The 440,400-nt window shown below is 44.6% G+C and overlaps 4 protein-coding genes, 1 long non-coding RNA gene and 1 pseudogene across 21 annotated transcripts in view; 4 read left to right on the forward strand and 2 right to left on the reverse strand.

The window, feature by feature from the left end:
- Positions 1-123,055: 123,055 nt before the first annotated feature.
- Positions 123,056-325,277, forward strand: GNAL (G protein subunit alpha L). 2 transcript variants are annotated; one of them, XM_009252234.4, is made up of 12 exons: positions 123,056-123,981; positions 193,617-193,689; positions 194,399-194,453; positions 194,596-194,715; positions 264,053-264,150; positions 301,485-301,539; positions 303,625-303,698; positions 306,278-306,336; positions 307,653-307,773; positions 311,397-311,527; positions 316,180-316,247; positions 320,578-323,321. In XM_009252234.4, exons 1-12 carry the CDS (start codon positions 123,624-123,626, stop codon positions 320,722-320,724), a joined length of 1,359 nt encoding a protein of 452 aa, XP_009250509.2. In that variant the 5' UTR covers positions 123,056-123,623; the 3' UTR covers positions 320,725-323,321. The 2 variants fall into 2 exon arrangements, with proteins under 2 accessions (XP_009250509.2, XP_024091579.1); XM_024235811.3 differs by lacking the exon at positions 123,056-123,981 and adding an exon at positions 192,820-193,341 and having other exon boundaries at positions 320,578-325,277.
- On the forward strand, positions 186,568-188,323 carry LOC112129967 (asparagine synthetase [glutamine-hydrolyzing]-like; annotated as a pseudogene).
- On the forward strand, positions 290,005-293,527 carry CHMP1B (charged multivesicular body protein 1B). Its single transcript, XM_002828024.5, has one exon. The coding sequence runs from the start codon at positions 290,579-290,581 to the stop codon at positions 291,176-291,178; it is 600 nt and encodes a 199-aa protein (XP_002828070.1). The 5' UTR covers positions 290,005-290,578; the 3' UTR covers positions 291,179-293,527.
- MPPE1 (metallophosphoesterase 1) lies at positions 323,065-348,790 on the reverse strand. Of its 13 annotated transcripts, none has more exons than XM_024235699.3 (11): positions 347,785-348,790; positions 345,796-345,866; positions 336,515-336,887; positions 333,056-333,164; positions 328,977-329,080; positions 328,262-328,336; positions 326,524-326,632; positions 326,320-326,385; positions 326,106-326,228; positions 325,268-325,408; positions 323,065-324,222 (listed from the first exon to the last, which is right to left on the reverse strand). In XM_024235699.3, exons 3-11 carry the CDS (start codon positions 336,793-336,795, stop codon positions 324,040-324,042), a joined length of 1,191 nt encoding a protein of 396 aa, XP_024091467.2. In that variant the 5' UTR covers positions 336,796-336,887; positions 345,796-345,866; positions 347,785-348,790; the 3' UTR covers positions 323,065-324,039.
- A 908-nt stretch (positions 348,791-349,698) lies between these two features.
- On the reverse strand, positions 349,699-384,088 carry LOC112129953 (uncharacterized). 4 transcript variants are annotated; one of them, XR_008515804.2, is made up of 6 exons: positions 383,718-384,088; positions 382,737-382,884; positions 355,407-355,512; positions 354,166-354,206; positions 350,320-350,432; positions 349,699-349,792 (listed from the first exon to the last, which is right to left on the reverse strand). It is a non-coding gene; the product is annotated as an uncharacterized LOC112129953 (long non-coding RNA). The 4 variants fall into 4 exon arrangements; XR_010137548.1 differs by lacking the exon at positions 349,699-349,792 and adding an exon at positions 361,204-361,469 and having other exon boundaries at positions 349,891-350,432; XR_010137549.1 differs by lacking the exon at positions 349,699-349,792 and adding an exon at positions 361,381-361,469 and having other exon boundaries at positions 349,892-350,432.
- Positions 384,089-415,308: 31,220 nt separating this feature from the next.
- The window catches only part of IMPA2 (inositol monophosphatase 2), a 51,714-nt gene continuing 26,622 nt past the window's right edge, over positions 415,309-440,400 (forward strand). The window contains exons 1-2 of the mRNA XM_024236079.3: positions 415,309-415,615; positions 433,783-433,916. Coding sequence (XP_024091847.1) covers positions 415,520-415,615; positions 433,783-433,916 — 230 coding nt within the window. The 5' untranslated portion in view covers positions 415,309-415,519. The remainder of the gene's footprint in view (positions 415,616-433,782; positions 433,917-440,400) is intronic.

Genomic DNA, 440,400 nt, shown 5'->3' on the forward strand with positions numbered 1-440,400 from the left:
TGTGCACATGTACCATAAAACCTAAAGTATAATAATAAAAAGAAAATTAAATTAAATTAAAAAAATGTTTTACCCTTTTTTTTACTTTTTAACATTTTTTGTTAAAAACTAACAGACTAACACCACCGGGCCCGCCCTGCAGAGTTCCTACTCCCCGTTCCTGGCCCCTAGACTTGCTGCTGCTGCCACAGCTAGCACAATGCCAATACTGTACTGCGCATAATCGCACGTGCTGGATTTTATATGACTGGCAGCACAGTAGGTTTGTTTACATCAACAGCACCACAAACGTGTGAAGTAATGTGTTGCACTATGACCTTACCAAGGCTACAACATCGCCAAGTCACAGGAATTTTTCAGCTCCACTGTAATTTTATGGGACCATCTCATGGTAACCTCAAATCAAAAACATACAAAGAATAAGCAAAAAGTAAAAAGCAAAAAAATTAAAACATATTAGAGAAAATCACTTTCACTAAGAGGAAGACAGGAAGGAAAAAAAAAAAAGGAAGAGAAGGCCACAATGCAACCAAAAAACAAACAAGATAGTAAGAGCGGGGAGTGCAGGGAGGTTTGGGGGGCGGGATTCGGTGGTGGCTATCGGGGACCAGACTGCCCATGAATAGAGGCCGGGTTGGGTGCACTATCGGGGGCTACACTGCCCTCGGCAACAAGGGGTTTGGGGCGATACCCATCGCAGGGTGGTGGGGTGGGTTCTGGGCACCCTCGGGGGCTGCACTGCCGTCAGCGGGGGCCAGTTAGGGGCACTATCAGCTGCTGCATTGCCTGTGGCAGGGGTTGGGTTTGTTGTGCTATTGGGACTACACTGCTGACAGTGGGATACTGCTTAGGGGCGCTGTCGGGGGCTACACTGTCCGCGGTGGGGTGCAGGTTGGGTGCACTATCCGGGGCGTCATTCCCCGCGGCTGGGGAATGGTTGGGGTTGCTATCCGCTATCCGGGGCTGCACCGCCCATCGTGGGGAGCGGGTTGGGGGCCTTAAGGATCTGTGGCTGCACTATTCACTGTGGGGAGCAGGTTGCAGCGCTCTCTGAGACGTCACTGCTGGGGCGTCACTGCCTTCAGTGGGGGGCTGGTTAGGGGTCCTACCCATGGCTGCATGGGTCACCGCAGGGAGAGGGTTGGGGGCGCTATCCGGGGCTGCGCTGCCCACAGCAGGAGCAGGTTGGGGCGCCATCTGGTGCTGCAATGTCGGAGGCAGGGATGTGTTGGGGTGCTATGAACTACTACACTGCCTGGCGAGGCGGGGGGTGTCAGGGGGGCTATGGGGCTGCCCTGCCAGCAGTGGCAGAAGTTGCGGCAACAGCAGTGGTCTCCAAGAAAGGAGGCTTCCTCCTCTCCCCAGACTCCAGACTCTAGAGGGCGACCTCCTCCTGCTCCTGCTCCAGTGGCACGCATGCACAACGTTTCCACGGGAATCCTGGGCACGGCAGGGCCCCCACATCCGCCGTGGTTCCCAGGCCTGCGTCCTCTCTCTCTGTGTTGCAGAGACCGGCTGGGACCCCTGAGCACGCCGGACACGGAGTAGCGGACACCACAGGGGGACAGGGCCCTGTAGGTGGAAGCATCAGGATCGGAAACAGCACTTGGTGGGAGGGCTGGCTGGGTCTGAGTTCCTGCTGGTTCTGCTCCCCAAGGAGCGCAGCCCTGGTGGGCCCAGCGGTTCCTGTGGATTGGGGAGCCGGGCAATGTGGTGTTTCCAGTCCCCACTCCAGGCCCCAGTTCCTGGCCAGCTTGGGCCAAAAGGAGAGGCTGGACTTTGGTGGGTGGGTATGAGTGTCTTCACTGAAACCGGCCCCTGCCACCCAGTGGCCAGCATGACAAGGTGAGGCTCTAATGCTACTACTCCCTGCATCCTCCTCTAGGCTTTTCTGGCTTTGCCCGCCCAGCTGTTCCAAGCCAGGAGAAGGGTGAGTCACCTGCATGCTGCATGCTGGAGGCTGGAGCTTGCAGATGGCCTGGGGCTGCGGCTCACCTCGCTGGGGTTGGTGGCGGCTGCGAGAACTGCAGCGCTCGGGAGCAGTAGGAGGGCCGCGGGCTGCGGCCACAGCGAGGGCACGGCTGGGCAGTGGCCAGGTGGAGCATTGTAGGATGGGCCAGTGCATTGAGGGCAGCAGCCGTGGTTGTATTGGCATTGGCACTAGTGGTGGCAGCAGCAGCAAGTCTACAGGCCGGGAAGGGGGGAGTAGGAGTGCTGCGGGACCTGCCCTGCCAGGCCTTGGATGAGTAGGGTGCTTCGGGTGGGTAGGAAGCTTTGGGTGCTGTACCACAGGCCTCAGTGGCAGCAGTGGAGGAACAGCCAGGGCAAGGAGGAGGAGTCTTCCTTCTCCTGCAGTCTCTGCAGGGTGCCCTCCTCCTGCTGGCGCTTCAGCCAGGTGTGAGTAGCAGCATTATCTCACTTTTTTTTTTTTTTTTTTTCTGAGATGGGGAGTCTGGCTCTGTCACCTAGACTGGAGTTCAGTGGCACGATCTCGGCTCACTGCAACCTCTGTCTCCTGGGTTCAAGCGATTCTCCTGCCTCAGCCTCTGGAGTAGCTGGGACTACAGGTGCGTGCCACCGCATCCAGCTAATTTTTGTATTTTTAGTAGAGACAGGGTTTCACCACATTGGCCAGGCTGGTCACGAACTCCTGACCTCAGGTGATCCACCAGCCTTGGCATTATCTCTTAACAAAATTTAGGGGGTGACTATTTGTGTATCTTTTGCTTTTTTTTTTTTTTTTTTTTGGTTGATATTGGACTTACTCGAATTTCATGAATCAGGGAGGGGAAAAAAGATATCATAATAGGCGTTCTAATTCCCTCACGTGTTCTTTTTCCTTCCTTCTAGTCTGTGTTTTCTTCTCCTTATCATCATCTTCTTGTTTCCTCCTCCTCCTCTTGTTTCCTTTTTCCCAAGAAATGGCCTTAACAACAAACCAAAACTGAGTTTTAAGAATAAACTACTTGTTACTGTGTTGTATTTTAAAAATAGTCCGTCCATTACCATGTTTCAGAGATGAGGAAAAAAATTATTTGCGAAATTATTCGGTTACTTGAGTAGCTGTGCTTTCATGATCCTGTTAATGTGTTGGAAGTAGTTATTCAGGAACTCAATAAATGAAGCATCAAATAAAATACTGGTAGCAAACAGCCATTTCATCTCTCTCACATAGTAGTCTGAAGACATGCAAGAGGCAGAGGGGTAATAAGTTCCAATTTATGAGATCATTAAGTGAACCATACTCCCTTCATATTATTTCTCTGCCACCATTTTCAGGAGTGTTGTCATCTGCGTGAGCAAACCTGGTTCATCACTACATCTTTGCAACAGGAAAAGGAAGGGGAGGATCATGTATAATGTTTTTAGGCCAAGATTCACAACCAAAAACAAGACTTTATTAATGTTGATCCCTCTTTTATTCCTAGTACTACTACCTTTGTTATGAACTTTTTTCTTTTTCTTATTTTCATTTTCAGTGATTACTCTAGAAATTTATGCATTTTATTGACTACTTTTAAAAATCTATATTGTATCGTATTTTTTAAGCCCACAGAAATGCGTAAAGCCCATAATTTTGACACTTTTAAATTATTTTTATACTGTCAATATATATAAGTATATGCATAAGTACAACTAGATAGCTTATTTTGAAGAGATAATGTCTAAATTTTTGTCCAGAGTAGATTGGTTGAAGTTTTTGAGGTGTGTTTCTCAATATATTGCCTCAGTTTTAAAGTGCATAGAAATCTGAATACTGTTTAACATATACTCCTTTGTTTATAGGCTGTTATCGGGGAACCTGCCCTGATAGTCACGTAGGTTCTTTTCTATTTTCCCTAAGCGTTGGCCAGCTTGAGAAATAAAGGGACAGAGTACAAAAGAGAGAAATTTTAAAGCGGGGCGGTGCCAGATATCTGGGAACCTGCCCCGATGATCACATAGGTTCTTTTCTATTTTTCCTAAGTGTCGGCCGGCTTGAGAAATAAAGGGACAGAGTACAAAAGAGAGAAATTTTAAAGCTGGGTGTCCGGGGGAGACATCACACCTTGGTAGGATCCGTGATGCCCCACAAGCCACAAGAACCAGCAAGTTTTTATTAGGGATTTTCAAAAGGGGAGGGAGTGTGTGAATAGGTGTGGGTCACAGACATCACGTACTTCACAAGGTAACAGAATATCACAGGGCAAATGGAGGCAGGGCGAGATCACAGGACCACAGGACCGGGGTGAAATTAAAATTGCTAATGAAGTTTCGGGCACCATTGTCATTGATAACGTCTTATCAGGAGACAGGGTTTTGAGATCAACTGGTCTGACCAAAATTTATTAGGCGGGAATTTCCTCTTCCTAACAAGCCTCGGAGCGCTATGGGAGACTGGAGTCTATTTCATCTCTGCAGCCTCAACCATAAGAGACAGGCGCACCTGGGGGCGGGGGGCTGTTTATAAGCCTATACCTCCAGGCGCATATTCTCTTTCTCAGGGATGTTCCATGCTGAGAAAAAGAATTCAGCAATATTTCTCCCATTTGCTTTTGAAAGAAGAGAAATATGGCTCTGTTCTGCCCGGCTCACCAGTGGTCAGAGTTTAAGGTTATCTCTCTTATTCCCTGAACAATTGCTATTATCCTGCTCTTTTTACAAGGTGCCCACATTTCATATTGCTCAGACACACATGCTGTACAATTTGTGTAGTTAACGCAATTATCACATGGTCCTGAGGCGATATACATCCTCCTCAGCTGACAGGATTAAGAGATTAAAGTAAATACAGGCCTAGGAAATCACAAGGGTATTGATTGGGGAAGTGATAAGTGTCCATGAAATCTTTACAATTTACGTTTAGACATTGCAGTAAAGACAGGCATAAGAAATTACAAGAGTATTAATTTGGGGAACTAATAAATGTCCATGAAATCTTTACAATCCACATTCTTCTGCCACAGCTTCAGCTGGTCCCTCCGTTTGGGGTCCCTGACTTCCCACAATGGGCTGTTTAATATTTCTAAAGACTAAAGACATCACAGCCCCCTTTAAGATTCAGTAATATTAATACAGTTTGAAATATATTGTGCTAGAATACAACAAATTCAGAAGAAAAATTGTTAACTATATAGCTGTAGAGCAGGAATGAAACCCAGGTTCTAAGCTATAAGCGGGCCATGAGCTACCATACAGGTGCATCAGTGACTGGGCATAGAGCTGGCAGAATTACAGGATAGTTAAGAGAGTGAGTTGTGGAGCTTAACTCTATGTGAACATGAATTTTTAAACTGTATGATGCCTCAGTCTATCCATCTTTACCATGGGGACAGTACTAAGTTTTTAGGTTTTTTTCCAGTTGACTGAATTGTTTCCCTGGTCTTTCTTGTTGCCACTTTTGATGCCCACATGAGAAGACCTAAGGTAATTTCTGACAGGCCTGGGACTCCTTAGCAAAACAGAAAGTGCCACAGACCCCATTTTAGGGGAAACCTCTGTTTTCCTCATGGAATCCCAGGAAGTGTAAGCAGAAAGTTCCCTCTCAAAACCTAAGGCTGTGCTCGGTTTTGCCTTGCTTTACCTGACCTTTTTGATTTGGGCAGACATCAGAAATTAGTAGTGGGGAGAGAGCTAACAAAAGTTATGGATATGAAGATGTATCTATGGTAAGAAAGGTTAGGAAGGAAATAAATTTTATATGAGAGAGGATCTTGTATGGCCAATTCTTGTCCTAAAGTAGAAGGACTAATTATTAGAAAAGAGGGAAATACAGGACAAGTCAGAAATGCATAAAATGGGAAAGAAAATGTACAACTGCTAGATCATCTCCTGTCTAGAAGTATTGAGTGATGTTTCCATAAAGAGGCTCTAATTAATTGGCTTCAAAAAAAATGAAGGCTCTTAAATATTTTGTCAGAAAATAGAAACTCTAATGCCTTTTAGTTCATGTGACTTCAGTAATCTTTAGGAAACACAGTTTTAAAATTATTGGTAAAATGAAAATGTCTTCAAAATTTAGACATTTGGTCTAAATGAAGTCAGAGGTTAAATTTGCTAAGTGCTTTAATGTCATACACTGCTTCTTTGACTTTAGAAAATTGTCCACTTTACCTGGTTTGAAGCCATTAGATTTCTAGGTAAGGCCTGGGGTCAGGCGGAGTTAGCCATGCCTTCTAGCTGTGCTGGAAAGAGTCAGACTTTATCTGCAGTTCTGTCTTGTGTCCTAGACTACGCACCTGGTACATAACTAAAACTGCTTTTACACACACACACACACACGTACACAGACACACACACACACACACACACAAAAAAAACATGTTTTTCATTTTTAAAAAACATGGGAATATGGTTTTTAAAAAAAAACAAGTGTTGTCTAATTTAGAAAGTTAAAGAATTATTTTTAGTTGGAAGAAAATAAAGTCTAAGCAAGTTATAGGAGGTTTATGAAAATTAACTTTGTAAAGAATTCTGTGTGTAAGAAAGTTGACAAAAATTAAAAGGGTATTATTTAGTTCTTCCATAAATTAAATATTAAAACAAAAGCACACTGAAACAGGGCCCATATGTCAAAATAATAGGGCTTTTTTGAACATTGATCTGTTCTTTAACAAGAAAAAAATAAAGAGTTATAAATAGTTATGAAAATCTTACTTTATACTCAAATTAATTAAAACTAGATAGATTCATAACATTTTATTAAAAAGTAGCTTTAGCATTAAAGATGCACTAATACAAAAATAAAATTTGGTTTTCTCTTTAAAAAGATTTTTATGTAATATTGACAGACAATAAAAGATTTGTTTGCCTTTAGAGTAAATTAAAACAAAAAGGAGGGGAGAGAGAAGTGACAGATTTAGTTGGCCTCATGCTGTCTCTACTGAGTTTTGTTTGGAAAGCTAAGTCTCCTATCAGAGTAAAGGTTTTTCCCTTTCTAAAATTTTTGAGTTATCATTTTTGGCTAAATAAATGACTCACACTGACCTGGGATTCTCTTTTGTGATATCCAGTGTTTCAAGCCTTTCATATTTGACAAACTTTCCAAGATCAAATTCTAAGGTTAAAAAAAGACTCAGCTTATTTGATATATTAAAACCATATAGAAAGCATTGTCAAATATAAAATGGTGTTTAACTTTGGGTTATATTCATATAAATATGTTATTGTATAAGATTTCTATAACTGTGTCTCAGCATACGTTATCAGTAATAATTATAAGTCTTATGTTAAATTGTTGTGTGTCATAGAGATGACCAGATTTCCTTGTTGATTACATACTAACTATGCCAGTCCTGAGAATTTTGTCACCCACAGACAATTGTTGTCTTGTTTTAATCCTTCTCAAAAGGTGGTTTATAATTAGATATAGAATGCTGAGGGGTACTCTTGAATGCATGTCTTGACAACTTTGAAAATTGTGAGTTGGGCATGGTGGCTCATGCCTGTAATTCTAGTACTTCGGGAGGCCAATGCGGGGAGATCACTTGAGGCCAGGAGTTCAAGACCAGCCTGGCCAACATGGTGAAACCCATTCTCTACCAGAAATAAAAAAATAGGCCAGGCATGGTGGCATGTGCCTGTAATCCCAGCTACGCAGAAAGCTGAGGCAGGAGAATTGCTTGAATTCAGAAGATGGAGGTTGTAGTGAGCCAAGATCGTACCACTGCACTCCAGCCTGGGCAGCAGAGCAAGACTCTGTCTTTAAAAATTATCTAATTAATTAAAAAATTGTGAATAGAGAGAAGCAAAACAACAAACTTCTAAAACTCTTGTGGAAAGGTGATATGTTAAACATTGCTAATCCTTCTGTTTTTCAGAGTCAAGAGAACCTTTTGAGCTGTTTACAACTTTCAGCAATCTGAGTAAAGTATACTCCTGTAAGCAAAATTAGCATATTGCTTTCTCTCTACCTGACTTCTTCAGGGTTTAGAAACTATTTTTGAGTATTCTCAACTTATGGCAATATAGTTATTTGCATACGTGCAATAAAAATCTGTTTTCTTTTGTAATAGAAAATGAGTGGAGATGCTGCTTATTTTACCAAGGCTTTTACTAGAATGGCATGCTTTCAAATGCAAACACATACTTTAAGGTGTCAAAGTTGAATAACAAAGCCAATAAAAGCCCTTTGGAAAAACTGGCCTCATATCTTGTCTACAGAGTCCCTGTACAAGTTTCCTGGCCTGAGGTAAGTAATGAATGTCACATTCTGACACTTAGGTGCCCCAAGTTATTGTGGAACCTCAAGAGGAGAGGAATTTGCCCAACTCATCTAAATATTTATGACCTATTGTGTCTGGCACAAATTCATGACTGGGCTCAAAGCTTCAAGGAGTATAACCTGAGATTCCTCAAGGAAAAAAGTTTTAGCAAAGCAATTTTTAAAAGAGCCAGTATGAGGCCAAGCACGGTGGCTCACGCCTGTAATCCCAGCACTTTGGGAGGCCAAGGCAGGTGGATCATGAGGTCAGGATTTTGAGACCAGCCTGGCCAAAATAGTGAAACCCTGTCTCTACTAAAAATACAAAAAATTAGCCAGGCGTGGTGGTGGGTGCCTGTAATCCCAGCTACTCGGGAGACTGAGGCAGGAGAATTGCTTGAACCCGGGGGGGCAGAGGTTGCAGTGAGCCGAGATAGCACCATTGCACTCCAGCCCAGGCAACAGTGCGAGACTCCATCTCAAAAAAATAAAAAGAGCCAGTATGGCAAATAATTATTCCTACTGCACTTTATGCAAATAATCAGGCCAAATATAATAAGACTAAGACTTACTTTGCAAGTAAATTTGACTTACTATGATTTATTTTTATTAACGGGGGACTGGAGAGAGAAACATGATGTTTGCAAAAACTGTAGTACTTGTGTTGTTAGTTGTTCTTTTTATTATTTTCTACAGTTTGAACTAAATCCTGAATTTTTTGTGGGCTGTAGGTCTCCAAACTAATGCTTTCCGATTTTTCTTCCACTTTTCTGTCTTGCACTCAGTGAAATTGCTCCTACCTTTTAACTGAGGTCCTGCAAGCTTAAGCTTACTACTTGTAATATAGGCAGCAAAAAACGTCAGATTGTCACCACCTTCCTCCTCTGTAACTGAAGAGGCATAGCCCATCTGCATGCCACCTCCTGATATAGAAAACAGCTGTTTAAGTGAACTGATCTAGTTTCAGAACTAGGAAGCTGACTGAAAATTATGGGGCAGTATATTTAAATTTGTTATTTCCTGTATATCCCAATCTGTCTGTCTAACAACTTCTGACCCAAATCTCTCTCTGCTAGTAACCCCATGTCTGATTGGTTCTCGGAGCTGTCCATCTGGATCCCTCAGAGCTTAAGAGCTATTCTGCTAAGACTTTCACTGTTTAGCCTGGAACTCATTATTTACCTTATAGTCCACTGTTGTGTGCTAAAACTATAGAGGAGAATGCCATCTTGGGTGCTCAAGGATTCATCTCTGTAAATTGCCACCAAAGCCCAAAGGAAGAGACAACAAGGAAGCCTCTTGTCCCACTGGGAAATGACACAGCAGAAGTTGCTAAAATAAAGTCCTTTGATGTGCAGGATACTATGCTCAGGTCTCTTATCTAAAGTAGCTAAAAACTAAAGCAAAGAATTATCCATTTCTTCCCTAGTCTGATGTAATATTTTGTAATTCAAAATAAGCTTGGGGTCAATAAGTAAGAGCTAACTGCAGGTTTAAAACAATAATAATAATGCTAATAATAGCCACAGTAGTTTCAGTTAATAATGCTGATAATCATGTGCGAGGCACTGGATTAAATGCCATATATACATACATTACTTATACACAACCACCCTTGAAGGATATATTATTATCCTCTTTTTCATACAGGAAAACATACATGGTGATAAGTAATGTTCCCAAAGTCACACATCTAGCAAGTAGAAAGGCTAGGAATTAAACCCATTCTTGTGTGAATCTAAAGCCTATCTTTTTTTCTCATTGTCAGCCACCCATGGCTTGTATTCATTAAAAGAAAAGTTTAGGCCAGGCGCGGTGGCTCAAGCCTGTAATCCCAGCACTTTGGGAGGCCGAGGCAGGCGGATCACAAGGTCAGGAGATCCACACCATCTTGGCTAACACGGTGAAACCCCGTCTCTACTAAAAATACAAAAAATTAGCTGGGCACGGTGGCAGGCGCCTGTAGACCCAGCTACTCGGGAGGCTGAGGCAGGAGAACGGCATGAACCCAGGAGGTGGAGCTTCCAGTGAGCCGAGATAGCACCACTGCACTCCAGCCTGGGTGACAGAGCGAGACTCCGTCTCAAAAAAAAAAAAAAAAGAAAAAAAAGAAAACTTTACCCATTTGAAGCTATATTTTTTCCCTCTGCCCATACTAATTAAAAATAACATCAAAATACACTAGAAGTAAAAAGAAGAAAAAACCCGATGCATGTAATTGTAAACAACCTCCACCTCCTGGGTTCAAGTGATTCTCCTGCCTCAGCCTCCTGAGTAGCTATGATTACAGGCGCACACCATCACGCCCAGCTAAATTTTTGTATTTTTAGTACAGACGGGGTTTCACCATGTTGGCCACACTGGTTTCAAACTCCTGACCTCAGGTGATCCTCCTGCCTCGGCCTCCCAAAGTGCTGGGATTGCAGGCATGACCCACCGTGCTCAGCCTATTGGCAGCATTTTAAACATTCTCTTACTAATACATAAAATAATGGGGCATCCCATAATTCACAGTGCCTTACATTAAGTGGGATATGGTATATAGAACAGGCAGTTCTACTCATATGATTGGCATCTAAATATATTTTCATTCTTAGAAGTACCACAAAAAAGAGGGCTGAAATGAAAATAACAAATTTTGTAAAAAAAGTAATTCTTACTTTTTCAAAAAACTTAAAGCCAAAGAAAACTCAGTATTCAAATGAATAGGTACAGCTCTTTTGTAAATACTTAGATGTATAAAATGTATTGACTCAGGTATTTCTGATAATAGTAGTATTTAAGACTGTTACATATTTTCAGGAGGGCATTTAAAGGTTATCTTTTACGAATATTTTCTAACTTCAGAAATGCTTTCATTTGGAAAAAGGGAATAAAAGCTTCAATTGAGATTCAGTCCTAATCCTCTGATTTTAAATCTCTCAGCTTGCTCAGGCTGGGCAGGTAAACATGAAAGTTTTAAGGATGGAAGGGTCCTGAGAGACGGTAGAATGTGTCTCTACATAATAGGTATTTGGCTTATGTTGGAGAAATAAATAGATTGAAAGAATGAATACACAGAGCTGAGGAGTTCATTGTTATTGTTTGCATATGTGTAATACACCTGTATATAATAAAAATATAAATACAATAAAATGTATGCATAAAAATCTAAAGCACACAGAAAAATATCCTCTTTACTTTTGAAGAGGCTAAAAGTTCACAGGAGATAACAACAGACAAAAATAAAACAGTGAGAAATTATTTTGTTTCGTGCCAGATTCATATTCCTTCTCCTCCTGAGGATTATTTCATTAATCCTAAACTTTTACTAGCAGTTTTATACATGCTCATTGCAGAGATCCACAGATAAGAAAAAAAACATTCACTTATAATACACATGCCAAGAAGAACAAATGTTACCATATTTTTTTGTGTGTGTATATATGGCTAACAAAGACACATACTCTGTTTACGTGTATGTGTAATTGAACCCACTGATATACCAAAGTACATCTTCACACACCAACATACAGATACAACAGATACAGACATATCTATTGACACCTTCAAAGGTTCCTTATTACAACATCCTGTGAATTTTATGAAATTTATTTATGACATCCATTATATAGGTTCTTTGTAATACATTGCTATTTTAAGCAGTACTGAGAAAAACAAATTGCATGACTCCATCTCAAAAAAAAATAAAATAAAATGGATATTGGATTTTATCTGAATAATTTTCAGCCCGGAAAATGACCTATTATGGGAATTATTTCTTTCATTATGTATATGAAAAATAAAGTGCTGTATATACTTAATTTTATTAGTTAAATCACATTAAAATGGTTTATAAAGTGCTCTATAAGGGAAATGATGAGTGGATCAAGAACCAGCTTGGAGCAAGAAATCAGAGAGCTGGAGAGACCAATAGGGTTACAGGAGGATTTATTAAGGTGTACACTGGCTCAGCAGACCTGTGTCCAGAAAGTCTGAGCACCAAACAAAGAGGGCGTGCGTCTTTTATGCAAGCAAGGGTGCAAAAAACATGATGCAGGAAGCAACTTACAGAAGCAAGAACAAAGGCAGTTAATCATTCTATGACATGTCTTAATCTTGGGAAAACATGTTTTGCAGCCTATGCTTATCTGTTTTGTGACCTTGCAGCTGTGCAGCAGGAAAAAAGAAAAACGAGAATTTACAAACTTGCAAAATATGTGGGGGAAAGATGTGGTTAATGATTCACAGACAGGCAGTTAATATTCTTTTTAAACTCCCCACTTGGTGGGGGTTGGTTGTTTGGGGCCTTTAACTCTTAAATAGTAACTTTCTGTCATGGGAAAAAGAAACTTCTTATTTTTAATTTTCTACTTCATTCCCCACTTTGGTGCTTTTTATAAAGGCAATATTTTAATAGAAAGCACCGCTATCTTCTATTTCTTCATAGGGTGGCACACATTCCTCTTTGGGCAGTGATTGATATTTGGTCAAGGCCATTATTTGAGTAGTGGTTTGCCTGGTTACGATTGCTTCTATAGTCAACTGAATGCTTCTGATTAGGAGAGGCAAGAGACAAGAGAGTATCAGGCACCTGCCCAGGATGGCTAAGAAGCCCCCTATCAAAGTCTTAAATCCACCAAAAGATGAAAACCATCCTCTGAAGAGGGAGTCTGGAGACCACCCTTTCCAGGTTTGAACTGGAACATGGGCTAGTTTTCACATTCTGGCAGTAATTTCCATGATTCTTTTCCATTATCATCGATTTCTAGGCAGCAATTTGTTAGGTTGAATTTTCCACATACGCTCCTTCCTGTGCTAGTAGGTAATCTAATACTAGTCTATTCTGGTAGACAGCATTCCTCATTTGTGTGGCTTGCTGGGCTAGCAAGTCTAAAGCTTTTGCTGTTTCATTACTTATGATTTCAAGAATTGCTTGTAACCTTATGATTCTGTTAAGCATATAGATAGGGGTACGGTATCCCCATGACCCATCCTGTGCCCAAGTGGCGGGTCCATAATATTTGATAATCCTTTCAGAGGACCACTCATTATCTTTCCAATCCACTATATCTATGTCCTTTTTAATGTTTGTATCTATGCTTCTTTTGACTTTTATCTTCATCATAAACAGAGTATCCTAGAGCCTCTCCTTGTTTTAGGGGAATTAGGAAAAAGAATGGTCTGATTGTTCCTAGTATGCAGGCTCCTATCCATTTGGCAGGCAGTTGTCTACACTCACGTTCCACAGATCCAGTAAAGGCCTGAAGGTGCTTGCCAGGTGTTTAGAGCTTCTAGCTGATACCAGGAGTGGTTTAAAGTAGGAAATCTGAAGAAAAGGGTTTAAATCAGGAAATGAGGTACTATTTTCTGACATCCATAAGGTCTTCCCTTTAGTTTCATCACAATACTATTGCCCCAGACAAGTAAGTCCTCCTACTAGATCTGTGAAAGACTTTCCCCATCAAGCAATGCAGAATCTTCCTATTATGGAGGTTTTTAACAGCCAGACACTTGGACCAGAAACAGTTGGGTCGGTGGTGGAGTCAGGCAAAGTGAAATTATCTTGAGGCATTTATCCTTTGCCTCCCATGGCCATTGATCTCCCATGTTAGTTCCTCCACATACATAACATGAGGATATTCCTAGGCTGTCAGCTATATTCTCAGGCTACATGGGCAAACAGATTCTTTGTTGGAGAGAGGAGTTCCTTTTGGACCTGGATTGTGTAATGGAATGGGTTTTTGCCTTCCTTATAATATGTAAGCTATCCTTTTTTGCTGACTGCATTTTATAGCATTAAGGGATAACCTGTATCCCATATAGATTGATCTGGTTCCAGGATAGTGAGATTTATAAGACTACAAGTATCTGTTTTGCAATCAGGTTTTGCTCACAGTTTAATATATATCATGGGCTGTTTTGTGGTAGTCAGGGAACCGGTGGAGCTCGATACACAATCCCAGCAAGTTAATTCTGGCACTTTGCTGGTGCAGTTAGGAAACATGCAGTTCCTTTTTCCACAACTGCTACTCCTTGAACTCCCTATGGTAGTTGAGACTGTAGGATAGGCAGATCCTGTGAATGCCACTTGACAAGAATTATAGTATAGAGATGAGTCTCTCTCTTTGTAGGTGAGACTCTAACTTGGTTTAGAAGCCTCCCTTCTTTCATCCCATTATGGATCTCAAACCAAATCCCAGGCTGGAATTTTGGATCATAGCATACATAGGACTGACCGTTTCTTGGGTCACAGACTGAATAGGTTGCCTGATTGTAGATACAGGTCCCTAGGTGGGTCCTGGAGCATTCATAATATGTATGGGACAAGATAGTCTTAATTTTTGTCTTCCCTTGCCATGTGGTATGCATACAGTAAGAACACTCTTCTAGGGGCTTTCCCTTTAGCACATGCAGGGGTGCCAATAAAATGAAAATGGTAAACAACATATCTATACTAAATATGGACAGGAAAGGTCCTTTCCTGGGAGGAGAGATTGGCAAAAATGATAGCATAGTGTAACAGAACAATTAATATTACTAAGATAGCAATCAAACTTAAAACTTCTATCCATATTTACTAATCTGATGAAGATTCCTCAAGCTTCGGCTGTGTGTAGACTAGTCAGCTTCCGGTGTTACTAGAGCAGGGCTTGATGACTCCTCAAGCTTCAGCCTTGTGTAGCCTGGCCAGCCTCCAGAGTGGCCAGAGCAGGACTGTCGTCTTTGCCTGCAGTGGTTTGGTTCCGTCGCAGGATCAGTCAGGTCAGATGGTCTGGGTCTTGTTGACTGGTCCACTTGTCCTGTGCCGCTGGTTTCAGGTGACTGTGGTGGATCCAGGACCCGATACCTGCAACTTTTAACAACAGTAGAGGTAGACAGGATTACAGTATGGGGCCCATCCCATATGGGTCCTAGAGTGGTTGGATTCCATTTTGTAACCCAAACAGAGTCTCCAGGGTTAAAAGGATGTACTGGGTCAACTAGACTTACAGGTATTCTTTCCTGTACCCAACCATGGACCTCTTGCATGGCTATTCCTAAAGCCTGCATTTGCTTTCTTAAAGTTAATTCCCCTAGTTCCCGGAGATCACCTTTAATCTGATTTATGATTGGGGTGGTCGGCCGAACATAATCTCATAGGGCGAATACCCGATTTGTTTGGTAGGGGTGCACCTGACTTGGAGGAGGACCATAGGCAAGACCTGATCCCATCTAAGGTGAGCTTCTTGATAGAACTTCCTCAGCACTTTCTTGAGTGTCCAGTTCATCCATTCTACTTTTCCTGAGCTCTGCAGACGGTAGGCTGTGTACAACTACCATTTTATCTTTAGCAGCCAAGTCAAGTCCTAGACTATTTCAGCCACAAATGCTGGTCTATTATCTGATCCTAAAGTTAAAGACAGTCCAAATCTGGGAATAATGTCTCTTAGCAACACCTGGGTTACCTCTCGTGCCTTTTCTGTTTGGGTGGGGAAAGCCTCTACCCATCCTGAAAAGGTGCAGACAAACACCAACATGTACTGATAGCCCCCAGCCAGAGGCAATTCGGTAAAGTCCACAAGTAGGTTCTCACAAGGCGCTGCTCCAACTTCCTGAATTCCTGGAGGCCTGGTTGGTCCCTGCCATGGGTTGTTTTGGGCACAGGTTAGACATTGCTCACAAACAGTTTGAGTAATGGCGGTGAGTCGTGGCACATAAAAGTGTCACCCCAGCAAAGTCTCTAGTGCTATCTTTCCCATGTGAGTCCCTTGGTGAAACTGATTAACAAATCTGGGAGCCACCATCTCAGGTATGACTAATCTCCCATCAGAGAACTTCCACCATCCTCCTTCAATGTAGCTCCCATTCTCCTGGGCAAACCAGGCCTTTTCACTTGGAGTGTAGCTGGGTGTCTCTGGGAGAGAAATCTCTGGAGGAGAGGCATAACCAGAGCTTCCTCCTTAGAGGGCAAAGTCATTTTTGCTGCTCACTTTGCTTCCCTGTCCACTTTCCTGTTTCTTTTTGCCTCAAAAGTTCCTACTGCCTGATGTCCTTTGCAATGAATGACAGCCACCTTTTCTGGAGCCCATACAGCATCTAAGAGCTGTAGAATTTCTTCCTTATACTTTATTTCTTTCCCTCCTGCAGTTAGAAGTTCTCTTTCTTTATATATTGTCCCCTGGACATACAGTGTAGCAAAAGCATGCTTAAAGTCAGTATAAATGTTGACTACTTTTCCTTTTTCTAGTAGTAAGGCTCTTGTTAGGGCTATTAGCTCCACCTTCTGGGCTGATGTCCCAGCAGGCAGTGGTTGAGCCTCTACCACTGAGTCACACGTCACTACTGCATACCCAGCTTGGCAGACCCCTTCTGATATGAAGCTGCCTCCATCTGTGAAGTACTCAACATCTGGGCCTCCAAGGGGCTGATCTGCTAAGTCCCTTCAGCTGGAGAATACTTCATCTACTACATCTATGCAATAATGTTGAGGGAGGGGATCCCTCAGCTTTTCTATGGGCAGCAGAGTGGTTGGATTTTAAGTATTGACAATTTCTACAGTTATATATGGATTTTCACATAGGAGGCCTTGATATTTAGTCATTCTTGGGTTTGATAACCAGTGGTGCCCTCTTTGGTCCATGAGAGTTATAACTGAGTGTAGCACTCAAATGATTAATTTCTGTCCTAAAGTTAGTTTGTTGGCTTGTTGTGCCAGCAGGGCTGTGGCTGCTAGCGCTTTAAAGCAAGGGGGCCAGCCTTGTGCTACGGTGTCTGTTTAGATAAATATGTCCCTGGCCGCTGCCATGACCTCATAATTTGGATCATCAGAACTCTAATAGCCATTCCTTTTTGCTCATGGACATAAAGGAAGAAAAGCTTAGTCTGTTCTGGCAGCCCTAAGGCTGGGGCCTGTATTAGGGCTGTCTTGTTTTCTTTAAAGGCCTTTTTCTGGTCAGGCCCCCCGCCAGAGGAGGGGCTCCTTTTCTCCCTGCTTTGTGGCTTCATATAGCAGTTTTGCCATGAGTGAGAAATCTGGAATCCAAATATGGCAGAAACCTGCTGTGCTCCTAAATATTCCCTTATTTGACACCGAGTGGCTGGAGTAGGTAGCACACACACAGCCCACTTCTGTTCACTGCCAAGCTCACGTTTTGCTTGACTTATTTCAAAGCCTAGGTACTTAACTCCTTCTGAGCATATTTTTGCCTCTTCTTTAGATACTCTATATCCTGTTTCCCATAGGAGATGGAGGAGGTTATCAGTGCCTTGAAGGCAGTCAACCCAGGTAGGTGTTGCAAGTAAAAGATCAGTTATATACTGTAACAGGACACACTTGTCATTGGGTGGAGTGAAAGCCCTAAGGTCTGATGCCAGTGCCTCCTCAAAAATAGTTGGGGAGTTTTTAAACCCTTGTGGGAGCCACGTCCAGGTATACTGAGTTTTTCCTCAATGAAATGCAAAGAAAGGCTGGCTCACAGGGGCTAGCGATAGACAGAAGAATGCATCTTTGAGATCCAGGCAAGTTAACTATGCAGCACTTGTGGAATGTGACCCATCAACCGCCCAGTACGTAACCATCCAGTGGGTTAGGTACCACTGGATGAATGGAAACTGTAGCCTGGTTCACTGCGTGTAAATCTTGCACTGGCCTATATTCATCAGTTGGCTTCCATACCAGCAAAAGGGGTGTGTTCCAAGGGGACCTGCACTTCACTATGATGCCATACTTAAAGAGCCAATCTATGTGTTTTTGAATGCCACTTATGGCCTCTATGAACAATGGGTATTGACGAACCCATATCGGAGTCACTCCGAGTTTTAGCTCCACCAAGACTGGTGCCTGATTTACAGCCAATCCAGGTGGATTGTCTTCAGCCCACACCCCCGGAATCTTTGCAAGTAATCCATACATTTCAAGTGGTCCTGGCAGTTCTAGCCTAAGTGCTGTTTCTGCATATAGCCTCCATTCATCAGCCCTAGGGAAGGTGAGGGTTAATACCATAGTCTTTGGCTGACTCAGGTATAAAGACACGTTCCCTTGCAGCTCGAAAGAAATTTGCGACTGCAGTTTTTGGAGTAAGTCTCTTCCTAGCAAGGGGACTGGACAATTTGGAAGGTACAGAAACTCATGCTGGACTTCTCATCCTCCAATAATACACCTCCTTGACTGGCAGAAGGGTCTCTTCTCTGAGACTCTGGTTGCCCCAATAATAGTTGTGTAATTCCTGGATAGTGGCCCTATAGGTTGCGTCACTACAAAATGCTCAGCTCTGGTATCTACCATAAAGTCCATCTGTTGGCCCCCTATCTCCACTGAGACCATAGGCTCCTGGGGGCTAAAGAAATGGAGCCCAGTCTGTCTCAGTCCTCATGGCCTGCTGCCTCTGCTAGGCTGATTAGATTGATGTCCGGTCTCAGAACACAGCTGCTCGTGGCCAGAGGCTCCGGCCAAGCTCCCTGGTGATGGCTATTGCCCATATCTTTCTCTGGAAATTCATCCTTCCAGTGTCCTTTCTTTTTGCACAATGCACATTGATCCTTCTCCAGCCTTGTCCGGCCTTCAAAACCTGGTCTACCTTAACCTCTTCCCTGACCACATCTGTGACCATGTCCATGCCCCCTCACAATGCCAGTCTCTCTTTCAACCAGGGCAGCCGCTAATAGCTCAGCCTTTTTCTTAAGCCTCCACTAAGCTTCCGTCTTTTCCTGTTGTTCATGGTTAACATATACCTTAGTAGCCACCTCTGTAAGCTGAGTAGCATTCATGCCTGCGAAACCTTCCAGTTTCTGAAGTTTCCACTTAATGTCACCCTGCACCTGGCTAAGAAATGATGTATTCACCATGAGCTGATTTTCAGTAGCCTCTGGATCAAATGGAGTATAGAGCTGGTATGACTCACAGAGCCTCTCATAAAACTGACTGGGGTTCTCATCAGTCTTTTGGAGCACCTCTGAAATCTTTCCTATATTCATTGCTTTCTTTGCACTGGACTTTATCCCATTTAGAAGTGCCTCCTAATACCTTTGCAGATGCTGAAGCTCTTCTGCATCATTTAGGCCCCCGTTGGGGTCTATCTCTGGGAACTGTTCCTGGGCATAATGCCAGACATCTCTTGTACCATCTGGCACATTGTTCTCTAGCCATTGGAGGGCTGCTAGAGTCACTCTCCTTTGCTCCTCTGTGTTGAACAGTGTTAAAAGGAGCTGTTGGCAGTCTGACCAGGTGGGGTTATGGGTCAGAAAAATGGATCTCATCAAGTCTATGAGGGCTTGAGTCCTTTCCGTATAGGAGGGAGTATGTTGTTTCCAATTTAGGAGGTCTGTGGCAGAGAAGGGCTGGTAAACGAAAATCCACTGCCCTCCTTGAACCTGGCCTTGCTCATCATGATAAATTTGTGCTCAAGTCTCATGGAGGGGCATTTGTAAGGCTCGGGTGTGGCCAGACTGCAGGTGGACCACTGCATCACTTTGCTTTTCCTCCTTAGCTTTTACAGGCAAAGGCTCGGATTCTCCCCTGTGGGGTGACGGTTGAGACTCACTTTCCTCTGAGCCTGATTCCTCAAGGGCCATTTGCTCCATGCCTTGTCTTAGCTCTAACAAGGATGGATACGTCAGAGCATAAGTGGGAGGAAATTCCCTCTCCTCTGGAGAAGCTTGTAGAACCCGCTTTTCCTAACTCTCCTGTTGCTTTTTCTTTTTTCCGAGGTTCTAAGCATAATTGATTTTTCAGGTGCCTTAGGCTCAGCCTGGACCACCAAGGCTTTACAACAGGTTACCAGACAGGGCTGAAGCCATCTGGGGTGAGTCTAGACTACATTTAACCAGGAGTCACTGTATGGAAACTGATCTGGGTGCCCAGGCTGTCCTCCAACTCTGGTTACTACGCTGAACACATGGCCAATTGCTTCCCTATCTATAGTTCCTACAGCTGGCCACCCGACATTAAAAGAAGGCCATTTTAATTCACAAACAGTTTTCAACCTTTGCAGGGGTCACTTGAACTCCATAATCTCCACCAAAACCTTTCTTGAAATTCTTTAACATACACTCCAACAGAGTAGATTTTGATGCTTTTCCTCCCATTTCCACTCTTGCAACGCACACTCACTCTGACTTTTGTTCCAGACTGACCAGACCAAGTCCTATTACAGGAGTTTTGGGCACCACCTAGCTAGGAGAGTGCCTTATTCCCGTTAGAACTGCTGCAGTCATAAGGCAGCTCCTATCAGTAGTATGCAGATTGTCCCAGGCCTGGTCAGCCACACACTCACTTCAGAGAACACAGTCCATGCTAAGAGATCTGCATCTCCCCACATCACTCCCCACATTGGCCCCTCCCAGAGCCGTCTCTTTTATGTGCTTTCACACAACTCCCCTCTCCCAGTTCCATGATCAGGGTGCCAAGCCTCTCTCACCACCTGCAGCTTTCAGTTTCCTTTCAATCTGACTTAGCGAGCCTCTCTTGCATCCTATGTCAGTTGGGGCACAAGTTTCGTTCAAATCAGCAAGCCACTCTTGCCTTTCCCAGCCCCTCTGGGTCAGACTAGTAGTTACGCCCTGGGAGGTGATCAGTCTTCCCTTCCATCCTTATGGGACAGGTCCTGCCTTGGGGTTCCAGACCTTACCGTGGTTCTGATGTGTGCATGCTGTTCCTGGAATTGTCCTGTAGCCCCTTCTGCTGGTTCCATTGCACTGTCAGGGATAGGGCACCTGGACATGGGAGAGCCACTTCCCACTCCAGGCTGAAGTCTTCCCATTGACACCTGAGGTCACGGGTCTCCCCGGCCTGGGGCTCCAGTCCCACAGGCAAAGGAGGCAGTAAATCTGCCATCTCCAATCCCAGATGAGCCCCCAGAAAATGTAGTGGGAAATCAGAGAGCTGGAGAGACCAATAGGGTTACAGGAGGATTTATTAAGGTGTACACTGGCTCAGCGGACCTGTGTCCAGAAAGTCTGAGGGCCGAACAAAGAGGGCGTGCGTCTTTTATGCAAGCAAGGGCATGAGAAACATGATGCAGGAAGCAAGGTTACAGAAGCAAGAACAAAGGCAGCTAATCATTCTATGACATGTCCTACATCTTGGGAAAACATGTTTTGCAGCCTGTGCTTACATGTTTTGTGACCTTGCAGCTGTGCAACAGAAAAAAAACAGGAACTTACAAACTTGCGAAGTATGTGAAGGAGAGATATGGTTAATGGTTCACAGACAGGCCATTAATATTCTTTTTAAACTTCCCACTCAGGGGTGGGGGGTGGTTGTTTGGGGCCTTTAACCCTTAAACAGTAACTTTCCATCATAGGAAACAGAAACTTCTTATTTTTAATTTTCTACTTCAAGCTAAGCATTGTTTTGGTTTTGCTGCTCATAAAGATGGCCTGGGTGCTTGACCCCCGCAAGGTTTCCACATCCCAGGTGCTGCTAAGCCTGCCAGGGTAGAAAGCCCAGTGTCTTTGGTGACAGCACTCACCCCATCCCCACCCTTGCATCCCACCCACGTCCTACCCAACTCTACCCCCCATCAGTCCCCCCACTCCATCCAACCCCCACCCCACTCCACCCCACACACAGTCCCCCACCCCATCCAACCATTACTCCACTCCACTCCCCACCACAGTCCCTCACCCAACTCTACCCCCCACCACAGTCCCCCACCCCCAACCACAGTCCCCCACCCCATCCAACCCCCACTTAACTCCACTTCCCACCACAGTCCCCCACTCAACTCTATGCCCACCATAGTCCCCCACCACATCCAAAGCCCCCCAGTCACTCCCCACCACAGCCCCCCACCCCATCCCAGCCCCTACCCCACCCACCCCCACCACAGTCCTCCACCCCATCCAACCCCCCCGCAACTCCACTTCCTACCATAGTCACCCACCCAATTCTACCCTCATCACACTCCCCCACCCCACCCCACCCCCAACTCAACTCCACCCCCAGCCTGACTTCCACCCCACCCATGCCTTCACCCCGCACCATATTTCCCCTACCCTGAAACCAGGAACAGGGGCTTCTCCCTTATCCCCAGGCCTCCTTCCACAGCCACTAGCCCCGGCTTCCAGTTCCCTTTTCCTGTTCTTGTCTCTGTTGTTCATCTCATTCAGCCTGAGCAAGATGATCTCATCTACCTTGTTCAAATCATCTGTGATGGCAGATTTGTGGATCATGCCCAGATCCTTCTGCCAGATTCGGTACCTGGGATTTGAGAAGCCATCACCATCCTTGTCACGATTCTCCCTCCAGCTAACCATGCTTCTCCTGCAGGCCCCCAGGAATGACCCCCCAACCCCCATCCTGAAGCCACAGATCTTCTCCCAGGCTGAGGGACTGGCTTCAAGACACTTCAGCTCCCACTCACTTTCCGTTGCTCTGGAACACAGCACCAGCAGGCAACCAGGTCCAGCCGCAACCTCCGACAGGGACACTCCAATCTCCAGCCACTTGGAGGAGCACCTAACTCAGCAGAGCACGCATGCACACCTCAGCCAGCCCGCAAGGCCCTCAGCAGAGAAACAGCCCTGAGCCACGCTCAGGTGGGCACCCCAGGCTAGTAGGCAGGGCTCCCCAGAATGGGCGGAGCTCCCTGGAGTGTGCCACCCACCCTCCCTCAGGGATCCACTGACTGCTCACCCGGGACACTCAGCAGCCTCCCAGATGATGCGTTTGCCACTGCCGCAGAATGACTTCCTAACTTAGCCACCTCCTGGCGGCCGGCAATGGAGTCCTGCTGTTGGGGAAGGGGTGGCATAAAGAGCCCGGCATTCGGTGCCTTGAATGGACTCCAAGGAAGAAGCCACAGAGCTGAGCACCTTCTCCAGGAACCCCCCACCGCCCAATGCAAGCTGTAGGCCCTGGAGATGCTGTAGCGAGCCCGAGAGTACAACACATGCCTGTTCGGCCTGGTGCAGTGCAGCGCCCGGGCCCTACTCCGCTATGGTGTCACCACAGAGCGCTGCTGGTGGGACAGCACCACCCACTGACAGCGCAGGATGAGAACGGAGACACGCTGCTGCACCTGGCCATCATCCACAGGCCAACCAGTGTCATGGAGCAGATAGCCCGTGTCATCTACCACACCGAGCACCTCGGCATCGTCAACCTCACCAACCACTTGCACCAGACGCCCCTGCACCTGGTGGTGATCACTGGGCAGACGAGGGTGGTGAGTTTTCGACTGCAGGTGGGTACAGACCCAGCACTGCTGATCGGCATGGAGACTCAGCCATGCACCTGGCACTGCTCTGGTGCCTCTGAGCTGCTGCGTGCACTGCTTCAGAGTGGAGCTCCTGCTGTGCCCCAGCTGTTGCACATGCCTGACTTTGAGGGACAGTATCCAGTACACCTGGCAGTCCAAGCCCGAAGCCCTGAGTGCCTGGATCTGCTGGTGAACAGTGGGGCTGAAGTGGAGGCCACAGAGTGGCAGGAGAGCTGAACAGCCTTGCATCTAGCCACAGAGATGGAGGAGATGGGGTTGGTCACCCATCTGGTCACCAACCTCCGGGCCAACATGAATGCTCACACCTTTGCAGGAAACAAACCCCTGCACCTGGCAGCTGGACTGGGGTTCCCGACTCTCGCCTTCCTCCTTCTGAAGGTTGGTGCTGACATCAACACTGAGAACAAAGAGCCCGTGTGCCTACTGCTCTCACCCGCTCCTCTGATAGCGACTCCAACTCTGAGGGGCCTGAGAAGGACACCCAAAGCAGCTTCCAGGGCCACACGCCTCTTGACCTCACTCACTGCACCAAAGTGAAGACCTTGCTGCTAAATGCTGCTCAGAACACCACGGAGCTGCCCCTGACCCCACCCAGCCCTGCAGGGCCAGAGAGCAAATATTTTTGTTTTGCAAGTCACACCTTCTGTGTCACAACCATTCGACTCTACCCTTGTAGCACAGAAGCAGCACCCGGGGATGATAGGTCAACAAATGCTTGTGGCTGTGCTCAAAAAATTTTTATTTATAAAATCAGCGATGGCTACCATACTGTAGTTATGACCCCTAAACTTATAGTATAAAGGTATTAGATGAAGCCGAGAAGAATGTTTCTGACAGGAACAGTCACAAGAAGCAGAAGGCAAAAAAAAAAAAAAAAAAAATGTATATTGATAGTTAAAATTAGTATGTAGAATCTCTAAAAAATGCTTGCAAATCAACAAGGTTTTTTCCTACAGAACTTATCAGAGCTTTTCAAAATACTAAAATGCTTTGTGATGCTCCAAAGACTCTACAGATTTACCCAAAGTTAGTATACCTCGGTGCGTCTCTGCTGAGGCTAAACCATGCCACCCATCAGGACATCCCACCAAGTGGACCTTTCCAGCCTCCCCTTATTTCAGTGTTTCATGGCTTTCCCTTCTGCATAAACAGTATGCACTATCACTTAGGTCAGTGAAGTTTGGAGCTACATTTCATAGTCCCTGATTCAAACTCCAATACAACTACTAATAGGAGCTTAAAGACTTGCAGCCGCTTCTGGATAGAGGGAGATAATGGGAAGGTAGAGCCATCTACAGGAGACTTGTGGTACTGCACAACAAGAGCTGTGAAGAGCAGGTGGGCAAAGGGACTGAAAAATGCATCATAGCACCTAGTAGAAATCGCTCTACGCCCTCTTTATTTAACATAGAGATTTAGCAACGAGGGCATGGTTTTCAGGAGCGGACCTTTTATTTTTGTTTGATGGGGTTGGGTGGAGAGGCATGGTCTTGACCACAATTTATGTTATGACAACATGTGTGAAGAAGAGAGGATATTTAAAGTAGGTGTTTCCTTTGCAGGCTTGAATGGGCATTCGACTTATACACAAAAGTGCACCCATTTTCAGTGTCTCCATATCAGCACCAATTTCATTTAACTGTAAGATTCTTTTTACCATAAACAGTTGGGGTGCTCAATGGTTTAAAGGACATTCTACACAAAAGTTTGAAAGCTCTTAATTACAGCAACTAAAACCTCACAATGGTTTCCTAGATATGTCTTTTGTATAGTATTTTAAAAAATAGATTTTTCTTCCAAGAGTTAGGACAATAGCATTTATGTCCTAAGAACTCTGTTTTTTTGGACCACATTTTGTGATAAAAAGCAAATGAGCTTTGCATTTAGGAGCTCCAGGAAATCCTTGTTGCCCTTGGAAATCTGACCCCTCACCCTGACAAAGGGCCAGACAGCTTAGAGGTAGGGAATACCCGCCGCCATAGGCTCATCAAAACGTAGAGCTGGCTGTATGTTCTTTACTGATGTCCTGCGAGCCCTTAAGGTATTTCAACAAGGAACACCTTGATTTTCTGTGATTTATGGAAGAAAATGTATCTCTCCAAATGTGTATAGTAGTTCCCCCTTATCTGCAGGGAATAGTGCCAAGTCCCCCAGTGAATGCCTAATACTGCAGATAGTACACAACCCTATATATGTTATTTTTTTTTACTATACATGCATACATACATACCGGAAATACAGTTTAATTTATAAACTGGGCACCATATGTGATTAACAACCATAACTGCTAATAAAATAGAACAAGACAATAGGCTGTAATGAAAGTTATGTGGCTGTGGTCTCCCTTTCTCTCTCTCGAAATGTCTTACTGTTCTGCACTCACCCTTCCTGCGGTAATGTGAGATGATACGGTGCCTACAGGATGACATGAAGTCAGGCGAATGACGGAGACATTCTGACATATCGTTAGGCTACTACTGCCCTCCTGATGATACATCAGGGGGAGGATCGCCTGCTTCGCATGGCCCCAGAGCGTCACACCATGACAATGTATTTTTTGCTGGGTGTCAGGAGCAGACGATGCTGATGTTTGGGGATCCTTGAGAATTGAAGGGTTTTTTTTTTGTTTTTTTGTTGTGTTTTTTTTTTGCCAAGACCTGCTGGAAGAACATTGCAATCAGATGTTGTGTCTTTATTTTCAATTCATCAAAGTCTTGCTGCAGAGATTATAATTCTTCAGTGAGAATATGAGTAATTTTAACACTGCATTCCATCCTAAGATATTCCATAATTTGGTTCTTTTATGTCTGTGCAATTTGAAACACTTCAGCACATTTTGATTATGTCCATATTGCTGGTTCTGCTTCATTTCTTCATCTTTCTCTGCAGACGACTCAACAAATTCTTCCAATTCCTCATTTGTTAACACTTCTTGATGGCCTTCAATATCTTCTGCCGCTTCAGCAAGCATGTCAGCAACCCTTCTCCACCAACCTGTCTTGCTGCACGAATGATTTTCCTAACTTCTCCACTGATCCCAGAGAGGCTTTTAAAATCATTCATGGCTTCACTCCGTAAGTTCCTCTAGCAGGCATCTACAATTTCTGGTTTTAATTCATCCAATGCAGCTTTGAAGAATGCTATTGCATTAGCAATAGTGAACGGTTGCACTGCATTATGTCCAGATTAGGGTCTGCATCGATTGCTGGTAAAATGTGATCAAATACAGTCATTCATCAATGAACAACATAGATACGTTCTTAGAAATGTGTCATAAGGTGATTGTGTCTTTGCATGAATGAGGAAAGTGCATTTACACAGACTTAGATGGAACGGCCTACTACACACCCAGGCTGTATGGTATGGCCTATTGCTCCTAGGCTACAAACCTGTACCACATGTTACTGTACTGAATACTGCTAGCAATTGCAACACAATGGTATTTGTGTACCTAAACATATCTAAACATAGAAAAGGAACAGTAAAAATAGGGTGTAAAATAAAATATGGTATACCTCAAGAGGGGACTTATGATGAATGGAGCTTGCACGACTGGAATTTGCTCTGAGTCAGTGAATGAGTGGTGGCTGAATGTGAAGGCTAGGACATTACTGTGCACTACTGTAGTCTTTATTAAACACCGTACACTTAGACTGCACTAAATATATTTTTAATTTTTTCTTCAATAATAAATTTTTCTTCAATAATAAATTTTTTTCTTCAATAATAAATTTTTTCTTAATAATAAATTAACCTTAGCTTACTGTAGCTTTTTGACTTTACAAACTTAGTTTTTCTTAATTTTTTGACTTGTAATAACACTTAAGCTTAAAACACAGATTTTACAGCTGTACAAAAATATTCTATAAGTTTTTTTCTTTTTTTTTTAACTTTTTAATTTTTTTTTTTTGTTAAAAACTAACACACAAACACCACCTGCATTAGCCCATATAGGCCTCCACAGGGTCACGATCATCAACATCACTGTCTTCCACCTCCACATCCTGTCCCACTGGAAGGCCTTCAGGGGCAATAACACGCATGGATCTGCCATCTCCTGGAATAACAGTGCCTTCTGGATACCTCCTGAGGGATCTGCCTGAGGTTGCTTTACAGTTAACCTTTTTTAACAAGTAGAAAGAGTACATTCTAAAATAACAATAAAAAGTATAGTAAACCCATAAACTAGTAACGTAGTTGTTTATTTTCATTATTAAGTATTATATATTGTACCTCATATTGTGTGCTATACTGTCATACCACTGGCAGCACAGTAGGTTTGTTGATACCAGCACCGTCACAAACACATGAATAATCTATTGCGCTGTGACATAGAAAGGCTACAATGTCACTAGATGATTCGTGCTTGTGCAGCTCCATCGTAATCTTATGAATCCACCATCCCATACCGGGTCTGTCATTGACCAAAACCTTGTTAGGCAGTGCATTACTGTACTTCTACGAACCTCAGTGTCCTCTTCTATGAAAATGGAATGATGTTAGTACTATGTCAGGGGATTACGTGAGAATTAATTGGGATGATGTACGTAAAGATTCTGAGCAATTTTACATACAATCGTCAAGATCAGGGCACAATAAATTTATATTTTAAATAACTAAAGATACAAATTGAAAAACTAGAGTCATAAATCAATAAAGTATAATATTGCTACTTTTCTAGCAACTCCTAAATCAACCTAGCTATAAAATTAGTAAATAAAATTATCTTTGATTTTCTTTTTTCAATTATTATAAAGCAAACCTCTGAGATTTCAGGGGCAAAGTTTTCCGTTTATGTTTATTTGTTGCTGTTTTTATTTCTGCCACTTTTTATGGGTTTGGTCCTTTTAACTGAAGAGAAGATAATGAGATGATCATGATACTTAGATCTTGAACAAGCACACACACACACACACACACACATCTAAATTTGTTTTTAAAGTGAAAGTATATTCGTCCTAGAAGTTAAAACATTGATAATTGTCTAGCTGAAAGTAAACAATTATCTGTCAGAGAATGTATCTACTTCTGCAGGTGATAGTAAAAGTCTAAATAAAATACTAGAATTTTACAAATAAATCGATGCTGTTTTAATCCATAAATTGGTTTCCAGCTACCTATTTAGCCAAATGATTTTTTTTTTTTTTTTTTTTTTTTGAGACGGAGTCTCGCTCTGTCGCCCAGGCTGGAGTGCGGTGGCACAATCTTGGCTCACCTGCAAGCTCCGCCTCCCGGGTTCACGCCATTCTCCCGCCTCAGCCTCCCGAGTAGCTGGGACTACAGGTGCCCGCCACCACGCCCGGCTAATTTTTTGTATATTTAGGAGAGATGGGGTTTCACCATTCACAGGATGGTCTCGATCTCCTGACCTTGTGATTCACCCGCCTCGTCCTCCCAAAGTGCTGGGATTACAGGCATGAGCCACTGCGCCTGGCCCCCAAGTGATTCTTAAAATGTATAAATATGAACAGTGAGCCTCATGTCCTAGCTACCTGTTACTATGTAGCAAGCAGCCCCAAACCCACTGGCATAAGCAAGAGCAAGCATTCATGGACCTCATGAATCTACATTTGGGTTGGGCTCAGAGAGATTTGGCTCATTTCTGCTGCATGTGGCATCAGTAGGGGCAGCTCCTGGGGCTGAGGTCATCGGAAGACTCAGTGTTCACCTGTCTGGAGACTGACAGCAGCTGTGGGCTGGAACACCCATCCCCAAGGCCCCTCCACACAGCTGCTTGGTTCCCACCCAGAATCTGGCTGAGTTCCAAAATCAAGCATCCCAAGTGAGAGTGGGGCAGAAGCTGTTTCATCTGTTTTGACCGAGCCTCAGAAGTCATATGGCATCAATTATCTCACTCTTAATTAGCTGAGGCTGACTTACAAAGAGCCACTAAGATTCAAGGAGAGTAGCCATGGACTCAATATTTGATAGGGAGTGGCAAGGTTCTGGTAGGGCAAGTAGGATGGGAAACATTTTTGCCACCATTTTTGGAAAACATTTTCTACCTCACTTACATTTCACTGAGTCAATGCAACATATTTATCTACTATGGCATTTTGCTAATGTCTTGTATCCAAGTTAGAAATTAATTCATTCAAAAAAAAAAAACATGCACCGAGTTCTTGTTATGAGCTATGCACTTTACAAGGTGATGGATTTATCAACATTAATAGGCAAGATTACATGTGAAAATTGTCAGTGCCTCTGCTTAAAATAAATATTGCCTCATAACCTTAATAATTTGTTTGAGAATGATTTAGAGCAGTTGTTAGACTCGAACTCAGGATCCAGATTGCCTAGGTGCTAATCCTCACTCTCTTGTGTGCTCTTGTCTATGATATGGGCAAGTTCTTGAAACTTCTCTGGGCTTCTGTCTTCTTGTCTGTAACATGAGACTAGTAATAGATCTGCCTGGTAGGGTTGTTGTGAGGAGGAAAGGTATTAATTCATGCAATTGGTTAGTGTCTGATAGTAAGCACTCAATAAGTGTTAGCCATAATTATTACTATTTATTAAGATTAAAATGGGTTTAAAAGTTTATGACATAACAATAGGTGAAAAGGAAGAGAATTAGAAAATCAATAATGCATACAATATCACCATAACAAAGTACAGAAAAACCTTATATGTGGAAGAAATTTTATATTGGAAAAAAATGCAGCAAAACATTTTAAGTGATGTGTTGGAGTGGAAAAACTATAGAAAATTTTTTTCTTCTTATCTCTATATTCTCAAAGTTTTTTTCACACAGAAACGAATTGCTTGTATAATGTTTATATCTGCTGACCTATAACTGAAATAATAAAGCTACTTCCCATTACAAGAAAAATCAAATGTTTAAAGGTATACATCCTCCGTACTTCCAGTTCCCTTTAAAGCTGATCATATTGATCTGCGTTATACTTTGCTCTTGTCAATACAACATACCTAGTGTTGCAGCCTATAGAGAAAAGAAAGAAAAATGGCTTCAAACTTAATGACATGTTACAGTCTGAATTACTAATACATACTCGGTCAATCCCTGATGCCCAAAAGACCATCTGTCTCCCTTTAATGTCTCTGATAACCATCTATATGTTTCACATTTATCACTCTGGCCCTAATGCATTTGCCAAACACATGAATATTTAAATATCTGAAACTATTGCATCAACAGAAAATGTGACAGATTTACAGTTGGGGTTTTTTCCTTTGAGTAACCAAAGGAAAAAGCTGTGCACCTGCGCTGGGGACTGCAGGGAAATTCAGTTTCACCTGAAGAGATCTAAGAACCCAGATTCCAGAACTGCAGGAATAACGATAGCTGTGCTTGTCAGTGCTTACTCTGTCCTAGGCCCCAGGCTGGTGTTTGTCCTCTGTTACCTCATTTCATCCTCCTAACAGTTCTATGAGGTCTGAAATATTATTAACTCCTCCTTACAGGGGAGGAAGCTGAAGCTCACAAAAATTAAATGACTTCCCGGCCGTGCGCGGTGGCTCACGCCTGTAATCCCAGCACTTTGGGAGGTCGAGGCAAGCAGATCACGAGGTCAGGAGATCGAGACCACGGTGAAACCCCGTCTCTACTAAAAATACAAAAAATTAGTCGGGCATGGTGGTGGGCGCCTGTAGTCCCAGCTACTCCGGAGGCTGAGGCAGGAGAATGGCGTGAACCCGGGAGGCGGACCTTGCAGTGAGCCGAGATCGCGCCACTGCACTCCAGCCTAGGTGACAGATCAAGAATCCATCTCAAAAAAAAAAAAAAAAAAAAAATTAAATGACTTCCCACAGCCAGGAGGTGGCAGGGTCGGGTCTCAAACATCTTTTTTCCCAGCACCAAACCTGTGCCCTGACCACTGGCCTCCTGCAGCAAGCAGCCACGCACTCACAGCAGTGCTACCACTGCAGGCTCTCGGCATTCGGGTTCACTGGGGTGACAGGCAGAGTTTTAGCAATGACACTCTAGCCTGAGCATTTCCTCACAGAAAAGTGATGGCCAGGATTCCCACCAGGCTTCGCTGTCACAGAAGAGGTCACTTCCTTGGGCCTTACAAAACTGTCCTGCTGCTGTCTCTTTCTTCATAACAGGACACGTACATCATCCTTAAATGGGATTGGGAGTGGGTGGATTAAGCTGTTTTTGTGTCGTTGTAAGGGAATGTCTGAGGCTGGGTAATTTACCAAAAAAAGACGTGTAGTTGTTTCACGGTCTGCTGGCTGTACAAGAAGCATAGTGCCAGCATCTGCTTGACTTCTAGTGAGGCTTTTACTCATGGCAGAAGGCAACGAGAAAGCAGGCATGTCACATGGCAATAGTGGGAGCAAGAGAGATATGGGGGAGATGCCACACACTTTTAAACAACCAGATCTCGTATGAAATCAGAGTGAGAACTCACTCATCACCAAGGGGCTGGCCAAAGCCATTCATGAGGGATCTGTCGGCACGATCCAAACACCTCCCACCAGGCCCCACCTCCAACATTGGGGGTTACATCTCAACATGAGATTTAGAGGGGACAAACATCCAAACCGTATCAGTGAAGGAATGCAATTAAAGTTACAAGCCCAATGGCAAAGAATAACGGCATGAGAAATATCTTGATGCTTACATCAGCATCAAGCTCGCCAGAGAAATTCAATCCTGTAAGTCCAATTGGTGGTTCTAAGATGGTCGAAGGTGGGACCATGAGAAATGGGAGAAAACATAAATATGCCGCATTTGGAATGAGAAAGCACAAATGGCTACCTATGCGGAGGGGGGCTTTTTAAAAAGCATGTGCGGCGTGAAGCTAGTAACTCTGTTGGTATTAAGCATTTTTCTAGTCTGACTTTCATAAGTACCACTTCAGCTAAAATATAAACATACCCTGAAAGGTAGAGTTTGACTTTTATTTGGGGTTTGTTTTGTTTTGTTTTGTTTTTAAGGTTGAAAGAATGAAAGAATCGGTTGTTCAAGAGCCAACCCCACCCCCGCCCCCGCAAAAAAAAAAAAAAAAAAGATTCATTTGATTTTCTTCTTTTCAGGAACTATCTGCTAGGGCTGAAGGCAACATTTTTTAAGAAGCCACCATGATCTCGTTGAACAACATAATGTTAGAGCCAACAGTTACCTTGGAAGATATCTCTGCCAAAAGCCTTATTTTCCAAAGGAGGAAACTTGGATGTACTTTTCCAAATTCACTTAGCTAATTAGTGAAGAGCCTTTCAGAACGAATAAGTTCAACATGTTAGCTCAAACAGGCCTTTCTTGTGAGTGTTTCCCTAAAAACTCCTGTTACAATGAGCCCATTGTTCCTTCAATAAGTCGTTAGCATGATTGCTGTTGAGGGATGACATGCATCCGAGGAAGAACTGCTGATCAGGCCACTTGAGGTCACACCCACCCAAAAGAGAAGCTCACATATTCTGCTTTAATGAATCCATCACATCAAAATTTGGAACCTGTTGCAAACAGCTGAATCTGCCACAAACTGCCTACGTGGGTTTTAGTATTAACTATCACTGACAGTGTCCATTGAAATGATATGGATAGTATATAAAGCTTTGTTTTCTAATATATTGAGGGAATTGGAGAGCCAGTTAAACAATCAAGCACTGTAATTAACACATTTTTATTTACATTGCCTGCAAAGTCCCTACTGACACGCCTAGGAATCATAAACTCACAGGCTGTCAGCACAGGAAGCTATCTGAGTGGTCATCGCAGCCCAGCTATCTCACTCAGTGGTTCTCTGGTTTGTCTTCTTATCACATTTTCAAACATCAGAATCTTTGGTGGCACACTAGAAAGGCCCAAACAACTCACAACAACCCCAAACAAATCATCAAGAATTATGACGCTGTCATCCCAACAACATAACAATGCCCAGAAGAACAAAGCCATCATCACCTTCCCATTGGGCCACCCTTCCTCCAGGCGCCACTGTTTGACCAAAACTCATTTCTGCTGCATCTCAGCTTGTCCTGACTAAACCCAAGCTCTCCTGGGCATGAGCTGGAAATGCTACTACTTGCAGCAAGCCTGCCTGACTCCACGTCATTCCCCACAACAGCTCAGCTCAAATTCCTCCCAATAGACACTACTGAAGAGTACCTCTCTGACTGGAGCAATATAAATTCATTCACAAGTGGTGTAAATCAGGCAATAGTCTTGTGAATGATCTAGTATACACCAGAGTGCCATGGCCCAGTGCTTAAGAAACACTCCTCCACCCTAAGAATAAAACACAGGGTAAAGACAGAGAACCATGAATGCACTAAGAAATCTGAATTCTAGAATGTGTTCTTCCGTTAATTAGCTATGTGACTGGAAAAGCAGTCTTTGATTTTCACACTATCAATGAGACATTTGGAAGACATACTTTCTTAGGAGTCTTCTCGTTTAAAGTTTCATGGTTCTAAGCAATATCACAGTGGTTCCCTGAATGGTGTTACCCTCTAAAACTATAGACAGTTCCTGAAAGGAGATCAATTTACATAAATAAATTGGATGACTTTTCTTTCTGCTAGGTACTAAGCCAATTCTGTCATCAAAATGTATTTAAGCCACTAGTATAGAAAAAGCTATGCTAACTGGCCACAGAATTAAGATTAGGAAACAGCCTAATAATACCAATTTCTTGACAGTCAGGAGGATTGGTTAAAGGCCAGATAACACATCCCTTGTTATAAATGCATCATCACGTAATAATGATTTGGGTGTAAAGTAAAGTTTTTTCCCTGTGCTCTTCATCCTTCTTATGAGCATAAAGCACACTTTTATCAACACGGAGAAATGGATCATTAAATACATACGCATAACACCATGAAACATTTTACAAACTAAATAAAATGAACAAATAAAAAATGAACAAATTAAGACATAGGAGGAAAAATAATAATTTTAATCTGTTTTAATTATATAGCAATTAAAAAGTAATAATAGTTTAAGAAAATCAAACTATCTTCCACAACTAAAAGTATTCATTGTAATAAAAGTTAATTAGCATTTTTTATCGATAAGATAGACTTTTTAATATCCTGAATTACAAATTGTTTGAGTTTTCAATTTATTTTTTCTAGATCCCTTTAAAAATTGTATTTCTTCTCATTCAATATTAATATTTAACTTTAGACAAATCACTTAGTCACCACAAAATAGCACAGTGCCCAAGGCCATACCTATGAATTATGAAATGGCTTCAGAGACTCTCAAAGATTCTCCGAAGTTGCCACATAAAGAAATGACAATTGATCCAACATAAAACCACTCAAGGAAATTTCATCCAGGGCTTGAATCCCAGGCCTACTGGAAGCAGTGTTATCAAAGCTCCCTGAAATACCTCAGTGAAACTCATTAAATTCCTGGCTGCAGAATCAGCCCATCTTTCCCAGGACCTGCTCACTCCCAGGCATGGGGCAAGCTGCCCATCCCAGGTATCAGTGGGTTATCTAAGGGTCTGCTCTGAACTGCGCTTGAAATTCTATAGGGATTCCTGTTTCAAGGCTGCTGAGTTCCCAGAATTTGGGGTTTGACATGGACACACCCTCCCACTTGCTTTAGTTCAATTTTACCGGACAGTTTGAATTTTTGTAGAAGGTTGAATAATGGCCCCCAAAGGAAATCCATGCCCTGATCCCTAGAATGTGTGAATATCACCTTAAGCAGGAAAAAGGACCTTGTAATTGTGTGTAAGTTAGGATCTTGAGTTGGGAAGGTTATTCTGGATTATCCAGGTGGGCTCTAAATACACTCACGGTGTCCTTCTCATAGAGAGGCAGAGGGAGAGTTGACACAGAAAGAGGAGAAAGCCATTGACAATGCAGGCAGGGATTGGAGCGAGGTTGCCACATGCTAGAGAATAGCAGCAGCCACCAGAAGCTGGAAGGGACAAGGCACACATTCTCCCTTCAGCCTCCAGGGGAGCAAGCCTCTGCTGAGATTCATCTCAGCCCCGTGATATTGATTTGGACTTCTAGATTCCAGAAACCTTAAAGCTGTTGTTGTAGCCACGATGTTTGTCGTAGTTTCTTACAGCAGCCACTGGAAGCTAATACAATTTTCAACTGGACTTTCCACTATTTTCCACTGATCATGACCTCAGAAGCAAACTTGGATATGGTATTAAGCATCCCTAAAAGACCTTGTGCAGACACATCTATGCGTAGGCATTAAACACCCCCAAGAGACCCTCTACAGACAATATCTCCACTCATGATATGAAACGCCTGTCAGAGACCCTCCGTGTACAATCTCTATGCTTGTTGTTCCAAGAACCACTCTCATAACTGTTTTTTTTCTTGAGAAAAATATCCATTTTTGTTGATGTTAATAACTGTGTTTTTTCTTGAGAGAAACATCCATTTTTGTTGATGTTAATAAGCAATTCAGCTTGCTAAACATAGGAAAATACAATTTTAGGTTCAGGTCTTGGTAATTAGTCTTCCTTTATATGCAAATACAATTAGCATTTTCATGCAAAGTCGCCAAAACTAAGGAATAAATTCTACTTTCAACCTACTGAGCAGTTGTAATTATATTTATTATTTGTCAGTTCAGACTCAATCCCAATTATAGGTCATAGAGGAAAGTTTTCAAATAAACAATTTATCTAAAATATGATCAATTTTAGAGGATTTAGTAAAACCAAAACAACCTTCTAGAAGTGGTTCTTTTCCCTGTTAACATTTGGATCCTATACAGGCTTTGAGATATGTGTAATTTCCAACAAATGTGGTGTTAAATAAACACTTCCATATAGAAATATAATAAGTGCAACCATTCTGAATTGGGACCGCTGCGTAATGTGTTTCATTCACATCGAATTCTCATTAGGAACACCTGGGCCCATCACTGCCGCCCCTGATTAGTGCTGCTACCTCCTGGCCACAGCCATGCTGTCTGCCAGCCTGGAGGTGCTGAGCAGCCAGATCATCACCCCAAATCTCCAACCTCACAATGATGCCATTGGTGCATTAACTGTCCTGTGATGGAGAATTTCCCACATAAATGATTCCCACTCACCCAGACACGGAGCCCATGAAATCTGAGGGCACAGCTGGCAAATGCCATCGTATGTGGAGAACTAACGTTGTTCACAGTGGTGAGATCAGTAAACTCAAAAGTGGTATTTTATCATAACAAAGAAAATGTGCAAAAATCTTCACCTTTTAACATCTCAAATATGAATACAACTTTTGTTACAGGAGCAGTTTTCAAGCTATAAACGCTTAGACTCCACAGGCCGCTGCACCACCTTGGAGGCGATCACTTTGCTCATTCCCGGAAGTTGCTACAGGAACTAAGCCACATCTAGACATTGCCTAGTTATAATGATAGATTTTGGAAAGATGGGAGATGTTTATTTCATTTTTTAACCTTTTGAGAATCTTGGAAACATTGAATCATTTCATGCAAGTTTATGTACTTTAAGCAATGATATATCCAGGAATATTTTAAAGTAACAGGAAGTTAAAAATGATCCAGGAATATTTTAAAGAGGAAGTTTGTATACACACATGTACACACACACATGCACACACATGTGAACATGTATAAATATATATAAAATATATGACTATAGGTATGTATTAGATGAGATTCACAGCAGCTGTAACTTGGACCAAGCTGAAATTAAGAGCACAATAAGAATTTCTTTGCCTCACCCACTTAGATATTCATGTGGACCTAGGTTTTAATCTTCCCTGGGGACATTGGTGAAGGAGGGAGGAAGCATGCGTGGGTCTTTTTGTGCCTAAGGGAGTTGAGAAAAGGAAGTCACCAGGGCAGGAGGAGCAACCAGAGCAGCCATGGGGACTGTGACTAAGGCCGGCCTGCCCTGAACGGCCATGGGTTCTCTGACTGATGGCTGCAGGAGTCACACAACCTCCCATTTCCAGAGCCCATGCACACCATGATCAGACCGACCCCAAAGGCACTGGAGCACACTGCCCTGAACACTGGGACAGCTCGGTGGAGGCTCAGGACCAGGCTCTAATCACAGCCAGTCTGTTGTTCTGTAGGGTGGGACAGGAATGGTGCTGCGGACTGAACTGTGTCCCCAGAGATGCTGAAGCCCTAACCCCCCTGTGGCTGCATTTGGAGACAGGGCCTTCAAGACAAAAGTAAGGGTGAATTAGGTCATAGGGCTGGATCCCTAATCCAATATGACTGGGGTCCTTATAAGGAGAAAAAGAGACACCAGAGATGCATGCCCAGGGAGAAGGCCATGTAAGGACAAGGGGAGAAGGCAAGCCAAGGAAAGAGGCCTCAGGAGAAACCAGCCCTGCCAACACCAACACCTGGACGTTGGACCTCTCACCTCCAGAACTGTGAGAAAACAAATGTCTGTTGTTTAAGCCACTCCGTCTGCAGGCCTTTGTTATGGCAGCCCCAGCAGACTAATGCATATGGGTCTCAGACACAAGACTCTCTGCTCAGTAACTACAACAACCCTGGAGACATACTTGACTCTGTTTCAGGCTGCCAGGAGCCACCTCCATACTCCATTCTCCAGGAGCAAGGACCTAGGCCCATCCTGAGGCCTGGCACAAGATGCTACCAAGGGCATCAATCTGTGAAGCCTACAGACAGCTTTGTGAAGAACTGTTGCTCCAAATGAAGATTCTGGGGTCCCAGTGGCCCAGGTCTCCTGGGGAGTTAAAGAGCCACAGCCTGAGCCTGTCTCCCTCCTCACTGAGCAGCTGTAGCTGGGCTCACCCTTCCAGAGCCCTGCACAGCGAGAACACAGCAGACAGAGGGGCCCCAGCCTGCAGAACTCCCCACTCCACAGACTGCCTTCTGCGTTTGACCACCACACCTTGACCATGCTCTAATTCGACTGTAATTTACTGGGACCATCAAGTCATTTTCACCCTTTTCTTGTAATAGCGGCAGATACAAACATTAACAGATGGAAAAGTGTTTTTCTACTTTCAATGTCTCCATGGGATAAACTGCTCACAGATGATATCATATGATCATGTAGACTGACTTATCACATAAAACTCTGCTACTTACATTTTCTAGAGGGTATAATGTAACATGAGTATTCAAGTGATCTTTATTTTCTGAATCTAACCTGAAATTTATATTAGTATCAAGAAGCAAAATGAGAGAAAATAAAATCACTTGCATAAAAAACAGCTATCCTAAAATTAAATATATAGAAGTCAACAATATTTCAAGGAAAACTGACAAAACCTAATGACTTGATGTCTTTGCAGTGTTTCAGGATTTTTACTGCTAGGGTCAGATGGAGACTGAGGGAAACCAAAAGGTAAGTCACTTCCATTTTCTGGATAGAGGTGTGCAAGAAAAACCCAGACTGTGATGGAGAAAAAGGAGGCCTAAGACCCCTTGGTGGGGAGCCAGCTGGGATGTGGGGTGCACAGAGTCCTGGAGGAGGTGGAGGAAGAGGGAGTGCTCTTAACAAGACCGCTCCTCTCCGTTTGGATGCACATGAAGCACTGGATTGGAGAATGGCAGAGGAGGGAGAAGGAGAAGGAGAGGGGAGGGGAACACAGCCTGGCAGCCAATGGGAGGGTCTGAGGAGAGGCACGAGGGACACTTCGGTCTCAGAGGTCAGGATGTATTTACTCCCTGCCTAATGCCCCACCAGGATTGTCAAATGCATTAAGATCCACTTCAAGAAGCTTGAGGTGTTGTAGTCCCAGCTACCTGGGAGGCTGAGGCAGGACAATTGCTTGAGCCCAGGAGGTTGAGGCTGCAGTGAGCCATGATCATACCACTGTACTCCAGCCTGGGTGACAGAGCAAGATCCTACCCTTAAAAAGAAGAGGAGGAGAAGGAGGAGAAGGAGGAGGAGGAGGAGAGGAGGAGGAGGAGGGAAGAAGAAAGGAGGAGGAGGAAGACGAGGAGGAGAAGAAGGAGGAGAAGGAGAAGAAGAGGAAGGAGGAGGAGGAGAAGAAGCAGCAGTTTCAAAGGATAAATGCTTGAGGGGATTCATACCCAATTTTCCATGATGTGATTATTACATATCGCATGCCTGTACCGAAATACCATATGTACCCTGTAAATATACACACCTACTATGTACCCACAAAAATTAAAAATTAAAATTACAAACAAGAGGCTTGAGATAAATTGTCTTTTTGGTTCTCTTTGTTTCAGGTCTGTGATCTCCCATCTGGAAATAATGAGGTTTTGTTCATCCTCCAAGCTTCCACCAGTGATCATGAGCTCTTCCCTCCTGGGACAGGATCTGTCTCTGAAAAGAAGAGATTATTCTTTCCAGTTTTCCCCCAAGATCTTTGAATTGCTTTCTGTAGGTCGCCAGCCCTTCCTCTTCGTGGGCCACCAGATCATCTGCTTTGACACACCATGCCACCTGTGCTCTGCAGGTCAGCTCATATACAGGATGCTCCATTTCTGTCTTTCAACCAAGTACGGTCCTTTCTTCTGCTCTCGCCTAAGATTCTGACCTGCTCTTTCAGGTGACACTCTCAGTGTGGACGCCTCTATGATGACCTATCCAGTGGGCTTTTCCCCTCTTCTTAGCAATCTTGGGGTAGAACTGATATTTTCTCCCGGTCCTGAATGTTCAGTGCCCACTGGACCGTGCAGTTTCCTCCTGATCCCTTCTCCTCGCCATCAACTTTGTCTCCACACCCTGACCCTACATCATGTCCCCTGCCTTCTCCTCCCAGGGGAGCTGCGGGCTCTCTGCTCTTTGCAACCAGCACTGCAGCAGACACAGGACCTAACTCTCCTCACAGGCCCCAGCAATGTGTGCGAACATTCTCAGTCTTTTTTCAATTGCCCATATTGTTTTAAGCTGGTTGTAGTGTCTCTCACTTATGTTTTGATGGGTTTCGTTTCTTCTTCCAGAATCTGGAACTTTCTTGCCATATCAGACTTCAGACGTCAGCTGCTCCTCACCTGCATATCAAGGGTTTTTCTCTCCAGATAATTTTACTAAAATGCTGTGGCACTCGAATCACAGACTTGGACTTGTCCAGGCTAGCAGTCATTTCTGAGTTTTCATCTCCTTCTATCACAGGATAAACTTATCAAGAGTGTCGTGTTTTGCAGAACTGTGTTGAACCACTACTGGAAGGCTCCTTGTCTCCCTGTGAAAATAAAAATAAAAATAAGCCATGTTTTATTGCCTGCAAAATTCCACCTAAAAGCAAGAGAACTGCAAACAACTGAACTCACACAGCCCCTCCACCATCTGCCACTGGTACACAGGGGCAGTGAAACTTAATGCCATGTAGTTGGTACCCCTTCCATCTCCAGCATCTTTGGACAGGAAAATGCTAACAATGAAAACACTACCTGTAACAATCTGTAGGCTAGAGCTAACATCATTCGATAGGGAAAGGTCATACAATTTGGCACTTAAGAAAACTGAGGCCGGGCGTGGTGGCTCACGCCTGTAATCCCAGCACTTTGGGAGGCCAAGGCAGGTGAATCACAAGGTGAGGAGATCGAGACCATCCTGGCTAACACGGTGAAACCCCGTCTCTACTAAAAATACAAAATATTAGCCAGGCGTGGTGGCAGGCGCCTGTAGTCCAAGCTACCGGGGAGGCTGAGGCAGGAGAATGGCGTGAACCTGGGAGGCGGAGCTTGCAGTGAGCCGAGATGGCGCCACCGCACTCCAGCCTGGGCGACAGAGCAAGACTCTGTGTCAAAAAAAAAAAAAAAAAAAAAGAAAAGAAAAAGAAAACTGAAAATGAACTGAACAATTGAGAATATCCCTAAGAAAGTTAAAAATTGAAAAAGAAACACAAGAAAATGAGAGCTATGGAAATAATAAAATACTGGAACAAAGTGTTTCAGATCTCTGAAAAATTGGAGTGCTTCACAGGAAAATCTTAATTATAAGGTAGACATTTTTTCTTTTGTTAACTTTTAAACACTGAATGCAGAAACAAAACTGGACTAAGTGAAAGAAATCCAGACATAGAGGAAAATAATGTTTCAGAGCTCAGGGCAGGGCCAGGAAGAGAAGGGAATGGGTGGAGCCCTGCCTGAACCTCTGCTCATCCTCCCGCCCACCTCCCCGTTCCCCCTCTGCACACCAAGAGAACAGCACAGCTCCTCCTGGCCTGGTCAGCTGCCTGGTCTTCCTAGGGGCAAAACCCAGAAACTCCCCATTCTGTGTTGCCTTGAGCTCTCTCCTGCACCCCTCCACCCTCAGCCACAGCCAGTCAGTACTGGCCACTCCACCTGCAGCCTCAGGACCAGTCTTCCACAAGGGGCACAAATGGGAAGAGAAGCTCTGCAAAGCTCTCTGAGACTCGCCATCCCACCTTGTTCCTCCTTTGGGACTTTGGCCTCATTTCCCTGGGTTGTCCTTAGCGCTCCCCATCCGAGTAAATGCCCAGGCCCCAGGCCCTGCAAAAGCGAAGTGCCTGATTGTTTGTAGTCCCAGCCAAGGCCTGCGATGAACCCTGGCCAACATCGCATAAAATCTACTTTCCCACAATTGTTCAATTTCTAATAGTCCTGTAAAATACCAGGGGAAAAAAATGGGATTTTCACTTTAGTGGACATATTTCTAAGTAGACAGCTCAAATCATGGATGAAAATGTCATTGTATGTATACAAAATGTTAAGCAAATTGTCCTGAAATACCTATATAATACCTTGTCAAAGAATTAAATTCTGATTATGTATTTATTTGGAAAGTGCAAAGAAGAAAATAATTCACAACAAATAACTCATAGATGTCTAAGTTTCTTATCTTTCTGACTGTGTTACCAAGTGGTAAGTGGAAAGGATATCAAAAATTCCCCCAGAAAACAAATATTATGGTGATAAGGCTCAAGTTTAGGTCATTGTGGCTCTGATGAAACCAAAACATCTCTTTTTTAGCGAACGGCGCCCTCTTCTGTTATAAGCACAACATAATGTTTTCGTTAACATATTTGGGTTTGCTGCTTTCTTATGAGACATTCCTATTTTGCAGTTTTGGGTTTTTTTTTCTGTTTTAAGAGACAGTATCTTGCTTACGTTGCCGAGGCTGGAGTGTGACGGTGCATATCATAGCTCACTGCAGCCTGGAACTCCTGGGCTCAAAGGATCCTCCTGCCTCATCCTCCTAAGTAGCTGGGACTATACTCACAAGCCACCGCTCCCAGCTGCTTTGATCTTTCTTAGACAACTGTACATCAGGAAGTGCAGAGAAGTAATGAAGCACCAGCGGCACCCTGGGTAGAGTCCCTGATGAGACAGACAGACCGTGTGGACATTAGCGGGTGGCACTGGGAACCTTAGGATGAGCTAAAATATGGAGCTTCTTGAAATCGAGGCATTTAACAGAAAATAGGAGATCACTAATTACTTTGAGGAGGGAAATACTGTGAGGAAAAGATGCTGAGAAAGATATTTCAGACTGAGTGTGGTGGCTCACGCCTGTAATCTGGGAGGCTGAGGCTGGCGGATCACTTGAGATCAGGAGTTCGATACCAGCCAGGCCAACATGGTGAAACCCCATCTCTACTTAAAATACAAAACATTAACCAGTCATGGTGGCACGCAGCTATAGTCCGAGCTACTCCAGAGGCTGAGGCAGGAGAATCGCTTGAACCTGGGAGATGAGGTTGCAGTGAGCTGAGATCACACCACTGCACTCCAGCCTGAGCAACAGAGCAAGATTCTGTCTCCAAAAAAAAAAAAAAAAAAAAAAAAAAAAAAGGAAGATGTCTCAAGTTCGTGTTTTTATAACTTTCTAACCCATTAAAAGGATTGAATGCTGTGCATCCACAGAGCAGGCTGAGGACTTGGGAGGCACTCAGTTGATTTGAAACCCTTGCTGGTCCACGGGCCAACCTTGTGACCTTGGGCAAGTCATCTTCTCCTAGCTTCAGTTTCCACATTTGTAAAATTCATAAAGAGAGACTTCCCCAGGGATACTGCTGGATTCCATGAGATTACCCACATTATGATGTTTAGTCATTCTGAGAAGCAGCCAGGGTGTCCTGGGAGGAGCCTGGGAAGAACTCCTTTGCGGGAGGACCGCGGGGCAGCGGAGAAGGGGAGACCACGGGCAATGGGGCCACACTAGCACTGCACTGGGGCACCCGCCCAGAATATGCAGGGGCTCAGGAAGCATCTGCTCACAGAGAAGGTGAAGAGCGGTTTAATGAATGAAGCCATCGCTGAGCAGCCTGCAAACGACCTTGCCTGGTGACCACCTACTCAGGTTCAGAAAACTAAAATGATCCTTGCTGCCCAAGAGGAGTCACCCTCGGATCCATCCAGCAATGAGTAGACGCTCTTGCCAAGGTCTGGCAGTCTCGGTCCTTCCCACAGCCTTATGCCTTCCTTTGTTTGCAAGTCTGTTTCTTTCCCTGGAGATCTGTGCTGCCCCCGGCAATAGCCACTGACTACACGTGGCCCTTGAGCATGTGCAGTTGGGATGTGCTGTAAAGGAAAATCGTACACTGGCTTTCAAAGACATGGCACTTTTTTTAAATGTAAAAAAATCCTATTCATAATTTTATGTTGATTATTCATTTTCATAATTAAGGTGTCTTCGGTTAAATATAACATATTATTAAAATAAATGTCACCCATTTCTTTTCATTTTTTCACTGTGGCTACCAGAAAATTAAAATCGCACATGAGGCTCACCTTGCACTTCTATTAGACAATGCTGCGCTAGACATCAAGTGTTGAGGGCAGAAATTGTCTCGCTCTTTCTTGTTTCCCTGGAGCTCGGGCCCATGGCACTATGCCTGACTGCCCTAGTATTTTTCATCCTGCGGACCCATCAGCAATGGACCTGAACAGTTCTCCTCCAGGATCTCTCATCGCCTTGTTTCTACTGTCCCTAAACTCAGGGCTTACTGCTTCCGTTTCTTCAAAATCCTCCCTCGCATATGATCTAGTAAAGAACCCCAGAAACACAGAATCACAGGCTTCGAGTATGAACGTAATACCTTTCCCACCGCTGCTGAATCCTCTCCATATTTCTTGCTTTGCGGATGAGATTGCAAATGTACCCATCTCCCAGTGATTTTTCTGTTCTGATTATGGTCAATGATGCAACACAGAAATGAAACAAGAACATATGCCAACCATGAATAGTCAACAGCCCTGCTCATGGCTTAGATTTAAAGTCCAAAAATTAAAAGTAGAAGGGCCATTTCTTAGTCTCCAGCTCCTGCGTTCAGTTGCTCTGAAAGGCCATGGGGAGGTTGGATTGATAACAATGTGTCCAGCTGATGGGTATTTAGACTAAAAATTAAAGCCAGAGTGAAGTTTCTGGGAGCCCAAGTTTTGATCAATCACAGAATAGAAACCCCATGACTCTCATTATAAAGCTACTTTTCTTTTTTTTCCTCTACTGAGATTTACTCTGGCTGGTTGCTGAATTTCCAACGCCTAATTTTTAAAGCAAATGTAAGTCTTCCTAACATTTATCACAGAATGCTATCTCTATTGTTTCCCACTGTAAAACAGAATCTCAAACTACCTCTTATCTAATTCCTATCAAAAGCCTAAAAAAGAGAAAACATATTTATAGAGGATTATTTGGAAGATACATAATCTATCCACCTCCCTAAGAAATCCATGCATTCTACATTTGAATTAAGTCAGATTATCCGAAGTCTAAATACACAAATGATCATTTCAGCTTAAGTTTCACCTAACAATACCTTCAAGAGGTGCATTTTTATACCATGCCCCCAGCATGTGTAACAGATCATTTCAAGAAAAAAGTCCACAAAATTCATTGCTGCATTGCTATAAAAATGTTAACGTATGATTTTCTAGCTATGTGTTCTCAGACTCCCTTATAAATCCCAAGTAGAGAATTGTTTTAGTGTCAGCTTGAAGAAAAGTTCATAATCGTCTGTATTTTCCCTTCAAATAAAAAATACTGTGTAACTGCTTCAGTATTGAGTAGTTTAAAATCTGCCCCACAAAAAAATAAGAAGAAGAAGAAAAACCTGGATCCTGGATTCAAGAGATCTACCAAACTTATATAAGAAACAAACGATTAGTATCTGAATAAAATCTTTTATATAACAGAAAAAGAGGGAAGATTTATTATCTCATTTCTGAAACTAAATAAAATCACCCCCAGAAAGGGACAAAACAAAGACAAAAACTGCAGGCCAGTCTCACTGTTAAACATAGATGCAAAAGTCTTAAACAAAATGTTAGCAAAATAAATCCATCACTGAACAAAAGGGCTAATACATGGAGTTCAAGCCATTTCAACATTAAGATGTCTGTTAAGGTAACTTCAAACGAATGGTTTGTGAAAGCAGAAAACCATCTGATTATCTCAATAGATCTGAGGAAAATACTAAAATTTAAAAACATTTATAAACTTAAAAATAAACTCATAGAAAGCTTAAAATAAAGAAAAACTTTGCTATCCCAATTAAAGAGTATACCACAGATCTTCAGTGTTAACACAGCAAAAAGGTTTGCTTTAAAATCTGGAAGAAAACAAAGACACCTGCTTGTGCTACTAGTCAACATTTTCCTGGTGGCCCCAGCCATGGAAAGAAAAAATAAAAGGAGGGAGGGAGGGAGGGAAGGAAGGAGGGAAAAGAAAAGAGAAAGAAATGAAGGAAGGAAGGAAGGAAAGAAAGAAAGGGAGAGAAACGAAAGAAAGAAAGGAAGGAAGGAAGAGAGAAAGAAAGAAAGGAAAGAAAGAGGAAGGAAGGAAAGAAAGCGCAAGAGGGAGGGAGGGAAGAAAGAAAGGAAGGAAGGAGAAAGAGAAAGAAAGAGAGGGAAGGAGGCAAAGAAAAAGAAAAGAGAGAGAAAGAGAGAGGGAGAGAGGAAGGAGGGCGGGAGGAAGGAAGGAAAAGAGAAAGTTAATGAAAAACTCATTATTTTTTATTTATATGACTGTCCACAAAGGAAAAGCCCTTGGAACTAGTAGGAGAGCGTAGACCTGTTGCTAGATACAAGGCAAATGTGTCAAAGATGACAGCTTTCCTATGGACCAACACAATCTAAGGGAGAATTGTAATGGATAAATAACCACTGTTGTCTATAGCATCAAAAAATGTTTAAAAATCTAAGAATAAGAAATGTACAAAAACTACTTGAAGAAAACTATAGACTTTCTTGAAGGATCTTTTCAACAGCCCAATTAAATGGAGAAATGTACCATATTCTTAGGGAGAAAGATATAATGTGTTTAAAAGTGACCTTTCCTTCCAAATAATGTAACAATAAATATTACTTCCAATGAAATTCCCAAAGCAATTTGTTTTTATAAAACTTGATAAATTTATTTTAAAAATTAATTGGAAGAGTAAAAAAATTAAAAGCAATGAAGATAGAACTCAAACATAATACAGTCTGATAATAATTAAATGTATTTTTCTTCATTTAAGAAGACAAGTAGGCCCATGGAATAAAAAATAAAATTCTGAGAAAGACATATTTATATATGGGAATTTATAATATGTTAAAAGTGGCACTTCAACTAACGGGGGGAAAAATTAGGACAATTATCTGTCTCTCTGGGAAAACATAAAACTAACTTTCTGCCTCTTCCCATTCCCAGAAGTGAATCCTAGATGGAAACAAGTGCCACATATAATAATTTTATATTACATAAGTAAACTTACTTAAGCAACACAAATTAACCCATTTTAGAACTAAGAGTTTTGACTACCTATTTTTTAAATTCTATGTAAAAGATTATTTTAAAAATTTAAAGACTTAAAACGTATCAAAAATATTCCCACTAAAAGAACTCAGACCCAGAGAGTTTAATCAGTGAATTCTATCAAACTTTGAAAGGATAAATTGTATGTGAACTTTTATAGAAAATAAAATAGGTGGGAACACTTCCAAGTGTATAATATTAAGCTATTATAACACTAATTTTAAAGAACCTGACAATGATGTGCAACATATAGAACAAATTAAGAATTAAAATATATACAACATTCCTAAAAATCATTTAGAATAAAGACAACCCAGTGAAAAAAATTAATATAGCCCGTGAACACAGAGTTTACACACACACAAATCTCTAAAGTACAAAAAGATGGTCATCTTCACCAGTAACTACAAAAATACAAAGGAAAACAATAATAAGATTAAAAAACCCATTATCTATCATATTGGAAACCATTTTTTAAAGTGACAGCAGCCAGCACCATGGCGGCAAGAAGAAATGGGCGTGCTGGTGAACTGTGGAAGCCTGTGTGGGGTGGAGGAGAGTGAGACTGTCTATCAGAAATGTAAATAGACTTAGACTTAGAAGCAGTCATTAATGTATATCAGTCTATACATCTAAAATAAATCATGTAAGTACAAAATAATGAAATAGTGAAGGTAAGAGCAGAAGTTAACAGAAAACAATGGAGAAAATGAACAAACCAAAAACTTGTTCTGCATTAAAAATCCATAAATGTGATAAACTCCCCACTATATTGATCAAGAAAAAAGCAAGCAAACACAATCCACCAATAACAATGAAAAAGATGTCATTGCTGTAACTCCCACGTATGTTAAAAGAATAGACAACAAGAGAATGTTATGAACTTAATGCTGAGAAATTTGGGGCAAGATAGTCAAAATCAACAAATTCTTTGAAAAATGCAATTTACCAAAATTGACTCAAAAAATTAAAAAGAAATATAAACACCTTTATAAGTGTTAAATGAATTTATCACAAACTTTCCCACCAAAAAAACTCAAGCCCCAGAGAGTTTAATCAGTGAATTCTTAAACTTTCAAGGAATGAATTGAACATGAACTGTAATAGAAAATAAAGGAGGTGGGAACCCTTCCAAGTGTCATTTATTAGGCCATTATAGCACTAATTTTAAAGAACCTGACAAACATTGCAGAAAAAGAAAATTACAGACTAGTGTCTTTCATAAACATAGACACAGAATTTTTTAACAAAATATTTGCAAATCAAATCTAATAAACTATAAAAATAGTAATACAAAATGACCAAGTAGGGTTTTTCCCAGGAAAGCAAGTTTGCTTTAATTCTCTAAAGTCGATCAATAGAATTCACAATGTTAGCAGTTATGTGACACAGAAAAAGTATTTACCAAAATCCAATACCCATTCATGATATTTGCCAAACTAGGTATGAAAGGGAACCTCTTCAACTTGATTAAGAGCATCTTTCTAAAAAATGTACAGATAACATTACAGTTAATGGTAAAACACTGAACACTGGTTCCCTCAGGTTGAGAAACAGTCCAGTATTTCCAGTCTCACCACATCTATTCCATTTCACCTCTGTCCCCCGAGAAGCCCCTTCAACAAGAGCACTGGGATGCTCATATGATTTGATGCCCCCATCTCAGGCTCACAAGGGTTGAATAAGTTGGCAAAAACACAGGATTTAAAGCTGCTTCTGTCAAACTCCTGGGCCTGTCATCTTAACCACTACCAGTGTTGCTCAGCTGCTTCTAGAAATAGTAAGGATTTTCTTTTTTTAGAGCAAAACTGATGAAAGAAAGTATCTAATTTTACCTCTCTAAGGTCAAAAAAGGTTTCAGCTCTCTCCAACACAAATAGCACACACACACCCCTCAGGCACCTGGCAATATTTTTTAAATCCCTCTAGAAATAACTATTCCTTTGAAGGGACCATTTTCAGTGATGAGTCACCCCTTCAGTCTCCCTGGGTTTAATAATAGCAAAACCTGTTGGAAGTTAAAGGGGAAGGGGGAGGTGGGAGGCAGACGGAAGGAAGAGCCATCAAAGGCATCAGCCAGACAGCCGGGGGAGCTGCTGAAATGTTCTCACCTTCTTCTCCTCTTATTGTCATATTCCTTTTATGTCTTAATCTCTCTAATGGGGGTTAATACGTTAATACCAAAGGCCTGTTTCTGATTCTACGATCAAAAGGAGAGATAAGGGAGGAAGTTCTTCCTTTATGGTGTGCTTTGAAGGATGTGGTTATAGGGTCTGTGAAAGTAGACAGACCAAAAAACAGTAAGATGTCAGGAAGCATCCTGGTAGAACCTCCTGGCAGGACCATCAAGCATTCTGGAGGAGCAGGGAGGAAGTATAAGGGGTGCTTGGAGCCTGTGGTCCACCAGCAAGCCGAAAGCCAGAGAGAACCAAAATCATCCCCACCAGAACCGTCTGCCAATTCTCAGAACTTCCCGAGGCACCACAGTGTCCCATGGGAAGATTTTAACATCTCACGGCATTACAGACAAGAATCTTGGAATGACAGATCCAGATAGAACACTGTGTAAAGATATTCCTCAAATATCTTCCTCCAGCCTCGGGATCTCCTCCTTTAGATCCACCACAGATGCTGTATTACATGTTTCTGATGGAGAAGAAAACTGAAATGAAAGCCACGTGAATGCCTAAAAAAATTATTTCTCTCCTTATATTATATGCTGAATTTTTAATTTTGGTTTTATGAATAAGAAACACAAACCTGACTTCAGAAAAAATTTGTGTTGATCCGGAATGGAGGTGGTGTTTTGCCATAAAAATATACATATATACCATTTGCCATTCAGAATTACATAATCACATCTCTTTTTTTAAAAAAAAAAAAGAGAATGTAAATAACTTTGTTGAACAGTCAGGCATTATTTTATTTAATTCTCACAACATCTTTATGAGGTAGGTGTGATTATTCTCATTACTCAGAAGAGAATGTAAACAGTTGGTTTTCTCAGAATCATGCAGCCAGTGAGGGGAAAGCCAGGATTCAAGCTTGGGACTGCGTGACACTAAAACTGAGCTCTTTTTACCTCCTGGAAAGAGATAAAAGTGAGAAATATCACCTTGGGAAAGTAGACAGTGTATACAACCAGGAGACTTAATTTAAGCTACCTTTGAGGAAATGCAGGAGGAGGCGGCTGTATTTAGGGGAAGGCCCCCTAGGAAGCTGCTGGGGTTGGGGAAGGATGAGAGCAAGGGCCTGCCATAATTAAGGATGTGAAGACATCACTGGAGTTAGATGCACTGCTCTAATCACCACACACTTCCATCCCTGATTCATTACAGAACTGACACCAGATAAACTCTCCCAGGGCCTCCCGAAGTGGACAGCGCCTTCAGGTGGAAGCCTAAACAACAAGATGGGTGTGAAAAGCAGCTCTCCTCAGCCCTGACCTATTTCTGTGAGGTATTTGATTCTCCATTGCAGTGATTCTCAAAGTGTGGACTCCAGACCCAGAGCAAAAATCACCTGGGAGATTGCTGGAATCAAAATTTCTCAGGCCTGACCCCAGGTCTACTGAATCCAGATCCTAGCTGTCCCGGTGGTTAAGTTGTATGGTAAAGACTGAGAGCTGCAGCTTCATGGCCTCCCACACCCATAGCACACAGCATTCTCCCTGTAAATATTGAATGAACGAACAAATGGTTATTTTTGCTATAGCACAGTGCAACCACATGCCCCCATCATGAGCACCGAGGCCAGCCAGCAGAAGTGCCCCGGAGTAAGCAGTCATAAAAGCCAGTTCCCTAACAGTGCAGAGGGGCCCAGAGTCCCTGACAGGAGGCTTGGCACCTCACGGTGAGGAAGCCTCCCCAGCCCCACTCCACATCCACTGTATTCACTTCCCTCACTGAGCTTATTTTGCTTCCTAGGATTTTGGCCCTTTGTCAGGACCTCTTTTAGCCTCTTGAATATTGTTAATTTGATCAAGTTTGTGTTTGCATCCCTTGGTGAAAATATGCCAAAATTTTTGGTTTGCTTTTATTTTATTAATGTACCTGTCTCCCTGTGCACATCGTAGACGGTGTCTGTTTATAACAGAAGTTCCTAGAATGAGAGGCAGACACAAGTCCAACAAGTCTCTATCCAAGCTGGTCCTGAGGAATGAGGATCTCAGTAGACCAGTGCCCTCCCTAAAACAAACGCGGCCAGTCACCTGTGAAAGCCTTATGGCCCTGCACCTCCACCTGCTCTCCTGCATGAGGCTTTTGTGATTGGAGAGATCCACTCCCTGGAATTATGCCCTGAGTCTCTGACTGCCAGATTAGTGACAGGAGAGCACTAAATCATCTCGACCGAGGAGCCTGGGGCGCAGGTAAACAAGCAACATCTGTGACACGCGGATGACTTGTCCATCACGGGAGTGATTCGGGGTCAATGTCGGCCACTGGAGGGCGGGACACGGGCTCCTGACACATTTCTCATTATAACCCTGTGTCTTGTGTTATCTTTGGGAATAACACAATTTCACAATGAATATTTTAGAACTGCAGTGGACACTTGAGAAAAATTTTGAATCCACTTAAGAGGCATTATAGGACAAAAGGGGCCCAGGATCTCTAATACCCACTGGTTAGCACACTGTGGTATGAAGAGACTTCAGAAAGAAATGAGGATCCCGAAATTGTATCTTTAACAAATTCCTTGAGGGAACAGACACCAGCCCTTCTTGGTTTTATCTGCCCACATCTCCCTCTCTCTTCCATACTTGTCCTCTGCCTTTGGCTCTGTCATCCCTTCCAGCCCTTCGCTATCTTGCTACTCCATCTGAACCACCTTAAATCTAAACAAGCTGACAGGGAGCCCTTAAAAGTAGACTTTAATCCATGGGCTAGGCCAAAATTAAGAGGCATAATTAAAGACTTTCCTAAGTCTAAAAAAGATAATAGTCCACCAAAAGTAGCTCAGAAAAGCTGTAACCCCAACTGGCAGACACATCAAGTAGCCTGCAAGCTGGCAGGCCTTTAACATGCAAAAGCCTTGATGGAAAGGTTCACCGTAGAGGACATCAAGGGCAGTGGTTGCATGGAACAGCTAACGGGTTCAACAGGGTTGCCAAGATAGGACCAGCTTTCTTATGGGTTATATAAGACAATAAACTTGTAAAGATTCCCTGAGGTCTTCAGTCTTGTAAGCAGAGGGCCTATGAAGCCATTGGAGGTTGGTAAGCATATTTACATACTCAGGCATAGACTCTGATGCCAGAGGGACCACAGCTTAGACATTTCTATTTGTCAATTGCTTAAAACCTGAAATCAGAGATTTATTAGATTAAACTTGAGGACAGGAAATTACCCCCTTTGAAATTCAACTACAGCATCTGAAAGAATGTTTTGAGAGTGTAAAAGATTAAAAATAAGCCACAACTCAAAATTACCTTTAAAGTCTCCAAATCAAACAGTTATATGCCCTAACATGTAGAAATAATTGCTTAACCCCACAGTAGGAGAATGTCCCAGATAAAGACTCTTGCAGATACTGCAAGCAAAGTGCCATTGAAAAAACTATTGGATGTGAAAGATAAGAAATTGAAGTAGAAAAATATTGTTACGATAAAAACCTTAGCTGAATTGAGTTTAACAAAGTTTAATTGACCAAAGAACAATTCCAGAATAGGCTCTGAGACTCCAGCTCAGCCACCTGGTGGAAGAGGATTTATGAACAGAAAAAGGAAAGTGATGTACAGATAACAGAAGTGAGGGGCAGAAACAGCTGGATTGGTTACAGCATGGTGTTTGCCTTATTTGAATATGGTTTGAAGAATTGGCCGCCTTTGATTGGCCGAAACTCAGTGATTGCCACAACAAGATGCTACAGTCTGTTCACAACTCCGTTTAGGTTACAGTTCACTATATATAGGGAAACCTTTAGGCCAAACTTAAAATACATAAGGAGTCAGCTTTAAGCTAAATTTGATTTAACAATATGATGCCTCCTGGGTGCAGTGGTTCATGCCTGTAATTCCAGCACTTTGGGAGACCAAAGCAGGCAGATCACTTGAGCCCAGGAGTTCGAGACCAGCCTGGGTAACATAGCAAGATTCTATCTCTACAAAAAAAATACAAAAAATTAGCCAAACATAGTGGTGCAGCCCCTACCCAGCTACTCGGGGAGACTGAGGTAGGAGGATCATTTGAGCCCAGGAGGTGGAGGCTGCAGTGAGCCAAGATCACACCACTGCACTCCAGCCTGGGCAACAGAGTGAGACCCTGAGAAAGAGAGCAAGGGGAGGGGAGGGGAAGGGAGGGGAGGCGAGGGGGAGGGAGGAGAAGGGAGGGAAGGGGAGGGGAGGGGGAGAGGAGGGGGATGAGGAGGGGGAGGGAAGGAAAGGATGCCCACACAGGAGAGAAATAAGTGTCTAGCTCCCCCCACTGTTGTACAGTCTCTCCCTGAGGGATGCCCAGGTGATGGACATCTTCAATGATCCCCAAACTCTCCATGCCTAAGCCTCTAACTTACCCTCTTGGACATTTCTTCCTTCTTTGTGATGCCAGGCCTGCTGATTTAATTGAGATTTACTGTGTTCACGGGATCACCAGAAGACTGGTATGTCTGAAGATTCCTTCCCTGAAAGCTGAAGACGCAAATTGTAGTTATTTGGAATACTAGCCTACCAATGTCCTTATATTTAAATAATATATATTTATTAAATCATATCTATATATTTAAAATGAAGATTGAATAATTCTATAAGGATCTAGACTCCCATGAGTGAAGAATTCCACTGACTGGCAGAAGTACTGGTGCCAAGGCCATCACAGCCCGAACCCTTACAGAACCCTTTAAACTGAAATTTACAGGGAGATGGAAAATCATAGAGGAAGATCAGATGGGTAGAAACCTAATCATCTTTGTACCAGTCCTTGTTGCACTCCTTTCTTTGGAGTTAAAACAGCCAGCAGATAATGCCATCAATTACCCAGCATATCACACCTATAAAATAGCCTGACCTGTGATACCAAACCCCAATATCATCCTACCCTAGGTACCAAGTTCTCTTATTTCACAGTTGTACTTCCCTGTACAGATCTTTGCTTTCTCCAGGATTCCTCTAAATTAGAAGAGCCAATTTCTCTTTATTTTCTTCCTTGGAAGGTCAACGATGTAACTGCAAATTGTGCCTCAGGATTTCACAGAAGACTTTTATTGCTTTTCATAAATCCTTAACCAAGACCTTAATCAGTTGCTTCAATGGGTTCTTATTTTTTCTTGAACTACTACATTTCTATACAACTTCACTAAGCTCATAGTATCAGGGCCCTTCCACTGGAAACCTAACCATGAGTGGGCATTTTGGGATTTAAAATTAGCTCTTTAACAACTCCTTATAAGAAATCTACCTAGTTATTATAATGTATCCAGTTGTTTGTACACAAACATTCTGGACAAGCCCGTGGGGCTTTGACTCAGCCTTATGAGTGTGATAGAGACCAACAGCTTACTACAACTTTTCCCTGATGGAAAAGGCATTTCTGCCTGGTTGCAGAGCAGTGACAGCATCAGCTAAGCACGTAGAGACCTAGGATCACCTCAGAACATAGTTGTCCCTGGTGGTATATATAATCATTGCCACTCATGGGGAAAATTCATCACTTTCAGCAAGCAGAAGCACCTCATGTGAACTCTCATCATGCCTGGAAACCTGCTATGCTTCTACTGGTAGAAGGAAAAACTCACAGTTGCTAATGTCTTCTTGGGAATTTTCCAGGCCTTAAATAAATTTCTTACAGACTCTCATAGAAAATCTAGATCAAATATCATTTGTTGATAGATCACATCTGAAATTGGATTTTCGGTTCTAAGAAACCCATGAGGGTATCAATTTGTCCTGGTCCTCAGGACTGGCATTTCATAACACGTCACAACTCATCTCTAGAGTGTCGCCTCTTACCAGAGGCAAAAGCAATCCAAATGATGGAGCTCAACACACTCATTAAAGCCTGTCACTGTGGCTCAGGATAAAAGGATTGATGTATACACTGACAGCAGGCACACTTATAGGGAGACACACGAGTTGGGGAAGCTCTGGAAATAGATCAGCGGGAAGCCCAATTAAAAATGGTCACCAGATTGATGAACTCCTAAATACCGGGATGCTCCCTAAAGCAGATGCCATTATAAAGGTAGAAGCACGCACAAAGGAGTGTATTTAGAGGTGAAAAGAGATGCTCTGGGCAGCACGATGCTAGGCGGGCAGTCCTCCCTACAGCTAGGCCTGCTAACACAACACACAAGTGAATTATTTGACAGGTTCACAGACTACTGTCTGATATCAAAAATTGGTTCCAGAGTCAGACAAAAAGATATTGGTAATAATGTGGCTCTGTATTGTATGAGGGTAATCTCTCCCACTCTTACGTTAGCCTTCTGGTGGTGCCATAGAACTTCACAAATGGAGCCTTGCAAACATTATATGTAAAATTACCCACCAGAGTAAGGTGTACCTAACAGACTGCTAAATTTGTGGAGTGAGTACCTAATACATATCTCATTTGTCACCAACATGATCCTCCGAAAACTTTAATGGTAGAATATGGATAAGACACCAGCCCTCAAGACCTCCTTGGACACTTCCAGATGAATTTCATACAATCACCATCATCCTACCTAAAGAATTCCAGTCCACATCTTCAATATTAGAGGAACCCACTTCACCGAAACCGTCATTGAGAAGCTTTGAAAACTCCTACCACTTACTCAAAAATTCCACTGTCTATATTGTCTTTAATTTTCTTTTTTCTTTTTTTTTTTTTTTTTTTTTTTTGAGATGGAGTCTTGCTCTGTCACCCAGGCTGGAGTGCAGTGGCGCGATCTCAGCTCACTGCAACCTCCGCCTCCCAGGTTCAAGAGATTCTCCTGCCTCAGCCTCCCGAGTAGCTGGGACTACAGGTGCCTGCCACCATGCCCAGCCAATTTTTTGTATTTTTAGTAGAGACGGGGTTTCACCATGTTAGCCAGGATGGTCTCAATCTCCTGACCTCATGATCCACACGCCTCGGCCTCCCAAAGTGCTGGGATTACAGGCGTGAGCCACCACTCCCAGCCCATCATCTTTAATTTTCAGGAGAATTCTAGAATTCTAGAGGACAAATATTAATTTAAAAGGTATTTATTTAATTCCCCTTTTTGTGGGACTTGGCATTATAGCCAGTATGGGAACCAGAATTGCTGGAATCACAAAAGCCTCCTTAGTCTATACCCAAATCTCAAAGGAAATAACCAAACAACATTGATGCCATGGCTAAAACCGTAACAACCATGCAAGAACAAATCGACTCTTTAGCAGCTGTAGTCCTCCGAAATCACTGAGGACTAAATATATTAACAGTGGCACGGGGAGGAATTTGTTTAACGTTAGATGAAAATACCCCTTTTGGGTAAATCAACCAGGAAAAGTACAAGATGACATCAGACAACTCCTAAATCAACCCTTCAATTTACGGGAACAAGCCTCTCAGGGTTGGTTAAATTGGAAAGGAACCTGGAAATGGTTCTCCTGGGTTCTTCCCTTTTTAGGCCAACTTGTCAGTCTCCTACTTTTTCTACTTTCTGGTTTTCTAAATATTTCCTGTTTCTAAATCTAATAACCTGGTTTGTCTCTTCTCCCGTTCAGGCCATCAAGCTCCAGATGATCCTCAATGATGGATACCATCCTCTCAATATTCAAGAATCACCCTCTACAGAAGACCCCTGGACTGCCCATCAGTGGGACATGACAGAGATAAAACCCTGCCCTATTTCCCTTGGCCCTGGCTGGATACTGCTTTTACCAACCCATGGAGCCACCCTGCCCTGACAGCTAGCAAGAGGCCAAGACCCGCAGAACGACCACCACTGCCCCTCTGTCAGCAGGAAGCAGTTACAGAAGACTGACCTTCATCCATTTTCCCAAAGAATTGGGTCTGGGGCTCTTGAGGGGGGAAATGTTTGAGTAGGTAGTTAGGCAGACATAAGCAGGGCGGGAGAGGGCCCTCCATCAGGAATGTCAGGTGATAGTCAGGTGTCTCTCTGAAGAAATGATTGGTTGCAGCTGGCACTAGGAAATGGCAATCTCACAATAAACAGAAAACACCTGAAACTGCTGATTAGCAGCTTCGTGATTAAGATCTTAGGAGTTGAGCAAGTGGGCTCAAGCATGCGCACTAAGAGGCAAAATGGTATAATTCAACTGATATGTGACCAACCTCTAAGAACTCTCGACTAGTAAGGGAAAAATGCCTCACACGAGCATGCACACAACTTCCGTAAACACACTGTGCATGCGGCCCCTCCCAAGTGCTGGCAGGCCACTGTGCATGTGGACAGCCCACCCTAAGGGAAGAATCACAGGAGAAGAGACTCAAGACCCTGGAAGCAGGACAATGTATAAAACCCCAAGTCAGGCTGGGCGTGGTAGCTCATGCCTGTAATCCCAGCACTTTCGGAGGTGGGTGGATCACCTGAGGTCAGGAGTTCAAGACCAGCCTGGCCAACATGGTGAAACCCCGTCTCTACTAAAAATGCAAAAACTAGCTGGGCGTGGTGGCGTGGTGATGTGGTGGCACACGCCTGCAATCCCAGCTACTCCAGAGGCTGAGGCTGGAGAATCACTTGAACCCAGGAGGCTGAGGTTGCAGGGAGCTGAGATAGTGCCACTGCACTCCAGCCTGGGCCACGGAGTGAGACTCCATCTCAAATAAATAAATAAATAAAACCCCAAGTCAAAGGTCAACTGTGCACTTGAATCCCTCAAGTTGCCCACTTGGCCCTCTTCCAAGTATACTTTACTTCCTTTCATTCCTGCTCTAAAATTTTTTTTAATAAACTTTCTTTCCTGCTCTAAAATGTGCCATGCTCTCTCCCTCTGCCTTATGCCCTTCAGTTGAATTATTTCTTCTGAGGAGACAAGAAGTGAGTTGCTGCAGACTTGTACGGATTCACCACCGCTGAAAACTCTCTTCACAATAGGACTTATGCCTCTATCCTTAATGCTGCGATTTATATTCCCTTCTTAGTGTAAGTATAATGCTCGGCTATAATTCACTTGATTTATCTAAAACATACTGAGGCAGGAAAATAGGGTCTGGAGGGAGGGAGCATAATAAGGCCAATTCACACTTCAGCTATAACAGGAAATATCCTCTCCATACGGCATATGTCGTAAACGGCTCTGTAACTTCATCCTTTCCATTTACATAGGGTGTACCCCAAGTAACCAATGGAATCCTCTGGGGGTATTTAAACTCCCCAAAATTCTGTAACAGGGCCTTGAGCCCCTATGCCCAGACCTCTCCCACAATGTGGAGTGTATTTTCATTTTCAATAAAACTCCTCATTCCTTCCTTGCTTTGTTTGTGCATTTTGTCCAATTCTTTGTTCAAGATGCCAAGAACCTGGACCCCCTCCACCATTAACAATACCATTGAGCCATCTGTTGCGTTTGGACTCACTTTCATTTGGGCAGTAGCCACTTTTTAATTGGCACCAATTTTCCTCTGGGTGCCACACAATACCCTTTAGTTATTTAAAGGAATCAGTCTGTTTCCTACATAATTGGACACAGCTACTATGTAACATTTCATATGGCAAAGAGCTCAACAGACCAGATAGCCAAAAGCCCAAATCCCTTCTCAACTGCGAGACTTCTACCTTTACAGGATCTAGCCAAACTTTCATAGAAATAAAACTTAGGAACTAAGAAATGGAGGACAAGTAGAAGATGCTTCATTTTTATAAACCCTACAACCCTACAGTTGGGGGCGGGCAGTGCCAAGGCCCTTGGACCCCTAAAGATTTGCTGAAAAAAATCACTAACCTGAGGCAGATTGATTAATAAGAGAAAAGGCATACAAATTTAATTAATGTGTATACCTGGTAGCCTTGAGAAAGAAGAACCAACCCATCAGTGAAGTACAGAAACTTCTAGGCCATCTTGAGGTTACAGAAAGAATGTGGGTGCACAGTCAAAAAGCCCAAAACCAGGTCTTAGTGGCAAGACAGGTTAAGGGCAGGAAAAAGGAAGAGGCTTGGTTAGCAAAGGTGTTCTATTACGTAGATGACGCCTCACAGGTAGTAGCCCTCAGAGAAAATAGATGGAAAATGTCTGTTTTCAGAACTTTAAAGATGTCAGACTCTCAGTTTATCTTTCCTAGATCTGGAGAGTCCTAGAAAGGGAAGGCCTGGCTGCATTAATGAAGATTCTCTACAAATACAAATTCCACACCCCCCTCAAAAGAAAAAACAGCTCTGCAGAGCCACCTCACTCTGCTGGCCCTGCAGCTGTCATTTCAAAATATGTCAAAGAAATATACTTGGGGGTAAAATATTTTTATTTCCTTCAGAAGATCTATACTTAAGATTTATGACTTGAACAGAAGTTCACACTGTCTTACTATAGGCATATCAGATGATCTTTCTGGTTTAACCCTTTTCCCATTTACCGCAACAAGACTCACTGGCAGTGCTTGCAGCTGCAGCATTTACCCTGAGATAACTTTGCCACAAAATATCTCACTTTTATTATCAGTTTCACATTGCTCTAGTATATTCACTTTGTAAACAAAAGACATCATTCTATTTATAGCATCCTGATTTAGTGGTGGTATTTCCATTTATGAAATAGAGTAATTCTCAATAGCTGAAAATGTCAAATCCTAGAAAACAGCATTCCTGTGCATAATGTTAACATCATTCTCGAACATTTGTTGGCCAAAGATTTGATGAATCTGAATTTTCCAAGATAGATGATTCGGATGATTCTGATGTTAGTTCTGTTTAGAAATAACTCCAACAACAGTTTTTATATTTTATTTTTCACATTGAAAATTAGTCAGATTTGCTTCAGCCTCAAAGAACGTGTTTATGTAAAATGAAATGAGCGCTGGTAACAAGCTGCACTTATTTTTTCTAAATGGGAAAAGGGTTAAATTTAATCGCCTGATGCAACACTATACTCAAGATAAAACTGTATGGCATACCAGATGACCACATAGGAGAATGCAGATATTCCCCATGACTTGTGTGATTTTCAGCACAAATCTCTTGGCTACTGCCTACAAATTAGACAGGGACACGCTTTCTTGGTAAACTGATATCTACCTTTAGGATGCTCCATCCTAAAGTATCACTCAAGGCCCATTTTGGCATGTGAATTTACGTTCTTGGAAAAAGACATACCCTTTTAAATAACTTAATTCATGAAGAAGGAAAACTGATCCTGAATTAGTGAACTTGACTCTCATCCTAGGCTGCTTTTTTCTTTCCACACACCTCCTCATGTCAAGCTTTAAAGTAGGCTTGCGGCCGGGCACGGTGGCTCACGCCTGTAATCCCAGCACTTTGGGAGGCCGAGGTGGGCAGATCACGAGGTCAGGAGATCAAGACCATCCTGGTTAACATGATGAAACCCCGTCTCTACTAAAAATACAAAAAATTAGCCGGGCGCGGTGGCGGGTGCCTGTAGTCCCAGCTACTCGGGAGGCTGAGGCAGGAGAATGGCGTGAACCTGGGAGGTGGAGCTTGCAGTGAGCGGACATTGTGCCACTGCACTCCAGCCTGGGCGACAGAGCGAGACTCCGTCTCAGAAAAAAAATAAAAATAAAAAAATAAATAAAGTAGGCTTGGAAAGTGTGAAAAAATCTACACATTATGATTCTAAGAACTACAGGGTACTAGACAATGTCCCTAAGGGTATAGATCTCCTCACCAGTGAATTTCATGAGAGTGACTGACAGTAGTTTGAAAAAGGGCAGCCCTGGTCACGCAGTGTTCAAGACAGCTCATGTGTCATCTTACGGGAAGAATGTTGTCCTTAATCCCACAAAATTTTCCAGAATCTTTAGTATTCCCACAAGGATCTGAAAAACATACGAAGAAATCGGATGATCTTTCTTGTTTAACCCTTTCCCACTATGTCCACTACAACAGGCTCTACAGATCAAGGATGGGATATATTCCCTGGTTTATTTGGCTATTCTTGGCTCCTAGCCTAAAAGTGAGCTATACACTCTGATCATGATCCTTCTTCTTTGTTGATGAAAAGAGTAAATAAAACTCTGTAAACAAATCTTTTTTTTTTTTTTTTTTTTGAGACGGAGTTTCGCTGTGTCGCCCGGGCTGGAGTGCAGGGGTGTGATCTCGGCTTACTGCAAAATCCGCCTCCCGGGTTCACGCCATTCTCCCGCCTCAGCCTCCCGAGTAGCTGGGACTACAGGCACCCGCCACCACGCCTGGCTAATTTTGTTTTTGTATTTTTAGCAGAGACGAGGTTTCGCCGTGTTAGCCATGATTGTCTCGATCTCCTGACCTCGTGATCCGCCTGCCTTGGCCTCCCAAAGTGCTGGAATTACAGCCATGAGCCACTGCACCCAGCCAAACTCTATAAACATTTTTAGAGGTTTGTTCTGAGCCGTATATGAGTGATCCTGGACTGAGGCACACTGTCAAGAGGTCCTGGGAACATGTGTCCAAGGTGCTGGAGTTACAGCTCAATTTTATACATTTTAGGGACACAGAAGTTCAGACAAAAGTTATACATTTTAGGCAGACATCAACACATGTAAGATGTACCTTGGTTTGGTCTGAAAAGGCAGGACATCTTGAAATTCGGGGGCTGGAGTGGGGGATCTGGGGGGAGGCTCACAGGTAATTTACAAGTAGAATTAAAGATTTCCAATAGGCAATTTTTTGAAAGAGTTGGCTGGGCATGGTGACTCATGCCTGTAATCCCAGCACTTTGGGAGGCCAAGGCAGGTAGATCACCCGAGGTCAGAAGTTCGAGACTAGCCTGGCCAACATGGTGAAACCCCATCTCTACTAAAAAAAAATAAATAAATATAAATATAAAAAACTAGCCAGGCATGATGGCGGGTGCCTGTAATCCCAGCTACTCTGGAGGCTGAGGCAGGAAAATCACTTGAATCCAGGAGGCAGAGGTTGCAGTAAGCCGAGATCGCACCACTACACTCCAGCCTGGGCAACAAGAGTGAAAACTCCATAAACTCTGCCTAAACAGTTGAAGTCAGCAGAAAGAAATGTTGGTAGTTAAGTGGGGTTGTGGAAGCCAAGGTTCTTGTTATGTAGATGAAGCCTCCAGGTAGCAGGCTTCAGAGAGATTAGATGGCAAATGTTTCTTATCAGACACCAAAAGGTGCCAGACTCTTAGTTAAATCTCTCCTGGATCAGGAAAAGACCTAGAAAGGGAAGGGATTCCTCTATAGAATGTAGATTTTTTTCACAAGAGACATCTTTGTAGGGCCATTTCAAAATACATCAAAGAAATTACTTTTGGGGTAAAATACTCAATTTCTTTCAGGGCATGCTGTCATGTGCTGCTACATTAGAGTCAGGTTGGAATTTGGTATCATGTTGCCACAAAGAGTTTGTTTCATCAGTCTTAAGATCTTTTTTAACGTTAATGCTGGTCAGTTGTGCCTGAATTCCAAAGCAGGGAAGGTATAACCAAGCACGTCCTACCCCCAGTTCTCATCCCTGCCTGAACTAGTTTTTCAGGTTTACTCTGGAATCCTCTTGGCTGAGAGTAGGGGTCCATTCAGTCAGGTTTGGGCTTAGAATTTTATTTTTGGTCTACGTCTTAGAATTTGCATGCTTTGCAGTGTTCAGATGTGTAATCCTCCAGGTCTAAAATTCTGTTACTCAGCAGCCACTGTCTCACCAAATGATCCAACAAATGACCATTCAACTGAGACTACAAAACATTATAAAGTTTGTTGAAACTCAAGTGACCTCCCACATAGCTACAGATACTGTAACTCGCAGTGTAGATCTAGAACAATCACTGCCCTGAGAAGGTAACCATCCTGGAATCTTGGTTTAAGTGTAACTAAAGGATGGGGCTGAGGAGTGGGGTTTCTATAATCCATAATATGCAAAACACACTGCACAGAATCCGTAACTTGCAAAACACATAAACTATACAGAAACTACATCTTAAAACACAAATCATTAAAGTTCCATCTGCTTTAGCAACATCTGATTCAGACTTTGTTCTAGAAAAATAAAACCACAGTTTCAGCTATTGACTTGCTTCACACCAAACTAGTAAGTTCCCTAGTTTTTCTTTTTCTTTTTTTTCTTTCTTTTTTTTTTTTTTTTAAAGGAGTCTTGCTCTGTTGCCAGGCTGTAGTGCAATGGCACGATCTCGGCTCACTGCAACCTCCGCCTCCTGGGTTCAAGTGATTCTCCTGCCTCAGCCTCCTGAGTAGCTGGGACTACAGGTACGTGCTACCAAGCCCAGCTAATTTTTGTATTTTTAGTACAGATGGGGTTACACCATGTTGGCCAGGATGGTCTCAATTTCTTGACCTCGTGATCCACCCGCCTCGGCCTCCCAAAGTGCTGGGATTACAGGCGTGAGCCACTGCACCCGGCCTAAGTTCCCTAGTTTCTAAATTCTAACCAATTGCTGCCTAGCCCTATGTCCTCCCTCCCAACTAAAATCACCCTATGTCAAACTTGCTCCAAAAAAACTCGTGTTTAATCTACTGAATTCCTTGGTGAGGGCTCCCTCACCTGGCAAGTTTCTGATGAACTCTTGTTTTTCTAATCACAACAGATTTCTCTCCAACCGTCTTGTGTGAGGCCTTTGACTGAAGCCACCTGGATGAACGTGGATAAAGATGTGTTTTGCCCCCATGTGGAGGTGATGATCAGGGACCCCATATGGCCATCTGGATGACCTCCTCCTCGTCCAAACAGGAGAGCCTAGCATCTGGTAGGCACACATTTGTTGGAGAAAAATAAGCCACCAGGCCGGGCACAGCTCACACCTGTAATCCCAGCACTTTGGGAGGCCGAGGCGGGTGGATTACTTGAGGTCAGACTTTCGAGACCAGCCTGACCAACATAGTGAAGCCCTGTCTCTACTAAAAATACAAAAATTAGCCGGGTATGGTGGCAGGTGCCTATAATCCCAGTTACTTGGGATGCTGAGGCAGGAGAATTGCTTGAACCAAGGAGACAGAGGTTGCAGTGAGCTGAGATTGCACTTGTGCACTCCAGCCTGGGGGTTAGAGAGTGAGACTTCATCTCAAGAAAAAAAAAAAAAAGAAAGAAAGAAAAAGAAACCACCAACATGAAATAAATAACATTTTGCTTAGGTAAACATGTATATTTATAGTTGCCTGTTCATCTCAGGAAAATTAATGAGAAGCAAAAGCTTCAAATGCATAAAGATGTTCCCAGTTGATAATAAAACCGTTCTTGCAGAGCAGAGCCACAGGCTATCTTTGTGCTGGAAGTTGAACCAGGTAGATATTTTTTCATTTTCTTCATTTCTCTTCAACTTCTCAAGTCTTCTCCAAGAAGAGACCATGGTACAGTGCAGACTTGGGGTAATTTTAACCATTACAATTGGTACAGAAGATGTTACAAGAAACACACCAGCAGGCTGGATGCAGGAAAGGGTCCAAAGAAACAGGGACACAGGCATTCAGGGCCTGTGCCCGTGAATAATGCAAGCTCATGGCTCTTTGGCAGTAGGGTGAGAGCTCACAGAAGTCTCACCGGGCCCCTGCTTCTGCTGGGATATTGCCCAGAAGAATTTTGTCTGCTCCCATAACACCTCTCTTACATCTGCTTGTCTCTTATTCTTGATAAGGAACCAGATAATGCAAAGAATATGGGAAAGAACATTTCAGGCAGAAGAGCCAGCCCATGGGAGCCTTAGTGGGGGAGTGGTATTCATGGAGAAGCCGAAAGACCATGACACATGAAAAAGAAAGTGGCCTCGGCCGGGCGCGGTGGCTCGTGCCTGTAATCCAAACACTTTGGGAGGCCAAGACAGGTGGATCATGCAGTCAGGAGTTCAGGACCAGCCTGGCCAAGATGGCGAAACCCCATCTCTACTAAAAATATAAAAAAAAATTAACCAGGCATGGTGGCGGGCACCTGTAATCCCAGCTACTTGGGAGGCCGAGGCAGAGAATTGCTGGAACCTGGGAGGCAGAGTTTGCAGTAAGCCGAGATCACGCCACTGCACTCCAACCTGGGTGACAGACAGAGACTCCGTCTCAAAAAAAAAAAAAAAGTGGCCTGACATGAGGCTGGCAGGGAGGCAGTATGCTGCTTAGTATGAACACTTTTCTAAGTTAATTAAGACAACTTCACATTTACACCTCTGCTGCTGAGACATGAATCAAGTAAATGCCTTTATTAAGACAGCTCAAATCTATTTGCTGTTCTCTTTTCCCTGTCCTCTACTCAAGGCATTCTCATTTACTTGCTTAATCATAAAACTGTGGTTTGTGTTTGCATTTTTTGGGTGGTCTTTCTTCAGTGTCTCCTAACTGCACCTGGTCATACTTTGTTTCTTCTTGGCTTCTCTGCTTTTTGGGCTTCAGTTTTTTAACGAGAAGGGACCTTATTTTATTTTGAGTCAGAGTCTTGCTCTGTCGCCCAGGCTGGAGTACAGTGATATGATCTTTGTTCACTGCTGCCTTGACCTCTGGGTTCAAGGGATCCTCCATCCTCAGCCTCCCAAGTAGATGGAACCACAGGTGCATGCCACCACACAGGCTAATTTTTTTAATCTTTTGTAGAGACAAGGTTTCTCCATGTTGCCTAGGCTGGTCTTGAACTCCTGGGCTCAAGTAATCCTCTCATCTCGGCCTCCAGATGGGACTACAGTGCTAGGACTACAGGGATTAGTCACTACCCTCAGCCTAGAAAAAAAATCTTGGGACCTCCAAACTTGCTATGCCTAAAAGGGCTCTTAACTACATCAGTGAGAGGGGTCTTCAAGGAAGGAACAGAGCTTCCTTTCCTTCCTCCAGCATTTAGGAGTGCCCTAAACCTAGAATGGCCAAGAGCACCCAGTAGGTGATCTGGGAACCTGCCTGCTCTCAGGATGCAAACCACCTGTCAATTTAGCAAGAAAGTTTTTACCTAATTAGTCTGCATTCGTGAACTTTTAGAGCCTAGCCATCTGCCAGTAAAGAACTTGAGTTTAGTCAAAACATGGAAACCTTGAGTTAAATCAGCAAGAAAACAGAGTACCTTCAGTGAAGTATGGGGTGGGAGGAGGTGTCAAGGGTCATAACATCCTTATATTAAGATTCCATTGCATAATTTATCAGAAGTTTGTGCTGTGAAATCTGTAGGTCTGGTTTGTTGAATGAGGTAATGGGGGAAACTGGACTCTTACTGGGCTGAGAAATATAAGGCTTCAAAGGCTAGTAAAGGGATTTCATTTTCTTTAGTCATATGGTTAAATAGCAGAAACTTGATGAGGAGATTTATGGGTTGCTTTCTCAGATCAATAACTTTTTAGAATTATGACTCTCTCCCTAGTGGTTTGCCAGCTGCTGCATTCTTATTGATATAACAAAACATTTGAGCATGCTGAAATTAACCTTTAGGAACAAAAAGAGAGGAGAGAGGGAACTACTGATTTCTGTAAGAAAGTAGACGTAAGCACACTGAAACTCTGTGCTGATACAGGAACCATCTGCCTAGCAGCTATGGCCCTGAAATCATTGAAGAAAGATAAAGATGCCTCTCCCTGGTAGGTACTCAGACGATTTCATATGGCAGATGGAGTCTTCCTGCTGGGGGCTTCAGGAAAAGCCACCGCCATTGCCTAGTTCAGACCAGAAAGTCTTCCTAGTCTACGCCAAAACATTACATCATCTTCTCAACACGGCTCCAGATCCCCTCCCAGACAATCCCCCTTACCAAAGGGTCAGAGCTGAGGTATCTTTGTGATTCTTCACCAAGAACTTTTGTATTGCACATGTTATTCACAACTCACATATAGGTGCGGGTGGTCTCTTCAGCAGCCAATGCCATGTATCAAAAGCACATAATGGAGAAGTCATGTGACAGGTGATCAAGGGATCCTCCATCCTCAGCCTCCTGTCATCTTTTTCTTTTCTATGTCCTTAACAACAGGAGTCTGATATATTCTGAAGACATGAGTTGCCATCTAAAAGAAGAGTAGAGTAAAGCAGGAAGTCTATGAGCTCTGGGATTTCACAGCCTAGGCTGCTCTGAACCTTTCGCCTGCTGTGTGGATTGGGCTAATGTTTTTTTCTGTCTTATAAACAATATGATTTCTTCAAGCACATATTTTGTATTGTATTTTTAGTCTTCTTCATTGGCAGCGTTGTTCCAAATTACAGTCCACCATTATCAAAACTGGAAGCTCTATAGCTAAATTCAAAAGATCTTTATTGACAAGACAGCCATTGTGCCAGCACAGAGTGTTTTGACTTCTGAAAAAGAAAACCTATCCGTAGCTAAGATGACAAGAGCCAAAAATTCAGAAGTTTTATACTTTGCCCTAATTTTTATTTTACATCAGGATTAAATATCATTAATATTAGCCCTTTGCAGAATTGGAGATCTGCATCCCATGTGGACTGAGCTCTGGAGCTAAGTTCCCTGGTTCAAATCAAGGTTCTTCCACTTGCAAGCTGTATGTTGAGTGTATTGTTGACCCTCTCAAAGCTTCATTTCCTCATGTGTGCAATCAGCATAATAGTTCTACCCTGTAAGGTTGTGATGGGTTTTAAATGGTTTAGCCCAACGTCTAGCACATAGTATGTTCTCAGTGAGTGCTAGCTAGCAGTATTGAAAGGAACATGGAGTGAGTGGCATCATTTTGTGGAAAATTATTATTCAACTCCAAGATCTTTCTGAGAAATTGTTCAGGATCAGTCTAGTGCATAAATCAGAAAGACCTCAGGAGTAATGAAGAAAGAGAAGACTTCCAACTTGAATACATTGTATTGAAGCATACACATATCAAATAGTATTTTTAAAAGGTAAAAACCCACAAAGATAGAGACAATGAGAGAGAATAACACCAGATGAGAGATACAACAAAATGCTAAAAATTGGCCGGGAGGCTGAGGCAGGCGGATCATGAGGTCAGGAGATCGAGACCATCTTGGCTAACACGGTGAAACCCCGTCTGTGCCAAAAAATACAAAAAAATTAGCCAGGCTTGGTGGCGGGCACCTGTAGTCCCAGCTACTCGGGAGGCTGAGGCAGGAGAATGGCGTGAACCCAAGAGGCGGAGCTTGCAGTGAGACGAGATCATGCCACTGCACTCCAGCCTGGGCAACAGAGCGAGACTCCGTCTCAAAAAATAAATAAATAAATAAATATAAAAATAAAAAACAAAAAAATAAACAGAAAGAGGCTGGGCGCGGTGGCTCACGCCTGTAATCTCAGCACTTTGGGAGGCCAAGGTGGGTGGATCACGAGGTCAGAAGTTTAAGACCAGCCTGGCCGGCCGGGTGCAGTGGCTCACGCCTGTAATCCCAGCACTTTAGGAGGCCGAGGCGGGTGGATCATGAGGTCAGGAGATCGAGACCATCCTGGCTAACACGGTGAAACCCCACCTGTAATAAAAATTTAAAAAAAAAAAAAAAATTACCCGGGTGTGGTGGTGGGCGCCTGTAGTCCCAGCTACTCGTGAGGCTGAGGCAGGAGACTGGCATGAACCCGGGAGGCGGAGCTCGCAGTGAGCCAACATTGCGCCACTGCACTCCAGCCTGGGTGACAGAGCAAGACTCCGTCTGACCAAAAAAAAAAAAGTTAAAATAGAAAAAGCACATGGACAGGTGCAAGTGATACAGCAACATAAAGAAAGCTAAAATCAACTACCTAAAAAAGCAAAGCCAGAAAGCAGCAAGTAAAATTATGCCCCATAAAGTCTCAGAAATTATAGGCATCAACCAGTGTTGAAGATAAACAGGGATATGCTAAAAACAGCAAAACCGGTAGAAAGTATGAAGTAAAGGGCAGTTCATTCCCCAAAGGCACCTACTCTGACCAGGCAGAATACAAAAGATTTACTCTTTGGGAAAAAACAAAATCAGGCCTACGGGATCTGGGCCTCAGAACACCAGGCACAGAAAGGAGGGACAAGGTAAGGGGCTAAATGCAGAAACACCAAAAAATATTGAGCCCCACAGTCTACTTTCCCTACTCAGAACTCAAAATCCTGGCAGCAGCCTTCTGGCCCACAAACCAGTTTCTCTGCTTCTCACAGAAACTGACAGGCACAGAGAGTAACAGATACTGGTGTTTGGGGTCCCTCAAAGAAATCATTTGGTTCCCAATCAGTAATCCCACAAGAATTCCATTATTTAACCAACCACACACCCAGCTTCCAACAAGCTTTTTAGTGCCTCACTCTTCAATATGAGCGGACAGACATATACTGAGAGACATTTTTATCAGTCAACAATTACTCAGTGGTGCTTTAGTTAATAAAGGCAATGAATGAGAACAGTTTACAAAACCAAAGGCATAAACTTCTGGTTCCGGCTCCAGCATCTGAGGATCATGGAAGTCATCACCCCCATCACCATGGCAAGAAGAGAACAGAACAAACTGAAAATCATCAAGTCTTCTTAGACGCATCAGATAGTTGAGACTTCAGGGAAATCACCACCTTAAAAAATAGGAGAATCAAGCAGGTATATACAGATAATCATAGCTCACTGGGAGCAGAAACCTGCCCTGGAGTCAGGACTGGAGTTAGAACACCTAAACTGTAATTGATGAAATCCTAGAGGCTCAGGGTGACAAGCTTGAGAGTTGAAAACTCCAGGGAGTACGGAGGACAGACACATGGGGGAAACCCATACTTGCATGAATTTTACTTCCAAGTACCCTACCAGGGTAGACAGAAGCAAGGACACCATAGAAAATTTTAGCCTCTGGCACTTCTAGCTACAGCAAACAGTAAACACTGCCTAACTCCTAGCCAGATAAGCATAAAACCTCTCACTAAAGACCTATTTAACTCAGTTCCTTTTACCCAGTAAATGATGTTTGGCTTGGAACAAAATATTGCAAGGCAGACAAAAAGACAACATACAGTATGAAAAGACAGAGCATCAGAGCCAGACTCTGATATGGCAGAGATTTTTGAATTATCAGATCAGGAATTTACAACAACCCTACTAAGATGATGAGAGCGCTAAAGGAAAAAATGGAAAACATGTGTAAACCAAAAATAAAATTCTAAGCCCCCCACCCCAGCCATCTGAATAGACTCCCTCCTCTGGGCCAGAGCACTCCAAAGTTAACCTGAAAAACTGCTTCAGGCCATGACAGGAAGGGGTGGCCAGACAGGCCTCATTATTTCCTCCTTCCTTTTGGAATTCAGGAAAAACTGACCAGCCTTTAGCATCAACACAGCCCTTAGGTCTGATAAGAAACATTTACAATCTATTGTCTTCGGAGCGTGCTACCTGGAGGTTTCAGCTTCAGGATAAACTGTGGTCTCCACAGCCTCTCATCACAGCCCAGACATTCCTTGCTATTGACAACTCTTTCAACGAATTGCCAATCAGAAAATTTTTAAATCTATCTATAAGCTGGAGGCCCACGCTTCAAGCTGTCCTGCCTTTCTGGACCAAACCAATGTATATCTTAAATGTATTTGATTAATGTCTCATGTCTCCCTAAAATGTATAAAATCAAGCTGTGCCCTGACCACCTTGGGCACATGTTCTCCAGAGGGTTGTGTCACGAACCACCAGTCACTCATATTCAGCTCAGAATAAATCTCTTCAAATATTTTACAGAGTTTGACTCTTTTTTCATCCACACATGCAAGAACAGGTAGGTAAAGTAAGTAGACAGATAGAGATTCTAAAAAAGAATAGAAAATGTTATAAATAAACACTATAACAAGTGAAGAATGACTTTGATTAGTTCATCAATAGACTGGACATAGCAAGGAAAGAATCCGTGAGCTTGAAGAAATATCAGTAGAAACTTTTAAAACTGAATTGCAAAGAAAAAAGAATGAAAAAGATAGAATATCAAGGAACTATGGGACAATTATAACAGGTATACACACAATGCAAATAACAGGAAGCTTGGAGAATGCCAAGCAGGATAAATATCAAAACATTCTACACTTAGCATATCCTATCAAACTGCAGAAAACTAAAGACAGAGTAAATATTGAACGAAACCAGAAGAGAAAAATCACCTTACCTCTAGAGAAATAAGGATAATAACTACAATTGTACATCTCTTCAGAAACCATGAAAGCAAGAAGAGAGTGGAGTAAAATATTTAAAGCATTGGGGAAAAAAAAAAATAAAACATCAACCTAGAGTTCTGTATCCAGCAAAATTAACAGTTAAAAGTAAAGGATAACTAAAGACTTTCTCAGACAACTAAAAACTAAGGAATTTGTTGCCAGTAGACCTGTTTTGCAAAGATATAAAAATAAATTCTTCAAAGAGAAGGAAAATTATATGGGTCAGAACCTCAGATCTACATAAAGAAGACCATAAGAGAAGGAATGAATAAGGGTAAAATAAAATATTTCATTTTTCTGATTCTTTTTTGTTAGCAGAGAAACTATTTTAAAATGTTTATTTCAAGGCATTCAAGTTAACATAGAATCGTTTTCTGCTACATTTTAAATTCTACCTCAGTTTTATTGCAAGGTTTTCTTTGTATTTTTGTAGAGCTGGCTTCAACAACAACAAAAGTTTTTTCAGAAATCTGGAATTGTTCAGAGCCAAAAGATGAAAGCGTTTAAACAGCTATAGAAGGAATTTTTACAGGTTGGTTGTACTTGGTAACACAATATATTCTCATGAAACACAATACGTATATTGAAGAAAAAATACTGTTTTTTCCAAAATTGTGTTCAAAATATTTCGATTATAACTTTACGATTCTTAAGCATTTTCTTTCCATTTTTATATCACTGGTCCAGTTTTAACATAAGTACTAAATATTTTTAGTTTTAGGATACATTAATGTGTGTGGTGTTATTCAAACAGGAAACAGTAAATTGGCAGTTTTTCCTGGAAATATACACATTTTGCAGAAAATGCACACTTTATTACCAGTTTAACTGTGACTCTTTTTTAGTGGAGTAGCGATAGATGAAAGCAGGGAGAGTCGACACCATTTCTAGACGTCATAATAGTCTTTCTAGTGCCAGTGTTTCTCCAAGAGAAAGTGCCCTATTGTAGCAAATGAGTATTTTTATTTCAAGTTTATTTGCTAAGTATTTATGGCATATTTGCTTTCTGTATTATTGAAGTGACTACAAATTTCTTCACATGCCAAATTATGATCTCAAGACAGGGCCCAGATGTGCAACAGAATGAAAAAGCCAGCAGAGGATGAAGTGTTTTTGACTGAGAATTATCTCCTGTCACATTTACACCTTTGCAAGTTGTCCTCAGTGACATGACCACCTTTGGCAAAGTTTCAGGATACAAAATCAATGCACAAAAATCACGAGCTTTCCTATACACCAAACAACAGCCAAGCCAAGAGCCAAATCGGGAACGCAATCCCACTCACGATTGCCACAAAAAGAACAAAATACCTGCTGGGCACGGTGGCTCACGCCTGTAATCCCAGCACTTTGGGAGGCTGAGGCAGGTGGATCACAAGGTCAGGAGATCCAGACCATCCTGGCTAACACAGTGAAACCCCGTCTCTACTAAAAATACAACAAAAATTAGCCGGGCATGGTGGCACATGCCTGTAGTCCCAGCTACTCGGGAGACTGAGGCAGGAGAATCACTTGAACCTGGGAGGTGGAGGTTGCAGTGAGCCAAGCTCACGCCACTGCACTCCAGCCTGGGCGACAGAGTGAGACTCCACCTCAAAAAAAAAAAAAGAAAAGAAAAGAAAAGAAAGAATAAAATATCTAGAAATACAGCCAATAAGGGAGATGAAAGATCTCTACAGTGAGAATTGCAAAACACTGCTCAAAGAAATCAGAGAGACACACATAGAAAAACATTCTATGCTCATGGATAGGAAGAATCAATATCATTAAAATGGTCATACTGCCCAAAGCAATTTACAGATTCAATGCTAATCAAACTACCAACATCATTTTTCACAGATTTAGAAAATTAATTCTAAAATTCACATGGAACCAAAGAAGAACCTGAATAGCAAAGGCAATCCTAAGAGAAAAGAACAGAGCTGGAGGCATCGTGTTACCCAACTTCAAACTATACTACAGAGCTAAAGTAACCAAAACAGCATGGTACTGGTACAAAAACAGACACATAGACCAATGGAACAGAATAGAAAGCCCAGAAATAAGGCCACATGCACAGATACAACCATCTGATTTTCAACAAAGCTGACAAAAACAAACGATGGGGAAAGAACTCCCTATTCAATAAATAGTGCTGGTATAACTGACTAGCAATATACAGAAGATTGAAACTGGACCCCTTCCTTACACCATATACAAAAATAAACTCAAGATAGATTAAAGACTAAAATTTAAAACCTGAAGCTATAAAAACCCTGGAAGACAATCTAGGCAATATCATTCTAGACATATGGATTGGGCAAAGATTTCATAACAAAGACACCAAGAGCAATCACAACAAAAGCAAAAATTGACCAACGGGCTCCAATTAAACTTCCTAGCTTCTGCATAGCAAAAGAAACTATCAACAGAGTAAACAGACAACCTACATAATGGGAGAAAATATTCACAAACTATGTATTTGACAAAGGTCTAATATCCAGCATCTATAAAGAACTTAAACACAAGAAAAAAATAAACAATCCCATTAAAAAGCGGGCAAAAAGCATGAACACTTTCAAAAGAAGACATACATGTGGCTAAAAAGCATGTGAAAAACTGCTCAATACCATTAATCATTAGAGAAATTCAAGTCAAAACCACAATGAGATACCATCTCACACTGATCAGAATGGCTGTTACTAAAAAGTTGAAAAATAACAGATGCTGGCAAGGTCGTGGAGAAAAAGAAATGCTTATACACTGCTGGTGGGAATGTAAATTAGTTCAGCCATTGTGGAAAACAGTGTGGTGTTTCTTCAAAGACCTAAAAACAGAACTACCATCTGACCCAGGAATCTCGTTACTAGGTATATAACAAGTGGAATATAAAGCATTCTACCATAAAGACACATACATGTGAATATTCACTGCAGCACTGTTCACAATAGCAAAGACATGGAATCAACATAAATGCTCATCAATCACAGATTGGATAAAGAAAATGTGGTACATATACACCATGGAATACTATGCAGCCATAAAAAAAATGAGACCATATATTTTGTGGGAACATGAACGGAGCTGGAGGTCATTATCCTTAGCAAACTGTCACAGAAACAGAAAACCAAATACCGCATATTCTTGCTTATCAGTGGAAGCTGAATGATGGGAATTCAGGCACATAAAGAGGGGAACAACAGACACTGGGGCCCACTTGAGGGTGGAGGGTGGGAGAAGGGAGAGGATCAGAAAAAATAACTATTGGATACTGGGCTTAATACCTGGGTGACAAAATAATGTGTACAACAAACCCCCATGACACAGTTTACCTATATAACAAACCTGCACATGTGCCCCTGAACCTAAAAGAAAAAAAAATTATGACAGAATAGGAACAAATGGTAATTCACACATGGTTGTGAATAAACACATTTTTACATGTAATGTTTAAAAAATAATAGAAGAGTAATGTAAAGCATTCCATCAAATCCTAAATAAATATATACCTGCATTTTTCTGACTATTATCTGCTAGATAACAGTTGGTTCAAAATAATAATAACGAATTTGGTGAGTATGGCTTATCCATAAGTGAAATGAATGATAGCAATGTTACAAGGATGAGAGGAGGGAATTGGGAGTACTCTGTTACAGTGTACTTGCAGTACCTGTGAAATGATACCATGTTCTTTGAAAGTGGACTTGGATTATTTGTATATTGCAAACCCTAGGGCAATAAGTTTAAATGATTTAAAGAATTAATATGCTGAGAGAAGGGAGAAAATGGCATCATAGGAATTAATAAAATGCTCAACTAAAACCAAAGAAGTGAAAAAAGAGAAGACAAACGAAGGGCAAGGGCAAAGGACAGAAAACAATAAATATGGTAGATTTTAATCTATATCATTAATCACATGTCAACATTAATTACATGTCAACAGTCTAAATACACCAATTAAAAGACAGACTATCAGAGTAGATCTGAAAAAACAATCCAACTATATCTTGTTTTTAAAAATCCACTTTATTTTATTTTTACAGCATTGCTTCAATCACATTTATTCCCATCTTACAGCAATTCACATGAGTATAACATTGAAATTTACATGCTAAGCTGTCAGTTTTTCCATAGGTTGAAGAAATCCACTTTAAATACAAAGATACAGGTAGATTAAAAGTAAGTCTTTTAATTATGCTAACACTAATCAAAAGAAAGCTGGATTAACTACATTGAGTTCAGACATTAAATTTGCTGTTGAGTCTGAAAACGAAGATTTGTTTCACATATATCTACATACACATATACACAAAAAACATATAACAAAATAAGGAAGAAATAGTCATCAAAATTACATTATCCATTTCTGCAACCAGTCACAGCTGGTGTAGGTTGAGCATCCCAAATCCAAAACTTCAAAATCCGAAATGCTCCAAAACCTGAAACTTCAGAGCAAGGAAAGATCAGGGATGATATGGTGTGGATCTGTGTCTCTGCCCAAATCTAATGTTGAACTGTATTCTCTGTGTTGGGAGGTGGGGCCAGGTGGGAGGTGATTGGATGATGGGGGCAGTTACTCATTAATAGGTTTAGCACCATCCCTCTTGGTACTGTCCTCACAATAGTAAGTTCTCCTGAGATCTGCTCATTTAAAAACATGTAGCACCTTCCCCCCTCTCTCTTGCTTTGCTTCCCCTTTGCCTTCCGCTGTGATTATCACTTTTCTGAAGCCTCTCCAAAAGCCCGGCAGAAGTCGCCATGCTTCCTGTACAGTCTGCAGAACTGTGAGCCAACTAAACCTCTTTTCTGTATAAATTACCCAGTCTCAGGTATTTCTGTATGACAGTGCTAAAACAGACTAACACAAGGGATAAAGAGAGGCATTAAGAGAAGTCAGTTCTCCAGGAAGACATAACAATCCCTAAGGTGTGTGCATCCAACAGCAAAGCATCAAAACACACGAGACAAAAACAACAAGGAGAAATCATTAAGTACACTATTATAGTTGGAGACTTCAACACCCCTCTACCAGTAATGAACGGATCCAGCAGGCAGAATATCAGGAAGGACACAGCTGAACTGAACAGCACAATCAATCAATCAACAGTATCTATTTGACAGTTATAGAACACTTCATCCAACAAAAGCGATGTACACATTCTTTTCAAGCTCACATCATGGAGCATTCATCAAGACAGATCACATTCTGGGCCCTAAAACACACCTTAGCAAACTTTAAAGGATAGAAATTGTACAATGTCTGCTGTCAAACAATAATGGAGTTAAACTAGAAATCCGTAACAAAAAGATAGCTAGAAAACCCCAAAATACTTGGAGATTAAACAATACACTTCTAAAGAACACTTCTGGGTCAAAGAAGAAGTCTCAAGAAATGTTAAGATATTTTCAGCTAACTGGAAATGAAAATATAACTTATGAAAATTTGTGGGCTGCATTGAAGCAGTGCTTAGAGGAAAATGTATAGCACTGAATGTATGTAAGAGAAAATAAGAAATATCTAAAAATCAATAATCTAAGCTTTCACACTAGGAAATTTTTAAGTGTAAATTATGTTTAAAGTAAGCAAAAGAAAACAAATAATAAAAATTAGAGCAAGAATCAATGGAATGAAAAACCGTAAGGCAGTAGAAAATAATCAACAGTATAAGCTGGGCTCCTTGAAAAAAATCATTCAAATGGATAACCATCTAGCCAGGAAAGAAGAGAGAGAGAAGAGGCCCAGCATGGTGGCTCATACCTGTAATCCCAGTACTTTAGGAGGCCAAGACAAAAGAATCCCTTGAGGCCAGGAGTTCCAGACCATCCTGGGCAATATAGCAAGACCCCCATCTCTATGAATAGTAAAAAATATAGAAATTAGCCAGGCGCGGTGGCATGTGCCTGTAGTCCTAGTTACGTGAGAGTCTGAGGCAGGCAGATGTCTTGAGCTCAGGAGTTTGAGGCTGCAGTGAGCTATGATCATGCTATTGCACTGCAGTCTGGGTGACAGAATGAAATCCAGTCTCCAAAAAAAAAAAAAGAGAGAGAGAAGACTTCAATTTCTAATATCAGAAATGAAAGAAGGGGCATCATTACTAATCCTACGGACATTATAATAATAATAAAGGAATGTAATGAACAACTCTATACCCACAAATCTGATAACCTAGATGAAGCAGACCAATGCCTTGAAAGACATAATCTAGCAAAATTCACACTAAAAGCTTAATGTTACTAAGCTATACTCATAATTTAATATTATTAAACTATTGGTTTATAATAGTTAATAATCTGAATAGGCCTATATCTACTAAGAAAACTGAATCAATAATTAATAACCTTCCAAAGCAGAAAGCTCCAAGCCCACTGGTGAATACTTTCAAACATTTAAGAAATTATACCAATTCTCAACAATCCCTTTCAGAAAACAGAGGGAATATTTCCTAACTCATTCTATGAGGCCAGCATTACCTAATACCATAACCAGCCAAAGACATTATAAGAAAGGAAATCTAGAGACAAATTTGATAGATTATGAAAAGAGATGCAAAAGTCCCCAACAAAATATTAGCAGTACAACCAACGGGCATTATGAACTAACCAGCTGTAAGCAGGAAACAGCTGACCACCAAACACTTATGGGAGGGAGGAGAAGATGGCATCCTACGAATAAAAGACCAGAGAAAGTAACAAGGTGCAGAAAACAGCTGAGAAGGGAAAAACTCTTCTGTGTACAAGCAAAAAATCCTTAGAAACATCTCCCGCCCATTCAAGAAAGCATAAGACAGAAAAGAGCAAAAATAATTGCCTGTTAGCACATACTGAGTAGGAAACAGAATCGGGAACAAAAGACCATGGAGGACTTCACCAATGGAATTAGTACCACCCTGTGCGTGATGCATCCCAGAGACCTAGAACCTGTCTGCCGCATCTCCAGAGGCAGCTGTGGAGAATGGTCAATCAAACTACCCCAACAGAGTACACCCACATTGATGATTAAAACAAAATCACTGAGTTGTAAAAAGAAAAAAAAATGGTAAATTGAATCCAACAATATAATAAGATAATTATACACCACAACCAAATGGGATTTGTTCCACTGAGAATGTGAAAATGCCCCAGAAAGAACTAATGAAAAACGACCCATGCAAAAAGCACATAATCAGAATTTCAGAATCTTTGGCCAAATACATTCTGAAAATAGTCTCAAGGGGAAAAGTGATCAGGAATAAGGATTTACCCAACTTCTAAGCAGAAACACAAGAACTTAGAAAACAATGCTGCAATTCAAAATTCTGCGGAAAATTTCTTCCCAATTTACAATTTTATAGCTCTCTAAACTATCAATCCTAGTAAAGGAAGAAGGTCTTTTCACACATGCAAGGTTTCAAATGTTTTACCTGTCATGCACAAGTGATCATGGATCCACGGGAGAGGGTTTGCTTCGCAGCGCTGAGAAAGGACGCCGAGAGTGGGAGTCAGTAAACGGAATTCCACACGAAAGAAATCTGATGGAAATTCCCAGAATAATAATGAAGATATCTAGTAACCAAACGTATAAGGTAATTTTAAATATGCAATCTCTTTATAAGAAAATTTAAAAGCTTTACTGAAAATCATTAAAGAAGATCTAAATATATGAAGTGATAGATCTTGTCATTAGACAGGCTCAAGGTCAAAAAATAATTCTTCCAAAATTAGTTCATAGATTTAGTCTAAGTCCAGCTCAGACTTCAGTGGTGATAAAGTTTATAAGCTGCTTATAAAATTTATTTTGAAATACAAATTGGCAAACATGTCAAAGACATTCCAGAAGAGAGCAATATGAGCCAGGCAGGATTACGCAGAGCCTGCTGGCATGGAGTTTTACTTTAAAGCTGTGCTGATTTAAGGCTCTGGGGGTGGAATGCGGGAAAGCAGCAAGCAGACGACCCTAGGGTTCCCACAGAACCAGTCAGAGTTCACATTTCCCCTAGCTGGAGTGGAGTAAACCTAATCCAGAAAGGGTATCACCTCATCAGGGGGCAAAATAACCCATAAAGTAAGGTCATTTCAGCCTCAAAGGATCAAACCGTTTCCAGGTAATTTTTTTTATAGCCACAACAACTAGTGTTTATTGAGAATGGGTAACGTGCATTACAAATATTACCTAATTTAATGCTCTTTACAACCCTATAACTTAGGTATTGTTATTGTCTCTATTTTGGCAAATGAGGAAGTGGAGGCACAGAGAAGTTAATAACTTGCTCTAGGTCACACAACTCAGACATGGTAGTGCCAGAACGCATAAGGAACCTTCCTTTTAAGATTAATGTAAGGCTCAGAGATAGCCCTCAAAAAGTTTCTGGCCACATGGGAACTTTTATTACTGCAGTGAAAGCAGCCCTTGTGCTAACTGGCACAAGATTACTAATTGGCATTGGTCCCTTTCTGTGATCAGAGCCAGCAGCCCTGCTCACTGTTAGAGAGTTCAGTCAAAATGCTGACTCGTGGTTATTTTACTTTTCCATGGTTTAGAGGAAACAGAGGCCAGTCTGCTTTCTTCTATTAGCATTTCCTATATAAAATAAACCTCATAAATCTCTACAAAGGGTTACATTCTCCATTACTTGGCTCCTGCATTTCTTTTTTTTTTTTTTTCCCCCTGTAGGTTACTGGGGAACAGGTGGTGTCAGTAACAGGAGCAAGTTCTTTAGTGGTGATTTGTGAGATTTTGGTGCACTGATCACCAAAGCAGTACACACTGCACTCAATTTGTATTCTTTTACCTATCCCTCTCCCCTTCCTACCTTTTCCCCCTGGGTCTCCAAAGTCCATTGTGTCATTCTTATGCCTTTGCATCCTCATAGCTTAGCTTCCACTTATGAGTGAGAACATACAATGTTTGGTTTTCCATTCCTGAGTTACTTCACTTAGAATAATAGTCTCCAATCTCATCCAGATTTCCCAGTAATTAGACTGCATCACAGAACAAGTCTCAGAAACATGTGAAAGAATATAGAGCAGTAAATCTAGCACCCAACAACATGAAAATGACAATATTTGTAATGGGATCAAAAATTAAGGACCTAACCATTCAGAAGATAAAAATGACCTGTCACGAAAATAAAAATCAATCAACAGAAACAGACATAGAAATGACGTATTAGTGACTAGAAAAGGAGATTAAAACAGTTAGTATAAATATGCACCATATGTTCAAAATAGTAAAGCATCCACAAAATTAGAAATATAAGAGATATAAAAATGACTCAACTCAAATTTCTAGAGATGAAGAAGACAATGTCTAAGATTAAAATACACTGGATAGCAAATAACAACTTGGATGAATCTCCAGGGAATTATGCTTGGGGGGAGAAACAGTCCCAAAACATTATGGTATAATTCTATTGACAAAACATTTTGAAATGGCAAAATTTCAGAAATGGAGAACAGATCAGTGGTTGTCAGGACTTAGAGATGAAAGAGGTGGTAGAGGGGCAATAGAGAGGTGGGTGCAATTATAAGAGGACAGTACAAGGGGGACTTGTAGTGTTAGAACTCTTCAGTATTACAACTATGGTGGTGAATACGTGAACCTGCACAGGTGATCAAATTGTATACAATGTAATAGACACAGATAGAGACACCTACACACAGAGTGCAAGTAACACCAGGAATCTCTGGATAATATTGGTACATGGTATCAATGTCAACATCCTGGCTGTGATATTACAGTCAACACCCTGTAGCCTGAGTTCTGCATCTACTGATTCAAACAACTACAGATGGAAAATATTTGAAGAATAAAGCAATAAAAAATAATATAATCAAAAACCAATACAGCATAACAGCTGCCATACATAGCCTTTACATTATATTAGGTATTAAAAGTAATCTACAGATGATTTAAAGTATACAGGATGATGTGGGTAGGTTATATGCAAATACTATGCCATTTTATATCAGGGACTTGAGCATCCATGGATTTTGGTATCTGCAGGGGTCCTGGAACTAATCCTGCTTGGATACTGAGGGATGTCCCTATAGTACAACTTAGCAAAATGTTACCATTGATGAAAACTGGGCAAAGCATACAAATGATCTGTATTATCTCTAACAATAACATATGAATCTAGAGCCGGGCGTGGTGGCTCACGCCTGTAATCTCAGCACTTTGGGAGGCTGAGGCAGGCGGATCACGACATCAGGAGATTGAGACCCCCATCCTTGCTAACATGGTGAAACCCTGTCTCTACTAAAAATACAAAAAGTTAGCTGGGCGTGGTGGCAGGCACCTGTAGTCCCAGCTACTGGGGAGGCTGAGCCAGGAGAATGGCGTGAACCCGGGAGGCGGAGCTTGCAGTGAGCAGAGATTGTGCCACTGCACTCCAGTCTGGGCGCCAGAGCGAGACTCCGTCTTAAAAAAAAAAAAAAAAAAAAGAACAAAGTACCAGTTAACTGTAGGTCAACATCAAGTCATCTAGTAAACATACCATTTAATTCACAAAAAAAAAAGTGGAGCACTCTGACGGGACGTAAAAAATACGTTAGCAAATAATGGCCAAAAATTTTCTAAATTTCATGAAAACTATTAACCCACAGATCTAAGAAGCTCAATGATGCCTCACACCCCTAGGGGTCTTTTCAATGAAAACACAATGCCATATTGGCATGAAGGTAAATCTATAGATCAATGAAATGTAATAAAGACTCTGGAAATAGAAAATTGGAGGCAAAGTAATGTGGAAAAGAATAATCTTTCCAACCAATGCTGGACTGATAGAAAAGCCATATGCAAAAATAAATAAATGAATAATTCTCAACCCTTACACTTCACACCATACACAAAAATTAACTTAGAATGGATAAAGGATGTAACGGTAAAACTAAAAACTGTAGAACTTCCGGAAGAAAATAAATTCTTAGTAACCTGTAAATAGCATGGGTTTCCTAAACAGAGTATCAAAAGTTGGAACTACTACAGAAACAGAATTATAGACTTCATTACAGTTAAAATCTTTTGATCTTCAAAATACATTGTTAAGAAAATGAAAAGACCAGCCAACAACTGGCAGAAAATATTTCTAAAACATATGTCCAATAAAGAACTTGTATCTAGAACATACTTTAAAAAAACTCTTACATTTCAATGGTAAGACAAGTAGCTCGATTTTATAAATAGACAAAACATTTTAACAGACACTTGGCCGTAGAAAATATATGGATAGTGCAATAGCACATGAAAGACGCATGATAACATTGGCCATTAAGGAAATGCAAACTAAAAGCCCAGTGAGATACCACCACATGCCCACCAAGAATGGTTAAAATGTAAAAGACTGGTAAATGTTGGACAGAAAGTAGAGCAGCTAGAACTCTCATATACTGCTTGTGGAAATGGAAAATGGTACCACCACTTTGGAAAACATTTATACAGTCTCTTAAGTAGTTAAAGATACACTTACCCTATAACCCAGCTCTTTCACTCCTGAGTATTTAGCCAAGAAAAATGAAAATATGTGTCCAAACAAATACTATTTATTATTAATAAATATGGGACATGAATATGTATGGCAGCTTTATTTGTAATTGCCAAACTCCAGAAGATGACCAAATGCTAATTACCAGGTGAATAAACAAACTGTAGTATACCCATAAGATGGAATACTATTCTGCATAAAAAGAGAGCAGGCTATTGATTCGGGCAATAATGATGAACCTCGAAATAATTATGCTGAACGGAAGAGGCCAGACAAAAATAGAGTCCTGCTCCATGATTCCGTTTATATAAGGTTCTGGACGATACAAAGTAATCTATTGTGAAAGAAAACAGGTTTGCCGTTGCCTGAGATGGATTGCAGACACATAGAGAATCTTCGGTGGTGATAAATATGTTCATCATTTCGATTGTGGTGATGGTATCATGGGTATACAATAAACATTAAAACTCATCAAATTATATACTTTAAGCAGGTACTGTTTATTTTTCATAATTACTCCCCATTCAAACTGGAGAAAATGAGCAAAAAAAAATATTTGGGCTCCCCTCCTGGTACAAGTCATTGTAACTAGGTGTGCGGTCATCATAAATTATTTTCTCAATCACGTGAGATCACATTCAAACAACATGTTTGTTCCTTCAGAAAAAATGGGGTCCCTGTTCCAATGCCTACACATTTTCCATCCATCTTCAGAGGTGACAAAAACCAAAGAGAAAGAACATCCTACACACGGTCCCGAAGGATCGCTTTTCTGTAAGATAGGAACATCTTCACTAGGTATGTATCTAGAGCAATTCTTACGCAAGTATACCAGAATAAATGCACAGATGATTTCTCAGCAACATTATTTTAAGAGTTCCAGGAAAAAAAGGCTTTCCAGTTTGGGGTGTTTTTGTTTTTTGTGGGGTTTTTGTTTTGTTTTGTTTTTTGTTTTTTTGGCTATGAAATGGCCATAGGAGAAAGTATAAAGAAAATAAGTTATTGTCCCATGGTGGAATACTATACAGGAGTGAAAATGAACTGTAGCTACATCCCTCAGCATAAGTAAGTCTCAAAAATATAATATTAAATGAAAAAAGCAAAATGTAAAAACACTCCAAACTGAGTATATCATTTAGAGATACAAACACAGGTGGTAAAACCAAGCATGACGGTCACCAACACACACAGAGTAGCTGTGCTGGTTGTTTATGGCTTCATTCCATCTGATTGTCCAGTGCCCATGGCATACTGGTTGTTAAATATTTTGAATATTGTCCCTCAAAAAAAATTATAAAGAAGGCTGAGAAAATAGGACCACAAAATTCCATTTCTTCCCATATCAGGAAAGCAATGAGATGTAGGGAACAAAGACTTAAAAATTAAAGCTGTTGGTTATCTTCTATTTCTCATTTTTTATTTTATTATTCTTTTACTCTATGTGCTCACATGTGCATAGCATGTGTGTATCTGTGTGTGCTCTTTTGGTTTTTAGGGGTCTTTTGCTTTTGTTTTGTGTGAAACCATTTATGTATGACCGTAAATTCTCGTTTATATATTTCATGTGGCAACCAGGCTCCAAGATCACTTCAGTGGTCTTGTTTTCTGACATTCATGTCCTATGTACTCTCCTCTCCCCACAGTAAGTGGGACAGGCTGTCAACTGCAGAAATAAATGACAGTGTGTGATGTCCACATCAAGGGCATAAAAAGCAAGTTATCACTCATTCTGGAAGAAACCAGCTGCCATGCTCTGAGGAAACTCAAGCAGCCCTGTGGAGAGATCCATGTGTCAAGGAAACAAGGCCTGCTTCCAGCAGCCAGCAACAACAGCCAGCCATGTGAGTGAGGCATCCTGAAATTGGGTTTGCCGATTCCAGGTAAGTTTTCAAATGACTGTAGTTCCAGCTGACATTTTAACAGCCATTTAATAAGAGACCCTAAGGCAGGACCACTCAACTAAAAAGTCACGCTTTAATTCCTGACCCACAGAACATGGGTGACATAATAAATGTTTTTTAGTGTTTTAAGCATCTAGGTTTTAGGGTAATTTGTTATGTAGCAGTAAATAACTAATATATTTTGGAAGGTGGAAGTGGGATGTTACTGTAACAAAAGCCTAAAATGTGGGAGATGCTGTGGATTTGGCAGTGGGAGGAAGCTGGCAGGACTTTAAGGAATGTTAATGAAAGCCTAAAGGACTTTCAAGGGACTGTTAGCAAAAGCATGGTGACATTTGAGAAGGTTGTCTGTGAGGGCTTAAAGGAAACTGAGGCGACTCATCGCAAACTGGTGGTTATGCAGTGGCAAAACGTATAGCAACGCTGTTGTCTGCAGAATGTGGAAAACAGAAAATGTATCCTGTGAACTGAGTTTTAAAGGTGCCCCTGATTCTTTTTTTCCTGCTATTTATACTAGCAGGAACTGTCAAACATTCCCAGCCTCTCCATCTCCAGATGGCAAAGATGCTAAAGGTAAGAACTGGCTTCTTATCAAAGATCATACATATCCAGGGCCCTCTCAAGAAAAGAAGATGGAAAGATGACATCCAGTGTGTGACTGCAAAATCCCAAAGAACTGTTCTGTCAAACAGTAAGACTTCTGCATATGTTAAAGGTGTTGCCATTCAGCAGTCTCAGTAGCAGCCGGAAGGTAAAGAGAAAGATTTATTGTAAAGAGATTTACAGGCGTGACTTCTGTCTAATGGAATGAGCCCATCAAGGAGGCTCCTAGCTACTGGAAAAGAATTGCTTTGGCAGAAACATCAGCTTGGACTGAAAGGGACAGAGGAGTACAAAATGAAAAGTGGCTTTGAACCCTCAAACATTTGTAGACAGGAAGACTGAAAGACTACTCAGTTTCAAACGTAGTCTACAAAGGACGAATGACGGAAACATGGAAATAAGGCCGGCAGGGCAGAGCCAAGAAGCAGGGAGACTCATTCCCAGACATGAGTAGGACTGAGTCCTATTCATGTAACTTTCAAACTGTGCCCAGACGGATTTCAGAATTGGTATGGACCAGTGACTCCTGTATGACTCCCATTTCCCCTCTTTTTAGACAGGAACGTCTTAGCAGCTATCTTGTGCCTGTCACATCATCATATGTTGGACGTGTGACAGGCAAACAATTTGTCTCTTTCATTCATAGATCCTCAGATCAAGAGAAACTGGACCGGAGTAGCCTCAACCACACTTGGGCCTGATTCAGATCATGAGATCCTGGGTTTTTCAAGGTGATGCTTTTACAGGATGAGACTTTGGGGGGCATTGAGATGACTGCAGTTTGCAAGCAGGAAGGACATGAGTCACTGGGGATGAGAGGGCAGACTATGGTAGCCAGTTTCCAAGAGAACCCCAATGCCCCCGACCTCCTGGTATTCATACCCTCATGTGTTCTCTTCCAAAATGAGCATGGCTTAAGGGTGTAACCAATAGGATATTGCAGAAATCATGGAGCATGACTTCGCAGGCTAGGTAACGAAAGATATTTTGGCCTACACTTAAGTTCTCTGGGATTACTCATTAGTGGAGTAACCAATGACCATGCCATGAGGACATGTCAGCAGCCCTGTGGAGAGACTCACGCAGCAAGGAGCTAAGGGCACCTGCCAATGCCAGGCCCATTCCAGCCTGCCAGTCATGTGAGTGGGACATCCTGAAATCATTGCTTTAAGCATCCAACTCGTGGGGTGATTTGTTAATGCAGTGATAGACAACTAGTAGATTTTGGAATGCAGAAGAAAGGTACCTCAGTAACAAAAACTTAACATGTGGGAGAAGCTGTGGATTTGGTGATGTGAAAAGCTGGAGTGTCCACCCCCTGTACAAAGCTCTCAGCCACTGCAGTGCTGGTGGGGTCCTGACTACAGCTTCATAAGAAGTTTTTAGTTAAGCCACTCCCAAATTCCTGGTCCACTGAATCAGTGCAAGGTAATAGTGCTGTTTAAGGCTACTGAGTGTTGGGTAATTTTTTTACGCAGGAATAGATAATGTTTCCTAATAAAAAATTTTATAAAAGAACGAAGTATAGGGAAGCAAAGGGAAATTGGAGAATATTGAGGAGTGAAAGCGGAGGTAGCACATGGGATTTAAAACAACCCATTGTTTTACATAAATGGGATCACATTTTATTTACTATTCTATGACATATTTTATACTTAAATTTTATGTGATTTTTTTCAGTAAAAGGAAATGACATGGCGTTTTCATGATTTTTAAGAAAGGAATAGTTATTAAAATTTTATTGTGTGTGGTTTTCTTTTTTTTCTTTTTTTTTCTTTTTTTTTTTTTTGACAGAGTCTTGCTCTGTGGCCCAGGCTGGTGTGCAGTGACGCGATGTTGGCTCACTGCAACCTCCGCCCCCCAGGTTCAAGTGATTCTCCTGCCTCAGTCTCCCAAGTAGCTGGAATTACAGGTGCACACCACCACGCCCAGCTAACTTTTTGTATTTTTACTACAGATGGGGTTTCACCATGTTGGCCAGGCTGGTCTTGAACTCCTGACCTCAGCTGATCCACCCGCCTCAGCCTCCCAAAGTGCTAGGATTACAGGCGTGAGCCACCGCACCTGGCCTATGTGTGCTTTTCCAAACAGAAACATTAGTTCCAGTGAAAGAAAAAAAAAAGTGGGGTAGACTGCACCACCAGGAAAGAAATTAAAAGTATACTGCAATCAAAAAAATGAATTAACAACCTTATTTTATTCTTAATAAATAAGATGAGAGGATTTTTTAAAAATCCACCTACACTCCTACCACAGTGATAGTTGGTTTTATTTTCCTCACATTTTTTTCCAGGTTTTACTCAAATGTATTTGATTTTACACGGTTAAAATCAAACACACAAGTTTTATTCTTTGCTTGCTTAATGGTACATCTTACAGATTTTTCATGTTATTCCACAGACTTTATGTGTATCATTACAGACGTATGACAGTCCCTTCAGTTTCTTCAAAAATTTATACATTTCTCACTTTCCAGCCAGATGTGCAAAGAAAATGTGGATTCTTTATCCTTTATAAACACTTGGATATTCTCATGAGCCCACTCCACCAGGAGTAAGGAAGGACACATAAACTTTGAACTTGAAACTTTATGTTACCACAGTCCCTGCCCAATTTCACGAGCTCTTGGGTGACTTCTGAGGTAGGTAAATAACGTTTCCTGCTTCTTCCACTCTCTTGCTCTTCTCCAAGAGGATGTGGGCCTGGAGGGGTGCCCATGCCTTCGCGGCGCTGGAGGCCTGTGCTCCTTCCGTGGGTCCCCACCTTGGATCCTGTCCTGGGTGCACATTGGCTGGTTCCACTTAGTGAGAGTGAAATGGAATCCAGCCGAGAAATGTGACTTTCCCTTTAGTGCAGGCATCCCTCCCAAAGAGCCTGGCTGTCTCCCACTGATGGCGAACCCCACCTCAGCTCCTGCTGTGCGGTGGGGCCTCTTGGCGTCCACTTGTTACACTGCAATCCCACCTGCCCCCAGTCCAGGCAGCTCACCTGGCCGCTCTCATCTGCAGGGCCCCTCCAACCCCACCTTGGCAGACTTCTAGGGCAAGCTCCCCAGCAACTAGCTCAGCTCTACCCTGCATCCCTAGGACGTCGGGGTCCCTTCGCATGCCACACAGCAGCTGATGCTGCTTTGGCACTCAAGCTTGTGCTTCATTTCCATTTGTAATCTAGGGAAGGCCCTTGCCCCTGCGCTCTCTTTGCAGGAATTCTGAAATGAGCAAAGCCAAATGCCCTCTTCCACAGGCCTTCTAGCCAACCCGTCTAACGCACCTCCCTGCTGTGCTTCTACACCCCTGCCCCTGCCCCTGCCCCTTCTGCTCCCATGGTGGAAGGATGGGGAGCAAAACCGAAAAGCATCTGGGAAAGAACGCAAAGGAAGACAAAAAGCAAGCAGGACTCTTACCACAGGAAATAAGCAGCTGAAATGAAGGGGGAAACCAGGAGCATTGATCGAGAGCATGGGGAATGGTCTAGTGCCCCAAACAAAAAGTGTTAGGTGCCCACTGGCTTCAGCAACATGCAGGTACTGGGGGACCTTGAAATGATGCCGTTTCGGTGGAGTGGAGATGAGGAAGTCAGCCAGCCTGCAGTGGCTTTGGGAACAAGTCGAGGCAAGAAAGGAAGACAGTGGATGTAGACACTGCTTTCAAGAAATTTGACTGTGAAGGGAAGGAAAGATATGAGATACGGAACGCAGGTGGCAAATGCAGCATCCAGTATTTTTGCTTTTTGGTTGGGGCAAAGGTAAATTCAACACTGATGAGAGCCAGCCAGCAGTAAGGGGAAGGCTAGCAATTCAGACAGGGTCTTTTCTGAAGGAGGGAGGTAGGGTTTTCTGCTAAGAGAGTAAGCAGCAGGGGCAGGAGGATCAAAGGAGCCAGGCACCAAGAAGTTTGGAAATAGCTTCCATGCTTAATGCAGGAAAAGCGGAATGAAGACATACAAGAATTACCAAGGAGTGCTGGATGCCCAGGCGGCCTCAGCCAGCACGAATTGACTGGGGCAGTGACCTGGAAGGAGATGGGTGCACCTGTGTGCTTCCCAGCAAATCCCGACTTCGGGGTCTGGTCACAGAAGTGACAAACCGTCCATGGTGTGGACGACTTCAACCACCTACTACATTTGTCAGTTCTCACCACACCGAGCACAGGAGCTCGAGTAAACACGCTAGCTGGAGTGTAAGCTCCAGGAAGGCAGGACGGTGCTGCCCACCATGACACAGCTGAAGGGTCCTTAGAAATCACCTAGTCAAACCACTCCATTAACAAGGAAACCCCCAGTTTGGAGAAGGAGGCCGGAGTCAAAGGCAGACCTCCTGAGCTCCACTCCCAGACCTTTCGCCAGCACAGGGTGACCTCCAACTCCCTCAGAGAACACAGCCCTCCCCCTTTGGCTTCCAGCTGGAGCGTGAATTCCCGAAGGACAGCTTCACTAGATGCCCAGATTTGGGAAAACTGTAAAGCAGAAACATCATTCCATTTTTAAAGCAACACAACCTCCCCACGTGATAGTCAGCTATTTACTGACAAAGCTCACAGCTGCGAGGAGGGGTTCCAAAGGACACAACACCCTGTGCCACGGGGTTTCCACGAAGATACATTCCTAGGTGTGGGCACGGTACTCCTCCCCTCCCTGCGGCAACGCGACGGGAAGGCACCGGCGCGCTCTGGGGTTCGGAACAAGGCCAGCAGGGGGCGGTCTACACCACTGAGTGTTTTCCCAGCTCGGTTTGTTGTTTGGAATGAAATTCACGTGTGATCAATCACACTTTAAATATCTTCTGTAGCTAGTAAATATCAAACATTTGTTTTCTAAATGGTTTACACTCCTTAGCTCCCCTTTTATAAATTCAATAGTAGAGAGGTCGTGGTGAGGGACAGAGAAGGTACACCAGACCCGGGTCCGCTGAAGAAACAAGCCCAACAGGAAACTGCCAGGCGAGACCGCTCAGTTGCCTCCCAAACACAGATGGAAGACAGGATTTTCTGGAATCACAGCAAAAGAAAAAAAAAAGCCTCAGCTTTGAACATCTAGACAGCAAATTCAATGTCTAGTCTTTATTATTGAGCAAGTTCCCTAAAACTTCAAGGAGGTAAGCACATCAAAAAAGTACTAAGTGTGAAACCCTGGGAATATAAACACATAAGAGACATCCTCCCTGTCTTTGAGGAACTGATAACAAAGGGGAAAGAAGATATTATCTCAGGAGTGCTCTGAGTGTGGTTAAGGGCGCGATTCATCCCTATTTAATCTATATAGCTAGGGAAGAAAATTCCAATTAAGCATGAAAGAATAGATGGGACGTCAACGAAGTTGGGGAGCACTGGAGACCAAGATAGCACATGTAGCCATTTTTAAGTTTGAATAGCAATTATCTTTCTAGTACGTAATCAGGGTGCAAAGCTTATACCCCTCATAAAAGAGTTTGCTGAAGTTCAACTACAACTTCCAGATCAACACTTCTCCCCAACCAACCCACCTTTTACTTTGTCCCTCCCCCAAGGGGCTCAGGACCACTACTGGGGGCATCTCAGCAGGACATAAGCCAAAATTAGGCCATCAGTATCGTGCTTTGGAACGGATTTCATTCTTGATTTTTGAATCCCTTGAATCTCTGTGGTATTCTTAGAAAGGATGGTGTCCTTTATATAGCTTCCCATAAAAAGTGTCTGATTTGTCTGGATGTCCAGCACATTTTAGCAAACTCAAGCCTCTAGACCTGAGAGCTGGACCATTGCTTCTACAACAAAGGAACACAAAGCTAAAGTCAGACACAGGGATGGAGCCAGTTCCTCTGGTCTCATGTGTGTGGGGGCCTTCCTGTGCCAATGAATCTACCTCTACCACTCACCCCACGCTAGCTGCATCCCAATCAACAGACAGAGCTTGGTGTGGTGGCACCACCTGTAGGCCCAACTACTCGGGAGGCTGAGGTGGGAGGATCACTTGAGCGCAGGAGTTGGAGGCTAAAATGAGCTATGATCATGCTCCCCCTGCACTCTAGCCTAGGCAACATGGAAAGACCCCATCTCTAAAAAATAGATACAATACAAAACAGACACCAAAAAAGAAGCACCAGAATTTACTTTGTTCTAAAGGATATAGGCTTTGTCACTTCAACAGTCAGGTCATGGGAGTTCTCAGAAAGTGTTTTGACATTTGCTCCCTAGCAGAGGAAAGTTATTTGTGAAACTATTTTTAAACAGCAAAACTAAAAAGGTGGGGTGCCATCTCAGATGCTCATTAGACATTGAGTCCAGAGCCGCTTTGGGGGGTAAGACAGAGACAACTGTGCTCTAAATACCAGAACAAGCATGAAGGACGGTGACCACAATCTGTGCAGCCAGTCCACTTCGTTAGGAAATTCGATTGTAAATACTTTGGAGCTGATGAAATCTCCTGTGTCATCTTCATATCATGAAACCTAATAAAGGTCTCCGAATGCCTGCTTCCCCAGCACCTCCACACAGTAACAATTTCTTGCAGTTTCCATTTCCCTCAAACCTCCCACTGTTGCTGCCACCCTATGGAAGATGATCTTGTCTCAAATACTTCAGAGAAAATCTGAAGACGCCAGTCAGGAATTCTGACACATCCTGATGCCATTTCGCCAGAGCCTGTGTGCAGCTAATGCCACTCACTGCATCTTTTTTTTTTTTTTTTAAACTAAAACGAGAGCCCTTTCTTCCTATCAAAAGGCAGCACTTCTCTAGATGCTTCTGAATAGCCCTGGCCCACCCAGCCTCCTCAGGCACTCCACTCCCTTTTTCCCTCTTTCTCATAAAACCTCAGCCTTTTCTCAGAAAATGCCTCTCCATTGGCATCCGTGCCTGCTCTCCTTTGCCCCTGGGAGCCCCCCAGGATTTGGTCCCCTCCAGCTCCTTGCTCTCTCTTCCCATCGGAGCTTTGTTTTGATTCATCTGGCCATCCATAGGTCCACTCTTCCTCAGCTCCACTCCTCAGCACCCCCGAGTCGGACATCCAGCCACTAAAACACTCTCCTTTAGGCCAGCGGGGGCTTGCGTGATGATAAGCCTGCCATCTTGCTCAGTTTCCTCACGGCTCTTGGAAGCCTTGCACGCAGCTAACCATCTGTTCCTTCTTGAAACACCCACTCCCCGGCTTCCTGAGGAACCACTCTGTTTACCCTCTGACCCTCTGGCCACATTTTCCGAGTTTCCTTTCAGAGCTCCTGCTCCTTCTCTCAGCCTAGTTTAAATGTTGGAATTTATCAAAATCCTGCTTTCAGCTTATTTCAGTTCTCACTCTGTGATCTGTCTTCAAAGGTCTCACCCACTCCCATGTTCAAATATGTTCGCAATATGCCAAATTTCCGTCTCTCGACCCAATCTCTGCTCTGAATTCCAGCCCTCCAGATCAACTCCCAACTGCACATCCCTGTGTGAAGGTCTCACATTGCCTCAACCTCAGAAGGTCCCAAAACCAGTGCAGAGTCAGCCTCCCCCCAACACAAGCTCATCCCACGTCACAAAATGGTTCTTCCATGGGAAAGTCATTTGTGCTGAGGACAGACTCATCCTTGATCCCTTTGTCCCTCCCCACTTGCATCCAACACGGCATTGAGTCCTACCCATTCTGTGTCCTAAATATATTTCAACCTCATCCACTTTTCTCCGTCTCTACTCCCTGTAACCTAACCAAAGCAACTATCATTTCCATGGCCTTCTATGGCCAAGAGCATCCTACAGGATTTCTTTCCCCCATCCGTGCTCCAAACAGCAGCTAGTTGGGAGAACATTACTTCCACAAACTTTTAAGTCACTGAACACCGTGATCTTTAGCATGGTGTCAGGCCCCATGCAGTCTCACCTCCAGCCAGTCCTCTGCTGGGACACATGCCCCAGACACAGGGCTGTATTTTTTATTCTTGGGTGCCAAGCTTTCTCTGACCTGGGAGGTTTCTTTCATGGGTTTGCTGTATCTCTAACCCTCTTCTTTCCTGCCCTCCTAATTCCCTTCTCCATCTCTCCTTCCCTCCTCCTGTATCCAATCCAACCAGGCCAATTCTTTTCGTACCTTAGAGTCTTAACTTGAATGTTTCTCTCTTAGGGACGTTTTTCTGATGGCCAACATCCTTAGAAAAGTTTGTATCCTGTTATGTATTCATAACATTTCTCCAGCTGTGTGATTGCAACTACCCAATTGTAATTAAGTAATTACTTGTTTAAAGTGACATCTGCCTTTCTAAATGACCAGCTCCGTGAGAGCAGGGCCTATACATGGCTGGGCTCACCATTGCTTCCCTCCACCTTAGAGCAGGTCCTAACACTCTCAAGCCAGTAAATATTTGCCGAATGAGTTAATGAGCCCTCAGTTCCTGCTATCGTGTGAGCAAGAGTTGCATCACACCTTCTTATGCACCTCTTCAGAGCCTCAAGCCCTCATGAATCCTTAGTCCAGCTCTTTATGGGCTCAGGAGGATGGTTGCAAGTCCCAGTCTGCCCAGGAAGCACTCCCAGTCACCCTTGTTGCCCTGGCATAATTATTGCAACCCCACCCCCACCCCAGTTCACTGTCAAAGTGCCCTGGTTTGAACTATAAAAAAAAGGCTCAACGCATGCTCTGATGGGCTTGATGCAGGCACAGTGTGAAAGAGGCCACATGCCTCTTGCCCCCAAAGCTGGAGAGGTCACTGGTTGACACCACAGGTGATCTCACCCCTGGGGTGCATGAGTTCAAGGGTAGGGGAGTTAGCACCCCAACTGGAGAGGAGAGCCAGTCCAGGAATCCCCCCTTTTCCATGGCAGAGGAGGCGTCCCCGGAACTAGGTTGGTGTGGCTTCTCAGAGCCACAGTCCCAAGCTCCCTGATATGAGCTCTCTCCCTGTCTCTCTTCTTTATCCCCACCCCCTCCTTCCTTCTGCATCAGGCTTTGATTTCTGGAGAACCCAGATTAAAATGAGGATTTACTTCCATGTGGCCCTAAAGGAAAGAATTAGAACTGAAGAGTAGGAGAGCAGGAACACGAGAAGACACATTTTAGTTCAATACACAGCCTACCTGACAGAAGCACACATGGAATTATCTTCCTGGGGGAAGAGTTCTCTGTCACCATAGGTGTTCAGATAGAGGCTAGACAGTCATAGACAGGATTATTGCAAGGAAGAGCTCAGCATCCAATTGGGCTGGGTTAGCTTTTCATTGCCTTCCTATTGAGGATTCTAAGATGCAATATTTAATGAAAAGTTATTTCATATGTCTACCCTGCTTAGAGAAAGTAATTGAAATGTGGAGAGAGATTTAATTGGCAAACCTTATCCAAAGTATCGTTTCCCATGAATAGTCTGGCTCACCATGTGCTCAAAGAAGGGCTTAATGGCCAAAAGATCCTGACTTAACAATGAAAAAAGGTACAATTATCCCCAAACATTTCCAGCTGACATAAATATGCACACCCCATCTAAAAAGTACAGCCAACCTGAAGGCCCTATTGGCTGATACTAGTAACCCATTTCTCTGAAATCAGATGATTTATTTTCCTTTGAATATATCATTTCTGAAGTAATAGGTTAATATTATTTTTAAGTTAATTTTTTTAAAGGTCTGTCTGAATGTTCAGATAAAGTTTGCATCACCCTGCCATACTGGCAAGATAGAGTTTGGTATTGTTTTCAAATACGAAGTCACTTTCCTTCTCAGGGAACTAGCCTGGGAGTGTCTTGGAGAAGTTAAATGCAGTGTGGGCTCAGGCACAAAACCGAATAATGCCACTGCAACAATTTGATTCTCAGGAGGGAAAGAAGACTGGCTCGGAGTACATCGGTGGCTACGGAAACTGGCCCTGTGGACACTGGAGAGAAGATGTTTCCATCTAAGTCTATTTAAAAAAAAACCCCAAGACTCCAGCAAATTCAGGCCTGTAAATGTTGGAAGCAGTTTGCTGCAGTGATTAGGTTAAGACATCAAGGACACAGCTCCAGGACGCTGCGTGGGTGGCGGCGCCACGGGTCCAGAAACCAGGAGGGAGGGAAGGGGGGTGTATTCCTCCTGCCCAGCAGGCAAAGCAATCCACCAGGTGGGCAGTGTCTCCAGCACACAAGCTGGGTTTTCAGGGCAGTGTTCCAGCACCAGCAAGGGTCTGGGGTGCTAGACAGGGAAACTGAGGCAGAGACCCACCCACACAAACTGGAACAACTTGGCAGAGGAAAAGAAGACACAGGCAGATGCACACCTCAGTGCCTTCAGCGGGCACACAGGCACTCCAGCGCACCAGGGAGAATGATGATAAGAACCAGGTCAGACCCCACCAGATAAGATTAGCCCAAGAACGAAGGGAAGAAAAATACCCAGGCGGGAACCCACAGAAATGTCAATGGAAGCAGCTAAGCAGGACACCCTTTGACACTTCTTGAGGCATGACTAGCATGTGCCTGGACCTTGTTTTTATTCGAGTGCCCATTTGCCATTCCCAGGGCCTATGTCCGAAGTCCACCTAGAAGCCCCGGCTCCCAAGCCTCTCTGAAGTGCATCATTTTTGCCACTGTGTGCATTTTTGGCATCTGCTGGAGCTCGTGAAAGCATCCCTATAAACTTTACAAAATTAATCAAGGAATAAACGAAGGGGAGAAATGAAAATACACCCAGCTGGCGGCACACTCAGCATTCATCATCAGGTCAGCAGCTCTCTGATCCACTTTCTCATAGCTGTTTGGTGCCAGTTGCCTCAGAATCACGTGGACCCTGTTACAAGATTATAGTCCCCTTGACTGCCCTATCGATAACAACTTGAACATTACAAAACGTCAAATTTCCCTTTGAGATATTCTTTCAGGCCCTGCATATCAGTGAAACTACTGACTCAGCTGGTCTGAAGGAACCTAGGAGAAGCTGACTCACCAACGATGGCAGTTTCCACATCCTAATGAGTTCCTCCCTTTTTCCCCGACCAATCAATGACTCTAATTTTCCAGTCCCTCATCCTCCACAATCCCCTTAAGGATCCCAGCCCAGAACTTCTCTGGGAGATGGATTTGAGGGTCTCCTCCCATCTCTTTGCTCAACACCCTGTGATCACGAAACTCCCATCTCTGCTGCAAACCCTGCTGTCTCCATGTCATTGATCTGTGACTGCACAGCGAGCATGTGAACCTGTTGGTCCTGTAACACTCTCATTGGAACCATTTCATGGAACAACTTTTCCTTCAGGTTGAGCTTGTAACAGGGACCAGAGTTACTGCAGAATTCAACAGTTGTCCTCCTCATTGCCCTCTTCTCTTTGATCAATCGGGTTTCGTTTTCAGCCCAGTTCTCCAAAATGAGTAATGTGCCGCATTTTGATCATTCATGTGAGCACAAGCAGTGAACAAGAATTCTATGAACATTGGTTCTCCAGCTCCAGAGCCCTCAGGTCTCTCCTACATCCATCTCTTAACTTCTCACTGAAGGCACTACTTCCCTCACCTTTGTACCTTTCCTCCCTCGTGGAAACAATGATGCTTCTTATAGCATCATACTGGGATTACGCTACCAGTATCCACATACATCTATTCAAAAAACCAGATGGAAGCAGCCTGGTAACGGTGATGGTCTGGCCTCAAATGATCTAGGTCTAGAATTTATAAGTGGAAGGGAGCCCTGAATGTCCTTAGTTTAATTCCTGTATTCATAAATGTGAGGATTAAGAATTAAAGGGACTAAGTGACTTGCTCCTTTGGATTTGCCCAAGGACCCACAGCTAGCTGCCAGCTAGTGGCAGCAATGGAACTAGAATCCAAATGAAAGTTTTTCCCATCTCACATACTCCCAATTTTTACAGAACAGATAAGGGAAAATTCACGGCACCACTTGGAAACTGGTTACTCCAGATATCTTCCTCTCCAGCTCATGTCCACCGAATGACAGCCAATCATATTTGACAACGTACAAATCAACATTCACCCAGCACTTTCTGTGCACAGGGACCTTGGGGAAAGCAGGAGAGTAAGATGAAGCCATTCCATTCCATGGCTGAAGAGCTCATGATCTAGTTGGAGAAGTGAGACATTCATCCAATAGGTCTGTCAGGTGACCACACGCCAGGCACTGCTGGAGACACTGACAAGGCATGAGCTGAGCAGACTTGGTGCGGGACACGGACCACATGAAAGCAAGGAAATAAACAGGCAAGAAGAGTTCAGATGGAGCCCATCAGGGGCAGTGTGAGGGAGAATGTCTGGCCACTCACAAAGATGGGGAGGCTGGAGGCCAGCTCTTCTCAGAGGTGTGATATTTGAGCCGGTATGCTTGGAGAAGAAATAGACAGTCTGCAAAAACTTGGGAGAAGAGATTTCCTGGGACAAGGGACAAGGAGGCACAGACCAAAGGAGCAGGTAACCAAGGAGGAGGAGGGTGCGAGTTGACCTCAGAGAGTCAGGCACAAAACCAGGACAGGCAGGGTTCATTTAGCCCAGGTGAGGAGTTTGGATTTTTTTCTAAGGGGCCAGAGGGCTTTATGCACAGGAGAGACATCATCTGACCATCATCCCAAAGCTAAAACAGAAGTCCACATGTAGACTGTGACAAATGAGTATGCTGCCACCACAGAGGGACAGCTAAGAGGTAGCTGGGAGGCCGGCTGCGGGTGGCGGACGTGAGAAGGGGGACAAGGTCACCACAGAAGCATCACAAGGAAGGCACCTGTTTGGCTATTTTGGTGTCTGACCACACATTTGCTTATTTCCGGTCTTGGAGGGAATGGCAGCTTTTTTGTGATCCCAGTTACCTTTGTGTTTCCCTCCCCAGTGCTGAAATACACAGGCCGAATAATTTCCTTAATGTTCCTGTTAGTGGTGGGAGCATATGGAAGATGTTACTAATTTGGGAAGAAGAGGAAAAGCTTTCCAAGAAGGAGGAAAAGCATGCAGAGACGCCTGGACAAGAGGCTTCATGCAAAGCTGGGGGGATGAACCCCAAGAGGTAAAATGCATGACCTGAAGTTTCCCATCAGGCACGGAGCAGAGTGGGTGGCTGGGGAGGCCACCAGGGGTGGACTCCTGGCCCTCAGCAGTCCAGCTCAGGGTGCCACTTTATCCTGAGAGTATAGTGGGTTTCCACAGAAATCAACGCCTAGGAGTGAGGGACTGGGTGTGCCTGTTAAATGTCATTCAGGCTGTGGTATGGGGACGAGGCTGAATATGAGACAGAATGGAATGGGTGAGGCTGTCTGGGGGATGGAACAGTGATTCAGGTGAGAATCAAGGAGCCCCCTCAGCTAGGATGGACCAGAGGTCATTCACCAAACCTCAGAGTGGCATCCAGAATGTCACACTGCTCTCTTGACATGGGCCAGATAAGAAACTATTAAAAGTAAAATAGCCAGATGCTCAGGGCCTTACTTTGTGGATGATGATTTAACACGAAACACAGAGCACTGCCAACATAACCACATGCTAGACACTTTCCACCTATTGTCTTTATTTGAGGCTCACAGCAGTCCTGACAGTAGATATAGAGACTATGGCAGGAAGGAGGCCCAGGAAGCACAGCCGTGGCTGTCAGAGCCTGGCTGAGGTGGCTGGGTGGTCCCCACTGTGCTCAGAGTGTGAGCACATTGGGACCCCTTCAACAAAGCAGAAGGCAAGCGGCATCTCAGTGGACTCCTTGCCCTGTTAACAGGGGAGTTGGGAGAAGCAGCCTTTAAAAGAATGCTGGGGTTGCCACCAGGTTTCAGACATCAGGAAGTCCACGGCCAGGTCCTGGCACCCTCAGCCTGAGCCTTCCCTGGCTCCCTTTAACTCCTTTCCTGTCCAAATTCCTCACTGACAACCTCCTCAACTTTCTTATTTTCCAACCCTGAAGAGCAAGAGCAAGAGAGAGAGGTATTAACAAAAAGTGCCTTTTTCTGCCTACAGAGCCCTCCCTAGGCTCTGAAACCCCGATCACAAGGAAGGCTCTTGAACCTCACCACCCTGCCCCTCGCTTTGTGCCAGGCTGTGGGAAACTGATGCCTCCTCAACATTTTTGCACACTCTTAAGGACACTTCATGGCTGTTCTCCACGCATCCTATTTTTTAAACACACCCTCACGCCCCTTGAGTCATGAAGTTTAACATTCTCTTCAAGTTTTCCCAAAAAAACCAACTTACACAAAAGCCTTGGTGAGCAACGTGGACACACCAAGTCTACTTGGTGTGTCTACTCCGATTCTAGCGGGAAACCTCAATGTCCACATCGGACACGCCCTTTGTTCTAAGTCCCTTCTCATCTGCTTGATTCTTGGGTGAGGGGGCAGCATGGCCTCTGTCTCCTCTCATCCCCTGCCACCCTCTGCACAGCATCCGTGCTGGCAGGCTCCATCCCGAACACAAAGTGATTCAGCCTTCCCATTCCCCCCCTGGCGTCACCTCCCCAAACCTGGCAGTCCTTCAAGAAAGGAACACTCCATCTCAGCCCTATGCAGAAGACAGGGGTAGCCATACCTTATAAACAAGGGTCTTTACATTTTATTATTTTATTTTTACTTCTGACTCTACACAGAAATCCAGGGTTTGGCTTCATTTTTGCTCAAAGATAAGTGTCTTCTACGAGGGTCCATGTTGCAGGAGATGTGTGAAGACCACCAGCCATGGCTTCCAAAGCGGGTTAATCCTGACTGGCTCTCACTCTGAGGAATTATGCCCTTCCCAGCTCCAAACCCAAGGGGTCTTACTTAAGAGGGCAGGTCAACAGGGTTTGACCAAAACTTCTAATAGTTTTCCCCCTGACAAGAATGCAAGCTGAGGATATTTTGAGGAATGAGATGGAAAGTAAAGAGAATGGGCTCAAAGGACATTCCCAGAAAGCATCTGGGGAATAAAGAGATGTGATGGGGATTTGAGAAAGAGCAAGAAACGCTGGGCGACAGGATCGCCTTCGTGGGTCTTGGTGTTGCCATATCACTCCTCACTTCAGAGCTCAGTGTGTGTGTGTTTGTCAGAAGCACCTGCCCCAAGGGTGGGTGAGAGGCAGAGCCCCCAGGCCACTGAGGAAGTCAGCTGGGCTTCTCCAGGGGCACTGTCCTTGAGTGAGGGACTCTGCTGGCACCTGACTGCGATGTTTGCCTATAGGTCGTGGTCAGTTGCAATTAATTGGCTTAGGCAGTAAATCATAACCGAAGAGCGCCCACTAAATGTCCCTCCAGGGCCGACCTACTTGTCACCCGTGAAATGAATTCAAGCTTCTTCCTGAACAGAGAGGTTACATTCTAAATAGGTAAGAAGTCAGTCCCCAAATCATACTGTGGATCCCTTTCCTTCTATAAGGGTTTTATAAGCTTTAGCTCCCCCTGCCATTAAAAAACAAAACAAAACAAAACATAAAAGTGCTCCCAGGATTTAGAAAAAAGAAAAATTATTGTCTCTTGTCTTCTGAGTCTTTATTTCCATCTCAGGGTTTTCTTATTTTTAGTCCTTTCTCAGAGCCCACACTTCAGCCAACCAAATTTTCTCTCTGACAAATGTGAATAAAGCAAAACTGTTCAAAAACAACCAAAGAAGATCTTTGCCTTCCAGGTGGAAAGACCAGGGAGGTCCTGCGTGGAGCCCCAGCTCAGCCCTGAATCCCTCCTGCGCCTGGACAGCTCCAGAATGGAGAGCACTCACTGACCCTCCCCCAGCCCTCTCCGTCTTCCCTTAACCTCAGCCCACCTGAAAAAGCTGACATGTTTCAAGAACTTTAATCATCTCACTAAACTCGGAAAAGTGACAAAGAAAAGTCAGTTTTATAAAGTCTAGGTTTTGAGCCCCTTGTAGCTCATCCAGCATGTGGCTTCCCAGCTACCAAGGGTGTTGTCTGGGCTCTCCACTGAGAAAGTTCAACTTTTAAAATCTGCAATAACCTTGTTGTATCCACCCTTCTTTTGGGGAGGATCTTAGCAGCAAGGGTCACAAATTCAAATAACGACAGGGACCAGGCAGGAGACATAAAATGGCCCAAGCTGTCACCATCAGCCTCTCTAAGGAAAAGAGGACAGGGCCTCAGGGCACGCTGGGGCCCGTTCCTCAGCCCCAGCCTCTTCTCACCACAGGGACACACGCCCAAGGCCTTCCAGTCTTTTCCAGAGAAGCCAGAAACAATTTTTTTGTATGAAAGTTTCCCATTTTAAAATGCCTCTAACCAACTCAAACTGTTTTAAAATGCTGTGGGAACCAAATCCCACATCTGTGCTGCTTGGGGTCTGCCTGCGAGGGGCTGGCGGGCTGGCGTATTTTGTGGCTTAGCACAAGAGCCCCTTCATGCGTCCCCACCCCAAGGGGAGGCACAACCTTCCTAGAATGCAAATTGTGCCAGCACCTTTCCACCAAAGTGCAGCGTCGCAGCACCACCGCGCCTTCCCTCTGCCTCTCTTTTGAGAAATGCTGAAGGCTTTTTCTGAAATTGGCTATTGATCTGATTGTCATTCAGACTCACATTTGCATTAATGCTCTCTTTAGTAAGTTAAGAATTTTCCTTTCGCTTTTTTCCAGAAGGATGGAAAGAAAGGCGGACAGAGGGGTGGATACGCTTTGTTTCTGAATTACAGCTCAAGATTCAGGTGCTTCATAGCCAGAAAATTCCCTAAAGTAGCTTGGATGGAAGTACAAAAGATACGATTTTTAAATCCGTCCTTTTCAGTTCAGTACAAGGAATATTACTTCTGCCTTTAACAGCACAGACCTAACTCTGTGTCCCAGGACTATCCAGCTCTCCCACCCCTAGGTCGGACCCCAGTCAGGTGGAGCATTTTGCTTTGGGAAATTTTATCTCAGGGATTCTTTTGTTTCTGGAGGACAGTTTTTAAAAATAGTCACATAAAATGAGGAAAATGACTGATGTCACTGGCATTATATCTGTCTTTTAGAAATAGTGCCATCATCACCTCAGTGCCACCTGTCACATGAGGGGCTCACAGGCCAGAGATGTGTCACTTCTTGACCTGTACGGGTTTAATGTCTTGTTGGGGGCCTACAACCAAGCCTGACTTTATGCACCAGGTCCCTCAGGTGGGACCCCCAGAAGTGATCCTGATCGTTACTGGGGGCTTTGTGTCCCATCTGGGCCAGCCTGGGCCTTGCTTGGAAGTGTGATGTTGTAACATACCCTGGCAGAAAAAAATAGGCAGTTATATCACGACTGACATAAATGTGAGCGTTATTAAATGCGCAACAGAAAACACTTAGATTTGTTCACTCAGGCAACCGTCTGAGGACATACCATTTACACACTACTTTAAATTATAAAAGACTGGACCTGTCTTAGTGTAATTATTTGCCGTTTACAAAAGTACTGTCCCAGACATTATCTCATTTGATCCCTGCAAAACCCTCCAAGAGAGAAGACACTGCTGGGCTCCCCCTGCTCCTGTTTTGCCAGTCAAGATAGTGAGGTGGCCTGTCTAAGCCCCTGTCATCAAAGCTGTGCAAACAGAGAGCTAAATACCAGCTCAGGGCCTGTGGCTCAGGAACCGCGGCTTTTTCACCATCCCTTGATGGTCTGGGTGCAAGGGCCCGCGCCAAACCTAAACATTTATAAGAAAATGCAACAATTCCTGTTGCAGAGAATATTTTGTTGAATGGGTTACTGCATCTCAGCAAACACACTTTGGGGAGTGACAGAACAAAATCAGAAACCAATGTGGAGCACAACGTCTGGGTCCATGAGATATTAGACATCCATGCCTGAACCAGAGAGCACCTGTGCCTTCGGTAGACATCAGTTGTCGACAAAAGACATGTGATTCAGTAAAAAAAAAAGTTCAGTGGCAAAATGAATCCTGAAAATAATTTAGAGAAAGAGAAACCGGAGTGCTGTGTTTGGTAGCAACAAGTCTGTCAGCGGGGTCTGAGAGAGAGGGAGAGGGAGGTGTCAGTATGGAAAAGATTAGGCTAAAGAGCCAGAAATGCCAGGAACCCCCCAAACCTGACTGGCCACTGTAGTTTCAGCATATAAAAGTCAAAGTCGCCAAAACTTCTAAGCCAGAGTCTGCTAACCAAACGTGACTGAGGCAGGAGTCTCCATCGATAGAGGTTTATTTAACCAGAGTTTGGGTATGTGCCCAGGAAAAACATGAGTCACAGGAGTATCTGTGATCTGAGCTTTCCAAAGAAGGTTGTGGAGACTCAGTATTTAAAGGCGGAAAAAAACAACAGGAAGGAAGGAAGGGAGGGAGTGGAGGCACTAAGACAAATGGCTACACTTCCTTGTGAGCAATTCGTGACAGAGGCCATATGAGAACCTGGCTGATGGATGAGGCTATGACACAGGGTCGTGAAGTTGCAGCTGTCTGTCTGGGAACAAAAGAAAGGCGGTATTGTGTGACTCACTTCACAAGCTTAACTTTCCCTTTGGCATACTGAGTTTGGGGGTCCCAAGATTTTATTTTCTGCTGCAAAACTAATTTGCACCCTCTGCAACACATGTATGCTAAGTGCTGGATGAAAAGCACAGAGCCTCTAACAGATTCTGAACAGAGAAAGGCTCATACTTTATGATAAAGACTAGAAATAAATTAAGAGGATACAGAACCAGAGCGTGGCAGGGAGGCATTGTGAGACAGGAAAATGAGAGATCATTTTGCTGAGCCCTAGATGACATCTGCAGGAGGCAGGAGCTGACTGGTTTCTGAGGCAGGTGACCAGCCATGGCTGTGGGGTCTGGGGCAGGTGGCTGGCCACAGGCAGCACAGCAGGGCTGGAGGCAGACATGGCTTTCGTCTGTTTTCTAATTCTAACTGCTTTGTGGAGAGTAGATTGGAGTCAGGCAAGCAACCAAGAAAAACGGCCAGTGTGGCCCACTTGAGAGACGCCTTGGCCCAGCAGGGCTGTGAGAATGGGAGCGTGGGTGGTGGACCTGAGCCCCGGGGCCCCTTGGCCCTTTCCTCATTTCGGATGGGCCACTCGACAGACAGAAGCCAAACAGATTTGACAGACGCTGCCGCCCAGGCCCGGGATCTCCCTAGAGACACTGTCTTCTCCTTTTCTCCGCCAGCGGTCCAGGCCGGTCAGCAAGACCAGGCTTGGCCACACCCTAAATGTGCAGAGTGCCAGCCTGATGTGGGAGGGGAGGGTGAACAGGGTGGACTGGGCCCCCAATGCCATGCCCTGCACCCCATCTCTGCCTGCTCCCTGCCTTTCAGGGCAACTGGAACCCACCCTGCAGGCTGGCCCCTCCGGCCCTCCTCATTTACACCAAACACGTGGCTGGGGAACTGTGAAGCATGAAGAGGAAGGAGTTCGACAGTTTGCCGCTGCTCTCTCGACCTTCCCTCTTCCCCAGCCCCAGCCTGTGGGGTGCAGCCCTGCTGGCGCTAACCTTCCCTGGTTACTGTCCTCCCCTCCAACTGCTGCGGAACCAGCCTCTAACTGCCTGCACTTCCAACGGCTGCCAGCAACTGCCACTGACTCAGAACCTTCTCAGGGTTCTTGCTGCGATCGAAGCTGAGCTCAGCCCCTCCACCCGTTTTTTTCTTCTTACTCTCCTCGAGCTCTCCGGTCTCTGCTCAGACCTCGCTGGTTCTCTCAAGGTTTCTAACTGGGGCTGAGGGCTGCCAGTTATCTTCACGTGCGGATCTTAAGCTTTCTCAGCACCCAAGCCTTTTGAAGACCCACTGAAATATGCTGTCAAAAACAGCTCAGGACCACACGACAGTCTCTCTTAAAAAGAATATTTTGCTATGGAAGCAGAAAATCAAATTCTCACATCAAATATCACACATTCTCACGTAAAGGTGCTCTGAAGCCAGCTCTGCCCTGGATGGCTGCCCTCTCCCTGCCGAGCTCACTGGGCCTCCTGCTGGCCTGGGTCCTCTTGTCACTTGATATATCATTTCATCCTCCCCCAGATACCACACTCTCTCCTCTTCATAGCCAAATTTCTTGAAAATTTTGCTAATTGTTAGGCGCTATGAATATATTTTATCACTTTGGGACGTAGCTCTGAACAGCTCATTCTAAGGCTCTGTTTGCGCTCTTTGTATTGTCAAGCTCTGTAATACACAATGGCGCTACAAAGACAAATTTAGACACCACACCTTTTAGGAATTCAGAGGGACCTAGGCAAAGTGCTCTGTGAAAACACAGAAGGAAGCAACCAGCAGCCTAGATAGAAAGGTCTGGAGGGGGTCCTCTAAAGAAAAGGGGCTTGAGTTAAATTGAGAAGGATGAAGAGGAAGTCCCCAAGAAAGAAAATGGGAAAGACAACAATGATGCCTCTCACTGTGAAGACAGTGGAGTGTCTATCAGACAGCAAGGCCGAGATCACGGCTGGCTTCAGAAGGGCCTGGAGCCGCCACCTGGAAACCCCCAGCACTGTCCAGGTCTTGCCTCTGCTCCTCTTTGAGCATGCATTTCCTTTTCTCTCCATGACCGGCGTCCCCTGATGCCCCTGGGCTGCCCCACAGCTCCTGAGTCTGCAGGTCACGTGCCAAAACAGAGGAGGAATGGCTTTCTTGATACTAATTCTTGTACCAAGAATGATTCATCTACAGTCAAGGCTCCACCCTGACCCGATTAAGTATGGCTAAAGGGATGGAGTCAGCACGAACACGCCAGTCGGGCCCACGCTGGTAGAGAGGTATTGTGGCCTCCAAGTGAGGCAGGCAGTGGGCTAAGCTTACCCATCAGAGATGGATAATAGACTGGAGCTACCACAGAGTAGGTTTTGATTTTAAGTCTTTGCTCCTATAATAAGCTATCTCTCAACCGGGAGAAACAAACTCCCTCGTGTGCTTGGGTCTTTGCCACTAGGCTCTCTGGGAACCATTAAAGTAAGAATGAGCTGTGTATCTGTACAGATCCGGAGGCTCGGCCCTCCCTGCCTGCCTCCTGGGTGTCTGGCTTGATGCCTGGGTCCAGATGTTGGGGGCAAGGGAGAGCTTTTGCCTTGGCCTCTGAAGGTTCTCTGAAAAATATCTGACAGGAGGCAGATTGATTAATAGGAGAAAATGCATTCAAATTTATTTAATGTGTATCCACAGGAGGCTTCAGAATGAAGTCCCAACCCTCCAGTAAGGTATAGAAGTTTCTAGACTGTCTTGAGGTTATAGAAAGAATACAGGCTCAGAGCATGACCAAAACCAGGTTTTAGAGGCAGGACAGGTTATGGCCAGCAAAGGGGGTCTAGATGAAGCCCCTCATAATACAGCCCCAGAGGAAATAGATGGTAAATGTTTCCTTTCAGACCTTTGGAAGTGTCAGAGTCTCAGTTTCTCTTGATTGAGGAAAGGCCTAGAAAGGGAAGGCCTGGCTGCAACAGTGGAGATTCTCTACAGACGCAAGTTTCTCCCACAAGACAGCTTTGCAGGGCCATTTCAGTCTGCTAGCCCGACGGCAGCCATTTCAAAAGAAGTCAAAGAAATATATTTTGGGGTAAAATATTTCGACTTTCTTCAACAGTCAGTCACTCAGTTGGTGGTGCTGTTGTTCCCAGGACCAGGAGCCCTCCCAAACCCTTCATAACACCACCTCCTTACAGGGAGCTGCTGCCATGAACAGAGGCTCCCCTGCTGACCAAAGCCGTGCCGGGCTTCCACAGACAGCACTGCCGGGAATCTCCCTCAACCATTTTCAACACTGGATGGGTGCTGTGCTCTGGACAGCTGCCAGGATGTTGCCAAAGCCTGCCACGCCCAGTGGACCCACTGTGTTTCTGATGCAGACGACCCTGTCTCTGTCCTGGAGTCACGCGGGACCAAGCTGTGCACCTGCTTTTCCAATACTTTTAGGGAGTGGGGCTCCACCTTGCTCCTTTCCCTGTGCATGGGAGGGTGCATTCCTAAAACTGAAGCCTATCTGAATTACCACAACACCCCTGACACGTAGGTACTCCAGGTAAAACTGTAGGCTTTACTCATGCCACATGTAATGGGTACTGACCTCCAACACATTAGAGTGGGTGCCCATGGGATACATGGGAGTGGGGGCTGGGGATAAAGCAGGAAAGATGAGAGATGAGGTGTAGCGGTCTTGCACAGACCAGGGATGATAATGGGCCAAGAACCAAAGAGTATGAATAATTCAGCCTCATCTTCCTGGGGCTACCCCAGCAGAGGTGTTGTCTCTGCTCTGACCATATCCTACATAGGTCTGTCCCCAGCTTCTGCAACCTTCTGAGACTACGCTAAGAAGCCCGTTCAGCTAAGGAGCCCTTTGTGCTGAGAGCTGGCAGTACCTGGGAGTGTTTGGCCCCGTGAGCAGCCCGCAGCCAGTGGTGCTGACCAAGGTGTGCAGGTGTGCAAAAGCCCCGCACCAGGACTGCAGAGGAACTTGGGCCCCAGGGCTCCCTGCGGACCCGCGGCAGCTGACACTGCACTTGTATCAACCTCCTGACTTGGCTCCTTCCCAGCTGGTGTCACCTACTCTCCGATTTCTCCTGGGGGAACTTCCTTAACATATCATTTGCACCTAAGACTCTGTCTCTGGTGTGCTTCTGAGGAAAGCCACCTACAACTGTTTCCAGGATGAACAAAAAACTAAAATTGCTATCAGCAACCTCATGCATACGAAGAATAAAATGTACCTTCCTATAACTCCACCAAATGTAGATTTAGAGACCTCATCTCCCCCACACTGAATGAACTGTTCAGCCAATTACATGTCTGTTCCCAGTGGTATGCTGGCAAGCCAGGATCTCCAGGGAGGAAAAGAGGAGAAAAGAAAAAGCCCTTATTTCTAATATTTCCTAATTTCCATGATGTAAATACTCTCACCTGTGGCCAATCCCAAGCTACAAATATGATGTCCCTGCACTGGGGCAGGGTGGCATAGAAAAAGTTGCAAATGCCAGGCCCTTGCAAGCCCGGGGAGCCTGCCATAGCACAGCACCTTCCTCACCAGCCCCCCTCCCTGGGGATTTGTCTAAGCTGCTGTGAGCCGTGATGCTGGCTGTGATGACCGTTCATTTCGAGTCCACTGCCCACAGGGTCTTTCCTCATGCGTGGCCACATGGCCCCTCAGGTCTGATGGTGCTGTCTGCTACTTCCATGACATGTGGTGTGTCAGTGACTCTGTTTTCAAGCCTCAGCAAGAGCTCGTAGTCTTTTCCCTCTGGGTCTTCCTGCAGTGCTGGTGTTGCGCTCAGGAAGCAGGGCACGTCACCTTCTTCCTCTCCTTCCCCACACTTGAAGAATCTGCTCTGGGGATGGGTGGCCAGATAGGGTGGGGGATGCCCCACTTTCCTTGTGAATGCTCTCAGCTCTCTTCTCAGCACTTTGCCCAGTCACTTCTTCCTTTGGGAGACCATAATTAAAATAACTTTCATTCATTCACTGCTAGACACCAGGTTTACAGTGAATTAGAAAAAAAGCTTCCTACTTCCAAGGAGCTTGGGTTTAGTTCCTGTTCCCTGTTCAAGAGTTTCAGCCACGCTAAAAGCCACTTACTGTTTGGGAAAGCTTTCCAGGCAGAGAAAAAGGCAATTGCAAAGGTACAGAGGCAGAAACCAACCTGGTATTTAAGGAAAAGAAAGAAAGTCTGAGAGAGCGATGGAGACATTTTGCAAGGGGAGTGGCAGAGTGGCATGAATCAGAGAGGGGCAGAACCAGAGCTTCAGGGTGCGCAGTCTGGGGAGAGGAGGCAGGGTTGTCATTCCAACTGCAAAAGGAAACAAAGGTTTAGAATATGGAGAGTGACATCATTGTATTCATATTTTTAAAAGATTACTGAAGCCACTTTGTACTGGAAGCAGGGAAATCATTTGGATTAAGTTCCTACAGAAAATCAAGTGCAACGAGGTAGCCATTTGAACGAGGGTTGAGGGAATGGAGACAGCACTGGGAGTATCTGAGATGCAGACTGAAGGTGGAAGTGACAGGACTTGATCACTGAGTTCATGTGGAGCAAGAGAAAGAGAAAGGAAGCCTCCCAGTTGTTTGGCTGGAGCCCTGGATGGGCCATAGCGTCCTTCTCTGAGTTGGGGAAGAGAGGAAATGGAATTGAGTTGGTGGGGGCAGTGTGAATCCACTTTGCACAGGTTAAAACAAGATGCCCATTAAACACCCAAACGGAGATGTCAATTAATGAAGTATAGGAGCGTGGAACCCAGGGGAAGACCTGAGGACTACAGATGGAAACATGGGGTCTCCAACATGTGGGCAGAGTATCTTTTACAAAGCAGAAGGAGTAAAGCAAGAAAGAGAAATCCACAGCAGCAGAAAATACAGGATCCTCTCTAACACAGGAGTGACACCACACTCAGCAATGGCTCTTCTTGGTATTTACCAAAATGAGTTGGAAAGCCATGTCTACGCAAAAACCCTCACACAATGTTTACAGCAACTTTATTCGTAATCGCCAAAATATGGAAGCAATCAAGATGCCCTTCCATAGGTGAGTGGCAAACTGTGGTACATCCAAATAATGGAATATTACTCAGCTCTAAAAGAAATGAGGTATCAAACCATGAAAAGACATGGAAGAACTTTAAATGCATATTGCTGAATGAGAGAAGTCACTCTGAAAAGGCCACACACTGTATGAAACCAATTCTACAACCTTCTGGAAAAGGCAAACCTGTGGAGACAGTAAAGGATCAGTGGTTGCCAGGGGTTGGGGGAGGAGGTGATAGGCAAGGCAAGGAGGACTTTTAGGGCAGTGAAACTATTCTGTATGATACTTTAATGATGGATGTGTGTCATTATAAATTTGTTCAAGCCCAGGACCAAGTGTGGCTCATGCCTATAATCCCAGCATTTTGGGAGGCCCAGGCAGGTGGATTACCTGAGGTCAGGAGTTCGAAACCAGCCTGGCCAACATGATGAAACCCCATCTCTACTAAAAATACAAAAAATAGCTGAGTGAGATGGCAGGCGCCTGCAATCCCAGTTACTAGGGAGACTGAGGCAGGAGAATCGCTTGAACCCGGGAGGCAGAGGTTGCAGTGAGCCGAGATCATATCACTGCACTCCAGCCTGGGCGACAGACCGAGACTCAGTCTGAAAAAAAAAAAAATTTTGTTCAAGCCCATAGAATGTACAACGCCAAGAGTGAACCCTAATATAAACCATGGAATCTAGGTGACAATGGTGTGTCAATGTAGGCTCATCAGTGGTAAGAAATGAACCACTTAGCCGGGGATGTTGACAGGGAGGGAGGCTGTGCATGTGTGGGGTGGGGTGTGTGTGAACTCTCTGTACCTTCTGCTCAGTTTCACTATGGACCTAAAACTGCCCTAAAAAACAAAGTCTGTTTTTAAAATTAATTCATTTAAACCAATAATACTGCTTCTAGCAACATTTGCTAAGGAAAACATCAGAATGAATAACAAAAATAACGTATGTCTAATGATGAAGTGTTATGTAATAATTAAATTTTGTGTCTTCAACCATGTAATAAAATAGGAAAAAAAGATGGAAAAGGAGTGAAAATATCTAGGCTAAGGCCATTTCCTTGTGAAGAGAGAGCCCCAACAATTTTCATTAACAGATGGAGGGCACCACCCATCCAGGTGGGAGCAGACGGAAACCGAGAACCACTTCTGAAAGAAGACAAAATTGATCATGCAAATGTGTCTGAATGTGATCAGAGGAGATACTTACGCTGGTGGAGGGAGCGGGGCAGAATGTGGAGTGGACTTAGTAATAAGAACATAGAAAACCAGTAGAGACAAAAGGGATTACTTACTCAGAGGAAACGTAACAGCATGTACAAGTGGAAAAGCGATTCTGTTTTACTAACTGGCTGACCGGTAAATGTGATTTACCTAGTCATAATAAATACCAAATGGTGATCTAAGTTTCAGTGACACTCTCTTGGGATTTCTGAGAGGGCATGACAAGGGAGTGTGATGTGAAGGGTCGGGTTTGGCGTGGAGGGTGAGCAAGAGGTGATAACGGGAGCTGAATTCCCATCTTCCCTAATGGGAGGCCCAAAGATTATGCCTGAAACGGAATCATCAAGATGTAGGAATGTCAACATGGAAATCAGAAGAATAAAATAATTTTTTTTTTAAAGAAGAGCTAAGAAAGTTGAAATCAGTTGCTTCCTGAGAGTAAGAAATGGGTGGGAAGACTGGCAGAGGAAAGCTAGTTTCTCATACACATTAGAGAATAATTTGCCTCTAAATGATATGTATATAACTTTAAGAAAAATAAAACTAAACAAAAAGAGAAGTTTCTGAGAGATGATGTGTCAGACACAGCACTATAGCTGATAAGCACTGGTATCTACTGAGTGCCTAGTGTGTGCTGGGCAATGTTCTAGGCACTAGAAATACACCAGTGAGTGGTCAGACACACACACACACCCTTCCAAACACGTACATGCCCATAGGTTATCCAGCAGCCCAACATGTGTAGCGTGAGTCACGACATTGGGTGCTCACAGCAGGAGGCTGGTGTGAGATGCGAAGTGACCAGAATGGCAGCCAAGAGATCTGAAAATTGTGAGATGCGTCAGGCTTCATCAGCTTGTCCAAATGTTGCTTCTCTGTTTCGGTTGTTAAATAATTATTTCCATCACACCCATGATATTTAAAAATATATTCACAGTTCACTGTTTATGCAGTTAAATTTTACGCCTAGTAATTCATTTAATACCTCATTTTCTGAGTACTGTGCTAAAGTATCTCCCTGAGCAATTCACCATGATAATCTTGGATTAGATAAATGAAATTACCAGAAAATGTCTTCTGTAAATTTCATTTTTTTGCAATATTTTATCAATTGTTAAAGGAGCACATAGTTATTAAGCTCTCCCTTTACTTCCTGAGTCCCTTCTTACTGGAGGTGTAGCATTTGGGTGGTTGTTTTTAATTTTCTTATTGGTGTTTTTCTGGCAGAGTCTGAGTAGAAAAAAAAAAATCAAGAATCTAAGTCCATGTCCACAAGAGAACTATGTGGGGTACTACACTAGAACATAAAGCTATTTTGCGCAAGAAATATCAGTGACTTTACAATTAGAATTAAATAGATTACATTCCATATTTTAAACTTTTAACTGGCACTAATTTATGTATGTATAGGGTACAATGTGATGTTTTGATTTTTGTTTACATTGTAGAATGATTAAGTCAAGCTAATTAACATATACATCACCTCCTATACTTACTAGTTTTTTTGTGGTGAAAACATTTGAGAATCTACTTTCATGCCACATAAGGAAGGCTTAGCCACAGCTGCCCTTACGCTGATGTAGGATGCCCTGTGACTCTCCTGGAGTGTTATGAGGAGTTGCTCTCAGGCCATTTCTCACCTACCTTCTATCTCACAGAAACTATCCTTGAGAGAGTTTGCATCTCCTCCTCTTGAGTCCTGATGCAGTCTGACGATTTTGGGCTTGCCTTCTCCAGCACCATCTAGCCGTAGACTATGACACTGTTAGTGACAGCATGAAATTAACTCCTCGGCCACGGGCGCTGCACCACTCGTGTTACATTGTCACCTGCCCCTGATGTTCTGGTATTGTCTCTTGTTCTGGTGTTGGGACAAGAGATGTCGTGAGACATCACCTTTGCTATTCTTGATTTTGTCGTCCATGTAAGTCATAAAAGAAAAAAGAATCTACTCTTAGCAATTTTTGAGTATAAAATACAGTATGGAGTTTCCTCAAAAAACTAAAAATAGAATTGCCATATGTTCCAGCAATCCCTCTACTGGGCATGTACGCAAAGGAATTGCAATCAGTATGTTGAAGAGCTATCTACACTCCCATGTTCACTGCAGCACTACTCACAGTAGCCAGGTTATGGAAACCAGTGTCCATCAATGGATGAGTGGATAGAGAAAATGTGGCATGTATACACAATGTAGTACTATGTGTATATTCAAATTTTTAAGGGTGCATAAAAACTGCCTTCAGGATGGAAAGCTCCTCCATGTCCACATGCACCTGGGTCAGGCTGGGGACAGCCCTCATGACAGCAATCTGGCCGTGGCTGTGAGAAGCATTCTGGGTCAGGTCAGTCAGTCTCTGTCCATTGACCCACAATGGGAACCAGATGCATTCTCAACTCACCAAAGACTCCCTCCAGGGGTCCAGCAGGGTCTCACTCACTTCCCAGATGGAAATGCCCTCTCAAAGTGCCTTCCCAGGGAACTCTTCAAGCACAGCTCAGCTCAACTATTCTCCAAATCAGTGTCCTCAGATTGTTTTGTTCACTCAATCAGAGAGAAAATATTTCAGTCCCAAACCTTAATATGTGTATCTTTCTTTATCAACTGTACTAATTAACATATCATGATCATTATGAAACATACACACGGGACAGTATGAAATGAATCTAGATAAAATATGTACTTTTTAGAGAGAGATGTACTTGTTTTTTTGTCTGAAATCTCAGGAAACCACTGTGCACATTCCCCGAGAGTATTTACTCATGCCTCAGAATCCCTCAGCTACCTGACCCATGGGAAGAAGTAAATATATCCCTCCTCTGTCTTGGGTTCACCTCAGTGCCTTCCTCTGCACTGATGGAGACATGGAATAAGCCAATGCCTAGACTGTCTGTGGCTTGAACCAGATTATCACTGTATGCAAGAATTACCTATAATCCCACTACTAAGACACAACTCTGCTTATACTTTAGAATGCAGTTTTTCAGTGACTTTCTACACATCAAAATGTTTCTTTTCAAAATGTTCTGTTTTAAAGTTCCTTTTGGAGGGCTGGGCATGATGGCTTATTCCTGTAACCCCAATGCTTTGGGAGGCCAAGGGGGAAGGACCGCTTGAGGCCAGGAGTTGAAGGCTGCAGTGAGCTATGATTGAGCCACTACATTCCAGCCTGGGCAGCAGAGAAAAACCCTATCTCTAAAAACAAAACAAAACAATGGCTGGGCATGGTGGCTTATGCCTGTAATCCCAGCACTTTGGGAGGCTGAGGTGGGTGGATCACCTGAGGTCGGGAGTTCGAGACCAGCCTGACCAGTATGGAGAAACCTCGTCGTCTCTACAAAAATACAAAATTAGCCAGGCATGGTGGCAGACGCCTGTAATCCTAGCTATTTGGGAGTCTGAGGCAGGAGAATCGCTTGAACCTGGGAGGCAGAGGTTGCAGTCAGTGTGCAGAGACTGCACCAATGCACTCCAGCCCGGGCAACAAGAGCAAAACTCCGTCTCAAAATAATTAATTAATTAATTAATTAAAGTTCCTTTTTTCATTTATCACAAATATTTTCCATGCCACTAAATTTTCAACATTCTTTGTTACCATAATGTTGCATAATTTACTTAATTTTTAATACTTCATGATTTTTAAATGTTCTATTGGGGACATTTTCAAACATAAATAGGATAGTTTAATGAACCCAAATGCATTCATCACTCACCTTCAACAATTTTAGACCTTCTGCTATATTTATCCCTAACTCTATCCACTTCCCACACCCCACTAAAGTTTAGTTGTTTTAGGTAAAATTTACATATACTGCAATGCACACATCTTAGTTGTACAGTTTGGGAAAATAGATAAATCAGAGTAACCCACATCTGTATCAAATAGTGAACATTTTCCATCTCCCCCAAAGTTCATTCATAGCACTTTTCATTCAGTACCATGCACCAGAAGTAACCATTGTTATAATTTCTTTTCAACTTGAATTAATTCTGTTCCAGAACTACACATAAGTGGAGTATGTACTCTTTTGTGTTGGCTTTTTTACTCAGTATAACATTTGTTATACTGAGTATATAACATCTCAGATTTATTTACATTGTGAAATGTATTAGTCGTTTCTTCTTATTCACTTGCATTTTGCTGATGACTAAAGATGTTGATCACATCTTCATTTGCTCATTGGTCAATCATATACTTTCCTTTGTGGAGTGTCTGTCCAAACACTTTACTCGTGTTTGAGTTCTCTTATTTTCATTGGTTTATAGGAGTTCATTGTGGGTATAGGTATTGCAAATACTTTCTGTCTATTCATATTAGTAGTATATTTTAACGTGCCATTTTGAATTTTATGAAGTCAACTTTATCAGCTTTCCTTGAATGGTTAATTTTTCTGTCCCATCAAAGAAATCTTTGCCTCTCTTAATGTCACAAAAAATATTCACCTATGTTTTCTTCCAAAAAAGCTTCATAGTTTTAGATTTTATCGTTAGGTCTGTATTCAATTATTGATTATTTGTGTGTGCTATGAGGTGGGAGACAAGGTTTGCTTTTTTCTAATGTGGACATCCAGTTGTTCCATCATTGTTGAGAAAACTTCCATTAAGTTATTTTGGCACCTTTGTTGACATCCAATAGACCATGTTAGTGTGGGTCTATTTCTGCAGTTGTGTTTCATTGATCTGTTTGCCAATTCTTATATATCACACTATCTTGATTACTGCGGCATTATAGTGAACTTTAAAGGAAGGTAATGTAAGTCCTCCAGCTTTGGTCTTTATCAAAATTCCTTTGGATATTTTAGGTCGTTTGCATTTCCACATAAATTTTAGAATCTGCTTTTCAATTACTATGAAAAAGCCTTCTGGGATAACAATTGAGATGGCATTGAACCCATAGGTTAATTGAGAAAATAAGCACCCTAACACATTAAGCCATCAATCCATCACAGCTCATACACCTCCATTTGTTTAGGTCTTTAATTTCTCTCAGCAATGTTTTATAGTTTTCAATATAGAGGTTTTGCACATCTTTCATCAAATTTATTCCTAAGTATTTCATGGTTTGGGATTCTATTGTGATGAAAATTTTAAAATTTCATGTTCCAATTGTGTTGTTGTTGTCTTTTAGTATATAGCAATATAATTTATTTTTGTGTACCTCATATCCTGAGACCTGGCTAGACTCACATATTAGCTCTAGAATGCCTTTAAGATTATTCGTTAGTCTTTCCTATATAAACAATATGTCTTTTGGGAATACAGACAATTTTACTTTTTCATTTCCAATCTTTACACTTACAAATTCATTTTCTTGCCTTATTGAAACAGCTAAGACCTCAAGCGTAATGTTAAATTAAAAGGTTGAGGGGCCAGGTGTGGTGGCTCACATCTGTATCCCAGTGCTTTGGGAGGCTGAGGCAGGAAGATCGCTTGAGGCCAGGAGTTTGAGACCAGCCTGGGCAACATAGTGAGATCCTGTCTCTAAAAAAAAAAAAAAAAGAAAGAAATTTGTTTTAATTAGCCAGCATGGTGGTGTGAGCCCGTAGTCCTAGCTACCCAGGAGGCTGAGGCAAGAGGGTCACTTGAGCCCTGACATTAGAGGTTATAGTGGGCTATGCTCATACCACTGCACTCCAGCCTGAGTGACACAGAAGAGAGATCTTGTCTCTAAAAAAAAGAAAAGTGATGAGAACAGACATCCTTGCTACCAATGTTAGGAAGTTTTCAGCATTTCACTATTAATTAATGATGTTAGCTGCAGGATTTTAGTGACTGTCCCAATATCAGAAGTTTATTTCTGTTTATAGTTTTTTCTAAGAGTTGGAGTTTTTTATAACTTGATATGGACTTTTTTCAAATGCTTTTTCTGCATCTATTGAAGTAACTACGCCATTTTTTGTTAGCATAGTAATGTGGTGAATTGCATTGATTAACTATTAAATATGAAATCAACCTGGCATTATGGGGATAAATCCCACTTGGTTATAACATATTATTTTTCTACATTGTTGGATTGAATAATATTTTAAAGATTTTTTGGCATCTATGTTAATGAACCATCTTGGCCTAAAATTTTCTGATTTTGGATTTTATGTCAAGTTTTTGTGTTAATATTGTGTTGGCCTTAAGTCACAGAGTATTTTTTTTCTTCCTCTGTATTCTGAAAAAGTTTGCATAAGATAGGTAATATTTCTTCCTTAACTGTTGTAAGAATTCATCAGTGAAATAATCTATACCTGGAGTTTTCTTTGTGAGGGACTTTTAAAGCAACTCTAATTTCTTTACTATATATACCACTGTTCAGGTTTTCTGTTTTTTTCTTGTACTAGTTTTGGTAAGCTGTATTTTTTCATTTGTTCATTCCATCTAAGTTGTCAAATGTGTTGACATAAAGTTGTTTATAATCTTCCCAGGTTATGATTTTGATATATAGAGACTCTATAACACTATACCCTCTTTTAAACCTGATACTGGTAATTTGTGTTTCTTTCTTGTTAGAGATTTATTCATTTTGTTAAACTTTTCAAAGAATAATATTTTGCTTTCCTCATTTCCTCCTGGTTTGTTTTCAATTTCTTTGATTTTTGCTCTTCATTATTTCCTTTCTTCTTATTTTGGGTTTAATTTCTTGTCTTTTTCTAGACTCTTAGGGTGGAAATGAAAATCAATTATTTTAAGGCTTTCTTCCTTTTGAATGTAAGCAATTAAAGCTATGAATGTTACATCTAAGAACTGCTTTAGCTACATCTCACAAATTTTGATATGTGTTATTTTCGCTGTCATTAAGTTTGAAATACTTCTCATTTCCTTGTTATTTCTTCCTAGAATCACAGTTTATTTAGAAGTTTATTGTTTAATTTCCAAATATCTGGAGACTTTCTACATACTTTGCTGTTATTCTCATTTAATCCCATTGTGGCCAGAAAGCATGCTCGAAGATGCTCAGTATTTTCTAATTTGTTGAGACTTACTTTTGGCCTGAGGTCTGCTCTATCTTGGTGAAAATTCCACATCAACTTGGGAAGAGCATTTTGTCCTTGTTAGGTGTAGGTTTCTATAAATATCAGCTCATTAGAGGTGGCTTATACTTCAGACCTTCTGGTTTTTTAAGCATGTTAAAAGATCTAACTAGGACTGTGGATTTGTTTGCTTCTCCCTTTTGTTCTTTCAGATATTATATTTTGAATTGCTGTATACACATTTATATTTGTTATGTCTTCCTGATGTTCTGACCCTTTTCGACATGATGAACTAGTCCTCTCAGTTCTCAATAAACCTCTTATCTTGCAGCCTATTTTGCTTGATGTTAATATAGACACTCTAGGTTTCTCACGGTTGATGGATGGTTCCATGTGTAGTGGGTTAAATAGTGCTCCTCCATAATTCACTTCCACATGCAACCTCAGAATGTGACCTTATTTGTAAATCATATTTGTAGATTGTAATTAAAGTAAGGATCAAAATGAGATCACATTGGATTAGGATGAGCTCCACATCCAATAAGACTGAACTTATAAGGATACACAGGGACAGAAGAAAGAAGGCCATGCAAAGACAAAGCAGAGATTGGAGTGATGCTGCCACAAGCCAAGAAGTGCTAGGAGCCACCAGAGGCTGAAAGAGGCCAAGAAGTATCCTCCCATAGAGCCTTCAGAGAGATGTGGCCTTGCCAACACCTTGACTTTGCCTTCTGGTCTCTAGAACTGTGAGATAATGAATTTCTGTTGTTTTAACCTTCTCAGCTTGTAATTTCTGACCACAGCCCTAGGAAATTAATACAGCATGTACCTTAGTAAGTTTATGCTACAATGTAATATCATGGACTGAGTGACTTAACAATTTATTTTACCTCAGTTCTAGAAGCTGCCAGTCCAAGATCAGAATGCCAGGTGGCTGTCCTCTGGTGGGGTCCTCTTCCTGGTGAGTAGATAGCCACCTCACTGTGCCCTCACATGGCAGGAACAGTGTAAGTAAGGTCTCTGGTGTCTCTTCTTATAAGGGCACTTATCCTATCACGGGGCCCCACCCGCAGGACCTCACCTAACCCTAATTACCTCCCAAAGGCTCCATCTCCACAAACCATCACACTGGGGGTTAGGACTTCAACATATGAATTTGAAAGAGACACATTCAGTCCATAACACCATGGTATATATTTTCATTCCTTTTACTACTAACCTACTTGTGTCTGTACTTAAGGTGTGTTCCTTATAAACAGCACTGAGTTGGGTCTTTTCTTTTTAATCCACTCTGACATTCTCTGGTCCTTTATTTTGGGGGCAGCAGCAGTTAATCCATTTATATTTAATTATAGTTTAATTTAAATCTGCCACTTTGACATTTGTTTCCTATTCAGTATGTTTCCCTCTGCTCCTCCTTTCTTTGGGTGTAATTGAATCTTTTTGGTATTTCAGTTTTATTTCCCTATTGGCTGTTAAGACATACTACTTTGCATTATTTTTTAGTGGTTGCTGTAGGGCTGCATTTTACCAAATGATAGCTACTAACTAATGTGGCTATTTAAATTTAAAATTTAAGCTAATTAAAATTATGTAAAATTAAAATTTAGTTCCTTAGTCACAAAACCCACATTGCAAGTGTTCAATGAATATGTGTGAGTAGCGGCTATCTTATATATGACAAAGCAGTTATAGACTATTTCTAACACTGCAAAAAGTTGTATTGGTGACTTATCACAATCTACTTACAGTTAATATACTATTTAACATAAAATATTGGGATTTTGTGAGCATATAATTCCTTTACCGCCATCTTTTGCAACATTTTCATATATTTCACATATATTTCATGTATATACATCATAAGCCCACAATACTAATATTTTTTCTTGAAAAGGAATATGATTTTTTAAGTTTAAAAGGAAAGAATATGGCTGGGTGTGGTGGCTCAGGCCTGTAATCCCAGTACTTGGGAGGCCGAGGCGGGCGGATCACAAGCTCAGGAGATCGAGACCATCCTGGCTAACACGGTGAAACCCCGTCTCTACTAAAAAATACAAAAAATTAGCCGGGCGTCGTGGCGGGCACCTGTAATCCCAGCTACTCAGGAGGCTGAGGCAGGAGAATGGCGTGAACCCGGGAGGCGGAGCTTGCAGTGAGCCAAGATCGCACCACTGCAGTCCAGCCTGGACGACAGAGCAAGACTCCGTCTCAAAAAAAAAGGAAAGAATACATATAGTCTTTATATTTACCCACATATTTACCTTTTCTGCTGATCTTTATTTTTCCCTTAATCTGATACCATCTTTTGACATATACCCCCTAAAGAGTTCCATTTATCATTTTTCATAGTGTGGGTCAACTGATGACAAATTCAGATTTTTATCTTATTTTTTACCTTTATTATTGAAATATAACTTTGCAGCATGTAAAATTCTAGGTTAATTGTTGTTTTTCAGCAGTTCAACTGTGTTGTTCTAGTGCCTTTTGGCCTTTATTGTTTCCAGTAAAAAGCTAACATTATTTATTCATATGTTGTTTATCACACATAATGTCTCTTTTTTCTTCAGCTGCTTTTATAATTTTCTCTTCATGTTTGGAGTTCAGCAATTTTACTATATGTACATAGGTCTGATTTTCTATGTATTGGTCCTGCCTGTGGTTCATTGGGTTTCTTGGATTTATGAATTGTCTTTTACCAAGTATCAGAAATTTGAAGCCACTATTTCTTCCAAAATTTTCTTTTTCCTCACTTCCTAAGACTCTGCACTTATATTAGACCAGATTATATTGACCAACAGGACTCTGAAGATCTGTGTGTTTTTCTTCCACTGCTTTTCCTCCATCTGTTTTTCAGATAGGATTATTTCTGTTGATCTATTTTGTAGTTCCTCAATTTATTCTGTCTTCAATCTGCTGTTAGGCACCTCCAGTGAATTTTTACTTCAGTTATAGTAATTTTCAATTTCAGTATTTCCATTTATTTCTTGTTATGCTTCAATTTCTTGCTGAGATTCTCCATTTGCTCATTTATTATGTGTATTTCTTCTTTTAAATATGTGAACATATTTATAATAGCTGCTTTAAAATCCTTGTCTGCTAATTGTTACGGTTGAGTCATCTAGGCATCAATTTACATCAAATTTTGTGGGTCGTATTTTCCAGTTTCTGTGCATGTCTAGTGTGCTTTTTGTTTGACACTGGACATCATGAATGATATGTTGTAGAGACTTGGAGTTCTGTTTTATTTCTCTAACGAATGATTTTTGTTTTCTTATTTACTATAAAAAGTTCACTTGGCTTGACTCAGACTCCAAACTCTGTCTCCCCTACAGTGAGAAGCACCTGAAATCTTTGTTCTTTTAGCTTTTCTAGTATTTTGTCAGGCCACTGAGGTCTCCCCCATCCATTGTTGTTCAGTGATCTGCCTAAGATTTGAGTAGATTTGATATACAAATGTGTGGGGGTCACACCTCTGAAGTTTCTTTCCTTCTAGGATTTCATTGCTAATGGTCTGGTTTTTCTCCCAGCTCCAAATTGTATTCTGTGACATTTCAAGTCAGAAAGTACAGCCGGCTTCACGGGCCTGTGACTTGCAAATTCATACAAGGGCCACACACATGGTTTAATGTTCTGCTATCACTGTCTTGAAATTATTAGTTTTTCAATGAGGGGCCACATTTTAACTGGTATACTTAATTATAAAAATCCATTCTAGGCCTGGTTTGGTGGCTCAACGCCTGTAATCCCAACACCTTGGGAGGCCAAGGTGGGAGGATCCCTTGAGCCTAGGAGTTTCAGATCAGCCTAGACAACATAGTGAAACCTCATCTTTACTAAAAATAAAAATTAAAAAAATTAGCCAGGCCTGATGGTGCACACCTGTAATCCTGGCTATTCTGGAAGCTGAGGCAGGAGGATTACTTGAGCCCAGGAGTTCTATATTGCAGTGAGCTATGATCATGCCATTGCATTCCAGCCTGGGTGACCAGAGAGACATCCTGTCTTAAAAAAAAAAAAATCCATAAAATATTTGTTTTCATTTTCGGCTGCTTTAATATACAAACAAAATATTATCCTTCTTGTATGATATTGATAAAGTTTAGCTAATAAGTTATAATAGAAAAGCAATTGCTGTAAGTCTCTTGGGTCTCAGTTTCTTCAAAAGCCTTTCCTGCCTCACACACTACTCTTCCCCATCTCTATTTAAACAGGACCTTCCTTTATACTCTGAGAATCCTGTTTTTCCCTTCATGGCATTAGCGTAATTTACAATTAATATATTTACCTGTGTTTTTATGATTGAGTATATTTCTACCTCATTAGTCTATAAACTCCATGAGGACCCCTGTCTTTGCGTCACCCAGCACCAACAAGAATGCCTAGCGTACTGTAGGCACTTAATTAAATGGATGAATGGATAAATGGATAGATGGATGAAAATGACAGCGATATTTAGTAACTTTTTGTATTTTCCCAAGTTAGATTTTCTATAGTCCTCCTTTCTTTTGCTCAAATATCTAAAAGTATGCCATAATTTTAGCAAAATTTGGGGAACAATGTTAAGTCAAAAGTAGTACATGTATGCACATTTGTTATTAGTAGGACCCTCAAAAGAAATGTGAATGCCGGATCTCCAACTTCTTGATTTAAAAATGTAATCCAGGTCCGGTGCAGTGGCTCACGCCTGTAATCCCAGCACTTTGGGAGGCAAGATGGGTGGATCCCTCGAGGTCAGGAGTTCAAGACCAGCCTGGCCAACATGGTGAAACTGTCTCTACTAAAAATTCAAAAAAAAAGAAAAAGAAAAATTAGCTGGGAGTGGTGGTGGGCGCCTGTAGTCCCAGCTACTCAGGAGGCTGAGGCAGTAGAACCACTGGAACCCGGGAGGCAGAGGTTGCAGTGAGCCGTGTTTGCACCATTGCACTCCAGCCTGGGCAACAGAGCCAGACTGTCTCAAAAAGAAAAAATGTAATCCAATGTAGTATTTACATGTAGTGCCAACGGGTACAGTGCACACTGCGCTGTGCTGCATGCTGTGTTTCATTAAACAGCCTAATCTGGTGTGTTAATAAGAGATGTATTTAACTATCAGCTATAATATTCCATGTCATTTTCCAAGGAACACATCTTACAGTAGGTTTTTCACAAGCTATATTGAAATGTTCACCTGTTGCAGAAGCTCTACAGATGCTGTGCATTCAGTGGGAAATAACCGAAGACATAGGACCTCGGGCAGGCTTGTTTCTCAGCGTCAGGGAGAGAGCGCACCCAGTCTGAAGGTACATCTGCTCCTCTCTGCGCTATATTGTGGCTTAAGAAAATACAGTGTACAATCTCATATTCTCATTTCAGCAAATATAAATAGTACATGGCAGTTATATGTGCTCGGTTTTCATTTTTAAGGGTGGAGATTGTTGAAAATGGTGTCGTGGACCAGACTCCAGAATTGGAGATTTTGTAGAGGTCAAAGGTATAGTACTATTAAAGTAGGGATAAAGAGTGTGCAGACGTGTGTGTAAGATAATGAGCAGAAAAGGGAGTGGCAAGGTGCAGAGATCTCTGCAAGCAACGGATTGGGGAAACTGAAGGCTTTAAAGCCACGGTCTCTATTCCTACACCCAGCTTTCCGTCCTCAGTTACTATCGCCCAAGATCAAAGCCACCCTGGTTTTCTGATTGCCGCAACTGCGGCTCCAGGTGCTGAGTGCACAGCCACTGCGGCACTGTCCGCAGCTGCGCGCCGGGCTCAGACGGCATTATTTACGGTACAGAATACTCGCCCGCGCGACGGTATTTACGGTAACGGGGACCAGCCTGGGCGGCAGTATTTACGGTAACGAAAGCCAGCTGTATTTACGGTAGAGAGGGCTGGACCGGCGGCGGCATTTACAGTAACGGGGGCCGGGCTCGCGGAGGCCCGTCGGTTCGGCCCGCTCTGGGCGTTAGCAAGTGATCTCCAGCCAAGGCGGCCGCCACCCCTTGCACCCAGCAGAAAATGCAAAATGGCCCTCTGGGGCAGTGAGGGGCTGTGGCCCTCGGCCCCGGCCTGCCGCACCCCCTTCCCGCAGCTGGCGGCCGGCAGCGCCGAACAGGGTCCGGGTGCAGCCCCCTCCCGCCCCTCCGCAGGGGCGCCGGCCTGAACTGGCCGCGGGAACCAGGCCGCCCTCGGCGCCCAGCCCGCCCTAGTCCCGCGCACCGCCCCCGCTGTGCCGCGCCCACATGGGTCTGTGCTACAGTCTGCGGCCGCTGCTTTTCGGGGGCCCAGGGGACGACCCCTGCGCGGCCTCGGAGCCGCCGGTGGAGGACGCGCAGCCCGCCCCGGCCCCGGCCCTGGCCCCAGTCCGGGCGGCCGCAAGGGACACAGCCCGGACCCCGCTCCCTCGGGGCGGCGAAGGGAGCCCGGCATGCCCTCGGCCCAAAGCAGACAAGCCGAAGGAGAAGCGGCAGCGCACCGAGCAGCTGAGCGCCGAGGAGCGCGAGGCGGCCAAGGAGGCGAGGAAAGTGAGCCGGGGCATCGACCGCATGCTGCGCGAGCAGAAGCGCGACCTGCAGCAGACGCACCGGCTCCTGCTGCTCGGTAGGTCCCGGCCGCGAGGTCGGCTGACGCCCCGGGGACAGCGCGCCGGGCCCGCGGGGGCGGCGGGCACCGGGGAGCGGCGGCGGGAGGGGCTCCTGAATCCCGGGACTGGACCCGGACGGGCGGCGGGCGCGGACGGGCTCAGAGCGTTTAAACTGTGGGTGGAATGGTTCCCCTGACCTAGCCGGGAGGACTCTACGGGCTGATTCTGCCCCTCCCAGTGCCTTGAGCTTACTGCCGGTCGCTCGCTCTAATTAATGAGCCTCTCTGGGAAGTCTCCCCCTCGATTGATCACCTTCCACAGGGTCTAATCCCCGGGGATGTCTACCCTAGCCTCTCACTTCCTGCTACACGAGGAGGCTAGCAGTTTGTTTTAAGAACACAGATGAAAGGAGATTTATAAGGCCTTTTAGCTTGACCGCAAAGCTTTTATTCCAATCACAGTGTCGTGGGTGGGTGTGGCCTGCTGCCTTTTGAGAAAGAACTTCAGCTACACTTGGATTTTACTGTGGAAGCTCAACCCCGGCTCTGGGAGGTTTGCCCCGCTTGAGAACCAGCGGCACGAAAGGGTGGCGGGCCCCGGTGTGCTCGCTGTGTAACTGCGTGCAGGAGGGCGGGCGCAGAATCCCAGCGTTTTCAAGGAACCAAATGCTTGCTCTCCTAGTAGTATTTTTCAGAGCTTAGCTATAGCAAGTACGTGTTCTCCTACAACAATTAGAAAACATGGTTCTATGCACTCTACCGTAGAATGAAAAAAAAAATCACTATTTCCTGATACTACTTGTTGCCTTTTAAATTTTAAGACAAAATAATAATAATTGAGCTTTTGATCGCAATTTTGTGAGATATAAGGAAGAATAGTCGTTCAGGTCTGTGCTCTCTGCTATGCGTGTGAGAAGGAGTTATTCCATGACTTTAGCAAGATGCCTGCTTATAAATGAATGCAACTTTCATTTAAGATCTAGAATACAATAAATATTGAGTTTGAGAGGACTTGTCCACTGCAAGAATGAATAATTTAAAACAACATAAACCTAGCTGTTGTATCCTGGTGAAATATCTAATTGCTAAAGCAAAGGGAAATGTTTTTGAAGAAACAACAACAACAACAAAAAACAGTAAATACGCAGGTTATCTCAACAAGGACGCGGGCTGAGCAGTAGCAGAGCTCTCCCCTCCAGTGCTCACCTCCGGAATATCGCGGAGCACACGTTTCCAGAGGTCTGAGGATACAAAAGTGTAACTTTAGAATTTCATACCTTGTTAAACCATTGTTGGTGTGTGAGGGTAAAATAAATCTTCGGATATGCAAGTACTCAAAGTATACCCTCATCCACATAGTTTTCTGGAAGGAAACTTAAAAAAAAAAAGAGACACATTGGTGGCTCATGCCTGTAATCCCAGCACTTTGAGAAGCTGGGGCTGGTGGATCACTTGATCTGAGGAGTTCAAGACCAGCCTGGGTAACATAGTAAAACCCCATCTCTACAAAAAAATACGAAGATTAGCCGGGTGGTGCACTGGAGACCCTGTCTCAAAAATAAATAAATAAATAAATAAATAAATAGAGACAAGTCTCACTATGTTGGCCAGGCTGATCTCAAACTCCTGGCCTCACTCCACCCACGTCAGCATCCTAAAGTGCTGGGATTACAGGCATGAGCCACCATGCTCTACCTGGAAAGACATTAATTGGAAATTACTTCAGCCAAAATTTTTTAAGTGCATCAAATTAAAATAATTCAAAAAGGGGAGAATTTTTTTAAAGGGGGGAGAGAATTGTCAGCTCAAGAAACTAACAAAAAAAATTAAGACAAATAGGATCAGAAGTTGTGAGAATATAGTGTTGTTTTGATGTGATTATACAGTTGAACATAATTTTAAAATAATAAAAGGATATGAGAAGCAGAAAATGCTTTATATATAATAAAAATTATTAGACTATGAATCTGTGAAAAACAAATGTGATGAGATATGGTCTGAAGAATAGAATGGTGAGCTCTAAAGAGTCAGCTTCTTGTAACACATTTGTAAGTACTCTTTGAAGACATCATCTCATAGCCTCATAGAGTTTATGTATCAGCATTATATCTAAAATGACATAAAATCAAATGACTCACTTTTCAGGGGGAATGTATTGTATCCTCCACCCAGTGATATCTACACTAAAACGCATACTGCTATGTGGGGTTGACATTGTTTGTCAATTTTATATAGATTTGAGTTAAACACACAAAGGTTCTTGATTTTATTAGGCTTTAAAATGGATTTAGCTGGAAATTTTTGAGTCAGAAATATGACTTATTGACCATTAATATTCTCAGATAATTACTTATGCTGCCATTGTGTTTAACAGCCATTTATTCTTGCTCACTGACCACCTTCATTTATTTATTCTGGAAACGTGCACCGAAAGCTGGGTTCAGAGACCTCAGACCCAGGGAAGGTGCACTCGCTCCAGCAGTGTCTTTTTTTTTTTTTTTTTTTTTAATCCCAGCACTTTAGGATGCTGAGGTAGGCAGATCACTTGAGGCCAGGAGTTCAAGACCAGTCTGGGCAACATAGTGAGACTATGTCTCTATTTTTTTTTTTTTTTTTTTTGAGACAGGCTCTCACTTTGTCACCCGGTCAGGAGTGCAGTGGTATGATCATGGCTCACTGCAGCCTGGACCTCCCCAGCTCAAGCAATCTTCCTGCCTCAGCCCCACAAGTAGCTGGGACTACAGGTACATGCTACCACGGCCGACTAACTTTTGTATTTTATGTAGCGATGGAGTTTCACCATGTTACCCTGGCTGGTCTTGGACTTCTGAGATCAAGTGATCCATCTGTCTTGGCCCACAGTGCTGGGATTACAGGTGTGAGCCATTGTGTCCAGTCAAGTGCCCTTTATCACTCCATGCCTGCTAGCGTGAGGTGAGTCCGGTCTCCCACCATGATGAGTCCTCAAGAAGACCTTCCCAGAGTCTTCTAGTGGAAATAAAGGTTTAACTCTCTGTGTCCTGTGAATTCTTTGTGCTCCTCTCATGGAGCACTGGGGTACATCGCTCCATAGGTGTCATGGTGCTCTGTCTCCCCCATGGGGTCGATCCTGATGACTCAGCTTTCTTTCCTGCACAGGACGTAGCACCCCACACAATCCTCTGGCAACAACACAAGAATCTGGGAGCCACTGTGACTGTGAGGAGATATGGTCCCATTTTAATTTTTAGGTGGAGCATGGTTGAAGCATGCCATGGCTGGATTTTAAGCAGGTGCAGAGGTGGGATGGAACTTTCCAGTTAGAAGGCAGTGGTCAAGACAAGGAATCATGGGGTCCAAACTAGAGCAGTGTGGTATAGTAGGAGTGGGGAGCTCACGGGCTTGGGGAGCAGGTCAGATGACTGGGTGCGGAGGGTAGGTAATGAGAGGAATTCTCAGATAACTCCCATGGTCTTGAGCATGAGGTATGTGTTAGTCAGCTTGCTTACCTACCAAAATACAACAGGCTGAATGACCAAAAGCAGATGTTTATTTTCTCACAATTCTGGAGGTTGGAAGTCTAAGATCAAGGTGCCAGCAGGGTTGGTTTCTGGTGAGGGCTCCCTTCCTGGCTTGCAGATGGCCACCTTCTCACAATATCCTCACATAGCCTTTCCTCTGTGTGCACACAAAAAGAGGGAGAGATCTTCGGTGTCTCTTCCTCTTCTTACGAGGACACTGTGGGATTAGGGCCCCACCTTATGGCCTCATCTTACCTTAATTACCTACTTAAGGGCCCTATGTCCAAATACAGTCATGTGGGGGGTTAGGGCTTCAACATATGAATTTAGGGGGATGGGAAGCACAATTCAGTCCATAACAAGGGCTAAGGCAGGGAGTGCGTGCCCTGTCTAAAAGGGACAGCTGCATCCTAGCTTCATCCCACTGTTGCCTGTGAGAACACAGGCTCAAAGTTGCCAGGTCTTTGGAATTTCTGAAACCTACCTATTTTTAAGCATTTGCTCAAATTAATGAAATGTAATCTACCTGGCTAATTCAGTGACGGGCTGCTGGCTCTCACCACTGATCTGACCTAGGTAACACAGACTTTTCTGCAGGCTGTGCACTAGGCTTTAGGGGCTCACGCACATGAGAGACCATTGGCAGAGGCTCTGGGTCTACACCAATTAAAAGCATACTTGATGTGAATTGGTGTGAATCAAAATATTTAATCTGCCAAATGAACACATATAGCAAACAAAGCTGTGTTCACCATCCTTCAGGTGAATTTTTCTGCTATTGAGTTCATGGAGTTGTAACAGAATCAATGCCATTGATTTTTCTTCATCTTTCATTGACTGTGTTCACTGCCTTCCTATTGGGGAAGGGTTATCACGTTCCACTCAACTACTCTTTTAATATGATTCTTTTCCTGGATTGTTATTCGAATTTTAAATCCTCAACTGTAGATAGGATTTGTCTTTTTTACTTTTTTCAATTATTTCTTGTTATAGTTTGTGTATTTGCTATTTCTCTGTCTGGAATACATCTTTCAAGAAGGAAGCAATCTCTCTGGGACATTTGCTGGTTTTCTTTTGTATCAGAATGCTAGCATGATTTTAATCTGTGTCTTTAGTTACTGGCAGAGGAAGTGCCTGGTGCACACATGCTCAGACATGCGCGCACACACACACACACACACACACAGAAAAAAAACAGAAGGAATGTTCTCCACTCTGGGGTTTTGATGACTTTTTTCCCAAGTAAATGTCTTTCTTAATGAATGCAGAAGTGACCAAGAAAAGACAATAGTTTTGGAGTTGTGCAGTAGCCTCGGGCACATCCTTATTAACTTGCTGTCTTGGTTTTTTGCCACAGCCTCCTGTGGCACCGTGGCTTTCAAAGTCAGAAGAAATCCCAATACTCTGGCTATTCCTTATGTTTCTGAACTCACAAAAGCGTAACACATCCTGGCCGAGCGCGGTGGCTCACCCCTGTAATCCCAGCACTTTGGGAGGCCGAGGCGGGTGGATCATGAGGTCAGGAGATCAAGACCATCCTGGCTAACATCGTGAAACCCCGTCTCTACTAAAAATACAAAAAAAAAATTAGCCAGGCGTGGTGGCGGGCACCTGTAGTCCCAGCTACCTGGGAGGCTGAGGCAGGAGAATGGCGTGAACCCGGAAGGCAGAGTTTGCAGTGAGCTGAGATCGTGCCACTGCATTTCAGCTTGGGCGACTGAGCAAGACTCCGTCTCAAAAAAAAAAAAAACACCACACATAACACATCCTTACAGCCTTAAAGAGAATGCAGTGATGTTGTTGCATTTAAGTCAAAACTTTTATGTGGTATAACTTGTTATAGACTGTTATAGCAATGATACTAAAATTTTATAGGCTGGAAACTGCTGTTGTTTACATGAAGCCTAATTTCATCCCAGGGATTTATCTTGTTCTTTCACCTGGCAAAACACCGGAAGTTCAGAACACTCTGCCAAAAATGTTCTCTTGGACTTGTCAACCCTCTCGTGTTTATTCACATGATTAATACTAGCCCTGAAAACAGGTAGTTGTGTCACTGGAATATATGACCATTTTATGAACACTTCCTTCAAAATTTGGGGATACCCTACGACCCACTAAAAGATGCAGAGGGGCGTGTGTGATGGTTAGAGCACAGCAATGGAGTCAGACCTTGTCCGAGGCCCTCAGCACCCCCATCCTCCAGTTGCACAAACTTAAGTACACCCCCCAGAGCTTCAGTTTCCATCTCAATGATAATCCTAATCCCACTGGCTTATTGAGAGGAGTAAATTAAATTAATTGAAATAATGTATATAAATTCACATAATGAGATCACACATCCTAGCAAAGGGCATCCAGCCCCAGGTGCACACAGCCCTCTGTGACTGAGCCAGGATCAAGCCCAGGCAGGCTGGCTTCACCAAACAACATTAGCCAGTGACTGTGAGGCCAGCGGGAGGCAGCTGCAACAGTCCAGTCAAGAGATGTGAGGAGGCTGGGTATGGTGGCGCACGCCTGTAATCCCAACGCTTTGGGAGGCTGAGGTGGGCGGGTCACCTGAGGTCAGGAGTTCAAGACCAGCCTGGCCAACATGGTGAAACCCCATCTCTACTAAAAATACAAAAATTAGCTGGTGGTGGGTGCCTGTAATCCCAGCTTCTCAGGAGGCTAAGGTGAGAGAGTATCACTTGAACCTGGGAGGCGGAGTTTGTAGTGGGTTGAGATCGTGCCATTGCACTCCAGCCTGGGGGAGACAGCAAGACTCAGTCTCAGAAAAAAAAGAGAGAGAGATGTGAGGAGGCGACCTCATTCAGATGTAGTGACAATGACAGGAAGGGGCAGACGTGTCTGTGGGTGTGGGCAAAATGAAATCCCGGGAACCTGGTGACTGATGAGATGGAGGGAAAGAAGAGCATCTGGGTGAAGAAATGTCACTGAACCCTTCAGTAAAATGGCAAGGACGTTCTCCGAGTAAGGAATTTAAGAAGAAGAGGCAATTGGAGGGAGAAGAGAACAGTGAGCTCCAGTCTAGATGTGTTGAGACTGAAGGGCCTTGGGTGTCCAGTGGGCCGTGGCTGGAGAGCAGCTGGGCATTTGCCTTTGGTCTCAGAGAGGCTGCAGAGCCAGAGATGGATGTGTCACCCAGAGTCATTAGTGCACTGGCCAGGTTGGACATGCCACCTGGGGACCACACGCCACCCGGAGAGGACACGCCACCTGGGGAGGACGTGCAGAGTGAGAAGGGAAGGGAGGAGGGCCCAGGATAGGAGGCCATGGGACTCCAGCCTTTCAAAAAGGGCTGGAGGAAGAAGACTGTAAAGAATGACAGAGGGCTGGGAGCAGCCAAGAAAGGAAGAGGTTTCTGGAGGAAGGCAGTGGCCAGCAGTGTCACTTGGGAGCTCAGGGATAAAGAGGGCTGAGGCTGGGCGCGGTGGCTTATGCCTGTAATTCCAGCACTTTGGGAGGCCGAGGCGGGTGGATCATGAGGTCAAGAGATCAAGACCATCCTGGCCAACATGGTAAAACCTCGTCTCTACTAAAAATGCAAAAATTAGCTGGGCGTGGTGGTGCACGCCTGTGATCCCAGCTACTTGGGAGGCTGAGGCAGGAGAATTGCTTGAACCCAGGAGGCAGAGGTTGCAGTGAGCCAAGACTGCGCCACTACACTCCAGCCTGGGAGACAGAACAAGACTCCGTCTCAAAAAAAAAAAGAGGGCTGAGAAGGAACCCACTGGGTGTGCAGGTTCATGGCCTGGCGGGTGCAGGAGGCTTCAGACTGGAAGGGACAGGAAGACACTGAAGCAGTGATGGTGGCTGCTCTTGGGAGGACTTTGCTGCTGGAGGACGAACAGGTGTGCCCACTCCTGCACCCTGTGCAATCCAGGAAACAGCCGGGGTGATGACGGATAAGACTGGAATGGTGGGTGCTCCTGGGGATGAAGAGAAGCCGGCAGGAGAGGAATTGTCGATCTTTGTTTGACCCTGGCTGTGCATCCACTTTCTAAACACTCAGGTGCCTGGACTCAACCTCAGCTCCTCCAGCACAAGTGACTTTCCCTGTTGATGGTGTCAGACTAATGTGTCATTTAGAGGGAGATTCTTTAATGGCAAGCAGGTTTTTCAGTTGAGTTGAGACCAAGAGACCTAGCTAATTCAGGTATCTAGCTAATTTAATTTGTCTATGAAAAGTTTCCGAAGATTAGCATTTTCAAAGATAAGACCTAACTCCAAGGGCCTAAAATCACCTCATGATATTGAAAGTGATAATCAGAAGATCTCCAAAACCCCACTGCGTAAATCCGAATAAGGAGCCCTAGATGATTATTTCTCACCTCACAGCACCCAGGATAATTTACTTTGAGTCTACATTTATTTATTTTTAATTTTATTTATTTATTTATTTATTTACTTAGAGACAGAGTCTCTCTCTGTTGCCTAGGCTGGAGCGGTAGTACCATCTTGGCTCACTGCAACCTCCATCTCCTAGGTTCAAGCAATTCTCTTGCCTCAGCCTCCCAAGTAGCTAGGACCACAGGCACCCACCACCACACCTGGCTAATTTTTGGGGTTTTTTTAATTTTTGTATTTTTAGTAGAGACAGGGTTTTACCATGTTGGACAGGCTGGTCTCAAACTCCTGACCTCTAGTGATCCACCTGCCTCAGCCTCCCAAAGTGCTGGGATTACAGGCATGAGCCACCGTGCCCAACCGGGTCTAAATTTATTAATACTTAGTTATTGGGTTTTTTTATTTTTATTTTTTTTTTTGGTTGGCTTTAAGCTGAAACCAACCCTTTTACTGAAAAACAGAAAATTACCTTCTACCAGTTAAAGCAGTGACTCTAAGTGTGTTTAGGGGTCAAGTGAAAACTTCCCTGTTGTTTCAGAATTCCCTTGCTAGGGATGGACAGACAGCGCACAGAGGACTTTTAGGGCAGGGAAACCACTCCATATGATACCGTAAGGGTGGACAATGTCACCACATACTTGTCCAACCCAACGCCAAGAGGGAACCCTAGTGTAGCCCTTCCAGCCCTGTGGACTCTGGGTGACAGTGATGCGTCAGGGTAGCTTCATGGATTGCAGCACTCTGTGAGGGATGTTGCTGGTGGGGAGGCTGTGCCTGTCAGGGCAGGGAGTACATGGCAGCTGTATTCTGTACCATCCTCTCAATTTTGCTGTGAACCTAAAACTGCTCTAAATAATAGGCTTTTTGTTTTAGTCACTTACTAAGAAAAGAAGTCAGTGAAGGATTTTGTCTTTGAATTAGGATCCCGAGAGGAGGAGCTGGTGGAGAAGAAGAGGACATCACAGTGGCCATAACAGAAGGGTCTAGGGTTCTTCTAATGAGCCCGTTTAGGGGCCATAAGCTGATGGCCCTACTCTTAAAAAGCCCGGGTCAGTTAACCACAGCAGGAAAGATAGCAGCCCATTATTGAAAGCTGTGGTTTATGAATAAAAAAGCATCATTTAAAGACTTTTCCAACTGCAGTTCTGGGGTTAAATTATTCTCAGCAAATAAAGTCCTCTAGACTTGCATTGAAGTGTTAGCACCTGACGGGAGGGGCACACACACACTGCTCCTGCAGGCCTCTTGGCTTGGCTTGACCCTGTGTCCCATTCTGTAAGGCTGCCCTAGCTCTGCCTCATCAGGAGGAATCACAGGATTGTTGCCCAGCTGTTATCAGGTGTTACACCAAATGCCACTGAAGGCGCGAGTTAGGGAAGCCACCCATCAAAATCTTCAAGGGTTAGACAGCTCTCTTCAACCCTTCCTGCTGTTATTTCATTTGCCGATCTGGGAAAATGTTATTTAGTGAGAGACAGGTCAATCTGCCGACTGATGGAGGATCGAGGAAGACAGCAAACACACTGTGGCATCTGCTTTCTCTAATCCTAGCAGAAGTGCCTTGGAGAAGATGTAGGTTGCATCACTGTGCTTTGGATTAAAGCTCACTTGGTGTGTTCTTCTGTAGTTGAAAAGTGAATTTTCTTTCTGAGTAAGTGAACTTCTCCCAGGAAAAGCATAAGAAGAGAATATTTTGACATAAACAGAAAAATAAGGCACAATGATAGCCATTCTTTGAGTCACAAGGGAAAAGGCCATTTTATTCATTGAATCCCTTATATTACTCACCAGTTGCAAACATTTGTGTCTCTCAAGAGCCCGCTCTGTGCCAGGTGCTTCTCTGGGTGATGCGGAGATTCCACAAGGCAGAGAGCACAGCCTCAGCCCTGGAAAAGTTTACTGTGTTGTTGAAGAGAAAGGACAAGAACCTAAGAGAAAAATACCAGTCCAAGCCTGCACGTGCTCAGAGATAAATGGCAATAGTGTGGGTCAAGAACATGATTCCAGGGATTCACGTGGAACCTCTTAATAACATGATGGGCATCCCCCTTCCTTAGGATATTTTATGAGTGGGGAGGTACACGGGAGGTAGGAACTTGATTGTTTAATGTCGATGTTTGCACACAAATGCATAATGCTGGCCAGGCACAGTGGCTCGCACCTGTAATCCTAACACTTTGAGAGGCTGAGGCGGGTGGATCGCTTGAGGTCAGGAGTTCGAGACCAGCCTGGCCAACATGGTGAAACCCCATCTCTACTAAAATACAAAAATTAGCCAGACGTTGTGGCGGGTACCTATAATCCCAGCTACTCGGGAGGCTGAGGCGGGAGGTTGCAATGAGCCAAGAGTGCGCCGTTGCACTCCAGCCTGGGTGACAGAGCAAGAATCTCAAAAAAAAAAAAAAAAAAAAAAAAGCATAATGCTATTATTGATCCTGGGTGCAAACTATGAGCAGAAGCAGCTGTGAAATCTGCTCCAAGTTTGCACCTGGCAGCTGGTTTCCTGTTCATCAAGGAGCTGCTGAAAGAACCCAGAAGCACCCACAGCTCCCAGAATGTAGCAGCAACCTGGAGTGTTTACCTAATAGAACTGATGCTTCAAGAAGATGAAAAGTTTGAGCAACAGTGTGCAGTGTTATCAAACGGGAAGGAGACTGCTCCTTTTATCTCCAGCTATCAAAGTGCTCCACAAGTCAATATTAGGAGCTGCATTTTATAGATTGCACCATCATGGGAAGCTGGAGATTGTCTGTAAATGGGTATGAAGGAAAAAAATGGAACGTTTATCCTTTTTTTCCCCAAGAAATCCACTCATTAGAGAATCACTGAAAGGAAGGTGGATAAAAAGCCACAAAAGGGAACCTTTAACTTGGCTGCAGAGCAGCATTTGTGTTTTACAGGCACTTCGGGAGCATCTAGAGAGCGTGATTTGGAGTCTGCTGGCCAGGAGGCCACAGGAGAAACACAGGTCAGCCCCAGAGTCATAGAGCACACATTTGCCTCGACCCCAGCTGTATTTTCTTTTCTGGGAAAATATCAGCCACTGGAATTAGGCCAGACACAGAAATCCGTAGATACAAAGCTCGCCAGCAGAGCAAGACTCAGAACGCAAGAGTGGCCCCAGGGAAGAATCAGGACCGAGCAAGAGGCGATTGCTGATCCCAGAGCCAGCCTCCTTCTTCCCTGTCACCCTCAGAGGGTGGTGTAAATGAACCACAAGCCCACAGCTGTCCTGGTGAGGAAGCCCAGAATAAGGCCCAAGCCAGCATACCCCAGAGAGTTAGACTGTGCCACAGATCAATCAGCTGTTTGATTTGTAGAGCAACTTGTCTATTGAGAAGGACGTCAAAGCTGTGTTACAGGCTACTATTTGTTTATTCAGTAGCAATTACTGACATTCAGTAGCACATCTACCACGTACCCAGGTTCTGTCAGGCTTCAGTCTACAAACTGGAGCTGTCTCAGGAGCTGTTCTGTGTGCTCAGACCTTGTGCGGGAGACAAAGGCATCAACCAGCCATTGCAGCACAGCATAAAATACATCCATGCAGGCACAGAAGATGGTGGGAGCAGCTCTTGCCCCAGTGAGGAGGGAGGCAGGCCTGAGGAGGAGGACAGCAGCTTCCAAGAACCTTCCCACTTAAAAAAAAACAACAACAACAAAAAAAACATAACCCGGTGCGGTGGCTCACTCCTGCAATCCCAACACTTTGGGAGGCTGAGGCGGGTGGATCACATGAGGTCAGGAGTTCCAGACTAGCCTGGCCAGCATGGCAAAACCCTATCTCTACTAAAATTACAAAAATTAGATGGGCATGGTGGCACGAGCCTGTAATCCCATTTACTCGGGAAGCTGAGGCAGGAGAATGACTTGAACCCGGGAGCCGGAGGTTGCAGTGAGCCGAGATTGCGCCACTGCACTCCAGCCTGGGCGAAAGAGCAAGACTCCGTCTCAAAAACAAAACAAACAAACAAAAAAAAACCGTATTTGTAGAGTATATTTCTGTTTTTAAAATCGACAAGTTTTCGAAACCCCTCGTTTTGAGAGGCTCATTGGAAAGCAGCAGGTGCCACGCAGAGCAAATGAAGAACAAAACGCTCCGCACATTGTGCATAGTTTTATCGAAACTCCTGCATCTGCTTTAAGTCTGTTTAGTTGAAAATCCATTTGGAATATGCTCTAATTGATATATGTGACCTATAAGGAAGTGTCCCTCTTTTTTAAGAAAATATAGAAACGTGTTATTTGTTATAGGTTTTCATTGTACAAAGAAATTCAATGTGCTGAAAAGAACCAATAAAATACGGATAAAGTAGTGCCAATTAAGAAACAGTTATGTGACTATCTCTGAAATTGTTTTAACTGGTACTTTGTTTTAGAATTACTTTTTAATGTAACAGCCTTCTGAACATCAGCTATTTGATAAGCGCTGCATGGAACTAAAAAGCATGCCAAGCTGTGGTTGATCCAATAGACTTTGCTGTGCCTAATGGAGGACGATATTTAACTTTCAGATCCATTTCCCTTTTTTGCTCTAATGACATTTTCTCAGAAGTAATGCTCTCCACCCTTGGGCTTGGGTACAATAATGAGCTTGGAACAGGGGATAGGAGGCCCAGTGTTGATGGGCGCACACACACACACAGACACACACACACACACACACACACACACACACAGTGAAGTGCAGGAAGCTCTGTGGCCATGTCAACCCTTGCTGCCTGGGGACAGATGGAGGCAGGCTGCACCCTAGTCTGTGGCTCAGAAGAAAAGCATCTTAGTTCTGCTGGTGGTGTTCAGCCTCAGCCTTTCCCTTCACCTAAATTCCTACAGATTATCCTAACTTCAAATAGGATAAATTAATTTTAATTATTTATACAGAATGTTCGTTTAGGAAAACAGAGGATGGATTTCTAGGGTAATCTCAAAATCCTGTTATTCAACCCACAATACAAAGGAAGCAGCATTGGTGTTCTTCTATGGAGCCTGAACATCATGGGTCCCACAGTGAGTCACAGCCTTCTGCACTCCCTGATCACACAGTGGGTCACACCCTAGACCCATGGGTCATACCACGGAACACATCGTGGATCCCACATATGGATTATACCCTACGACACAGCCTGGATCACACAGTGTATTTGGAATTAGAGCTTGGAATGCCAGGAACAGCCACACAGTCACCCTGGCCTCCAGAGCAGGCCTTCCGCTGAACGCTTTGCTGTGGATTCACTATGCCCTGAGCAGTCCAAGGCACAACTAATGGCTCAGGGTCTTCCGGCTGAAAGTGGGAATAGTGAGGAATGGGCCTAGGGTGATCAGTGAGCGTAATGATAAGTACCCCCGTCTGTAATATGTGCCCCAACTCCTGCTAACCCACAGGTACAGCGGGAGAGGAGCTCAGCTATCTGACCCACTTCCAGGCTCCCTCCCCATTTTCTAGACCCAGCCACGCAGCCTACTCCGGGGTCTTTGGACTCCATCTCTTACGTTTTTGTCTCCTTTCTTCCTTAATATCAGTATTTTCTTTTAGTTTCTCCTTATCAAAGATTGCTCATACCCAAAACATTTTACTCGCTCCTGTGAAATTATTAATGGAGGTGAAGGTTAAGTCAATTACCAAATTTTTTTTAATTTAACAGCTTTTTTGAGATATAGTTGAAATGCATACAGAAAACAGCACATATTTAAAGTGTACAGTTTGGTTAGTTTTGACATGTGTATACACCTGAGAGCATATCCATCACCTCTGAAAGTTTCCTCCTGCATCTTTGAGTTGATTTCCTTATTTTATCATGGTAAGAACACTTCACATGAGATCTACCCTCTTAAAAAGTTTTTAAGTGTACAATACTGTACTCTTCTATATGGGGACAATGTTGTACAGCAGAGCTCTACAACTTAATCATCTTGCATGTCTGAAATGTTTTACTCCTTGAATAGCAACTCTCCACTTCCCTCTCCCCCAAACCCTAGAGACAACTGTGCTACTCTGTGCTTCTGTGAGTTTGACTATTATAAGTCCTCATATAAATGGAATCATGCAGTATTTCTCCTTCTGTGACTGGCTTAACTTAGCATACTGTCCTCCAGGTTCATCCATGTTGTTGCATCTGGCTGCATTCCCTTCTTTTCTTTTTTGAGGTTGAATAATATTCCATTGTATGTATGTTCCACATTTTCTTTCTTCATTCATCTTCCAGTGGACATTTAGGCTGCTTCAGTGTCTTGGCTATTGCAAAAATTCCTGCAGCAAACATAAGAGTGCAGCTATCTCCTGGAAATTCTGATTTCAGTTCTTTTGAATATATACCCAGAAGTGGGATGGCTGGATTTTATGGTAATTCTATATTTTTATTTTTTAAGGAATTTCCATACTGTTTTCCATAGCAGCTGTACCATTTTAATTCCCACCAGCAGTGTACAAGGGTTTCAGTTTCTCCGCATCTTTGCCGACACTTGCTAACTTTTGTCTTTTTGATAATGGCCATCCTAACAGGTGTGAGGTGATATCTCATTATGGTTTTGATTTTCCATTTTCCTCATGATTAATAACATTGAGCTTTTCATATACCTGTTGGACATTTCTATGTCATTTTTTTTTTTTTTTCTGAGACAGAGCCTCGATCTGTCACCCAGGCTGGATTGCAGTGGCGTGATTTCGGCTCACTGCAACCTTCACCTCCCAGGTTCAGGCGATTCCCCTTCCTCAGCCTCCTGAGTGGCTGGGATTACAGGCTCCTGCCAGCATGCCTGGCAAAATTTTGTATTTTAGTAGAAGCGGGGTTTCACCATGTTGGCCAGGCTGGTCTTGAACTCCTGACTTCAAGTGATCTGCCCACCTCGGCCTTTCAAAGTGCTGGGATTACAGTGTGTGTCTTCTTTAAGAAGACATGTCATTAGCCCATTTTTTAATCCGGATATTTGCTGGGTTTTGCTTTGTTTTGTTTTGTTTTTTTGCTATTGAGTTGTAGGAACTCTTTATATATTTCAGAGATTATCCCCTTATCAGATATAAGCATATCTCAGAGACATTGCTGGTTCAGTTCCAAACCACCCCAATAAAGTTAATATAGAAAGAAAGTCACATGAATTTTTTTCTCAGTGCATATAAAAGTTGTGTTTATACTATACTATATCTATTAAGTATGCAATCACATCATGTCTTAAAAAAAAGCACACCTTAATTTAAAAATATTGATAAAAATGGCTAACAATCATCTGAGCCTTCAGTGAGTCTGGATCTCTTTGCTGGTGGAAGGTCTTGCCTCTACATCGGTGGCTGCTGACTGATCAGGGCGGTTGTTGCTGAAGACAGTTTCTTAGACTAAGACAACAATAAGTTGATCACATCAGTTAACTCTTTCTTTCATGAAAGATTTCTCGGCAGCATGTGATGCTTTTGATAGCATTCTACTCATTGTAGAACTTTCAAAATTGGGGTAAGTCCTCTCAAACATGCTGCTTTATCAGCTAAGTTTATGGAATATTCTAAATCCTTTGTAATAGTTTCAACAATGTTCACAGCATCTTCACCAGGAGAAGATTACATCTCAAGAAACCTCTTTCTTTGCTCATCCATAAGAAGCAACTCCTCACCCATTAACATTTATCCTGAGATTGCAGCAATTTAGTCACATCTTCGGGCTCCACTTTTAATTCTAGTTCTCTTGCTATTTCTACCACATCTCTAGTTACTTCCTTTACTAAAGTCTTGAATCCCTCAAAGCAATCCATGTGGGTTGCAATCAACTTCTTCCAAATTCCTGTTCATGTTGCTATTTTGACCTCCTCCAATGAATCATGCGTGCTCATAATGGCATCTAGAATTGTGAATTGTTGCCAGGTTTGTTGTTGTTGTTGTTTTGAGACAGGGTCTCACTCTGTCACCCAGGCTGGAGTGTGGTGGCATGATCATGACTCACTGCAGCCTCAACCTCCCAGGCTCAAATGATTCTCCTGCCTCAGCCTCCCAAGTAACTGAGACTACAGGCATGTGTCACCATGCTTGGCTAATCCAGAAGGCTTCCAATTTACTTTGCTTAGGTCCATTAGAGCAATCGCTGTCTATGGCACTTATAGCACTGTGAAACATATTTCTGAAATAATAAGACTGCAAAGTAAAAATTACTGCTTGATCCATGGGCTGAAGAATGGATGTTGTGTTAACAGGCACGAAAACAATATTAATCTCCTTGTACATCTCCATCAGAGCTCTTGGGTTGCCGGGTGCATAATAAATGAGCAGTAATAATTTGAAAGTAATCTTTTTTTCCGAGCAATACGTCCCAACAGTTGGCTTAAAATATTCAGTAAACCATGATGTAAACAGATGTGCTGTCATCCAGGCTCTGTTTTTCCACTGATAGAGCACAAGCAAAGCAAATTTAGCCTAATTCTTGAGGGCCCTAGGATTTTCAGAATGGTAAATGAGCACTGATTTCAACTTGAAGTTACCAGTTGCATCAGCACCTAACAAGAAGTCAGCCTGTCCTTTGAAGCTGTGGAGCCAGGGATGGACTTTTCCTCTTTACTTATGAAAGTCCTAGGTGGCATTTTCTTCCCACAGAAGGCTGTTCCACCTCCATTGAAAGCTGTTGTTTAGTGTAGCCACCTTCATCAGTGATCTTAGCTAGATCTTCTGGTCAACTTGCTGCAGCTTCTATATTAGCATTTGCTGCCTTACCTTGTACTTGTATGTTATGGAGACAACTGTTTTCCTTAAACATCATGAATCAACCTCTGCTAGCTTCCAGCTTTTCTTCTGCAGCTTCCTTGCCTCTCTCAACCTTCCTAGAATTGAAAAGAGTTAGGGCCTTGTTCCAACTTAGGCTTTGGCTTCGGGGAATGCTGTGGCTGGTTTAATCTTCTATCCAGACCACTCAAACTTTCTTCATTTCAGCAATGTGGCTATTTCACTTTCTCATTAGTGGATTCACTGGAGTAGCACTTTTAATTTCCTTCAAGAACTCTCTCCTGGCATTCACAACTTGGCTGTTTGGCACAAGAGACCCACCTTTTGGCCTGTCTTGGCTTTTGACATGCCTTCCTCAGTAAGCTTAATCATTTCTAGCTTTGGATTTAAAGTGAGACAGTCTTCCTTTCACTTGAACACTTAGAGGCTATTGTAGGATTATTAAATGGCCCTAATTTCAATTCTGTTATGTCTCAGGACATAGGGAGGGCCCAAGAGAGGGAGAGAGATGGGGGAATGGCTGGTCAGTACAGCAGTCAGAACACACACACCATTTATCGATTGAGTTTGCCATCTTATATGGGTGCTATACATGACACCTCCAAACAACTACAATAGTAACATCCAAGATCCCTTATCACAGGTCATTTTAACAGATATAATAATAATGCAAATATTTGGAATATTGCAAAGATTACCAAAACGTAACACAGAAACACAAAGTGAGCACACGCTGTTGGAAAAATGGTGCCAATAGACTTGCTCAACACAAGGTTACCACAGACCTGAAATTTATTAAATATTTGTAAATTTGTATAAATGCAATATCTGCAAAACACACTAAAGTGAAAAACGATAAAACAAGGTACGCCTTTATGTGGTTTACACATATTTTCTCTCATTCAATAGGTTGCCTCTTCATTCTGTTGATTGTTTCCTTTGCTGTGCAGAAGCCCCTCAGTTTGATGTCATCTCACTTGCCAGTTTTGTCATTGCTGCCTGTGCTGTTGGTGTCATATCCAAGAAATCATTGCCAAGACCAATTAATGTCAGGAAACTTTTTTCCTATGTTTTCGTTCAGTAGTTTTACAGTTTCAGGTCTTACAATTATGTCTTTAATCCATTTCGATTTACTTTTTGTGTGTAGTGTAAGATAAAGTTCCAATTTCATTCTTTTGCATCTGCATATACAATTTTCCCAACACCATTTGTTGCAGAAACTATCCTTTCCCCATTTTATATTCTTGGCACTCTTGTCAAAGATCAATTGACTATATTTGTGGATTTATTTCTGGACTCTGTATTCTCTTCCATTGGTTTATGTATCTATCTTTATGCCAGTACCATAGTGTTTTAATTACTGTAACTGTGTAGTATGTTTTGAAATTAGGAAATGTGATGCTTCTAGCTTTGTTCTTCTTTCTCAAGATTACTTTGTCTACTTGGGGTCCTTTGTGGTTCCTTCTGAATTTTAGGACTGTTTTTTCTATTTTTGTAAAAAAAAAAAAAAAAAGTCATTGGGATTTCCCTGGGGATTGCATTGAATCAGTAGGTAGCTTTGGGTAGTATGGACATTTTAACAATATAAATCTTCCAATTTGTGAACATGGGATTTTTTTCCATTTATTTGTATCTTCTTTCATTTCTTATATCACTGTTTTGTAGTTTTCAGTATAAAGGTCTTTGTCCTCCTTAGTTAATTCCTAAGTGTTTTGTTATTTTTGATGTTGTTGTAAATGTGATTGTTTTTTAATTTCCTTTTCAGATAGTTCATTGTATGTAAAACTGCAACTGATTTTATACATCAATTTTGTATCCTGCAACTTTGCTGAATTCATTTATTAGTTCTAATATGTTTTTTGGTGAAATTTTTATATTTTTGTATGTATAAGATCATGCCATCTGCAAGCAGATAATTTTACTTCTTCCTTTTGAATTTTGATGCTTTTTATTTCTTTTTCTTGCCTATGTGCTTTGGCTGGGACTTCCTGTGGTGTGCTGAATAGAAGTGATGAGAGTGGGCATCTTTGCCTTCTTCCTGATCCTAGAGGAAAAGCTTTTGCTTTTTCACCATTAAATATAATATTAGCTGTGGGCTTTTCACATACAGCCTTAATTATAGTCAGTCAAATTTCTTCTATACCTAGTTTATTGAGAGTGTTTAATCATGAAATGGTGTTGAATTTTGTTAAATGCTTTTTTTGTATCTATTGAGATCACTATGTTATTTTTATCCTTCACACTGTTGATGTGGTGTATCACATTAATTGATTTACACGTGTTGAATCATCCTTGCATTTCAGGGATAAATCCCACTTGGTTATAGTGCTGTTGAGTTCAGTTTGCTAATACTTTATTAAGGATTTTTGCATCTGTGGACATCAGGAATATTAGCCTATAGTTTCTTTTCTTGTAGTGCCTTCATCTGACTTTGGTATCAGCATACAGTGGCTTCATAAAATGAGTTTGGAAGTGTTCCCTTTATGTTATTGATGACGTGGTTTACATCTTTTTATGTTGTGTATCCATTAACACATTTTTATATAGTTAGTGTTAATACTTTGTCTTTTAACTTTAAGTTAGAATTAAAATTATTTACATATCAACATTACAGTATTCTATATTTGTCTACATATTTACCTTTACAAATGAACTTTATACTTTCATATGCTTTCTTGTTGCTGTTTAGTATTCTTTCATTTCAACTTGAAAAACTCTCCTTAGCATTTCTTGTATGTCATATATGGTGGTGATGAATACCCTCAACTTTTGTTTGGGAAATTTTTTCTCTCTCCTTCTTTTTTTGGAGGATAGTTTTGCCAGGTATAGTGTTCTTTGGTTGGCACTTTTTTCTTTTAGAACGTTGAATGTATCATCCCGCTCCTTTCTGACCTGAAAGATTTTTGCTAAGAAATCTGCCAATAGTCTTATGAGGGCTCCCTTGTATGTGACAAGTTACTTTTCTCTTGCTGCTCCAAAAATTATTTGTTTTTGACTTTTGACAATTTGATTACAATTTGATTATAATGTATCTCAGTGTGAACTGTTTTTGTTTTTTTTTTTTTTTTTTTGAGACAGAGTGTCGCTCTGTCATCCAGGCTGGAGTGCAGTGGCGTGATCTCGGCTCACTGCAAGCTCCACCTCCCAGGTTCACACCATTCTCCTGCCTCAGCCTCCCGAGTAGCTGTGTCTACAGGCACCTGCCACCGCGCCCGGCTAATTTTTTGTATTTTTAGTGAAGACGGGGTTTCACCATGTTAGCCAGGATGGTCTTGATCTCCTGACCTTGTGATCCACCCACCTCAGCCTCCCAAAGTGCTGGGATTACAGGCGTGAGCCACCATGCCTGGTCCTCAGTATGAACTACTTTGGCTTTATCCTGTTCGTGATTCACTGAGCTTCATGAATCCAGATATCCATTTTCCTCTCCAGATTTGGGATGTTTTGACCATCATTTCTTTTAATAAGCTTTCTTCCTCAGTTTCTTTCTTCACCTTCTAGGATTCTCAAGATGTATATATTGATTAGCTTAATGGTGTCCTATAACTTCCTTAGGCTATCTTCAATTTTTGATTCTTTTTTTTTTTTCCTTTTTACTCTTCTGACTAGATAATTTCAAATGACCTGTCTTTGAGTTTGTTGATTCTTTCCTCTACTAACTCAAATCTGCTCTTGAGCCCTGTAGTGATTATTTTCAGTTCAGTTAATATTCTTCAGCTTTACAATTTGTGTTTCGTTCTCTGTTTTATAGTTTCTATTTCTTTGTTGATATTCTAATTTTATGCACACATAGTTTTCTGATTTCACTCAGTTGCCTGTGTTCTCTGGTAACTCTCTGAGCTTCATAAGATGATTATTTTTAATTCTTTGTCTGATCTCTGTTTATAGATCTCCATTTCTTTAGGGTAGGTTACTGGTGATTATTTTGTTCATTTAGTTGTGTCTCATTTCCCTCTTTCTTCATGTTCCTTATAGCTTTATGTTGGTATCTGTCCATTTGAACAAACAGCCACCTCTCCCAGTCCTTATGGACTGGCTTCAGCAGGGAAAGATCTTCACCAATCAGCCTAGCTAGAGATTCTGGGAAGCTCTCAAACTTTTTCTGTGGATGTGTCTTCCCTGGACTTGTGCATTTTAATTATAGGGATTTACTGGTTTCCTTTTTCAGGAGCCCATAATCTCTTGCTCCTTCTGGTGTCTCACTACTATACCATAGGCCAGGGTGCCCCCACTCTTCTCCCTCCCTCCTTCTGGTGTCTCACTACTATACCATAGGCCAGGGTGCCCCACTCTTCTCCCTCCCTCCTTTTGGTGTCTCACTACTATACCATAGGCCAGGGTGCCCTACTCTTCTCTCTCCCTCCCTGGGGAGAAGTCATAAGTTTTGCACCTTTTCCCAGTCAGGCAGAGCTGTGCTGGCCACAGCAAACCAACTGCCCCTTTTCTTTGTTCTTAGCTTCCCTCAGGCATTTAAACTATTCTGTGTCCCTCAGCACTCTGGGTGAAGCAAGATATAAATTGGTCCCTTGGGCAACACGTAAAAAATTCAGAGTTGGATATTAATTCCACTCTCTCTTGGGGAGAGTGTGGCCAGGGTGGTCTTTCTGGGCACGGTGCTGTGCCAGCTTGGGGGCAGGCCCGTCGTGCATAAAATGGAATTGCCCTTTTTACCTCTTTTAATGCAACTGCTTTGGCTTTTTACTTATCTGGAGTACTGTGACTTCTTAACTGGATTCTAGAGCTCTCATAAAGGTGTTTTGGCCCATATATTTTGTTACATCAGTTTTTCAGCGGGGCAGTAAATGAGGGCTGGGACTTTCTATTTTGCCATCTTGCTGACATCACTCTCAAAAATAAAATTGTATTATTACATAATTTAAACTCAAATAGAGACCAAGGGATGGTGTGTGAACATTTATAATTTTTTTCTATAGAGTTACCAGTCCAATTGGAAATCTCTGATTTCTCTCCCTGTCCCACTTACTCCTTAATCCTCCCTAGCAAGCACAGATTCTTAGTTATTCAATTCTCCCTCTACAGGAGCAGAGGATGTGATTAGACCTGGTCAGGTCTCTCAGAAAAACATATCTACAAGGTGAACAGATTTTTTCCTTGCTCATAGTAGCTGCCTTTCATAGACTACATTCCCTGTGTCATTTACTAGCCTATGTTTCTTTCATCTTACCTGAAACTCCCTCGTGGGCAAGGGATGAGAGAGATGAGAAAAAGAAGGAGAGGGAAGGACCCCCTCCCAGGTCAACTGGGAATGACCAGTCTCTGATGTCCCCAGCCCATGAACACCATGGAACTCCATATGGGGCAACTGTGCTGTTTGCAGAACACTGTGAAACACTGATATGTTTAATTCCTTCATGCTAAGAACAATTTTATCAATGAAAACTGTGTCCACAAGACATGTGTGTACAACACGAAGTGACTTGTGTGAGCACAGGGAGAAAACAAATGAAGGCCACCCAAATGAGAACAAGCAGAGGCTATTTATTTAGAACTTGCTATAGCAAAAGAGTCAGTGACCATCACTTCTGTTCGGCAGACTCAAAGGCAGATGAGTGAGAAAGCTTTTTAGTGGAAAAAGGAAAGGCTTCAGATATTCCCTGATTGGAGGCTGTTGGCGTGGGGAAGCTGTAGGCTGGCTAAGTGCAAAGGGGACATCCCGTGCAATTGGTTAGCAGAGCATCTTTGGGTTTCTCCAGTTGGTCGTAAGTAGGAGCAAAAATTTAGCAAGTTGATAATTATTAGTCAAGTTGTGGCCATTTGGAGCCAACTGTTAAAAGGTTATTGTTTGGCTTCCTGGAGTGGTTGCTGTTGTACTGGATACTGTCAATAGTAGATTGCCTTCCTAGGCCAGTTGCTGCAGGTTGTGGGTCAGACTATATATATTTTTATATATAGCCTGGCCATTGCCTGTTTATATATTCAGTCCCTCAACACATATCTAGAGCGAAAACAATCATTTAAAAATTAGCAGAAAACCTCTGCTCTACAAGGAAAGAACAGGCTGTAGGGCCAGGACCTGACTTGATTTCTGGCTCTGCCACCTCTGGCCGGTCACTGAGCACCTCCGAGCTCCCTTTCGTGGAGCATAAAATGAAGATGGGAATGTCGTCCGGAAAAATTGTTATGAAAATCTGCAAGGTGAGACCCATGCACAGAGCAGGGTCTGGTGATTGGGGTCTCCTGCCCTCCTTTTCCTGTCACTGCCAAGTTCACACTGAGGTCTAAAGGGTGAGGCCTAACACCTTCTCTGTCCTTAACACATTTGCATTTTATCAGGGACAAGGCCCAGGTTTGAAAAAAGGGAACAGCTTCAGAGTTGTGGGATTCTTAAGGGGCATCTCCAATGCCAGCAACTAAACTGCATCACAAAAGTCAGGGAAGCTTGGATTGTAGTCTCTCCCACCCTTCCTATAAATACTTCTCTTCCTGGGGCCTGCCCACTAGGTACCCCTGCCATATTCCATCAGTGAAACGCATGAACCAAAAAGTATTTGAGACAGATCTCAGTCGGTTTAGTTTCATTTTGCCAAGGTTGAGGACAGCCCAAGGAAAAAAGACACAAGTCACAGCAGGATTTGTGGACTGTGCTTTTTCCAAAGAGGATTTTAAGAACTTTAAAGAGGAAAGAGCAGACAGGAGGGGAAGGAGGGAAGAAAAAAAGGGAGAGTAGGTCCTGAGGTGAGTGGTCGCAGTCTTGTGAGGCTTTGCTGAGCACTCACAGAATCCACATGTGAAAGGAGGGGTAGAGGTATGTTAATTATGCGTTTGTCTCACACTCAGTAAATCTGCATTTTATATGAGATAAAGTAAATGTAGAGTAGAGGAAGAGGTCAAATACACATTTCTCTCAGGGGGATGATTTCTAGTCTTGTCTTTGTCCTGTACCTGTGAAGATACACTGTTAATTTATATTGTCAGGGTGAAACAAAACAAAACTCCGTTTTAGGGCTCACAAAGAATTTCCTTGTGAGCAGTTAGTGAGGGAGGCCACCTGGGGAGATAGGTGACCTATCTTCTGTCTTTGTAGCCATCTGTTTAGGAACAAAAGGAAGGCAGTTTTTGTATGATTCAGTTCCCAAGTGTAACTTCCCCTTTGGCATAGTGGGTTTAGGGTCCCGAGATTTTATTTTCCTTTCACATTAAGGATAGCTAATGCTGGGTGTGGTGGTTCACACCAGCACTTTGGGAGGCCAAAGCAGGTGGATCACTTGAGCCCAGAGTTCAAGGCCAGCCTGGGCAACATGGTGAAACCCAGTGTCTGCAGAAAAATACCAAAAAAAATAACCAGGCATGGTGATGCATGCCTGTAGTCCCAACTACTCAGGAGGCTGAGGTGGGAGGACTGTTTGAGCCCAGCAGGTGAAGGCTGCAGTGAGCCATGATGGTACCACTGCACTCTGGCCTGAGCAACAGAGTGAGATCATGTCTCATAAAAAAAAAAAAAAAAGAAAGAAAAAGAAAAGATAACAAGGCCGGGCGCGGTGGCTCACGCCTGTAATCCCAGCACTTTGGGAGGCCGAGGCGGGCGGATCACGAGGTGAGGAGATCAAGACCATCCTGGCTAACACGGTGAAACCCCGTCTCTACTAAAAAAATACAAAAAATTAGCTGGGCGTGGTGGCGGGCGCCTGTAATCCCAGCTACTCGGGAGGCTGAGGCAGGAGAATGGCGTGAACCCGGGAGGCGGAGCTTGCAGTGAGCCGAGATTGCACCACTGCACTCCAGCCTGGGTGACAGAGCGAGACTCCATCTCAAAAAAAAGAAAAAAAAAAAAAGAAAAGATAACAAATGAGCACAGGGATTGCTGAGCGGGTTGCAAGTTTAAATAAAGTGGTCAGGAAGGCTTTGTTGAGAAAGTGGACATTTTAGCCAGGGTCTGGAGGAAACAAAAGAGGGGACCAGGTCATTCTCTGGAGAAGAGCACTGGGATATGGAGAGCCAGGTGCAGATGCCCTGAGGTTTGCGTGAACTGATGTGTTCAAGGAATAAGCCACAGGCCTGTGGTCAACCAAGTAGGAACATATAAGGCAGTAAAAGGACCTTGGGTTTTAGTTTGGCTATTTGTAATAATCCAGGCAGCCAGTAGAAGCTGGGAGCAGGGTGTTAGTAAGGAGTGATGAGAAGTGGTCAAGTTCTAGATAGATTTTGAAGGCAAATTAACAATTTGCTGATGAACATATGAAAAAAAAAGCTCAGCATCACTGATCATTAGAGAAATGCAAATCAAAACTACAATGAGATACCATCTCACACCAATCAGAATGGCTATTATTAAAAAGGCTACTGTTAAAAAACAGATGCTGGTAAGGTTGTGGAGAAAAAGGAACGCTTATACACTGTTGCTGGGAGTGTAAATTAGTTTAACCATTGTAGGAAACAGTGTGGTGATTCCTCAAAGACCTAAAAACAGAACTACCATTCGACGCAGCAATCTCATTACTGGGTATATACCCAAAAGAATATTAATAATCCTACTGTGTCTGGAATTGGTGGGTTCTTGGTCTCACTGACTTCAAGAATGAAGCCGTGGACCCTCGCGGTTGAGTGTTACAGTTTTTAAAGGCAGCATGTCCGGAGTTTGTTCCTTCCGACGTTTGGATGTGTTCGGAGTTTCTTCCTTCTGGTGGGTTTGTGTTCTCCCTGGATCAGGAGTGAAGCTGCAGACCTTTGCAGTGAGTGTTACAGCTCTTAAGGTGGTGTATCTGGAGTTGTTCGTTCCTCCTGGTGGGTTTGTGGTCTCACTGGCTTCAGGAGTGAAGCTGCAGACCTTCGCGGTGAGTGTTACAGCTCATAAAAGCAGTGTGGACCCAAAGAGTAAGCAGCAGCAAGATTTATTGCAAAGAGCGAAAGAACACAGCTTCCACAGTGTGGAAGGGAACCGGAATGGGTTGCCACTGCTGGCTCCCGCAGCCTGCTTTTAGTCTCTTATCTGGCCCCACCCACATCCTGCTGATTGGTAGAGCCCAGTGGTCTGTTTTGACTGGGCGCTGATTGGTGCGTTTACAATCCCTGAGCTAGACACAAAGGTTCTCCACTTCCCCACCAGATTAGCTAGATACAGAGTGTCCACACAAAGGTTCTCCAAGTCCCCACCAGAGTAGCTAGATACAGCGTGTCGATTAGTGCATTCACAACCCTGAGCTAAACACAGGGTGCTGATTGGTGTGTTTACAAACTTTGAGCTGGATACAGAGTGCCGATTGGTGTATTTACAATCCCTGAGCTAGACATAAAAGTTATTCAAGGCCCCACCAGAGTAGCTACATACAGAGTGTCAATTGGTGCATTCAAAAACCCTGAGCTAGACACAGGGTGCTGATTGGTGTGTTTACAAACCTTGAGCTAGATACAGAGTGCTGATGGGTGTATTTACAATCCCTTAGCTAGACATAAAAGTTCTCCAAGGCCCCACCAGAGTAGCTACATACAGAGTGTCAATTGGTGCATTCACAAACCCTGAGCTAGACACGGGGCTGATTGGTGTGTTTACAAACCTTGAGCTAGATACAGAGTGCCGATTGGTGTATTTACAATCCCTTAGCTAGACATAAAGGTTCTCCACTTCACCACCAGACTCAGGAGCCCAGCTGGCTTCACCCAGTGGATACCGCAGTGGGGCCGCAGGTGGAGCTGCCTGCCAGTCCTGGGCCGTTGGGCCCACACGCCTCAGCCCTTGGGTGGTCGATGGGACTGGGCGTGTGGAGCAGGGGGGTGGCGCTGGTTGGGGAGGCTCAGCCACACAGGAGCCCACAGATGGCGGGGGGAGGCTCAGGCATGGCGGGCTGCAGGTCCTGAGCCCTGCCCCACGGGAAGGCAGCTAAAGCCCAGCGAGAAATTGAGCACAGCAGCTGCTGGCCCAGGTGCTAAGCCCCTCACTGCCTGGGGCCGGTAGGGCTGGTGGAGCCAGCCGGGCGCTCCCAGTGTGGGGTCCTTCGAGCACACGCCCACCCGGAACTCGCGCTGGCCCAAAAGCACCGCGCGCAACCCCTGTTCCCCCGTGCCTCTCCCCCCACGCCTCTCCCCCCGCGCCTCTCTCTCCCCACGCGCCTCTCCCCCCGCGCCTCCCCCCACCACGCCTCCGGGCATGCTGAGGGAGCCAGCTCCAGCCTTGGCCAGCCCAGAAAGGTGCTCCCACAGTGCAGCCGGGGGCTGAAGGGCTCCTCAAGTGCCGCCAAAGTGGGAGCCCAGCCAGAGGAGGCGCCAAGAGCGAGCGAGGGATGTGAGGGCTGCCAGCACGCTGTCACCTCTCACTACCATAAAGACACATGCACGTGAATGTTCATTGCAGCACTGTTCAAAATAGCAAAGACATGGAATCAAACTAAACGTCCATGGTGGTAGACTGGATAAGAAAAATGTGGTACATATATGCCATGGAATATTACGCAGCCATAAAAAAAAGAACGAGGTCATGTCCTTTGCAGGAACAGGGATGGAGCTGGAGTCCATCGTCCTTAGCAAACTAACGTAGGAACAGAAAACCAAATACTGCATGTTCTCACTTGTAAGTGGGGGATAAATGATGAGAACACATGGACCCATAGAGGGGAACAATACACACTGGAACCTTTCAGAGGGTGGAGGTTGGGAGGAGGAAGACGATTAGGAAAAATAACTAATGGGTACTAGGCTTAATACCTGGGTAATGAAATAATCTGTACAATAAACCCTCAAGACACAAGTTTGCCTATATAATAAACCTGCACATGTACCTCTGAACCTAAAATAAAAGTTAAGAAAAAAGAGAAATCAGTCTTAAGCAAACATGCTAAACAAGTCTACTAGAAATATGTACATGGATTGCTTATATCTTCATATTACATGACAGTGTTAGAAGATAATCTAATTTACTACCAAGAAATACAATCAATTATTAAATAAATAATGTTCCAGACAAGATACCTAGCAGTTTAAAACAAAAGTTGCATTCTTTATCAGATTACCAAGGTAATACATGTTCACAGGGGAAAATTTGAAAAGTAAGGATAAAGAAGAAAAATGAAAAGAATCTTATGTGACATAATCATTTATTCTTACATTTTCTTAAATTTTTAGTGCAAATCGTCATCCATTTTTCAAGAATCTGAAAAATGACTGGCATTTATCGTTATCTTTAAGGTTAGATGTTGACATTTGATTTAAGTCATTCAGAGACAATCAGCCATAATGCAAGTGTGCTATATAATCAATACGGCAGAGTCAATAGGGTCAGGGATTTTACATTCTGTCTTTGTTTCAAAGTTTTGGTAATGTAATGCAACTTTTATTTTTCTAAATATGATTATAAGTTATTTAAATGGAATAATGTTTATGAAAGACCTCTCAACATCCTTTATAAAATCATTCACAGATTCATCTCTTATAGCCAAAAAATCAAAGCTGTACATGAAAATGGATTTTCCCCTGCTCTATCTACTTTCAAACAATGATTAGATCACAAGCATCCTCTAGCTAAGGTTTCAATCACTTTACCTCCAGTGGATATTTTTTCTCAGTGCTTCTCTGAACAGCATTAACAATTGCCCTAATAAACCAATTCTAAATGAGAGAACTGCACTGTACTAAGATGATGATCTGTGACTTGTTTTATTCCTCCTAGTAACTATATGTAGTGAAGAATGGTTAATGTGTTCTTTTCTGGCTTTTTTTCATTATAGTTTGTCTTAATGGTCTCAAAATTTCATGATGAATATTTTGTCAAGTTGTTTCCATTTTTAAAGCCCTGACTTTAGAAAGCAAATTTAATACAACTGCCATGAATTAAATGGTACACAAACTAACAAAAAGAAAATAAAAAATTTGCTGATGAATTGGACGTAAATAGGAGAGAAGGTGAGGAGTCAAGGCTGATTGTCATTTGGTGGGGACGGATAGAGCTAAAATGTATTGAGTACCTCATATATGTACTATATATTCTCCAAACATCACAACTATTTAAAAACATTATAACTATATAAATAGTTGAAACTGTTGTGTCTGAATTCTATCATTTAAAAAAAAATGTATCCTTACAATTTAAATGAAGACACCAGTCACGTGATGGTTGAGGATTGAAGGACTGGAGGTGTTTGATGTGGATTTTTTTTTTAATTTATCTTTTTTACAAATGACAGGAAGACTGACAGCAGCAAAGATGTATTGCAAAACAGTCAGGGTTACCAGAGAGTTATGTTATTATAAAAGGTACCTAGTATTGCTGTATTTCAGCCTGAGTTTAGGTGGATAAAATCCAAGGCCTCAGTTTCTTCCTTTGATGACACTGGCATTTTATTCAAACAGAGGGAAACTGAGACCATCAGGCAGCTGAACAGCTGAGACTGCCTTAAATACAAGTGGAAGAAGAAATCCACAAAAATCTGAGTTCCTCTTATCTAAGTCATGCAATCTGTTGATATTAAATTGCTTGCACCCTGGATGTGTAGTTGGGTTGTAGCTTTTGGAGACAAATCCAGCACACCTACTATTCCTTGAAGCATTTGAGTGGCTAATGCCTCACCCTGGAAGAATGGAAGCAGGCTGCCATGGACAGTGCAGAACTGCGCTCACACCATGCTGCAGCGGCCATGGACAGTGCAGAGCTGTGCTCACACCATGCTGCAGCGGCCATGGACAGTGCAGAGCTGTGCTCACACCATGCTGCAGCGGCCATGGACAGTACAGAGCTGCACTCACACCATACTGCAGCGGCCATGGACAGTGCAGAGCTGTGCTCACACCATACTGCAGCGGCCATGGACAGTGCAGAGCTGTGCTCACACCATGCTGCAGCGGCCATGGACAGTGCAGAGCTGTGCTCACACCATACTGCAGCGGCCATGGACAGTGCAGAGCTGTGCTCACACCATGCTGCAGCGGCCATGGACAGTGCAGAGCTGTGCTCACACCATGCTGCAGCGGCCATGGACAGTGCAGAGCTGCACTCACACCATACTGCAGCGGCCATGGACAGTACAGAGCTGCACTCACACCATGCTGCAGCGGCAACATCAAGACATTTACAGCAGCATGTGTGTGTGCCAGCAATAGAGTGCAAGAGACAGATGTCCCTGGGAGGTTGGTGGACCACACAGCATACCTACTTGCTGTTTTTTGCTTGTGTTCCACAGCAGGGCTCCTCAACCTTTAATGTACATTTGAATACCCAGAGATTTTGATAAAATGCAGATTCTCATTTAATAGGTCTCAGGTGGGGCCCACAATTCTGTTTTCCTAGCAAGCACCACATGATGCTTATCAGGCTAGACTGTGAACTGTATTTTGAATAGCAAGGTGAGTCTAGACCAGGAGTTAGCAGACTGTTTCTGTAGGATGAATAGTTTAGGTTTTATAGACTAAGTGGTAAAATCAAGGATTATTATGTAGATACCTACATAAGAGGAGAGAAAACAAATTTCCACCAAATTTTTATTAATGAAATCTAAAACATAAAATATAACAAAAATAATTGTGTACAATTTTTTGTAAGATAGGACTACTAATAAAAATAATGAAACTGTTTTGGGGAAGGGATAACATTTCACTAAATTAATGTTCAAAGTAAGTGCTCCCATTATCAAAATCAATAGCAAATGTCATCTGTCAATGCTGACTTGTAGTGCGACATTATGTGTTTCATCTTTGCAAATGTCTTTTCACTCAGACAGACACTGCCAAATATGGATGTCAGTCCACAAGCTTGTGATTTTTAATTGAGCATATTCATCACTTGGAAGACATCTATAAATTGTGTTTGATTCTTCTCTTGATATCTGCCTTCTGGCATTGCATAACATTGCAAACTAACCACTTCCAATTGAAGTTGAAGTGGAAGCTTCTCAATTGCACAGTTAAATGGATGCCGAAATTTGGAAATTTCCTTTGTACTTTTGTCAAGTTGTGAAAAGGTTCCTGGAATTGTCATTTGAGCTTGGAAAATATTTCTGCTGCAAATTTGTGTGGAAATGGAGAGCTCACTTCCTATTTCACCTTTTGACAGCACAGGAAGTATGCAAAGCACTTTGACATTGTTTATGATTCAAGCAACATTAATGTCCCTAAATAACTTTATTGCAATATAAGATTTGCATATGGATGCAATTTTACCTTATAATTTTAGGTTGAATTACTTAAGAAACAGGTCTTCAGCAAAAGCCAATTTTCAAAGCAATTCAATGTTCAATGATGGAGATTGTCAAAGGTTCTTCTCTTCCAGAAAAATGTTCATCTCAGCTCTAAGTTCAAAAATTCACAATAAAACTTTACCACTGCTAAGCCACCGTACTGCTGTAAGCTAAGTCAGGATACTCAGCTTCTGTTTTTAACAAACATTAATGAAACTGACGATGTTCACAGAAGTAAATTTCACTCCTGATGCTAAGGGTTCAAAAACTTACGACAGATTCTAACATTGTCTGCGGAGCACTTGCTAGTGAGTAGTAAGATAAATAACGATGGGATTTTAAAACCTTACATTTAACAAGCTTTGTAAATTTGTCCAACTAAACCTTTTTCTGCTGCACAGATATTTTTACCACCATCAGTGGTCACTCATCTTAGTGGATTCCACTTATTCAAGTTCACTGAATTAATGTTTCCTTAATGTCTTTGAAAATAGACTCACCGGCCGGACGCGGTGACTCAAACGCCTGTAATCCTAGCACTTTGGGAGGTCGAGGTGGGCAGATCACCTGAGGTCAGGAGTTCGAGACCAGACTCGACAACATGGTGAAACCCCGTCTCTATTAAAAATACAAAAGTTAGCAAGGCATGGTGGCAGGTACTTGTAATCCCAGCTACTCTGGAGGCTGAGACAGGAGAATCTGTCTCTCGTAGCCAGCCACCATGCCTGGCTAATTAGAGTCTAACATGCCTGGCTAGTTAGAGACGGGGTTTCACCATGTTGGCTAGGCTGGTCTCGAACTCCCGACCTCAGGTGATCTGCCCACCTTGGCCTTGAACCCTGGAGGTGCAGGTTGCAGTGAGCCAAGATCGTGCCATTGCACTCCAGCCTGGGAGACGAGTGAAACTCTCTCAATAAATAAATAAATAAATAAATAAATAAATAATAAATAAAACAGTCTCACCATAGCTGATTCACAAAGACAGTTCACAGAGGCTAAATTTTCAGTTCCTTTGAACTCAGCATTGACTCCTTGAATAAACAGTAACAACTGAGCATCATCGGTGTTAACATCACTAGCCAAGAAAAGCCACTCAGAATCATTCACCTTGGTTTTGAATTGACAAATAATGTTGTTCCCAACATTCTCAACTCTCCAAACAACTGTTCTTGCCAAAAGACTAACAGTTTATTTTCTCTGGACACATTTCTTCAGCAGTTGCAATCAAACACGATTTAATTAACTTACCACCAGCAAATGATTTTTCCTGCTTGGCTAACAAATGAGCCACTCAGAAACTTAACTTGGATAAAGAAAATTCTGCTGTGATGAGGCATTCCATTTTAAGTTTTCTGATTTTTCTGACCATTGCTTTTCTGTGAGTTGGGGATAGTGTGGTGAGTGGTAGGTCTGCTAACAGTGACATGTATTATATATTCTTCTAGCAGAGATATAGCATCATGGCATAGTACAACAGTGCTTTGCCATGTAATTTGTTAGCAAATAAAGCACCCTTCCCTGTACCATAAAGATGGGAGGCTCTAAGTCCACTTGTTGTTTCTTGCTTTGACAAAGTAGGTATTTACTGATAATAAATAAAATGTTGGCTGGGTGCGGTGGCTGACACCTGTAATCCCAGCAATTTGGGAGGCCAAGGTGGGCAGATCACCTGATGTCAGGAGTTCGAGACCAGCCTAGCCAACATGACGAAACCCCATCTCTAACTGAAAATACAAAAATTGGGCAGGGCATGGTGGCTCAGACCTGTAATCCCAGCACTTTGGGATGCCGAGGCAGGTGGATCACCTGAGGTCAGGAGTTTGAGACCAGCCTGACCAACATGGAGAAACTCTGTCTCTACTAAAAATACAAAATTAGCTGGGCGTGGTGGTGCATGCCTATAATCCCAGCTACTCGAGAGGCTGAGGCAGGAGAATCACTTGAACCTGGGAGGCGGAGGTTGCGGTGAGCCAAGATCGCGCCATTGCACTTCAGCCTGGGCAACAAGAGCAAAACTTCATCTCAAAAAAAAAAAAAAAAAAAAAAAAAAATTAGCCTGGCGTGTGGCACATGCCTGTAATCCCAGCTACTCCAGAGGCTAAGGCAGGAGAATCACTTGAACCTAGGAGGCAGAGGTTGCAGTGAGCCAAGATCGTGCCACTGCACTCCAGCCTGGGTGACAGAGTGAGACTCTGTCTTGAAAAAAAAAAATGTTGTAGTCTGTACAACATGAAAACAGGCCAAGACCACAATACATAAATGGAGGAGTGTGGCTGTGTTCCAATAAAACTTTACAAACACTAACATTTGAATTTCGTATAGTTCTCACATGTCATGAAATCATCCTGTTTTTGTTATTTTGCAATCATTTAAAAAATGTAAAAATCATTCTTAGCTCATACAAAAACAGGCAACAAGACAGATTCAGCCCACAGGCCTTGGTTTGCTAATCTATAGACAACCCCAAGCATGTGAACAAGATATTCATTCTAAAAGGTCATTTTATCAAGAACAATAACTACCCCCATTTATTACTATGAAAGAGGCACATAGTGCTATTCAAATACTTATCAAATACATACAGGAACCTCAGCAGGTCCTTCACACACAAAGGTGGTATCATCCAGGCACCCTGAAGTGCTCCGGCCCTTTGCATTAATATCCCAGAAAAGGAGGTGGGGCCCTGCAGGAAGCCCAGCCCCCTCCCGTGATATCTGAGTGTCCTTGGAGGTCACACTCCCCTTCCCTGTCCACGGGCCCTGGGAGTCACTCCCTTCTTTCCTGACACAGCCTGTCCCTCCTAGTGGGTGGCACAGTACAGGAGTGGACCTAATGGGAGTGTGGCACCTCTCCTCCACTCTGCACAGACCCTTTTGTACACAAAAAGAATTCCCTTCTCTTCTGAGCATGAAAGGCAGGCTTGGCTTGGGATGAGAAGGAACCGGTCTTTGGAAGGGGGTCGTACCCTCTTGGAGAGAGTGGAAAATAGCTGAGAGCCTATGGTAGTCATTTCCTCTTGCTGCTGTCTTGAATTACCACATACTTAGTGGCTTGAAACAGCACAAATTTATTATCTTACCTATCCTTAGGTTAGAAGCCTGTATTAGTCTGTTCTTGCATTGCTAGAGAGAAATGCCTGAGACTGGGAAACTTACAAAGAAAAGAGATTTAATTGGCTCACAGTTCCACAAGCTGTACAGAAAGCATGATGCTGGCATCTGCTCAGCCTCTGGGAGGGGACCTCAGGAAACTTACAATCATGGCAGAAGGCAGAGGGGGAACAGCACTTTACATGGCCAGAGCAGGAGCAAGAGAGAGGGTGATTCTAAACAACCACATCTTACAAGAGCTCATTATTACAACGACAGCACCACAGAAGGATGGTGTTAAACCATGAGAAACCACCTCCATGATCCAGTCACCTCCCACCAGGCCGCACCTCCAACATTGGGGATTCCAATTTGACATGAGATTTGGTGGGGACACAGATCTAAACCATATCAAAGCCCTACAGGAGTCTCCCTGCGCTGGGGTCAGGGTCAGCAGGGCAGGTTCCTTTTTGGAGGCTCCCAGGGAGAATTCACTTCCTTGCCTGTCCCAGCTGCTGTAGACCACCTGCATTCGTTGGCTGCTGGCCCCTTACTCACCTCCGACACCATCAGCTTCTCATGCTGTTGTCTCTGCTTCTGCCTCCTCCCTCTCCTCTTCCACTTTTAAGGACCCTCGTGATGGTGTGGGTCCCACCAGAATAATCCAGGCTCATCTCCCTTTCTCAAGGTCAGCCAATTTGTAACCTAATTCCCTGTGCCAGGGAGCCTGACATATCCACAGGCTCTGGGAGTAGGATGGGGACACCTTTGGGGCCCAGATCCTTCCAGCCAACATCCTTCCTCTGCCTGGGCATCCCACCCTGCTTCTGCCCACACCTCCTGCCCTTTCTCACTGCAGAAATTAAAAAGCATCTCGTTTGCAAGTGTTTTCTCTTTGTTTCTTTTTGTCTCTCTCTCTCTCTTTTTTTTTTTTTTTTGTCTTTGAAAATTTCAGGCCATGATTAGGAAAGGGTTTCAAGCAGTGCTCTTCAAAATTCACTGTACATCAAACCACAGGCTGTCTCACGCAGATTTTGATTGTATCTGAGCTATACCCCAGGTTTTGATTCCTTAGGCCTGAGGTGAGGCCCTAGGAGTTGCATTTCTAGCAAGCTCCCAGGTGACGCTGATCCTCCTGTTTCAGACACTTTGAGCAGCACGCTGTGGATGCCAGCCTGCTGCTGTGTTGAGAGGTGATTTGACCACGCTTTGATGGCAGCACTGTGAGTGTGCTGGGCATTTGGCGTTATCAGTCTTGGCTTCCTAGCATCTGAACCTGGCTGTATTTGAGAACTCCCCTGGCGTGTAAGCTTTTACAAGCTCTTTCTCTTATGAGGCAGAGCCCTCCCCGCAACTGGAGAAGCTGAAAAAGCCAGACAGGCGCTTCCCAGCCCCTAAGGCAGCTGCGGCTCAGCTGACAGCAGACACCCCAGTGGACTCACTGGCCCCACCCTAGAAACCAGCGCACCAAGAAGCAGGTGCTACATTCAGTGCCACATTCAGTGCCAGGGAAAGCAGTGGTGGCAGTTCTGGCCGCTGGTCCAGGGTCTGTACTGTGATGTACTGGGCTGCTGTGTGTGCACCCAAGGCAGGGGCAACGGCTCGCTTCCCTGGTTTGGTTCTGCTGTGTCACTGTGGACATTGTACCTAGCTACAGAGACTCCAAACTCTGGTCTGCAAGCAATCTACTTCTTTTGAGTTTTGTTTTCTGTTTCATTTTTAGAGGTTTTTTTTTAGGGCAATTTTAGATTTACAGAAAAGTTGAGCAGAAAATACAGAGTTCCCATTTACCTCCCCCCACAGGGTCCCCTATTAACATCTTGCATTAGTGTGACACATTTGTTACAATCAGTGAACCTGCACTGACACATCGTCATCACCCACAGTCCACAGTTTACATTTGGGGTCCACTCTTGGTGTTGTACATTCTGTGGGTCTGGGCAAATGTATAAGGCCATGTATCCACATTATAGTATCACACAGAATAGTTTCACTGCCCTAAAAACCCTCTATGTTTCACCTATTCACCCCTTCCTCCCCCCGGCCCCTGGAGCCACTGATCTTTTCACCGTCTCCTTGGTCCTGCTCTTTCCAGAGTGTCACATCCTAAGAATCACAGAGCGTGCAGCGTTTTCAGGCTGGCTTCTTTCACTGAGCAGTGTGTGTTAGTATAATTTGTATTCACTTCCTAGGACTGCCCTGATAGAGCACCACAGGCTGCGTGGCTTATACGACAGAAGTGGACTTTCTCATAGTTCTGCCTGCTGAAAGGATGTCCCTTCCCCACTGCCCTTCAGCGATGTCCCAGAAAGACGCTGCAGTGCTGCAGCTGTCCTCTTATTGGGGGTGCTTGCAAATCGTGCAGAACCATTCACACACATGACCTGGGTCTTCTTTTCCTCTGTCGACTGATCGTAGGGAACTTCCAATGAGGCTGTAGGTACAGGCGGGGGACCGAAGGTATGATAGCAGGAGTGGGGACCATAGGAATTTGGGCCACTTCTGCATATAACTTCCTGATGCCTTCGGGGCCTGCTCAGGCCCAGGCACGACTACCCACTTCCATTTGACGATGGAGTGCTGCTGTACACGCCTGATGTTATAGTGTCAACCCCCAGCACAGGTCCCGTGGTAACTCAGTGGCCTGTAGTCAAGCATTCAGCGTCTACCAAGGCCCAGGAGCAGGCCAAGGGTTGTTTCTTAAAAGGAAAGTCCTTATCCCCAGAGAATGGTAGTGCCTTGCTCCAAAATCCTAGAGACTTGTGCTGCAGTTTGCTTGTAGGGGCCTGCCAAAGGCTCCAAACAGCATCTCCTTCTGCCTCTGACACCTCGAGCACCGTGGGATATGCTGGGTCATATGGCCCGAAGGGGAGAGCAGCTTGCATAGCACCCTGGACCTGTTGCAGAGCCTTCCCTTGTTCTGGGCACCACTCAAAACTAGCAGCTTTTTGGATCACTAAATTAATGAGCCGGAGTCACACACCCAAATGTTAGGGGCTGCCTCCCACAAAATCATATATTGAAGTCCTAACCTGCAGCCTCTCAGAATGTGACTGCATTTGGAGATTGGGGATTTAAAGGGTAATTAGGATGAAATGAGATTAGGATGGACCCTAATCCAGTATGCCTGTTGTCCTTATAAGAAGAGGAGATTAGGACACAGACAGGCCCAGAGGGAAGACCGTGTGAAGACTCAGGGAGAGGACGCCATCTGCAAGCCAGGGAAAGAGACCTCAGAAGAGACTAACCCTGCCGACACCCTGGCCTTGAACTTCTAAGCTCCAAAATTGTGAGAAAATAAATTTCTGTTGTTTAAGCCACCCAGTCTGTGATGCTTTAATATGGCAGCTCTAGAATATATCATCCTTCTGGCTTTTCCAGAATGTTGTATTGTTGGAATCATATAGTATGTAGCCTTTTCAGACTTCTTTCACTTAGTAAAATGCATTTAAGGTGCCTCCATGTCTTTTCATGGCGTGATAGTTCATTTCTTTTCATCATCAAATAGTAGTTGGTTTATTCATTCACCTGTTGGACATCTTGGTTGCCTCCGAGTTTTGGCAATCATGAGTAAAGCTGCTGTGAGCATTTGTGTGCAGGTTTTTGTGTGGATGTAAGTTCTCAACTCATTTGGGTAAATACCAAGGAGTGTGATTGCTGGATCATGTGGTAAGAGTATATTTAGCTTTGCAGGAAACTACCAAATTGTCTTTTAAAGCAGCTGTAACATTTTGCATTCCCACCAGCGATGAATGAGAGTTCCTATTCCTCCACATCCTCACCAGCATTTGGTGGTGTTGGTGTTTTCAATCTTAGCCACCTTGCCAGGACTGTCTGGTCCCAGCACCATCTTTTGAAAAGACTATCCTTTGTCCATTGACTTGCGTTTGCTCTTTTGTCAAAGATCAGTTGACTGTATTTCTGTGGGTCTATTTCTGGGCTCTCTCTTCCATTGATCTGCATGTCTGTTGTTGCACCAGATCGCTGTAGCTTTATGTTATAGTGAGTCTTGAAATCATGTAGTGTCAGTCCTCTGACTTCATTCTGCTTCAATATAGTGTTGGCTGTTGACTTTCCCTTTAGCACATTCCTTTTCTGACTAAATTAGCCAGAGCTGACCTCTGTTAAGAATTTAATAGGCCTTGGTGAACAATAATTCACCATTTCCACTTTATCTTCTTCCTCTTTTAGGATTCTTAGGAACCTAGATTTCTTGGATTCTCTATTGTCATTTCAGATTTAAACAGCAAATGCCACTGCTTATTAATAACCATTTGTGCAAATCTCTGTGCTGTGAACACTGATGAATATAAGCAAATCGAAGTGGACCGCAGAATTCAGTGAGCAGGAGAAGCTGTCTCTGAGCTCCCGGGCCTCTGCCCCTCTCTGGGGCACCTCTGCGCCCTGGGGTTTCTTCTCCATGTTTTTCCTGGGATCTTCTGATCCACTGTGCCAGTGGGCACTTCCTTCCTGGATGGTGGGTCCTTCTTTCCCTTTCTGTCTCTGGGGTAGGCTTTCAGCGTGGAGTTGCTGTTGCTCTGTTAATACCCTCCCATGCCTGAATCAACCATGTCCTAATAGAATTACTTAACCATGAGTCAAAGCATGAGATTCATCATCAAAAACAGACAGGTAGTGTTAAGTTCCACAACAAAATCACACTGCCTTCATTGTTTGTTTTAAAATAATCAAATGAATCCTAGCCAAAACCCCAGTGTTTAAGACGTAAAATCAAGCCTGTGCTGGTTGGACAGAATGGGACAGGTTGTAGGGAAAAGTAGTCTTTTTTTTTTTTTCTTAAGGTTAGAAAACATTTGAGATCAGGCAGCAAAGCTTTCTTTAGTGACACCAGGAACCAGGCTGCTTGGGGTCCTCCGTAGCAGCCTCTGTGTGCGTCCTCCACACCCCCAGCCCTAGTCCGCGCTGGGTGCCCCTCCCTCCTTGCTCTTCAGTGTGGGCCCTTCCCTGCTCACACCCTGTGCCCTCTGCTGTCACTGGGTCCTCACTACCACTCTGCCCAGCCCTGCAAGGCCCCTCCCTGGGCTCAGCAGCTTCCCTGCGCGCCCTCTCTGCCAGCTTCTCTGCTGCCCTCCATCTGGGCGGAGCCACAGGGTGTCAGGCATCTCAGGCCTGGGAGTCCCCACACCTTCCCACCTGCCTTGTGGGGTAGCAGCTCCAGACCCTGTCCCTGCTGCCTCTCACTCCAACTGTACTTCTTCCCTCTGAGGCCGTGTCCTTCCCACCTTTTTCCTGGGCCATCTTTTTATTTCTTTATCTACCAGCTACCTTTTCAAATAAATGTGAGCCCTGGAGTTTGAGACCAACCTGGGCAAGAGACCCCTCTCTACAAAAAATAAAAAATTACCTGGGCATGGTGGTGCCCACCTGTGGTCCTAGCTACTCCAAAGGCTGAGACAGGAAGATCACTTGAGCCCAAGAGGTCGAGGCTGCAGTGAGCCATGTTTGCACCACTGCACTCCAGGCTGGCCACAGAGGTAGACCCTATCCCTTTAAAAAAAAAGAAAAGAAAAGAAATTTGAGTACAAAATATGAATTGGTTCAACGAAAATATCTTTTACATCACAGTGCAGGAGGTGGAGGTGTGAACAGGGCACCTCAGGACGCAGCAGGTGAAGGTCCTATCCACAGTAGGAAGAGGTGGGGGAATGTGCCTTGGGGTCAGCAGCATAGGGGCTTGAGCTTCGCCACAGTCTTCACTGGGTGAGCCACCCTGAGTCACTTCTGCAACTTCGTGTCTTAGTTTCCTGGGAGGATCCTCTAGACACTGAGTGCATTTGGCTTCCCTTCCCAGAGGCCCAGGGTGTAACAAAGAACCAGCTTAGTTGCTCACCTCATGTAGAGTCCAGTTAAAAACAGTGACTTGTGATACCAAAAAAGTGGGCCAGGCCTGGTGGCTCATGCCTGTAATCCCAGCACTTTGAGAGGCTGAGGCGGGCGGACAGCTTGAGCTCAGGAGTTCCAGACCAGCCTGGGCAACACGGTGAAACACCGTCTCTACAAAAAAATATATAAATTAGCCAGGTTCAACTGTAGTCCCAGCTACTTGGGAAGCTGAGCCAAGAGGATTGATTGAAACCAGGAGGTCAAGGCTGCAGTGAGCCAAGATGGCACCACTGCACTCCAGCCTGGATGACAAAGTGAGATCCTGCGTCAAAAAAAAAAAGAAAAGAAAAAAAAAAGTGAATTTATTCCAAAGCTAGCTTGGGGGCAGGGGCACAAAGGGTCCTGCCTTTAAATGTGGCACTTCCCCTTTGGAGCAGAAAGCAGGCATTTTTATAAGGTAAGGAAGGAAGTGAGCAAGGGCAGGTCCCCCTTGCTATGGGGCAGTTGTTACCTACCAGGCAGTTATCTATGGGGCAATTATCTAACAGGCAGTTGGGTTGGCACCTTCCTGGGCAGAAATAAGTTGTAAAGGTGGCCAAGTGGGCATGCTTTCGACGTGCCCTCCTAATGGGTGTGAGTTCCAGGGTGACACCCTGGAAGTGAGAGCTCCATTGGGGGCCATGCTTTGGTCTGCCATCAACTGTCAGCTCTCCAGGAGAGATCCGTCTAGGAGTTAGATGAACTTGCCCTGTAGGGAACATCTGGTGAGGAGCAGGTGAAAGGTTATATCTGCATTTCTAAAAGGCGAAGCAAAAAGCAGGGAACCGGGGATATCAGGAGAAGAGAAAATAATAAGAAAATAATTAAACTATCTCTTAGAAAAATGAGGGTTATTGGCTACAAGAGAATGTCCCGTCCATGGCTTTCCTAGCGTGAGCTCAGCCTCGCTGCTCAGGAAAACTCCCCAGTCCGACGCTGGTCACGAGCCTTGAGCCACAGTGTCGCTGGCTCTCCAGGGGGAAGGTGTAGCCTCTAGAGCCTCAAGCCATTTTTAGACGGAGGCCTTTCCCCTTTCTGAGGTTTTGCCTCTCATTCCTTGTTGGGGCTTTTCTGCTTTGTTTATGAGCCGTGGAGGAGCTGATCGGCCTTGCTCAGGAACTGGGGTTTTTGGAATTGCCTTCCTGGGCTCTCGGCCCTTCCCGGTCCACAGCTCTGACACGCCTTATCGGTATCCACACACTCCACGGTGACCCGGCAGACTGGCCTTCACGTCGAATGTCCCTTTAAGATGAGATCTAAAATGCTCTTTTCCGAGAGTGTTGACACTTGTTTTTAAATGCTGTCGCCTTGAAATGAAGTCCAGGTGTTGGACACAGTTTCTTAGGTAGAATCCATGTATTCTGTTCTCTTTTTCCCTCTCTCGCACCTGTCTCCCATCTGACATAAATGAAGCCTCCAGTCCTGCTGTCCTCCTTCTCCATCCCTCCTCACCCAGCCTGCCTCTCCTGGCTGACGGCATCAGCATTCACTCCTTGGCCTTGGCTGGGACCTCAAAGGGATCCTGCCCCCTGGCTGTCTTTTGTCATCCGCACCCCGCTGGTCACCCTGACCTCACAACCATAACTCCTCCTGTAACCACCTAATGGGTTTACCTTGCCCACTGCCTAGACAGAGCCGATTTATCAAGACAGGAACTGCAATGGAGAAAAAGTGATTCATGCAGAGCCGGCCATGCAGAAGACCAGAGTTTTATTATTACTCAAATCATTCAGTTTTTAAAGATAATTTGGGGGTAGGGGCCTGGGAAGTGGGGAGTGCTGACTGGTCATTGGAGATGGTATCATAGGGAGTTGAAGTGAGTTTTTCTTGCTGTCTTCTGTTCCTGGGTGGGATGGCAGAACTGGTTGAGGCAGATTACCAGTCGGTGGTATCAGCTGATCCGTGGAGTGCAGGGTTTGCAAAAATATCTCAGGCACTGATCTTAGGTTTTACAGAGTAATGTTTTCCCCAGGAGCAGTTTGGGGAGGTTCAGACTCTTGGAGCCAGAGGCTGCATGACCCCTAAACTGTAATATCTAATCTTGTAACTAATTTGTTAGTCCTGCAAAGGCAGACTGGTCCCCAGGTGAGAATGAGGTCTTTTCGGGAAAGGGCTATTATCAATTTTATTTCAGAGTCAAACCATGAACTGAATTCCTTCCCAAAGTTAGTTTGGCCTACACCCAGGAATAAACAAGGACATCTTAAAGGTTAGAACAAGATGGAATCAGTTAGGTTCAATTTCTTTCACTGTCATCATTTCCTCAGTTATAATTTTTGCAAAGGCGGTTTCACTTCATCTACCTGGTCTGGACCCTTTCTTCTCAACCCAGCAGGACTGCCAAGACACCCAAACTAGCTGTCCTGCCTCTAAACTCTGCACTCTGTCTATTCTATTCGGCAAGCTGCTGCTGGCTATCATCCCAAACAAATTTAAGGAGCAACTCTTACCCACACCAGTATGCCCTGTGTGTCCCCCACAGCCTGACCTTGCTCTGCTCCTTCCTGAACTCGTAAGATGCGCTCACCCTCTGTTCACTTAGTGTATCCCCAACTCAACCTGGAGGCTGATGTCAAGACATGCATCCTGGTCGGGCGCGATGGCTCATGCCTGTAATCCCAGCACTTTGGGAGGCCGAGGTGGGTGCATCACGTGAGGTCAGGAGTTCGAGACCAGCTCAGCCAACATGGCAAAACCTCGTCTCTACTAAAAGTACAAAAATTAGCCAGGCGTGGTGGCACGCACCTGTAATCCCAGCTACTCAGGAGGCTGAGGCAGGAGAATTGCTGGAATATGGGAGGCAGAGGTTGCAGCGAGCTAAGATCACGCCACTGCACTCCAGCCAGGGCAACAGAGCACGACTCCATCTCAAAAAAACAAACAAACAAAAAAATGCATCCTATTTCTGGCCTTTTCTGACCTTCTACTCCCAAAGCATCTTATAGTCACTATATTCTAACATTACCTCCTTGGGGTGGAAGCACTATTTTTGTTTCTGTCTCCAAAAAATATCACAGGGCTTTTATATGACTCATCTTTGTGCCTTTAGTATTTTGCATAAACCTTAACACAAAATAGGAGCTCATTAAACTTCCGCAGAAATAAAATATTTCTCCTTTTCCGTAAGGCCTGCCTGAAGATATGAAAGTATTTTCTTAAAGCAATTTGTCTGTTTAATGTGGTTTTAATAATGCTTCTCTAAGTTAAGAAACATACATCCTGCTGGCACATTTCACAGAGACTCAGAGAAGGCACTAATGACAAAGGAAGCCCCCCTTCAAGCTGGGGATAACAGCAAAGGAATAGTGTGACGACAAAGGATGTGTAGAACATGCTGTAGCATAAGGAGGAAGAAAGTGCCCCTATCCACTGTAGTCCAAGTAACCGGCACACCTTCATGCTCCAGAAGAGGGAAGAAGGAAGCATGTCTTCACACTGTACCATGACAACAAAGGAGGTGCCCTTCATGTGCTACAAACTGCTTTAACATAGGGTTTGGGCTGGGTGCGGTGGCTCACACCTGAAATCCCAGCACTTTGGGAGGCTGAGGCGGGCGGATCACGAGGTCAAGAGATCAAGACCATCCTGGCCAACATGGTGAAACACTGTCTTTACTAAAAATACAAAGGTTAGCTGGGCGTGGTGGCACGCGCCTGTAGTCCCAGCTACTCGGGAGGCTGAGGCAGGAGAATGGCATGAACCCGGGAGGCAGAAGTTGCAGTGAGCTGAGTTCATGCCACTGCACTGCAGCCTGGGTGACAGAGCAAGACTCTATCTCAAAAAATATATATATATACATATATATGTATATATAGATAGATAGATAGATAGATAGATATAGGGTTTGCTACTGTTCCAGTAACGGTTGGGCTGCAGCTTCTGCTCCCCTCATCTTCTGCCTAAACCAGGACCCCAGACGGAAATGATAAGCCTGAAACTCAAAGGCAGAATGTTGAATGTGGAGGCATTTATTGAGCCAATTGTGTAAGGATACTGTACATCTCTTGTTTTAATCCAGACCCTTTTCCATTGTAAATGGTAGAATTCCAACTTAAACAAGTGTAAGGTAGAGAGGAGGAGTTTTTTTGACTCAGGTAATCAGGGTTTTAAAAGCAAAAAGTGGGGAAAGAGAGTAGTCTGATACAAAATTATTTGTCAGGAATTTTCATTCGTTTACAGAAGTAACATTGATTAGTAACTGGCTATACATTTTAACCTATAGAGTGTGGGCTGTGGTGTCCAGTGTGACATTGTTAAGTTAATTTATAGCTATTTGTGGCAACAAAAGGCAGTTTTAAGAGATGAATACAGGCTGGCCTGATGGCTCCTGCCTATAACCCCAACAATCTGGGTTACTGAGGCAGGAAGATCACTTGAGGCCAGGAGTTCAAGACCAGCCTGGGCAACATAGGCAGACTTTGTCTCTACAAAAAATAAAAAAATTAGCTGGGTGTGGTGATCTGTGCCTGTGGTCCCAGCTACTCAGGAGGATCCCTTGAGCCCAGGAGATTGAGGCCACAGTGAGCTGTGATCACACCACTCCACTCCAGCCTGGGTGACAGAGCAAGACCCTATCTCTTTAATTAACAACAACAACAACAAAAGATGAATACATAGCCCAAAATGGTGGTGCAGGCAAGGGGTGGGGTGGGGGGGAGTAAGGCATGATTGTTGTCTCATTTTAATGTCTCTCTGAGCCTGATGATTTAAAAGGACTCACATTCTTCAGGCAAAAGTTATTTACTTTTGGAAGTCCACCTGCTCTCACAGCCAGTGTCATGTAAGCTCTCTCCCCTGTCTTGATTCTGCCCTCTTCTGGCCGCATTTTCACACTTGCTTCCAGGAGCTCCACCTTCATGAAGTCTCAGCAGCACAGTGGAGAGAGGCTCTGGGGGCTCATTGCAATTCTGAGTTGGACAACTCAGGCGGGAGCTTAGAATTGTTTCTAACAGGTGTTTGTTCTTGTCCCAAACCTCAAAGTTTCTTTTTAAGATAAATCTGTTTAATAGTTTCTAAAATTATTTCTGAACTTCATTTCACCCCCAGTCTGCACAGACAATTGATTCCCTCGCATTGTTCTTTTATTTTCTTATAGTGATGATACAGACAGAAATACAGGTATTTGCTACATCTCTGTAAGAAAATGTAATATTCCTGGATTCCTGTCTTAGACAATGAGTTCTATGCTGTGTAATACAAATCAATATTGCAAGCAAAAGACATTTATACATTTTGAAAACAAATTGTTTCCTTGGGAGCCTGCTGATGAAAGGCTGACTCCTTTTGGGAGAAATCACTCAAAGCTCTAGAGTTTAAACACACTGGGATGGGATGGACGGGTTAGTACTGGTTAGTAGATAAAGTCTCCAAGAAACATCAGAGCCATTTGGGTGGGGGAGGGATCTCCAGCATCATATTTTTGATTTGCTCTTTGGTGTTTTTATTGATGATTTGGTATTTGGCCGCAAACGAGATTGTTAACCCAGATTTCTAAAATCCTGGAACTGAACATTTAGAATATGAAGACTGTGAGATCATAGGTTGATAGATGTGTTGGGTACAACGTCTTCCATCAAAGAGAAAGGGGACATTTTTTTCCTGAGCGGTTAGAAGGAAAACATGCTTCCTGCCTGTGGAGCAGTGGTCTTATCGCTCCTCCTGCCCCACCTGTGTGGTTTTTCACTCTTTTGCCCACTCTGCCTTCCCTAAGCACAGTGAACCAGCTGGAGGATGCTCTCTGCTCACCAATTCCAGAGCTTCCTCGGCTCCCTCTGCCCTTGGAATCCCTCTCCCACACTCCTAAGTAGCCAGATCCTCTCCAGATTTAACGGTCGATTACAAGTGTTATCTCCTCTTTGAACCATTTTCTGACCCTCTGTGTTGGAAGTTCTTTTCCTTAAGTCTCCACTTGTTTTATTATGTACTTCCTTCATAACACTCATTACCTTTTATTGTAGATATTGATAGGTTTCACTTAAATGCATTAGCAGATTATATATTCTTTTCGAGTCATATCCATTCTGATTCATTTCTGTATCCTCTACACTACCCAGCAGAATCTGGCATAAAATGCTGTAAACAGGAAAACCAAACCCTGTAAAATATTTTATTAATAAAGAGGTTTATTCTGAGCCAATGTGGCTGCCCACAGCTGGGAGAAAACACAAACCCAGGAAACCTTGATTAAGTCGCCCCGAGGCAGTTGGGTTACAGCTTGATTTTACACATTAGGGAGACTGGAGCTGCAGGTAAAATCATAAAGCAACACATGGAAATTCTACATTAATTTGGCCCAAAAAGACGAGACATCTGGAAGCAGGGGCTTACAAGTCATAGGTGGGTTTTAGGGATTCTTTATTTAGTTGGCAGTGGGTTGAAAGAGTTAAGTTTTTCTTTTCCTTTTTTTTTTTTTTTTTTTGAGACGGAGTCTCGCTCTTTCGCCCAGGCCGAACTGCAGTGGCGCTATCTTGGCTCACTGCAAGCTCTGCCTCCCAGGTTCACACCGTTCTCCTGCCTCAGCCTCCCACTTTTTTGTTTGTTTGTTTTTTTTTTGAGGCGGAGTATCCCTCTGTCACCCAAGCTGGAGTGCAGTGGCGTGATCGCGATCGCAGCTCACTGCAGCCTCCACCTCCCAGGTTCAAGCGATTCTTCTGCCTCAGCCTCCTGAGTAGCTGGGATTACAGGTGCCGGCACCACGCCCAGCTAATTTTAGTAGTTTTAGTAGAGATGAGGGTTTCCCCACATTGGCCACGCTGGTCTCGAACTCCTGACCTCAGGTAATCTGCCTGCCTCGGCCTCCCAAAATGCCGGGATTACAGGTGTGAGCCACCGTACCTGGCCAAGTTAAGTTTTTCTGAAGACTTGCCGGGCACAGTGGCTCACACCTGTAATCCCAGCACTTTGGGAGGCCAACGCAGGTGGATCACCTGAGGTCAGGAGTTCGAGACCAGCCTGGCCGACATGGTGAAACTCCATCTCTACTAAAAATACAAAAATTATCCAGGCATGGTGGCATGTACCTGTAGTCCCAGCTACTCGGGAGGCTGAAGCAGGAAAATCGCTCAAACATGGGAGGCGGAGGTTACAGTGACCTGAGATTGTGTCAGTGCATCCCAGCCTGGGTAACAGAGTGAGACTCCATCTCAAAAAGGAAAAAAATAAAGACTAGAAGTCAGTACAAAGGATGCTTAAGTTAAGGGGGTCGGCTATCTGTCATGTGATACTATACCAGAGTCAAATTGGAAAGTAAGCCATGTCATATCGGGTTAATTAAAAACAAACAAACAAAAACCTTTAGCAAGCTTTCATAGTTTGCAGCATGTGACTTAACCCTTGCCTAGCATGGCCTTAGGTCCTGTTTATAATCTGGTATCTTATTGCCACACAGAATCTATGGTGTTAGACTGATGATGTCTGTTCTAATGTTAATTCCAGTCATTTGTGCCTAAACTCCAAAAAGAATGTGGTATGAGGTGTATCTGACTCCCTTACCATCATGGCCAGGAATTCAGTTTTTGTTGTTGTTGTTGTTGTTGTTGTTTTTGAGACGGAGTCTCACTCTTTGCGCAAGCTGGAGTGCAGTGGGGTGATCTCAGCTCACTGAAACCTCAGCCTCCTGGGTTCAAGCAACTCTCTTCTCTCAGCCTCCGGAGTAGCTGGGATTACAGGCCCGCGCCACTATGCCCAGCTAATTTTTGTATTTTTAGTGGAGACGGGGTTTCCCCATGTTGGCCAGGCTGGTTCTCCAACTCCTGACCTCAGGTCATCCGCCCTCCTTGGCCTCCCAAAGTGCTGGGATTATAGGCGTGAGCCACTGTGCCCGACCGGGAATTCAGTTTTTAAGGTTTTTCTGGGGTTACCCTTGGCCAAGAAGCTTCATTCAGTCAGTGGGGGGCCTTAGGATTTTATTTTTAGTTTACAATAGGTCGAATATAATCCTTGATAAAACAGAAGAAAGAACATAGAAATCCCACTACGCAATTGAATTCCAATCCAGAAAGATTGCCATTTGTTCATTTCCCCCAATGCAGAAATAACTCACATATCATGAATTCACACCTTAAAATTGTACAATTCATTGTGTTTAGCATATTCACAAGGTTGTGGAACCATCACCACCGTCCTTGGGAGCCCATTGCTGAAGGACTGGAATATCTAATTCCCGAATGTTTTCATCATTCTGCAAAGAAGCCCTGGACCCGTTAGCAGTCACTCCCCGTTTCCCCTCCTGCTCTTCCTCCCAACAACCCTTAGTCTATTTTTTCTCTTTGTAGATTTGCCTATTCTGGACATTTGACATAAATAATCATATAATATGTGGTCTTTTGTGACTATCTTCTTTTTGTTAGCATAATGTTTTTATCTATGTGTAACATACATCTCTACTTCATTCCTTTTTGTGGTTGAACAATATTCCATCATATAGGTATACCATATTTTGTCTATTTATCATTGGTGGACATTTGTGTGTTTCTGCTTCTGTGCTTTCATGAATAATGCTGCTATGGACATTTGTGTACAGGTTTTTGTCTAAATATATGCTTATTTCTCTTGGGTATTACCAAGAATTGGAATTGCTGGGTCATGTGGTAACTGTATGTTCAACTTTTTAAGAAAAAGGTAAACAGTTTTCCAGTGTGGCTGCATCATTTTACTTTCCCACCAGCAGTGTATGAAGGGTTCTAATTTTTCCACATCTCACCAACACTCGTTACTATCTTTTTTATTATAGCCATCCTAGTGGATGTGAGATGTTATTCACTGTGCTTTTGATTTGCAGTTCCCTAATTAATAATGTTGAGCATCATTTCTTATGCAAATTGGTTATTTGTATATCGTCTTTAGAGAAATGTCTGTTCAAATCCTGTGTTCCTATTTTAATAGGGTTATTTGTCCTTTTATCGTTGAGTTGTGGTAGTTCCTTAAATACTCTGGATACTAGAGCTTTTGTTCTCAAGCACACATAACTCTACACTTAGTCTGTCCTCACCCGTGGGTATCTGTTCAAAAAGGAATAGTGTCAAGTTTTACCCCGATTTTATCATTTCAATTGTGTTGTATGTTAGCAATATTCAGTGCTAACAAGTTTTAACTACATGGTTCTAAATATGGATCTTCCCAACATTTACAAATGGAGGAGGGATAGATGGAATGTTCAAAAGAAAATGTTAATATGCTTTGAAACATTGTTTTGTCGATGTAAATGTTAAATCAGCAGAACCCAGTAACTGATGAGAAGCACAGTAAGTTAGCTACAGCACGAAGAGGGAAACATCAAAAATAGAAAGGTGGGAACACAGGAGTGGGTATAGGGATGCCTACAGTTATGTATTCATGAAATAGGAGCTTTCTGGGCAGTGATTAACTGATTTGTCAGAAATTGCAGGCAGCAAGGAAAGAAGAAATAAAACTTACTTGGAAGGAGGTAGTGTTGTCTGGTCCGCTGTGGACACCTGGACATGTGAAGAGAAGACGCTGATCTGTGCTCAGAGTCGGGTTGTTTCTCGAACGGCCGCCTGGTGGCGCCGTGGCACAGGGGCGCTGGCGAGGGAAAGCCTCCTGCAATGCACCAAGCTGCGCCCGGGCGCGGGGAGCCGTGGACTGGGGACTTGGAGGTGTGGGCCTCTCGTACTGTGTCTGAGGAACAGCTGTCATGTGTGAAGCTCCTGCTATATAAAAGGGTGAGCTGTTTCCCTCTGCTCACCCTTTAAACTGCTCTGCCTGCTGAATGCTGTACCCAGGTGGCGGAGAGCAGAGGCGAAGCTGGGGGGTGAGGCCAGTGAGGCTGGGGGGCTTGCTGGACACAGCCAGTTCTCCAGAGCTGGAGCTAAACGGAAGCAAGGTCCCAGCCTGTCACTGGTGTGTTCTCATTTTCCTCTTTTGGAGATGTTTTTTCTGTCTTAAAAAACATTCCAGTGAAAAAATGCTCACCATCACTGGCCATCAGAGAAATGCAAATCAAAACCACAATGAGATACCATCTCACACCAGTTAGAATGGCAATCATTAAAAAGTCAGGAAACAACAGGTGCTGGAGAGGATGTGGAGAAATAGGAACACTTTTACACTGTTGGTGGGACTGTAAACTAGTTCAACCCTTGTGGAAGTCAGTGTGGCGATTCCTCAGGGATCTAGAACTAGAAATACCATTTAACCCAGCCATCCCATTACTGGGTATATACCCAAAGGACTATAAATCATGCTGCTATAAAGACACATGCACACGTATGTTTATTGCGGCATTATTCACAACAGCAAAGACTTGGAACCCACCCAAATGTCCAACAATGATAGACTGGATTAAGAAAATGTGGCACATATACACCATGGAATACTATGCAGCCATAAAAAATGATGAGTTCATGTCCTTTGTAGGGACATGGATGAAATTGGAAATCATCATTCTCAGTAAACTATCGCAAGAACAAAAAACCAAACACCGCATATTCTCACTCATAGGTGGGAATTGAACAATGAGAACACATGGACACAGGAAGGGGAACATCACACTTCGGGGACTGTTGTGGGGTGGGGGGAGGGGGGAGGGATAGCATTGGGAGATATACCTAATGCTAGATGACGAGTTAGTGGGTGCAGCGCACCAGCATGGCACATGTATACATATGTAACTAACCTGCACATTGCGCACATGTACCCTAAAACCTAAAGTATAATAATAAATAAATAAATAAATAAAAACATTCCAAGTCCATCAATGGATGACTGGATAAAGCAAATATGGTACTTACACACTGTAGAATACTATTCAGCTGTAAAAAGAGTAAAATCATGTCTTCTTGAGGGTAATTCTCTAAGTGAAATAACTCAGAAACAAAAGTCAAATGCCACATGTTCTCATAAGTGAGAGTGAAACATTGTGTGCACGTGGACGCAGGAGTGGAAGAACAGACATTAGAGAGGAAGGGTGTGAGGGAGGGAGGGATGATTAGTTACTGGGTACAGTGTACGCTATTCAAGTGATGCCTACACTATGCTCTATAGCCATGCAACAAAACTGCACTTGTATCCCCTATGTCTATCACTGAAAAAAAAAAAAAAAAAAAGTCCAAGCCCAGAACTTGTGTGTGCCTGTCATTCTGCACATTCCTGGACAGGTCCTGTGTCCGTTCTGCAGAACTGCGCTGTCATTTCTCTCCTGGAGGAGGCCCCCAGCCACACCAGAAGGGATGAAGATGTGGGGTGGCCTCATCCTTTTTGAAACAGCTCTTAGTTCAGATGAAACCATCTTTCCAGAGGCTCAGTGGTTTCTTGATGGAACTGGGGGTTAGGGAAGAGCAATAAACTTTTCTTTTTTTTTTTTTTTTTTGAGACAGAGTCTTGCTCTGTCACCAGGCTGGAGTGCAGTGGCACGATCTCAGCTCACTGCAACCTCCGCCTCCCAGTTAAGGCGATTCTCCTGCCTCAGCCTCCCGAGTAGCTGGGACTACAGGCGTGCACCACCACACCCAGCTAATTTTTGTATTTTTAGTAGAGACGAGGTTTCACCATGTTGGCCAGGATGGTTTCGATCCCTTGACCTCGTGATCCACCCACCTTGGCCTCCCAGAGTGTTGGGATTACAGGCATGACCCACCACGCTGGGCCTAGATTTTCTTTACAGGACAGGATCAAATCACATAGAATGGATTCAGTGGAGGCAATCATGTCTGGGCTCTGAGGGCTGGAGCATGGCTGTGTGGCTTAAATGACATGTCCTTGGAGAGCAGCAAGTTCTGAGAAATTAGCAATAGCTTGCATTCTAGATAGCATGGGAGTTTCATAGGCTCGCCTAGGACTCTAAAGATCTCATGGCATCATTCAACAGGTGAGGTTTTAGGTTGCAAAGGGAATACTACCAGACCCTAAGCAGGACCACTGCTAGGGTCATTCTGTAGTTCACTCAGTAAGCATCAATGATCTGATGAGCATGTAGGAAATAACCTTTGGGGGGATTTATTCTACTGGAGAAAACTGACATTCTCAGAGAACCACAGCAACCAGGCAGGAAGCTAAAGGGCAAATGGCATTTAGACCAGCGTCCCCTATCTGATGCAGGAGTGGTTGAACCAAGTATAGAACCGGTTTGATGGACATGCAGAGAAGTGGGAGGAGAGCATCCTAGATAAATAGAAACGCTGGACTCAGGTGGGCACAGGGAAAACACCAGGCCGACGTGAGGATTGGTAGGCATTTGATAAGGTTTTGTTTATTGTTTTTGTGAGTTTTTTTTTTTTTTTTGAGATGGAGTTTCGCTCTTATCACCCAGGTTATAGTGCAATGGCACGATCTTGGCTCACTGCAACCTCCACCTCCCAGGTTCAAGTGATTCTCCTGCCTCAACCTCCCGAGTAGCTGGAACTACAGGCTCGCACCACCACACCCGTCTAATTTTTGTGGTTTTGGTAGAGACAGGGTTTCACCATGTTGACCAGGCTGGTCTTGAACTCCTGACCTCAAGTGATCCACCCACCTTGCCCTTCCAAAGTGCTGGGATTACTGGTGTGAGCCACTGTGCCCAACCTGATAAGGTATTGATAAGTGGTATTAATAAGTGAGTTGAGCTCAATGGAGAGAGTGATGATGAGGAATGGATCATTTAAATAAGAGTAGCTCATTGGTCTCTTTAATTAAAAAGAATGTGACCAGGTATGAAGCTCGCACCTGTAATCCTAGCACTTTAGGAGGCTGAGGCAGGAGAATCACTTGAGCCCAGGAGTTCGAGACATGACTGGGCAACATGGCAAAACCTCGCCTCTACTAAAACTATAAAAAGTTGGCCAGGTGTGGTGGCATGCACCTGTAGTAGCAGCTACTTGGGAGGCTGAGTTGAGAGGATTGCTTGAGCCCTAGAGGTGGAGGAGTTCGCAGTGAGCCGAGATTGTGCCACTGCCACAGAGTGAGAACCTGTCTCAAAAAAAAGAAGAAAGAAAGAGAGAAAGAAAGGAGGGAGGGAGGGAGGGAGGGAGGGAAGGAAGGAGGGAAGGAAGGAAGGAAGGAAGGAGAAAAAAATGCAAGGTCACAGTGAAAATTTCAGAGAATGGAAAAGGACAGACAGCAACACTGGAAACGCTCCCTTCCTGGGTCCCAATTGTTTATCGGATGCCTTCGAGCCCTCCCCCTGTTCATATACAAGAATCCATTAACATAGTGATTTGATATGCAGAGTTTACTACTCTCTGTCTTGTCCCGCAGCCTACTCTGGGACTTAACATGCCAGTACATCTCCAAATCTAGTCTATTTTCTTCCCACAGAGGGAGAGACTTCTTTTATTAAAGATACTTCTGGCCAGGCATGGTGGTTCACATGTAATTCCAACACTTTGGGAGGCTGAGGCGGGAAGATTGCTTGAGGCCAGGAGTCCCAGACCAGCCTGAGCAACATAGTGAGACTTCGTGTCTACAAACAATTTAAAAATTAGCCATGTGTGGTGGCACACACCTGTAGTCTTAGCTACTCAGGAGGCCAAGTTGGGAGGATCACTCGAACCCAAGTGTTAGAGGCTGCAATAAGCTATGATCACACCACTGCGTTCCAGCCTGGGCAACAGAGCAAGACCCTATCTCTATTATTTTTTAAAGATACTTCTTTGTGGTTTTATTTTTTTGTATGTAGAAGTATTAGTTTTATTTTAAATAAGATTTAAAGTATCACATACCTTTAAACTGCATTTGTACAGCAGTTGTTTTGAAAGATTTGTACTTGACTTCTGCAACCCCTGTTTGCAGAAGGTGTTTGGTGTGTCTGAGAGATTGAGCCTTGCTGTTTAGAAGCTGCTGGTGGTGACGATAACTTCCTCTAGCTCATGAAGAACAACCTTCACAATCATTTTCCCATGTCAACTGCAGGGTGTAAATTCTCCAGTTGCGTTAGAAGAAAAACAGGACAGCTAAATGCTGTGTGATCCTGGGCCAGCCCCTGGAAGAAGGATGGGGAGATTGCTACAAAGGACGCTTGGTTCTGTTAGCAGACTTTGTATATGGACGGTTGATTAGTCAATAGGACTGTAGCAACATTCGTAGTTATGTAAGAGAATCTCAGCCTTAGGAAATACATATGGACAAGGGCATACTGGCTCCAGCTTACTTTCAAATGGTTCAGGGAAAAAAATGCGTAAATACGAATATGAAAACATACAGATAGGGAAAGTATATGATAAAGCAAATGTAGCAAAATGCTAACAATTGAAGTAACTGGGTGAAGAGTATGTGGAACATTTTTATACTATTCTTTCTGTGAGCTTGGAATTATTTCAATTTTTTAAAATTTTGTGGATGCATAGTTGGTGTATCTATTTATGGGTTGCATGAGATATTTTGATACAAGCATCCAATGTGTAACAATCACATGCGGGTAAATGGAGTATTTCAAACTTTAAAAAATACATTTTGTTAAATATCCATCTGAGGACTACTATATATACAATGAGCTTACTGTGCATGTTTTAATCATCTTTGTAGAAGAGAAAATAGCTTGCTCCATTACAATAATGCCTACCAATGCTTTAAATTGTGTATATTGTTTTCTAGTCAAATTCTAAGAATCCTAAGGCATTTTCTCATCTCCCTCTCCCTGACCTTCAAGTCTGATCAGCCCCCACGGTCTTCCAAGTCTCTCTGAATGTTTCTGTCTTCCACTCTTCTGAATGTCTGTTGCGCTCACCTCCCTGGCTGCACCTTGGGGTCTCTGCAGTGGGTGTCACTGCCCTCCTGCCTACTCTCCCCATCTCTCCAGTCCACTGGTTCACCTTCCTTCTGAAAGCACAGCCGTTCTCAGATCAGAGCTGCCCAGACCTGCCAGTGTGCCAGGGCCACCCCACACAGCAGTGCAGGTTTCCATCCGCACAGGGTCATCTGACCAGAGTAGCCATGGGGACTGAAATCCAGATGCCTCTGCTCTCCAAGCCCTGTTCCGGGCACAGGGATATATCAGCCCAGAGGAACCGAACCATTTGGGTGAGAAATCTGGCAGAAAACAAACGATCCCCTCAAAACAGTTTACTGAAGAGAGCTTGATGAAGGCATTCAGCCTGGCATGGGGGAACGGGGTAAGGACCCTGACCTCCTCCCCTCACCCTGCCATTCCCCCTGCACCCACAGGAGCTGGGCCAGGGAACCCAGTGGAGGCTGTCTGCAGAGCCAGCCCCCTGGGCCGGAGAGGGTGGGTCTGCAGGCCGGCAGAACCCCCAGTGTCCAGGCTCTGCTTCACAGAAGGCAGTGGACTTGGGGCTGACAGACCTGCTGGTAGCTCATCACTCAGCAGATGAAGGGCTGACTTGCATTTCCTCTTTTAATATCAAAGCCTCCCACAGACCCTGCTTCCAGGCTTTCTCTCTTCTAGCTCCTCTGGCTGCCGGGCTCCCAACATGAGCTTAGCCTGCACCATCCACCCCAAAAGTCCCACTATTCCAAGCAGGCCCCAAAGGCCTCCTCCAGCGTTTAGGCTCCTGCCCAAGCACAGCCTGGGCCACTGGACCCCTGGCCCTTGGCTTCTGTGTCTTAACTTCTTGTAGCATGCATTGGCCAGGCCAGGTCTGCTGTGGGCAGCAATGTCTCTGGCTGGGACACCAAGTTCCCCGAGGGGAGGGCTGTCACCTAGGATGGCCTACCTCTGTGAGCAGAGCCCAGCATGGCACCTTCATGACCAGCTCGCTGCCGAGGCAGACATGCCCCAGCTTCCCCTATCTCAGCTCACTGCAACCTCCACCTCCCGGATTCAAGCAATTCTCCTGCCTCAGCCTGCTGAGTAGTTGGGATTACAGGCACCCACCACCACACCTAGCTAATTTTTTGTATTTTCACTGGAAATAGGGTTTCACCATGTTGGCCAGGCTGGTCTCGAACTCCTGGCCTCAAGTGATCCGCCTGCCTTGGCCTCCCAGAGTGCTGGGATTAGAAGCATGAGGCACCACGCCCAGCCAAGCCTTTCCTCTTGAAGCAGTTATTCCCCAGGGAAAAGAGGAGCCACTCCTTCCAGGCAGAATTGGAAAATTGTGTGGTGTGAGTCCGTGCAGAGCGGGCGAGGATGAGGAGGATGCGCGGGTTGCCAGGCAGGACGGCAGTGACCTGGGGGACTCAATGCCCACAGAACCTCAGTGCTGCGGAGGAGCCCACTGCTCTTTGCCGCCTGATGTCATAACATCTTACTGCCTTATGTCATGCGATCAATGCATCACCGAAGTACACGAGCAGAAACACCATGATGGTGTCCTTTGCCCACTGAACGAGAGCAGGTGAGGGCCTAGAGAGTGTCCTGCGAAACCTAGATCCCTGGGGGCACTTGGTGCTCAGATTCAGGGAAATTCTTACAGAACAGAGCATCTGAGGCTGTTCTCATTCTTCAACTTTTCATTTGGAAACAATCCCAAACTTAGAAAAAAGTTGCAAGAGTAAGACTTCAAAGGCTTCCTAAATGCCCCTCACCCAGGTTCGTCTCTTGTTCACATTTCCCTGTGTGCCTTCTCATTTGCATACATTCTGTAGGTGCGCAGGTGGAGGTGTAGACAGGTGAATCTTACTCAATCTTCTGAGAGCTTGCTGTGGCCATCATGGCCCTTTGCTCCTAAAGGACGTCTGTGTGTGTTTCTAGGGGTGAGGTATTCCCTTAGGTGACCATGGTACAGTTCTCAAAATCACTCGATTGGACATTCAGACAATAAGTGTGTCTGACCCGTCGTCATCTGCACAGCAGTTTCGTCGGTCGGCCCCTCTATGTGTTCTCCAGCATTGTCCCCTCCAGGATTGGAGGTATTGCATCGCTCCTTAACTCTTTATGATATCGGCATTTGTGAAGAATACAGGTCCCTATCCTTTTTTTTTTTTTAATTTTAGGTTTGCCCGATGTTTCCTCCTGACTTTAATTCAGGAAATACCTTTCTGGCTAGAACACTGCATACACTCTGTGGTGTCCTTCCCGGGGTCTCACCTGTGGAAACCTGTGATGCCCACACCTCCCGCATTGGTGGGGTCAATTGTGATGACCCAACTTGGTGTCCAGTTTCTCCACTGTGTGGTTACTCTTTTTTTTTTTTTATTTTGCCACTAATAAGCACCCTATGGGGAGGCACTTTAAGACCATACAGCCCTCCTGCTCCTCATTAAAACCTCCCCCTGCGTTCAGCATCTGCTGCCAATTCCACCCTACCCATTTTTCCCCACGGTGGTCGAAAAGGATGTGTCCCCTGTCCCAGCCCTCCTTCCACATTCACTAGCTGCCTTTGGCTAGAGTCCTCCCTTTTCTATTTATTTATTTATTGATCTGTCTGTTTGGCAGGGACACCTGACAGGCCTGTAATTTTCAGTAGCTTAGAATTCGTTGCAGTACTTAACTGTTTTGGTGCTCACATCATCCTGGATTTGGCCAAATGAGAGCCCCTTCAATCCAGCTCTTGTGTGCTAGTGGTGTGCCCCCAGCATTTTTGGGCACTTCCTTACTTTCCGACATAACAATGTTCCAGGTTTAGCTCATAGCTACCCTGCCCTGCCCACTCCACACCCCACACCCCCAGTTAGCTATTTCTCTAAGGATGACCAAGATCTGGGTACTGTCCCTGCTCGCTGCTACTGGAGAGCCTTAACTTCTTGGCATTTCAGCAGACAGAAGTAGGAAATACATGCATGTAGATACACAGGGACAAACATACACAGGCCCACAAATACACTTGCACACACCCATTTGTGGACAGAATCATGAGTGTGTCTATGTATATTTTAGAAATCATGAGCTCATACCAATTCTTGCAATTCCAGTCCATCCCCACAGGCCTCTTTCTTGCCTCTCTTCATTCCATATGTGTGTGTTGCCTCTTCCTTTCTGAAAATCCTGGCTCTCATTCACAACATAACACATTTCTTCATTTGCTCAACCATACAATACATCTAAATTTGTTTGGGATTCGTGTGCAATGAGGGAATCCCTTTTGAATGTCAATCTCAACTTACCCATAGTTTAAATTCATCAAATGTTGCTATGTAATGACAAATAAAAGCAAACCATGCAATGCAAACATAGACAAAGATGAAGCTCTGTGCCCCTTCTTCTTTGTCAACAGCCCTGCAAGTTTTAGGATGAGCCACTCCAGCTTCTCTGAGAAAGGCTCATAGTTCCTACCTGGGATAAGAAAAGTTTATGTTATGTTTAATTGCATAGACAATTTGATATTCTATTACAAGGAATACTGTTGCTTTAAACTCTGTAACTAAACCAAATTCTAAAAGAAACCAGTTGCTAAGGCAACTGGGCAAAGAGATAATTAATTCATCAGTCATTATATGCAGATTAATCTGCCTAACTGAGTGGGAACGGAGGTAGGCTTGTTTGATTTTTCCTTTTGGAATTAGTAGAAGAGAGAAGGGTGTAGTTTTTTAAAATCCGTAAGAGGCCTCAGAGTTCATCTGGGAAAGGGTGGAGGCTTTGGAATCCAACAGAACTCTACCCTTTCAGACCCCTGTGAAAGCTATGGACCAAATTGTGGGCAATATGGTGCATTCTATAATCATCAAATGGGATGCTGAAAATAAATCACCTTTCAGTGTCTTTTAAAAATGAAGAGTGACTTACAAATATTAGCATAAATTTCTCTAAAAAAAATGAAATGATGTTTTTTATGCACTTGTAGAATTGACCACACAAACTCCTCTGTGCTCCCACTGTAATCATTACAGAATTCAGAGAACTTGACTGCAGGTCCATCCCTCTCAACTAGACTATTAAATTAATGGGATCAGGGACAATGTCTTATTTATCCTTATAATCTCAAGGCATGGAAGTGTGCTAGATGTATAGTAGGTGTTCAAAGAATGCTTTATGATGAATGAATGAATGAATGAATGAACATGCATTGCTTTAAAAGCACCTCAGAGCCTCCATCTGTCCCCCAGGCTCCATGTTGTCACCTGCTGGTGTAAAAGTATAATTGCAGTAAATGTGTCTAAGAACAAGGAATTGAAGTCACTCAGCTGTCATCAAGAGACTCTCTCCCACAATTGCTGTGCTGAAAATTCTACATGTGCATTTTGTTCTTTTTTATTTTGGTAAAATATATGCAATATAAAATGTACCATTTAAATCATTTTTAAGAGTACAGCACGGTGGCATTAAGTACATTCGCATCATTGTGCAATCTTCCCCACCATCCATCTCCAGAAATTTTTCATCCTCTCAAACTGAATCTCTGTACCCATTAAACACTAACTCCTCATTTCTCCTCTCTTCCCAGCCCCTGGATACCACCATTCTACTTTCTGTCTCTACCACATTTTGCTTACCCATTTGCCCATCACATGTGCATTTTTGTACAGTTCCTAGTATGCTTTGTTACCTGTGTGTTCCCAGCCAGCAGCTTACACTGTGCTCAGCTGAGTGTCACAGGCCCTCAGTGGGTCTTTGTTGACCGTACTATAGTTCGTTGTTCATGTGTCTGCCCAGCAGAAAAAGTTAGGAAATCCTCAAGGATGTCCGCATGCTGCCTTGTGGAGAGGGATAAGATGGATATATATTAGTTCTATTCCTATTGAATGATCGTCATAATTACCACAGTCCACTTACTGGGAGCTTGATGCAGTGAATCAGTTCATCTAATCCTCACCATAGCCCCATGAGGGGAGTACTGTTACCCTCACCCATGCACTGAGAAGGACAGAGAATAACAAAGAAAGGGACCTCTGCTGGCATTCTTGTTCAGCAACCGCTATGCCGCACCCAGCGGAGGGGCTGCCTCTTAAGAAAAGTTTCCATACCAGGAACACGCATTCTGCAGCTCATATGCTCACCCAACCTCTGAGGCTGAGTTTCATTGTCTGCCAACCTGCCTCCTGGGCGATACCAGTTCCCTTCCCTCTGCCTATCCTTCTGCAATGCCTTCTCACCTGAAATGTGCGCCTTCTCTCCATGTGGTCCGACCCCACCACTCCTCAACACCGGCCTCGGATGCCGCTCCCATGATGAAGCTTTGCCCGATTCCAAGGACCCTCACACACCCCTCAGTGTCCCTCCCACACCACCTAGCCCTCGGCTCATACCCATCCTGGCACACTGCCCTCTGAGTGAGTGCGCTGTGCTAGTCCAATTTGCTCAACTGCACAGAAACTTAAGAAATTGGTCTTAGAGTGTTCTTATCCTTTCTGGAATACATCTCTATGGGTGACAGCCTGTAGGTAGCAATATCCATGTGTTCAACTACTCGAATCTTCCTTTCCTTTTTGTGCGGACACGAAATCGGACTCTACGAACCATCTTCCCTTATGGTATATCCTCACTTGATTTGCTTAAAATATGAGAACAGTGTGAGGCAGACAGACAGACATTACTGAATTCCAACATTGGATCAGTGCTAGTTCCAGGATTCATATGGAATCAGGTGTTAGCCTAGGGGCCACGTGAGATCAGGTGTTGGCGCTAGGATTTACGCAGAATCAGGTGTTAACACTGGGATTAACACGTGGATGTCACCACACCTTTGATTTTCCACAGGAGCACTCACTAATACAAAAAAAAAAAAAACAAAAAAAAAACCACCACTGTTAGGCATTTAAAATGCAGACCACATTGTTCCTCTGTCTTTTTGCTCCATATCAAGGGACTTTGTGGAGTCTGACTCACTATACTAAAATATGTTTGTGAATATAATTATTTGAAAAGTAGAAAAGTCAGGGTATCTAGAACTGTCTCTAAGTGCTAAAATTATTTTTTATCATAAAATATTCCTTCAGAAAGAAACTTTGTTCATATATGGTAGATTTGCTTGAAAAATTTTTACATTTTACTTCATCTGATGTTTGTTAATTGGTAAAGAAATCACCATCTTTAAAGCTTTTTAGACTGGTTTTGAAACTTCACTTTGGTATTAAAACACATTGGCTAAACAACATGTGTTTGAATATGTGCTGTAGTCCAAAATGCTGCTAGGCTATTTGAGGTTAAACAGCAGATTGAAACAGATGGGGTTGCTGATTTTCACTGTTCAAATGCAAATTATTGGGCACTTTATTTGATTTCTGGTTTGTAAAATGTGTTTTAAATGCAACTTTGATGTGTGTGGTTTCTCTTAAAATACACCAGTCGTCCCCACACCTGCCCTTGCCTCACAGCCTGACCTAGTTTGGTGGTCTTCAGGGATATTTTTGAATTGTAAGACCTTGATAGTTCATTCTATTTGCAGGTTCCTCTTGTTATGCTTTGTGGGATACGCTTTTGTTTGGTTTTGTTTAACATATTCAATGGCCTTTCCACCTTCTAACACAGTAATTAAACTCCTATCTGTGCCACTGAGTCCAGTGCTTTAGTGGGAATATTTCAGTCCTGGATTTTTGGACAAGGGGTGAAGTCAGAGACATGTAACCTACTTTTCCTACTGATTCAGTGTTATTTTGGTTTTTAAAGCTGTGAGTTAAAGAAGAATGTGTTATTCTCCTTTACAGATGACACTTCTAAAAGCTCCTTAATATTACTTTGGTTATAGGGGTAAGAAAAATAGAAGATAAATTATTTCAATACATTCTAAAATATTTGATCACAGATTATTATGTACAGAAAAGGAAAATGGAAAAATGTTTCCCTGCTTTTCTCTAAAAATTGTTAAAATTTTTATCATGATGTTTTTTAAGTGTATTATAATTAGGTCACAGAATGATCTCTGCTGCTAAAAATGAATGATCATCTACTCAGGTTATTTCCACCAAGATACTAAGAAAAAAAAGAGAGATAAAACAACAGCAAGTTGTTTAAAATGTCCCGAAGGGATCCCCAGATGAGGGCTGTGTGCACACGGGTCACTCAGTGGCCACAACTCCGGCACCACCCAGTTGTTTGCAACTCTCGGGCTATAGCTGTCGGCTTCTTGGAGCATTGTTAGTGCATAGAATTTAGTGACCATTCACCTTTCGTAAACTGTTTTGTTCCTCAGAGACAAAGTCTCGCTCTGTCACCCAGGCTGGAGTGCACTGATGCAAACATGACTCACTGCAGCCTCGACCTCCTGGGCTCCAGCAATCCTCCTGCCTCAGCCTTCCAAGTAGCTGGGACTACAGGTGCATGCCACCACCATGCCCGGCTAACTTTTGTAATTTTTGTAGAATTGGGGTTTCGCCATGTTGCCCAGGCTGGTTTCAAACTCCGGAGCTCAGGCAATCTACCCCTCCTTGGTCTCCCAAAGTGCTGGGACTACAGGTGTGAGCCACTGTGATGGGCGTTAAAACTGTTGATGTACCTGTTCCAGAAGTCTTAGTGCAGTTTTCATCTTTAATAACCTTTAAAGTATAAAGACTACAGAATGTAAGACTACAGTTATTACATTTTCTATCTATTGATTTTTTTATTAAAATTTAATGTATCCACCATCTTGTGCTATACATACATCTAGTCGGTTTTCAAACTTGATCAGCATCTCCTGGATCTTGGCCTGTTGTGAACTGAAACAGCTGCCTTGAATTTTTTCATCCTTTCATCCAGTTGTTAATTAAATTTCTGCGGGGCTGGGGGGGCTCCTTATAATGGGAAACAAATTTACTTCTTACTGCTATTGGGGACTTGAGCTCAGCTAACCAGAGAACAGGTGACTTTTTTTTCAACATTTGCCATCTTCAATCAGAAGGATTGAAAGAAACCAAGTTTTTAAATTATTATTCAAAATTTACAAAACTAAGTATAAAAGAAATTTAAATAATTACACTTTCAAATGCGCTAAGACTTCTGAGATGCCTTCTGCAGCCCTGGCCCCGGCTGTCCCCTCCAACCTGACCCGCTGGTGCCTAGTCTCTTCCATCACGTTTGAATAAATCACTTAGAGCCCATGGCTTCACTGCACCATGTATGGCATTTGGGCCCTCTTTGGCAGCAACGACTGCCTTTCTGTTCACATGCATTTCGTTTTGAGAATGCCAATGGACATACCAACTGCTTCTTTGGATTTCACCAGTTGGCAGTGGTTGATCAGCTATTTGGAATGCAGCCAATTTGAGTGAAGAAATATCCGTATTTGTAGCCCTGTTACAATAGTGAAAGCTACAACCACAAAAAAAGATGCAACACCATTTTAAATTTGAACACCAGACCTATGTGAATGGTGAGATAATCGTCATCTTTACGACAAAGAGGGATTGAGCAAACAGTTTGTATGTTGGATGATGTGTTTGCAATTACTTTGCTAGATACTGCCAGTAAGAAAGTGTTCTTGGGCAGAGATACCTAGGGAGTTGGGTTTTGTTTAAAGCCATAACAGAAGATGAGTTTTGGTTGTGTGTTCAGAAGCTGAAGTTCTTGTTCCATTGGAGCACTCCACGACTCCCCTTTTAAAAGTGGAGCCTTTTCTTCTGGGACACTATGAAGTTTTGGATTTAAAGGCAAATGGCAAAGTTGCATCTGTGGAAATGGTTAAATATCATCACTGTAGGCACAACCTCTGCATGCCCTCTGTAACAATGTGGAGAAGCTCTTCTCAGGTTTAGAGACAGAAACTTTGAAGAGCAAGCTTCGGTTCCTTTTTAACAATGATATTAAGAAGAATTTAAGGCCGGGTGCAGTGGCTCACACCTGTAATCCCAGCACTTTGGGAGGCCAAGGTGGAAGGATCACTTGAGCCCAGGAGTTTAAGACCAGCTTGGGCAACATAGCAAGACCCTGTCTCTACAGAAAATTTAAAAATTACCCAGGAGTGGTGGCACGTGCATGTAGTCCCAGCTACTTGGGAGGCCAAGGCAAGAGGATCCCTCCAGCTCAGGAGGTTGAGGCTACAGTGAGCCATGATTGTGCCACTGCACTCAAGCCTGGCAGCAGAGTGAGACCCTGTCTCTAAAAAGAAGAAAGAAGAAGAAGGAGAGGGAGAAAAAGGAGAAAGACAATTTTGACGACAGACAGAAGGATAGGCTCCATTTTATCAGGGGCTTGGACTCTGGCTTGGTTGCTGCCACCCAGGTGAAGCAGCTGAAGGAGACGCAGTACAAAATACACTCCCCAGACATTTGTGACTGGCATGGAGGGCAGCCCTGATTTATTGGTTGCTGGAAGAGTGGCAGATCGTATTGGAAGTGAACATCATGAAACCCTCTTGAACTCTGAGGAAGGCACTCAGGCTCTGGATGAAGTCATATTTTCCTTGGAAACTTAGGACATTACAACAGTTTGCACTTAAGTAGGTAAGTATTTAATTTCCAAGTAGATTTGGAAGAACACAGATAGCATGATGATCTTCTCTGGACAGAGATCAGATGAACTGCAGGGTTACATATATTTTCATGAGGCCGAGGAGAGAGAGGCCTCTGAAGGAGCTCTATTTGTTTGATGTTCTCAGCGCAGATCGAACTGCCCACGCTTCCCACAGCCTTGAACTGAGAGTCTGGTTTCTGCATTATCGATCTTCTTCCTGTTACATGTCTCTGCCACCAGAAATGAGAACTCCAAAGATGAGGTGGAGAAACAGCTCCTGAAAGAGACATTTGAGGACTCCAATCTGATATCCTGAAGAGATTCTCCGGGGAACAAAAGAAGCCTTCAGGGGTGGAATAAGAATGCCTGGTTTAAGATGTTACAGGAATATGTTGAACATCAGGTTGAAGACGCAATGACAGCAAATGTGGGCCAGAAATTTCCCTTCAGTATCCTAAAGCCAAAGAAGTCTATTCCTGCCCTTGAGGCTTGAATGCCACTACCCAGGCAGGGTGGAGTGGCTGAGCCAGTACCGCATGCCCACATGGATCGATGCCTGCTCACTGACCCACTACAAGTCAGCTACCTAAGCCTAGGTGCTCTCTGAGCCAAAAAGCAACAGCAAATGTTCTCGTTGTGAAGGGTAGGGGTACTGGGGATGGATAGGGGGGCAAGGAAAATCAACCACCCAGGCCTACTGGGGTGTGAAAAAAATAAAAGTCTTAAATTAAAAAAAAAAAAAAGAAAGAAAAAGACTTCTGAGACATCCTGTATGTCTTAAACTTCAACAAGAGTGAGGAAACAACTGTTTTACTTTTGTGCCTTTCAAATTCTCCATGAGGTGACCAGGACCTTCTCTTCCTGGCTCTGGCGCAGTCAGCCTGGACCCTCTGCCCGCGGCTCCCAGGGCAGCCCTGGGTCCCCGCAGGTGGGTGTGTTGCCGGGGAGCGCAATGCTGCTGCTGCAGTTGCCTAGCAACAGACGCTCACACTGGCAGCGGGCGCCACTCTGCTTTTGCTACCCTCCCCACCAGCCCTGCTCCCACTGCTCCAGGTGGCCAGCTGGTACACCTGATGCTGATCCAATGGTTCTAAACACAAATGAGAATCGGTTTCCCAGACCAGACTAGAAAAAGGTCAGGTGATTGGGTTAAAATTTTTTTTAAGGTGTGTTGAATTCCTACCTGAAAATAGGCTAAGATTGGCTTTGCATTTTTCATGAGAAATGTCTCGTCTCGTCACTGTATAAGGAAAGTGCTTTTATGTTTTAGAGTGTTGGCAATGTGTTGTGGCACACAATGCAGGTAATAGGGCGAATGTTGCAGCCAGGCTGCAAGGGTCTGTGTCCCAGATACTCTTCTTACTCAGCCTCTCAGTCTCTGTAAAATGATGATGACAATAGTTCCCACCTTTTAGGGCAAATACCAAGTAAATTGTTCCGTGGAAAGGATTTAACCCAGTGCCAGCAATCACTCCATAACTAGAAGCAGTTTTATAGCACACACATTATCATTATAAGTGTGCTATATCATTATATATATTCCTGGGTATATTTTGGTACGTTTTTCATCACATCTGTTTACCTAATCCTTCTTAAATTTCAAATATAGAATTTATCTTTAACACTGATTGCTAAATCTGAACAAGTGGAAATCTTTTGCTATATTTTTAGGGAAACTAAATATCAGACTTCCTTAAAAATGTGACTTCTAGGTTCTATCATAATTCTCCCTTTATAAGTTTTCAAGGGTTTTATTTTGTCCCCTGCTGTCCAACATTTTATAGAAATCTTGACATTAAAAAAAGTTGGCAAATCCTTATAAAAATCCCACTACTCTATGCTTTTTTCAAAAAAAAGCATAGATACATACATTTTCTGGCCAGGCGCAGTGGCTCAGGTCTATAATCCCAGCTCTTTGGGAGGCCGAGGCGGCTGGATCACTTAAGGTCAGGAGTTCGACACCAGTCTGGCCAACATGGTGAAACCCCGTCTCTACTAAAAATACAAAACATTAGCTGGGTGTGTCAGCAGGTGCCTATAATCCCAGCTACTCGGGAGGCTGAGGCATGAGAAGCCCTTGAAGCTGGGAGGCAGAGGTTGCAGTGAGCTGAGATCATGCCATGGCACTCCAGCCTGGGCAACAGAGCCAGACTCCGTCTCAAAAAAAAAAAAAAAAAAATCTTACCTTCTGACTGCCCCACTAGTCATAGCGCATGCTGGGTTGATATTACCACATGTGAATATATGTGTTTACACAGCTCACAAGATGTGAGCTGTGGAAACTGTGCTAAACTGTCTCCTTCCACAAAACTTCTAACTTTTAACCTAGCTCAGAATGGAGTCTGACACTGTATGTTTGCTTCTGCCTATGTCTAGAAAAGTAATTCATTGCATTTTTAAAATGTATTTTTATTATCAGTAAGAATATTTATTGAAAAGTACTATATTGAACAAATATTTTTTACGTGTGGTCATGAAATTCCTTTGATGAGAATTCACACTTTGAGCTGGAGTTATCTTTCGCTTTCATGACGTCATTCATTCCCTTGACAAATATTCCCAGAGCATCTCCTCTGGGTCAGGCACTGAACCAGGTACTGGTGCAGCAGGTACAAGGACAGGCTCAGCCTCGGCCCTCAAGGAGTCCACAGTCTGGTGGAGTTTTGAGGACACAGTTAAACCATCACAATGCAAGGTGATGGGTGAGACCAGCGGAGACTCTGGTGCTCCCTTAGAGCTTGAGAAGGTGTGGCCTAACCCCCAATGTGAGGGAGGCAGTGAGGCCCAGCCTGAGGCTGGAAGGATAACTAGGGGGGTTGACCCAGGAAAGAGAGTCCCCGGGTATTCCCAAGACACAAGCAGCACATGCACCCGACCAGCCTGTTCAGGAACTGAGAGTGTTAGGAGGGATGGGGTAAGCCCTAAGAAGGGGAGATTTTATGCCAACCCCACCAGAAGGACCAGGCCCGGGGTTTGTAGATGATGGGGACAGTGATGTGGCTGGATTTGTATTATCGCAGTGGCAGCATTGTGCAAGCGCACTGAAATGAGACAGCAGGCAGTGGAAACCGTCCGGAGGCCTCTGAAATCCAGCTCTGTATTAGTAATCTAAGACCACAGCAGTGGCAGAGGCCACGGAAAGAACAGGACAGATACTCAGGAAACGGACCCAATGGGATGCAGTAACTGTTGGGGTTTGTAAGAAAATGGAATCTGGCATAACTCCCACCGTCCTGGTTTGGAAAATTAGGGGCCCTTATTACAGAGAAAGAACTGAGAAAGGAGCAGGTAGAAGGTGTGAGGGTGGCACAGGGCACGAGCTCAATCCTTGGCAAGGTGAATTCCAGACACCTGCGGCACCGTGGGGGCGGTGTGTCTGGGGACGGTGGTGGTCAGTAGGATGGGCTGGGCCAGGGATCCGCGGTGGGCACGGTCTGAGCTGAGTGGGCAGAGTATGGAGGATGCAGTCAGCCCGTCAGGAACGTGTGTAGGTTGAGAGGCTGTGCTGTGGGGAAGGCTCCTCGGACCCCTGGGTGGAGGAGCCCGGATGCACCGGCCAGAGGGACAGCCTGAAACCCAATGCAGTCTCTAGGCGGGATCAAAGCAGGACCACACAGACGGGAAGAAAATAAAGACCAAAATTCATGGATGAGACTTAGCCCCTCGGGGGCCCTAGATGACCTTGATGAGAGTATTTTCCCTATGGGGTGAATGTCGAAGCCAGGCTGCCAGGGACTGAGGTGGGAGCAGCAGGAGGGGAATACAGGCGGGGTCAGACGACCTTTCTAACTCTTGGCTGCGGTGGGCAGGAGGAAAACTGGTGGAACTAACAAGGGGGTGAGATGAAAGGTGTTGTGTGGTTCAGGTGGGACAGAATTGAATGTGTTCGCTTGCTTGAGGGAAACCAGCCGGTAGCAGGAGAGGTTGAAGCAAGAGTGGAGAGGGGAAGGTGCGCTGGGTAAGGGGCGAAGGTCCACGGGGCAGCGGCGGGCCTGAGGGTAGGGGAAGCGCCGCCTGGGGGGCCGGGGCGGGCTGGGGTCTGTTCTCCTGAAGAAGGCCAGCTCCGCAGTGAAGAAGACCGTGTAGGTTTCTTGGAAGGTGGAGGGACTCGACGACAGAGCGGAGCAAAGGCAAGTTAGACAGCGCAGCGCCAAGCCCGAGACGGTCAACCGGGAGCAGCCACACACAAGGAACAGTGACTTCTCCACGCCCACGGCTGGTGTCCACGACTTCGGCCCGGCCCCCTCTTCTGACCTCCTTCCCTCAAGTACAACACTGCAAACGCCAAGCTGCCGGCTGCGGCTCTATTGGAGGGGTCTCAGTAACAGAGGGCAGGTGCCAGTCTCGCGCCCTAGTTCGTTCCTCTGCTACAACGCCAAGTTCGAGGCCACAGTGCCTTCTGGAAGAGTGGTAGTGCTGCTTGGGAGCACTGCACAGGAGAAACGGGGGCTGGAGGTAAAGACAGGAGGCTCGGGAGGCGGCGACGTGGGCGAGCTGGAATAGTCTAGAAGCTGAGCAGAACAAAGGCGGTGTGACTGGTGAGCCTCGGAGGGATCCTCCTCCCTGCTAGAATATGCATGATCCTGCGCGAGTCTTCGCCCGCCAGGAGCAAGGACGCGTCCGAGCCAACACGGGGCGCGCGCCCAGACGCACTTTCCCGGTTCGGGGTGCAAGAGAGCCGGGCGGCCGAGGCGCGGCGGAGGGGCTGCGGGCCCGGAACCCAGGCCGGTCAGCGTGTAAGCGCCCCAGCCGGCCGGGCTCCGTGGGGGGTCAGCTCCCTGACCCCTCCAGCGCGGTAGCGCCTCTCCGAGAGCTCCGGGACCAGCGGCCCGGCCGCCCCCAAAGCCAGCGTCCCTCTCCCTTCCCCGCACCGGGATCCCAGACCAGGGAGGGGGCGCACGTCCGACGGCTGAGGAATAGCGGGGCGCGAGCCAGCCCGGCAGGTGCCCATCGTCGCCCTGTGGGACCCCGGTGGAGCGCTCTGTCCTCCGCGTCACGCTCAGCCACCACCCCGGCTGGTTGGGACCCGGCACCCAGCCGAGCGCGCCGCCCCCTCGGGGACCCGCTGGGCGGGGCTGAGCGAGGCTTGGAGTGCGGGCGAAGGGACGCGGGGCGAACCCAGGGCGCTGCGCCACCTCGGCTGTCTCCGGCGGAGACCGGCGCCCTCGCCCCCCGTCTCCGTTCATTGTGCCGTATTCATCCAGCAGATTTTAAAACAATTCTCGTGTAAAAAGGCATTTTACTCCGCGCTTCTTCCTTACAGCCATTTAGTTGGGAGTTTGCGGTGGGCAGGGGGAGGGAGAAGAAACGCCTGCTCTGAATCGGAAAACACCGAAGAGACCAGACCATCTCTTTCAGCAGCAGGAAAGAGAGGAGCCGTCGCAGGAGCCGCACACGTCTCCAACTCTCTATTGCTTTTTGCGCACATTCCTAACTTCCTGACGTCCATCCCAGCGGGCAGGCATGGGGTGTTTGGGCGGCAACAGCAAGACGACGGAAGACCAGGGCGTCGATGAAAAAGAACGACGCGAGGCCAACAAAAAGATCGAGAAGCAGTTGCAGAAAGAGCGCCTGGCTTACAAGGCTACCCACCGCCTGCTGCTCCTGGGTAAGGCCGAGGGGCGCGCGGCGGCTCCCGGCCCCAGCGGAGCGCACAGCCAGGAGCGGCGAGCGCCGGGCTGGGCGGGCAGGGCCGGGCCGAGGGGCGTGCGCACCCCCGGGCGGCGGAGCCCAGACGGCGGCCGGGGCGAGCTCCTCCAGCCAGGAACCCGCGTATAGGAAATCCCCGTGCTGGGGGAGGAGGATTGCCCAGACCCAGCTGGTGGTGAGAGATGGCAGCGATATCCGGACACACATCACAGCGTTCTTTCTGTTTGTTTGCAGGGGCTGGTGAGTCTGGGAAAAGCACTATCGTCAAACAGATGAGGATCCTGCACGTCAATGGGTTTAATCCCGAGTAAGAATGTTCAATTTCGGTTTTGCTTCCAAACTGCATGCAAACTTCGTCTCTCTCCCAGACGCCCCAGAAGTGCTTTCTCTGAACAATTTCAATTTATTTGATAATGGAGTAGACATTCAAGGGGGAAAAAAATTAGATATTTGCTGTTGGATTTGGTATATTTAGGCAAATCCTTCTGCTAGTGTCTAATGAAAAAAAAACTTGCTTAACAAAATATGATTTATAGGTATTCTTGGAGTATTGATCTGTATTACTGGTATTGCTCTGAGCACACTTAACCAATATCTCAATATATTTTTTCAATATGATATTATTTGTTTGCATCTATTTCAGTTTATAACTGTCAATATATTATCCATGGGATAGATCTAGGTAAAATACATTTACAAGTGTAACTGCATCGTTATATTTATATGCAATATCCATAGCGATTTTGCGTTGTTTTTGTGTAACCTGCATAGTTGTTTAAAGCTATAGATTTTTTAAAAAATGTGTGCATTCAAGTTTGTTTAGAGTACAAATTAGAAAAGAAGGGTGCTTTCTTTCCCAGATAAAACCTTTGCAGATGTTGTCTTGGGGGTTGATACTGACCTCTAGTGAAACCAGTCTAGGTCAGTGCTGTAGCTGGAAATTTAAAATCCCACTCAATTGATTGGAATCAGTGCTAAGAGTAAATTAAGCTAATAACAACTCTCTTTCAATACAGGGAAAAGAAACAGAAAATTCTGGACATCCGGAAAAATGTTAAAGATGCTATCGTGGTAAGGACTTTTTTAAATGATTGTTTACTAGAAAAGTCAGGTGCTCTTCATTCTAAAACTGTGTAGACAGAAATTACATATTGTAGATTATCACACATGGAGCCTAAGTGTTTGTCCATATTTTTTTCTTATTCCATTTTAGACAATTGTTTCAGCAATGAGTACTATAATACCTCCAGTTCCACTGGCCAACCCTGAAAACCAATTTCGATCAGACTACATCAAGAGCATAGCCCCTATCACTGACTTTGAATATTCCCAGGTAAGAAATGCTTACTGAAATATTCTAACTAGTGAAAGATGGAACCATTTTTAATAAGGTTTCTTATTGAGAATCAATATTGATACTAATTCATTATTAACTTTCTTCGAAATCCAGCTCTCTAAATGCATAAGAGGAATACTTATTCTGTACCAAAATATTTGTGTTTGTTAAAAATATTAACTACGGCCAGGGGCGGTGGCTCACACCTGTAATCCCAGTGCTTTGGGAGGCCGAGGCGGGCAGATTGCCTGAGGTCAGGAGTTCAAGCCTAGTCTGTCCAACATGGTAAAACCCCATCTCTACGAAAAATACAAAAAAATTAGCTGGGCATGGTGGTGTGCACCTGTAATCCCAGCTACTCAAGAGGCTGAGGCAGGGGAATTGCTTGATCCAGGGAGGTGGAGGTTGCAGTGAGCCGAGATCACGCCACTGCACTCCAGCCTGGGTGACAGAGCGAGACTCCCGTCTCAAAAAAAAAAAAAAAATTAACTACAATGGGATTGCAAGAAATGCTTTTATGAGTGTATGGGGAAGGCTGATAATCAGGAAGGCAGCATACCTTTAAGAAATGCTGATGGTGCTTTTTTTCCTGTCTGTATTCTTAAACTAACAATTAAGCAGTTTCCCAGATGAAAACAGTAGGAATTACATGAGTGGAGAAAAATACTTATGGTAGGTAATCGCCTCCATGGGAATTACAGAAAGAGCAGAATTCAGTTTACTTTTAAGATGCACAGCCTTCAGATCAATTGAGAAAAGAATGCATTGTATAAAAAATGATAGCATGGATCACTTCTGAATGTTTATCATATTAAAATGCAGTTTGGTTCACATCTGCATTATTTAGGGTTGCTTTTTCTAATCACTTGGATGGCAGTATTGCTTATGCAAAAGAGTGACGTCAATGTTAGTTTTCTGTCATTTTTCAGAATATACATGTCTTTAAAATATTTGGTCATTTCATAAAGCATGTTTCAAAGGAAAAGTATTTGTTAGGCTTCTCAGAAAGTCATTTTCATTTTTGTTACAGTACACCAGAAGTGAGTGAGTGTGTGTGTGTGTGTGTGTGTGTGTATGTGTATGTGTATTCATCAGTAACAGTCTTTCAAAATTTGTATTGCCTGGCATGGTGGTTTGGAGACATTTTTCATTCTTAGAATCCTCTCTTTGAAGGGAAGCATGTGGAGAAACCAATATGTAAAACAGAGAGACCCCGCACTGCCTGCAAGGCCTGTGGCCCCCCGGCTCACCCCACCCCTTCTCTACAGAGCACCATTGTCCCGTGGGCTCTGTATTGGGATGGCTAATAAGACTGACTTTGTTGCTTCGTTTCTTTGTTTGTTTTGAGATGGAGTTTCTCTCTGTCGTCCAGGCTGGAGTGCAGTGGCGCGGCTCACTGAAAGCTCTGCCTCCCGGGTTCACGCCATTCTCCTGCCTCAGCCTCCCTAGTAGCTGGGACTACAGGCGCCCGCCACCACCACGCCTGGCTAATGTTTTTTGTATTTTCAGTAGAGACAGGGTTTCACCATGTTAGCCAGGATGGTCTCGATCTCCTGACCTCATGATCCACCTGCCTCAGCCTCCCAAAGCGCTGGGATTACAGGCATGAGCCACCACGCCGGGCCAAGAATGACTTTTTTAAAAAGCTTTTATTTTCATCCTTTAATATGATTTTTGCTTCTGATAAGCATGCCAGTGTAGAGCCAGTGATATGTGTAGAATTTCTAAAATGGAGGAGTGAGGAGTGGCACGCTGGCTGGAAGAAGGGGCTGGGCATCTGGCCCCATGTCTTTAACTGGATGGCTTGGAGAGGGCAAGGGGTTGATGTGGCAGGGGAAGGGGTAGGCAGAAGATACTCCAGCCACACCAGGATCTTCTGCTAACTGGAGGTGCAGATGTCCTCCCGGTTCTCACTGATGCTATGTACACTGGCAAAATCACCCAGAACTACATGGTCCTGGTTGAAATCAGGAGTAGTGTTCCCTTTCAACTTCAGATTTAGACATTTATAGAAAAGCATCTGAGTTCTCAGATTTATCCTATCATGTTTGCCTAGAAGTAATCATATTCTATATATATTTGGGGGGAAATGCTATTCTTAACATGTAGTGAGAAATTAAAATTAAGATTAATTAATCAGTCCCATGTCTTCTTTCTCCTGTTCATGACAGTCTCACGGTTGATGAGACATCCCATATTCAACCCCAAATCCAGAAACAATTGGTAACTCCCACCTACATTATCTAAGGAATCTAAAACATCTAATTTGGGAAAGTGTTTTTGGAGCTAAATCATGAACATTTTAAATTAAAAACTTGAGAAACCATTTGCTTTGAATGCATATGTTTTAATATAGATAAATTAAGGTTACTTAAAAGTTATTATCAGAAAGCATAATTAATTATCATTACAATAAAGGAGAATTTAGCACCAGCAGATGCAAATGTAATTACAATGCTCTTTCAGAGGTAATACTTTTGTGGGGATTAGTTTTACTGGTGTTTTTTAAGCCTAACATTCTGTTGTCTTAAATGTCTATGCACATGTCAAATGAGAGTATATTTTATATTTATATTTATGTATATTTATATATTTTTAATATAGCCCAGACTTATATAAATCAGGAAATTAATGTTAAATATGCAACATTCCTTCTGAAAATGCTATTTTTAATTTTAATATGCACAGAATTTTAGTGACATTTATTTCATAGTGCTTGGAAATATTTCTATTACTTATCTTATTAAATTATGTAGTTCTTGGTTTCATATTTTGATGATCCTCATTCAGAATGATATCAAGACAAATCTGACTTATATGCTCCATTGGAAAATTAACTTTTATTTAAAAGAATGTATGTTTTTTATAAACATACAAGTAGAGCTAAATCAAGTATTTTAATAGTAAACAAAACACTGTTTTACTCAATCCAGTACTTTTTTGAGATTGAATCCTTGAGAAAGCCTGTCAGTGTCATGGTTCAATTATTTGAGGGTCTTAAGTTAATTTTCCTGTAGGGGTAAGATAACTTTTGAACCAAATACATTATATTAAAGTTAAAAATTAATTTTAGGGTTTCTTCAAGAAAAGGAGAAAAGTAACTTATCTTAGAAACAAACATCTTGAGAATTTTCTCTGAGAATATTGCACATGGGGGAAATACGGGTGGGTTACTCTTTGGGTCTTTTGCTCTCTGTGGTGTCTTTCATTTGAATTTCAGTTGAATTCCATGAATCTGAAGTTGTAACAGAAAGCAGGCAAATGTGGTTAGTACCTATCAGCCAAGGGCTGCTGTGGGGAGGTCAGAGAGACTCGGAGGCTGGATCGTATCATCGGCCTTACAGGCCAGGTGTGTCCGGACACACGAAGCTTTGGAGGGTTCTAAGCAGTGGAGCCATGAGATATCATTGTGTTTCATCAAGATCACTCTGGCTGTGGGTGGAGAAAGGCTTATGGGGAGGCAGGAGTTGAAGGAGGGCAGCCACTTCGGAGACTAGTCTAATAATACAGAGGAAAGGTAATGGGACAGCTTGCAGTGGGAGGGGATCATGAGGGTGGAGAAAAGTGGCCTGAGTTGGGATTTATTTTGGAAACAGAACCATTTAGACTTGTTGGCATGTGGATGTGAGTACTGAGGGGAAATAGATCAATCAAGAATGACTCTGAGCGTTTGGGTCTGAATTTCTGCATAGAAGATAGAAACAGGTTGGGAGGAGGCAGGTATGAGGAGGTTTTGTTTTCCTGGTGAGTTGGAGATGACTATTTCGACATCTAAGTGGAGACACCAGGTGGACAGTTGGATGCGTGAGGCCCCAGGAACAGCCATTGCAGAAGGAAGGGATGTCAGCGGTGGGCAGTGCTGACCGGGGAGTCAAGACGGACATTAAGGTAAAATGGCTTTGGCAGCTTCAAGGTCACCGGTGACCTTGATAAGGACCCAGGTGGAGGGTATTGAGGAGAGACTGTGATGTGAGTGGGTGCAGGTGGCAGCGGCAGATTAGGCCTTTCTGGAGGTTTTGCTGTGGAGGAAGGCTGAGGAGCCAGGCAGCAGCTGGGAAGGTAGGCAAGGTCAAGAGAGGGTTTCTTTAAGATGAAAGATACAAAACCCTGTCTGAATGAAAAGGGCTGGAATCACTTGGTAAAGCAGGAGAAAATGACAATACAGAAGAAAGAGGCTGTGTATGGCAGGAGTCCAGTCCTCGAGAAGGTTAAAAGAATGGGGTCCAGAACAAAAAAGGACCAGACCACCTCCCCACTTGAGAAGGCAGAGAACAGGTGCAGACGCAGGTATGTTTTCAGATTTGGTGGCAGCGAGGTGAGGGAGGGCTTGTTAGCAAAGGCTTTTCAAGCAAATTGTGAAAGCAAATTGGTAGCTTACATGGGGATGATCGTCTAGTTTTGCAATTATCCGTAAACTGGTATTGTTCAGGTTATGATGAACAATGATGGATGATAAAGTTCTTGTGACCTCGAGCTCACGTGATACAGTTATTCCCTTCACAAGCCAGAACTGTAAAGGGGAGTTTCATACCAGGTCAAAGCAAAAAACAAAAAAACTCCAGTTATCTTCACAGCAAACCGGCAGGATATTTGCTGCAGAATAATGTGAAATCTTTGGAGACAAGGTCAGCATATGTTAAATTTTAATTTCAAATGAAATAACACAAACATATTTTACAACATATAAATCACAATAGAAAAGTACTGGGATTAGCTACAAATAACGAATTGACAATTGCCTGATTAGAGTTTTTCTCATGAATACACCCAAAGCTTCAGGTTATCTTTGTTCAAGGCTTGACTCCCCCCGGTAAGCCCCTCACTAGTTGGCACCATGTCTTAGCAGCCAAATTTTGCATAGCAGCCAGCAGATGCAGTGATGCAAAATAAATAGTCTTAAGTGATTATGCTAAAACATAGATTAGCTGATCATTTATGAAACAGGAAAAATAGGCTGGGCGTGGTGGCTCACACCTGTAATCCCAGTACTTTGGGAGGCCAAGGCAGGTCAATCACCCGAGGTCAGGAGTTTGAGACCAGCCTGGCCAACATGGTGAAACCCTGTCTCTACTAAAAATAGAAAAATTAGCTGGGCATGGTTGCGGGTGCCTGTAATCCCAGCTACTCGGGAGGCTGAGGCAGGAGAATAGCTTGAACCCAGGAGGCGGAGGTTGCAGTGAGCCAAGATCGTGACATTGCACTCCAGCCTGGGCAACAGAGCGAGACTCCGTCTCAAAAAAAAAAAAAAAAAAGAAGGAAAGAAAAGAAAAAAGAAAAATGTTATGGTTGCCTCCTCCAAAAATCCTTTAGCACCATACCAAGCAAAATCACTGTTGAATTCAATTGAGTTATTCATTTGTTTGATTTTTATTCTTAAAATGTGGATACTTTATTAGCTCTTTTCAAATTGTATTTTGCTAGTTTTTTCTAAGGGGAAGAGGATAAATAAGGCTAAACAAGAAACAGAAAAGCAGTCTGATCTGTTGGTTAATACTCTATCATTACCACCTGGTGTTTCCTAAATTATTACCCAGAGAGCAGAGGTCAGTGTTTTGCCTTCCTCCCAGGTGAGAGCTACTCTCTCACTTTGCAACAGCAGCCCCAAGTCAGGAGGCACCCTGTGTGGCTAACGTCTGAGTGTTCGGTCAGTGTGCAGGCAAAGGAGGCCACAGTGGCCTGGGCCAAGGCCCCAGGAGCCAAACGGCCTGGTGTGACTTTGAGCAAGTGGCCTACGCTCATTGCAGCTTGTGGCCCTGCATAGAGAGCCAAGTGTGGTGCCCAACCCAGGGGGTGCCATGCAGAGCCTCAGCGGCTGCTGCCATGTGCTGCCGCATCTCCTTGGGGGACATGTGCAGAATCTCCAGAATGCGGTTAGATTCTTCCACACAATATCCGTGTTGCCTCTCCAAGCCTGTCTCTATCTCCTGCTAGAAGGCTTTGTGCTGTGGGTTTTCGTGTGTGTGTTTTTTTTTTAACCAACCAAGCCGAAGCCCACCACGTAAATCAGGTCAGCATGAGTTCCTCCACGGCAGCCTCTACTTGGGTTCCCTGCACCCTCGGTGACCATTCCTGCCCAGTACCTCATCAAAAATCATCAGAAAATGATGGGGCTGGCTGTGTTCACTCCCTGAGGACCAGGCCTCTTTCTCCACCGCCTCCTCTCCCCACAGCTCGCTCTTGGAGTGTATCTCCTGCTGGGTGCACTGCAAACAATCTCCAGGTGCCTGCTAACTTAGGTTATAATAGAATCCTCCGAATCCACTTCAGTAAGGACCTGTGGGCACAAGAAGTCAGGGGATGGGCCGACTGAGATGTCACACAGTGTGAAAGAACATGAGGTCCCCACACATACAGCAAAACAGCAACCACCTAATTCAAAATGGTATTGAAATTGATTGCCCCACAGCCATCCTGTTCTTTGCCTTTTGAGCTAGTGAGGTCTGGTGCATGTTTTATGGGAGAAAGGCAACATTTGAGCTGGTGTAAAAAGGGCACGTAAACTTTCGCCTTCTGCAGTACACTGAACCTCTTAAAGACGTGTGTATCTGGCATGGAAGGAAAAAGTACCGTTTTCCTTCCAGTATTTTCGGATGTAATTAATAAATGGAAATTTATTATAGGGGCCCACTTAAGGTCTCACTGCCCCTCTGCTGGGTCTGTCTTGAATGGGAGTCACTGGGAGAAGGGTCTTTGGGCTTGGCGCTTCCCCTGGGTCTTCATGGGGGCTGAGGCAGGGCTGGTAAGGAGCCCATGCAGGGGGACACAAGGGTGGACAGGGCGCAGACACCCCCAGGCCTGGGATTCTGTGGACAGCATGGTGTCTGTATCTTGAAAGGGGGTCTTAAGGGGAGGTGTGGGGCCAGCCCAACCTGTGTTCAAATTCTAGCCCTGCCAGACCCTTTGTGTGTGACCTTGAGCACATGACTTCATTGCTATCTGCCTTTTCTCAATGGTACAGTAGAGATGATGGCAACACCTACTTCCTGTGGCTGATGTGAGGATTAAACATGTTAATATCTAAAACAGTGGCTGGGACATGGGCGGTACAGCTTTAAAATGAGCAATCCTGCTCTGCCGGAGGAAGTGGAGCAGAGCTAGCGCCATCTTGGCCTCGCCTCAGTTGTTGGGCCTGGTTGGTGGCTCCACCTCAGTCCACCCGGCCCCCAGGTCCTGTGGTCTGACATGGCTTACTGTCCACTCCCCTCTGGATCCACAGGGAGTCAGTCGCACCCCTTAGCTATCACCGCCTGCACCTCCACCTCAAGCCAGCATTTATAGGCAGTCCCTTCTGTCCCCATGCCAAGAGCTGACATCCCTAACACTTCACAGCCATCCTGGGGGAAGGCACCCCTAGTTATCCCCAAAGGAAGTGAGGCCCCTGACTGCTCAGGAATCCTCATCCCCGTGCCCTCTCAGAGCACAGGTTCTCAGGTGGGAGTCCCCCAGGCTCCCCGGCAGGTTACCGTGGACCTCACTTCCTGCCTGTTCTCTGTTACCAGCAGGCCCCAGAGCTCGGCTCTCCTTCTCTTTCTCTACCTTATTTTCAGTTGGATTTTCTTTGCTGACATTGTCCTTGCTCTTTCCCACCATTTTGGCTTGGCCTGTGTCCTGCCCGTCTGATCCTGTGGCTGGCCTAGCCTCAGGTTCTTTGAGGCTGCCTGGAACTCCCCTGGATTTTGCAGATTTCTGTGGCATTTTTCGCCTTGCTCCCTAGGCCTACAGTTTCTGCCCAGTTTTGCCGCAAGTTCCAATAAGCTGCAGCTTCATTCTTTTGTGCTTACCGCAGTGCACCTTTGCTTCATGCTGTCTAGTGGTAGAGAGGTGAAATGCACCCTGACTGCACCCCTCAAAGGGAGATCATGCTAAAATAAATACTTCACAGATAGTTAGATGTCCTAAGGCATGTTCTCTGGTTTTTAAAAAAGTCCTAGGAAAGACCTTTTTTTAAAATGCACAATAATCTTTCTTGTTCTAATTTGCACACCTGGTTGCTGGAAGCGGTGAACGCCTGTGTCTTAGGCTCAGGGCTGCCATATTGATTCTATAGGGCCTAACAGAAGTCCCACTTTGCAGAGGAAAACAGTGATGTGTGTTGAAAATAGATGGTGCGTGAGGCCTCAGGGACCATTTGGCCTGACAGCCCCAGCTGAGGACAGGGAGGCACAGGAGGTGGAGAGGGAGAGGCAACATGGAAGTTGATTTCATTTGCCAGCTGTCCATGGAGCTTCCCAGTAGTTGGCAAAGATGGAACGTGGCTTCCTGAGCCGCCTGTCTTTCCCATGAAAGGTTGTCATCACAGAGTAGTCCATAAGCAGCAGTTTTCAGTGGGGCCACATGGAGGTCCCGAAGCTCTTCTGCCAGCACTGTGGAGGGGAGGCGGGTGACATGGAAGAGGTCACGTGGACTGCCCTTGCGTCAGTAATTATTCAGTATACTTATTATCCATCTTGTGGACACCGAGATGAATAAGGAACAGCACTTTTCTACCTGTGGCAGGGATACAGGCTTAAGAAATACAGGTGTGTGAGGCTACATTTAAGGAAGTTCTTGGGGCCACCTGTGGACACCCATGCAGCTGGCGTCACACTGAGCTGAATCTTCCTTGAATGGGAAGGGCTTAGAGGGCAGGTGGACATAGAGAGGACAGTGCTTCAGGGCGGGTGGCACTTTCGGAGCCTGCAGATCAAAAGCCCAGTCAGGCCGCGGCGGGTTAGGGAGAGTCCTGCAAGCCTGGCCAAGGGGCCTGGGCTTCCTCCTCAAGGCTGGGGAGAACCACTCCATGGTTTTCTTTGGGGGAGTGACAAAAATGCAAGGTTTTTTTTGGAAGGATCACTCCCGAATTCATAAAGAGACCAGGCTTCGTATCTGCTGTGGGGATGGTGCTCTGGGAATTTGTCTGTCATTGGACAAAGGGCATTTCCTGTGCCGGAAACCTGCTTCCAGATCTCACATGGCTTCTGTCATGATATTAAGGAGGAGGGAAACCCCCACTGAGAATGAGTATTGTATTATTCTGCACATCTGAGATGCTAATAAAAGGAATTTTTATTATTATAGTAAAACATTTCAGTTAGATACGTTAACCGTATTAGAGCTTCAATAAAGATACTTTTCTTAAATTCCATTTTTTTCTTTGCAATATTATCATAAGAGGTACTGCTAATCAATGTTAGCTTTTTATTTTGAAATGATTTTAATCTTTACCCGAACAATACAAAAGTAGTACCGAAGACTCCCATATGTCCTTCACCCAGATTCATCGATAGCTAATGTGTGGCCACATTCGTGCTCTCACTCTCTCTACACTAATACACATTTTTGTGAACGATTTGAGAGTTGGTTGTAGACATCGTGCCCCCTTGCCTCTAAATACATCAGTGTGTATTTCCTTAGAATGAGGACATCCACTTCACTTCTGTAACCACAGCACAGGTATCAAAATTAGGAGATTTAACATTAATACAATATCTTTTTTTTTTTTTGAACAGAGTCTCGCTCTGTGTCCCAGGCTGGAGTGCAGTGGTGCGATCTCGGCTCACTGCAGCCTCCCAAGTAGCTGGGACTACAGGCATAGCCCACCACCATGCCTGGCTAATTTTTATATTTTTAGTAGAGATGGGATTTCACCATGTTGGCCAGGCTGGTCTCAAACTCCCGGCCTCAAGCGATCCACCCACCTCCCAAAGTGCGGGGATTACAGGTGTGAGCCACCACATCCGACCATCATTTTGTAATCAACAAATCTTACTCAGATTTTACCAAGAGTCTCAATAATAGCATAATGAAATAATAGCAGTAACAATAATAATAAATAATGATATTGGTAACTCTGGTCAGTAATCCAGTCCAGGATCAACCATGACATTTAACTTCCATTTCTCTCTACGCTAGAACAGTTGCTCAGCCCACCTTTTTTGTCATGACCTTGGCCTGACATTGACTTTGTAGAACACCCACACTCAGAGTTCCTTTGAGGTTTTGTGTTTGGAGCAACAGCAGAGAAGTGATCATGCATCCTTCCTTCTCAGTGCATCTGTGATGTTAACTCTGGTCACTAGTTAAGGTGGGGTCTGCTTCTATATAGACACCCTTTTTCCTTTGCTAATTTATAAGTAAATTCTAGGAATGTTTTTTGAAACTGTACAAATATCCTGTTCTTTTTTTTTTTTTTTTTTTTTTTTTTTGAGACAGAGTCTTGCTCTGTCGCCCAGGCTAGAGTGCAGTGGCACAAGCTCGGCTCACTGCAACCTCCTCCCTTCGGATTCAAGCAGTTCTCCTGCCTCAGCCTCCTGAGTAGCTGGAATTACAGGCACCCGCCACCATGCCCAGCAAATTTTTTTGTATTTTGAGTAGAGATGGGGTTTCCCTATGTTGGCCAGGCTGGTCTCAAACTCCCAACCTTAAGTAATCTGCCCACCTTGACCTCCCAAGGTGTTGGGATTACAGGCGCGAGCCACCATGCCTGGCCCAAATATCCTGTTCATATCAAAACTCACACTGTAGTTTTCACACGCCAGTAAACTTGAGCAATAAATATGTAAGGGAGAAAACTGCTCAATCTTTTGACTTTCTAAATACTATGATTAAAATAAAATAGGTGGCCCATGCCTGTAATCCCAGCACTTTGGGAGGCCCAGGCAGGGGCGGATCACTTGAGTCCAGGAGTTTGAGAGACAAGCCTAGGCAACATTGGTGAAACCCTGTCTCTACAGAAAATACACTGGGTGTGGTGGCTCCCACCTGAAATAGCAGCTCCCTGAGCCTGGGAGGCAGAGGTCACAGTGAGCCATGATCCAGCCACTGCACTCCTGCCTGGGCGGCAGAGTATGACCCTGTCTCAAAACAAACAAACAAAAAAAAAAGAAAAGAAAATGGATGTAAGTTCTGTGTAGCTAGGTGGGGTGGGCTGGAGTCAAAAGAAGCAGGCATATCTATGAAAGCTGAATATAATAGACTGTACATACTGAAGACTTTATTTTTGTTAATAAAAGCAAATGGTTAAAAGTTGTTTTACATCTACTCTTCAAATATCTATAAAATCAGTTGATGTTCCTTATGGTTAACAGCACGGGCTGCCCCATAAAAATACCTGATGAAAAAAAAATTAGAAAAAGAAAATGGAGATGGTGCTACCTTAACATAATAAAAAATGCATCATTTCATGCTTTTGATAATAAAAGCACATGGAGGACCAGCCACAACAGCGACCTCTCAAACTCACCAGCACACCAAGAAATTGGGGCTTGAGCCACATGACCATTTTTATCTAAAGTGTTTTTTCTTATAGAAAATGAATTAAAGGGCCACAAAGTAATTAAGGCAACTTTTTTTTGGTTTTTAAATTTTTTGATGGATATATAATAGTTGTACATGTTTATAGGGTACGTGTGATATTTTGATACAAGCATACAGTAAGTTATCAAATGAGAGTAATTAGAATATCCGTCACCTCAAACATTTATCATTCCTTTGTGTTAGGAATATTCTAATTCCAGTCCTCAAGGTATTTTGAAATATACAATAAATTATTAAGTTACAGTTGCCCCGTGGTGCTACTCAATACTGTATCTTATTCCTTCTATGCATCCGTACTTTTGTACCCATTAATCATTCTCTCTTCACCCACCTCCCCACTATTCTTCCCAGCCTCTGGGAAGCATCATTCTATTCTCTACCTCCATGAGGTCCACTTTTTAGCTCCCACATAGGAGTGAGAACATGTGATATTTGTCTTTCTGTGCTTGGCTTATTTCCCCTAACACAATGTTCGTTCTATCCATGTTGCTGCAAATGACAGGATTTCATCCAGTTCCATCCCCGTTGCTGCAAATGACAGGATTTCATTTTTTTTTTCATGGCTGAATAATATTCCATTGTGTATTTGTGTACCATTTTTTTAATTATTATTTCTTGGATAGGATGTCTTTGAAACTTCAAATCCTTTGAAAATGTGAGGCTGAACAAAAAAGATTTTTGTTTCCAAAGTTCGCCTCCAGTTTGAATGTATTGGAAGTTTGTTGCTTGGTTTACCCAAAGGAGAAGCTCATCTCTAAGGACACTTGCTCTTTTCAGAAGAATATGGCATTAAACATACCTTAAGTATTAGAGCATTTTGTTCTTATCGTTGCTAGTTTTATGTAACTGAGAGAAAATATTTTGAACGTCTTAGCACTCTCTCAGGAATCAGTAGAAGGAGCAGAGCGAGGAGGCTATTCTTATGCCAAATTAAGACTTAAATGAGTCAACACGTGTGGTTTGTGAGAAAAGCACACTAGGTTTTAAGAGGCAGAATAATGAAGTTGTTCTTGAGAAGGTTCCTTTGAAACACTGGCTTTCTTATTTTTTAGTTTTGCATGAGAATGTCATCCATGAAGGTGTGGGGGTTTTTTCACCTTTAAAATAATCTCATACTTTTTTTATCCTGTCGTCTTCATGCATAAATTGAATTAAATCAACTGTGTGCATAACATTCTCACTACACAAAGCAATTCCATTTTTAATTTGTGTTTGTATTTGTTTGGATAGTAAATATTTGTGGATGGCATAAAATCTAAAAGATATAAAGGAGCAGGGAGGGAAGAGGCTGCTCCTTCCCAGCCCCCCAGAGTCCCCAGAGACAGCCAGTATGGTGTTTCAACAGAGTGGTTGGCCTTAAACTGACTTCGAGTCCCCAAAGGGCGATCTTCTCAACCTACTTTTATCTTGTAGTGAAGAGAATCTGTTATAAAATGTTACCGTAGTTAATCTTGTTAGTATGGGGCAAATATCTAACCTGAATTGCCAAGTAAATGTTTTCCAAGTGAAATTTAACAATAGAGTAAATTAGCTGGAAACTGCTTGGGTGCTGAGACCAAATGCCTGAGTACTTAATTGCAAAAATATAGAACGATTTTGTTAGACAACCATGAAATACTGGTGTTTTAAAGCGTAGAAGCTGCAGACTTCCTCACTGAGGGAGATCATAGATTGAACAGTTAAGCCAGGCAAGACGTTTGGAGGGCATTTGACGTAGGTTCAGCGTGGCTAATAACCTGGGATAGCATTTGGTAGTTCTTCAGGACATTTCTCTAACTTTTCAGGTCCTTGCTACATGTCATCTTTCTCACACGAGTTTCCTGTTCAATCTGTACCCAACCTGTATTCTTCCTTTTGGCTTTAAGACATTCTGTCCCTCCCATACCCATTTGTATTTTATAGACCCAGTTTGATATTTCTGCCCAGGAAGAAATCTCTGACTTCCCTCCCATATGCCATGCTTGCAGACTTGCATTCTGTGCACCCTTATGCTTGCACACTTGCTCTCTGTGTGCCTTTACATTTGCATGCTTCCTCTCTGTGCACCCTTATGCTTACACACCTGTTCTCTGTGCCCCTTTATGCTTGCACACTTGCACTCTAGGTACCCTTATGCTTGCACATTTGCTCTCTGTGCCTTTACACTTGCATGCTTACTCTGCGTGCATCCTTATGCTTACAAACCTGCTCTCTGTGCACACTTACACTTGCACACTTGCCTCTCTGAGCACCCTTATGCTTGCACCCCTGCCACTTTGCACCCTGTTGCTTGCACAGTTGCTCTCTGTGCACCTTATGCTTGCATGCTTGCTCTTGGTGCTTGCATGCCTGCGCTGTGTGCATCCTTACACTTGCATGCTGTACTCTGTGAGCCCTTGTGCTTGCACACTTGCACTCTCCACGCCCTTGGCCTTGCACGCTGGCTCTCTGTGCACCCTTAGCTGACACACTTACATTCTGTGTGCTCTTGCACACTTGCTCTCTGTGTTCCCTTAGTTTGTACAATTGCACTCTATGCATCCTTGCACTTGCACGCTTGCTCTCTGTGCACCCTTACTTTTGTGTGCTCCTTCCCACCAGGTCTTGCTCTTACCATCTTCAAAACCCTGCCTTGCCTGCTTTTTTTTTCTTCCTCTACCTGAAACACTAAGATTTCGAAGAACACAGTTTGCATGTTGTATAGATGTCCTTATTTAAATATTGATTTGCCAAAGGTTAGTCTTGAGTACTTAGTAAGTTCTTAGTAAGGCGAAAATAACTAACGAAACAAGTTATTTGCCCCCTTTTAAGTCCCTCCAATTAACAAGGCTAGACTTATTTAGAAAGCGCATTTATGTGTTGTATTTGAAATTTTTTATGCCTGACCTTTGATTCTTAAAGCTCACAGTATGATGAGTCATGTAGAGTTTTTCCACTAAACATGCCTTTACTGGGGATAGGAACTTGACATGGCATTTGGCATATAGTTATGCTCAGTAAATGTATATAAAGCCACGTATTTATCAACACCATACTCAGGACCATGAGTTACACAAAGAAAGTGTTAGTTATGACCTCTGGCCTCAAAAGCCTTACCACTTAGTGAAGAAAGGATGTCTGTAATATATAATGTATAGGCCGGGCACGGTGGCTCACACCTGTAATTCCAGCACTTTGGGAGGCTGAGGCAGGAGGATCACCTGAGGTCAGGAGTTCAAGACCAGCCTGACCAACATGGAGAAACCCCGTCTCTACTAAAAATACAAAATTAGCTCGGCGTGGTGGCACATGCCTGTAATCCGAGCTACTCAGGCAGCTGAGGCAGGAGAATCGTTTGAACCCAGGAGGCGGAGGTTGCAGTGAGCTGAGATCACGCCACTGCACTCCAGCCTGGGCAACAAGAGCGAAACTCCGTCTCAAAAAAAAAAAAAAAGGCCAGGCGCAGTGGCTCACGCCTGTAATCCCAACACTTTGGGAGGCTGAGGCGGGTGGATCATGAGGTCAGGAGATCGAGACCATCCTGGCTAACACGGTGAAACCCCGTCTCTACTAAAAATACAAAAAATTAGCCAGGCATGGTGGCGGGCGTCTGTAGTCCCAGCTACTTGGGAGGCTGAGGCAGGAGAGTGGTGTGAACCCGGGAGGCGGAGCTTGCAGTGAGCCGAGATCGTGCCACTGCACTCCAGCCTGGGCGACAGAGCGAGACTCCGTCTCAAAAATATGTATATATATATTATACGTTATTATATATAACATATATATAATGTGTAATATAAAATTAATGAAGAATAAGGCATGTAGTTTAATGCTAACTCATATGGTATAGACTAGACATTCTGTAGCCATTCAGAAAAGAAGATTAATAAGGACTATTGTGCTCAGACAAAAGTCTTCATTGTTGCACTTCGTACAGTAGGGCTTCCTGGGAAGGTAAAATTGTCATCAGCAGAGCCTAGTCAGGAAGCCATATCCCCATCACAAAATCAAGGCCACTCCTAGCATAGCAGCATCAGTTTCTCAGGTCTGGGGGACAGTAAGCTTTGGCTAGAGCTCAAGAATGAGCCCTTGGTCTACAAACTTGTTTCATGATGTTCAGAAAAATGGAGAGCATCATCTTTTAGCTTAAAGTGAATCCACAGTTGTGGCAGTTAGTTTATTACACATGCACGTAATTACTTAGTGTTTAAAGAAACGTTGGTAAAGAATATGTTCAGATAAATTGAAGTATATATTTTTTTATTTCATGAAGCACATAAGTTTATGGCAAAAAGATAAACAAATGTTGGTTGCTTCAGTCATTTCCATTTCCATTTTCTTATCCCAAGTGGAGGTAAAATGATCCTTACTACAATCTTGCTTATCTTACCTATTTACACACATGTCTAAAATATACACACACACATGCACACACACAGGCACATGCAGAGGCTGAATCATGCACAAAATACGTAAATGATGAACATTTTTAAAAAAATATTACCAAATATTGATGGGATATGGCAGTGTTGTTTTTGAAAAATATGTAACATGACTTTAATATTTTTATAGTTTTCAGAATTAGAATCATAGGAAGGGAAAATGTTTTAATTAGATAATTCAACTTTTTATGTGTCTGTAGTGGTGTACTATAAAAGCAAATTATAAAGCATTATTAAATATTTATAATAATTTTTAATATTACCTACATTATGAATTTAACTAAAATAAAGTGTGAGTTGTACATTTTTAATTGAGTTGTTTCAATAGCTGGAAACATCCTGAAGCATTATATTAATTTTTGAACTATTTGAATTCAAACTGAGTATGATTTGAAAATAAATTAATAATTTAAAAACAAAAATAAAAATATTACCAAATATTAAACTTAGCTCAATGATTATTCTTCAGAAACATCTGGAAAGAACGATATTTTCATAGCAAAACCTTTAGAATCATCTCTGAAAAAAGAAAAAAGGGAAAACATATTTTCTCTTAATTTTCCTCCCTACTGCCACCACCCGTATGAGAATCATATGAGTTTGACCACCCATTATTCTTAATTGTTTCTAGAGCTGTCTATGCAATCTCAGTCAAACGAGTAATTTTTAACCAGAGTATTTGTAGAAAAATAACAGTTGTCATTTGAGTTTTCATTTTTATTAAAAAATAATGTTAAAGATTTTATGGCATTATTATCAGGTTGCATTTTTTTTAATCCACAGGAGTGTACCATTACCCTAAAGAATACCTTTTAAATTATTGGGAGGTTCCTATCTCCACTTTCTCAAGCTTAAATAATCTCCTTAAATAATCTAAATTTTTAGATATTATGTAAGTGTTCTAATACTTTACATATTGAATGAAGATATATCATTTTAAGGTATTTAGTTTTAAATTTAAGTTTTTTTAAAATAGTTCCTAAGGTGTTATATGTTTACTTTTTTGTTAAATCACATGGCATCGTGCTGACACCTTTAACTGCTTGAAAGAATTAAGCCAATAAATATTATCATGGCCGGGCGCAGTGGCTCACGCCTGTAATCTCAGCACTTAGGGAGGCCAAGGCAGGTGAATCACCTGAGGCTGGGAGTTTGAGACCAGCCTGGCCAACATGATCAAACCCCGTCTCTACTAAAAAAATATGAAAAATTAGCCAGGCGTGGCGGCAGGCATCTGTAATCCCAGCTACTCAGGAGGCTGAGGCAGGAGAATCGCTTGAACCTGGGAGGCAGAGGTTGCAGTGAGCCGAAGTCGTGCCACTGCTCTCCAGCCTGGGCAACAAGAGTGAAACTCTGTAAAAAAAAAAAAAAAAAAAAGATTATCATTAGTGTTTCTTATTTCTTTGGTTAAAATGTTATAATGAGTAGTGTGTTATATCATCATGTGAATTTTCATAACTTATTGAAAGTTAATGTATTTCAAATTAATCATTATCAGTTTTATGTGAATAGGCATTTCATTTTTTTTTCTAAATGATGACCTGATATGTGTCAGGAACTATGTTCAGCATTGGAAATACTAAGCTGAATTGTGTACACCCACGGGAGTTCTCGCAGGGCTCACAGAGTTTAAACCCCTAGGACACACCGTCATGCTGGCAAGGGGAAGGTGGACACAGCCCTTTGGGAGAAATAGCGGTGCTATCCCCGGGAAGGTGAGGGGTGGCCTGGCCTTTGAAGAATGGGTGAGTTCAGCTTGGGTAGACCAGGGACAGTGGCAAGTGCAGTGTGGCCAGCACAGCCCTGTGTGCAAATTTTTTTGTTGTTTGTTTGTTTTGAGATGGAGTAGCACTCTGTCACCCAGGCTGAACTACAGTGGTGCGATCTCAGCTCACTGCAACCTCCTCCTTCCATGTTCAAGTGATTCTCCTGCCTCAACCTCCCCAGTAGCTGGAATTACAGGTGTGTGACACCACGCCTGGCTGATTTTTTTGTTTTTTTTAGTAGCAGAGATTAGGTTTCGCCATGTTGGCCAGTCTGGTCTCGAACTCCTGACCTCAGGTGATCTACCTGCCTCAGCCTCCCAAAGTGCTGGGATTACAGGTGCCCCGCCCCTGTGTGCCAATTAGGACACCGCAGAGGTGCTCATTCTCAGAAGTCCCCCACATCATACAAATCATTTCAAGAGCATCTAGCCCTACAGGAAGATCGTGGAGAGACATTCTTGGACTTTTTTATTACACTTGCTCCAGTGTAAAATTTTATGGTATGAATACAGTATGAATATTATAGCAGAAATAAATAAAAACACCAGGACAGACAATAGAAAAGAGTTATAAGAAATTCAGGAAATGTATGTGCTTCAATAAAAAGAATGCTTTAAATTGTCCTAGTTGATTTTATTGAAGGTAAATTTGAAATTCCATACTTAGTATTTAAGTCAAATTACCACTCATGCTTCTCTTGTGATTCTCTTTACTGAGAAATTCAGGAGACTACATCTTTGCAGGTTTCTCACTTCAATTCCTTGCCCATGAGTTTGCCCCCAGTACTACCCTGCTCCAGGTGATCATAGGGCCAAATAGAGTTGATGTCTCCACTGTGTTTTGACCAGTCCTCCCCATCTGTGCCCTTATGGTGGCTTTGCCTCGAATCTTAGCATTTCAGCTGGAAGCACACTTAGGTGTGTCTGATCCAAGACTTCCTCTACAGATGAGCAGGGCATTAGCGCAGCACTCTACGAGACTTGTCCAGGGTCATCCAGATGTGCTGACCTGGAGGCAAAGCCAGGACTAGAACCAAGTCTCCCGATTCCTTATCCAGTTCTCTTCTTGTCGCTTCCATTCATGCAGGATGTGGGTCTGCATTTATACAGTGGAGTTTCATTATCTATTAGGTTGAACGATTACAAATTGCCAATGTTTGGCCAATTTTGAGCTCTGATATGGCAGTTTCATACGGTTCAACCTGATGGATTACATGTCACCTGTCAGTCTCTCATTACAGTCCCTTACATCCCTGTCCTGGGAAGACAGCGTTGCCATCGCGTGGTAGGTATCCTCCCTGCAGACAGAGGCACCGTCAACAGTGGGCCCAGCCCTGCCCTTCTATGCTACAGGCTCAGGTCTGCACCTGCCTTTGTGCTTCACTCTCAGCAGTGACATCTGCTGCATCCCTCACTTGCCACCATCATCTCTACTGGGAGCCTTCCCTGAGCTCTGAGATGAGAGGCAGCCAGTTCTCCCTGGGTTGTCTGGCACCAAGGTGTCCCCTTACCAGGGCTTGCACGTCTCATGTCCACTCCCCACCCATAGTTACCCATTTTTTGTAGCTAAGCACATAACATGCTCACTTACCTACAATTGCAACAACTAGAAGTTAGAGCAGTCTGTTTAAAAGGCTTTGTGTAAATCACCCTGAAAGATTCCTGGTATATGTTGGAGCAGGAGATAAACGGGATGACACACTACATAACCAGTCTCTGAAATGGTCCCCATGGTAGGCTTGATATTGTTTCTTAAGGCCCTTTTTTGAAAAGAGAGGAAACAAAATAGTACCAAAAATCTCATAATAGGCCAAATGCAGTGGCTCATCCCTTTAATCCCAGCACTTGGGGAGTCCGAGGTTGGAGGAACGCTTGAGTGCAGGAGTTCAAGACCAGCCTGGGCAAAATTGTGAGACCCCATCTCTACAAAAAATCTTGTATAAAAATAAAAAAAAATAGCCGGGCATGGTGTTGTACGCCTGTGGTCCCAGCTTCTCGGGAGGCCAAGGCAGGAGGATCACCTGAGCCCAGGCAGTCAAGACTGTAATGACCTATGATTGCAGCACTCTGCTCTAGCCTGATGACAGAGGAAGACCTTGTCTCAAAAGAAAAATCTCACAATAGTTTTTTTATGCATATGATTATATAAAAAAACAATGGCATCTGAGTAATTTCAGTGACTAGAGTAAAAGTTCCTTAACATTGTGGTTAAGAGTGCAGACTTTGCAGTTGGTCTCACCTCTGCCTCTTCCTGTCTATGTGACCTTGGTTGAGTTAATTAGTATCTCTGTGATCAGTTTCCTTATCTGTAAAATGGGGAGAATAATAATGCCTAGCACATGAAGCTTTTTGGGGGAATTAAATACAATAATACATCTGAAGTGCCGGGCCCTGTGCCTGGCACACCTTAAACATTCAGTAAATGTGAGATGTCATCCTGGTCACCCTGCACCGTGCATGATGTTATGTGTGTGTGCTGCCTTTTCAGACGTTGCCGAGTGCTGAAGCCATACACGGGGCCCAGTTTGACTCGGCACTTCTTGGTGTTGGCCGAAGAACAAGCCTGGCTCTGAATTAAGAGTCAGGCTGTGGTGTTTGCAGGGAACTTTCTCTGCCTTGTGTCACATTTCAAGGCTTGGCATTGCATGGGAGGAGTCAACAAATACTATATTCTGCAGAAAGTATTGTGGTCTGAAATAGTGTAGACTAAAATATAAAGAAAAACGAAATTGGGATTTTAAAATGCATGAGAGCCCATCCAAAAGAGCTACCTACGCCTTGGTTTTCCTCTTTTTTGGTGAAGATAAATTGGCTTGATACCAGTGAAAATGGCGACCACTGCTTGAACAGCGCTTCATGCCAAGAACTGCACTAAGCTGTATATCTGCAGCAATCTTATGGGTGGAGAATGGTGGCCTCATTTCGTATGTGAGAAAACAGAAGCCCAGAGAACATAATTGACTTGCCCCGAGTCATAGAGCTGGGTAGAGGATGGTTCACAATTTGAGCCCAGGCAGCCTGACCCCAGAGCCTGTCCCCCTGTGTACTGTGAGGTGACCTTTCTGGGTTTAAGAATCACGGGTCCAGGTTATACACTGTATCAGCCTTGTTGCAGCTACAAGCTTGGTCTGGTCACTTCAACATCCCTCATTTTGATTTTTGTTTACAGAGTTTAGGTTGATAGACATTGCGGGTATATTTCTACGTCTTATTGAGGAAATAATCAGTCCATGAGTGCCTACAGCTCACTACATGAGCCATCTATCTAGAGATGGGCAGGGCTCACACAGCCCAGGCCATCTTTCAGTTCTACGCCTGATGGACAGCAACTCTTCCTGCGGCAGAGGCTGAGTGGCCATCGCTCGGCTCAGCCCAGCGTGAGGCAGAGAGTCCTACTGAATCTCCCCTTGACTAATGGCTTCTTTGTAATTCCTGATTTACTGAAGACAGCCTTTCTGTCTTGAAGGAATTACTCTGTGGCATTTCCCAGTCTTAGCAAGTGGTTCTGGGGGGCCCTGATGAAAGCACTGTGTTCTGGCGAACTGAGAACCAACTGTGGACCCTTGCTTTGTTTGAGGGCCAGGGGGTGGCCAGGAGGGTTTCGCTCCAGAGCCCACACCTTGCCCATATGCACACACTGGGAGGAAATGTTTTTAAACCATTGGTTTAACCATTGAATAGTTAGCTTTGTAGTACTTACTCCTCTGAGGTTTTACACAGATGATCTCACTTAATCCACACACACGCACGCCCCCGTGTAGTAGCCACCATGGCGGTCCCCTGATGGGGTAAATACGTGGCCCGTGTCACACAGCATGTGCAGCAGGGCTGGGACTTGGCGCCAGAGCCTACACTCTGAGCCACAATGTCTAGGCCCTACCTCACCCAAAAAGATTCCTCTAAGTCTGTGTCAGATTAGAAATGAAGAGGGGACAAAGAGAAGTACCATGGACAGCAAGAAAAGAGGAAGATGCACATCAGAACTCATAAAGCAAGTCCCTCAAGAGGCATTCTGTGTGGGGGCTAATTCCCAGGGGTTCCCGGTGTCTACAACACAAATAAATACAGTGACTGACGCGAGATCCTGGGTCCTCAAGGAGAGAGAGGAGGTGAAATTCCAGTGTTTTCATTTCGTAAGAAGGCAGAGATGTATGGAATGCTTCAGGAAGATTTCCGTTCAAGAGTTTATGTGGGAAAAAAGTTTTATTGCTGAAAGAATGATGTCCCTAAGTATCCAGACATTTCTGATTTGGATGGCTAGGCTCGCCAGAATGTCATTAACTAGGATGTTTGCTCACCTAGCGTTTAACTGTCATAGTTCAAGCCTAGAGAAAAGGTGTCTCCGGATGGGAGCGATTTATAATTCGCCCATCCATTGTCATCCATGGTTGCCCAACTGACAGCTAAACAATCAACAGCTTCCGCCTCCAGAGCGCCTCTTTGCTCAATAGGACCTTGTGAGTTTCCAGTGCAAATCTGACTCTGCTGGCTTCTATGCCACTTTCTCTTTTTTAATTCAGTTGCCCATGCTATTCTTTTGGTTTCTCTAGCCACTTTGATTCTGATTATACAAAATGTCTTTGTAGATAACAACAAGATTTCAACTTGCTTATTAGAAAAAAAAGAGTTCCATACTCTTGAGAAGTTTTTTTTAATATATAAAGAATATGTTAACAAAAAGAGGGTTCACGCTTGTAAGAGCATCACACTCTGTGGTGTGTAGAATAAGAAGTAACTTCCATAATAAGAATTTATGCCAGGCAAAGTGGCTTATGCCTGTAATCCCAGCATTTTGGGAAGCCAAGGTGAGAGGATTGCTTAAGCCCAGCAGTTCAAGACCATCCCAGGCAACATAGCAAGACCCCATCTCTACAAAAAAATTTTAAAATTAACCAGCCATGCTGGTGCACACCTGGGGTCCCAGCTACCTGGGAGGCTGAGGTGGGAGGATTGCTTGAGCCCAGGAGTTTGAGGCTGCAGTGAGCCGTGATTGCACCATTGCACTCCAGCCTGGGCAACAGAGCCAGATCCTGCCTCAAAAAAAAAAAAAAAAAAAAAGAATTTACACCTTGCAAATGCAACAGTCTTCTCTTCATCCTTGTACTTTGTCAAAAACTTTAAAATTGTGTTTTTGGAAACATGCTTCTCTTCACGGCTAAGACTTGTTACTGGATTGTGTGCTGCGGGTCCCTTTCCAACTGTCAAGCTTCTCTACCCTTCAAGCTGATAGTCATTTGTGCTTTCCAAGAGGTCATCCCAAGAATGGAACGAAAAAAATCAATACATCATAAAAGCATGAAGGTTGTAGTATCAATGTAAAAGCCATTTTAACTTTCCTCAACATCAGAATTGGAAGGACAAATACATTTCTTTCCACTCTTCTATCCCTTGGTCCTCTTTAAAAAAATTAATATATGATATGTATGAATAAATGCAGAGACTGTTAGTGTGGTTTTATAGATGGTGGGAGAGAGATGGGAGATGGTGGGCTTTGGCCAAGTTTTCAGCACATTATTGGTAGAACGAAGACTGGAAGCTACATCTCTTTCTTCCAGGACCGGTATCATTACTACTTATGTGTCAGACGACACTGAATTTGGTGAGAATTTCTCACTTCTAAGGGATAATGAACCATACAAAAAAATCACATTCAGCTCCCTGTGTTACTGTAGCTGACCTGCTTTAGGAACTCTGCCAGTGCTGGATCTGCACTCTCTTTGAAGGCCTCCTAACAGGTATTCAGATGACTGGTTAAGCTTTAGAGTGCTGTGTATCCAGAATACGGCAAGACATGCATGCTACTTGACAGGAGAATATAATTCAAGGCATGTAAACAGAGATACATTGATCTTCTAAGCAATATCTTCATTTGAGCAGGACAGTTGGCATGTTGATGAAAAGAGGCTTCAAATCTTAACAATTACAAATAACTCTTCCTTTTGCCTGTAATGTAATTAGCACTCTTGAAGTATTTTGCTGGGTCCCTTTTTCATGCTCTTCTTAGCAAGTTGTTTAGTCAAAATCCAGTAGGTAAACTAGATGGGTGTATACATATGTTAAAAGTTGTTTGGGATTTCAACCTACCCAGAAGAGCAGACCCTCGCCTAGCACTCGTTACATCCTAAGAGCTGCAGACATACGAGCTCCTGGGATCTTCATGACACCCCCTTCAGGAGGAGACTACCAGCGTCCCTGTCTTACAGACTAGAAAAAGGCAGTGCAGAGGTGAAGGTCACACAACTAGTCAGTGATGGGTTGAGGTTTGGAGTCCCAGAGTCTGGTTCCAGAGTCTGTGCCCTTTGCCCTTCACTGGGCTGCCTCTGGGTACAGAATCAGCACCTCCCCACCAGCTTGTGTTGTGCCTGAGATTCCATGGCATCACTCGCTCTCTCCTGCAAGTTACCATGTCGCCTCCAGACATGTGCTGTTCGGAGAGGGACTCTCATACTTACCCATTACATATGTATGGTGAACAGTGACTGTTGAGGAAGGGAGGGAGAGCTGTTGTTCGATTTCCTGCCTTAAGAGTTGAAAAGTTTTTCATTTCACCACTAGTAGTTTTCACCCTTGGAACAGACAACCATAGTTGAAGATCAGAGAAGAGTTAAATCCTCAGGAACATCTGAACTATGACCCACCCATTCATGGTTTTATAGGTAAGGTTACTTGTGTGCTAGGTTAAGTCCCATTTGCTCCTGCTATTTTTAGTTATTTCTTCAAAAATGGTGTCAGCTGCAGGCTGAGCGAGCATCCCCTAGGTCCCTATTCAAGTTTCCAGAGCCTGGAGTGACCTCTGTAAAGGCCGCATGATGTTACAGAGAAACACCACAAAAAGAGTCTTAGTTTCTCCTCCTCTCACAGGTATTAGTGACGAAACCTTGGGAAACGTGACTCAGTATCTGGGGCTTTAGTTGCATCCTCTGTATAAATGAATGCTAGGCAAGATGATCTCTGAAGGCCCATGCAGACTCTGAGAACCAGTAGAATTATGGCAAAGGTGTTTTGGGGTCAGTGTAGTGGGTGCATAGAAAACAAAAATCCCCTTTCTCAAGAACACATTTTTATCAGTTCCCATCATGGATTGGGAGATACATTGGAGGAAGAATTTTATAGATAGTAACCTTATCTATAAAACCGTGAGTGGGTCATTGTTCAGATGTTCCAGAGAATTTAACCCTTCTCTGATCTTCAGCAATGGTTGTCTGTTTCAAGGGTGAAAATTACTAGTGGTCAAATGAAAAACGTTTCAACTCTGAAGACAGGAAAACAAACAACTGTTCTCCCACCCTGCTTCAACAGTCACTGTTCAGATACATTTCAAGAAGAATGTATCTCCCAATCCATGATGGGAACTGATAAAAATAGGTTCTTGAGAAAGGGGATTGTGGAAACTGTGAAAAGAGCCAGAGACAGCACATAGAGGTGAGGAAGGGCCAACTCTTCCTGGGCCAGCAACAGCGGCATTCATAGAGTGGAGAAAAATACATGGCAGTGTGGAGAATGGGCCTCGTGCTACTGCGAAATGGAAAGCAGGAGACTGCAAGGGGTAGTTAGCATGAAAGCAGCATTCTCGTATACCAAATCTATACCTTGCTGACAGTTTGTCACTGCACCCAGAATGTCCGTTATTAGATTTCTTCCGACCAGTGGCAAATAGGCATTATCTGTGCTTCTAACTGCACATTACATATATGTGGTAATGCAGACTGTGAAGGCAGGATGGAATAGCAGTCATTTGATGGCCTGTATTGAGACTGACGGATAGACTTTCTTACAGACAAGAAGAACCTGCTGACTAAAGCTTGTGTGGCAGGGGTTAAACTTCCTGGAGCAGCCTGAAAAGGAGAATTATCCGGAATAATGGAGTGTCGTTTCAGTTCACTCTGACCTAGCTCCAGGATAAGCTTGACCGTCCTACAATCAGATCTAATAGTCCCTCAGTTCTTTGGGGAGTGAAAATGCGGGTCAATGGGAATGGAAAGATGGGAGTTATTGGCTTATGCGCTCATTCAGGTAGAATTTCCTGAACACCTCCCCTAGGCTGGGGGTGGTCTGGAAACTGGAGGATCACAGTGAACAAGATGCAGTCCCTGACCTGAAGAACACAATTTATCCACCAAACTTCTGCTGAGAGTGCATCATTTTCACTTGAATACTCTTGCAGTTTTATCCATTTCCTTGCCTCATCCTACAAAAATTTAATAGTGCAGTCATTAACAAAAATTAGGATGGAAAATATCAACCTGGGGTTGTTTTTTCCACTCATATGGAGAAGGCTTCTTCAGCTTACTGAGCCAGTAAAAGATGTCTGTCATCATTTGCTGTTGATTGTGGCATATATACCATTGCAACGTGCATCATTAGCGCAGTTAGTACCTTGTTACAGCTCTTGGCTTTATATTCTTATTGTGTCTTAGGGTCTCAGATGGTTTGTGTTACATTTCTCAGATGTAATACAAATATATCTCTGTGACAAGTTTCTATTTTTAATTTTTTAACCTCTTTTTATGTGCAGTTACCTAAAATTATTCTATAGGGACTTGACTCCAGTCCCTGAAGTAGAGGCATTTTTGCATAGTCACGTTCCTGCTGTCTTGTCCAGGGACTTTTCCTGTGTGCTGTGTTTATATATTTGATTCCTAACACATAAGACCTTTTTCAGAGCAAATATCCAAGTTTGTTTTTATTATGGCTCTTATATTTTTAAAAAAATATTTTTTTTTTGTCAAATGTAAGACATGCCAACTCTCGGTTTTAAATATTTTAAGGTCTTCAAAAAATGAATGTTTACAGTTTTGTTGCCAGAACCTCTCTGGCTCTTTAAAATAAAAATATTTCAGCTGTAAATTGGAAGATAAGTCCTCTATCCAAGCAGTTTTTCAAACCTGTTCCAATCAGCTCCAGTAAAGTGTGGTACAATGGACTGAACCCAAAATGAAAAAGACTGGAGTCCATTCTCAACCAGACACAGTCTTAGCCAATCTGCCTTTGGGTTTTCACGTCTGTAAAATGATTATATTAATACCAGCCTCATGGAGTTACACTGAGGAATGAATTAGATCACAGGCATGAAAAAGCGTGGTAAGGTGAATAACTCAGTAAATGTGAATTATTATTGTTATTACTGTTGACTAAGTTCAAATACTAGAACCAGAAAAGGACTTGAATTACAATGAAAATTAGCCAGAAACACAGAAGACTTTGACATACACATTTCTGATCACTCCAACCCTAGGAGTCCATTCGTAGGCAAGACTTAAGTCACACTGAAGTATAAATGACTGATAACAGGCTACTAATCTGTTACTCTACCAGATGCCTTTGCATTTAACTGACTGCGAGCCTTGACTACAGGATTGAAATTCTGCAAGATAAATTTTAAATATCAACCAGTGAATGAGGATAGTGCTGACCAGAACTACCAGTATTTCTTACAGCTATTTCAAATTAAGACTTTAAATATAGGGAAAATTTGGTTGTTTTAAATCTACATTTACACTTACAGGCATTCTTTTCAACGTGCATTATCTGTGGTAACTGCAAATAAAGCATTCCCCAATTCATAAATAAAAATTGGACTTAGAAACACCTAACCATTAAACTACAGCTCTGAACAACTCTTAAAGTTCCTTTGTGTTACCCAAACCAGAAAGCCCAACCTTGGATTGAGAGAGCCTTAATATACACCTTTGAAAATATAGAATTTCTGTATCTTATAATAGATATGCACATTTAATGTGATAGCGTTTCTCCTCCCATACACCCCCACAGCCTCAAAAATCTATTATTAAACACTGCTACATCAAGAATGGAGAAAAAGCAGCATTTTGTAGAATTAAACATCATATTGCTTCCAAAAAAGAAAAGAGCAGTTGTAGACATTTCCTTAGTTAATTGCATAAATCTTTAAAAACATCATTTTATATAAGGAACAAATTAACAAATTACTGAGCTCTTTGAAGATAAACTTTGTGAGAATTATAAGCTACTTTGTGCATTTAATCATTTTATATACTGAGGAGCTGTATTTGATAAGTAATATGGAAAGGAAATTCTGAATAGTACACAACTGAACCACCAAGCTACTGGATCTCTGTTTAATCCTCTTTTGAGGAAAACTTAGGAGATGCTACTGCCAAAAGGGGAGGGGTCACACTGGATTTTAAAATTAAATTTGTTTAAATAAACAAAATAGGTGTTATAATTAGCAATATATAACAGGAAACATGTTCAAGAATATTCATAGTGGCACTGTTTATAACAAGAAACTGGAAACAACCCAAATGGCCACTAACAAGACAATGGATACATAATATGTGGAATATCCACACAATAAAATATACATCAGTGAAAAGGTAGGCCAGGCGCAGTGGCTCATGCCTGTAATCCTAGCACTTTGGGAAGTCGAGATGGGCAGATCACTTGAGGCCAGGAGTTCAAGACCAGCCTGGCCAACACGGTGAAACCCTGTCTCTACTAAAAATACAAAAATTAGCTGGGCGTGGTGGCAGGTGCATGTAATCCCAGCTGCTTGGGAGGCTGAGGCAGGAGAATCACTTGAACCAGGGAGGCGGAGTTTGCAGTGAGCCGAGATGGCGCCATTGCACTCCAGCCTGGGTGACAGAGCAAGACTCCGTCTCAAAAGAAAAAAAAGAAAAAGAAAAAGAATGAATTACAGCCACATGCAATGACATGGATGGATCTCAGTATCATAATGTTGAATGAAGAACTCAAGTGTTAAAAGATTACATGTAATATAATCCTCTTTTGTTTGTAAAGTTCAAAAACAAGCAAGACTAAGTACAGTATTATTTAAGCATGCATGTATTTGTGATAAAAATTTTTGAAAGAAGACGGAATGATAATCGTCACGTTCAGGATAGTAGGAGTGGAGGCAAGGGTGGAAGAGAGATGGGGTATGGAAGAGACATAGTAAAATATTGGTTATTGATCCTGTCTTATTAAGGAGATGGGAGGGGCTCGTGGGTGTTCCTTTTATGATTCAACAAAAAAATAAGAAAATGAAAAAGGACCATGTAAGAGTCAATGATGACTGTGTGTCATTAATCAGATCTATTCACCTATGGTCCACATTAAAAAGAAAATTCGTTTTCTAATTTAGAAACATGTATCTTTCTTCGTGCTGTGTTGTCTTTTAAAGGAAAAATTTACATAGATGCTACTGAAAGGGCCATGTGAGCGTAATGCATGATAAAGAGAATCATAAATCTTAAGAATTTTGAGATTTGTATTTATTAGGTGACAGTGCTTCAAGATTTGCAGCCACAAAGTCACTGAGGTTATATCCCCATAAAACCAGACTCTGACTATACAAAAGACATGGTAGAAGATCAAGCGACATTTGTAAAAGTAACTAACTCTGTCATTCTGTAAATTTCACATCGCATTCTGGCAGTTGTTCTTTTGTTAGTTAGACTAATTCCAGAGGTGGGTCATCTCCCATTACTTTTTCGTTCTGTGTATATTCCAGGTTTAATTTGTTGACCACCTCACATTCAACAGAAGTGAGTGTGAAACAAGGCTGCTCCCTAGAACCAGGCCACCTGCTTTTAGAGCCCAGCTCCCCTCTTCCAAGAGGCAGTGCCTCTGTGTGCGTCAGCTTGTTCCTCTCTCAAATGGGCATGATAATGGTACTTACCTCAGAGGTGCTGTGAGGGTTAAATGAGTTAATATATTTAATACATAAAAGACTAGGCTCAAAGTTTGAACATCAATATATAGAGCTAATACTCTATATTAGCTAATCAGAAGAAAAGCATTATTAAATCAGATTTTTATATTGTGCCTGCAAAGCCAAGAAACTACTAATCTCACCGTGATGGCATCACCACTTAACTGTGGTGAGACTTCTTTTAATGAATACATCCTCACTCCAGCACTGACCAAACATAGAAAATAGAAATAAAATGTTAGCCACCAATGCAATCCACATATGTAATTTTGCATTTTCTAGCAGCCACATTTTTAAAAAGTAAAAAGAAATCAGCAAAGCTTAATAATATATTTTAACACTATATATATATATATACAAAAATATTATTTCAGCATGTAATGTTTAGAAATTTCCAATTTCCATGCTCTTTTTTTCATTAAAAATATCTTCAACATCTAGTGTGTATTTGGCATGCCTGGCACATCTCAGTTTGAGCAAGCCACATTTCAAGCTCAGTGGCCACCTGCTGTTAGTGGCTACTGCAGAGAATATGGAGAAAGGAAATAATGACTTCTTCCTTCCCAGCATCAGTGTTAGTGCGGAGGAAAGGCACAGGCCAGGTGAGAAGCTCCATCTGTGCATGTTCATTGTCCTGCGAGGCAGGAGGGTAGCCAGCTACTCCAGGCCCCCCGGTACCTGCTCTCAGGGTGAGTGTCCCTCATGTCCACGTGGCCCAGCAAGCCCATGCAGGGCAGAGAGTAGCATTGCCTGAGTACCGGACACTGCCTGGTGCTTAGCAGCTATGCTTCCTCATGGTGGGGACCAGCGTACTTGTCTTTGGTCTCCCAGTGCTGACAAGAGCCTGTTGCTCTTTTAGAGACTTCACTGCAATGTGTTTCTGTCTTCAGGTCAGCAGGCGAGGTGTCCACCCTAATGGGCCTTACCCCTAATCTGACTGCTTCTAAGTCTCCCTTGTCATCCACCATGGCCTCAGCATGGGGAATAAAACCAACCACGTGGCCACAGGTGTTGCGGCAGCCAACTATGTTCTCTGTGTGTGCAGGAGATGGAATGGTGAGGCCTTACCTTGCCACACCTTCATGATGAGACACCCCTGCGCTTACCAAAGCTGCCGCAAGCCTAATGCTGTGCTTTTGAAGCCTATTCTTGATGCCTTTGCCCAAAAAGAGCCACATGATTATGTATTGCTTGAGCAGAAGCAGATTGTATAATTTTGTTCTTTTCATTTTATTTTCTGCATGAAATTTTTAGGGCATTTAGTAATTCACTGAAAACATACAAATTAGCATTTTATTTCTAAGTCAAGAAGTTGGCTGTGGTCTGTGTGTGTTTAAAAAGAATGTATTATGAATCTGAGTAAAAGACATGAAGGAAGATTCTTTCGGCCTCAGTGGAATTGAAAAAAACCAAAAGCCAGTACCTGGTCTCTGAGCATGGAAGGAACTGACTGTGTGTGCTCTGCTGGATTATGGGAAAGCTGCATGGGCCTGGCTGTCCTGTATGTATGGGAGTCAGAAAAGTGGGAGGAAATATATGATTCATGGTGTACAAAGAATTGAGTTTAGAAAAGGGGAATAAACAAGAGGAATTACTCAGTCACTACTATTTAAAACTGAGAATCAGAAGACAATTAGCACAATGGTGTTGGAAGAAAGTTTCAGATAGTGTAACATTTTTAGTTTCTGCAAAGTCTGGAATTGCTGTGATTCATACTTTTTCTCAGTCCCACGCTCAGTTTTCGTCCCCTCTCAGCCATTTGAAATGTGCACCTGTCTTCCCCCTACCTCAATCCAGTCAAGTCTTTTAGATGGTTTTATATAAGATTTCATCCCAGTGGAATTTGGAAATTAGTCTAGAAAGCTGAAAATGAGAGGGTACATGAAAGTTGGGATAAAGACGAAGTCATTGCTCCTGTATTCTGCACTCTTTCCTATGATAACATCCTTTAGGGAATCCCTGGAAATGTGGAATGGGTGTCCACAAGGCAGATGGAAGTATGGGATGCTCCCTGGTGAGCCTGTATGCCTCCAAGCCCCCAATAAGTAGAACAATGGGAAATGCAAATTGCAGAAATCTGGAACAAGGAGAAGAAATGAGGACACTGGACCATGCTGGGATTTACCAATGCTGGGGTTCCAGGAAGATAGCTTGTCTGCCCCCTGCCCAGGCCTGGAGGCTGCAGGCCCCTGCCTCCTTAGAACCATGGTCCCTGGACAGCACTCCATCCAGCCTTTCAGAGTTTTCTTTTCTTCTCTTTAGCTTACAATTAATTATCTTAGGGAAAAGAAATCAGTGCCAGTGAATTGCCTTGCTTTTTTTTTCAATGAGTCTTTTCTAAATTGGGTCCAGGCCGGTGTATGAGAGACCAGAAGGAACCCTTCTGCCCAGAGACCCAGTCTGATGCCCGCTCTCCTGCGAATGTCAGCGATGGCCTCGGCCATGAATGGGTTAAGCAGCAGCTCCTCTGCTCAGCCCCATGTTGAGCTGTTATTGAAGGTCTTTAAAGGCTTCCGCCCACCTTCCTCCCACCTGCTGGCAAGTGAAAGACATTTGAATTCCTCTTGCAAGGGAGAAAATTATTAAAGTGAAAGAAAATGACTGTTCCCTGTTCTAAAAAGGAGAGAAAAGAAAAGTGGGGCTGCCCCTCCTTCATTATTTCTTACCTGAGAAGGAGATTATCAGAAACAGGGTGAAGCATTCTGACTCCCAGAAATCAGGAGAAGGGGAAGTTTATCCTGTCAGCCTTTTGTGTGCTTATTTCAGCTTATAATTCAGTGCCCTGGAATTCCATGCACATTAGAATATGGAGGACCTGCTAACCCTGCAGGAGATCACCATGATTAATAGGGTTATATCCTCACAGGGCAGTATTACTCAAAGACCCCAAATAACTAAATTATAGAGAAGAATATGAAAGAGGAGTAGAAACCCGGTTTATTTTTCCTGTGCCTTTGAGCACTACAACTTCCACTGAAAATCAGTTCATTTTAGGGGGTCAGATCTGAATGAGTTTAGTAATGGTTCTTTTACACGTGGCTGAAGAAGTGTGGTGGGATAGATCTTCATACATTTTTTTTTTTTTTTTTTTTTTAAGATGGAGTCTTGCTCTGTCGCCCAGGCTGGAGTGCAGTGGCACTGTCTCAGCTCACTGCAAGCTCTGCCTCCTGGGTTTACGCCATTCTCCTGCCACAGCCTCCTAAGTAGGCTGGAACTGCAGGCGCCCACCACCAGGCCTGGCTAATATATATATATATTTTTTTTGTATTTTTAGTGGAGACGGGGTTTCAGCATGTTAGCCAGGATGGTCTCCATCTCCTGACCTCGTGATCCACCCACCTCAGCCTCCCAAAGTGCTGGGATTACAGACGTGAGCCACCACACCTAGCGATCTTCACACATTTTCATTTGAATCTTTTTATATTTTATAAACATCACTTCATAATTTCTCTGTTAATCCAGCTCACCTTTATACTTCCCAATCTAATCAAACTATTGATTCAAACTATGTCTGCTTTACCCCAGCCCTGTCCAGAGCATGGGTCTGGTCCTGGGAGGTGGAGGGTGAGTGAGCTAAGAGGGCTATTGGAAAGGTTTTTAAAATAATCTCTGGCTGGGCCTGTAATCCCAGCAGTTTGGGAGACTGAGGTAGGAGGATCGCTTGAGGCCAGGAGTTTGAGACCAGCCTGGGCAACAACATAGTGAGACCTCATTTCTACAATAATAATAATAATCTCTGTTCTAGGGCTTATGGTTTAATTAGGAGGATTAGACCAACATTCATGGAAAGCTAAAGTCAAGAGATCATAGAATTTAATTAAGTCTCAGTTTTAAAATGTCTCTACTTCCCCAGACAAATACAAAGAAAGGGAAAAGGAAAGCAAGAACCTGGCAATGGCAAAAGTCTGTTCTGTATCCACTTTAAGACAATGCATTTTATATCTCCTTAGGATGTGTAAATATTAGAACTAAAGTCTCTGCCAATACATCACTTTTTTGGCAACAGCTATGGTGCTGCAAGTGACAATATGATCACCAGTGAAGTGGGCCAAAACGGTTCTCAGCATTTACAGTACTATCACAATTTGGTCGTAATGACATGTTGCAGCACTCATATAAGATACAGATATAGAACATTTCAAGTGTTGTTTGGCAGCCATCATATAATAAAAGTTAAACTGATTGCATGATTACCTGAGAGCTACCTGCCTCAGTGAATTTACTTCATGACATTTTCGTGTGTATTTAGGAAATATTTGGCCGGGCGCAGTGGCTCACGCCTGTAATCCCAGCACTTTGGGAGGCCGAGGTGGGCGGATCACGAGGTCAGGAGATCGAGACCATCCTGGCTAACACAGTGAAACCCCATCTCTACTAAAAATACAAAAAATTAGCCAGGCATGGTGGCGGGTGCCTGTAGTCCCAGCTACTCAGGAGGCTGAGGTAGGAGAATGGCATGAACCCGAGAGGTGGAGCTTGCCGTGAGCTGAGATCGCAGCACTGCGCTTCAGCCTGGGAGACAGAGCAAGACGCCATCTCAAAAAAAAAAAAAAAAAAAAAAGGAAATATCTGCTTAATAGGATCATGGGCAGCCTGCACTGGTTTGGCCAATCCCAGAGAAAGGGAAAAAATTGTGTCTTAGCACCCGGTTTCATTGACGTTGCCAACTTCCCATTTCCTTCTGCAAACTTCCCTTTTTTATTTCCTGCTCTCCCCAGTAAATTTATCCTTGACCATACCTGGAGCCATTAACTGTAATCGGGCCTTAGATATCTTACACACCCCTGAGAATTTCTCCTCAACTGTGGAATAAACATGTTATTCCCAAATTGTGCTGTGCTTCAGAGCCACCTGGGGAACTTTCAAACAAGATCCCTAAGCCTGTCCTCAGAGATTTTGATTCAGGAATTCTTGGGTGAAGCCTTGAGGAATCTATTTTAATAGCTCCCCAAAGGCTTCTAAGGCACCAGGAGGTGTGGCAGTCACAACGCAACATGTAGTGTGGCTCTCAAGGCATAACCAGAGTTAAGAGGTGGTCAGAAACTGACAGCGAACTTGCAGTAATGCCCTTGTTCTGTGAGGAGTGGTTCCCAATGCAGATGGCCTCATTTATAAATGTGCCCCCACCCCGTTTTCTCTGTACTTACACTCCACAATCATGCCAAGAATCATACTGTCGTATAGCCCTTTTTATGTTTACAATTCAGAACAAATCTTGATTCATTAAAAGTTATTGACAGTTATTAAAAATATTGACAGTGTTGGCTGGGCATGGTGGCTTATGCCTGTAATACCAGCACTTTGGAAGACCAAGGCAGGCGGATCACCTGAGGTCAGGAGTTCGAGACCAGCCTGGTGGTCAGGCTGGTCAGAAGTTCAAGGCCAACATGGTGAAACCCCGTCTCTACTAAAAATACTAAATTAGCTGGGTGTGGTGGCACACTCCTGTAATGCCAGCTACTAGGGAGGTTGAGGCAGGAGAATCGCTTGAATCTGGGAGGTAGAGGTTGCAGTGAGCAGAGATCGCACCACTGCACTCCAGCCTAGGCGACAGAGCAAGACTCCGTCTCAATATATATATATATACACATATATATATATCGAAAGTTTTTTGATTAAAAATAGAATGTGTAAGATAAGTTAAATTTAGAGTATGAGTTATAAAGAGGACTTGATACCACAAATTCCATCTCTAGGCCTATCTCAGTTTCAGCACCTGCTCCCACCTCTAACTAGCCTTTCTCGGTGCCACACAACCTGTTTTCTTGGGCCTCCTTCATTTCAGGTCACACCTCTGCCAACCCTGCCACAACACAGAGGAGCAGTTGAGGCCCTCAATCACTGTCCTAAGTAACAGGACATTGCTCTTACTTGCCAAGACCTTAGCTAGCCTCAGGCAAAATTGTGGAGTCTGTTGAAAACATCCCTTTCCTATCACAGGTTGCTGCCAGATACTGAGGTATTTAAATCTGAGTAAGCAATAAGTGATACAAGAAGTGTAAAGTGGTTTTGAAAATTCTAGCCCCAGCAACTGTCCTCTAACGTTACGGACTGTGATGATGGATTCCCACGTAGTTGGCATTGATTGAGGATGATTTGCAAACCTACTTTAATTAAGCATTTTCTCACAACTTCTTAGCTCATTTGGGTAACTCCATGTGCATGTAACTTAAGGTTATGGCACCGTATGGTGGGGAAGACTATATATAGATAGGCAGATTCCCCACGGATCCAACAATCCAGTTATGCATTGTATAGATTATAAGCATAAACAAAATGTACTTTAAGTGGATTGTTCTAATAAAGTACCATGTCTTCTTTTTTCCTTCTTATATTTTATCATCACCTCTGTCTTGGCATTTGCTACCAGAATCTGGAGATGCTCTTAGGTGGACAGAGGGTCTTACATGCCATTGGTACACATACTGCTCATGTGACTTGCAGAGGAAGGACGTGAAAAGCTTAGACCCAGAAGCTGAGAAAGGGCCTTGTTAGTGTCAGTGTAATAAGATGCAGCTTCTAGCTCATTGATGCTGCTGTGTTGCAAAGGAAAAGCCTCAGATAAAAGGATTTTGTTTGAAGTAAAACATCACAAACTGGATTCCTTGTAAACACAGGAATAGTTGAAGAAGGTCAGACTCAGGTCACTGATGATGCAAATGAGAAGAAAGTTCCAGGAAATAAAGTTAAAGGCTTAAGCTTTCTAGAGCACTCCAGTGGCCCAGGAAGGATGCTGTTGTTCTTAGAACAATGAGATGTCAAATGTATTCAAAGTAAAAATTAAAGTGGGAGAATGGTTTTAATAATTTGAATGTAACCTCCTCAAGCCAATCGTAGGATGAGGGGTTGAGAGCTGTCTTTTGTGCAAGTGGGCAGGGGATGTTCAGAGCCCTGCCCTGGGGTCTCTGCACACCATTGCTGGGACAAAAGAAATTCTCCAGGGCATTTGTCAGCTCCTCACGATTCCCCCAGCTTCCAACACTCCGAGGAAGAAATTCTCCAGGGCGTTGTCAGCTCCTCACGATTCCCCCAGCTTCCAACACTCTGACGTCAGTGTGTCCTTGGGGATGTGTTGTTTACAATAATGTAACATTCACACTAAGATGGACTTCATTTTTAATACAGATTCATAAAGCATTTTTAACCACTTACTTTAATTCAGCAATTCTTAACTGCAAAGGAGGTCAGTGCCAAGGTGGAAATCAGTGTTAACATGTTTGATTTTTGCCTCTGAGGCCCCTTTGACACTTAATGTAAAATTCTGTGGCTTCCAGCCTGGCTGATGTTTTTTCTTTTCTTTTCTTTTTTTCTTTTTTTTTTTGAGACAGAGTCTTGCTCTGTTGCCCAGGCTGGAGTGCAGTGGCACGATCTCGTCTCACTGCAAGCTCCACCTCCCGGGTTCACGCCATTCTCCTGCCTCAGCCTCCTGAGTAACTGGGACTACAGGCACCCACCACCACGCCCAGCTAATTTTTTTGTATATTTAGTAGAGATGGAGTTTCACCAGGATGGTGTTGATCTCTTGACCTCGTAATCCACCTGCCTCAGCCTCCCTAAATGCTGGGATTATAGGCGTGAGCCACCACGCCCAGCTAGCTGATGGTTTTTCAATCAAAACTATTCTAATACTTAATTTAAGAAAAACCAGAAACTACTATTTAGGATTTACAGAGCAAGGTATCCAGATTTCAGGAAGGAGAGGTGACTGATTCCCAGAGTTGTTTTCAGATTAAGCTGTCACTTTAAGAGCTGTGCAGGGAAGGCCAGACAATTTGGTTAAGCATGTCCTCTCGGCAAGGTGGTGGCCATGGCTAAGTGGTTTGTGTGGGTTCTTAAGCCATGGCTAGGATCCTAATGAAGGTTTCCATAAAAGTAACGTTGAAACTCTGAAGGAACCAACTAGCCACAGTTATTTTTAAATTTCCTGCCTGTTTGTTTCTTTGTTGCCAGCCACAGGAATGGGAACCACTAGGTGTTTTTCCGTAGCCATAGCAGAACAGGCTCCCCTGTTGAGCAGTGAAGACGCCTGGGTTAGGGGGTGAAACCAGAGAAGCCATAAGGGATGCTTTTTGCCTTCTAAACAAAAGGTTGATTATCAAGAGATCATGCTTATTTGTTTGAAATAAATGAACTGATTTCTCCCCTGGGTGTTTCTCTTGGTAAAACATTTTAAAACCTTTTAAAATGGGGGAAAAACTACAACCAACTCCACACTATCTTAATAAGATACTAAGCTCACATAGTAAACACACACAAAAAATTAAGCTACTGCATGTGATCTATTTAGGAAAGACTTTATATTAGAGAATAACAGTTAGCTTACAGGTGCAATCATCTAGACTGGTTAGCTGCTGTAGACGGATATTTATGAAGTTTTCTGCTCCATTGGGTTTCATTGCAAGGACTCAAAGAAGTAGGACACAAAGGACTTTGGACTCAAGTAGCTTCCCATGTCTACCTCTGCAGTGATCCAGGTGTGCCGAGAACTCCCGAGGGTCTCCACCACATCCACAGTGCAGTACTGTCAGCCTCACCTCTCACAGGTGTCTCCCCTCGTACAGGTGTCTCCTGCACAGTTAAGCCAGTCTGTTAAAGACTGTTCATCATTTTAATTATGACTACTGTCATTTCTGATTTTCATTTCCTGCTAATTTTTTGAGTTCAGACCCACCTCTTTTGGAGACCTTTCCAACCTGTCCTGAAACTGAGCAACCTCTCCCTTTTTGGCCACTTCCTGTGGCTTTCCTAATTGGCACCATAGCTTTGGTCACCAAATTATATCCAGTACTTACTGCCTTGTATTGTTTCCTTCCTCCCTCCCTCCTTCCCTCCCTCCCTTCCCCCCTCTCTCCCTTCCTTCCTTCCATCTTACCCTGTTGCCCAGGCTGGAGTGCAGTGGCGCGCAATCTCGGCTTACTGCAACCTCTACCTCCCGGGTTCAAGCAATTCTCATGCCTCAGCCTCCCGAGTAGCTGGGACTACAGGCGCACACCACCACACCCAGCTAATTTTTGCATTTTTAGTAGAGATGGGATTTCACCATGTTTGGCCAGACTGGTCCCAAACTCCTGACCTCAGGTGATCTGCCCGCCTTGGCCTCCCAAAGTGCTAGGATTACAGGCATGAGTCACTGCGCCCAGCTTGCCTTGTATTGTTTTCTAATTACTTGGTATGTCTTAGCCATAGTCTCCCTACTGAAGTGTTGACTTCTCGAGAACAGGAGTATTGGGCATCTCGCCTTGTCCTAGACACATAATCTGCAAAATTATAAACTCTTTGAGGACAAGGGCACCTCTTTCTCATTCACTGCAGTATCCTAGCTCCTAGTATGGTGCCTAGCACAGAGTTAGAGCTCAATAAATATTCATTGAATGATTGATCAATTGTTGGCACCGAAGGAATACTTGGGCATTGATCATAAGATTTGAAGGAGAGGGTAATTCTTGTCTTAAAGTGTCTTTGGCAAACTACCAACCTGGTGACATGGTGATGCAACTTCCATATGACAGAGGACATACAAAATCCCTTAGTAACTTTAGGTATGTTTATATAGTTGGACTTGTTATATTATTGAATGGTGTCATTTTCCAATAAAAAGCTATGGAAATTTGAGAAATAATCTAGATTGAACTCATTCTAAGAGACATATATAACTTTACTCCATACGCAAAAATTAAATCAAAATAGATCAATCACCTAAATGTAGGAGCTAAGACTATATGTAGGGGTAAATCTTCATGATCTTGGATTTGGCAATGATTTCTTGGATATGACATCAAAAGCTTGAGCAACAAAGGAAAAAAATAGGTAAATTGGACTTCATAAAAATTTTAAAATTTGTGCATCAAAGGACATTATCAAGAAAGCAAAAAGACAGTCCACAGAATGAGATAAATATTTGTCAACTGTGTATCTGATAAGGGTCTAGTAACCAGAATATATAAAGAATTTTTGCCTGGGTGCAGTGGCTCATGCCTTTAATCCCAGCATTTTGGGAGGCTGAGGTGGGAGGATCTGTTGAGCCCAGGAGTTTGAGACCAGCCTTGACAACAATCGAGACTCCCATCTCTTACAAAACAATTTATTTTTTAATTATCCAGGCCTGGTGGCATGCACTTGTAGTTCCAGCTACTTAGGGGGCTGAGGCAGGAGGATCACTTGAGTCCAAGAATTCAAGGCTGCAGTGAGCTATGATTGTGCCACCACATTGCAGCCTGAACAATAGAGCAAGACCCTGTCTCTAAAAAAATAAAAATCTACAACTCAACAACAAAAAGGCCAATAATTTAAAAATGGACAAAGGGGCCAGGCACAGTGGCTCACGCCTGTAATCCCAACACTTTGGGAGGCCGAGTCAGGCAGACCACAAGGTCAGGAGATTGAGACCATCCTGGCCAACATGGTGAAACCGTGCCTGTACTAAAAATACAAAAATTAGCTGGGCATGGTGGCACGTGCCTGTGATCCCAGCTACTTGGGAGGCTGAGGCTAGAGAGGGAGTCAGGTGCCTGTGATCCCAGCTACTTGGGAGGCTGAGGCTAGAGAGGGAGTCAGAGGTTACAGTGAGCCGAGATTGCGCGCCACTGCACTCCAGCCTGGCGACAGAGTGAGACTCCATCTCAAAAAAAAAAAAAAAAAAAAAAAAAGGACAAAGGACTTGCTTAGCATTTATCCAGAGAATATATGCAAATGGCCAATAAGCACATGAAAAGATGTTCAACATCTGTTGTCATTAGGGCAACACAAATCAAAACCACAATGGGATGCCACTTCACACCCACTAGAATTCTATAATTAACACACACACAGAAAATAACAAGTGTTGGAAAGGATGTCAAGAAATTGGAACCCTCATGCATTGCTGCTGGAAATGCAGAATGGTGTAGCCACTGTGGAAAACAGTTTGGTTGTTTCTCAAAAGCTGAAACATAGTACTACCAAATGAACCAGCAATCCCAAAATCACTGAAAGCAGAGGATCAAATGTATCTTACATTAATGTTGATAGCAGCACTATTCACAATAGCCAAAGGGTGGAAACAACCCAATGTTCATCAACAGATGAATGGATAAACAAAACGTCGTCTATCCACGCAAGGGAATATTACTCAGTCATCAAAAGGAACAAACTTCTGATACTTGCCACAGCATGGATGAACCTTGAAAACAATATGCTAAGTGACAGAAGCCAGACGTGAAAGGCCACATATTGTAATTCCAAGCATACGAAATGTCCAGAATAGGCAAATGTATAGAGACAGAAAGCCAATTGGTAGTTGCCAGGTGTTGGAGGGAAGAGGGAATGAGGAGTGACCACCTGGTGGGCACAGGATTTCCTTTTGGACTGATGAAAATGCCTTTCAACTAGAGGGGCAGTTACACAACGCTGTAAATATACTAACACCACTGAGTTGCACACTTTTAAATGGTTACTTTTATGTTATGTGAATTTCACCTGAATTAAAAACACACAGGTTAAAAAAAAAAAAAAAAAAAAAAAAAGGACAGGCCAGCCCAGTGGCTCACGCCTGTAATCCCAGCACTTTGTTTTTTGTTTGTTTGTTTGTTGTTTTTGAGACAGAGTCTCGTTCTGTCACCCAGGCTGGAGTGCAGTGGCGCGATCTCAGCTCACTGCAACCTCTGCCCCCCAGGTTCAAGCGATTCTCCTGCCTCAGCCTCCTGAGTAGCTGGGATTACAGGCGCCTGCCATCATGCCTGCCTAATTTTTGTATTTTTAGTAGAGATAGCATTTTTCCATGTTGACCAGGCTGGTCTTGAACTCCTGACCTCAGGTGATCTGCCCATCTCAGCCTCCCAAAGTGCTGGGATTACAGGTGTGAGCTACCCTGCCCAGCCTAATCCCAGCACTTTGGGAGCTGGAGGCAGCTGGATCACTTGAGTACAGGAGTTCAAGACCAGCCTGGCTAACATGGCAAAACCCCACCTCTACAAATAGTACAGTAAATTAACTGGGCATGATAGCATGCACCTGTAGTCCCAGCTACTCAGGAGCCTGAGGCAGGAGGATCACCTGAGGCAGGGAGGTTGAGGATGCAGTGAGCACACTGTACACCAGCCTGGGTAACAGAGTGAGACCCTGTCTCAAAAAAAAAAAAAAACAGGCATTTAACAACATTTGTACTCATCATTAGGAAAAAATAGCTTTCTTAAATTCCTGCTTATTGAAAAATAGATTGAAATAATTTATAAATATTGCAGTGTCACCAAATATCCTTCATTGATAAACTACAGATTTAAGGATGGCGACAGAAGAGCCGATGTAGTGAAAGGCTTTGTACTTAATGTAAATGCCATTGTGAGAGAAGTTCAGCTGAGACCTGTTTTAAATAGTCACTTGCTTAGATATTGAGCATGATTCTGTGTGAGGCTTCAGTCTGTGTGTCTGGCCACGTGGCTGTGTCACCAAGCTGCAGGACAGCAGGACTCTGCTGCCATCCAGGCCTCTGGTTCCTCCGGAGGTCCCTTGGCTGAGAAGAGCTCCCTGTGTTGAAGGTCTGGATGTCGCCTGGGTTCTGCAGGTCTCATCAGACTCCACTAAGAAGGAAAACAACCTTCTTCAAGGAGAAATGGCCTTGCCATGGGTTAAGAGTAAAAAATTCCCATCTCACCAGCTCCAGGTGATTGGGGATAGAGCGTTCTTAGACAGTAATAACTGATCCCTCCCAGGAATGGAGGGCCCAGTTATGAGGTTCATCAAAGCTGGGGTCAGCTAACGGACACCAAGTATTCACCCAGAAGGAGAATGCTATGGCACTGGAGGAAAGTAACCATCCCGCCTTAACCCATTCATTAACTCTATATACACGGACCATAGATTTACAGAATGGCATAGTAAGCAGGAAGCCAGTGAAAGGTGATCCCAGGCCACCAACACCACCAACAATGTGTGGTTTAATATGACAGTTGCGCATGCTTGTAAGATTTTTTCGTTTTTAAGACTGAAAAGTGCAATGAAAGAAGATAAAACTTCTCCATTGGGCCGGGCACGGTGGCTCACACCTATAATCCCAGCACTTTGGGAGGCTGAGGTGGGTGGATCACGAGGTCAGGAGATCGGGACCATCCTGGCTAACACGGTGAAACCCTGTCTCTACTAAAAATACAAAACAAAATTAGCTGGGCGTGGTGGTGGGCGCCTGTAGTCCCAGCTACTGGGAAGGCAGGAGAATGGCGTGAATGCGGGAGGCGGAGCTTGCAGTGAGCCAAGATCGCGCCACTGCACCCCAGCCTGGGTGACAGAGCGAGACTCTGTCTCACAAAAAATAAATAAATAAATAAATAAATTAATTAATTAAAAAAACCCACAACCTTTCCATTGTCCCATCCCCTACAGATAAGCACTGCAAACATTCGGTGATATCCTGCCAGTGTCATAGAAACAGGTATAACCATTTTAATTAAATTAGGAACTCAGTATAGCTACTGATTTCAAACCTGCTTTTTAAACTTATTAGAAACATTTTTCATTTCAGTTAATAATGCTTCTACAACCTGATTTTTAATGGCTATGTAGTATTCATAAGTATCCCATTACTCATTTCCAAATTTCCTAATGTAGTCATTTAATTTTTTTGCTATTATAAATAATACTGCATATACATGTAGCTTTTTACAGCTCTCTGGTTTTCTTTTCATCTGAGGATAAGTCCCTATCAGAACTTATTTTTGAGACAGGGTCTCACTCTGCCACCCAGGCTGGAGTGCAGTGGCGTGATCTTGGCTCACTGCAGCCTCTGCCACGCGGGCTCAAGCCTCCCAGACTCAAGCGATTCTCCCACTAGGCCTGGCTAATTTTGTAATTTTTTTAGTAAAGACGGGGTTTCGCCATGTTGGCCAGGCTGGTCTCGAACTCCTGACCTCAGGTGATCCGCCCCCCTTGGCCTTCCAAAGTGCTGGAATTACAGGCATGAGCCACCGCGCCAGGCCAGAACTTCTTAAAAAGACGGCATCTTTCAGGCTTTTGATTTATGTTGCTATATTGTTTCTTTGGACTGACTTAATTTTAAATGTTTTTTATGGTCAGAAAAAAAAGTTTTGTTTGTAGGATACCAACTTTCGTCTCTTTAATTTCTTGATTATTAGTATTTTTTCCATAACTCTTTTTGCACAGTGTTATCAAAGAAACAAGCTTCTGAGTGAATTTAGAAAACGATCTGTCCACCAGGCGCGATGGCTCACGCCTGTAATCCCAGCACTTTGGGAGGCTGAGAGGCAGGTGGATTGTTTGAACCCAGGACTTCAAGACAAGCCTGGGCAACATGTCAAAGCCCCACCTCTACAAAAATACACAAATTAGCTGGGCATGGTGTACCTGTAGTCCCAGCTACTTGGGCGGTGGGGGGGCTGGTTTGCTGAGGTGGGAAGATTGCTGGAGCCAGGAAGTGGAGGCTGCAGTGAGCCAAGATCGTGCCACTGCACTCCCCTTTGGGTGACAGAGAGAGGTGAGACCTTGTCTCACAGAAGAAAAAAAAGAAAGAAAGAAATGAATCTGATATGCATTCTTTTTTTTTCAAAACAAGCCCACATGGAAAAAGGCAAAACTAAAAGATCACTACTAAAAAAGGCAAACATTGATTCAGTGTTTTGGGATCAGCCAGTGAGCTAGTGTAGTTACATACAGTTGGAGAGAGAGAGGGTTAGTGAATTAACCAGACCGTGCTGTTATGAACATTATAACTTAAATGAATAAATTAGGTTTCCTTCAACAACATATTCCAGCAGACACTTTCTGATAGCAAAGATACAATGATCAAATACAGTCTTCTAAAGTTAACATGTAAAGCCAGGCACAGTGGCTAACACCTATAGTCCCAGTTACTCTGGAGGCTGAGGCAGGAGGATCACTTGAGCCCAGGAGTTTCAATCTAGACTTGGCAACAAAGTGAGACACCATCTCTAAAATTAAATTAAGTAATAGCATCTTAGATTCTCTTTAGCAGCACTTTATGCGCTATTAAATTCTTTTTAATTTTAAAAAGTTAATTTGTAAAACATGTTCATTATATTCATATTCTTGGGTTAGTGTTATATTCTCCAAGACATAACTGTGAAACCTTTGTAGTTAATGGGAGTATGTCACCAGAGTGCCTCTTTTCCTATCGAACAAACTAGACAGAAGTTCAATTCTGCAGTGACAAGACACAGAGTAGGATAGAGTTCACCTGAACCTGACCTTCACCCCACCCAGCTCATTCTCTGAATTCTTTGTGCCTTCACAGTAATCAGTATTTAACTGTTCTCCAGTCTTCTCTTATCTTTATTAAAAAAAAAGCAAATGCTGAGCCAGTTCCTCAAATATGTATGAATTATGTTTATATTTGCAACATAAATGTAGTGGCTTGCTGACATTTGTCATGTTCAGAATTATATACTTTGAATATAATTTTGACAGATGTTAAATGCTTTCATGGATTTAAGGATATTTTATCTTGTTCAGCAATATTTATATCATAAAGTAGGATGTTTACAATAAAATATGGATGCTGAATCACAAGCTAAAAGCAGTTAAGTAGTTTAACATACGTTAAATGGGGCCGGGCACGGTGGGTGGCTCATGCCTGTAATCCCAGCACTTTGGGAGGCCAAGGCAGGCAGATCAGGAATTTGAGACCAGCCTGGCCAACATGGTGAAACCCCATCTCTACTAAAAATATGAAAAATTAGCTGTGCATGGTGATGCACGCCTGTAATCCCAACAACTTGGGAAGCTGAGGCAGGAGAATTGCCTGAACCTGGGAGGCGGAAGTTGCAGTGAGTCAAGATCACACCACTGCACTCCAGCCTGGGCAACAGAGCGAGAGTCCGTCTCAAAAAAAAAAAAAAAAAAAAAAAAAAAAGTTAAATGAACACACCTTTTAACATCTTTGGAAATTAAGCCTCAAACTAATGAACCCCAGGATCCCAAGCCCGTATCCCCATGTGTCCCCAGCCACAGGGACAGTCTGTCCCTCTGAGGCTGCTTTTGAAAGAAAGTATCATGTCTCCAGCCCAGAAGCACCGTGAGTACTTCACCACTCTGTTGTCTTAGGGAAAGTATAAAGCCATTTTTGAATGCCTTCCATGATATCTGTTCATTGCTCTGTCTTAAACATAAATGTTCTCTTATTTCTACAATGAGAAATTATTCAAATATTTTACTAGCTTTCTACAATAACACAAGGGTATAATAGGGTCACTGTCCAGCCCTCAGCAAGTTCTAGCCTTCAGTTTGCTATCAGCTGACACACCCATAGTTACTATAGCTTGACCATGTGTAATCCAAAAATCCAACATTCAAAAGGCTCCAAAATCCTAAATGTTCTGAGCGCTTATATGACACTCAAAGGAAATACTCATTGGAGTATTTCAAATTTCAGATTCTTGGATTAGGGATGCTCAACTTACATATAAAAAAAATCCAATATCTGAAATACTTTTGGCCCCAGGCATTTCAGATAAGGGATATTCAACCTGTACTACTTTTGCATATAGTTTTTTTTTTTAAGTGCTGCTTTTAAATTTTCAGCAGTGGACTGACAATGGCACAGTTTACAAAATGCCCCACTTTTCCTTGTCCTCAGGCAAGTGTGCACCTGTATGTCTGATGCCCCCTGAGGCCTTCTCTCTTCCTCTCTCTCTCCCCTCACTCTTCACTGTCTTTCCCTCCCCCTGTATGTGTCCCTTTTTCCCTCTCTGTTCCTTTTCCCTATCTTTTGTCATATATCTCTACCTTTTACTGGCCATGAAACTAAAATGTCACTGTCATTATTATTATTTGCTTTATTTATTAAATTGAATCATACGGCACATGCTGTTTTTTCCCTTTAGGTCAACAACCTTCAACAATGAACAAGGATGTATATTCACGTCTTCATACATTTCTTTCACACGTAGTATATATGATAGATAGATGATAGGCAGCCAGATTGGTGGATGGGTGAGTGGATGGATGGATAATACAAGTGATGATAGATGGAACATAGATAGATAGATAGATAGATAGATAGATAGATAGATAGATAGATAGATAGATTAAATAAGATAAGATGACAAGCAGCAGGTGTCCAATCCACCCCTGCAGTGAGGGCAGATATTTAAGGGTCTTGTGGGGGTAACATTGCAAACTGCAAATTGAGAGAATTGCTGAACATGTGCATTGCTTATTATCCTCTCACTGGTCGTAAATAAGAATTCTACAGGCATAAAGGATGGGCTTGTGATGGATACTCTGGGGTGGCCTGTAAGTGCCAGGAAGCAGTTTGTTGTTGTGTGGGAGCAGCATTTGCTGGGAAAAGGAGGCATATGTCCTGCCAGAAGCCCACGGAATGAAAGAGGCCACTGCCTTTGGTAGGATGTCCCTGAGGCCATGGGCCCAGGTTGAATTTGTTCTTTGCCAGTTTATATGGTGGTGGGTTATACTCAGGTACAACAGAAATCAGGAAGGGGCCAGGCGGCCTCTGGGAGACTCGTGGGGCTGTCATGTGGAAGATGCTTTCTCTTCCGCAGGCTTCTCTGTCATAGGAAGGAAAGCCACTTACATTTCCTAGTCCATTCATTATCAATTACATGAATTATGTATGACTTTCTGAGGATAATTGTGTTCTTGGATGCCAGAAAAGTTGCTTTCTAAATTACTTATGAAGTAGAACCAGGACAAAAATGGTCTAAACACCAAAATACAACTCCCACTTGCAGACACAAACCCAATTCGCATCACCTCAAAGCTGCTAACAAATAATTGATATGAATTTTCAACTTAATTCACATAGGCTTTTGGCATGGAGGTGAAACTGTACAACAAAGTAGGTACAGAGTGAGAAAAGACACTTCCAGGAAAAGTTTATTCATCCACTGCTCATGAAACAAATATTTACTGAACTCTTAGCATGTGTCAAGGGCCATGCTAAGTGCTTGATATACATCAGGAACAAAACAAAAAGATCTCTGCCCTGGGGGGCCTTATAGTATAGGGGGTGATACAGAGAATGAATGAAACATAATAAATCAATAAACCACAGTGTGGGCTGGGCACAGTGGCTCACGCCTGTAATAACAACACTTTGGGAGGCCAAGGCAGGTGGATCACCTGAAGTCAGGAGTTCAAGACCATCCTCGCCAACATGGTGAAACCCCATGTTTCTACTAAAAATACAAAAATTAATCAGGCGTGGTGGTACACGTCTGCAGTCCCAGCAACTAGGGAGGCTGAGACAGGAGAATTGCTTGAACCCGGGAGGCGGACCTTGCAGGTCATTGTAGGAACTCTTAGTGAATAAGGTCCCGTTGGAGGATTTTGAGTAGAGGAGGGGCCCTAGCTGACCTACACTGTGAACACATCACCCTGGCCACTGTTTCAGAAGATGCCATAGAGAGGCAAGGAGGCCAGGCTACTGCTGTAATCTGGGTGAGAGGCGCGGATGGTTGGAACCATGGAAATAGATTCAACTTGGATCCAGTTTGAAAGTAGAGCCATGCTGATGTGATGGATGTGGCTCCTGATAGCAAGAGAAGCATCAGGGATGACGTCGTGGTTTATTCTGAGCCATTGGGAGGAGAAACCTGCCCTCCCTTGTGGTCTGAAGGCTGCAGGTGGAGCAGGTCGCGGGGGTCAGGAGTTCGAGCCTGGCCATGCTGAGTTTAAGATGTGCATTAGACGCCTGAGTAGGGACCTCCTCCACCATCTGTAAGGAACTGGTAATAGCAATAATCAGTATAATAATCAAGCATAATCATGGCAAAAATCACTGCAATAATACATAGCTGTCATATGTACCGTTTTAACTTTTTTAAATGTAAACTTGGTTACCTGTTTCCCTGAACGTTTAGCGACATTTTTTGTCTGGTAGGAAGACTACTTGCCAAGAAAATTTCATTTTCTTGATATTTAGAGTCAAGTTAGCAAAAAGCGATAAAATAAAGAGCGTGCTCCTTATGAACTTCGCCCGAAAATCCTTCTGCTGGCCACCTATTTTGTTATTTGGCCCTAAAAGACTGATGAGAGGGTAAGAACTGAAACCATTCTGTTTACGGAGTTCCTTAAGTCATGGACAGTCCCAGGAAATATTGTCAAGTCCTTACTGGATTACCTGAACTGGTTGGAAGGGAGCTGTCCACCAGCGCTTTGCTCCTCATGGTTTCTTGCTTTTGCCTTGGTGATGTGGTTGAATTCCACCCCACTGTCGCCCTACACCCAGGCATACTTCTTGATTTCGAAACACACGTATCACCATACTCTTCAGACCGGTCTCGTTGCAGGCAGTGGCTCACCCTCTAGTCCACATCCCTGACCTCTGCACTCATGGTCCTGAAGCAGAGCTCTGGGATTCTCTTCATCCAAACCCCCAGTGACTTCCCATCCATCCACAGATTCCAAAACTGGTCACTGCATATTTCTATACCAGGCGTAATTCTAGCTACTATGGATTAAAAGCTTCTTATGAAGCTGAGTCTCTGTTAGGAGAAATAAACCAATAAGAAAATCAGCACACAGTGTGTTGATGGCTGACGTGTGGGTGGGAAAGAAGAATAAAGCAGGATAGGGACCGCAGGGTGGCGGGGAGTTTCCATTTTCTCCAGGGCTGCGGAGGAAGTGGCATCTGAGCAGAAGCCGGTAGGAGGGAAGGGCACGGCAGTGGCCCAAGGAGGCGGGCTCTCGAGTTGGAGGGGTACCCGGGCTGTGTGTCTGGAGAAGAGTGAGCCAGGCTGGGTGGGGAGGGGAATCAGAGAGGGAGCCAAGGAATGGGGAGGTCAGATGACGAGGGGCTTTAGGTTTCACTTGGAGATGGAAAGTACTGGATTGTTTTTGTTTTGTTTTCATAATATATTCTTTTATTGTGATAAAATACACATAACATAAATTTTACCATCTTAGTCATTATTCAGTGCACCTTCTGTGGCATAGAACATTCACACTGTTGTGCAACCATCACCAAGATCCATCTCCAGAACTTTCTCATCTTCCCAAAATGAAACTTTGTGCTCATGAGACAACTCCCAACTCCTTCCTCCCCAAAGCCCCTGGCAACCACACTTCTACTTTCTGTCTCTATGAATTTGACTTATGTAAGTGGAATCATCCAGTAAGCCTGTCCTTCTGTGACAGGCTTATGTCACTTAGCACAAAGTCCTCAAGCTTCATCAATGTTGTAGCATGTGTCAGAACTGCCTTCCTTTGTAAGGATGAATGATATTCCATTGTGTGTCTAGACTGCATTTTCATTATCCATTCTTCCACCCATGGACACTTGGATTGTAGCATTGGGTTGCTTGGGGTTTTTTGTTACCAGTTTTTATATATTATCTTTATTATTATTTGTATATATTTAAGGAGGACAAGTGCAATTTGAATGGAACATGGAGATATTGTGTAGTGGTGAAGTACAGGAGCAATTTGACTGAAACATGGAGATACTGTGTAGTGGTGAAGTACAGGTGCAGTTTGGATGGAACATGGAGATACTGTGTAGTTGTGAAGTACAGGAGCAATTTGAATGGAACATGGAGATACTGTGTAGTTGTGAAGTACAGGTGCAGTTTGGATGGAACATGGAGATACTGTGTAGTGGTGAAGTACAGGTGCAGTTTGAATGGAACATGGAGGTACTGCGTAGTTGTGAAGTACAGGTGCAGTTTGGATGGAACATGGAAATATTGTGTAGTGGTGATGTACATGTGCAATTTGAACAGAACATGGAGATATTGTGTAGTGGTAAAGTCTGAGTTGTTAGTATATCCATCACCCAAATAATGTACATTGTACCCATTAAGTAATTTTTCATCATCTACCCCCCACCAACCCCCTCACCCTTTTGAGTCTCCTGTGTCTATCATTCTACACTCTACGTCCTGTATACTCATTATTTAGCTCCCACTTGTAAGTGAGAACATGTGGTGTTTGTTTTTCTGTTTCTGAATTGTTTTCCTTAAGATAATGGCCTCCAGTTCCCTCCATGTATCTGCAAAAGACATGATTTCACTTTTTTATGGCCAAAAAATATCCTATTGTGTGTATTTATACCACATCCAATCATCCATGGATGAGCACTTTGATTGATTCCACATCTTTGCAATTGTGAATGTCTCTGTGATAAAGACATGAGTGTAGGTATCTTTTTGACATAATGATTTCTTTTCCTTTGGATATATACCTAGTAGTGAGATTGCAGGACACAATGGTAGTTCTATTTTTGATTATTTGAGGAATCTCCATACTGTTTTCCATAGAGGTTGTGCTAATTTACATTCTCAAGAAGTGTATAAGTGTTCCCTTTTCTCTCCATCCTCCCCAGCGTATTATTTTTTGTCTTTTTAGTAATCGCCATTCTGACTGCTATAAGATGATATCTCATTGTGGTTTTCATTTGCATTTATCTGATGATTAGTTATGTTGAGCATTTTTTCATATGCTTGTTGGCCATTTGTATGTCTTCTTTTTAAAATTGTCTATTCATGTCATTTGCCCACTTTTTAATGGGATTATTTGGGGGTTTTTGTAGAGTTGTTTGAGATTTTTATAAATTCTGGACATAGTCCCCTGTCAGATGCAGAGTTTGCAGATATTTTCACCCATTCTGCAGGTTGTCTGTTTACTCTGCTGATTATTTCTTTTGCTGTGCAGCAGCTTTTTAGTTTAATTAAGTCTCATTTGTCTATTTGTGTTTTCATTGCATTTGCTGTTGAGGTCTTAGTCATGAATTCTTTCCTAGACCAATGTCCAGAAGAGTTTTCCCTAGGTTTCCTTTTAGTATTTTTATAGTTTCAAGTCTTACAATTAAGTCTGTAATCCATCTTCAGTTGATGTTTGTATATGGTGAGAGATAGGTTACCCCTCTCAGGAACAGTGAGTATTAGAGGAAAAAGAATTCGAAGAAAGAAAGAAACTGTGTGCCCAGCATTGTGGCCCATTAACTGTCCTTCAACTTTGATATTCACATAGACGTCCTCCTGTTGAGGGAGGATGGTGAAAGGGAAGCAGGGCTGAAGAATACCAAGGTCCTTCTCAATATTGTGAAGTACTCTTTTTTTTTTTAACTTTTATCTTAAGTTCAAGGGTACATGTGCAGATTTGTTACATAGAAATGATTGGTTCTCATCATTTAGCTCCCACTTATAAGTGAGAACATGTGTTATTTGGTTTTCTGTTCCTGTGTTAGTTTGCTAAAAATAACCTCCTGCTTGAGCTCCTGACCTCAAGTGATCTGCCCGCCTCGGCCTCCCAAAGTGCTGGTATTACAGGCATGAGTCACCACGACCGGCCTGGCCAACATGGTGAAACCCCGTCTCTACTAAAAATACAAAAATTAGCCGGGCATGGTGGCGCACGCCTGTAGTCTCAGCTACTGGGGAGGCTGAGGCAGGAGAATTGCTTAAACCCGGGAGGCGGAGGTTGCAGTGAGTGGAGATTGTGCCAATACACTCCAGCCTGGGTGATAGAGCGAGACTCTGTCTCAAAAAAAAAAAAAGAAAGAAAGAAAAGAATAACCTCCAGCTCCATCTATGTCCCCGCAAAGGACATGGTCTCATTCTTTTTACAGCTGCATAGTAATCATTGGATTGTTTTGAGCCCAGCTGCAATGCGATTTGACTTATGGTTTCAAAGATTCACTGGCTGCTGAGTGGAATAGACTGTGGTGAGAAGGGTGGGAACAGACCAGATAGGAGGCTGTGGCCATAACTGCGAGGACTAGATAATGATGGCTTCAGTCAGGAATTTAGCAGTGGAAGAAGTTTAAAAAAAGATCAGAATCTGGGTAGATTCTCAAGGTACAGCCAAGAGTATTTCCTTAAAGATCACAGGGATGCCTCCAAGGAGTTTGGCCTAAGCAGCTAATTGGCGGAGTTGCCATTGCTGGGAGGCGGGGGGCGGGGGAGGGGGGACCGCAGGTGGAGCAGGTTTGAGGAGGAAGATTAAGAGTTCTGTTTGGCACTTGCTGAGTTATAGTTGCCTGTTGAATTCAAGCAGTGATGTCAGGCAGGCAATTGGATGTGCAAGTCCAGAATTCAGAGGAGAGGCCTAAGCTGGAGATGTCCATTTGGAGTCACTAGTATATTCATGGTGTGCATGCCACAAAGTGGAGATCGCCAAGGAAGTGAGCTTGCATAGAGAGGAGGACCCGGCACCAACCTTGGATTCCTCTAGGATTAGGAGGCTGTGGGAAGAGAGGGAGCCAGCAATGAACTCTGAGCAAAAGTGGCCATGATGTCTTGAAAGCCAAGACAGTATTTCACAGGGAGGGTGTGGTCTGCCCTGTCAGGTGCTAATGATGAGCCAGGTAAGATGAGGACCGAGGTCCCCTGAAAGCAGCCTGAATGTCATTGGTGACCCTCATCTCACAGGAGAAATTTCACACTTCCTTGTCCAGCCCAGCCTTTTTTTTTTTTTTTTAAAGACTGTTTGTCCCTACTCTCCCCTCACAGGTCTTCTTACCCATTCCAGGCCCATGATAAATATTTGCTGAGTGAATCAGTGAATGACAGGCCTTACTTTGGTTGAGTCACTCTGCAGGGAGTGGAAGGAATCGCCACTGTCCCCAGACTCTCCTCTCCTCCAGTCACTCACCCTGCACTCCAAGCTCCAAAGCAAAAGAGTGCCTCTGCCCTTTTTACTGCTGTCCCTGTTCCCTCACAGTGTGGCCCAGGAAGCTCAGAAAGTGGCTGTGGCTGGAGCAGAAGGCCAGGAAGAGGTACTAAGCCAGGCTTTGGGGCTTTCTTATTTGATTGTTTGGAATTGTCAGGAATTCCAAGAATGTTGGGGCTATCTCTGTGCGAATTTAAATCTGAAACGCATTAGAAAGTTAGATAAGTGTTACCCTCATGTAACATCTGCCATGCTACCCACCTGGATAGGATAAATAGAGCTTTTAATGAAGTTATTAAATGTTTAGAGATGAATTAATCATGTTGAGTGACTAATTCCAACTAGAAACTCTTGTAATATATATAGATCCAGATGTTTCTCTTGGGAAAGAACGAGTCCCATTCCCAGGCATGTATCCAAACGGAATGAAAACATACATCTAGACTAAAACTTGCACACAAATGTTCATAGCAGCATTACTCAATAATAGCCAAAAAGTAGAAACAGCCTAAATGTTCATCAAATGACAGATGGATCAACAAATGTGTCCAATCCATGTAATGGAATGCCGTTCGGCAATAACAAGGACTGAAGTGCTGACACATGCCATATCAGAGATGACCCTTGGAAACGTCATGCTAAGTCAGAGAAGCCAGTCACAAAAGGCCACATATTGTGTGACTCCATTTATAGGAAAGGTCCAGCATGGGCAAAATTATAGAGACAGAAAGGAGGGGCCAGGCACGGTGGCTCATGCCTGTAAATCCCAGCACTTTGGGAGGCCAAGGTGGGCAGATCACCTGAGGTCAGGAGTTCAAGACCAGCCTGGCCAACATGGCAAAACCCTATCTCTACCTAAAAAACAAAAATTAGCCAGGTGTTGTGGCATGCACCTGCAATTCCAGCTGCTAAGGAGTCTGAGGCAGGAGAATCACTTGAACCTGGGAAGCGGAGGTTGCAGTGAGCTGAGATCGTGCCACTGCACTCCAGCCTGGGCGACAGAGCGAGACTCTATCTCAAAACAAAAAGGAAGAAAGCAGGAGGCTGGGGGAGGAGAAATGAGGAGTGTCTGCTAATAGGTCGTGCAGAATTGCTTTTCTGGGTAATAAAAATGTTCCAAAATTGATGGTGGTGATGAAGGCACAACTCTACAAATATTCTAGAGACCATTGAATTCTACACTTAAGATTGTTGAATTGTATGGTATATAAATTATATCTCAATAAAACTGTGACATGAAAAAATAGAAAGAGGCTGAGGTGGGTGGATCACTTGAGGCCAGGAGTTGGATACCAGCCTGGCCAACATGGCAAAACCCCGTCTCTACTAAAACTACAAAAATTAGCAAGGCGTGGTGGCATACACCTGTAATCCCAGCTACTCTAGAGGCGGAGGCATGAGACTCACTGGGCCCCACAAGGCAAAGGTTGCAGTGAACCAAGATCAAGCCACTGCACTCCAGTCTGGGTGACAGAGTAAGACTCTGTCTCAAAAAAAAGCAAACAAACAAAAAATAGAAAGAGGGAAAATGTAAAACTTGAAATATTTGAGTCCAAGAACTGGGAAATCTTTAAGATTATCTAGTGCAAACCACAAGTATAGAATTACAAGGTGTTTGCATTTCTTTGGACAATATTCTTTCCCTTTTATGTCAGTTATTTGTTGACAGACTTACAGCTACTACAGAATTACAGAGGGGCTCAGTGGCTGCCTTTGAAATCTTTTCTTTTGTATGTATGTGGAAATTGTAATCCCCTCATACCTTTAAGCTAGTGCAGGTGTTGAGCTTCCTGTAGCCCCTGAGGTTCCCCAGAGCTAGGGGCTGCACCTTCTCAGAACAAAAGCCCAATAGAACAAAAACCCTTGGCTGGGCGGGGTGGCTCACGCCTATAATGTCAGCACTTTGGGAGGCCGAGACAGGTGCATTGCTTGAGCTCGGGAGTTGTCAGAACCAGCCTGGACAACATAGCGAGAACCTGTCTCTACTAAAAATACAAAAAAATAGCCAGGCTTGGTGGTGTGTGCCTGTGGTCCCAGCTACTCAAGAGGCTGAGGTGGGAGGATCGCTTGAGCCCAAAGGGGCGGAGATTGCAGTAAGCCGAGATCGCATCACTGCGCTCCAGCCTGAGTGACAGAGTGAGATCCTGTCTCAAAAAAACCCTTGTTTGTTCCCAATTAGGACACTATCAGCTAATTTTATGGTGTTGGGTACAAGTACATCTGCCCATTGATAACACAGAGATCACAGGCCTGCACATTGCCTGGCAGGTGTGAGCTGTTGGTCCCAGTGGGGCTGAACATGGCTGGACCAGTCCCAGCTCATCACCTGGAAAACAGCCCGGAGCCTGCAGGGAGGGGCTGTCCAGTGGTGGGTCACTAGCATCCCCTTCCCGCACAGAGGATTGAGGCTTGGTTTACAGCATGCAGCCCCTCAGGTACATTTCAGAGCTGCATCTCAGGTTGTTTATGGCAGTATTCTGCTGCCTCTTTTCCTCCCTGTGGCAGATTTTTCCTAGTCATCTGTTGCCCTTCTGTTCCATCCAGCCTGGCTATAAGTGCTTTGGCCTGGACAAGCTACATTTTCTTGGGCCTTTCCTGAAGGGTCTGAAGGCTGAGAGCAAATCCAGGAATCTGTGGGTGTGGTTGAAGCTTAGTTCTGAATGCAGTGCCCTTGGGCCGCTCCCCACACCCCGCCGTGCTTATAATCTGAGCACAGCTGCTCCTGCAGCTCAGAACCTGTGCCCCCATCTCTCTTCTGCGCCAGGACCTCATGTGGTGCTCTCCACATGCAGGTATTCTGTAGACGTTTCTAGAATTTCCTGTCCTTACCATGTGTTGCTCCCCCGCCCCACCATTGAAATCCGGGCCTTGCCACATTTCCCACAATGTGGGAAAGCCACAATGCCACATTCCTGGGTGCCTTCCTTGCACCCAAAGCTGCCAAAGGAGCCTCCTGGACCGTCCCACGGCCCCAGTGCAGCCCTCCCCCCAGCGGATCGCCACACTCTTGACTGCCCTGCGGCTGTGCTTGTCCTCCCTGACACCACATCCCCACACCCCCACGCGCTTCTCCTTTGTCTTTCCAGCCCCTTTCACCATGTCCTCCTGCCCCTCGCCCCTCACAGACTCTCCTTTCTGCCCTACCCACCTTCCCCTGTGAGCTGTGAACTGGTCAGTCCTGGCCTTAGCACCAGCCTCTGCCCAGGAATACTGGATTATCCCTTGGACCAGGCGAGGAAACTGTTAGCTGTCAGCAGTCAGAGCTAAGAACCCACCCACCCCAGCCGGGATTCAAACCCCAGCACTCAGATACCAAAATCTATGCTCAAATTGCCGTAAACATTATTTCATGCCTTCTCATTAGAAATGGTGTGTTTTACACTAAAATTTTCCAACAGAAAAATATATTTAATTCTGTAGTCACTGTCAGCAAGAATATAGCAAGCCCACCTTTATAGATATTTGCTTTAAATTTAACCGTGTTCCCCCCAAAAAGGGATCTCCTTTCTCCATTTTGCTTCTCAACAGGTAAAACAGAAAGGATACGGAGTGACTAAAAAGACCAAGAATAGGAGTAATACCCTAAAATGTTACATAATTCAAGCTTGATGTTCCAAAGAGAATTTTTGTCAGATAACTTAGAGGCTTGTCTGGAAGCAAAGACTAAAGTCGTGATTCTTTGAATCTTTTTTCCCTGATGAAAATACCTAATTATTTTATTTCTGTTCCCACACAAATAAGTTTCTCTTGTGAGTCTCTTTGGCATGCTCCAAGTGCACAGCTTTCTTAAAGAATTAGGATTTTACAGAGAGAATCTTAGGTCTATGAGTGGGAGTATTGTGAAAAGTCAAAAGCTAAAAAATTAATTTTGTGGGAAAAAAATACTTGAGGAAAATTCTATGTTCCATCACTGGAGATTCGATTTATTTAATTCTGTACTGTGGGTCATGGACCTGATTAGTAAAACTTTATACTTTCCACAGTTGTTTTGTGAGATTATAATTTGGAAATAAAAGATAGCATCCCTAGACAAATCTTCAAGTATCTTTGAAAAAATGAGTAAAAGCAGTAGAAATCCTGCAGCTGGCCCTGGGGGGCTGTGAAGGTCCCTTGGCTTCATCCTCCTGTACTTGGGAACCTGCAGGGAATTCTGTTTCTGCCCCAGGCCTCAAAGATCTTGAGAGAATTAATATGTGAAATTAGCAAGCTTGCAGGACACAGGAACAAATACAGAGATCAATTGTATTTCTGGGCACTAGAAATGAAAAAATTCTGAAAAATGAAATTTATAAAACATGAACATTAAAAATGACATTCAGGCTGGGCGTGGTGGCTCACACCTGTAATCCCAGCACTTTGGGAGGCCAAGGTGGGCAGATCACCTGAGGTCAGGAGTTCAAGACCAGCCCGGCCAACATGGTGAAACCCTGTCTCTACTAAAAATACAAAAATTAGCTGGGCGTGGTGGCGCATGCCTGTAGTCCCAGCTACTCGGGAGGCTGAGGCAAGAGAATCACTTGAACCTGGGAGGCAGAGGTTGCAGTGAGCCGAGATCGCACCACTGCACTCCAGCCTGGGTGACAGAGCGAGACTCCGTCTCAAAAAAAAAAATTAATAAATAAATAACATCCAAAAAAGTTTACTTGGAAAAAAATTTAACAACAGATGTAAAAAATCTATATGCTGAAAACTACAAAACATTATTGAGATAATTTAAATAAGATATAAGTAGGCCAGGTGCGGTGGCTTATACCTGTAATCCCAGCACTTTGGGAGGCCGAGGCAGGCAGATCACGAGGTCAGGAGTTCGAGACCAGCCTGGCCAAACATGCTGAAACCCCATCTTTATTAAAGATACAACAAATTAGTCAAGCATGGTGGCGCGCACCTGTAATCCCAGCTACTCGGGAGGCTGAGGCAGGAGAATTGGTGGAACCCGGGAGGTGGAGGTTGCAGTGAGCCGAGATCACTCTACTGCACTCCAGCCTGGGTGACAGGGTGAGACTCCATCTTAAAAAAAAAAAAAAAAAAAAAGACATAAGTAGAGAAATAACATGTTCAATTATATTCATGGATTACACAACTCATTAAGGTGGCAGTTCTCCTCAAAGTGACCCATAGATTCAGTGTAATCCCAATCAAAATACCAACAGGCTTTTTTATAAAAATTGACAAGCTAATGCTAAAATTTATGCAAAAATTCAAAAGACTTAGAAGCTTGTCTGGAAGCAAAGACTAAAGTCGTGATTCTTTGAATCTTTTTTCCCTGATGAAAATACCGAATTATTTTATTAGAGTAGCCGAAACAATGTTAGAAAAGGAGAACAAAGTTGGAGAAGTTAGAACTGCCTAGTTTGAAAACTTACTAGAAAGCCACAATAATCAAGACAGTATAGTGCTAGCATGAGGAGAGAGCTAGAGATCAGTGGAACAGAATTGAGAATTCAGAAATAGATCCACCTTCATATGGTCCATTTTAAGAGAGGTGTCAAGCGCAGTGGCATGTGCCTGTGGTCCCATCTACTCAGGAGGCTGACACGGGAGGGTGGCTTGAGCCCAGGAGGTCGAGGCTGCAGCGAGCTGTGATTGCACCACTGCACTCCAGCCTGGGCAACAGAGCAAGACCCTGTGTCTAAAACAAATTTAAAAATTAAAAAAATTTAAAAAGAGAGTGAGAGGTACTAAGGATTCGATGGAGAAAGGATAGGATAGTCTTTTCTCTAAATGTTCAGGAGAAGCTGGATATCCCTGTGGAAAAAAAGTGAATATTGACCCTTTCCTTACACCATACCCAAAAACTAATTTGCATGAATCATAGGCCTAAATGTAAGAGCTCAAAACTATAAACTTTAAGAAAAAAAATGGAAGAAATATTTTTTACTAAATGGTAGGCAAATATTTCTTTGATAGAACACACAAAAAAGGATAAACTCTAAAAGAAAAAAATGGATTAATTGGACATCAGAATTTAAAACTTTGTTCATCAGGCACAGAAAAACACCGGGCTGGGCGCGGTGGCTCGTGCCTGGAATCCCAGCACTTTGGGAGGCTGAGGCGGGTAGATCACCTGAGAGCAGGAGTTCGAGACCAGTCTGATCAACATGGTGAAACCCCGTCTCTATCAAAAATACAAAAAATTAGCCAGGCATTGTGGCAGGCACCTGTAATCCCAGCTACTTGGGAGGCTGAGGCAGGGGAATTGCTTGAACCTGGGAGACAGAGGTTGCAGTGACCAGAGATGATTCCATTGCACTCCAGCCTGGGCGACAGAGCAAGACTCTGTCTCAAAAAAAAGAAAAAGAAAAAATGAAAAACAAAACACCATATGGTCTCATCATATATGGAGTCTTAAAAAGTTGATCTTGGCCAGGTGCCACTAGTGGCTCACACCTATAATCCCAGCACTTTGGGAGGCCAAAGCAGATGGATCACTTGAGGTCAGGAGTTGGGGACCAGCCTGACCAACATGGCGAAACGCTGTCTATACTAAAAATACAAAATTAACTGGGCATGGGGTGGCACATTGCCTGTAATACCAGCTACTTGGGAGGCTAAGGCAGGAGAATCACTTGAATTCGGGAAACAGAGGTTGCAGTGAACCGAGATCATGCCACTGCACTCCATCCTCGGCAATAAGAGTGAAACTCCATCTCAAAAAAAAAAAAAAATGTTGATCTCATAGAAGTAGAGAGTAGAAGTGGTTACCAGAGGTTGGAGAGGGGAAAGTAGAGGAGAGGGAATTGGAAGAAGCTGATCAATGGGTACAAAGTTAGAGTTAGACATGAAGAATAAGTTTGGGCGTTCTATTACACAGGAGAGTGACTATAGCAAATAATAATGTAGTGTATATTTCAAATTAGCCAAAAGAGCAGACTTTGAAAATTATCACCCCAAAGAAATGATAAATATTTAAAGTGATAGATATAGTAATTACCCAGATTTGATCATTATACTATGTATATACTCATTGAAGCACCACATTATACCCCATAAATATGAACAGTTATTATGTGTCAATTATGTATTTGTCCATTCTCTATATATTTCTTTATAGTTACTGCTATAAAGAAATAGCTGAGACTGTGTAATTTATGAAGAAAAGAGGTTTAATTGACTCATGGTTCTGCAGGCTGTACAGGAAGCAAAGTGGCTTCTGCTTCTGGGGAGGCCTCAGGAAACTTAGAATCATGGCAGAAGGCGAAGGAGAAGTACACGTGTTCTTACCTGGCCACAGCAGGAGAAAGAGAGAAGCGGGGAGGTGCTACACACTTTTAAACAAGCAGCTCTCACGAGCCCTAAGTCACCGAGGGGGAAGTCCGCCTCCATGATCCAGTCACCTCCTACCAGGCCCCACCACCAACATTGGGGATTACAATTCAACATGAGATTTAGGCTAAGATACAGTTCCAAACCATATCAGATTATATATTTTTAAATGTTTTAAATTAGAAAATAAACTTTGCTCATCAAAAAATACTTAAGAAAAATAAAATGCAAATTTGGGAGAAAATATTTGCAAAACCTATAGCTGATAAAGGATTTTAATCCAGACTGTTGTAATCTCTTACTTTTATTTTTAAAAAACTCAATAATAAGAAAACAATTGTTGAGCCAACAGTTTCATAAAAGATAGCCAACGTAATTCATCATTAGGGAAATGCAAAGTAAAACCACAATGAGATACCACTACATGCCCACTAGAATAATTAAAATGAAGAAGACAGACAAAGCCAAGCATTGGTGAGGATGTGCAAATACTAGAACCCCTAAACATTGCCCTTGACAATGTAAAATGGTGCAACCACCATAGAAAACAATTTGACAATTTTTAAAACTTAAACATTCACTTACCATAAAACCCTGCAATTCCCATCCTGCCCAAAAGAAATAAAAATAAATGTCCATACAAAGACTTTTACACAAATAATCCTAGTAGCACTATTCACAATAGTCAAAAACTGGAAATAACCCAAGTGCCCATCAGCTGGTGAATGGATAAACAAAACATGATATATCCATACAATGGAATAGAACTCAGCAATTTTTTTATTTTTTATTTATTTAATTTTTTTGAGACCGAGTCTTGCTCTGTCACCCAGGCTGGAGTGGAGTAGCGCAATCTCGGCTCACTGCAGCCTCCGCCTCCCGGGTTCAAGCGATTCTCCTGCCTCAGCCTCCTGAGTAGCTCGGACTACAGGCACCCGCCACCACGCCCAGCTAATTTTTTTGTATTTTTATTAGAGACGGGGTTTCACCATGTTAGGATGGTCTCGATCTTCTTTCATGATCCACCTGCCTCGGGCTCCCAAAGTGCTGGGATTATAGGCGTCAGCCACCGCACCTGGCCACTCTAATTTTTTTTAAAAAGGCCACCTGGCCAACACAGTGAAACCCTGTCTCTACTAAAAATACAAAAATTAGCTGGGCCTGATGGTGGGCAGCACCTGTAATCCCAGCTACTCGGGAGGCTGAGGCAGGAGAATCTCTTGAACCTGGGAGGCGGAAGTTGCAGTGAGCCAAGATTGTGCCACTGCACTCCAACCTGGGTGACAGAGTGAGACTATGTCTCAAAAAAAAAAAAAAAAAAAAAAAGGAACAAACTGTTAATGTACATAACAAAATGGATGAATTTCAAAAATGTGCTAAGTGAAAGAAGTCAGTCACAAAAGACTATGGTTTTATTTACATGAAGTTTCTAGAAAAGACAAAACTACAGAGACAGAAGGAACTGAGTGGTGGTTGGGGCCTGGGGTGGTGGCAGAGCTTGGCTCCGAAGGAGGATGAGGCACCTTTCGTGTGATAGAAGAATTCTAAAACCTGGGTGTTGGTGGTTGCGTGACTTTATAAATGGGTGAATTTATGGCATATATAGAATACTCAAAAAGTTGTTTAAACATGACACTAATAATAATTGAAGTAGGCTAAGTCCTAAGGGAAAAATAGATGTGTGGGGTGTATTGCAAATTTATACTTGTCCTCACTGGTCTCTTATACCCAAGGAACTGCTATTGAGCAGAGAACAGGGAAGCTAGCCAGCCTCAGAGCATGCTTTTGAATCCAGGTTTGACCACTTCCTAGTCAAGTGAACTTAAGCAGTTTTATGAAGTATTCTCGATGGTTCTCATGTTGTCATTGAATTACCTGCACAGCAGGATTGTTTGAGACAGATGAGACCTTGTACCTAAGGCTCTCAGAACATTGCCTGGGCACTCGGTAAATGCTAAGGTAAACGTTAACCTCATGTAGTTGCTTAGTTGTTGAACTTGTTGCCTGTGGCGATCACGCTTCTCGCTAGGAAAGATGCTTTCCCCTCAGGAACTGCAAAGGCTTTTAATTGGCTTGTTTTCGTGTAGTTTTCTTTTTTGTTTTGTTTTGTTTTTTGAGGCAGATTTCTTGCTCTGTCGCCCAGGCTGGAGTTCTCTGCTCACTGCAACCTCCACCTCCCGGGTTCCAGTGATTCTCCTGTCTCAGCCTCTCAAGTAGCTGGGATTGCAGGTGTGTGCCACGACACCGGGCTAATTTTTGTATTTTTAGTAGAGACGGTCTTCCACCATGTTGGCCAGGCTGGTCTCGAACTCCTGGGCTCTGGTGATCCGCCCGCCTCAGCCTCCCAAAGTGTTGGTATTACAGGCGTGAGCCACCGCGCACAGCCCATTTGTGGAGTTTTTTTTAACATGGTTTCTGAAAACTGTTCCTCAATAGAACTTTAGATATACTGGCCAGGCACTATGCCTCATGCCTGTAATCCCAGCACTTTGGGAGGCTGAGACAGGTGGATCACTTGAGGCCAGCCTGGCCAATGTGGCAAAACCCCATCTGTACTAAAAATAAAAATAAATTAGCCAGGTGTGGTGGCTCCTGCCTGTAGTCTCAGCTAGTCAGGAGGCTGAGGCAGGAGAATGGCTTGAACCCAGGAGGCAGAGGAGAATTTTATTAAATTTCAGGATGGACAGAAATTATACATAACAAAATCATAGTGTTATAACACTGTAAAATAACAAAAGAACAAATCCAGACTTTTAACTTGATATTCACCAGATACCTGAAAAAAGAAACAACAGATACCTACCAGCTCATTCTGTTATCCAAGGGATAAAATTGAGTAGGTGTATTTTAAATGAATCAGACCTAAACTCGAGTTTTAAAAAATTGAATTTAAGTGGATACTGTCCTGAAACTGCCTGTTTCTAAGGCTCATGTGATTACAGTGGTGGAAGTTATTCACTAGGTTCCCGTAAAAGGTTACGGTAAACAACTTAAACAACTGTGTGTGCTTCCACTTGGTCCAGAAAGGATTTAGTGCCGCTGACAAAGTTACAACTTAATAAAGCAACTGAAAATGTGGGAGGATGAAGGCAGGAACGGGGAGAGTGAGTTTTGTGGAACCGCAGTGAAGTTACTGCTCAGTGTGTCCGACAGAGGCCTTCACACGTGCCAGGACACACCCTGAAACTTGGTTTCTAAGCTTTCACACAGTCAACTCAGTGACGTAAATGAAAGCAGTAGGAAAGTCACAGGATCCACAGATTAAAAATGAATAATAAAATGTAAAAAGCAGTTGCTTGAGAAATGCAAGAGTATTCCCGACACTAAAATTAGAAGTATTTTTCATAAGTCACCCTAGAAAGAATATTGTGCGAACGTTGGGAACATTTTCACACTCAACCCAGGGATGAGGTCCACCAGCCCACAGGGCAGGGCTCAGTGTGGACCACCGGCCACCCCCAGCATGGGGAGTGGGAGCAGGGCGGCCTGACCCCACAGCCGCCAGACAGACGGCACCACACTCACGTCAAGTGATGGGAAATAGCTCTTTGATTTTTATTTCAAAATGAAAAATGTATCCCAAATGTCAGTGTAACCAAAAAGTCATTTGACTGTGTTATATTAGCACAGAAATTATGGAAGAAATGTTATTCTTACACTTCTTATTGTCATCCGTTTGTTTGCATTTTAAAGTAATTAAGAAGAATTTAAAAGCAAAAAACGTTTTTTTTACTCATCTGAGAATTCCATGTTATCTTTGAGTATACTTTCAATATAAAGGTAGTCGTAGATAGCAGTATCAGAAGGAAAATGTTGTCAATATGAAATAGAGTCATTACATACTTTAATTTTTTCAAATTTTAGTTTAAATGTTGATTTGAAAATCAAAATTGTACTTCAAAATTTTAAAGCCTTGCTTTTAAAAAATAGGTTTAAATTTGGTATCATTATTTTTATTTTATATAACTGAAATCCCTTTGAATAAAAATAACAAATATTCACATATATCAGTTGCTGAACATATGAAGATCACATGGCAATTCTCATAATCAGTAATACAGAAAAAATTAAGACATTTAACTTAGTAATTTTCTTTTTATGCTTTCAGTTTTTATATACCCTCAGATGTCCAAAACAGGTTACATTTTACTGTGAATTACTCTTTTCAGACACATACACACACAAAAAAACCCCTGAAATTATTTTTATTTAGTATTATTCATCTTAGTTGCTAATGTAGACATACTAAAATTATTCTTCATATTAATTTGTCTGTTGTTTTTTAAAATGTATGAGATCTATAGGGAAGGAAAAAAACTAGAGCCTGTGAATTAAAATGACAACAGACAAATTAACAAGAGAAAAGACATACAAATTTTATTAATGTTTTTAATTTTATATGCACAAGGGGCGTCACAGAAAAGAAGTGAAACATGCAAAAAAAAAAAAGTTAGAGTTGGGAGCTTATATACCATTTTAACAAAGGGTGACAAATTGTGGAAGAAGTGACTACAAACGAAAGGGGATTTGGGCTCCTAGGGTTGATATAATTGTGAGAAAGGGCTATTTTAGTACGGTTTGCTTATGCAGACTCATCTTCGTGACAGCTCTCTGTCTCTGCGATAAAGGTCACTCTAATCCTAGTACAGGGTGGGGGATATTTATGCTCTTTTTTAGGCAGAAAGGGGGAGAGCAGACAGGTCTTCTTATATCTGTTGTTTCTCAGTTGCCTTCAGCTCAAAATAATCTATATGCCAGTGTCACATAATTGGGGGTGGCGTATTTTGATCCCTATCAGAATCCTAGCCTAGCTCTGAACAAATATTACATTATACCTTAAGAAGCTTCACTGGCTGGCTAAATATTTAATGACTTCACAGAATCCTTTTCTATGTGTTTATGTATTTTTTAGTTGAGATAATGGTATTACGGCTATTTTTAAAAAGTCTTTATGTTTTAGAAATAATGTTGAAATAACATGATATGCTGCCTTATAAATAAAATACTTGTTTCAAAATAATAAAGGCAGTGTAAAAGTGGATGAGATATGGATGAAAAGAAATTGGCCATGTGTTGATAAATGTGGAACCTGAGTAATGGGTACCTAGAGATTCATTCTCTCTATTTTTATAAGTTTGAAACTTTTCCATGTAAAACATTGAAGTAACAATCCCAACAGCAGCCCTGGAATTCACCATGAAGTTTTTAGGACCCTTTAAAAAGTAAATATGTGGAATCATGGGGACTTAGCTGTATGCTAGTCCAACATGTTTACCCATGAGGAAGTTGAAGTGAAGAGAGATTGTTGTCGCTTTTGTGTTTCTTCAATGTTATCTAAATCACCTACTTAAAAATCACAGTGCCTACAATCCTTGTTTTACTCTTGCTATCAACACATGCTCCAGAAATTCTGTATCTTGATTCTTGGTTCAAGCACTTCTCTGTAATTCTCTCAGGCTTCAGCTCAAACCTAGAGTTTCGTCTCCTATAAAGCAGTTCCAGTCCTCACCAGTGAATCTTACCCAACCACAGGACATAAAGGCTTATCCCATGAGCTGAATTTACACTTGGCATCTTTGCAATGTATTTGTGAACGCGGAAGGACCACAGAAGTTACTGAGCTTTACAGACCTGTGGGAATCCTCATGAGTGTCTTGTGTTGCTTTAACAAGGTACCCTTGTATGAGATCCCCTGTACTTTATCCAGTGAAGAGTGGTTTTTCTAAAATAGTGGTTTTAAAGAAACCCAGTAGAAAACTAAGGAATAGAAGATGATTTAATATATATATAATAAAAGGTGGTAGTATGCATAGTGGTTAAAAACACAGGCAGTGGAATAAGATATTCTGCTATTACCCGCTGTGTGCCCTTGGGTGGATTACTTAACTTCTCTGAGCACAGTGATAACAGCCACCTCTTCCAGTTTTGTGAGAGTTAAATGCGATCATGTGTTAAAGTACTGTGCACAGTACCCTCGACAAAATAAGAACTACGTAAGAGCTATTTTAAATAGGGATTATCACGTGAGTAAGGCCCTTACTGTGACATGCAGGAAGTTAACGCAAAATGAGAATGGGTATTGCGAAGGAAATGAGAAAACAGCAGGAGCCGAAGCCTGAAGGAATGAGCTGAGGCCTGGGGGCGCTGAGAATCCCAGCCCCGCTGGGCGGGGCCTCCAAGCTGGGGAGCTGCGGGGGTGCGCTGTTTGCAGAGGCAGGTGGGGCGGTGATACTGATGTTTCTGCAAAAGGGAGCCGGGAGGTCCCTGAGCAGGGGCCCCAGTAAATGCTTCAGAGCTAAAATGCCTTCTCTTTCCAGCTCACCAAGGGCTGAAGCACAAGGGCCTCCCGCCTCCCTGGAGCGCACATCCGCCCTCTGGCGAGGCCAGGCCGGCATCCAGTGTGGCCCAGTGGCCAGAACGCGCCCAGGCCATGGCTGCCCCTCCGTAAGCCTCCGTTTCACGGGTGCTAAGTGAGTCGAAAAGCAAGGGGCGTCTGATGGGAGCCTCAGTTTCTCCTCCGCCTGCCAGGAGGTCGTGTGCGTGCAGAGCGGCGGATGCGTGTGGCACCGCAGGCGCGGGGCGAGGGCGGCTCCGGAGAGGCCCAGGGGCTTAGCGTGCCTGGCTTTCCACAGCCCGGCTTCGGGCCTACTCAAGATGGGGTTTCTCAGGCGGGGCGTGGTGGGCGCGCCTGTGGAATCACTTGAGCCTGGAGTTCGAGACCCAGCCTGGGCAACATTGTGAGACCTCCCTTCCCATCCCCCCCACCGCCAAATCTCAAAGCAAACAAACGAACAAACAAATTAGCTGGATATTGTGGTACACACCTGTAGTCCCCGCTGTTCGGGAGCCTGAGGGCTGAGGATCGCTTGAGCCCAAGAGTTGGAGACCAGCTTGGGCAACATGGTAAAACCCCGTCTCTAGGAAAATACAAAAGTTAGCCAGGCGTGGTGTCACGCAGCTGTAGTCCCAGCTACTTGGGAGGCTGAGACAGGAGGATTGCTTGAGCTCGGGAGGTCAAGGCTGCAGTGAACCCAGATGGCGCCACTGCACTCCAGCCTGCGAGAAGGGGCAGAGTGAGACCACGTCTCAAAAAATAAAAATTAAAAATTAAAAAGATCAATTTCTCAACCCCCTCACTGACCTCTAGCCACATGCCTGTTAGCTCTGGGGTCAGCACCGTGTGGGCTTACTTCTATGGCTGGTTGGGTAGTAGGGTGACCACACCACCGTACCCCACACGGTTTGGAGCCCTTTCCGCCCTGCAGGGCCTGGAGCAATATGTTTTTCTTTTTTTTTTTTTTGACCAAGTTTAGATTAATTACTACAGTCTTGGTCGTTTTTTTAATTGCATTTGGAAACATTATAGTGAATAACTCTTATGTGAACTTTTATAAAATCTGGTATCTGTGGTTCCTGTGTTTGGGTAAATCCAGTTAAATTTGTTTCAATGTAGCATGAGTCTATAGTTTTTATATATCATACGTCTGTCGTGTCCAGAGAAATCAGGCGCCCAGAGCTGGCAACTGGAAGATCCATCACCATGAGGCAGCGATGTCACTCTCTTCATGGCCATCTTGATAACGGCATAATGCAGGATTGATCTTTACACGTGTGTGTGTGTATGGATTTGGATGGCTCTTCGAAGGAAATCTTTTTAAGGAAACCTGCAAACTCCTTTACTGGGTTAATGGGAGCATCAGAGGAAGATTCCAGAAGGAAACAGGGAGACAAGATGAAAACTGAGAGGTTTAGCCACCCCCTTCAGGGGGAGAATGTCTCTTTTTTTGTCAACTGGGAACTATTTGGGTTTGTCGATAATGGTGACAGACAGATACAGATATAGACTATGCCATAACTTACAAGATTGTCCCTGATACTGTGAAATCAGAATTGGATTTTCTAAACGTTAATAAAGCCTGCACTCTGGGTGCCTCACTTCTACTCCCCTTCCAAGGATGTATACCTAATTTTGTATTCATCATTTTGCATCTGTTTTTTCAAAGAGAGCCTTCCAAATTGTGAGCATTAAACCCCTCACAGTGCTTGGATCCACCCTTGTATGGAATTGTGAGTCCTTAAGAAAAAGTGCCAGTCCTTTTTTTCTCCAAAGAATCTGTGTTGGTTCCTAGAAATGTGGCAGCTGATAAGCATGAAGGAGGAGTCGCTGGGACAGGCCATGGAGCCTGAGAACCCTGAAGATCAAAGGCAGGCAAATAACTGCCGTGGGAAGGGCGTGAATATCCCCACAAAGTGTTTTGTGAACGTTTACATAACTTCTTTTGTGTTTAGCTACTAATGCAGTCATTTGCTTCCATAGCCCTTTTGGATATTACCAATATGAATTCATAAGCCCTTCATTTACTTTTGACATGAAAAATGTTCTTCTTTCAGAGCGTCTTGCTTGCCATAATAATAGGTGAAGTTGAGCACAGTGATCTCATGGCTCTGGAATGAATGAAAAATCACAATTCACACTTTTAACTCCTAGTTTTTTTAAACAAAAAAAGAAATAAATTATCATCCCCAAAGTGTAATTTTTAAAGTTCCTTTTTTATGTACCTAATACGTCTGGGCCAAATTTAATCCATCTACTCAACCATGTCCATTCCTAATCATAACTCACATAGAAAACGTAAAAGACAGAAGCTAAGACAAAACTTGTCCTTATAATATGCACGTTTTTTTCATGGCTGAGATGGCGGTTCAATGAGTTAAGTTACTGAATTCTAAATACTTTAGAATTATGCTGTTAATTGTATTTATAGTTAATGTATGGTATTAACTTTGACATAATTTGCATTTTGGGGGACTTTCCAGAATGATAAAACTATTTTGGGCCAGGCGCAGTGGCTCACGCTTGTAATCCAAACACTTTGCGAGGCCGAGGTGGGAGGATCACTTGAGGTCAGGAGTTCGAGACCAGCCTGGTCAACATGGTGAAACCCTGTCTCTACTAAAGATACAAAAATTAGCCAGGCACAATGGCATGTGCCTGTAATCCCAGCTTCTCGGGAGGCTGAGACAGGAGAATCGCTTGAACCTGGGAGGTGGAGGTTGTGGTGAACAAGATGGCGCCACTGCACTCCAGCCTGGGTGACAGAGCGAGACTGTGTCTCAAAAAAAAAAAAAAACTATTTTGCAATTTGACTTGAGTAATGATAACATGCATACATACATTTTTTATCACACTAAACATAGAGTTGGTGCATTTTACTATGCAGACTTCCACAAAGAAAATCTGAATACTACTTGCAAAAAACAGTTTTTGCAGTTTCTTTTTCCTTTTAACTTTTTAAAAGGTTGTTACACTTTTTTTTTTAAATTTGTAACTCTTTCAAACTTTAGGAATTCTTTGACCATGTGAAAAAACTTTGGGACGATGAAGGCGTGAAGGCATGCTTTGAGAGATCCAACGAATACCAGCTGATTGACTGTGCACAATAGTAAGTTGTGTCCTGTACAAGTTACAGGGCCCTTTGAAGAATATGATTGCATGCATGATTATGCTGCCTTCTCAGTACTGAAGTTTCTTGAGTGCAAGGAATGAATAATTAACCTTTTATGACAGAGATCAACTTTTAAAATGAGACATGTTTAGTAGATGGAAAACTGAAAATCCAGTAAGAATCAACGTTTCTGAGAACCAGAAAGTTTCGTTCATTTTGTCCTGATTGTTTTCAGTTCTCTTCATTTTTTGACTTTTACATAGAGCTGTATGCATATTGGTAAGTTAAAGTGAACTTACATAGTTATTGTTATGTTTTGATTTTGGAGCAGAGGCCTCAAATTATATTTTAAAATAATACGAACCTTGTGATCAAGTCCAGGCTCTTACTTAAAGTAATGTGATCATTCTGTACACATTAGAAGTATACCAGAAGGCCGGGCCCGATGGCTCACACCTGTAATTCCAGCATTTTGGGAGGCCAAGGCAGGCGGATCACCTGAGGTCAGGAGTTCGAGACCAGCCTGGCCAACATGGTGAAACCCCGTCTCTACTAAAAATACAAAAATGAGCTAGGCGTGGTGGTGGGTGCCTGTAATCCCAGCTACTCGGGAGGCTGAGGCAGGAGAATCACTTGAACCTGGGAGGCGGAGGTTGCAGTGAGCCGAGATCGCGCCCTTGCACTCCGGCCTGGGCGACAGATGAGACTCTGTCTCAAAAAAAAAAAAAAAAAGGAAAAGGACACTGGTGCCAGGGCTGGCTCATTGTTTTTCCCTGAAACACTTACTTTTCCATTTTGTTTTGTTATGTTAGATATATTCTATTGCTATTAGAAAATAATGGTCCTTAGAACAATGTTAAATTATTAAGAAGTTCTAGATATGTTTGCTGTTTTGATAATTAAAAATTGTATTTGACTAGTTGTTTTATGTAAAGCTATGGATAGCAAGAAATGAAAAATTTTACATTTTAAATCTCTAAACTCTAAAAATTCATATATATAGAAGGGATTCCATAGCATAAAATCTGGGAATTCATAGTATTTGGAACCAGTCAGTGGAGCTGCATTGTGAATGTTGATTTCCAGGAGGGAGTGGTTGTGTTGGCCCAAGCTCCTGCTTACTAGGTTCTATGTCCAGTCACCATCCCCCATGGGGTGGGCCTGAAGCACCCAGCAAAGCCCAGAGAGCCAGGCTCCAAGGGGCCCATGGCAAGGGCCAGAAGAAGAGGAGGAGTGGGGGGGAAGAAGAGGAGGAGCGGGGGGAAGAAGAGGAGGAGCGGGGGGAAGAAGAGGAGGAGGAGGAGGAGACACTAAGCGTGGGTGGGGAAAGAAAGAGTGGCCATAAAGAAGTGAGGGAGGTTAATGGGGCCAGACACCCCCAGGGCTGAAGACCACAGCAAGGAACTTGGGTTTTCTTTCAGCTACAGCAACCAGCCATCCCAGCCATCGGCTCCAAGCGTGAGGTTGTCAGGGAAAGTAGAATGCAGAAGGCAGAGACCCTGTGGGGTGCCTTGGGTTGGGCTGGGGTAGCCATACAGGTGAGTGCTGGAAGCTGAAGGGGCAGAACTAGCTGGTGGACTTAATGAGGAAAGGGATCCAGGAGGGTACAGGGTGAACCACGGTGCCATTTACTGCAAAGGGGACATCTAGGAAACTTAGGGAAGAGATCCAGCTCTGATTTGGAGAAGTTGAGTTTGAGATGCCAAATGGAGAGCCGTGTGGAGTCATCGAACAGTCAGTCTGTTGTTGGAGCCTAGAGCTCGGAAGAGAGGCAGATGGCCCCAGTGTACCGGTCATCAGCTACTGATGGTATGCAAAGCCTGGGAATCCAGGGCACACGAGGAGTGCCCTCAGAGAGGAGAGGGCTCTGGGCCTGAGAAAGTTCAGCTTCAGACAAGGAAGAGCCTCACAGCACATCTGGGAGAGAGGGAGTGCCCAGCAGAGGGCACAGGTCGTCCGGGCCAGATGCTGGAGAGACCTGGAAGGAGGAGGGCTGATGGTCCTAGTAAGATTGTACTTAACCTCCTTCTTACCTTGTCCAAGGACGGGACGGCCCACGCTCAGTCCGCAGGCACGTGGTGAGCGCGCTTGGCAAGGCAAAGTATAGTAAAGCATCGAGAATGGAGCGCACACCTGCTGCAAACACCCTCAGAGGACCATAGAAAGGGTTAGCCACCTCCATTATACACTAAAGAAAGTATTTACTCACGAAAATTTTTAATTAATGAAAAAAGTATTTAAAATGTCCTGGCCGGGCATGGTGGCTCATGCCTGTAATCCCAGCACTTTGGGAGGCCGAGGAGGGTTGATCACCGGAGGTCAGGAGTTCAAGACCAGCCTGGCCAACATGGTGAAAACCTCATCTCTACTAAAAATACAAAAATTAGCCGGGCATCATGCTGGACACCTGTAATCCCAGCTATTGGGAGGCTGAGGCAGGAGAATCGCTCGAACCTGGGAGGCGGAGGTGGCAGTGAGCCGAGATTGTACACCTGCACTCCAGCCTGAGTGACAGAGCAAGGCTCGTCTCAAAAAAATGAAAATTAAAAAATTAAAAATGTCCTATTTCCTGCCATGCACGACAAGTCCTTCAAGATTTTCTTTAAATAGCCGGGCGTGGTGGCTCACGCCTGTAATCCCAGCACTTTGGGAGGCCAAGATGGGCAGGTCACGAGGTCAGGAGATCGAGACCATCCTGGCTAACACGGTGAAACCCCATCTCTACTAAAAACACAAAAAATTAGCCAGGCGTGGTGGCGGGCGCCTTAGTCCCAGCTACTCAGGAGGTTGAGGCAGGGGAATGGTGTGAACCCAGGAGGCGGAGTTTGCAGCGATCCTAGGTCACGCCACTGCACTCCAGCCTGGGCGACAGAGCTAGACTCTGTCTCAAGAAAAAAAAAGATTTTCCTTAAATAATGTTTGTAAATTGGCCCTGCCCTTGAGTTTACATTTGTGAATACAGTTCTGTGGTTGCTCTCATGTTATTTGGTTGCTCTCATGTTATTTGGTTGCTTTCGGTTTGCGTGTGGGAGTTTGGAAAGTCTCTCAGTGGAACTCCAATGCAGTCTGAGCAGCCTTGGGAGGCTTGCAGGTGCTGAAAAGGCCTTTTATCTTTTCCTCTTACTCTCACTCACTCTTTCTGCAATATTTCAATCATTAAGCAGTCATTTAAGGCACAGCAGAAGCTGGGCATGGTGGCACATGCCTGTGATCCCAGCTATTCAGGAGGCTGAGGCGGGAGGATCCCTTGAGCCCAGGAGTTGGAGGCTGCCGTGAGCTATCATTGTGCCACACACTCCAGCCTGGGCAACAGAGTGAGACCCTGTCTCAAAAATAAAAAGACACAACAGAATTATATGTTAAACTCACAGTGCTTTAGAGGTGGGAAGAATATACCAGGAAAATGCTAGCAACTGGAATTTCTAAAGCAGCTCTTAATAATATTAAAATTCATACACCTCTGCATTTGAAGCTGTTGTGGAATATGTGTTCTATTATCCTTTTTCAGTATTTCAGTATTTATTGGACAAAGACTGGCCTTGGAGAACACCACAGTTCTGCTCAATGCCACATTAGAAATTTTTCTGTTGTAAAAAAAAGAAAATGGACAAGTTATTCCTGCATCACCATAGTGATAGAATTAATAATTTGATTTAAAATAGAATATGTGAAAATAAATCATGGAAAAAGAAATGGTGTAAGCTTGGCAATAGGCAGATCGGAATTCAGATTCTGGCCCCACCCCCGACCACTGTGTGAAACTTTGGGCAAATTACTTTTATGGGAAAATTAACAGGATCTATTCTCATATGGTTGTGGGATTAAATAAGTAGATATCCAAAGTCCTCAAAATAGTGCCTGGCACTTAGTAAGCACTAGGTAAGTGTTATCTCTTGCTAGAATGTGACTGATACAGAAACTGACACCTAGAGAGGTGCCTATGATCACAGTTTCCCAGGAACAGATGAGACCACAGCCAAAATCTGCTATTTCTTTTAGATTTATTCTTTCAAATTACAGAAAGCCACAGATAAAAACTGCCTTGTGAGCGAGGCCCCAGGGCCTCAGGCCAAGACTCCCTTCTAGGCTTGTCAGGAATAAAACACCTTTAGCCAAAGCCTCTGTTCCAGCTTTCTGAACCCTGGGCCTGACAGAATTACAGAAACCAGTTGCCCCTTGAGGCCTCACTATCCTAGGCTAATTGTAACTTCTCCCATTTAGCTTGTTTCACCCATTTTAATACATATGGGAATCATGTGGAGCAATAACCTTTGCATCCTAATAACCATCTTGTCTCTCCTCTAGGGTCAGATTCTGGAATTGAGGGATGAGGGATTTCAAAAACAAGTAACATTTCAATAAATCTGTTAGACCAACATAGGGCTGCCGAATTTTTTTACTTTGCCAAATAAGATGTTAGAAAAAATAAAAGCTGCTTCCATCTCCCACCACCGTCACTTCATAAAAGAAAGGACATTTCGAAATCAGGCCAGTAACAGGACATGACTCAGAGTGCAGTGCTCGGACCACAAGACTCGTGTGTGTTGGTCAGTCTACTAGGTTTTGAATTCCCCAGGGAATGTGTCTTATTCATATGTAAATGCCCAGCTCCTAGGTGGGTGTTCTTGTAAAAGTCAGTGCTCAGTCAACGGGCGCAGTAGCTCACGCCTGTAATCCCAGCCCTTTGGGAGGCCGAGGCGCGTAGATCACTTGAGGTCAGGAGTTCGAGACCAACCTGACAAACATGGTGAAACCCCGTCTCTACTAAAAATACAAAAATTTGCTGGGCATGGTGGCACACACCTGTAATTCCAGCTACTCAGGAAGCTGAGGCAGGAGAATCGCTTGAATCTGGGAGGCAGAGGTTTCAGTGAGCTGAAATCAGTGCACTCCAGCCTGGGCAAGAGAGCAAGACTCCATCTCAAAAAATAAATAAATAAATAAATAAAGTCAGTGCTCAGTCGGTGCTATCTGAAATACGTGAATTGACCAAACAAGAGCCGGTATTTGATGTGGTATTGATGGAAAAAGCCAACCCTCATCTCCTTGACGGGTCCATACTCACTCGCCTTTCCCCATGCTGATTCCCACTATTCCTGCGTGTTTTCTATTTTCTTTACATCTAAATTGCCTTGGAAAAGCTCTGACTTAAATCTTGGTGTGACACTAAGTCACTGTGTTACCTTGCTCAACAGAATTGCATCTTTTTTTTTTTTTTTTTTTTTTGAGGCGGAGTTTCGCTCTTGTTGCCCAGGCTGGAGTGCAATGGCACGATCTTGGCTCACCACAACCTCTGCCTCCTGGGTTCAAGCGATTCTCCTGCCTCAGCCTCAGAATTGCATCTTGAACCCTAGTGCTTATGAAGAAGGTAATAATTCTAAGACCTCTTAAAGTCATTTCTTCCGTGAGGAGTCATGGGAGTCTTTTGGGCTTCTCAGTGATGCTGAAATTGTTAGGGCCTCAGGAGGCCAAGCTGCCAATTAAGCGAATCCAGTAGTTCCTCAAAACGTTCAACATCGAATTACCCAGCAATTCCACTCCTAGGTGTAAACCCAAGAGAATTAAAAACATACCTCCACACAAAAACTGGTAGATGGATGTTCATAGCAATATTTGTCATCATAACTAAAAGGTGAAAACAACCGAAATGTTCATCAAATGAAGAATGTATAGACAAAACGTGATACATCCACACAATGGAATATAACTCGGCAATGAAAAGGAATAAAGTGCTGACACATGCTACAACATGGATGAACCTTGAAAACATCACACTAAGTGAAAGAAATAAGACACAAAAAAGACACATATTATATGATTACATGTATATGAAATAACCAGAACAGGTAAATCTACAGAGACAGAAGTCAAGTAGTGGTTTCTAGGGGCTGGGGAGAGGGGGAACTTAAGAGTGACTGCTAATGGGGGGAGGGTTTCTCTTTGAGATAATGAGTAAGTTCTGGAATTGGATAGTGGTGATGGTTGCACAATTTTGTGAATATACTGTGAAACCATGGAATTGCATACATCAAAATGGTGAGTTTTGTCTTATTTGAAATTATAAGTTATGTAAATTACGTCTTGATTTAAAAAAAAAAAATGACAGGAGAGGGAAGAATCCAGGGCAGGAAAGGCAATGGGAGCTCTGTGGTCAGACCTGGCCATGGGCACAGTCTAGGGGAGGACTCATGTGAAGACAGAGATGCTGTCTTGTCCTTCAGGCCTCCTTGGTGAGTCAGCGGTCCTCTTCTGAAGTACAGGTTAAGGTCTGAATATGTGTTTATAAGGCCTGCTTCTTCATACTTGACCCACCAAAAATACATGCCCCCACACACTCTCTCCAAGCCTGCAAATATGCGTGTGGATAGGGACCTCCAAAACTGTAAAGCACCCATGAAAAAAGTCTAAGGCGGTGAAGATCTGTGTTGTGCTGCTTGGCATGCAAGGAATGGAAACTTACTAAGTGACTTCAAGAAAAGAGGGGTTTTCTCCTGAGGATCTGGAAACTGTATTGAGCCAAAAGCCCTGTGGGGAAAAGTATTCTGTTCTTGCCTTCAGGCGTTTCAACTTTGCCATCCCTGTTTACTCCACTCGTACCTTGTCCACTCCGTAATCTGCAGCCCAATTCCAGAGGGAGCAGGGGAGATGGGCTTTGCTAAGGCCAGGCCAATTCTTACCTAGCCTTGTCCCGTCAAACAGGCCCACTGGCCAGTTGCTGGGGCTCACTTGACCCAGTCGGTGGCCATTTGTGTGTCCCTGAGCAGGTGCTGTGGTGAGGCAGGGCCAGCCAGGTGGCACTGAGCAGCTGCAGGACTGATGTGATTGCAGGACTGTAAGAATAATTATTATCACTGAGCTTTAAATACTGTGTTTTCTGTAAAAGTGAGTGTCCTTGAAGCATTGAGCAAGCTGTGCAAATTACCAGAGATTATATTTTATATTGAATTTCCCAGTTCCTACTGTGAAAATTTAAAAACAACCTCTACTGAATTATCCCCCAAAATGCATTTCCTCTAAGTCCTAATACTAAGTGATTATGTAACCATGGAAACGGTTATTTTGGGAGAAAGAAAATCAGAGAGAATTGGATCTTTAGCATAGCTTTATAAAATCGGACTTTGCTTAATGGAACTTTAAACTCCACAGCTCACAGAGTATAGGTTCTTATGCTCAGTAGGACACATGATGAGCTCCTGTAGGGTACATCCATTTCAATAATTGGTTTTTGAATTCTCTAAGGAGAGACACTATCCCAGAAAAAAAGAAAAGAGCAGCGAAAAAAGTCAAGTGATTTTTCTGCTGCAGTCCCAGATCTGTTTTCTGTCATCTTTCAGTAGTTTTCTTGACCCCATTGGCCCTCTTTGGCACTGATTTGATCCTATGGCTGTCAAGTCCCAGAATACTCAGCTTTCAGGACAATCTGGAAATTATTAGCACAGATGAAATTTCAACTTCAAAGTTAATTTTTTGAAGGTCATTTTAAAATGAAAGGAATTGACCTGGCGCGGTGGCTCACACCCATAATCCCAGCACTTTGGGAGGCCGAGGTGGGCTAATCACCTGAAGTCAGGAGTTTGAGACCAGCCTGGCTAACGTGGTGAAACCCCATCTCTACTAAAATTGCAGAAATTAGCCGGGCATGGTGGTGCATGCGCCTTTAATCCCAGCTACTCGGGAGGCTGAGGTAGAATTGCTTGAACCCGGGAGGCGGAGGTTTCAGTGAGCCAAGACCATGCCATTGCACTCCAGTCTGGGTGACAAGAGTGAAACTCCGTCTCAAAATAAATACATAAATAAAAAGTTTAAAAAATAAGATGAAAGGACCTATAATTTTAAATTATGCATATTACTGTATATACTGTTGAACTTATTAAATATATAGCAGCCACCTGGATGCATACACATATTCTTCTTACCTCTCATTTTGATCTCTATCTCTAGCCAAATTTATTTTCAGATTTTTTTTTTCGAGTCATTCTGTCACCCAGGCTGGAGTGCAATGGCGCGATCTCCACTCACTGCAACCTCAGCCTCCCAGGTTCAAGAGATTCTCCCGCCTCAGCCTCCCTAGTAGCTGGGATTACAGGGGCCTGCCACCACTCCCGGCTAATTTTTGTATTTTTAGTAGAGATGAGGTTTCACAATATTGGCCGGGCTGGTCTCGAACTCCTGACCCAAGTGTTCTGCCCACCTTGGCTCCCAAAGTGCTGGGATTACAGGCATGAGCCACTGTGCCCCACCTCTCAGATTTGTTTTCTAGAGCTGCAGAATTGGAAATGTTCCTGTTTATGAGCACTACAATAACATTTACTTTAGCTCTGAAAAGTAAATATAGCAGCAGGGACTAGGTAGGTAGACCAGATGTCTCTGTGTGTGGCCATCAGCCGTTACATGTTTCTTTTACTCTCCTCTAGAAACCCTTGCCCTGAGACATCCAGAAGAAAATTTTTAGTGGGATTACCACAAATGTTTTTGTGTGTAAAACCTGTTTTTAAAATATCTCAGAAAATCTACTTTCTTGGGTGGAGAACTGCAGTGGCTTCCCATTCCTTATCTAACGTAACCCTCAGACTTCCTATACAGAAAGGATGCCTGGAACAGGATGGCGCTCAGGGCCTGGCCTCTCTGCCAAGCACGCACATCACAGGAATCTCCGATCACGGCGTGAAAATCAGGACCTTCAAACTGTAAAACAAAAATCACATTTTTGATGCCTTAGAGCTGGATTTTTCAGTATTTCTTAGAAATGGAACGCTTCGTCACACGGAACTGTATGGAATGCCAGTAGCAAAGAGGGAAAAGACGAGTCCCCTGGTGAGGAGCCAGAGCCCTTGTGTTCGCTTCTGGCCTGCTGCTCTGTGGCCCCTCTGTTGCCTCCAAATGTGAGGCTCCCTAGGGTGCAGTTTAAAAACTAGTACCAGTTTTCAAAATTCGTACCAGCAGAACCAAATGCAATTTATAGCCAATGCCAAAGCAAAGTGGTATTTTATTAAAATAAATATATGAAACCAAAGTGAAAATTTAATAAAATAAAATTTAGTACATATTCACATTTGTAACATTTGCTTATTATAAACAAACCAAAAGATCTCTATGGCTATATTGATAAGAACAAAATTGGAATTCAGTGGTCTTAGATGACGGTTGAGTTTTTCGCTGGACTTAACATCCAGCTTATTCCTGCGAGGGAGGGGCGTGTGGGAACATCCTGACATATGCAGATGAGTTGTTGCAAATGGTAGCAAAAATGGGGTCTTTCGTTAAGGTTGCCTTGTAATTACAAGAAATATTTTAAGTTAAATGATGTAGAAATGTGAAAAGGAGAATCATAAGAAATTTTCTTCTGGCTAGCACAGTGGCTTACGCCTGTAATTCCAGCACTTTGGGAGGCCAAGGTGGGAAGATTGCTTGAGCCCAGGAGTTCAAGACCAGCCTGGGTCTCTAGTGTCTATAAAAAAAAAAAATACCCCCACAAATTAGCTAAGTGGGGTGGTGTGTACCTGTAGTCCCAGCTGCTTGGGAGGCTGAGACAGGAGGATTGCTTGAGCCTTGGAGTTTGAGGCTACAGTGAGCCAAGACCGTGTCACTGCACTCCAGCCAGGACAACAGAGTGAGACCCTGTCTCAAAAAACAAAGAAAGAAATTGTCTTCCAAGTTGAATTCTTAACAGTCTCTAACAGCTCTTCACATTCTTTAACACAAATGTGACATCTGATAAACGTTATATTTATAGCGTTGGGTTATGGGTTACATTGTCCCCTGTGAGAACATGACAGTTGCTCTGTGAAGAGAGCTTGGGCCCTGCAGGTGAGCCCCAGCTCAAGTGGCCTTGGGCGAAGCAGGGTGTGCATCCTCTGTGCCTCTTAGGGACTCACTTCTACCGTAAGACTACTGAACAGGTGCTGCATTGTCTACAAAAATGACCTGAACCTCCTTCCAAACAACACATTTGAAAGAAGTTGAAAATATGTGCATAATATTTTTATGGGAATTTGAGCTACACAGGTAGATGCATTTTTCAAAACTCAGCAGATATACACTTAAGATTTGTGTTTCATTGGACATGAATTTTACATTGAAAGAAAAAACCATGAACAAATATTGATTCTTAGATAACATTCTGTGAGCTGCAGTATTTCAGAGGGAGTGTACTGCTGTCTTCCCTTTTTTTGAAATACATCAAAAAATAAGATGGGTTGAGGAATGGATACGTGGATAGATCTGTGATTTTTTTTAAGTACAATAAAATGAAGCTGGGCACAGTGGCGTGTGCCTGTAATTCCAGCTACTCAGGAGACTGAGGCAGGAGGTTCACTTGAGCCTAGGAGTTCGAGGCCAGTCTAGGCAATGTAGCAAGAACCTGTCTCTAAAAAGAAAAAAAAAAAGCCTAAAAGTACAGTAAAACAAAAATGTCAGAATCTAAATAGTAGGTATTCAAGTATTCACTACAAAATTATTTCTAATTTATTTTATGTTTGAAATTTCTATAATAAAATGTAGGGGGAATAAAGAAAAATACATATATGTAAAGCTGTGATCAGAAGCTTACAGAAAAATAAATTACATAGTAGCACAGGTTAATAAATTGACAGTGCCCTACAAATTACAGTATGAAACGTAAGAAGTGTGTGTCAGGTTTTATCACAATACTTTTGTTTGCTGAATTCTTTGAAACACTTCCAAGGAATCCAGGGAACTCAGGGAAAACAACTAAGTACTGTACTACTATTAATAAAGGTACAGTTAATAACAGTACTGTACTACTATTAATAAAGGTACAGTTTCAGAATTATTTAAGAGGTGTGTCCCACCAGGCAAGGTGGCTCACATCTGTAATCCCAGCACTTTGGGAGGCCAAGGCAGGAGTACTGCTTGAGCCCAAGAGTTTGAGACCAGCCTGGGTAACGTGTTGAGACCTCATCTCTACAAATAATTTTTTTAAATTAGCTGGGCATAGTGCCACACACCTGTAGTCCCAGCTACTCCAGAGGCTGAGATGGGAGGATTACTTTAGCCCAGGAGTCGAGGCTGCAGTGAGCAATGATCATGCCACTGCACTCCAGTTTAAGTGACAGGGTGAGGCCCTGTCACAAAAAATAATAATAACACGCCGGGTGTAGTGGCTTATGCCTGTAAAATCCCAGCACTTTGGGAGGCCGAGGTGGGCGGATCACCTGAGGTTGGGAGGTTGCGACCAGCCTGACCAACATAGAGAAACCCTGTCTCTATTAAAAATACAAAATTAGCTGGGCATGGTGGTGCATGTCTGTAATCCCAGCTACTCAGGAGGCTGAGACAGGAGAATCACTTGGACCTGGGAGGCGGAGGTTGTGGTGAGCCGAGATCACACCATTGCACTCCAGCCTGGGCAACAAGAGTGAAACTCTATCTCAAATAATAATAATAATAATAATAATAATAATAATAATAATAATAAAGAGGTGTGTGCTCTGTATTGCTTAGTACCCAAGTGTAGCTGTAAGATAGCTCATATTTATTGAAACTTGCCATGTGGAGGCACATTTTGTGCACATTAGATGAGCTAACATAGTAATCCTCACACTAACCCAATGAGTTCATTATCTTCATTTTGCAGATGAGGAAATAAAGGCACATAAGATTACACAAGACTACACAATACCAACTATTACTTGATTGATCCAGGATTTCAAATTTTAAACCTAAAGATTATGAGAGACTACTTTAGATTAAAAGTTCACCAAGCATTCTGTGAGCATCAGATGCATGCTAGACACTGCCAGCCACTGAATGACAAAGATGAATGAGGCATGAACCTATGCATTTGAAGAAGGAGATTGCCTCAGGGACATCCTTTTTCTCAGATTCTGAAGGAACTCTCATCAACTTCGCATCTCCATCCACTTCATATCTTGAACCTAATTTTCCAGTGAAAGCCAGGATAGCTTTTTCTTGAGATGGAGTCTCACTCTGTCACCCAGGCTGGAGTGCAGTGGCACAGTCTTGGCTCACTGAAACCTCCACCTCCCAGGTTCAAGCTATTCTCCTGCCTCAGCCTCCCGAGTAACTGGGATTACAGGCACCTGCCACCACACCCAGTTAATTTTTGTATTTTTAGTAGTGCTGGGGTTTCACCATGTTGGGCAGGCTGGTCTCGAACTCCTGGCCCACCTCAGCCTCCCAAAGTGCTGGGATTACAGGCGTGAGCCACCACACTCAGCCCAGGATAGCTTTTGATGTACATATAGAGGTCCTTATGATTCAAGAAAGTGAAGACAAGCTCATAGAAGGGGAAAAATGTTTATAAGTCATGCATCTGATAAAGGACTTGTATCTAGAATCATAAAGAACTCTTACAACTCAATGATAACATAAGTAAACTGATTTTTAAATCAGCAAAGGATTTAAATAGACATCTCCCAAGTAAGATAGATGAATGGCTAATCAGCCACAAAAAGATGCTAAACATCTTTAGCCGTTAGGAAAATGCAAAGCAAAACCACAGTGACATTCCACTTCATAACCCTAGGATGGCTGTGCCTAAAAAGTCAGATAAAACAAGTGTTGCCGAGGATGTGAAGAAATTGGGATCCTCATATACTGCTGGTGGGAATGTAAAATAGTCCAGCCACTTTGGAGAACAAACTGGTAGTTCTAAAAAACGTTAAACACAGATGCCATATGGCCCACCAGTTCCACTCCCAAGTGTATGTCCAAGAGAATTGAAAATACACATCCACGCAAAAACTTCTAGACAAATACTCATAGCAGCATTATTCATAATAATCAAAATGTGTAAACAAGCTGGGCATGGTGGCTCACACCTGTAATCCCAGCACTTTGGAGGCCCAGGTGAGTGGATCACTTGAGCTCAGGAGTTTGAGACCAGCCTTGGCAACATGGTGAAATCCCTTCCCTATGAAAAATTATCCAGGCATGGTGATGCGCACTGGTAGTCCCAGCCACTTTGAGGGGCCGAGGCGGGAGGATTGCTTGAGCCCAGGAGGTCGAGCCTTCAGTAGCCAAGATTGCATCACTGCACTCCAGCCTAGGTGACAAAATGAGACCCAGTCTCAAAAAAAAAAAAAAAAAAAAAGTGAACAACCCAAATGCCCATCAGCCGATGAATGGATACACAAAATGTGACCCATCCACGCAATAGAATGTTATTCAGTTACAAAAAGAAATGAAGTCCTGATGCATGCTACAACATGGATGATCCTTGAAAACATTATGCTAAGTCAAAGCCACCAGACACAAAAGACCACATATGGTATGATTTCATTTATATGAAATGTCCAGAATAGGTGTATCTATAGAGACAGAGTAGATGAATGTTGCATGGAGCCAGGTGGACTTGGGGGATGAGGAATTGCTTTAATGGGTACAGAGTTTCCTCTTGGAGTGATGAAAATGTTCTAAAAGTGATTGATGGTTGCACAACTTTGAATATACAACAAAAAAGTCATTGAATTGTGCATTTTAATCGAGACTCCCTGTTGCAACTGGCTTGTGAGAGCTTTACTTGGACACTTCAGTAAAATTAATTTGGAGACTCCTGATCATTCGAATCTGCCTAATTTCAGGGCCTTCTGATTTAATACCAAGGAGGTAAGATGCATTATGTTTCATCCATGTGCCACACATGTGGTGACAGTGTGGGGATGCTTCTGAGAGGATGCAGTATGAGATCCATAGCATTTCAGATTGTGCATGTACTTTGTCTTTTTGAAAATCAGTTTAAGAGAGAAAGGTGGAAGAAATGAAATAGAAAAGCAAAAAATACTGATTCAAAATACAGTTTCCATACTGAAAATATGTCTTAAGAATCTCCTTTAAAAAAACTATCTTTGTGGAAATTGGCAGGTAATTTCTAAGTTGTTTCCATAGGATTTGGAGTTGTTCTTCTCCATGCAGTGCCTGACACAGTAACATATAGATATGAGATGTTATAGCATATATCACTACTTCATTCCTTTCAATAGTTGAACCACATGAATGAACAACTAAATCTAACCAAATTTTGTAAACTGTTCATCATGATGGGCTAACTGACGTGAAATTATTGTTTACCACTGTGCCTAGAACAATGCCTGGCATATAACAGGTGTTTAATAAACTTGTTACATGAATAGATTTTTGTGTTATCACTGTTCTTTTTCTGCTCTCTCTACCATTCATAGCCCAGTATTCCTATGTATACAAAATTAATTTTTGGCTGGGTACAGTGGCTCACGCCTGTAATCTCAACACTTTGGGAGGCCAAGGCAGGAGGATCACTTGAGCCTAGGAGTTTGAGAGCAGCCTGGGCATCTTGGCGAGACCTCATCTCTACTAAAAGTAAAAAAAAAAAAAAAAAAATTAACCGGGCCATAGTGGTGTGCACCTGTGATCCCAGCTCCTTGGGATGCTGAAGTGGGAGGATTGCTTGAGTCTAGGAGTTCGAGGCTGCAGTAAGCCATGATCAAGTCACTGCACTCCAGCCTGCGTGGCAGAGCAAGACCTTGCCTCAAAAAAAAAAAAGAAAATTATTTTTCTTGAAAGCTCAGATAGATGTAAGCATAATATCTCTTCATAGCAGCATTATTCACAATTGGGCAAAAAGTGGAAACAACCCAAGTGTCATCAGCTGACAAATGGATAAACAAAATGTGGTGTATCCCTACAATGAAATATGATTCCGCCACAAAAAGGAATGAGGAGCTGAACTGTGCTACAGCACAGCCTCCTTTAGAGCACAAGTGTTCTAGCTCAGAGAAAAGTGAAAGCTGTAATCGTGTGTTGTGTGAGCACTTCCTTCGTCCCAGTGAACAATAATAATATGTTCACAATATCAAGGAATGTAATTAAAGCTTTTCAAATAGAACTTAAGGTACAAGGAAGCTGCTCTTTGATAATTTCATATCAAAGAAAGCATTCAAAAAAGGAAGAAAGTAAAACCTTTCTTAGGGTAGTGCATGCATTAGCGGTTAGAATTAAATATCTTTATTTCACCAAACTCCCTTGATCACATAATAACTAGGATCCATGATATCAACAAAAGCTACCTTTGAACTATAGCATTATTCTATTATTATATTAACTGACTGAAGGAACTCTCCACACAAATAGAATTTCCATTTACTTACAATTTTATTCATGTGACAACAATTAAGTGCATGGGATGCTCGTATTTCTCATTCTGTTCGATATTTGTGAAAATGTAGTGTTCTGCATTATTTCTGTGAAGAAAGAATGAAAGATTCCTTATCCAGCTACTGAGGCAGGTAGTCATTGCTAAGAAAGAAACTGCTTTGCCATGACTTTCTGCCAGGATACATGCAGTGACTAAATATATCTTCTAAGATAGACAAGACTTAACAGATCGTTTTGCCAAAAAAGGAAATTTTTTATTAACCTCAATTGAACATGTTTAATGACATCCCAGATCTCTTTTAAAATAGGAGACTCAGCAGAGGTGAACACAGATGCAAAGGTCGGTTTCTCATTCCAGCTCTCCTTTGAAACATAGTGTGACCTGAGCAAATCCGTGTGTTTGGTATCTGGGGCACCCCCTCTGAGAAAGCTCTTTATCTAGGAGTCCTCGGACTTCCCTTTGTTACCCTTTGTTGACCACGTGCTTCTCATAGTTAGCGTTCTTCCCTGGAATGATCTACAGGAGACCTGGTGGACCTATTCGGGAATGCTGCTGTGACAGATTCAGTCATGTATACAGTCATAGCTGCAGAGAAGAGGAAGCACCCGGAGGCCTCCAGTGAGCAAGAGCTGTGTTGAATGCACTTTGTCCTTCTTTCTTTGATTTAGTTCACGTAAATGACGTTGAGGAATTTGCTTTTTTTTTTTTTTTTTTTTTTGAGACACAGTCTCACTCTGTCGCCCAGACTGGAGTCAGTCTGGAGTGTCGCCAGACGATCACAGCTCTGTCGCCCAGACTGGATCACAGTCTGTCGCCCAGACTGGAGTGTCGCCCAGACGATCACAGCTCACTGCAGCCTGGACCTCCCAGGCTCAAGTGACCTCCCACCTCAGCCACCTGAGTAGCCAAGATCATAGGTGTGCACCACGATGCCCAGCTAATTTTTTGTATTTTTAGTAGAGACGAGGTTTCGCCGTATTGCCCAGGCTGGTCTTGAACTCCTGGGCTCAAGCAACCTACCCACCTTGGCCTCCCAAAGTGTTGGGATTACAGGCATGAGCTACCGCACCCAGCCTTCATCAGCTTTCAATTCTCTTTTAACCCCTAAACTAATCTTAAAATACACTTTCTCCTACAAATCTGTTAAGATTTACTATGAAGTATTGTTTTTCAGATGCCAGTCGTGGCTATAATTTATTATATTTAGGGCAAGGTTAATCGTGATTATTTGAAGACAGCTTTGTGGTTCCCGGAAAAGATATACCTGCTAGGGCCGGGCACGGTGGCCTGTAATCCCAGCACTTTCGGAGGCCAAGGTGGGCAGATCACCTGGGGTCAGGAGTTCAAGACCAGCGTGGCCAACATGGTGAAACCCTGCCTTTACTAAAAATACAAAAATTAGCCGGGCTTGGTGACGCATGCTGTAATCCCAGCTACTCGGGAGGCTAAGGCAGGAGAATCGCTTGAACTTGGGAGGCAGAGGTTGCAGTGAGCCAAGATCGTGCCACTGCACTTCAGCCTGGGCAACAGAGTAAGAGTCTGTCTCAAAAAAAAAAAAGAAAGAAAGAAATACCTGCTAGAATTCCTCATTCATCAAATTTGTGGAGGAAGCTCTGTGAGCACCTCAGCTTCCCAATTGCGGGGATCCTTCCATGAGAAGAAATTCTGGGGAAGATAAAAACCTCTGCTTTATGGAATGTTACAAATGCATCAGGTTTGCATAGGGAATTACTTACCTATCCCCCATACTGTTCATCCTCTAGCCTGAAACTCAGTAAATGTTTGTGGAATATAGGTATGAACTGGAAGATTGTAGCCCAACTCCATCAAATAACGAAAGAAAACATATGTTATATTTTAGTTCAGATTTTTTTTTTTTTTTTTTTTTTTTTGAGACGGAGTTTTGCTGTTGTTGCCCAGGCTGAAGTGCAATGGCGCAATCTCGGCTCACCTCAACCTTCGCCTCCTGGGTTCAAGCAATTCTCCTGCCTCAGCCTCCCGAGTAGCTGGGATTACAGGCATGTGCTATCATGCCCGGCTAATTTTGTGTATTTTTTTTTTTAGTAAAGACAGGGTTTCTCCATGTTGGTCAGACTGGTCTCGAATTCCCGACCTCAGGTGATCCACCTGCCTTGGTCTCCCAAATTGCTGGGATTACAGGCATGAGCCACTGCGCTTGGCCTAGTTCAGATATCTTATATCTAATGACTTGGTTTAGTGGTCCCCAGCCTTTTCGGCACCAGGGACTGGTTTCGTGGAAAACTGTTTTTCTGTGGACCATGGTGGGGTGGATGGTTTCAAGATGAATCCAGTGCATTACGTTTATTGTGCTCTTCTACTACGATTACGTTGTAATATATAATGAAATAATTATACAACTCACCATAATGTAGAATCAGTGGGACCCCTGAGCTTGTTTTCCTGCAACTAGATGGTCCCATCTGGGGGTGATGGGAGACAGTGACAGATCATCAGGCATTCGATTCTCATAAGGAGCATGCAACCTAGATCCCTCACATGCAAAGTTTACAATAGGATTTGTGCTCCTATGAGAATCTAATGCCATCACTGATATGACAGGAGGTGGAGCTCAAGCGGTAATGCGATTGATGGGGAACAGCTGTAAATACAGATGATGTTTTGCTTGCTGGCTGGCACTGAGCACCTCCTGCTATGTGGCCTGGTTCACACAGCATGAGAATGTGGCCTAGGGTTTGGAGACCCCTGACTTAGTTCATACTCATGTAAAGTTAGTACTTCTTTTAAAACATTCATCTTTGTCCTCCTTTCGACTGTTGACTATTTGAGTGTTGACTGTTTCACTGTTGAGTGACTTTAGGGTGTTGACTGTTTCAGAAGAAACTGAATGCTATTATGGTACATTATAAAGGTACAAAAGTGATAAGTATTCTGCTTTCTTAGAGGATTTTTCACATTCTAAAGAGGTGTTAAGGCCAGGCACAGTGGCTCATGCCTGTAATCTCAACATGTTGGGAGGCCAAGGTGAAAAGATCCCTCGAGCCCAGGAGTTTGAGGCTACTTTGGACTATGATTGTGCCACTGTACTGCAGCTGAACAACAAAGCAAGACCCTGTCGCTAAAAAAAAAAAAAAAAAAAAAGGGGGGGCTGGGTGCAGTGGCTCATGCCTGTAATCCCAGCACTTTGGGAGGCCAAGGTGGGTGGATCACCTGAGGTCAGGAGTTCAAGACCAGCCTGACCAATATGGTTTCACTTACTAAAAATAGAAAATATTTAAAATTTTTTACTACTAAAAATACAAAAATTAGCCGGGAGTGGTGGTACACACCTGTAATCCCAGCTACTCAGGAGGCTGAGGCAGGAGAATCACTTGACGCGGGGAGGTGGAGGTTGCAGTAAGCTGAGATCGCACCACTGCACTCCAGCCTGGGCGACAGAGCAAGACTCTGTCTCAAAAATAAATAAATAGATAAGAAGAAAAGAAAAAAAGGAAAGAAATAAAGAGATGTTAAAAATAAATTATTTCTAGTAGGACTCACCAAGTTATATTTGATTTTAATACCATTTTGCTTCCTAACGAAAGACACTAGCTTAAACTAACAAAATCGTTATGTCACCAGGCACGATGGCTCACACCTGTAATCCCAGCACTTTGGGAGGCCGAGATGCGCAGATCATCTGAGGTCGAGAGTTCGAGACCAGCCTGACTAACATGGATAAACCCCATCTCTACTAAAAATACAAAATTAGCAGGGCGTGTTGGTGCATGCCTGTAATCCCAGCTGCTTGGGAGGCTAAGGCAGGAGAATCGCTTGAACCTGGGAGGCACAGGTTTCAGTGAGCCGAGATTGTGCCATTGCACTCCAGCCTGGGCAACAGGAGTGAAACTCCATCTCAAAAAAAAAAAAAAAAAACAACTTTTATGTTTTGGCCGAAAAGTTTAATTGCAGTTCTTCCTTGACGAAAAGAAATGGCCAAGATTAGCCTTCCATGGACACTAATGGCTAATGACTCCTTACTTTACATGAAGTGTGTGGGTTAGACTAGAATTGAAGGGATTTTAAATTGAAAGGTTCTCAGGGCCGGGCACAGTGGCTCACGCCTGTAATCCCAGCACTTTGAGAGGCCGAGGCAGGCGGATCACCTGAGATCAGGAGTTTGAGGCCAGCCTGGCCAATATGGTGAAACCCTGTCTCTACTAAAAATGCAAAAATTAGCTGGGTGTGGTGGCGGGCGCCTGTAGTCCCAGCTACTCAGGAGGCTGAGGCAGAAGAATCGCTTGAACCTGGGAGTGCAGTGAGCCGAGATCACACCACTGCACTCCAACCTGGGTGACAGAGTGAGACTCTATCTCAAAATAAATAAATAGAAAGGTTCTCAGGATACATGGTTGCTGGAACCAGTGCTCTCCATTCTGTGGCCGTGGCCGTTTTAAGTCGCTTGTGCCTTAAACTTAATCTAATTGAGACATGATGCTAAGTAAAAGCTGGGTCTAAGGCAGATCAATCACAGCATCAATTAAGGGTATGAGTGAGTCAGCTGCACACACATGTCCCCGGGAACAGCAATGAAGAAGAAAAATGCTTTTTCCCTCTACCACCGTCTACCAATACTCAATGCAAACTAGCCCTGGGAAGAGTTCCTGACTTCTCACAATCTGTTCCCATCATGAACAGAAGGTGCTCCCCGAGGAGGACGAGAGAAGATTTTAATGTGCCACAAAATTAACTGGCCAATTTGTACATTCGCTATTTTTATTTTTTATTTATTTATTTTTTTTTTATTTTTATTTTTTGAGATGGAGTTTGGCTCTTGTTGCCCAGGCTGGAGTGCAATGACGCGATCTTGGCTCACTGCAGCCTCTGCCTCCTGGGTTCAAGTGGTTCTCCTGCCTCAGCCTCCCAAGTAGCTGGGACTACAGGCATGTGCCACCACACCTGGCTCATTTTTGTAGTTTTAGTAGAGACAGGGTTTCACCATGTTAGCCAGGCTGGTCTCGATCTCCTGACCTCGTGATCCGCCCACCTCACCCTCCCAAAGTTCTGGGATTACAGATGTGAGCCCGGCCTTGCTATTTTTAACTTATAGATTGTAAGCTTAATGTTCAGGTTAAACATAAAAATTATGTAAGAACAACTGGCTTCCATATTCCTTCAGAGGTGGGATTTGTACCGTATTACACCAGACGCAATCCTGTCCTTCTATCTTCAGGTTTGTAATAGTAAAATCATTTTCCATCCAGAAGCATGTTTTCAGAATAAACTATGTTTCCCAGTAGTCAGCCAGACAGCTGTGAGACATGGCAAAATGCTGTGTGCAGGAGAGTACACTTTTCTTGAAAATAAAAAAAAAAGTAGCATAATAAAGACTGCTAACAAATAATAAGAACACAGGTTGGAAAGAGGAATATATCGTGTGTTTCACAGACCTAACAATATTTCACGTTTGGTTCCCTGCCATATTGCTTGAGTTTGTACGTTAGTCTGTAGGAACCTGACCAAAGGAGTAGATTTTCTTCCTACAAAATGCTCTCCAACTAGAGGAGTCAGAGAGAAATGGGCCCAGTTGAGGCAGAGGTAGCTTGCGCCACTCCAGGTAACAGAGTGACACTCTGAAAGAAAGAAATGAAGGGAGGGAGGGAGGGAAGGAAGGAAGAGAAAAGAGGGAGAGAGGAGAAAGAGAGAGGGAGGGAGAGGGGGACAGAGAGAGAGAAGGGGCCCAGTCAGCCTTTTCAGTTTTGCTGTGTCAGCTGTATACAGTCTTCACGATATTTGCAAACATCCATTACAAACTGCCAGGAAAACGCCACTTAAATAATACATTTTTTTCTCTTAGTAAGTCTTGTTTCAGGGATTTTTTAAGTTAAGCAGTTTTGAGTGGCCCTCTCTGGTAATCAGACCTGATGAGGGATTATTACCCACTGTTAGATCATAGGACTTATTTTTCCAGCTTTATAAATGAGGAAATTGAGGCCAGAAAAGAGAGGCATCCTGTACCAGCCTTAGAGGGACAGGTGTGTTGAGATTTCATTTTCAGCTTCTCAAAGTGGTAAGTTGTTCAGTGTAGAGAAGGAGAAGGAGAATCACTGTGTTGCTAAATGAGTGAATGCCAAATTCGACTAACGTGAAAGTTAGGTTTCTCATAACAGTATTAACTCACCACATCACCAAGAGGAATAACAAACCATGCATTTAAACTGCAGATGGAGGAATGCAGAATGCTGCTGTTCTATTTCCTTCTAACTCTTTCTTATTTTTATTTTTAAATCTTGACATCATTTTAACATACATATATATATATATATATATATATATATATATATGGAGAGAGAGAGAGACTCACTCTGTCAGCCAGGCTGGAATACGGTGGCATGATTATAGCTCATTGTAGTCTTGAACTCCTGGACACAGAGATCCTCCCACCTCAGCATCCCAAGTAGCTGGGACTACAGGCACATGCTACCATGCCCAGCTAATTTTTATTTTTTATTTTTTGTAGAGACGGGGTCTTGCCATCTTGTCCAGGCTGTTGTTAACATATTTTGAGGTTCGGTGACTTTGGTTTTGTTTTGTTGTTGTTGTTTTTGAGACAGGATCTTGTTCTGTCACCCCGAATGGAGTGCAGTGGCGCGATTGTAGCCCACTGCAACCTCAAACTCCTGGGCCACCTCATCCTCCCAAACTGTTGTGATTACAGGCATCAGCCATCACACCCAGCCCTGGACAGTGACTTTGAAATTTCCCGAGGCTTGAGGAGTCTCAGCGTTTTTAATTCTAGCTGTGTTCCCAAATAAAAAGGTGATACAGAGGAAAATATATACACATACGTTTAATACATGTGTAATAAATTAATATTATATATGTATGTAATGTATAATATATATATATACATATATGTAATGTATTCCTCAAAATGGCCACCAAGTGAATATGTATCCAATGCCATTTCCTTTGGCTGCATTCATATATTCCTACATTCAACAGAAATTTATTGGGTATCTGTTTTCCAGAGGTTGAATAGTACCAGGTATAGGTAGTCAACCAAAGGTCACCATGCCACATCTAATAGGAAAGCCTGCTGCTCAGCAAACACAAATATATGCAAAAAATGCAAACTGTGATAAGTAGGAGGAGCCCTTAGTTTGAGGTATAACATTTCAAAATCACCAGAAACATACCGATGAGAATCCAGAAATAGTTTAACTCACACGAGAAAGTTATTTTTCATATCTTTTATTTTCTCTTTTTTTATTTTTTGAGTGACTTCAGACTTAGCAAATGATTCTTTTCCAATGAAGTAAAACTGAATGTCCTGTTTAAATATTTTCATTTTAACCACTTGTATTATTTCAAAGTAAGGAAAGAAAAGAAATCAGCCAGATGTGCCAAATGATAGCATATTTTTCTTCCCCATTTCATGATAAAAATAATTAACTGGTTTGACTCGCAGCTTTCTAGAAATGTCTGCACTTTAATCAAAAATTTCTTTTTTTCACTAAGAGAAAATTTGGCTATGGGACTTGCAAAAGGTTTCAATGTTAATGTGGAAGTTGCTAAACAATTCCAGTCATTATAAACTGTATGTTCTGTTTTCACATCTGCATTGGGTCCAAAACATTTTCACGTACAATCAACATGGTTGTAGGACCAAAACCTCCTTTAATAATAATCCCAAAATAATCTTCCTTTTGCTAAATACACAAAAAGAGAAAGCATACCAAGCTGGAACAGACCCTGAAGGTTGTCAACCTCAATGGAATATAAAGAATGGAAAAAACTTAGAGCCAGGGTAGATGCAGATTCAGATACCACGGTGGTCAGAGATAATTCTTCTGAATCCAACTCGAATGACAAGGTAGATGGAGGTGCCAGTAGTAAATGGGAATGAGCAGATTTGGGGGAAAGGACTGAGTTCAGTCACTTTGAGGAGTTGCCAGTCTTGGACCACAAAGTGCCCAGCACCAAGGAGACAGTTGGGCATAGGGGTTTGGAGCTCAGAAGCAAATCTCTCCCTGGAAATGTGAACATGAGAGCAGTTAGCTATGGATCCTATTGAACACCGTGGAAATGGCTGGGGTATTGATAAGAGAAAGAAGAGGGCAGGGCTGGGGAACTATCAGGGAGAGGAGGAGAACAGCCTTCTCTTCAGAATTCTAGTCAGCCCTGGTCTCTCTGGGAAGATGGCTTCTGGAACTCCACCTGTCCCTTCTCTCCAGCGCAGAAAGTAGAGGTGTCATCATCCAAGGAATGTAGCTTCAGGTGATGGCAACTTCTTTTAGCAACCATACTTTTTTTTTTTTTTTTTTTTGAGAAGGAGTCTCTCTCTGTCACCCAGGCTGGAGTGCACTGGCGTGATCTCAGCTCATTGCAACCTCCACCTCCCCGCTTCAAGTGATTCTCCTGCCTCAGCCTTCCAAGTGGTTGGGATTACAGGCATGCACCACCACACCCAGCTAGTTTTTGTATTTTTAGTAGAGACGGGCCTTCCCCATGTTGGCCAGGCTGGTCTTGAACCCCTGGCCTCAAGCGATCCACCCACCTCAGCCCCCCAAAGTGCTGGGATTACATTGCTGAGCCACCGTGCCCAGTCAACAACCACACTTTATAAAGTTCATATTAACTTTGCAGTCAATGCAACTCTGTCTTCTCAAAAAAACAGCTGGAAAGTCAACTTCTTTCTTTAGGCTACATGATGATCATTATTTTATTCTTATTAATTCATGTTTATTGGATTCCCCATTGCCTTATTACTGGTCCCAATACATCCATGGAATCCGGTTTCTAACACTTACCTAATGTGTGGGTTCAGGCAAGTTTCTTAGCTCTCTGTGCTTCCTTTTCATTACCTGTGAACTGGAGACATTTATAGTATCTACTTCATAGGGTTTGCGAAGCTGAAATGAGTTAATTTATGTAAAGTGCCCAGAACAATGTCTGGTGCATAAGTACTTTATTAATGTTAGTTGTCATTATCATCATCATCTGTCAGAGTCTCTCATGATTATATTCCAAACCATCTCACCTAGTCAGAATTTGTCATTAAAAAAACTATGGGCTGGGCACGGTGGCTCACGCCTGTAATCCCAGCACTTTGGAAGGCCAAGGTGGGCAGATCAACTGAGGTCAGGAGTTCAAGGCCAGCCTGGCCAACATGGCGAAACCCCAGCTGTACGGAAAATATAAAAATTAGCAGTTAGTGCTGGCGTGTGCCTGTAATCTCAGCTACTCGGGAGGCTGAGGCAGGAGAATCGCTTGAACCCAGAAGGCGGAGGCTGCAGTGAGCCAACATCACACCACTGCACTCCAGCCTGAGTGACAAAGCAAGATTTCATCTCAAAAAAAAAGAAAAAAAAGAAAGAAAAGAAAAAAGAAAACTATGGAACATGACATGGAAGCTGGATAAGAAACTTGTTTGCAAACTCCAAGAAAAACCAGGACCTAAAAGAAGGGAAGAGTGGAATGGAGGGTGGCAGAGTAGGGGGCCTGAGCTTTCTATATCCACTTTGAACAGATTTCTTCCCTTTTTTTTCTTTTTTTTTTTTTTTTTTGGTTTTTTATATTCCATTCCTAGAAAAGTTTCATTTGGAAAAAGGGTTCTACTGCTTTGCGGGGCAAAAAGGAACCATAGCTAAGCTGCTAACTAGGGTAACATCCTATGCCCTCTGAAATACAATTAAATTCAGCAACGCCATCTGGTTTCAGTGGTTGCTGTGTGCAGAGCACCTGCTGGGCTCCAGGGAGAGGGGAAGGAATCAGTGTTGTCTGCATCCAAGTAGTTCACACTGTAACAGGTGACCTATACACACAGACCCCTTGCCAGGCACTGTGCCCTGTAGTATAGCCACGCAGAGGAGGAGTCCTGGGGAGGCTCCATGGTGAAGGTGGCTTTTGAAGGACTGGCAGGGTGTCAATAGGCAGAGGTGCATGGACAGTAAAATCCAGGCAACAGGAACAGCATAGCCACAGGACCGGGCGTCAGTCACGTTCTCCCCGCTGGCCAAATGACACAAATAATGCTCAAATTCCATGCTGCGGTTTGCTTTGACTGGCGGAGGCAGAGGGGCGCGAAAGACAAGGGAGCCAGCATGCTGCACAGCAGGTTTAGCCTCCATGCCCGGGGTTTGGAGCAAGAGAGTGAAAATATCAGAGCTATGTCTTCAGGTCTTGTGGTGTGAAACTGACTGGCAAGCTATCACAGGAAGCTAAGCGAGGTGGCGGGTTGCTGGATTAAAATGATCTCTAAACAGAATTCGCTCTCAGGGTTCATTTTCAGCCTACCTCATTAGGGCAGATTCGGTCTTCTTACATTGTTATTGCTGTATCGGAGGAATCTTTCTAAAGAGAAAACTGACAGCACACATTGCTGCCATTTGAAAGCCAGCATTTTTAAAGGGCGTAATACATAGTGACAGTTTTGATGTATGCCCGTGGGTGTGGGTCCTAATATCTCACCATACTCTGCCTGCATAATTTAAAATGACAGTTTAGCCTGTCAAACTTAAATGTGAGTGAAGTTCCTTGGATATTTATAAAACATCAAAAAGATAGAATGGTGTCAGCAAAAGATGGGTCTTTTTATTACTAAGCCACGGGACGATTTTTGGATAATTGCTGACAACTCACCTAGAAGCTGAACTTCCAAAGTATAAATTTGGTGGTGCCACAGTTTTGAAGGTTATTTTCACCCAATGCAATAAAAGGATATTACAGAACTCTAGCACAAATTGTAGTCATAGATGGAGACGCGTCAATGACCCGTTTTTAATGTATTGTTTTAATGTTTTTGTTTTTAATGTATCCATGGTTTCCAGTTCCCCTGAGAAAGTGGAAATTACTCATGCTAATAAAGCAAGCGTTAGTGCGAAGACCTAGCTGATGTTTGGCTGGTTTTTAGCCCGCTAGCCAGTCACCCTTTATAAAGCCTGCCAAGTTTGGAGCTTGGGTAATTTTACACGCGGGTCTCCACAGATCCTGTCTACTTCGGTAGATTTATTACTAGGAAAGTGCGTGGGGGCACTAATTTTTGTGAATTGATTAGTGCGTTAGAACTTTAAAAACCGGGTAGAACGCAGCGCCGCAGCGGCCGGACACAATCCCCCTGCATGCGCGGCCCCTGGCGTCTTACGTCCCACAGGCCCCACCCCGGCAGCGTCCGTCCCGCAGGCCCCGCCTTTGGCGCTGGGCTCTGACGTCACCACCTGCGCCGCGCACAGTAGAAACAGGAAGCGGGACCAAAACAAAGGAGCGGCGGCCGGGAGCGGACTTACCTTACCTTTTCTGTCTTCCGCGCACGTCTCAGCCGGGCCGCCGACCCAAAGGAGCCGTCCGACTATGTCTAACATGGAGAAACACCTGTTCAACCTGAAGTTCGCGGCCAAAGAACTGAGTAGGAGTGCCAAAAAATGCGATAAGGAGGAAAAGGCCGAAAAGGCCAAAATTAAAAAGGCCATTCAGAAGGGCAACATGGAAGTTGCGAGGATACACGCCGAAAATGCCATCCGCCAGAAGAACCAGGCGGTGAATTTCTTGAGAATGAGTGCGCGAGTCGATGCAGTGGCTGCCAGGGTCCAGACGGCGGTGACGATGGGCAAGGTGACCAAGTCGATGGCTGGTGTGGTTAAGTCGATGGATGCGACGTTGAAGACCATGAATCTGGAGAAGATTTCTGCTTTGATGGACAAATTCGAGCACCAGTTTGAGACTCTGGACGTCCAGACGCAGCAAATGGAAGACACGATGAGCAGCACGACGACGCTCACCACTCCCCAGAACCAAGTGGATATGCTGCTCCAGGAAATGGCAGATGAGGCGGGCCTCGACCTCAACATGGAGCTGCCGCAGGGGCAGACCGGCTCCGTGGGCACGAGCGTGGCTTCGGCGGAGCAGGATGAACTGTCTCAGAGACTGGCCCGCCTTCGGGATCAAGTGTGACGGCAGAACCCGCTCTGAGGTTTCTTGGCCATAGCCACCCTTTGAAATGCTCTCTGTGTGTTAGAGAGGTACTATACCCTAGAAACTCTGAACACGCCAGAATGCTGAAATGCCCTTCTACCTTTGGGTTTACAGCCCCCTCCAGATAAATTAAGAAATTCAGTATTTCTCCACTCTTAGCTGGATTCTAAAGTTCTATATAGCTCGTAATGATGATATTTTTATAGCAGCCTTTCAACAGAACTAGTTAATTTCGTGTATATGAATCTTTCTCGAAGATCTGGTCAAAACTGCATTCAGTTTTCTGCCCAGAATGATCAGATTGAAGGTGGTTGGTTTTTATTATTATTTAGTGTGATTGATAGTATCTAGAATGGCAGGTGGTGCATAAAAGTTAAAGAGAGGGGAAAGATTACTTAGTTTGGTTATACAGTTATAAACACCATGCAGTGTATTCGGTGGACTGTGCTATTTCTGTTTATCCTTTGGGTTTTGGTTTTTGTTTTGTTTTTGCCTTCACAGTGAGATTGCAATTGATTGTTCTCATAACGTATATTATTAATAAATCTGGTCCTATAATTTATACTGAGATTACCTTAGGATATTTTTGCATAATACTCTCTTACTGCTTACATTCTATAAATTTTTCATGTGATAATTGTCTTTGCGTAACTGGGAAAAATGCCGAATAACTTCCTTTATTATCTGGAAAAATTAAATGTGTTCATTTATATTTTCTACTTACTAAATTGAGTTTTTAAAAAGACTTAGAAAGTGTGACATTTGACAGTGTCTTTCAAACGAACTTCTCTAACAAGTTTATAGTTATTTTCCTGTTTCAACACTATTAGACGTCTTAGAAATTATGCTAATTAGCACGGCAGTCATGTTACACACTCTTAACATTGCCAAAGAACTGTTGATTCGTTTGAGAAAACCCTGGGACTGTGTGTGTGTAGGTTTTGTTTTGATTTTAACAACCAAAAATAGAAATAAAATTAGAACTGCATTTTAAGTTCTAATTTGCATTTATTAATTTGTCCAAAAGCAAGAACTCTTTGAAAACCTTGAAAATATAAGCTGGAATGTTTTACTTAGCCATGCAAGTCATTTATGTATACATCCAGCCAGCTGGAAGTCTGAGAAGTAAAGAGGTAGGACTGGAAGGAAGGAGAAAGCTTGACTCTTTAAGGCTGGAGCCCAGCTGTGCTGCCTGCCATCTTCTCAGGAATGGCAGTACGTATTTTCTGGCTGAAAAGTGAAGCATATAGCCACCACTTTCTCATAGCCTCGAAACATGGAGAAAAGCAACTTGCTTTTGCCTTGGCAAGTATACTAACCTAAGTTAATTCAAGTTTTTTTTTTAACTTACCCTTTCCTTCACTGGAAGATTTTTCCATAAGAGAATTCCATTGTTTCAGAAAATAATTATAGGGGCCCTTCCAAGTTCTTTGCAAGATTCATAACCAACTATTCACAATTATAACATGTTTCCCAGTGTAAATGAGTAAGGAAAAAAAGTGTAACAGGTGCGTGCAGATGAGGAGTGACCCTCATATTTAAGTTATTTTATATTTGACTGGACGTTGTTCAGAAGTGTACTTTAAGGGACACTTGGTTGTTGCCCAGCATCTCTCAAGAATATCCCTCTTAGAAGGTCATGTCTCCTGTCCTCCACATGGTTGTGCAGGGCCATGTGTGAAGACAGCATGAGTCTTAACCCCTCTTTTATTTTATTTTTGAGACAGAGTCTCACTCTGTTGCCCAGGCTGGAGTGCCGTGGCGTGATCTCGGCTCACTGCAACCTCCGCCTCCCGGGTTCAAGTGATTCTCCTGCCTCAGCCTCCCGAGTAGCTGGGATTACAGGTTCGCACCACCATGCCCAGCTAATTTTTTTGTATTTTTAGTAGAGACAGGGTTTCACTATGTTGGCCAGGCTGGTCTTGAACTCCTGACCTCAGGTGATCCGCCCACCTCAGCCTCCCAAAGTGCTGGGATTACAGGCATGAGCCACTGCACCTGGCCTTAACCCCTCTTTAGATTGGAAAAAATAATTACAACTTTAAAAATAGCTTAGTGTTAAACCCTTTGGTAAACTGAAGACCCTTTTATAATGCAAATATTCTCAACAAAATTAATATATTTTGTGAGATTAAACAATGCTTGTATATGCTTGAACTTTCTTAAAATATGTTCATGTCATACTATTATGAATGTACATTTTTATGAGTCATAAATATTATTTTCAAAAGCACTACAGGCCCATGAATTATTTCCTCACTTTTGCGGTTGATTAAATACTGAAATGTAAATCACAAGAATTTGTCAATTAAATCATTTTAAACTGCATGTTATTGGATGTGAGTGTGCATCCTGTTTTAAAAAATACTTAAGAAACAAGAATTGCGGGGCACGGTGGCTCACGCCTGTAATCCCAGCACTTTGGGAGGCTGAGGTGGGCAGATCACCTGAGGTCAGGAGTTTGAGACTAGCCTGACCAACATGGAGAAACCCCGCCTCTACTAAAAATATGAAATTAGCTGGGCGTGGTGATGCACTCCTGTAATCTCAGCTACTCAGGAGGCTGAGACAGGAGAATTGCTTGAACCTGGGAGGCGGAGGTTGAGGTGAGCCAAGATTGTGCCATTGCACTCTAGTCTGGGCAACAAGAATGAAACTCAGTCTCAAAAAAAGGAAAAAAAAAAATTCTGAGGTAGATTTGGTTCAGAAAGCGTGATATTTTTCCAAATTCACCCTCAGTCTTACCACTTAAATTTTTGTTTGGTTAGTATGGCTTTTTCTTGCGTATTTCTAGGATCCCTGGCTTATTTTTGTTGTTGCTGTTTTGAGACGGAGTCTCACTCTGTCGCCCAGGCTGGAGTGCCACCACGATCTTGGCTCACTGCTGCCTCCACCTCCCAGGTTCTAGCGATTCTCCTGCCTCAGCCCCCTGAGTAGCTGGGACTACAGATGTGCACCAACATACCTGGCTAATTTTTGTTTTTTTGTTTTTGTTTTTTAGTAGAGTTGGGGTTTCACCATGTTGGCCAGGCTTGTCTCGGACTCCTGACCCTCAAGTGATCCGCCTGCCTCGGCCTCCCAAAGTGCTGGGATTACAGGCGTGAGCCACCGCGCCCGGCACCCTGGCTTCTTCACTGTAATTGTTTCTTCATGACTACAAGATTCTTTTTCACATTGAAACTTCCCTACAACCAAAGATGGATATAATTTACAAAAGCATCCAACTGAAACACATCAGGGAACTAGTTAATCTTCCATTTAACTACTAGTTATATTTCTTCCTTTCATTCTTCTGCCTTCAAGTGCACAATTTCTAACATGGATTTAGGATTTAAAGAAAAAAGGTAGACTGGATTAATACACAAAATACCTTCCTCTACTTTTAGTTTATTTCAGTTCAGGAACCCAGATGATACTGTGTATGCTGCTGGAGAATTTTCTTACTAAAGCTGTTTCTTGCTGAAGGAATGCCAATGTATCTGGATGCCTTTTAAATACAGGCAGACCATGAGGCTTAGACACTGCGTGCCCGACCTGCTGTCTTTGATTTGGAAAAGACTGCTGGGCCAGGCGCAGTGGCTCACGCCGGTAATCCCAACACTTTGGGAGGCTGAGGCAAGCAGATCACCTGAGGTCGGGAGTTCGAGACCAACCTGACCAACATGGAGAAACCCCGTCTCTACTAAAAATACAAAATTAGCCGGGCATGGTGGCACATGCCTGTAATCCCAGCTACTTGGGAGGCTGAGGCAGGAGAATTGCTTAAACCCGGGAGGTGGAGGTTGCGGTGAGCCAAGATCACGCCATTGCACTCCAGCCTGGGCAACAAAAGCGAAACTCCATCTCAAAAAAAAAAAAAAAGACTGCTGAAAATAAGCACCAGTCTGATAAGAGAACCTTATTAACTGAGCATAGTATCAGCGTCAGCTGGCCAAGCACACTATAAAGCAGAAGGGAGGGACTTCCTCTGCAAAAACACAACATCGTCTTGGCAATTCTGTAGCCAAAGTCCAAAGCTCAAGATCTTTATAGCAAAAAGCTACAAGCCAGTGGACACTAAGGAAACTGATGAACAGACCCGTTTTTGTTTTTGTGTTTAATCAACTGACTGGAATTAGCAAAATGCTGTCTGGTTTACCTAGGTTTGTTTTTCTACATTAGATTGCAAATTCCATAGGGAGCCCGGGCCAGGCAGTGTCTGTCATAGTGTCAATCTCTGGGCCTGGTGTGGTGCCCCCCACAGGGGGCTCCTTGCACTGCATAGCGAACTTGTGCCTGGCCTGGGTGCTCACTCCTGATAGTGCCTCAAGCTTTCTGATGACAGCAGACAGGCAGGTAAAGCAGGCACCCTAAGCGCACAGAGTCCCAAGTATGGACACTCAAGAGCTGTGTCCTCTTCCTTCGCAGCATTTGTCCACAATGAAATGTTTGCCTCTGTTCTTCAGGGTTTGTACATCCTCTCTCCCTGCTGAGAAATGCCACGACAAACAATTCAGCAGTGTTTACTCAAAATGACAATACAGGTGGGGCGTGGTGGCTCACACCTGTAATCCCAGCACTTTGGGAGGCCGAGGTGGGCAGATCACCTGAGGTCAGGAGTTCGAGACCAGCCTGGCCAACATGGTGAAACCCCGTCTCTACTAAAAATGCAAAAAAATAATTAGCCAGGCATGATGGTGCACACCTGTAATCCCAGCTACTTTGGGAGGCTGAGACAGGAGAATCCCTTGAACCCAGGAGGCGGAAGTTGCTGTGAGCTATGATTGTGCCACTGCACTCCAGCCTGGGTGACAGAGTGAGACTGTCTCAAAAAAATAAAAATAAAAATAATTTTTTAAATTTAAAAACATTTTAAATGACAATTCAGGGAAAGATTTAGTCCAAAACATGCAGGCCATGTGGGGCTTCTTTCTAGAGATGAGAACATGCTTCGCCCTTAAATGATATTCAGTACAGATAGGTAAATAAAACATACAAAGAAAAAGAAAAATGGACAAGGCGTACCCAGATGTTAAAAAAAAAAAATCAAGAACACTTAAGATCAGGACTGTTTACACACTTTGTGTTATTTTATACTTCAACCTTTAAAAAGGATTAAATCACAGTATAAGGCAGCTTGCCATGCTCACCAAATTGTGAAACAGTAAGTGCCGGAAGAAAGGGATGTTGTGCTGTGTCATAGCAGTTAGAAGTGGCTTCCCAGAGCCAGCAGGGTTTAATCTCAGGTTTCAAAGGGGGAAAAAAAGCAGGAATGACACGGGATCTGAGAGGCCGAAAACTAAAAAGAGTTTTGACTGGAGTGGAGGGTTCATGTGATGTTAAAAGAGACTGAAGGGGGAGACTGGACAGATTGCAAAGGGCTGGAGGCCAGATTAAAAGTGTGGACTTTACCCTGTGGAAAGGAGGAAGCGCAGGAGTCATGAGAAATGATGGTTCAGGCAGAGATTAGAGCATAAAGCAGGGAGGCGGGAAAGCCAAGAGGAACACGCTCTTGGATGACGAGTCACCATGTATCGCTGATCACCTGGGACATGGTTCAGCTGCACATGCTGACGCAGTGGGTCTGCCAGTGACGCCGATATGCCGCGAGTCTGGGAACCCCTTTTAAGGAGCAGGGATCTTAACTCTGGCTGTGCATTACAACTGCCTGGTACTTTGTCACCATATGAGTAATGATTTTCTCCACCAGTACGAACTCCTGGGCTCCAGTGATCCTGCTGCCTCAGCCTCCTGAGTATCTGGGATCCATCTATATTTTTATATCTTGTAGATAAATATCATGAATCAAATTTCATTAACACTGGGATAAGTTTTTTACTTGCCTTGACAGATTTCCAATTGCTATATGTTTTCACACAAAAAAAATTTTAAATACATGGAAATTTAGTTGGGTACTTTTTTTCTCAGATCCAGTAGTTTAATTACAAAGGCATTTAACAGAATAGTTTTCATCTTTTCATGACTCTCCTTGTTCCTCTTCATGATCAGTTCCATGTCCATAAGAATTCTTTGACGCCAACAACAGATGGGATATAAACAGTGCATTGTTATTTTTGCTAATATCAAACAGAAGGGGGATCTAAATGAAAATGAAAACATTTCTGCAAACACAAGCGTCCTCAGCTGTCACAGGAAATAATGAAAAAAAAAATCAAAGTAAATTTCTTTTTAACTACTTCCTTATAGTGTCTACAATGCAAGTGATTTTTTACAATGCTAATTTGGTATAGTTTTGCAACTCTGCATCTAATGTTGGAGTGAATAGTCTGCAAGGGATTTTTAGATCTGCTTAATTCTTCTGGTCAGCATGCAGTGGCATATTTAAGGAGGCAATGTTATAACCCTTTAAAATGTAATCATATGCAAAATTTTGTGTATGATTTGGGAGACCCCCTTTAAAATTCTCTCTACGTATGTAATCACAGAAGCCCCAATTTGAAAAAGTACTTCTGCAACGTGCTTGGAAATATGCCAGTTGAAACAAGGATCAAGGCAGAAGGCTGGCAGAAATCTACAACCCTATTATTTATTCCTTAGAAAGTCTTTCAAATAATTGGGGGCATATTCACATTTTGGGATGAATTTTCACATTTTATTTTCATTGCACAAACTTGAAATGCATGAACTCAGGGTACCATTCAGCATCAGTAACAAATCAGAAGCAGCTCTTGGAAGTGTTCAATGAGACCTCCCACGTCTCACTTAGATCTCTCAGAATCAGAGCTGGAAGGACTCTGAATATCCATTTTGGAGGTTGGCGACAGGAGAAGACCCACCAGCCTCATCGCTGTCAGCATCTCAAAGTCACTGGTCTTTCATAGTGCAAGGAAGATGCACTCACACATCCTCTCATCACATCTCTCTAGCACTCCAGAGGCATTTTTTGGTTAACCATACTTCATTCTTTCTACTGAGACTAGTTATTATCATCTGAATACATTCACCCACCTACCTCCAACCTATGTGCTTCCCATTTTAAATAGGTTACTTCCTAAACTCTAACTATAGCCACAGGCTTCATATTTAATTTTCAGTTCCTTCCAGCTCTTTTCATCAGAGCGAATTCACTTCTGTATCCCTTGCTCTGGACCCTGTCAAAAGTCGCGACCATTTCTGAATACAACTGTTATAGCTCACATGGCCGTGAGGGAAGCAGCCTTCTCACCCAGAAACCCGTCTGACTGTCCAGCCCCAGTTCAGAGCTCCCGTCCCACCCCGGCAGAAATTTCTCCTACCTGCTCATGGATTCCAAGGTCTTTTTGCTCCTTTGTTGCTGGATGGTCAGGAACTCAGTGTGTCCTTCCACCACGCTCTTCACCCCACCACATTCCAGGCCAGCAACCACCATGTACTTTCCAAACCAGGCCTTGCATTGTACTTTCCAAACCAGGCCTCAGGCAATGGCAGGGAATTCCTGCCTCCAGGCTCCCAAGTCTCTCCAGCTCCCGGAGGGTCCCTTCCCTTTGTTCCTTCCCCTCTGGAGCCAGCTCCACACCCTTGGCCAACTCACCAACCTTCTGGTGCGCAGTAGCACCTCCCAGAGCTTGCAGCACCTATTCCAAAGACACCACTGGCTGATCAGGGTCCCTTTGGCCTCTCAATAGCCCTGTCACCTGGGCCACATCTCTGCGGAGCCAGGAGCAGTTGACATTCTTTTTTTTTTTTTTTGAGACGGAGTCTCACTCTATCGCCCAGGCTGGAGTGCAGTGGTGTGATCTCGGCTCACTACAACCTCTGCCTCCTGGGTTCAAGCGATTCTCCTGCCTCAGCCTCCCAAGTAGCTGGGATTACAGGCATGCGTGCCACCACACCTGGCTAATTTTTGTATTTTTCATAGAGACGGGGTTTCACAATGTTGTCTAGGTTGGTCTGGAACTCCTGACCTCAGGCGATCCACCCACCTCCACCTCCCAAAGTGCTGGGATTAAAGGTGTGCACCACTGCACCTGGCCGACATTCTTTAATGACTGAGCACCAGACAATGCAGTCACAGACACCACTCCCATAGCCTGTTTCCCTTGGCTTCCAGGGAAATGACTCATTCATGACAGTTGAGGTCACAGTTGCCCCCCACTGCTTCCTATCCCTATGAAAGGCCATCCCAAACACCAGCAGATCCACTCCTGCCCCTTTGTGTATTCTGCTTCTGGGTTACTTGCCCTGGGGGTGCCAAACCCAAGTTCATGGGTGAAGGCTGCCAAAATGTTATCCCATGGCCACACCTCAGTTTTGGCCACTAGGGACTGTCTCTAGCTTTCCAAAAGGAAGGAGTTAAGATGTCCAAGGAAATTATGTAGTCTTACTGTCTTTGGCCAAGTGGTTCCTAAAATGGACCCCTTTTGACCTCTATAGGGAAGGAAAAAGAACTTCCCTTTTTCTCGTTAGGTTCTGTAGCCGAGTGAACTAACAAAGACGGATTAACAGGAGGAAAGCATATACATTTTATTTAATATTTTTACATGCACACGGGAACTTTCATAAGAAAAATGAAGACCCAAAGAAGCCGTTGGGACTGAGAGCTAATATACCCTTTTAACAAAAGATGATAAATTTATGGAGAAGTGACAAAGGAGAAAGGTTCAAGTTTCTAGGGGCGGTCATTGTGGGGCTGTGACTAATGAAAGACAAGGGTTATTTTGGTGGGTTTGTACAGATCAGTTTCGGGGTGGACTCCCAGCCCCTGGTGATAAGAACATTCTCTTCCTGGTACGGGGCGGGCACGTTTCTTATGGATGATTTCATGACCTGCTTTTTGGGACAGAGCGGGAGGTCAGCCAGCCAGCCTTGCATCTGAGGCTTCCCAAGTGCCTTCAGCTGCAATGAGTCAACATACTGAAGGGCTCATTTTGGGGTGGCATTTTGTGTTCTGAACCCTTTCGTCTCCCTCTTGCCCACACTGAGGTTCACAGGCACCTGCAGAGGAGCTGGTGTGGGAGGATGGGGAGGCAACATCCCCTCCTCTGCATGAAATGCTCATGGGCACATGTCTGCTGCCTCTACCTGCCCAGGGACAGAACCAGCCAACTGACATGGCAGGCAGGGAGCCAGCACAGCCTCCAGGCCATCCATCCTGTCTCCTCAGTACCGGGGCCTCCCGTCAACGCCAGCGCCAACAGAGAGCCTGGGCCTCCCCGACCTCTCCCTCCTGCTTGCTCTCCTTCTCCTTCTAGAGCCCCTGCTGCCCCTCTGTCTCCAGAATTGTCCCCTGCTCGCCAGTTAACCCATTCCCAGCACTTGTTGGTTCCCAAGGGGCCCACCCTCTCAGCCCTCAATGGTCACCTGTCCCAGCTGCAGAAGGAGAAGGGGACAGAGGACACTGGTTCATTCCACCATATTTACTGGGGCCAGGCCTGCACTAGGTGCTGGGGACTCCCAGGTGGACAAGACAGAGACCTGCCCTGAGGGCCTAACATGTTAGTGGAGAAGATAAATAACAACAGATCAACCAAGACTCAGTGGGAAACGTGCAGCCTGGATAGATGACTTGGTAAAGCCAGGCTGGCACAGAGAGGGCGGGGGGAGGCCTGTGCAGGGGCCATGGTCACTCAGGAGAGGGAGCTCGGCAGCCTCCCAGCTCCCTCTCAGAAGGGTCATCACCCAAGAGCGGCGCACAGCCTTCCTAGGCTCCCGTCCTGCCTTGTGTGGGACACAGCGGGTGCCAGGCAGATCTGACACCAACAGGCGTCACCAGGTTTGCCAGCACGCACACTCACATATGCACACTCACATTCTCGCTCTCGCACACTTTCCGCACATACTCTCACTCACCCTTACACTTTTACACATTTACTCTTGCACACCACGTACTCGCTCTCCACACTCAGTTGCTCTTACACATATTCACACAGTCATACACACACACACACACACACACACACACAACATCTGGATTTGATTAGGAAACTAAAGGGACATCTATCACCTTCCATGTTTTGTTTACATTGCAACACGTTCTTGTACTCGCTTAGCCTTGGAAGGGAGGCTCCATGCTGTCTCCCAGTTTCTGAGTAGCCCCCACCCCCAGCCCTATGGCAGTGGAGAAGAGAGGGGAGAAGGCAACATAAAAAAAAAAAAAAAAAAAAAAGAATGCAGTTCTCCGTCCCTGGGTCAAGAATGTTGCATTATCTAGACAGATACAAATTCAGGAAACAAAGTAAGAACTCACTTCAGCTTCTTGGCCTGCCCCATCCTTGCTGTACTTGGGTGATGTCCCATTAATTTCCCCCCAACCCCAGGGGAAAGTGGGCAGAGAACAGGCCTCAACCCTTGCTGGCTTTCTTTGCAGCTTCCTGGAAAGAATCGACAGCGTCAGCTTGGTTGACTACACACCCACAGACCAGGTACGTGGAATTAGGGTCCCCCACCACACACCAGAAATTTTGAGATTCATTTCCAATATGATTTAATATTTCAGAATGAATTAAGGGAAAATCCTGAAGATACCTACTTTTTGCAAATCGTTTGTACTGCCTTGTGTGTGTGCGTGGATTGGTCATCAAACCTTGTGCCTTGCTTCCCTGACTCTAGCACTTAGTGGTTATCAAAATTGCCAGCATGCAAATGAGTTTATCTGCAGATAAGGAATATGGCGTTCCTTTTCCTCCTGGAGCTGTCCTCAGGAAAGCGAAGTCTTTACTTCCTGGCTTCATAAACTACACCCATTCTGTTTGTGGCCCCAGGCCTGGGTGGTCCCATATCACATAGAACTTTCCAGGTGTGACCCAGAGCATCCCCTTTGGGTTGAGTCAAAAAAGCACTCCACCTTTTTTTTTTTTTTTTTTTTTTGTTGAAATGGAGTCTTGCTCTGTCGCCCAGACTGGAGTGCAATGGTGCAATCTCTGCTCACTGCAACCTCCGCCTCCCAAGTTCAAGCGATTCTCCTGCCTCAGCCTTCCAAGTAGCTGGGATTACAGGTGCCTGCCACCTCGCCCAGCTAATTTTTGTATTTTTAGTGGAGACAGGGTTTTGCCATGTTGGCCAGACTGGTCTCAAACTCCTGACCTCAAGTGATCCACCTGCCTTGGCCTCCCAAAGTGCTGGGATTACAGGCGTGAGCCACGGCGCCCGGCCCACTCCACCAATTTTTAAATAGCAGAGAGGGAATCTTTGTGCCCCTTCGACCCTCGGGCAGCTGCAGAGACTTGGAGAGCCCCCGGATTGCTCAATTCAGGAGCCTTCAGGTGCTTCTAGAGCCAGTGAACCCCAAGGAAGCTAGAGGGATATCTCTGTTCAAACCACACTCTCCAAACTTCCCCCAGAGTCTGTATTCCCTGCAAGGCCTTGGCCCTGGGTCCCCAAGGTGGGAGGTCTGAGGCCTGAGCTTCTCTCTCTCCGATGAAGTTTATCCTCTAAGGCTGATCCTGAGAGTCTGAAATTATCTAACAAAGCAATGGAGGCTTCCTCGTCTTGAGTCAGTCCCTCAACTAACTTACCTGTCCTAAACAGTTCTCGTTATACTAAAATGGGAGGACCACCTCCCATGTTCAAGAATTATTACAGAATGGCTGCTTCCTTAAAATCACATGGATTTGGTGATCAGAAAAAAAAACAAACTCTGACATCTGCCAAATGTACCAGGAATGCCAGCTTTGTGAGGCTGCCTGGCTTTCTCGTCCCCTCGGGGTACCACATCTTTTATCTTGGAGGAAACAGAAATGTGCAGGGAAGAGAGAATAAATGAAATCAACTAGCATCCAGTTCATAAGGCTGAAGACTTGTGAGTGCAGAGTTATACTTCCTTTGGTTTCTCACCCAAGCCATCGTGAGTTTCACCCAAGCCAACAGAGCACCGGCAGGGATGTCCCTCTGGAATGCTGATGACCTGACTGTGGTTGTCAGATATATGTTAGTAAGATTCTTGCATACATGATTTTAAGTCTTAAAACAAAAGCACAGTTATCAGGTCTCTCGGGGCCAAACCAACACATTAACTGTGGCTTTCTCTGGAGGATAAAACAGAGAACATTCGTCTGAGTTCTTTTTTTTTTTTTTTTTTTTTGAGACGGAGTCTCACTCGTCACCCAGGCTGGAATGCAATGGCGCGATCTCAGCTCCCTGCAACCTCTGCCTCCTGGGTTCAAGCGATTCTCCTGCCTCAGCTTCCCAAGTAGCTGGGATTACAGCTGCCCGTGACCACACCTGGCTAATTTGATTTTCTTGTATTTTTAGTAGAGATAGGGTTTCACCATGTTGGCCAGGCTTGTCTTAACTCCTGACCTCAGGTGATCTGCCCACCTCAGCCTCCCAAAGTGCTGGGATTACAGGCGTGAGTCACCATGCTCGGCCAATGTTGGTTCTTTATTGTTGTTTCCTTTACAGTGGAACAAATTATTTGAAAAATGTTGGTGATGTATAGTTATACCCGGGCTTTACTTTGAAGAAGAACAGTAATGTAACTCAGCTTGCTTCCCTCTTCTTGTTCCCAGGACCTCCTCAGATGCAGAGTTCTGACATCTGGGATTTTTGAGACACGATTCCAAGTGGACAAAGTAAACTTCCAGTGAGTATGTTGTTAAAAGCTGCGTGGCCCAGGGCCACATGATGTCCCAGGGCCACATGATATCCCAGAGCCCAAGGGCTGTGAGGTTTAAGGGGGCTTCATTCCTGAATGTGCATGGCTGCCCTTTCAGGTAAGGGCAGCTGGGGTGAAATTTGAACTCTAGCTAGAGTTGAAGTGTTGATTTTACTGCCTACTTTAAAGTAGAAATGAGGACACCTGAAAGGAAGGCAGCGTTTGCATCTGAGTTGTAGATTTGATTGGCCCTTTTTTTAGATCAGGAGACTCATGAAATTTTGATCTTTCAGATGCACAGTCACAGTTTGAAAACTGAAATGAACAGTCTATGTGTGTCTCCAGCCCGTCTCTTGGGTTGCCCAACTGCAAACTCGGCCAAATGAGCTTACTTTCTTCATTTTTCTCCCTCATGATAAGATGTTAATTCTCCCTCCACAAAGCTCTTTTCCATCCTCATAGCTATCACCCTAGTCCTGCTCCATCACTTCCCCCGCCCCTAGACTCTCTCGGCAGAGCCCTGGCTGGTCTCCTGTCCTCTGGCTTACCCATTTCAGTCGCCCTTCTCAGTGCCACGAAATGAATCTTCCCACAGCATGGCCTGGATCGTGCTGTTCCTCTGCTGAAAAAGGTTTGGGGCTCACTACTGCCTGTGCACCCTATGACCCAAGCCCTCCACCTGTGACCAGCCCCGTCCCCAGGCCTGCTTTGTCACCTGCCACCTGCCTCACCAGGCTGGGCTGTTGTCAGGACCCTTCCAGTTCTCCCAGCTTTTCCTGCCGCAGCGCTTCTGTTCATCTTGTCCTCTGAGCCTCAGATGCCACCTGTGCTAAGCAAACCCCACAAATCTATCAAAGCTTCCTTCAGGCCAGGCATAGTGGTTCACGCCTGTAATCTCAGCACTTTGGGAGGCAAAGGCAGTAGGATTGCTTGAGACCAGGTGTTCAAGACCAGCCTGGGCAACATAGCAAGACCCTGTCTCTACCAAAAAAAAAAAAAAAATTAGCCGAGCTTGATGGCGTATACCTGTGGTCCTAGCTACTCAGGAGGCTGAGGTGGGAGGATCTCTTAAGCCCAGGAATTCAAGGCTGCAGTGGGCCATGATTAGGCCATTTCACTCCAGCCTGGGTGACAGAGTAAGACCCTGACTCTAAAAATAAAAAAAGCATCCAAGCATCCCTCAAATCTCAGCCCATGATGACCCTTTAGAATTCCCATTGCATCTACTATGCAGCCATTGATGGTATACTGCCCTTTACCTTGCCCAGTCACCCTCAGCATGTCTGACTCGACTCTAAGGGACCTCAAGGATGAGGTCCCTTAAAGCAAGAGTTTCATGATCTTCAGTGTGTTCTGAGACTCCTGCAGTGCCCAGCGCTTTCCCCAGTGCACAGGTGACAGGCACCTACTTCCAGATTTCCCAAGAACCCTTCACATGGCCACTGTCAGGCTGGATAAAAGCCAGCTATGTCTCTCTGCTGTGAGGCGCACAGTGCAGTATGGAGTTGGCGTGACTTGTGGTTTTGCCCACATCATAACCAAGTCCCTGGTATAGTGGAATTACTAACAATGAAGCTGTATCTCACATTTGTGATTTTGTTTGAAAGAATTCTGCTCATCAGCTCATCCATTTTCATCAGGTACCTCAGTGTGCCCCACGTGTGCTAATGCAAAGCCTACGGATTAAATTCTAATAGGATCAGCAACATACCCACCCAGGACAAAAAAGTCTAGCCCGTGTGGTCCTAAGGCACATGCACTATGTTTAGGGAGGGGAGAAATCTCAGAGCCAGGGAAGCCTGCGAAGGTTGGAAAGATCCAGCAGAATCTGGGTAGGTAGAGAAACTCTCCCAGGGAGAAATGCCTTAGGCCACAGGGTGTGCTGAGCAGGGGCTGTGAGAAGAGGGGCCTGGGCCTGGCCTGATGAAGTGCAGGGTGCAGCTGAGAAATTCTGAGAGAACTGGCTGAGGTCACCTTGGCTGGGCGAGACCGGGAAGCAGCTCGGGCTGGGCAGAGCAGCCTGCACTGAATCCAGGCGTGATCAAGACCCAGTGCAGGTCACCAGGCAGAGGTGGCTAGAGATAAGATGCATGTAGTGTAGACAGATCAGCAAGGAGCCTTTCTCAATTCTCCAGGGGAGAGAAGACACAGTGTCCTGAGAGCTGGAACAAATCATAGGAAGGATCTGCCCTGGGCAGTGACTTAGCTTGTACTCAGAGAGGCCTGAGTGTCTGAGCAAGTAACCTCTAGCATTACTGAGCTAGTAAACACTGGATTTATTAAGGACCTACTGTGGGACCTCTGACACTGCCGGCTGCTGTCTGCTTGATCTCTCACCCCTGTAGCCCCACTGTGGGGTGACTGAGGAGGGACTGCGGCTGAGAGAGGTGGAGCCACTTGTAGTCCAGGATCACACAGGGAGTGATGGTGCAGGCCAGTGACCCAAGCTTGACTCAAGACCCATGTGTGAACGCTGGAACCTGCTAATAGCTAAAGAGGAAAGCAAGCACGTGTGCCATTGTCCCCTGCTTCCCCGAAATAATTGTGTTCCTCTTGCTCTTCCACAGCATGTTTGATGTTGGTGGCCAGAGGGATGAGAGGAGAAAATGGATCCAGTGCTTTAACGGTGATTTTTTTATGCTCTCTCAAGAAAATGGGAGTGAATTCTAACACTCAGCACTGCTGTGCTTAACTATTTTTGAATTAGATAATCTCTAACTAGTATGTAAAGTATAGCATTTATAGATTATGATGCTCCTTCCTTAGATACTAATCTCATTTAAAAAAGCATTTAAGGGCCTGGCACGGTGGCTAATGCCCATAATCCCAGCACCTTGGGGGGCCAAGGAGGGTGGATAACCTGAAGTCAGGAATTCAAGACCAGCCTGGCCAACATGGCGAAACTGGGGCTCTATTAAAAATACAAAAATTAGGCCGGGCACGGTGGCTCACGCCTGTAATCCCAGCACTTTGGGAGGCCGAGGCGGGTGGATCACGAGGTCAGGAGATCGAGACCATCTTGGCTAACACGGTGAAACCCCGTCTCTACTAAAAATACAAAAAATTATCCGGGTGCGGTGGTGGGCACCTGTAGTCCCAGCTACTCGGGAGACTGAGGCAGGAGAATGGCGTGAACCCAGGAGGCGGAGCTTGCAGTGAGCTGAGATCACACCACTGTAGCAGTCCAGCCTGGGAGAAAGAGTGAGACACTGTCAAAAAAAAAAAAAAAAATACAAAAATTAGCCGGGTGTGGTAGCTCAAGCCTGTAATCCCAGCACTTTGGGAGGCCGGGGTGGGTGGATCACCTGAGGTCAGGAGTTCAAGACCAGCCTGACCAACACGGTGAAACCCCGTCTCTACTAAAAATGCGAAAATTAGCCGGGTGTTATGGCGCACGCCTGTAATCCCAGCTACTCGGGAGGCTGAGGCAGGAGAATCACCTGAACCTGGGAGGCGGAGGTTGCAGTGAGCCAAGATTGCGCCACTGCACTCCAGCCTGGGCAACAAGAGTGAAACTCTATCTCGGAAAAAAATACAAAAATACAAAAATTAGCCAGGCGTGGTGACACATGCCTGTAATCCTAGCTACTAGGGAGGCTGAGGCAGGAGAATCACTTGAACCTGGGAGGCGGAAGTTGCAGTGAGCCAAGATCATGCCATTGCACTCCAGCCTGGGAGACAAGAGTGAAACTCCATCTCAAAAAAAAAAAGCATTTAAGCATCCCAAATTTACATGTGTCTTTTGGGGTGGGCTCTTCATCAAGTGCGTTACTGAAGCAACCAGTGGTGCGCGCGGCGCACATGCAGGCTGTTCTGTGACTGAATAGTCCTATCACTGAATGAATGTTTTTGTGGAACTGAGTAGCTGCTGGGTGTGTACTTTCTTGTAGCTCCACAGCGAGGGTGTCTAACTGAGGTGCGTTCTTTTTTCTCCCCACCAAGATGTCACAGCTATCATTTACGTCGCAGCCTGCAGTAGCTACAACATGGTGATTCGAGAAGATAACAACACCAACAGGCTGAGAGAGTCCCTCGATCTTTTTGAAAGCATCTGGAACAACAGGTGACAAAAATAGCAAATTCAGTCTCACCATTGGATTGCAAATTTTCTTTTGTTAAAAATACGCTCAGGCCAGGTGTTGTGGCTCACACCTGTAATCTCAACACTGGGAGGCCGAGGCAGGTGTGTCACTTGAGCTCAGCAGTTGGAGACTAGCCTGGGCAACATGGAGAAACCCTGTCTCTACAAAAAATACAAAAATTAGCCAGGCGTGGTGGTGCACACCTGCCCAGTGACTCAGGAGCTTGAGGTAGGAGGATCACTTGAGCCCAGGAGGTGAGGGTTGCAATGAGCTGAGATCACACTACTGCACTCCTGCCTGGGCAACAGAGCAAGACCTTGTCTCAAAACACACACACACCTACACACACACCTACACCCACACCCACACACACTCTTTACTGATAAATCCAGAACCGTACGAAATATCTCTTTTAGTTCATCTACTGTATAGATATACTTAAAATGTGGAATATTTTTTTTTTATTATTTTATTTTATTTTATTTTGAGATAGAGTCTCGCTCTGTCGCCCAGGCTGGAGTGCAGTGGCGCCATCTCGGCCCACTGCAAGCTCCATCTCCCGGGTTCATGCCGTTCTCCTTCCTCAGCCTCCCAAGTAGCTGAGACTACAGGAGCCCGCCACCACTCCCAGCTAATATTTTGTATTTTTAGTAGAGACCGGGTTTCACCATGTTAGCCAGGATGGTCTTGATCTCCTGACCTCGTGATCCGCCCACCTCGGCCTTCCAAAGTGCTGGGATTACAGGCGTGAGCCACTGCACCCGGCCAGTGTGGAGTATTCTTTGATGAAGTTCTGATAGTTCTTTGTCAAAAAAATTTAAGTCTCTGTTTTGAAAGCCTAAGATTACATTCGGCCTTCCATATCTTCAGGTTCCACATCTGCGGATTCAACCAACCACAGATTGAAAATATTCAAAAATAAGATATCAGTACAACAACAAAAAATAATACAAGATTACAGTGGCATACGCCTATAATCCCAGCACTTTGGGAGGCTGAGATGGGGGAATTGCTTGAGCTCAGGAATTGGAGACCAATCTGGGCAACATGTTGAAACCCCATCTCTACAAAAAATACAAAAATTAGTCAGGCGTGGTGGGGCGCACTTGTAGTCCCAGCTACTTGGGAAGCTGAGGCAGGAGAATCACTTGAGCCCAGGAGGCGGAGGTTACAGTGAGCTGAGATTGCATCACTGCACGTCAGTCTGGGCGACAGAGGGAGACTCTGTCTCAAAAAACTTAATTAATTAAAATAAAAAATTGAGCAAATAAAAAAATTAGACTAAAAAATAATACAAACAAACAATACAGTATAACAAGTACTTACCTAGCTTTTACATTGTGTTAGGTATTATAGGTAATTGGAGATGATTTAAGCATACGGGAGGATGTGCATGGTTTATATGCAAATACTACACCATTTCATATAAGGGAGCCTCCTCAAATTTTGGTTTTCATAGGGAGTCCTAGACCAATCCCCCACGAGTATCAAGGGATGACTCTATATCTAGGGTTCAAAATAGGTTTTGTTTGGTTTTTAAAATTTAGGAAGTACCAGTTTAGGGGCCGGGAACAGTGGCTCACGCCTGTAATCCCAGCACTTTGGGAGGCCAAGGCAGGCAGATCACCTGAGATCAGGAGTTTGAGACCAACCTGGCCAATATGGTGAAACCCTGTCTCTACTAAAACTACAAAAATTAGCCAGGAGTGGTGGTGGGTGCCTGTAGTCCCAGCTACTCGGGAGGCTGAGGCAGGAGAATCGCTTGAACCCGGGAGGTGGAGGTTGCAGTGAGCTGAGATCGCACCACTGAACTCCAGCCTGGGCAACAGAGTGAGACTCTGTCTCAAAAAGTAAAAAAAAAAAATTTTTAATTTTGAAAATAAATAAATAAAGTACCAGTTTAGGACATCCACTAATAACTAGATGATCTCTAAGATCCCTTACAGCTCATAATCACCACATAATCATGTTTGAAACTACTAGCATTGCAGATTGGCAGAAGTGATTATTTCAGAAAGGAATATTTAGCACACACACACACAATACATACATATATAGTTAGAAATCAAAGTTTCTTCTGAAATATTTTGGAATAAATATACCAAGGAGGAGAGGAAACATAAGTTTACCTTGTAAAAGTTTTGGATTATCAGAAAAGTGTTTTTGTATGAAATGTTCAACAACCATTCTCAAATTCGTGGTAATAAGACAGTTAATAGGAAAGAAACAGGGTCAGGAAATACCAGGTATACGGAAGGATACTATAGAGTTATTACGAATTTATTTATAAACACTATATGTGTAAGTGGGAAAATGACCACAATCTTCTTATAGGAAAAAGCAGATTTTAAAATACTATGATCTCGTTTTTAAGTATGTGTGAGGACAGAAAAACACTTGGGCATGAAAACGTAAAATTTCTGTAGTAATTGTTTCTGGGTATAATTACATTTGATTTTTTTCTGTATGTTTTTCTATAATTTAAGATTTGTTTTTACAAAGGTTATATATTTTATTACTAGAAGAAGCAGGTAAGCTATTTCCATTTGACAGGAAAGTGGATTGTGTGTGTGGGTTTTCTTTTTGTTTTTGTTTTTGTTTTTTTGAGATAGAGTCTCGCTCTGTCCCCCAGGCTGGAGTGCAGTGGTGCAATCTCAGCTCACCACAACCTCCACCTCCCCAGTTCAAGTGATTCTCCTGCTTCAGCCTCCCGAGTAGCTGGGACTGCAGGCGTGTGCCACCACGCCCAGCTACTTTTTGTATTTTTAGTAGAGACAGGGTTTCACAGTGTTGGTCAGGCTGGTCTCGAACTCCTGACCTCGTGATCTGCCCACCTTTGCCCCACAGAGTGCTGGGATTACAGGCGTGAGCCACCACACCTGGCCAGATTGTGTTATTAATTGATAGTAAGATTCCTGTAGACTAATCAGTTAGCTTGATTCCTTTGAAGTGATGGAGGCGGAAGAAGAACCAAGCCAGCTGCATGTTAAGCTCTGTGTTATTAGCTAATGAGTCATATATTACTTTGTTGTTGTTAACACTTTCACTACTAATGTGAGTTTTCCGACCTTTTATTGGTAAATTACACCCCAGAAATTCAAGTGAACTCATTACATAAGTAAATCTTAGCTTTGGTTCCAATAAATCTATATCCCCCATGGGACTGAATTAGAACGTGCTTAACTACAGATTGAGTATCCCTTATCCGAAATGCTTGGGACTAAAAGTGTTTAAGATTTCTTGTTGTTGTTGTTTTTTGGAATAGTTGCATTATACTTACTAGTCCAGCATCCCTAATATGAAAATCCAAAGTGTGAAATGCTCCAACAAGCATTTCCTTTGAGCATCATGTCAGTGCTGAAAAAGTTTTGGATTTTGAAGCATTTTGGATTTTGTGTTTTTGGATTAGGGATGCTCAACCTGTACCTATATTTGTTTATCATTCTTTACAGATGGAATGAGGATACTGTGTACTGAACTTTTCTTGAATCCTATACATTTTTACGAAGACGATGGTATTCTTTTAATTTAGCAACTTTTGTGTTAGAGGCACTTTCATATACTAGTGTATGTGAAATTTGTATGTTTATTTTTCCTTTTTTAGGTGGTTACGGACCATTTCTATCATCTTGTTCTTGAACAAACAAGATATGCTGGCAGAAAAAGTCTTGGCAGGGAAATCAAAAATTGAAGACTATTTCCCAGAATATGCAAATTATACTGTTCCTGAAGACGGTAAGATTTCAAAACACATTCTTATGATCGAGGAATAGAATTGTTTTATTAATAGTCCTGTAACTCTAATTCACATACTTCTGATGAATCGAAGAAATTCACTTAATTTAAATCAATTTTCTTTCTACTGCCCATATCCTAAAGTACTAGAGTGTTAAAATGTCCTATTTAGGATCCCATTTGTAAATGTTTCCAAGTTTGACTTTCCATTGAAACTGTGCAGCAGACGAAAGAGCCGTTTTGGGGTGTGACTGTGTCATGCTGGTATGAGCTTTCCCTTTAGTGCCTTTGACTGGGTGTGACATGACAGGGGCCTTGTTAGTCCTCGATACAGACCTTCTCACTTCACCCTCAGATGACCCTGCATGGTAGTTTCTATTATTTTTTCCCATGGAAAGAGAGTCTGAGAGAGGAGAGATAGCGTGTTCAAAGCCACACGGGTAGTGTCATGCAGGCAAGGCAGTCCTTGCACCCTTTGTCCCCAAGCCCGTGCTGGCAGCAGCCGCACTTATCTGCTCCTGTCTCTAGCCTTGCTGTGGCTGCAGCCTTGGGGATTTCCAGCAGGGCCAGCAGCCCTCCCAGGCCACCTGAGACTGAGGGGTTTCCGGGGCATGGGACTGTCAGTGCTAAAGCTGGGAAGGTGACCAGGAAGAGTTGGTCACTCCGTTTCCAGTCGCTTACGCTTCAGTTTCCAGTGAACACCAGGTCTACCAGAGGCTCATAGGAGTGATTTAAGGTGAAATAACACTGCTTCTTACATCTTGAATTCCAAACTAGAAAACGCAGAATAAAAGACACTTTCCTGGAAAATATAGTTAAGATTTAGAAAATTTATTTTTTATCCTCAATGAAGAGGGAAAAGAAAACTTGTATTTGTCGTTAAACTTTCTTGCTCCTTATGTTCAATGTTCTTTTCTCCCTCATGGGAGAGGCATTATATAAGTATATTCACAGTAAAATCCTGACCCGTGTGGGGCCTTCCAGCAAAATCCTACTGCTGTCACCTGTGTCTGAAAGACCCGAAAAAAAATCCTACTGCTACATATTTCCTTATAGGAATAAATCATAGATGTTGGAAATGGGCCTGAGCGCCAGCTCTGCCTGTGGTCTCACCAGACCCAGCTGCTTTCGTGAGCCACCAGCAGCCTCCGCACTTGTCAGAGGGTCACTCAGGGTGAGGTCAAGGTCCAGGCTCTTCCTGAGACTAAATCAAGTGGAAATCTCATTGCAGTTCATCACTGCCTTGTTCCACCCGCAGCCTGGTGATGTGCTTTCCAGGACGGAGGCCGGGTGCCGCTTGCCCACACATTCTGTGGCTGGCACTGCCAGTTTCCTAGCAAGTTGGGTCTTTAATTCTCCCGCTAACCACCTCTTGCCACCTCCCATCACTCAGCTCAGGCAGTGGCTCGGTGGGGTCCTTCCAACAGGGTCTGCCTCCCCAGGCCCTTCCCTCTTTCCCTCCTTATGGCTGTGGTCCTGGCCCTCACTCCTCTCATCTCAGCAGCTGCCACAGCTTCCTGCCTGACCTCCTGTAGCTGGTCACTCACCTTTCCAGAACATTCCATGAACTACCAAAGTCACCCTTCTGAGACACAACCTTACCCGCTTAGGAGCACCAAGGAGAAGCACCACCACTGGCTGACAGCCAAGGCCACCTGCCCAGCCGCGGGTGCTGAAGGGCTTCCGTCCAGGGGCTGAGGGGACCCTGGCTTGCTGCCTCGGTGCCAGGCCCAGTGACTGCTCTTCACCCGGCAGCATGTGTCATCTCTATCTGTGCCCTGCCCCTCCCAAGAGACTCACCCATCCCTGAGCATCTGTAGCACCTGCTGGAAGCCTGGGACCACCATCAACTCCAACGTCAACTCTCACTTAGCAATTAAAGGGAACTAACAGTTGGTCCATGTGACGGCGTGGGTGAAACTCACAGTGATTATGCTGACAGAAAGAATCAAAGCAAAAACTACACACCATGTGAATGCATTTGTGTAAATGTCTAAAAAGTAAATTAGCTGGGCGTGTTGCTGTGCGCCTGTAGTCCCAGCTACTTGGGAGGCTGAGGCAGGAGAATCACTTGAACCCAGGAGGCGGAGGTTGCAGTGAGCCAAGATTGTGCCACTGCACTCCAGCCTGGCGACAGAGCGAGACTCCATCTCAAAAAAAAAAAAAAAAAAAAGAAAGTGCAGACTTACACATGATGACAGGAAGCACATCAGTGGTTGCCTGGGGAAGGAGGGCTGCAGAGGGAATGCAGACACTGTGGGAGGGTCTGGCTGTGCTCATTGTTTCCATTGTAGTGATGCTGGCATGACAACACACACACCAGAACTCCTCAGATGGGCCAGGCGCGGTGGCTCACGCTTGTAATCCCAACACTTTGGGAGTCTGAGGTGTGCAGATCACCTGAGGTCAGGAGTTCAAGACCGGCGTGGCCAACACGGTGAAACCCCATCTCTACTAAAAACACAAAAATTAGCCAGGTGTGGTGGCCAGCACCTATAATCCCAGCTACTCGGGAGGCTGAGGCAGGAGAATCGCTTGAACCTGGGAGGCGGAAGTTGCAGTGAGCCGAGACTGCACCATCGCACTCCAGCCTGGGTGACAGAACAAGGCTCCGTCTCAGAAAACAAAAAAAAGCACTCCAGCCTGGGTGACAGAGTGAGACTCAGTCTCAAAAGAAAAAAAAAAAAAGAACTCCTCAGATGGTACACGTACACTCTGGGCATAACAGAGTATGTCAGTGACCCCCACCCCCGCCAAGATAAATGACATGGGAGCTCCCCAGCCACTCCAGAACACAGCCCAGGCAGAGACCCACAGCGGGTGCCGCACCCTCCCCTCCCTCACTGGGTGCTGCACCCACCCACCCCCCACAGTGGGGGCTGTGCCCTCCCCTGCCTGTCACTGGGTACTGCGCCCTCCCTTCCATGAATCTGTGAGCAACAGTGTCCTCACAGCCTCACAGACCCTGCAACAGAGAAGGCAGAGAGGTAAGAACACTCAGCTGCGTCACCTAGATCTCAGATTTCTTGGGGTTACAGAAAATAATGGCATGACCACATGAACGTGGACTCTTCCGGGGGAGAATGCCTCAGAAAGGCCTAGAGCCAGAGGGTCGGCTACAGTGATCTGGGGGCTCCACATGCCTGAGTGGGGAGCAGGAACAGGGAAGGGGAGTCTCAGAAGAGGAGGCTGATGGAAGCTGAGAGGCAGTCCATGGAGGCCCTGCCAGTGCTGCCCCCAGGGAGGCCAGGGCCCAGCTCCTGTGCCTGGAGGCTCCGAGCTTTCCTCTCCCAACAGCTCTGCAGGGAGGGCAGCTCTGGGGCTCAGGCTGGTCAGTGGGAATTCTCCCCCACCCCAGCCTGTCTTGCTTGCGCTGCTGTAACAAAATACCTTAGGCTGGTGATAGGGTTTAGATCTGTGTCCCTGCCCAAATCTTTTGTGGAATTGTAATCCCCAGTGTTTGAGGTGGGGCCTGGTGGGAGGTGATTGGATCTTGGGGGTGGATCATTTATGAATGGTTTAGCACCATCCTCTTGACACTGTTTTCAAGATAATGAATGGGTTCTGCAAGAGCGGGTCATTTAACAGGGTGTAGCACCTCCCCCATCTCTCTCTTGCTCCTGCCCTGGCCATGTGACATGTCTCACTCCCTGTTCATCTTCTGCCATGATTGGAAGCTTCCTGAGGCCTCCCCAGAAGCCTAGCAGATACCAGCATCATGCTTCCTGTACAGCCTGCAGAACCATGAGCCAATTAAACCTCTGTTCTTTATAAATTACCCAGTCTCAGGTATGTCTTTATAGCAATGCAAGAATGGACCAACACAGCTGGATAATTTATGAACAACAGAAATGTATTAGTCACGGTACTGGAGGCTGGAAGGTCAAAGATTAAGACACCAGCCGATTCAGTGTCTGGTAAGGGTTTCTCTGCTTCATAGATGGCACTGTCTCATTTCCTCCTCATATGGTGGAGAGGGTGAGGGGGCTCTCTCGGGCCTCTTCTAAGGATATAATCCCATTCATGAAGGCGGAGCCCTCGTGACCTCATCACCTCTCAAAGGCTGCCCCTCTTGATGTTGTTGCATTGGAGATTAGCAGTCAACATGTGAATTTGGAGGAGACACAAACATCGAGAGCATAGCACCCCCAGAGAAAAGTTTTATCAGAGCAATAACTATTAAAATGATGTAGGAGAAGAGGGGAATGAAAATTACATGTTTGGCTGGGCGCAGTGACTCATGCTTGTAATCCCAGCACTTTAGGAGGCCAAGGTGGCCGATCACCTGAAGTCAGGAGTTCGAGACCAGACTGGCCAACATGGTGAAACCCTGTCTCTACAAAAATTAGCCAGTCATGATGGCGGGTGCCCATAATTCCAGCTACTGGGGAGGCTGAGGTGGGAGAATTGCTTGAACCGGGGAGGTGGAGGTTGCAATGAGCCGAGATCACACCACTGCACTCCAGCCTGGGCAAGAGAGCGAGACTCCGTCTCCAAAAAAAAAAAGTACATGTTTGTTTTTGCCTTGCTGTACATGTATTTTAATTCTGTGAATATACAGCAGTCCAACGTTGAAATTCCTTCTGTGTTTTCATAGAGTTGTATCTTTGTTTCATGTTGCTTAAATAAAGTTCCATTTGTCATTTCTACAGCAACACCAGATGCAGGAGAAGATCCCAAAGTTACAAGAGCCAAGTTCTTTATCCGGGACCTGTTTTTGGTAAGCAATTTTGTTAACCTTTGTTTTTTTGCCTCCATTCTTAATCCTTTGTTTCTTGCAATATGCAAATTACTTTGATGATCTCATTTAATCTTCCTTAACATTACGAGAGATGAGAAAGGGTATGTTACTTTAATTTCACAGCTGAGCACACCGAGGTTCAGAGAGGTTAGATTTCTTACCCAAGGTCACACAGCTTCCAACCAGCAGAGCCTGGGTGAGAACACAGTGTCCCAGGGAATGGCAGTTGGATGGGCTAGACTTCATTCACTTGTTGTATTTTCCAAAAAGGACAGCGTCCTTCAGCAGAGTCTAAGCACCCATACTCTTCCTCCATCCAAAAGCACTAACAGGCTGATGGTTTATGTAAAAATGGATGTGCTCAAATTCAGATATTTACTTTTTTTTCTTCAGCTTTTTGAGATTATTTCAAACTTACATACCAGGCAGAAGATTTGCACAAATAACTCCCATATACTCAGGCCGGGTGCGGTGGCTCATGCCTGTCATCCCAGCCCTTTGGGAGGCTGAGGCAGATGGATCACCTGAGGTCAGGAGTTCGAGACTAGCCTGGCCAACACGGTGAAACCCCATCTCTACTAAAAATACAAAAAATTAACTGGGCGTGGTGGCATGCGTCTGTAATCCCAGCTACTCCAGAGGCTGAGGCAGGAGAATTGCTGAAACCCAGGAGGCGGAGGTTGCAGTGAGCCGAGACCACACCACTGCACTCCAGCCTGGCCGACAGAGCGAGACTCTGTCTCAAACAAAGCAAACAAAACTCCCATATACTCTTTACCCAAATTGACCAATTGGCAAAAATTTGCCACATATGCTTTATCTGTCTATATTATTTTCTTTGAAATAACCTACGCGTATAGCTAGCTGTGAGTTTTTACTCGCTTCAAACTATTACGTGCCAAGGCATTCCCAAGGGCATGTTCCCGGTAGTACTCCAAGTACACTTAACACGTGTGGAGAAGATCTTAGTCCGGGTAGCAGTAGGGCTGATCCTCGGCTGTGGGGCCTTTCCACGGGGACTGGCACTCCAGCCTGGCCTTTCACCACCCTTTTCCCAGCATACCCCTGCAGGATGACTCTTGAATCCTATGGTGAGTTAGAAAGTAACAATGAGGAGAAATCAAGGCCCCAGGGTGAGTTCAGAGGACAAGAGTTCCCCGAGAAGTGCATGGCCGTAAGTGCATGGCAATACCCAGAGAGCTTCTGCAGCTGAATAAATCTGGGACATGCTATGTTAAATACAGCGAGAGAGGTTCCTCTGCCTCTCTCTGAGAGTCTGTCAGATTCTCAGAGCCTTTACTTAAGGCCAATTAATGTGCATTGCAAATCTCTTCAATAAGGGAATTTAGTTTGTAATAGATCAAAGGATCCCTTTTTTAAGGAGCATTTTGGAAGACCATAGCCCATAAAGACACAAGAAAATGCTATTCTAATGAGAACTAAATGTTAATTAAGCATGCATATGTTGGGCATTTAAATGAAGATTAGAAACATCTAGGCCGGATGCAGTTGCTCATGCATGTAATCCCAACACTTTGGGAGGCCAAGGCAGGTGGATCACCTGAGGCCAGAAGTTCGAGATCAGCTAGACAACATATCGAGACGTCGTCTCTAAAAAAAAATGTTAAAACGTACCTGGGTATGGTGGCACAGGCGTGTAGTCCCAGCTACTCAGGAGGCTGAGGTGGGAGGATCCCTTGAGCCTAGGAATTTGAGGTGGCAGAGAGCTATGATCATGCCACTGCACCCCAGCCTGGGTGACAGAGCAACACTCCATCTCAAAATAGAAACAAAAACAAAACTATTTGAAGCAACGACCTTTGTAATGACTCCATTCCCTTAATTTTAAGGCTCTAGGCAGGGACAAATAGTCACACTATTACAGAAGAAAGCCTTTTTTAGTTTGTTTATTTGGGACATTGCCTCGCACTGCCACCCAGGCTGCCTGGAGTGCAGTGGCAAGATCATAGCTCACTGCAGCCTCCAATTCCTGGGCTGAAGCAACCCTCCTGCCTCAGCCTCCTGAGTAGCTGGGACTACAGGCACACACCACCACACCCGGCTAATTTTTAAATTTTGTAGAGATACAGCCTTGCTATGTTGGCCAGGCTGGTCTCGAACTCCTCGTCTCAAGTGATCCTCCTGCCTCCACCTCCCAAAGTGCTGGGATTACAGGTGTGAGCCACTGCACCCAGCCAAAAGCCTATTTTTCATTCATTCACTACACACTTAACTGTGTGTGTGCCAAATTCCTCACCTGGTGCTTTGGGATTAAAAAAGATATATAACCGGTTGGGGGAGGGGGGAGGGATAGCATTAGGAGATACACCTAATGTAAATGACGAGTTAATGGGTGCAGCACACCAACATGGCACATGTATACATATGTAACAAACCTGCACGTTGTGCACATGTATCCTAGAACTTACAGTATAATAAAATATATATATTAAAAATATATATATATATAACCTACTCATTTTAGTGTCCATAAGTTGTTTTTTTTAATGCTCAAGAGAAGCCTGACTATTGCTAAAATAGGTCTATCCCCCTGTGAGGAGTTTCATACCTCATGACATCTTTAGAATGCCCTTTCTGTGGTCCAAGCAGCTCTCTAAAGGCTGTTTCCCAGGATCGAGAAAGGAGTGGAGGGGATGAGGAGGAGGCCCAGGGATTCCTGTGGCACCAAGGAAGAAGGTGAGCTTCCACAGGACCTCTGTCTAAGTCTGCCCGGGCTGCCATAACAAAGTGCCGCAGAGGCTGAGTGTCTTAAACAGCAGAAATGTATTTCTTACAGCTCTGGAGGCTGGAAGTCTGAAATCAAGGTGCGGGGTCTTCCCTCGCACATGGCTGCATCCTCCTGGTTTCCTCTTCTCTCTAGGACACCAGTCATATTGCATTAGGGCCCAACCTAATGACCTCATTTTACCGTAATTGCCTCTGTAAAGGCCTTATCTCCAAATGTAGTCACATCTGAGGTGCCAGGGGTCAGGGATTCCACATAACTTCAGGGAACACAGTTTGGCCCCTAACAGCCTGTCCCCACACCCACCGCACTTAGCTTCATAGTGCACATGAGCACATCATTGAGGGGTCCCCACAAACCATGATTCATAATGTCTAACCCTGTTTCTCAGGTACTTGACAACAGATCACTTTTCTCCCAGAAGGCAGCAAACATTCCCCCGATAACCAGGGGACACCCTGCTTAGCAGATGCTAAACTGCCCCTGTGTGGAGGCTGCCACTGGGCCGCTGCACCGTCCAATACAGAACCACTGGGCACATATGGACATTTAATTAAACTAGCTGGCCAGGCGCGGTGGCTCACGCCTGTAATCCCAGCACTTTGGGAGGCCAAAGCGGGCAGATCACGAGGTCAGGAGTTGGAGACCAGCCTGACCAACATGGTGAAACCCCGTCTCTACTAAAAATACAAAAATTAGCCAGGCATGGTGGCACATACCTGTACTCCCAGCTACTCAGGAGGCTGAGGCAGGAGAATTGCTTGAACCCGGGAGGTAGAGGTTGCAGTGAGCCAAGATGGCACCACTGCACTCCAGCGTGGCGGACAGAGCAAGACTCCGTCTCAAACAAACAAACAAGCTAATTAGGCGGGGCACAGTGGCTCATGCCTGTAATCCCAGCACTTTGGGAGGCCGAGGTGGGCGGATCACTTGAGGTCAGGAGTTTGAGACCAGCCTGGCCAACATGGTGACACCCTGTCTCTACTAAAAATACAAAAATTAGCCAGGCATGGGCATGGTGATGGACGCCTGTAATCTCAGCCACTTGAGAGGCTGAGGCAGGAGAATCCCTTGAACCTGGGAGGTGGAGGTTGCAGTGAGCCAAGACTGCACCACTGCACTCCAGCCTGGGCAACAGAGCTAGACTCAGTCTCAAAAATATACAAATAAACAAATAAAATTACCTAATTAGAAATCAGCCCCTTGGTGGTATCAGCTAGATGGCAACTATCATATTGGCAGGGCAGATAGTGGACATTCCCATTGTCACAGAAAACTGTTCAGACCTTCCTTTTTGGAAGCTCCTCCCTTGACTTGCCTGCCCGGGGCTTTCTCTGACCTATCCGTGCTGCTGCAGCCTCCTGGGGGCAGTGATAAGGGTAAGGTTATCTGGGTCCTCAGCTGATGCTTGCATTGAGACCATTCCTGCCTCTAAGTGCTCCCATGCAAAACGAGCAGGCCACCGTCACCAAAGCCTCCAAGCACCTGCTCAGTGTGGCCTAGTCCTTCCCCAGAGTGCATGCTGGGGCCGCGCAGGGCTAGTGCACACACTGTCTCTTGCAGAGGATCAGCACGGCCACCGGTGACGGCAAACATTACTGCTACCCGCACTTCACCTGCGCCGTGGACACGGAGAACATCCGCAGGGTGTTCAACGACTGCCGCGACATCATCCAGCGGATGCACCTCAAGCAGTATGAGCTCTTGTGAGGATGCTGCCGCCACCCTGCGGTGGAGCGGCGCCCCGGACTGCCTGACTGCCAGCCCCATGCCATGGTAGGAGGCAGAGTCTCTAGTTCCATCTCGCTGCCGTCTGTCCCGTTCTGTGTCGACCACCAAGCCTCTGGCTACCTCTGTCCCCTCAGGTTTGGTTGTGTAGCTTCTGTTGTCATTGAATACAGCCTCCCGCAGCATCCCACCCCCAAACCACCGACTCTCATTGCTGACACTGCAGCAGAATCTCTCCGGGTGGGAGCCCCATTATTCATTCTCCCTTTATTGATTCATCGAGGAGAACTTGGTAGATGGGGAGAAAACACAGTTTGCTTTTTCTTCCATGTTATCAACCGTGACTGCAAGAGCGTTCGTGCAGTGCCCTGAGCCGCGGCCCTCTCTGATTCTCCCTTTATGAAGCTGCAGGCTGACGAGCGATGGTCCCTTCCCATTGGCCTTAGCCCAAGACTTAGAGTCGACCCCAAGCGACAGAGTGACCAGAAACCCTTTTACAGTCACATTCAGAGTCGCTGCTGGCCTCAGGCATTTGAATTAGAGCTACTTTGAGCCTCTTACATTTAGGCAGAAAACCTACCACATTCACTACTGCAAAAATGTGTCCTGTCTAAAAATGATTCTCTAAACTTTCCCTATACTTAGGCATAGTCTTCTTTCTTAGATTCTCTTTGTTGTTGTCCCTATTGCTGGTTTATTACACTGTACAGACCACAAAATGTAATATTCTTTTGTATAACTACTAAAGAAAAATCCTTGTAGATCTTTGTGCCTTCACCATGGCTATCTATACCTGTACATGAAATGTGTATTGTGCTGAAGAGCTTAATGTCAACATTACCTGCTGCTTACTCTGAAAAAAGGAATGAATGGTAGCTGTAGAATTTAGGATATTTTATCAGGTTGGCACTTTATAAAATACTCCCTGATTTTAAAAATTGTAAGTTATACACGTTAATCATCCACATTCTACCGACAATGTCATACCAACATCACAAGCTGTTGCAACCACCTGCTCTTACTTCTCTGAGCTGTAAAAACCTGAACTCAATTCAGGGGTACAAATTGCAATCTAATCTTTTCAGGGAACCAGGGATTTTTTTCTCTCTCTCTAGACAATATGTTTCCTAATTAGTCTGCTAATGAAACACTTCTTCAAGTTCCCTAAGTGGGAACAGGTCCATCATTCCCTTAGTCAAAACTTTGGACACAGGCTACATCATACAAGTAAGCAAACAGTAAGAGAAAAACAAAATGTGGCCAGGCGTGGTGGCTCACGCCTGTAATCCCAGCACTTTGGGAGGCCGAGGCAGGCGGATCACGAGGTCAGGAGATCAAGATCATCCTGGCTAACATGGTGAAACCCTGTCTCTACTAAAAATACAAAAATTAGCCAGGCGTGGTGGCGGGCGCCTGTAATCTCAGCTACTCGAGAGGCTGAGGCAGGAGAATCGCTTGAACCTGGGAGGTGGAGATTGCAGTGAGCCGAGGTCGTGCCACTGCACTCCAGCCTGGGCATCAAAGTGAGACTCAGGCCAAAAAAAACAAAACAAAAAACCTTGATGTGTCAATGTTTGTGTCTGGCCTAGGAGAATAAGGATGACAGCTTCACTTGCCTTTTGAAGAAGAAACATTACAAAACCTTAATCTGAAGTATAAAGTCAAAAGATATGGCTCTTTCTCACACTTGCAAGATTTACAAATACAGCCTCAAACATTATGACACACCAACAATATCTAGAAAGTAAGAGCTGTTGTAGCAATGACGCTTCATATTCTATCTGTAGCCACAGAGTTGAGGGTAGTTTTTGTAGGTCTAAAATAATCTGTAAAGATGTCCAAAGTTAAATTTTCAACAATACAAATCTAGAGAAGTGACAGCCTACATTACTTCATTACTCTTCTTTTAGTCTTTAGTCTTTAATATTTTAAAGTTTACTCTATAAATCAGCATTTTGTAATCCTTTATAAACTCATCCAGATTTAAATGCTACTTTTTCATGAAGAAAGGATGACAACTTTAGAGACAGTCAGTGCAACACACACATATTTTATCTCATCACCGTCTTCCTGCCCCTCCCATCCATTGTCTCATAAAACCCCCAGCTGAACTAAGAAAAATACAATGGAAATTATTTTCAGTTCCCCTTGCACTGTCAAAGTAAAACAAGAAAACTGAAAAGCTACACCCCTAGCAAGAAAGGGAAATATGTTGTTGTATGCATCATCACTCAACAATTACCCTCTAACTAAACATCCTGTTTAAGAGTTTAATTCAAACAAACAACAGCCAGACTGTTAAGAAAAAAAAACAAAAATAACTTTTATCTGGCTTACAATTATTAAAGCATTTATTTTCAGGTACCAAAAGCCATATCCCATTCCACCTTTTAAGTTTCTTTTGATCACTGACAGGCATTAACAGATGTAACAACTTGGTCTCCTATAGAGAAAATTACACTTATCTAAAAATCTGATTCCATTAATTGATCAAGTATAAAAATCTACGAAAACAATATGTTCTGCACATCACATCTGTACTTTTTTTTTTTTAATATATTTTTTGAGATGGAGTCTCACTCTGTTGCCCAGGCTGGAGTACAGTGGCATGATCTTGGCTCACTGCAACCTCCGCCTCCCGGGTTCAAGGGATTCTCCTGCCTCAGCCTCCCAAGTAGCTGGGATTATAGGCACTTGCCACCATGCTTGACTAATTTTTGTATTTTTAGTGGAGACGAGGTTTCACCATGTTGGCCAGGCTGGTCTTGAACTCCTGACCTCAAGTGATCCACCCGCCTCAGCCTCCCAAAGTGCTGGGATAACAGATGTGAACCACTGCACCCTGCCGCGTCTGTACTTTTAAGGGTACAGCTTTACAGTACATAGGAATTTGAGAACCACTTCACAGGAAGAGGGAAACAGCCCAATATTTATGTATACACATAATCCCAAGTGTGTGCTGGGGCCATCAGGCCCTTCCTGAGGGAACAAGGACTGTCGTGCATGTGAGTGACGACATTAATAGCATTTACATACTGTACAGATGCAACCTTTGATGATACATATATTTGATAAAAATGAGAAAACAGATTCGTTGTAGAGTACCTGTCCACTTTTACAGCATGAGAACAGTACAATCAACTATTTATTTTGCAGTTACTCATTTCAGTGATTGAGAATTTCTGTGCTGTGCAGAGAGATGGCCTGTAATTGGTCTCATCATCCACTTGATTCTGACATGATCTCTGCCCACAGTTCCATTTCTTGGGCTTTGATATTTATAATGGCGCCTGCTCTTCATCTTGTCTTACGCTTTCTGAGCAAGTTCAAACCAGCAAGAAAAGGTGAGGCTAAAAGCCCAAAGTGAGTGAGTGTGAGGACCACAAGGAAGCCCACCATTCCACAGTAGATGATCAAAACCACGTCCTCACGTGGGAGGTAGCACTTGGAGAGGGCGTAGTCTGTGGGCGTGATGCTACCCTGGAAAGCAGAAGGGAAAGTTATGCTGAGAGCACCAGGCACAGGTTGAACACCACAGTCTTAGAAACACCAGAGGGAAGACTGCCTTCTCAGGTCCCCCTCAGGTGAGGCAGGGAAGGGGCCCTCCTCACCTGAGACCAAGGGGGCCCAGCCTTCCCCCTGCACAGCTCACCCCCGACCAGCCCAGCCTCCGGCAGGAGAGACAAGGCCCAAGTGTGCCTGGGTGGAAAATGTCTGGGACACTGACCTGTCAAACTGGCCCCTGGCCCACTGTGTTCCCATCAAATATAGTGGGGGATCCACAACAGAGATTCAGAGAGGCACCGTGGAGTTCCAGGGTCATCGGTCAGCAAGGAACAAGGAGGGAAGGGTGTCTTCCTGCCCCTTGATGCTCAACTAAGCATCTGTTCCCTAGAAATACATGTGTCCAGGTCGTCTCTGTGGGCTTTTCTTTGCAGATACTTTTATGTGGAACGACAGTGGCAAATGTTTTCATTTACTTTGAATTTGAAAATGTTAGGGTTTCCTCCACCTTTTTATGAAGTAAAAGAACCTGTCGTACCAGCATCATGAGCTGGATGCAGGAGCCCATGGCTGAAAGGAGTTAAAAACGCCCAGTGGTCATTAAGTGAAAACATCTTTTATCAACCTGCAAAAGCTGTAGCATTCTCTGCCAGGTCAAATGGGCATGTTTAGAAAATAAGAGAAGATGGCTGAGTATAGCTAATGAATAAATGGTTGTTTCTTTAGAAAATTAAACACACACAGAGTGTAAGAGGAGAGGACACGTCCCTCCCTGAAGGATAAAGGCCACCTGGACGGTGCCCTGCCCTCGCTTCTCACATTAACTGCCCAGGAACGTCATGCTGATTGGTTCCCGGAAGGGTGTTTGGCAACGGGCAGTGTATGGAACTACGTGTAGAGGGAGGGAAATTTGTGTGTGGCTTTTGTAAATTTTTACAGATTGCAGCAATTAAATAGTTGATTACTGTGTTGATTTACATACTTATGAAAGCTTTCAGACAAAAATAAACTTTCACGTTACCATGATGAAACTGGGGTTGTTTCTGTTCCTCCAACTGAAAGATGGGACGCTGAGCTCGGGGACTCGGCCCCCGTGGTGCACCTCGCAGGCGCTGTGCGTGTGGCCACTGAGAACCAGGCGCGGCTGGAACCACTGCAGCAGCTGACAGCAGCCGAGAAGACAGCAAAGCAGGCTGTTAGCTCATCCTCAACCAGGCTCTCACTGCTCAGCAGACGGCCGCTGGCCATCGCTTCTTTCATTAAATTAAATGCTAAATCCTTATTTTGAAGGACTGGTTTATTTTTTTCCTTAAAAATCCTTTGGTTTATTTACACTAAATCAAACGTAAGGTCAGCCCCTTTGAGTCTACTGTTCTCATCTCAGATTTTATATACTTTTTACGGTATTTTATCTTTATAAATATTTTATACACTTATCTTATAAATATTTCCTATATTTATATATTATATATAATGTAATATGTATTATATAAATCTATATAAGAAAATGCATTTTAATTTTAATTAAGTCCCTAAAAATTTGACTCTTCAGTTCCATTCACATTTCTAAATACATTTAAGTTGGTGAAAAACTCTGAATACAAAGAATAGCTGAGACTATTATTGACTTGAGGGTAGGAAACAGAAGTAGGTTTACCGGGAAAAAAAAAAAAGAAAGCGATTAAATGAAAATCTGAGAAACTGTGAAAGCCCAGGCCTCCACCCCTGTCCCCAGGTGATAACTAAGTCATCAACGTTTCAGCAAACATCTGCTCTAGCCTGGGCGCTCTGCTTGTTGACGTGCAAGGGGATGAGAGTCACACTGTGACATGAGTTAGCATCACGACACCCTGGCAAACCTTTTGTGATGCCTCCCGTGAAAGCACGTCATAGTTCTCCTTAAATGGGATGTCCCTTTCCTCTGGAGGAGCAGCATCTTCCCCAGAACAGTTAGCATCACTTCTCCGATACAGAGGATAATGCTGTCCGGGGTGGAGAGAGGAGTTCAGGCGGCTATCGTGAAACCACGGGCTGCCTGCTGTCTGCCATGAGCCCCTTCCTCCCCCAGCTCACCTGCAGGAGGACGGGGGCAGACATGGGCAGCAGAGGCCCGGGTCCACACCGGCTGGAGCCACGTGCCTGCTGGGTACAAGTCAGGCCATTAATCCACACACCTGACCCTCATCAAAGGGCAAGAAGAGCTGGGGGGCTGAGTGAGCAACCAAAGCGGAGCGACACGGGACAGAAGGCACCTGTGGCATTCAGATGCTCTCCTACCTCTCGGGAGCAGTTCAGTCTGTGAGAGACTTCAATGAGCTCTGCTTCTGTTTCAGAGCAGATGCCACAGCCGTCCCCGTTCAGCGCCACGCTGTTGACCATCACGAAGCTGAGGCAGAGGGAAACGCAGGTGAGGCCGCTGGGGGTATCAGTGCTTTCTTTTCCCCACTGTTCCCATGAAAAGAAAGCTAAGCATCCAGTGCAAAGAAACAAGCCCAGAGCGGCTTCCAATCCCACCCAGAATAATTTGGTGTATTTTTAAATACGAGTCAATATTAACAAAAATAGCATTACTGGGAGTTCTGTCTAAGACACAATTGAAGGGGTTTTGACCCTAAACTTGTGAGAAATCCCAGATTACAGAAGCTCTGCAGTTAGACTATGTCTAAGCTCATCCTCTAACCAGAACCTCATCTGTTACAGTGCCTCTTCTGTGCAGGGGGCTAAGAACCCTATGCCCACCCCATCAGCTGGTTGTGAGAATTCAATGAAATGACATGGCAGGTGTTTAGAACACAGCCTGCCACTAGAAAGTACTCAGTACGTGTCAGATATTGTGACTAACAGGTAGAGGGAACCACAGAGTGCATCAGTGACATACAGACACACACAGCAAGTAAGCAGAGGGTAGAGTGCCGGTTAGAGCTAACTGGGTATGGATAATCCCAAACTAGGGTAATAACAAAGTCCACTGTGGTTAGACTCAGCAGCCACATGTTTTTAAAGACTCCCACTAAATACGCTTTTATTTCCTACATGCATACCATCTTGGAATGACGAAAGTACCTGTCAGTAAAGACTGCTTGAAATTTAACTCGTTTTAGAGATAAGGAATGGAGTTATCAAGTGATCAGCAGTATGATAAGCTGTTTGAAGTGTCTTAAACACACACTTAGAGGGAAATAATTCAAACTGTATCATGTTTCTATTATGAGTCAGCAGAGAAAGCCACCTACTAGAGACTCTGCCCTCCTGGCAGAGGAAAAGGTGAGCATTAGTGGTGAAGCCACTGGACAGAAATGACCTCACCTGCAGACCCGCTGTATCCAAGGTCAACAGAGTGCTGGGCACCCACAGGAAGGACAAGACTAAAAGAGAAAAGGCTTCCACTCCCACCTGTTTTCTCCACCGCGTCCATAATCAGTATAGAGTATAGAGTCCTGTCCACTGTGCTGCAGCCGCATACACAGCCCAGAAAAGATCTAGAGATGGGCACTGAGGTGGCCTCGCAGAGCGGGAGCTGCCCATGGTCAGGCTAAGGGTCAGGGTGCTCTGGTCTAAAAGCCCAGGCCAATGGAGATGGGTAGCACAGAGCTACAGAGGAACTGTGACACACTTGCCACCAAATCCCATGACACCATAACTACGAGAACAGTCTTTGTAAAGTGAAATTTGTACATTTTGATCAAATAAAGACTCTTTTACAAACTGGGCTAATGAAATTTGTACCACCCAGAGACAGTGCAGACAGACTATCATTCCCACAGTGGCTGGGCAGTCATAAACTGACCGATTCATTGTGGGGTTGTCAAGGAAAACCAGGGTGGTTTGAGGTTTCCCATCTATCGGCTCCCATGGTGAGCACCAGCAAGGACAGCCTAAGGCACTGCTGTTTAAAGATCATAAACCAGGCTAAACAGAACACAGGTAGATGATAGATCCCAGTATGGCAGGCACCTTTAAAAAATGAAGTTTCCAAGGACTAAAGGTCTTGGAAGAATTTACAAATAATACTCACTTAATGCCTTTCCAAGAAAACAGTCTTTCAGAGCTGAACACTTTCTCAAAGCGTTCTACTTTGTATGTGTTCATCCTATATTCAATTGTAAGAAGAAACATTTTTCAGGACAAGCCATTTTAGAAACTCCTAGAGTTATGAACACAAAATAACTTTCAAGACTTGAGTTTCAGATTAGCATTATTAGTTAAGGGCTCCACCCGGCCCCAGGATATCAAAGCTCAAATTTTAGTTCCACTACTTACTATGAAGCCTGGGGCAAGTTACTCAGCTGCCCAGGGCCTCAGATTCCACATTGGTACCATAGGTAAAACAACAGGACCATGGTAAAGATTAATGTGTTAATATATGGAAGTAAAGTACTTGAAACAGAAGGTACATTATAAGCACTAGAGCACTATATAAATGTTAGCTATTAAAGTCTAAATGATCTTGTTTTTTCATTCCCAAAGACAATAATTGGCCATTAAATGTACATTTCAAGTTAGATGTTTCCCAAGGGCACATACAATTCATTCATTCCACAGATATTTGTTGAGGGTGCACTGTGCACCAAGTAAAAACCCCTTGAAGAGTTTAATATCCCAGAGCTTACATCTTTTGAGGAAAACAAATTTCAAGACAGCACAAATAGGGCTTTCACCTGAATTGCAACAGATTTAGAATTACAGTTAACAAGAGCTCTCAGGGTGCAGGGCTTTCGTGAACTACTTACTCATAATGGAAGCCAATGTCATGGTTTCCAGCAACTACCTTCAGCTGTACATGACTTGGGTGTCTGAACATTTTCTGAAATCGCTCCACATCATTCACCCAGGCCTGAGGGAAAAAGAATCACTGCTGGGAGCCAGAGAACCATCTCTGCCCTGTGGCTAAAAAAACATGATCCCTATTTTGTTTTGTTTTGTTTTTGAGACGAGTCTGGCTCTGTCTCCAGGCTGAAGTGCAGTGGTGCAATCTCTGCTCACTGCAGCCTCCATCTCCCACATTCAAGCTATTCTCCTGCCTCAGCCTCCCGAGTAGCTGGGATTTCAGGCACATGCCACCATGCCTAGCTAACTTTTTTTTTGTATTTTTAGTAGAGACAGGGTTTCACCATGTTAGCCAGGATTGTCTCAATCTCCTGACCTTGTGATCCGCCTGCCTCAGCCTCCTAAAGTGCTGGGATTACAGGTATAAGCCAACGCGCCAAGCCAATGATCCCTATTTTGATGTGAGAAGTGAATGAATTCCCCTGTTCAAATCAGATGCACATAAAGATGATGTAGAACTTTTTCTTTTTTTCTTTTCTTTTTTTTTTTTTTGAGATGGAGTCTCGCTCTGTTGCCCAGGCTGGAGTGCAATGGCATGATCTCAGCTCACTGCAAGCTCCGCCTCCCGGGTTCACACCATTCTCCTGCCTCAGCCTCCTGAGTAGCTGGGACTACAGGCGCCCGCCACCACGCCCGACTAATTTTTTTGTATTTTTAGTAGAGACGGGGTTTCACCATGTTAGCCAGGATGGTCACGATCTCCCGACCTCATGACCGCCTCGGCCTCCCAAAGTGCTGGGATTACAGGCGTGAGCCACCGCGCCCGGCCGTAATACATCTTTTTTTTAAGACTACAATTAATACTTACTGTTATTTAATTTGATGCCAAGTTTTTATTTTGTTGTTTTTTTGAAACAGGGTCTCACTCTGTCACCCAGGATGGAGTGCAGTGGCCATGACCTTGGCTCACTGGAACCTCCGCCTCCAGGGTTCAAGTGATTCTTGTGCCTCAGTCACTTGAGTAGCTGGGATTACAGGCGTGTGCTACCATGCCCAGCTAATTTTTGTATTTTTAGTAGACACAGGGTTTCACCATGTTGGCCAGGCTGGTCTCGAACCCCTGACCTCAAGTGATCCACCTGCCTCAGCCTCCCAAAGTGCTAGGATTACAGGCGTGAGCCACCAAGCCCAGCCTGACGCCAAATTTTTAAATGGTATCCTCTCCCATCTTAAACAATAACTGGCAATCCCTAAAAATATTTGGTTCATACACCTATTATTTCAAGATCCCCTGAAGACCATTCATAGACCCTGGTGGAGAAATTCTTCAGATCTGGGCATGCTATAAGAACAGGCTCTGACAAAATGTCCAGTAAGTTCTTCATGTGTCTCAACTAAGACAAGGATGAGAACATCTTTAAAAGTGGCATTCCCCTATGGCTACAACTGTGGGAATGAGAACTAAAGAGATGTGGGAGAAAGACAAAAAATACTTATTGTAACAAATATTTCAAAATTATTCTGATACTTGCTTTAACTATTAAAACTTCAGAGTTATGTTAGTGTAGTTCTTATTTTTATAAAGCTAAAAATATCAATTGTACAAACACCCTAGGGTAGGGAAAAAAACAAAAAAAAACCTCTATTCTAGATAGTAACCAACTTTATCCTAAATGTTGTAAATCTGGCAAAACCTAAGGAAATATGCTGGATAGAGTCCTTGAATACATTTACAAAGATTCCACTTTAACAAATAACATTTAAAGTTAGATGGCTGGGCGCGGTGGCTCACGCCTGTAATCCCAGCACTTTGGGAGGCTGAAACAGGCGGATCACTTGAGGTCAGGAGTTTGAGACCAGCCTGGCCAACATGATGAAACCTGTCTCTACTAAAAATACAAAAATTAGCTGGGTGTGGTGGCAGGGGCCTGTAATCCCAACTACTCGAGGAGGCTGAGGCAGGACAATCACTTGAACCAGGGAGGCAGAGGTTGCACTAAGCTGAGATCACGCCACTGCACTCCAGCCTTGGTGACAGAGCGAGACACCAGCTCAAAAAAATAAAAAAAATAAAGTTAGAGTAACATAAAATCAGAATAACAGACATAGAAAAACATAAAATGTTGCCCTTAATTTGGAAAAGCAACGTATCTATCCAACCTCATTTTGTAACTAGTTGTTTTCACATATAACATTTCTATCTCACGTTTAATTATAGCCTAGATAATAACAAACATTGCAACTCTGTAAACAGTGGTTCCTATCAACTCTGAAACAAGACTTCTCTTGTGCAGCTATTGAATTTCCTAGGAAATGCCAGTAAGGTTTTTTGGATTTTTGTTGTGGAGTTTTTTGTTTTGTTTTGTTTTTGGTTTGGTTGTTTGCCTTCTTTGATTTTTATCTTTATTTTTTGAGACAGCGTCTCACTCTGTCACCCAGGATGGAATGCAGTGGTGCACAGCTGACTATGGCCTTGACCTCCCAGGCTCAAGTGATCCTCCCACTTCAGCCTCCTGAGTAGCTGAGACTATAGGCATGCACCACCACGCCTGGCTAATTTTTGTATTTTTTGTAGAAACAGGGTCTAAGTTGCCCAGGCTGGTTTTGAATTCCTGGGCTCAAACGATCCTCCTGCCTTGGACTAGGCCTGGCGCGGTGGCTCACGCCTATAATCCCAGCACTTTGGGAGGCCAAGGTGGGCAGATTGCCTGAGCTCAGGAGTTCGAGACCAGCCTGGACAACACGGTGAAACCCCATCTCTACTAAAATACAAAAAATTAGCCGGGCATGGTGGTGCGTGTCTGTAATCCCAGCTACTTGAGAGGTTGAGGACGGAAAATCTCTTGAACCCAGGAGGCGGAGGTTGCAGTGAGCCAAAATCACACCACTGCACTGCAGCCTGGGTGACAGAGTGAGACTCCATCCCCCACAGCACCAAAAAAAAAAAAAAAAGAAAAAGAAAAAGAAAGGGCAGGCACCGTGGCTCATGCCTGTAATCCCAGCACACTGGGAGGCTGAGGTGGGCGGATCACCTGAGGTCAGGAGTTTGAGACCAGCCTGACCAACATGGAGAAACCCCGTCCCTACTAAAAATACAAAAGTAGCCGGGCGTGGTGACATATGCCTGTAATCCTAGCACACAGGAGGCTGAGGCAGGACAATCGCTTGAACCTGGGAGGCAGAGGTTGCAGTGAGCTGAGATTGCGCCATTGCATTCCAGCCTGGGCAACGAGTGAAACTCCATCTCAAAACAAAAAAAAAAATCCTCCTGCCTTGGGCTTCCAAAGTGCTGGTACTATAGGCATGTGATGAAGTTTTTAAAACTATACCCCAAATTAAAGATTTTCCAAAAACCATTAGTGACTGAACATTTTTAAGCAGCAAGAACAGCTCATGTCTTCATTCGTTTTGTTCCAAGGATGTAATAAGCAAAACATTGTGACAACTAAGGTGAGAACAGCTTTTCTCTTTGGTTTGTGGAAAGTCTTACATTACCCCAATACCCAGGCAGGGGTCTCAGACCCTCTGAAAGCAGAGGATCCTCACATCAAGTCCCCAGGGCTCCTTCTGCATCTCTCACTCAGAAAAAAGAAAATCAGAGGAGAATAGCAAGTCTCTTTTGTAGCACAACTCTCATAATGTCGTGGTTCAATAAGAGTGTGAAATTAAATGTACATTTCAGTATGTATTTTGCAATTTCAGTGACAAATGAAATAACATCTATCTTGCCCGTTTCTCCCTTTCCCAAGAGGTTCACAAAACAGTGTATTCCAACTATATGATATCTGGCTAATCGACATATTTCCTACATAGACAAATGTTTACGATTAGCCAACCTAACTCAAGGTTGAGTTGTTCTAATAATCTTAGATAGCCTATGAATTCTAATCATCTTCCAAATAGCCTACACATTTTTAATATCAGTAGTAAGTACAACTTCCATAAAATTTCCAACTCAAGCTGACATTGCTTCGTGGATTCTCTGGAATACTTGTGCTGGACCTCAAAGCAGGATGAGGGCACCTGGAACACAGAGTCCTACCTCAGGGGTGCTCCACTTCCCTTCATCAAAGATATCCCCCAGGATGAAGACAACTTCCGGCTGCAGCAACCACAGAGCTGTCTGGAAGGCTCTCTCCATCTGCCATTCCCTTGACGCCAATAGGAAAAAGTAAGGCATCAGTCTCTTTCCTGGGTGGAGGCTACTTCTGTATTATGCACCATTTAAACAGCAAACTAAATGGTTCCACTCTCCTTCTTCCTGAGCCCCACTCTTGCATTCCCATCCCTGGCTTGAAGGGCCAAAGAGTCCATATCTGATTAAAGGTGGGGAATTAAGTATCAGAGAAGAGTCCGGCCATCCCTTCCACAAACCCCAGACACTGTGGTGTGCAGGAACAGGCCCCACTCTGCACCCTGCAGCTATCACTCGGTCAAGACAGCAACTGGGATCTGAGAGAGCCTAATGCAGCTTCCAAAGATGCTCAATGTAGACTGATTTTGTACCACACAGAGGAGATTATTGTATCTAGCTTAATTTTAGCTTCTTAAGGGGACTTCAACTTCCTTCTTTGCTTCCAAGTTGCAGGGGAGATGAAGAGAGAAATAGGCTAGCCAATATCAAAACAGGAAATCCTGGAGATTTCAGACATGCAAGTAATCCTCCCAGAGGTAAGACAAGCAAACGAAAAGAGCCTGGAGGCTGGGTATGGTGGCTCATGCCTGTAATCACAGCACTTTGGGAGGCCAAGGTGGGCAGATCGTGAGGTCAGGAGTTCAAGACCAGCCTGGCCAATATCATGAAACCCTGTCTCTACTAAAAATACAAAAAATCAGCCATGCATGGTGGCATGCGTCTGTGGTACCAGCTACTTGGGAGGCTGAGGCAGGAGAATTGCTTGAACCCAGGAGGCAGAGGTTGCAGTGAGCTGAGATCATGCCACTGCACTCACTCCAGCCTGGGTGACAGAGCGAGACTCCATCTCAAAAAAGAAGAGCCTGGGATCTGCAATCTGACAGACGATGGCTTAACATCCCAGCTCAATCCATTGAAAAGCTGTGTGGCTTTGAAAATATTGCCTATTCTGATTCCCAGTGTCTTCATTGGTAAATGGCGATTTTATTTTATTTTATTTATTTATTTTTTGAGATGGAGTTTCGCTCTTGTTGCCCAGGCTGGAGTGCAATGGCGTGATCTCGGCTCACTGCAACCTCCGCCTCTCCGTTTCAAGTGATTCTCCTGCCTCAGCCTCCCAAGTAGCTGGGATTACAGGCATGTGCCACCACACCCAGCTAATTTTGTATATTTAGTAGAGACGGGGTTTCTCCATGTTGGTCAGGTTGGTCTCGAACTCCTAACCTCTGGTGATCCACCCGCCTCAGCCTCCCAAAGTGCTGGGATTACAGGCATGAGCCACCACACCCGGCCGGTAAATGGGGATTTTAAACCCTACTTGCACAGGATAGTTACAGGGTTAAATAAGACAGCATTTGTAAAGCGTGGCACAGGCACACAGCAGGTGCTCAAAAATGTCAGTGCTTGCTCAGCCCTCCCTCTCTTCAACCTAACCAAATCCAGCCTATGTCATTTTCCTAAGGAATCCAAACCTTTCCTCCTTTTTAAGGCATTTTCCTGGCTGCTCCTCCTCTATAAAAGGGAAACGCTATGTCCTGGGATATATAAATAGGGGAAAGTAGGCTGGGTGCAGTGACTCACACCTGTAATTTCAATGCTTTGGGAGGCCAAGGAGGGAGGATCACTTGAGGCCAGGAGTTCAAAAGCAGCATGGGCAACACAGCAAAACTCCATCTCTACAAAAAAGTAAAAATTAGCTGGGCATAGTGGCACAAGCCTGTTGTCCTAGCTACTTGGGAGGCTGCAGTGAGCTATGATCCTACTACTGCCCCCCAGCCTGGGCAACAGAGCTAGACCCCATTTTAATCAGTCAGTGTAATTTCTTGTCAGAGGAAGATTTTTAGATCCCAAGTGAACTGAATGGTACACATCACCCCTGAAAGGCTTTTTACCCAAGATCTCTCTCAAAATACATTTCTCTGTTTTTCTTATTTTATTTTACTTTTTTTTTAGAGACAGGCTCTTGCTCTGTCGCCCAAGCTGGACTGCAGTGCCATGATCATAGCTCACTGGAGGCTCAAACTCTGGTGCTCAAAATAGCTCAAGCGACCCTCCTGCCTCAGCCTCCTGAGTAACTAGGACTACGAGCAGGCATAAATAGCAAAAATTAGCTATTTTTGGTTTTTGTTTATTGTTTTTTTGTAGAAATGAGGTCTTGCCATGTTGCCCAGGCTGGTTTCAAATTCCTGGCCTCAAGCAGTTCTTCACCTCCACCTCCTAAAGTGCTGGGATTACAGGCGTGAAGCACTGCACCCAGCTTCTCAGTTTCTCTTGATTTAATGTTATTCACCATGGGAAGTAAAAATCTAGAAACAGCAGCAGGAAGAAGGCACAGAAGGCTACTTAGAGAGAACAGACATCAATCAGAATCAATTTGTAAGACCAAGACACTGCAGGCTCCCCACCGGCCCTTCTTGAGCTCATGCCTCCTTTGGTTAAAACTCTTAGTAAAAAGGTATAACTGCTCCTTCATTCTTCTTCTTTTTTTTTTTTTTTTTTTTGAGATGGAATCTTGCTCTGTTGCCCAGGCTGGAGTGCAGTGGTGTAATCTCAGCTCACTGCAACCTCCGCCTCCCAGGTTTAAGCGATTCTCCTGCCTCAGCCTCCGGAGTAGCTGAGATTACAGGTGCCCACCACCATGCTCAGCTAATTTTTCTATTTTTAGTAGAGATGGAGTTGCACCATGTTGGCCAGGCTGGTCTTGAACTCCTGACCTCAGGTGATCCACCTGCCTTGGCCTCCCAAAATGCTGGGATTACAGGTGTGAGCCACTGCGCCCGGCCTAAAAATAATTTGTTTAAAAAGCATCCTGGTGAAAAAAACAATGGACCATGCAGGGGCAGGTGTGAGTTGGAAAGACAGGACCTGATCCTTCCCCAGGGTGACAGCCATAAATCTGCTCTGCTCCACTGCTGCCTAGAGGAGGCTGAAACCCAACAGGCTCAAAGTTGCACAGCAATGAAGGTGAGATGGGACTACCAACCCAAATCTGTGTCCTCCCCTGCCCAGGGGACCAGTCCCAGGCACCAGGCATTGTGTGGCATCTTGTTGTCATTGCGTGGCACATCTTGTGATGTTTCTTGTCTTAAGCCAGTTACAAACAAGGAGGCAGGGGCTCTGAAGGGCCCTAACAACTTGTCCAAAGTCACAAAGCGATGTGGCCCAGATCTGACTCCCAAATTATGGGGCCCTGTATATATCCTCAGTAAATGGTAAATTCAAGGAAAAGCCAAATGTCCCTAAATGTCCTCCTTTGAGAGGAAAATAACTAAGAGTAACCTAAAGCCATTAAGCCTTGCCTATGAGGAGAGGGCTATACCGTTTTGCCTACAGAATTTTAGAAAGATACCTGATTTTACCTCTTACCTTCTTAATTTGTCCAGCCAGTGGCCTAGGACTTCCCCAAGCAAATGGGTGTCAGCCAAAAACATGGCTTTGAGCACAGGCTCACGTGTGGCCTGTTCACCATCAGAGGCTGTGGTTTTCACTTCAGGCCAATTACACTGAAAGATCGCTAAGTAATAGATTAAAAATTCACAAAATAAAAGCACAGCAAAGACAACAGCTATGAGTTTCAACAGTAATGGACTCTTCTTCTTTAATGGATGAAAATTCTGTCTTCCAAACTCCAATTCGATCATCGCCATTTCTCAAGCAACAACAAATCCATCAAGGGTTCACCACGAGAAAACTGCAGAGCCCTGGGGAGGGTGATGGCATTCAGGTCTTAGCTGGGCACCTACACGGAAAAGGAAAAGAATTCCGTTATGTTCCCTAATAATACAGGTATCATGACCTCCCTCTATTGAGAACTAATGAATTACATAATCCTATCTACATTTCCAAATTAATTGTCTTATACTTTTACAATAATAATATGCCAGATTACTAATAAGGAAAACAACTGACCTCTCCGACTCCTTCAAGCTCTCCACACCTCCATATGCCAGAATAAAGCTATTAGAATGCTTTTCTCACCAAGGTGATAAAGTTTCGTTAATATTCTAGAAATCGTCAAATGGGAATCCATGAGAATGATGTGTGTCAAGGTAGGAGTCATAATGGGAAAATTCAGTATTATTTAAGTATAATTTGACTCCCAGGGTTCCCCACCACCCCTCCTTGACCTTAAAAATCAACAGGTCACAAGCCCCCTGTAATGTGTTGCTTTTGGTGTTAATTCATCACTTTTCTATTCTGCTTTTCCACAAAATAATTGAATATTCATGGACAATGTGCTTCAAAGATCCAAGGAATTCATTCCACATTGGACCCAGAGGCCAGGATCTCACAGTGAAACCACCTTTGCAAAATTATAACAGTAACAGAAATCTGACATAGTTGACTCCATCTTGTTTCTGACTGCCAAGCTGTCCTTGGTCATTCCTGGATATAGGCCAAGCTAACTTTGGGAGGAATTTGGTTTATAGGTTTTTGTTTGTTTGTTTTGTTTTGTTTTTGAAATGGGGTCTCCCTCTGTCACCCAGGCTGGAGTGCAGTGGTGTGATCTGGGCTCACTGCAACCTCCGCCTCCTGGGTTCAAGTGATTCTCATGCCTCAGCCTCCCAAGTAGCTGGGATTGCAGGCACCCATCACCATGTCCAGCTAATTTTTGTATATTTTTTTAGTAGAGACGGTTTTTCGCCACGTTGGCCAGGCTGGTCTCAAACTCCTGACCTCAAATGAACCACCTGCCTCAACCTCCCAAAGTGCTGGGATTACAGGCGTGAGCCACTTTGCCAGGCCAGTTTATAGTTTAACTTTGAAGTAAGGATGATGATAATAGTCTCCTCCCTGTTCTGAGGCTGAAACCACCTTTGCAAACTAATGAAAGGTTTCGAGATTAGGATTAGGGGAGGGGCTTGAATTCTGCTGAATGTAGTTTCTATAATCCCTTATTGCTCAGGAGTCATGAGGCCAGAGGTAACAAAGATTTGTGACTTCCCTCAATTTCTCCTATAGATAACATCACTATTGTAGATCCTAAGATTGGTCTTTTGACATATTTTTCAGACTTTCGGGCAACTGATTTCCCCTACCTGAGTGACCCTGCTGGGACCCATATTTCATGGGTCAGCTGATCCTATGACCCCACCCAGAAGTGGACTCAGCACACAAGGACCGTTTTCCACATCCCTGTGATTTCATTCCCAACCAATCAACAACTCCTGTTCCCCAGCTCCCTGCCCACAAAATTGTCCATAAAAACCCTAACCTCTGAGATTCAGAGAGACTGATTTGAGTAATAATTCCATCTCTCAGTGGCCAGCCTTACGTTAATTAATTAAACTTTTTTTTTTTTTGAGACAGAGTCTCACTCTGTCACCCAGGCTGGAGTGCAATGGCACAATGTCAGCTCACTGCAACCTCTGCCTCCCAGGTTCAAGTGATTCTCATGCCTCAGCCTCCCAAGTAGGTGGGATTACAGGTGTGTGCCACCACACCCATCTAATTTTGTTTTTTTGTATTTTTAGTAGAGATGGGGTGTTGCCATGCTGCCCAGGCTAGTCTTAACTCCTGAGCTCAAGTGATTCACCAGCCTCAGCCTCCCAAAGTGCTAGGATTACAGGCATGAGCCACCGTGCCCAGCCCAAACTACTTATTTACTGCAGTACCATAGTCTCAGTGAATGGTTTTGTCTGTGCAGTGACAGGAAGAACCTGTGGGTGATTGCAACAAGAGCCACCATCCGTGACTATGAATATTGAGTACTGCAACCAGATTATATGTTTTCACAGAAATGGGTCTCCCCCTGCAAATGTGCCTTAAAGCTCTGGATGGCCTTCTTTTATAAGATATTTATGTATAGTGGCTTCTGTAAGGGAACCTTCAAAATTTTTATGGATTCATCCCAAATCTTGAATGAGCTTTGCATCCTGTAAAAGAAATCATCTATTTTTGAGACCTCTGAAGAGAAAAGTTGGTAAAAGGCTGCCCTGAGATAGGCTATAGATGGTAGCATTCTACTTCCAGGTTCTTCAGCTGCGCTCAAGATGAGCATCTGAGAAGGGTGGTGACCTTCCCAGGGAGGGTATAGGGAGCTCAGATGTCAGAGAAGCCCCTGAAGTCTTACGGGGTGGTAGCTTTGGGAGACACTGACCAGAGACCCTAATTGAACCAATAAAAAAATAAAATCCTTTTCTAGGAAGATGATTTTCTAACATGAATCTAGGAACTTCATGTCACACATAGTCATGGAGTCAAGAACCACCTCATTTCCCCAGGGTCTAAAATCACCTCTGTGAAATGCATCCTCAGAACTCTACATTTGCATAGGGAAATTAAGAATAACCCCCATTCCTGGCTGGGCGCAGTGGCCCACCCCTGTAATCCCAGCACTTTGGGAGGCCGAGGCGGGTAGATCACCTGACGTCAGGAGTTCAAGACCAGCCTGGCCAACATGGTGAAACCCTGTCTCTACTAAAATACAAAAATTAGGCTGGGCGCAGTGGCTCAAGCCTGTAATCCAGCACTTTGGGAGGCCAAGGCGGGCAGATCACCTGAGGTCAGGAGTTCGAGACTAGCCTGGCCAACCTGGCAAAACCCCATCTCTACTAAAAGTACGAAAATTAGCCAGGGTGATGGTGTGCACCTGTAATCCTAGGTACTCAGGAGGCTGAGGGCAAGAGAATCGCTTGAACCTGGGAGGCAGAGGTTGTAGTGGGCCAAGATCGCGCCATTGCACTGCAGCCTCGGTGACAGAGAAAGACTCCGTCTCAAAAAAAAAAAAAAACAAAAATTAGCTGGGCGTGGTGGTGGGCGTCTGTAGTCCCATCTACACGGGAGGCTGAGGCAGAAGAATCACTTAAACCCAGGATGTGGAGGTTGCAGTGAGCTGAGATCACGCCATTGCACTCCAGACTGGGTAACAAGAGCAAAACTCCATCTCAAATAAATAAAATAAAATAACCCCCATTCCCCATAGGAGTCCCTAGCTTGTTCTCAAATAAATAAAATAAAATAACCCCCATTCCCTATAAGAGTCCCTCGCTTGTTTTACAGTGGTGTCTATAAGCAACCATTAAGACATGGAAAACCTTTAAACCTTACCTAAAGAAAAATAAGCCAGGCGCAGTGGCTCATGCCTGTAATCCCAGCACTTTGGGAGGCTAAGGTGGGCAGATCACGAGGTCAGGAGATCGAGACCATCCTGGCTAACACAGTGAAACCCCATCTCTACTAAAAAATACAAAAAATTAGCCAGGCGTGGCTGCGGACGCCTGTAGTCCTAGCTTCTCAGGAGGCAGAGGCAGGAGAATGGCGTGAACCCGGGAGGCGGAGCCTGCAGTGAGCCGAGATCACGCCACTGCACTCCAGCCTGGGCGACAGAGCGAGACTCTGTCTCATTAAAAAAAAGACAAAAAAAAGTAAGAAAAAGAAAAAGAAAAATAAATAGGTGTTAAAATGTACTTTGAGCCATTATCAAAAGTTTAAAACCTAACTGAAAAATTGGCAATACCTTCAGAAACTGATAAATGAAGAAATCTTCTCATAAGTATTCTAATGGAGCACTGGCAATGGGTATGTGGTACTATTAAGTATTCATTACTATTTCTGGCTTTTCAGAAGATGAAAGGGTAGGAAATGGTGAAATGGACTGCCCTTCCATTGGGGACTGTCATTCCTCTGTTTCATTAGAATGGCATTACTATATTAACTCTTTATTTATTTATTTTTTTTTTTTTTTTTTTTTGAGACAGAGTTTCTCTCCCATCACCCAAGCTGGAGTGCAGTGGTGTGCTCTCGGCTCACTACAACCTCCACCTCTTGGGCTCAAGCAATCCTGCCTGAGCCTCCCGAGTAGCTGAGACTACAGACGTGCACCACCACACCCAGTTAATTTTCATATTATTAATAGAGATGGAGTTTCACCACATTGGCCAGACTGGTATCGAACTCCTGGCCTCAGGTGATCCACCCGCCTTGGCCTCCCAAAGTACTAGGATTACAGGCGTGAGCCACTGTGCCCAGCCTAAGTACTTAATTTAAAAGGGAACAGCTGGCCTGGCACAGTGGCTCACAGCCATAATCCCAGCACTTTGGGAGGCCAAGGCAGGTGGATCACCTGAGGTCAGGAGTTCAAGACCAACCTGGCCAACATGGTGAAAACCTCATCTCTACTAAATACAAAAATTAGGCAGGCGTGGTGGTGCATGCCTGTAATCCCAGCTACTAGGGAGGCTGAGGCAGGAGAAATCGCTTGAATCCAGGAGGCGGAGGTTGCAGTGAGCCGAGATCGTGCCACTGCACTCCACCCTGGGCAACAGAGTGAGACTCCATCTCAAAATAAATAAATAAAGGGGGAACGGCAAACAAATACTGGATTTTAAGTATGTCCTTTCAGACAGAGAGGTCAAAAGCAGCCTTGCATATCATCTGGAGTCAACTGCTCTTGCTGAAATTCTCCTCCAAAACCCCACAACATCTTTATCCGCTGGTCAAGCTGTACTTTATCTTCTTCACTTAGAACTTTTGTCACCTCTCCTTTTTCTAAGGCAAACCACACATGCCGCATAATCGCAGTCACCACATACCTTTATCTTCCAACTGGGGACGGTGAGTGAAAAATGTCACTAATAAAAATTAAAACAGGGAAATGGTGTAAACCAGGACTGTCCCAGACAACTCAGGATGTGCAGCCACCCTGTGCTGCCTGTGCTTACTCTGACACAGAGGAGAAGCAGCAGTGCCTGTTTGCAGTCACCCACCTCATCTGTAAGAAACTTCGGAATGGACTGCACAAGTGGCAGGAACCATGCACCAGTATGGTGAAGGGCCTGGGTTCTCTGCTGGAGAGCCTCTAAGGGATAAATAACAGGTTCCTTAACGCCAGGCAATTTCTTTTGTTTTGATTAAATCAAATATGTCAAAGGCAGCCATTCGATCTTACTATCTCATTTTTCTTTCAAAAGGCCTAGAATCTCCTAAAATCCTAAAAGCTAAACCCAAAACCATGGTTGAAACTTTCTAACCCCGTATGTTTCCTCCAGCTGTACAGAACTAGTTGAAAGGGAAGTAATGCTGACCTTCTGGGGTGGGCTGAGGAGTCTTCCAGTATGCAAACCCTTGCTGTTTGGTAGGTTTCTGGTTTCCCAAGATGAAATACCAGAATGACAACTTGATAATTGCTCTTCTACACCCCCTTCTCTTCATCAGAGTGAGGCTTGTTTGAGCAGTTATGACTAAGAGGTGCAAAAAGCATCAGTGAGTGGTGAGCAGGCTGGAGACAAGGCTGGCTGACAGCCCGAAATGGGGCTCAGGGCAGGATAGGATGCAAAACTACAGTCCTCCAGCTTCCCTGGATGAAGAGAGCAGGACAAAGGACATAGAGACAGCCTGGGGGTTTGCACTTCCAGGCAACCTGGGCTCTCCCTGCCCCAACTCCTCACTGAGCTCACTCAGCATGGCCTCTTACTCCTTGCAGATAAGCGACCTTACTGCAAACAAACCAGGTTAGAGGGGAGTTCTGGAGCTTCCCTCAAACTTCTGTGTTCTTGTTACAGATAGGCAGGCATGAGCGGGGCAGGTGAGGGCTCTTCCCACCCACCAGGAATGTCAGGTGATCACCAGGTGCCCATTCAACAGTTAACATATTGCCTCTCTAAAAACGATCATTTAGCAGCCAGCACCAGGGAGAGACAATCTCCTGAGGGTCCACAGCTGCCACATTAAAGTGTTAACTAAATGCAGATGCCAGGGAGGGGCAACTTCCTGGGCATATACATCAGGAGACAGAATGGCAGAGTATGACCTTCTGGGGGCACTCCACAGGAAAAAGAAAGCCACAGATGGGCATGCGTACAACTTCCTAAACACACTGCTCATGCTCACCTCCCAAGCATAAGGGCACTGCACATGCAGGCAGCCCACCCTAAGGGAAGAATCATGGGGAAGGGGTGCAAGACGCCAGAAGTGGGTCAGCCTATAAAGTCCTAGGATTACGGTTAAACACTGCACTTGGCTGGGCGCAGTGGCTCACGCCTGTAATCCCAGCACTTTGGGAGGCCGAGGCGGGAGGATCACAAGGTTAGGAGATCGAGACCGTCCTGGCTAACACGGTGAAACTCCGTCTCTACTAAAAATACAAAAAATTAGCCAGGCGTGGTGGCGGGCGCCTGCAGTCCCAGCTACTCGGGAGGCTGAAGCAGGAGAATGTCGTGAACCCGGGAGGCAGAGCTTGCAGTGAGCAGAAATTGTGCCACTGCACTCCAGCCTGGGCAACAGAGCGAGACTCCGTCTCAAAAAAACAAAAACAAAAACAAAAAACACTGCACTTGACCTTCACATTGCCCTCTTGGGTCTCTTCCAAATGTACTTTTCTTTTCTTCCTGCTCTAAAGCTTTTTAATAACTTTCACTGCTGCTCAGAAACTGGCCTCAGTCCCTTTTTCTGCCTTATGCCCCTCAGTGGAATTATTTTTTCTGAGGAGGCAAGAATTGAGGTTGCTGCAGATCTGTATGGATTTGCCACTTGTAAATCGACTACCTTCTACCCCTAACATTCTTTTTTCCAAAAGGGAATTTAAAATATCCTACACAGAGCCATTCAACCAGAGAAAGACTTGGAAGGAAAGAAGGAAGGAGGATAGTAGAAAAGGAGAGAAGAGCAGAAGGGGTTGGGGGAGGAACAGGACAGAGAAAGAGAGAGCAAGCAAGCTGGCTGGCACTGTTACATATTTTCCTGAGAAGACCCTGATAACCACGTGAAGCAGCTGTCTGGTATAACATAATCTTTTTTTTCTTTTTTTTTTTTCAGACAAGGTCTCGCCGTGTCACCCACGCTGGAGTACAGTGGTGTGATCCCAGCTCAGTGCAACCTCCGCCTCCTAGACTCAAGCAATCCTCCCACTTCAGCCTCTGGGGCAGCTGGGATTATAGGTGGGCATGTGCCACCATGCCCCATTAATTTTTGCATTTTTCATAGAGACAGGGTTTCACCATGTTGCTTACGCTGGTCACAAACTCCTGGGCTCAAGTGATCCACTGGCCTCAGCCTCCCAAAATACTGGGATTACAGGCATGAGCCACTGCGCCCAGCCCAACATGATCATTTTTCAAAAGATAAGAGTGGCTGTGCGGGGCATGGTGGCTCATGCCTGTAATCCCAGCACTTTTGGAGACAAAGGCAGGTGGACCGTTTGAGGCCAGCAGTTCAAGACCAGCCTAGCCAACATGGTGAAACCCCATCTCTACTAAAAATATTTAATACAAAAATTAGCCGGGTGTGGTCGAGTGAGTGTGTAACCTCAGCTACTTGGGAGGTTGAGGCACAAGAATCGCTTGAACCCAGGAGGCGGAGGTTGCAGTGAGCCGAGATCTCACCATAGCACTCCAGCCTAGGCGAGAGAGCGAGACTCTATCTCAAAAAAAAAAGAAGAAAAGAAAAAAAAAGATAACAGAACAACAACCTATTTAGAAAACTTTTGACAGCAGATCCTTAAACAGAACACCTTTTGGGCAGGTGGCTCACACCCTGTAATCCCAGCACTTTGGGAGGTGAAGGCAGGGAGATCACTTGAGGCCAGGAGTTCAAGACCACCCTGGCCAACATGGCGAAACCCCGTCTCTACTAAAAATACAAAAATTAGCCTAGTGTAGTAGTGCACACCTGTAATCTCAGCTACTTAGGAGGCTGAGGCAGGAAAATCAGTTGAACCTGGGAGGCCGAGCTTGCAATGAGCAGAGATCTGGCCACTGCACTCCAGTCTGGGCGACAGAGGGAGACTGTCTCAAAAACAAAACAAAACAAAACAAAACACCTTTTGCTCAAATCTTGGGAAATTCCTTTTCTTCCTCTACCAAAGACTCATTGAATTAGCATTCCCAAGGTTGTCTTCAATGTTATGGCCAAAACATGCCCTCTTTTCCTACCTGAAATGAAGACAGAATAACTTGTAGGGCTGATACGATGGAGGAAGAGATTCCTTCTCTCCCTAGAAATGGCACCAGCATTAGGTAATGAGGCTTCACTCCTACTGGACAGCTTGCTTCCCAAGGGTATAAATTGATTTGTTTCACTCACTTGCTGGGCCAAACCTTACCCCAGCCTCCTCATTTTCTGCCTCCCCATATTCTGACTCAGCTGAAGGAAACCTGCTGACCACCAGCACCTGGGAGCTCTGCAGCGTCTGCCCCGGGGAGCCCTACCTTTTTGTCAGGAAACAGGAAACCGTGAGGGCTCTGTGAGGAGTTAGCCCCTGCTTCCTTGGTGAGTATTTCACCTTGCATGCTGAGAATACCACCAGCAGAGACGGCAGCTATGCTGAATTGGGAAGTAGCCAAATGGCAGTGCTGCTCTGTGACCTTGTGCCAGCCACCTACCCCTCCTGAACCTCACAACCCGCAGTGTCCACCTCAGTGTTTTTGTGAGGATAGAAAAAAAATCAGAGCTTAGTCCTCAGCCTTAAAACTCAAAATTTCTTAAATTATTACTGTTTTCACTCCCAAGTTCAATTTATCAGTCTTATTAAGATCATCAAACGATAACCCAGCAGGAACAGTGTACAGCTTCCACAAGACAGTTCAGGCCGGCCTAGGATGGAAAGGCAGAGATGCACCTCTCTGGTACCTCCAGACATATCCATAAAATATGGAAGCTAGATTATATATTACCTATAATTTTCCAGGAAAATCACTAAGTCACCTCACCTTTTAAAGACAGAGAGATTGGTACGAGGCTCTAAGTTGGCATCTGCTCCCCAAAATCAGAATTCATTTATCTGAAATGAAACCAAAAATATGCGTTTTGTCAGTGAGTGAGCTTTCATTTAGTTAACTATTAACAGGAAACCTGACCAACTTTGAAAGTAAAAAAGAAGCTGAGAAGCTAAAGAAACATGACATTGGGTTAGTGGCCAAGAATACCTATCTTGAATTATAATATAAAATACCTGTATTTATATATAAATTATATAAAACATTTCTGCCCAACATGTATGAATAATCACTGCAAGCCATAATTGGGAGCCAAATATTTTATCTTTAGGCCAGGCGCGGTGGCTCATGCCTGTAATCCCAGCACTTTGGGAGGCCGAGGCGGGCGGATCACCTGAGGTCGGGAGTTCAAGACCAGCCTGACCAACATGGAGAAACCCCGTCTCTACTAAAAATACAAAATTAGCCAGGGTGGTGGCGCATGCCTGTAATCCCAGCTACTCCTGAGGCCGAGGCAGGAGAATCGCTTGAACGCGGGAGGCGGAGGTTGTGGTGAGCCGAGATCGCGCCATTGCACTCCAGCCTGGGCAACAAGAGCGAAACTCCGTCTCAAAAAAAAAAAAAAAATTTATCTTTGAACTTTTCAATTTGTATTTATTTATTTATTTATTTATTTATTTATTTATTTATTTATTTTTTATTTTTTTGAGATAGGGTCTCACTTCACAGCCCAATGTAAATCAAAAATGAAATCCTAAGGCCCCTCAACCATCTGCATGGACCCCACCAAGGGCATTCCAGAGTTAACCTTGTTTTAGGTTGTTTTAAGCAAAACTTGTTTAGGCCATGATGGGAAGTGGGGGTGGAACTGGACACATTTTGTCCTCCTCCCTTTTGGAATTCAGGAAAAGCAGACCAGCATTTAACATGCTGGACACTTAACTTACCTGGAGGCTTCATCTGCATGATAAAACTTCAGTCTCCACAGCCTCTTATTGTAACCCAGACATTCCTTTCCATTGATAATAAATCTTTCAACCAAATGCCAATCAGAAAATGTTCAATCTACCTATAACCCGGAATCCCCCGACCCACCCACCTCCTCAGTTGTCATACCTTTATGGACCGAACCAATGTACATCTTAATCTTACATGTATTTGACTGATGACTCATGGCTCCCCTAAAATGTATAAAACCACACTGGGCCCCGACCACCTTGGGTACATGTTCTCAGGGTCTCCAAATGGCTGTGTCACCAGCCATGGTCACTCATATTTGGCTCAGAATAAATCCCTTCAAATATTTTACAGAGTTTGACTTTTTGTCAACCGCAGGCTGCGTCACAGCTCGCTGCAGCCCCAAACTCCTACGCCCAAGCGATCCTTTCCCCCACAACTTCTCGAGTAGCAGGGACTTCAGGTGCGTGCCACTACACCTGGCTTTTTTTTTTTTTTTTTGGTACTTTTGTAGTTATGGTGGGGGCGGGGGTCTTGCTATGTTGCCCAGGCTGGTCTCGCACTTCTAGGATGAAATCATCCTCCCCCTTCAGCCTCCCAGAGTGCTGGAATTACAGGCCTGAGCCACCGCACTCAGCCTATCTTTTAATTTTTAACTTCAAAGTTATCGTTAAAAATCTAATCCCCCCAAAATATTTAAAAAATACTTAATATGCACTGACCTGTAGTTTTTCTCTAGTTCACTATCTTAAATATATTAATTGCAATCTCATCAACGGCGACTTGCATTTGAAATTTTCCACCTTAAGCGGTATTTTTTGATAAGATGGATTTTTAAAAAATCTGCACCAGTAAACTAGAGTGAGAGACCCCTGCAAAGTAATACATGGGCCTTAAGTCATCGAGATTTTCCAGCAAATAATTTGCAGAATGCTGTTTTTCCTAGGTTAACTTGCAATCCTAAAACGGAAGGAGGTTCCGTTTTTAGAAGTTTAAATGTTGTCACACGGGCGCAAGAATACATACAACAGCTGCTTTCCAGCTCTGCGCACAACGCCAGGCAGATGGGGAGCACCGGGTGGTGCGGGAGCCCTTTCATCAGGGCAGGGCGGCTTCGGTGGCCGAGGGACCCGGGAACTGCAGCCCGAGCCGGCGCGCACCCAGCCAACTTCCTGTTTCCGCGGTAGCGCGCGGGCCTGTCACTGAAGCCCCGCCCCGGCGACCTCAGCCGGCTGGGGAAGACCGAGTCTTCCCGGAGCCGCTTCGTCCGCCTGGCGCCTGAGTCCCACGGCCGGCTTGCGGAAGCGGGTCGTCTGAAGGGGCCCGGCGGGTGGCTCCCGGGGCTCCGCGGCCTGTGATCCCCAGAGCGGACAACCCCAGCTGGGGCTCCCTGCGCAACTCGGAGAGTAAAGGCCGGAACCTACGCTCGGCGGCCGCGTCGCGGCCCCTAGCGCCCTCCCCGAAGTGCCTGGCAGACTCGGCAGTCCGAGTGTCGCGTTACAGAGCCCCCTGGGCAGTCACCGCTAAGGGCGGGGGCCGCGGGAAAGGCATTTTGGGGACACAGGAGAGCTGCGAGGGCGACGCACGGGCGAGCTGTCGTTAGGGCCCAGAAAAGGCCCGTTGCGGGGCGCACAGGCGGGCAGGGGAACTCGCGCCCGTCGCCGCGCGCCCGGCCTCCTGACGCCAGGGCCGGCTTCTGAGCACAGCCACCGCGGCGGCCGGGGGCGGCCACTGCTCCCTGCGAGCCCGCGTCCCCGCCTCAGAAGCCCCCCGAGCCCGCGTCCGAGCTCCAGGCCCTGGAGGAGCCGGGCGGGCAGCTGACAGCCCCGGAGCCGCTCCCGGGCTCTCCGCGCGGTGGCAGCCAGGCCGTGCCTCCCGGTTCCCCTCCCGCGCCGCGCTGCCCCTCCGGGACCCACCAGGCCTGGCTGCGCCTCTTTCCTCTGCGGCTCCCGCGGAGCCTTGGAAAGTGCCCTCCAGAGATGTGCTTAGGCAGTGTGTGATGAATAAAGGAGACAATCAGGATAACTATAATATTTATTATGCACTTGTTTTCTCACTGATGTTACTAATTTTAATGGTGTAGCACGGCGTGTTCCAGTTTTCTAAGTGATCTCACATCCGTTCAAAAAATCCTCAAAATAAGCCTGTATATTAAAAGCAGGAGCCATTATTCCATATTTCAAGAAGTAAACATGCTCAGAGTAATAATCCACATAGAGCCTTCCAACCAGTCAATTCTGGTACATTTTCACAAATCTATGAGTGTGGTTAATACACGGAGATGTGGTATGAGGAATTATATAGGACACAGCCAGCAAGATGCCTGGTATACAATAAGTATGCGGTAAATGCTTATTAAGAATATTGTAACATCTTCAGATGTGATCAGGTGAACAACTTTGACATAATCGAAACTGGGACAGCCTGATTCCATAAACACACTAATATGACACCGTGGATTGTCTGCAGCGTCACCTCTAAAGTATTCTCTCTGACTAACAAAGAAAGGGAAACTAGAACCAGTTAAGCTTATAACACTAATCACAGGCTAAAGGAAATACAGGGTCCAAATGAACCCATTAGATCACACCACCAGGAAGTAATCTGCCAAATCCAGAATGTGGGAAATTCTACAAACCAAATGACCCAATTTCTTTATTCAAAAATAAATGTTCAGAGGCTGAAGTAGAATTGCTTAAGGCCAGAGTTCAAGGCTGTAGTGAGCTATGATCACAGCTGTGAATAGCCACTGCACTCCAGGCTGGGCAACACAGCTAGACCCCCCATGTCTTTAAAAAAAGAGGGTGGGGGGAGCTTGAGAGACACATTAGCCAAATGCAATTTGTGGACCTTGTTTGGGTCATGACTAAGACAAACAAACTTTTACATAAATAAATGGCATTTTAAAAAACATTGGGGGCCAGGCGCGGTGGTTCTCACCTGTAATCCCAGCACTTTGGGAGGCCGAGGCGGGCAGATCACGAGGTCAGGAGATCGAGACCATCCTGGCTAACACGGTGAAACCCCATCTCTACTAAAAAAAAATACAAAAAATTAGCCGGGCGTGGTGGCGGGTGCCTGTAGTCCCAGCTACTCGGGAGGTTGAGGCAGGAGAATGGCGTGAACCCGGGAGGCAGAGCTTGCAGTGAGCCCAGATCATGCCACTGCACTCCAGCCTGGGCGACAGAGTAGACTCCATCTCAGAAAAAAAAAAAAAAAAAAAAAAAGGGAAACTTAAACATGAACTGAATGTTAGGTGACATTAAATAATTACAGGTAATTTTATTACGATAATACCATAGTGGCTATGATTTTTAAAGGCCTCAGAGAGACATATTAACATATTTACAGGCAAATTATATTATTTCTGGGATTTGCTTTAATAAAATTTAATAACAAATTCCTGCAGTGTTTTAGAGAACAAAGTGAGAGATAGGAGAACAATATTGGCAAAGTGTTTAATGTTTAAGCAAGGAGATGGGTACATGGGCATTCTGCTAGGCCTAATTATGCCCCCCAAACATGTCCACATTCTAATCTTCAAACCTGTGAACAAGTTACCTGACATGGCAAAAGGGGCTTTGCAAGTATGTGATGAAGAACCTTGAGATAGGAGATGATTCTGGATTGTCCCAGTGAGCCCAGTCTCATTGGGTCCTTCCGAGAATCTTTACCTGCAAATGAGAATTGGAAAGAGACGGAACAATGGAAGGAAGTTCAGAGAGATTCAACCTGACAAGGATGTGGCCGCTGGTGCTGACTCCGGAGATGGAGGAAGGGGCCACAAGCCCAGGAATGCCACAGGTGGCCTCTCAAGGGTGGAAAAGGCAAGGAATGAATGATCCTGCAGATGCTCAGATGTCCTGCCATCACCTGAATTTTAGCCCAGTGAGCCCCGTGTGGGCTCCTGACCTACAGGACTTGTAGGGTAGTAAATTTGGGTTGTTTTAGGTCATTAAAGTGGCAGTAATTTGTTACAGCAGCCATAGTAAACTAATACAAGCATTTGCTATATTTCTCTCTATGTTTTTGTAAGTTTAAGATTTTTTTCGGCCAGGTGGGGTGGCTTACGCCTGTAATCCCAGCACTTTGGGAGGCCAAGGAGGGCAGATCACAAGGTCAGGAGTTCGAGATCAGCCTGGCCAATATGGTGAAACCCCGGCTCTACTAAAAATACAGAAATTAGCCAGGAGTGGTAGCATGCGTCTGTATTCCCGGCTACTCGGGAGGCTGAGGCAGGAGAATCACTTGAACCCAGGAGGCGGAGGTTGCAGTGAGCCGAGATCATGCCACTGCACTCCAGCCTGGATGACAGAGTGAGATTCTGTCTGTCTAAAAAAAAAAAAAAACAATTGTAATAAAATATTTATTAAGTCCATAAAACATAAACCTAAGAAATACATTTTTAAAGTAATTCATTTACACCTGAAATGTAATCTGACCAACCATAGAATTATACCATGCATTTTAATTTCCAGAAGAATTGTATGTCATAAATCCTTTTTTAAAAAGCATTGTTGAGTATGGTTAGTAAAATAATGTTAATTTTCGAAATCACAGATATACTAAAGCATGGCATGACCTATTCCTGACTTTATTTATTTATTTAATTTTGAGACAGAGTCTTACTTTGTCACCCAGACTGGAGTGCAGTGGCTCATTCTCGGCTCACTGCAACCTCTGCTTCCTGGGTTCAAGTCATGCTCCTGCCTCAGGTTCCCGAGTGGCCGGGATTACAGGCACCTGCCACCGCACCCAGCTAATTTTTGCATTTTTAGTAGAGACAGGGTTTTGCCATGTTGGCCAGGCTGGTCTTGAACTCCTGACCTCAAGTGATCCGCCCACCTCGGCCTCCCAAAATGCTGGGATTACAGGTCTGAGCCACTGCGCCTAGCCCCATTCCTAACTTTAGAATTAGTTTATCTACACCGATTGTTATCAAAATCTGCGTATTGACAGGACTTTTAAGATGCTAACATTTATAAAGGTAATTTTCCTTCTAGCATATATTAATTTCAGGAAACAGATAAAACAATTAATAAATAAAATATATAAAACAGAATTGTTAAAGAAAATAATCTTCCCAAATGTGTAAAAGTAGAATAGTTTAAAAAGCAGTACTGAATATTTTAATGTAATTTCTAATTTTCAATTAATGAATATTAGGCATTTTCTATTATATGGATAAATTACCCACATTTTGTCAAATTTGCTAAAACAGTCCGGGCGCGGTGGCTCACACCTGTAATCCTAGCACTTTGGGAGGCCAAGGCGGGCAGATCACTGGAAGTCAGGAGTTTGAGGCCAGCCTGGCCAACATGGTAAAACCCTATCTCTACAAAGAATATAAAAAAATTAGCCAGGCGTAGTGGCGGGCGCCTGTAATCCTAGCTGCTCCGGAGCCAAAGGAAGAGGCAGGAGAATCACTTGAACTCTGGAGGCAGAGGTTGCAGTGAGCTGATATCGCGCCACTGCACTCCAGCCTGGGCAACAAGAGTGAAACTCCATCTCAAAAAAAAAAATTGCTAAAACAGATAATATTTATTAAAGTCCATAGTTTTAACTAATTTTATTAGTTGACTTTTAATGCCATTAACCATTTTTTTTTTTTTTTGAGACCAAATCTGGTTCTGTCGCCCAGGCTGGAGTGCAGTAGCATGATCTCGGCTCACTGCAACCTCCGCCTCCTGGGTTTAAGGGATTCTCATGCCTCAGCCTCCAGGGTAGCTGGGATTACAAGTGTGTGTCACCGTACCTGGCTTTTTTTTTTTTTTTTTTTTTCTGTAGAGACAGGGTTTCCCTATGTTGGCAAGGCTGTTCACAAACTCCTCACCTCAAGTGATCTGCCTGCCTCAGCCTTGTAAAGTGCTAGGATTACAGGCTTGAGCCACCACACCCGGCCTACTTGGGGTTTTTGGTTTTGTTTCTTGAGACAAGGTTTCATTGTGTTCCCAGGGTGGCCTCAAACTCCCGGGTTTAAGTGATCCTCCCATCTCAGCCTCCTAAGTAACTGGGACCAGAGGTGTTCCCCGATGTGCCGGGCTAGCTGGTTTCAATTCTGTAGAATACTCTTAAATCACAGTTTCCTCTCTAAACATCTTCAGTGTCATATTTTACTTCACTGTCTTGTAAACTACTTTTCTGTGGGAGCAGCTACAATCGATAACATTGTGGTATACATAATGGTATATACATTGTTGTGATATACATTGTTGTGTTGTGGTAACATTGCGGTATCTTTGCCGCCTTGTATTTAAAAAATCCTGGCTTACACTAAGGAGGCCTTGGAAACTCCAATATAAAATGGTGTTTGAGAGCCTCGAAGACAAAACTGAGAGATTTTTCTTTTTTTTTAAGATAGGATCAGGCCAGGCCACGTGGCTCACACCTGTGATCCAGCACTTTGGGAGGCCCAGGCAGGCAGATGACTTGAGCTCAGACGTTTGAGACCAGGTTGGGCAACATGGCAAGACCCCATCATACAAAAAATACAAAAATTAGCTGGGCGTGGTGGCATGCGCCTGTAATCCCAGCCACTAGGGAGGCTGAGGCATGAAAATCGCTTGAGCTTGGGAGGAGGAGGTTGCAGTGAGTCAAGATTGCGCCACTGCAATCCAGCCTGGGCAACAGAGCGAGACTCTAGCTCAAAAAATAATAATAATAAAAATAAGGCTAGAGGTGGTGGCTCACGCCTGTAATCCCAATACTTAGGGAGGCTGAGGTAGATGGGTCACCTAAGGTCAGGAGCTCAAAACCCAACATGCTTAAAACCCACTGCTTAAAAAAAATAATAAAAAATTAGCCCAGTGTAATGACACACACCTGTAGTCCCAGCCATCCTGGAGGCTGAGGCAGGAGAATCGCTTGAACCCAGGAGGTGGAGGTTACAGTGAGCCGAGATAGCACCACTGCACTCCAGCCTGGGCAACAGAGCAAGACTGTCGTAAGAAAACAAAAAACAGGTGGGGCCTGGCTCCCCACCTGCCAGCTCCAGGACTGCCCCTTCCTGGGCCAACTGACCAAACAACTGGGAAGAGCCCCCAACTCCAACAGGATTATTTTCCCAGGAGGAGTTACAGATGCAGCCACAGATTGATGATCTGCCTTAACATGATCGGAGATGCTTTGTAATCTGCTGTCCAGCTGAAAGCGCTCATGTTATGAGGAAGAAACTACAAATGATGTTCAAATCTATTTTAAACTATTTTGGGCCATTTTTTTGTACCTTTGGGTTCAGGCATTATTTGGGGGGTTTTGTTTCCAAAGTAACTAAATAAAGTAATAGTGCTTATTAAAAAAAAAGAAAACAAAAAACAAAAAGAAAACTACATTCATTATCTCGCAGACCCCACTGGTCAGGAGTCTGGGGCATGGTTTAGCGGGTCCAGCTGCAATCCAGCTGCTCACCAGGCTGTGGCAGTGGCATCTGCATCTTCTGAGTTGTCTTCCTGTGGGGAAAAGCAAGAGAGATCAGATTGTTACTATGTCTGTGTAGAAAGAAGTAGACATAAGAGACTCCATTTTGTTCTGTACTAAGAAAAATTCTTCTGCCTCCAGATGCTATTAATCTGTGACCTTACCCCCAACCCCATGCTCTCTGAAACATGTGCTGTGTCAAACTCAGGGTTAAATGTATTAAGGGTTGTGCAAGATGTGCTTTGTTAAACAAATGCTTGAAGGCAGCATGCTCCTTAAGAGTCATCACCACTCCCTAATCTCAAGTACCCAGGGACACAAAAACTGCGCAAGGCCGCAGGGACCTCTGCCTAGGAAAGCCAGGTATTGTCCAAGGTTTCTCCCCATGTGATAGTCTGAAATATGGCCTCATGGGAAGGGAAAGACCTGACCATCCCCCAGCCCGACACCCGTAAAGGGTCTGTGCTGAGGAGGATTAGTGTAAGAGGAAGGCATGCCTCTTGCAGTTGAGACAAGAGGAAGGCATCTGTCTCCTGCCCGTCCCTGGGCAATGGAATGTCTCGGTATAAAACCCGATTGTACGTTCCATCTACTGAGATAGGGAAAAACTGCCTTAGGGCTGGAGGTGAGACATGCGGGCAGCAATACTGCTTAGCAAAGCATTGAGATGTTTATGTGTATGCATATCTAAAGCACAGCACTTGATTCTTTACCTTGTCTATGATGCAAAGACCTTTGTTCACGTGTTTGTCTGCTGACCCTCTCACCACTATTGTCTTGTGACCATGACACATCCCCCTCTCTGAGAAACACCGACAAATAATCAATAAATACTAAGGGAACTCAGAAGCCAGGGGGATCCTCCATATGCTGAACGCTGGTCCCCTGGGTCCCCTTATTTCTTTCTCTATACTTTGTCTCTCTGTCTTTTTCTTTTCCAAGTCTCTCATTCCACCTAACGAGAAACACCCACAGGTTTGGAGGGGCGACCCACGCCCTTCATCTTCCATCTCCCTGGCTTTGGGATGAATTCAGTTCCTTGTGGTCATAGGTTTAGGCTCTCAGCTCCCAGAGCCACCTACCAATCTCAGCCCAGTGACCCTCCCCCAGCACAGGCAGTTGCTTCTTAAAGGCCAACAGAAGAAAGTGTCTCTGCTGCCTCATCTTTCTCCAACTTCCATCCCTGACATCTGGACCCTGTTAACAGGTGCAGGTGATTAGATCAGACTCACCCAAGATCATCTCTCTTTTGAATGGCTTAATACCAACTCATTAGGGGCCTTCATTACATCTGTGATATCCCTTCACTTTTGCCAGCGCAGGCTACAGAGTGAGACACTGTGTCCAAAAAAAAAAAAGAAAAGAATTCTTTTATTTATAAAATTGTTTATTAGAAGTTTCCTTTTGATAGTGAGCTCTCCTTCTGCTTTTATTTTATTTTTTGAGACTGAGTCTCCCTCCATCACCCAGGCTGGGGTGCAGTAGCCCAATCTCAGCTCACTGCAATGTCTGCCTCCTGGGCTCAAGCAATTGTCCTGCCTCAGTCTCCCGAGTACCTGGGACTACAGGCATGTGCCACCATGCCTGGCAAATTTCTGTATTTTTTAATAGAGACAGGGTTTTGCTATGTTGGCCAGACTGGCCTGCGAATTCCTGACCTCAGGTGATCCTCCCACCTCGGCCTCCCAAAGTACTGGGATTACAGGCATGAGCCACCATGCCCGGCTGCAATATTTTTCTTAAGATAAATGTTTTCTGGCCAGGCCCTGTGGCTCACGCCTGTAATCCCAACACTTTGGGAGGCTGAGGCAGGTGGATCACTTGAGGTCAGGAGTTCTAGACCAGACTGGCCAACACGGTGAAACCCCATCTCTACTAAAAATATTAGCTGGGCATGGTGGCACATGCCTGTAATCCCAGCTACTCCGGAGGCTGATGGAGGAGAATCACGTGAACCCAGGAGGCGGAGGTTGCAGTGAGCCGAGATCGCGCGATTGCACTCTAGCATAGGCGACAGAGCGAGACTCCATCTCAAAAAAAAAAAAAAAGATAAAAGATAAACGTTTCTGTATCCTGTTTGTTTGTTTGTTTGTTTTGAGACAGCATCTTGCTCTGTCACCCAGGCTGGAGTGCAGTGGCACAATCTCAGCTCACTGCAACCTCTGCCTCCCAGGTTCAAGTGATTATCCTGCCTCAGCCTCCCGAGTAACTGGTACTACAGTCGTGCACCACCACGCTAATTTCTGTATTTTTAGTAGAGATGGGGTTTCACCATGTTGGCCAGGCTGGTCTTGAACCCCTAACCTCAGGTGATCCACCCACCTCGGCCCCCGAAAGTACTGGGATTACAGGCGTGAGCCACCAAGCCTGGCCTTCTGACCCTGTTTTAGATTATGATGCCTGAGGTTTAAAGTATAAACTACTCCAGGCTGGGCGTGGTGGCTTACGCCTGTAATCCCAGCACTTTGGGAGGCCAAGGTGGGTGAATCATGAGGTCAGGAGTTCGAGACCAGCCTGGCCAACATGGTGAAACCCCCATCTCTATTAAAAATACAAAAAATTAGTTGAGCATGTTGGCGGGAGCCTGTAATCCCAGCTACTTGGGAGGCTGAGGCAAGAGAATCACTTGAACTCGGGAGGCAGAGGTTGCAGTGAGCCGAGATCATACCACTGCACTCCAACCCAGGTATAGTGTGAGACTCCATCTCAAAAAAAAAAAAAAAAAAAAGGAAGAAAGAAAGTATTACCTATTCCATCTATTTTCTTTCCCTATGAGTAGTGCTTGCACTGTGATCTTACAGATCACAGAAGGCTGGCCACAGTGACTCACACCTGTAATCCCAGCACTTTGGGAGGCTGAGGTGGGAGGATCCTTTAAGCCCAGGAGTTCAAGACCAGCCTGGAAAACATGGCAAAAACCAGTCTCTACCAAAAAAAAAAAAAAAAAAAAAAAAAAAGCCAGGCTTCGTGGCATGCTCCTGTAGTCCCAGGTACCTGAGAGGCTAAGGTGGGAGGATTGCTTGAGCCCAGGAGGTCAAGGCTTCAGTGAGCTGAGCTCTTGCCACTGCACTGCAGCCTGGGCAACAGAGTGAGACCCTGTCTCAAATAAATAAATAAATTACAGAGAACTATGGGGGGTGGGGAGGTTGTCACATGATACATTATAGTCAATCTGCACTAAGATGTTAAATGATTGATACATTTTATATCATTATAATTTACAAATTATCTACCTACCTCCTGTGTCTAATACAATCCCAGACAGATTTGAAACTCTTTGAGAGACGGGCCAAGCTTCATACTTATTTATAACCACAATAGCATTTAGTAGAATCCAACACATCACTGATTCCCAATCAAAATGTATGGAATGAGTGGAAAACAGTAAGATGTGCTATGTGGTTGTCAGAGATTCTGGTTTAGGGAGCCTTGATTTAGTTACTTTTCGGGGTAATTCCTTTTAAGCAGCTTGGTTGTTAGAACTTCCTTGGGAAAGTTACTGTGATTATTTTGCATTCATGTGCTTAGTTCAAGACAAGAGTCCATAGTTCAAATCATTGAAAATGACTCATTAAAATTTTCCTTTTTTTTTTTTCTAATAAACATGGAAGAAGAGCCATTTATCCATTAGGTACTACGGATCGAGCAACTAAATGGCAAAAGTAAAAATCCCTACACAAGGTTTAGAACAAAAGTAGTTGACAAGGTATCCCCACAAACCCCAAATGTAAGAGGGGTGAGGAGGAACCACAGACAGCTGCAAGACCTGAGTGAAGTCAGCAAATGCACAGATAAAAACAAGGGCATGACGAAGCATCTGGTGGACATGAAGACAGGAGAATCCAAAAATAGCATCAGGTTCCCCCAGGAAAGTGTGGCGAGAACAGCAGCTGAAAACAGGAAGGATTTCACCCCATGCGGTAGTGAGTGAGTGCAAGGGGCCCATGGTGAGACCTGAAAGCCTAGAGCAATCCTTCCTTCCGGGATTAAGACCCCTCACAGAGGGGAGACTCTTAAGATGGAATGATAATTTTGCATGATGTAGACTACAGAAATGTAAGAAAGAGAAAGTGCAGAAAAAGGTGAGAAAAGGGAAATTTCCTAAGGCAAGCTTCCCTATTTTAGCACACTAATTAAAACAACAGAAAAGTTTGTGAGGTGCTATGGTCTGACGTTTGTGTTCACTCCTCCCAATTCACATGTTGATATCTCATCACCAATATGATGATATTAGGAAGAAGGGCTTTTGGGAGGTGATTATGTCATGATGGTGGAGCCCTTACAAATGGGATTAGTGCCCTTATGAAAGAGGCCCCAGAGAGCTCCCTAACCTTTCCACTACCGGCACCTGAGGACACAGCAGGAAGGCACTGTGTGGACCAGGAGGCAGGACCTCACGAGACACTAAATCTACCAATGTCTGTATTTGTCAAGTCCAGTCTTGATCTTAGACTCCCCAGCCTCCAGAAATGTGAAAAATAAATTTCTATGGTCTATAAGCCACCCAGTTTATGGCATTTTGTTAAAGGAGCCCAAATGAACCAAGACACTAGATGAAGTTGCAAAAGCTCTCTGGAACTCTGCCTCCTTCTAGGTGTTAATGAGAAGTAACCTGCCTAAGGAGGAGCACTTGAGAAGAAATGACATCAACGATGTACAAAGTTATCATAAGAAAAACAATGAAGGCCAGGTGCGGTGGCTCACACCTGTAATCCCAGCAATCTCACCTCTACAAAAAATAAAAAATAAAAAAATCAGCCAGGTATGGTGGCATGTGCCTGTAGTTCCAGCTACTCAGGAGGCTGAGGTGGGAAGACACTTTGAGCCTGCGAGGTTGAGGGTGCTATGAGCTATGATTGCGCCACTGCACTCTAGCCTGGGCAACAGAGCGAGACCTAAAGAAAGAAAGAGAGAGAGGAAGGGAGAAAGAGAAGAAGGGAAGAGGGGAGGAAGGGAGGAAGAAGACATTTGTACACACAATGAAAGCATACCACAAAGACATGACCATAAAACAGATAAAAGCTGTAGCCTACAGTTTCAGAACAAGCTGAAGACCTTAAGGGAGTAAATAGAAGATATGAAGTAATAACATAAATCTGAATTAGGAAAACTTAGAAATTAAGTAACACTTCAGAAAAAGAATTAAAAATAAAAGGAAAAAAGTAGGCCGGGCGTGGTAGCTCATGCCTGTAATCCCAGCACTTTGGGAGGCTGAGGCGGGTGGATCACGAGGTCAGGAGATCGAGACCATCCTGGCTAACACGGTGAAACCCCGCCTCTACTAAAATTACAAAAAATTAGTCGGGCGCGGTGGCGGGTGCCTGTAGTCACAGCTACTCTGGAGGCTGAGGCAGGAGAATGGCGTGAACCCAGGAGGCGGAGCTTGCAGTGAGCCGAGATCACGCCACTGCACTCCAGCCTGGGTGACAGAGCAAGACTCCCTCTCAAAAAAAAATAAATAAAAAATTAAAAAAAGAAAAAGAAAAAAGTAAGAAATATAAACTACATAGCAGTACCTACTTCACAATATTGCTGTAAGAATTAAACACTTTATATAAAATGTTGGACTTGTGCCTGCCACATAGTTAGCACTCAGTAAGGATTACCTGTTAATCTAATTATGTTGTTCAACCAGAGACAGGACCATAAGCTGGGTGGGTGTCCTGTGTGCCAACAGTGGCGGGGGGCCTGTCTTGTCTGCGTGTGTCTCCTCCATCCGCAGGTAGTGTGTGACCTCCTGCAGCAGTAGGGTTTGGGGAGCAGGTGAGCTATGGCAGTCAAGAGAGATGACCACTCCACCACTCTTTGTCACAGCATACTAACTACTGTGGTCCTGGCCTCTCCAACCCATCAGTCACTTGACTTTTAGCAAATGCCAAGCACAAATGTCTCCCCAACACCTAGACTCAACACACACCCCACAGTGGGCACATCCTATATATACATATATGACTTGCATGTGCTAAATGTTACACAAAACAATAAAAATTCCACACATTTTGCCCAACTCACAATGTAGAAACACAATCCCTACTTCATTTTTTTTTACGTAAATTTGACATTTTTATGACTATCTTAGAAGTCCTGTGAATTTTTCTTTTTTCTTTCTCTCCTTTTTTTTTTTGTTTTTGTTTTTGGGCAGAGATGAGGTCTTGCTATGTTGTCCAGGCTGGTCTCAAACTCCTGGCGTCAAGCAATCCTCCTGCCTCAGCCTCCCAAAGTCCTAGGATTACAGGTATGAGCCACTGCACCTAGCCAAAGTCCTGTGAATTTTAATGCATGTTCTTTTTTTTTTTTTTTTTTTTGCCAGCAGCAGAAAAATAATGATTTGGGTTTCTTTTTCTCACCAGTGTTTCTATGACTCTATATCAATATCCTAGCCAGGGATCTGCTGCCAGGACTTCTCCCCGGGTTCTAGGCAAGAGCAGAGGAATGATTCAATTCTCACCCAGCCAGAAGAGTAGCATTTCCATGTACCACAGAAGGAAGGCGTGTAGTACAGAAAGAGAGAAGATAGAACTACTCATCACACCAGGGTCTGCCCTACAGGTTTGAGATGGACAGAATCTAAGAAGGGCTGACCTGTTTCAGGATTTTTGTTTGTTTTTTGAGATAGAGTCTCACTCTGTCGCCCAGGCTGGAGTGCAATGGCGCGATCTTGGCTCACTGCAACCTCCGCCTCCCAGGTTCAAGCGATTCTCCTGCCTCAGCCTCCTGAGTAGCTGGGATTACAGGCATGTGCCACCACGCCCAGTTAATTTTTGTATTTTTAGTAGAGATGGGGTTTCACCATGTTGGCCAGGCTGGTCTCGAACTCCTGACATCAGGTGATCCACCTGCCTTAGCCTCCCAAAGTGCTGGGATTACAGGTGTGAGCCACCGCAGCCAGGCTGTTTGAGGATTTAAGGTCTACTAGGAAATGTTTTAACTTCCCAAGGTTAAAAAACAAAAAAGAAGCCGCTCTTCCTCCCAGCTGCCACAGAACAGGCCACCACACTGTAATATGTCAATCCTGCCAAGATATACTACCTTTTTACAAATTGTCAGCCTCAGTTCTGGTAGGTAGAGAGTCCCCTCTTCGAATCCTGCCTGTGCATGTCTCATCTGAGGGCTAGTCTGCCTAGCTGCCTGCAGGTTTGCACCACCCCATCTGAGATGATCCGCCCTAGACAGTGATGCTGTATGTAAGCCAGGTGCTGTGCTTACTCCTGTGTGAGCAGCATGTACATCCCATGTGGGGGTCCCTGGCTTCCAGTTCCTTTGTCACTCACGGAAGATCATATCATTAATACATTCTGGAAATGACAAAAAGAATAAATTTCTCAATAAGAAAACATAAGTGCTCACAATTCACTAAGGATTTTGCAGATTTCCCAATCATTATACATCCACGCCACCAGGAATACGCCCATCAAATAATAAAACCCAAAATTATATTCCTCAGGATGCTGGGTCAATCACTGCCATCCTAAGAATTCCATACATCCAGACCAGCCTGGGCAACACAGTGAGACCCTATCTCTACAAAAAAAAAAATTGTTTTAATTAGCCAGGTGTGGTGGAGTGCTCCTGTAACCCTAGCTACTTGAGAGGCTGAGGTGGGGGGATTGCTTGAGCCCCGGAGGTTGAGGCTACAGTGAGCTGAGATGCTGAGATTGCATTACTGCACTCCAGCTCGGACGACAGAGTGAGACCCTGTCTCAAAAAAAAAGAAAAAGAAAGAAAATAAATGTTAGTGGACAACTTAGAATGGGTGGGGCAGTACATAGTTTTTCAGCATTCCTTTAGTGTTATATAAAAGAAAAATTTGAAAATTACTGAGCTAGATGACAGGAGACATTCTCCCAACCCAAAATGAGAAGGTTGAGCTCCCTTGATCTTTTAATGTAGACAGGTTCTAATTTCTTCTTTTTTTGTAGTTTTTCTTGAGACAGAGTCTCGCTCTGTCACCCAGGCTGGAGTGCAGTGGTGCGATCTCAGCTCACTGCAAGCTCCGCCTCCCGGGTTCACGCCATTCTCCTGCCTCAGCCTCCTGAGTAGCGGGGACTACAGGCGCCGCCACCACGCCCAGCTAATTTTTGTATTTTTAGTACAGACGAGGTTTCACTGTGTTAGCCAAGATGGTCTCGATTTCCTGACTTCGTGATCCGCCCGCCTCAGCCTCTCAAAATGCTGGGATTACAGGCGTGAGTCACCACGCCTGGCCGACAGGTTCTAATTTTATTCATACAAATTTAGCTTATATAAGCTATACAATTATTAGGGAACAACATATAAGGGAGTATTTTATTCTCAATCTTAGTTGAATCAGATTTGGGAAGATATTTACACAGACCAAGTAAAAATCATTACACACTATGCAAACTACAAAACACATGTCACAAAATTAGCAGGGCATGGTGGCACATGCCTATAATCCCAACTAATCAGGAGGCTGAGGCAGGAGAATCGCTTGAACCTGGGAGGTGAAGTTTGCAGTGAGCCGAGATCATGCCACTCCACTCCAACCTGGGCAACAGAACGAGACTCCATCTCAAAAAAAAAAAAGAAAAGAAAAAGAAAAGAAAAAAAACACACATATCATGTAACTTCACTGAAAGAAAAGTTACATTCTCTTCTCTGTCTTTTTCACAGTGAATCAGCAGGCAGTTATTAAGCATTTTCTATGTGCTAACATTGTGTTAGCTTGTACTGGGGAATACAAAATACAATCATTTCTCATGGTAGTTTTGTTCTAAAAGTTGCTGCAAACACTGAATTAGTAAATACTAAAACCTTTGACCCTAGAGGAATTATAGGGTTAGGTTCCTGCAAGCCTCTGACCATGACGTTTTCATCAACCAATCAATGCATAACCTTTTTGTTTGTTTGTTTGTTTTATTTTGTTTTGTTTTGAGATGGAGTCTTGCTCTGTTACCCAGGCTGGAGTGTAGTGGTGCAATCTTGGCTCACTGCAACCTCCACCTCTTGGGTTCAAGCAATTCTCCTGCCTCAGCCTCCCAAGTAACTGAGACTACAGGCGCCCACCACCATGCCCAGCTAATTTTTGTATTTTTAGTAGAGACAGAGTCTCACCATGTTGGCCAGGCTGGTCGAAAACTCCTGACCTCAGGTGATCCGCCCACCTCAGCCTCCCAAAGTACTGAGATTACAGGTGTGAGCCACCGCGCCCAGCCCATAACCTTGTTTTATTTGTTTCTGTTTAAAGACATCTTTTTTTTTTTTTTTTTGAGTTGGAGTCTTGCTCTGTGGCCCAGGCTGGAGTGCAGTGGCGCGATCTTGGCTCACTGCAAGCTCCGACTTCTGGGTTCCCGCCATTCTCCTGCCTCAGCCTCCCGAGTAGCTGGGACTACAGGTGCCTGCCACCACGCCCGGCTAATTTTTTGTATTTTTAGTAAAGATGGGGTTTCACCATGTTAGCCAGGATGGTCTCGATCTCCTGATCTCGTGATCCGCTCGCCTTGGCATCCCAGAGTGCTGGGATTACAGGTGTGAGCCACTGCTCCCGGACTAAAGACGTCTTATATTTACATTAACAGCCAACAGCCCTAAAACTCATGCCTAAACCAAGCTTATCTAACACACATATTTTCTCCGTAAGGCACATCACAGCCTTCTTGCTCTTAGGAACACTAGCCAGTATGAAATCACTGTGCTTGGGGCCTTTTCAACAGCAAAATCAACAGGAAGCACTAAAATGTGGCAAAATGACACTAACTAGACCATGCTAAGGAAGCTCGTTCACAGCGTGAGCCGAAACAAGAAGGCCGAGCATCGCCTTGTTCCACCTCAGCTGGGAACGTGCATTTGGGCAACTCAAATCTCGTGTCGCTCATGCATGCCTGTGAATTACCTCAAAAGCACTGTGAGTATTGACTTTGGGGTTACGTGTGAATTTTGGCGAGTAGGCAGATTTGCCAAGTCCAAATTTATGAATCATGAGAGTCAACTGTAAACGCATGCTTAAGAAGCATTACTCTAGCAAGAAAGCAAGACACAAAATACAGTCATGCATCAAATAACGTTTTGGTCAATGATGGATTGCACATATGAACATGCAGTCCCATAAGATTATAATGGAGATGAAAAATCCCTATTGTCTAGTGATGTCAGAGCCATAGTAAAGTTGCATAGCAACGCATTGCTCATGTGTTTGTGGCGGTGCTGGTATAAACACACCTGCTTCATGGCCAGTCATGTAAAAGTCCAGCACATGTAATTATGTGCGGTACATCATACTTGATAATGATAGCGAATGACTTTCACTGGCTTACGTATTTACCATGATATTTTCCTTATCATTATATTATATACTCCTACTTATAAACAAAAGTGAACAGCCTCAGACAGTTTCCTTCAGGAGGTGCTTCAGAAGGCATTGTTATCTTGTTGTCACAGGAGGTGACAGCTCCATGTGTGTTACTGCCCCTGAAGACCCTATAAGTGGGACAAGATGTGGAGATGAAAATCAGTGATATTGATGATCCTGAGCCTGTGTAGGCCTAGGCTAAGGTACATGTTTGTGTCTTATTTTTAAATAAAACATTTGAAAGGTAAAAAGAAAAAACATATTTAAATAGAAAAAAAGCTTATAGAATAAGAATATAAAGAAAGAAGATATATATATATATATATATTTTTTTTTTTTTTGAGACAGAGTCTTGCTCAGTGGCCTAGGCTGGAGTGCAGTGGTGTAATCTCCACTCACTGCAAGCTCCACCTCCTGAGTTTGCGCCATTCTCCTGCCTCAGCCTCCCGAATAGCTGGGACCACAAGTACCCGCCACCACGCCCGGCTAATTTTTTTTTTTTTTTTTGTATTTTTAGTAGTGACGGGGTTTCACTCTGTTAGCCAGGATGCTCTCGATCTCCTGACCTCATGATCTGCCTGCCTCGGCCTCCCAAAGTGCTGGGATTACAGGCGTGAGCCACCACGCCCAGCCAAGAAAGAAGATATTTTTGATTAGCCAGGCATGATGTTATATACCTGTAGTCCCAGCTACTCTGGAGACTGAGGCAGGAGGATCACCTGAGCCCGGGATTTTGAGGTTGCAGTGAGCTATGATCACACCAATGCACTCTAGCCTGGGGAAGAAAACAAGACTTGTCTCAAAAAAAAAAAAAAAAAAAGAAAGAAAAAGAGGAAGATATGTTTGGTACAGTTGTACAATGTGTTTGTGGTTTAAGCTGTATTATTACAAAAGACTCAAAAAGCTTTTAAAAATTAAAAAGTCTTCTAAGTTAAAGTTATTGTAAGCTAAGGTTAATTTATTCTTTTAAAAGACTCAGGAAATTTAGTGTAGCTTAAGTGTACAGTGTTTATAAAGTCTACAGTAGTGTATAGTGATGTTCTAGGCCTTCACCTTCACCCACCACTCACTCACTGACTCAAGAGCAACTTCCAGTCCTGCAAGCTCCATTTATGGTAAATGCCTATACAGGGGGTAGCATGTTTTCTCCTTTATTTATTTATTTATTTATTTATTTATTTTTGAGACAGAGTTTCACTCTTGTTGCCCAGGCCGGAGTGCAATGGCGCAATCTTGCTCACTGCAACCTCTGCCTCCCAGATTCAAGCAATTCTCCTGCCTCAGCCTCCTGAGTAGCTGGGATTACAGGCATGTGCCACCACGCCCAGCTAATTTTGTATTTTTAGTAGAGATGGGGTTTCTCCATGTTGGTCAGGCTGGTCTTGAACTCCCAACCTCAGGTGATCCACCCACCTCGGCCTCCCAAAGTGCTGGGATTACAGGTGTGAGCCACCGAGCCCGGCTTCTCTTTTATACTGTATTTTTATTGAACTGTTTCTGTTTAGATACACAAGTACTGACCATTGTGTTACAACAGCCTGCAGTATTCAGGACAGCCACGTGCTGGGCAGGTTTGTAGCCGAGAAGTAATAGGCTATATCGTATAGCCTGGGTGTATAGTCAGCTGTACCATCTAGGTTGTGTAAGTACACTCTGTGATGTTTGCCTAATGAGGCACTTCCCAGAACTTATCCCCATGGTTAAGCAACGCATGACTATAAATGAAACATGAATAAGATCAAGATATAAATTGTGGCTGGGGGCGGTGGCTCACTCCTGTAATTCCAGCACTTTGGGAGGTGAGGTGGGTGGATCACTTGAGGGCAGGAATTCGAGACCAGCCTGACCAACATGGCAAAACCTTGTCTCTACTAAAAATACAAAAATTAGCCAGGCATGGTGGCACACGCCTGTAATCCCAGCTACTCGGGAGGCTGAGGCAGGAGAATCACTTGAACCCGGGAGGTGGAAGTTGCCATGAGCTGAGATCACGCCACTGCACTCCAGATGGGGCAACAGAGCAAGACTCCATCTGTAAGAATTAAAGAGGAAAGAAACATGAAAAGCGGCTCAACAGTCAAAGACAGGTTTATTTTGGAAAATAAACTTGAGAGGGGCTTCTGGCCATTTTTGGTCAGGAACGCTCTCTCTTATAGACTAAGAGTATTTATTGGTTTTAGGGTGAGGGAGCTTATCACAGGCTCAGAATGTTTCTGCATGAGGGAGAAGTTTCTTGTGGGGTTGGAATGTCTCTAGTTGGAGGGGAGGTTATCTTGAGGCTGACATCTCTCTGGCCTGTGGGGAGGTTATCTCGGGGCTGGCATGTCTCTGGTCGGGGAGGTGTTTATCTTATGGTTGGAATGTTTCCGGCCAGAGTTGTCATTTGTGGTTTATGGCCATGCTGACCTTAGCCATTAGGCTGATGCCCTTTGGATTTAGGCAGTTTTTGATCAAGGGGGACTTTAGAATGACAGTGCTTATCCAAGATGGTGATCTTCCTGCCCTGTCACCATCTCCCCCACCACAAAGAAAAAGATGTAAATTGAATCTGAATCTGTATTCCTTCCCTATTGCTGCTCTAAGAAACTATTGGTAAACACAGTAGCTTTGGGCAGGGCATGATGGCCCCGGGAGGCTGAGGCAGGAGGATGGTTTTTAGCCCAGCAGGTGGAGGCTGGAGTGAGCTATGATCGTGCTGCCGCACTCCAGCCTGTGCAACAGAGTGAGACCCTGTCTCAAAAAATGATAATAATACAAAATAAACATAGTCGTTTGAAAAAGCACCAATTTATTATTGAAAAAGCACAAATTTATTAATGCTGAAGATTGGAAGCCCAACACAGGTCTTACTGGACTAAAATAAAGATGTCGGCAGGACTGTGTTCTTTCTGGAAGCCCTAGGAGAGACTCCATTTCCTCTCCTTTCTCAGCATCTAGAGGCTGCCCACATTCCTTGGTTCTTGGTCCCTTCCTTCATGTTCGAACACAGCAACAGAGGTTGAGTTCTTTCCAGATGGCACCACTCTGACATCCTCTTCTGCCTCCCTCTTCCACGTTTAAGGATTTATGTGATTACATTGTGTCAATCTGGATCATGTCCCACTTTTAAGGTCAGCTAATTAGCAACTGAGGGTTTTTTTTGGCTGGGCACAGTGGCTCACGCCTGTAATCCCAGCACTTTGGGAGGCCGAGGCAGGTGGATCACCTGAGGTCTGGAGTTTGAGACCAGCCTGGCCAACATGGTGAAAACCCATCTCTACTAAAAATACAAAAAATTAGCCAGGCGTCGTGGTGGGCACCTGTAATCCCAGCTACTCGGGAGGCTGAGGCAGGAGAATTGCTTGAACTCGGGGGACAGAGGTTGCAGAGAGCCGAAATCGTGCCATTGCACTCCAGCCTGGGAAAGAAGAGTGAAACTCCATCTCAAAAAAAAAAAAAAAAAAAAAAACAACTGAGGGTTTTTTCTTCCTCTTGACATCAAAAGTGTCTTTTCCAACACCACTTCTCCAACTCTGTGATGCCAGCTCGGTGCCCTACAATTCAATTCCTTTCTGACACTACCTGGAGTTCTTATGTGACTCCACGGTCGCACAAGACTGTCCTCACTTAGACACCAAAGAAAGGACTGGGTTCCCAGGTTAGCCTAACTTCTGCTGATTGACCTACAAAGGAAAGTTCCTACAAAGAGGTTTCAACTACCTCATTACCCCAAGGTTAAATAATTTGCTAGAATAACTCATAGAACTCAGGAAAAGCTGTGCTTACTCTTACCGTTTATTATAAAGGGTGCAAATGAACAACCAGATGAAGTACCCAGGACAAGGTAAGCCCCGAGTGCAGAAGCCACTGTCTCAGTCAAGATGGGGTGCACCACCCTCTGGGATGACGATGTGTTTGCCAACTTGGAAGCTCCCTGAACCCCATCATTTAGGGGTTTCTATGGAGGCTTCAGTTCACAGGTTTGACTGTGGCCACTGGTGATCAGCTCAATCTCCAGCCACTCTCCCTTCCCCGGAGGTTGGGGGAGGGGGTGCAGGAAATGCTGATCTTCTAATCAAGCTTGGTCTTTCTGGCAGCCAGCTCCCACCCCGAAGCTAAGTATAAGAGTTGCCTCATTAAAACAAAAGAGGCTCTTAACACTCTGTTGCTCAAAATTCCAAGGATTTAGAGCTTTGTGCCAGAAACCAGGGACAAAGACCAAATATCTTTCTTGTTATTCCACAGCAACATCAGTTCCATCTACAACCCTGATTCCCCTTTCCCATGAAAGGTAACATATTGGCAGGGCCTGGGGAGTTGGACATGGCTCTCTGGGGGGGCACTATTCTGCCTGCCCCAGCATCTAACAGTAAAGACAGCAGCTCAGGAAGCTTGGCAGGGTGGCATTATGGAGTGGGGATTGCACGGCTGATTAAACAACAATAATCAGGCTGGGCACCGTGGCTCACGCCTGTAATCCCAGCACTTTGGGAGGCCGAGGCAGGCAGATCACCTGAGTTTGAGAGTTCGAGACCAGCCTGACCAACATGGTGAAACTCCCATTTCTACTAAAAATACAAAATTAGCTGGGCGAGATGTTGGGCGCCTGTAATCCCAGCTACTTGGGAGGCTGAAGCAGGAGAATCACTTGAACCCGGGAGGTGGAGGTTGTGGTAAGCTGAGATCGCACCATTGCACTCCAGCCTGGGCGACAAGAGCAAAACTCCATCTAAAAACAAACAAACAAAAGACCGTAACCAAAGTTACCTTCTCAGAGCAATGGAGAGAAAATAGAGCTCTTAGAGGAAGATGCCGTTTAGGGCAGTGCGGGCTGTGGTCTGCCCTCTCCTGCTCCTCGCTCACCACTGTTCACTCTCGCCCAGAAACAAGTCGGCCAGGAAACCGCGCAGCAGCCACAGATTTCTTTTTTCTTTTTTTGAGATGGAGTCTTACTATGTTGCCCAGGCTGGAGTGCAATGGCGCCATCTCGGCTCACTGCAAGCTCCGCCTCCCGGGTTCAAGCAATTCTCCTGTCTTAGCCTCCCGAGTAGCTGGGATTACAGGCGCCTGCCACCACACCTGGCTAATTTTGTATATTTAGTGGAGACGGGGTTTCTCCATGTTGGCCAGGCTGGTCTCAAACTCCCGACCTCAGGTGATCTGCCCACCTCAGCCTCCCGAAGTGCTGGGATTACAGGCATGAGCCACCGTGCTTGGCAACCACGGATTTTAAAGATGCCAAAACACACCCATGGAGCCAAAGCTGGCAATTCACCAATTAGAATCACTCTAAGGAGCCGCAAGGTAAAATCCCTGGAGAAGGTGTGTGCTGACTTGATCAGAGGGGCAAAGGAAAAGAATCTCAAACTGAAAGGACCAGTTCAAATGCCTACCAAGAATCACTAAAAGAAAAACTCCTTGTGGTGAAAGTTTTTTTTTTTTTTTTTTTTGAGACAGAGTCTCGCCTGTTGCCCAGGCTGGAGTGCAGTGGCACGAGCTTGGCTCACTGCAACCTCCGACTCCTGGGTTCAAGCAATTCTCCTGTCTCAGCCTCCTGAGTAGCTGGGATTACAGACATGCGCCACCACACCTGGCTAATTTTTTGTATTTTTAGTAGAGATAGAGTTTCACCATGTTGGTCAAGCTGGTCTCTAACTCCTAACCTCAGGTGATCCACATGCCTCAACCTCCCAAAGTGCTGGGATTACAGGCGTGAGCCACCGCTCCTGGCCAGTAGTGAAAGTTCTAAGACACCTGATCATTTCCAGATGAGAATCTACAAGTGACTCATTGACTTGCACAGCCCTTCTGAGACTGTTAAGGAGTTTACTTCCATGAGTATTGGGAGGAATCTGTGAGGCATTCACAAAGCAGAAATTATAATGATATAGGCCGGGCATGGTGGCTCACGCTGTAATCCTAGCACTTTGGGAGGCTGAGGCAGGCGGATCACTTGAGGTCAGGAGTTTGAGACCAACCTGGCCAACATGGTGATACCCCATCTCTACTGAGAATACAAAAAAATTAGCCAGGCATGGTGGCAAGTGATTATTCCCAGCTACTTGGGAAGCTGAGGCAGGAGAATTGCTTGAACCCGGGAGGCAGAGATTGCAGTGAGCCAAGATCACGCCACTGCACTCCAGCCTGGGCAACAGAGCAAGACTTTGTCAAGGAAGGAAGGGAGGGAGGGAGGGGAGAGAAAATGGAGCTGTGATTGTTCTGTTAGATCATGCTCTGTAATTAATAGATGCCATAATTCTCCAATGACCCAGTAAATGCATTATGAAAATATTCATGATCTGCATTAGTTTTACATAAACATGCAAGAGTCTAATTCTGTTTTTTTTTTTTTAATTTGTTGTTGTTTTTGAGACAGGGTCTCACTCTGTCTTCCAGGCTGGAGTGCAGTGGTGTGATCACAGGCACTGCAGCCTCTATTTCCTAGGCTCAAGCAATCCTCCCACCTCAGCCTCCCAAATAGCTGGGACTACAGGCGTGCGCCACCATGCCCGGATAAAGAAGTCTGATTCTAGATACCCACATTTCCCCTGCTACCAAACTACCCTCTGGTTATGATGGGGAAATTCTGAAGCACCTCATTTCTACTCCTATCCTCCTCCCCCTTCCCCCTCTCACCTTGTACCACTTCTGACGCTGACAGCTACTTGGGATGTGGGAGAGGGGCACAGACGGAGACACCCTCCCCCAAGCTGCATTCAGTCCTGTGATTTAAATGACCAGCCTATCAGTATTGGTGGATGGAATTTATAAGCCACGAGCATAAAGTCACTGCACACTCAGGTGATTTGTAAACAGTCTCTGGGCGGAAAAAACACATTTGTTCCAAGTGCTTTTCTGATTCTCTTGCTCAAGAACAATCAACACAGAAGTCTTCTGTGAGCAAATGTGGGGAGGGGGATTCCCCACACACCAAGCAAGCAAGTAGTTCTGCATGGACACCTAGTGGGTGTCCTCCAGTTCAACTCAGTTCTGACACTCTGTACCTGGAGACAGCATCAGATAACACAGGTTGAGGCCTCGGTCCCCAGGACTGCCCCACTTCTGATGTCAATCAAAAGCCCCAGGCTGTAACCTGTGCTTCTGGCAGACCAGTTATGAATTGGGGTTCCCACAACCCCCTCCGTGGGTTTAACTGATTTGTTAGAAGGGCTCACAAAACTCAAGGAAACACTTTCCTTAGTTCACTGGTTTATAGTAAAGGATACTGCAAAGGATACAGATGAAGAGCTGCATAGGGCAAGGCATGTGGGAAGGGACATGGAGCTTCCATGCCCTCCCCAGGGGCGCCACCCTTCAGGAACCACCACATGTTCAGCGATCTGGAAGCCCTCAGAACCCAATCCTCTTGAGCCTTTTATGGAGACATTATTGAATAGGCATGATTGAGGACAACTGTGCAGAAATGCGATTGGACAAAAGGGGAATGATCTAATACTAACAGATTGAGAAACCCAGCAAGGCTCAGCTGTTCAGATCTTTCTTGGCCTCTCTGCAGAGCATTCCTTTCTCTATGTGTGGGACAGGACCCTGTCTGCAATGAGGGTCTTATGACCCACAACCAGATTCGAGGCCCGCCTTGGGCAGGAGAAATTCAGAGAGATTCTGTTTCCCGAGGCCTGCTTCTGAGGCCTGAAGACTCAACATTATAAGGCCAAGCATGGTGGCTCATGCCTGTAATCTCAGCATTTTGGGAAGCCGAGGTGGGCAGATCACTTGAGGTCAAGAGTTTGAGACTAGCCTGGCCAATATGGTGAAACCCCATCTCTACAAAAAATACAAAAATTGGCCAGGTATGGTGGCGCATGCCTGTAATCCCAGCTACTCCAAAGGCTGAGGCAGGAGAATCGCTTGAACCTGAGAGGCGGAGGTTGCAGTGAGCCAAGATGGCACCACTACACTCCAGCCCGGGTGACAGAGCAAGACTCTGTCTCAAAAACAAACAAACAAACAAAAACTCAACATTATAACAAAAGACTGTAATAAAGGATATTATAAGGGAGAGTCAGGAATGGTGAATGAAAACCTATAAATATGTAGGTTTCTTCAATGTAGAAAAACTGCACAATGATAATGTCGTTTCACAATCGGTCAGTAAATGCTGAAATCCCTCTAAATGTCAAATGTGCCTATGTATCTTTGTTACAGATACCCAGTCATTCATTCCAAATACAAAAATTTTGACAGTGTAAGGAAATATGGTTCAGAAGGAAAAAAAGTTTGATCATGTAACTACGATATGATTTACTATTTCCTCAAATCTAAGACATCATGAACTGTAAGATGAACCACTGTTTAAGGCACATTAAGAAAGAGAAAAAGGATGCACATCGCCTAGAGTCAGACTCACTGCAATGCATGTCTTAGATGAAATAACCCAGCTTTAAATAAAGAAAAGTGGCCAGGCGTGGTGGCTCATGCCTGTAATTCCAGCACTTTGGGAGGCCGAGGCAGGTGGATCTCGAGGTCAGGAGTTCGAGACCAGCCTGGCTAACATAGTGAAACACTGTCTCTACTAAAAATATAAAAAATTAGCTGGGCGTGGTGGCGGGCACCTGTAATCCCAGCTACTTGGGAGGCTGAGGCAGGAGAATCGCTTGAACCTGGTAAGTGGAGTTTGCAGTGGGCCAAGATTGTGCCACTGCACTCCAGCCCAGGCAACAGTGCGGGACTCTGTCTCAAAAAAAAAAAAAAAAAAAAAAAAAAAAAAAGGGCTATTTTCCCCAGAGGAGAGTAAGGATCACAGATGTGTTGATATGTGAATTCTTGGCATATGTATTAGCAAACCTCTGTTATCTCACAGCTTCTGAGTGTCTGGAATTCAGAAGTGGCTTAGCTGGGGCACCTGGTGCAGGTCTTTCCTGAGGTTGCAGCTAAGCTGTCAGCCAAGCTGCAGCCACCTGGGCCTGGAGGCCCCGCCGCCGAGCTCAGCCGCATGGTTGTTGGGAGGCCCCGCCGCTGCGCTCATCCGCATGGTTGTTGGGATGTCGCAGTTCCCCCCAGCTGCTGGCTGGGTACCTTGCTGCTCCGGAACGGGCTTCTTGCCAAGTGGACCTCTCCATTGGCAGCATGAACGTCTCCCCAAGCTGGCAGAAGCCACAGGCTTTTACAGCCCCATCTCAGAAGTGACACACATTACTTCTACAATATTCTACTGGCCACACAGACCAACTCTGATTAAGTATGGGAGGGAGCTACACAGGGCATGAATATCAGGAGGGTGGGATCATCGGTTATGCTATGGAGAGGCTGGTTACTGCAATACATATTATGGAGGGGAAGGGAACCTGAAGCTAATTTGCTTTTTTTTTTTTTTTTTTTTTGAAATAGTGTCTTCCTCTGTCACTTGGGCTGGAAGGCAGTGGCATGATCATAGCTCACTGCAGCCTCAACCTCCTGGGCTCAAGTGATCCTCCCACCTCTGCCTCTCAAAGCACTGTGATTACAGAAATGCGTCACCACATTTAGCTAATTTTTAGAATTTTTTGTAGACACACAGTCTCACTATGTTGCCCAGGCTGGTCTTGAACTCTTGGGTTCAAGCCTTCCTCCTGAAGTGGCCTCCCAAAGTGCTGGAGTTACAGGCATGAGCCACCGTGCCCAGCCTGCTTCCAGTTTAGATAACATTTATTGAGCACTTACTAAAGCTTAGAAGGGTTAAGTAAACTATCCAAGATCACAATAGCTAGTAAGGGTGAGAACTGGTACTTGTGACTTTTGACTAATATACTACCCAGCCTTTGTGTCAATGTATATTATTGTAACATGTCAACCACTGAAATTTTCTTTTTTTTTTTTTTTGAGACAGAGTCTCACTCTGTTGCCCAGGCTAGAGTGCAGTGGTGCGATCTCGGCTCACTGCAACCTCCACCTCCCGGGTTCAAGTGATTCTCCTGCCTCAGCCTTCTGAGTAGCTAGAAATACAGACATGTGCCACCATGCCTGGCTACTTTTTTTGTATTTTTAGTAGAGACAGGGTTTCGCCATGTTGGCCAGGCTGGTCTTGAACCCCTGACCTCAGGTGATCCACCTGGCTTGCCAGGTGTTGCAATTACAGGCACAAGCCACCACGCCTGGCCAACCACTCAAATTTCAGAAGAAAAATCTGAAAACCTCCAAGATTCTTTATATTTCTCTACAATTTTGTGTGTGTGTGTGTGTGTGTGTGTGTGTGACAGGGTCTCACTCCATCACTCAGGCTAGAGAGCAGTGGCATGATCTCAGCTCACTGTAGCCTCAACCTTTCAGGCTCAAGCAATCCCCCCCATCTCAGCATCCTGAGTAGCTGGGACTACAGGTGCACACCATCATGCCTGGCTAATTTTTTTGTGTCCCCTGTAGACACAGGGTTTCACCGTGTTGCCCCGGCTGGTCTCGAACTCGTGGGTTCAAGCCATCCACCCACCTCAGCCTCCCAAAGTGCTGGTGTGAGCCACCGCACCCAGCCTGTTTCTTTCTTTTTCTTTTTCTTTTTTTTTTTTTTGAGACGGAGTCTCACTCTGTCTCCCAGGCTGGAGTGCAGTGGTGCGATCTCAGCTCACTGCAAGCTCCGGCCTCCCGGATTCATGCCATTCTCCTGCCTCAGCCTCCCGAGTAGCTGGGACGACAGGTGCCCGCCACTACGCCCGGCTAATTTTTTTGTATTTTTAGTAGAGACGGGGTTTCACCGTGTTAGCCAAGATGGTCTCAATCTCCTGATCTCGTGATCTACCCGCCTCGGCCTCCCAAAGTGCTGGGATTACAGGCGTGAGCCACCGCACCCGGCCAGCCTGTTTCTTTACTATTGCCATCACCACTAATTCAGAGAAAGTACTCTCTTGTGTTTTAATGCCTTTAAAGTTTTAGTTTATTTAATTTGTTATAGTAATTATGTATAATTATAAAAATATCTAGTGTAATGGACTGTCTGTACCTTAGCAAAATAAATGCAAAAAATATGAGCATAGCTGGCTGCCAAAACACTTGCTCAAACAACAGTAGGTATCATTTTGAAAAATAGACAGAAGGGGCTGGGCGCGGTGACTCATGCCTGCAATCCCAGCACTTTGGGAGGCCAAGGCGGGTGGCTCTCCTAAGGTCAGGAGTTCGAGACCAGCCTGGCCAACATGGTGAAACGCTGTCTGTACTAAAAATACCAAAAATTAGCCGGGCGTGGTGGCAGTGCCTGTAATCTCAGCTACTCAGGAGGCTGAGGCAGGAGAATTGCTTGAACCTGGGAGGCGGAAGTTGCAGTGAGCTGAGATTGCGCCATTGCACTCCAGCCTGGGCAACAAGAGCAAAACTCTGTCTAGGAAAGAAGGAAAGAAGGAGGGAAGGAGGGAAGGAGAGAAGGAGGGAGGGAGGGAAGAAGGAAGGAAGGAAGGAAGGAAGGAAGGAAGGAAGGACCAGCAGTGGCTCACGCCTGTAATCCCAGCACTTTGGGAGGCTGAGGCGGGCAGATCACGAGGTCAGGAGATTGAGACCATCCTAGCTAACACGGTGAAACCCCATCTCTACTAAAAAATACAAAAAATTAGCTGGGTGTGGTGGCAGGTGCCTGTAGTCCCAGCTACTCAGGAGGCTGAGGCAGGAGAATCGCTTGAACCCGGGAGGCAGAGGTTGCAGTGAGCTGAGATGGCGCCACTGCACTCCACCTGGGTGACAGGGCAAGACTACGTCTCAAATAAATAAATAAATAAATAAAAATAAAATAAAATAAAAAAGAAAAAGAAAAATAGAAGAATAAAGTAAGGACCTTCAAGAAAAACTGGAACAATTTCCTCTGAAGAGCGAATAGTCTCAGTTGATAGTATATGAAATTATTTTTATAACTTTACAAAATAAATATAAGACAAAAAGATTGCTTTTGATTTTAGCACAGAGATGCTCCAATATTATCTCTAAAAACTGTCAAGAGTAGAGGCGTAATCACATTCCGTCTATGTAGCAACAACTGAAAGTGCTAAAACTTCCCAACTCCATGAGCAGGAAGTAAGCACAGAGAGTCCTGACTCCTCTGTGATCCAAGTACTGATCACTTCCCAGACATCATTTGAACTCACTCTACAAAGAAGCAGGTCTGTAGCTTATGAAAGTAGTTCACTAGGCTGGGCGCAGTGGCTCACACCTGTAATCACAGCACTTTGGGAGGCTGAGTCGGGCAGATTACGAGGTCAAGAGATCAAGACCATCCTGGCCAACATGGTGAAACCCCGTCTCTACCAAAAATACAAAAATTAGCCAGGTGTGGTGGCGGGCGCCTATAATCCCAGCTACTCGGGAGGCTGAGGCAGGAGAATGGCTTGACCCCAGGAAGCAGAGGTTGCAGTGAGCCAAGATTGCGCCACTGCACTCCAGCCTGGGTGACAGAGCAAGACTCCGTCTCAAAAAAAAAAGAAAAGAAAAGAAATTAGTTCACTAGTTTCCAGTTCATATTACACAAAGCAATTTTCTTAAATTCCTGAACTGGAGCCATAAGTGTGGAAACACTGCAGTCACATCCCAAGGAAAATCAAAGATGTAAAGTTACTAACTGTTGGAACAAACTGGCTCCAGCTGTAACCAAGCAAAGAAAGTAATGTGCCCTGAATCAACTTACTGTCAAATCCTCTCCTGAGTTAGCAGGGTATGGTGGTGTGCACCTGTAGTCCCACCTACTCGGGAGGCTGAGGCAGAAGAACTGCTTGAACCCAGGAGGTGGAGGTTGCAGTGAGCCGAGGTTGTGCCACTGCACTCCAGTCTGAGAGAAAAAGACTCCACCTCAAAAAAAAAAATCCTCCCCTGAGGAGGCAGAGCTGGTGTAGTTCAGCCATGAGCAGAGCAGGCTTGGGCCCAGGGATTGAAAGCCAGGGATTACCAGGCCAAGAAGTCGAACAGTCCAGACTACCACACAGTGAGGGCGCTTCCCAGGGGAGGGGTGGAGGGGCCTAGAGTGCAGGTGTGGGACCATGGCTGGGGAGGAGCAGGAATACAGGTGGCAATGCAGGGCTCAGCAGAAAGCAACCAGATGGTTGTCAAGAAAATAACTGATCCTGAAGACAAATCCTAGACCAAGTGTGCACACTCTAAGCCCAGGTCCTGATTCTACCCTTTCCAGCTCTCCAGAGGGCAGAGGCCCCAACAGTCTGGCCAGTTCTGAGCCCGGCACCCAAGCACTCTAAGACCTCTGAGCTATCTGGCCAACTTCCCTCCCCCGAGGCATGTCGCTGTCTTCTGCCACGATTTTGGAGCTTGCAAAGCTTGCTAACAGAATATACATAGAGCTATTTCACTCATGGGTCTTGTTCTAGATGTGTGGGAGATCATAGTGTAACCTGGAGACAAGATTCCCAGTCGATGTTTTTTGATAATTAGAAAACAGAGAAAGTCAGGCTCAGTGGCAGATGTCTGTAGTCCCAGCTGCTCAGGAGGCTAAAGTGGGAGGATCGTTGGAGGCCAGGAGTTCGAGGCTGCAGTGAGCTATGATCGCACCTGTGACTAGGCACTGCACTCAAGCCTGGGCAACAGAGCACGTTCCCATCCCTAAAAAAAAAAAAAAAAGAAAAGAAAAAAGAAACAAAAGGGAGAGGAAGAGGAGAAGAAGGAGGGGGAAAGACGAGAGGAAAAGGAGGGAGAACGGAAAGAGCAAAACAAAGAAAGAAGAAGAAGAAACAAAAGGGGAAGAAGGAAAGAAGTAAGTGACATCAGTTTGAGGGAAAAGCGCACACACGCACACCACTGTGATTGCCCTAAAGAAATTAGCTACTTTTTGGCTGGGGTGGTGGCTCACACCTGTAATCCCAGCACTTTGGGAGGCCAAGGCGGGTGGATCACCTGAGGTCTGGGGTTCGAGAACAGCCTGGCCAACATGGTGAAACCTCATCTCTACTAAAAATACAAAAAATTAGCTGGGCGTGGTGGCGGGCACCTGTAATCCCAGCTACTTGGGAGGCTGAGGCAGGAGAATCGCTTGAACCCTGGGGGCAGAGGTTGCAGGGAGCCAAGATGGCGCCATTGCACTCCAGCCTGGGCAACAAGAGTGAAACTCCATCTCAAAAAAAAAAAATAAATAAATAAATAAATAAATTAGCTATTTTTCAACTCTATTATTTAAACCCTTCTTAGGGCATCCTTTGGAGTGACAGCAGACAGTGACTGGGATAACTGCATATTTTGGCTTAAAATTATTTTTATCTACTGAAAGGGAAACTAAATTATACTCTGGAACATAATCTAATGATGGAGGGTCTCAGAGCAAATAGCTGTCAGTCGGAGGTATTGAAAGTGATCAGGTTGTGAACTCAACTTGAATCAAGCCGATTACCTCATGAAATTATAAAATGATTAGCAATGTCCCCAGCAGATGGCGCAAGTGGCCCCTCTGCTGTGATGGGAAGCCAATCTGTTTCCTCTTCATATGACAATTGAACAGTAGATCCTAACCAGGTAAGGTGTTTAGTTAGGAAAGAAATCATTCATGGGATTCCAAGAGAGGCTAACTAGGAAAGACAAAATCTGGAGGCTTTTAAATTTACTTCTCATGTTAAATGGTTTAGAGGCATGTATTTACCTCACCGGTAATATGGTTCCATTCACAATATTTTTAGCTCTGAAAAAGAAAATTCTCTCATGACAGAGTTTTAGATTAAGTCCCAAAGGATGACAAAGTACCTACAATTAGAATATCTGAAATGTTTTGATGATCTGGTGGAATTAGTGAAGGGCTCATAATGAGAAGCTCAGAGCTGTCTCTTAACAAATTACAGGTAAATGGTTTCTGAAGGAAACTGCAGGGAAGGGGATAATGATTAAAGATTATTGGAGTCAGCCAATGTTTCTGCTGCTTTGCTAGTTACTTGCAAACAAATATGATGTTCTTGCTCACATTTTGAAGCTCTCGGCTACGCATTTTTTACAAACAAGCAAACATTTGCATTTCTAGGCCAGAGGCAGCCCACGCTGAGAAGGCAGGGGACAGAATGTGTTATCCATCGAATAGTCTTCAAAAGTGCAAAAGAACTTTATTAATTAAAGCATGTTAAATATCTGCCTTTATAAGTTCCAAAGAAACAAGAATTGAGAATGTTCAGGTCAATGAATAATTTTGTGCAATAGCTGTCCTGCCAACACCTACTGCCTTCCATCCCAAACATCCATCGATGTTTTAACCCTCTGTAGTCTGCTTCTTATATCCAACTGCCACTAAAACTTTATTTTATTTATTTATTTTTGAGACGGAGTCTCACTCTGTTGCCCAGGCTGGAGTGCAATGGCCCGATCTCAGCTCACTGCAACCTCCGCCTCCCGGGTTCATGCGATTCTCCTGCCTCAGCCTCCCCAGTAGCTGGGATTACAGGCGTGCACCACCAGGCCCAGCTAATTTTTGTATTTTTAGTAGAGATGGGGTTTCACCATATTGGTCAGGCTGGTTTTGAACTCCTGACCTCGTGATCCGCCCACCTCGGCCTCCCAAAGTGCTGGGATTACAGGTGTGAGCCACTGCGCCCAGCCCCTATTTTTTATTTTTTATTTTTTGACTGTCTCCGTCACCAGGCTGGAGTGCAATGGCATGATCTCAGCTCACGGCAACCTCCGCCTCCCGGGTTCGAGCAATTCTCCTGCCTCAGCCTCCCAAGTAGCTGGGACTACAGGTGCATGCCACCATGCCCAGCTAATTTTTGTATTTTTAGTAGAGACAGGGTTTCATCATGTTGGCCAGGATGGTCTTGATCTCTTGACCTCGTGATCTGCCCACCTCGGCATCCCAAAGTGCTGGGATTACAGACGTGAGCCACTGCCCCGGCAAAACTTTACTTTTTTTTTTGAGACTGAGTCTCCCTCTGTCACCCAGGCCAGAGTGCAGTAGCACGATGTTGGCTCACTGCAACCTCCGCCTCCCAGGTTCAAATGATTCCTGTGCCTCAGCCTGAGTAGCTGGAATTACAGGCATGTGCCACTATGCCTGGCTAATTTTTGTATTTTTAGTAGACATGGGGTTTCACCACGTTGTCCAGTCTGGTCTCCAACTCCTGGCCTCAAGTGATCCACCTGCCTAGGCCTCCCAGAGTGCTGGGATTACAAGTGTGAGCCACTGCACCTGGCAAAACTTTACTTTTTAAATATATTTAAAAATATAAATTAATATATGTTAATTGCAAGGAATTGGAAAACACTGAAAGATGTAAAGAGAAAAATTTGTAGCTACCTGAGGTGTTCTTCACCTCATAAAGACCACAGGCTGGGTGCAGTGGCTCACGCCTGTAATCCCAGCACTTTGGGAGGCTGAGGCCGAGGCAGGTGGATCATGAGGTCAGGAGTTCGAGACCAGCCTGGCCAACATGGTGAAACCCCATCTCTGCTAAACATACAAAAGTTAGCTGGGCATGGTGGCGCATGCCTGGAATCCCAACTACTCGGGAGGCTGAGGCATGGGAATTGCTTGAACTAAAGAGGTAGAGGTTGCAGTGAGCCCAGTTTGCGCCACTGCACTCCAGCCTAGGTGACAGACCAAGACTCTGTCTCAGAAAAAAAAAAAGAAAGAAAGACCACAGCACTGTAGTAGAGTTTAATAGACACAAGGCTGGCCATAACACTGGGAGACAGAATTGGTACTCAAATCATCTCATTCAAAGCTCGTAGATTAGGGTTTTTTTTTCTTTTTTTTTTTTGAGACAGAGTCTTACTCTGTCACCCACTGGGCTCACTGCAACCTCCACCTCCTGGGTTCAAGCGATTCTCCTGCCTCAGCCTCCTGAGTAGCTGGGATTAGAGGCACATGCCACCACGTCCAGCTAATTTTTGTAGCTTTTTTGTAGTTGTTAGTAGCTAACTTTTGTAGTTTTTAGTAGATACGGGGTTTCACCATGTTGGTCAGGCTGGTCTCGAACTCCTGACCTCGCGATCTGCCCGCCTCGGCCTCCCAAAGTGCTGGGATTTCAGGCGTGAGCCACCACGCCGCACCAGATTAGGGGTTTTTCAAAGGCAGTTTGGGGGAAGCAGTGTTGGGGAGGGGGGTGCTAGGTAACAGGTGCTTGCTGCTGATTGGTTGGGGCAGAGATGAAATCATAGATCATAGTGGGTTGAAGCGGTCCTCCTGTGGGCTGGTCGACTCTAGGTGCGGCCACAGGAGCCGCACTCCTGTGCGGCTGTGCGGCTGTCCTGGATGACAAAAGGGTTGTCATCCGGGTGGAGCCATGGGTGTCAGACATGCAAAAAACCTGGAAAGATATCTCAAAAGGCCAATCTTCAAGAGTGGTGTTATTTGGAGGAGTAACTGGGGATATATCATATTTTATAACATTCTGAATAACTTAGCAGGACCCAGCCTCCTCTCCTCTCTCAGCGTGATGGCCTCCAATTAGCTTTACAAAAGCAGCTGAGTTTTGGGCAAGGCCTGTTATTATTTAAACTGTAGCTGAAAGGTCTTCCAAAGTTAGCTTAGTCCAATAATCTGGGAATAATTAAGGGAAAGGCAAGATGGAAGTTAGGTTAGCTTAGCTTACCGCTATAATTTTCTCATGGATATAACTTTTGCAAAGGCAGTTTCAAGATTACCCATGAATGAGTACATATGGGCAACACATACTGTATTATTATTATTATTATTATTTTATATATTTTTTGGAGACAGGGTCTCACTCTGTTGCCCAGGCTGGAGTGTAGTAGCGTGACCATGACTCACTTCATCCTTGACCTACCAGGCTCAAGCAATCCTCCCCCGTCAGCCTCCCCAGGAGCTGGGACTACAGGCACATGCCATTACACCCAGCTAAATATACATTTTTTAAATTTTTTTTTGTTGGGACAGGGTCTCACTATCTTGCCCAGACTGGTCTTGAACCCCTGGGCTCAAGCAATCCTCCTGCCTTAGCCTTCCAAAGTGCTGGGATTACAGTCATGTAACCCCATGCAGTGGCGCAATCATGGCTCAATGGAACCTCGACCTCCTGGGCTCAAGCAATCCTCCCACTTCAGCCTTCTGAGTAGCTGGGACCACAGGCATGTGCCACCACGCCTGGCTAAATTTTGTATTTTTTGTAGAGAAGGGGTTTCGCCATGTTGCCTAGGCTGGTCTTGAATTCCTGGACTCAAGCCATCCGCCCACCTTGGCCTCCCAAAGTGTTAGAGGCGGAGGTTGCAGTGAACCAAGATCGCACCACGGCACTCCAGCCTGGGCTACAGAGCGAGACTCAGTCGCAAAAAAAAAAAAAAAAAATGTTAGGATTACAGATGTGAGCCACCTCACCCACACAGAAATGTGATCCACACTGTAAGACGCGCCTCTTCTTGGAATACTTACCCGATTCTTTGTTCTCTCACTGACCTCTGATCTCTCCACCTTCCCAAGTCTTGGAAAACTTGTCTTCTGATTTCAGAGTTAACCCTTAATTATGTAGAATCTTCCATTGTGATGTATTACATTACACGTGCTGGTTTTATCTTCCCAACTAGAAGATAAACCACAGAATCAGAAAAAGAATTTTATCATTTTATTTCCAAAATTACATAGCCCAGGATTGAACTGTCCATAAACATCTATCGATGGTCAGCTTCAAAACTAACTGCAATGCTGATGAGTTAAAATAGCTCCTTTTTTTGGCACCAGATAATAGATAAACATGAGAAGCCAGTGAGGTGGCTCATGCCTGTAACCTCAGCACTTCGGGAGGTCTAGGAGGGAGGATGGCTTGAGCCCAGGAGCCCATAGTGAGCTATGACTGAGCCACTGCACTCTAGCGTGAGCAACAGAGCAAGACCTCGTCTCTATACAAGATAAAATTATAAATTTTTTTTACATACAAAAACTTGAGAGAGATCATACTTTTGGGTTTCTTTATTAATAGAAAGAAGACCAAAAGGTGACCCAAGTAAAAGTGTACACCCCTTAAGGGAAAAAAAAATTATTTTCATTTAAAATCGTTTTCTTTATTATCTTTAAAGTGAAAGTGCCATATCTGGGCTTCCTAAGGAGAAACAACAAACCGCGTAGACTCAGGCCAGCCGCTGGGCCTGGGCCTGTGTTTCCCTCAGGCGGCGACCTTTGGCCCACTTCAGGCCGGCCGTATTTACCAGCTTAGAGGCGCCGCGGCGTTGGCGAGTCCTTTTTTACCCACCCCTTCCCTCCGTTCTCAGGCTTGAACTTGAACAGGCACTCAGGACTCAGCAAACGGTACTTGATAGGGTTCTTTACACGTCAATCAGGCTATTTTTTAAAATCACTCTTCCTGGAGATCTTGAAACCAAAAGCACCGCGGGCCCTCCCCAACTGGCTTCTGCCTACCTCCACTACGTGATGCAGTATGGCCCCCGGGAGGCCGCCCCCAGAAGTCTAGAGGGGCTGACCCCAGACACACCCGAAGGACCACCTCGAGACCTCGGAGGAACAGCCCTAGACCCAGGAGGGACTGCCGGACACCCCAGTGGCAGCCCGCCAGTGCCCAGCTCTACTCATCGCCTGGAGGCGCTGCCTCCCTTCCACGCCGCCCCAGGGAAAGGCCGCCCCTCTCGGGCTCCTCCCAATCCCCTTTCCCAGGACTGACAATGGCCCGGCGCCCTGCTTTGGGCCAGGGTCGGCCTCGAGCCTTCCTCACTAGCGGCCAAGAGCCGGAAACCTTGCGTCTCAGATTCCCCGGGTCTGTGCACCCCAACCCCAACCGGTCTTCCCACCCAGGGCCCCCTGATGCCAGCTGCCGGCCTGGACCTAGCCCGGGGCCCTGCCCCTCGCCCGCTCTCCCTGGTCAGCCCAGGCCGGCGCCCGAGGGATGAGCTCGGGAGGAGGGGGGCGGGGGCTGCAGCAGGAGCTGGAGCCAGGGCCCACCTGTCCAGAGCCGTCCTAAGCTGACACAAAGAGCCTTCCCGCCTCGCCGAGGCCGCGAGCCCAAGCCAAGATCTTACATATGTCAGGAAGTCTGTTTGGTTTAAAACCCATTGGTTAAGAAACTAATGACAATTTTTTTTTCTTAATAGTTAGGAAATCTGGGTGACTAGAAAATAGAGGGAAGGGAGACATTTTCATAACACCCTGTCACCTTTGCATTTCATGCACATGCAGAGTTGCATTCATATTATTAAAATATCTTTTTGGCTGGGCGCGGTGGCTCACATCTGTAATCCCAGCATTTTGGGAGGCCGAGGGGGGCGGATCACTTGAGGTCAGGAGTTCGAGACCAGCCTGAGCAATGTGGCGAAACCCTGTCTCTACTAAAAATACAAAAATTAGTCCAGGCGTAGTGGCGGACGCCTGTAATCCCACTACTCGGGAGGCTGAGGCAGGAGAATCGTTTGAACCCGGGAGGCAGAAGTTGCTGTGAGCCGAGATCATGCCACAGCATTTCGGCCTGGGAGACAGAGCCAGACCCTGTCTCCAAAATAATAATAATAAATAAATAAAAATAAAATAATATCTTTTTAACCTGGTGCTGGTTGCACCGGTATGGTCAGTTTGTGACAGTCGAGTGAGTTGTATGTTCAGGATACATGTATTCTTCTGAATGTGCATGTACTTCAGTTAAAGGTTTCCAAAAATAAACCTTTGGGTGAGGAGCAGAGCACACTTCATCCTGAAGGCATAGGTGTACTTTTGGGCCACCAGTAAACAGAGGTCATCCCACCCGGGGTCTCCTGTGCTTGGACAGAGATACACAACATCCCTGCCCTCATTTCTGTTGCCTTCCTTCCCCCAATCGTGGAGTCTTCCCAGGAGCACAAACTCAGTGCATTCCTACTATCTAATTCCCCTATGAAGCTGGCAAAGGCTGGAATGTTATTTAGATTTTGACAGAAAATCATTCATAGCAATTCAATTACTCAACACCTACTGAGCCCCAGATTCCTGCCTTTTAGTACAAACACTTTGTTCTCTGTTAAAAGCATTCCATGCTATATAGCACTGGCTATGCTGTGTCCCCTCTCTCTTCCTGCCGCCCCCAGCACTATACTCTACCAAAAACTCGAAGACAACAAGCTAAATGTGGTTTGGTATGTAGAGTCTTATTACTTGCTGTGATTGCACTGCTTAACATGAAGCATCATATTGACTTGGGATGTTATGAGAGGTACTAAAGGAAATTTGCTTTGTCAGTTTTCCAGCTCTAACCCCATAAACTCTGGCTTCTAATAGAGTGTGGTGGTTGGTAAATGAATCTGGAAGAACAACCAATAAGACATATAAGCATTTTTAAAGGAGAGGGGAATATAATTGCAACCCAGGTGAAGAGTTTCAAGATTTAAGTAGGTGCCCATTCACATAATAGGCTAGACTATATGATTTAAACAATTGGTTGGGGATAATCACATACAGTACAGCACATTAAAATTGGTAAGAAGATAGGGCTGGGCGTGGTGGCTAATGCCTGTAATTCCAGCACTTTGGGAGGCTGAGGTGGGTGGATCACAAGGTCAGGAGTTTGAGACCAGCCTGACCAACATGGTAAAGCCCCGTCTATACTAAAAATACAAAAATTAGCTGGGCTTGGTGGCGTGCACCTGTAATTCCAGCTACTCAGGAGGCTAAGGCAGGAGAGCTTGAACCCAGGAGGCAGAGGTTGCAGTGAGCCGAGATCGCGCCACTGCACTCCAGCCTGGGTGACAGAGCGAGACTCCGTCTCACAGAAGAGAGAGGCTAATAGCTCAGAAAAGGGAGGGAAATATATTGAAAATCTTAGTGCAGGGCAAGAGTGTTTTAAACAAAAAAGTTCTTGGTAAAGATGAAGGTAAATTAGATACATGAAAACAAACTCATGGTATTTATTAAAGTGGTCTACAATCTGTATTACCTCTTCAGGGCCCCTTGGCTGCTTTCACTCATGGGCTGATTGTTTCTTGGGAGAGGAAAAATTAAAATTGGTCTGACATAACTTGCTTGTAGTAAAAAATACAGGCTATTTCAAGACTACCAAGAAGCCAGCTCACATCAGCTACATCTCAACAATAGAAAATAATCATTCTGAAAAAAAGGCCCCGCCAGCAGGGTGGCTTATGCCATCAAGCAATTCTCCTGCCTCAGCCTCCTAAGTAGCTGGTATTGCAGGCGCCCACCACCGCCTGTAATCCCAGCACTTTGGAAGCCAAGGTGAGAGGATCACTTGAGCCCAGGAGTTTGAGACCAGCCTGGGCAACATAGCTAGACCCCCGTCACTACAAAAATTAAATAATTACCTGGGCGTGGTGGTGTGCACCTGTAGTCCAGCTACTCAGAAGGCTGACCTGGAAGGATCTCTGAGCTGGGGAGGTTGAGGCTGCAGTGAGCCGAGGTCATTCCACCAAACTCCAGCTCCAGCCTGGACGACAGAGTAAGACCTTGTTTAAAAAAAAAAAACAAAAAACTAAGGCAAAGAAGCAGGTCACTTCTCTTCCAATTATAAGATCCAAGACCTAGGCCTGGTCTCTATCTTATGGCTGGTACCCCAGACTAGAAGGGCTGAGGTGTGCAATCTATCCCCTGGGCTAAATGAACACTCTTTTTTTTAAGACACAGGATCTTGCTCTGTGGCCCAGACTGGAGTGCAATGGCATGTAGCCTCAAATTCCTGGGCTCAAGCGATCCTTCCATCTCAGCCTCTCAAGTAGCTGAGACCACAGGCGCGTGCTATCACACCCAGCTAAGTTTTTTATTTTTTAATTTTTTGTACAGACAGGGTCTTGCTATGTTGCCAGGGCTGGTCTTGAAGTCCTAGGCCCAAGTGATCCTCTTGTCTTGGCCTTCCAAAGTGCTGGGATTGTAGGCATGAGCCACTGTGCCTGGCCAGGGCTTGGGAATTTTAGTAGGGGAAACAGATGTGTTAGTCAATAAATGAGAAGCGTTTCCGGTGCTTTCATAGTTACCTGAGCAGGTGCAGCAGAACCTAAGGGAGGTGAATATTGCCAGATCTAGAGAGACAGGAAGGAGGCTTCCTTCAGAGAGGGAGGCGGGAGGGATGGGGAGCAGGCCAGGTCAGGAGGGGCTGCATCAGCCACCCCAAGGAGTCCAGACATTGTCCTGTGTGTGTGGACAGGGGTGGTGTGCTGGTTATTTTATTTATTTATTTATTTATTTATTTTTGAGACACAGTCTCGCTCTGTTGCCCAGGCTGGAGTGCAGTGGTGCAATCTCAGCTCACTATAACTTCTGCCTCCTGGGTTCAAGCAATTCTCCTGCCTCAACCTCCCAAGTAGCTGGGATTACAGGCACGTGCCACCATGCCCGGCTAATTTTTTTATATTTTTAGTAGAGACGGGCTTTCACTGTGTTAGCCAGGATGGTCTCGATCTCCTGACCTCGTGATCCAGCTTGCCTTGGCCTCCCAGAGTGCTGGGATTACAGGCATGAGCCACCGCGCCCAGCTTTGGTGTGCTGGTTATTAAGCGTTTGTCTCTCAGCTCAAAACCATCCACCCCTGCTCTGCAATTTGATGCTGAGGCTAAGACTCTGCAGACACGTTTGTCTCCCTTTGGCAGCTGACTCCTGTTAAAATCTAGCAGGAGGAGTGCGGGAAGGAGATGGTGGGAGAAGGGGCTGGAAGAGGGAGAAGGGACCTGCTCACCTGCTGTTCTTGTCGGCCTCCCTCCAGCTCTCCCCACACTCTGAGCCAGACTCCCTGTGCCCTGCAGAGGTCACAGCACCAGCCAGGAAGCACCCTTTCCTTAAGGTCCCCCTCTGAGCCTGCCATGGCAGCCGCAGCAGTGCCCTGCACAGAAGTCCAGCTCCCAGCTCTGTGACACTCCTCCTCCCAGCTTCCAGGTTCTGACAACCTCAACCTCTGCCCCTGTTTCCCCAACCCTAAGATTGGTAGCTACCTGTTTTGTGGTGAGCAGGTCTATGCAAACCTGCCTCCCAAATCCAAGGAAGCTGAGAGGCCCAAAAAAGAGGCTGACAAATCCAGTTTCTTAGAAAGAAACATTTAATAGGGACTTACAAACAGAAGCCAGGTTTGTGTCTCTGGTCACTGCGAGTTGAGATGGTAGACCCTGCGCCATCATCCCCAGACCCAGGGTTTACACTTCATTGGGAAAGGGTGTAGATGCTTCAGAAGAGATGTGTAGGACAATTGAAATATGACATCAAGGTTGTTTGACCTAAGGGCAGGATTTATGGTAAAGTACCTGCTCTTACACAAGGAACAACACATAAACTGGAACTCTTAGAGGCTTCTGGGAATAGGAGTTAATCACAAGCCAACATGGTGGATCAGTGTCTGTGGTGGAACTGCTTTGGCCTCCACACTGCCTCCTGCCTTTAAGGTCCTTGCTGTCTCAGTTTTCTGTTTTTGCCCTTTTACTTGCTTTCTCAATTTTTTTTCTTTTCTTTTTTTTTTTTTTTTGTCGCCCAGGCTGGAGTGCAGTGGCACGATCTTGGCTCACTGCAACCTCTGTCTCCCAAGTTCAAGCAATTCTCCTGCCTCAGCCTCCTGAGTAGCTGGTATTACAGGTGCCCACCACCACGCCTAGCTAATTTTTGTATTTTTAGTAGAGACAGGGTTTCACCTTGTTGGCCAGGCTGATCTCGAACTCCTGACCTCAGGTGATGCACCCACCTAGGCCTCCCAAAGTGCTGGGATTACAGGCAAGAGCCACCGCGCCCGGCCTAATTTTTGTATTTTTAGTAGAGATGGGGTTTCGCGATGTTGGCCAGGCTGGTCTCAAACTCCTGATCTCAGCTGATCCACCTGCCTCAGCCTCCCAAAGTGCTGGGATTACAGGTATGAGCCACCGCGCCCTGCCTGCTTCACCAATTTCTTTCTTTTTTCTTTCTTTCTTTCTTTTTTTAGACAGAGTTTCACTCTTGTTGCCTAGGCTGGAGTGCAGTGGCATGATCTTGGCTCACCACAACCTCCACCTCCTGGTTTCAAGCGATTCTCCTGCATCAGCCTCCAGAGTAGCTGGGATTACAGGCATGCACCATCACACAATGCTAATTTTGTATTTTTAGTAGAGATGGGGTTTCTTCATGTTGGTCAGGCTGGTCTCAAACTCCCGACCTCAGGTGATCTGCCCACCTCAGCCTCCCAAAGTGCTGGGATTACGGGCGTGAGCCACCGCGCCTGGCCTCAATTTCTTATATTAAATTTTCTCTATTGAAATGCTAAGATTGTTTCTGTTTTCTTGACTGGACCGTGACTGATGTCATACTGGGTATGAGGTCCAAGAAAAGAGACTCTCATAGATTAGATCACGGGATTTGTATGGAGGTATCTTTGGCTTGATCGCAGTGCTGACTTCCTTTCTAGTAGGAAACTGAATATTAGTAATCTACAGCAGAGGGCGTCATCACTATCAGTCAAACTATCACCAGTGGTTCACTGTGATGATACATCTGATGTGCATTGAAAGACCAAGTGGCTGCTGCACTTGACTGTCATGGCAGCAATGATGATGACAGAGCTGTTGGGATGGGGCTTCTGGGCTTTTTCTTTCTTTCTTTTTTTTAAGACAGAGTCTTGGTCTCACTCTGTCACCTAGGCTGGAGTGCAGTGGCATGATCGCAGCTCACTGCAGCCTCCACCTCCTGGGCCAGGTGATCCTCCCACCTCAGCCTCCTGAGTAGCTGGAACTACAGGTGCGTGCCATCATGTCCTGCTATTTGTTTGTTGTTGTTGTATATTTAGTAGAGATGGGGTTTTACCATGTTAGCCAGGATGGTCTCGATCTCCTGACCTCGTGATCTGCCTGCCTTGGCCTCCCAAAATGCTGGGATTACAGACAAAAGCCACTGCGCCCAGCCAGCCTAGGCTATTTTGGAGCAAGGAATCCAGTATCCAAGAGCACGGCTAGAGGAGTGGGAGATTAGGAGTGTATTGCCAATTAAATTCAGTAACTTCCTAATGGTGAATGTTTGAGAAAAGGTCATTCTGAAATATTGAATATGTATTTGCATTACTTTATAGTACTACAGCGATTTAAACAATGCTAACAACATGTCTGAACTTGGGGTGCCCGCTATAATGCACAGCTAAAATATGATTTCTAAATGCTCTACAGCTTATTTTAGAGATTCAGATTCCTGGAGTTGGAAGAGATCATCAGCTCCTCTTACAACATCCTGCAGGCGATCACTCTGCCCCTACTTGAAGACTTCCAGTGACATGCTCACGGGTTTTCTGCAGCCCATCCCAATTTTTAATAGAGCTGACTGGGAGAATTTCCAGATCTTGAGCAATGTTCTGCCTCAGTGTAATTTTTTTTTTAGATGGAGTCTCGCTCTGTCGCCCAGGCTGGAGTGCAGTGGCTCACTTGGCTCACTGCAAGCTCTGCCTCCCGGGTTCACGCCATTCTCCTGCCTCAGCCTCCCGAGCAGCTGGGATTACAGGCGTGAGTCACCGCGCCCAGCTGCCTCAGTGTAATTTTCAATTATTAGCCTTTGTTTTGTCCTAAGGAGTTACGGAGTCAGGCAGACTCATTCTGGCTCTAGGGTGGACCCAGATCCTTATTAGTGGGATAACCTTATTCAATTTGGGAAGCCCTTTTTCAGGAAGAAGAATAACAATTATGAACACAAAATTAGGTTGAAGGCTCACAAGAGGCCCATGTCAGTGTGTGGCCTGGAAGCTTCTATTCCATGAGAGTTGTAGCAAATGCAGCTTTGTTCAGGCCCTTCCTCCTGAGAAGTCTTCACATCATCTTGCTCTTTGCTGCTGTTTCTTGCCTTCTCCAAGATAAGCATCCTAATTCACTCATTTGGTTCCTTACACATGTTCCCTGTGGTCAGTGGCCCTTCTAAAGAATGGTGAATAGAGCCGGGTATGGTGGCTCACACCTGTAATTCCAGCTACTTGGGAGGCTGAGGTATGAGAATCGCTTGAACCCAGGAGGTGGAGATTGCAGTGATCTGAGAACTTGTCATTGCACTCCAGCCTGGGCAACAAGAGCGAAACTCTGTCTCCAAAAAGAAAAAAGAAAAAAATATGAAAATGAAAATGAAAGTACACTCCACAGTGTGGCAGCAGGCCCAAGCAAAGGGGCTCAAGGGCCCCATTACAGAATTTTTGGAAAGGGGTGTGCCCTATGTAAATGAAGAGCATGAAGTAAAGTTGTAAAATCATTTACTGTGGAGAGGATATTTCCTGTGATAGCCGAAGTGTCCCCTGCCTTATGTTCCCTGCCTCCAGACCCTGTTTTCCTGCCTCACACATGCTCCTAAATATCAGGGAGTCCTAGCGCTTCCATATGCTGATTCCTAGAACAGCCGCATTCCACACTTCTACGGTTACTGTTTTAGTAGGCCTAAATGGAGGATTTTATGTTTGCCCAAATTTCATTTTCCTTTGCCAAGCTGTCCACAAAACTTCTTAAAGCCTTATTCTATCATCCTGTTAATGACTTCTTTTAGGTTTGTCATCTGGAAAATGAAAACATGTTCTCATTCATTCAATTCTAAAATCATTAAGTGTCTGCTCGATTCAAAGACAAAGAAAACCAAATAATTGCGTAATATGACTATGTCTAGAGCTGAGTCAGAGCCGGTTCAGCTGCCAGGATCTGGGGGCCTGGGAAGGGAGAGGGGAAGGGCTAGGAGCGGAAAAGTACCAAACACTGTGTCCCAGAGGGGAAAACGTCTTCAAAGCGCCCCAGAGAAGGGGGGCCGTAGCTCACGCCTGTAATCCCAGCACTTTGGGAAGCTGAGGCGGGTTGATCAGGTCAGGGGTTTGAGACCAGCCTGTCTAACATGGTATAACCCCGTCTCTATTTTTTATTTTAAAAAATAAAATAAATGACTGGGCGCGGTGGTTTATGCCTGTAATCCCAGCACTTTGGGAGGCCGAGGGGGGTGGATTGCCTGAGGTCAGGAGTTCAAGACCAGCCTGGCCAACGTAGTGTAACCCTGTCTCTACTAAAGATACAAAACTTAGCCGGGCATGGTGGTGGGCGCCTGTAATCCCAGCTACTCAGGAGTCTGAGGCAGGAGAATCGCTTGAACCCAGGAGGCAGAGGTTGCGCTGAGCCAAGATCATGCCACTGCACTCCAACCTGGGTGACAGAGCGAGACTTTGTCTCAAAAAAAAAACTATATATAAATATATTATATATATATACAAAATATACTTTATATATCTATAAAAGGAAAACGGTGGTCTCACCTGAGGCACCTCCCCTCACCTCAAAATGGAGGTACCTAGGCTAAGCCTGCAGATGTGTCTAAGAACCCGGCTTGGGGGTGGCGGTGGGGGGGTCTCTTCTGAGTCTTTGACTGCAACTCCCTTGTACAACTGTGATGCACCAGCTATGCAGCAAGGCTAGGATGGAAGGTGCAGCTCCCCAGCCCTCAGAGACCTGCCAGGTAAATACCTTTGTAACTGTTAGATATAGTGAACTCCAAGTTTCTCTTCAAAGAATCAATATGTCAGTATGTTCAGCTCTCTTATTCTTTGATTCTTCATTTTAAAGTTTAACTTCCTGGTTCTCTTTGCCCCCTTGCCTCTAGTTTCAGTAAATAACTTTCCCGCCAGTTCTAATCAGTAGTTCACATCTGTTCCCCTGGTCACCTGCTTTGACATGAGTCACCCCGGTCACCTGCTCTCACCTGAATCATCCAGAGTAACCACCCTTCTCGCCAAACTACCCACCCGGCCACTCTGGCTGGTATGCCTGCTCTCTTTAAAATAGCCAGTCAGAATTAGCTTAGACTGTGTGGTCCAACCCTAGCCAACAGGGGAATGACACAGCAGTAGGGGCTACCTGCGTCGGGAATAAGAACCCCTTCCCCTCCCTTGTCCAGGTGTGCCTTCACCATTACTTCATTCACAAGTCACACCCTTCTATAGGAGTAAAAATTGCCTTGCTGAGAAAATTAATTTATGTTTGAGTGCTATTTCTTTGCGGCACTGAGGAACAAGCATTTTGTTTCTAACATAACCACCTATGGTCAGGTCTGAAAAATCACACGCAGAATTTGGCCTGGAGCTGGACTCCTCAGACTGGAGTGAAAATAAAACATGACTTCTCAATGGCAGCATTATTAACATTTAGGGCGGATAAATCTTTGTGTGAGAGCCTGTCCTGCCTGTGAATTGTGGGGTGTTTAGATGCCTCTCTGGCCTCCAACTACTAAACTACTAGATGTTCACTCTCCCCAAGTTGTGACATGAAAAATGTCTCCAGACATAGCCAAATATTGCTGGGGCAGGACAAAATTGCCCTGGTTGAAATAGAGGAATATGCTATTTGCAAATTGCTCAGAATTCGTTTGTGTGAATCTACTTCTGCCTACCTTTTTGGCATTGCCCTGGGAATGTTTTCTCTGCCCGAAATAATTTTTCCATCCTTGTCTATTTGTGAAGGTCATTCTTACCCTCATTTCCCTCGTGAAGCCTTCCCAGACCTTGCTCCAGGGAGAGTCCACCCTGTCTTTTGCACAACTTCTGGACTAAACAAAGGCTTCTGTTGTTTCGTATGTCATACTGTATTTCAATGATTCCCTTACATTCTACTTCTCTCCGCACTGCAAGTTCCCTGAAATTTCCCTGAGGACAGGGACTGTGCTTTAGTCTGTCTGGAGCACATCTGTGAACACACAGCACTTGGTCAGTACATAGTACATGGTAAAGAGAGTGGGCCTGGACCAAAAAGGGGCGGGGACAAAGAACCAAGCACTTCCCAGAAGACTGGAAAAGCAGTAGTCAGAGAAGTGCAAAGAATACCAGCAGAGACTGATGTCCCAAAACAAACAAGAGAATTTCAGGGAGAAATAATCCTCCAGGTGAAGTGCTGTTGAAAATGCAAGTAGGGGCCGGGTGCAGTGGCTTACGCTTATAATCCCAGCACTTTGGGAGGCCGAGGCAGGCAGATCACGAGGTCAGGAGTTCAAGACCAGCCTGGCCAACACAGTGAAACCCCATCTCTACTAAAAATATAAAAATTAGCCAGTAGTGCTGGCGTGTGCCTGTAATCCCAACTACTTGGGAGGCTGAGGCAGAAGAAACGCTTGAACCTGGGAGGCGAAGGTTGTGGTGAGCTGAGATTGTGCCACTGCACTCCAGGCTGGGCGACAGAGCTAGACTCAGTCTCAAAAAAAGAAAAGAAAATGCAGTAAGGATTGGGTGCGGTAGCTCACACCTGTAATCCTAGCCAAATAAAGCTTTTTTATTAGGCAAAGTGTGGGAACTGATATCAGGAGTAGGGCGGAGCACTGAGGGGACGAGATGCAGGTCAGCATATCTGGCTGCCATGATTCTCTTGTGTCAAGGGTCCCCTTGTGGCCTGGCCAGCAGCAACAAGAAGTAAATCAATTGTTCAGCATTCCTTCCTGAGGTGGCACACTGGACACCCTGGTTTGATATTTAGTTTTCGTAAGGTAAGTTCCTAGAATTTTTCAAGTAAAAGCCATGTTAAACATGAAGTAGGGGCCGGGCACGGTGGCTCACACCTGTAATCCTAGCACTTTGGGAGGCTAAGGTGGGTGGATCACCCGAGGTCAGGAATTCGAGACCAGCCTGACCAACATGGTAAAACCCCATCTCTACTAAAAACACAAAATTAGCCAGCGTGGTGGCGCATGCCTCTTGGGAGGCTGAGGAAGGGGATCGCTTGAACCTGGGAGGTGAATGTTGCAGTGAGCCAAGATTGCACCATTGTGCTCCAGCCTGGGCAACAAGAGTGAAACTCCATCTCAAAAACAAAACAAAACAAAACAAAAAGAAAACAAGAACAACATGAAGTAGAAGCCACGTCCCATTCCCATACTATCTCGCTGAGAAGCAGAACTGGTGGCCTTGACGTTAACACCATTAGCAGTGAAATTGCTGAATGGCAAGGGCCTTAGAGGAATTAGGGCTCTGGCATGAAGATGGAGTCTGTGAGGGTAGAGAGAGGAGGGGCCATCACTTCCTTCTGCTTGCCACCCTGCTCCATCCTCATGCACCCCTGGCCCTGGGGATGCTTAAGAGTTTCCAGAGACTCTTATGGAGAGAGCTAGGTTTCATTCCAAGCCAGAAGAGAAAGAGCTTTCCATGAAGAGGATGAGTGTGTGTGTGTGTGTGTGTGTGTGTGTGTGTGTGAAGTGGGTGTGTGTCCAGGGGGTTATTATCAGAGGGCCCAGCGACAGAGCCTGGGAAGCTTCTCAGCAATGTGGGTGCCGCTGGATGAGAATTGGGGACGGGGCTCAGAGCCTGGAAAAAGAAGAGCCTTCTAGCATTTTTGCTTTCCGAATTGATTTAAGCTGGATCTACATTTCATTTATATCACTCTTTGCACCACCTAAGAAGAATAAATGTACTAAGAGAAGTAAAGACATTTCAATAAATTGGCTGGGCACAGTGGCTCACACCTGTAGTCCCAGCACTTTGGGAGGCCGAGGTGGGCAGATAACTTGAGGTCAAAAGTTCGAGAGCAGCCTGGCCAACATGCTGAAACCCCATCTTTACTAAAAAAAATATATATATACATACAAAAATTAGCTGGGCGTGGTGGCAGGCACCTGTAGTCCCAGATACTCAGGAGGGTGAGGCAGGAAGATTGCTTGAACCCGGGAAGCGGAGGTTGCAGTGAGCCGAGGTTGTGCCACTGAACTCCAACCTGGACGACAGAGTGAGTCTCCATCTCAAAAAAAAAAAAGACATTTCACTAAATTAAAATTTTAGGATTATATATGCATTATGTATATTTATATATTATATATTAAAAATTATAGAAATATACAAAACATTTATATATAATATATAATATATAAACTTATATAAAAATATAATATGTATAAAATATATAGTATATTATATATTATATTATGTATAATGTATATAATATATAAATATATATTATATATTATAATGTGTACATATATATATATATATATATTTTTTTTTAGACTGAGTCCCTGCTCTGTTGCCCAGGCTGGAGTGTAAATGCATGATCTCGGCTCACCGCAACCTCCGCTTCCCAGGTTTAAGTGATTTTCCTGCCTCAGCCCCCTGAGTAGCTGGGACTACAGGCACGTACCACCACACCCAGCTAATTTTTGTATTTTTAGTAGAGACGGGGTTTCACCATGTTGGCCAGGCTGATCTCGAACTCCTGACCTCAGGGGATCTGACTGCCTCGGCCTCCCAAAGTGCTAGGATTACAGGTGTGGGCCACCGCGCCCAACCAAAATTTCAGCAAAATATACTAATGTTCCATTCTTCTGCAACATCCTGAGCCATTACAAGAGGGTACAGTGCGCAGTTTGCCTGATAAATCATATTTCTAAAATGAGTCTCTACACCCTTTTCTCCCTCCCGGCAGTCCCAGGATATTTATTCTTAAATAAATTTAATTTTTGGTGTTCTTAGAAGGCAAGAAAGCTTTGAATCATTTCTGCCACTGCTGTTTTCAGTACTGCGTACATCTTTCTGTTCCTGCTGCAGCCTTCTTTATGGAGAAGCTTGGAATTTGATAAAGAAGGAAAGTTTCTTGGAGCAATGAGGAGTTAGTAATGTCATAGGATTATCAGAGCCACAATATTATCAGTCAAAGGATCTTTCAGGCTGCAAAGAGACTGCAGATCATGATTAGAGGGTGTGGAAGGACTAGACAAGTCCTGGCAGCACTGACCCTTTATCCCTCCTCTTGCACTGCCCGCCCCCCACAACATTAAATCCATCCACTGAAAGTCCCATGAGCCTTTGGACAAAGTTTACATTATGCTGTTGGAAAATCTGATCCTATTCTGGATCACTGGCTTGTATCCCTTCCTCATTTGCATTTTGTGTGTCAGATCACTGGATCCAAAATAATTTGGTTGAGAACAAGTTGATCCAAAACAATATTTTTGTTTAAACAACAAATAATTGCTAACTAAATGCATCATCTACTATTTGTATTTTCTTGTATTTCTCATTTGAATCCTCTTTATTCATTTAAGGCATATTAGGCTCACTCTACTAGTTTGACAATGTCTTTGGTCTTTTAATTTTGCAAATTGGCTAAAAATAAATGTTTCCAATCACCTACTTATGTTTGCATAATTTATATGTATGGTGTGGGGGGTGGATATTAATTTTAGATACCTTTAAAGTAATTGTGGCACAAATACCAGTGGTACTGAGTTGCTACTCCAGCAAAGTGAAGCATAAAGAGATATAAACTCCTTGACCATCCTGCTAGGGGAGTTTCAGAATCCTTCCAGGTTACTTACTTACTTTCTTTTTTTTTTTTTTTGTAGAGATGGATCTTGCTATATTGATCAGGCTGGTTTCAAACTCCTGGATTCAAGGGGACCTCCCACCTTGGCCTCCCAAAGTGCTGGGTGTGAGCCACCACGCCTAGTAAGTGCATGGTTACTTTGGTTACTTTCTTTTTTTCTTTCTTTTTTTTTTTTTTTAAGACAAAGTCTTGCTCTGTTGCCCAGGCTGGAGTGCAGTAGCACGATCTCTGCTCACTGCAACCTCTACCTCCTGGGTTCAAGCGATTCTCCTGCCTCAGCCTCCTGAGTAGCTGGGACTACAGGCGTATGCCACCACGCCCAACTAATTTTTTCTTTTTCTTTTTTTTTTGTGTTTTTAGTAGAGACAGGGTTTCACCGTGTTAACCAGGATGGTCTTGATATCCTGACCTCATGATCCGCCTGCCTCGGCCTCCCAAAATGCTGGGATTACAGGCGTGAGCCACCGCGTCTGGCCTAGATGGTTACTTTCTATGTGCTTGCCTTTGCAAAATAAGGAACGTGTTCTCTTTGGCCCTACCTAAATCTGAAGCCTAGCAGCACATTTACAGCTTTCCCCAGGGTAGTTTGGGAGGCCCTTCAGGTTGGCAGCCTGTGGAATTAGCATGGTTTGATGCTCTCACTCCTCACACTCTTCAGTAGCCAAGACAAGAGGCCCCTGGCTAGCTCTGGTAATGCACCTCCTGCTGGGAGGATGCTGACACCTCAGTGTTCATACTCTGGCTTAACCTTAACACTGTTGCCTCAGAATGCATCTCCTTATTCATTCTCCTGAGAAATAGGGACTGCTCTCCCTTTCTCTTTTTGAGCTTTTTCCAAAAGTCTTCACCCTTCATCACAAAACTATTCAGAATGCTAGGAAACAAGCTCTTGTTGTAAGCAAAACATTTTTATAGGAACACAAAGTTAATATAAAACTGCACGCATGTGAAATAAGAAGCCTAAAATGTGAGCAATCTTAGGGTTTATGTATGTCATTTGTTAGAAATGTTAGAAATCGTTGCAAATAGCCAAACAAAAGGTGAATTCAGCTCTGGAATATGGATGACTTGAGAATGATGCTCATGAACACACAGAGGGTTTTTTTTCCAAATATGGAAGAAGTAGAATTGACTTCAGAAGTTAACCTTATTAACAACTTCAGTAGAACTCTCCTATAAATAGAAATAAAATATACTCTGTTCTCTGCCTCAGTGATGGTTCCTCTACTATCACCACTCCCAGAGAAATACACTTGGGAGAGTTTTAGGAGTCAGTACATTTTTCAGTATCCTTGAGGATGTTTTTCTGTGCAGAGGAAAAATTATTTGGAGATGCCTTGGTCTTAAAAATTAATATTTGATTTTAAAAGAGTTTTTAGTTCCACTTCGTTCATATTCCTTCTAGCAAATTTTAACAATTGGCTGGGCATGGTGGCTCATGCCTGTAATCCCAGCACTTTGGGAGGCCAAGGCAGGCATTTTGCTTGAGCCCAGGAGTTCAAGACCAGCCTGGGCAACATAGTGAAACCCTGCCCTTACAAAAAAAATACAAAAATTAGCTGGGTGTGGTGGCATCCACCTGTAGTCCCAGCTACTTGGGAGGCTGGGGTGGGAGGATCACCTAAGCCCAGGAAGGTCAAGGCTGCAGTGAACCCACTGCCCTCCAGTCTGTGTGGCAGAGTGAGACCTTGTCTCAAATTTTTTTTTTTTTTTTGAGACGGAGTCTCTGTCACCCAGGCTGGAGTGCAGTGGTGCAATCTCGGCTCACTGCAAGCTCCGCCTCCGGGGTTCACGCCATTCTCCTGCCTCAGCCTCCTGAGTAGCTGGGACTACAGGCGCCCACCACCACGCCCGGCTAATTTTTTGTATTTTTAGTAGAGATGGGGTTTCACCGTGTTAGCCAGGATGGTCTTGATCTCCTGACCTAGTGATCCGCCTGCCTCAGCCTCCCAAAGTGCTGGGATTACAGGCATGAGCCACTGCGCACGGCCAAAATTTTTTTTTTTTAACAATCACTTTTTTTTTTTTTTTTTTCTGAGACAGAGTTTCGCTCTTGTTGCCCAGGCTAGAGTATAATGGTGCGATCTTGGCTCACTGCACCCTCCGCCTCCTAGGTTCAGGTGATTCTCCTGCCTTAGCCTCCTGAGTAGCTGGGATTACAAGCATGCACCACCACGCCTGGCTAAGTTTTGCATTTTTAGTAGAGACGGGGTTTCACCATGTTGGTCTGGCTGGTCTTGAACTCCTGACCTCAGGTGATCCACCCACCTCGGCCTCCCAAAGTGCTGGGATTACAGGTGTGAGCCACCACGCCCGGCCAACAATCACTTTTTTTTTTTTTTTTGAGATGAAGTCTTGCTCTTGTCCCCCAGGCTAGAGTGCAATGGCACCATCCCAGCTCACTGCAACTTCTGCCTCCCGGGTTCAAGTGATTCTCCTACCTTGGCCGCCTGAGTAGCTGGGATTACAGGTGCCTGCCACCACTCCCAGCTAATTTTTGTATTGTTAGTAGAGACGGGGTTTCACCATGTTAGCCAGGCTGGTCTAGAACTGCTGACCTCAGGTGATCCGCCGGCCTCGGCCTCCCAAAGTGCTGGGATTACAGGCGTGAGCCACCGCACCCGGCCAACAATCACTGTTAATAAGAGATTTTTATAATTTGATTATTTGCAAATATTGTTACATGTGCTTTAACATATTAAATGCTTTTATATATTTAATAATTTATTTTTAAGCACTTCGATCATCTCACTTGGACAAAATGTTTCCAAGTTTTAAATTATTAATTTTTTTAATAAAATAGAGACATGTCGCCCACGCCGGTTTCTAACTCCTGAGCTCAAGCGATTCTCTGGCCTTGGCCTCCCAAAGTGCTGAGATTACAGGTGTGAGCCACTGCACCTGGCCAAAAATTTTTAAATAACATTGATAATTACAAATTAAATGCATTAATATGGTGAACTTAAGGTCATTTAAATGTTAGTTTCTTTTTTTGAGACAGAGTCTCACTCTGCCACCCAGGCTGGAGTGCAGTGGTGCAATCTTGGCTCACTGCAACCTCCACTTCTAGGGCTCAAGTGATTCTCCTGCCTCAGCCTCCCGAGTAGCTGGGATTACAGGCGTGCACCACCATGCCTGGCTAATTTATTTTTATTTTTATTTTTTTATTTTTAGTAGAGAGGAGGTTTTGCCATGTTGGTCAGTTTGATCTTGAACTCCTGACCTCAGGTGATCTGCCTGCTTCAAGCTCCCAAAGTGCTGGGATTACAAACATGAACCACCACTTCTGGCCTCACTTAAATGTTTGAACATTTAATTTAATTTAAATGTTTTAGTAAAATTTCATCTTAAAATCACAAATTTGGCCGGGTGCGGTGGCTCTGGCCTGTAATCCCAGCACTTTGGGAGGTGAGGTGGGAGGGTCACTTGAGTCCAGCAGTTGGTGATGCTGTCTCTACAAATAATTTAAAAATTAGTTGGAGGTGGTGGTGCACACCTGTAATGCCAGCTACTTGGAGGGCTGAAGTGAGTGGATTGCTTGGGCCAAGGAGTTGGATGCTGCAGTGAGCTGCAGCCTCTACACTCCAGCCTTAGGGACGGAATGAGACCTTGTCTCTAAAACAACAAAAGGAACGGCTGGGTGCGGTGGCTCACGCCTGTAATCCCAGCAGTTTGGGAGGCTAAGGCAGGTGGATCACGTGGTCAGGAGCTCAAGACCAGCCTGGCCAAGACAGTGAAACCCCGTCTCTACTAAAAATACAAAAATTAGCTGGGCATGGTGGTGGGCACCTGTAATCCCAGCTACTCGGGAGGCTGAGGCAGAGAATTGCTTGAACCCAAGAGGCGGAGGTTGCAGTGAGCCAAGATCGTGCCACTGCCTGGGTGAGAGAGCGAGACTCTGTCTCGGAAAAAAAAAAAAAAAAAAAAAAAAAAAGGAACAAACCACACATATTCAATTACATATATATAATACATATATATGTATACATATATACATATACATATATACATACATGTATACATATATACATATACACATATATACATATATACACATATATACATATATACATATACACATATATACATATATATACATATATACATATATACATATATATACATATACATATATACATATATATACATATATACATATATATACATATATACATATATACATATATATACATATATACATATATACATATATATATACATATATATATATATTTTTTTTCTTTTTGAGATGGAATCTCGCTCTGTCGCCCAGGCTGGAGTGCAGTGGTGCAATCTCGGCTCACTGCAAGCTCCACCTCCCAGGTTCACACCATTCTCCTGCCTCAGCCTCCCAAGTAGCTGGGACTACAGGTGCCTGCCACCACGCCCGGCTAATTTTTTGTATTTTTAGTAGAGACGGGGTTTCACCGTGTTAGCCAGGATGGTCTCGATCTCCTGACCTTGTGATCCACCCGCCTCGGCCTCCCAAAGTGCTGGGATTACAGGTGTGAGCCACCGCGCCCGGCCCTCAATTACATATTTTAACTTGAATTACAAAACTTACCTGTAAGAACCCCTTAGAACCTACCAACTGTATACCGATAGTTCTTTAACATGGAGATATTAAGCATGTGAGTTTGAGTCCCTTTAGTATTTCTTTGCTTAATGCTACATCCTCCCAGGGATAAGAGGCTCATCCCCTCCGGGAATAGTGGATCTCAATTCACAGAAGGTGAGGTTTCTGCCCAAGACCTTGGAACCTAATAGACTTTGGTATTATTTTCACTTTCTTCCTACTCTCACTGATATGACAATGACTGATCTGACAATGTTACCTGATTAAATTCTGCATCTCTCGTCTGTTTTTTTCCCCGGATTCTGCAAACTGATTTCCAAGCCCATTCTAATGACAATCTGTTGCTAGGCCCACCCAGCAGCCTTGTCATCTCTTGTATCCTACATAGTATTTTTTTCTGTTCAGTCACACTTCTAACTCAATTTGGGACCCTAGGTGGTGCCTCCTTAGTGTGCAGGGCTACCAATGAAATGAGTGATGATAATATAGAATCCTACATCTCACTTTCCCTTCTTGTTTCCCTAACCACCAAAGACCAATGTGCATTGAATAAATAGAATAGAAAATACTCTGTGTGCGTGTGTGTTTGTGTGTGTGTGTGTGTGTGTAGAGGACAGGAGAGAGGGAGAGAGAAGAAATTTGCCATACATCTTTCATGAATATATAGCTGATAGAAGAAAGCTGGTAAACACAGAATCTCATTAAGAATTTCCATTTCTGGGCCAGAGGTGGTGGCTTACGCCTGTAATCCCAGCACTTTGGATTGAATTAGTTCATGAATGAGTGAATTAGTTGAATCAGTACATGAATGAGTGAACACATGATCAAATGATATACATGAGGATGTATCCATGCAGAAATCTGAAATTTATATTTATTTTCCCCCTTAAATTGGGTCCCTCTCCTGGCAGAAAAGACTCGAATTTTGGTGCTGACTGTGATATTTTCTTTTTGAGACACAGACAAGCAGAATGTGCGTTCGCATTTGAGTCCCATATTCGTCTTCAAGGTAAAAAAAAAAAAAAGTGCTTAATAGTGGCGGCTGCCTTAGAAATGGAAATTCTTTTTTTCTTTTTTTTAAATTAGACAAGTTCTCCCTCTGTCACCCAGGCTGGAGTCCAGTGATGGGATCTTGGCTCACTGCAGCCTCAACCTCCCAGACGCAAGTGATCATCCCACCTCAGCCTCCCAGTAGCTGAGATTACAGGCACATAGTACAACGCCAGGCTAATTAAAAAAAAATTTGGCCAGGCGCAGTGGCTCACGCCTGTAATCCCAATACTTTGGGAGGCCGAGGTGGGCGGATCACCTGAGGTCAGGAGTTTGAGACTAGCCTGGCCAACATGGTGAAACCCCACCTGTACTAAAAAATACAAAAATTTGCCCAGTGTGGTGGCAGGCGGCTGTAATCCTAGCTACTCAGGAGGCTGAGGCAGGAGAATCACTTGAACTCAGGAGGCAGAGGTTGCAGTAAGCCAAGACTGCACCACTGCACTCCAGTCTGGGCAACAAGAGCGAGACTCCATTTCAAAAAAAAAATTTTTTTTTGGTAGAGATAGGGTCTCATTGTATTGCCCATGCTGGTCTTGAACTCCTGGGCTCAAGTGATCCTCCTGCCATGGCCTCCCAAAATGCTGGGATTACAGACATGAGCCACCTCACCCGGCACAGAAATGGAAATCCTTTTTTTTTTTTTTTTTTCTTTGAGATGGAGTTTCGCTCTTGTTGCCCAGGCTGGCGTGCAATGGTGCGATCTTGGCTCACTGCAACCTCGCCTCCCGGGTTCAAGCAATTCTCCTGCCTCAGCCTCCTGAGTAGCTGGGATTACAGGCATGCGCCATCATGCCCAGCTAATTTTGTATTTTTAGTAGAGACGGGGTTTCTCCATGTTGGTCAGGCTGGTCTTGAACTCCCAGCCTCAGGTGATCCGCCCACCTCAGCCTCCCAAAGTGCTGGGATTACAGGTGTGAGCCACCGCGCCCGGCCTCACAGAAATGGAAATTCTTAATGAGATTCTGTATTCACTAGCTTTCTTCAATCAGCTATATATTTCTGAAAGATATGTGGCAAATTTCTGCTCTCTCTCTCCTGTCCCCCCCACACACACACACACACACAGCATTTTCTATTTTTAAGTTCAGATCAGATTTTTAAGTTATGTTGCCTTGATGAAAATCAGTGTTTTTGATAGCTGCCATGAATTCCATTTTATGTATTTATTTATTTGTTTATTTATTTATTTATTTTTTAAATTTTTTGAGACAGGGTCTCACTCTGTTGCCCAGGCTGGAGGGCAGTGGTGTGATCACAACTCACTGCAGCCTCAACCTCCTGGGCTCAAGCGATCCTCCTGCCTCAGCCTCCAGTGTACCTGGGACTACAGGCGTGTACTATGCCCAGCTAATATTTTTGAATTTTTGTAGAGACAGGGTCTCAGTTTGTTGCCCTAGCTGTTCTCAAACTCCTGGGTTCAAGCAACGCTCCTGCCTCGGCCTCCCAAAGTGCTGGGATTACAGGCATGAGCCCCGATGCCCAGCCAAGAAGATTTTAAACAAAGAAGGATGAATGAAAAACGGTGAAGGAAGCCTGGGAGGGCTGAGCGCATTAACTGCCCCCTTTCTGCAGTTGCCAAAATGACCTGGAAAAGAAAGTGCAGGCATTAACACTTCCAAAAAAGGGTATTTGTGTAATGAAGACACAAAGTTTTGAGATAAATCTCCTTGAGTCATGTTGGTCTTTGTTCCATTCACTTCATAATGTCAAGCGTGTTGATAAGTGGATCAAATGCAGCACAGTGCCACTGTTTTCCTCTCAAATGTTATCTAGTAACTTTGTAGCATTTTTGTATGCATCATCATACACATTTGTTCCAGGGGCAATTTTCTCCTTTTTTATCTGTAGAAAAACATACCGAAACTGGATGCAATAACATAACAAACCTTTTTAGGTTTGAAAACAACAACAGCAACATAAACCTTTGCAAATGGAACATAAGCTTTTGATTAAACAAACAAACAAAAAAGCAGGTAAATATTTGCCTGAAAACAGTCATTTTTAAAAATTTTTTTATTTTGAGACAGAGCCACCCAGGATGGTATGCAATGGTGCAATATCTCTGCTCACTGCAAACTCTGTCTTCTGGGTTCAAGCGATTCTCCTGCCTCAGCCTCCTGAATAGCTGGGATTACAGGCACATGCCATCATGTCTGGCTACTTTTTGTATTATTATTATTTTTTTCTTTTTCTGAAGCAGAGTCTTGCTCTGTCGCCCAGGCTGGGGTGCAGTGGCGTGATCTCGGCTCACTGTAGCCTTCGCCTTCCAGGTTCAAGCGATTCTCCTGCCTCAGCCTCCTGAGTAGCTGGGACTACAGGCGCCCGCCATCATGCCCGGCTAATTTTTGTATTTTTAGCAGAGACGGGGGTTTCGCCATGTTGGCCAGGCTAGTCTCGAACTCCTGATCTAAAGTGTTCCACCCGCCTCGGCCTCCCAAAGTACTGGGATTACAGGTGTGACCCACTGTGCCCGGCCTACTTTTTGATGTTTAATAGAGACAGGGTTTCACCATGTTGGCCAGGCTGGTCTTGAACTCCTGACCTCAAGTGATCTGCCAGCCTCGGCCTCCCAAAGTGCTGGGATTACAGGTATGAGCCACCGTGCCAGGACAAAGAATCCAGTTTTAAAATACAAGCGGGCAGAGCTGGGGATGGTGGTGCATTCCTGTGATCCCAAATACAGTGGAGGCTGAGGTAGGAGGATCCTTTGAGCCTAGCAGTTCAAGACCAGCCTGGGAAACATATGGAGACCCTGTCTCCAAAAACCAAAAATCAACCAAAACAAAACACACAAAACAAAACAGGCAGGCAGGAGAATTTGTCAGTATATTTCCACCTCCATTTATATTCTATCCCAGGAATCTTCCTCATGCAGGCAGTGAGATTTGAGGCGTAAATTACCCTGAAAGTGGGAGTGGGGTTGGCATTTTTCTTAAGAACTGGAAACAAAGCATTTCTCCTTGGGTTAATGCTGACAAACGAAATAAAGCAATTGAAAAAGAAATAATACGGATAGGGCAGGGGGTATATGTACTTTCCCCTTAATTTTGCTGAGAACTTAAACTATAGAAAAAAAATAGATACGCTGCAGCACAGCCTGTGTCTCTCCTCCGCCCCGTAGACGCAAGTGCAGAGAGGCTGGAGGGGCGAGGCTAGAGCGCGACACAGCAGGCGGGAGAACTAGATCCCAGGCCGGGTGAACATCCAGGCCCACGCGCACTCCCCTCCTGCAAAGGCAGAGGTGAGGGTGAGGGTTAGGGTTGTGCCAGAAGGTGACTTTTCCTGGAAACGTTTAGGGCCCGGACCCCATTCCTGCGGATCTTGGGTACAGGCAAGCTCCTGGTTTCCTTCCTCAGGACACCAGCATCGAGGGAGTGACGCGGCAGCCGAAGAGAGAATGTCCAGGCCCAGCGGTGCGCAGCCTCCCCGGACCTACGGCTGCGGCGCCCCAGGGAGTGTGGCAAGCCCAGGGGCCTCCTGGACAGAAGAGACTGGCACGATCGCCGACCAGTGTGTCAGGGGCCACTCAGGAGGGGCCAGCAGAACTGGGCCAAAACAGGAACGTCCAGTCTCAGCATCCGCAGGGGCAGGACACAGCAGGGACTGAGGTGCAGGGACCTGCGAGGAAAAAGAGGAATTGACTGCATTTTATTTTATTTGTTGAGACAGAGTCTCGCTCTGTCGCCCAGGCTGGAGTGCAGAGTGCAGTGGCTCTATCTCTGCTCATGCAACCTCCACCTCCCGATTTCAAGTGATTCTCATGCCTCAGCCTCCAGAGTAGCTGCGATTACAGGCGTGCCCGGCTAATCTTTTTTTTTTTGTAGATGGAGTTTCCCTTTTGTTGCCCAGGCTGGAGTGCAATGGCGTGATCTCAGCTCACTGCACCTCTGCCTCCCAGGTTCAAGCAATTCTCCTGCCTTAGCCACCCAAATACCTGGGATTACAAGCATGTACCACCACACCCAGCTAATTTTGTATTTTTAGTAGAGGTGGGGTTTCACCATGTTAGTCAAGCTGGTCTTGAGCTCTTGACCTCAGGTGATCCGCCCACCTCGGCCTCCCAAAGTGCTGGGATTACAGGCGTGAACCACTGTGTCTGACCTGATTTTTATATTTTTAGTAGAGATGAGGTTTCACTGCGTTTGCCAGACTGGTTTCAAACTCCTAGCCTCAAGTGATCCACCCACCTCTGCCTCCCAAAGTGCTGGGATCACAGGCGTAAACCATCTTGCAGGCCTGCATTGAGTGAATTTTAAACCTGAAATGTCTAAAAAATCACTAACACATCTTGAGTTGTCTGGAAGTAAGTAGGTTGAGTTTTCTGCTATCAGGCAGGAAGGGAGCTGAGAAAAGGAAGTTTGGTTGTGGGTAAATGAAGACAGTTACAGGTTGTACAACTGAGTGTGGATTACAAAATACCATCTGCTAGGCTAGCATCGTTAATTTCAACTCAAGTGTCGTGGCGAATTTCAGGTTCATGGGATTAGAGATACTGGAAATTTGGCTAGGCACGGTGGCTCACAACTGTAATCCCAGCACTTTGGGAGGCTGAGGTGGCCAATCATGAGGTCAGGAGATCACGACCATCCTGGCCAACGTAGTGAAACCCCACCTCTACTAAACATACAAAAAATTAGCTGGGTGTGGTGACGCACACCTGTAGTCCCAGCTACTCAGAAGGCTGAGGCAGGAGAATTGCTTGAACCTTGGAGGTGGAGGTTGTAGTGAGCCGAGATCATGCCACTGCACTCCAGCCTGGTGACAGAGCAAGACTCCGTCTCAAAAACAAACAAAAAAAGGCTGGGCGCGGTGGCTCACGCTTGCAATCCTAGCACTTTGGGAGGCCGAGGCAGGCGGATCACGAGGTCAGGAGATCGAAACTACGGTGAAACCCTGTCTCTACTGAAAATACAAAAAATAAAAAATTAGCTGGGCATGGTGGCGGGCACCTGTAGTCCCAGCTACTTGGGAGGCTGAGGCAGGAGAGTGGCGTGACCGGAAGGCAGAGCTTGCAATGAGCCGAGATCACGCCACTGCACTCCAGCCTGGGCAACAGAGCGAGACTCCGTCTCAAAAAAAAGAAAAGAAATACTGGAAATTCTCTTTTAGGACCAAGGCCTTGCAGGATAGGGTTTTTAACAGACGGAAGGTATCACCAGTTGTTGAAGTACAGTTTCGTAGTCTCCAGGATCTATGAATGTGGGATCCACAGGCGCAGAATCCCCATAAGGAGTGGCTGAAGTGCAGAGCAAAGAAGAAATGCGAATCCCAAAAAAGTCTGCAAAGTTTTGAAAGCCAGAGTATACCATGTGAATTCTCAGGGAGTATCTGGTACTGTGTTACACTCAGAAGGAGGAGGAATGACCAGCACATTAACCCTTTCCTCAGTGGGAAATAATGACTTGGGAAGATTTTCCAGAGTAGAAAAAAAGGCATCTCTGGTTATATAGTGGAAATAAATAAGTAGAAATAACCCTGCAGATGTATTTTTTTTTAATATCTATTGCTTAGCAAAGACTCCCAGAATTGTTTGTGGTTGTGGGGCTGTGCACGGTGTTGGGTGATATTTAAATGCAGAGCATTTCTTGTAATCATCTATCTGACTTAGGTTAGTGAAAAGTTGTGGTGCTGGCTGACTCCAGTTATTGCATAAGTGACCCTGAGCAGTTTGGCTGGGTTGGGGAGTAGGAGGGTTGGCACTGATTTTCGGTTCCTAGAGTGCTTTGCACTCCTTGCTGCCTTCTTCAAGGCCTCTAGGCTGAGAAGAGTGCCTCGTAACCCCTAATGTGCTGATGCCTAAGACAAACCTCCTTGGGTCCAGCTGTATCAGTTTGCTGTGGCTGTGTAACAAAGCACCACACACTAAGCAGCTTAAAAACAGAAATGCACTTTCTTGCAATTCTGGAGGCTGAAAGTCCAACATCAAGGTGTCAGCAGGCTGGATAAAGATAATGTGGGAGGCCAGGCAGGGTGGTTCACAGGCGTGGTAGCTCATGCCTCCCAGCACTTTGGAAGGCCAAGGCGGGAGGATTACTTGAGCCCAGGAGTTCAAAACCAGCCTGGGCAACATAGCAAGACCTCGTCTCTAGAAAAAATGAAAAAAATTATCCAGGTGTGATGACATGTAGTGTCAGCCACTTGGGAAGCTGAGGCAGGAGGACCACTTGAATCTGGGAGGTGGTAGGTCGAGGCTGCACTGAGCCATCGTCTTGCTGCGGCACTCTAGCCTGGGTGACGCAGGAGACCTTGTCTCAAAAAGAAAAAAAAAAAGAAGAAAATGTGGTACATATATACCATGGAATACTAAACAGCCATAAAAAGAAGGAAATCATGTCCTTTGCAGCAACATGGATGCAGCTGGAGGCCATTAACCGAAGTAAATTAACGCAGGAACAGAAAAACAAATGCTGCATGTTCTCACTTATAAGTGGGAGCTAAATATTGGGTATTCATGGACACAAAGATAGGAACAACGGACACTGGGGATTCCAAAAGGAAGGAGGGTGGAGGGGGTCAAGTGTTGAAAAACTACCTATTAGGTACTATGTTTGCTGCTTGCGTTACAGGATCATTAGAAGCCCAAACATCAGCATCACACAGTATACCCTTTTAACAAACCTGCACATGTACCCTTTGAATCTAAAATTAAAAAAAAAAAAATTTGTCAGCAGGGTTGGTGTCTTCTGAGGCCTTTCTCCTTGGCTCGCAATGGCCACCTTCTCACTGGTCCTCACGTGGCCTTCCCACTGTGTGCATGCACTCCTGGTGTGTTTTTCTGTGTCCAAATTCCCTCTTTTCATAAGAACACCAGTCAGATTAGGGCCAACCCTGATGAACCCAATTTAACTTAACTACCTCTTTAAAGGCTCTATCTCCAAATTTAGGCACATTCTGAGATTCAAAATTCAGTATATAAATTTGGGAGCAGGGAGTAGGGTGGTACAATTCAGCTTCTTCTTTTTTTTTTTTTTTTTTGAGACAGAGTCTTGTTCTGTCACCCAGGCTGGAGTGCAGTGGCGCGATCTCGGCTCACTGCAAGCTCCGCCTCCCAGGTTCACGCCATTCTCCTGCCTCAGCCTCCCGAGTAGCTGGGACTACAGGCGCCCGCCACTACGCCCAGCTAACTTTTTGTATTTTTAGTAGAGACGGGGTTTCACCGTGGTCTCGATCTCCTGACCTTGTGATCCGCCCACCTTGGCCTCCCAAAGTGCTGGGATTACAGGCGTGAGCCACCGCGCCCGGCCAATTCAGCTTCTAATGTCAATTTTCCACACTTCAGTTTAAGGATGGTCAGACATTATTCTCGACCAACTTCTAGGGATTTAGATGAGCTAAAACAAAAAAGCTCCTCAAATGTCCAAGTCAGCATGTCTTGGCCCTGGAGAATAAGATTAGACTTTTTTTTTTTTTTGAGACGGAGTCTTGCTTATTGCCCAGGCTGGAGTACAATGGCACAGTCTCGGCTCACTGCAACTTCCTCCTCCCGGGTTCAAGCGATGCTCCTGACTCAGCCTCCGGAGTAGCTGGGGTTACAGGCGCCTGCCACCATGCCTGGCTAAGTTTTACATTTTTAGTAGACACAGGGTTTCACCATGTTGGCCAGGCTGGTCTCGAACTGCTGACCTCGTGATCCACAAGCCTCAGCCTCCCAAAGTGCTGGGATAACAGGCGTGAGCCACCGCACCCGGCCGGGGTAAGATCAGATTTCAAGGTAACCTGGGGAAGCTGGAGAAGTGGATGGAAGAAAAGAACACTGCCTGACATTTTGTTTATTTAGACTCTGCTTTCTTCCATAAAGAACATAAGGGGAGGGAACTCCCAGATTAAAGAGAACATAAAGTCTGTCCTGACTGTCCTTTCACCTTCTCACTGCCACTGCCCTGGCTTCTTGGGCCCTGACCCAGGCACTGGGCATATGGCCTTCTGGTGACCAGAGCCTCACCAGAAGGGCTGTGCCCTAGGGTGGGGGGTGGGGAAGGGTAGTTAAGATACAGTTTTTCAAGGCAGAGCGCAGTACTCTAAGGGCTTAAGGAAAGTTCATGTGGCTTCCAGGGCCTCTGAAGGAGACAGTGTGCAGACTGTGGTGGAGGCCGGCTGGGGAAGAGTATTATACATCTCCACAGAGAGGCATCATTGACGCATGAGTGATACGCATTATTCCTTAGAAAAAGCTGATTCTGGCGGGTGTGGTGGCTGACTTCTGTAACCCTAGCACTCTGGGAGGCCAAGGCGGGGTGGGGAGGGGGTGGGGATCTTTTGAGCCCAGGAGTTTGAGACCAGCCTGAGTAACAAGGATGACACCCCATCTCTTCCAAAAAAAAATGAAAATTAGCTGGGTAATTTAGGAGTCTTCCTAAGGATATAATAAAGATATGTCTTTTTTTTTAGGTAAAAGACGGTGGCCAGCTGTTCTCTCATTACTGATGACCAAACATGAAGAAAAAAAATTGTAGTAAGGGGGCTTATAATAAATATAAGACAGAACTTAATAAACTAAATCTGGATTTTTATACACACAAACGAAAATGGGCGGCTCTGGATAATTATCAAATTAGCCAAGCCAAAATAGCTTCTCCATTATCTATGTAACAAAAATTATTTATGTGGATTGAATTGTACAAATAATTGTCTAATATTTTGGGTCTCTGAGCAGACAATCTGGGTGGTCAATGATACAGATTGAGGGCCCTTCAAGGAATATTTTAGAATGGGAAAAGGATTGATGCTCTTTGCCATTTGACTGGGGGCGTTTCTACTGAGATACAGGTGATATTGATCACATTTGTGGATCCACGATTCTTTGACCAGGATTTGGGCCCATTACAGTAAAATCGTAACAATTTTTGCTTAATGTTTGAAATCAACTTTTAATTGCAAAAATAATGCACTCTTTCCTCTAAATTTTCTTTTCTTTCTTTCTTTCTTTTTTTTTTCCCCCCCGAGACGGAGTCTCGCTCTGTCGCCCAGGCTTCAGTGCAGTGGCGCTATCTCGGCTCACTGCAAGCTCCGCCTCTGGGGTTCACGCCATTTTCCTGCCTCACCCTCCCGAGTAGCTGGGACTACAGGCACATGCTGCCACGCCCGGCTAATTTTTGTATTTTTTGTAGAGATGGGGTTTCACTGTGTTAGCCAGGATGGTCTCGATCTCCTGACCTTGTGATCCGCCCGCCTCGGCCTCCCAAAGTGCTGGGATTACAGGCGTGAGTCACCGCGCCCGGCCATTTTTTTGTATTTTTAGTAGAGACAGGGTTTCACCATGTTAGCCAGGATGGTCTCCATCTCCTGAGGTCGTGATCCGCCCACCTTTGTCTCCCAAAGTGTTGGGATTACAGGCATGAGCCACAGCGCTTGGCCTATTTTTATTTTTTGAGATGGAGTCTTGCTCGTGTCACCCAGGCTGCAGTGCAGTGGTGCAATCTTGGCTCACTGCTACCTTGGCCTCCAGGGTTCAAGCAATTCTCCTGCCTCAGCCTCCCTAGCAGCTGGGATTACAGGCGTGCACCACCATGCCCAGCTAATTTTGTATTTTTAGTAGAGAAGGGGTGTCACCATGTTGGCCAGGCTGGTCTCGAACTCCTGACCTCAGATGATCCTCCTACCTCGGCCTCCCAAAGTTCTGGGATTACAGGCGTGAACCGCCACACCTGGCCGAACAGATATTTATTAAACACCTATTAGGTGCCAAGCGGTATGCTGATAGCTTGAGGCTACCCACACTGGTGCATAAATGACCAGTCTTTAATAATAATAGCAAACACATACGTTCCAAGCACAAGCACATTAACCCATACAATGGTTACAAAGACCACTTTACAGTTGAAGAAACAGGCAAAAACGGTTATTTTTAACTTGCTCAAATCCACACAATAAGGAAGAAAAGAGGCCAATATTTTAATTTAGGAAACCTGGCTGCTTCAAAGCCTCATGCTGTTAAAAACCACACTACGCTGCCTTAAGATACATCATTTCGGAAAGAAAGTTAACTCTTTTTCCAGATGTTTAGATAAGCTGGGATCTATAATGAAAGTTTATCTAAAGATATAACTGAGCTTCCAGATGGGGTGACAGTACCAGGAGCAGAGGGAGAGGTGTTCAGAAAGGAGAACTGGGAGGAGGCGGAAGAGACATTTTGCCACTTCTTAACTTTGTTTGCTTGGTGTTGGAAGTGACGGCTAATGAAAACCTGTCATGAAAATCAACAAGAGAATGAATTTCTTTTAAAGTAACGCATTCACAGCACAATCTTAAGTGCATTCTGAAGTCCTGCTGTCTTTTTTTTTTTTTTTTTGAGACGGAGTCTCACTCTGTCGCCAGGCTGGAGCGCAGTGGCGCCATCTCGGCTCACTGCAACCTCAGCCTCCCAGGTTCAAGGGATTCTCCTGTCTCAGCCTCCCGAGTAGCTGAGATTACAGGCACCTGCCACCACGCCCAGCTAATTTTTGTATTTTTAGTAGAGACGGGGTTTCACCTTTTTGGTCAGGCTGGTCTCGATCTCTTGACCTCGTGATCCGCCCGCCTCGGCCTCCTAAAGTGCTGGGATTACAGGCGTGAGCCACCGCACCCAGCCTCTGTCTTAAACATCATAAAAACATAAGAACCCAAAAAAGATGGAGGGGAGTGCGCCCTTAGCTGCCCCAAACTGGCACGGTGGGAGGCAGGGCAATTGGTCTCGTTTTCTGAGCCGTAGGATTAGAGCTCTGGGTGAGGCCAGAGTCCCTAAAGTTGTACCCATATCTGCGTGTTTGTATTTCCTGTTTGTAATTCCTCCTGTTTGTATTTTTTGTCTCTTATATGGTACACTTAAAGTTTCTCCACAAGGTGTTTCAACATAATCAAAAACTAAAAACGTTTAATTTCATTATTAGGTTAAGTGTGTAAAAAATGCCCCATCCAGGTTCTTGTACAAACTCCCATTATTCTCCCAGACTCCGAAGTGGCATTCCAGAATAATTTTACGTGGGTCAGCATCTTTTATAAAACGGGCAGGCAGAGCGGCTTATGAAATTAACCTTGGAAACCACGCGGCCACTCTTTCGGGAAATGCCTCCTATTTATGTTTACATGGGACAGCAAGAGAATCCAAGGTTGGAAAGGTCATTCCTCACTACAGAGGCTCATTGCAATCACACTTCCGTCTCCAAATTCGAGTTTTGGGTGTAAAGATTTTATAAAGCCCAGCCGCTGTCCTCGCAGTGTTTGGGGTTAGCGGAGGGAGAGCGTGTTTGCGACCAAACTTCCCGCGCGGGGCGGCCGCCTGCAGGAACACTGCGGCCTTGTGCGCTCGGCGGTCTGAGCTCCTGCGAGGCCGAGAACTACGCCTGGCGCCCAGCGGCCTCCGCGAACAAAAAGCGACCGGTCGGAAGGTGCTGGCCCAGCCGCCCCTGGCGCTCGAGCCCGAATCCGGCCACAGACCATGAAGGGACGCCCGGCGCCACGTGCGCGGGGATCCGCGGACGCTCCCCCGCACCTCCGGGGCTGGGCCGGCACCGCACGGGTCCACCCAGACAGTAGCTGCCCCGGGCCCCCAAAACAGCCGCTCCTAGCTCCTCCCTCCCAGCTCCGCGGTAGCCCAAGCCGCCCTCCGCGCGCCGGACCCAGAACAGTACCCAGCTCTGCACGAGCCCGGGGTGGGGCCTGTCTCAGCGCGCGGCGGTGGGGCGGGGCTTGGACACCCGCCGGGCTCAACTTGAGGGAGGCGGGGCTCGAGGCTCAGAGCAGTTGGACTTGGAGCCCGCTCCGCGCGCTGCGGGGCGGGGCACGGCGGAGCAGGGTTGGGTCCGCCCCGAGCGGGGGTGGTGATGCGACACCACAGGGGCGGGGCTGGAGGTAAAGCGCGGAGGGGGGAGGGACGAGGCTCGGCACTGATTTGTGTTCAGGGCTAGCCCAGAGGGGCGGGGCCAGGTATGGGGCGCAGCCGGGAGCGGGAGGGGCGGTGCAGGACGGGGCAGGGCACGGCGCGGGACGAGGCCAGGAGCAGCAACGGGTGCGGGGCGGGGCCGGGAGCGTCAAGGGGCGGGGAAGAGGGGGGAATGGGCGGGGCCGGGCTCTGCGAGGGGCGGGGTGTGGAGTGCAGAGCGGGGCCGGGCGCCGGAGCAAGGAGCTGAACGGGGAGCGGGGCGGGGAGCCGGGCGGGGCTCGGCACGGGGCGGGGCGGAGGGCGGGGAGCGGAAAGCAGGACGCGCGGCTACCGCGGCCCGCTGGCTGCCCTTCCCGCCAGCGCAGGTGTGGGACGGGCGGCGGACTAGGCGCAGAGCTGCGGGAGCAGGCACAGGGAGTGTGGAGCCTGGCGGCGGGACGGCGGGATCCGGTGGGAGCCGGAGTCCCGCCGAGGGGGGCTGGAGGTGGAGGGGCCCGGCGAGGCCGCGATGAAGCCGAGCGGCGAGGACCAGGCGGCGCCGGCAGCCGGCCCCTGGGAGGAGTGCTTCCAGGCGGCCGTGCAGCTGGCGCTGCGGGCAGGACAGGTGAGCGCCGCAGCTGGGCTCGGAACTCCGGGCGGAGCAGAAGCGCGTGGGCCTTGGGAGCCGCCTGGAGTGGCGGGGTCCTGGCGCGCAGCCGGCGGGCGCCCGGAGTCCGCACCCGAGGGCGCGGGGCGCGGAGCGGTGAAAGGAGCCTTTGTGCTGGTGTCCTGGACACACCTCCCGCGCCCTTCTCCAACCCTCGGAGCCCTGGCGGCGAGCCCCTCTGCTTTGGAGTTCAGCGGCTAACGTGACCTTTGCGTTTGAGTGAGTGGTCAGAATGTAGAAATCTCTCCAGGGCTAGCGTACAGGGCTGTTGATTTTTAAGGACCTATGAATGGATTCAGCTCGTGGTAGGAAGCCCGGGGCTAAGCCCCAACCGCGTGGGGATCTGGCTGGGCTGCCGTTTGATTGTCCTGGCTGCAGCATCCTAAACCCAAACTTACTCTGACCTACACCCTGAAAGTGGCTCCGCTCCGCGACGGCACGGACTCAGAGTTCAGGAGGAACTTGTTACACTGCCCGGAAGGATGAAAACCGAGCCGCAGAGCTACCGAAAACCAGCGAGCGGGGTTTAAAATGGAGTGCAGTTCCTCTCTTCTCTTTTTCATTTTTGTGATTGTTCCTTCCACTTTCCTTAGTACCTTTAGCAGTGCCTGACACACCGACAGTACTGGTAGGCAAGCGAGTGTTGGTTCTCCCAGGACTGTAAGATGGCTTACTCCATGTTTGCCTCTTAGGATGTGATTGTGAGCCGGGCGCAGTGGCTCACGCCTGTAATCCCAGCACTTTGGGAGGCCGAGGCGGGTGGACCACTTGAGGTCAGGAGTTCGAGACCAGCCTGACCAACATGGTGAAACCCCGTCTCTACTGAAAATACAAAATTAGCTGGGCATGGTAGCGCGTGCCTTAGTTCCAGCTATTTGGGAGGCTGAGGCAGGAGAATCACTTGAACCCGGGAGGCGGAGGTTGCAGTGAGCTGAGATCGTGCCATTGCACACCAGCCTGGGCAACAAGAGCGAAACTCTGTCTCAAAAAAAAAGGAAAGTGATTGTTTTCGGGGATTTGAGAAACAGGAGGTGTGCTGAGGGCAGATTGGCCTTTTATATTCAAACAGCATTTGTTTTCTTTTTTGAGGTCTGACAGTCCGAAAATGCTCTACAAGTTTCCCTAGATGTTAAAATCGGACTGTTATCAATCTTAAATTTGAAGTGAGTCGTCATAAAGTGGATAGTGCTTTACCTTGGTGCAAATCTCTAATCCTGTTTAAAAATTAATCTGCAATACTAAGTAGACACATTTGTTGTTGAAGGGCCTTCCTTCCCTTTGTCATTTTAAGGACCCAAGCCTCAGACTGTAAAGAATGAATGAATTTAAGAGTGTTGTGAAACTCCACCCTTTGACCTTTCCCTCCTGTAGGAAAAGGAGGACCCTAAACCTTCCTGCAAGGCAGATAAAACTTGTAGCTTCAGTGCAAGCGTTCTTCCTGGAAAGCAGATCTGCTGTGTGCATGGAACACGGGTTCTCCTTCCATCCTTCCCTGCCTCCCAGCTTTCCTTCCGGAGCAAGCATCAGCCAGATATTTAGGAACTTTTAGGTTCTACCGTAAAACTTTTCTTCCTTGAGGCAGTGAAAAGCCAGCTTAGGATTCAGACATTGCTGTGTAAACCCTGGCGAGCTAAGTTAGGAGTTTCTGTGGTTTTCAAATTTAGATCCTTGAAGAAACAGAAGATTTTAAAATTTTATGTTATTATTTAACAAATGTGCATAAAGAGCTTGCAATAGAGCAGGAACAGTTCTAAGGCTCCTATGACTTTTAACTTAAGAGATATTTTATGTCTTTGCAACTTGCCAACAACAAAAAAAGCTTTTTTTAAACGCTGGAGAGGGTTGCAATAAAGATGCTGCCATTAGGAGTCTGGTCAGGAAGCCCAGGCCGCCGGGGCTCCCCCTCAGGCATTATGCTGATGCTTCCTGCCTGCCGGGCAGTGCTGAGGGAATGGCCTGAAGGTTTGCTGCTGGGACAAACAGAAGCCACACAAGGTCATCGGAACCTGTGTAAAGGGGGACAGATTGTCTTCTAATGCAATCGGGGGCTGACTGGAGAAAACATATCCTTTAGCCAGATGACCTGGTTCGGGGTGTAAAGGTTGTGAGTGGTGATCCTTTTGGAGTTCTCCTTAGTGAAGAGCATTGGCAAAGTCGCAGGGGCCCCAGATGCCCACCCTTCACCAGCACCCAGCATTCTACCGCTCTGTTGTTCGCTGCTCTCAGCTGCCCCTGAGATGGAGTCTGGGTTCTAGATGCTGAAAGGTGAGGGAGCCAAAGGAGAGACCTTCCAAGAGATACAGGTGCACTGTCCTTTCTCTCTTAGACACTGGTTCCGCTCCAGGTGGCCCTGGAGAAGCTGCTTCCATTTCCCCTCTGCCCCAATCCTGGCAGGCTTCCCTGTCCCAGGCTCCCAATTCCGTCACCTGCCCCCTCCACGCTTCTGTACCACTCTTCCTTCCGTGTCCCTGGGGATCATCCCTGCCCTCCTAGTTCCAGCCACCCACACTGTGACGGGAGCCGCCTCCCTGGCTGTTGGGCTTTTGGGGAGGGAGTGACCACAGCCCCACCCCAAGTACAGATGACAGTATTCAGTGATGTGGATGGTTGTCATCTTTTGTGTGATGTGTGAACAGAAGTATTGAAGACAGCTCTGCCTTTCAAATCCCCCCGCGGAGTTGAACCAGCTTCTGTTGGGCCAGAAACTTAGACAATTTAGGGGGCCCTCTTTAAGAAAATACAAAATTTGCCAGGCATGGTGGCTCAAGCCTGTAATCCCAGCACTTTGGGAGGCTGAGGCTTGTGGATCACCTGAGGTCAGGAGTTTGAGACCAATATAGTGAAACCCCGTCTCTACTAAAAATACAAAAATTTTGGCCAGGCGCGGTGGCTCACGCCTGTAATCCCAGCACTTTGGGAGGCCGAGGCAGGCAAATCACAAGGTCAGGAGATCAAGACCATTCTGGCTAACACAGTGAAACCTCGTCTCTACTAAAAATACAAAAAATTAGCTGGGCGTGGTGGTGGGCGCCTGTAGTCCCAGCTACTCGGGAGTCTGAGGCAGGAGAATGGAGTGAACCCGGGAGGCGAAGTTTGCAGTGAGCGGAGATCGTGCCAGGCACTCCAGCCTGGGCGACAGAGCAAGACTCCATCTCAAAAAAAAAAAAATACAAAAATCAGTCAAGCGTGGTGGCACACGCCTGTAATCCCTGCTACTAAGGAGGCTGAGGCAGGAGAATCCCTAGAACCTGGGATGTGGAGGATGCAGTGGTGAGCCTAGATTGCACCACTGCACTCCAGCCTGGGTGATAAGAATGAAACTCTGTCTCAAAAAAAAAAAAAAAAAGAGAAAATACAAAACTACAAATTCAAACTTAGATATAAAAGTTATTTAGAATAAGAACAATCACATCTATAAATTTCTAAGATGCTAAGAAATACTGCAAATATCACGAAATACACAAAAATAACAGTTCTTTCACTGCTTCTCATACTTCCGTAATACTTTTTGCCCATTTTCTGGCTTCATACTGTTTGCATCTTTTGAATGACAATGATTTTGTAATATTTTATATGGGGAGAATAGAAAGATAAATTCAGCGTTTCCTGTTGCTTGGCTGATTGAAATTTATTACTGATAATTTAGAAAATTTAGGCTTCCAACTTGTTACTGGTAACAATTGGCCATATAAATTTTTAGGATGTCATCAAATTGAGAAACTTCTATGAAATTTTTTATACATTAGTTGTAAGTGAGTCTGTTTTTCACAGACTTGCTTCTGGCTCTGTGCAGTTGAAATCTGGTTTATTTGTGTGATCCACACATTTTCAGTGCTGGTGCCTGTGTCCACCTCACGTGCTCCTCTGGTCCTGTATGTTTTTGTCACCATGCCAGGTGTGTCGGCATGATGAACAGGAGAGTGTGTCTGGAAGCCTTTTCTACACTGGATGGCTCTCAGTAACTTACAGGGAAATGTGACTGCAAACCCTATTGAAGCAAAGTTAGTTCATCTACTCAGCTTACCTTTAGCCCACACTGGCTGTATCCACGCCAGTGCCACCTGATGCAAAGTCTGATGGAGGGACAGTTTAAGTGGAAAGGCACAAGGTTAGATCTACAGTCAAAACAGCTGACTTTTGCCCATTACAAAAGGGGTTTGTTTACGGCTTTGTGAACACTTTATTAGGGTCCCTTGCAGGCAAGTGGGGGCCTTGATGCTTAAGGGTTATTAGCTTCACAGGAAATTCATCTCTGTTTACTTGTAACAAAATCAGGAGAAAGCAGAAAAAGAAAAACCCAGCACTGACCTTAGGACCACAGACTTCCCCCTTCTCTAGTTGGCCTTGCACACCCTTGCAGGTTATGCTTCCCGAGGCCCCGCCTTGCGAAGTGGGCCTGTTGTCCCCTTGTCCGGACAGATCTGGTCGCTCTGCTTGGTGTTTGCAAAACGCGTTGCATTTTCTTGCCTTTCTTCTGGCTTATGGAGTATGCAAACCATTCCCTGTCTCCAGAGCCCGGCTCCTGAGCCCCTTCCTTCATGGACCGCTTCTCAGGTGGCCTTCCCTGTCTTTCCAGTGCCCCACCTGGTCCTGCTGAGCTGGCAGTCGTCACGACTTTATTTATCCTTGCGTGGTGGTGTGCCCTCCACACAGTGGGTCCTTGGAATATGAATACTTTTCTGTCTACCTCTGGCTCTTCAGGACAGAAGGCACATTGGTGGGCTCTGGACCCATGTCCCCACTTGTCCATCTGGCTTTACCAACACAATGTTGTTTTGATTTGTGATTTTTCTTTTTGCTGGTTATTCACACCGGGAATTTAATGAGTGAAGTAACACTGAAAGCACATGATGAAGAACAGCAGCACCCGGCCCGTGCTCCCCACCCCTTGTCCTGTGTCCAGAGTCCCTGTTCTCAATTTTCTGAGAGTTACACCCATTTCTAAGTAATACGCTTCTGTCATGCTTTCTTGAGTTGTTCATTGTTGACAGAATTATTCTGTGTTACGCTGTGTAGCAGCCCTGCCAATGTGGTTCCGTGGGCGTCCATGTCCACGTTCGGATGGCTGTGCAGATGTAACTCATGGTTCAGCCCAGCAGTGTATTCCTTTCTTTCTAATCAACTTGTATTTTCGTTAAAGTTAAAGAATGTTTTGTTTTGCTTTGCATTTGTCTAATTTTTTGTGTACCTATTGTGAGCCATCCATCTTCCCAGCAGGATTTTTCATGATGTCCTTGGTGTGGTCACACTCCTTGGGTCACTGCTGTGGAGCAGTGCTTCTCCAGCTTTGGCTGTGTTGGAAGCCCAAGAGGGCTTATTAAGGCAAATGGGGTCCCACTGCAGGGTTTCTCATTCACTAGGTCTGGAGTGGGCACCAGAATACGCATTTCTAACATTCCCAGCTGACATAGATGCTGCTAGTCTGGAGTGGCACTATGGGAACTTCTGCTACATGGTATTTTATTATGTGAGTACATCACTATTCATTCAACTGTTTTATTTATTATTTATTTTTATTTTTATTTTTTGAGACGACGTCTAGCTCTCTCGCCCAGGCTGGAGAGCAGTGGCGTGATCTTGGCTCACCAAAACCACCGCCTCCCGGGTTCAAGCAATTCTCCTGCCTCAGCCTCCCGAATAGCTGGGTCTACAGGCATGCGCCACCATGCCTGGCTAATTTTTGTATTTTTAGTAGAGACGGGGTTTCACCATATTGGCCAGGCTGATCTAGAACTCCTGACCTCAAGTCATCCACCCGCCTTGGCCTCCCAAAGTGCTGGGATTGCAGGCGCGAGCCACTGCACGTGGCCTCATTCAACTCTTGAGCAAACTGGATAATGTCCAGTTTGGAGTTAATACGGATAATGTTGCTGTGAAGTTTCTTGCACATGTCTTTTGATTATGTATGCATTTCTGTTGGGGATTTATTAATAGTAGGAGTAGAATCGCTGTGTCATTGGGAATGTAAATTCTGCCAAGTAATTCTCTAAAGAGGATGTACCAAGTTACACTCCACCCTGCAGTGTGTGAGGGTTCCCATTTCCCCACGTCTTCCACAACACGTGGTATGGTCTGTCTTTTATGTTGTAGCCATTCTGATGGGCTTGAGGTGGTATTTTATTGTAGTTTTAATATGCATTTCTTAGATAATTAATGAACTTAAATGCACATGTTTATTGGCTTTTTTTTTTTTGAGACACAGTCTTGCTCTGTTGCCCAGGCTGGAGTGCAGTGGTGCGATCTCAGCTCACTGCAACCTCCGCTTCCCGGGCTCAAGCAATTCTCTTGCCTCAGCCTCCTGAGTAGCTGGGATTACAGGCATGTGCCACCACGCCTGGCTAATTTTTGTATTTTTAGTAGAGATGGGGTTTCACCATGTTGGCCAGGCCGGTCTTGAACTCCTGACCTCATGTGATCCACCCACCTTGGCCTCCCAAAGTGCTGGGATTACAGGCGTGAGCCACTGTGCCCAGCTGTTTATTGGCTTCTTTGATACTATTTGCTTTTAAAATGATGGTAATAACACATTGATTATAAATTTATTCATCCAACAAAGAATCATTGAACAACTCAGGAGAGGACTTTAGCCTTTTTACTCTGAGTGTGAGGGGAGATTTGGGGCAGAGTCTTGTGTGGGGCTTTATAGGACTCTTATATAGGGGACCACCCTGGCTGCCGCATGAGGTCTTGTGTGGGACACTAGGGGGACCAGAATCAGGTATCTGATAGGAAGCCACATGAGAAATGAGGGTGGATTTGACTGGGGTGCAGTGAAGAAGGTGGTGAAGAAGATTAACTTTGAAGGCTGAGATGACAGGGTTTGCCTGTGAGTTGGATGTGGTGTGTGAGAGAAAGAGAGGCGCCAAGGGTGACTTCAGGGGTTTAGGCCTGAAAAGCTGGTTGAATGGATTTGCCACTTCCCGAGATGGCAAAACTGCAGGAGGAACAGGTTTGGAGCTGGGAGTCGAGTGTTCTCTTCTGCCAGGTTAAGCTTAAATTGCCAGTAGATTTCTTATTTTATTTTTTTGAGACAGGGTATTGCTTTGTTTCCTTGGCTGGAGTGCAGTGGTGCAATCACAGCTTCTACCTCCTGGGCTCAAGTGATTCTCCCACCTCAGCCTCCTGAGTAGCTGGAACTACAGGCATGTGTCACCATGCCTGGATAATATGTATTTTTTAATTTTTTGTAGAGACAGGGTTTCACTCAGTGGAGATGTTGGATTTGCACCCAAGCTGACGGCAGAGATGCAGTGTGGAAGTCATGTTCCTGGAGATGGTATTTAGGGCCATGTCCCGGACAGGAGGAGAGCAGGCTTGGCCACTGATGGGCTTTGCCGTTGGATGAGCCCAGATCAGGCTCCCATTTTCCTCCTTGGGAGCCTCACAAATGCCAGTTTGTGGAGGTCATTTCTGAAGTGGTTCGTTTCTCCAGAAAAGGCTTCCCCGCTCTTCCTTCCTGGGCTGAGCGCAACTGTCGCTGGAGGAAGAGGAGGCAGGAGGGGGAGAGGAGGCGGTGGTGATGGCCTCCAGCTCCTGCCTCGCCTGGTCCACGCCTCCAGTGTTTGCTTAGCTCTGCAGGGTGGAGTCAGCCTACATGAGAAATTCGAAAACTCACCAACATTTCAAACATCAGCAGAGACAGAATTCTTGTGAGACAGCAGCTGGCAGGCACAGAGTAGCAGCTGTCCCTTTGGTGGGGTGGGGGTCGGCACATGGTCTCCAAGAGTCTGAGGCCCACTGCTCCTGAGCCTGTCTGAGAGATCCCTATCATTTCCTACCCGTTTTGCTAACAAAAGCTGTCTGAGAAGAAGGGGGAGGGCAGAAGGCACTGCCCTTGCCTCTGGGCAGCCTCATCCCAGCCCTTGGCACTCCAGGGTGCCAGTGAGGTCCCACCTGTGCCTCCTTAAGGAGAGGCTGGTAGAGGGCTCATCCCCATGGGGAGAGTGAGTCCTGGACTCTGTGGCCCTGAGATTGTCACTTGCTCACCCAAATGAAGCACTGCATAGGGGAGATTACTGTCTTTGGAGTTTGGGGCAGGAGGGTGGGTGAAATCACTCAGCCAGAGGATGAAGAGGCTGCTAGTGAGATACAGGTCCCCTCCCTGAGCTTTGGGGGTGGAGGAAGGCAGGAGCTCAAAGGCATGGGGAGCTGAGACATTGAGAAGGAGAAGGGAGTTCCGGAGTTTAGGCCCCTCCCTCTCTCCTGGGCCCAAAGGAGACAGGAGCCTGGAGCCTGGTTTGCGTCTTCTCTCTTCTGTGGGAGGTGAGGGAAGGCCTTGGTCTCTAGGCTGAGCCAGTCTCAGGATCCTGTGTCCGCTGTCCCAGCTGTGCCCTAGCCGGCCATGAGCGCTACAGGAGGCCTTCTGCAGACTGGCGCCCTGCCCCTGGGCTCGCCTCTCATGTGAGATGGAGGAGGTGCAGACCTGGCCAGTCACTGCAGTGTGCAGGGGGACTGGGAGGCCATCCCAGCGCCTGGGATGTGGACAGCTTCCTGGAAGAAGTCACAGCTGAGTGTGTCTTTAGAAAGAAAAGCAGGAGTCAGCTAGGAAAGTTAAGTGATGGGCTTGGGGAGGGGAGAGAGAAGAGGAGGGGTCGGGGCCAATAGAGAAGATGAAAAGCAGAAGAGGCAAAAGAACACAGCACCAAGGACCTGCAAGAAATGCACTTTGGCTGAAGTTTGAGGTGGGAGAGGTTAGGACTTGGGGGCCCTGTGTGGAGGGCAGAGTTGCAGGTGGGTGTCCTGCTCGAACTGATGGGGTGTGGCCCTTGGGGGCTGTGAATTGGGGTGGACTTGATGATGAGTCGTACATTGAGGGAGACGTAGGAATAAAGGACTTCTGGGTTTCTGGCTCATGCAGCTGGCTGGCTCTCATTGCTTTTGAGAGAAATGTGAGCTGGACAGGGATTAGGAAGTAATCAATTGTGACGGCTCCAGCTGTGGGGTCGGCTCTGTTGAGCGATGGTGGACTTGGACTGTGGTGCTGGGAACCCCTTCCCTGTACCTTATAGCTGCAGGGCCTTGGGCAACTTTCTCCATTTCTTTGTGCCTCCGTTTCCTCATCTTTAACATGGAGAATAATTTTTGCTGTCCTCAGAGTTACTATGTGGAGTAAATGTACATGTGAACTGCTCAGAACAGCACGGGGCAGAGGAAGCGCTCTGTAAGCTTGAGCTCAGGCCGTGGAGCTGGGCAGGGTGTGAGGTGGAGGCCATCTCCAGGAAGCTCAGCTGCTGCAGGCAGGTCCGAGGGCTCGCAGACACCTACTTTCAGGGAATGGTGGGAGGGAGATGAGCCGGAGCATGGTGGGGAGATAGGAGGAAAGCCACTAGAGGAGGCAGGGGCCACAGGCCACGGGCCCTGCAACACGGGGAATGCAGCTGGGATGTGGGTGACGGGTGGCTGCTGGCTTTGGTGTGAGAGGTGCCAGTGCCTTGTCAGGGCGGAGGGTGACTAGACATCAAGGTGAGGGGAAATATAGCCACGAGACTAAAGGAGGCGTTGAGGATTCGAGAGCTTGAGGTGGGCTGGCCTGGGAGCCACGTCTGCTTGGACCAGCTCTTCCTCTTCCTCCCAGGGTTGAGGTTGTACAGAGATTTGTGATGCATCAACAGCTGTGAACTGCTGACCACATGTGCCACATGACACCATGTGATAGGCATGTTATTACCTGGGTACCTGATGAACTGTTAGGTTTTATTGATTGTCACATGTATCAGGTTCTGCAGAGAAACAGGACCAGCAGGAGGTGGGTGGGTCCAGTCTGCGGGGTGGGCTGGCAGCTGGAGACCCGGAGAGACAGCTGATGTTCCAGTTCGAAGGCCATAGGGCAGGAAGAGTTGTTCATGTGGACAGAGTCCCACGGCCATTTGCCGAGAACCCCCTCTTGGGGGAGGGTCAGCCTCTTCATTCTGTTTGGGCCCTCAGCTGATTGGACAAGTCCTGCCCACAGGAAGGAGGGGGATCTATTTTCCTGATTAAGATGCTGATGCCCTTGCAGAAACACCCAGAACAATTTTTTTTTTTTTTTTTTTTTTTGAGATGGAGCCTTGCTCTGTCTCCCAGGATGGAGTGCAGTGGCGTAATCTTGGCTCACCGCAACCTCCACCTCCTGGGCTCAAGCGATTCTCCTACCTCAGCCCCCTAAGTAGCTGGGATTATAGGCGTGTGCCAGCACACCCAGCTAATTTTTGTATTTTTAGTAGAGACGGTTTCCCCATGTTGGCCAGGCTGGTCTCGAACTCCTGACCTCGGGTGATCTGCCTGCCTCGGCCTCCCAATGCTGGGATTACAGGCATGAGCCACCACGCCTGGCCCAGACCAATGTTTGACCAAGTATCTGCGCTTCCCATAGCTCAGTCAAATTGACACATAAAATTAACCATCACAACACATTCACTTGTGTTGCAGTAGATCTGGAAGCATAAACATGGGGCGTGTTGTCAGGTGCACACCTCCACTGGCCACATCTTCCTGACCTGACAGAGGGAAAGACACATCTCCTATTAAAACCGCACTCTGGCAAGGCTCCAGTGTGCTGCTGTGTGGATGATGTACAGGGCCTGGGTTCCAGAGCACATGCCAGCTGCCCTGCAGTGACAGGCATAAAGGTCGGATGGGGACAGGAGCACAAGAACAAGATGGGGTGAGACAGGAAACCTATTTGGACGTCCCCGTGAATATGTTAGCCTAGGATGTCTCTGAAGCTGGAGTTGATGGTGACCTTTCCTTTTAGATTTGAAATTCAGGCTTCAGTGACTTCAGGCCCATATTTTATATGTTATACATTAACAGAATGCTACTGGAAGGAGAGACCCAAGCCAGGGGGGGTCTGTGAAGTGCATGCTTAGTTAGCGAGTAGCTGAAAAACATTAATTAAAAACCAGGATACCTAACTCATTGCTGGTGGAGTGAGAGTGTTTAAAATCTCTAAGACTGAGGGAAAATAGCCGTGGTAAAGGGGTTCAGCGGGAACTTACCTGGCAACCCCATGTGCTCCCCCACCCTGTGGATGTGATCCTGGCTAAAGGGCAGGGCTGCTTGAGTCTCGCTTACTGATTTTAGAAATACAGCACTTTTTCTCACCTTTTCTCTTAGCATAGGACAATTTGTGAATTAAACTTTTCTTAACCTAGTATTTTAGCATCCTATTTGCAACTTGTATATTGTTTGTACGGTAGATTCTTATTTTTTGTAAAAATACAAAAATTAGCTGAGAAAGTCATTAGATTTTCTCAGATACATGTTCTCACAACTGATACTGGTGAGGTTCTGTGTGCAAATAAGTTTGTGGACCAAGACCTTTTCATACAATACCTCATGTGATTCCTAAAACAACCCAATGTGTTAGATATACTGTTATTACAGAAGAGGAAATGAAGGCCATGAGAACCCATAAAATTTGAATTTAGAGCTGTCTGATTCTGGAGGGTACTTTATCCCTCTCTACTCCCACTGATGTTATGAAACTACTGAAAACAAGAATTACATCCTGGAAGGGAATTTTTCATACGCATCTTCTTCATGAAGAGCTACAGGACAAGGCTTCTGACTTTTTTAGGTTAGCTTGGTGTCATTGTCTGTTGGTGACTGAAGGAAGCTAGCTGGTGCAGCCCCCATGTGTGCAAGGCCCCCGAGTACACCTGATAGAGCCCCATCTGGTGCATATGGGTGCATTTCGCTGGCATCAGCACCCTGCCCGGGGTGAGGGTAGTTCCTGGAGCTACTGGGATGAAATGCAGAGCTCCCAACCTGGAGGAGTGCATGGCCCAGTGGAGGGGACAGGGCAGTGACCAAGTACAGTGGGCTGTGCAGTAGCTGACCCAGGAAGAAGGGGCCTCAGCCAGGGCAGTGGGCGGACGGCCACACGGGCGACCTCCTGGAGGAGCTGTGCTGGAGTAGATGGAGGCTGAGAGCACAGACAGGCAGGAGGTGGCCAGGGATGTCATTGCAGGCACCAGGGATCGTGTCCAAAGACATGGAGGTACAGGAGGGAGGACACTCGAGGGGGCTTGAGCCTGGCATGGGGCATGCTGCCCTGGCTGGGTGTGAAGGGCCTTGCACACCTGACGCAAGACAGCAGCCCGATTGTGAGGCCAGGTCTAGTGGAAGAGGCTGGCCACAGGGTCACCTGTCCTGCCGGTAGGAGGTACAGGCATGTTCGAGCCCCATGGCCTTCCTTGTGACATACTCACAAAGAAAGACGTCAGAGAAACTGCAATAATAAATATTAATAAAAGCAGAAAGCAGTTAATATTTTAAAAGATTATGAAGGCTGGGTGTAGTGGCTCACGTCTTAATCCCAGCACTTTGGGAGGCCGAGGCGGGAGGATCACTTGAGGCCCGGAGTTTGAGACCAGCCTTGGCAATATTGTGAGACCTCACCTCTACAAAATAAAAATAAAAATGATCCGGGCGTGGTGGCGCATGCTTGTAGTTGCAGCTACTGGGGAGGCTGAGGCGGGAGGATTGCTTGAGTTCAGGAGGTCAAGACTACAGTGAGCCAAGATTGCGCTACTGCACTCCATCTGGGGCAACAGAGAGAGACCCTGTCTCAAGAGAAAAATAACAACAGAGCATAACACGACACAGCATCCTGCCTCTGAATCCACTCTTCCCGCTCTGTAACCCATGACTTGGCCCTGTTTTCCTGGCAGACACACCCAGATTGCAGCATTCTCCAAGCTGCGCCAAGGGCCCCCAGCACCCGCCTCCTCCACACACACAGCTGTGTATGTTTTGAATGTGGAAAACTGAGTGTATAAATACCAGTGAGCTTAGATAAGGTGACACAAAAGGACATATTACAAAATCTTCTAGCATTTAGTTAGCTGTGATCTCAGTGTGCAGCAGCCAAGGACTCTTTATGCATTCACTCAGCAGGTGTTCCTGGAGACCCCCATGAGGCAGCCCCCATGCGGGGTTCACCATGGCCTGTTGGAGGTGGACAGAGACAGAGAGGGTAGGGTTCCTTACCCAGGCTGGTTGAGCAGACATATGGAGTGATAAGTGCTGTGGGTGCCAGTTGGTGGCTTGTGTAAGTGCTGTAGTCACAGTTGGGTGAGTGCCCCTCTGCCCACAGAAGCTGGAGGCTCCTCATGTGGAAGGTGATGTTTGAACTGAGTCATAAAGGAGGACAGTGGGCTGGCTGAGGCGGTTCCATCAGGAGACCCAGGGTTAATGATTCCGTGTGACAGGGCCATGGTATTCTCAGAGCTCGGAGGGGAGGGGAGGGGAGGGGAGGGGAGCTGAGAGGAGCTGAGAAAGGGGTCGGGGAAGGCCCGCAGCTGCTGGGTTGATGGTTTGTTTGGTTTCTTCACAGAGGCCAGTAAGAGGAGCAGGGGAAGTCTAGTTAGTAAGAGGTATAGGGTGGGGTGGTCTGCTCCACGAAGTCACCCAGGGACCCAGCTTCGTCCTCCCTCATTGCTCCGAGGTGTTCTCTTCCTGCATGGGCAGCACGATGCCTACTTTGTAGCCCTTGGCGAGGGGGAATGGGACACGAGGAAGTGCAAGGCAGTATCCTTTTGAGGATGTGACTCGGAAGTTGCAGGTCTTGCTTCCAGTCCCATCCTCTGGGGCAGAACTTGGTGCTGAGGCCGCACGCATCTGCATGGCATGCAGATTGCGAGTCAGCTCTGTGCTTGCTCGAACTTGGGGGTTCTGTTCCTAAAAGGAAGAAGGGGAGACTGGACGTTTGGGGTCAAATGGCCTCTGCTACAAGGGCAAATCTGGAAGCTATTGTATGCTCCCTTCAGGGGTTTTGACTTTATCCACATAGTGACAGGGCGCCACCAAGTGCTCTGCTGGGGAGACGCATGGTCGCCATGAGTGTTTTAGGAAGTGCGTCTGGCTGTGCCGGGAGAGTGGGTCTGAGTGCAGGAATCAGATCTGGTCTAGCTCTAGGAGGTGGGACTTGTGGATGGAAGCACTGGATCTTTTCAGCAGGGCAACCAGAAAAACAGCCAAACAGAAGGACCTGGGTGGTCAGCACTCACATAGACACTAGTGTTCCAGTTTGGAAAAATGTTACAGTCTATTCAAGCAGCCCGATGTGTGTTTTATTCATTCTTTCAAAGAACTCTGTGTACCTGCTGTATGTGTATCTGCTGAATGCCAGGGAGCATTCCTGATGCTAGGGGTACAGAAGGGAAGCAGAAAGAGCTCTGCCCTCAGAAGCCTCTGCCTGGGAGAGACAAACAGTCAACAACAAAACAGACAGGAAGGACGAAGGGAAGCAGAAAGAGCTCTGCCTTCCGAGCTCCTGCCTGGGAGAGACAGTCAAAAACACAACTGACAGGAAGGATGGTTTCAGATCAGATACGATAAGTTGTAGAAGGATCAGAAAACAGGAAGTCCTTGGGACAGAAACAGATTTGGTTAGGATCAGTGAGAAAACCCCAGAGCACAGCAGGAGAGCAACTGGGGGCTGACCTGTCGGAGGTGAGCTGTGAAGGGCTGGCCCTGGGATTTGGGATTTGGAGTTTCCCAAGAGCCCTGGGGTCTGGGATGTGTTCTGTGAGCAGCGGGAAGCCATTGGATCATTTTCTGCAGTAAAGTGATGTGATATAATTGGTGTCTGAAAATTCCCCATCCAGTTGCTGCGCAGAGGCTGCAGGGGTGGACAGGTGGAATACCATCCACCCTTGCAGGTAGCTTTACGGCTGTTCCCCGTGTGGGGATGCTACAAGCATGGAGTAAAGCCACTGTCTTCTTGGGTGGTGGTCCTGGGTTCAAAACCCACCACCGCCTGCCCACCCTGCCTGCTGAGGTGGAACATCCTGGTCTCCTAGTGGGTCTCTTCGCATGGGGGTTTGGGAACCTGCTCTAGCTCCACGCTACTGAAGTGAGCACCCCTGCATCAGGGTCACCATAGAGCTTGCCAGAAATGCAGCTCTCAGACCCCAGTCAGACCTGTGAAGCACAGTCTGCCCTTCCTTGAGATCCCAGAGGCTCTGCTGCCATATCCTCTCTGGGGCTGTGTCCCCTGGTTAGGCTGCCTTTCTCACCCCAGCTCTATGCACACACTCCCCACAAACCCACACCACACCAACACACACACACACACACCCAGAAATCCATACACACCCAGAGATACACACAGAGACACATATACCCTGCATCTTCCCACACCACACCGATACACACACACCCAGAGATAGACATACAGACACACCCTGCATTCTCTCACACCACAGCAACACACACACACACCGAGAGATACACACAGAGACACACACCCTGACTCTCCCCATACCGCATGAACACACACTTACAGGTACACAACAGAGACACACACACACCAGGAATCACCGTGGCCATACATGAGACAAGGTTTGTGCGGAAGGCCTGTCTGGCCAGCTCAGGGTTGAGGGTCTTGGACCATGGGCAGGTGCTACGGGAGCCACATGTGAGGAGTGTGAGATTCACAGACAAGGCCTGTGGAGCTTGATTTGTTGAGAGTGCTGTGTGCAAATTGGTGATTTGAGAAAATTGACCTGGTGGCAATGAGCAGGAACTGGGAAACCCTGGCCAGAGGCAAGGCCTGGGCAGTGGGAGCTGGAGGTTGTCATAGGAATATGAAGTCCTGGAGTTAGGGCTACCCAGTGGATGCTGGATGCTTTTTTTGGTATGACCTATCACATTCTGAATTTTCTATAACATATATCTGTTATTTTTGCAACCAAGATTAAAACAAAAACTGCCTCGGCTCCGTACAGGGTGGGCCAGCTCTGGGATGCAGGCAGTGAGAAGAGCAGGCAGCCCCGTGTGGGGAGGAGCACGTGGGAGGCTGAGTTTCGGGGGCTCCTGCCTGTTCTGTAGAATTCCCCTTGTGCTTCTTCTGGCAGCACAGGGCCTGGCATGAGCAGGTCCTTGGTGTGTGCTTATCAGAAGACGTGATGGATGTCACGTCTGGGTAACTGGCCAATTGATGGTCCTTTTGAGAGAAATACAGGATTTTGGGATGTAGCTAGTTTTGGAAGAAGGCTCTGAGTTCGTTTTTAGGTGCCCTGACTTTGTCATCATGATGAGGGAGACACCAAGTTGTTAAGACAGACAGAAATGGGCAAGAGCTGGGCGCGGTGGCTTACGCCTGTCATCCCAGCACTTTTGGAGGCAGCGGTAGGAGGATCGCTTGAGCCCAGGAGTTTGAGACCTGCCTGGCTAACACAGCAAGACCCTGTCTCTTCAAAAAATAAAAAATTAGCTGGGTGCAGTACCATGTGCCTGTAGTCCTAGCTACTGGGGAGGCTGAGGTGGGAGGATCACTTGAGCCCTGGGGTTTGAGGTTACTGTGAGCTGTGATTGTGACACCACACTTCGGCCTGGGTGGCAGAGAGACCCAGTCTGTAAAACAAAACAAAACAAAAAGGAAAGAAAGGCCTGGGCTGGACCAGAACTGGTCCCTCTGGAGTTGTCCAGGGACTGATTAGCCACTCTTTATCCCTTCCTGTTTGGGTTTTCCTGGGGTTCTTGGGACCATCCCAGTCCTTGCTCCTATGTTTAGCTGTGATGGGTTTAGACCAGTGTGTTGGCAGCTTGCACAGCTGCGGAGCCTGTGTCGGAGCTCAGCCCTGTGGATCCTTGCATGAACTCTGAGACAGCTGATGCTACTCCAGCCCAGAGCGCAGTGAGAGCTGGCCATGGTTCCTGAAACACAGTTTAGCTCTCCCGGGTTTCTCAGTGGGAACATTTACAGTCAGATTCGAGGGCATATCCCATTTCATGGGATAAAGTGAATTAGGGAAAATAAGCTTTTACTTTACACTGAAATCTAAATTTGAATTCATGGGATTATACGGGGCACAGGTGTGTAACATGATCTTGTTTTGGGCAGTTCTTTATTTTTATTTTTATTTCTTTTTAATTTTTTTTTTTTAGTATTTATTGATCATTCTTGGGTGTTTCTCGGAGAGGGGGATGTGGCAGGGTCATAGGATAATAGTGGAGAGAAGGTCAGCAGATAAACAGGTGAACAAAGGTCTCTGGTTTTCCTAGGCAGAGGTCCCTGCAGCCTTCCGCAGTGTTTATGTCCCTGGGTACTTGAGATTAGGGAGTGGTGATGACTCTTAACGAGCATGCTGCCTTCAAGCATCTGTTTAACAAAGTGCATCTTGCACTGTTCTTAATCCATTTAACCCTGAGTTGACACAACACATGTTTCAGAGAGCATGGGGTTGGGGGTGAGGTTATAGATTAACAGCATCCCAAGGCAGAAGAATTTTTCTTAGTACAGAACAAAATGGAGTCTCCTATGTCTACTTCTTTCTACACAGACACAGTAACAATCTGATCTCTCTTTTCCCCTCATTTCCCCCTTTTCTTTTCGACAAAACCGCCATCATCATCATGGCCTGTTCTCGATGGTCGCTGTCTCTTCGGAGCTGTTGGGTATACCTGCAGAAAGGCTGTCACTTCACACGTGGAAGATTGCACAGCGGCCGGGCAGAGGCGCTCCTCACATCCCAGACGGGGCGGCCGGGCAGAGGCGCTCCTCACTTCCCAGACGATGGGCGGGCAGGCAGAGGCGCTCCTCACATCCCAGACGGGGTGGTGGCCGGGCAGAGGCGCTCCTCACTTCCCAGACGGGGCGGCCAGGCAGAGACGCTCCTCACATCCCAGACGGGGTGGTGGCTGGGCAGAGGCGCTCCTCACTTCCCAGACGGGGTGGCGGCCGGGCAGAGGCACTCCTCACTTCCCAGATGGGGCGGCCAGGCAGAGGCGCTCCTCACTTCCTAGACGGGGCAGCTGGGCAGAGGTGCTTGGGCAGTTCTTACAGAGGAAGTTTCATGCTCTTTTCAAAACCCCTGTGTTTTTCTTTTACTTGAAGAGAAATTGTTTCACAGGTACGACAAAATAATTTCAAAATAATTTCAAGTAATGGAGAAATAATTTTTCTTGTAAAAGAATAATGGTGGAGTCATTAAGGCTCACTAGAAACCCAGAGAGCCTAGGCTGTGATATTAGCTCTGAGGTCAATGATGCAAGAAGTCAGTGACCCACAGAGCCACACCTGCTGCCCGCTCCCCATGGCAGGCTGAATACAGAGGGGACTCAAAGGAGTGGATAATTCCTTTGCCTGGGAGGAGGATGTTTGCATGTTTAACCCAAATCCCGTACTTTTACTTCAGATCATCAGAAAAGCCCTTACTGAGGAAAAACGCGTCTCAACAAAAACATCAGCTGCAGATCTTGTGACAGAAACGGATCACCTTGTGGAAGATTTAATTATTTCTGAGTTGCGAGAGAGGTTTCCTTCACACAGGTAGGTGTACTCCTCTGGGAAACACCCCCAGTAACCCTGGCCACACTCATAGAGAATGCAGGGTCTGCCGGGGTCAGGGGGCTCTGTCATTTGTTGATGTGGCCAGACTTGAAGCCCTAAGCCACGCAGCCTAACCTGCAATTTGTCAGTTACTTAGTAAGCAAACTCAGCCCTGTTTTCCTTCTTTTTTACTGTCATCTTAACAACCATCATGTCAATGCATCCTCTTATGAATATTGAAGCAGCTCTTTTTACAACACATGCTCAGGAAAAGCTCCTTGCACCCCTGTACTAAACCATTTGTTATTTCTGGAAGGACCCACTAGAAGTGTGACCCACCCTAAGAAGCCTGGAGTGGTGATGTCCCCTGGTGGCCTGTGCCTGTTCAGCTGCCTGGGCAACTTTCCCAGGAGGATGGGATGCCAAGGGGCACTGGCAGCCGCGTGGGGCCCCCGGCCCACCACTAGTGCTTAGTGATGCACGATCGCTCACCCAGGCCAGAGGGCGCAGTGGGAATGGCTGTCACAGCTGGGCCCCAGAGCTGTCCCCACAAGAGGCCTATATGAGCACCTCTTAACCTTTTTGGGGTCACCCTTTGAGTATTTGATGCTAGCTATTAATCTTTTGTTCAGAAAAATTAAAATATTTATACAGCATTTTGTATAGTGTTTTAAGGGAGCCATGAACCCCAGATTGAGACATCTTCTTTAACTCTGGGGGGCTCTAAGGCCCCTCTCTCACCTCTGGAGTTCTGCAGTATAAATGCTGAAGACCATGCAAAGGATCTTTTTTCTTCGTTATGTGGAATCTTTTAAAGATGTTGGATTCTTAAAACTGGAATACCAGTTATTGGATTTCTGGCTGTAGGGTATTATAACTGTCAGGTTCCAGGTTTATATGGACTTAGGTGGCAGAAATATAGATGGTAATCTTCCTCAGTGTCCATTCAGCACATGGTAGGCTTAAAATACTTTTCTTTACATTTATTTTTATATATTTTTTAAGAGATAGGGTCTTGCTCAGTTGCCCAGGTTGGAGTGCAGTGGCATGATCATAGCTCACTGCAGCCTTGAACTCCTGGGTTCAAGTGATCCTCCACTTCAGCCTCCTGAGTAGCTGGGATTACAGGAGCCACTCCACCTGGCTCTTTTTTTTTTTTCTGTGAATGATTATATAAATGAAAGAATAAGCCAGTGTTAAAACGCTTACCTTCTTTTTTTTCCCGTCGTTTCCTTCTAACTTGTTAGGTTATCTCAAGGTTACCAGCTCTCCCTCTGAATTTCTGTTTGCCAGTGGCTCATGTTTGTTTTGTTGACAGCCTTTGAGTTTAAGCTTCTCTTACTTCCTATTTCCTTACTCTGCTTGAGGTCAGGATCCCAAGCATTGGTTACAATAGTTATAGGATGTAAAGTGTTTGTGATTTTTTTTTTTTTTTTTTGTGAGACGGAGTCTCGCTCTGTCGCTCAGGCTGGAGCGCAGTGGCGCGATCTTGGCTCACTGCAAGCTCCGCCTCCCAGGTTCACGCCATTCTCCTGCCTCAGCCTCCTGAGTAGCTGGGACTACAGGCGCCCGCCACCACGCCCAGCTAATTTTTTGTATTTTTAGTAGAGACGGGGTTTCACCTTGTTAGTCAGGATGGTCTTGATCTCCTGACCTCATGATCCACCCACCTCGGCCTCCCAAAGTGCTGGGATTACAGGTGTGAGCCACCGTGCCCGGCCCCAGTGTTGGTGATTTTTAAAAAACCTTTTAAAACCTAATTTTAGGGTGGCTCACACCTATAATCCCAGCACTTTGGGAGACTGAGGCAGGCGGATCACGAGTGAGGAGTTCGAGACCAGCCTGAACAACATGGTGAAACCTCATCCCTACTAAGAATACAAATATTAGCTGGGTGTGGTGGCGTGGGCCTGTAATCCCAGCTACTTGGGAGGCTGAGGCAGGAGAATTGCTTGAACCTGGGAGGCAGAGGTTGCAGTGAGCTGAGATCGCACCACTGCATTCCAGCCTGTGTGACAGAGCAAGACTCCGTCTCGAAAAATAAATAAATAAACCTAATTTTAATCAAAGGGCAATATCAAAAGAATTTATCATATGGATTCTTTGAGAGGAAGCATGCTGCAGTAATGAGCTGGCTGTTTCCAGGTCCTTTATTAACCGTATTGGCCTAGAGGTTTCTGTGGTGATGATACGTGTGGCTGTGGCATGGGAGGGCTGGCTCATCTGTGTGGGGTCTGGTAAAGGCTTGGAAGAGATGCAGGATCAGGCACAGTGAAGTTATTGGGGCTGTGATGTGTTTCAGTCAGGTCACTTGGACAAACTGCACTCTGAGATTGCACGCAACCCACTGTTGGGTTAATGTGTGCAGTTGGTTCCATTTGTAAAAGGTAAATTTAGATACTCGCTGTTGTGTACACAAGGTAAAAGTTACTGTATTATGGGGTGAGCACAGGTACCTCCCTCCACCCTTGAGGCCTTAGGGTTGCCAGGGACCGCCAGGCTCCAGAGCTCCTTTGGAAAACCATGACGCAGAGCAGGGGATTATAGGTAGGGTGAGGCAGGCTTACCTGGGAGCGTGCCCGGGGCGAACACCAGCCTCCATCTCTGAAAAGGCCGCCCCCCACCCCCGGTAGGGTCAGACCCACACACCTGTCCAGGAATCAGTGATTGAAAGCTGGGGTTCCCAAGCTCTAGCCCCACAAGCCAGTGGACTGTGGCTGCACCACGGTCAGCCCCAGTCTGTGTGTCACCCCCCTCTTCCCTAGCTCTGAGGGTGAATGTGCAGACACGGTGAAAGCAGCTGTTCTCTTCTCTGCTCAGTGTGCCTCAAAAATTGAAATCAAACGAAGTTGTTTCTCAACATATTTATGTGAAGTGAGTCTTTTTTGCTAATGACTAAGATTAAAAAGAAAGTAAATCTTGGGGATTTAATTGTATTTTAGATCATAGAAAAGTTGATAAATTTGTGATGAGAGAAAATTGTACACATATTGTAAAATAGGACATTGTGATTTTTTTCTGCTTTCAAAGTATTTAAATATATCCCTTAAACAACATATTTAATATGAAGTTGCCTCTCATCCTCCCTTAGGAAAGACTTTTATTCTGAGCTTTTCTCTTTCCTTGATTTTAGTCTTTCATGAAATGATATTAAAGATAGACTTAATAACATTTTTTTAAAAACCTGATACAGGCTCCCCAGTTTTATTATTTTATTTCAGTCATCCATGAAATCCAAAGGTTTGGTCCTTGACCTGGAAGACAAGTGTAGACTGAATCAAAGAATGATAAGGTTTAAACTTCCTTCTGGTGGGGTGCAGTGGCTCATGCCTGTAGTACTAGCACTTTGGGAGGCCAAGGTCAGAGGACTGCTTGAGCCCAGGAGTTTGAGACCAGCCTGGGCAACATGGTGAATCCCCATCTCTACAAAAAAATTAAAAAATTAGCTGGGCATGCTGGTGCACGTTTATGCTCCCAGCTACTTGGAAGGCTGAAGTGGGAGGCTTGCTTGAGTCCTGGAGGTCAAGCTGTGATGCTGCCACTGCAGTCTAGCCTGGGTGACAGAGCAAGACCTTATCTCAAAAAAAAAAAAAAAAAAAAATGTAGATTAAAAAGAACCCTTGCAGACTGTTGGTGAGAATGTAAATTGATGCAGCCGCTATGAAAAACCCCACTGCACTGCAGCCTGGGCAACAGAGTGAGACCCTGTCTCAAAACAAAAAAATAAATAGGCTGGGCACGGTGGTTCACACCTATAATCCCTGCACTTTGGGAGGCCGAGGCGGGTGGATCATCTGAGGTCAGGAGTTCGAGACCAGCCTGGCCAACATGGTGAAACCCCATCTCTACTAAAAATACAAAAAATTAGCTGGCCATGGTAGTGCATGCCTGCAATCCCAGCTACTCAGGAGGCTGAGGCAGGAGAATCGCTTGAACCTGGGAGGTGGAGGTTATAGTGAGCTGAGATCGCGCCACTGCACTCCAGCCTGGGGAACAAGAGCAAAACTCTGTCTCAAAAAATAAAAAATAAAAAATAAATAAATAAACTTGCTCTGTCACTGGCCCTAGCAGCTTTGGCAAATCTCACCACTTAGGGCCTCGAACTCCTCACCTGTGAATGAGGGACCTGACCATGGTCATCCCTGAAGTCCCAGCATTTAACTCGTAACAAAAAGCAAACCAGGGCTGGGCGCAGAGGCTCACGCCTGTAATCCCAGCACTTTCAGAGGCCGAGGTGGGTGGATAGCTTGAGATCAGGAGTTCGAGACCAGCTTGGCCAATATGGTGAAACCCCGTCTCTACTAAAAATACGAAAACAAATTAGCTGGGCCATGGTGGCGCATGCCTGTAGTCCCAGCTACTTGGAAGGTTGAGACAGGAGAATCGCTTGAACCTGGGAAGTAGAGGTTGCAGTGAGCTGAGATTGCACCATTGCACTCCAGCCTGGGCATCTCAGTGAGACTCCATCTCAAAAAGAAAAAAAAGCAAACCAGCACGGTAAGGCTGGGTTTTTATAGGTTGGGTCTTTGGAGTGTGCTGTTGGCCTTGGCCACATTAGCTGTCTCCTGCCATGCCCTGGCTTTGTGAGATGCCTAAACCTGTTTTCAGATGATGATTTTGAGTGAGATATAAGTGTAGCTACTTGGGAAAGATTCAGTAGCATCCCGGAACTATAGTGATAGAAACCCCGTCGTTGTCCCTTCTGTGGAGCAGCATGTTAGAGCTTCTCTGGGTTGGCCTAGGCCCGGAGATGAGGCCGGCAGCTCGAGGGTCTAGTGTTTTTAGCTGTCTTCCCAGCCTTGCTCCAGAGCTGCCATGTAATCTGCTGCCCTGCAGTGCCCAGCACAGAGCAGTGTCTGTTGAATGCGTGAGTCAAGCAAAACATCAAACAGAGTCCTTGACATGGGAAAAACTTGCTCCCGGCCACCACCAGCTGGACATTGACATCCAGCTGCTTTCCCACTGGGCGGTGGCTTGTGAAGATGGGGACAGAATATCATAAATCATATCCTTTGTGGACAGCAGGGATGATCCTGGCCTTCTTGACACAGACTAAACAGACTAAGTAGCCAGAAAAAAAAAAAAAAAAAAGAAAGAAAAAAGGGGTTTAAAGGCACTTAGCTGTCAAAATTATCAGGAGGGTTTGTTAAAACTATTTTTTTAAAAAAGTGGTTAAGTTATGCAGTAGGATATAATATTCTATAATAACTTGTTACCAAACTTTTAGCCTTAATCCAGTTGCTATTTTCCTCTTGTCTATTGGATAGACATATGGAATGTTCTTTTTTTCCCTAAATTTAGTCATGTGCATTTTTTTTCCTATTTATATTGTGGGTTTTTTTTTTGTTTTTTGTTTTGAGATGGAGTCTTGCTCTGTAGCCCAGACTGGAGTGAAGTGGTGCAATCTCTGCTCACTGCAAACTCCGCCTCCCGGGTTCAAGCGATTCTCCTGTCTCAGCCTTCCAACTATCTGGGATTACAGGCATGCACCAGTATGTCTGGGTAATTTTTCATATTTTTAGTAGAGATGGGGTTTCACCATGTTGGCCAGTCTGGTCTCGAACTCCTGACCTCAAGTGATCCACCCACCTTGGCCTCCCAAAGTGCTGGAATTATAGGCGTGAGCCACTGTGCCCTGCCTATATGGTGGATTTTATGTAGATGTTCTAGTGGCTTTTGGGAAGGTCTTTATGATTTCACACATCTGTCTACAGTCATGTCTGCAGAGCAGACTCTCCCCACTCCCTCTGCAGAGAGCTGTAAAACATGCTCTTTCATCTCACAGGTATTAGCTTCCTACGTGAGTAAAATCAGGTTTAAGTGAATAAAAATTGAACATGTCTTCCCGTGTACCAGGGAAGTATTTTTGGTGCCTCCAAAGACCGAGCACAGTTCACGCCTCTGCTGGCCTTCACACCACTGCAGCTACACAGTGCAGAAGCCTGCTCCCTGCTGCCCACAAGCATGAGGCAGGTGGGAAGGGGGATGCTCGTGCCACCTTGCAGGGGGGCAGGCAGGCTCATGGGCAGAGGTGTACACAAGGTGGGTGATGAGGAAGACAGCTCTAGAGTATGAATGATCAGCTGCTGAAAAACATCCAGTGCTCAGTGTGGGTACTTAGAGTTATTATCATAAAAAATGTGAGGCAGAGTTAGTCAGGTGTGGTGCATGCCTGTGGTCCCAGCTACTCAGGAGGCTGAGGCAGGAGGATTGCTTGAGCCCAGCGGTTTGTGGCTTCAGTGAGCCATGATCGTGCCACTGCACTCCAGCCTGGCTGATAGAGCGAGACCATGTCTCCAAGAAAAAAAAAAAAAAAAAAAAAAAGATTTCTAAAAGTACTTGCTAGGTTACACTAAATGAAACCTAAAAACAAATACATAAATAATAAAGGTTACACAGAGCAGAAGCTTTGTTAACAAATTAACTTATATTAATAGTTGCTGCTGGGAAAACAAGCTGCTTGGTGACTTCGCTAAAGGGTGTC

The sequence above is a fragment of the Pongo abelii genome, chromosome 17 (genome assembly GCF_028885655.2).
Source record: "Pongo abelii isolate AG06213 chromosome 17, NHGRI_mPonAbe1-v2.0_pri, whole genome shotgun sequence".
Classification (NCBI taxonomy): domain Eukaryota; kingdom Metazoa; phylum Chordata; class Mammalia; order Primates; family Hominidae; genus Pongo; species Pongo abelii.

What these genes read in the sequence shown, in the direction of transcription:
- GNAL (XM_009252234.4), top strand. Translation starts at nt 123,624, where the DNA reads ATGGGTCTGTGCTACAGTCTGCGGCCGCTGCTTTTCGGGGGCCCAGGG. An exon ending in ATGGATCCAGTGCTTTAACG is followed by an intron (nt 306,337 to 307,652) that starts GTGATTTTTTTA and finishes CTCCCCACCAAG; the next exon opens with ATGTCACAGCTATCATTTAC. An exon ending in TTATCCGGGACCTGTTTTTG is followed by an intron (nt 316,248 to 320,577) that starts GTAAGCAATTTT and finishes TGTCTCTTGCAG; the next exon opens with AGGATCAGCACGGCCACCGG.
- MPPE1 (XM_009252227.4), bottom strand. Translation starts at nt 336,795, where the DNA reads ATGGCGATGATCGAATTGGAGTTTGGAAGACAGAATTTTCATCCATTA. An exon ending in TGGCTGGACAAATTAAGAAG is followed by an intron (nt 333,165 to 336,514) that starts GTAAGAGGTAAA and finishes ATTGGCGTCAAG; the next exon opens with GGAATGGCAGATGGAGAGAG. An exon ending in TTTTCTTGGAAAGGCATTAA is followed by an intron (nt 326,633 to 328,261) that starts GTGAGTATTATT and finishes CCTCTGCCTCAG; the next exon opens with CTTCGTGATGGTCAACAGCG.
- CHMP1B (XM_002828024.5), top strand. Translation starts at nt 290,579, where the DNA reads ATGTCTAACATGGAGAAACACCTGTTCAACCTGAAGTTCGCGGCCAAA.